Raw genomic sequence first — 478,367 nt, 5'->3', positions numbered from 1 at the left:
ATGTCAAGGCAAGTCACTCTCTTGCCCATCTCACTTGTCTCTCCATACCCTTTCCTTATTCTGTAAGAATTGTGAACTATTTCATAACTCATTACATTACGGGCTTCTATATCGTTAGACAGCTCATATTTTCATTTTATTAATGTTTCTTAGTGAAGATTGCTCCAGGCAATTAAAACCTGTTACAGTTAAATAACTTTTCAAGTTTCAGAATGAGAATGTGAATCCCACTGTCCTATCGTGAGTGTACAGTTAGCTGAATACCTTATACAGAATGTTAGTACACAGAAGGGAAACTGCATCACTTTTTTTTTTATTCCAAACTGATTTCTCTTCCCTTCTGAAAGTGACCGTTAAGAATTCAGAACAGCTAAGTATTAAAATCATAAATAAGTCAAAAGGTGTGTGCGCGTGTGTCTATATATATAGACAGATGCAGATAAAATGTAGAAAATCTAAAACTGATTTATTGATTTGTTATTATATTATGAACCAACTGGATAATTCTTTGTTTTCTCCTGCCCTTTCCCACAGCTGTTACTTTGGTAACAAGGGCGACACGTCTGACGTCATCCCAGACAACATAAACGTCGCAATTCGATGACGTACACCGTTATTTACCTTAGCAACCATGGCGGACACGGAGACCGAGAGCGTGAAAACCGACTCCCAGACAGGCGAGGATTTGGGGGGCCTGGTTTCCGAACTGAGTATAGAGCACCTGAGGACTCTCATTGAGCAGACCAGGTAGTGCTTTCAAGAGAACGGTTAGTCGGTTATTGATTTCCCCTGGGATTTCTGTAGTAGCTCAAGGCGAGTTACGTGCAGGTACTGTAATTGTTGCCACCATAGGGGATGATAGCTCTCGTGGCCACTCACTGGCTGGTGTTAATAGCAGATAGTACTGGATGGTAAATCGGAATTCTGAGCATTTTGAGATTTGTACTGTTTTTTATTTATTTGAGAAGAGCGGCGTATGTAAAATATGTAAAGTTTTTTGTTGTTGGACTCGAGGTGCCAGAATGTGCCCTGAGGGAGAGGTCTCTGAGCTTGGAATGTATCAGAGCCAATGTGGCCAGGTGTCTTATCTTACATATAGGGTGACAATATAGGCCTGTGTACAGAGAGACCAATTAAGTCAGATTTGGGTTTATTTTATTTATTTATATTCCACTTTTCGGCACTTCAAAGCAGACTACATTCAGGTACTGTAAGTACCCCTTACCCTCCCCTTTTTTTGGCTGGTAAGATATATGCATGGAATAGAAAATATATATGTACTTTTGTCATTCATAAAAATAGCATATATACACATACTTATGTGTATGCAGACCCTTTGAATATTTATAACACATCATTTTCTCAGAGCAATTGTAAATAAGGAGAGAGAGAGATGCGTATTCATGTCATAAGAACACCTGCCAGTGGGAATATCGTAATACTACAAGGACACTTCTGCCCCATTAACAGGTGAATTTTAAAAGAGCGGCATGAACTAAAACCAGGAGATATGTGAATATGTCTGGCTGGTGCGCACCGAGCAGATTTTTAAAGCCACTGGAATATGCGCATATCTCCTGCTGCACGCACAAAATTTTTTTTCTACAGAAGGGGTCTGGTATGGGCGTTCCTAGATTTCTCAATGAAACCAGCATGTAAATACTTATACGCGCAAGCTCGCCGGGTCCTCTGCTGCGTAACTTTACTTCTGCTATGGATGGCATATAAGTCATAAAATAAAAAAAATAAATACAAAGATCAGTGGGGTCATAGCTAATGGGGGAAGGAGGGCTATTAAACAAGGGGGTTTGGAAGTCCTATCCTTTGCCTGGGCGAACTGGCAACGAACTGGTGGAACTGGCAATGGCGTGGATGTGCGCCCCTTTTAAAATCCCCCCCCAACTATGTGATGGAAGAAGGATTTGCATGCACATGCGCACACCCAATTAAAATTGCGTGCAAATATGCGCACGTGCAGCATATTTTAGAACATGAGCACATATACATGCGTATGTTATAAAATAGCCGTGACCCTGGGTGTGAGCAGCAAAAGGTGCCACCCGCATGTCTCTTTAAAAGTTACCATCCCCATCTGTGTGCTCCTTTTCTCTACAAGATCACAGAAATATTATTTTGAAGCACTGCATTCTATGCATTTGTCTTTTTCAGCAGCACCCTGTTTTTGCTTTTCAACAGGGAAAGAATTTTAAGGACCAGTTAGTGTCTCTCTTATTTTTTACACCCATTCATGACTCTTCCAGACTTACTAGCCAACAGGGGCTTTTTAAGTGTTGTAATTGCTCCATTTGTGGTTGTTCTTATGATGTACGATTTTTCGGAATATCTCCAGTTATCCTTGAATCATTTAATGATATTTGCTTCTGACTGCAATACTTGCTATTCTGTGTATCCCTGTAACCTGATTTATATTGGGACAATGAAAAGGAAGATAAAAACCCTTGTCACGGAACATCTCGGCTATATTAGGAATGCCTGAGGGAAAGCTCCACTGGTGGAACATTGGTTACAGTCAATTCCAGACTTAGGCATCAAGGGGCTCAAATTATAAAGGGCATCTATTCCAAGTTTTATATTCTTATGTCCCCTCCCCAAACATCTATATTGCATTTCACATTTTTCTTTGTAACCACTTTGTGCCTTTAGGGAAAAGGTGGATTATCAAATGGAAATAAATACTTACAAAGACTTACTAAATTTCAAGCTTTACATGTTTAGGTAATTCTACGGGGGCAGCTTAAGTTTATTTTTACATCGTTTAGGACCTCAGCATGTCTTAATCTGAACCTGGTTACAGTTTGTAAAGAAGTGTATATCAACACCAGGACTAGACATTTAGCATGGGCCACCTTAAGGCACAGCCCAGAAGGGAATTCTGATCCCATAGCATTTCTCTAAACAGGGAAATAAGAAAGCAGGCCCAAGAGCAAACACAGAGGCTTTGGGGACGAGGAGAAGGCAGCTCCTATAACAAGAAGTCCTATTGCTGTAACTTTAATTTTTTTTTTTTTTAAGTATCTTTAATCAAGAGACAAACCAGTGTAAGAAAATGTGCACTAGACAATGAGCTTCCAAGATACAAAACAGGGAAACCTCTGTCAATATGAACAATGAACACACAGTGTCTCTTGAGAAACATTTTATCGTTCCCTCTCCCCCAGACCCCCAGCAAGAACTTCTCATATAAAAAAAACCTCATCCATCCAGTCAGTGTTCCACACCCATATGCACACAAACCCACTTGCACAACCCAACCCAAAAGAATTAAACTAAACAGCAAAGGAGAAAAGAAAGGGAGGTAAGAGATCACTTATAAGTCCCTACAAATGAGACAATATTAGAGCAAGTACCCTGAGGCAAAGTAGAACAAAAAAATTGCCAGAGGAGAAGCTTCATTTGCTACCATTGTATTTTTCTTGACCTGTGGATCCAGCCATGCGCTGTAATTGGGTCGATGCTTGTCCTATGAAATGGGTCTCTGAGTCATTTTTCTGTTTGGGAGTGGATATAACTCCGGATTTGGCCCAGCTCGGGAAGCTTAACTTTTTTGTTGCTTGTTTCAGGCAACCCAGCATATGATTGCAATATGGCAAGATTTTCCGCTTTCTCTTTCTGGTCGAGTTAATCCCCTTCAAATGATTCTCCTACCTAAATGGCTCTACTTATTTCAAACTTTACCTTGTTATTTTACCAACCAGGATTTAGCATCTTTAGACCATCTTTTATGTCAGTTTCTTTGGAAAAATAAAAGGCCCCGGCTCACCTGGGCGATGATTCATCGAAGAAAAGAGGAAGGCAGTTTGGGTCTCGCGGACCTGAGAGCCTATAGTGTAGCCTGCAGCTTACGACATGTTGCCATCTGGTTATTAGAAATGTCTTATTTCGCCCCACTTGAGTTTGAATAACTGCTTCTTCTGTCGGGTCTTAGTCTCCAATACTTTTTGCATGCTCCTCCATGAATGGCCCCCAAGTTGTTGAAAACTGGCTCCTTGTACTTTCCCCTACTTCGAGCCTGGAAATATTTTTGTACAGCATTAAGCTTAAATAATAAAGTTTCTCAATTTCTCCCCTTATTTGGTAATCCTGATTTTACACTGGGGCTGACTAAGGGTGTCTTCACTAGGTGGGCTACTCTAGGGTTGAAGTGGGTTGGACAATTGTTCTCGGAAGAGGGGTTGGTTAAACCTTTCTCTAGTATATGGGAGAAATTTGACTTACCTGAGACACATATGTTTGCTTATTTTCAGGTTCGGAGTTATGTTAGGTCCCTCCGCAACTCGGACTAGAATAACGATAAAAGAGTGTGCTCTTCTGATATATTGGACGTGGAGGATCCATTTCCCCACTCTATATCGTATTATTATAAACTTATTTCGAGTCTGAAGCTTCAACTGAATTTCACAGGTTTATTGGTGCAGTGGCAGGGTGAACTTCCTCTCAGTATGAATGCTTCTCAATATGCTCTGTTTCAGCGTATTCCCTCGATCACCTGCGGCCAAGATCTCCGAGAATTCAATATAAATTTCTCATGCGATATTATTACTCTCAGGTCCGGACCCACTACCTCAAAATTGCTACTTCGCCTATATGTGAGAAGTGTATCCAACTCCCTGGTACTCTAGGTCATAAATTTTGGGGCTGTGTAAAAATTCAAGTCTTTTGGAAAGCGGTCAATGCTTATATTTCTCAGGTTGCTGAGATTCCCCTCCCCTTGCAGACTCATGTTCTTCTTTTTGATCAATTGCGTGATGTAGCCTTGGGACAATGGAACATAAGAACATAAGAAATTGCCATGCTGGGTCAGACCAAGGGTCCATCAAGCTCAGCATCCTGTTTCCAACAGAGGCCAAAACCAGGCCACAAGATCCTGGCAATTACACACACACTAAGAAGATCCCATGCTACTGATGCAATTAATAGCAGTGGCTATTCCCTAAGTAAAATTGATTAATAGCCATTAATGGACTTCTCCTCCAAGAACTTATCCAAACCTTTTTTGAACCCAGCTACACTAACTGCACTAACCACATCCTCTGGCAACAAATTCCAAAGCTTTATTGTGTGTTGAGTGAAAAAGAATTTTCTCTGATTAGTCTTAAATGTGCTACTTGCTAACTTCATGGAATGCCCCCTAGTCCTTCTATTATTCGAAAGTGAAAATAACCGAGTCACATCTACTCGTTCAAGAACTCTCATGATCTTAAAGACCTCTATCATATCCCCCCTCAGCCGTCTCTTCTCCAAGCTGAACAGCCCTAATCTCTTCAGCCTTTCCTCATAGGGAAGCTGTTCCATTCCCTTTATCATTTTGGTTGCCCTTCTCTGTACCTTCTACTACTGCTACTGCTGACTAGGAAAACCATTCTTTACTATTGGGTGGGGGACAGACTCTCCTAATTTGACATATTGGAAAAATCAAATTCACCTTCTTTGTCTGAATGAGAAATTAGCAGAGCGGATAGATTATATACCGTAAGTCCCGATCGTTCTTGCTTATTTGGGACGTTTATATCCAATCCTTGCCCCATAGAGCTCACAGCGCCACCTTTAACGATTTCTCTTTGCCCTCTGCGCACTAACCCTGTTTAATTTTGCTTGTTGCTATGTTTCTAAGCCCTCTGTGTCTTGTTAGGCCTTGGAGGGGAAGGGGGAGCATCGGGCGCCTCCTTTTAGAGGGTGGCTGTAAAGGTTCCACCAGCTGCTCTTTGTACATAATGTATACTTGTACATTGCCCATGCTTCAGGGTTGAGGGGGGTTGGGGAGCTGGGGATCAGTTGGGTGTTTAGTGCTTATATTTGTCAATCGGTCTTTAGCATTTCAGTCTTTGATTGTATTATGTTGTGAAAATCAATAAAGATATTTAAACATAGAAATAATTCACCATAAGTTGCTCCCACAATGCTATGCAGGAGGGATGAGGCATATCCAAGTGGTCAAATTGGCCTTTTTAGCAAGAATTATTGCCAAATATACAAAACAGTATGCAAATACTGCAGCAGTATAGAAAACAGTATGCAAAATCCAATATCCCCGTCACTACCTCCAACATCAACACAAAGGGACTACATTCAAACTCTTTCCCTACTATATAATCTAGCTATGACCAAAAAGGCCGTAGTCAGTTATACCACAGAAAAGAGTTTAAGAAAGTGCCATTTTCTATTTGGCATTTAATGCAGATCTCAGAATCACAAAACTGATGTCAACTGTGATAAGCTGATTTTTAGCCAAACCTAACTGACCTGAATAATTATCAGCTGAAAATCCATCTAAACCTAGACAGGTGCACCTAGGATACTAAGTCTTGTTTGCTTAATAGCTAGTGCTGAAAATCGTAGCACATAGGGACAGTAACTTTGAAACTGGGCACACTTTGGCATGTGTGTATTGGCGTGCATCCAGATATGGAGCCATTTTATAACTCGCATGCACGTTATAAAATAGCCCGGCTGTGTGCATATGTGTGTGCAATTTTAAATGGGCATGTGCCTAGGCGCACAAATCCTGATTCTACCACATAAGTCAGGGTATTTTATAATGAGTGCGCATGCACACCATTGCCAGTTCACCCAGTTAACGGCTAAGTCCTCCAAACCCCCCAATTTGATAGCCTGCACTCCTCCCAATTACCCCAGAACCTTTAAACTTGGCAGAAATGCTGGTGTTATTTAAAACTTACACATCCTCCCTAGCAGACATAAACTTACATGGCAGTGGACCTGGGAGCACAAGGGTGCGTAAGTATTTATGCGCACCTATCTTGGCCATGCCCCAAAATGCCCACACCTGCCTCTTTTTTTTTTTTTTTTTTTTTTTTTACATAACGGGAGATATGTGTGTATCTGGGCGGCTTTTAAAATTCAGTCGGCGCATGCAAGCTCGACTTGTGCGCACCGCCCCTAATTTATGAGCGCACCAGGCTTTTAAAATTCACCTCTAAGTCTTCCTGGAGAAACAGGCCCTTCCCAAGCATCCTTCCTTTCTTCCGCTTGGGTAGTCAGAACAGCTGATCATGCAGCTGAACAACCCTGCTCCTCACCAGTGCTAGCTCTCAGAAGCCAGAATAGTTTTCAGGGAACTTCCTCTTCTTCCAGGTAGATAGAACAGCTGCTTGAGGAAGGAGGGATTGTAGGTTGGGAGGTGTTCTGGACAGAGGGGGGGGGGGGGGGGGGGGAGCAATAGCTGCTGGGATTATTGTTCAGCTGTTTTGGCTACAGGAAGAGTGTGACTAGGTTGAGAGAAGGTGGTGGCTCCAAGCAGCTGTTTTGGCTGCTGGATGGGATGGAGACAGTATGGGGGCACTTTTAAGATCAGACAGGAGAGAGGGGATAGATGGCTAGCTTCAAGTGCAGGCATACAAGCTATCCTTATGCCTAGGTTTGGTTGGCTAAGCTTGTTGGTGATAATGGCTTAACTTTCTTTTTCTGCCCTAACCCTGCTCCTGGGACCACCCAGAATTTAAGCAGCTAAATTTAGCTGCTTATCTCCAGTAAATCTTCAAAGCTTTATCTGTAGCCAGCTGAATCCTTACATAACCAGCTAGATAGGTTTGAAAATTGACCTCCATAGATATCTACATCACGTTACATTCCTTGAAAACAGACACAATGAGGATTTTAAGGAACAGATACAAATCCCTTTCAGCATTATCCCTCTTCTACCATAGCATGGTCCTGTAGGCTTTGCTTAGCATGTTTGTGATATGACCAAGTATATTCTTTACATTTTCCTGGTTGAAAATTTATAATTGAGCTTTGTGTCCTAATTCATATGACAGTGTAATCAGCAATGCTATTGGGGTCAGAGTTCTAGTTGGGGAAACTCTGCTTTCCGAGACAGCTCCTAATGTACAAGGTCCAGATCTCGCTCAGTTACACTCTGTCTTTCAGTAATGCCATTGAAGTTCTCAAAGCGGAGGTGGATATGTTGGAGAAAGTTGTCAAGAGGATAGAGCCTAAAGATTTGGCTCCTCAGCCCACCACAGACTTGAAAATGTCCAGTGCGGAAAGCAGGGAGGTAGGCCTTAACTATTCCATCAAAAGTCTCTGTGACTGCATCAGTGTGTGTTTATGAGGCAATTTCCAAAAGTCCCTGGGTGGGTTCAAAGTTCGCAGCTACTTTTTACCTGCAGATTTGACCCCAGTTCTCAAAGGAAAAGTCAGATTGCACTTTCCCTATGAGTATTGCCTGAAGAAAAAGTGCCTGCAGAAATTTGCACGTGCTTTTTCTGCGGATATTTTCCCTGGCAAAAGCAACACACATAGTTCTGAAAATGTAAAACCAAGCATGTTGTTGCTTCCTCAGATCTAGCCCTGCCCCGGGAACACTTCATGAGAATGCAGGTAAAAGGACGCATGTTGTGGAACAGCATGCATACTTTTACCCATTATACAGGGTGGGCAATTTTGAAAGGGCCCTTCTACCTTTCAAATGACTTTTGAAAATTGTACTCGCCAAGCCCAAATACTGTATCTTTGTCTCTGTAGTTATTCCACTCTGAGGCCTATGCAATAAAGTACATTTTAAATGTTTTACTGTGCACGTCAGTAAAATTTTTACATACATGTTAATATGAGACTTAATGTGCTGTGCAAAATATTTGACCAAGGGCCTGATAAAACTTACCATCAGTACTGCGGCCTTGGTGCTAATGTGGAAATTAAATTTGTTTGTATTGATATCAAACAGGCTGATGCAATATCATGCGTAGAACCTAGCGCACAGGTTAATGAGTGCTTGGACGCGAGTCCATAACCCTTATGAAATAAGGGGATTAGTGCATCCAAAACGCGTGTCCAAACCAGCACGGAGCTAATAGCGCTCATCACTTATAAAAAAAAAATAAATGTGCGTCTGGCGTGCACATTTTTACTCTCAAAAATTAATGCCTATCCTGGAGCAGGCATTAAGTCTTGAGGAGCTCCTAAAGTTAACAGAAAAGCAGAAAATACTGCTTTTCTGTAGTTCCTCCGACTTAATATCATGGTGATATTAAGTCAGAGGAACCGAAAAAAGGAGTAAGTAAAAAAAAAAAAAAGTCTTGCCCGCAGTCAGGTTAGGAAAAATAGATACTCAATTAACTAGCGTCCATTTTCTTTAACCCGTAGCTGTGCACAGGTTAAGAAAATGGACGCTCTTAATTTTAAGAGTTAGGCCGATGCAATATCGGCTCGCGTAAAACTGGTGCTGGTGATTACCTGCTCTCCTAACCCATGCACTTCTCCTGTGCACCTGATGCCGAGGAGCTGCTAGGGCCGCACAGTTTGGCTAGCGCCTCCTTTTTAGCATGACCCCCTCATTTAAATAATGCATCGGGTGCGCAGGAGAGGTGGATGGGCGCATTAGGAGCACGGGCACTCAATCATAAGCACCCGTTTTACGCAAGCCTATATTGCATCAGCCTGGCTTTTGCAACCTGAAAACCTTCATACTAATTGGCCCTTTCACTTTGAGTCAGTTAGCATGGGTATTTCCTATCCTTCAATCTCTAGCAAAAAAAATGTCCTCCCTCCCTAATCCCTCAAGTACCATCAAATATCCCTCCACAAGGCATCCCCTTTTGTTTCTGCTTCCCCTTCCCTGCAAAGGTATCCTCCTTCCCCCAGCCACCTGCCAATCACATGATAGTGGTGAAGCATCTTTAGAAGCATTATATGCTGGCGACTTTGGTTTGATGTCTCTTTTGCCCTTGAAGATCAACTCCTCCAGAATGTAAAGACATGTTTCTGGAAGATTGGGTGGGTCAGAGGGGATGCCTATCAGAGAAGTTGATACGGAAAGATTGATGTCACTTAGGGGTGTGTAGGGGGGTGGTTTGGAGAGGAGGGATACGTTTTTTGTTTTTCACTGGGGTTCATCAGAAAGGAAATTTCCCATGCTAACCAGTCCAAAGCGAAAGGGCTGGTTAACATGGGGGAGTTCAGGCTGCTGTGTGTACAGAATACATTTAACATCTCACCCAAGGCAGATGTAAATTTTTGCCTTTACTCCTCAGCAAATAGCAGGTGAATGGTATTGCGTCCGTCGGTCTCAGACGGCTTCGACCTCTGTGCCTCACCTTTCTTCCTGCTCTCTCCTCTAGCCTTGGGAAGATGGCTGTCGCTGCGTCTTCATGCCGCTCTCTCCGGCATCCCCGGAACGGCAATGGCAAGGCTATCCGCCATGTTTCTCCTGAGGGCCTCCTAGGGTGCGCGTGCGCACGCCACCTACGTCTTTATCCACATCATGGCGGGAACCTCGGGATCATCTCCCTCGAGTGACATCACGCCATCCGGGTATTTAGCCTGCCCTTCGTTTGCTAACAATTCGAGTTAGCAAGGATTGGCATGCCTCCAGTCTAAGCTTCTCTGCCGCTTCCGTGCTGCTGCTGGAAGCTCTCTCTGCCCTTCGGGGTCATTCATCTAACCTGGGTACCCGTTCCTCGGGGGCCCTTTGCTTTCTTTCAGGTTCCTATCTGGGATACCAGGTACTCACTCCTCGAGGGCCTGCTCTCCCTGGCCTGGAGCCTGCAATCCAACTACGTCTGCCTGTCGGGATCTCCATCTATACAGCTACCAACTTAGTGAGTAATCTAACCTCTGTCTGTCTCACCTACAGCTCAGCACTGGGAACCTGCATCTGGAACTCTGTATACTACCGTGTGCTGCTAACATCTACCTTTGTGGGATGGGTCTCCTCTGCCGAGGGCCCCTGGACTGCTACTACTGGATCACCTCACTACTGCCACCTCTGGTGATATCCAGCTGTATAATAAAGACAAATCTTCTGTGTTTGCGTGTCTCGAGTCTAGCCTAGTACTGCGGTTCCTCACGGGGCTCCTCCCCATGGGGGTGGTCATTACCGCAGTACCCAAGAATCCACTCCAACACCTCAAAACCATAACAGATTGCTAACTCCATGGATTCGGCTCAGCTCACCGCATTGCAGACCATTCCAGGCCTGGCCCAGCGAATCTCCGAACAACAGAATTTGTTGGATAACTTGACTACTGCCTTTAACCAGTTGCACGCACAGATGAATACACCGACCTCTGCAAGTAAAGAAGTTACACCGCCAGAAGTGACGGTCAAGACTACTGTACCTCTATCTGCTCCAACACGCTTCTCAGGTGAAGTTTGGAAATGTAGAGGATTTATCAATCAATGTTGCATGCACTTTTCTCTGCAACCTAATCATTTTCTTACAGCTTATGCCAAGACCACTTATATCCTGTCTTATATGGACAGAAGAGCATTGGCTTGGGCCTCTCTGCTGTGGTAGCGCAGTGATCCTATCCTGAATGATCTTGCCGGGTTCCTTGAACTGTTGAGATCGGTGTCCGATGACCCTGCCCAGTACATGACAGCAGGATCTACCTTGGTTCATCTAAAACAAGGTAATAAACCTTTGCCAGACTTTGCCATATAATTAAAGACGTTGGCTTCAGAATTACATTGGGCCCCTAGATGCCTGAAGACCCTCTTCTTTGAAGGCCTGAACTCCCGGTTAAAAGATGAGCTGGTGGCTTGAGAGATGCCTGAGACCTTAGCAGAATTAATGAAATGGTCAACGAGGATTGATCACAGACTTTGTGACAAGGTTCAAGAGGTCAAGAGCCCCAGAAGACCACTTCAGGGAGAGACTCTAGTTAAGTCTGTACCCAGGCTTATACCCTTAGGTCCTGTTGCTGGCAAAGAAGAACCAATGCAATTAGGCTGCAGTCATCTAACTTCAAAAGAGAGAATAACGCGAAAGAGGTTGGGACTATGCATGTATTGTGGACAAGCTGGTCATGCTATACAAACATGCCCTATATGTCAGAGAAACTGGCAGACATAAGTCCTGTGGGAGGCCTCTTCTTAGGTCTAACTGCACCCTCTCCTCCACTCTCTCTTCCTGTATCCTTAATCTGTGGACCTCTAGAATATCAGACCCTTGCCTTGGTGGATTCTGGGGCAGTGGGAAATTTCATTTTGAAACATCTAGTGGAACATTGCGAATCCCCACCACGACCATGACGTCTCCACTACTCTTGTCTTCTATTCATGGGGAGCCCTTACGGGTGAAGTAACCTTGCTCACAGAACCAGTGAGTTTACGTACTGGTGCTCTTCATACAGAGACTATTTCCTTCTTTGTGCTAGAGAAGGTCATGCACCCCTTAGTACTTGGGCTACCGTGGCTGCAGAAACATATGCCACAATGCAACTGGGCCACTTTGGAGCTTTCACGTTGGGGTCCAGATTGCCGTGGCAAATGCCTGATGGAAGTTTCTCCAATATCCTGCATGCCAACTATCCCATTGTTGCCTGGGTTGCCGCCTCAATATGCATCTTTTCAAGATGTATTTTCCAAAGAAGCCGCTGATGTATTGCCTCCACACAGATCATATGACTGCACCATCAACTTGAAACCTAACACAGAACCACCCAAAGGAAGGGTTTACCCTCTCTAGTAGAAAATAAAGCGATGTCAGAGTACATCCAGGAGAACCTTCAGAAAGGCTTCATAAGACCCTCCAAGTCTCCTGCTGGTGCAGGCTTCTTCTTCGTGGGGAAGAAGGACGGAACATTACGTCCATGCATTAACTACAGAGGTCTAAACGAGATCACTGTAAAGGACCGCTATCCCTTACCACTCATCTCGGAGCTATTTGATAGACTACAGGGAGCCAAGTTATTCTCCAAGTTTGATCTCAAAGGAGCCTATAATCTAGTTCGCATTCGCTCTGGCGATGAATGGAAGATTGCTTTTAATACCCAGGATGTGCAATTTGAATTCCTGATGATGCCCTTCGGCCTGTGCAATGCCCCAGCTGTCTTCCAAAACATGATGAACGACATTCTGCGTGATCTACTCTACCAATGTGTCGTTGTATACTTAGACGACATCTTGATATTTTCCCAGGACCTGAATACCCATCTGGAAGATGTCAAAAGAGTGCCGCAGAGACTTCGCGAGAATCGTCTATACGCCAAGTTGTCTAAATGCGAATTCCACAAGGAATCTGTGCCCTTCTTAGGGTACATTGTTTCGAACAAAGGTTTCCAGATGGACCCTCAGAAGCTTGAGAGTATTAAAAAAAAAATGGACACAACCCACTGGTCTAAAAGCTCTTAGGCGATTTCTGGGATTTACCAACTACTACAGAACCTTCATAAAGAATTACTCTTCACTGACTGTTTCATTAACAGCGATGACGAAGAAAGGTGCCAACGTCACCAGTTGGACTACGGAAGCTGTGACAGCATTTCAGAAGCTAAAAGACACCTTCTCAAGTAAGCCATGCCTCCGCCATCCGGACCCTGCACAGCCCTTCATAGTGGAAGTCAATGCCTCGGATGTAGGCATTGGAGCCATACTAAGCCAGACCAGTGACTCTAAAATCTTGCACCCATGTTCTTTCTTCTCCCGACGTTTCTCGCCAGCGGAGAAGAACTACGGCATTGGGGATAAAGAACTACTGGCAATAAAGATGGCGTTTGAAGAGTGGCGCCCCTGGCTTGAAGGTGCACAACATCAGATCACTGTTTACACTGATCACAAAAATCTGGAGTACCTCCGTCACACCCAGCGCCTTAACCATAGACAGGCGAGGTGGTCCCTGTTCTTCAGCAGATTTGACTTTGTGTTGAAATATTGCCCTGGAGATAAGAACGTTAGAGCAGATGCACTATCTCGCTGTTTTCTCTCTGAAGACATACCTGATGAACCCCAGCATATCATTGACCCGAAGAGAGTTATTCTGTCAGCTACACATCCGGTGCCTCCGGGCAAGACTATTGTACCCTGCAATCTAAGAAAGAAACTGTTAGCATGGGCTCATGATTCGAAACTGGCTGGACATCCTAGTCAACGAAGAACTCTGACTAAGCTATAGAAGTGCTACTGGTGGCCCACAATGAAGGAAGTCACTTTTGAGTACATAGCTTCTTGTTCCAATTGTGCCAGACAGAAACCTCCACCCAGACGTCCTTGGGGCCTGCTTCATCCCTTACCAATACCAGATAAGCTTCTTCAAATTACAGGTATTAAAAAAATTAAAACCACTCCTACACTTCCGAGATTTCCGACTGGTCCTACAAGCTATCATCCTCCCTAAACTAGATTACTGCAACTCTCTCCTCCTGGGCCTGCCCGCCAACACCATCAAACCACTTCAGATGGCCCAGAATGCGACGGCTAGAATCCTCACCAACACCAAAAAGAGAGAACACATTACCCCTATCCTTCAGAACCTTCACTGGCTGCCTATAAAATTCAGGATACTCTTTAAAGCACTCATGATGATTCACAAGGCCCTTCACAACATCTCTCCCCTCAACCTATCTTTTCAACTACAACAGCACACCTCAAAGAGACTGATCAGAAGTGCATACCAAAACATGCTGCGCACCCACCCGACCACAACTTCACTCAGGAAACGAGCCTTGTCCACGGCAGGTCCCCTCCTTTGGAACAAGCTTCCGCCAGACCTCCGCCAAGAACCGTGCATAGCAACTTTCAAAAAGAAGCTAAAGACTTGGCTATTCACCCAAGCCTTCCCCAAAAGCTAAAACTGGAGGAAGAGACAGACGGTTCCCACATCACTTTCACCACTTTACATACCCTTTCAGATTGTGTACCCTGTATCACCTGTTCATACCCGGAGAGCTAAAACCTGATGAAAAGACAGTCCTTATCTATATCACTTTACATACCCGGAGAGCTAAAACTTGATTAAGAGTCAGACGTCATCTTTATCACTTTACATACTCTTTCTGATTGTGTACCCAGTATTACCTATGCATACCCTGAATGTACATAGTTTTTTGTTCCCTGCTTCAGTTTACCTTGTTCATGAATGTTCTCCCTTAAGTTATATGTCAACTTGTTATAATGTATTACGCCCTGAGGCGACAGTTCAGTTCCATGTAAACCGGTGCGATATGTATTATATACAGGAATATTGGGTTAGAAAAAATAAAAATAAATAAATAAATAAGCCCTGAACCCACATTGCTACAGACTTTGTGGTGGACTTACCACTTTCTGGAGGTAACAATACCATCTGGGTTACAGTGGATCGATTCTCGAAGATGGCTCACTTCGTGGCTCTCCCTGGCTTGCCTTCAGACATGGAGCTTGCTAAACTATTCATCAGCCACATCTTTCGCTTACATGGCATGCCTAAACACATAGTTTCTGACAGAGGAGTTCAATTTACAGTAAAGTTCTGGAAAGCTTTGTGTAAGAAGTTTGACATCACACTTGACTTCACCTTTGCGTACCATCCTCAGTCGAATGGCCAAACAGAGAGAATGAATAGAACCCTCAAGCAGTTCCTACGTGCCTATGTTGGTTCATGTCAGAATGACTGGGCTGAATTGTTGCCCTGGGCTGAATTCGCCATCAACTCACATCCAGCATCATCTACTGGATCTACACCTTTTGAAGTGGTCTATGGACGACAACCCTTACCACCTTTACCATTTCCACTTTCAGTGTCATCCCCGGCAGCTCAATCTACTGCCAAAGATATATCCAACAACTTTGGAGAAAGACTAAAGAGATGCTCCAAAAGCTGGACAAAGAGCTAAGAAGGGCTAAGACGCTCACCATAACTAGGCTCCTGAATTCCAGCCAGGTGACAAGGGCTGGCTGTCTACCAAACATCTGAGACTCAAGCTACCATCAGCTCGATTTGCTCCACGCTTTGTTGGACCCTTTCCTATCCTCCGACGATTGGGTACACTCACTTACAGTCTGAAACTTCCTCCAGCAATGAAGATTCATAATGCGTTCTATGTTTCGCTGCTGAAACCGCTTATTCTTAGTGTGTTTTTCACCAAGAAATCTGAACCTACTCCTGTTGATGCAAAAGAAAACATCGAGTACAAGGTTGATGCCATCCTTGATGTAAGAAACAGAGGCAGAGTTTGGGAATACCTCCTATCATGGGAGGGTTACGGACCTGAAGAAAACTCTTGGGAACCTTTGGCTAATATCATGGACAAAGAAATGCTTCGTCAATTCCACCGATCGCATCCTCAAAAACAAGACCAGGTAGGCGGTCTGGAGGGGGCCTTTTGAAGGGGGGTACTGTTGCGTCCGTCGGTCTCAGACGGCTTCGACCTCTGTGCCTCACCTTTCTTCCTGCTCTCTCCTCTAGCCTTGGGAAGATGGCTGCCGCTGCGTCTTCATTCCACTCTCTCCAGCATCCCCGGAACGGCAATGGCAAGGCTATCCGCCATGTTTCTCCTGAGGGCCTCCTAGGGTGCATGTGCGCATGCCACCCACGTCTTTATCCACGTCATGGCGGGAACCTCGGAGGCGTCCCCCTCGAGTGATGTCACGCCATCCAGGTATTTAGCCTGCCCTTCGTTTGCTAACAATTTGAGTTAGCAAGGATTGGAATACCTCCGGTCTAAGCTACTCTGCTGCTTCCGTGCTGCTGCTGGAAGCTCTCTCTGCCCTTTGGGGTCATTCATCTAACCTGGGTACCCACTCCTCAGGGGCCCTTTGCTTTCTTTCAGGTTCCTATCTGGGATACCAGGTACTCGCTCCTCGAGGGCCTGCTCTCCCTGCTTTGGTGCCTGCAATCCAACTACTTCTGCCTATCGGGATCTCCATCTATACAGCTACCAACTTAGTGAGTAATCTAACCTCTGTCAGTCTGTCTCACCTACAGCTCAGCACTGGGAACCTGCATCTGGAACTCCGTATACTACCGTGTGCTGCTAACATCTACCTTTGTGGGACGGGTCTCCTCTGCTGAGGGCCCCTGGACTGCTACTACTAGATCACCTCACTACTGCCACCTCTGGTGATATCATTCAGCTGTATAATAACGACAAATCTTCTGTGTTTGCGTGTCTCGAGTCTAGCCTAGTACTGCGGTTCCTCACGGGGCGGTCATCACCGCAGTACCCAAGAATCTACTCCAACACCTCAAAACCATAACAAATGGCTGCACACCATATTTATTTCCTGTGAGCTTGATAAAACCTAATTTGCATATGGTGCTCCCTCATTTACATTGGGTAATGATAATTCTGTGCATTGCATTGGCCACTATATGGGTAATTAGTAACATTGCAGGAACACTATATGGGTAATTAGTAACATTGCAGGAACATTAATTGGCAAATAAATGCAGATTTTGTTTCTCCTAGCTAGTAGAACTTTTAACTCTACTGAGCATGTGCTCAGTGTAGCCAGAACTGAATTTTTGGTGGGGGGCCCATGGTTAACATGGGTGGATAGTGAGCATATAGGTTTGAGCCTACCAGTTGTACTCTTATCGATTAAATAATTAAATTATGTAACCCTCCTCAGACTTGAAGGGTGCAGGATATAAGCAATTTAAAATAAATAAATAAAATAATGCTTTAGAATGCGCCTGACAATGGATTTCTGAGTAGTTTGCAACAGCTATCATGCATCATGAGTGTTGCTTTAAAAAGTTTAATTCGATCATTTCAAGCACGTACCGACACTAAAAAATCCTCTCTCCAAAAATACAAAGTATATCATAACTGCAATAAAACAGCAATAATCATAATAACCATTAGAACTTAAGATTTGCAATGAGTGCAAGATAGAACTAGGACAGTTCATATTACAACCCACCATAAAAAAAAAAATATATATATTCAAATTCTGGTTTCACTTCAGTAATAGTAAAACAAGCTCCCTCTACTGCAAAATACTTTGTACACAAATCCCTATAAAAAATAATTTAAAAAACCACCAGGGTAGATCCTTGTCATACCATATCATAACAGCAGTAACTTTCAGGATTCAAACAGCAGCATCCTTATTTATAAAAAGGCAGCAAGGCAAATATTATACCAGGCCCTAGAACACTAATACACCACCTACTGGGCAGACAAGCCAGACTGCTATTAATCCCTATAGAGGAAGTACATGTTAGATGAAATACTGCACCTGTTTCACATATGCGCAACACAGACCCTTACCTAATACAGAATAAGGGACTACGTAGTAGAAACAGAAACACACAGACACGATTGAAATGGAACACCTGAGAAACCAGATGCTGTGAACAGTGAAATACTGAAGAAAAAGTAATATACAAATATGTAAGAAATGCACATTCTCAATCATGGCATATTCCAGTCATTGAAAGTCAAAATAATTTTTTGTTTACCTTTGTTGTCTGATCTTGTTTTTCTAATTGGTTGGTAGCAGTTTCTCTTTTTCCTATTTTTTCCTAATTCCTTTCTCAAGGTCTCTTTTATTCTTTTCCTGTTGATAGCAGGGCTGAATTAGCCATACTGTCTGGGAAGCGTCGTGACCCCAAGTAGGCGGAGTTTCCTCAGGTAATCACAGAGCTTTGACTCTGTGCAGCTGCGCGGTAGTGTTTCCACACATTTCCCTTACCTCTTCAGTTTCTTTTTTTCCACGAGCTGATCGCTCGCAGTGTTTTTCCTCTAGCTACTTTTTTCCTGAAAGGAATTTTTTTCGGCGATTTTTTTTTTTTTTTTTTTTTTTTTTCCCCCGCGTTTTTTTAAATCAATTTTTGCATCCCAGATGGCTCTGAAGCCATCTGGGTTTAAATACTGCCAATGTGGCAAAATTATGTCCATTACCGATGGACATAATTATTGCTACATTTGCTTGGGCCCAGATCATGACCAAGCATCGTGTAGGGACTGCGGCCGAATGTCTCCGTGGGCCCAGCGTCAGTGGGCAGCCAAGATGGAACACCTAAGGACGGGCTCATATGCCCCACCGTCATCAGCACACTCTTCGCCAGGCCCGGCGAAGAAGGGTAAGGCCCACACAAAACGAGCTTCCTCCTTGGGCCCCTCTGAATTAAGTCCTAAGCTCCTTCTTTCAGGATCTAGAGCAGTCAAAAGAGATACCAACAATGGGTTCCCCTCAAGATTCCCCACCTCCATCTCCGGGCATTGAACCACTGAACCCAAATACTGAACATACACCGGTCCGACCAGTAAGCCTGATTTCTCAGATATCCACCCATTCCTCAAACTCTTCGACAGGAATGTCATCTGACTTGCCGGAGGGCCTACAGAAGCCATATTCTCCCCCGGAGGACCTGATCTATGCAAAGTTTATTGAAAAAGTAGGTAACCTCCTTCAAGTGGAATTGGGAAAGATTCCTGATCCCAGGGCGGAAATGATGGGGATCCTAAAAATCTTCGAAGCTCCTCCTGAGCCAATTGCTTTACCACCGCATTCTGTCTTAGATAATGTTCTGTTAAAAATCTGGAAAACACCTTTTACAACAACGGCAACCTCCAGGAAAATAGATATCAAATATAAAATGTGCAGCTTAACCATTTATGAAACTTCTCAGCTTCCTCATCAGTCCATTGTGGTTGAGTCGGCTTTATCAAAGGCAAAGTGTTAGCGCTCACCCCGCCAGGAGGGCGGAGTTAGCAATCTGATAGCACTCACCCCGCCAAAAGGGCGAAGTGAGTGGTCTGATATCGATCAGCTCCTCCCGAGGGGAGGAGTTGGCAATCTGATAGGCTTGGCTCCTGTAGGAGGAGAGATTAGCAATCTGTTAGTGCTCTGCTCCCCCAGAAGGGAGGAGTTGGCAAAGTATTATACTTTGTTCCTGTAGAAAGAGGAGCCAGCAACCTGTATGATCCTCATGGGGAGTAGGCTATCTGATATGATCTGATGTAGGTTGGCTCCCACAGAGTGGCAAATGATGATACCGCTCTATTAGTGTAAGGAATAACACTTAGTAGAAATAGTGAATCCCTGGGCCGATGGCAGATGACAGCGCCCTCAAGTGGAGATCCTGAGAAGGACCACCGGCTAGGCTGGAGTATTGAGACAAACATAGATAGTTCTTTATTAGACTGGAAGTAGAACCACCAGAGGTGGCAGTAATGAGCTGATGTGCCTGGCAGGGCTGAAGTCCCTCAGATACTGGAATCACGATCTCTGAGTTGCTGAGCTGTAAGGAGAGACTATAGGTAGTGAGTAGACAGGCTATGCTGGACATACAACCAGTGGTAGATGATACACTCACACTTGTAGATATCTGTAATGTCTTTTTATGCAACAGAGAGTTTTCATTATTCAGGAACAGGAGCCGCAGGCGAATACTGGTTCCTGTAGGCAGTCTGAAATAGAACTCACAATAACTGTGTATGGGATGGCTTCTGGAATAGAAGAGAGGCTAGGAGAGATTTAGGAACATAGGCCCTCATTGAGTGAGTGCCGGTTCCAATCTGTAATAGTAATCCATAAGATATAGGTATGTGATATCTTCTGAGAAAGAATAGAGTCTGAGAAAGGTATTAGGAACATAGGCCCTAGTGGAGCGAGTACCGGTTCCTGTCTGCAATGGTAACTCACGATCTCCTTACCTGCAATAACGTCTTAGACTGAAGGGAGTCTTAGAGATTAGGAACATGGGCCCTCGTGGAGCGAGTTCTGGTTCCTGTCTGTAATAAGACTCACTGTGTTCACGTCTGCGATCGCCTCCAGGCAATAGGAGTCTTCTGAGTATTTGGGAACATAGGCCCTCGAGGGGCGAGTACCGGATCCCGTCCAACAATCTGAAATCAAGAAGAGAGAGAGCAGGGCCCCCAAGGAGCGGGTACCCCTAGGTGAATCTGTAGAGGCAGAGCAGCGGAGAAAGGATTCCCTGAGAGTTGTGAGGAAGGGGTTCCTACCCTTGTCCTTACTAACTCGAATTGAATTAGCAATCATAGACCTTTTATGTTTGAAGCAGATGACATCACCATGGGGGAACGCCCCCGAGGTTTGCGCCCTTGCTGGTTTCAAAGTCTGGAGCGTGTGCGCACGCGCGCCCTTACATCATCAGGAACATGGCGGATCAGTAGCATCATGCCAGCCCGGGATTCCAGGAAGAAAATGGCGAAGAGAAACCACGGTCACATCTGTCCGTCAGAGCCGAAGGGAGTCGCCACAAGGTAGTGAGGGTGGAGCGAGGGTGAGAATGGGCACGAACGCAACACAAAGCATACTAAATTACATTCAAACGCCCCGCCAGGCCGTGAAAATAAATGCCTGGATGACTTTGGAAAGAAAGTATTCCATTCCTCCATGTTGACGACTAGAATACAGCACCATCCTTTCTATACTACGCAGTACCTTTTTGAATCTCTTCAAAAGCTGCGTCCAATTTGTTTATCGGATGACAACACTCTTCCACAACCTTTTCTGGATATAGAAGAGGATCTCCAACATTTACTCAGATCTATTTATAAATCTTTCGAGTCATCGGCAAGAGCCTCCGCTTCTGCCATAGCGGCCAGATGCCTCGCTTGGCTTAAGGCGAGCGCAATTCGGCCTGATGTGCATGAAAAATTAGCTGACATTCCATGCGGGGGTGACAATCTCTTTGGGAACAAATTTGGGGACACAGTCTCTCATTTGAAAGAGCAGAGTGCGGCTGTACTCTCCCTTACAACACCCGCAGATACTCATAAAACCCAGCAGAGGTTTTATCCTTCTTTCCGTCGACAGTATTATTCACGACCATACAATAGGCCATATTCTCAATATAGGCCTCAGCCATATGCTCCGCCCAGGAACCCAGCCCAAACTGCATCAAGGGGACGTTCTAGGCAACAAAGACAACAAAAACAAACGCTGGCACCTCAACAGAAACAACCACTGTCTTTTTGAGGATGATACAGCCACCACCACCACTACCAAAATTCATAGGAGGATGCCTTCAATTTTTCCTAAACACTTGGGAATCCATTACATCAGACCAGTGGGTGATCAACATCATCAAGAATGGTTACCCTCTAAATTTCAAATCCATTCCCTTCCTTCCTCATATTTCTCCTTTACGGACAATACGCTCCCACTCAGCATCCCTCAACGCTGAGTTGACCAACCTACAACTTAAAAAATCCATACAAATAATCCCTCTTCACCAACAGCATCAGGGATTCTATTCCCAATACTTCCTTATTCCAAAGAAATCAGGAGGTCTCCGACCCATTCTGGATTTACGACTTCCCAACAAACACATCCAGAAAGAGAAATTCAAGATGACTTCTCTCAAGAATATCCTGCTACTGATACAGCCCAACGATTGGCTATGTTCCATCGACCTGAAGGATGCATACTCCCATATACCAATTCACCCATCCTCTTGGCATTACCTCTGTTTTCAAGTTCAGAATACGCACTACCAATACAGGGTTCTTCCCTTTGGTCTGTCCTCAGCCCCAAGGGTATTCACAAAATGCTTAGCAGTGGTGGTGGCTTACCTCAGGAAACTTTCGATTCAAATATTCCCTTATCTGGACGACTGGTTAATAGTAGCGTCAGATCCATCTACGCTGAGAGCACATACGTTACGCGCGATCAACTGTCTTCAAACATTAGGATTCCTTGTCAACTACGAGAAGTCACACCTACACAACTGCTTCAAATCATAGGAGCTCTCATCAATACAGTAGAACAGAGGGCCTACCTTCCTACGGACAGAGTACAAACTCTACAACGTTGGCTTGCATCCACACGCCAAGTTCTTCAACTTCTGGGACATATGGCAGCAGCCATCTATGTGGTTCCCCACACCAGACTTCATATGAGGCGCTTACAATGGGGCCTAAATGTTATGATTCAGAAAATGGACCCCTGTTCCGAGGTAGTCAGTGCTACCAAAAAGGGAGTCAACCCTCTTCGGTCTCTACTGTTGGATGGCAAGGCCTGCTGATGTAGATGTTGGATGAAGACTTCACCCTGGAAGCTCGTGATCCCCCCAGGAGGAGCCCATAGGGACACGGCCGCTGGGACTTAGGAGGCTCCCTGAAGTCTGATGATAGTCTGGATGCAGGCGTCTCCTGCAGGTCGTAGGTTCCAGACGGCTGGTGCCTCCAGCAGGTCATAATCAGTCCGGGAGTAGACGTCGAAGGATAGTCCAAAGCCGGTCCAAGGGTCGAAGTCCAGAGAGAGGTCAAGAGCCGGTCCAAGAGCAGAAGAGAGAGTGATCCGAAGCCAGTCCAGGAGCAACACAGAAGAAAGGTCCAAAGCCAGTCCAAGCCAACACCAGAAAATCATCACTGCTGGTCCGAAGGTCAGAAGCCAAAGAATCAGTCCGACAAGGTGGAGAAGCAGAAGCGGGACGAAGAGCAAATCCAGGAACACAGGAACCAAGCACAGAGCCTCAATACCAAGGTAAGGTCTGAGTGTTAGACCTTGCCTTAAATACAGGAACCAGAGGGCGGAGTCCCAGGAGGAGCCATGACAATTTCCTGTCATGGCTCCTTTAAATATCTTCAGCTGCACGCTTGGCTCTTGGCAGAGGGGGAGGAACCATGCGGCCGGGCTTGGCAGCGGCAGCAGCCATGAGGAAAGCAAAAAAGAAGGGCTGCCTGCCACAGCAGGAGCTTCTGATAAGCCCAATGCCTCGGGTAAGTTAATCATTGCCACAGCCGCCGGCCCGACCCGGGTCGCAACCCACCGCAGCTGGTGGCCATGACACCCGGCCCAGGTTCGGGCCACCGCGGCCGGCGGTTCTAACACTAAAGACCCATTGGTCTCAATTTCTACAACCCCTCAACTGCAGGGTTCGAATTACCAATACAATGAAGTAGGACATTTGCTGGTGGCTCTCTCCCAGTAACCTATCCTCGGGGGCCCCCTTCCTTTTACCCCCTCATCAGCTCACACTTACCACGGATGCCTCCAGGAAGGGTTGGGGAGCCCACCTAAGTGACCTGAAAACTCAAGGTCTATGGACTCCTCAAGAGACTACATACCAAATCAATCTCTTAGAGTTGCGTGCCATTTGGAGAGCACTTCAAACGTTCTCTGCTTAAATCCGAGGATCAAGGCTAATGGTATACACAGACAACCAAGTAGCCATGTTTTACATAAACAAGGAAGGAGGGTCCGGTTCCTGGACACTGTGTCAGGAAGCAACTCAAATACTTCATTGGACAATCAAAGCCCAAGTATCAATTCAGGCCACTTACCTTCCAGGTCTTGAAAATGTAACAGCAGATCGTCTAAGCCGGATTTTTCATCCGCACAAATGGACTTTAAATCCAGAGGTGGCAATGAACATTTTCCAACAGACCGCAATAGACCTCTTTGCCACGGAAGCCAACAGACAAGCTCAAACCTTCTGCTCCATTTATTCCAGCAGCCTATGGTTTGCCCCGGATGCCTTCCTCATTCCATGGACACCAGGCTTAATGTATGCCTACCCTCCCATTCCACTAATTTCTCGGACAAATCAGAAATACATTCAAAATGTGGCAGACATGATACTCATCGCCCCAGCATGGCCAAGACAACCATGGTATGCATACCTAATGCGACTTTCAGTATGCCCACCAAAATGCTGCAAAACCTTCCACATCTTTTGGCGCAAGAAGGGGGCTTTCTCCTCCATCCAGTGCATCGATCACTTCATCTCACGGTGTGGAGATTGAAAGGCAAATACTAAATCACCTAGGCCTACCTACACAGGTAGAAGACATCCTTATTGCATCCAGGAAACCTTCAACCAGATGCAACTATACTGGAAAATGGTGATATTTGAATTGGTATAGCCCTAGGAACATAAATCCTTTTTCAGCCACTGCAATTCAACTACTGCAGTATCTGCACACACTTTACGAGGCAGGTTTAGCCGCCACTTCAGTACGAGTTCATATCAGTGCTACAGCAGCTTTTCATGGCACTTATAAGAACATAAGAAAATGCCATACTGGGTCAGACCAAGGGTCCATCAAGCCCAGCATCCTGTTTCCAACAGTGGCCAATCCAGGCCATAAGAACCTGGCAAGTACCCAAAAACTAAGTCTATTCCATGTAACCATTGCTAATGGCAGTGGCTATTCTCTAAGTGAACTTAATAGCAGGTAATGGACTTCTCCTCCAAGAACTTATCCAATCCTTTTTTAAACACAGCTATACTAACTGCACGAACCACATTCTCTGGCAACAAATTCCAGAGTTTAATTGTGCGTTGAGTAAAAAAGAACTTTCTCCGATTAGTTTTAAATGTGCCCCATGCTAACTTCATGGAGTGTCCCCTAGTCTTTCTACTATCCGAAAGAGTAAATAACAGATTCACATCTACCCGTTCTAGACCTCTCATGATTTTAAACACCTCTATCATATCCCCCCTCAGTCGTCTCTTCTCCATGCTGAAAAGTCCTAACCTCTTTAGTCTTTCCTCATAGGGGAGTTGTTCCATTCCCCTTATCATTTTGGTAGCCCTTCTCTGTACCTTCTCCATCGCAATTATATCTTTTTTGAGATGCGGCGACCAGAATTGTACACAGTATTCAAGGTGCGGTCTCACCATGGAGCTATACAGAGGCATTATGACATTTTCCGTTTTATTCATCATTCCTTTTCTAATAATTCCCAACATTCTGTTTGCTTTTTTGACTGCCGCAGCACACTGAACCGACGATTTCAATGTGTTATCCACTATGACACCTAGATCTCTTTCTTGGGTTGTAGCACCTAATATGGAACCCAACATCGTGTAATTATAGCATGGGTTATTTTTCCCTATATGCATCACCTTGCACTTAACCACATTAAATTTCATCTGCCATTTGGATGCCCAATTTTCCAGTCTCACAAGGTCTTCCTGCAATTTATCACAATCTGCTTGTGATTTAACTACTCTGAACAATTTTGTGTCATCTGCAAATTTGATTATCTCACTCGTCGTATTTCTTTCCAGATCATTTATAAATATATTGAACAGTAAGGGTCCCAATACAGATCCCTGAGGCACTCCACTGTCCACTCCCTTCCACTGAGAAAATTGCCCATTTAATCCTACTCTCTGTTTCCTGTCTTTTAGCCAGTTTGCAATCCACGAAAGGACATCGCCACCTATCCCATGACTTTTTACTTTTCCTAGAAGCCTCTCATGAGGAACTTTGTCAAACGCCTTCTGAAAATCCAAGTATACTATATCTACCGGTTCACCTTTATCCACATGTTTATTAACTCCTTCAAAAAAGTGAAGCAGATTTGTGAGGCAAGACTTGCCCTGGGTAAAGCCATGCTGACTTTGTTCCATTAAACCATGTCTTTCTATATGTTCTGTGATTTTGATGTTTAGAACACTTTCCACTATTTTTCCTGGCACTGAAGTCAGGCTAACCGGTCTGTAGTTTCCCGGATCGCCCCTGGAGCCCTTTTTAAATATTGGGGTTACATTTGCTATCCTCCAGTCTTCAGGTACAATGGATGATTTTAATGATAAGTTACAAATTTTTACTAATAGGTCTGAAATTTCATTTTTTAGTTCCTTCAGAACTCTGGGGTGTATACCATCCGGTCCAGGTGATTTACTACTCTTCAGTTTGTCAATCAGGCCTACCACATCTTCTAGGTTCACCGTGATTTGATTCAGTCCATCTGAATCATTACCCATGAAAACCTTCTCCATTACGGGTACCTCCCCAACATCCTCTTCAGTAAACACCGAAGCAAAGAAATCATTTAATCTTTCCGCGATGGCCTTATCTTCTCTAAGTGCCCCTTTAACCCCTCGATCATCTAACGGTCCAACTGACTCCCTCACAGGCTTTCTGCTTCGGATATATTTAAAATAGCTTCTTTCACCTCCCCTTTTAACCATGCCGGTAATCGTTTTGCCTTCTTTCCACCTTTCTTAATGTGTGGAATACATCTGGACTCTGCTTCTAGAATGGTATTTTTTAACAATGACCATGCCTCTTGGACATTTTTTACTTTTGTAGCTGCTCCTTTCAGTTTTTTTCTAACAATTTTTCTCATTTTATCAAAGTTTCCCTTTTGAAAGTTTAGCACGAGAGCCTTGGATTTGCACACTGTTCCTTTTCCAGTCATTAAATCAAATTTGATCATATTATGATCACTATTGCCAAGCGGCCCCACCACCGTTACCTCTCTCACCAAGTCCTGTGCTCCACTGAGAATTAGATCTAAAATTGCTCCCTTTCTCGTCGGTTCCTGAACCAATTGTTCCATAAAGCTATCATTTATTCCATCCAGGAACGTTATCTCTCTAGCGTGACCCGATGATACATTTACCCAGTCTATATTGGGGTAATTGAAGTCTCCCATTATTACTGCACTACCAATTTGGTTAGCTTCCCTAATTTCTCTTAGCATTTCACTGTCCATCTCACCATCTTGACCAGGTGGACAGTAGTATACCCCTATCACTGTAGTCTTCCCTGATACACAAGGGATTTCTACCCATAAATATTCAATTTTGTATTTAGTCTCATGCAGGATGTTTATCCTGTTGGACTCTATGCCATCCCGGACATAAAGCGCCACACCTCCTCCCGACTGCTCCTCTCTGTCATTGCGATATAATTTGTACCCCGGTATAGCACTGTCCCATTGGTTATCCTCTTTCCACCATGTCTCTGAGATGCCAATTAAGTCTATGTCATCATTTACTGCTATACATTCTAATTCTCCCATCTTACTTCTTAGACTTCTGGCATTAGCATACAAACATTTCAAAGTTTGTTTTTTGTTTGTATTTTTATTCTGCTTTTTAATTGATAGGGATAAGTTAGAATTTTTTAGCTCAGGTGAGTTTTTAGTTACAGGCACTTGGACTACTTTTCTAATTATTGGAACCTCACTGTCGGGATGCCCTAATTCTAATGCATCATTAGTATCCTTTAAAGATACATCTCTCCGAACCATGCGCTGCTGAGCGACTGTCGGCTTTCCCCTTTGTTCTAGTTTAAAAGCTGCTCTATCTCCTTTTTAAAGGTTAGCGCCAGCAGTCTTGTTCCACCCTGGTTAAGGTGGAGCCCATCCCTTCGGAAGAGACTCCCCCTTTCCCAAAAGGTTCCCCAGTTCCTAACAAAACTGAATCCCTCTTCCTTGCACCATCGTCTCATCCACGCATTGAGACTCCGGAGCTCTGCCTGCCTCTGGTGACCTGCGCGTGGAACAGGGAGCATTTCAGAGAATGCTACCCTGGAGGTTCTGGATTTAATCTTTCTACCTAAGAACCTAAATTTGGCTTCCAGAACCTCCCTCCCACATTTTCCTATGTCGTTGGTGCCCACGTGTACCACGACAGCCGGCTCCTCCCCAGCACTGTCTAAAATCCTATCTAGGTGACGCGTGAGGTCCGCCACCTTCGCACCAACTATCTCCCAATTTCTAATCATCCGTTAATTTCCAGATTCATGAAGGGCATGTTACGGCTTCGCCCACTGGTGACTAAACCACCAGTACCATGGGACCTGAACATGGTTTTGGAACAACTAATGCTTCCTCCCTTTGAACCATCGGACTCCAGCCACATAAAATATATGACATTTATTTATTTATTTATTTAATTTCTTTTCCTATACCGATGCTCAAGACTAGGTCTTATCGTACCGGTTTACAATGTAACTGAGGGGAAACCAATTAACATCAAGGTAGAAAGTAAAGTTACATTAAACAGGGAGCATAAAACCTGGGCAATGGAAGACAGTACAGAGTTTAAACTAAGAAACAATTAGAGAGAGATAAATATATAAATCAACAAAAACTGTAAGATACAAAAACATAGGTTTATCCTAGGCAGTTATTAGCCTGGTATGTCCAGGGGGAGAAGGAAAGGGTGAGGTTGGGTGGGGGGAAGGGATTGGGGAGGGGTGGGGGAGTGAGAGTCAGTGATGGTTGAGGAGATCCTTCAGCGGTAGGCTTCTGCGAAAAGCCAGGTTTTCAATTTCTTTCTGAAAGTTGAATGGCATTGTTCTTGGCGTAAGTCTTGTGGAAGTGAATTCCAATGTAGTGGACCTGCTGTTGAAAGAGCTCGCTTGTGAATAGTGTTGTGGACCGATGATTTGTTGGGGGGGGCCTTGAGCGAACCTTTGTAGGCAGTTCTGATCGGTCTTGCGGAAGTATGTAATTCAAGTGGGAAGGTGAGTTGGAGAGTGGATTGCTGGTAGACTGATTTGTGGATGATGGTGAGAGCCTTGAAAAGTATTCTATATTGGATGGGCAGCCAGTGTAGAATTTTTAGTATTGGTGTGATATGGTCGTTGCGACGAGTGTTTGTAAGGATCCTAGCCGCTGCGTTTTGCAGCATCTGAAGAGGTTTGGTGGACGAAGCGGGCAGACCAAGTAATAGAGCATTACAATAGTCGATCTTTGAAAACAGTATGGCTTGAAGCACCGAACGGAAATCCTTGAAGTGCAAGAGCGGTCTAAGTTGCTTCAGGACCTGTAGCTTGAAGAAGCATTCTTTGGTTGTGGCGTTAATGAATTTTTTGAAATTCATTCTGGAGTCAAGGGTGGCCCCAAGATCTCTGACCTGGTTTGCTAATGGGATGCTAGCATTATTTGCGAGGGGGTTGTTGTCACAAGGGGAGATAACCAGTAGTTCCGTTTTGGACGTATTTAGGACCAAATTGAGACTCGAGAGCAGAAGGTTGATGGCGTGTAAGCAGTTGTTCCAGAAATTTAGAGTAGAGATGGGGTCTGAGATGGGGATTATGATTTGTACATCGTCCGCGTATATAAAGTGGGTGAGATTGAGACTATTGAGTAGCTGGCATAAAGGGAGTAGATATATATTGAACAGGGTAGGGGAAAGAGACGAACCCTGAGGTACACCTTGGTTTGATGGAATGGAGTGAGATTCTTTGTCATTTATTTTGACTTTGTAGTGTCTGTTGTTCAGAAAGGATGTGAACCAGAGCAGTGCAGAGCCGGATATGCCTATTTCCATTAAGCGGTTAATGAGGATATTGTGGTTTACCGTGTCGAATGCGGCAGAGATGTCGAGAAGGGCTAGCAGGTAAGATTGTCCCTTGTCAAGGCCCATCAGGATGTTGTCCGTTAGAGAAAGAAGGAGGGATTCTGTGTTTAGGCGTTTCCTGAATCCGAATTGAGAGGGGTAGAGAATATTGTGGGAGTCAAGGTAGTCTGTGAGTCGGATGTTGACAAGCTTTTCCATTAGCTTGGCTATAAAAGGTAGGTTTGCAATGGGGCGGAAGTTTGCAGGGTCGGCTGGGTCCAGGTTGGGTTTTTTAAGTAAGGGTTTAAGTGAAGCAATTTTTAAGGAGTCCGGGACTGATCCTTGATTGAGGGAGCAATTTATGATGTCTGCCAGCGGTTTAGCAATGGTGTTAGGGATGGTGAGAAGTAGTTTGGTCGGTATTTGGTCCAGAGGATGAGTGGAAGGTTTCATTTTCTTGATTATTGATTCAATTTCCAGGGAGGATGTCTGTTCAAGAATTTCTAGTGACGGTCTGTGGATATTTGGTGGAGGGTTATTAGTTGCGAGGCTTAATGGTTGCGAAGGGTTTGGAGCCATGTTAGTTGAAGCCAGGGGGGCAAGAAGGTTTTTGATTTTGTTATCAAAAAAGATAGCCAACTCTGTAGATTTGTTCTGGGCTTCTTCTTCTGGGATGGTGAGGGGCATAGGTGTGGTAAGGGCAGCTACATATGAGAACAGAGTTTTAGGGTCATATAAGAAGCCGTGTATTTTTTTGGCGTAGAAATCTCGTTTGGTGCGGGTAATGGATGTCCTATAGTAGCTCATTGCAGTTTTGTACGAAGCAAGTGAGGAAGGGGAGGAATCTTTCCGCCAGCGTTGTTCTTTGTGTTGTAGATCCTGTTTGAGTTTCCTTAGTTCGGTTGAGAACCAGGGTTTCTTGTTCGTGCGGGCTGGGTTGATAACTTTTGTTGTTACAGGGCAAATTCTGTTAGCTACTGAGTGTGTAATAGTTTGCCAGGAGTTCATAGCGGTATCCGCATCTGAGAAGTCCAGTTTAATTAGTTCTTCGGCCAGGCTGTTGTTGAGAGTGTCCATGGAACAGGGTTTCCTGAACTGGATCGAGGATTTAGTAACAATAGGGGTCAATTTTTGTTTTATATATAATTTTGTAGTTATCATCGAGTGATCTGACCAGGGGATGGGAGAGCAGGAAGGAGGGGTGATGGGCGAGATGGTTTCGTTAGTGAATATCAGGTCAAGCGTGTGGCCTGCCTTGTGTGTGGGGTTGTTTATAATTTGTTTGAATCCCATAGCCTGGAGAGAAAGGAGAAGAGCTTCGCAATTAGATGATAGGGTAGGGGAGTCAACATGGATGTTGAAATCTCCTAAGATAATAGCCGGTGAGTTAGTGTTGATGTGTTTGGCTATGGTTTCGATGAGTGGAGAAGGGTCGGATTCTAGGAGCCCCGGGGGGGCGTATATAAGGCAGACTTGAAGCTGGGAGGATTTGAATAGTCCGATTTCTAATTTGGTCGTCGATTTGAAGGCTTGTTGGGACAGTCTCAGTTCTTTTTTTGCTATTAACATTATTCCACCCCCTCTTTTTTTAGGTCTGGGGATAGAGAAGATGTCATATTGTTGTGTTGGCAACTGGTTAATAATGGCGGTGTCTGTGTTTTTTAGCCATGTTTCTGTAATGGCACAGATGTCCGGTTGGGTGTCCAGGAGGAGGTCGTTGAGCAAATGAGATTTTTTTGAGAGTGACTGGGAGTTGAAAAGGGTTAAGGTGATTAGAGATAATCCTAGGAATTGTGTTAGAGGGGAGATCATGGAAAACAGTCTTTCTGGTGGCCATCACATCCACGAGAAGAGTCAGTGAACCCCAGGCCTTAGTTCACTACTCTCCTTATCTAGAATTCTACCATGACAAGGTGACTCTTTGCCCTCACCCTACCTTTCTACCTAAGGTGGTATTGATTTTTCATCATAATCAAACCATAATTCTGCCCATTTTCATGCCAAAGCCTCTTGCGAATGACCGTTAAAAATTTCTACATTCCCTAGACTGTAAAAGAGCTCTGGCTTACTATAAACAAAGGACCCAATCCACTTCTAGACCTTCTCAGCTGTTTCTTTCCTTTAATCCAAATGATCCTGGACAGCCCGTCTCAAAAAGAACTATCGCCAGTTGGTTATCGCAATGCATTCTCTTTTTTGCTACAACAAACGTTCCATTAAGCTTAACAAAAAGCCTCAGGCGCACCAAATCCGTGCCACTGCAGCATCAGTTGCCCACTTGAACAAAGTGCCATTGATTGATATCTGCAAAGCGGCAACATGGTCGTCCATCCACACCTTTACATCCGACTATTGTCTACAACAACAAATGACCTCTGAAGCAGCAATAGGCACAGCATTCTTATCAACTCTTCAACATGTATGAGACTGTCTACTTCTCTAAGGGTTGCTGTCCAAACCTTCCAGTCCATATAGCCACAGGCACAACCTGGGAGCTTGGGACTCCCTGACAGCATGGCTAATTCAGCCCTGCTATCCACGGTGTTTCCATAGATAGCAGGATGAATTAGTCATGCGTTCCCTCCCTCCTCTCTAGACAGTCACACAAGGGACACATACTTTTTAACTTACCTCTCGCTTGGCTACAAAGAAACTGAAGAGGTGAGGGAAATGCGCGGGAACACTACCGTGCAGCTGCACAGAGTCAAAGCTCTGTGATTAGCTGAGGAAACTCCACCTACTTGGGTTTGTGATGCTTCCCAGACAGCATGGCTAATTCATCCTGCTATCTACGGAAACTTGCTTTTCTGTTTCTTCTCTCTTCCTGTCTTCTTTCCTTCCTCCCTCATACACAGGCTCTCTCTCCACATACTTTCTCTCACACAAGCTCCCACTCTTGCATGCTTTCTCTCACACTCACAGGCTCCCCCTCCCACACACATTTTCTTACCTAGGCTTCCACTCTCACATGCTCTCTCACCGAGGTTCCTCCCCCCACACACAATCTCTCTGACATGCAGACTCCCCCCTCCTACATGCTCGCTCTCTCATCCCTGTTTTATGCACACACACACACTCACTCTCTCTCTCTCTGGTTTGAAATGAACATACTGTCTGGATCAATCTGTGTAAATGTCATTTGTAATTCACACAAATTTGCTAACTTTTTAGGGGGTCAAATACTTTTGCAAGCCACTGAAGGTGTCTACTTGTCTTCAGATAAAGTGAAATCATTTACCTGCAACAGGTGTTCTCTAAAGGTAGCAGTTCATCAGTCACACAAACCCTTCCAGCTCCCTTTCTGGAGTTCTCCCCAGTCAAATCTGTTTTATCAGCAGTGCAGAAACTACTGTGCTTACATAGTAAGAACATAAGAAATTGCCATGCTGGGTCAGACCAAGGGTCCATCAAGCCCAGCATCCTGTTTCCAACAGAGGCCAAAACCAGGCCACAAGAACCTGGCAATTACCCAAACACTAAGAAGAACCCATGCTACTGATGCAGTTAATAGCAGTGGCTATTCCCTAAGTATAATTGATTAATAGCCATTAATGGACTTCTCCAAGAACTTATCCAAACCTTTTTTGAACCCAGCTACACTAACTGCACTAACCACCTCCTCTGGCAACAAATTCTAGAGCTTTATTGTGTGTTGAGTGAAAAAGAACTTTCTCCGATTAGTCTTAAATGTGTTACTTGCTAACTTCATGGAATGCCCCCTAGTCCTTCTATTATTCGAAAGTGAAAATAACCGAGTCACATCTACTCGTTCAAGCCCTCTCATGATCTTAAAGACCTCTATCATATCCCCCCTCAGCCGTCTCTTCTCCAAGCTGAACAGCCCTAACCTCTTCAGCCTTTCCTCATAGGGGAGCTGTTCCATCCCCTTTATCATTTTGGTTGCCCTTCTCTGTACTTTCTCCATCGCAACTTTATCTTTTTTGAGATGCGGCGACCAGAATTGTACACAGTATTCAAGGTGCGGTCTCACCATGGAGCAATACAGAGGCATTATGACATTTTCCGTTCTATTAACCATTCCCTTCCTAATAATTCCTAACATTCTATTTGCTTTTTTGACTGCTGTAGCACACTGAGCTGACGATTTTAAAGTATTATCCACTATGATGCCTAGATCTCTTTCCTGGGTGGTAGCTCCTAATATGGAACCTAACATCATGTAACTACAGCAAGGGTTATTTTTCCCTATATGCAACACCTTGCACTTGTAAAAGATTTTAGGCCTTTCCAGAAAGCTCTGGAATAGACATGTGTTTGGTGCTGAGCACAGTCACATGAACCACATATGACCGGTGAATTGCTGTTTCAAAGAGCACCTGTTACAAGTAAGCAACTCCTCTCCATATCTAAAAGGTAATGTTGATCATAGTGGTCTTCATTTTATGCTATGTTATAGTCTCTTGGATTTGAATTTCCCAAGGAAGTGATGTGTATTAGGAAATTTTCTAGTCTTCAGTTTATAAACGAGGAAGGAGAATGTTTAAATGCTCTCTTCCCACTTTTATAAATACTTTTTTTTTTTGTTTGTTTTTTTCCTATTCCTTGTTTTCTGAAACTCCATTTCCCTATATTCTGGGACTTGTAGTCTTTTTTTTTTTTTTTTTTAACACAAAAGCCCAAAATACTGTAGAAACGCAAAGGTGGCTCAGCCTCTCAAAATTGATCTGGGTGTGGTTAGACCATTATCTATAAAATCTTTTATGTTAGAAAATACTCATTCCATTCAATTTGGACAGCCAGAACCTCTTTGCTTTGTTCTATAATCTTTACACCCACTACACCGTATCTTAAAGCAGGGGTAGGCAACTCTGGTCCTCGAATGCTGTAAGTTAGTCAGGTTTGCAAGCTCTCCACATTGACTATTCATCAGATGCATTTTCATGCCCCACCTCTTTTTTTTTTTTTCTTTTTCTTTACGCAATTTTACAGAAACAAACAAGATAAATTCTCTTGATAAGAAATACAAAGAAAGAAACACCATTTTTCACAATAAGGAAATTATACATTAAGTAACTTATTCTTTCTCTGTTATCTAGCCCTCAAAAAAAAAAAGGGGGGGTCGATTTACACAACCTTAGGAAATCTATAATAAACAGTACCTAGAAAATCAAAACTGCTAACGTAGCTTACAAAAATTATATATTATTAGGAACTAGGTTCGTTGTCTCTGGATTCTGCGGGGCTAGGGGGAACTCTCCCTGCCAGGAATTGTGACAGCTGTAGGGGGTCATAAAATACATATGAATTACCATTGTGCTTAACTAAGCACTTGCAGGGAAACTTCAGGAAAAAGGCCCCTCCAAACTGCAGTACCTGCGGTCTCATGAGGAGAGAGGCCTTTCTCCTCTTTTGTGTCTCCTGTGCCATGTCCGGGAACACCCTGACATTATACCCTAAGAATAACACATTCCTATGCCTAAGACAATGTTTCAATAGCCACTCTCTATCTATCTCTAAAGATAAATTAACTATCAAAGTTGCCGGTATCGCAAGCTCAGTATCGGAAGCCTCTAAAAACGTAGAGATATCCAGTGATTGTTCATTAACAGGAACCAAAGCTGTTGCACCTTCATTTTGTTCCAAAGATCTTTTAAACTTAGGGAGATAGTATATTTTCCATATTGGTGGCATTTCAGATTCTGTAATATCTAGTACTTCCTGAAGATATCTTCTAAAAGTATCCCGAGGAGATATCAATGAAATCTACAGAAAGTTGATAAATCTCAGATTCTTATTTCTTATTACATTCTCCAAGTTTTCCAGTTTTTTACTCTTTCTTTGATAGTAGCGTTCTGAACGTCTTGAATAATTCTAGTTTGATCTCTGTTATTTGCAATGTTGTTCTAGATCAGCATTTGAATTAGCCACAGCTTTTACTTTTTCCTCCAATTCCTTTACTGAGGCATTCAAGGGTTTCATTTGAGCTAATATAGAGGTTTTCATTTCAACAATTGTCTCCCATATGGTCTCTGGTGTAAATATAGCTGGTCTTACCGCCACTGGCTCAGTTCTTATGGGTGTACCTCCTGCTGCCCCTCCAGAATACTCCAGCATTGAATCCTCCTCTCCTCCTCTCCCCCGATCTGGTCCGATAACCTTCCTGGGCCCTGTATTTCTCCTTCTCCTCCGTCCTGCCCTGCAGAGCTGCACCGCAAAACTACTTGGTCTAACGATGTGGCTCCCGGCTCGGGGGAGTTCCATCTTACAGCTGGATTCATGGGGGGAGTTCCTTCCGCAGGGCTTAATGGAGACAAAGAGCCAGGGAGTGAGGGTAGCTCTTCTTCCCCTCCCCTTCTCTCCTGCGGCTGAGCTCCTGCGATGGAATCCTTGCACACCACATGCGCGTCCATTGGACCGGTAACAGAAGGCATCGAAGGGGCTGCAGGGTAAGGCTCACCTCGCGGCTTTCTCTTCCATCCCATTTTGAAGAAAATATTTGCAAGAAATAATTATAACAGTTTGTCCTTCAGAACTCACTTGTGGCGTTCAGCTACGGAGTGGCCATCTTGTTCATGCCCCACCTCTACTGCCTGCAGATGCATCTCATGTACATTCATTATGGATATCCTGAACACCCAACCGGCTTGCAGCATTCAAGGGCCAGAGTTGCCTACCTTTGTGTTACAGGTTAGGAAACATGTCTCATAGGACATAGTATATTGCAAATTTTAGCTGACCAAAGATTGTCTTAAGTGTGACTGCTCTGAAAGCTGTCCTTTTGCTTTAAACAGTTTATGCTTAAGCTCTGATTTTCATGGGCTTTGAAACCAGTGAATATTCTTGTTCTTTATAAATTAAACTACCCATATCCTTGAAAAAGATGCCTTATTTACCTCTGCTACTTCTTGAACTCAGCATTTGGGACAGGTGTATTACATTGTTTTGCTTTCTTCCCCTTTTGGGCAGCAAACTCGAGCGAGGCGCAGGTCCCGGTCCCGCAGCACAACTGAGCGACTAAACAACTTGACAGCGGAACAGAAGTGCACCATCGCCCAGCAAGAACTGGAGGAAATGAAACAGGACATCGAGAAGCTGCACCAGAACTCTGAACGGACTCTGAGGCATTTAAAGGTGAATATTTTGAGCTCTGCAATTCATGGTACATAGGCAGCAACTAAGAATGTATACAAATGAATTCATCAAGAGTTCAAGAAGAGCTGAGACACATTTATACATGCCAAAGTGCTTTCTTTTACATTGTACTTGCCAACAGTATTTCTCAAAATTACAGTATTTTGACTGCTGGTTTTCATAAGTAAGTGACCATGTAATCATTGAGTTTTACCAAGATATTTGTTGTCTTGTCCATATCCATCCTGTAATTTTCTCAGCTATGTGAGGTAATTTTGCTTTCTGTTCATACCCCAGATCAGTTCAGACAAGTAGGTTTTGCATCCCTACCAGTAGATGGAGACAGAGAACAAAACTTTGAGGCACTGCTACCTAACCGAGAGTTCCACTTGCAGTCCCTCAGTATTTCTCTGTCTCCAGCAGATGGTAGAGGTGTAAAACCTGCAGACTGGAGTTTGGTAGAGTTAGAAAAGAAAGAAAGAAAAGATGAAGTAAAGAAAAAAGGATTTGGCTCCCTAAGGTGCTAAGTTCCTTCGTGGGCCATCTCTTAGGTCGAGCTGGGGGTTGGCTGTCCCTGGCTGTCTTGACCCAAAGTAAGCAAAGGAATTGAAAGTGAGGGGGCCTGGCTCCTTAAGTCCTTCTGGATCCCCCTCACCTGTTCCGGGCTGCAAGACTCAGAGAAGTGTCCCATTATTGTCTTGTTCTGTCTAAGATGTCTGCCTTTTTTTTTTGTAAAAAAAGATAGAGCAAATTGTAAGTGGGACAGTGATCTGCTAGCGCTTGTGTCATGTTGGCTCTCCTGGTACTGGTACAGGGGGTGAGGAGGTCTGGGAGAGCTCAGCGGGCCTTTATGCAGGCAGTGCGGCACACGTCAGGAAACCACATTAGCACATCCAGGGCCTGGGAGGGCTTGACTGGTATCATGAGCAATTGGTGCGGCATGTGTTAGGAAGCTGCATTCCTCTACCCGGGGTCCAGCCAGGCTCTCAGAGGTAGTGTGCTGTCAGCGCAGCACTCATGTGTGAGAGCAGCATGGCATTGACTGCGCAACGCACCAAATCTTACAGGACACGTGGAGAACAGTGTTAGAGCCTGATTTCAGGCAGCCTCTGTCCCTGTTATGCCTCCGGGGGTGAAGGCAGCTCCTTGGGGGCAGCAGGCAAGCGTTGCACCTGGCGGATACTGGCAAGGAGACTGACAGAGATAAGGAGGAGATGGCGGCGACAGCCATCTTGCCTCCACATGGTAGGCGGCAGATGGAGTCCAGGGAGGACAGGGACTCTCTGCTCCCACTCTCATGGTTGATGCAGAGCGCTCCTGAGGACCAGGAGAGCAAGGGAGAGCCAGCTGAGGAGACTGCAAAAGGCTTATTTAGCCAGGCTGGATACCAGTGATTCAAAAGAGTTTTTCACTGGATTTTGTCCTGCTCCTTCTTAAGGCTTATTTAGCCAGGCGGGGGACAGAGGTTTGTGGGTGGGAGCCTCACAGAATGCGAGAAGTCCATCTCTGCATGTTGGGAGGAGCCTCAAGAGGGTGCTAGTGACCCGGGGGAGGTCTCTGGTTGCCACCCGTTAGATGGTTCTGGAGGTGCATCAGTCCCTGTTGAATCAGAGGAGGTTGCAGTGGGGAAAGGTCCACTGCCTGTTCCAGAGTAGGAGTTGCGTCCCCTATTCCTCAGGTTCTTGATGAGCCGGTTTTTGCAGGGTGCAGAAAGCTCAGGAAAAGGATTCTACCCTAATGGCCAGTTCCAGGCAGGTTGCTTGGTTGGAGGCTGGGGTAGCCTATGTGGCACATGCGCTGTAGGATTAGATCTGCACATCCACCAGAAGCATGGTCTCAGCCCTTGCAGCTGACGCCTATAGTTGCGAGGGTGATCAGCGGATGTATGGTCTAAGAAGCAGCCCTGTAATCTCCCTTTTTAAGGGGCAGTGGTGGCTCGGGGAAGACCTGGACTAGCTTTGGGGGAGTCAAAGAGGAACGAGTTGCCACAGGATAAGAAGGGTGGCAAGAAAACATGCCCGTCTTATCTCCGTTTTTGGGATATGAGGAGGTTTTGCTCTGGCAAGAGGTTTTCAGCCTCTGGGCAGAAGCGAACCTCGGGAAGGCAGCAGTCTTTTCAGGGTGGCCACACCCTGAAAAGACTGGTTTTTTTCCGGTCAAGGGACTGGAGGAGGAAAGCCCTTGCAATGAATCCAAGCTGAGCCACTCTGCTGTTGAAGCTGTACGGTCATCATTAACCTGCTGATAGAGGGAGTGGATCACAGTCACATTGGACGAGTGGATCTTGGAAAGACAGTTGTGATTGAAGGGGGTGAGAGATGATTGTGCTTGAGAAGTTTCTTGCCCAATTAGAGAAGCCGTCATGGAGTCTCATTGCACGTCCCGAGGCATGCAAGAAGCATTTTGGGATGCGCTGCAGCAGTTGCAGAAGCTAGATGCAATTGTTTTTTTAGTCCTGCCAACTGAACGCAGACAGGGGAAGTACACGATTTATTTTCTAGTTCCCAAGAAGGGTACTTTTCCAGCTCTTTCTGGATCTCTAGAAGGTCTGTACAGTGCTACGAGTTCGGTGTTTTGCAGACAGTCTTAACAGTGGTTCATGGAGGAGTGTGTTCCTGCCGGCGTTGGATCTGGTGGAGGCCTATTCACATTTCCTTATGCACAGAGCATTAGAAGTTTCTAAGGTTCAAGGTATTAGGGCAGCATTTCCAGTTTCGAGCTCTCCCTTTTTGGTTACCATCAATGCCACAGACTTTCATGAAGGTGATGGTGGTGGTTGGCATGAGAAAAGAGGGGATTCTAGTTCACCCTTATCTGGACGACTGGCTCATCAGAGCGTAGTCAGAGGAGAAATGCAGTCGCAATTTAGCGGTTCATGGAGAGGTGGCAATCTGTAGTTTGTGGGATAAGCCTTATAAATAACAATCAATATCTCCGACAAACCCACGCAAGAAAAGAACAGATACAACAACCGGCGTCAACCATAGTCATACCAATTTGAACTTATAAGAAACAACACTAAGAGTCTACCTCTAAGATGAATATATCCCAATACCGTTACCATCCTCCTTTCCCTGTCTCTCCATCTCTTCCTTTCCCCCCTGACCTCTCCCCCTTCCCTCCACCCCTCCCACTGTTATTTTTGAGACGATCAACTATGTACAACTTATCGGTATTCTGTTTGAATCTTGTAAACCGTTATGATGGCTAAACCTAACGACGGTATATAAAACTGTACAAATAAATAAATAAAGTGTCATCTGGTGCCGGCCCAGTCATTGGAGTACCTGGGAGCATAGTTCGATATCTGTTTTGGCAGGGTGTTTTCTTTCTTCAGAGAGAACATAAGAACATGCCATACTGGGTTAGACAAAAGGTCCATCAAGTCCATGCTACTGATGCTAGTAATTACAGTGGCTATTTTCTAAGTCAATGGACTTCTCCTCCAAGAATTTATCCAATCCTTTTTTAAACCCAGCTAAACTAACTGCACTAACCACATCCCCTGGCAACAAATTCCAGAGTTTAATTGTGCGTTGAGTGAAAAAGAACTTTCTCTGATTAGTTTTAAATGTGCCACATGCTATCTTCATGGAGTGCCTCCTAGTCCTTCTATTATCCAAAAGAGTAAATAACCGATTCACATTTACCCATTCTAGACCTCTCATGATTTTAAACACCTCTATCATATCCCCCCTCAGCTGTCTCTTCTCCAAGCTGTCTCTTCTCCAAGCTCTTTAGTCGTTCCTCATAGGGGAACTGTTCCATCTCCTTATCATTTTGGTTGCCCTTCTCTGTACCTTCTCCATCGCAACTATATCTTTTTTGAGATGCGGCGACCAGAAGTGTACACAGTATTCAAGATGCGGTCTCACCATGGAGCGATACAGAGACATTATGACATTTTCTGTTTTATTCACCATTCCCTTTCTAATAATTCCCAAAATTCTGTTGGCTTTGTTGACTGCCGCAGCGCACTGAACCAGCAATTTCAATGTGTTATCCACTATGATGCCTAGATCTCTTTCTTGGGTGGTAGCTCTAATATGGAACCTGACATTGTGTATCACATGGGTTATTTTTCCCTATATGCATCACCTTGCACGTATCCAGATTAAATTTCATCTGCCATTTGAATGCCTAATTTTCCAGTCTCACAAGGTCTTCCTGCAATTTATCACAATCCGCTTGTGATTTAACTACTTTGAATAATATTGTATCATCTGCAAATTTGATTACCTCACTTGTTTCCAGACCATTTAGAAATATTTTGAAATGCATGGGTCCCAGTACAGATCCCTGAGGTACTCCACTGCCCACTCCCCTCAACTGAGAAAATTGTCCATTTAATCCTACTCTCTGTTTCCTGTCTTTTAACCAGTTTGTAATCCACGAAAGGACATCGCCACCTATCCCATGACTTTTTACTTTTCCGAGAAGCCTCTCATGAGGAACTTTGTCAAACACCTTCTGAAAATCCAAATACACTACATCTACCGGTTCACCTTTATCTACATGTTTATTAACCCCTTCAAAAAAGTGAAGCAGATTTGTGAGGCAAGACTTGCCTTGGGTAAAGCCATGCTGACTTTGTTCCATTAAACCAGGCTTTCTATATATTGTGTGACTTTGATATTTAGAACACTTTCCACTATTTTTCCTGGCACTGAAGTCAGGCTAACTGGTCTGTAGTTTCCCAGATTGCTCCTGGAGCCCTTTTTAAATATTGGGGGTTACATTTGTCATCCTCCAGTCTTCAGGTACAATGGATGATTTTAATGATAGGTTACAAATTTTTACTAATAGATCTGAAATTTCATTTTTCAGTTCCTTCAGAACCCTGAGGTGTATACCATCCGGTCCAGGTGATTTATTATTCTTCAGTTTGTCAATCAGGCCTACCACATCTTCTAGGTTCACCGTGATTTGGTTCAGTCCATCTGAATTGTTACCCATGAAATCCTTCTCTGGAACGGGTATCTCCCTAACATCCTCTTCAGTAAACAGAAGCAAAGAAATCATTTAATCTTTCCGCGATGGCTTTAGCTTCTCTAAGTGCCCCTTTACCCCCTCGATCATCTAACTGTCCAACTGACTCCCTCACAGGCTTTTTGCTTCGGTTATATTTATAAAAGTTTTTACTGTGAGTTTTTGCCTCTTCGGCCAACTTCTTTTCAAATTCTCTCTTAGCCTGTCTTATCAATGTCTTACATTTAACTTGCCAACGCTTATGCTTTATCCTATTTTCTTCTGTTGGATCCTTCTTCCGATTTTTGAATGAAGATCTTTTGACTAAAATAGCCTCTTTTACCTCACCTTTTAACCATGCCGGTAATCATTTTGCCTTCCTTCCACCTTTCTTAATGTGTGGAATTCATCTGGACTGTGCTTCTAGGATGGTATTTTTTAAAATGTCCCCACCTCTTGCACACCTTTTACCTTTGTAGCTGCTCCTTTCAGTTTTTTCTAACTATTTTTCTCATTTTATCAAAGTTTCCCTTTTGAAAGTTTAGCACTAGAGCTGTGGATTTGCTTACTGTTCCCCTTACAGTCATTAATTAAAATTTGATCATATTATGATCACTATTGCCAAGCGGCCCCACCATCATTACCTCACTCACCAAATCCTGTGCTCCTCTGAGAATTAGATCTAAAATTGCTACCTCTCTCGTAGGTTCCTGAACCAATTGCTCCATAAAACTGACATTTATTCCATCCAGGAACTTTATCTCTCTAGCATGTCCAGATGATACATTTACCCAGTCAATATTGGGGTAATTAAAATCTCCCATTATTACTGCACTACCAATTTGGTTAGCTTCCCTAATTTCTCTTAGCATTTCACTGTAGGTCTCACCATCTTGGACAGGTGGACGGTAGTATGCTCCTATCACTATACTCTTCCCCAACACACAAGGGATTTCTACTCATCTTGAACAATAGTGCAGCTTTTTCTGCACTATTGTTCAAGTTGTTAAGTTTCTTTTAATTTGCACTCCTGTTTCTTGTGAACCAGCATGATGGGACAATCGTCTTGAATGTTGGTATATAAAAAACTTAAATAAATAAATAAAAATAAATACTCATAAAGATTCAATTGTGCATTTAGTCTCATGCAGGATGTTTATCCTGTTGGACTCTAAGCCATCCCAGACATAAAGTGCCACACCGCCTCCCGGATGCTCCTCTCTGTCATTGCGATATAATTTGTACCCCGGTATAGCACTGTCCCATTGGTTATCCTCCTTCCACCATGTCTCTGAGATGCCAATTAAGTCTATGTCATCATTCACTGCTATACATTCTAATTCTCCTATCTTCTTAGTTTTCTGGCATTAGCATACAATACTGTATGCTAATGATGTGATTGTATCATGAATGCCGGTATAAAAAAAGCTCTAAAATAAATAAATAAATAAATTTAAAAGTGTGATTTTTGTTTGTATTTTCATTCTGCTTTTTATTTGATAGGGATAAATTAGAATTTTTTAGCTCAGGTGAGTTTTTAGTTACAGGCACTTGAACTACTTTTCTCTTTTTTTTTTTTTCAATTTAAAGTTTATTGAATTTTCAAAGGTATAAAACACCCAGTCACAACAAGCAAATTAATCAACAACAGTATGAACATTATGAACATTTTGCAAACCAAACAGGTATACATTATATATCCGGGTAAGTATAACATAGGACGCCTCTAGGGCCCCTCGAGTCCCCCTCCCTTCCCCATCCCCTCCATGAGCCCATTCAAAAGTGTAGTAACTAGGATAAACTAAGATAATGAGAGAGGATACAAGAAGAGATAAAGAAATAACTAAATAAATAAAAAAGAAATAAAAAAGAAATAAAGAAGGGATATCAGGAGATTAGAGTCCAGTTCATCCTTTTAGCTTCAAGGAAACGACAGATCAAGGTTGAGAGTTCACTGCTCTGCTTGTTTTGTTTCCCATTGTAGATAATGAGACCACGCTTCCCGGAATTTATGCGAAGAGTTATGTAATTCCGCTGTGATGGCTGCCATTTTACAGTAATAATGTGTTTTGTGCTGTACTATTGCTAGAGAAGGTGTCGTGTCCTGTTTCCGGTAGCTGGCTATGGTTAACTTAGTGGCAATAAAAACTTGTTGACAAAAGGCAATGTGTGATTTTTCCAAAGGGATGTGTGGATGTAGAAGTAGCATGAATCCCGGATCTAATAGACCCTGAATGCCCAAGATTTGCCCCAACCATTGTGCTACAAGCCACCATAGAGGGGATATCTTATCGCATGACCACCAAGTATGGAAAAAGGTGCCTGCTTGACCATAGCCTCTCCAACATTGATCGCTTATATGGGGATATCGTTTGTGTAAAGTACTTGGGGTGAGGTGCCATCGGGTTATAAGCTTATAATAGTTCTCCTGCAGTGTGGCAGATACTGAGCATTTGCGAGCTGAGGTATATATTTGTGTCCAAGAATCAAGACTAATAGTATATCCCAGGTCCGTTTCCCATTTCGACATATAATTAAAGGTTTGAGTTGCAGGTCCCAATAATAAACTATATAATTTAGATATCATCCCTCTTTTTTTTTTGTCTACATGCTCACAAAAATGTTCAAAAAGGGTTTTGCCTAACGCCAAATCTTTGGATATGATAGGAGTCCTCAGAAAGTGAAGAATCTGACTACCTGCTAAAAAATCTTGCCAGGGAAGGTTATACCTAGTTTGTAGGTCTGCCCAGGACATGAGGGTACCCCCACTAAGTAAATTCTCCATCTTAACAATACCTTGCTGGTGCCAATTCTGAAAGGATCTATTACTTTGTCCTGCAGGGAAGAGAGAATTATAATAGAGGCGGGTGGAGTAAAAATACGTCCTGTTGCCTACGAGATGTCCTTTCCATTTGTTCCAAATTTTAATAGTGGTATCTAAGGCCATAGGTAACGCCCGGAGAGGAGGCCAAGTATCACGAGGTTGCCAGAAAAGTACTTTAAGTGGGCATCCTCCTAGTAAAAATTCTTCAAACTTAACCCATTGCTTTACGTAGGTTGTTCTATGAATATCAGTAACTGCATTGAGTTGCGCGGCTACATAATATTGCTCTATATTTGGAACCCCTAAGCCTCCTCTCAACCACGGTTGTTGTAATATCCGTCTGGCCACCCTAGGGGGACGTCTCTTCCAAATGAAATCAAATAAAATATTTTGCCATGATCTTAATATGGCGCTACTTACGAAGATAGGTAGTGTATTAAACAAATATAAGAATTTAGGTAAAATATTCATCTTAACGATTGCTACTCGTCCTAGCCAAGAGAAAAAGTCTCTATCCCATTTTTGTATATCAGTTTTCACTCTGTCCACTAGGGGTTTATAGTTAAGGTGGAATAGGTGCTGAATGTCAGGACCGATTTGAACTCCGAGGTATTTAATTGATTTATGTGCAACCTTGAATGGGTATTTCTGTTTTATGGTCGAGATGATAGCTGGATCTGCCGATACATTTAGTAGTTCAGTTTTATCTAAGTTAATTTTGAAACCTGATACTGCGCTAAAGGCTGTGATCTCTTCTGTAACCCCATGCAAGGAATCTAGAGGTTTGGTAAGTGTCAAGAGTATGTCATCTGCAAATAAAGACATTTTCAGACTGCTAGTGCCAATAGTAACCCCCTCTATCTTTTTGGATGCCTGGATGCGTGTGGTAAACAGTTCCAGGAAGAGAGCAAACAGTAGAGGCGATAAGGGACATCTCTGTCTCATACCTCTCTGCACAGGAAATATATCGCCATAACGTCCGTTTACTTTTATCCTGGCCCCTGGGTTGTGGTACAGACATTTTATCCATCCCAAAAATCTCGCCCCAAAACGCATTTTAATTAAGGTAGCAAATAAAAAATCCCAATGGACGAGATCAAAAGCCTTTTCGGCGTCAACGGCTAGTAGAACTAAGGGTGTTTGTTCGTGTTTAGCCCACCATAAAATATCAATTACTTTGCGTACATTATCTGCTGCTGTCCTTTTGAGGTATAAAACCCACCTGATCTTTATGTACCAACTGTGCAAGAATAACATTTAAGCGGTTAGCTAAAACCTTAGCAAACAATTTAAGATCAATGTTCAATAAGGAGATAGGTCGGTAGGAGCCGCATTGAGTAGGGTCTCTTCCTGGTTTTGCTATGACTGTGATTCCTGCAATGTTAGAATGAAGAGGTAGATGAACATTTTCTGATAGACTATTAAAGAAGTCCACTAGTGGTTCCAGTAATTGCGCTTGGCATTGTTTATAGTAGACTCCCGTGAAGCCATCAAGACCTGGTGATTTTCCACTTTTCAAATCCTTAATAGCAGTCTGAACTTCTATCGTTGTGATCGGGGCATCTAAAAAGGATCGTTGATCATCCAACATGGCTGGCAACGTGAGAGGTAAAAGGTAATTTTGAATGTCCTCCTGTGTGATGTTGGTAGCTTTGCTGTACAGCGTTGAATAAAATTGCGTAAAACATCTTCTGATGTCGTTGCTAGTGGTTTGAATGTTTCCTTGTTTGTCTTTAATTTTTGCGATGTTATTTAGTAGCTGGCGTTGCTTGAGCTTTCTAGCTAGTATCAGTCCCGCTTTATTGTTACCCTCGAAGTGTTGCTGCTTAAGTCTGTCCAGATCGTGTGCTATTTGTGTAGAATCCATAAAATGTAGTTCAGAGCGAGCTGCCTGGATTTGTTTAAGGAGTGAAGGAGCCTGAGATCTGGCATGTTGGTGTGTTAAAGAGGTGATTAAATGGAGTAGGTCAGAGCGTCTTCTTTCCCGTTGTTTCTTTAACGCCGCAGCCAGTGCGATGAGGCGTCCTCGAATAACCAGTTTGGAGCATTCCCAAATGGAGCTGGCCTTCGGTACCGAGCCTTGGTTGATGGTGAAGTAGTCTCGTAGAGCCTCCTGTATTGTATGTAGGTGGTCCTTAGTCTTTAAGAGATCTTCTCTGAGGCGCCAGAAATATATACCGGAGTCAGAGTCAGTAATATCCAGTACAGCCCAGACCGGTGCGTGATCAGACCACGTAATTGTACCTATGTCTGCTTCAACTACCAAGTTTTGCAGGTGTTTGTCAATTAGTAAGTAGTCCAGTCTAGAGTACATATTATGGGGATTTGAGTAGAAGGTGTACGTCCGTTCAGTAGGGTGTCGTTGCCTCCAGATGTCTACAAGACTCCAGGTGTGCATCAATTGAGATAATTGAGAAGAGGCTTTCCATCCCCCTGACGATTTCCTGTTAGTGGTATCCAATCTCGGATTGCGTACTAGATTATGATCCCCTCCCCAGAGGATATGTCCTTCAGCAAAAGTCGTCAATTTCTCTTGTACAGACAAGGTCCTGTCCCGCATTTGGTGCATAGATGTTAACAATGGTGAGAGTTATTTTATCACATATTATTTTTAAAAACTGAAAATTTCCCAAGGGATCAGCAAAATGATCTCTTAGGGTAAAAGTCACTTTGTTGGCTATCAAGATACCCACGCCTGCATATTTGGAATTCTTGGTGCTAGCTGCAAGTAGTACAGTCGGGAAGTTGTTAAATCGCAAAAGTTTTTCATGCCGTTTTCAAATATGAGTTTCTTGAATAAGAGCAATATTGACATGATGATTTAGCAGCTCTCTGGCTAAAAATTGACGCTTTGTATGTGAGTTAAGCCCCTTGACGTTTAGGGACCATACCTTCAAAGTCATGACTCAACCGGTAATTTTCTCCTGGGTATCCCCGATTAGTAATAAGGGAGCGAACATCCCCAAAAAAAGTTTCACATATTGATCTTAGCTCCTCATGTAGTGGCTCATGGAGTAAAGTTTCCCCCTCCCTACCCAATCCCAAATCTCGTGTATCCTCCATCTGGATACCTCCCTTCTCAGGGGTCTTAGCCATCTACGGGGAAGCCACCTTCCCTGCGGCTTACAAGTACTAAAGAAAAATAAAGGCAAAGCCTCATATTACAAAGTGGAACTCTAATAAACACCCAGCAGCTGATTAGCACTCAGTGCATGTGAAAAGTGATCAAAGATAAACCGTGACCTCTCTGATTAGTGCACAGGTGGTGCTTGAGAAGATCTAGTAGAACCTCTCTGGCGTTCCAGCCTTTTGGAATTGCCAGCCCGCTGCCATCTTGGGATGTTAGGTATTCTGCTAGTTTTGGATTGTGGAGGGATGGCAGATATTGGTAGAGGTAAATTAGCTTTACCAAAGGCTTCAGACGCTTCTTCCATATCTCTGACCCTGTATGTTGCGCCATCTACGGTGAATAACAAACTAAAAGGAAAAGTCCACCGATAGCGGATGTTATTGTCCTGTAATACAGAGGTAGCAGGACGCAGGTCAAACCGTTTGCGCATTGTCGAAGCTGCCAAATCATTAAAGATGATGGAGGTGAAATGAAAGAGAGCGCGAGAGACCACGCCCCCTCCCACGACGTCATCGAGAGCTTGGTCGGCGGTTGAGGGGCACCTCAAGATCAGGCGCAGAAGAGCGGGGAAGCCTTTTTTTCCACCTTAGGCCTCCGAAATTAACTTTATTCCACCCAGAAAGAAAAAAAAAATAAGAAGGAACATCGGGAGGTGAAATGAAAGAGAGCGAGAGAGACCATGCCCCCTCCCATGACGGCATCGAGAGCTTCCTCGACGGTTGAAAAACACATCACCATCAGGCGCCGCGCGCCGTGCGTCGCACGCCAAAGGGGTGCAACAAAGGGGTTTTCCCCTTTGTGCTCCCCTTCGTGCAACCCTTGGTGCCTCATTCAATATTATCTTTGTAACTAACCCTTTCCCCCAAGTTTTTATCTTAGTCTTTAACATGTTAAATAGATTAATTATAAATGTTTATTGTATCAGACAAAGGAATTATATTTCCTGCTTATACTGTTTTATGTAAACCGGTTTGATTTACATTTTATGTAAGAATATCGGTATATAAAAATTAGAAATAAATAAATAAATATTCAGTTTATGATTATCCCATAACCATTCCTTTTGTTTCCTGGATGCATTATAAATGAGAGTTTTTTCTTGAAAAATCTGAAGGCATGTTAAAATATCTCTAGGTTTTTCAGTGTTGCGGGGCCCCTGTACCCGATGAGCTTGTTCTATATGAAAGGCATCAGTCCTCGTTGCCGACTTTTCCTCCCCCCCCCCCCCCCGTCCGCAATCAGAAGTATAGCGTGAAATATTTTAGTGACCACTTCTGTGCAGTTAAGATATTCGGGGAGCTCAGGGACGCCTCTGATGCGTATGTTATTGCGGCGGGATCTGTTTTCGAGATCCTTGACTTTTTCATGTAAGGTTTTAAGAGTTGCCTGGGTTTGTTTCGAGTCGTCCGCCATTTTATGTAAATCCTCCTCATGCTGCTCAACGCGGATGTCAAGATCATCAACGCTGTGCCCCACCGCCGCTAACTCTTCTCTTACCTCTGATATAGAGGTCAGCAGGTCTTGTTTGTGCTGTTTGAGATCTTGCCTTAAGTCTATGAACCACTCTCTGAGTTCCGTGCAAGTGGTAAGCTCTGCGAGTGACACGGGTGCTGCATGTTCAAAATCGAGCTCCGGGGTCTCATTTGAGGCCTGCTCCGCTGTCGTGACCGCAGTATTATCAGGCGTTTTAGTATAAGAAAATTGTGTGAGGTCCGGATTTTTGCGTTTTGACGCCATCTCTTCCGTTCAAGGCTTGATCCTGGGGTGTTATTAGCTGGTTGATCGAATAATTTCGTAAGTTTCGGGCTTTGTAAAAGAAACGCCACAGGGAGCTCTCGCTTCAGGCAGCCATTCCCGGCGGTGATGTCAGCGCGACCCCCTGAACTACTTTTCTTATTATTGGAACCTCACTGTTGGGATGCCCTAATTCTAATGCATCATTAGTATCCTTTGAAGATACCTCCCTCCGAATCATGAGCTGCTGAGCGACTATTGGTTTTCCCCTTAGAGCAGCTTTTAAACTAGAACAATCTCCTTTTTAAAGGTTAGCGCCAGCAGTCTGGTTCCACCCTGGTTAAGGTGGAGCCCATCCCTTCGGAAAAAACTCCCCCCTTCCCCAAAAGTTGCAGGCACAAGTGACTCGTCTTTGCACCTATTGGTGCTCAGGGTCTGGGATTATTTGCTTCCACGCTAGTTGGTTTTTATTTTTAATTTAAAGTTTATTGAGCACTGCCAATAATAATATACAACATTGAAAACCTGTACATCAGCTAGTACAATATTTATTTATTTAGTGCTTTTTTATACCGGCATTCATGATACAATCATATCATGTCGGTTTACAGGGAACCGGGGTAAAACAACATAACCTTAAATATTAAACCAGAGAAGAGAGGCAAAAGTTACAATAAAACAGGGTAATGGAACTGGGGGAAGAAGAAGACAAAGCAGAAAGTAACTCAATGATAGAATCAAATATTTACAATGTGCTGGATGATCTGTGATGATAGTATGGCGGATTGATGATTTAGGGAAAGGCCTGTTTAAATAACCAAGTCTTAAGCCTTTTTCTAATTGTCAACAGGCAGGGTTCTTGTCTGAGTTCAGTAGGAATAGCATTCCATATGGTTGGTCCCGCTGTGGAGAAGGCCCGTTCTCAATTTGCTAGATGATGGGTGGATTTAGTTGGGGGGGGCTTGCAAGGATCTTCTGTAGGCTTCTCTGATAGGTCTGGATGAGGTGTGTATTCTGAGCGGGAGTTGAAGGTCAAGAGGGGTTTGGTTGTGGATGGTTTTGTGGATAATGGTAAGGGACTTGTGCAGAATTCTGAAACTGATTGGTAGCCAGTGTAAATTTCTGAGGATGGGTGTGATGTGGTCTCTTCTGCAAGTGTTTAAGATTTTGGCCGCCGTGTTTTGAAGCATCTGAAGAGGTTTGATGGAGGCGGCGGGGAGACCTAGAAAGATGGCGTTGCAGTAGTCTATCTTGGAGAATAGCATGGCTTGGAGGACGGTTCTGAAATCTTGAAAGTGTAGGAGAGGTTTTATTCTTTTTAGTACCTGCAGTTTATAGAAGCAGTCCTTGGTTGTGTGGTGGTTGAATGTTTTTAAATTCATGTGGTTGTCGATTAGTACTCCCAGGTCTCTTGCTTGGGTGACGAAGGTGGTAGTGAGAGACCTTTGAAGAGGAGCACTATTGTCTGGGGAGATGAGGAGGAGTTCAGTCTTAGCTGAATTGAGTATCAGGTTTAGTTTAGTGAGGAGGAGGTTGATCTCTTGGAGGCAATTCTCCCAGTATTTGAGTGTTTTTGTGATGGATTCTGTTATGGGGATCCGGATTTGCACGTCGTCTGCATAAAGGAAGTGTTTTAGTTTTAGATTTGTTAGCAGCTGGCATAAGGGAAGGAGATATATATTGAAAAGAGTGGGTGACAAGGAGGAGCCCTGTGGAACTCCTAGAGATGAGTTGATGCGAGGGGATTCTTTATTGTTGATTCTGACTTTGTAACCTCTGTTACTGAGAAATGATTCGAACCATTTGAAGGCGGTTCCTGTTATTCCGATGTCAGTCAGTGGAGGAGGATGGAATGGTTTATGATGTCGAAAGCTGCCGAGAGGTCGAGGAAGATTAGTAGGAACGATTGTCCTTTGTCCAATCCCATGATGAGGTGGTCTGTTAGGGAGATGAGGAGGGTTTCAGTGCTTAGAGCCTTATGGAATCCATATTGTGTAGGGTGCAGTATTTGATGGTCTTCCAGATAATCTGAAACTTGAGAGTTTCTCCATGATCTTGGCTACAAAAGGCAGATTGGAAATGGGGTGGAAATTGTTGGGTTCCTTTGGATCTAAATTCATTTTTTTAAGGAGAGGTATAAGAGATGCGAGTTTTAGGTCATCTGGGAAGATTCCTTGTGTTAGAGAGCAGTTTATGATATCAGCCAGATGTTTGGAGATGGTGTCAGGAACCAGTAGGAGTAGTTTTGTTGGGATTTGGTCATTGGGATGGGCAGAGGGTTTCATTTTCTTTAAAATGGTTTTAATCTCCAGTGCGGTAGTAGGTTCAAATGATTCAAGTGAAATCCCTTTATTTGAGAGATAGTAGGGGCTAGGAAAGGGGGTAGGGCTTAGGGGCAGGAGAGTTAAGAGGTTGGTGATTTTGGTTTGGAAGATTGCCAGTTCATTGGCTTTGGATTGTGCTTGGTCATTAGGAATAGGCAGGGCGCTGGTATGTGTGAGTTCGGATACGAAGGAAAATAGTGCTTTAGCGTCAAAAACGAGGTCATGAATTCTTTGAGCATAGAAGTCTCTTTTTGACCGTAGAGTGGAGTTCCTGTAGAGGTGGAGGGTAGATTTGTAAGCAGATAGCGTGCTAGGGGACGGGGCCTTGCACCATTTATTTTCTTTCTGTCTGAGACTTTGTGTAAGTATTCTGAGCTCTTTGGAGAACCACGGTTGTCTTCTGTGTAAGGAAGGATTGATTTTTTTAGTTGACAGTAGACATAATTTATTAGCTACTGTCTCTGTGATGTTGCTCCAGGAGAGTAAAGCTGAGTTGGGGTTTGAAAGGTTTAGGTGAGGAAGTTCTTTGGCCAGGTGATTGCTGAGGATTTCGGAAGAGCATGATCTCCTGTAGTGAAAGGAGGATTGAAGGGGGTGTGTATTTGGGGGTTTCTTTCCTTGTGAAGGTGGCAGAGATTAGGGAGAGGTCTGACCAGGGGATTGGAATGCAGTTGGGGGAGGCTGGAGTTTATGAAAATAAGGTCCAGGGTATGGCCAGCTTTGTGGTGGGCTTGTTGACAATCTGCTTGAAGCCCATGGCCGTGAAGGAGGTGAGAAAAGCCTCACAGTTGGTTGTGAGTGGGGTGTTATCATCATGAAGGTTGAAATCTCCTAAGATCATAGCTGGGGAGTCAAGGTTCCTATGTTTTGCTATGATTTCTACCATGGGAGAAGCATCTGAGTCAAGAAGTCCTGGCGGAGCGTATATGAGGAGGATTTGGAGTTGGTCGGTTTTGAAAAGGCCTAATTCAAGTTTAGAGGCAGACTTGGCTGGTAGTTGGGTTAATCTCAGCTCTTTTTTGGCTGCTAAGAGGAGGCCACCGCCTCTTTTCTTTTGTCAGGGAATTGAAAAAAGTCATAAAAATGTGTGGGAAGTTGGTTTATCAGGGCTATATCTGTTGGTTTAAGCCAGGTTTCCGTTATAGCGCAAATGTCTGGCTGTGAGTCTAGGAGGTAATCGTTGAGGAGATGTGATTTTTTAGTAAGGGATTGTGCATTGAAGAGTGTTAATGAGACTAATGTGAGGCCTAGTAGTTGAGTAATGGGGAGAGATCATGATTGGAATGAGAGACCTAGTGGGGCATGGCCGTGGTTGCATGGATGCTTTTTCGGTGGTGATGAGACTATGGTGTAGAATCGGGATTGGGAATCCTGGAATCATGTTGTCATGGAGTCATGACAATGAACATCTTGTAACATGTATAGTGATACATAATAAACTTTATTGCAAAATATATGTACTCTTTCATTTGTTTTATATTTTCTTCCCCGAATCCCGCCCCGATGTCTATACATTCCGTAATATGTCTACCACAACTTCCAGAGACATTACAGAGTAATATTCGAATCTTTCGTTGCCATACAACAAAGCGATCCCAGGTCTTTCCAAATTTGAGTAACTGCTTCCTCTTGAGTGCTGTAAGTTTCCCTAAATAATGACTTTGGGTTAGTCTCTGGACTACCCGGGAAATTGGCGGTACATAGGCTTCTTTCCAAGAATATGCAATTTCACCCCTGGCAGCCAGGACAGGTGTGGAAGTAGCTGTAACTCAGATAACTGATCATGCATGGGTGTACTTAAGAGAAAGAACCTGGGATCTTTATTAATTTTCCATGCTAGTTTTGATACCATGGGCATTTGCTCACATCCGTCCCCCTCCAGAGGTTGTTTTTTGGAGGAGTTTCTTCTGCCATTGCCACAGCAGGGGACTTTAGATCCAGGCTGTGGTGGTGGCTTTCGTGCCACAATTTGGAAAAAGGGGGTGGATCTGGAGGCTCTGGACTTTTGACTCTAAACTCATGCCAGCCTGAGAGATTGAGGGCAGTCTGTCAAGAGTGGATGGTTCAAGGTCTTTGGTAGTCAGTGGAAGTGCCCTAGTCTTTCAGTCGTTTGGGAACGCAAACTGTTTGCAGGGTGGTGTTGTCGGTCCTTCCACAGGTCCATGGAGGATTGGTGAGAGTCTTTGACAATAGAACAATGGTGGCTTATATCATTCATCCAGGAGGGACAAGGAGTCATGGGATGGCTCTGGAGGCCCAGGAGATGTTTGTTTGGGCAGCACAGAAGCTGGAGGGAATAGCGGTACCACATGTCACAGGAGTAGATTATGTGTACGCAGATTATTTTAGCAGGCAGCAGTTGAACTTGGGGGAATAGCTGTTGTCCTTGGAGGCCTGGAACCTCATTTGCGCCAGGTGAGGGAGCCCCAGCTAGCTCTGATGGAGCTGATGACATCATGCGTGGCTATGTTGAGGTGACTTGACTTTTTAGTCGCGGATGAGAGCTCTATAGGACCAAACCGATCCCGAGTATCTATCCCCTCGAGTCCGAGGGGATAGATACTTGGGATCTTCTTAGCTGATCAGGATTCTGCTGTATGTGTTTCCTCCATGATCTCTCATAAGCTGTGTATGGCGCCACATAGTGCAACACCCAGGAGCAATAGTTCTGATGGCTCTGGAGTGACCACAGCATCTGTGATTTGCAGATCTGGTGCATCTTAAAATAGGTGGGCCTCTCAAGTTGGTTAATCGGCAGAGCTTATCTCAACAAGGACCCATCTGGACCAGGAGGATCATTTTTATCTCGTGGCTTGGCTTTGGAGAGACAGTGTTTTCAGCTGAAAGGATGCTCAGAGATGGTTAATTGACACTGCTTCAGTCTAAGAGGCCTTCTATATCTCTGGCTTATGTCAGAGTGTGGAAAGTGTTTGAATCCTGGTATTTTGGAGGAAGGTCTGGAGCCACTGTGTGGGGACAGCTCTTGGATCTTGCCCTTTTGTTGCAGCTTTGGGATGTCCTACAGACAAGTTGCAGGGAAGGTTATTGGCCTCTCTTCCAGATGTCATTCATTTTCTGAAGGGGATCAAACACTTGCATCCTTAGAATCATATGTCGTGTCTGAAGTGGACCTTAACTAGGTTCTGCGGATAATGTGTGGACTTCCTTTTGAGCCTTTACAGAGGGCATCAGTGAAGAACCTCTATTTGAATGCAGTTTCTCCGGTGACCATTTGTTTGGTCAGACAGATTTTGGAGATTCAGGTTTGGTCCTATAGAGCTCCTTTCTGGCAGATTGCGAACGACTGTATGACGCTGCATAGGGTTCCCTCAGTTTTACCTAAGGTTGTCTCCTCCTTCCATGTTATCCAGATGGTGGAGATTCCAGAGTTCCTAAATTGGTCAGTAAGTGTGTTGCATGCAAGGGAATTTTACTTATTTGGATGCTCGTCAGATTCACTAACAGTTTTTGTTGAGCGGATCATCACTTTGTATTGCTTAGTGGAGCACAGAAAGGATGTAAAGTGTCTAAAGCCATGTTTTTTCTTTGGTTAAAGGAGACTATTTTTTTGGCCTATCTCTGTAAAGATCTAACGGCCCTAGAGAGGATACGAGTGTATTCTTCTAGGGTGCAAGCAGCCTCCTGGACAGTGTGTCAGTTGGCGTCATCTCAAGAGATATGTAGCGTTGCGACATTGCCTTCGCTTCTCACTTTCACCAAACATTACCGAGTGAATGTTTGGATGCCAGAGATGTTATGTTTGGTGAGGGTGTATTGGCAGCAGGTCTTTTGGGTTCCTGCCCAGTGTAGGGGAGCTTGAGTACATCCCACTTGTCTGGACTGATCTGGGATATGAACAGGAAAGGAAAATTGGTTCTTACCTGTTAATTTTCATTCCTGGAATACCATAGATCAGTCCAGAGACGTGTCCCCTTGGTTCCGAAAGACTATTGTAGCTGCGATTAGGGTTCACTTCAGAGTTTCTATATGTAATTATATTGAACCAATGGAGCTAACCATTGCTTTAGTTACCGTACTGTGTTGGTTGTTGGGGCTCCAGGCCAGGGTTCTCAGTTTGCCCTTGAAAGAAAAGTTTGGTTGAGTTGGAGTTTTTCTTCCTCTGTGTTGGCTTGGGTTATCTGGGACCCTTTCAGTGTGGATAAGTATCAGTTTCAATACTATTCATATGACTTTAGTTGGGATGTTTTCCCTATAATTATCGTGGCAACTTTTTAAAAAAACTAAAAAACAAAGAAAACTAAATACATGGAGGATTGTTAATTAAAGTAACAGAGACCCCTATGACAAACGAGTTGATCATATAATTGCCTGCTCGTGATTAGAGGGTCTTACATAAGTTTATTTGGCGTCAGTGTGCTATATTAATAAGAGACCAGTACATTGGTATTTTTGGTTTGTTTACATTGGTGTGTACTGGAATACACTGGTTGGTGTGTGTGGGTTTATTTGTGGGCTTGGGTACAGGTCAATACTGAGGGACTGCAAGTGGCACTCTTGTTCTATGTAGCAGTGCATGAAAAGTTTTTTTGGTTTTTTTTTATTTTTTATTCTCTGCCTCCATCTGCTGTTAAGGATGCGAATCCCACTTGTTTGGACTGATCTGTGGTATTCCAGGAACGAAAATTAGCAGGTAAGAACCAATTTTCCTATCTTACCCCTCCTAGGATGTCCCAGCAAGTCCAAGAATAAGCCAAGGCAAGGGTACATTTCCATACCATTATTACTGGAGATGTAACAACTCCATTGTTAGCTCATTTCTGTTTTTACCTTGTAGCTCTCAGCATGCACTGTTCTTATTATTTTTCAGTTTTTAACTCTGGTTAGTACTTTGTTTCATGAATAAACTTGCTAAAAACAGACATTTTCCATACATAAAACTAATGAAACTCTTTTAGATAATTTTAAAAGAGCTTGTTCTGAAAATAAACTTGCCATGCATTAAAAGACTCACCTTCTCCCCTCATGTTCCTGAATAACAAGAGGAGAGGTGCTGGATTAGGGAGCAGAATGGCTTTCCTTTGTTCTCTTATGTATGCTCTGACCTCACCCATCTCCTCCTGTTTACTACATAGGATAGGAGGAGACCAGCTGGAATAAAGAGTAGAGACGTTTTTATTTGCTCTGTTCCTTCCTCATGCACCTGTCTCCTTCTCTTCTCTGCATTGGGAGGGGAGGGGCTGGAGCAGGAAGCAGAAAGGCTGTTCTCTGCTATGTCACAGCTAGGAGGTAGAAAATCTTCTGCTAGCCTGCTGTTCCTCCACCCATACGCCCCAGATTGTTGCCACCTTAGTGTATTAGAGTGAAGGGATGCAGGATGTGAAGAACTTTGCTGTCCCATGATGGGGGGACGGACAATTTTACTCCACAACGAGAGAGAAATTCAAAATGGAGTCTTAACCTGATCCGAAACAGCAGCACTGCCAATATTAATCTTATGCCAGCACTTAGGCCCTCAGAAAATAACAGTTGCTGAAATGACAGTTTCAATGACAGCTTCAGCTATTTTAAGAACTGACAGTTTCAGCTAAGCCTCTCTGTTGCAGGTGCGAGGATGAGGAACTGCCTTGTCCAAGGAATAGTATAGTTGAATGGAAGCCTAGAAAGGCAGGAAAGGACTCACAACTTACTGTAACTTAGCGATAAGAAACTGTCTTGAAATATAATTGACAGAACACACCTCTTTTTATTTTTACTCTTACGTATAAGATGGATGATAAAATGCTAAGAGAAGCGAGAGGTTAACTAATTCGGCAATGCAATAATAATGGGAGATTTAATTTGCCTTAATATTGACCGAGTAAATGTAATATCAGGATGTGCTAAACAGATAAAGTTCCTGAATAGAATAAACGACTGCTTCATGGAACAATTGGTTCAGGAATCAACAAGAGAGGGAGCTGTTTTAGATTTAATTCTTAGTGGAATGCAGGATTTGGTGAGAGAGGTAACTGTGTTGGGGCCACTCGGCAATAGTGATCATAACATGATCAAATTTGAATTAATGACTGGAAGGGGGAAAATAAGTAAATCTACAGCTCTAGCACTAAACTTTCAAAAGGGAGACTTTGATAAAATGAGGAAAATAGAAAAAAACTGAAAGGTGCAGCTACCAAGGTTAAGAGTGTACAAAAGGCATGGATATTGTTTAAAAATACCATCTTAGACGCACAATCCAGATGTATTCCACGCATTAAGAAAGGTGGCAGGAAGGCCAAACGACTGCTGACTTGGGTAAAAGGGGAAGTGAAAGAAGCTATTATAGCCAAAAAAAGCTTCCTTCAAAAATTGAAACATAGGGACATGTTCAAGAGATATGTTGGAGATTCTAAAAATTCCTGAAAATGCCCTTCCTCTTATTGCTAGAATATATTATTTGCCGCCATCCAGGAAGGAAGTTGAGACTAGGAGAGCTCAGGAACTTTCTCCAATATCGGACAGTTCTCTCGATGTTACACCTCTTTTGGAAACTTCTAATTCGGCTTTGGCTAAGCCTTCTACTTTCTTGGTTTTGGATTCTGATAGAGACTGGCTCCTTAGAATGTATTTTAGATATTGTGGCGCTACTTTTTTAAAATGTAGAACTATGGTGTTCCCAGATGTGGCAAGATCTATACAGAAGAAAAGGAAGCAATTCCTTTTAATGAGATTTAGGGTGATACAATTGGGGCTCAGATTTTTCTCAGATTTCCTTGTAAGTACTGTGTGAAATATAAGAATTCTTTGTAGGTTTTTTTTCGAGCCTAATCAGCTGTCTTTTTTTCTTGGCTGATAAGATTGTGCCTCCTCAATCCCCTGCTACTGAATCCAATGTTCCCATTTAGATGGAATTGTATTTTCTCTTACATTTTTAACCCTGGGTTCAGCTGCTTGCCTGCTATTTCTTTGTTCTTTATCAGTTTTTGTTTTTCCTTGAGATAAGCCAAAAAGTGGCTATCCCGCCAGTCATTCATGCACGCAACCTCGGATTGATAATTGACAAAGAACTCTCCTTCAAAAATCACATCACAGCTAAAATCAAAGATGGTTATCACATACTCCTAACATTATGTCAATTAAAACCTTTCCTCACTCCCAACAACTTCAGATCAGTCCTTCAGCGACTCATTTTCTCCAACCTGGACTACTGTAATTCCCTATTCTTCAACTTACCTCTTAATACAATCCGCCCACTACAAATCTTACAAAATGCAACTGCAAGAATACTCACTGGATCTAAAAAAAAACATGACCCCATCACTCCCACACTTATTTCTCTACATTGGCTCCCAATTAAATTTAGGATTGAATACAAAATTCTATCCATACTACATAAAATAATATATGAAAAACAATCAAACTGGCTTTCTTCATTCATAAAATTGCATGCTCCAAACAGAAACCTCAGATCAGCAAACAAAGGACTATTAAAAGATCCCTCCCTCACAATCCAAACAACTCACCTCAACTCAAAAGAGAGCAATTTCACTTGGAAGCCCCAAACTCTGGAACACCCTCCCAATAGATCTCAGAATACAAGAAAACCTAAAAACTTTCAAAAAAGAACTAAAAACATGGTTGTTTACCAAAGCCTACCAACGCACCCACTGATTCAAAACTCCGCTCCCTTCCTTTAACACCAGGAAAACAGATGGAACCAAGAAACTTAAGATTATTACTCAGCTCTGTAATATGTTTTGATAATCTACAAACCTAGTTCATAAATTATATCTACTTTGTTAACTACCATATGAACCAATTTTTTATTGAAACATTGTTAAACATCGTAACTTTGAAAACCGTTGTGATGGCGAAACCGAACGACGGTATGTAAAACTCGATAAATAAATGGAGACCTTGGATTTCCCCTAGTTATGAACTTTATCTTCAGCTGAATCTCTATTTTCTTGTTTATTTTCCTTTTTTCTTATTTTTTGGAATTAGAATTTAAAAAGAAAATCACAAGCTAATCATTTGAAACTGTATAAATAAAAAAAAATTGGAAGAAGGATCTATCTGAAGAAAATAGGAAAAAGCATAAGCATTTGCAAGATAAATGTAAAACATTGATAAGACAGGCTAAGAGAGAATTTGAAAAGAAGCTGGCAGTGGAGGCAAAACCTTATAATAAAAACTTTTAAAATTTTATCCAAAGCAGGAAACCAGCAAGGGAGTTGGTTGTACCGTTAGATGATCAAGGGGTTAAAGGGGCACTTAGAGAAGATAGGACCATTGTGGAAAGGCTGAATAAATTCTTTGCTTCGGTGTTTACTGAGGATGTTGCGGAGATACCCATTCCAGAGAGGGTTTTCAAGGGTGACAATTCAGATGAACTGAATCAAATCACAGCGAGCCTGAAAGACATAGTAGGCCAGATTGACAAATTGAAGAGTAGCAAATCGCCCGGTCCAGATGGTATACAGCCCAGGGTTCTGAAAGAACTAAAAAAAATGAAATTTCAGCCATATTACTAGTAATTTGTAACCTATCATTAAAATTGTCCATTGTACCTGAAGCCTAGAAGGTGGCCAACATAAACCGAGATGTAATAAAGGCTCCAGGCGTTATCCGGGAAACTATAGACCGGTGAGCATGACATCAGTGCTGGGAAAAATTATGGAAACTATTCTAAAGAACAAAATGACAGAACATATAGATACTACCTAATATAAGACCCAAAAAATAGCAGGAAAACAGAAATCAAAAAATAAGACTTGCTATATAGGAGAATCCTAGTTGTGATCAAGTGTGTACCTTCATATGTAGCTAAAAAAAATTTTTGTAGCTATCGTGTCTGTGAGCCAATTATTGTAAGGCTTCAAAAATCATTAGGTACCTTGATCATTTGCAAATGGTGATTTTTTTCACTCATATGACTGTTGGTTTTGACTTGTCTGCTTGCACTCACATAATACAGAGAAAATGATTTTTCATATGTCACTGTATGCCACTTATCTTATGTTGTCCGATGGACTCAACTGAATGAGGTAAACTCTGGCGAAAGTTATGAAGCCGACATCTAGATGTTTCGGAGCACAAGCGCTCCTTCACGGGCTTGAGACTGCCAGGGTAACCGGCTGCAAAGGGCTGCTCTATAACATGGCTCTGTTGACTATGGATTTGCTACGTGGCATGGCAGCTAGCACTGCTCTGCAGTGGAAGTTTTCTCCAAGAAGACTGTAGCTGATACGTTATGCACTGTAGTTAGGCGCTTTTACTGAGAAGCCCTATTTTTCCTGACTGGGGATGCTTCGGGCAGCGGTGATAATGTTGCTCTTAGATGTGCAAACTGAGAAACGGCACACAACGGTAAAATAACTGATATACCTTTAATGAGTGACATATGAAAAATCATTTTCTCCGTATTATGTGAGTGCAAGCAGACAAGTCAAAACCAACAGTCATATGAGTGAAAAAAATCAACATTTGTAAATGATCAAGGTACCTAATGATTTTTGAAGCCTTACAGTAATTGGCTCACAGACACGATAGCTACAAAAAATTGTTTTAGCTACGTATGAAGGTACACACTTGATCACAACTAGGATTCTCCTATATAGCAAGTCTTATTTTTTGAGAACATATAGATAGACATGGTTTAATGGGACACAGCCAGCATGGATTTACCCAAGAGAAGTCTTGCTTCACAAATCTGCTCATTTTTTTGAAGGGGTTAATAAAAAATCTAAATAAAGGTGACCCGGTAGATGTAGTCAATTTGAATTTTCAGAAGGCGTTTGACAAAGTCCCTCATGAGAGGCTTTAAAAAAAATTAAAAAGTCATGGGATAAGAGGCAATGTAATTTTGTGGATTGCAGGACATTGAGCAGAGGGAGGCACATGGGACAGGGAGCAAACTGAGTAGGGCTTTGAATGGAGGGAGGAAGGGAGGGGGTGGGAACAAGCTGGGCAGGGTATTGAGTGAAGGGAGGGGGGCAGGGAACAAACTGGGAAGGGCATTGAAAAGAGGGAATGAGGGGCAGGGAGCAAAGAAACTGGGCAGGGCATTGAGCTAAGGGATGGAGTGGCACAGGGCAGGGAGCAAACCAGAGGGAGGGGGTATGGGGCAGGGAGCAAACTGGGCAGGGCATGAAGGGAGGGAGGCAGCACGGGGCAGGGAACAAAATGAGCAGTACGTTGAGAAGAGGGAAGGGGCAAGAAACAAACCGGGCAGGGCATTGAGAGGAGGGAAGGGTCAAGGAACAAACTGGGCAGGGCATGAACACAGGGAGGCGGCATGGGGCATAGAACAAATTGAGCATTGAGCTGAGGGAGAGGACGAGCCTGAGAATGGGGGAGTAAGCTGGGAGATGAGGCGGGGGAGAAAGAGAGTGAGCGAGCTAGATTTGAGCCTGGGGGGAAGAAATTTTGGGAAGGGAGGGCTATGGGGGTTTTTCAAGCAGGGTCAGATTTAAAATGATGGCACCTATAGGTGGAGAATCAGGAGTGGGAGATTTTGACCCCAGAAATCAGATAGCAGCAGAGGGAATTCCAGTTTGTGGGTGACTTCAGAATTTGGTGTCTATGTTAGCTATGTCTCAATACGGCCCTGGTTTCAAGTCTGATGTAATTTTATAATATTCCTGGGGAATACTGCAACTTTGAGTAGTAATTCAAAATATTGATTGTGCACTGAATGTGTTGGAGACCGGCTGTTTAGCTGTGAGGAGGCTGTGAGGAGGCGATATTAAGTCTGAGGTCCCGAAACTTTCCAAAAGTAAAAAAAAATAAATTTGAAGTCGGCCCATGGCTGTCGGGTCGAAAACCGGACGCTCAATTTTTCCGGCGTCCGGTTTCCCAGCCCGTGGCTGTCAGCGGGCTCGAGAACCGAAGCCGGCAAAATTGAGCTTCGGCTGTCAAACCCGCTGACAGCCTCCGCTCCGGTCCAAAAGGAGGTGCTAGGGACGCGCTAGTGTCCCTAGCGCCTCCTTTTACCTGGTTTTACCGCCGGGCCTAATTAGCATACTGAATCGCGTGCACAGGAGAGTGGGCGTTCGCCCATATGTCGTGCTGAGTGGTTTTCTTCTTTTTGCAGGATTTTGTATTATTTCACAATTGCCTGGTAGTGTAGGGAGTTTGTGTTACTTAGACAACACCAGAATTTGAATTCTTTTTTTGGTATGGTGAATATCCTGCACTGCCCCCTTTCTGGAGGTGTGGAAAAAGAGGAGGGTGTGTGTGTTTTTATTTACAGAAGTGGATGTAAAGGATTTATATTGAGTTAGTCTTGCACATTTTTTGACAAGAAGGAATGTCACATATAAGCCGGGGTACAGTATGTTAGGTTATGATCTTAGCCTCTCATACTTACTGCTAGTGCTCTTATTAATACTTGCAGTGTGCTTTTTCTAATTTGTTTTAAATCTGCTTCTTATTAGGTTCATGGAGTTTCTCCCAGTCTTATGATAGCAAGGACAAGGGAGTGCTCAGCTGTGAAAGCTTGTGCTCTCTCTCCCCATAGCCAGTGACCCAATCATGCTTTCAGCCACAAAGGGCTGAGTTCAGGTTAAAAAAAAAAAAAAGAGTAGGGAAGTTTTTGTCCCCTCTTTTTTTTTTTTCTTTTCCTTACTGGGTCCTTCTCCATCAGCATTTGTTCCTTGGAATCTCTTACCCTCTTTTCCCTCTCACTTTTCTGGGAAGTTAGTGTAGAGTGGAGGCATCTCTGGCTTGGTGGGTTGAGCAGCTTTTGAGCTAGGCCCCACTCCTTGGCTTGGTTCATATGGTAGGCCATGATGGCAAATTTTTTCCCATGCACGTAGGTGTGTGCGTGCATTCTCGCCATGCAATGGTGATCTTACGCAGGTACTTGTGCACATAAAGCCATGGCTTATATTTGAGCGTGTATTTGCACGCAGGAGTGGTTCAAACAGTTGTATTATGGAGCAAACTCTGGCCTAGATTCATCATTTTGCTATAAATATAGCAAAAATAGTGCCCGTGATTTAAAAAAAAAAAAGAAAAAAAGGGGGGTTGTGATTAGGCTAATTTTCCTGGTATCACATCGCAAAAGTATTTTACCACAGTGCGCATTAAATTTATTGTACCCGTGTTATTTTCACATCACAAGCTGAGAAGTCCCATCGCATGCTGCGTTACTGACAGGATAGCTTTTGTCGCGTTTTGGGATGCTGGCGAGAGAGAGCCTCTATAGAGGCTCACAAAAAAGTTAACTATACCACTGTAAGACGGGGCACTAGTTAACTTGGTGTGAGGTTTGGGGGTGAGTTGGGTTTGGGAGGCAGTTTTACATGCACAGTCATACGTACGAACAGCAGTTACCATCAGCGAAGATTTAATGTGATTTGAAGTGATGAAAGGTGAAAGAAGAGTAGATTTGTTCCATGTTCTCTCTACCTAGCTTGATTGCAGCTAGGTAGAGAGTGCATCAAGCAAGTTAGAGAGAACATGGTACAAATCTACTCTTCTTTCACCTTTCATTACTTCAAATCACATTAAATCCTCAATGATGGTAATTGTACTGTTCGTACGTATAATTGTGCATGTAAAACTGCCCCCCAAAACCCAATTCACCCCCCCAAACCTCACCCCAAGTTCATAATGCCCCTTCTTATAGTGGTAAAAAAAAGTTTAGATACAAGTGAGCCTTCACAGAGTCTCTCTTTCTCGCATGCTCTCTCTCGCTTCCCTTTTGAACCGCAATTTGCAATAAAAATGTTTTCGGCTGGTAATGCACAACTAACTCAGGCACAACGCACAGACAAAAGGTATAGTTATTTCTTTTTTTTTTTAATTTAAAGTTTATTAAGCATATCCAGTAATATACCACAAAAAAGACCTGTTCATTAACTGATACAGTGATAGGATGAACAACAAACTGTAACAGGTAGAGGGATACACAATAAACTTCTGTTATGCAATTTTAACAACTTTTTCTTATGTGTTTATTACAACCCCGCTTACGTTTTCCTCCCCCCCTTTGCCCTCCCCCCTGAACCCACCCTGTAATCCTTCCGTTGCATAATAATGTCTTTCCACACCTTCCAGAGACATTACTGAATAACAGTAGAATCCTTCTGTTGCCACAAGACAAAGCGATCCCAGATTTTTTCAAATTTGGGGATTTGCTCCCTCTTGAGGGCTGTAAGTTTACCTAAATAATAAATCCGGGTTAGTATTTGAACTACTCAGAGGAGGGGCGGTGCCAGGGCTTCCCTCCAAGAATATGCTGTTTCTCCCCTGGCTGCTAGAATAATTTGCTGAGAGAGTAAATGTGTCTCAGATATCTGATCATTCATGGGTACACTCAAAAGAAAAAAGCTGGGGTCTTTATGAACTTTCATACCTGCTATTTCCTCTACCAGAAAGCAGCTATCAAGGGACATTCCCACCACATATGAAAAAAGGTACCTACGCCACCGCACTTTCGCCAACAGAGCTTATCTACCTTAGAATACATACGATTCAATTTGGACTTCTTCCATACCAATCTAAAATAAATTTGAGCTGCGCTGCCACATAGTACCAGCGCAAGCATGGGACCCCCAGTCCCCCCCTCTCCTTAGGTAGATATAAAACTTGGCGACTCACTCTCGGTGGACGTCTCTTCCATATGAAAGAAAAGATTTTGCTTTGCCACATAGATAAGCAAACATCCGGGACATCAATAGGTAAAGTTTGAAAAAAATAAGTTAGCTTAGGCAAAGCATTCATCTTTATGGCTGCAATTCTGACTAGCCATGACAGGTGTCACCTCTCCCATGTTAGCAGGTCTCCAGTAATCTTTTGCCAGAGACTATTGTAATTCATAGCAAACAACTTGTTCAAATCCGGACCAATTTTTACTCCCAGATATTTCACTTCAGATTTTTGAATTTTAAAGGGGAATCTTTCCTTCACTACCGTAACTGCTCTTCAGACATGGAGATATTAAAAAATACGGATTTCCCAGCATTTAACTGATAGCCAGATATTCTACTGAAACGTCCTATTTCCTCCATTAAATGCGGGAGAGAGGAGGCTGGTAAAGCCACAATAAATAACACGTTATCAGCAAACATGGATAATTTATATTCCTGGTCGCCCAGAGTTATGCTCCAAATTTCTTTGTTCCGAATTTTAGTTGCCAATGGATCAAGGCATAAGGCAAAGAGTAGCGGAGAAAGTGGACAACCCTGCCTAGTTCCTCGGCCTATTGGGAAAACCTCTGAATATCCTCCATTGACTTCTTTGCGGGCACTGGGGTTGCCATAAAACTTACATATCCAAGTAGAAAAATTACCTCCCAAACCCAATTTTTCCAGTAAAAGAAATAGATAATCCTAGTGGACCAGATTGATAGCCTTTTCTGCATCTACTGTAAGCAGAGCTGATGGCTTTTGGGTATTCTGTGCCCTCCATATCAAATTGATCACTCGCCTGACATTATCAGCTGCGAGACGACCCGGCATGAACCCTGTTTGATCTGGGTGTATTAAAGTAGTGACCACACCTCATAACCTGTTGGCTAAAATTTTTGCTAATATTTTTAGGTCCAAGTTGATAAGTGAAATTGGCCTGTAAGAGCCACATAGGGTCGCATCGCGCCCTGGCTTCGGCAGGACTGTTATGCCCGCTCTATTAGCTTCAGCAGCTATGGTACCTGATGCTAACAAATCATTAAATGCCTGTGAGAGAGGCAGTGCCACCAGGGATTGGAATTGTTTATAGAATCCTGCTGAGAACCCGTCCAACCTGTGTGCATTCCCCACTTTCAATTCTTTGATCACCTGGAGGACTTCAGTCTCTATGTTTTTGTTTTTTTTAAAGTTTCTTGCTCGCTCTGGTTTAATAGAAAATTTAGATCCTTCATATAGTGTACTATATCAGACTGACTTATATCTTGCCTAGTGGCATATAACTCCTGATAAAACCGGGAGAACCTAGCTCAAATTGTCTCACTGTCAGACAGAATTTCCCCGTTTCTACCCTTAATTTTAAGTATCTGATTTTGCATATTCCTAGTCTTTAATTTCTGATCCAGAAGCCTTCTGGCTTTGTTTCCTCCCTCAAAGAGCTCCTGTTTCACCCTATCCATTTGAAACAAGATAGAAACAGAAATGACAATAGAAGAAGACCAAATGGCCCATCCAGTCTGCCCAGCAAGCTTTCACACTTCTTTTTTCTCATACTTATCTGTTACTCTTGGCCCTTATTAGTAACTTTTTGGTTCTATTTACCTTCCACCCCCACCATTGATGTAGAGAGCAGTGCTGGAGCTGCATCTATTTATTTATTTATTTATTTATTTTACAGTTTTTGTATACCGACCTTCATAGTAAATAACCATATCGGATCGGTTTACATTTAACAAGGGTATAACTGGAGTAGCAATTCAAGTAAACGAAAGAAAACAATAGGTAGGAATAAGTCAAAAATTACAATCAACAGGGAAGGAGAACTTGGAAGCTTGCAACAAGCTGGAAAGAAGATAAGGCAGGAAATAAATATAAGAGAAATAAATAAATATAAATTAAGCTAGATACTTCACATCTAAGTGAAGTATCTAGCTTAATTGGTTAGGGGTAGTAACTGCTGCAATAAGCAAGCTACTCCCACGCTTATTTGTTTACCCAGACTATGTAATTCAGTCCTTGTTGGTTGTTGTCTGAATATAAATCCTCCTTTCTTCATTCCCCCCCTGCTGTTGAAGCAGAGAGCTATGCTGGATATGCATTGAAAGTGAAGAATCAGGCTTATTTGGTTTGGGGTAATAATCGCCGCAACAAGCAAGCTACTCCCCCCCGCTTTTTTGTGAATGCAAATCCTTTTTTCCACATTTCCTCTTGCCGTTGAAGCAAAGAGCAATGTTGGAGTCTCATTAACCGTGTGTATGTTTATTGAATAAGGGTATTAATCTCCAGGTAGTAGCTGTCATTCCCGCAAGCCACCCCCAATGCCTCTTCTCTTCATTCACATCCTCTAGACTTTATGGATCCACAGTGTGGATCTCCATATCCACAGTGTGGATCTCCATATCCAAATCCTTTAATTCACCCCTAAGCTTTTCCAATTGGTTTCCCAGCTGAGCATCTACTTGTCTTTTATGACTGATTTCTAATTTGGCTATACTCCCCAGTAATTTTAACCGACGCGTCTCCTTTGCTTTCTTCAAAAATGAAGCTCTCACTGTTAGTTCACCCCGAGCTACCGCTTTAAAGCAATCCCATAATATGCCCGCTGAAATCTCCCCATTATCATTATCTATTAAATAGTCTTCCATTTCCTGTTGCAGCCTGGTGCAAAAGGTCTTATCTTCCAAAATGCTTTAGTTTAGTCTCCAGGTTCGTTGCCCCGAAGGACCTCCCAAACTTGAGAAGGTAACCCAGACTGCGGCATGGTGTGGCCAAGTGATTGCGTTAATCCCCGATGAAGTCACTTTGTTGACTTAAGGCCTTATCGACTTGAAAAAAATCAATCCGGGTGTAAACATTGTGGGCTGGATTTTAATACCAAAGTGCAGGCGTAGATTTGTGCGCGCACAAATCTACACCCGATTTTATAACATGAGTGTGCAGCCGCGTGCATGTTATAAAATCCAGGGTCGGCGCACGCAAGGGGGTGCACACTTGTGCACCTTCCGTGCGCCAAGCCCTAGGGGAGCCCCGATGGCTTTCCCTGTTCCCTCCCCCCAGCCCTACCTAAACCCCCCCCTGACCTTTATTTTTCAAGTTGCGCCTGCCTTTGGGCAGGCGTAGGTTGCGCGCGCCAGCCAAGTGCCGGTGTGCGATTCCCCCAGCCTAGAGGCCCTACGGAGGCCTCTGGCCACACCCCTGCCCGGACCGCCTACGCCCCGCCCCTTTTTTTAAGCCCTGGGGCTTGCGCATGTTGCTGGGCCTATGCAAAATCGGCTCGGCGCGCATAACCCCCCTGTGCGCATAAATCCAGGTGGATTTTCGCACATAAGGCTTTTAAAATCTGCCCCTTGAACACTGATGCACATGTTATGGAAGTGCGACAAGATTCAACAGTACTGGACACTGGTGACTAACAACTTAAGCCAAATTCTACAGAGAACGGTGCCTCAGCAGCCAGAGGTTTGTCTCCTGCGCTTTTTCCAAGGCTCTTTAGATACTTTAGCAGAATGCGACAGTGTTTTCTTGAAGAAAGCGCTACTGACAGCGCTACAACCCATACTGGCGACATGGATCAAACCAGAGCAACCACGAGTGGAACAGTGGACAACCAGACTTTACAAGCTTTTGCAATTCGATTATATGACAGCGAATAATAATAAAAATCCAGCAGCAAAAATAAAATGTCAACAGATTTGGAGTGGATACTGGAATACCCTATCAGCACCCATGCAGGACTGTGTCAGGCATTGCACTGTTCCTTGACTCCTTGGGAGGAACTTATGGACAAATTGGTAGATGGTCATATAGTTTCGAGGTCGATGGGGGGGGGAGGGGGGCGAGGAGGGCGGAGTGGGAGGGGGGGCAAATATGCTACATGTAAAATGGAAAATTGTAAAGGGCCAGGTGTTCTCTGGTTTAAGCGTTATATCCAAAAGGTATGTACATGCTTCAATGGTATTATCTTGTCATGGTTAAACCGGCTTTGGTTTTGTTAACGGTATTTAATAAACATATGGTTAAAAAAAAAAAAATCTGCCCCTGTGCCTTAGAAAAAAAGGTATAATTTCGCGCAGAGGGATGAAACAGCCTCCATGCGTCTACAAGGTCCCATTTAGCTGAAAGGGCCTTCAAGGCCCGCCTACTGGATTTAGTTGCCCCACCCGTGCCCCTACTGTTATCCAGGTATGGGTAGCTTGTAATGTTGAAGCTTCCTGCAAGTACAAGATAACCTTCTGTCATAACAGATAATAACTTAACTAAAAAGGTCCCCTGATTGGTATTAGGTCCATAGATTTGACTATAGTGTAAGTATCTTTTCCCATTTTAAATTTCACTATTAAGTATCTGCCTTCCACATCTCTCACCACTGAAATTACATATGTTTAACATGAGTATTGAGACCTTTGACATTCCAAGACAAACATTTCAGGGTACCCATCTTTCCAATCTGAGACCCTCCTCCCAACTCCTCAGCAATGCCCCAATAACGAGAGATACATCCATTCTGTTCCCAATCAAAGATAAATTGCATTCCTGTTGCTTAGCTCTCATATGTTGCCAATCCTGTGAAGGTGTAGACAGAATTCTATCTCTCTACAACCTATTCCCACCCCACCCACCCACCTGCCCTACCCAACAACTGATACACCATCCTTCTCCTAGAGGAATAATGATACAAGTACTCCTAGCGGCCCACAAAATTTCCCAGCCCCCTAAGCAAATTATATATTAAACTGAATTACCCTCCCTCAATCCAAAAAGGAATAATGGCCAAGGGTATTGCATGACAACATAAACCACAACCAGTGAAGTTAGAAACTATCAAACTTAGACCCGCAGGCCCTGGCAATTGAAACTCAACCACCCATATGCACGAAGGTCCAGATCCTCCACTGTTTCGACCTTCAGATCTCGATGGGGAGTTGAACCGTCCCATTGTCTGTGTAGTCTCTTCCCTCCGTGCTGGACCCTCTGCCATCTGGCACTGGGGTCTTTGCTTGATGAGACACTGGAGGGTCGCAGTTTTGAGCCCATGCCCACTTGTCAGCCAGTTGCCCGCATGATCTTCAAGGCTTCTTCCACTGTGCGTACTCTGGATGATACTCCAATGATGGTGAAATGCAGTCCGAACGGGAAAAGCCACTTGTATCTATGGCTACCGGCTTGCAGCGCCTGTACAACCTCCCGAAAGTCTCTCCTTTTTTTTATGGTCACCGGTGACAGATCTTGGAACAATTCTATTTTGTTGCCGTGCCATTGAATATCTCTGAGTTGTCTTGCTTGAGCCAAAATACGCTCTTTCACAGCATACTGGTGAAAGGATACTACTATGTCACGAGGCTGGCCATTTCATCATGATGATAGGGTTTTATACGCTCTCGCCAGTTTGAATTTAGCTGGTTCTTCCATCTCCTCTGCAGGATTTAGTATGTAGCTGTATATATCAAGAACTACCTTTTGGCAATCTAGGTATGCTGGTTCTTCTGGAACCCCATCTAAAGTGCAGGCTGCCCCTTCTGGATCGGTTTCCCAGATCCTTGACCCAGTCCCTTCTTACTATTGTCTTCAAGTAAGCTTTGTATTTCATGCTGAACTCCATCATTTATTGTATCCTGTTCCTCTTGCCACTGCTCAATTACTTTCACGCGGTTCCCCAGCTCAGTACACTTATTTCTTAGCACTGATACGATAATTTTAAGTTCTTGTTTTAATTGGCCCATATAAGCTCGAAGGTCTCCGAACCACCTTTGAAAGTCCTCCCTAGAGAGTAAGTCTTCTGTTCTCACGTCACCCACGCGATTCACTTCATCTCCCAGAGCGGGGCTTGCCGGATCGCCACCATTTTCTCACACTCTCCCCTCAGCGTGATCTCCGAGATTTTTCGCCGCTGGTAGCTCATAGGAGAACTGTTTCAAATCAGCCATTTTTTTGCACACCGACATCTCTGTCTGGTGAGGAATCTGTGTCTGAGTCTGGGGCTTGTTTTGCTCCGTGTTATTAGCTTCATGGAGGGAATCCGATTATTGGGGGCTGGAGCTTCCCGTTCAAGCCATCATTTGCCTTCATGACATCATTTTCTCCCTGATTAATTATTTTTATTATGAATGTTTTTAACTGTCACCACTTAGGACCTTGGACAGTGTGGCTTACAATTTTCTAGACTAAATAAATAAATACACTCAGCTAAAACTGCTTTCTCACGCATCCAGCCATTTTCTGTCACACATACTCACCACCTCAGCTCTAACACACATCTCTATGAGAGATGAGGTGGTAAAGCAGACGAGAAAGATTATTCTGTGCTGCTGTAGTTAGGACCTTCAGACATAACAATGTAGGCAGTTTGTTCCTGGGATGGATGGATGGCAGACTGCAGAAGAATGGTCCAGGAACCACATGCTGCCTGTGATCTGCCAGTTAGTTATCACAGTGTCCATCAAAAATTTGACTCACCAGCCACCAATGCAAACCTGTTTACATTTTGATCTTCTCTGTGATTTTGGCATGCTGTGGAATTTGATGCCAGAAGATGTAGTCAAAGCTAATAACATAGCTAGGTTTAAAAAAGGTTTGGGCAAATTTCTGGAGGACAGGTCCATTAATACTTATTAGCTAGGCAGGCACAGGATTTGCCACCTCCTATATCTAGGAATGAGCCACAGGAAGGTGACCCAGATTGGCCACTGTCAGAGATAAAATATTGGATTCCATGGACCATTGGTCTGACCCAACATGGTATTTCTTCTGTTTAAGTTTACAGTTGATCAGCAATTGAAAAAGCTATCTTTAACAATTCAGTAAACACTTTTTCCAGTTAGATTTGAGATTATGACCTTCAGCACATAGGAAAAGTTGAAGGTGTAGACACTCTTAATCCTTTTGGTATCCTGTTTATCACTATTTATAGATACCACTACCCTTTGTGGCCTATCATTCAGTGAGTTTCTAACCCAGTTTACTATGCTAGAAACTACCCACAAACTGCCCAGCTTATTTATGAAGCTCCTGTTTGGAACAGTCTGAAAAGCCTTTTTGAAATCCATAGCTCTTTTAGCACCAACTGCCATACTACGATACTCTGGCTTTCCTGTGTAAGAGAAAAGTTTGACAGCCTTGTTCATTGATGCAAATCATGATTCTTTCAACTGAAAATGTCGGTGTGCTTTTATGACCATGCTTCAGGTTATTTCCTGGAGAATTTGGGGGAAGGAATTGTGAGTTGTGTTGACTCAATTGCTTTGCTTACACATACAGGCCACTATGGATGAGGCAGAGATCCGGTGGGCAGAAATTAAGAAATCCAGTTATGAGTTTGAGAGGGACATTGGCAAAGCAATGGTACAGAAGAAAACACCAGTAACAGCAGAGAAATTGATGAGATATTTGGATGAGAAGACCCGGAGCCGGGTGAGCTCAGTTGATATATCTTTCATTCTCATGCTCTGCTACAGCTGAAGGTAGAAGATTGGGGATTTATCAGTTGTCAAAAATGAGTGAGATTTTGTAACTTGAAATAGCTTTTATTGTGGAGAAATGTAATGTGAAGGTGCATAATGTAAATAAGGTACTGTCCACATCACAGTGATGAAGAGTTGACAGGGCTAGGCTCTATTATTATGGGATTACTTCACATGATAACAATGGTAGAGATATAAACCATGATGGGGTGTGGTATGGGCTCATTACAAACACAAATCCAGGCCCTGGAGGGTAATTTTGAACCTCTTTAAACTGAACCATGGAGAGATGGAGGCTAGGTCCTGACCCTTTTTTAAACCAATCTGAGGGGTTTGTGGAGGATTGAAGGTTTGTCAATTAGAGCTGGGGGGGGTGTGATTGTTTTTGTTTTTTGTTTTTTTTTAATAAATTGCATTGTCCCGTAACCATATTCTTTTGAATATAGCCAGTTATAGCTAAAATTATCCGGCCACACAAAGCTGGATAACTTTAGACCTGCTCTCTGCCACAACTGAAGATAGCCGAATAATTTATTTGGTTAACTCCAAATATCAGAGTTAGCTAGATAAGTGTATCCACACCTTGGGAGGTATGTCACACTCTGTTAGGGCCATAAACTTATTTATGGCCCTCGGGGCAAGGACACCTGACTAGCTCTTCCTTTTGGCTCTTTCCTCAGCATGTGGATTCTTTTTGTGGGAGAACGAGTTAACTTTCAGGGTCCAAGTACTAGGGATGCTTGACTCCTTAATGTTGTCTCTGGGAGAGGGGTCTCACGTCCTCTGTTTCTCGGTCTGAGCCCCCTGGGAGAGGGATACGTGTATTCACTGTGTGCTCAATAACCACCCTGGAATCACTTGGATAGTGTCCAAAATTAAAACTTTACTGAGTTGAATAGTCAAATGAAGGGGGCACAATTAAATGAATCACAGCACCATAGTATTTCTCTCTTGGTTTATAGTCTCTGCCTCTATTTTTGCAGGAGTCTTTCTTGTAGGCAAGGGATTTATCCACCCTCCTGGATTAGTTGGAATGGAGGTCCCCGTGGGTAGGGCAAGCCTCAGCTGCTCGGGAAAACCCCTTCCAAAGATGGCCAAAATCCTGTCCATACACAGAGAATCCAAACCTCTCTCTTCCCAGGGAGAAGACGCTGGATGGGTATCCTTGATGATGTAGATAGGTTCTTACTCACGGTCAGAAGATTTTCAGGATCTTTAATCTTGTTCTTTTTCTTGTGGGGATCCCAGGTGGATAGGATCCTGTGTCCAAGCAGCAGCTTAGAGGCAGTAAGGAGGGCAAAAATCTTCCTATTGGACAGCTAAGCAAAATTCTTCTTAACCCCATAAAATACTAACACAAGAGTTGTTCCTTGCAGCAGGTCACCATCTCAGATGGGCAAGTCTCTTATCCCTGGGCGTCCCAAACACAGGGTTCTCCATGCCTTGAATCCAGGAAAGACCCAGATGTATCACAAAAATCCCAGAATTAGTTCCAGGACAACCACATTGTACCTAATGGAGACCTGTCCCAAAGGATCCCAGGCAGGATGGAGCACAGGCCTCCAGGTAGGCCAAAAATCAACCAAGGGAAAAACTCTCCAACCTTTCTCCAAAACAGCAAATTATACTGTCCCCCCCCCCCCCCCCCCCCCAGCTCTCTCTAGAAAGCTCCTGTATAACCTCACAGGAGGGGAATGTCCATCCCTGCATCCTCAATGGGAGGTGCTGTATTGCATGGATCCTCTCCTAATTATCTCTCACTAATTGCACTAGCTGGCATGTCCCAAGGCTTACTGGTAGCCAGATTTGCTCTCAGTAACATAAGTTATTCGGCTAATTTGTCCCTGCCCTGGAAAACCCTCCAATACAACCCTTTCTTATTCAGCTATGTCTTAGCCAGATAACTTGTGGTTTTGATTATTGTCCTCTCTGTTATTATTCAGATGTTGTTAGAACTGTTGATGTATATTTTGTTTGTCTGGGATTTGATTTTGCCCTTTTTAGCTTTGAGACACAATCACATGACTGCATTTAACCTATCCCATATCTTTTTTTTCCCTGCACAAAGCAAGACTCTTACTGTCTGATAGTCCTTAGCTTTAAATGAAAGGGATAGTTGGACACAGTAATTTGAAAAAGAGCCATTTCCTAGCAACCAGACAGATAGATTCAGGACTAGTGGGTTATGCACCTCTACCAGCAGATGGAGACGGAGCAAACTCACCTCACAGTATATATACTCCTGCAGTGCCATCAACCTGCCAGTATTCTCTGTCTCCAGCAGATGGTGGATGTGCATTTCCCTACTGGGGATTGGCTCAAGGTTTAGAGGAGAAAAAAACAAGGAAATTTAATTTGCCCCGCTCTCGTGCGGTTATACCAAATGGTCCTTCCTCCAGTTGAGAATTCCTGAGGTGATTTCTGTGGTCCCTCAGATGAGTGCCTTGGTCAGGTAGCTGGCCTTTGAGCTGGCATGGACTTAGCTGTTAAAAAAAAAAAGGCTGAAAGGCAAGCAGGTGCAGGAAGCTGAGCATGGCGGTGATGTATTTACCCTCTCCACCCCCCCCCTGCAGCTGGAGACCTTGCTTGTACTCAGCCGGGACAGGCTAAGCTCAAGTAAAGTTTGCTTTTTTTAATTTAAGAAGAGAAGGGGAGTTGATTAGGGATTCCTCCCTTCCCCCTTCTGGTCTCCATGCCCAGCGAGTGATCCGATGGCCATTACCGCCTCCAGTGGTGTTCGGGATTGGGGGGGGGGGGCAGGCTGGCGGGTTGAGCAGCCCTTGCGACTAGGCCACGCTCAGAGGCTCAGCTCGTCTGTGGTGTGGTTGGCTGCGGCGGCGCCTTCTCGCACTTTTTGTGTGCCGTATGCTGCCCTCTTCAGTTCTGTCTGATTGTGACTTGTGCACCCGTCTGTGCGTCCTTGTGTGTTGGGTCGTATGCCTAGTTGAGTGCCTAGCTGGACACCTAGTTAAGAACATAGGAGCGCCTACAGGGCGTTCAAATTGTGCACGCATGCACGTGCCTTTTTTTTATGCTTGTTTGCACGAACACATTTTGTTTTTATGCGCATTCCCTGAGCGCCTTGTCTAAGCTCAGGTGGGCGCTTATTTCAGCGCAGCGTTGTAAAAGGCGCCAGTAGCAAAAAAAACCCAAAACAAAACAACTAAACGCCTTGCCTTGTTTGCGGCGTGCCATATTCGGGCATCTCAGCCTGGCGCTGTTTGGAGGTTCAAGGGGAATTACTCCCCTCTGATTTTACAAAGCCCAGTTCTTTCCAGCCTGGTGTGGGAATGGAGAAATGGATCCTTCTGACCATTCTTCAGGTGCAGTCCTCAGCCCCTATCAATCTTGCCAGGCCAGAGTCGCAGGTGGTGACCTCCTTCTTACCTGGTACTAGGTTGAGCGCCGAAGTATGCCTTGATCGGCAACAGGTCTCCCCAATAGGGATCCGGATAATACGGATGACGAGGCTGATCCTGCCTCTCTGGAAGACTGGGAAAATTCTCTGGTACTAGAACCGTATAGGACCATGTTGCAGTTCCTCCATAGAGATGAGTTCACGGCTCTGATTTCCCAGACATTAAAGATGCTGGGAGTACTTGGGGCTGATTCCATTTCTATGCCAAACAAAAAAAATTAAAAAACCCCAAAAACTCTCATTTTGGTTTCTTTGCATAATTCCATTCAAGAATTGATCTTGAGTGCGGTGCCCCGGAATCTAATTTTAAAAGGGGGTTGGGTTTTTGTAGGCTTGTACCCCCGGATCCAGTGGTGAGAGAGAACTTGCGTTTTCTGAAAGTGGATTCACTTTTCTGTGCTGTCTCCCAGCAGACGACTGTCCCCGTGGAGGGAGGAGCGGCCTTGAAGGACGTGCTCGACAGAAGGTTTGAGGCCATCCTCAAGCAAGCATTGAAGCAGTGGCAATGACCTTGCCGATAGCTTCTTGTTGTTCCCTGGTGGCATGCTCTTGTTTACTTCTCTCTCAGGAGATCGATGAATCTGAAGTGAATTCTAGGGCAGTACGGGGCCAACAGCTGCCTTTTTGGCTGATGCGGGCTGTGATTTGGTCTGCACCTCAGCCAGAGGGGTGGGTTCAGTAAATAGTGATCAGGTGTCAATTATGACAGACTTTGGTCAAACAATGCAACCTCCAAGGCTAACCTTACGAAACTGCCCTTTTAAGGCTCACTCTTGTTTGAGAGTGGGTTGGAGAAACCAGCCTGTAAGTGGGGCAAATCCCTGATTCCTTGGTTGCCGGAGGATAGCAGACACCATTCTTTTTTGGCATGAGAGGTCATACCAGGGGATCCAAGCATTTTCAACCCTACAGAGGAACGACCTTTCAGAGGACTCTGCCTTTTGTAGGTCTCAGTCCTTTCATTCCAGACAGCCCAGTCAGGTCATGGAACCTCCCAAGCCTCCCAATGAAGATTTGCTGACCTACCCCCGGGATCAGGAGATAGGGCGGCACCTCTCTCTCTTTTATTAGAGATGGGTCAAAATCACATCGGATCAGTGGGTCCTGGAGGTGATATGAGAGGGAAATGCGCTGGAGTTTCGCAGTGTCCCCCAGGACGTGTTCATGATGTCTTCCTGCCACTCCCTGCAGAAGAAGCAGGCAGTGGAGTGTACGTTGTCAAGGCTCCTCATTCTGAAAGCTGTGGTTCCAGTGTCCATGTCTCAATAAAATACAGGTCGATATTCTGTTTTTTGTTGTGCCCAAGAAGGAGGGCTCCTTTTGTCCCATCCTGGACCTCAAAGGGGGGTCAACCGTCATTTGCAGGTGACTCATTTTCACATGGGAACATTGCATTCAGTGATAATGGCCATGCAGTTGGAGGAATTTCTTAACTCTTTGGATCTTTCCGAGGTCTACCTGCATATTTACATCCAACCAGAGCACCAAGGTTTCTGCAGTTCTTGGTGTTGGGATGCCATTATCAGTTTCAGGTGCTGCCTTTTGGCCTGGCCACCGCTCCCAGAACTTTTTCCAAAGTTATGGTGGTGGTGGTGGTGGCAGACTTGAGAAAGGTTGGTATCCTGGTACACCCAAATTTGGATGAGTGGCTGATTCAGGCCAAGTCTCTGGAACAGAGCCGCCTGATGACCTGCAAGGTGATCTCTCTGTTCCAGGAGCACAGCTGGGTGGTGAACCTGGCCAAGAGCAGTCTTCAGCCATCTCAGTCACTAGAGTATCTCGGTGTTCAGTTCAACATGAAGTAGGGCAGGGTTTTCTTGCCGGAAGCTCGTATTCAGAAGTTGATGGCACAGGTGCATCTGTTGATGAACAAAATACGCCCGACAGTGTGATCCTATCTGCAGGTGCTCTGTTTGATGGCAGCAACCCTGAAAGTGGTGCTGTAGGCAAGGGTGCATATGCGTCCTCTTCAGTGTTCTCAGCTGTCTCGTTGTAGCTCATCGTCTCAGGACTATTCAGTTGTTATGGTTATGAGGTGTTGGAGTGGATTCTTGGGTATTGAGGTGATGGCCACTCCCACGGGGAGGAGCCATGTGAGGAACCGCCCAGCAGTGGAGGTAACCCAGTGAAGTAGTCCAGGGGTCCTCAGCAGAGGTGACCAGTCTCACACTCGTTGGTGATAGGCAGCGAGGCGTAGCAGGGACAGGTCCCGGATGTAGACACAGAGCGCTGAAGCTGAAGATGAGACAGACTGAAAGGGTTAGTACTCACTGAAGCAGAAGCTGTATAGTTGATGGTCCAGACAGGCAGAAGTTGTTCAGTGGCAGGCACAAGATTAGGGAGAGTAGGCCCTCGAGGAGCGAGTACCCGATATCCCAAGATAGGTACCTGAAATAGAGCAGAAGGGCCCCCAAGGAGTGGGAACCCAGGTTAGTGAAGAAATACCCCGAAGGGCAGAGAGAGCTTCCTGTGGCAGCTGGGAAGCGGTAGAGCAGCTTAGACCGGAGGCAATCCAATCCTTGCTAACTCACTTTGTTAGCAAATGAAGGGCAGGCTAAATGCCAGGATGTGATGACGTCACTCGGAGGGGATGCCCCTGAGGTTCCTGCCATGACGTGGATATAGATGTGGGTGGCGTGCGCGTGTGCACCCTAGGAGGCCCTCAGGAAAATCATGGCGAACACCATCGCCGTTGCTGATCCGGGGACACCGGAGAGAACGGCATGAAGACGCGGCAGCAGCCATCTTCCCAAGGCTTGAGGAGAGAGAAGAAAGAAAGGTGAGGCACAGAGGTCGAAGCCATCTGAGACCGATGAACGCAACATCAGTTTGGTTCCACCTGCCGATGGAGGTCTGATCTCCATCGGCAGGTGGAACCAACTTGTAACTGGTGGTTACAAGTGGATCATCTAAGAGAGGGAGAGTCTCCTTAAAATCATCAGACTGGTTAGTACTCACAATGGATGCAAGCCTCCAAGGTTTGGGAGCTGACTGTCAAGATCTGACAGCGCAAAAATGCTGGAGTACAGAAGAGTCTCTCTGGAACATCAATCGGCTAGAAGGCCGGGCGATCCGGTTAGCATGCTTACAGTTCAGCAGCAGGTTGCAGGATCTAGTGGTCTGGATAATGTCGAACAATGCAACAACAGTGGCTTACGTCCCATCGGCAGGGAAGAACCAAGAGCCAGCGAGTGTCACAGGAGATAGACCAACTTATGGTATGAGTGGAAGTGCATCTTCAGAAGATTTTGTCCTTGCACATTTCAGGAAAATACAATGTGATAGCATTATTTATCAGCAGGGAGAGTCTGGACCCAGAAGAATGGTATTGTCAGATGAGGCGTTTCAGCTGATAGTGGATCGCTGGGGCCTTCCGTTCCTAGACCTGCTGGTGACTTCTCGCAATGTGAAGGTTCCTCGATTCTTCAGTTGCAGGAGAAATCCAAAGTTATCGGGTATCAATGCTCTCGTGCAGGAATGGTTGGAGGACAAGCTGCTGTATGCCTTTCCTCCATGGCCCATGTTGGGCAGAATGGTTCAGAGGGTCGAGGGTCACAGAGATGGTGCTTCTGGTGGCACCAGATTGGCCCAGGAGACCATGGTATGCGGATCTGAGAAAGCTTCTGATGGACTCCCCTCTCTGATTTCCAGGGCACAGGAATCTGTTGTGGCAGGGACCTTTTCTTCTCAACGATTTTGTCTTTTATAGTAGGACCCTTGAAAGGGCTCGCTTACTGAAACGTGGTTATTCTACTGCAGTGATTGCCACCTTGCTACAAGCGAGAAAGTTCTCCACTTCCTTAGCCTTTGGGCGGGTTGGTGAGTCTTTGAAGCTTGGTGTGAAGATCGAGGTGTTCTTCCTTGTTTAGTTAAGATCTCGCTCATTTGGAATTTTTGCAGGCTGGATTGAATAAAGGGTTGTCCCTTAATTCCTTAAAGGTGTAAGTAGTGGCTCTTGCCTGTTTCAGGAGTCAGTTGAATGGTGGTCCCCTGTCAGCTCTTCCAGATGTGGCACATTTCTTGAAAGGAGTGAAACATCTTTGTCTTCCCTTGTGGTTACCGGTGCCCTTGTGGAGTCTCAATCTGGTTTTGGATTTCTTAGTGGGCCCTACAATTAGACCAATGCATATCCTTTCCTTGCAATTATTGACCTTGAAAGCGGTGTTTCTTGCAGCAATGTTTTTGCACGTAGAATTTCCGAGCTGCAGACCTTATCTTGCCAGGAGCCATTTCTCCGAGTAACTCCAGGGGCGATACAGCTATGTTCTGTTCCTTCTTTTGTGCCCAAAGTGCTCTCAGATTTTCACTTAATTCAGTCCATTTCCCTGCTGTCTCTGGATAGGGAAAGAGATGTGGAAGAATATCGCCTGTTGCGATCCTTGGAAATCAAGTGACATATTGTAAGGTATCTGGAGGTTTCTAAACCTTTCCGGAAGACAGATCGCCTGTTTGTCCTCCAAGGTGGTAGTAAACAAAGCGAGCTGGCTTTGTGTGGGCCTCAATAGCTCACCGGATTAAGGAGGTAGTCACAGCTGCTTATGTGGCTGCTGAGAAGTCATAGTCTGCTCAGGTTAGGGCTCATTCCACTAGGGCTCAGGCAGTTTATGAGTGGAGGTTAGATTGTTGTCTCCTGTCGACATTTGCTGAGCTGCAATGTGGTCCTCCTTATACACGTTTTCCAGGTATTATCGTCTGGCTGTGCAGGCCCGGAAGGACACAGCCTTTGCTTGTGCAGTTTTGACTAGACTGTGGGCAGCCTCCCATCGTATTCGGGAGTAGCTTGGTTACATCCTGAATTAATCTGTCTGGGTGCTAGGAAATGAAAAATTACTACTTACCTGATAATTTCCTTTTCATTAATCCAGGCAGATGGATTCAGCTTCCCACTCTTGGCTGCTGAATGGATTGTGTTATGGTCCTCCTAAGTGGCTAAGTGTTCCGAGGGTTACTGGTAAGTTTTAATCCAGTCCATAGCCTAGTTCAAATGCATTTTTTATCTGAGCTCAGTGTTTTTCTGTTGGTTGAGTATTGAAATATTTATCTGTTATTAATCAAGTTTTTGCTAGTCTATCCACAGTTGGCTTTTGAAGAGAATACTGGCAGGCTGATGTCGATGAAGGAGTAAATATACTGTGAGGTCAGTTTGCTCTGTCTCCATCTGCTGGTAGAGGTGCATTACCCACTGGTCCTGAATCCATCTGTCTGGATTAAGGAAAAGGAAATTATCAGGTAAGTAGTAATTTCTCATTGAGCACCTTGTGTGTATTTTGCAGGACATGTTGGCAGATAAATTGCGTTTGAAAAACACCGCTCTGAAGGTGCAGAAGAAGAAACTGATGTTGCAAATGAAACAGGTGGGTAACTATATGGGTAAGGACCCTGAAATAAATGGGCAGAAGCAATGCCAAGCTGCAGGGCTTAAACTGTGCCTTTAGAAAGAAAAGCTCATTGTTGATTCTCAACTGGATCCATAGAAGGAAGAGATGGGGGAGGTGCTGCATGAAGTGGACTTCCAGCAGCTGAAGATTGAAAACACACAGTTCCTGGATAGAATTGATGAACGGAATCAGGACCTGTTACAGCTGAAGCTGACAGCAGGAAATACTCTCCAAATCCTTTGCTTCTACAAGGTGAGGCTGGCGAAGGTTAGACATTTGTCATTGCTGAGAGAAAGCAGAGAGTAGCAGCCATGTCACATCTATAGATCCCAAGTCTTTTCTATAACAATCAGTTTGTCTTTTTCTCTTTTTCACAGACCTTATAACAGACTGGCAGTTGGTTCTCTACACTGAACTTTCTGTCTCTAATCATGAGAGGTCTAGAACATATAAATGTGAATCTGTTATTTACTCTTTCGGATAATAGAAGGACTAGGGGGCACGCCATGAAGTTAGCATGTGGCACTTTTAAAACTAATTGGAGAAAGTTCTTTTCACTCAACGCACAATTAAACTGGAATTTGTTGCCAGAAGATGTGGTTAGTGCAGTTAGTGTAGCTGTGTTTAAAAGGGATTGGATACGTTCTTGGAGGAGAAGTCCATTACCTGCTATTAATTAAGTTGACTTCAAAATTAGCCACTGCTATTACTAGCAACAGTAACATGGAATAGACTTAGTTTTTGGGTACTTGCCAGGTTTTTATGGCCTGGATTGGCCACTGTTGGAAACAGGATGCTGGGCTTGATGGACCCTTGGTCTGACCTAGTATGGCATGTTCTTATGCTTATATTCTGTATTTTCCTCTACTTAGGTCAGAAGAGTTGGCACATGTGTTAGTTCTCAATCTGCAAATTTCACTGCAGAAAAAATGTGTGTGTGTTGTGTTCATATTCAGCTCTGTTTGAACCTTTTGAAAGAATAACTAAAGTTGTGCTTTTATTTATAGTCTGTTTGGCAGTCTGTGAATTAAGTGTGATTGGACATGTATAGAGCGAAAGGGAACTTTTTGCCTTTGATTGATGTCCTCTTGCCTCCTTGCATTGGACTGGCTCTTCATAGAACATTATTGTTTAGGAATGGCTTCTCAATTAAAGGGGGAGGGAGAAACACAGATCGGTGGGAGATCTTTTACTGTGATCAGACATGTGTGCCAAGGTAAAGAAGGAAGCTAAGAAAAGCCAACAAGAGTTTGTCAAAGACCATGACTTTTCTCCATGGACAAGCAGGACAGTAATCAGCCAATTAAGTGGAATGACATCATCCAATAGCACTGAGATGGAAAAAGCTTTCTCAGAGCGCAGGCTTTCTGAGCATGCACAGGTCTCCTCAGTCTTTTTGCTTCCATGTATGCAAAAGGATGTGTTTTGTTCTCTCTCTTCATGCTGCACATCAAAGGATTTTTGTCACTTATGTCACTCTTACAAAATATTTTCCCTTTTTTTTTCGTTTTCATGAGTTTAAAAAAAAAGATGTAAAATAACATTTTCATGTTTATTACATTTCATCTCAGAGTTGAGTTCAATCTCACCTCAGCCCTCTTCACAATAGCAAACTGGGCTTTAAAAATGTCCTTGCTGCTTCCCCAGGTTTGCTGTTTAAGCCCATCTCATGAGGTATCAAACCACACTGCCATGGCTCAGAGAAGCATCAGCACAGGCGCCATTCCCCCTTCATTAAAAAGAAGGAAAATTTACACTCTTTGGTGCCGAAGCATTCAGGAGCCAGGACAGACCTTGTTGATGCTAACAAAAAGCACCATAACTCTTTGATCCAGCAACTTTGCTGGCACCATCCACAAGTAAAGGGACTGCATTTTTGTTAGTGCCAACAATGTCTCAGCACTAATATTGGTACTGAGTTGACAAAAAGATTAGTTAATTCTGAAAGTGCTTTGAGCAAACATTCTATGCTGATTCTAATTCCAGAAATAGATAGTTCATCTACTTTACAAGAACATCATCCCTTCATGAGAAAAAGTGGCTTGATTTCATCAAAAACTCTTTTACTAAACATACCAGATGCTCTGTCTCCTCCATCCCAGCTAGAATAAATGTCTTTGGCCCCAAAATCTGAAACTCAATCCACTATTCCGTCTTTTCCATCGAGACCAGAATTGATGCGTACTGAATCACACTCTAAATCTCAGGGTTCCCCTTCGGGTATGACAGCCACCTATAGTGTTGTCTCACTCACAGGAGGAATCACAGAAATCATATACTTCTCTTTCATATCATTCTGTTGTTGATGAGTCTACAGGTCTTCTGTCAGACCCCTCTCCACAGCTTTCCAGACGTGTATGCCCACTAGAGGATGTCATATCTTGCTTTTGTCCAATGCTCAATCCATCTCCAAGAAAACGCACATACTCAACGACCTCCTCTCCGAATCTAAACCAGACATCTGTGCTATCACAGAAACCTGGTTAAAAACCTCAGACACAGTACTAATAAATCAGCTCCCCACACAGGCCTACGACCTTCTCTCCATTCCCAGGATCAAAAAAAGAGGAGGAGGGTTTCTCCTAGCAGTCAAAAAAGGGCTAGGCCTGACCCTACAGGTCACCAATGCCTCAGCCAACCTGGAATTTGCCCTCTTCAAATCAAAATACCTCCTTATCGGATTAATATACGCCCCCCCAGGAATACTCGAGACAGACCCATCCCCCATCATCGAACTCCCGCAAAACACCTTAATGTCGGAAAACCAGCATATCCTGATGGGAGACTTTAATCTGCACGTGGATGTTCAACCTCGCTCCACCAACTGCGAAACCCTACTCACCTCACTCAGCCACATGGGTTTCAGACAAATTGTCAACGATCCCACTCACAAGGCAGGTCACACGTTAGACCTGATTTTCATAAATGAAGGAATTTCGCTCCATACCAACCCAACATGTTTACCAGTCCCGTGGACGGACCATCGAATCATCTCCACGGTTCTAGAGATCAAGGAACACCCGCCTCAAGCAACACACTTAACCTCAGTATCCATCAGGAAACATTGCAGCAGAGAAATCCTCAGCTCGCATCTATCCAAGGAACTAGTTCACCTTGACCTTTCGGACGTCAACACTGCCACGACATCGTGGATTAATATTACCAACAATGTTGCAGATCAAGTATGCCCCTTGACCACGAAAACATTCCATCCGGACAAGGACAACAGGAAACCCTGGTTCACTCCCGAGCTGAAGTCGCTCAAACAGGAGCTCAGATGTAAGGAACACAGGTGGCGTAAAAACCCCTCCACAACAAGATTTATAGGCCATTTTGGCCTATAAATCTTGCCTGAACGCATACAGAATTGTCATTAACAGAACCAAGAAAGAATTCTTCTCTAAGAAGATCCACCACTTCATATTCGACTCAAGAGCTCTGTTTTCCTACATATCAGCCCTCACAAAACCAGCTACGCCCCTCATACCAGACGATCAAGCTACCAACAAAGCCAATGAACTGGCGAACTACTTCGAGAAAAAAATTGCCACCATCGTCGCTCCCCTCAAAGGGCCCTCTCCTCACCCTAATTACTCATCCACCACTGGTTCCCAACTCTCGCACTCTACCCCCCAGCAACAAAACTTAACCCCAGCTTCTCTAGGCACCTTCGAGCTGACGTCTGCCTTAGAAATAGAAAACATCCTCAAGAAGATGATACCTTCGTCTCATCCTTTAGACCACATCCCATCCAATCTGTTGTTCTCCATTCCTAACATCATTGCCAAACCTGTAGCAGACATCATAAACTGCTCACTATCACAAGGCCAAGTCCCTGACCAATTCAAGCTGGCAATGCTCAAGCCGCTCCTCAAAAAACCCAACTTACCACCCGCTGACCCAGCCAACTTCAGACCCATAGCTAACCTTCCAATGATCGCCAAAATCATGGAGAAGGTTGTAAACAGACAACTATCAGAATTCTTAGAAGAAAACGACATCCTCACCGCAAACCAATTCGGATTCCAAAAGTCCTTGAACACAGAATCTTTATTAGCCTCGCTCTCGGACACCATCCTTCTTAATCTGGAAAAAGGTCAACCTTCCCTTCTCGCTCTACTGGATCTCTCCTCAGCGTTTGACACAGTGAACCACTCATGCCTTCTTCAGTGTCTAGCAGACATAGGTATCACAGGATTGGCATTCAACTGGTTCAAATCTTTCCTTGAAAACAGGTTCTACAAGGTTAGGATCAACAACAAAGAGTCACACCCTATCAGTTCAAAGCTAGGGGTACCCCAAGGATCATCCCTTTCACCCACACTTTTTAATATTTATCTCCTCCCACTCTGCCATCTTCTAACCAACCTCAAGCTAACACACTTTCTATATGCGGATGACATTCAGATCTTCATCCCTATAACTGAGTCTCTGCACAAAATATAGAAACATAGAAATGACGGCAGAAGAAGACCAAACGGCCCATCCATCTGCCCAGCAAGCTTCACACATTTTTTTTCTCATACTTATCTGTTTCTCTTAGCTCTTTGGTTCTATTTCCCTTCCACCCCCACCATTGATGTAGAGAGCAGTGATGGAGCTGCATCCAAGTGAAATATCAAGCTTGATTAGTTAGGGGTAGTAGGGGTAGTAACCGCCGCAATAAGCAAGCTACACCCATGCTTATTTGTTTTACCCAGACTATGTTATTCAGCCCTTATTGGTTGTTTTTCTTCTCCCCTGCCATTGAAGCAGAGAGCTATGCTGGTTATGCGTGAAGTATCAGTTTTTCTTCTCCCCTGCTGTTGAAGCAGAGAGCTATGCTGGATATGCGTGAAGTATCAGTTTTTCTTCTCCCCTGCTGTTGAAGCAGAGAGCTATGCTGGATATGCGTGAAGTATCAGTTTTTCTTCTCCCCTGTCGTTGAAGCAGAATGTGGTCTTATTGGAACAGCTGCCTCACAGCAATCAACAATCTACTCACCAGCCTCAATCTCGTACTAAACACCAACAAAACCGAAATCCTCCTAATAGCCCCTGACAACTGCACCCCGCTCAACCCTCCAATTTCATCTCTACGCACCTTCACATCAATGGACCACTCATCGCAAGCAAGAGACCTTGGTGTGCTACTAGACAACCAACTCAACCTCAGCAAGTTCGTAAACAATACCACCAAAGAATGCTTCTTTAAATTGCAAGTATTAAAAAAATTAAAACCACTTCTGCACTTCTGAGACTTCCGCCTGGTACTAAATCCATCATCCTCCCGAAACTGGACTACTGCAACTCACTTCTTCTGGGCCTTCCCGCTAACACCATCAAACCACTTCAGATGGTCCAGAACGCGACGGCCAGAATCCTCACAAACACCAGCAAAAGGGAACACATCACCCCCATCCTCCAGAACCTTCATTGGCTGCCTATTAAATTCAGGATACACTTTAAAGCCCTCATGATGACACACAAGGCCCTACACAACATCTCCCCCCTCAACCTTACTTTTCAACTGCAGCAGCACATTACTAAGAGACTGATCAGAAGTGCGTACAAGAACATGCTACACATCCAGCCGGCAAAAAACATCTCTGAGGATACGCGGCCCTTTCCACTGCAGGCCCCCCACTCTGGAACTCGCTCCCTCCGGACCTCCGCCAAAAACCTTGCCTTTTGACATTCAAAAAGAAGCTAAAGACTTGGCTATTCTCTCAAGCGTTCCCTGAGAGCTAAGACACGATGAATCGATAGTCTCTATAGACTCTGTCTCATCTATCCCACTGTACATATGTTTTGAGTTGTACGTTATTTTTCAGCTAATCATGTGTTAATTGTAGTCCATTTGTCTCAATATGTTCCAATGTATTCCGCCCCAGAGGCGACAGTTCTGTTCCATGTAAACCAGTGCGATATGTATTTTATACAGGAACATCGGTATACAAAAATCAAAAATAAATAAATAAAAGATGCCAAGTTACTAGACAGCATGGCCAAGAAGTTTTTCCAATCAACTCTTAAAATCCAAAACAGCTATGTGGTAAGTTGGGCAATATCGATTTGGAAACAGCCAGGAAGAATAAAGAGGCAGACTCTGGCTGTTTTCCTTTTGTGCAATTTATTCACAGTGAAAAAATGAAGAGCAAAGCAAAAAAACAGATGCAGCTCATCTTAACTTCAGGTACCACACAGTCCTTAAATATAGCAGGTTTCTCATACAGTGGCTTCCTGCCTGCTTCCCCAAGGCCTGCTTAACCCTTCTAGGCCCTGAGTTATCATACTCTGGTGAAGGGCTCCTCCCTGGGTCTGGATCTTAAGATGTGCCTGGTCCCTTAAGTCCTATAGATTCCCTCACATACTCTCTCCCTCAGCTCAGCCCTTGTCAGGATAAGCACCTTCCTGTACTAGGGATACCTCTCTTCGCAGGAAATCTGCATTGGTGTTTTCCCTGCCTGCCCTATGTCATATTTTATAGTTGAAGGGCTGAGGGGCCAGGAACCATCTCAACATCCTTGCATTGGACTCCTTGTTTCTGTTCATCCATGATGCCGAGCGGTCAGCACTAGCCAGAGAAAAGACTCCAGGCTGGACTCTGGCAACATTCTTTATAAGCTTCTTTATTGTTAAGCAATAGTAAACAACACAAATTAGCTGGTTTGTGCACTTCAACAAAATAATTGTAATTTAACAGTTCATATTCTCGAGGCTTTTGCGTCTATCCCTGGGCTTCTCTCATTCTCTGGCCCTGGTCTCTTATCCCCGCTTTCAGTGATCCACCCTATCCCATAATCACTTGCTGGGTTGGGACTTAAGGAGGACTGATACAGATAGCTGTACCCAGTCCTTTAAGATGTTCTTAGGGAGTTCCTTACATGCTCTCTCACATACCCTCCCCCTCAGCTTGGCCTGGTCAGGCCAGGCGTTCAGCTGTGCTTGGGCTAATTCCCGGCTCTTCCTCACCTGTGACCTACCCCTGGGTGGGCTACCCTGATTCTCTGTGAGCTGGGCCCACAGGGTCATAAACTGGGGACAATCACATCCCATAATAAGCAGGAGCTCAGAAAGGACTCCCGCTTCCATAATGGCTTGACCTACCATGGTTGTTGGCAGAACCTGACCTGTTGAGTATTCCTGTTTGTCCCTATGTACGCAGGTAAGGGTCTCTTTATTCTGGTGATTGATGCACTCTTTTTGGAGGAGGTCTTCAAGAACGAGAGTCTTGCCAGATCCTGAATCTACCAATGCTTGGGTGGGGACTTCGTCCAATTCCACCTGGATCATAAACTTCTTGCGATGCTGATGAGAGATATGCACTAAACTACAATTGTATAGCTTTGCGAATGTGTTTACCCACTCTTCTTTCTGTTTTTTATTCTCATTCTGGGGTTCTGTTATTGCTCCTTTCTCTTTATTGTGCTGTTCCTCCAGCTTGAGTTTGCACTCCATGTCATCTAACCATGAACACTCTTTGACATTATGGTCCAATGCTTTACAAAAAGAGCATGCCTACTATATGGGTTAGTTTTTGCCTTTAGTCATTCTCCTTGAGGGCTCTTTATTTTTGGCCTTTCTAAATGGGCAGCAGTCCTCCTGATGACCATTCCCCGCACAAAGGGCACAAAAAGGAAAAATTGTCCACAGTTTCATTCTTGGGTTGATTTGAACTCCCTGGGGTACTTTTCTTCTTCCAGGGTGAAGATTGTTCTTGTTTTGGAGTTTTTCTTTATCCCCAGAGACTTTGCAGACTAGTGTTGGGTGGGTCACTGAACTGACGTCCTTAAATTCAGGCCCCCTCAAATCAGCAGTCACTTGCTAAATGACCTCTCCAACCGCAGTTAAAGCACGTGGAAGAGACTGTGGCCTGGGTTCTTGGTACTGAAGATGAATTCTCCACTTCTGAGGGACGCTGCCAGGAAGCTTCACTTTCTGTGCTTTGCCAGGACGTTTGTGCGGGCTGTCATTCTAGTCTTCATACCACATCGGGCATTAACTGCGCCTGGTGAAAGGCATCTGTCACTTCTAGAGCTCTTTCCAGTGTGAGCCCTATGTCGGCAGACCCAATTTCTCATAGGCTGATCAAGCCAATCTAAGAATTGTTCCAGAAGCACCTGGTGGGCTACTTCAAGGCCAGTCTTTGCCTCCGGCTTTAGCCACTTCCAACTGCATCCTTCAGGTGATGAAATAGATGTCGGGGGCTCTCCCTGGGCTGCAGGAATCCCTGCTAGAATTGCTGGTGGCATATTTCTGAGGTATACCCAGTTCTCTGCAGGATAGCAGCCATGACTTCCGCATAGCTAGCTGTCCCGTCTGGGTTGACTGCATGACTTCTGCCCGTGAGTAAGTTAATCAAGTATGTATTCCAGTTGGCTTTGGGACAAGCTGAAAGTTGGTTGGTCCTCTTACATTTTCTCAAGAAGACCTCCAGGTCAATGGATTCGCCTGGGTTAAACCGGACACAGAGGTCTGCACGGCCTGTGCTACCTGAGTTTTTTTTTTTTTTAATATTTTTTTTTTTTTGAATTTTCCAAAATACATCAAGAAAACAATCTTGTGTAGAAAGCAGTACCAACAAACCATTATTTTACAACTATATCACAATAATATCTTTCCCTACTCCATCTGCTTTAAAGTCCTCGTCACCAGGGAGAGATCCATTACTCTACCTCAGGAATATAAACTTTACAATTAACGAAATTGACAGGTCCTATACAGGAGATTTCTAATAATTACGGATCCAGCTGCCGGCTAATAGTACTTAGCCTTCCAAAACAGGAGAGGGCGTTATTATATCTAATGAATACTTTTTTAGGAAATTCTCCAGTTACTCAGGTTGAAAAAATATATAGGAAACATTTTTATATTTTATATAGCATTTACACGGATATTTGAGAATGTACATAGCTCCCATTTTTTGTACTTGAGGTCTCAGTTTCAGAAATAATTTTCTTCTTAACTGGGTTCTTCATGCCAAGTCTGGAAATATTCCAACTTTTAAACCAAGAAAAGACTCAGTCCTATTGCGAAAATATAATCTCAAAATCCAATCACGATCTGATTCAAGCAGAAATGTCACAATGAGAGTGGCAGCCTTCACTTGTTCTCTCTGAGTCGTTTCTAACAAATTTGTTACTTCCAAGGCTGGAATAAGAACATAAGAACATAAGAAAATGCCATACTGGGTCAGACCAAGGGTCCATCAAGCCCAGCATCCTGTTTCCAACAGTGGCCAATCCAGGCCATAAGAACCTGGCAAGTACCCAAAAACTAAGTCTATTCCATGTTATCATTGCTAATGGCAGTGGCTATTCTCTAAGTGAACTTAATAGCAGGTAATGGACTTCTCCTCCAAGAACTTATCCAATCCTTTTTTAAACACAGCTATATTAACTGCACTAACCACATCCTCCAGCAACAAATTCCAGAGTCTAATTGTGCGTTGAGTAAAAAAGAACTTTCTCCGATTAGTTTAAAATGTGCCCCATGCTAACTTCATGGAGTGCCCCCTAGTCTTTCTACTATCCGAAAGAGTAAATAACCGATTCACATCTACCCGTTCTAGACCTCTCATGATTTTAAACACCTCTGTCATATCCCCTCTCAGTCGTCTCTTCTCCAAGCTGAAAAGTCCTAATCTCTTTAGTCTTTCCTCATAGGGGAGTTGTTCCATTCCCCTTATCATTTTGGTAGCCCTTCTCTGTACCTTCTCCATCGCAATTATATCTTTTTTGAGATGCGGCGACCAGAATTGTACACAGTATTCAAGGTGCGGTCTCACCATGGAGCGATAAAGAGGCATTATGACATTTTCCGTTTTATTCACCATTCCCTTTCTAATAATTCCCAACATTCTGTTTGCTTTTTTGACTGCCGCAGCACACTGTACCGACGATTTCAATGTGTTATCCACTATGACACCTAGATCTCTTTCTTGGGTTGTAGCACCTAATATGGAACCCAACATTGTGTAATTATAGCATGGGTTATTTTTCCCTATATGCATCACCTTGCACTTATCCACATTAAATTTCATCTGCCATTTGGATGCCCAATTTTCCAGTCTCACAAGGTCTTCCTGCAATTTATCACAATCTGCTTGTGATTTAACTACTCTGAACAATTTTGTGTCATCTGCAAATTTGATTATCTCACTCGTCGTATTTCTTTCCAGATCATTTATAAATATATTGAAAAGTAAGGGTCCCAATACAGATCCCTGAGGCACTCCACTGTCCACTCCCTTCCACTGAGAAAATTGCCCATTTAATCCTACTCTCTGTTTCCTGTCTTTTAGCCAGTTTGCAATCCACGAAAGGACATCGCCACCTATCCCATGACTTTTTACTTTTCTTAGAAGCCTCTCATGAGGAACTTTGTCAAACGCCTTCTGAAAATCCAAGTATACTATATCTACCGGTTCACCTTTATCCACATGTTTATTAACTCCTTCAAAAAAGTGAAGCAGATTTGTGAGGCAAGACTTGCCCTGGGTAAAGCCATGCTGACTTTGTTCCATTAAACCATGTCTTTCTATATGTTCTGTGATTTTGATGTTTAGAACACTTTCCATTATTTTTCCTGGCAGTGAAGTCAGGCTAACCGGTTTGTAGTTTCCCGGATCGCCCCTGGAGCCCTTTTTAAATATTGGGGTTACATTTGCTATCCTCCAGTCTTCAGGTACAATGGATGATTTTAATGATAAGTTACAAATTTTTACTAATAGGTCTGAAATTTCATTTTTTAGTTCCTTCAGAACTCTGGGGTGTATACCATCAGGTCCAGGTGATTTACTACTCTTCAGTTTGTCAATCAGGCCTACCACATCTTCTAGGTTCACCGTGATTTGATTCAGTCCATCTGACTCATTACCCATGAAAACCTTCTCCATTACGGGTACCTCCCCAACATCCTCTTCAGTAAACACCGAAGCAAAGAAATCATTTAATCTTTCCGCGATGGCCTTATCTTCTCTAAGTGCCCCTTTAACCCCTCGATCATCTAACGGTCCAACTGATTCCCTCACAGGCTTTCTGCTTCGGATATATTTAAAAAAGTTTTTACTGTGAGTTTTTGCCTCTACAGCCACAATTTCAGTTGTGTTCACAGGAGTTAACAATTGAAAATCTTTTTCTCCTTCCTTCTCTATTTTGTTAAAAGCTGGTATATAATACAGCTTAGATGTAGGTGGTATCAATTCCTCTGAAATCTTTAATGTCTGAATCAAATATTGCCTCCACATGTCTTGTGGGGTCACCATGGGGTCTCTAGGAAAATTTATTAAACGCAGATTTCTCCCTTTTATTTGATTCTCCATGTTTTCTAAGCGATTCATTAGTATGGAATTTTCTTTTATAACATTAGTTTGAAGATTTCTCATTTCCTTCACTTCATTCTCAACCTTTTCACATTTTTCCATTTGCTTATTCATATCTTCCTCTAGTTTTCTCATTCTCACCGTGGTATTATTTAACACAGACACCAAAGGATTTATCTGATTAAAGAGATTATCATTAACCGTTTGTATTGCTTCCCATATCTTCTCTAAAGAGAAAGCTTCTGGTTTTATTAATTCTTTCTTTTTAGGTAATGTTAAAAGTACTTTCCTTTCTGTTGGAGGCTGTATCGTACAGCCTGCAGCGTCTCCCAGGCCGGTCTCTTCCACGGGGTGTGGCCTCTGCTGTTCCTCCCTGCCGCCTTCATCGCACAGCCACGATTCTCCGGCGGTTTCATTCTCACTTTCGTGGTTGGGATCCTTCCCGTTTGCTCCTCGCAGAGCTGCAGGGTTTCCTGGGGGCATCCGCGGTACCGGGGATAAAGTTGTCTGAAGCTCATGTGAGGAGGCGGTTTCCTCTTCCACCCGGTCTCCTCGCTGTGAGCTGTCCTCCGGCTTCTGCTCCCGTATTACGTGGGAGTCCATAGGTCCTTGAATCCGGCCCTCCAAATGTTCACACTGACTTTCTCTCTTGAGGCATTTTACTCAAAAATATGCGTTACTCCTTGGAGCCCTGGTTACCCACGTCTGGACCCGTCGGCCATCTTGGATCTCTCCAGCGCGCTACCTGAGTTAATACTGCGTTTTGCTGCACAAGTTCTCTTGAAAGTGTTCTGCAATTGCTGTTGCCCTATAGCAAGGATCTGGATCACTTGCTCCATCTTCCCTGCTTTCTGACCCAATTTCCCACTGCGTATCTCCCCCCCTTAGCCTGATGTAGCTTCAATTGGGAGAATGAAATTGGGAGGTACCAGGAGAAAGAGGAAAAAAAAACTTTTAGGGTTTTTTTTTTTTTACTGCTCAAGTTGTGGGCTTTGCCTGTGCTTCCTGTTTAGGCAAACGATCCCACTGCTGTCATCATATGTGATGCCAAGCAGTCAGGACTAGCCAGAGAACAGACTCCAGGCTGGACTCTGGTAACAATTGATATAAGCTTCTTTATTGTTAAGCAATAGTAAACAACACAAGTTAGCTGGTTTGTGCACTTCAACAAAATATTACAGTTCGTATTCTCAAGGCTTCTGTCTCATCCCTCTGGCTCTGGTCTCTTATCCCTGTTTGCAGTGATCCACCCTATCCCAGAATCCCTTGCTGGATTAGGACTTAAGGAGGACCGGTACAGATAACTGTACCCGGTCCTTTAAGGTGTTCTGAGGGAGTTCCTTATAGGCTCCCTCACAGAGTGGTTGGTGGTCTGTTATGAGTGTGAACTGTAATCTTAGCAGGTAATAGCGCAAAGCCTCTAAGGCCCATTTGACTGACAAGGCCTCCTTTTCAGTTGTTGAGTAACACCTCTCCCATGTCATTAGCTTCCGGCTAATAGAAGCCACAGGATATTCTTTGCCATCTTTCTCCTGGACTGTTCCCAAGCCTACTTCTGAGGCATCGGACTACATCATGAAGGGTTCAGTGAAGTCTGGACTTATTAGGACTGATTTGGAGCTTATCGCCTCTTTCAGAGCCCAGAAGGCCTTCTCTACTTCATCTGACCACTGGACTTTCTCTGGAGCCTCTCACAACAGCCTTGTGAGAGGCTCCACCTTCTCCATTTGGATAGGTTCCTAGAGGAAAAATCCATAAACTGCTATTAATAACTTGAGATTTATTTAATGTTTGAGTACTTGCCAGGTACTTGTGACTTGGATTGGTCACTGTTGGAAACAGGATACTGGGCTTGATGGACCCTTGGTCTGACCCAGTATGGCAATTCTTATGTTCTTAATTGAGGATAAACCTTTTATAGTACCCCATAAGGCCTAGGAATGTTCTCACGTTCACTTTTATTTGCAGGACTGGCACCCGGGTGATTACCTCGATCTTCCGGGTCTGCAGATGGTCCTTGCCATTTCCCAGGGCATAGCCAAGATATTGGACTTCTTGCTCTCCCAACAAGCACTTCTTGGAGTTAGCTGTTAGTCCTGCTTTCTTCAGACTGGTTAGCATGACTTGGAGTTGGCTTACATGTGTCTTCGTCAGCGGCTGCGTACCCATGATGTGGGTGGAGCAGGCAGTTGACCAAGTGTTGAAACATTGCGGGGGCACCATGGAGTCCAAAAGAGAGGACAGTGACCTGGAAAAGTCCACATGGAGTCAAGAATGTAGTCTTCAATACAACAGAGACATATAGATGCATATCTAAAAGAGATAACGCTTCCTTGCTTGACTGAGAAGGAGCGAGAATATATGGAAAAAGAAATCACACAAACGGAAATCATAGAGGCCATTAAGGGACTTAAGGCTAATAAGGCCTCAGGATTAGATGGCTACACCCAACAATTCTATAAACAATTTTCCTCAGCGCTTCTGAACCCCCTACAAGAGTTTTACAACCATTTAAGGGAAGGCCATCCCTTGGGGAAGGGGATGAATGTTGCAGGAATCACTATTTTGGGAAAACAGGGGAGGGATCTCACTAATTGTGGATCTTATCGGCCAATATCTCTCATTAATATTGACCTTAAAATCCTAGCTAAAATTTTGGCGACCCGTCTTAATCGGATAATGGGTAGGTTGGTACATATAGACCAGGCAGGTCTTATCCCTGGATGTATGGCCGCAGATAACTTACAAAAAATTGTAGATCTAATATGGAGGGTGAAAGAGCAAGTTATCCCAGCTGTTCTATTATCTATTGACGCAGAAAAGGCCTTCAACATGGTGCAATGGCTGTTTTTATTTAGCTAAGTTTTGGCCCCCATTTCCTAAATTGCCTGCAACAATTATACACTGATCCTATGGCCTGAGTGAAAGTGAACGGGATATATTCGGAGACATTTTCAATTAAGAGGGGGACAAGACAGGGCTGCCCCCTTTCTCCCTTATTATTCGCATTATTTTTAGAACTGCTAGCTACTAGAATTCGAAACAACCCTCAGGTCAAGGGCATAATGGTGGGAGACAGAGATTATAAAATGTCGATGTTTGCCGACGACATTTTGTTTACCTTAACAAATCCAGCTCAGGCCCTGGGGGAGACTCTGACGGAACTACAGAATTTTAGCAAGATATCAGGCTTTAAACTCAACGTAGAAAAATCTGAAATACTAAATGTATCTGTTCCTATTGCGGAACTTCCAAGCCTTCAGACATCATTTCAATTTCAATGGGCTCATAAGAAAATTAAATACCTAGGGGTCTATATTTAGTAATAACCCTGAGGAGCTTTACCACCTAAACTATCCACCACTTATACCTAAGATATTTTGAGATTTGGATCGCTGTCCGAATTATATCTTTCATGGTTTGGCAGGATCTCCTCAATAAAAATATATATATATATTTTTAAATTATTTCTTTATTAATTTTTCAACAAAAACTTACAAAGTATCCACTTTGAAACAGCAATATGGCATTACATAAAGCTGAAATAACTTCAGGAAAACAATATCATGTAATATATTCTCCAAATGTGACACCCATTAGACCTCTAAAATGGGGGGGGATGGGTAACTGCAAACTTAGGAGAAATTCAATAAGAAATTACATTTTAATAAAGGCATCCAAAACCATATATATTTCTCAAGGATCAGTTATGTTAATACTTAGTTGTTGTAAAGCTTTTTTCCCTTCTACAAAGCTTTTTAACTGTTCTTGTTGGTAAAAAAATATGTGTCCTCTTTGTAGTTCACGATGCATTTGCATGGGAAGCGCAAAAAGAATGACGCTCCCAAGGCTAGCACCTCAGATTTTAAGTTAAGAAATACCTTTCTTCTCTGTTGCGTAGTCTTAGTAACTTCAGGGTATATTCTCACAGTAGCTCCCATTAAACTTCTGTTGACCCTTTTAAAATAGGCCCGCATAATATTTCCTAGATTTTTTTCATTAAAAAAGGAGATTAGGAGCGTTGCTCTCTCCGCAACTTCATAAGCTGATGACTCTAAGAACTCCATCAAATTCTCTAGGACATTTGGGGTTATTATCTGTCTTTGCTGAGACTTGCGTAGAGGAAGGAAATATACTTTGTCCAGCGGTAGTATTTTTTCAGTGGTAATATCCAAAACTTTAGTGAAGTATCTTTTAATAGTCGGTCGAGGTAACTCTCCTACCACTCTGGGAAAGTTCAAAATCCTTAGGTTTAAATGCCTCATCGCATTCTCTAGATATTCAATTTTTCTATTTATAGCCCCAAAGTTCTGCACCATAGTTGATTGAACTGTTTTGACTTGTTTAATTTCTTCTTCCATTTTTTGAAAATTTTCTTTTGCTTCTTGCTTAGATTTCCCAAAATTTTCATTAAGCTTACACATCTGAGAGGATAAGACACTTATATTTGTAGAACATTCAGATAGAGACTTTGCGAGGGTTGATGTTAGAGACCACAAGGCCTCTAAAGTAACTACCTCCGGTTTTTCTACGTTTGTAACTTCGCTGGGTTTAATGGGGATAATGGAAGTCAGGTTCTCACCACTTCGGCTGTCTCGATTCCCCTCCAGTTCCAGCACAGAGCTTCCAGCGGCAATCTCTCAGAGTCCTTCGGATATCCGGGCGCCTTGCTCTCCCGACACTTCCCCCTCTGCTCGATCAGCACAGACACCCTCATTGAGGCTTCCGATCGGGTGAGGTGTCGAGACTTCGCGCTCGGAGGGAGGTAGTCTCTGATCCAACGGACTGAGAGAGAATATAATTCCAAGGTCGGGTCGTGGTCTCCCTCCATCGGCCCGACAGCCAGATCACTCGAGCCCACCTCTAATGGTTTGGCGGCGCATTGTGGGATGGTCTTCTGCCCCGGGGTACGTCGAGGGGTAAGTTCTCTGCTTCCCCTTTTGTTTAGGAGCCATATCGATCAGGAAATTTCAAGATAAAGGAAAATAACGCCAGAGCAGATTCACTGTGCTGCCGACTGTGACGCCATCTTGACTCCCAATAAAAATTTATTTATGTGCTTTTATATATGAATGAATATTAAAATGAATTTTAAAATGAATATTCTCCCACACCTGGGATATTTATTCCAATCACTACCCATACACATACCTTCTAAGATCCTCAAAAAATGGCAACAACGAATTTTCTCCTACATCTGGAGAAGACGGCCCCCTAGAGTATCACAGAAGATCATGTTTCGACCCAGGATTTTTATTTATTTATTTACTAGCTGTACCCGGCCACGCGTTGCTGTGGCTCAGTCTGGTTAAATGGAAAAGAAAGAAAAGAGAAAGCGCATGTTTCTAATATGTTTAATTTCACAATGCTTGTGAGTATACAATATTTTTTGTTGTTCCATTGTCTGTGCAGATATAGACGTTGTCTGGTTTGCCGACTCTAGAACACGCAACATATAATTGTCCATGTGAGAAGCAATCCGTGTCTAGATGTAAACCGCATAATTCTAGAATTGAAAAAGAATGAAAAAAGAAAAAAAAAAAACTATACTCAGTAAATGAACGGTATGGTAAACGACACAGCTCAATTCCAACGCAATGTCACACGAAATAATTAAATCAAAATGAAAATAAATAGAAATCTATGAAAATTCAATTTAACAATGCAATCGGAAACATTGAAATGGAATCGTAAAATATTTAGTACAAGCCGTTAAGCCCATTAAAACGGGCGAGATTTTTGTCCCCTCTCCTCCTACGTCTTTGCTCTGCTCTGCTCCTCCCCCCCCCCCCCCCCCCCAGCACCATGAAGGGCCAGAGGCGGCGGTGGTGGTAGGAGCTGCAGCGGTGGCCGAGGGGGGATCTCGCAAGGCGTAACGGTCCTGCCATCCCAACTCCCTCCCCCTTTCCCTGGTGGCGGAAGGACAGGCTCAGACCCCTTTCACTCTATCCTTACAGGCCCCAACTCCTTTGCTCTCCCATTCCCCTCTACACTCAACCCCTTCCACTGTAACCTATAAGTGGAGAGCTGGGAGGAGGGTAGAGACTTTCTCTCTCATACAGCCCCCTATATAGGCTTCCTCTCTCTCTCTCTCTTGCACATAAACTCTCCCTCTGTCCCTCACACACATACGCAATCCCTCACGTAGTCTCCCTCTCTCTTTGGTACTCACACTCGCCTTCAGCGCACATTAACACACTTCTCTCTCACACAGTTAAAACGGGCGATATTTTTGTCCCCTCTCCACCTAAATCTTTGCTCTGCACTTGCAAGAGCTTGCAAAGTTCCCACGCCTGTTGTGTCTGGGAGAGTGAGGAAAACACTCCGTCCCGTCCCCCCCCCCTTGCCAAAGGGCAGGCAGCAGGCACCACAACAGATTTGGGACACGTTGCCTAGTTTACTTTGCTCTTTCTGGGAGACCTGTGCCTTTAAGAAATCCGATCGGGGGCTTGAGAGGGAGGAGGGAGCAGGGCTCTGGCTTTCACTTTCATCACGGTGCTTTGCTGGGAGTGGGGGTGGAGCGATGCCCATGTAAACTCTTCCCGTGGTGGCTGAGACCCACGGGCGGCTTGACAGCACTGCCTCCCCCCCCCCCCCCCCCCACCCCCCCGCAGTTGCGGGATATTTGTTTGGCTTCTCCTTATCTGCGGGGGAGGAGGGCGAGCTGTTCTCTGTTCAGCTCTTTGCGCTTTGGCTGCTGCTATTAAGTTCACTGTGGGGCGGATTTTCAGACTCCGCGAATAGGCCTACTTTTGTTTGCGCTCCAGGCGCAAACGAAAGTATGCTGGATTTTAGTAGATACGCGCGGAGCCGCGCGTATCTGCTAAAAACCTGGATCGGCTCGCGCAAGGCTAACGATTTTGTATAGCCGGCGCGCGCCGAGCCGCGCAGCCTACCCCCGTTCCCTCCAAGGCCGCTCCGAAATCGGAGCGGCCTTGGAGGGAATCCTCTAACGCCCTCCCCTCACCTTCCCCTCCCTTCCTCTACCTAACCCACCCGCCCGGCCCTGTCTACACCCCCCCCCCTTACCTTTCTCCGGGGATTTACGCCTCCCGGAGGGAGAAGTAAATCCCCGCGCGCGAGCGGGCCTCCTGCGCGCTGGGCCGCGACCTGGGGGCGGGTACGCCCCCGTACCACCCCGGGCCATAGCCACGCCCCCGTACCCGCCCCCAAAACGCTGCCGACACGCCCCCGAAACGCCGCAACGACCGGGCCCGCCCCCGACACGCCCCCCTCGGAGAACCCCGGTACTTACGTGAGTCCCGGGGCTCTGCGCGCGCCGGTAGGCCTATGTAAAATAGGCTCACCGGCGCGCAGGGCCCTGCTCGCCTAAATCCGCCCGGTTTTGGGCGGATTTAGGCGAGCAGGGCTCTGAAAATCTGCCCCTTAGAGAATAGCCACTGCTATTAGCAATGGTAACATGGAATAGACTTAGTTTTTGGGTACTTGCCAGGTTCTTATGGCCTGGATTGGCCACTGTTGGAAACAGGATGCTGGGCTTGATGGATCCTTGGTCTGACCCAGTATGGCATTTTCTTATGTTCTTATCTCTTCACAGCCGCTTTCTACTGCATTTGCTCTGCTCTGGCCATCCCAACTCCCTCCCCCTTTCCCCGGCGGTGGACGGACTGGCTCGGCGACTCTTCTACCCTTTCCTCCTGTGTGTAACTGTCCGGCAGTCCCTACTCCCTTCCCCAGCGGCGGAGGAACGGGCTGAGCCATTTCTTGGAGCGGCGACTCGTCTGCCCTTTCCTTCTCCCCTCTGTGACACCTAGCACGTAGCGCAGAGCTCTATGGTCCGCACATGTGCGGTAGAGCTGCTCTCTTCTGCACATTTGCGGTCTGTCGGTCAGAGCCCATTTATATTGTAGATAGCGTGTGTTGCTTTTACGTCCAACAGATGGCGCTGTTTTTCCAAAAAAGCATGTTTTTACCTGTCACAGATGTGACATCTATATAATATAGGTATATAAAAACACGCATGTATTCGAATGCAACATTGTGTCAAAATTTCAAAGCAACCGGTGAAGAACGTTCGGAGATTTAAGATTTTGAACAAACGAACATTTACATTTTTATTTATATAGATTTAAGGATTTTTATATACCGACATACACTGTGAGTATCACATCGGTTCACATTGAAACATAAACTTAGCTTATTAGCACTTTACAGAGAACTCATCAAATATGAGAGAAGCAAGAACTAGTTAATGCAGATAACAAGAGCAAGTATTAAAATTTAAATGAATAACATGATCTTAGATTACAGCGTTTTTTCTAGAACTCTTTACAAGTAAGAATTATTAGAGGTTGGGGGGAAGGGGACAGAGGGGGGGAATGGAGGGTACAGCAAGATAATATCGGAAAGAAAGGGAGGTCTACTGGGGAGGGGGAGGGGAAATGGATAAAAGGTAAGGATGAGGAGGAAAAGAGGGGAGGATAAGAGGGGAGTTAGGAGTGCCCAAATTATGTTGGGATTTTATGGCATCCCAAATGCGGGCGGTCTTAGACTGGCACCGAATTGGTACCCAAAAGCAATGGAGTGCCATAGAACAGGCATTAATAGGCAAAATGCCCCTCAGGGCTCTCATATGGCAACCTAAGCGAACGTGGTTTGCTCTGAAATATGTTCCACTACCAGTTAAAACTACCTTAACGATATGGGAGACATGGAAGAACTCTCTGGTGGGAGATAGGCAGTACTTTTACAATTTCAGCTTTATCGCCAATGCTAAAGTATTTCCTGGGGGCCAAATGAAAATCTTTACTGCTTGGGACTCAAAAGATATTAGATGCTTGGGCAACCTGTGGCAACAGGGAGCACTGATTCCCTTCCATGTTTTACAGGAACAATATGATTTAGCCCCCTCTGAAGTATTTGCATATCTACAAATCAGACATTTTCACCAAACTGAAGGGATAGGTAGAGATCTGGAAATGGACAAAACACAACTGGAGAATTGGTGTGAACATGCGTACATTTTTATGAAAGTGATCTCACAGTTGTATAATTATGTCAATAAAGATTCCCCTGTTAAGCTGGCATTTATTAAAGCCTGGGAGGCAAGATATCGGCAAACCTTTATCCGAAGAGACCTGGGACTCCATATTTATAGCAACAAAGAGAGGGTCTCCTTATGTCACTTTGGCAGAGAATTGTTATAAAGTACACCGGTGGTATTACTCGCCAGACCGTCTACACAAAATTGCAGCCACAAATGATCCTCGATGTTGGAAGGGATGTGGCCAGACAGGCACTTTCTATCATATGTGGTGGTCCTGCCCTAGAGTATCATTATTCTGGGAATCTATTACACAAATTCTACAGCAAGTTCTAGAGGAAGCGCTCTTTTGAACTTACCTATTGACCTTACGCCAGCTAAAAGCAAACTTTCCCATATGATTATAATGGCTGCCTGCTGTGAGCTTGCTTTGCAGTGGAGATCTGTATATTTGCCCTCAATGGATTGCTTACGGACTAGACTATGCAAACTCTGGATGTTTTTAAAGGGCATTGCGCTCTCAAAAACTTCCAGCCATCGGAATCAACAGACATGGCAGCCCCTAGAGTGAAGGGCAGAGGGACTCGGAGATAGATGGCGTTGAGTAGTAATGATTATATTTATCTCTGTTTTTGCCCTCTCTTATTATCATATCCGAGGCTCTTATTGCAATGTTCATAATACATATCATATGCTTCCATGATTATCCATAATCTCCTGTTCCCCCCGTTATTATGGTTGGTTTTTATAGCTATCTGTATGTCTCTCTCTTATCTTCATCTTAAGTGACCCTATTGTTGAGATGCTGAACACCTCACATATGGGAGGGGGGAGGGAGGATTTAGAGATGTGATATATATTCTTGATTATCAGTTAATGCATTGTGAAATGTATAAAATATACTATGTTGCTGTAATGTATACAATGTTATTGTTATAGTGATGCAATAAACTATGAAAAAAAAGAATGTAGTCTTCTCCTTCTTTGTTGGCGTGAGAGGCACCTGCCAATACCCTTTTGTAAGGTCCAGAGTGAAGATGAACTGGGCTGATCCCAGACGCTCAATCAGTTCATCCACTACTGGCATCAGGTACGTGTCAAGTTTTGAGACCTCGTTGACCCTTTTAAATTCAATGCAGAACCTTATGCTCCCATCTGGCTTCGGCACCAATACTATGGGTGAGGACCAATCACTGTTAGACTCCTCTATAACCCTGAGCTATAGCATCTCCTTAACTTTGGTCTCAGTGCTGTGGCGCCTGGCCTCTGGAATCCGATAAGGTCATTGCTGTACCACAACTCCAGGAGATGTAATGAGGTCATGCTGGACCAGATGGGTGTGACCAGGCAGATTGAAGAAAATCTTTGTTTGTTCTACCAGTGGCTTTAAGTCTGTGCAGTGGACAGTTGCTTTCCGAAAGGAACTGGGGGTCGATCCTCTTCAGGTCTGACCTCTGGGCCAAACTCTCCTCCTTGTACCACTCAGCACTCCTGTATACCCCACTTCTTTAGGAGTTTGATGTGGTAGATTTGAGTTTTCTTTTGTTTATCTGGCTGGGCTATTTTGTAATCCACGGGCCCTGTTTTCTCCAAAACTTCATAGGGTCCTTGCTAATGAGCTAACAATTTGCTTTCTGAAGATGGGAGGAGGACAAGGACACTGTCTCTTGGCTGGAATACTCTTTAGACTGTGGGGCAATTTTATAACCTCGAGCTTAGGAAGTTTGAGCCTTCTCCAGGCATAGGTGGGCTACCTCCCCAGCCTATTTTAGGTGATCCAGCAGTCTGAGAATCTAGACAATGAGGTTCTGCCCAGGGTTCTCTTCATCTTCCTTTCATCTTCCCAAGTCTCTTGAGCTTATATCCAAGGTTTCTCTGTCTCCTCCCATACAGTAATTCAAAACAGTGTTTAGCCTCCTTCTCATAAGTTTACCAGAGAGGCTGCTTTGGGCTAAACCTTCAAGGAGCTTGTCCCCGGATCTACTAAACAGGTCGATCCAGTAAAGTTCAGTTGAAGATTTCTCGTCTGTAACGAGCTCGCTGCGCACAATTCGGACGCGTAAGGCAAACCAGCGATACAGTCTCCAGTTTTGCGCATCCTTACTGCTTCTTAAAACAGACGCGTAAGCCTTCCCGCACCCGGCATGTAAATGAACGAATTAGCTGTATAATGAAGGAATTAGCTATTCCCCTTCAATACCGTAACGCGCACTCAGGTTCTCTCATTAGTAACGCACTGTTTTGCCGCGGCCGTAACGTGTTAGTTTACCGCCTCCCCCTAGTAGGAGTTAGGACTGTGAGTCTAGTAACAAATCCATCGACACCGCTTAAGACACTCAAAAACAATAAAACACAATTTAAAAAAAAAGCGATACAGAGATGATCGAGAAAATGTAATGATGTGGGACACATAAAACCTGTCAGAAGAAAAAATAAAAAATTTTAAATACCTGTCGGAGGGCCGCGTGGGTCCAGGCGGCCGGCGTGGGTCCAGGCGGCGGGAGCCGGGTGGTCGCGTGTTAAATCTAGGCCGCGGGCAGGTGGGCGCCTGTTCCGGGCGGCGGCGGCAGCGGGGGGACACGCGTTAGTTCGAGACGGGCGGTGGGTGGTCGCGTGTTAAATCTAGGCCGGGTCCGCACAGGCGCACATTCACTGCCGGTGGGGGCTGCCGGGAGAGGCAGCCCCCACCGGCAGTGAATGAATTCATTCATCCAGGCGGAGGAGCCGGCTGCTTTCGCCACCGGCTCCTCCGCCTGGATGAATGAATGCGCGCCTGTGAGTGGTCGCACAGGCGCGCATTCATTCATTCACTGCCGGTGGGGGCTGCCGGGAGAGGCAGCCCCCACCGGCAGTGAATGAATTCATTCATCCAGGCGGAGGAGCCGGCTGCTTTCGCCATCGGCTCCTCCGCCTGGATGAATGAATGCGCGCCTGTGCGACCCCTGCAATTCGGCGCTCAAGGCGTGACGTCACGGCATGTGACTGCCTTGAGCGCTGAATCGCAGGGGTCGCACAGGCGCGCATTCATTCATTCACTGCCGGTGGGGGCTGCCGGGAGAGGCAGCCCCCACCGGCAGTGAATGAATTCATTCATCCAGGCGGAGGAGCCGGCTGCTTTCGCCACCGGCTCCTCTGCCTGGATGAATGAATGCGCGCCTGTGCGACCCCTGCAATTCGGCGCTCAAGGCGTGACGTCACGGCATGTGACTGCCTTGAGCGCTGAATCGCAGGGGTCGCACAGGCGCGCATTCATTCATTCACTGCCGGTGGGGGCTGCCGGGAGAGGCAGCCCCCACCGGCAGTGAATGTGCGCCTGTGCGGACCCGGCCTAGATTTAACACGCGACCACCCACCGCCCGTCTCGAACTAACGCGTGTCCCCCCGCTGCCGCCGCCGCCCGGAACAGGCGCCCACCCGCCCGCGGCCTAGATTTAACACGCGACCACCCGGCTCCCGCCGCCGCCGGCCGCCTGGACCCACGCGGCCGTCTGAAACTAACGCGCGTCCACCCCCCACCGCCCGGAACAGGCGCCCACCCGCCCGCGGCCTAGATTTAACACGCGACCACCGGCCCCCCCGGATCCCGCCGGCCGTCTGGACCCACGCGGCCCTCCGACAGGTATTTAAAAATTTTGATTTTTACACTTCCTGGTACCTGTCATTTCAAATGACAGGTACCAGCGCACCCAGGTTACTGTATAGGCGCTGTATTAAGCGCCTATACAGTAAAATGGGTTACGCGGCCATAACCCTTCCCTACCGCTTTAAAGCCGCGGCATGCATTTGCATGCGATTAGAGGAGAGTATCGGGGAGTTAGTGAAGAGAACTGTGCGTGCAGGGAGGAAGGGTGCGCCTGACACTACCGCACTGTTTTTACCGCGGCCTTACTGGATCGAGCCGAAAGTGTTTTAATATTCTTACCTGAATGTAATGTACAGAAAGAGATCTACTCAGAGCCCATTAAAGTAATGTAGATAAATTTATTTGGTAGACAGGAAGCAAAAAGGTTGCAATTAGTAAGCAGTATAAAAGTATAAAAGATTTTTAAAAAATGGTTTACAGCAAGCCCGTCTTTCTTCCCGGGGATACTGCTCTAACCTTCAGCACAGTGCTGAGAGGACAAGGGCAGTATTCCAATGCTAATTTTACAACATCAGCTCTTTATACCTTGAATTAAACAGGCATATTTCATTTTTCATTTCATTTTATTAAAATTTATTAATCACCTATCACAAAAAGGTCTAGGCGATTCACAGTAAAAACATACACAATGTAATAAATCATATACATTACCAACAATAAACATAACAATCAATGAATATGCCATTAGTCTCATAGAAACAATATTGTTGAAAACTTTGTTCAAAAATAGCCTAGACATTGCTTAATTAAAGCAGATCATATCCATCCAACACACAAATTTTCCACTGTAGCCTTTTGTTCTACTCCCTGCTTTCCAGCTTGAACTAGTCTGGTCCAGCTTCTCTTATCTACAGACTACAGCACTATTGTTTTGCTGTTAAGTTTTCAGTTTCTGGAAAATGCCAGAGTCCTAACTTTACTTTCTTACTATCAGAGGCTTAAACCTCAGACACCTATTTAGTCATTTATTCAGGCTATTATCCCAGTGCACTTATGTCCTCCATATAACCTTGGATTCCCATATGTTGTTTTATTTTTATTAATTTCATTGCTTAGTCCCTTCACTGGTCAGTATGGCAAAGCTGGCCAGGCTCTGCACCACATAGAACAGTAATATGGACTCTTACAGCACCATATGTTTCTACAAGGTGAAAACCCCAACCAGCTCTGTAGCACTTCGCCGATTGCGAACAGCACATAGGGTAGCATTGCGTCCAAATTCTTGCTGTCTTCATTCACAAATTTCCTCAACATTTAAGAACATAAGAAGAACATAAGAACATGCCATACTGGGACAGAGCAAGGGTCCATCAAGCCCAGCATCCTGTTTCAAACAGTGGCCAATCCAGACCATAAGAACCTGGCAAGTACCCAAAAATTAAGTCTATTCCATGTTACTGTTGCTAGTAATAGCAGTGGCTATTATCTAAGTTAACTTAATTAATAGCAGGTAATGGACTTCTCCAAGAACTTATCCAATCCTTTTTTAAACACAGCTACACTAACTGCACTAACCACATACTCCGGCAACAAATTCCAGAATTTAATTGTGCGTTGAGTGAAAAAGAACTTTCTCCGATTAGTTTTAAATGTGCCACATGCTAACTTCATGGAGTGCCCCCTAGTCTTTCTATTATCTGAAAGAGTAAATAACTGATTCACATTAACCCGTTCTAGACCTCTCATGATTTTAAACACCTCTATCTTATCCCCCCTCAGCCATCTCTTCTCCAAGCTGAAAAGTCCTAACCTCTTTAGTCTATCCTCATAGGGGAGCTGTTCCAGTCCCTTTATCATTTTGGTTGCCCTTCTCTGTACCTTCTCCATCGCAACTATATCTTTTTTTTTAGATGCGGCGACCAGAATTGTACACAGTATTCAAGGTGCAGTCTCACCATGGAGCGATACAGAGGCATTATGACATTTTCCGTTTTAATCACCATTCCCTTTCTAATAATTCCCAACATTCTGTTTGCTTTCTTGACTGCCGCAGCACACTGAACCGTTGATTTCAATATGTTATCCACTATGGCACCGAGATCTCTTTCTTGGGTAGTAGCCCTAATATGGAGCCCAACATTGTGAAACTATAGCATGGGTTATTTTTCCCTATATGCATCACCTTGCACTTATCCACATTAAATTTCATCTGCCATTTGGATACACAATTTTCCAGTCTCAGAAGATCTTCCTGCAATTCATCACAATCTGCTTGTGATTTAACTACTCTGAACAATTTTGTATCATCTGCAAATTTGATTACCTCACTCATCATATTTCTTTCCAGATCATTTATAAATATATTGAAAAGTAAGGGTCCCAATACAGATCCCTGAGGCACTCCACTGCCCACTCCCTTCCACTGAGAAAATTGTCTATTTAATCCTACTCTTTGTTTCCTGTCTTTTAGCCAGTATGTAATCCACAAAAGGACATTGCCATCTATCCCATGACTCTTTACTTTTCCTGGAAGTCTCTCATGAGAAACTTTGTCAAACGCTTTCTGAAAATCCAAATATACCACATCTACCGGTTCACCTTTATTCACATGTTTATTAACTCCTTCAAAAAAGTGAAGCAGATTTGTGAGGCAAGACTTGCCTTGGGTAAAGCCATGCTGACTTTGTTCCATTAAACCATGTCTTTTTATGTGTTCTGTGATTTTGATATTTAGAACACTTTCTACTATTTTTCCTGGCACTGTAGTCAGGCTAACTGGTCTGTTTCCCGGATTGCCCCTGGAGCCCTTTTTAAATACTGGGGTTACATTAGCCACCTTCCAGTCTTCAGGTACAATGGATGATTTTAATGATAGGTTACAAATTTTTACTAATAGGTCTGAAATTTCATTTTTTAGTTCCTTCAGAACCCTGGGGTGTATACCATCTGGTCCAGGTGATTTACTACTCTTCAATTTATCAATCATGCCTATCACATCTTCTAGGTTCACCGTGATTTGGTTCAGTCCATCTGAATTGTTACCCATGAAAACCCCCGTTCTTAAAAATTTACACTGGTTCCCCATTAAATTCAGAATCCTTCACAAAGTTTTAACGTTGATACATAAGACCATCCACTTGCATACCTCTCTCAACTTAAATATACCTCTCCGACTTCACACGTCCTCCAGACCAATAAGATCAACATATAAAGGTACCCTTTATGCACCTCCGGCCAAGTCCTCTCTTAGAAAACGCGCCCTCTCCACCGCTGGTCCTGCACAATGGAATGCACTACCACCGGCCCTCCGCCAAGAACCCTGCCATCGGACATTCAAGAAAAAGCTTAAGACGTGGCTCTTTAGCCAAGCATTTCCCTGAAGAACTGAAGCTAACCCCCAGACTCTATATGCCACCATTCACTTCCTAATTACAGTTTCAAACGCTCATTGCTCGATGTTCTTCTGTACGTAGGTTTGCCTCTATTCCCCCCCACCATTAATTTTCTTGACTACCCTTTCAGTTTTGAAGTTCTAATCCTGTTAATTTCACCCTGTTCGATGTATTTTCAACCTTGAGTTATATGTAAACCGGTGCGATATGTCTTTTCATGAGTATCAGTATAGAAAAGTTTATAAATAAATAAATAAATATAGGTATCTCCCCAACATCCTCTTCAGTAAATCTTAGAAATTAGACTACAGAGAGATTTTAAACTATTCAAAAAGAGTTTAAAAACCTGGCTTTTCAAGCAAGCATTTTACAAAGAGAGCAGTGAATAGTGGAATATGAAATCTGGCAGCAGAACATCAGAACGCAGCACTTTTCTGCTCAATAAGCATATTTTATTAAAACAAATCATACATCCCGATAGAGTTATATGAAATTAAAACTGTGAAATGTAGAAAAAGGACAAGATCTTTAACTATTTGCAAATAGTCTTTATTACGAAACTATGTTACCGGACCTTAATGGCACTTCCTATAGATAGTATTAACTTATACATTTTCCAAAGATGTATATATGTGCCTCACTGTTAAACGTTGTGATGCTATACTACTTAACGACGGTATAGAAAAGATTTTAAATAAATAAATAAACACTGAAACAAAAAAATAATTTAATCTTTCTGCGATGGCCTTTTCTTCTCTAATTGCCCCTTTAACCCCTCGATCATCTAATGGTCCAACTGACTCTCTCACAGGCTTTCTGCTTCGGATATATTTTAAAAAGTTTTTACTGTTAGTTTTTGCCTCTACGGCCAACTTCTTTTTAAATTCTCTCTTAGCCTGTCTTATCAATGTTTGAGCATCTGATTGAAGCTGTCAACGAAGTCATCGGTACACAGCAAGGTGCAGAGCTGTTTCTTACCTTGAGCATGAATAGGGGTCCCTGATCTGTCAGGACCTCCTTGGGTAGCCCAAGTCATGAGAAAACCTCCATTAGGGTGGTTGCCACTGTTGGGGTCTTCATATTCCATAGTGGCACTACCTCTTGATATCTTGTGGCATAGTCCAGAATGACGAGGATGTACTTATTTCCTTGAGTAGATCTATCAAGTGGCCCCACAAGGTCCATGCCAAACCTTTCAAAAGGTGTTTTGATTATGGGCATGGGGATGAGAAGTGCCGCCCATATGCCATAAGGCTGTGTGAGTTGGCAGGTAGGGCAGGGCCGGCAATAAAACTGGACTGTTTATGTAGGCCTGGAAAGTAAAATTGTGCCAGTATTTTCTCCTGGGTCTTTTCCTCCCCCAGGTGACCTCCTAGAAAATAGCTATGGTCTAGTTGCATGACTGGGCAATACAGTTTGGGAACTAGGAGTTGTTTTGTTAATTCCCCCTCCACATTTTCCTTTCATCACAAAATAAAGAGGAATAGGCTCTGTAACTTGTGTCTCAGGGACTAGCTTTCCATCCACCCTCTCTGTATATGCTCCTGGGCCCACTTAAAGGACTCGTCCTCCCACTAGGCCCCCCCTTTTCCCGCTCAGAGGGGCCAGTTAAGACATTCTGGGTGGGTTGCTGTTCTTCCCTTGACTCTGATCCTGTTTCTTTGGCTGCCTCTAAATTAGCAGCATAACTGTATTTGTCCTGTCAGCATTTGCTCTGGACTTAGGAATCTTAGAGTCTTTATGATACATATCCTGAAACTCCAATTCTTCATTGTTGTGGCTAGATAAGCCTGTTGTGAGCTGGTTCCAGAGGCCCTTGAAGTTTGCACAGTCCTGTGCTATCACCACAGGGTAAGGTAGCCAAGGAAGAACTCCTACCTCAATTTTGTCTTGGCTGACTGGGGTTTTTAGTTGTACCTAGCTTGTTGGATACTGCCATTGGTCTCTGTGGAGGCATGTCAGGGTCACTACTCTGTCATAGTCAATCTGGACTCGCTTCACCATGTCTCTTCATATGAGTGTTTTAATACTCCCAGAGTCCACCAGTGTCTGGGTTGGAACTCCATCCAGCTCCACAACAATCACAAAAGTAGAGACTCCCTGGCTGGGACATCCACAAAATTATAAAAGGTGTGGGGCCATGGCATTAATATCCGTGGGTTCACCTTTCCTGTGGGGACAGTCTCTGGCAAAATGGCTTCTTTCTCTGTAGTTTAAACATGGCAACCCAGCTGAAGTTTACGGTTGAGTTGTAATGTCCAGCTGGGTCTGTGCCACTGATTGTCAGGGGCTCTGGCTCTTAGGACTCTGTTGAGCTTGCCTGGGTCAAGAGGCTTCTCTGGGAACTGCGGTGCCTTGGGCATGGTCTGGGCCAATAATATGCCTCTGCCACTTTCAGCGCCTTTTCCAGTGTAAGGTTTGGGTGTCGGCAGACCTATTGTCACATAAGACATTTCAGGCTGTCTAGGAACTGTTCTAGCAGAACCACTTTGGCAACTTCCACTCCAGACTTCCCTTCTGGGTGTAGCCACTTCCAAGCGACATCCTTGAGTCTGTGGAACAGGTTTCTGGGGTTTTCACCGCTCTGAAGAACTCCCTGCCGAAACCACTGTCAGTAGGTTTCTGGGATGAGTCCCACTCTCTCCAAAATGGCAGCTTTGACTTCCTGGTATGTGGCCCTCCCTTCTGGTTTGGTGGTTTGGAAGGCATCTTGACTACTCCCGGTGAGTAGATTCCCTAGTCAGGTAGCCTATCTGTTCTCTGGCCAGCCTGCCAATTGTGCTGTGCATTCTAAGTTTTTTAGGAAACCATCAAGGTCGTCCCCTGGTGTCATCTTAAGTAGTGATGGTACACAGGAGCTGGCCTGGTTACCATGGTTTGCAGAGCTTGTGCTATCTGGGTTACTACAGTTTGCACAGCTTGTGCTATCTACTTCATCACCTGCTTTTGTAATGCCTACTGCTGATCAATTTGGGTTTGCAGGGCATTCTGCAGTAGCTGCTGCCCTGTAGCAAGGACCTGGATCATTTGCTCCATCTCTGCTTCTTTCTGGGCTGCCTCCCAATTTGGGTTACACTCTGGGGAAAGGAGAGGGGAAAAAACCACAAAAAAAATCCTTGCTGGCCTGTCCAACCCTTACTTACTGCTTGACCCCTGACTACACAGGTGGGGCTAGCCCCCTTGGCCTGTTGTGCAAAGGCTGGGTGAGTGGAACTGGGAAGCCCCAGGAAAAAGAGAAAAAAAAACTCTGCAGGGTTTTTTTACCTGCTGCTGCAGCTGAAGGCTCCTTCCTGTGCTTCCCACTTAGGCAAGTTATCCTACTGTTGCTACCATATGTGGTAACTTGGGTGATGGCAGCTTGGAAACAGCCAGAAAGAATAAGGAGGCAAACTCTGGCTATTTCCCTTTTGTGCAATTTATTTACACTGAAAAAATGAAGAGCAAAGCAAAACAAACAAATGGTGCAGCTCATCTTAACTTCAGGTACCACACAATCTTTAAACATAAGCAGGTTTTCTCATACAATGGCTTCCTGCCTGCTCCCCGGGGCCTGCTTAACCCTTCTAAGCCCTGAGATCTCATACTCTGGTGAAGGGCTCTTCCCTTCACCCAGGATTCCCTGTGGTCTGAATCTTAAGAAGGACCGGGCAAGACAGCTGTGCCCAGTCCCTTAAAGTAATCTCAGGGAGTTTCCTATAGACTCCCTCACAAGCTACTCTTCAACTATATATGGCACAATACATGTGTAACTCCTTGCAAAAGCTGCAGGACATGACCCAGCAGCTCCCTTTAGACTCTGAATTGCTCAGGAAGCATAAGAATGTGGGAAACACCTAATTAGGTCATTTTAAGATACATCTTCCATGACATCGACAATAGCCATTGGAGCCAGAAGGATAGTATTACTCTGAGCTGCACAAAGATATTCACAGAAAGATAGCTGATACTGCATGCACAGGGGATAAAACTCTTTGGAGAGAAAGTAAAAGAGACAGTGGCTCTAACTAAAGGTATAGCTAGATTTTTGGTTTTCAGAATATAATGTGTGAGGATTGAAGTTATAATCTATGCAGGTTATTTTCGGACTACACACAAAACGCGCCCCTGGGAATGCCTTCTCTAAATGTAAGCATTATGGAACACAGCACGTGCTTTTAGCCCTCACTGGGGGTGGGTTCATTTCAGGCAGCCCGATTACCAATATACATGCCTTTGAAACCTTTCCTCTAAAAGCACATGTTTGCACTTCCAACACAACAGACTATTTAAAAACTGCCCTTTTGCCTGTGGTTCATAAATTAAAACATTTTCAAGCCAAAATTAAATGATGGCTTTTAAGTTCTTACAGGGGATACTGTTTGCCCACCAAACATAACTTTTGTTAAAGGAAAATGAACAGAGTAATTGTGTACAGTTGATAGCTTCATTAGGAAAGCAAATATTTTCATGTGTAAAATCTGGGGACTACGGAAGTCTTTCTCTTTGTCAGATACATTGGTCATGGAAGGAATGCTTATGTGTCTGAAACTTGCAATAACCAATTTTCTCTGTTTGGAAAGTATATATTTTTTGGCTTGTAGAGGTAGTACAGTGCAAGTTATGAGGCTGCTAAATCTTTTGTCTAATTTAAGTAATAGTGGAGATCAGGCAGTGTCCTGCCTGTGGTCTGACTTGAAGTAACATCAGAGAATGAGAAGATACTTATCGGTCTCGTATCTGAATCAGAGCTTGCAATGTCTTCATGCAAAAGATTTGGTTTTAAATACTAACCACAGCCTCTCTCCAGCTTGCATTTTGCTTTGTACCAATTTATGCATTAGTAATAGCATTTTGTGAATCTGAGTCTCTGTACCTCTTCTCTGCTGATGTTTGCCCCCCTTTTTAATTTTATTCTTTTTCTTTTTCTTCTCATTTTTGTTTTCCTTCTTCTCTCAATGCTATGAGGTTGAATTCTCCCTGGATGTCTGCCTTGTATATGTCTTTTATTAGGACACTTATTTTTGTCTTATTTCAGGAAAAACTTCAGAACATGACACTGGGATCAAACTGTCTGGCTAAGGAAATCTCTCTAAGGCAAGAGATGCTGCAGAAAATTGAAGGAGAGACTGAACTAGTAGAAGAGGTATGAGTGGCGTGCCATGACTTCAGTGATTTTTTTGCAGTCATTCTTTATATTTTTTTTAAATAATCCATTCAAGCAAAATATCAACATTTAGCAGTTCTTTTTTAGTTTCACCTGGCTTCCCCAGGAAAAATACAGAGCTGGTTTCTGAAAAGTAGAAAATGTGCACTCTCATGCCACACCTGCAGTGCAAGTAACCCTGTATGCATGTTGCTGTCATGTAGTTATGTCCATACTTTTCTATGCCAGCACTTATGTATTTGAAATCTTGCTTTAAAATAAAGAAAAAGTCCTATGAATAAACGTTTGCTGAATTGTCTCTCACAAAATAAAAATCTAATAAAATCCACTACTGCAAAAAATTCTTTTAGCTCACATTGAATATGTGTTAGTCAGAACACTTACCATTGTATTTTAGGTTTTAAGCAGACCCAGTCCAAGTCCTAGTCCTAGTCCCATTTCTTATCATCCATACCTTACATGTGTGATCTTTGTCTCCTTCTTGGCACTGTCTGATATCTGCGTGTTCTGTAAAGTCCAAGTGAATAACCTGGATTGGCCACTGTTGAAAGTAGAATACTGGGCTTGATGGACCTTTCGTTTGACCCAGTATGACAAATATTATATATATGACTTCAGTGCCAGGAAAAATAGTGGAAAGTGTTCTAAATATCAAAATCACAGAACATATAGAAAGACATGGTTTAATGGAACAAAGTCAGCATGGCTTTACCCAAAGCAAGTCTTGCCTCACAAATCTGCTCTACTTTTTTGAAGGGGTTAATAAACATGTAGATAAAGGTGAACTGGTAGATGTAGTGTACTTGGATTTTCAGAAGGCATTTGACAAAGTTCCTCATGAGAGGCTTTTAAGAAAAGTAAAACGTCATGGGATAGGTGGCGATGTCCTTTCATGGATTACAAACTGGCTAAAAGACAGGAAACAAAGAGTAGGATTAAATGGGCAATTTCTCAGTGGAAGGGAGTGGGCAGTGGAGTGCCTCAGGGATCTGTATTGGGACCCGTACTTTTCAATATATTTATAAATGATCTGGAAAGAAATATGACGAGTGAGGTAATCAAATTTGCAGATGATATAAAATTGTTCAGAGTAGTTAGATCACAAGCAGATTGTGATAAATTGTGAGACTGGAAAATTGGGCTGTTATGATCAGGAGGGATCGTGAACCCTTGGACCGACGGGAGGTTGATATCACCTTAGGAGATAGTTCCTTAGGTTTCCCCGTCGGATGGCGAGGCGGAACAGAAGATGGGACTGGCTGGCCCTCGGCGCTGAAGACTGAGATGGCTGTTGAAAGAGCGAAAGGTCGTGACGTCGGAGCAGAGTCAACCGGATCTTCGCCACTGGAAGCCCGCGGTCCCCCCAGGAGGAGCCCGTAGGTACCCTGGCCGCTGGGACTTAGGTGGACCTCTGAGAGGTCAAGGAGACGTGAGGTCGGTGCAAGGGCCAACTGGATCTTTGCCACTGGAAGCCCGCGGTCCCCCCGGGAGGAGCCTGTAGGGATCCTGGCCGCTGGGACTTAGGTGGACCTCTGAGAGGTCAAGGAGACGTGAGGTTGGTGCAAGGGCCAACTGGATCTTCGCCACTGGAAGCCCGCGGTCCCCCTGGGAGGAGCCCATAGGAACCCAGGCCACTGGGACTTAGGTAGGCCCTTGGAGATGATGGTCCAGAAGAAGTCCGAGGTTGAGTACCAGAGGGTCGTCCCTTACCAGTCCAAAGTCACACACCGAGGAATCACTGAGAAGAAGCAGGAATCAAGAATCCGAAGCACCAGAAGGCTCACAGAAGCAAGCAGCCTCAAACAACGAAGTTGCCAAGTCGAGGAGTGAGCGGAGGAAGTCAGCTTTTATACTTCCCTGGGTGCAGAGCAGAGTGGCCAGACGCCGCGAGGGGAGGCCTGGAGCGCCTCCCCCGCCGGCAGCCACCGCAGGGGTCAGCGCCGAGGAGCGGGGGTGACCAGGGCCGGGTTCCGGTGCCCTCCCCGACATTGCTGCGGCGGCCCTGATGCCGCGAGTCAGGTAGGGGATTGTGGCCGCCTGCGGCCGCAAGGCACAACATTGGCATCGAAATGGCAGATGAAATTTAAAGTGGATAAGTGCAAGATGATGCATATAGGGAACACCTGATACTGGTAGTGTTTCAGCAATTATCTGCCTGCCGCAGGGACCAATATTGCTGTGAAGTAACTATAAAGAAATAAAATTATAAAATAAATCAAACCATAATTAAAAATAAAATCAAAGAGAGTCTGTGATAGAGCTTACACTGTACCAATTGACATTGGTCTCATAACAGTAAGATGGTTCCACGGGAGCAGCCATTTTAAAATCCAGGGGAAAATATAGATTGACCAATCAGCTAATGTTTCAACATTGGTTCTTGTTGGCATCATTTTCCTATCAAAATAAATGGCAAGAAATGCAAAAGGCAGTCTTGTAGCAAAAAGATGACTTAACAGGGACAGCCATTTTAAAAAGCAGAAGAGATACAGTATCAGCTGATTGGTTGATCTACACAACATAGGAGTGTGAAGACCACAAAGGACCAATTAGAATGAATGGTGGGTGTCTGCTCAGAAAACCCCCATTACTATCGATGATGAAAAAGGCCTCTGTTCTGAAAATGGTGCCATCATTTTCCCCTGCTATCTTGATGCCTGAATCAGACACCTCATCAATAATATTCCCATCTAAAAGGGACAGCATAATTTTTATGCAGAAAATGTAGTACGATTTTATTCAGCATTACATGAAGGAAATGCCACTGCCTTTAGAAGAAAGTTCACCAGTTTTAGAAACCGTGTTGAATCAACTATTGTCTCCATCTCAGACTGAACCTTTCCAAAGACCTGAAGAATAGGAACTCTAAGCTCAGACTTTATAGCCTCTATCCATTTCCCTGATTCATACAAAAGATTAGGACTCAGAATCTTTTGAGTTGATATCAGCTTATTCCATTCCAGAATCACAAGGAATCCCAAAAGAACCAGAAACAGGAGTAATGTTTGCCAAAAGATCTAACTTATCCAGCATTCACACAGAAGATGGCAAATTCCATCCACTTTACAAGAAGACATTGAACAATCAGAAGAATTTTCAAGAATTCTAAAAATTAAAAACTTCCAAAACAACCCTCAGCTGCACGAGTGCATAAGGCTCTATGGTTTACAAGTGAAAAATTGGAATATTCCATACTATTTCTCTAGCACTCTGAAAGATGATCTCAATTACAAGGTCAGGGACTGCTCAGAGCCTAAGGTACAACTGTTGCGTGATTCCGTGGTAGTAGAATCGGCATTACAGAAAACAAAGCAGACAAAAATCTATTCCACCTGGGAAGGATTGCAAACTCCTGGACACCATGGGGAAGAAATTCTACTAAGCAGCCATTCGTCAAAGTAGAATTTCACCATATCAATTACAGATTTCACAATATTTATGAAATATACAAAAGTTCAAAGAAGATTCCACCTCACTACCATCTGAACTACAAGCAAAGTTTGAGTCACATGTATTGGAGGCAGAAGAATGCTCCAAGCATTTAATACAATCCATTTAATAAAAACCCTCTCTATCGCCGGCCCCTCCCTCTGGAACACCCTGCCTACTGAACTCCGCTTAGAGTCATGCCTGCGTAAATTTAAAAAAGGAATTAAGACCTGGCTCTTTAAACTGGCTTACCCAGACGCGGACCAAACTTAGCCTGCGCCTTAGTGATTAGTCACCGCCGCAAGATTGTAGATTGTCTAATTTACAATGTATAAAGTATATTCCTTTTCCCGCTATGTAATAAGCCTCCTTAATGTACTCCTTGTCACCTGGATTTATTGCCATTTAATTTGTTATACCTCCTCCACTCCTCCCCCCTTTGTTGTTCAACTGCTGATATATTAATTTTATTTGCTTTCCCCAGTCCTCCATTTTTGTATTATCAATAATGTTTAATATGTGTACTTAACTGGTTCTACTTTGTATTCACTGTTATTATATCCTGTATATATTTTTGGTTATTCTGTGCCTTAGAACAAGTTCCACCTGTTAGTACCTATCAGTTTCCTACCCTTCGGCCTTTCTCTTCCTCTTGCTGCTGCTCTTTCTCTTCACTTCTCCACTGCTCCCCTGCCCCCGCCCCCCCCCCCCTGTTTTTTGTATTTTCTACCTTTACCAGTTATATTGTAAACCGGCATGATGTACTCATGACTCTGCTCTCCTTATGGTTTTTTGTACCCCTTCCCCTGTTACTTGTAATTTCCGTTGCTTTTGTTCCATGTAAACCGAGGTGATGTTTCGACTAACATCGGTATAAAAGACTTTTAAATAAATAAATAAAAGTTAACAAATAAAATAAATAAATAAATAAAATATGCGATAACATTGATAAATCATCCAAGGTGTCAGCTGTTGCTATAGCCACTAGAAGATTGGCTTGGCTCAAAGTGTCAGGCCTCAGAGAGGACATTCATGAGAAGTTAGCAGTTGCATCCTGTGTAAGAGAGAATCTTTCTGGTGACAAGGTAAAGGAAACAGTCAATGTAATAAAAGAACAATGTATAATACTCCAAACATTAACTGTAGCTACATCAGATCCAGTTGCATCACAGAGAAGGTATTATTGTGATCTATAAATAAATGCTTAAATACTGGCAGCTTGCAGAAGGATCTTTGTTTTAGATAAAGTATGGAATATTCCAGGAGAGTGCTAGGCAATTCAGAAGCAGTCTCTCAGAGCATTGGTTACACACCAAATTAAATAGATTACCACCTCCAATTTGCACACCAATGAGCTAGATTACTTTTTTGTATAACATGTTCCCAATTGGTTAAAATTATAATTTTATCTCATATATGTTAATGGGACTGGCATTCTTGCAAGTCTTATGAAGCATGAGCCCCAAAAAGCAGGAATGATATGATATGTTGAACTTGACATAATTTTTAACCTTTGGCCGACATTCTAGCATTTCAGCATATTCTGGCATGTCAGCAATCTTGAATAATTTTACAAATCTAATCAGTACAGTTTTACAGAACAGTAATGATTTTCTGCTTATTTAGTCTGGCTTCAAAGAAAAAACTTTCAAAGTACCCTACCAATATTATCCCTTCAAGAGGCAGTACACATATTCCCAGAGATGTTACATACAATTTTCATTACCAATCTATACAACAGCTAGTGCAACCTAGACAGCAAACTAGAGACAGGCCTCAAAGTATGGTACCCCAACAACCTTTGTGGAAACAGACACAGAGCCTTTGACTACAATTGTCTTCCAGTTGGAGGAAGGCTTTAGCACTATCAGTGGAGCCTTATTACATCTGATCAATGGATCTTAAATATCATCCAAGTGGTTACAGATGAAATTTTGAAGGTATTCCTCTGTTAGGTTTCATCCGTCCTGATCAGATTTCCAAGAATCAATTATACCTAATAAAAAGGAAGTACTAGCATACCTCTTTTCTCAAGCATTAGAGTCTGTACCAAAGGAGGAGAAGATACTTTCTCATTTCAAGAAAAGATAGGGGGTCTTTGACTCATCCTAGATCTGAGGGAACTGAACAAATTCCTAAAATGCAAGAAACTCAAAATAAATTTCCTAGCAACACTCTCTATCTCTTTTAGATCACAATGATTGGTTATCCACCTTAGATGTAAAGGAAATACCTAAGGCTTATGTTAGAAAATTATTCCTATCTGTATATTTATTTTTTATTTATTTAGTGCTTTTTTATACCGACATTCATGATACAGATCATATCAAATCAGTTTACATGGAACAAGGGGGAAATAACGTTAACATGAACATAAAGATAGCGAAAGTTACAATAAAACAGGGGTACTCAAACTGGGAAGAAGAGGAGCCAGTGGTAGAGGAGATTCGGAACTAAACACTTATCAATACAACAATATTTACAATAGCGGTAGTGGGGTGCGTTGACTAGAAGGCCTTGGCGTGTGATTGTAGCTGGGGAGGTCCCAGATTAAGGGAAGGCTTGTTGAAATAGCCAAGTCTTGAGTTTTTTTCTGAATGTCAATAGACAGGGTTCTTGTCTGAGGTCAGGGGGATAGCATTCCAAATGGTTGGCACCGCTGTCAAAAAGGCTCGTTCTTTGGTGGCTGAATGGATGGTAGATTTGGCTGGGGGGGGGGGGGTGAAGCGATCCCCTGTAAGCTTCTCTGATGGGTCTTAGAGAGGTGTGGAGAGTGAGTGGGTATTGGATATCGATAGGGGTCTGGTTGTAAACTGATTTGTGAATGATGGTGAGACATTTATGTAAGATTCTAAAGTTTACAGGAAGCCAGTGCAGATTTTTGAGGATGGGTGTGATGTGGTCTCTTCTGTTGGAATTTGTTAAGATTCTAGCGGCCGAGTTTTGCAGCATCTGAAGAGGTTTGGTGGAAGAGATGGGAAGACCTAGTAGAATTGAATTGCAATAGTCTAATTTGGAAAATATAATGGCCTGGAGTACCGATCTGAAGTCCTGGAAGTACAGAAGTGGTTTGAGTCTTTTTAGCACCTGAAGTTTGAAGAAGCAGTAATTGGTTGTGTTGTTGATGAACTTCTTTAGATTTAATTGATTATCGATTACAACACCGAGATCTCTTGCTTGGCTGACCAGGGTGTTGGTGTGGGTCAATTGAATGTTATCACTGTGGCTGGAAGATATAAGGAGCAGTTCCGTTTTAGATGTGTTCAGAACTAGGTTTAGGTTACTGAGGAGGTGGTTGATATCTTGGAGACAGTTGTCCCAGAACTGAAGTGTTTTTGAGAGGGATTCGGTTATCGGGATCAGGATTTGTACATCGTTTGCGTAGAGATAGTGTTTAAGTTTTAGATTGGTAAGCAACTGACAGAGGGGCAGAAGATATATATTGAAGAGTGTGGGTGACAGGGAGGATCCCTGCGGTACTCCTCTTGTGGAGTTGATGCGTGGAGACTCTTTGTTATTGATTTTTACTTTGTAGCCTCTGTTACTGAGGAAGGAGTCGAACCATTTGAGGGCTGTTCCTGTTATCCCGATGTCTGAAAGTAATTTTAGGAGTGATTCACCGTGTCAAATGCTGCTGCGATGTCCAGAAGTACTGGAAGGAAGGAGTGTCCAGTGTCCAGATCCATGATGAGTCCTTCCCTTTGGTCTTTCAGCCTCAAGAGTTTTCACGAAATATCTAACAGTAGTAGCAACTCACCTGAGGAAAAACAATGCATTAGCTAGTTAGACGACCGGCTAATTTCGAGCAGATCGCTCCAAGAAACCAAAACTTCCACAATGCTAACAGTCCATACTGTCCTCTAACTAAGACTCATCTGATGCGCTTGGGGGTGGACCCTTGTCTTGGGGCAAAGGTGGAACGCCTCCTGAAAGGAAGCAGGAGATAACTGCCCCCAGGGGGTGGAGCACTGGAAGAGACAGAGGCTAGGAAGAGCTTCACCACTGGAAGCCCGAGGAACCACCGGGAGGAGCCCGTAGGGACCCAGACCGCTTGGACTTAGGTGAGCCTCGCAGGGTCTCCTAGGAGAGTGAAAGTCTGGCATGCCCATGGAGACAGGGGGAGCGCGATCGGGTTCAAGGATGGCAACTGGTTGGAGCAGGAAGAACCAGAACAGAGTTGGTGATGTTAAGGCGAGGAACAGAGCCAGAATCTGGAGACGAGGTCAGGCAGGTGAAAGGTCAATGTCCAGAGGTCAGTCCAAGAATGGTCAGGCAAAGCAGAGGTCAGGTACCGGAGGTCAAACGAGGTCAGGCAGGCGAAAGGTCAATGTCCAGAGGTCAGTCCAAGAATGGTCAGGCAAAGCAGAGGGTAGGTACCGGAGGTCAAGCGAGGTCAGAGGCAGGCTGAGGTCTTGAGGCTGGCGGCAGGCAGGCAGGTCAGGAACAGGCTGTGGTCTTTGTGGCAGGTAGGCAGGTCAGGAACAGGCTGTGGTCTTTGAGGCAGGCGGCAGGCAGGTCAGGAACAGGCTGAGGTCAGTACCAGTAAGACAGTCCAAGGGTAGTACTTGGGTAGACAGACGAACACAGGAACAAGCAGGAACAGGAACTAGGATGCAGGGACGAGTCAGGAACAGAACTGGAACAGAAGGATCCTGGAACAAGACTAGAACAAGCAGGAACAAGTACAAGCGCAGAGGTAATCTCAGAACAAACCGACCCAATTGCCAAGTCAAGGAAGTGAAGACAGGAACTTCCTTATATCGGGGGATCAATCAGGTCGTGCCTCAGAGCTAGAACCCGCCCTTGGCCCTACATGAGTCCGGGCAGTCTGCGCGCGTATGGGCATGGCCAAGATGGCCGAGGACGCCAAGCCTCGGCATGAGGCCCAGCGCTCAGTGGAAGGCCCGGCGACCGCCACTGTGGGATGCCGGGGCCTGGCAGGACTGGCAACCACCCCGAGGAAGGTCGTCCCGGGACCCGCTGTGGGACCATCAATGTGAGCAGGTCCACGTGTGGGACGGCTGCGGGCGGGGCACATAACAGTAACCCCCCCTTCTAGGCCTCCCTCTACGCGGTTGTGGTTTCTCAGGATTCAGTCTGTGGAAGGTCTTCAGAAGATCCTTATCAAGGATGTTTTGGGAGGGTTCCCATGAATTCTCCTCGGCCCCATGGCCCTCCCAGGCTAAGAGGTATTCCTGCTTGCCTTGGCATCACTGGACATCAAGGACCTCTCTTACCTGGAGAGAAGTTTCAGGTTCTGCAGAGATCCGTGGAACAGGAGGATCCTTGCGTGAGGGCCAGGAGAGAACCGACGGCTTCAACAGGTTCACATGAAACATGTTGTGGATACCCAATGAATGAGGTAGCTGGAGTTGATAAGAAACAGCTCCCACTCTTCGGATCATGGGAAATGGTCTGATGTATTTCGGGGACAGACAGTGAGAGGGAAGTCTCAGTCAAATGTGTCGAGCACTCAGCCACACTTTCTGGCCAGGACGAAAGAGTGGAGCAGGTTGTCTGTGAAGATCAGAAGTGCGCTTGGTGCGTTCAGCAGCTCGTGACAGTCGCTTTTTTACACGGGTCCACACTTGGCAAATGGTTTGAGCCATGGCTTGAGCCTCTGGAGACAGAACCGTCAAAGGAACAGGAAGAGGCAGTTGAGGCTGCCGTCCAAAGACTACTGCAAACGGGGATGTATCGGTGGCTGCTGCGACATGGATATTGTGCGACAGCTCAACCCAGGGGAGAAGATCCGACCAATTGTCTTGCTGGTCATTTACATAGGAATGTCTTCAAGGTCCGATTGGTCCTTTCGGCCTGCCCATTGGCCTGGGGATGGTAGGCCGACGTCTAACTCAAGGAAATATCGAACTTTTGACACAAGGAATGCCAATATTTGGCGGCAAACTGTGGTCCCCGATCAGATACAATCTCCTTGGGGAGTCCGAGGAGGCGAAAGATATTCTTCAGGAAGAGCTTCACCAGTTCCAGGGCTGAAGGAAGGCCCGGCAAAGGGATAAAATGACCCATTTTCGAGAAGCGGTCGATGGCAACCCAAATCATCGTGTTATTCTGGGAAGGAGGTAGATCAGTAATAAAGTCCCTCGAAATGCTGGAACATGGCTCAGTAGGTGTTGGGAGAGGCTGGAGCAAGCCCCAAGGCTTCCCTGTTGGTGGCTTTTGTTGGGCGCAAATGGGACATGAGTCTATATAGTTTCGTGAATCTTGCATCATCGTAGGCCACCAATAATGCCTGGCACGACCGGGATGGCCTGCCAGTTTAGAGTCGTGAGCCCATTTTAAGACACGTTCATGTAGCCGTCGGGGAACGACAGTCTTCCCAACCGGGACTGTAGTAGTTGCAGCAAGGGAAATACAAGCAGGGTCGATGATGAAGCTGGGAACTTCCGTAACGTCCTCAGGCTCGAATGACCTGGACAGTGCATCAGCGCGCAGGTTCTTGGAACCAGGATGAAAGCACAGGTTGAAGTCAAACCTTTTGAAGAATAAGGCCCACCAGGCCTGACGGGGGTTCAAAAGTTGAGCCTCTTTGAGATGTTCGAGGTTCTTGTGGTCAGTGAAGATGGTAAACGTATGTTGTGCCCCTTCTAACCAAGGGCGCCACTCTTGAAGCGCCAGCTTGACCTCAAGGAGTTTGTGGTCACCTACGGTGTAACGTTGTTCCATGGGAGAGAACTTATGAGAATAGAATGAGCAGGGAGTTAGTTTGCCCGTGTAGGAGTGTTGATTCAGAATGGCTCCTTCGCCGATTGCTGATGCGTCGACCTCCACAATGAAGGGACGTTTGGGATCCGGATGAAAGAGACAAGGGCCGGAGCTGAAGGTTTCCTTAATCCTCTGGAAGGCAGCAATTACTTTGGGTGTCCAAACTCGGGTGTTGACCCCCTTCCTAGTCATAGCAGTGAGTGGGGCAACTATAGAAGAGTAATTTGCAATGAAGCTCCGGTAATAATTAGTGAAGCCTAGAAAGCGTTGTAACGCTCGAAGGCCTACTGGCTGGGGCCAGTCGCGGATTCCCTGAAGTTTCTCCAGAATCCACGATCAGAGATGATGTATCCTAGAAAGGGTAAGCGATTCCGCTCGAACAGACATTTCTCCAGCTTTGTGTACAGATGGTTTTCTCTCAGATGTTGGAGAACGATGCGGATGTGTTCGCAGTGGGATTCTAAGTCCTTAGAGAAGATCAAAATGTTGTCGAGGTATACAACTACGAAATTGTACAGGAGATCTCAGAAGATTTCATTCATGAGGCGTTGGAAGACAGCTGGAGCGTTACATAGCCCAAAAGGCATTACCATGTATTTGTAGTGGCCGTCTCTGGTATTAAACGCAGTCTTCCAAATGTCATCAGGTTGGATGCGTACCAAATTGTATGCACCTCTCAGGTCCAGTTTGGAGAAGATTCATGCCCCTTCAAGGCGATCGAACAGTTCGCTGATGAGGGGTAGCGGGTATTGATCCTTACGGATTACTGTATTGAGACCCCTGTAATCGATACAGGGACGTAGTCCACCGTCCTTTTTCATCACAAAGAAGAACCCCGCTCCTGTGGGGGAATCAGATGGACGCATTAAACTTTTCTCTAGATTCCCTTTAATATATTTATTTATTATTTTTTTACTATACCGGCTTTCATGACATGAATCACATCAAACCGGTTTACATTTAACAAAATGTGCAAGGTAAGAGAGAACTCAAACAACTGGAACAAGAGCATTGTAAGGAGAGTGACAGTTACAATAAAACAGGGAAATAAATAACTGGGAGCTGGAGGAGAGAAGAGGGGCAGTTAATTGACAGCAAATTATTTACAAGGTAACAAGATTGAATCCGATAAGATGTGATTTGTATAGTAGATGACATTGATAACAATGTGAAGGTGATGACAGCGAAGGACATAGTTTGTTATTTTAAATCCATTTTTGATAATGTGATTGAGATGTCGGGTGTAGGTCTCAGTCAGGGATTGGAAAGGCTTTTTTAAAAAGCCAAGTTTTCAGCCTTTTCCTAAATGGAGTTCCATAAAGGTGGACCTGCTGTTGAGAACGCTCTGGCACTGAGAGACTTATGATGAATGGTTTTTGCGTGAGGCACCTGAAGAGATTCTTTGTAAGATTCCCTGATGGGTCTGGCGGATGTGTGTTTTTTGAAGGGAATTTGTAAGTTGATCCGTGCTTGTTGGTGAATGACTTTGTAGATGGTGGTGATGGATTTGTAGATGATTCTGTAGTGGATCGGTAACCAGTGAAGGTCCTTGAGGATTGGGGTGATGTGGTCCATTCTCCTAGAGTTCGTCAGGATTCTGGCAGCTGTATTCTGCACCATTTGTAGAGGTTTGGTATGGGAAGCTGGGAGACCCAGTAGTAGCGAGTTACAATAATCTAGCTTGGAGAAGATTATTGCTTGAAGAATTGTTCTGAAGTCCTGGGAGTGGAATAAAGGTTTTATTCTTTTTAGGATATGTAATTTGTGAAAGCAATCTTTGGTGGTTTGGTTGATGACATAGCCTGAGTCTCAGGCTGTGACAATGGATAGGTTCTGCCGTTGGGAGGTTTAGTGCCTGGCAGGAGTTCAATAAGACAGTTAAACTTGCATAATGGAGGCAAGGTATCCGCTTTCTGCTTAGAAAACACATCACTGAAGTCAGCATACTGCAGAGGTAACCCTGGAAGGGTAACATATTTCAAGACGAGTATCACGGGGGATACCGGATGCAGGCAAGTCTTTTGGCATTTGGGGCCCCACTGTACCCATTGCAGGGACTGCCAATCTAACAGGGGTTCATGGACTTGGAGCCAGGGTAACCCCAGGATTACCGGATGGGTTGAGCATTTTAGGATGTAGAAGGATGTCTCTTCCTCATGGAGGGTACCTACAGTGAGATGGATAGCCACTGTCTGATGAGTAATAAGACCTAGAAGATGTTCCCTCTGAATGGAGACAATCCGAAGACTCACCTCTAGGGATTGGAGAGGTATCTTCAAGAATTTGACGATGTCGTCCGTAATGAAACTACCGCTCGCTCCGGTATCGATGAGAGCAGTGGTCACAAAGGTGTGGGCCTGGTTGCCCAGGGACACAGGAAGCAGAAGTTAAGGGCCAGAAACAGTTGCGCCCAAGCTTGGGACCCCCGCCGGGCTCAGGCGTTGCAGTTTCCTGGACGGACAGGGCAAAACTGCAGACAATGTCCAGAAGTGACACAGTAAAAGCAAAGCCCCTCCTTTTGTCAACGGAGATTTTCAGTCAGAGACAATCGCCCGATTCACCTCCATGGATTCTACCATGGATGAAAGTGATGGTGCAGGAGTCTTTGCTGGAGTTCTGGGTGCACTTATAGGGTGCACTGGAGGAGGGTGTGGAGCCTTTACTTCTAGGCGTCTTTGCCAGAGGCGATGATCAATTCTATCGGCAAAGGAGATCAAGTCCTCTAGAGACGTGGGAGTCTCACGGACAGCAAGCTCATCTTTCAGAGCACAGGAGAATCCATCTAGGAAGATGGCTTGCAGACAGTGTTCTTGCCACCCAAGTTCTGTGGCCAAGCTCCGAAACTCCATAGTGTATTCGGAGAGGGTCCTTGACCCTTGACGGAGGTGGAGTAAGCTATGACTAGCGATAGCCATACGACCTGGGTCCCCGAAAGTCTACTTGAAGAGGGTAATGAAATCAGATAGCTTAGAAAGGATGGGATCAGAATGTTCCCAAAAGGGAGAAGCCCATGCCAGAGCCTTCCCTTCCAACTGAGACAGAATGAAGGTGACTTTAGTGATCTCCTTCAAAAACAATGAGGGATGCAGTGCAAACTGCATAAAGCACTGATTAAGAAAACCACGACAGGAGCATGGATCCCCATTATACCTGGGGGGTGCAGGAAGTGCCAGTATTGCTTTGGGAAGCATGGTGGCCGAGAGGCCCACTGGGTTGGCCATTGCTGTATCTTGTAGCTGAGAGCGCAGTTCTTCCACCGAAGAGGCCAGTGTATCTAAAGCTTGATGATGATGTTTCACTGTGGCAGCCAGTCCTGGTAGGGCCCTGGAGGCGGGAGACTCCGCCAAGTCCATGTCCTTGGCAACCTGTTGCACTTGGGGGTGGGCCCTTGTCCTGGGGCAGAGATCCACCCTCTGCCCCAGGACAAGGACAAGGAACAGGAGGTAACTGCCCCCAGGGGGCGGAGCACTGGAGGAGACAGAGGCTAGGAAGAGCTTCACCACTGGAAGCCCAAGGTTCCCCCGGGAGGAGCCCTTAGGGACCTGGACCACTTGGACTTAGGTGGGCCTCGCAGGGTCTCCTAGGAGAGTGAAAGTCCGGTGTGCCCACGGAGACAGGGGGAGCGCGATCGAGTTCAAGGATGGCAACTGGTTGGAGCAGGGAGAACCAGAACAGAGTTGGTGATGACAAGGCGAGGAACAGAGCCAGAATCTGGAGACTAGGTCAGGCAGGCGAAAGGTCAATGTCCAGAGGTCAGTCCAAGAATGGTCAGGCAAAGCAGAGGTCAGGTACCAGAGGTCAAGCGAGGTCAGAGGCAGGCTGAGGTCTTGAGGCTGGCGGCAGGCAGGCAGGCGGGCAGGTCAGGCTGAGGTCTTTGAGGCAGGCGGCAGGCAGGTCAGGAACAAGCTGAGGTCAGTACCAGTAAGACAGTCCGAGAGTTCTACCTGGGTAGACAGACAGATGAACACAGGAACAAGCAGGAACAGGAACTAGGATGCAGGGACGAGTCAGGAACAGAACTGGAACAGAAGGATCCTGGAACGAGACTAGAACAAGCAGGAATAAGTACAAGCGCAGACGCAATCTCAGAACAAACCGACCTGATTGCCAAGGCAAGGAAGTGAAGACAGGAACTTCCTTATATCGTGGATCAATCAGGGTGCGCCGTGGAGCTAGGACCCGCCCTTGGCCCTACATGAGTCCGGGCAGTCTGCGCACGTATGGGCATGGCCAAGATGGCCGAGGACGCCGAGCCTCGGCGTGAGGCCCGGCACTCAGTGGAAGGCCCAGCGACCGTTGCCGCGGGACGCCAGGACCTGGCAGGATGGCAACCACCGCGAGGGAGGTCGTCCCAGGACCCGTTGTGGGCCCATGAAGGTGAGCAGGTCTGCACGCGGGACACGTAACATCATCATAAAATATGTAAAGTTTCTTCTACTACTTGTCATCTGGAGTTTATAAGAGCAGTTCTGGATACGCAATTGGGAAATGTTTTTCTGCCTGCTCAAAGAATGTCCAACCAGCAATCTTTGGTCAAGTCTGTTCAATCTCAAAATTTGGTCTTTGCCAAACAATTCTTGGAGCACAGTTACTGCATCAAAAAGCAGGACTGAATTAGTTATGACACATGGGTAACATCAGCCAATGACGCTGAACGGATCCTTCTCTCCTAGCTCATAGAGCTTTTGTTGTACAGAGTATGCGCGGGTGTTCCCACGCACATGCTGCCTCATGAGCCCCTCAGTCTTCTGCATGGACATGTACTGTCTCTCTCCAATCTGTAATTTCTTTTCTTCTTCTAACTCACTTTCAGTTGCTTCGCTTCCTTGGCAGCCCTTCAACAGCACATTTCAGTGCTACCAAAAAAGAATTCAGAAAGGAGGAATGTTTGACTCTAAGAAGGCCTCTTCCAATGGCCAAAAGATATCTATCACCAATGACCATGATATTTCTTACAAGTGTCTCAGGCCAGAATACGACCCAGCCAACTGCTATGACTGTGGCCGAATGTCACCAAAATCCCAGGGGAACAGGACTTGGAAGATAGAAAAACTTTGCAGGACAGTGAAAAGCCAGTGTGATTCCTCCTTTTGGAGCATGGCCTCTTTGGGCTCCCTCTGTGCTGAGTTAAGCAGGAGCTCCTCAAGCCAAACTCCCCTCCTGCAGTGCCTGTGCCCAAATCCACTATTCTGCCAAGGTTGAGCAAGGTACAGAAGCCTCGCAAACAGGGGTCTGTGAGCTCTTTGCATGCCCTGCAGGGCTCATCAACGCACAAGAAAAAGAAGAGCCATGTGTTGGAGCTGGTGGCACAGTTAGTACCACAGAAGCTCAATCCTGTCGACACATCTAGTGCCGTTAAATCATTACCCATCAGCACTGTTGGTGCACCAACCCTCGGCATTGTCAACACTCCAAGCCTTGGTGCCTTCGACACACTGGACCTCAGTAACTACATCCCTGTCAACGCATCTGGTCTCTATTTAGCCAACACAGCTAATCCCTCCATCGAGGCATCCAACCTCAGAATTATTGACACTCAATGCCCTGGCAAAGTTAGAGCATTAATCCTCGGCCCTAGCAATGCATTAGTTGCATTTGAGACAAGAACAATCATTGAAAAATCCTGAGGATGATTCATTACACTTATCTTCCTACATCTTTTTTTTCTATTTATTTATTTATTTATATTCCACTTTTTAGCCACTTCGAAGTAGATTACATTCAGGTACTTATCTCTATTCTGTCTCCTCGATCAAGGGCTTTTTTTTTTTTTTTTTTTGAAGACGCAGAATCCCATATGCTCCATGGTGGCTCTGGTTTCCATGTATCCCCCAGTACAGTGGATCCAGGAGGGGGCTCTCTCAGGAGGATGACTCCACACTGGTCTCGGAGAAGGATATCTCTTCCCCAGCTCCTGTCAGTGGACACAGCAGCCCATAGTCCAGATTAGCGGAATTGGTGAAGACTTTATTTGTCTCACTGGAAGTAACTGACAAGAAAGCCACCCTTCAACCTCTCCTATTCAGAGTAGCAAATGTGTTCCCTCAAGGGGGAATCCCTCTCACCTTTATGTGTTCTCATCAGAGGTCCCAGTTATGGGATCTAGCCTCCAACATCCCTCTCTGTGGAAGAATCTAGCCAGTCTGAGATAGGAGCACAGGACACTTGTTGAGTTTGCTGGCTGCAAGGCTCCACAGCTAGCCTTGCTTACCTAACGCCGCGCTGCCACGGCAGAAGCAGACCCAGGTTCCCTGGCAGCAGCAGAGAGCCGCTGCTGATGCAACACCCCCACTTCACGCCTCTGAACGCCGCCATTGCTCTTTGTGGCTCGGGCCGCCGACTCCACACCATTGTCCTTCGCGGCAGGAATGCCACCAATGTCTTCCTCTGCAGCCCAACTCCAGGCACGCATGCACATCTATTTGCACAATTTAAAGGGCCCGCGGTGGGAAAAGTCCTGCGGCCCTTACTGATGACCTCACTGCACAGGGGCTATATAAGGCAAGTCACTGTCTGCAGGCCTTGCCTTAGCAATAGGTCTCCATGCTCCTTGCGTTGTGCTTTGCTGTTCCTGAGTTTCTTCCTCATCCCGTCCTTCCTCTTCGCTTCTTGCTTCACTCGGCTTGACTTCAGACTGAACATTAACTACGAGCTGCGCTACCTGTTACGACACTTGCCTGGATATTGACTACGATCTATGCTGCCTGTCTCTATCCTTGCATGGATAGAGACAGGCAGTCTCCTACTTCATCTGGACTTCCTCCTCTGCGGAAACCCCATGTAAGTCCAGCTGTTCCCAGCACCCAAGGGCTCAACCTAAGGGGAACTGGTCTGGTAGTGGTGAAGCTCCATTGGGGTCTCTGCTCCTCTTCAGCCTCGCCTACCGACTGGGGGGGGGGCCCTGTGGGGCTCCTCCTCACAGGCAGCGCCAACTCCCCCTTGGTCCAAGGGTCCACCAGCATAACAACACTAGTGTTTGGAGCATGCGCCTGGAATATTTCCTTCTGACATGATTAATATCCCTTAACCCAATCACCTTCATCTTCATTGGGGTTGTCAGTTAGTGTCCCATCATCTCTCGGTTCCAAGGAATGGTCTGTGGGGATTCCCTCAGACCTCATACTTGTTCTGCTGGAGTATTCTTTGCCACCAGAAGACCTCTCGTACTCCAAAGAAAAACTGAATAAGGCAATGGGCATCAAATTCATAAGAACAAGGACCCCCACAACGAGGTTTTTGGGCTTCTCCTGATTCTGGAAACTCCATCCAAGCATGCAGCAATCCTGGTTCATTCAATCCTATGGAATTTATAAATGAAAATATGGGAGAATCCAGCCTCCTGTCCTCCAGTAGTCAGGAAACTGTATCTGAAATAAAGTGCAACAACTCCAGAGTTTGGAGTAGTTCAGCTTCCATATCAGTTAGTGGTAGTGGAGTCAAAATTAAAATGAGCTAAAAAGACTAGAACCTTCTCCAACACCCCACTGAGTAAGAACTCTAGACTGTTGCAAAGTTTTGGGAGAAGGTCTTCCATGGTTTGATGCTCAATGTGCACCTAGTGGTTCACCAACTCTACATGGTTCAATACTTTCACAGTTGTATTGACAAGTTAAAACTCCTGAGAATTTCCTGCTCTCTAGCCAGCAGTCTATCAGCGGGCTCTCCTGAATGCAGAGGAGTTTGAACATCATCTTCTCTATTTTGTATATGAATCATAAGATTTTGCAGTGACATCTTCTGCAGTGGCCAGCAGAGCATGCCGGATGGCTTGGTTGAAAGCCAGTAGCTTGCATGAAAATGTTCATGAGTCAGCTGATGTGCCTTGTTCTGGAGACAAGGTCAGGGAAACAGTAACCCAAATTAAGGAGCAGCATGCTGCAATTCAGTCTTTTTCAACAGAACCTGAGCAACCATCTTCTTCTAGGCATTCTTACTTCATTTTTAAATGCTTCTTTTTCCAGAGACACTCTTTCCACCAATTTGTTCCTACCCAAAGAGAAAAGTTAAGCGGGGCATAGATAGATTCCCTGGAGGAGAAAGTGTTCCTCCTATCGGAGCAGGCATATTGCCTTCGAACCTTAACCCAGAATTTATTACAGTGGGATCAAGTCCTGGCCCAAGAAGTACTAGTTGTTCTTGGGCATACAGTATGGTGGCAACAGCGAATGTAGTTCCCATGACTCTATTTTTCAAAACAAGTTCAAATCCACTTGGGATGCTTTTCTGCTCAAGAGGGATGCAGATCTGCTATATGCTTTTCTATCACTTCCATTGGTGGCAAAAACAGTGCAGAAGGTACTCCAAGGACCAGGTGCTCTTGATTCTCGTTGCTCCAGCATAACCTAGACAAGTGTGATTCTCTTTCCTCATCAGGTTGTCAGCCCTCTGATCCCTCTGGAATCTAATCCAACCTTACTAAAAATGAAGGTCGTCTGTGTTATCCAAACCTTCACTCTCTCAACTGCATGGATGTTGTGCGCTTTTTGTCACTATCCAAGGACTCAATTTCCTCTTCTGATTTTGGTCAGGAAGCCTTCAACTAGAAGAGTTTACAGTTTTAAATGGAAAAGATTTTCATCTTGGTGTTGAAAAAGCTGCCTAGGCACATTTGCCTGCATTCCAAAGGATTTTCTTCACTACTTTTCTTTCTTTCTTAAGAACATAAGAACATGCCACACTGGATCAGACCAAGGGTCCATCAAGCCCAGCATCCCGCCCCCAACAGTGGCCAATCCAGGCCACAAGAACCTGGCAAGCACCCAAAATCCAAGTCCATTCCATGCTACCGTTGCTAGTAATAGCGGTGGTTATTATCTAAGTCAGCTTAATTAATAGCAGGTAATGGTCTTCTCCTCCAAGAACTTATCCAATCCTTTTTTAAACACAGCTATACTAACTGCACTAACCACATCTTCTGGCAACAAATTCCAGAGTTACTGCACTAACCACATCTTCTGGCAACAAATTCCAGAGTTTAATTGTGCGTTGAGTGAAAAAGAACTTTCTCCGATTAGTTTTAAATGTGCCACATGCTAACTTCATGGAGTGCCCCCTTGTCTTTCTATTATCCGAAAGAGTAAAAAACCGATTCACATCTACCCGTTCTAGACCTCTCATGATTTTAAACACCTCTATCATATCCCCCCTGAGCTATCTCTTCATCATTCTCAGTGCCATTGTGGCTTACAATGTTCAAGTGGATAGCAAACTGATCTTCATACATCCTCTGGTGTCAAAGTTCATGAAAGACATATGGAATACAAAACTTCCAGTTGCCAAGCCAAAGTCATATTGGCATAGTTAATGAAACTGCCTTTTAAACCATTAGAATTGTTCTTCTTAAAGTTCCTCACCTGGAAAGTGGTAGTCTTACTTGCCATTACCTTGGCTGGAAGAGTCTGTGAATTACAAGCATCGGTTCTTCATTACTCTCCATACCTGCAGTTTTTCTACAACAGAATGATGCTCCGTTCTCACCCCAGATTTTTGCCAAAAGTAGTTGTGGTCTTTAATCTGAATCAAGCCTACATTCTTTCCAAGACCTCATGCACATAAAAGGGAGAAGGACCTCCATTCACTGGTCTGTAGAAGGGTCGTGGCATTTTTATCTAAAGAGAATTCAATCACATTGTCAGACTTCTCAACTTTTTGCCTCATATGAACTTAACAGACTAGGAATAGCCATTGCCAAGTACACATTGGCTTGCAGACTACACATTGCTACTTTTTGGCTGACCTTTGCCAAGACTTATCAAGTAAGAGCCATGGCTACTTCAGTGGCTCACCTAAGAGCTGTGCTCATTGAAGACATTTGTAAAGTTGCAACTTGGTTATCAGTTCACATCTTCACGTCCCATTACTGTCTAGTCAGTCTATCAAGAAGTGATAAATACTTTGGGCAAGCAGTTTTGTACAGCCTGTACACCCAGTAGTCCACTTTCCATGGGTGTGGGGGGTGGGGAAGGGTAGGTTTGGGGTTGCTTTTTCAGTAAATGCTGTGCTACACGACCCTCCACTTGGGACTCCCCATGTGTTATGGCTAATTTAGCCCTGCTTGTTGATGGAGAAGCAAGTTTGCTTATCCTAAATAGGGTTCTTCATAGACAGCAGGATGAATTAGCCAAGTTTAATACACGCCTGCATTTCGGGAATGTGGACTATAGTTAAAGCTAGGCTTTACAAGCAACTGAGGGGCTCATGAGGCAGCACGTGTGTGCGAACTCCCGTGCATGCTTAGTAGAACAAAACTCTGAGATAGGAGAGAAGAGTCTGTTTGGCACCGTCAGATGACATCACTCACGTGAAATGGCTAATTCATCCTGCTGTCAACAAAGAACCTCATTTACAGTAAGCTAACTTGCAGGGTCATTCAACATTATCGTGGGCATTAGGCTCTAATGCCCGTGATAATGCCATAGCACATGCGATAAATAACGCATCATGAGATGCATATGCAAATTCTAAAAATTTAGTCAAAGGGCAGTGTTTGGGCAAAGTTTATGAAATTGAGGGGTGTTTAATGTTGCATGCGATAGCATAACGCATGCTATCACACAATTTAACTACACCTTTTTTTCCTGGTGTTATGCTGTGTGTTATGCCCGAAACTGGATTTGCAATATTTATCGCAAATCCCATTTCGGGCAGGAGGAGAGAGAGAGAGACTCTGGGGAGGCACACATATTAACTTTTTATACCATTGTAAAAGGGGCCATTTTGAACTCAGGGTGAGGTTTTGGTGCTGATCTATGTTTTGGGGGCAATTTTACATGCACAGTCAGAGGTATGAACAGCACAGTAGACATTAGTGAAGATTTTATGTAATTTGGAGTGATGAAAAGTACACAAAAATGAGATTTATACATTGTACTCTCGACCTAGCAAAATGATGAATCTAGGTCTTGGTTTCTTTCGCAGAAGCTAATTTTTTTTAAATTCCCAATGCAGTAAATTAATGGTATTAATGCATCAGAAGTTAAGGAAAAAAATTATGCACAAACCAGAAAATGTGCACAAAGCAATGGCTTAATATATCTCGCCGGTTGATGTACTCTGAACAAAGGTGGATTTATCGCCTAAATTCTGTTTTACCAAAGGTTCTGAATAATAAGATAGAGTGGGGAATATTTTTATAGCCAATGGCTTATCTGTATTTTTGAGTTGTGACTGTCTATTGGTTGGTTTGTCACTTGTGGGTGTCCTCTAACAATGGTTTTGATTATCTTCTGACAAGGTTTGAAGTATTGTGGGTATGATTGGATATGGTTTCTAAATAGGTGGGACTTATTAGGGGTTGGCTGATCTGATGACAGAGGCAGACGCTGATTGATTGTTATAATACTTTGGTATGGTTCAAAAGCTTTGGATGTGGTTTAGCCAGTGCCATCTTTTTGTTCCCCTGCATTTAGAGTCTGTTTTTCCCTCTTTGGAATTTTTTGAAGGTTTATTTTGAAGTAAGTAGTCTTTGATGTGGAGGTTATGTGTTCTGTTTAAAGAGTTTGTTTTGTATGGTTTGAGGGATAAAGATTTTTGTTATTTTTACACTCTGTGATAAACGCTATTCAAATATCAAGCATTTATGGTTATAGTTCGAGTAAGTTGTCTTTTTCATGCTGGGTATTTTCATTAGGTTCTTTTTGCTAATTTGTGTGTTTAATTTTTATCTTTCCTTGTCTAGTCTCCCCTGAAGCAGCCTTTGGCTTGAGGCAAAACATGAGCTCATGTCAGGCAGTTTCTTTGCTAACGTTTGGATGATTGAGCATATTTGCTAACGTTTGGATGATTGAGCATATTTAACAATCTGGAAGATTGAGACTAGTGGTGGTGCCATATAATAGAATTATTTAAAGATCTTCTCTTCAGTATGTGCCACATTGGAAGATATGATCCTATGGAGCAGATGGGTCTAGTGTTCTGAAAGTTGATTCAGTACACCAAAACTTGGCAGAACCATAGGCATTAACAATTAGGACAAAAAAGGAAGTAACTCTTTGTTATTTAGAGGGGTTTATTCTAAAAGGGTTTGTGGGATTATTTTTATTTTTTTAGTGGGTGGTTTATGTTGTGGATGTTATAATGTTGGTTTGTTTACTTTTTTGTGATAAAATATTGTATATTTTATTAGAGGGTTTATGTTTTGTTTTTTTGTTTTAAATTTTGTATTATATGGGAGGGATTATTGTTTGTACTCTTTTTTTATTATTGTATAGAATATTTATGATTGTACATTTTTTGTTTTGAAAAAAATGTTGATTTATGATTTACAATTTCCTTTTGAAATAATTGTAAAAACTATTGTATCTTTTGGATTGAATATTAAAGGTGTCTGACTTTTGACATACCTATATTTTATAGGCACATTCCCTGATCTTGTTGCTAAATTTAATATACAGAAAAACATGATTTATATATATAAATTGTTTTATATGCACAAATCATGTTTTCTGTGCATAAAATATGATTTATGCATACAAAAATTTTTTTTTTTATAAACATAAACCATGTTTTTTGCACTTAAAAATATGTTCTGCACATAGATCCCAAATAACTTAAACTAGTGGCATAACTTTGTGTGCCTAACTCATGTGCTCCTAGCTATTTGCCGGTAACTCTACTTGAGATTTTTGCACATAAAATATGATTTATTCGCACAAAAAATGTTTTCCACACAGAAAACATTTTTTTGTGCTATTAAATCATATTTTATGAACAGAAAACACGTGTTTTGTGCACAAAATATGTTTTCTGTGCATAAAATTCTGATTAAAGGTTCTGGCACCAGAACACCAGCTTTCAACAGTAAACTAACACTAGCCCTGGAAATTTAATTCCAATTCAGACTAGTAGTTAAGTTTTCAGCTCTAAGAACAGACACAAGTTAAACCTGTGCACATCTCTACCCTGGGAGGTGAGGTAATAGATGATGCCTTTGTTGGCATGGGATTTCCATGCGAGGGCACTAAAAATATGCTTAGGTCTAAGTACACATTTTTGGTATGCAAAACTCCTTGCTGCATCAACATTAAAGTTTGTGCACAAAAAATGTGTGCACGACTGTGGATTAAACTGTGCTCTCTGCTGAATGCACATTATTGCATTGGCCTCATCGTTAAAGGGTTGAGCCTCCTGGAGATTCACTGAATTCCTTAGAAAGCCCTGACTGTATGCCACTGACATTTCTTGTGATTTTGGGCAAGTCACTTCACCCTCAATTGCTTCAGGTGCAGACTTAGGGCCTGATTTCAAAAGCATTTGCACACTTAAAATTGGGTTTTACACATGTAGATACTCTTTATCTATATAAGTGGGCTTTTGAAAATTGCTACAATATATGCCATTAAATTGTCAATAGGTTTTACCTGCACACTTAAGGCCTGATTTTTAATCCCCTGCGCGCAGGGAAAACGAGGGTTACGCACGTTGCTGGGCCTTGTGCGTGCCGCGCGCATTTTATAAGAGGCCCGGCCGCGAGCATAACCCCTGTTACGCGCACAAGAGCCAGGCCACTTCCAAGGGGCGGTCGGGGGGTGGACCAGGAAAGAGCTATTCATTGCTGTCCTGGACACTCGCGCACCAGCCGGCTGCCAGCGTGTACAACTTACTTCAGAATGGGCCCTGAAGTAAATATTGCAACAACAAAAAAAAAAGATTCAGTAGGATTTAGGGGTTGGGGAGGAGAGGGGAAGGGAGGTTAGGGTAGAGGGTAGGGAACTGGGGAAGGCTTCGATGCGTTGCCGTGCAAATTTGCAGAATTTTACCCCTCCCTTGTGCGCATGTGGATTATAAAATCCAGTGCGCATATTTATTTATTTATCTAACAATTTTTTTATACCGACATTCGTGGGAACATCATATCGGTTTACAAGGAACTAAGAGAAATACAGTGAACAAGGCAAAAGGGGGAGGGGTGCAAATAACAATAAATATAGAATAACTAATGAGGATAAAAGAGTAAAAGAAAACAGTAATCAGATAACAATAAACATAATTTATTTTATTTATTTATTTATTTTTGATTTTTTTTATATACCGAGGTTCTTATAGAGACTACAAATCACTCCGGTTTACATATAACAATAAACTGCCCAACAGAGATAAGGGGCTTTACATAGAACAGTGGCACATATGTAACAATATAACTGGATGACAATATAACATAATGATAATAAATATTATAGATTAACATTGTAATTAATAAAATTGTGTAATATAATCTGTATAATTTAACTATTTAACTTGGATATGGATAACATAATAGGGGTTAGTTAGGGACAACAATATGGGGAGTAAATAAATAATGTAAAATGATAAAATGGGGGGGGGGGGGGGGGAGGTGAGGGAGCTGGAGGACTTATGCTGGGAAGGCCTGCTTAAAGAGCCAGGTCTTTAGCTTTTTTCTAAATTTGTACTGGCAGGGCTCAGAGCGGAGTTCCGAGGGGAGAGCATTCCAGCGGGAGGGACCAGCCACAGAAAGGGCTCGCTCCCTGGTGGAGGTGAGGTGGGCATTCTTGAGGGAGGGGGTGTGTAGGGTAGCTTTGAGGGAAGTTCTAGTGGGGCGGTTGTGAAGGGTGAAGCGCAGGGGATCTTCAAGCCAGTTGGAGTTGTGGTGGTATAGTGCTTTATGGATAATGGTAAGAGTTTTGTACAAGATACGTGAGGGAATATGCATATGCGCGCAGCCCGCCAATTTTATAACATACGCATGCCAGCGCCCACATATTATGAAATCGGCGCGTCCGTGTGTGCGTGCCAGGAAGCATGCGCGCACCTTACAAAATCTACCCGTTAAGGTGGGTAAATGGGTTTTGAAAATTGATACAATAGTATGTTACATTTACATGTATAACTGCTTTGGAAATGTATCTGTTAGATTGTAAGCACTTTGAGGAGAATGAATTATCTATTGTTCCTAAATGTCACTTGCCTTGAGCTACCAATGAAAATCTGTGAGCTAAATCTAAATAAATAAAAATCACCTAGTTTTTGAGAAAAAGAAAAACATGTTCTTTTGTGCTGAATGTTTTCTTCTTGTTCTTTTCAATTTCCCACCTCAGGAACGGGCAAAAGCAGAGTGTCTGAACAAGAAGCTACAGAAACAACTGTCAGATTACCGGGTACCAGATGTTTTTGAGTACGTAAATAAGAAGATAGACCATGGTGACCTGGAGAAGAGTGTGAAGGTCTGGGAGAGAAAAGTAGAAATTGCAGAGGTAAGGCAGGATTTGTGTTTATACAAAGGAAGCAGCTATAGCTGGGCAAATATCTAGTGACCTTACTATCTACATTCAGTACTTAGTAGAGTTATCTCTGAAGAGTCTCGGTAAATGTGTTGGGTGGCTGAAGTAAAGATCCATGGCAGAGTTGCAGTCTCTTATCGCTAAGGGGAATGAGGTAGAACTGGAAGGCTGATCCTGGGGATGTCCCCCAGCCACTGCACATGTCGTCTAATGTAGTGTAATAACACCTACTTAGGCAGCATTAAGATATGGGGGTACTAAAGCAGATCTCTCTGGATATTTGTTAATGACTAGCAACATGTCAAATGCTCATAAATATGTAATCATCAAGCTTGACAAGATAAAAACATCTATGGATACACTTTCAGAGGCTTGAGGACCTAGGCACTAACACTTTCTATGCACATTAAAACCTTTTAGAATGTTTTTGTGATAGCATGCTGTGCACTAAAGCCCTTAGCATGCATGCTAATCTAGTCAGAGAAACTAACTACATGCATACTAATAAAGGAACATCAGGTGCAAGTTAAGTTTTAGCAAGCAAACAGAAATAGCATGGCATGCAGTCTTCCATGCCCTATTTAGCATGTGCTGGCTAAACACTAAATTTTAACACCTAATTCAAACCATTTTATGGGGGCTTGGTGTAATTTTCAGTGCAGCTTGCAGGGCCTACAAGCTTATTTTCAAAGGAAAGCTCTTCACCCTACACTAGGGGACTTTGCACCTGCTTTGCAATAGATGTAAAGTATGCGTGGTGATTTTAAATTTTCCTTCCTGGAACTAACCCCATCCCCTTTTCCCAGTGGATAAAAGTACATACATTATGAAAAAGCATGTGTTTTTCTTTGCACTGGGGGTGGTAGAATTTGCAAAAGCAATTTTTACTGAGGTAAACACATTTATCCATGTAAAAATCTTTAAAAATTTCCTCCCCTTTTATTTATTTATTTTTGTAAAGGGTCACCTTCCCAGCCCTGGAAAGCACTGGATTTGCTCAACCAGCTCAAGCTGACTTACATTATCAATCCAGTTTAACAAAAAAAATGGAGAATTTTCAAGTGAACCATTTTTTTTCTAACACATACATAATACATGGACGACAATTAAACCAACAGACAGCCCAGCAAGATAGAAATGATCCAAATGACACACGTAGATTTTAAAAATGTTGTTCGTGCAAAAACAACCCCATCCACACTTATGTGGGCCAAGTGCGAGCAACGCGAATTTTAAGAAACTGGGAAGTGCATGTGCACATACTTGTGCGCATGTCAAGAATAAGAAGGCAGAAAAGGGGCAGGGAATGGGCGCTACTGGTCCCGATGAGGCGCAAGTCTGTAGATTTTGGGCCAGAGAGAGAGAGAGAGAGACTCTTTTAAAGGGCCAATTTGACACTATATATATCCCGCTGTAAGAGGGGCACTTTCAACTCAAGTTGGGTTTGGGGGGGGGGTAACATTGATCTGCCTAGAGTGCAAGGGTCTGTAGATCCTTGTAACACTGCCCCCCCCCCCAAAAAAAAAAATTCACCCTGAGTTGAATGTGCTCCTCTTATAGTGAGATATATATAGAGTGTATCAGATTGGCCTTTTAAAATTTATTTGAAGTTTTTTATATACCAAGGTATAGCAAGCTGCCTTCACTCCGGTTTACATTATAACAACTTAATACAGATACTGAACAATATAACTGAGTAACTTATTAACTGAACAACAGGTATTACAGTGTGCAAGGAGGGTACAAACAGAGTACACATAGGTCTTGCAGTGTGCAGGTAGTATACAAACAGTGTACGAATAAGTATTGATACTTATGTTACGCATTCCCCCCAGACAAATAATCCCGCCTCAAGCCCCCTCCTCCAACAATCCCCCTACCCCCCCGGTTCCCAGTCCAGCCTTATACATAACTAGCCTAAACCTGAATATATTGTAATAAGTTAACAATCTTGTTAACTTATTACAAGTTAACAATCTTGTTATTTTATGATACTATCAGTTAACCAGATGTATATAGTTAGCTAGGTTCTCAATTTAATATGTTATAATGTACCTTGTCATAAAGGCCAGCCTTAGACATTCTGTTATATGTGAACCGATGTGATATACCTTATCGAATGTCGGTATAGAAAAATAAATAAATAAATAAATAATATCATGAGTGTGTTTGGGAATCCCTTGCTTGGGTTAAGATGGGATAGAAAGGGAGGAATATTTCTCGGGGATCGGTCAGAGACAAACTAAAGATTGAACCAAAAATGACACTTTTAGGGGTCTGTGGATAGGTGGGGATTGTCGAGAGAGAGGTTCTTATAAGATTAGTGCAATTATAATTGGGGGGGATAATGTTTCTGAGCAGTTGCGTTTATCTTAGCCAACACCATCTGGAAATGTCTGTCTGAATAACCATGTTTTGATTTCCTTTTTGAACGCTTTGATGTCGCTGAGTGTGCTTAGGTGATCTGGTAAGGAGTTCCATAATTTCGGTCCCGCGATGGAGAAGGCTCTGTTACTAGTGTTTGGAAAGCTTTGCTGAAGGAAGAGAGGGTATGACTAGGTGCAGTTTGTTGGTTGTTCTCGTCGTTCTTTGTGATTTGTGTATTTGAATCATGTTATCGAGGGCGGTGTTGTCTGCATTGTAAATTGCGTTATGTAATGTTGTTAAAGTTTTGAATTCGATTCTTTGTTCGACCGGTAGCCAGTGTAGACTTTTTAGAACAGGGGTGATGTGGTCTGATTTTTTCTTGCCGGTTAGTACTCTGGCTGCGGCATTCTGTAACAATTGGAGCGGTTTTAGTGTGGATTTTGGAAGGCCAATCAGGAGCGAGTTGCAGTAATCGAGGCTGGTGAAAATAAGTGATTGCAGGACGGCTCTGAATTCTTGTTGGTGTAGAAGCGGTTTAAGATGTTTGAGTATGTGAAGTTTATGAAAGCCTTCTTTAGTTTTCGTTGCAATGTTCTTTTTGTAGCTTAGTTCATTGTCGATCCAGATACCAAGGTACTTTGCATTGTTCTTCAGTTGGATGTTAGTGTTGTCAATTTGTAAGGAAGGCATTGGTGTTATTTGTCCTGTATTATTTCTTTCAATGAGGATGCATTCTGTTTTGCTCATGTTGAGGCATAACTTTAGGTGGTTCAGCATGTTTCTAATTGAGATAAGGTGATTGGCTGTTAGACTCAATGCATCTTCGATCGTTGAGGTTATTGGGATGAGGAGTTGAATGTCGTCGGCATACATATAATAAGTTACGCCTAGACTTGAGATGAGTTGGCATAGTGGGAGTAGGTAAATATTAAAGAGGGTGGCCGAGAGGGCGGATCCTTGTGGTACCCCTGTTTCAAGGGGGAAGGGATCAGAAGAGTTGTTGTTAAGGGTGACTTTGAAGAGCCTGTCTTTTAGGAATGATGTGAACCAGTCAAGAGTGTTGCCTGAAAGACCTATGCTTTCAAGTCTTGTTATCAGGCTTTTGTGGTCTACGGTGTCGAATGCCGCAGAGAGGTCTAGTAGGATTAGTAAATGGCTTAGTTTGTTGTCGAAGCCTCTTATTATTTTGTTTGATAAATTGAGAAGCAGTGTTTCTGTGCTGCGGTTTTTCCTGAAACCATGTTGTGAGGGATGTAGAATTTTGTTGTTCTCTAGGTGTTCATTAAGCTGTATCAGTGCTGCTTTCTCTGTCATCTTTGCGAGTAAGGGAAGGTTACAGATAGGACGGTAATTATTCAAATCATCAGGATCAAGGTTCTTTTTTTTTAATATTGGAGTGATTGTTGCGATTTTTAATTTAGTTGGTAGCTCACCTTCTTCTAGTGATTTGTTTATAATTGCAGCTATGGTTGGGGCAATAATGTGAGTCTCTCTCTTCAGTCACAAGTGAGTATGTGCATAAAGACTTCAAGACATATGCGCGGTAGGGACTGTTTTAAATAGTACACTCGTACCTGCACACACGATATAAAATTGTGTAATTTTGCTCGCATGCCCAATACACATGTTTATGGGCGCTCGTGCGTACCTTTTAAAATTTACTCGTTAGATTGTAAACCTCTAGGGAAGAAACCCTGGTGATTGTCTTAAAACCACCCCCAAATCTCTTAGACAATTCACCAGGGTTTCTTCCCTATTAGTTTTCAAGGTCATCTGTGTTCAGCACAGAGAACATCATCTAGAAAAATACAAGAAATCTGCTGCCACCTGTTGACAAAAAGGGGTTAAGACAGGACAAATAGATGCATTATTTTTCTTTAGCCAATAAAATGTTATATACTAAGAATACCTGATTCCTCAGAATTCATTTCTCACTCATAAGATCCCATGAGATATTTTTTTTGCTTTTCCCATATCAATAATCACACAAATATGTCAATATCTCATGACTCTCTCAGTTATTCAACAAATTTAACAAGGAGTTGGTAAGCATAAACACGTTTCAAACTTCTGCTTGACCCCACACAGGACTATCAGTTGTCCCCTGAACACCTTGGGCATTTCTCTCTGTAAAGAGAAGATGCAAACATTCCAATGTGGTCTCTGTGAGGAGAGAACTCTGGGCTAAAGTAGATGCTACTTCTTTGTAGATCCTCTGTGAAAAGAAAATATCAACACTCATATCTACAATCTCCACATTGGAGAAAACAACTCCTTCCAGTTCCAGGTCAGATGCTGAAAAAAAAACTTGGTTACTAGACAGCCATCTTCCACTTTGTCCACAATCTCTTGGGAAATAACCATTACTGGTTAAGTTCCTTCACTTAAGAAATCACCATGGATAGAAAGAAGGAAGAGATAAAGAAAGAGATTTGGGGTATTTTTTCAAAATGCTATCCTTTATGGGATTTTTTTAAATTTTATATATTTTTTCCACATTTCCCAAAGTTTTTCTTACACGTTTCAGCTAGGGATGTGCAGGCCTAAACATTTTGTGTTGTGTAATTTTGGGGTAAATTTCTGTTTGTTTAGGATTTTTCCCAATTTTTTTTTTAGGTTTTGCAAGTAGTGGGCACTAAAAATGACAGAAGGAAAAACACGAAATTTTGTGGTTTTATTGCTATCGTTTCGTTATGAAAATGACATGAAACGACATAGAGATTGTCATTTCAGAACAATGCACATCTCTAATTTCAACAACCTTAAACTTTGTCAGTTAACATAAAATGTCCAAAATAATTTTCCTTAGGATTTAATCTTAGGCATAAGCAGTAATAATAGAGTTCATTCCCTTGACAGACTTCAGATCTTCTGGCTCTCTTCGTGAGCTGGTGAGTCAGCTTCAGTCAGCTGGTGAGTCAGCTGGTTCTCCTGAATTTAGCTTGGTCCACTTTAAAATCTCGCACAAATGGGACCTCAGCCTGCAGCCCGTTTCTATGTGGAGGGAAATAAATACCAAAGTCTAGGGAGAAATAGGGAGGCTCAGAACGGGAGGAGAAAGCATCAGAAATTATGCCAAAAACCCTATATATGTGATTACCTGACTTCTGCTGTAGCACTACTGAGGTAAGCAGGCTTATTTTTGCTGCTTTTCTGTAAAATGTAAATGATAAGTGTTTTCTGTTGGAAAAGCCAGAGTCCAGACCATTTCTGTCCTTGGGCACCCCTCCCGGAAGTCAAGAGCCACCCCACGCTATCACAAAATCCAAACAGAGTCTCAAAGAACCAAAAGGATCAACTTTTTTTCCAGATGCTGGACACTTTACCCATATGAAAACCAGCATAAACATACACACACCAGAAAAACAGCGCAAAGAAAATGTCCTCTTTGTGATTAGCTTTTCTTCAGGCTGAACTGATTTGCTTAATAAAATACTTTGGGGAAAAAAAGGCTCTCTTGTAGTGGGCAAATCCAGGTTATCAGTTTCTTAAAGTTAACCTGGTTAGATCAGTTCAAGGTGAATACCAGACAGGCTTGGGAATCTCCACAATGTTCCCACTAGCAGGTTTCTGGGTTTAGAAGATCTTCTTGGCCTCCCATCTGTATCCTCAACAAATACAGCATACCACTGAGAAGACTGTTGATCATGGAAAGCAACAGCAGAAGATCTCGAGGAAAGTACTTGAAGGTAATACCATGCTTCATCTGATTATAATTCTCCTGTCTTAGCCATTCTTCCCCTCTTAGCTTGACCATTCACATAGCGGAAAATGGCACATATGGTTACGAATGCTCCCACAGCTCATACAGCAGTATACAAACCTCTCCTCTCTGGACCAGGCAAAAAGTTTCTTCTGTCTTGGACAACCCAGCTCAGGCCAGAGCTTGGTCACTAAATCTGCAGTAACCAGAATGGAAGCCAGATCCACTTCTTCCTCACCGGATGTTTCTCCTCTTCCAGGATGTGGTGCTACCCGCAGAGCATCAGGTATCCAATTAAGGCTGTACACAGACCAGTCTGGTGACACCCCAGAGGTTGTAAAATCTTCAAATAGAGATTCCTTAGCCAAAACCACGAAGTCCAGGATCTCCATCTTAGGCAAGTTGTTCCTGGCATCTGTCCTCAGGGAACAGATGTACCCACTGGTGTTGGACACTACCTTGATTCAAACAGAACTCTGGACCTCCCAGGCTTCCATGTGTTCTGCCCACGACACAGCCTCAGTGAGGATGGAGATGATAACATAGGGCAAGGGAGATGCACTGGGTTCCATCACTTCCTTGTGGAGATGCTGCACAGTCCTGGGTTCCCTCTTGATTTAGGATTGGCGGCTGAACCAGGTTCTTTCCCCATCCCTTTGATATCAGGACCAAAACAGGGGGAGCTCCTCACTTCTGACTGTTTTCTGTGACTTGGGCCTCCATACGATTTCCTGGAGGATGGGTTGGAGAATCCCCAGTACTCATCCAGTGCCCTTTGTCCCTCTGTTACTGCTGCTGCACATTCCTGCGAATTGCCTTGAGGCCTCTTTGGGTCCACTGTTCCCTTCCATGAAGGTGGGCAACGTAGGGTCCTGCAGCTTCCACTGTAGTATCTCTTCCTCTTTCTGCTTTCACACCAGTTTTGTCTGGTAGCACTTTTCTGAATTCAGAAACCTCCCCAAACACTGCTGGCAGGCCCAGGTTGGTTGAGTCTCTGGCTCATACAGGGTAAAGCAATATGTCCCTATAGCATTACAGCTGTAAAACAACTTGGCACTGGCCAGTCCTGAGACCAGCACCATTTTTTTAAATCGAGGCCAGCAGGCTCAGGTGCAATTGTCTCGTTCATGCCTCTTTCTCTCTTGGAAAATCATGATAGGGTAAGTATGAGCCAGGGGGAGTCAGGGAGGATTGGGGATTCTGCAGAGTTGAGGGGCTGTTAATTTATTTTTGTTTTTAAAGTTAGTTCAGTAAATAAAATAAATATTAAAGAAAACAGCTCCTAAAGCTGTCCCCGCCTCCAAAATGGAAAAAATAAAACCCAGATAAAGTTCCAACTTAAATACCATAATTGTGCTGAAATGTTGTACCACATGTGTTTTATGTCTTGCATGGTCTCAGTTGGTACAAGTTCTACAGCAGAGAAAAGGCTGCAGCAGTTAAGCCATAATCCCCTTACAAAAGGCACTGAATGGGAACAACATTGCAGCAACTTTCCACAGTAGATGTGTGTGTGTGTATATATATTATAGATATATATATGTGTCTGTATGTGTATATAAATATTATAGAAATATACCACCCAAGGATGAATGTCTTTCTCTAACTTCCCTGCATCTGGTCGCTGGCCCTCTGAGATGGCTGTTCCTGCATGGCTTGGAGGGAATGGATGCCATAGAAGTGGGAGGAAAATTACGGTAACTTAAGGGGATGAGGTACATTGTGCTGGTGTCAATCACCTAAACTTACTTTGCTGACTTAAGGAAATGGCCATTGCTGTCATTGCTGTGGTTAGTTTTTCCAAAGGCAACTGAAGGTGTTCTGAGGCATCAATATGAACAACTATCAGTGTGCCATTGCTCTTCCAGCAGTACAGGGTACTCGCAATGGGAGGATGGTTAGATGCTTATCCCAGGACAAGCAGGATGCTAGTCCTCACATGTGGGTGACATCATTGATGAAGCCCTGGTATGGAAACCTTTCTGTCAAAGTTTCTAGAAACTTTTGACTGGCCCTGTGAGGCCACTGAGCATGCCCAGCATGCAATGATATTCTCTGCCACAGGGGTCTCTCTTCAGTCTTCGTTTTTCCGCGCTGCTGTAAGCATCGCGGAGCAAGGAGCCTTGTGAGTTAATCTCACAGTGTTAATGACTTAAAAAGTCATATATTTCTCATTTTTTTCTCTCCCATAAGGGATCTCTCTCAGATTGCTACTGGCTGGTGAGTAATCTTAGCCTCGTTTTTACTTTGAATAAAAACTTTCTCTCACATTTTCTTCCCTCTTTTCATCGACAGCTGTCGACAGAAAATGGCTTCTGGATTTAAAAAATGTCCGGTTTGTAATCGGACAATGTCCATAACAGATCCACACCTCGAGTGTGTTCTCTGTTTAGGAGATAAACATGATGTCTCAAACTGCCCTCAATGTGCAGAGATGACTCCCAAAAGAAGAAAACTTCAACAAGAGAAGATGGAGCATCTTTTTCACCTTCAGCTTCTTCCTTCTCCTTCAACATCAACAAAATCGTCCCCGGTGGGTGTTTCAAAGTGAATTTTGTTGAAAAAACGTCATCTGGAGGGGTCCGGAGATCATCCATCGCCATCGACATCGACGGCATCGTCCAGGTCAGTGATTGCACATCGACCAAAACATCGGCACACACCGACTACAGCGACATCTCTCTCGCTGGAGGAACCGACCGCTAAACGGCTTAAACCTCAGGAAACTCTGCTACCCTCGGCGCCGGGGCCTATAACTCCTTCGGTCGAACCTCCACAGGGCGCTGTGGAGAAAGTATCGACGCCTACACTGCCACCATGTTCAGCTGCTCTGCCTGCACCAGCTGTTTCGCAGGAATTGTCAGACTTTATCAGACAAGCAGTACTCCAGGCCCTTAAAGAACAGACGCCTATTCTGGCAACTTCACCGATGCCGGTTCGTGAACTGATGCCGGTACCTTTACTGATGCGGTGATTGCACCGAAGCCGGTGACTACACCGATACCAACGACCCTGTTGATGCTGGTACCGATACAGATGCCGACGATTCCAATGCCGTTACCTCCACCGGTTCCAATTACGGTGACCCCAGCATGACCACCAAAGATACTGACGCCATCATCGATTCCGGCGCCAACACCATTGATGCCAATCTCACCTGGGGACCCAGGACATCCAAAACTGGCACTCTATCAACTTCTAATGAAGAGATTTGATGAGGTGGTCGGTGCTCTTCCTTCCAAACCTGGGAAAGAACACCCTGAGGAGTCACCCTTTGTTGACCCACAACCAGGTCCTTCAGGGCTTCCTTGGCCACCTAGAACCTCTCCAATTTCTCCACCTAGACAAGATCCATATGATACTTGAAGTGATACACACTCAGATACCTCATCTGAAGCTTTCATGTCGGATCCCTCACCACCGGATCCAAGAAAAATATCTCCACCAGAAGATTTATCATTCACAACTTTTATACAGGAAATGGCTGACACCATACCTTTCACTTTGGTCACAGAGCAGGACGTAAGGCAACAAACATTGGAGGTTCTCCAATTTGTAGACCCTCCAAAGCAAGTGGTAGCCATACCTGTCCATGATGTCCTTCTGGACTTACAACATCGGATTTGGGAACATCCATGCTCCGTGCCTGCTGTTAACAAAAGAATGGACACTACATATTTAGTGCAGTCTACTCCTGGCTACCAAAAATCACAGCTTCCCCACCAGTCAGTAGTGGTAGAATTTGAGCAAAAGAAATCCAAGAGGATAAGGCCACATTCCTCAAATCCCCCAGGTAAAGATCACAGGTTCTTGGATTCCCTGGGGCAAAAGGTCTATCAAGGAGCCATTTTAAATTCTAGGATATCTTCGTATCAGTTATACATGACTCAGTACCAAAGAAACCTGTGGAAGCAGATGCAGGACTTTATACCATCACTTCCATCACAACATCAGGAAGCAGCCCAGGCAATTATCCACAAAGGGCTGGAGGCTGGTAAGCATGAGGTCCGGGCTGCCTATGACGGCTTCGAGACAGCATCTAGGGTGGCTGCATCATGTATAAGTGCAAGACGTTGGGCTTGGCTTAAAGCCTCGGACCTCAGGCCTGAAGTCCAGGACAAATTAGTCAACCTCCCATGTCTTGGAGATAACCTCTTCAGATCCAAAGTACAGGATGCAGTTGCTCTATTAAAGGAGCACACGGAGACCCTGCGACAGCTTTCATCAATTCCGCAGGATCCACCTTCACAGCCATCCCGAAGGCCTCAAAGGAAAGTCCCTAGACGACCCTTCTACCGGCAGAGGCGGTATTACCCTCCAACAGCTAGGAGCAGATCTTCTAGGCCGCAACAGAGAACTCAACCTAGACAACCTAGGGCGACTAGGCCTCAACCTCTGCCACAGACAGGCTTTTGAGGCCTTCCCCAGAGACCGAAGCCATCTCTCCAATCCTTATCCAGACCTTCCGGTAGGAGGTCGACTATCCTCCTTTTACAACCATTGAATTCAAATAACAACAGACCAATGGGTACTCGCAATAATATCTTGAGGTTACCAACTCAACTTCCTCTCAATTCCAACAGATTCTCCTCCGAGACCTATTTCTCTAACCGAAAATCACAAAACCCAATTACAAGTAGAATTATCCACCCTTCTGAGAGCCAGAGCAGTAGAGCGGGTGCCCCGGACTCAGCAGGGCAGAGGATTCTATTCCTGTTATTTCCTCATTCCAAAGAAAACCGGAGGCCTACGTCCCATCCTAGACCTCAGAAATCTCAACAAATTTCTGAAGAAAGAAAAGTTCAGGATGGTTTCTCTAGGCACCATGCTTCCACTTCTTCAAACAGGAGATTGGCTTTGTTCTCTGGATCTTCAAGACGCTTACGCTCACATTCCAATATTCCCTCCTCATCGCAAGTATCTGCGCTTCATGGTGGGTCATCAACATTTCCAATACAGAGTACTACCATTCGGTCTTGCCTCTGCTCCCAGAGTATTCACCAAATGTCTAGCAGTAATAGCAGCACATTTGCACAAGGAAAGTGTCCATCTCTTCCCATATCTAGACGACTGGCTCATCAGAAGTCAATCTCAACAAGGTGCTCTGGCTTCTCTCAGTCGAACAATTACTCTACTTCACTCCATGGGTTTTCTCATCAATTATCAAAAGTCCCATTTCATTCCGTCTCACCTGCTTCAATTCATTGGAGCAGAATTGAACACCATCCTCTCAAAGGCCTTTTTGCTCGAGGATCAGGCACAGACACTTTCCCTATTGGCAAACTCGCTACATTCAAAGAAACAAGCAACAGCTCATCAGTTTCTAACCTTACTAGGCCACATGGCTTCCACAGTGCATGTTACTCCTATGGCATGGTTAGTCATGAGGGTAACTCAATGGACATTAAGATCACAATGGATCTAAGCCATTCAACCACTGTATTCTCCAATTCAAGTAACCCACCAGCTACGTTCCTCTCTACTTTGGTGGGCGAACATGGCCAATTTGCGCAAGGGCCTATCCTTTCAACAACCAGTCCCACAGATAACTTTAACTACAGATGCATCCACCTTGGGTTGGGGAACTCACATAAACAATCTCCAAACCCAGGGTACTTGGACAAAACTCGAAGCAACATTTCAAATCAATTTCCTGAAACTTCGAGCTATACGTTATCGCTGCATGCGTTCAAGGACTGCCTTTCACACAAGACTGTTCTGATCCAAACGGACAACACAGTAGCCATGTGGTACATCAACAACCAGGGAGGTACGGGCTCTTACCTCCTTTGTCAAGAAGCTGCACATATTTGGGACTGGGCCCTTACACAATGTTTCTCCGGGCCACTTATCTGACAGGCATTCACAACGTAGTAGCGGATCGACTCAGTCGTCAGTTCCAACCACACGAGTGGTCCCTGGATCCCTCAATAGCGACCAGGATATTTAAAAATTGGGGACAACCAACAATAGACTTCTTTGTGTCACACCTGAATCACAAAGTGGACAGATTCTGTTCTCTACACAAATAGAAAAACCAGCCAGCCAAGGACGCCTTTGCTCGCCCTTGGAACTCAGGCCTTCTATACGCGTATCCTCCAATACTGCTCATAACCAAAACTCTAGTGAAGTTACAACAGGACAAGGGGTCCATGATACTCATAGCCCCGTATTAGCCTCGACAAGTATGGTTTCCCACACTTCTAGACCTCTTGATCAGGGATCCCATTCGCCTGGGTGTAGCTCCCACTCTCATAACTCAGGATCAGGGTCGGTTGCGCCGTCCCAACCTTCAATCCCTATCCCTGACAGCATGGATGTTGAAAGCTTGATTTTACAGCCACTCAATCTTTCAACCAATGTATCTCAAGTACTTATAGCTTCATGTAAACCTTCAACTCAAAAGAACTAGTCTTCGAAATGGAAAAGGTTTCCCTTGTGGAGCAACCAAAAGAGTATAGATTCTTTCACCTGCCCCACAACTTTTCTACTAGACTATTTATGCCATCTTTCAGACTCTGGTCTCCAAACCTCATCTGTAAGAGTCCATTTAAGTGCAATCTCAGCTTACCATAACAAAATGGGAGATGCACCAATATCCATACAACCTCTTGTCAGCAGGTTTATGAGAGGTTTAACTCAACTTAAACCATCAATTCGGCCACCAGTCACAGAATGGTACCTGAATCTGGTCTTAACAAGACTCATGCATTCTCCTTTCGAACCCATGAATTCCTGTGATGTTAAATTTCTCACGTGGAAGACTATCTTCCTCATAGCCATTACATCGGCTAGAAGGGTTAGTGAGTTACAAGCACTTGTCACATACTCACCCTATCCAAAATTCCTCCATGACCGAGTGGGAGTGGTTCTCTGGACACATCCAAAATTCTTCCCCAAGGTAATTATGGAATTCCACTTGAACCAATCCATAGTTTTACCCACATTCTTTCCAAGGCTTCATTTACACCATGGAGAATGAGCCTTACATACCTTGGTCTGTAAGCGTGCGCTAGCATTTTACTTAGACCGCACTGCAGTCCACAGGAAATTCACTCAACTCTTTGTATCTTATGATCCAAACAAACCGGGTAAAGCAGTGGGTAAACATACTCTATCCAATTGGCTAGCAGATTGCATACAGTTTTGCTATGAAAAAGCAGGCCTTCCTCTCCAAGGACGAGTAAAAACGCATTCAGTGAGAGCAATGTCAACCTCAGTAGCACACTATTGTTCAGTGCCAATTCTTGACATATGTAAAGCAGCAACATGGAGTTCTCTTCACACCTTTGCAGTTCATTACTGTTTGGACAAACAAGGACAACAAGATTCAGCATATGGACAATCTGTCTTAAAGAACTTGTTTCCAGTTTAATCCCAACTCCTTCTACATCCAATCTGCTGTGATCTTCGGCTGCCTCATTTTCAACAACAATACTTCACTGTTGCTTCACTACAAAATGACTCAGCCTCTAGCTTGCTAATCACCCACATGTGAGGACTAGCATCCTGCTTGTCCTGGGATAAAGCAAAATTGCTTACCTTGTAATAGGTGTTATCCCAGGACAGCAGGATGTAGTCCTCACGAAACCCACCCGCCACCCCGCGGAGTTGGGTCCAATACGTTTTATTATTTTATTTTTGCTAAACGCTTATTGCTACATTCGAGACTGAAGAGAGACCCCTGAGGCAGTAAATATCATGGCACGCTGGGCATGCTCAGTAGCCTCAGGCTGCCAGTCAAAAGTTTCTAGAAACTTTGACAGAAAGGTTTCCGTACCAGGGCTCCATCAATGATGCCACCCACATGTGAGGACTACATCCTGCTGTCCTGGGATAACACCTATTACAAGGTAAGCAATTTTGCTTTATGTCCTCAGGGCTGGCAGCTATCCCTCCCTGGGATTGTGCCAGGGCTGCATGAAGTACTGTCTAATGGCAGCCATTCTTGGCGGATGTCTGAAATTTTTGCTTTTAGTCTGATTATTCCTTTTCTGGAAGTTTCTTTTCTTCCTTCAACTCCTCTTCTGGGGTCTAGATGATCTTCTGCCCTCATCACTGTCAGCCAACCCCATGTGTCAGGCTCACTTGTATACAGGTTTGCAGCAAGGCAGCTGAGCCATGAGGAGAAGAAAACTGCCCATACTCTGTGTAGCATGTTTATGCTATTTTTGTTATGGTCTCATGCCATCTTATGAACAGATGCTATTAGCACATTGAAGCTATAGTTTGATGAGTTTGCATACATGCTGATAGTATTCACATGCAATTTAGGATATTTCTGTGCAAGAGCTTAGTGCATTGCATGGTAAAATCAAGCATGCAAACAATTTTTACAATGGGGTTTAGCGCATAAGCCTGTGGAAACTTGGGGGGGCCGTGGCTGGGGAAATAGCCAGTAAGATAAAGAAGGCAGACACTGGCTGTTTGCTTATATACAATTTATTTACAGAGATAAAGCAAAACAGAAAAAGAAACTGCTTACCTTGCAGGGCTGGTAATAAACCCAATCAAATATAAATGGTCCTAGCCTACTCTGGCTTCCTTCCTGCTTCCCAGGGCCTCCTCAAACCTTCTAGACCCTGAGTTCTTATGCTCTAGTAAAGGGCTTCTCCCTTCACCCAGGATTCCCTGCGGATCTGTGCTTAAGGAGGACAGGGAAGACAGCTGAGCCCAGTCCCTTAAGGTGGTCTGAGGGAGTTTCTTGTAGACTCCCTCACAAGGCCCCTTAGTTGAGATCTACATGGATAGAAAAGGCAGTAGTGTGGATAGGTTTACTGAATCTGTATCAGAAGACTTTGTTACCTGAGAGTATGCACATTCTTTCACAACATGCATACTTTTAGCCACATTAGAAAGAGGTGTTTTGAGCAGGCTCAGTAGCAGTGTTGTGCGGTACCATGTAGAGAGACATGGATTTGATTATCAGACTGGGCCTTTGTTCCCTGAGTCAGCGGGGGTTGGGAATGCTGCAGAGGCAGTGTTCACAGCCTTTAGGCTTAAGGAAGGCCCCAGCCATCATTCTACATCGACATTTAGTGGCCAGTCTCTACTCCATATTAATTAATTAATTAACTATTTATTTATTTATTTATTTATTTATTTAAGGAGTTTTTTATATACCGTTATTTGGAAAGCCATCATAATGGTTTACAAAGTGGACAATTTTATCATGGAAGTTTTGAGGCATCATAACATAGTTAACAATTATAGTAAAAAGCATAACATAATATATAATATGTAATATAATATAACAAGTCTCTGAAGCAATATAGAGTTGGAATATGAGTGAGGTATGTAAGGTTGAAGATTATAGTTGTGAGCTCATTTGAGAGTTGGTATGAGCAGATGATTGGGGGTCAGTGAAGAATTTACGAAACAGTAAAGTTTTTAGATCTTTTTTGAAGGTTTTTAAGTTGTGCTGAGTTCTCAGGTCTTCAGGTAGATTGTTCCAAAGATTGGGGGAGGCGATGGAGAAGGCTCTCTCTCTTGTTGTTGTTAGATTACTGCACACCATGGCCCCTGTCCAAGGATCAAAGTGGCAATGTCTGGACTAAGTGAGTGGAGTGGAATATAAAATAAGAGGCAAAATCCTAGGTAGTTGTGAATGAAGACTCGTGTCAGCAAAGCCCCATAAAGACCAGTTCCGACTGAGCTAAAAGCAAAAGATGGGAAAGAAACTGCTGGGCAAAAGCAGGAGGAGGTGCATATCAGTTTATAAACTATGTGCATACATTAAAGTTTCAAAACTGTACGCGTATTGCAGGCATATTGCTAACACACACACATTTTATGCTTTCGTTCAACACCCTGCAAGTGTATGCACATACGTTTAGCCACATAGGCTGATATTCACATTTAGTGCACTTGGGTACCTTGTGTTTAAAACTCAGCTGAATTTGTGCAAGCTCAGAAGTAAATGTATACTATTGAAAATGTGCCCCTTTAAGTATTTGACTTCTGGAATACCCTTAAGGAACTTTCCTGCTTGTTTAACCGACTAACTTAAAATGAGTTGTATTATACTGCTTGAGTGCTCTCTTTAGGTGAGCAAAGACTTTTGAGGCCAATTTTCAGCCTCCCTGCAGACATATGAGTGCAAAGCATCTATGGCTTGCAAGCTGATTTTCAAAGGGAAATTCCCGTGGCGGACAGTGCAGAATACACAGGGTAAAGAGTACGCATGGGGATTTCAGGATGACATCCCTGCATGTTCTTTCAGAGGCCTACTCTAACCCAGCCTCCCAGCACCACCCCTTTTCCTCATGGAAAAAAAAGTACACATATCAAGTACACATATCAACGTCTAAAAAAAAGGTCACATAAAAAGTACACATATCAACGTCTGCTCTAGAAATAGAAAACATCCTCAAGAAGATGAAGCCCTTGTCCCACCCATCAGACCACATCCCATCCAATCTGCTGTTCTCCATTCCTAACATCATAGCCAAACCCATTGCAGACATCATAAACTGCTCACTGTCACAAGGCCAAGTCCCTGACCAATTCAAGCTGGCAATACTCAAGCCTCTCCTTAAAAAACCTAACCTACCACCCACTGACCCAGCCAACTTCAGACCCATTGCCAACCTTCCAATGATCGCTAAAATTATGGAGAAGGTTGTAAACAGACAACTATCTGAATTCTTGGAAGAAAACAACATTCTCACCTCGAACCAATTCGGATTCCGAAAATCATTGAACACCGAATCACTACTAGCCTCGCTCTCTGACTCCATTCTCATTAATCAGGAAAAAGGGCAACCTTTCCTTCTTGCACTACTGGATCTATCCTCAGCGTTCGACACCGTGAACCATTCGTGCCTCCTCCAGCTTCTTGCAGACATCGGCATAACAGGAGTGGCGCTCAACTGGTTCAAATCTTTCCTTGAAAACAGGCACTATAAGGTTAGGATTAACAACAAAGAGTCACACCCTATCAGATCGAAGCAGGGGGTACCACAAGGATCATCCCTTTCTCCTACGCTATTCAATATTTATCTCCTCCCACTCTGCCATCTACTATCCAGCCTCAAGCTAACTCATTTCCTGTACGCGGACGACATTCAGATCCTCATCCCGATAGCTGAATCTCTCCACAAAATGTGGTCTTACTGGAACAGCTGCCTCACAGCAATCAACAACTTGCTCTGTAACCTCAACCTAGTACTAAACACCAGCAAAACCGAAATCCTCATAATAGCTCAAGATAATTGCACCCTGCTCAACCCACCGATTTCTTCCCAACTCTCCCTCGCACCGATTGACCATACTCCGCAAGTTAGAGACCTTGGTGTGCTTCTAGACAACCAACTTAACTTCAACAAGTTCGTAAACAATACCACCAGAGAATGCTTCTTCAAATTGCAGGTACTAAAAAAATTAAAACCACTCCTACACTTCCGAGATTTCCGCCTGGTACTACAAGCTATCATCCTCCCAAAACTGGATTATTGCAACTCTCTCCTTCTGGGCCTACCCGCTAGCACCATCAAACCACTTCAGATGGTCCAGAATGCGACAGCTAGAATCCTCACTAACACCAAAAAAAAGGGAACACATTACCCCTATCCTCCAGAACCTGCACTGGCTGCCTATAAAATTCAGGATACACTTTAAAGCACTCATGATGATTCACAAGGCTTTACACAACATCTCTTCCCTCAACCTATCTTTTCAACTACAGCAGCACACCTCAGAGAGCCGATCAGAAGTGCATACCAAAACATGCTCCACACACACCCGGCAAAAACTTCACTGAGGAATCGAGCTTTGTCCACTGCAGGTCCCCCTCTGTGGAACCAGCTTCCACCGGACCTCCGCCAAGAACCTTGCCTAGCAACTTTCAAAAAGAAGCTAAAGTCGTGGCTATTCACCCAAGCCTTCCCTGAGAGCTAAAACTGGATGAAGCGATAAACATTATCCTTTCCACTGTACATACGTTTTTGATTTTGTACCCTGTTTCAGTTAATCTTGTCTATAAAAGTTTCACTAAAAGTTCCTTGTCAACATGTTACAATGTATTATGCCTCTGAGGCGTCAGTTCAGTTTCCATGTAAACCGGTGCGATATGTATTGTATACAGGAACGTCGGTATATAAAAATTAAAAATAAATAAATAAATAAATATCGACAATGCACAAAATTTTCCCCACAAAAGGGGGGAGGGGAAACAATTTTCAAAGGGACCTTCTCTGTAGGTAAACACCCATTTAAATATTACCCCTTTTATGTAATCCATGATGTCAGTATACACATAACCAAATCCTGGTAAAGTGTACTCTCCCTTTTCCCCTTGAATTTCACAGGTATAATAAGTCTGTAGCTAATGCCGTGCTCAGTGTTTCTCAATTGCTTTTCACCTTTTCTCCCATCCTTTTCCCTTTTGCAGATGTCCATAAAGACTTATCGCAAGGCTTGGGAGCAGATGAAGACAGCTAATACCCAGCTACAGCCTTTTGTTAAGTTCCAAGTTGGTCAGTCAAATCCAGAGGCAAAGTGACAAGAATAAGGATTTTATTTTACAGTAGGAGATGGATTACATTTCATATGATAGCAGTGAAAAGAAAAAAAAAGATTTTAAAATTGCCTACAAAAATGAATGAAAGCTATATAAAAACAAAAAGGATTTTAAACTTGCTCTTGTTAGATCATTTTCTGACTTACGGAGGTTGGGATGGCAAAAGCTAAAATTTCCTGACATTTGCTCATTTATTAAAACCATAACATTCCCTCTAATGCAGTTTATGTAAATGAATCAGAAATTGAGTAGCTGGAATTGAGCATTGTCAGTGTGAAAAGGTGCTCTTGCCAGCCCTGAACTCTGGGGCTAGTGCTTTGTGGGCGGAGCCACAGAATGGCACAGTTAAAGCAGGCTCAAAGGCAGTCTTGCATAGAGTTTGATCTATATTAGTAGCCCTGCTCCTGAAGAGCCTGATTGGCCATCGGGGCTTCTACAGGGATGCTGGGGCACCAGAAAGACATTCCTAGACATTTGAGAGCCAAGTTGTGAGGACTGAACTGTGAATCTCTCCTTTGGAAAACCTGCTACGATGAACCAGAGCTTCTCCTTTCTGTTGAATATATATTAAAATAAAGCTTAGTTCTTGAATTCTAGACTAGACTGACTTACTGGTGGTCCTGATAACCTGTTCTGTTAGAAACATAACATTCTGCTCTCCAGCATTTGCAGCCTGCAAACCAGAGTAAGCTGCTAAGGGGGGAAAGCATGTGTAAAAAAACAAAACAAACAAAAAAAAAAAAACCCAACCCTGACTGTGTGATGGAGCAGGATAGCTGCAGTTTCCTTTTTTTTTTTTTTTTTCACCAGGTATCCCTGCCTGAAATAGGTAGGGAATTTAAGTTAGTAACTGTTCAACTGTGCCAGGTGTTTTATACCTTATGTGGTGTTGTGGAGAAGGAAAACCCCCAGGTGTGATAGTAGTGCGGCCAGGAAACTGCACCTTTAATTCTCTGCATACACGCTTGGTATCCTAATCCATCACCGTCATGGAGGCAATCCAGCAGGATTACAAGCAGTTAAAACAACATGTGGGATACCTGGAAGCACTTATAAGATGCTAATGATGCAAGTTGAACAGTTAATACCTATAGTACATCAGTGCCACACTGCCCCCACTCTTACCTCTAGACTGGTTCACTGGGGAAGCATTCATGGATTTCTCCATCAGTGCACCTTGTACACAGAATCCTTTTTAAAACAAATAAGGAAAATTAACTGAGTAATAAATTTGTTTTGTGAGGATACCATGATTTGGGCCTCCATGCTAATGAAACAGAGAAGTCCTAAACTTCAGACCTAGCAAGGGTTTCTGAATTAGTTCAGTGTAATTTTCTCATATCCCTCATCAAATACAACTGCAAGGTGGGCTTTACAACAGATAAAGCATTGACTGGGCTTCATGGTGTCATTTGTAATCTCCTTCTGGCAATTGTCTGCTAATGTAGCATGGAATGACTGCCAGATAACACCAATTTTGTATAGGCCTACAAGATAACAATGTCAAAACATCATGTAGAAGAGATTCAGCTTCCTTATGAGGAAAGACTAAAGTGGTTAGGACATTTCAGCTTGGAGAAGAGACGGCTGAGGGGGGGATATGATAGAGGTGTTTAAAATCATGAGAGGTCCAAAACGGGTAGATGTGAATCGATTATTTACTCTTTCGGATAATAGAAAGACTAGGGGGCACGCCATGAAGTTAGCATGTGGCACATTTAAAACTAATTGGAGAAAGTTCTTTTTTACTCAACGCACAATTAAACTCTGGAATTTGTTGCCAGAGGATGTGGTTAGTGCAGTTAGTATAGCTGTGTTTAAAAAAGGATTGGATAAGTTCTTGGAGGAGAAGTCCATTACCTGCTATTAATTAAGTTGACTTAGAAAATAGCCACTGCTATTACTAGCAACGGTATCATGGAATAGACTTAGTTTTTGGGTACTTGCCAGGTTCTTATGGCCTGGATTGGCCACTGTTGGAAACAGGATGCTGGGCTTGATGGAACCTTGGTCTGACCCAGTATGGCATGTTCTTATTATATCAGTTGTACAGAAAGGACAAACTACAAATATTCCATGATGGGGGTGCTGTTCTGCCGGCAATAGAGATGTTCGCATGAAATCGTGCTCTCCCTTCCAGATCTAACTTTTACTCTTAAAAATCAACCTGAAACCTAGCGATTACCCGGGAGAAGCGGTCACCAGCACCGAAATGGCTATCATGACGACAAAAAGAAAAACTGCGGATTTGAAGCAGTTTTCTTTCACTAAAACACCGGTGGAGCTGACAGACGTTCCCACCAACGGGCCTGACCAGGCCGTTACGGAAGGCACCGAGGTAAATTTTGGTGGCACTAATAGCAGCACACGTTTGTGCAACGCTGATACCATGTAGTCTCATGAAACTAACCAGAGTAAACCTCATATAAAATGGCGGGCTTTAACTTTGATAGCCCTGACAGCCACTGGAATGATTGTGAGGTCGCCAATCTGATAACAGACCGTCACGACAGTATAATCATTGGTTACTCTGGTATTGGTTTTACGATTTTTGTCATTTTTTAAAAACTTTTTCATCTTTTAGTATGATCAACTTTTAGGGCAGTAAAGTTACACTTATCGTAGCAGTAGGTGCAGCAAGGATATCAGGCTGGCGCTGGCCCGACACGGCTCGTGTTTCTGACAGCTTCTTCAGGGGCCGAGAGATGCCAATTCTATAGTAAGAAAAGACGCTTATAGTCAACAATATTATATAGTTGGAAATAACTGAAGCTGCTTTCTACAATATACATAGGATTCCCGAGTCTGCCCAGCAAACAATTCTGCTACTCGGCTGCAGCTTTGTCTTGACAGCTGGAACCGCCATTTTCCGGGGCTGTTTATATACCTGCCTGTATCTTAGAAAGGAACTAATTAATGAATCAATTACACTTGGCAGAGAACCAATCAATGGCTAGATGAGCGAGGACCATTCTACTGAATCACTGAGTCCCTGCGGGGATTGTGTAGCTAAGGTGTAGATCCACCATTGTTCTCGGTAGTTCAGAAATTGATTTAAATCACCACCCCGAGGATTAGGTGCAACTTGTTCAAGAATTGTCCAACGCAGTTGGTCGAACGTATGACCTGACTCTATGCAATGGCTCACCATAGGTGCCTCTAAGTTCACTGTATTAAGACTGCTTCTGTGTTCTCGAAGTCGTATTCTGATTTTTCTGCTGGTGCGGCCCACATATAAAAGCTGACAGGGGCACTGGATTAAATAAACCACCCATGATGAATCACATGTTGTCAATGATCTTTTTTTATAAATGTAACCTGTCACGGGGTGTTGCCAAGAGTGTCCTTGAATGGTGATTGTGCACATGTCACAGTTGCCACATTGATTGTGACAACCTTGCGTCGTTATGGGGTCTTGCTGATTCACGGCTGCTCGCACTACATGGTCCCGGAGGTTTTTACTCCGCTGGTATGCAAAGAGAGGCAATTCAGAAAATACTGAATGCAATTGAAGCACATGCCAATGCTTTTTGATGCTTTGCATAATGAGATAGGATTTATCAGTGTGGGTCAATACACAGATATCTGCAGAAACTGGATCGTGTACTTTATATTCTAGAAGGGCCTGGCGTGAAGAATGCCAAGCCCTTTTATAAGCTTTGTAGACTGAGGAGTATGGGTAGCTACGAGTGAAAAATCTGGAGGCAAGTATGCCAGCTTGAACTTTGAAATCTTTATCTGAAGAGCACAGGCGTCTTAGCCTAAAAAATTGGCTAACTGGAAGACCCTGTTTGAATGCTCTAGGGTGGAAGCTGTGGTACATGAGCAAATTGTTTCTCTCAATGTCCTTACGATAGATTGATGTCTGCAAATGTGAGTTTTGAATGGAAATTAAAATATCCAAAAAAGCTATTTTTTCACTGCTGTATTGTACTGTGAATTGTAAATCCGGGTCAATAGTGTTGGGGAGGAGCCGGCTGTCGTGGTACACGTGGGCACCAACGACATAGGAAAATGTGGGAGGGAGGTTCTGGAAGCCAAATTTAGGCTCTTAGGTAGAAAGCTTAAATCCAGAACATCCAGGGTAGCATTCTCTGAAATGCTCCCTGTTCCACGCGCAGGTCACCGGAGGCAGGCAGAGCTCCGGAGTCTCAATGCGTGGATGAGACGATGGTGCAAGGAAGAGGGATTCAGTTTTGTTAGGAACTGGGGAACCTTTTGGGGAAGGGGGAGTCTCTTCCGAAGGGATGGGCTCCACCTTAACCAGGGTGGAACCAGACTGCTGGCGCTAACCTTTAAAAAGGAGATAGAGCAGCTTTTAAACTAGAACAAAGGGGAAAGCCAACAGTCGCTCAGCAGCGCATGGTTCGGAGAGATGTATCTTTAAAGGATACTAATGATGCATTAGAATTAGGGCATCCCGACAGTGAGGTTCCAATAATTAGAAAAGTAGTCCAAGTGCCTGTAACTAAAAACTCACCTGAGCTAAAAAATTCTAACTTATCCCTATCAATTAAAAAGCAGAATAAAAATACAATCAAAAAACAAACTTTGAAATGTTTGTATACTAATGCCAGAAGTCTAAGAAGTAAGATGGGAGAATTAGAATGTATAGCAGTAAATGATGACATAGACTTAATTGGCATCTCAGAGACATGGTGGAAAGAGGATAACCAATGGGACAGTGCTATACCGGGGTACAAATTATATCGCAATGACAGAGAGGAGCAGTCGGGAGGAGGTGTGGCGCTTTATGTCCGGGATGGCATAGAGTCCAACAGGATAAACATCCTGCATGAGACTAAATACAAAATTGAATCTTTATGGGTAGAAATCCCTTGTGTATCAGGGAAGACTACAGTGATAGGGGTATACTACCGTCCACCTGGTCAAGATGGTGAGATGGACAGTGAAATGCTAAGAGAAATTAGGGAAGCTAACCAAATTGGTAGTGCAGTAATAATGGGAGACTTCAATTACCCCAATATAGACTGGGTAAATGTATCATCGGGTCACGCTAGAGAGATAACGTTCCTGGATGGAATAAATGATAGCTTTATGGAGCAATTGGTTCAGGAACCGACGAGAGAGGGAGCAATTTTAGATCTAATTCTCAGTGGAGCACAGGACTAGGTGAGAGAGGTAACGGTGGTGGGGCCGCTTGGCAATAGTGATCATAATATGATCAAATTTGATTTAATGACTGGAAAAGGAACAGTGTGCAAATCCAAGGCTCTCGTGCTAAACTTTCAAAAGGGAAACTTTGATAAAATGAGAAAAATTGTTAGAAAAAAACTGAAAGGAGCAGCTACAAAAGTAAAAATTGTCCAAGAGGCGTGGTCATTGTTAAAAAATACCATTCTAGAAGCACAGTCCAGATGTATTCCACACATTAAGAAAGGTGGAAAGAAGGCAAAACGATTACCGGCATGGTTAAAAGGGGAGGTGAAAGAAGCTATTTTAGCCAAAAGATCTTCATTCAAAAATTGGAAGAAGGATCCAATAGAAGAAAATAGGATAAAGCATAAACATTGGCAAGTTAAATGTAAGACATTGATAAGACAGGCTAAGAGAGAATTTGAAAAGAAGTTGGCTGTAGAGGCAAAAACTCACAGTAAAAACTTTTTTAAATATATCCGAAGCAGAAAGCCTGTGAGGGAGTCAGTTGGACCGTTAGATGATCGAGGGGTTAAAGGGGCACTTAGAGAAGATAAGGCCATCGTGGAAAGATTAAATGATTTCTTTGCTTCGGTGTTTACTGAAGAGGATGTTGGGGAGGTACCCGTAATGGAGAAGGTTTTCATGGGTAATGATTCAGATGGACTGAATCAAATCACGGTGAACCTAGAAGATGTGGTAGGCCTGATTGACAAACTGAAGAGTAGTAAATCACCTGGACCGGATGGTATACACCCCAGAGTTCTGAAGGAACTAAAAAATGAAATTTCAGACCTATTAGTAAAAATTTGTAACTTATCATTAAAATCATCCATTGTACCTGAAGACTGGAGGATAGCAAATGTAACCCCAATATTTAAAAAGGGCTCCAGGGGCGATCCGGGAAACTACAGACCGGTTAGCCTGACTTCAGTGCCAGGAAAAATAGTGGAAAGTGTTCTAAACATCAAAATTACACGATGTTGGGTTCCATATTAGGTGCTACAACCCAAGAAAGAGATCTAGGTGTCATAGTGGATAACACATTGAAATCGTCGGTTCAGTGTGCTGCGGCAGTCAAAAAAGCAAACAGAATGTTGGGAATTATTAGAAAAGGAATGATGAATAAAACGGAAAATGTCATAATGCCTCTGTATCACTCCATGGTGAGACCGCACCTTGAATACTGTGTACAATTCTGGTCGCCGCATCTCAAAAAAGATATAATTGCGATGGAGAAGGTACAGAGAAGGGCTACCAAAATGATAAGGGGAATGGAACAACTCCCCTATGAGGAAAGACTAAAGAGGTTAGGACTTTTCAGCTTGGAGAAGAGACGACTGAGGGGGGATATGATAGAGGTGTTTAAAATCATGAGAGGTCTAGAACAGGTAGATGTGAATCGGTTATTTACTCTTTCGGATAGTAGAAGGACTAGGGGACACTCCATGAAGTTAGCATGGGGCACATTTAAAACTAATCGGAGAAAGTTCTTTTTTACTCAACGCACAATTAAACTCTGGAATTTGTTGCCAGAGAATGTGGTTCGTGCAGTTAGTATAGCTGTGTTTAAAAAAGGATTGGATAAGTTCTTGGAGGAGAAGTCCATTACCTGCTATTAAGTTCACTTAGAGAATAGCCACTGCCATTAGCAATGATAACATGGAATAGACTTAGCTTTTGGGTACTTGCCAGGTTCTTATGGCCTGGATTGGCCACTGTTGGAAACAGGATGCTGGGCTTGATGGACCCTTGGTCTGACCCAGTATGGCATTTTCTTATGTTCTTATGTTCTTATCCACCATGAAAATTCTTGTAGCAACGATAAATCCTCTGTCCAGAATATCAAAAGGTCATCAATGTACCTAATCCAGAGGGAAACCATGTTAAACCATCTCGACCCATATATATGTAGTCTTTCCAATCTGTCCATAACTAAATTCGCTATGGATGGAGCTGCAGATGAACCCATTGCTATGCCGTGGACTTGCAAAAGAAATTTGTCAGAAAACTGAAAATAATTTTTTTGGATCACTAATTTGGCAATATTGAAAATGTGAAGAAATACTTCCTGACATTGGTTCTGAGTCTTCCTCCCTGGAGTTTTAAATCGTGACCCCTTGTTCTGCTGATTTTTTTGCAACGGAAAAGGTTTGTCGTTGTCTTTGGATCATTAAGACCTTTCAAGTATCTGAAAGTCTGTTATCATATCACCTCTGCTCCTCCTTTCCTCCAGGGTGTACTTATTTAGATTCTTCAATCTCCCCTCATAAGTCATTTATTTATTTATTTATTTAGCAGTTTTTTATACCGACCTTCATAGTAGATAACCATATCGGATCGGTTTACATTTTAACAAAGGGTAAAAACTGAGGTAACAATTCTGGTAAATAATAGATAACAAAGGAAAAGGAATAAGTCAAAGTTACAATCAACAAGGTATGGAAATCTTGGAGGCTTAAAGACAAGCTGGAAGGAAGATAGAGGCAGGTAGAATAAATATAACATGATACGAATAATTTAACGGGTTAGAGCATATGCTTTAACCAGGAAATGCCAGTGTCCATTGTTCAGGAGGAAGTGTGTCAAAGTCCTTGTAAGAAGTGAGGCTCAAACTAGTGATTATCCGGTGGATCTGGGAAGGCTTGGTGAAAGAGCCACGTCTTTAGTCTTTTTCTGAAGGTTAAGAGGCAGGGTTCCAATCTGAGATTTGCTGGGATATTGTTCCAGATAGCTGGGCCTGCAATTGAAAAAGCTCTGTCTTTGGTCGTAGAGCGGCGAGTGGCTTTAGTAGGGGGAAATTTCAGAGTGCCTTTGTGGATATCTCTCGTTGGTCTGTTAGAGGAGTGGAGTTTGAAAGGGATATCCAGGTCGAGTTGGAGTTGCTGATGGATGGTTTTGTGTATTAGGGTAATAGATTTGTACAGGATTCTGAAATTTACTGGTAACCAATGTAGGTTTCTGAGGACGGGGGAGATGTGTTCACCGCGGCTGGTGTTGGTCAGCAGTCTCGCTGCCGCATTTTGTAACATCTGCAGTGGTTTGGTGGTAGATTTAGGGAGGCCTAGAAAGAGGGCACTGCAGTAATCTATTTTGGCGAACAGAAGAGCCTGGAGGACTGTCCTGAAGTCTTGGAAAAATAAGAGTGGTCTCAGTCGTTTCAAAACCTGTAGTCTGAAGAAACTGTCTTTGGTGGTTGTGTTGACCATTTTTTTAAGGTTTAGACGATTGTCTATTATTACCCCAAGGTCTCTAACGTGCGTACAGGTGATGTGAGCATTGTGCGGTGAAGGTGGAGGAAGATTGTTTTCATTTGAAGAGATGAAGAGAAGTTCCGTCTTTGAGGCATTGAGGACCAAGTTTAAGCTGTTGAGTAGATTAGTAATGGATAGAAGACAGTTTGATGAAGACATTTGATGAAGACCCTCCACCTTTTTGGTTACCCTTCTCTGTACCTCCTCCATCCTGTCTTTGTCCCTTCGGAGATACGGTCTCCAGAACTGAACACAGTACTCCAGGTGAGACCTCACCAAGGACCTGTACAAGGGGATAATCACATGCCTTTTCTTACACGATATTCCTCTCTCTATTCAGCCCTTCTGGCTTTAGCTATCGCCTTGTCACATTGTTTCGCGGACTTCATATCATTAGACACTATCACCCCCAGGTCTCTCTCCTGTTCCGTGCACATCAGCCCTTCTCCCCCTATCGAATACAGTTCTTTCGGATTTTCACACCCCATATGCATGACTCTGCACTTCTTGGCGTTGAATTTCAGCTGCCATATCTTCGACCACTCTTCCAGTTTCCTTAGATCCCATCTCATTCTCTCCACTCCTTCCGGCATGTCCACTCTGTTGCAGATCTTAGTTTCATCCGCAAAAAGACAAGCCTTACTTTCTGTCCCATCCGCGATGTCGCTCACAAAGATATTGAACAGGACCGGTCCCAACACCGATCCCTGCGGCACTCCGCTCAACACAGCTCTCTCTTCAGAGTAAGTTCCATTCACCACTACACATTGTCTTCTGTCCGTCAACCAGTTTGTAATCCAGGCCACCACCTTGGCACTCACTCCTAAGTTTCTCATTTTATTCAGTCTCCTGTGCGGGACCGTGTCAAAAGCTTTGCTGAAGTCCAAGTAGATGACATCGAGCGCTCTTCCTCGATCCAATTCCTTGGCTACCCAGTCGAAAAAGTCAATCAGATTTGTCTGACAGGTTCTTCCCCTGGTGAATCCATGCTGCCTCTGGTCCAGCAATTCTCCCGACTGTAGATAGTTCACTATTCTTTCTTTCAACAGTGACTCCATTACTTTTCCCACCACCGAGGTGAGGCTAACCGGTCTATAGTTACCAGCCTCGAAGGCTGTTTGAGGTTTCAGCCTTAAGCCTTCGTGAGGTGGACTGTGGAAGCTTAATGCAGAGGGCCTGCTTGTGCTGGGATCAGAAGGCTCATGAGAAGGTGGCGGGGGCATCAAGTGAGGCCGCTCAGGCTGCTTGCTTGGAAGCAGGAGTTGCCTAAATGGCGGATGCCCTGTACGACATGGTTCGCACTTCAGCCAGAAAAATGTTCTCAGCTGTTGCAGCGTGGAGGCTAATGTGGTTGCGAAATTGGTTCGCACACATGTGGTCAAAGGCCCAGCCAAGTAACATCCCCTTTAAGGGAAAGTTGCTGTTTGGAGAGGACCTAGAGCAACTGATGAAGCAGTTGGGGAGTCAAAGGGAAATAAGTTGCCTGAGGACAAGAAGAACACCAAGAAGTCTTTTCTGTCGCATACTCGTTTTTGAGACATGAGAAGATTTCGTTCAAGCAGAGGTTCCATGCCTGCGGCACAAAAGCAGGGCGCAGGTAGGCAGCAGTCCGTTCAAGCGCAATGTCACACTCCCTGGGATGGTTGTGCACATGGGGGAGGCGAAAGTAAGATTGATCAATGAAGGCAAGTTGGTCCGCTCCTCTCCAGAAGCTGTCGGAGGGAGGCTTTCCCTTTTTTACGAGAAATGGGCCAGGATCACATCAGACCAGTGGGTGCTGGAGGTGATGAGAGATGGCTATGCCTTAGAATTTTCTTGGCGCTCAGGGACACCTTTGGGGTCTCCCACTGCATTTCCCGCTCCAAGTGGGAGGCAGTGCGGGACATGTTACAGGGGTTACAGTTGCTGTGAGCAATTGTTCCAGTACCCCTTCAGGAGAGGGAACAGGGAAGATAGTGGACTTCATGGTTCCCAAAAGGGAAGGGACTTTTCGCCCCATGCTCGATCTGCAGAGGGTCAGTGCTGCCTTCTGGGTATCACATTTTCAGATGGAGACATTACGGAACATGATAGCGGCTGTACACAAAGGGGAGTTTCTGGCGTCATTAGATCTGACGGAGGCCATGTTCCCCATAAGAGCTGATCACCAGAGGCTCCTGAGGTTCATGGTCCTAGGAGAGCATTTCCAATTTCGGGCCCTCCCTTTTGGATTGGAGAAGGCTCCACTGACATTCACAAAAGTGATGGTAGCAGTGGCAGCGGCTCTCAGGAGAGAGGGAATCCTGGTGCATCCGTACCTGGACAATTGGCTCATCAGGGCGAAGTCAGAGGTGGAGTATTATCGTTCAGATCAATGAGTGATGCAGCTTCTGGACTCATTGGGCTGGGTGATGAACCTGACGAAGAGTCATTTGGAACCATCCCGGTCATTGGAGTACCTGGGGTCTCAATTCAATACCCGGATAGGGAAGATTTTTCTGACCACGAAGAGAATGGTCAGGTGCTCCATCTTCTGCGGCTTTCAGTTCCTAAAGTCTGGGATTATTTGAAGGTTCTTGGCTGTATGGCTTCTACGCTGGAGTTAGTTTCATGGGCATTTGCTTATATGCCACCTCTGCAGAGGAGTTTCAGCTTCCTTTACCGCTTCAGGGGAATGCCAGGTCCAGTCTTTCCTGGTGGCTGTCTTGGACCAGTATGGAGAGAGGGACAGACCTGGAGGTGCCCGACTGGGTGGTCATGACAACAGATGCCAGTCTCAAAGTATGGAGTGCTTTGTCAAGGAAGATCAGCCCAGGGTCAGTGGTTGGCAAAGGAGGTGTCCCTCTTTATCAGTCATTTGGAGACCAGAACAATTCACAAGGCCTTGCTGGCTTTTCTTCCGCTCATTCAAATAAGGTCAGTGCAAGTGTTTTTGGACAATGCGATGACAGTAGCATACATCAGCCGCCAAGGCAGCACAAAGAGTCGTCAGGTAGCGCAGGAGTTGTAGAACCTGTTCATTTTGGCGGAGAGCCATTTAACAAAAATAGCTGCATCACACATGGCTGGTGTGGACAACGTTCAGGCCAGTTATCTCAGCAGACAGTGGTGGATCCCAAGGAGTGGGAGCTGTCGGCAGAGGCCTTTGCCCTAATACAGGCCAGGTGGGGTAGGCCAGAGTTGGACCTCATAGTGGTGCCAAGGAATGTGAAGGCAGCCCAATTCTTCATTCACAGGTGAGGTCGGCTCCGAGGGTATCGAAGCCCTGGTTCAGCTGTGGCCGACAGAACTGTTGCTGTATATGTTTCCCCCATGGTCTGTCATAGGGAGAGTGTTGAGCTGCATCGATCTTCATCTGGCAGGGTGATTCTGGTGGCTCCCGAATGGCTGCATCACCCCCGGTTTGTGGATCTGGTTTATCTAGTGGTGGACGGTCCCATCATCTGCCATGGTTGTTGTGGCAGGGGCCCATATTTTCAGACTGGGTGGATCGCTTCTGTCTAGCAGCTTGGCATTTGAAAGGCAGCGGCTCTGCATGAAGGGATACTCAGAACCTGTAATTACGACTTTGCTTCAGGTGAGATGGACTTCCACTTCTCTGGCTTATGTCTGGGTTTGGAGAATTTTCGAGTCCTGGTGTTTGCAGAATAGCTTGCAACCTTTGAAATTAAATGTGCCACATGTCTTATCCTTCTTTCAGAGTGGATTGTCTAAGGGCTTGGCCTTTAATTGTTTTCAAGTTCAAGTGGCAGCCTTAGGGTGTCTTCGAGGTAAGGTACAGGGAAGGTCACTGGCGGTCCATCTGGATGTGGCACGTTTCATGAAAGGGGTTAAGCATCTGCGTCCTCCAATCCGGAAGGTATGTCCAGCTTCGAACCTTAACCTGGTTCTTAGAGTTCTGTGTGGTCCTCTGAACCAATTAGAAGGATAATCTTAAAAGACCTACCCTTGAAGTCTGTTTTCCTGGTAGCTATCTGTTCTGCTAGAAGGATTTCGGAACTACAGGTATTGTCGTGTAGAGATCCTTTAAGGATTTTGGAGGATGGGGTGTCTTTGCGTAAGGTTTCTTTCTTTCTGTCTAAATGGTTTCATCTTTTCATCTTAACCAGATGGTGGAAGTGCCAGCCTTTCTGAAGTTGTCTCGGGACGCTCTGTGGCACAGGAGTTGCACTTGTGGGTTGTGCGGCAGATTCTGTTGCGGTACCTTAAGGTCACGAATCCTTTTCTGAGATCTGATCATCTTTTTGTCTTATTTAGTGGAGCAAGGAAGGGAAATAAAGGCTTTCAAGGGCCTGATTGCAAGATGGCCGAGAGAGATGATTAATGCAACTACATCTGTAAGGGCCGGTCAGTTCCAGAACGGTTGCAGACGCACTCCACTAGGGCACAAGCAACTTCCTGGAAGGAGTGTCAGTTGATTTCTCTGCAAGAGATTTGTTGAGCAGCGACATGGTCTTCTCTCTGCATACTTTCTCCAAACATTACCGATTTGGCGCTTTTGGGGAAAGTATGATGCATGTGGGTCTTTTCGGGTTCCCGCCCAGTTTAGGGGAGCTTGGGTACATCCCACTTGTCTGGACTAATCTGGGGTATGAACAGAAAAGGAAAATTTGTTCTTACCTGATCATTTTCATTCCTGTAGTATCACAGATCAGTTCAGAGACCCATCCCCTTCATTCCTCGCCTCTGGATGTTGTTGAGGCAATATATAGTCATACTCAGAGTTAATAAAAGTGTACATGGATTTATATATTCCTTGATTTTAATCAAAGGGTCCTAGTTATAGGGGGCTCCAACTATTTTCTCTGCTCACCCATAGTTTTTGGGGTTTTTTTTATTGTGGTTTGTTAGTTTGATCGAATACAGGATAAAATACAAAGCCTTATGCACCATACACAAACTAATATATGATAAAGAAGCAGACTGGCTAAACACAGCCTTACGAGTACACGTTCCACAAAGAAACCTCCGCTCAGCAAACAAAGCACTACTAACAATCCCTTCAGTAAAGTCAGCAAAATTAACCCAAGTGAGAGAAAGGGCTTTATCATTGGCTGGGCCCATACTATGGAACACGATGCCACCCGAACTCAGATTACAGAATAATCTCAAAACTTTTAAGAAAAATCTAAAAACATGGCTCTTTAAAAAAGCCTTCACTAAAGAGTATGGAGGGTAGAGAATGAAAGTACAAGGTAATGCAGATGAGAATGAATTTAATCAATCCTACTTTTAAGAAGTAATATTTCAAAGCGATAGTAACTCAATAATATACCTGGACTTGACCAACATTACTCAAATAATGATTTTATTTATGAAATTGTAACCGAACTTTATTGGCACCTGTTAGAATGTACGATATCCTGCATTTACTTACCTTAGTCTATGTGCCTATTTGTAAACCGTTGCAATAGTATATAACTTAGCGACGGTATAGAAAAGTTTTTAAATAAATAAATAAATAAATGATCATCTTGGCTTGGGTACAGGTCAATACTGAGGGACTTCAGGTGGCACTCTGATATGTAGCAATGCCTCAAAGGTTTTGTTCTCTGGCTCCATCTGTTGATAGGGATGCAAAACCCATTTGTCTGGACTGATCTGTAGTACTACAGGAATGAAAATTATCAGGTAAGAACAAATTTTCCTTTTCTAAGATGTTTTGAATCTGCTGGTTATTAATTTCATGGAGTGTTCCCTTGTTTTAGTTTTATTTGAAAAGGTAAATAATCACCCTTTATTTACCTGTTCCACTCCACTCATGATTTTATAAACTTCTATTATGTCCCCTCTCAGCCATCTCTTTTCCATGATGAAGAACCCAAATCTGTATAGCCTCTCATCTTAAAAGAGATGTTCCATCCCTTTTATCATTTTTGTTGCCCTTCTCTGCACTTTTTCTAGCTCCACTATGTCTTTCTTGAGATGGGGCAACCAGAATTGCACACATTAAAGGTGCAGTCACACCTGTATTAAAATTTTAAGGAGTTATTTTTTTTAGTTTTCCAGAAGAGCATTGTATGCACAGGTGGGGTTAATAGTGGATCAATGCAATCACCAATAAATGAATGAATGAAGATCAATATATAGTGCATAACTTAGCATAAGGATTGTTAAGACATTTTTAAATACTATACTGCTGCATGCTTTTTTTTCCTTATTTCTAAGTTTGCATAATAACAAGCTCAGATAAGAAGACATCTGTTCTTCTAAGTGATAAGGCTGGTGAAAGTCAGTGCTTGGGAACAGGCACAGAATGTCTCTAACGAGCGATAGCAGAACCATAAATCTTGTTGAAACTATGAGTTTTAATGACTCCTAAAACTTGTAGACCCTGAATGAGAACCAGAGAATGAGAGTATAAGAGAATGGCAATTGACAATATTCTTTAGAGGATCCATGGAGGAGCAGTGCCAGCTACTTTGTGGGGTCTCTGCGCCCATGTCCCCCTCACAATAAAGAGGGACTGAGAAGGGAGGATCACCTTGCTGGTGGCTGAAGAGAATCTGTAAGTACTGCTTGGGGAAATTTTAGAACTTAAAAGTTTTGGGGAGAAGAAAAACTATTGGGGTATATTCTTTAGTGCGTTTGTGTGTTTGTATTAAATAGCTAGTCAGAAAGCAAGCAAAAACCAGGAGTTTGTGTGTTTCTTTGCCTCCCTCCCACTCCTCTCCCACCCACCCCTAGCTTATCCTTTGATTTATAGGCAGGTGACATTTTCACATTTAAAAAAAATGTAATCAGCCTTTTAACTTAAGACCTGGGGCAATCGTGACTTTATCAAGAGTTTAATCATCCCCTTATAGGTCACTACCAGATAAATAGTAAAAACACTAATAAATTTAAAGGACCCTAACTGTACACATTCCTACTCCCATAGCAACCTAAACTTAACTAGGAACTGAACAAAATTAAGAATAAGGCAGCAATCCAGCATAAAGAGGGGGGCCTTCCAGACTTTTGCATCGAGTGTCACATGTAAGATTTTTTACCTGCTGGTGAGAGGTTGTATGTGTGCACCCCGTGCAAAGAGCTCCTGTTTCTCAGACAACAAGTCCAATCTCTGGAAACTAGAGTGGCAGACCTGAAGGAGCTAAGGCAGACAGAGAGGTATAAAGATGAGACCTTCAGGGATATAGTAGCCAAGCCCCAACTCCTGTCTGGCAGCCCTGGTGCTGCCTTGGAGGAAGAAGGTCTCCTGGTCGGAGAGTATCAACCAGGTGCAGCAGGAAATGATCCTTTAACACGGACCTGCTCTCCAGGTGATGTATTGTCCTCTTACACCGAGGATGTGTCTTCCAGGGCTACTACCCAGGAGGGAAGGGTTAGATCTGCAATCATAGTTGGTGATTCAATTATTAGGAATGTAGAGAGTTTTGGAAGGAACTGGTGAATCTTTTGGGGAAGGGGGAATCTTTTCTGAAGCGATGGGCTTCACCTTAACCAGGGTGGAAACAGGCTGCTGGCGCTAACCTTTAAAAAGGAGATGGAACAGCTTTTAAACTAAATCAGAAGAGAAAGCTGACAGTCACTCAGCAGCATATGGTTCGGAGGGTGGTATCTTCGAAGGATACTAATGAAGCATTAGAGTTAGGGCATCCCAAGTACAGAGGTTCCAGAAATAAGAAAAGTCCATGTGCCTATAAGTAAAGAATCACCTGAACTAAAAGATTCCAATTTATCCCTGTCAACTGAAAACCAGAATGTTAATACAAGCAAAAAACACTTTGAAATGTTTGTATACTAATGCCAGAAATCATTGAAGTAAGACTAGAGAGTTAGAGTATATAGCAGAGAATGATAACATAGATTTAATTGGCATCTCAGAGACATGGTGGAAAGAGGATAACCAATGGGATAATGCTATACAAGGGTACAAATTATATTGCAGTGAAAGAGAGGAGCAACTTGGTTGCAAGGTGGTACTGTATGTCCAGGATGGAATAGCATCCAACAGGATAAAGATCATTCAAGAGACTAAATGCACAATCAAATCTTTATGGGTAGGAATCCCTTGTGTGTTGGGGAAGAGTATAGCCATTGGAGTATACTACCCTTCACCTGTCCAAAATGATGAGACAGACAATAAAATGCAAAGAGAAATTAGGGAAGCTAACCAAATGGGTAGTGCAGTAATAATGGGAGATTTACCCCAATATTGACTGGGTAAATGTAACATCAGGACATGCTAGAGAGATAAAGTTCCTAGATGGAGTAAATGACAGTTTTAAGGAGCAATTGGTTCAGGAACCGATGAGAGATTGAATAATTTTAGATCTAATTCTCAGTGGAGTGCAGGATTTAGTGAGAGAGGTAACGGTGGTGGGGCCGCTTGGCAATAGTGATCATAATATGATAAAATTTGAATTAATGATTGGAAGGGGGTTAATAGTAAATCAACGACTCTAGCACTAAACATTTAAAAGGAAAACTTTGATAAAATGAGAAAAAGTTTAAAAAAAAAACAACAAAAAACCCAAAACAAAACAAAAAAAACTGAAAGGTACAACTACAAAGGTTAAGAGTGTGCAACAGGCACGGATATTGTTAAAAAAATACCATCTTAAAAGCGCATTTCAGATGTAGTCCATGCATTAGGAAAGGTGGAAGGAAGGCCAAATGATTGCCAGCATGGATAAAAAGTGAGATGAAAGAGGCTATTTTAGCCAAAAGATCTGCATTCAAAAATTGGAAGAAGGATCTATCAGAAGAAAATAGGATAAAGCACAAGTATTGGCTAAATGAGAGAATTTGAAAAGAAGTTGGCCATAGAGGGAAAAACTCATAATAAAAACTTAAAAAATATATATCCAAAGCAGAAAGCCTGCAAGGGAGTCGGTTGGAACGTTAGATGATCAAGAGGTTAAAGGGGCTCTTAGGGAAGATAAGGCCAACGCAGAAAGACTAAACAAATTCTTTGCTTCAGTGTTTACTGAAGAGGATGTTGGGGACATACCGGTTCCAGAGACAGTTTTCAAGGGTGACGATTCAGGGTGAACCAAATCACAATGAACCTGGAAGATGTAATAGGCCATATTGACAAAAAAAGACTAGTAAATCACTTGGACCTGATGGTACACACCCCAGGGTGCTGAAAAAAATCAAAAATGAAATTTCAGACCTATTACAATTAATTTGTAACCTATCATTAAAATCATCCATTGGACCTGAAGATTGGAAGGTGGCCAATTTAACTATGATATTTTAAAAGCTTTCCAGGGTAATCCAAGAAACTTATAGACTGGTGAGCCTGACTTCATTGCTGGGAAAAATTGTGGAAACTGTTAAAAAGAATAAAATTACAAAATATTTAGATAGACATGGTTTAATGGGACACAGCCAGTATGGATTTACCCAAGGGAAGTCTTGCCTCATAAATCTATATTTTTTTGAAGGGATAAATAAACATGTAGACAAAGTTGAACCAGTAGATGTGGTATATTTGGATTTTCAGAAAGCGTTCGACAGAGTCCCTCAAGATAGGTTTCTAAGAAAACTAAAAAGTCATAGGATAGGAGGTGATGTCCTTTTATGGATTGCAAACTGATTAAAAGACAAAAAACAGAAAGTAGGATTAAATTGTCTGTTTTCACAGTGGAAAAAGGTAAAAAATGGAGTGCCTCAGGGATCTGTACTTGGACTGGTGATTTTTAATTTATTTATAAATCATCTGGTGATCTGGAAAGAGGTATGATGAGTAAAATGATCAGATTTGCAGTTGACACAAAATTATTCGGAGTAATTACATCTCAAGTAGATTGTGATAAATTGCAGGAGGACCTTGTGAGACTGGAAGATTAGGCTTCCAAATGGCAAATTAAATTTAATGTGGGCAGGTGCAAGGTGATGCATATAGTGAAAAATAATCCTTACTGTAGTTACATGATGTTAGATGCCATCTCAGGAAAGGGATCTAGGCGTCATAGTGAATAATCCATTGAAATCGTCAGCTTAGAGTGCTGTGGAGGTCAAAAAAGAAAACAATATTAAGAATTATTAGGAAGGGAATGGCAAATAAAATGGTGGATGTCATAATGCCTCTGTATCGTCCATGGTGAGACCGCACCTTGAATACTGTTTGCAATTCTGGTTGCCGCATCTCAAACAAAATGTAGTTACATTGGAGAACGTGCAGAGAAGGGTGATCAAAATGATAAGGGACATGGAATAGCTCCCCTACGAGGAAAGTCTAAAGAGGTTGGAGCTGTTCAGCTTAGAGAAGAGATGGCTGAGGGGGGATATGATAGAGGTCTACAAAATCATGAAAGTACTTGAATAGGTTAATGTAAATTGGTTATTTTCTCTCTCAGATAATAGAAAGACTAGGGGGCATGCCATGAAGTTAGCAAGTAGAACATTTAAAACAAATTGGAGAAAATTATTTTTCACTCAGCGCATAGTTAAGCTCTGGAATTCATTGCCAGAAGATGTGGTTACAGCAGTTAGTGTAACTGGGTTTAAAAAGGATTTGGTTAAGTTCCTAGAAGAAAAGTCCATAAACTGCTATTAATCAATAAGGAATAGTAGCTTGGGATCTATTTAATGTTTGGATACTTTCCAGGTACTTGTGACTTGGATTGGCCACTGTTGGACACAAGATGCTGGGCTTGATGGTCTGATCCAGTAAGACATGTCTTATATTCTTATGTTCTCTTATAGTTTTATCTTCTTATCTTCTTTGTATATATCTTAATCTTTATTCTTTATTATTATGCTATTTGCCTTTTACTGTTTTACACAATATTGATATGATGCTGTGTAATATTATTTGTCTATGCTGATTTATACAATTTTTACCATATATAGTAAACTGAGTATTTGCTTTTACAAATCTGTGTTGTGTGTTCTATCATGTAATATGCCACCATTCAAGCCACCATTTTACAGCACCATGGCTCAATGAAGCCCAAATTTTCAAAACACCGTGAATGTAAAAATCGGTAGATAACGCGTGTACCGGGCCGAGCGCATTTTAAAAATGGCCAAGCCATATGCATAGCTCTTAATACACATGGAAGTGCCGGGGTTCACAAAAGGGGCCCAGTGGGGTCTGGGCGGGGGCTGGCTAGGACAGCACCATTTTGCGCTGACCCGGTAACTCGCGTGCTGCTAGCCATCCAGCACACACAACTTACTTCTACTCGGAGGAGGAAGTAAGTTATAAAACAAAAAAAAAGGATAGTTAGAATAGATTTAGGGGTCGAGATGGAGAGGGGAAAAGGGAGGAAGGTTAGGTAGGGGGGGTAGGGAGGTTCCCTCCCAGTCCGTTCCTTAATTGGAGTGGACTGGGAGGGAACTGGGGAAAAGGCCGATCATGTCACCACACGTAATTGAAAAAATCCCCTCCTGCGTGCGCGAGTGGGGCACCTATGCACACATGCATGCGCTGATACAAAATCGGGAACGCATGTGTTCGCCAGCATTGGATCTTATAACATGCGTGCGGCGATGCGAGCATGTTATAAAATCGGTGCATCCATATGCATACACCGGGTACCGCACATGGATTTTAAAATTCATCCCTATGGCCTTACCATTGCAAGGGAGAATTTGTCCAAATTTAAAACAAATTTGCCACAGATTCTCAGAAATCTGCAGTGAATCTGTTTGCTTCCAGTCATGCAGATCTGCTCAGATTCTAATGCTGATTTGAAGGGTTTGCATTGGAAACTTTTTTGTTTTGACATACTAATTTATGAAACCTATGAACATTTTGCAGGCTTATCAGACTAGTTTACAAAGATTTTTTTTTTAATTCACAAGTCTACTGATGGCATCAGCCTGCTATTTTTGACAACCCACATGTTTCAAAGCAATGATCCCTTAGCTTTAGAAATAAGAAAGCTGAAATAACAGCCTGAAAGTGAATGAACCACTAAAGATATTGATTTGTGCAGCCCATTTATAAATCACCATAGTGATGAAATTAATACTTTCTTGTTTGTGTTCATAACAGCCCTCTGAAGTTTGTACTACAGTGACCTTTTGAATTTAACTACTGAAACTGAACTTTGTGAGTGATTATATAGAATTAAACAAAGATGATTAAGTGAGAGAAAATAAATAATACAGAGACATAAAAATGTTGTTTCATCCCATATATTTTCTACTATAGCATCTTCTGCCTGGCCCCATCACCAGTAGAGCAGAAGACTAAGTAAAAGTAGACTTTGTGCTTTCAGGAGCAGAAGATAATCAAATGTTATCCCACAACCAATGGGGTTTTCCCCATTGTAATAGTCATAATAAATGGCATCCAATGCTTTTATACTGGAACTGATTTCCTTCTGTTTTTCATCCTCATATTTTGTCAGAGACTTCACTTTTAAGTTCTCAGGAACCAGAGACATGGCTTTTTCTGTGGCGTTGAGTGTAGGATAGAAGGGGGCTCCTGCTGCCTCTGTCTTGGTCAAAATCCATTTTCTGTAGTATGATGTCCTGGTATAAAGGAAGGGTCCAAAATCCTTCATACCACCATGGTTTAGTACTCCCTTCAAAACCCAGCAACCACTATTCTTGTCTCGGCAAGAGATTGGGTTACCTGGTTCACCCTTTGAAAGAGAGTGACAAAAGAAAAAAAAAAGATTAACTACAATTCAAAAAACTAAAGTGCTTTAGAGGGCAATTTTCAAAGCCATTTACACAGAGAAATAGGGAATTACGCATTCTTTTCTTTGGGGAATGGGGGAAATACCTGGAGTAGGCTAACCTAATAAAATTTTAATTGGATCATAAGACGAAAGAGACCTCATACAGATATACATTGAAGATATATTAGATATATTATTTCTCACAGGACAAGCAGGATGGTAGTCCTCACATATGGGTGACATCATCAGGATGGAGCCCAATCACGGAAAACTTCTGTTAAAGTTTCCAGAACTTTGACTGGCCCCTACTGGGCATGCCCAGCATGGCACTAACCCTGCAGCCAGCAGGGGTCCCCCTTCAGTCTTCTTTTTTCCGTGCAGCAGTAACCTCGCGGTAAAGGAGCTCTGAAGAGATTCCTGACAGGAATTTTTCTCATGGAATTATTAAAAGTTAAATTGCCCCACAGGGGTCCCTCCTCTAACTTTTCTCTGACTGCGGTACTCCGGTAAGTTTTTACCCGTTTACTGTCGATTACCGTAGAGTTTGGCCCTTGTGGCCTACTGGCCATCGACCATACCGCGGCTCGATTTTTTTCAATGGCCATGATGTCGGGGTTCTGTCGGTGCCTGGACTGTACTCGCACCATGTCTATCACAGACACCCATGGAGTCTGTGTAATGTGTTTAGGCCGTGAGCATGATGTCCTGACTTGCACCAAATGTGCCCTCATGACACCCAAAGGTCGCAAAGCCAGAATGGAGAAGATGGAACTCCTCTTCCGTGCTCAAACCCGACTCCGTCCATTGCATCGACATCATCGGAACCGGCACCATCGACTTCGCGCCAGCATCGACCACCGACTGGAGACCGACCGCCATCGACGTCTTCACGACCATCGACACCATCTACTCCCCCTCAGGATCGAGGGGATCACAGGAAAAAACATTGCCATCGACATCACAAAACTCTGACCATCGAGGGAGCGAAATCATCGACCTCACCACCGTCCGAGCCGCCGTCGAAGAAGCCCCGTTCAGGAAAGGCACCGACCATTCCTTCAACCGGGTCACCAAGGCAACCCTCACCTGATCGGGGTTTGGGAGCCGCGATTCCGCCTGTAAGGGTGGTCCCTCTGGCTATGCCTCTGCCTCCCTCTTCTGTTCCGGAGCCGGGGCTGCTTGCTCCAGGTCTCTGAGAAGAACTGGACCAGCTGGTTCAGGAGGCCATCGACAAGGCGATGCAACGTCTCCAGGTTCCTCCGGCACCGGCACCAATTGTGGAACCTGTCATTGACCCGATTCCAGCAGCGCTGGCACTGCTGCTATCCAGAATGGAGGCGCTGATGGCCGCCCTTCCACCAATGGATCCCGGGTCTCCGATGGCTCTGATGCCCTCCCCGATGACAGCTTCATTGGGAGGAGAAACACCGTTCCGCATCCCTCCATCGGGTGTGTTGCCTCAGCCAGAGATGCCGATACATCCCTCGCCATCAATTCATTCATCGGTGCCTATACGTTCGTCGGCGCCATCGAGTCATCCATCGATGCCTGCACCGGTGCCTTCAATGCCATCATCGGTGCCTCCGGCGATTCCTCCGATTTTTTTCGGAGCCTAGACCAGGACCCTCAGGTATCCAACCCCCTTCACTTCCTAAAGGACAGTCTGCTGATCCTTATGACACTTGGGGTGATGATACTTCAGCAGACACCGATGACTTACCTTCACCACCTTCTCCCACTGAAAGTAGAAAGCGTTCTTCTCCAGAGGACCTCTCATTCATAAATTTTGTGAAGGAAATTTCTGAGTTGGTTCTTTTCAACTGCAGACGGAACAGGATGATAGACACCAGATGATGGAATTACTCCAATTCCTGGATGCACCCAAAGTGATCACCTCTATTCCCATTCATCAGGTCCTTCTTGATCTCCTCAAAAAGAACTGGGAAAATCCTGGATCAATTGCTCCAGTACACAGAAAAGCTGACACTACCTATTTAGTTCAGTCAGCCCCAGGCTTTCAAAAATCCCAGCTCGACCACCACTCAGTTGTGGTAGAGTCTGCTCAAAAGAGGGCAAAAAGGTCAAAACCTCACTCGTCTACCCCTCCTGCTAAGGAACAAAAATTCCTAGACAACCTTGGTTGATGAGTATTCCAAGGGGCCATGCTCATATCCCGAATTGCTGCCTATCAGCTTTATATGACCCAATATAATAGAGTCATATTTAGCAGATACAGGACTTCTCCGAGTCCCTACCTGAACAATTCCAAGACCAGCTACAAACCCTTGTAAACAAAGGATTTGAGGCAGGCAAGCATGAGATTCGAACATCTTATGACATTTTTGACACCTCTACCAGAGTGTCTGCAGCGGCTATTTCGGCAAGATGGTAGGCCTGGCTCAAGGCTTCTGACCTTCGCTCAGAAGTGCAAGACCGGTTGTCCAACCTACCATGTATCGGAGATAATCTGTTTGGAGAACAGATCCAACGATTGGTGGCTGAATTAAAAGACCATCATGAGACCCTCAAACAGCTCTCTTCAATGCCTTCCAACTTCTCCTCAAGACAGCCCTTCAGGAAGAACTCTAAGAAGTTGTTCTACCATCCAAGGAAGGCCTATCCGCCACCAGTAAGGACCTGTGCTATGAGACCTTATCAAAAGCCTCAACCTCGCCAAGCCCGAAAACAAAAACCACAAGCAGCTCCGCAGCCAGGACCTGCTTCAGGTTTTTTACTTCCGCTTGGAGAGCAGCAGCCAGATTCCTCTGTCACACATACCAGTGGGAGGTCGCTTGTGCCACTTTCACAACATATGGCAGTCAATCACAACTGACCAATGGGTATTGGCAATCATTGCTCAGGGTTACCATCTGAACTTTCTCGCCCTGCCACCGGACTCCGCACCTCTGCAGATGTGGAGAACATCCGACCATGCCCTTCTTCTGGATCAAGAGGTAGCCCTCCTTCTCCAGTCAAGAGCAATAGAACCCATTCCACACTCGAAGCAAGGCCTAGGGTTCTATTCCCGGTACTTTCTAATCCCCAGAAAATCAGGGGGTGTTTATCCAATTCTGGACCTACGTGCTCTCAACAAGTACCTTCAGCGGGAAAAGTTCAAGATGGTAACCTTGGGATCGCTGCTACCTCTTCTACAAAGAGGAGACTGGCTTTGCTCTCTGGACCTCCAGGACGCATACACCCACATTGCGATAACTCCAGCTCATCCCAAGTACCTGAGATTTGTAGTAGGCCCCGAACCCTATCAATACCTAGTGCTTCCGTTCGGCCTAGCATCTGCACCATGAGTCTTTACCAAATGTCTCGTAGTTGTCGCAGCTTTCCTCAGAACCCAAGGTATTCACGTCTACCCCTATCTGGACGACTGGTTAATCAGGGCTCCAACTCAGCAAACTGCTCGGTCGCCCCTCGATTTAACTCTACACACTCTGATTTCACTAGGATTTCTTGTCAATTACGAGAAATCTTGTTTAGTCCCATCTCAAACCTTGTCATTCATTGGAGCAGACTTGGACACCTTGCAGGCAAAGGTTTTTCTGCCTCAACAACAAGCGGTAACTCTCGTGTCTCTCGCTCACCAGTTGCAGTCTCAACATGCTACAACAGCTCGCCAATTCCTCGTCCTTCTGGGACACATGGCGTTCTCAGTCCATGTCACACCAACAGCCCGCTTGGCCATGAGACTTATGCACTGGACTCTGAGGTCACAATGGATTCAAGCTATTCAGCCTCTATCGACCATTGTCCACATCACCGACTCACTCCGTCTGTCTCTCGCCTGGTGGAAAAATCAAAACAATCTCCTCCAGGGATTGCCCTTTCAAGTTCCAAATCCTCAAGTCATTCTCACCACCGACGCTTCCAACCTCGGGTGGGGAGCCCTCGTGGCCGATCTGCAGACACAGGGGTCTTGGTCTCCAGAGGAAGCCAAACACCAAATAAATTTCCTAGAGCTTCGAGCAATACGATATGCTCTCAGGGCTTTCCAGGATCGCCTATCAAATCAAGTCATCCTGATTCAGACGGACAACCAGGTGGCCATGTGGTACATCAACAAGCAGGGAGGCACAGGCTCCTTCCTTCTGTGTCAGGAAGCTGCGCAGATTTGGGCGAAAGCTCTCTCCCACTCGATGTACCTCAGGGCCACCTACTTGCCGGGAGTGGACAATGTGTTGGCAGACAAGCTGAATCGCGTCTTCCAACCGCACGAGTGGTCTCTCAACCCCTCAGTAGCGAACTCAATCTTTCAACAATGGGGATACCCTCAGACAGACCTCTTTGCGTCCCCTCAGAACCACAAAGTGGTCAATTACTGCTCTCTCATTCGCAGCAAACACTCTCAGCCCAGAGATGCATTCTCCCTCTCTTGGGCAACCGGTCTGCTTTATGCATTCCCTCCACTTCCTCTTCTCTCGAAGACTCTCGTGAAGCTACGTCAGGACAAGGGAACCATGATCCTGAGAGCACCTCACTGGCCACGCCAAGTGTGGTTTCCAATACTGCAGGAACTCTCCATCCACGAGCACATTCCCTTGGGAAAGCACCCGCTTCTGATCACTCAAAACAACGGGTGCCTACTCCATCCCAATCTTCAGGCCTTGTCCCTGACAGCATGGATGTTGAAAGGTTAATCCTTCAACCACTTAACCTTTCAGACCCAGTTTCCCGTATCTTGACTGCTTCCCAGAAACCTTCCATGAGAAAATCTTACTCCTATAAAAGGAAAAGGTTCACATCATGGTGCGCTCCTCAGTCCCTTGATCCCTTTTCCTGTCCAATCCCAAAGTTTTTGGACTATCTCTGGCATCTGTCAGAGTCAGGTCTCAAGACCTCTTCCATCAGAATGCATGTCATTGCAGTAGCCGCCTTCCATAAAGGCATCGTGGATGTCCCTATATCAGAACAACCCCTCGTAACATGCTTTTGGAAGGGCTTGCTCCACATCAAGCCACCTTTACGTCCTCCAGCCCCTTCTTGGGACCTTAACCTGGTTCTCGGACAGCTCATGAAACCACCATTCGAGCCTCTTCACTCCTGTGACCTAAAATATCTCACATGGAAAGTGATTTTCCTTTTGGCTATCACTTCAGCTTGCAGGGTTAGTGAGTTACAGGCCCTAGTTACCTATCCGCCTACACTAAACTCCTGCAGGACCGGGCGGTACTCCACACTCACCCTAAGTTTTTATCTAAGGTAGTTTCGGAGTTTCACATTAATCAATCCATGATACTACCTACCTTCTTTCCCAGGCCCCATTCCAATCCAGGGGAACAGGCTTTGCATACCCTTGACTGTAAACGAGCTCTAGCTTTTTATCTAGACTGTACAGTTGCCCACAGGAAGAGCACTCAGTTATTCATCTCATTCCACCCCAACAAATTAGGGCAACCTGTGGGTAAGCAGACTCACTCCTCCTGGTTGGCGGACTGCATATCTTTTTGCTATCAGCAAGCAGGCATTCCTTTTCAAGACCTTGTTAAAGCATACTCTATGAGGGCCATGGCGACTTCAGTAGCACACTTACGATCGGTGCCGCTTCCTGACATTTGTAGGGCTGCCACCTGGAGTTCTTTCCATACTTTCGCAGCCCACTATTACTTGGACAAAGCTGGAAGACAAGATTCCATCTTCGGCCAGTCTGTCCTGCGTAACTTATTTCCAACATGACGTACCTACACCCTTCTGCCTGCCCGGTGGGGTTCAGGATGCCCTCTACCAAATTCCACCCCAGTTGTTGTGCCTGTTGCACGCCGTTGGGTACATTTGGTGCATGTTCGGACATCCTCAGCTCGGTACTCACCCATATGTGAGGACTAGCATCCTGCTTGTCCTGTGAGAAAGCAAATGTTGCTTACCTGTAACAGGTGTTCTCACAGGACAGCAGGATGTTAGTCCTCACGAAATCTGCCCGCCGCCCCGCGGTGTTGGGTTCGTAACGTTTTGTTATTTTATTTTTCGGCACTGCCTGTAGCTTTCAAATAAGACTGAAGGGGGACCCCTGCTGGCTGCAGGGTTAGTGCCATCCTGGGCATGCCCAGTAGGGGCCAGTCAAAGTTCTGGAAACTTTGACAGAAGTTTTCCGTGATTGGGCTCCATCCTGATGATGTCACCCATATGTGAGGACTAACATCCTGCTGTCCTGTGAGAACACCTGTTACAGGTAAGCAACATTCGCTATATATTTTTTTAAATGTAAAGATTCTGATTTATTTTTGTTTATATTAAGTTTTTGTAATTTTTTCCTACTTCTTTTATAATATATATTTATTATTTTATTTTATTACTGTAAACTGTATTGATCAAATTTCATTTGTAAAGGCGGTATATAAACATTTTTAAATAAATAAATAAATGTATTCTCATCAGATAAGTCTCCTACATATGGTAGAAAATGTCTAAACCTCTGCATTGCTTGTAGCAGTCATCAGATTATCTTAATCCCATTGAAGCTAATTTTCAAAGGGATTCTCTCTAAATTTGGGAATTAGACTCCTAAAATGGCCCTTTTGAAAACTTACTAGGGCTGAGTATCTAAATTTAGGGTCCATGTCTCACTAGGCCCTAAAATTTAGGGAAATATTAGGTACTTAGCATTGATTTTCAGCACTAGGTAACTAACCTAGGGTCCTAAATCTAGGCAAATGAATAACGACCCTAAATTTTGCATCCCAAATTTAGGTGAAATTTTCAACTGAAAGAAGTCCATATTCAGAGGCATTTAGCCTGATAATCATGTTATCCGGCTAAATTCCAACTTTGAATATTTTGGACACTTATCCAGCTAAACTTTAGCTAGATATTTCATTATCTGTCTAAAATTTAGCCGAATAACTTAGGGACATTCTGAGGGCATTTCTGGGAGGATTTAGGTTAGCCAGATAATTTATCTAGCTAACTCTGATTTCAGAGTTATCTGGCTAACGCTGGTCCTAAAGTTACCTGGATAAACTTATCCAGCTATCTTTAAGAAAGCCATCTATATTCAACAGTGAGGCTGCACCATTGAATATCCTTCTTGTAAGGGTTCTTTTAGGGAGTTCTGTGTGAAGACAGACCAGTTGGTGGCAGTGGAGAAGCAGAAACCTAACAGCATAAGATTGAACTGATCAGACTTTTGAAAATAGCCAAAGCTGTAGGAATATTAAAGTATGCTAAAGACTACCCAGAATGCTAAAGTATGTCAAAGGTCAGCATTAAGTTCTGCTTCTGCCTTCTGGGCCCAATTTACAAGAAATCATATGACGTACAAGAATGCAGTATTATTAGCATACTAGCAAAAACTGCCTGGCATTGCTCAAGTTGTCTGTTCCATAATAGTTATATATTTTAAAATCGAACAAAAGAGAAAACAAATGGCGGATTTTAAAGGGTTACTTAAAAAACCCCCTTGCGCGCGCTGAGCTTATTTTGCATAGACTCGGCAGTGTGCACAAGCCCCAGGATGCGCTTAAGTCCCAGGGCTTTGCTAGGGGGGGGTGTCGGGGCGTGTCGTGGTGCGTGTCGTGGTGGCGTGTCATTCGGGGGCGGGGCTGTGGGCGTGGTTCAGGCCCGGGGGCATTTCGGGGGCGTGGCTGAGGCCTCCAACACTACTCCTGGGCTGGGGAATCGCAAGCCAGCCAGCTGGCCGGCGCGCGTGAGTTATGCCTGCCAGAAGCAAGCGTAACTTTTCTAACAAAGTTAGGGGGGGTTTAGATAGGGCTGGGGGGGTGGGTTAGGTAGGGGAAGGGAGGAGAAGGTGCGGGGGGGTGTAAGCAAAGTTCCCTCCGAGGCCGCTCCGATTTCGGAGCGGCCTCAGAGGGAACAGAGGCAGGCTGCGCGGCTCGGCGCGCGCAGACTGCCAATTTTGGGCAGCCTTGCGAGCGCCAACTCCGGATTTTAAAGTATACTCGTGGCTACGTGCATATCTATTAAAATCCGGCTTACTTTGGTTTGCGCCTATTGTGCGAACAAAAGTACGCACGGGCGTACTTTTATAAAATCTACCCCATACTGTTTTATTTTGTTAAGTAATTAACAGCAAGCAAATAGAAATGTAGGGAACCTCTTCGTAAACTATATTGACAGTATATTAAATGTCTTTCATTGTCTAACTCTAAAGAATGCTAAATAGCGATTGTTGTAGAAGAAGATTAAAAAGCACAGATTCTAGTACAGATCCCTGGGGCACTGCACTATTTAGCATCCTCCATTGAGAAAAGTGACCAATGATATGGTTATTGATGTTTGGGTGGATCCTTGGACACTGTGGCAGCTGACACAGTGTCAGGGGCAGTCCCGTGAGGGACCACGGTGTCAGGCTAGACTCTGGACACACAAACACAGATTTGAATCTTTATTTAAACAGTTTTGGAAACCACCAGAGATGGCAGTAGTGAGCATTAGATGTTGAGCCCAGCTGGGCAAGTATCCCACAGGACGCTGGAACAGCGAATCCTCTGCTTGGCTGTGCTGTAGTGGAAAGAGACTGAGAGTTATGAGTACACAGTGAGAAACATCAGAGTCCCAGGTAGAATAGGAGAAGCTCCGAGTCAGGGAGAGCAGGCCCTCGAGGAGCGAGTACCTGATCCCTTAGAGCAGGGAGACTCAGTGGTATTGTACTCACACAGCAATTCCACTAGACGAGAGGTCTGGCACTGGAACAGAGGGCAGGACCTCGAGGAGCGAGTACCTGGTTCCAGGGAAGCAGTACTGTGGAATAGATGGTAGTTGTACTCACAGATGGATACTGTTAGTGAAGTCTTCCAAGTAGAAAGGGTTGTAGATGCAGGTAGCGACTCAGGGAACATGGGCCCTCGAGGAGCGAGTACCGGTTTCCTGATAGCACCTGAAAGAAGCAGAAGAGGCCCCCGAGGAGCGGGTATCCCGTTAGCAATAAAAGTTCTAGATAACGCTGGAGTGGCAGAGCAGCTTCGGTACGGAGAGCGAATCCTATCCGTAGAGTTCCGGGGTTGCTAACTCGATTAGCTAGCAAATACTGTAGGCTTAAATATCCGGGCAGAGTGATGTCATCTCAGGGGGATGCCCCTGAGGTTCGCGCCAACGAGGAAATAAAGATGAGGGGGTCGTGCGCACGCACGCCTTATGGTACCTTGGAGGAGCATGGCCGGAAGCAGCACCAAAGCCGGCCCGGGGACGCCAGAGAGGTCGGCAGACAGACACCGGGGCAGCCAGCAGTCCGAGGTGAGCGGGAGGAGCCGCAAGAAGAGTGAGGTAGGCGGGGCGAAGCCGTCGCAGACCGACGGTCGCAACAACCAATTAGTCTTTCTGTTTCATAACTTTTAACTAGAGTACAACAGTGGTGTAGCCATGGCCTGGATGGACCATCGTTTACCCACTTAGGGCTTGAGCTCAAGTAATCAGGGCTACCCGACATCAGAAGAATCCTGTAGGATGGCTGCCACGGTTCCCATCCCACAGTGGCCAAAGAAGGAGAGGGCCACTGTGGACCCCATTCTGCAGTGGCTGAAGAAGATATCCTGTGTGTGTGTGTGTATGCGTGAGTGGAAGCCTATGTGGATGTATGCATAGGTGTGTGAGTGTGTGTGTGTGTGTGGGAGCCTAAGAGACAGGGCTTCGCAGACAAAGCGTATTAATGAAAAGTGCCAGGCGTTGCTCAGGTTGTCTGGTTCATAACTGATGTAAGTTTTAAAAACAACAGTGAAAAAGATAAATATTCTTTTAATTAACACATTAAGAGAAGAGCCTTATGTGTGCATATGCCGAAAAGCATGTGCCTCCTGGTGGCCACAGATATGCAGGTCAGTGTGGCTGATACAATCCTTTTTTATATATATAAATAAGAGATAAGCGTATTAACTAGTTAATTTATTTGTAAGTATAACATTTTTCTAACCTAGTAGTATGCAAGTTTGGGGGAAGTGATGTATATTTTCATTTTTTCATTTATTAAAATTTATTAATCGCCTAACACTTAACAAGGCCTAAGCGATATACAAGAATACATACATAATAAAAACAAAATAAAATACAAACAACAAATTTCAGCTTCACAGAAACCAAGAAGCAAAATACCAAATATTAATGGTACATTTACTGTTTTAGGCATAGGAGCATATTCCAAAAATGGAATATTCAATTATTAAATCATATTTACTTTAGTAAGCAGATTAAGAACATTCATGCCGCCTCATTTATCATTGAACGCACGATGGAGCAGATATTCCTTAAATGCCATTTTGAACTTTTTAACGTCTTCTAAAGATCTGAGGTCAAAAGAAAGGAGGTTCCATTGAGTGGGTGCCGCTATAGAGAAAGAAGTCTCCCTAGTACAGGATAAACGGGCGTGACGAATTGAGGGAATCTCTAGCAAATTAACTTGTGAAGATCTCGAAACATCTAACTGGATTATAAATCCGTAGCAATGCATTAAACCAAAAGGTAGAATCTGAAACACAGAGCTTGTAAACTAACATGCCTATCTTGAACACTATACGTTCATTCACTGGTAACCAGTTAAGTCTACATAGGGTCAGCGAGATCTTTTCAAAGCGCTTTGTGTGAGAAACCAGCCTAGCGGCTGAGTTTAGCAAAAGTTGTACTATTGAATTAAACACTTTGGTAAACCAATATATAACCCATTACAGTAGTCAATGTGCGGAAACATAATGGCACGAACAACCATCAGAAAATCTTTATCATACAACAAATGACGAAGGCCTCTTAACAACCGAAGTTTAAAGAAGCCTGTTTTAATCAGAGATTTTATTTGAGGTTTAAAAGATAAGGTAGAGTCAATCATGATAGCTAGACTCTTGATAGGTTTAATAAGATAAAATGAGAAATTGTCGATTGAAATAGTATCCTGTAAAGGTATGGAATGAGGTCGATGAATTAACAACATTGTGGTCTTACCAGTATTTAGCAACAACTTATTGTGCTTCAACCATCGCTTAATAGTATCCAAACACAAGGATAATGAATTCACTGTTTCCTGCCATGAATTCTGAACTTTTATATAGAACTGGATGTCATCAGCATAGATCTTATACCCATCTGAAATGGTAGCTAGCAATTTGGTAATGGGGGCGAGATATATATTAAACAACATTGCCGAAAGGGCTGCACCCTGTGGCACCCCAACCTTCACCTGCTGAGACAAAGAACATGAATTATTAAATCGGATGACTTGAGAATGCTCAGACAAGTAACTCTCAAACCAATCAAGTACTATTCCTGAAATACCACATTCCCGAAGACGAAAAAGTAAAATTTGACGATCGATGGAATCAAAAGCAGAGGTAATGTCAAGTGAAACTAAGAGAAACTGTTGTCCATTATAATCTCTTGCAGCCAAGTTCTCAAGCTTTTGCAGTTGTCTTATACTGTTATGGCAAATCCGCATTGCTCCTAAGATATTTTATTAATAAAGATTTTTCTTTGCTTACTCATATTAAGTGCTTATTTCAACACCCAGAACACTCCAAAGTTAGCTAGATACGTTTATCTGGCTAACTTTGCAATGCGGCTAGTGCCTGAACACAGATCTCTGATAATTTTTGTCTGAAAACTGACACTGAACCTTAGGGACTTAACTTAGATACCTACATTTAGGAGTTTAGCTTTTGGAGGTGGTGGTAGGAGTATAGCAGCCTCATTCTTTCTAGTCCAACTGGAGTTGGAAAGCATTGGTTTAGAATTTTGTAACCATTTTCTTTTATTAGAAAGAATTTGTCATAAGAAATTCCATGTGTATAGTATTTGATCCCAATCATCTTCTGTTATTTCCTGTCCAGTATCATTTACCTAGGCTTATTTAAAGTATTAATAGCATCCCTTGTTTACTAGTAGGGCATTAATTAGCTTTTCAAATACAGTAAGAGTTTTACCATATTTAAAACTGCTGGCGTTCTTACTGAGTAGGATCTATGGTTCCAAATATTTGCATGCAGGTCTATAATTTTGTCAAATGATAGAGAGAAAATTACCTCCTCAGAATAGCTGACCTGTGAATCTAATGAAACAGCCATGCAAAGTGTTTCGTATTAAAGTGACTAGAGAACTGTGAATTACTCCAAAGAGGAGTTTGAGGAGAGAGGCTAGTAAAGATCTTACGTTTAGTGGTGTGTGGTAACATTCGCAGTAGGGGATTCAGTACACGCACCAAATTTTAGTGCAGTATCTAATCTTAACTTCCCATACAACCACTTAACCAAAGCTGCACATCCACCACATGCAGCTGTTGTCCTCTGCATTGTAGCCTATTCCTCCTTCTGGTCGCCGCATCTCAAAAAAGATATAATTGCGATGGAGAAGGTACAGAGAAGGGCTACCAAAATGATAAGGGGAATGGAACAGCTCCCCTATGAGGAAAGACTAAAGAGGTTAGGACTTTTCAGCTTGGAGAAGAGACGGCTGAGGGGGGATATGATAGAGGTGTTTAAAATCATGAGAGGTCTAGAACAGGTAGAGGTGGATCGGTTATTTACTCTTTCAGATAATAGAAAGACTAGGGGGCACTCCATGAAGTTAGCAAGTAGCACATTTAAAACTAATCGGAGAAAGTTCTTTTTCACTCAACGCACAATTAAACTCTGGAATTTGTTGCCAGAGGATGTGGTTAGTGCAGTTAGTATAGCTGGGTTTAAAAAAAGTTTGGATAAATACCTTGGGGAGAAGTCCATAAAGTGTTATTAATCATGTTGACATAGGGGTGGATTTTAAAAGGCCCGTGCGCCAGCGCGCCTATTTTGCATAGGCCGTCGGCACACGTAAAGCCCCGGGACGCGCGTAAGTCCCGGGGCTTTCGAAAAGGGGAGGGAGGGGGCATGTCCGGAGGCGTTCCCGAAACGACGCGGCGTTTCGGGGGCGGGCCCCGGCGTTTCGGGGGCGGGCCCGGGGCGTGGTGGAGGCCTCCGGACCAGCCCCCGGGACTGGAGGACGGAGCGGGGCTGCTGGCGACGCGCGCAAAGTTACGCCTGCTTTTAGCAGGCGTAACTTTGCCGACAAAGGTAAGGGGGGGGTTTAGATAGGGCCGGGGGGGTGGGTTAGGTAGGGGAAGGGAGGGGAAGGTGGGGGGAGGGCGAAGAAAAGTTCCCTCCGAGGCCGCTCCGAAATCGGAGCGGCCTCAGAGGGAACATGCAGCTCGCGCTGGGCTCGGCACGCGCAGGTTGCACAAATGTGCACCCCCTTGCGCGGGCCGACCCCGGATTTTATAAGATACACGCGGCTACGCGCGTATCTTATAAAATCCAGCGTACTTTTGTTCGCGCCTGGTGTGCGAACAAAAGTATGCGCTCGCGTATTTTTTAAAAATCTGCTCCTTAGGGAATAGCCACTGCTTATTATTGACATCAGTAGCATGGGCTCTACTTAATGTTTGGGTACTTGCTAGGAATTTGGAACCTGGATTGGCTACTATTGGAAACAGGATGCTGGACCCTCGGTCTAACCTAGTAAGGTAACTTCTTATGTTCTCCCCTCCATTACCCATTAAGGCAGTTTCCTCCCAGTCCCCCATTTCCCATCAGCACCACCCCCTCCTCATTTCCTATTAGATCCCACTTCTCTAGGGAATCCTCCTCTTCCCCATCGGGACCCTTTCCTTCCTCATCAGGGCATCCTATCTCTTTCCCCATCAGACTTCCCCATTTCCCATCAGGGTACCTTGCTATCCCCCTTCCCCATCAATAACCCCTCCATTTCCCATCAAGTCCCCCCTTTTTTCAATATGGTGACATGATCAATGCAACTATCACAGTCAGGTTTAAAAGAGCTTTTGACAAGTTCCTGGAGGAAGAGTCCATAACAGATTTGTAGCTAGGCAAACTAAAGAAAGCTGCTGTTATCCCTGGGAGTCAGTAACAGGAAATAGATCTGCTTTAGGGAATCTGCCAGGTACCTATGACCGGGATTGGCCACTATAGGAGACAGGATTCTGGGCTCGATGGAACTTGGTCTGACCCAGAAGAGCATTTCTTATGTTCTCTCTCTTCCCCATTTAAGTACCCTACCCATCATTCCCCCATCCATTTCCCATTGGGGCACCTTTCTCTCCCTTTTCCACATCAGTTCTCCTACCTTTCTCATGTGAATTCCCTGTCCTTCAGACCATCATTCAATAATTAAAAATTCATACAAAAAATATGTTAACATTTTGAAAATACCAATAAAATATTTCAAAACAGCCATAAAACACCACTCAAAATTAATAAGGATAAAAAAATTCCCCACTCTCCATACCTGGAACTTTTGATTCCAGTCACTCTGAGACAGTCATGAACTAGTCAGGGATGGGGATCATAAATGTACTCTTCCCTCTCATATATGCACACTCCCTAATACACATATACACATACACTTGATCACTGATTAGGGCTGTTCAGCTTGGAGAAGAGACGGCTGAGGGGGGATATGATAGAGGTCTTTAAGATCATGAGAGGTCTTGAACGAGTAGATGTGACTCGGTTATTTACACTTTCGAATAATAAAAGGACTAGGGGGCATTCCATGAAGTTAGCAAGTGGCACATTTAAGACTAATCGGAGAAAATTCTTTTTCACTCAACGCACAATAAAGCTCTGGAATTTGTTGCCAGAGGATGTGGTTAGTGCAGTTAGTGTAGCTGGGTTCAAAAAAGGTTTGGATAAGTTCTTGGAGGAGAAGTCCATTAACGGCTATTAATCAAGTTTACTTAGGGAATAGCCATTGCTATTAATTGCATCAGTAACATGGGATCTTCTTAGTGTTTGGATAATTGCCAGGTTCTTGTGGCCTGGTTTGGCCTCTGTTGGATACAGAATGCTGGGCTTGATGGACCCTTGGTCTGACTCAGCATGGCAATTTCTTATGTTCTTATGTTCTCTCTCAAACACATGCTCACTCTGTCTCATACACATGCTGCTTCATGCTCCCTCTCATACACTCTCAGTCATGTTCACAGGCATGCTCCCTGATGCACTCACATGCTCTCCATCACCTTCACTCTTCACCCCCTCCATCTGTAAAAACGCTTTTACTTTGGTGGTTAGGTGAATCCAAGCTGGGACCCAGGACAGCAGGGTCTGGGTGGGCTTTTTATTATTATTATTATTTGAAAACTCCACCAAAAGAAAGTACACATCATAATAGCCAGGCATATGCAGACCTGACATCCAGTACAAAGTACTCAGTGGGAGCACTGAGAGGAGAGGATCAGTTGCTGGTGGCTGGAAAGAATTTAGTAAGTACTGCTTGGAGAAATTTTTAAAACTTAAAAGTATTGGTGAGAAGTAAACTATTGGAGTATATTATTAATGTGATTGTGTGTTTTTTTTCAATGAGGTAATCAGAAAGGCAGGCAACAAGCCAAAGTGTGTGTTTGGTTTAAATAGGTAGTCCCAACCCTCCCACCCTCCCCAGTTCATCCTTTAATTTATAGACAGGTGTCACTTTCATACTTAAAAAATAAAATAAAATAAAAAATCATTCTTTTAACTTAAACTCAGAAATTCCCCACACCTTATCAAGAGTTTGATCATTCCCTTGTAGGTCACTATCAGTATATAGGGCCGGATTTTTAAAAAGTTACGCGCGCCAGGCCTATTATCCCAGGACAAGCAGGATGCTAGTTCTCACATATGGGTAACGTCACTGACGGAGTCCGAACGCGGGAAACACTTCTGTCAAAGTTTCTATAAACTTTTGACTGGCAGCCTGGGGCTACTGAGCATGCCCAGCGTGCCATGATATTCCCTGCCACAGGGGTCTCACTCCAGTCTTCGTTTTTCCGCATGCCCATTAGCACCGCAGTCGTCGGAGCCCTGTGAGTCTCCTCACAAATTTGACTAAAAAAGTTACTTAAAACTCAAAGTTTTTTTCCCACATTGGGTCTCATTCCTGTTTGACACCGGACGGTGACAAATTTATTAGACTTCTCATTACTTTTGGAAAATTTTTTCACAGACTTCTCATCGACGGCTGTCGATTCCAAAATGGCCTCCGGGTTCAAGAAATGTTCTTGTAACCGGACCATGTCCTTCACAGATCCACATTCCCAATGTGTGATCTGCCTAGGAGAGAAGCATGAAATATCTTCATGCTCTCAGTGCCAACAAATGACCCCAAAGGGTCGAAAACTCAGACGGGAGAAAATGGCTCAAGTTTTTCAACTTCAACTGTTACCATCGCCATCGACTTCGACCAAGTATTCACCCACAGGGGTAACTTAAAAACTCCTACTTAAGAAGAAGCATGTCGAGGGTTCTGGAGATGCGGCTTCACCGACACCGTCCTCTGCTTCAATCAGGTCAGTGTCAGAATCTAAACAAAAACATAAGCATAGGCACCGTCGACCATCGTCTATTCCACCATCAACGGAACCGTTAGCAAAACGGCCTAAAGTCGTCGTTACCCTCGACTTCAACATCGACATCTTCACCGATGACTACACCGGATTTGACATCCCTTGTCCAAAAACTGGTATTAGACACATTACAGAAACAATTTCCAGCGCCATCGCCAATGCCGGTGAACACACCGATGCCGGCGGGACCGCCGATGCCGACGTCATCGTCGATGCCGGCGGGACCGCTGATACGATCTCTCGATACTATATCATTGATACTACCGATGATACAACCATCATCTATGCCTATCACTTCTTCGATGCCTCCATCGACATCAGTCACTTCTAGAATACCAATTTCAGAATTTTCATTTCTTCTTACCTCAACGACATCTATGTCATCGATGACCAGATCATTACCTCTTTACACTACTGCTCCTACCATACCACACCTTGCCAAGAAGGTAATTCACCCTCAGTTATCCACTAAGAAGACATCATTAGTGACAAAAAGACCAATCTCTGAAGACAGGTCCTTACATGATATTATTACCAAAAGGTATACGGACTTACTATCTTCTTTACCAACTGGCCCAGAAGATGTGCAAGCTGAACATTCTTCATCAGATGATCCTTTACCAAGACCTTCTGGGGTACATCCTGCTCAAAAAGCAACACCACCTCATCAACCAACTCAATATGATTCCTGGTCTGACACGGATTCTGAACCATCATCAGAGGATTTTATGTCAGAATCCATCTCCGCCACCTGCTACAAAGCAGTCACCTCCGGAAGATCTTACATTCCAATCATTTGTTCAAGAAATGGCAGATTCCATTCCTTTTCAGTTACACACAGAACAAGATAGTAGGCAACAAACTCTAGAAGTGCTTCAATTTGTTGATCCCCCTAAGCACACTCTTGCCATACCTGTTCATGACATTCTTTTACAACTGCAGCAACATCTTTGGGAGCATCCCTGCTCAGTCCCTCCGGTAAACAAGCGCATAGAGTCGACTTATTTAGTACAACCGTCCTCTGCGTACCAAAAAACACAGCTTCCCCACCACTCGGTGGTCGTGGAATCGGCTCAAAAGAAATCTAGAAGGACAAGGGCCCATTCCTCAATCCCTCCAGGGAAAGACAATCGGTTCCTTGACCAATTGGGCCGCAAAGTGTACCAAGGAGCAATGCTGAATTCAAAAATATCAGCATATCATTTATATATATGACACAATACCACAGAAACTTGTGGAAGCAAATGGAAGAGTTTGTGCCATCTTTGCCCTCACAGTATCAAGAAGCTGCACAAGCTGTTATAAACAAGGGCTTTAATGCGGGGAAACATGAAGTACGAGCGCATATGACAGCTATGACACAGCCTCACGAGTGGCTGCATCCGGCATCACTGCAAGACGCTGGGCCTTGCTTAAAGCATCCGATTTATGACCAGAGGTACAAGACAAGCTGGTTGATCTTGCCTGCCTGGGGGATAATCTATTTGGTTCGAAAGTACAGGATGCTGTTTCCCAATTAAGGGAACATACTGAAACACTGCGACAATTATCTACACTGCCGCATGATCCTTCTACACATTCTGCCAGGTGACCATCACGAAGGGATACCAGAAGGCCCTTTTACAGACAGCGTAAATACTACCCCCCAGCATCTAAGCCGAGACCTCCGAGATCTCAGCAAAGACCTCAGCAGCGGCAACAGAGAGCACCAAGACCAGCACCAGCCCCTCAAACTGGACCTGCCACTGGTTTTTGAGATTACACCCGGAGAACAAAGCCCACATGCCAACCCTTACCCAACACTACCAGTGGGGGGCAGACTATCAAAATTTTACATCAATTGGACGTCAATAACATCGGACCAATGGGTCCTATCCATCATCCACAAAGGATACCACCTCAATTTCAATTCAACCCTTCCGGATTTTCCACCAAAACCTTCACATCTCAGCGAAGATCACATTCTTCAACTTCAAATAGAATTATCCACCCTTCTGAGCGCCAGGGCCGTCGAGAAAGTACCCCGGGCCCAGCAGGGCAGAGGATTCTACTCCCGTTATTTCCTCATTCCAAAGAAAACCGGAGGCCTTCGTCCCATACTGGACCTCAGAAATCTCAACAAATTTCTAAAAAAAGAAAAGTTCAGAATGGTATCCTTAGGCATAATGCTCCCACTCCTTCAAAAAGGAGATTGGCTTTGTTCTCTGGACCTTCAAGATGCTTATGCTCATATTCCAATTTTTCCCCCTCATCGCAAGTATCTGCGCTTCATGGTAGGCAGTCAACACTTCCAATACAGAGTTCTACCATTCGGTCTTGCCTCTGCTCCCAGAGTATTCACCAAATGTCTGGCAGTAATAGCAGCATATTTACACAAACAAGGTGTTCATGTTTTCCCATATCTAGATGATTGGCTCATAAGAAGTCAGTCTCAAGAAGGAGCTCTAACTTCTCTAAATCACACAATTACTGTGCTTCACAACATGGGATTTCTAGTCAATTATCCAAAGTCCCACCTAACCCCTTCTCATATTCTCCAGTTCATAGGAGCAGAGTTAAACACTATCCTCGCAAAAGCCTTTCTACCCGGCGATCGAGCAGAAACGCTGTCCCTCTTGGCAAAGTCGTTACATTCAAGGAAACAGGTAACGGCTCACCACTTTCTAACGTTATTAGGCCACATGGCTTCCACAGTTCATGTCACTCCTATGGCAAGACTTGCCATGAGAATAACCGAATGGACTTTAAAATCACAATGGATCCAAGCCATCCAACCTTTGCACTCTCCAATTCGAATCACACACCAACTTTGTTCATCTCTCCTTTGGTGGATGAACAAGGACAATTTGCGCAAGGGACAAACCTTCCAGCAACCAGTTCCACAGATAACGTTAACTACAGATGCATCCACCTTGGGTTGGGGAGCTCACATAGACAATCTCCAAACTCAAGGGACATGGACGAAACTCGAAGCAACATTTCAAATCAATTTCCTAGAACTTCGAGCTATACGTTATGCTCTGCATGCTTTCAAGGACTACCTTTCTCACAAAACTATTCTAATCCAAACCAACAACACAGTTGCCATGTGGTACATCAACAAACAAGGAGGGACGGGCTTGTATCTCCTTTGTCAAGAGGCCTCATAGATTTGGGGATGGGCCCTGAACTACTCAGTGTTCCTCCGGGCCACTTATCTGGCAGGCATTCACAATGTACTGGCGGATCGACTCAGTCATCAGTTCCAACCACACGAATGGTCCCTGGATCCCACAATAGCGACCAGGATATTTCAACATTGGGGTTAACCAACGATAGACCTGTTTGCGTCACATCTGAATCACAAAGTGGACAATTTCTGTTCTCTACACAAACAGAAGAACCAGCCAGCCAATGACGCCTTTGCTCGCCCTTGGAACTCAGGCCTACTGTACGCGTATCCTCCGATACCACTTATAACCAAAACTCTAGTGAAACTACAACTAGACAAGGGGTCCATGATACTTATAGCCCCGTATTGGCCTCGACAAGTATGGTTTCCCACACTTCTAGACCTCTCGATCAGGGATCCAATTCGCCTGGGAGTAGCTCCCACTCTCATAACTCAGGATCAGGGTCGGTTGCGCCATCCCAACCTTCAATCCCTATCCCTGACAGCATGGATGTTGAAAGCTTGATCTCACAACCTCTCAATCTTTCAGCTCAGATATCTCAAGTACTTATAGCTTCACGTAAACCTTCCACATGGAAGAACTACGCTTCTAAGTGGAAGAGATTCACTCTGTGGTGCAGGCAAAACAGTATTGATCCTTTCAACTGCCCCACTACTTCCCTTCTAGACTATTTATACTATCTTTCAGAATCTGGTCTCCAGACTTCATCAGTAAGAGTACACTTAAGTGCAATCTCCGGCACCAATATCCACACAACCTCTCGTCACCAGGTTCATGAGAGGTTTAACTCAACTTAAACCACCAATTAGGGCCCCAGTAACAGCATGGGACCTAAATCTGGTCTTAACTAAATTAATGAGTTCCCCATTTGAACCAATAGATTCCTGTGACCTTAAATTTCTCACATGGAAAACTATCTTCCTCATAGCCATAACATCAGCTAGAAGGGTTAGTGAGTTACAAGCACTGGTCACATATGAACTTTACACTAAGTTTCTACATGACAGAGTGGTTCTCCGAACACATCCAAAATTCCTTCCCAAGTTAGTTACGGAATTCCACTTGAATCAATCCATAGTTTTACCCACATTCTTTCCAAGGCCTCATTCTCATCAAGGCGAACGAGCCTTACACACCTTGGACTGCAAACGTGCATTGTCTTTCTACATAAACCGCACAGCAGTCCACAGGAAATCTAAACAACTTTTTGTTTCTTATGATCCAAACAAACCAGGGAAAGCAGTGGGTAAGCAGACTTTATCCAACTGGCTAGCAGATTGCATACAGTTTTGTTATGAAAAAGCAGGCCTTCCTCTCCAAGGGCGAGTAACGGCACATGCAGTCAGAGCAATGTCAACCTCAGTAGCACACTATTGTTCAGTGCCAATCCTTGACATATGCAAAGCAGCAACATGGAGTTCTCTTCACACATTTGCATCTCATTACTGTCTGGACAAAGAAGGACGACAAGATTCAGCCTACGGACAATCTGTCTTAAAGAACTTGTTTCCAGTTTAAACCCAACTCCTTCTACAACCAATCTGCTGTAATCTTCGGCTGATTCATTCAACAACAATACTTCACTGTTGCCTCAGTCACAAATGACTCAGCCTCTAGCTTGCTAATCACCCATATGTGAGGACTAGCATCTTGCTTGTCCTGGGATAAAGCAAAATTGCTTACCTTGTAATAGGTGTTATCCCAGGACAGCAGGATGTAGTCCTCACGAAACCCACCCGCCACCCTGCAGAGTTGGGTCCGATACGTTTTATTATTTTATTTTTTGCTAAAGCTTATTGCTATATGCGAGACTGGAGTGAGACCCCTGTGGCAGGGAATATCATGGCACGTTGGGCATGCTCAGTAGCCCAGGCTGCCAGTCAAAAGTTTATAGAAACTTTGACAGAAGTTTTTCCCGCGTTCAGGCTCCGTCAGTGACGTCACCCATATGTGAGGACTACATCCTGCTGTTCTGGGATAACACCTATTACAAGGTAAGCAATTTTGCTTTTTCAAAAGGCCCGGCGACGCATATAAAGCATGTTAGCCCTGAAGCATGTAAGCCCTAAGGCTTTACTAAAGGGGTGGGGCAGGGGCGGGGTCAGGCTCCCGGCACAGTGACCATATTTGCTGCTGTGCCGGGGATCGCACGCCGGCAGTTGGCCGGTGCACACAACTTGCGCCTGCCCAAAGGCAGGCGCAAAAAGTAAAATAAAGGTCAGGGGGGGATTAGAGTAGGGCTGGGGGGGGAAAGGTTAGGGGAAGGGGTGGGAAGGTCAGGCTAGGGGGCAGGGAACAGGGGAAGGCAGCGTGGCATGCGCGCATGTTATAAAATCGGGTGTACATGTGCGCGCACATGTATGCCCGCACGCAACCTTTAAAATCTACCCCATAGTGAATACATTAATACATTTAAAGGACCCTAATTGTACGCATTCCTACTCCCATAGCAACCTAAAACTTAACTAAGATCTGAATAAATTTAAGATGAAGGCAGCAGTCCAGCAGCAAAAGGGGGTCCTTCCAGTCTTTTGCATCGAGTGTTACATGTATGATTTTTTACCCACTGGTGAGAAATTGTACGTATGCATCCGATGCAAAGAGCTCCTGTCTCTTAGAGAATGAGTCAGATCTCTGAAGCCTAGAGTGGCAGACCTGGAGGACCTGAGGCAAACCGAGAGGTATATAGATGAGACCTTCAGGGACATAATAGCCAAGTCCCAACTCCAGTCTGGAAGCCCTGGTGCTGCCTTGGAGGAGGAAGGTCTCATGATCGGAGAACATCAACCTGGTGCAGCAGGAAATGATCCTGTAGCAAGGACCTGCTTTCTAGGTTGGTGCATTGTCCTCTCGCACTGAGGATGTGTCTCCCAAGGCTAGTGCCCTAGAGGGAAGGGTTAGATCGGCCATCCTAGTTGGTTGGTGGGAATGAGGATCCACTGATAAGATGCCTATCTGGTACGAAGGTCATGTCACCTAGTTAGGATTTTAGACAGTGCTGGGGAGGAGTCAGCTGTCGTGGTACATGTGGGCACCAGTGACATACAAAAATGTGGGAGGGAGGTTCTGGAAGCCAAATTTAGGCTCTTAGGTAGAAAGCTGAAATCCAGAATCTCCAGGGTAGCATTCTCTGAAATGCTCCCTGGTCCAGGCACAGGTCCCCAGAGGCAGGAAGAGCTCTGGAGTCTCAATGCATGGATGAGACAATGGTACAAGGAAGAGGGATTCAGTTTTGTAAGGAACTGGGGAACCTTTTGGGGAAGGGGAGTCTTTTCCAAAGGAATGGGCTCACCTTAACCAACCAGGCTGCTGGTACCAACCTTTAAAAAGGAGATAGAGCAGCTTTTAAACTAGAGCAAAGGGGAAAGCCAACAGTCGCTCATCAGCACATGGTTCGGAGGGGGGTATTTCAAAGGATACTAATAAGTATTAGAGTAAGGGCATCCCAACAGAGAGGTTGCAATTATAAGAATAGTCCAAGTGCCTATAATTAAAAACTCACCTGAGCTAAAAGATTCCAATTTATTCCTGTCAACTGAAAGGCAGAATGTAAATACTAACAAAAAACACACTGAAATGTTTGTATGCTAATGCCAGAATTCTAAGAAGTAAGATGGGAGAATTAGAGGGGCAGATTTTCAAAGCCATATGCGCGCCGGACCTATTTTCAAAAGGCCTGGCAACGCACATAAAGCCCCAGGACGTGTGTACGTTCCTGGGCTTGAAAAAAGGGGTGGGGCAGGGTGGAGCCAGAGCCTCCAGGCACAGCGGCCATTTGCCACTGTGTCTGGGATCGCGGGCCGGCCGTTGGCCGGTGCGCGCAACCTACGTCTGCCTAGAGGCAGGCGCAACTTATAAAATAAAGGTTGGGGGGGTTAGGTAGGGCTGGGGGGCAGGTTAGGAAGGGAAAGGGAGGGAATGGGGAAAGCCAGCAGGGCTCCCCATGGGCTCGGCGCGTGCAAGATGCACTATTGTGCACCCCCTTGCGCGCACCGACCCCGGATTTTATAACATGCGTGCGGTTGCGCGCACATGTTATAAAATCGGGCGTCATTTGTGCGCGCCGGGTTGCGCGCACAAATGTACGCCCGCAGATAGGTATTAAATTTCGGCCCAGAGTGTATAGCAGAGAATGATGACATAATCTTAATTGGCATCTCAGAGATATGATAGAAAGAGGATAACCAATGGGATAATCCTATACCACTGTACAAATTATATTGCAATGACAGGAGCATCTTGGTGGTGGGGTAGCGTTTTATGTCCGGGATGGCATAGAGTCCAACAGGATAAAGATCCTACATGAGACTAAATGCACAATCCAAATCTTTATGGGTAGAAATCCCTTGTGTGTTAGGGAATATTATAGTGATAGGAGTATACTACCGTCCACCTGGCCAAAATGGTGAGATGGACAGTGAAATGCTAAGAGAAATTAGGGAAGATAACCGAACTGGTAGTGCAGTAGTAATGCGAGATTTCAAACACCCCAATATTGACTGGGTAAGTGAAACATCAGGGCATGCTAGAGAGATAAAGTTCCTGGATGGAGTAAATGACAGTTTTATGGAGCAATCGATTCAGGAACCAATGAGAGAGGGAGCAATTTTAGATATAATTCTCAGGAGCACAGGATTTGGTGAGAGGTAATGATGGTGGCATCACCAAAATACTCCCCTCTTTCATTGTGATATAATTTTCCTGCCTTTCTGACTACCTATTTAATATAAACACACAAACTTCTGTTTTTTGCCTGCCTTTCTGACTACTGGTGGAGGAGTGATGGTGTGTGGAGAAGGTGTGTGTGGAGAGAAGAGTTGTGAGGTGGGAGTAGGAGCAAGGACAGGACCAGCAGTATAGTTAGGCAGGAGGGAAGGGATAGGAGGAGGCAGGAGGGGGAAGGGGATAGGCAGGCAAGTACGGAGGTTGGAGGACAGCAAGCTAGGGATACACAGAGGATAGAAGGGAAGGGAGTTGGCAGGGCAGGAGCAGAAGGGGGGGGGGAGGAAGGGACGGGAGTGGGATGGAGAGTGAGGTAAGGGAGGACACATCTCTGGAAGAGGAAGTGGCACCCCTTTCAGGCAGCTGAGCAGCACCACGCCCTTGTCTCAGGGCCATAAAGTTCAGTATGCAGGAGAATGATATGGTCATCGCAGGGGTCCTGCAAAATTATCCAATGCTGGTTGGCAACCAGCAGCGACTCATTGAAACGCTGGGACCAGATGTTTTCGAGGACATGGCTGAGTGGCTGGACAGCACATGAACCGCAGCTGGTAAGTTGACCTCACCCCTAAATGGGCAGGTTGCAATGGGTGTACACATCATTTGGCATAAGATGCTCACAATGCAAAAAAGCAAAGTGCACCTCATATGCCAAATGAAAAAAGGATACTTGCTGCCATTGGTACTTATGTCTTCTGTTTTGTTTCCACAACTCTCGCCCAAGAAGCTGCTGGTCCCAGCCAGGAGGCCCCAGGGATCAGCTGGGAAACCCCAAGGACCAGCTGTGCACCACCACCTTTCCACATGCCCTTCCTCATGGATACCCAGACCCAGTTCAGCGAGGAGGAGGAAGAGCAGCAGCAGCCACAAGCTCCAAACCCACTGGTCATGCTGCAACCCCTGGTTTCACCAAGCCCACTTGCTGATGTCTCCCTTAACCTTTCAGGATTCATGGAGGAAGCGAGTCTGGAGTGGGAGCCTCCACAATCAGCAGACCCGCAATCCAGCACACCACGGCGTCACCCGGAACCACCATGCCCTTGGCAGGAGGAGGCCACAAGCCTGCAGATGCCCATATTGCGGCCGCAAATCCTGGCACCAGCACCGGCAGCACACCACAGCATCAGCCGGAACAACCATGCTCTCAGCAGGAGGAGGCCATAAGTCCACAGATGCCCATATTGCAGCCACAAATCCCAGCATTAGCACTGGCAGCACCACTAACATCCCCGCAAGCAACAGAGGAGGCAATGCTGGAGCATAGCACCAGCTGCAAACAATGCATGTCGGAGAGTTCAGGCACATATGGGTAGAGCTACAGGACCTCAGGAGGTCTGTAAATAGGCAAAACTACATCCTCCAACAGCATTCTGCTGCGAACATGAGGAACATTACCACACTGGTTGCTGCCATGAGCAACATGCCCAGTGTTTTGACCCAGATCCTGCAAAGGATGCCAGAGCAGCCATTGGAGTCCTCTGCCACATCAGTAGACTCCACACCTCACAGTGTTTCCCGTGAGGTCAGATGCCAGGGTGTAGGCCCCCCAAAGCCATTCCCCCCCCCAGTTGAAGAGCTGAACTACCTAGTCTCTAAGGCCAAAGAAGAACATTTGGAGAACAAGCCTGGCCCATCCTCTGTACAGAGTTGCTGTGCCATCTAGTTGGAAGAAGCCTGCTGGGCCCATCCTCACTACAGTGTTACTATGCCAGCATGCATGGATGGTGTACTGTCAACCATTTTTATCTCTCTGCATGTACTCCAGCCTCCTTGAAGTTGCCTCCACTCACTGTCCACCTGCTGCCTCTTCTCGTCATGTCTCATCTCCTGCTCCTGATGCTGGTGTCTCATCTCAGCTCAGCTCCTGCAACTGCTGCCTCCATGCTGCTGGGTATCCTCCTGGGTCTCCTATCTCCATGCTGCTGGGTCTTCACATCTTCCTGCTGTGTTGATGCTCTCGCCAGTTCTTGGTCCTGCTGCCTGCATGCTGAACTTTGCTGCTGTGGCCCTTAGGCTGTCCCCTTCAGTGCACTCTTTCAACATGGACTGTCTAGGGCCTTTACGTGAACTTTACTGCTGTGGTCTTCAGGCTGTCCCCTTCAGTGCACTCTTTCAACATGGACTGTCTGGGATATTTACTTGAACTTTGCTGTTGTGGTCCTCAGGCTCCCCTTCAATGCACTCTTTCATCATGGACAGTCTGGGGCCTTGGTTTTACATAGTAGTGCTGCTTTTACAGTACTGTAGCTATTGGGGTGCCACTTCTGCTTTTTGTATTCTTTTTTTTTTATATTTAAGATTTTTATTGAACCAACAATAAAATACATATCAAACAAATTATGCAGTCAGAGAAAAAGTGAACATATTACATTATTAGATCAATGCTGTTCCAACATTAAACAGAACCAAGCAGTCCGATCTGCGTTTTCTCCGTGCACACAGACTTTCAAGGTTCATTACATTATTATACCCACTCCCCCCCCCCCCCCCCCATGCTTCACACGTAGACAAAGGCAATAAAGGACAACTGAGGGCGTCTTCAGATAAAACAGGGGAACCTCCCCAAGACATCCTGGGGACGTTAGATAAGAAATAGGGCTGTCCGAAAACCAGACTAGATTCATGTCACTGCAATACCAGACATGTTAGAGAACCATTGTTGATAAGGGAGCCAAATTGATTCAAAGGCGGACACTCTCTTGCGTTTATAAGCTGTGATTTGAGAAAGTAAATAAATCCTCCGCACTTTTTGTTGGATGTCCCCTATCTTAGGGAGGTTGGGGGATTTCCACAATCTCGCTATCTCACAGCGACTAGCTGTAAATACGTATTGAGTGAACTGATGGAAGGACTTCGTCACTCCGGGTCTCGGCCTACCCAACAGTACCTGCGCAGGTGGGAAAACCAGCCGACCAGGAAAGATTTCGCTTAACCAATAAAACACCTTCCCCCAAACTGTCTGAACATGGGTACAGGTCCACCACATATGGAAGAATGTACCCTCCTCTGTACAACCTCGCCAACATGTATCAGGGTAGAGAGGAGTATATTTATGCAGTTGGGTAGGACACCTGTACCATCTGTAGAGGAGCTTATAAGAGTTTTCAATGAGCGAAGCGGCAATATGTCCCCTGCCTAGGTTATGGAAAACCGATTTCCAAATTTGAGGAGTCCAGGTAACCTGAAGGTCCTGTTCCCAGGCCCTTTGAAAGGTATAGTATGTGGTGTCCCGGATCAGTAACATTTGATACAACTTGGACAATATTCTAGTACAGCTATGAGCCCGCTCACATAACTTTTCAAAATCGGATTCACCCTGAGCTAAATGTGTATCAAGCAAGTTAATCCTAGCAAAGTACGCCAATTGTAAGTAGAAATACCCAGCGGACTCAGGTAAATCATAAGCTCGCCGAAGCTCAGCAAAAGGGCGCAATGATGAGGAACCCCAAACATGTCCCCATGTCCAGATACCCCGTCTCCTCCATTCTAAATAGGCTGAGCTCTCAAATCCCGGACTAAAAGCTTTGTTGGTTGAAATATGCGTGCTGTGATGATATGCCCTGGTACCCACCAACAAAGCACCATATCGGTGCCATAACTGAAACAACATACGGGTGGAAGGAGGCATCACCGCATCCACGTCTACCATCCAAGTATGTTTAGGCTGCCATAATAAACTAGAAAGTGGTACATCCCCGAGAAGTTCCTGATTAATAATCGCCCACTGTTTCGGGCGTCTGGTGAGATGCAGATCCACCAAATGTTTGAACTGAGCTGCACGGAAGTAACGGATAAGATCCGGTATTCCCAATCCACCTCTACTTTTTGGTTGTGTTAAGACCCTCCTGGCAACCCGAGGCCTACGACCCCCCCAGATAAAATACATACAACGCCTCTGCCAATGTTGTAACGTGGATACTGAAACCTGTACCGGGAGCGTCTGAAACAGATAAAGCAATCTCGGGAGAATGCTCATCTTAAAAACCGCCATTCTTCCCAGCCAGGAAATCTGGTATCGGCTCCACTCCTCCATATCCTTAGAGAGTTTACTCCACAGGGGGTTGTAATTAATATGAAATAGATCAAGAGAGGCAGCCAACTGGATCCCTAAATATTTTATTTGTGTTTTGGCCCATTTAAAAGGAAACAATTCCTGTAGGTGGCCCACCGAACGAGAGGTCAGGTTGATGTTAAGTATCTCTGATTTATCCCAGTTTACTGTAAAACCAGAAACCCTACCAAAAGCCTCCATCTCCTCAATTACACAATCAAGAGAAGTGGCTGGATCTGTGAGCGTAAATAGTATGTCGTCAGCATACAGAGAAATCTTGGCGTTAAAATTGCCCATGGTCACTCCAGATATATATGGATTCCTACGTATGTTGATAGCGAACGGTTCCAGAAATAATGCAAAGAGGAGCGGGGAGAGCGGGCATCCCTGCCTAGTCCCCCGGCCCACATCAAAAGGAGCTGAATAACCGCCATTAATCTTCAAACAAGCCCGAGGGGCATGGTAAAGCTGACCCAACCACTGCAAGTAAGAGGCGCCAAAACCCATAGCTTCCAATGTTTGGAAGAGATAAGGCCAGTGCACCCGGTCAAAAGCTTTATCCGCATCAATTGACAAAGCCACCGCCGGAATTTTATGTTTTTGGGCATACCATATAGTATCAATAATTTTGTGGACATTGTCAGCGGTGGTTCGACCGGGAATGAAACCAGCCTGGTCAGCCCCCACCAAATGCGGGATGAAACAATTTAAACGATTCGCCAATATTTTTGCTAGCAACTTAATATCAATGTTTAACAAAGAAATAGGCCTGTACGAGCCACATACTGAAGGGTCCCGTCCGGGTTTAACTAGTAAAGTAATCCCAGCCAAATTAGTCTGTGCCGGCAAAATGGACCCAGTCCGCAGGGAGTTGAAAAACTTCAGTAATATGGGGGTGAGGGCCGTAGCAAATTGTTTATAGAACCGGGACGTAAACCCATCGAGGCCCGGCGACTTTCCCTCTTTAAGTGAATTAATGGCTGCCTCTAATTCAATAGAGGTAATATCTCCATCGAGAAACTGCCTCTGGGCTGAAGTCAGCTGAGGGAGAGGCATCCGAGAGAGATAGGCCTCAACCGTGGCCGCCGCTATATCAGTTTCCCCCTTATATAAGGTCGAATAGAATTTATGAAAACATTGTCGAATGGAGGTATTGTCCATGAGGAAGCCTCCCGTATCATCTTTAATTTTTGAAATATGGGCCTGAGCCTGTTTCCTTTTAAGACAATGAGCCAAATATCGGCCAGCCCTATTCCCACCCTCAAAAAACTGCTGCTGGGCCATTTCCAATTGATGGGCAATCCGAGCTGAGTCTAAAGCCATGATCTTGCCTCTAAGTTCCTGCATGGGCCCCCTTAAAACCGAGCGGTCCCCTCCCCGCATGTGAGCCCGTTCCAACCGTGCTAAATCGGTCAGCAAAGTCTGGCGCTCCCGCTCCCGTCTCCGTTTAAGATAAGATGCCCGTGCTATGCAGGATCCCCGCAAAACACATTTTAAGCATTCCCATAGAGTCCCTGCCCCCACCTCTCCTGTATCATTAAGGCGAATATAATCCTGAATTTCCTGGGCCAGCTGTTTCCGAAAAAGGGTATCTTCCAGCAGGGAATCGTTCAGCCGCCAAAAACGTTGGCCGGTATCCGATTGGCCCACCGTTAGGGTAAACCAAATAGGGGCATGATCAGACCAAACTTTAGGTTCAATATCTACTGCCTGTACAGCAGTAAGTTTAGTTTTGTCTACCAGAAACATGTCTATTCGCGAATAGCTGTCATGTGGGGGCGAATAAAAAGTATAACAGCGAGAGGATGGGAAACGGGAGCGCCACACATCCACCCCCGACACCAGCGTAAGGATCTTCCTAAGCGCTTTCCGGGCAAGTGCAGGGTCAGAACTAGACCCCGTGGAGGTATCTAAACGGGGATTGAGGGTCAGGTTAAAATCCCCTCCCAAAATGACACTTCCCACTGCCTGAGCCGCTAACATCTGGTAGAGCTTAACATAAAATGCTTCCTTCTGAGAGGTGGGGCCATACACAGAGCACAAAGCATAGGGTTCCCCACCCAGGAGAACATTAAGGAGTAAAAACCTTCCTTGAGGATCAGCAACTGTATTTTGTACTTTTACCTGAACATCCTTATGAAATAGAATACCAACACCTGAATATTTAGAGGCAGGGGTCGCTGCTGCCCAAAACTGAGTCGGGTATTTATCGGAGCGTAATAGACCCTCATGCTGCTTACGCAGGTGAGTTTCCTGTAAATAAAGGATCCCGGCAGATAAACGCTCCACCTCCTGGTATAATAGCTTCCGTTTCCTGCCAGAATTTAAACCCTTAACATTAAGGGAAAGAAAGGTAACTGAAGCCATACTCCTTAAATCCAGACATCGCTGCCTTCCATCAAACACCTACTCATCCCCGCCCGTGAGAGGACCACATGGTTCCCCAATCTATAGAAACCCCATATCCTACACGTCCCCAGTGAGCTGCCCACCCCCATAGTCATGTATTCAATGCGAAGCAAAGGCCCCCCAACCCCCCACCCCCCCCTCACCCCCTCCCCACCCTCAGCATACCCTGGATGGATTCCCACCCTCCAGGAAAAATCTAGGGAGGAAGAAACCATGCCGGATGGCGGATTCCTCACACCCCCGGAGCTGCGCACCTTTACACCTAAATCGCAACCATAGAAAACGAAAACTGAATTAACCCACATTATTATCAAGTCCAACAGTGAAAACATGGGACCATATGAGAAAATGTCCAGCGGAAAAAACCGGTCTGTGAAAGACATAGCCAACAGTCTGTCCAGGCAGCTCAAGTATCAACTGCAGCCTCCCCCGCGTCACTAGCATTCCTGCGAAGCCGACGACCTCCTTTATTGACACGTTGCCACCGGGGAGCTGCCACTGCAGAGCCGGAGGGTCTCAATTCCTTAACAGCTGGTAAGTTCACCGACAGTCCCAATTCTTTTAGAACCTGAACTGCTGTATCCAGAGTGCGGACCTTGTGGGATTTCCCTTCCACCTGAAACCACAAGCTGAAAGGAAAGAGCCATCTGTAGCGGATTGATGCGGTGGTAAGTGCTGCAGTAATCGGACGAAAAGATAAACGCTTGCGTAAAGTGCTTGAGGCTAAATCAGCGTAAATGGAGATCTCATGTCCTTCCCAATTCCACACTCGACGGGTCCTAGCTGCCGCTGCTATTTTTTCCTTGTACGCAAACGAGTGAAAGCAAACTACTATATCACGTGGCCGGTTGCCAACCTGAGGGCCCAGCGACCTATGCGCTCGCTCAATCCGTGGATCTGCGTTAGGGCTCCCATCTTCAGTCCCAGGTTCTGTGAGAATCAGTTGGCAAATTTTTTGAACTAGTTGCACACAGTCCTGATACTCCTCTTTTTCCGGCACGCCCTTAAACCGGAGATTGCAGCGGCGGGTCCTGTTTTCCAGGTCTTCAAGCTTATCCTCCAGAGCAAGCTGTGCAGATTTTAAGCCTGCGATCTCCGCCGTTTGTAGTAGCCCTCGTTCCTCCTGCTCATCCAGCCGCGTGTCAGCCTCATCCAGTCTGCGGCCTAAGGCCGCATGGTCCTCCCGCATTTCTTGCAACGTTTCGGCGATTTCGGTTTTAAACACCTTAATATCTTTCCGCAGCTCCATAAACCAGGAGCGCATTTCTGACCGCAAAGGCCGATCTGCGTCCACAAAATCCGGAGGGGCCCTCTCTGTCTCCGAATCCTCTGAGTCAGCAGCCGCCGCCATTTTGTTGTCTGGGGGGTCCGGAGCCTCTTCGCTTTTAGTGTAGGAAAATTTTTTGAAGTCCACCGACTTTTTCTTTTGAGCCATGGTCCCCCCTATCTCCGCTGCCAGAAAAGCTAAAATTCGCCACAAAACGAGGGTTTTTGCTGAAGTTGAATGCTAAAAATGCTCCAGGGGCCGAGAGCTCCGCTAGAAAGCACCCGGCATGGGAAGTGACGTCACTTCCTCCTGCTTTTTGTATTCTTAGTTGTAATCATGATTGTGCGTAAAGAATAAGATGCTAAGCCTTTATCACCAGGCTTGAGTTCAGGAGCCTTGCCGAGATGAATGTCATATTCTTGTTTTGCTCGAATTCCAGCTTTGATGAGCATCTCCTTTGTCTTCTTCCAAAGTTGTTGAATCTCATCGGCAGTGGCTTGTGCTGCTGGGGACAACACTGAAAGTGGAAGTGGCAAAGGTGGTGAAGGTAGTTGTCCATACACCACTTCGAATGGTGTTGATCCAGTAGATGTTGCTGGATGAGAGTTGATGGAAAACTCGGCCCATGGTAATTCAGCCCAGTCATTCTGGCGTGAAGAGACGTAGGCTCTGAGGAACTGTTTGAGGGTACGGTTCATCCTCTCAGTTTGGCCGTTGGATTGCGGATGGTAAGATGAAGTGGTTGAGAGTGATATCAAACTTCTTGCAAAGAGCCTTCCAGAATTTGGCTGTGAATTGTACGCCTCGGTCTGAGACGATGTGCTTCGGTATTCCGTGCAAGCGGAATATGTGGCTGATGAAAAGCTTTGCAAGTTCACTGGCAGATGGTAAGCCAGGAAGCTCCACAAAGTGAGCCATCTTTGAGAATCTGTCCACCGTTACCCAGATAGTGTTGTTGCCCCGGAGACGGGTAAGTCCACCACGAAGTCCATGGCGATGTGAGTCCAGGGCTCATCCGATATGGGTAAAGGTTGTAGCTGACCCCAAGGACGTCCGGGCGGAGGTTTTTGTCTGGCACAGTTGGTACAGGCCGCTACATAAGTGAAGGCGTCTTCTCTCATAGACGGCCACCAGTAGAATTTTTGCAGCTTTGCCAGGGTTCTTCGTTGACCGGGATGTCCAGCCAGTTTAGAGTCATGAGCCCATGCTCATGACTCTAAGGAGGTTGATAGGCACAATCGTTTTGCCTGCAGGTACTGGGTGAGTAGCTGATAGAATGACTCTCTCAGGTTCAATGATGTGTTGCGGAGCATCAGGCACATCTTCAGATAAGAAGGAGCGAGATAGGGCATCCGCTCTGACGTTTTTATCTCCAGGTTGGTACTTCAAGATGAAATCAAACCTGTTAAAGAACAGGGACCACCTCGCCTGTCTATGGTTGAGGCGCTGGGCGTGACAAAGGTATTCTAGGTTTTTATGGTCAGTAAAAACGTAATCTGGTGTTGAGCACCCTCGAGCCAGGGCCTCCACTCTTCGAACACCATTTTTATTGCCAACAATTCTTTATCTCCGATTCCATAGTTCTTCTCAGCCAGTGTGAATCGTCTGGAGAAGAAGGAACATGGTCGCAGGATCTTAGAGTCACTGGTTTGACTTAATACAGCCCCTACGCCAACATCAGAGGCATCCACCTCAACAATAAAGGGGGAGTGTAAGATCCGGGTGATGGAGACATGGCTTGCTGGAGAAAGCGTCCTTCAGCTTTTGGAAAGCGGCAACAGCCTCTATAGACCAATTGGCAACATTGGCACCCTTCTTTGTCAGAGCTGTTAAAGGCACAGTCAGTGAGGAATAATTCTTAATGAAGGTTCTATAGTAATTTGTAAATCCCAGAAACCTTCTGAGAGCCTTTAGACCAGTAGGTTGGGACCATTTCTGAATGCTCTCCAGCTTTTGTGGGTCCATCTGGAACCCCTTGTTAGACACTTATGTACCCTAGGAACGATACAGATTCCTTGTGGAATTCGCATTTGGACAGCTTAGCGTATAGACAGTTCTCCCACAGGCTTTGTAACACTCTCATGACATCCATAATGTGGGTATTCAGATCTTGAGAGAAGATCAGGATGTCATCCAAATAGAAAACAACACAGTGGTAGAGTAGGTCACGCAGGTTGTCGTTCATCATGTTTTGGAAGACAGCTGGGGCGATGCATAAGCCGAAGGGCATCACTAAATACTCAAAGTGTCCAACCCTGGTGTTAAAAGCTGTCTTCCATTTGTCACCTGAACGAATACGAACAAGGTTATATGCTCCTTTAAGATCCAGCTTGGAGAAGATCTTAGCCCCCTGTAGGCGGTCAAACAGCTCTGAGATGAGTGGTAAGGGATAGCGGTCTTTGACTGTGATCTTGTTTAGACCAAGATAATCAATGCATGGATGTAGGGTTCCATCCTTCTTCCCCACAAAGAAAATCCCTGCTCCTGCAGGAGACTTGGATGGCCTTATGAAACCTTTTTGCAGATTTTCTTGGATGTATTCAGACATCGCTTTATTTTCCACCACTGAGAGGGGGTAAACTCTTCCCTTAGGTGGTTCGGTATTCGGTTTCAAATTGATCGCACAGTCATAAGATCTGTATGGGGGAAGTATATCAGTGGCTTCTTTAGAGAACACATCTTGAAACGATGCATTTTGAGATGGTAACCCAGGCATCAACGGAGTCATAGGCATACAGGTTAATGGTGAAACTTCCTTCAGAAATTTGCCATGACAATCTGGGCCCCAATGTGAAAGCTCCAGAGTAGCCCAGTTGAATTGAGGCATGTGCTTTTGTAGCCATGGTAACCCGAGTACTAAGGGGTGCAAAGCCTTTTCTAGCATGAAGAAGGAAATGGATTCCGTATGAAGAGCTCCAGTCCTTAAACTGACTGGTTCCGTTTGTAGGGTTACTTCACCCAGTTAGGGCTCCCCATGGATAGAGGATAACAGAAGCAGAGGCTTCATAGTCATAGTGGGGATATGCAGATGTTCCATTAGATGTCTCAGTATAAAATTCCCTCCTGCCCCGGAGTCCACTAGGGCAAGAGTCTGGAATTCAAGAGGTCCATTTATGAAGGAGACTAGCAAAGAGAGTGGAGGAGAAGGTGCAATTAGACCTAAGAAGAGTCCTCCCACAGGACTTAGGTCTGACCATTTCCCGGACAGATAGGGCATGTTTGTACCGCATGGCCTGCTTGACCACAATACATGCAGAGGCCTAATCTTCTCCACGTTCTTCTCTCCTTAGAAGTCAGGTGACTACGGCCTAGTTGCATAGGTTCTTCTTCTCCAGCAACCGATTTAGACTGAATAGGCTTAGGTATAGTTTTGACTCGGATTTCTACCTGGCTAGGTCTCTTGGAACTATTAACCTCTTGAACCTTATTCCAAAGTCGTTGGTCAATTCTTGTGGCTAACTTCATCAGGTCCTCCAAGGTCTCAGGCATTTCTCGAGCCGCCAATTCATCTTTCAGCCTGGAGTTCAGGCCTTCAAAGAAAAGGGTCTTTAGGCATCTCGAATCTCAATTCAACTCTGAAGCCAAAGTCTTAAACTTGATGGTGAAGTCTGGTAAAGGTTTATTACCTTGTTGTAGATGAACCAATGTGGATTCTGTGGTTGTGTACCTGGCAGGGTCATCAAATACAGATTTGAACAGTTCCAGAAACTCAGCAAGGTCCCTCAGGATGGGGTCATCTCGCTCCCACAGCGGAGAGGCCCAAGCTAATGCCCTTCCATCCAGATAAGATAAATATCTATGTTGAAAAAAAAAACATTAAACCATTACTGCTACCGAATGACTTCCGCCTTGTGACTCAATCTCTGATATTGACTACTCTAGACTACTGTAATGCATTATATTTTGGTTTGCCTCAATCATCAATACAACCATTACAACTTGTGCAAAATGTAACAGCCAGAATGCTATACGTAGAGACCACATCACACCATTACTATATCACTTACATTGGCTTCCAATTTCATTCCGTATTTCCTACAAAATTCTGTCTACAATTCACAATTTATTATATAACCCCAATTCAATCTGGCTGTGCTCATTGTTGAGACTATATAAACCAAACAGACAACTTAGATCTATGAATAAATGCATGTTGGAAATTCCTACAGTGAAGGTTGCAAGTTTAGCTCTAACCAGAAAACGAGCTTTTTCAATTGCAGGTCCTACTTTATGGAACTCTATTCCGGAGTACATTCGATTAACAGAAAATCACAATGACTTTAAAAAAGCCTTAAAAACGTACTTATTTATTTGTGCTTATAACATATCAGAATGAATATACCACTTCTGCTTTTTAATCCTCTAACATTGATTGATAACCAGTTGTAAAGTGAATGTAAAGTTTGTAATTTTATAGTATGTCCGATATTATGTATGTTTTATGATGTAAACCGCTAAGATGGATAGTTCACTACCCCTAGTGCGGTATATAAAAACTTTTAAATAAATAAATAAATAAATATGACAGGATATACGTGGTCTTGGCATAAGCTGTGGGAAAATTATTAGATTGAAGTGCAAAATGCATACAGCATTGGTTGAGGAATCCCCTGCATCTCCAGCCTTCCCTGAGAAGCGAATAGGAGCGGAGAGGGGTACAACTGTTTTAACCGTCACTTCTGGCGGTGTTGCTTCTTTACCTGAGGTAGTAGAAGCATTCATCTGTGAGTGCAGTACATTAAAGGCCACAGTCAAGCTATCCAGTGAGTTCTGTTGTTCGGTAATTCGCTGGGCCAGGCCTGGAATGGCCTGAAACGCGGTGAGCTGAGCCGAATCCATGGAGTTAGCAATCTGTTATGATATCAATGTGTTTGATGGATTCTTAGGGACAACAGTGATAGTGACTCCCACGGGGAGGAGCCCCGTAGGGAACTGTAGCACCAGGCTAGACTCAGATGCACAAACACAGAGAATATATCTTTATTATGCAGCTTGTATGGTTCACCAGAGGTGGCAGTAGAGAGTGGATTAGATAGCAACAGTCTGTGATTCTCGGCAGAGGAGACCCGTCCCACAATGGTGGTATAAGGCCCCGATGCAGATATCCAGTGAGGCGCTGTAGGAGAGACAGACTGTCAGATGTTATTACACACTTCCTTGTAGCTGAGTAGATAGAGTTCCCAATAAGCAGTAGGGAGAGGATAGGTAGCAACAGTCTGTGATCCTCGGCAGAGGAGTCCCGTTCCACAGTGGTGGTGTAGAGCCCAATGCAGATAGTCAACGAGGGGCTATAGATGAACAGACTGGGAGAAGTAGTACTCACTCTCTGTAGCTGATAGGAAGTGTTCCAGCTGGTAGAAGAATTGGTATCAGGCACCCAGATAGACACACAGGCCCTCGAGGAGCGAGTACCTGGATTCAGGATAGGCACCTGGAAATAAGCAAAGGGCCCCCGAGGAGCGGGTTCCCAAGTTAGTAGAACCCCAAAGGGTGAAGATAGCTTCCAGCAGCAGCAGAAGCAGCAGAGCAGCTTCAGACCGGAACGAATCCAATCAGTTGCTAACTTGGCGCGAGTCAGCAAATGGGCAACCTTTTGTAGTTGGAAACAGTGATGTCACTCAAGGGGGACCCCCCCCCCCCCCCCGAGGTTCGCACCAACACTGCTATAAGACGTGAGGCATGCGCACCCTAGGAGGCCTCAGGTCAACATGGTTGGATGCCGCACCAAAGCCACTCCAGGGACGCCGGAGGGTGCGGCAAGGAGACACTACGGACGCCATTCTCCCAAGGCTGGTGGAGAAGGCTGAAATAGAGGTGAGGCATGTCGGGCGAAGCCGTCTGAGACTGACGGCCACAACATACACTGTACGTTACATTGGTGACGTATCCAGTTGCAATTTATTAAAAATGGTATTTTGCTAATGTTATTTCGTTAGTTGATTTACTCATGAACACTTTCACTTTTGCACTTTTAATCTTGCCGGCTTTAATAAATCTTTAATAAAATTGCTATTACTATATATTATATATACAATCTTTGTCACTGATCACAAAGTAAAAGGAAATTTTGCCTTAATCTTCTTTTTTGAATCTTGAAAGATTTTCAAATCGAGGAATTTGGGTTTTTTTTCTATATTAACTTTCTACTCTGAGGGTTTGCCAAAAATTTAAATTACTTCTGTAAGGGCATTCAATGATTGCACTAGTTCCTGAATATAAAACAGGATATGATCAGCAAAAAGCACTATTTTACGATTGACACCATCCCCACAACATAATCCTACTATCCTAGGTTGATTTTATTCTTAACTCTTGTCACAGACCATGCTTGATCCCTGATTTTTTTCTCCCTTTCTCCATAACACTGGGCAACAATGAAAGTGTTACTGACCTAAAAAGGTTCTACTTTGTAGTATCTTGATGTGCTGAACACGAATATGACCATGAAAAGTTTTTATTGGCTCTCGTTTTGAAGATATTTAATATAGTTCACTTTCTATGTTTAGTCATGTAAATTTATCCAGTAGGACTGTAAATAAGCCTAGAATGATGTAATATTGCATCATATTGCATAATACCATCATGCACACATCATCCAGAGTTTATTACATCATTTTCTGATGCAATGCAGTTCTACTGCCATGCTGCTGCTGAGTAAGCTGATGTCAGCAGTGTACTATATGAAGCCCAGTCAGAAAGGGTGAGCATTTGAAATATTCATGCTGGCTGACTACTGCTGGACACTCCGCAGAGATGCTCCCGAACAGGTGTACAAGAGACAAGCAAAGAAATCTAAGACGTAGGCTATGACTTCATTTTTCAAACAGTATTAACCGTAGGTCTCCTACTATTGGCATACAATTCAAGATGTAATTATATTATTGCATATTACAAAAAAACTAAAGCCAAGTTTGCATTTTCACAGTCACATTCATGTTTAGCACATGGAAATGTATAAGAATTGACTAATTTCATTTCAGTAACATGACTTTTGTGAAAATGTGTTGCCCAGTGAGCTATTGGCATACAGTTCAAGATGTAATTATAATATTGCATATTACAAAAATACTAGAGCCAATTTTGCATTTTCACAGTCACATTCGTGTTTAGCACATGGAAATGTATAAGAATTGACTAATTTCATTTCCGTAACATGACTTTTGTGAAAATTTGTTGCCCAGATCCCTTTTATTTATCCGATGCTTTCTTGATTTCTGTTAATGGTTTTGCCTCTGGCATTTCTGCTATAAGAGGTGTTTCCATATATCAATCATATAAGAACATAAGAAATACCATGCTGGGTCAGACTAGTGGTCCAGTGAGCCCAGCATCCTGTCTCCAACAGTGGCCAGTCCACATCACCAGGAAGTGCCTGGCAAATTCTAAAATGAAAGTCTCATCTTGCCCTTCCCAAGATTTAGAGGTGGAGAAACTAGTCTATCTGACTAATAATTATTAATGGGGCTCTTATGCAGATAATTGTCCAAACCTTTCTTAAATTCACTTGTACTAGTAGCCTTAATCATGTTTTCTGGCAACAAATTCCATAGCTTCATAGTGCACTGAGTGAAAATATACTTTCCTTAATTTGTTTTACATCTGCTACCCGATAGTTTTTGGGAGTGTCCCCTAATCTTCCTAGCACGAAATGTTAGTGTAAATCAACCTGTTCCTTACCATACAGACATTTTTAACCCTGGGAGATCACATGATGCACTAAAGAGTAGCTGCTTATCTCTGGGGCTCCCGCTCTCATCACTGAATTTCTTGCTTTTCTTTGACTAAGGGGGTCATTTTCTAAAGCTATCGCATGCGTGTGCTAGCTACATCGGGGCGGAGCCGGCCTCGGGAGGAGTCGGGGTGTCACCGGGGCCGACTCTGCGAAGACGGCGCAAACAGCGAAGTGGTAAGGTGCCATATCGCTGCCGGCATCGCACCGAATAACTACACCATAAAATTGTGATTGCTGGGGGCATGTGATGTCACGCTGTGAGATGGCAGCTTAATTTTAGAGCTCCCGCTGTCTCCCATCAAATCCGCAGCAATCCGCGTTCTACCTACCTCAAGTAGCTCTCTACTAGCTCTGGGAGTCTGCCCTTGTTGCGAGGCATGACTAGCAAGAAGAAAAACCCGGATCTGCAGCGTTTTTCCTACCAAAAAGAAGGTAATAAAGATTCAGGAAGTTGCTCTGCTAGCGTAGACGGAGACCAAGATGGCGGCATTTCGCGCGCTGACTTCCCGGAGTCCTCTATGACCCTTTCTGAACCGACTGACAGTCCAATGTCAGAACATCTGACCCGGGACAAATTCAGGGAATGGTTCGCTGGGCTATGAGCGGACATAAAGGCGTACCAGCAAGAATCGCTGACTCATATGGAGGAGATGCGGGAGAATCTCACATCTTTAGGCCATCGGGTGGACGACCTTGACATGCGACTCAAGGGCCAATCTGAGCAAGTACTTGCAAATAAAAATATTTCTGATGCCCTTCGGGTGGAAACCGTCCAACTCACAGCTAAAATCGCCGATCTAGAAAACAGAGCGCGAAGGAGCAATCTCCATTTTCGGGGTTTCCCCGAGGCGACAGGGCCCGAAGATTGTCACGCGTTGGTCCAAGACTTTTGTTTATATTTACTTTGGGAGACGAATAAGTATGGGGAATTTGAATCTCCCGAAATACGATTTGATCGAGCTCATAGGGCCCTGCGGTCTCCCCAGCCTAATCGCCCGCGCGACATCATAGTTTGCTTTACTGAGTATACAATTAAAGAAAGGATAGCCGCGGCCTCACGGGAGCGAAATGAATGGACTTGGGAAAGTCATAATATCGCTATCTTCCCGGACCTCTCTCTGGCTACTCTCCAAAACTGGCAATCTTTTAGGGAAGTTACAGCCTTTCTTCGCAGCAAAGCCGTAAAATACAGATGGCTACATCCCTTTGGCCTCTCCTTTTCTCTCAATGGCACCACACACAAGTATCTGACCATGGAAGAGGCCATTCCTAGTCTCTCAAATATGGGATATACTGCTCCACAGCATGCTCAGAAATTCACAGGATCCTCTACCGTCCACACCCCATATCCTGCTTGGCAGAGGGTGGGGAAGCGCAATAGCAGGCTTCGCCGTCAATCTGGAGGATCCTCCTCCAAGCAAGGCCCTACTTGAACTTTTATGATGCTCAGAATTTGAGGTACTTTACATTCTGCCTGTAAAAGGTCATTTATTTAGTTTAATATGTTTACTAGTATATTCAGCTTATGGAACGCGATTGCACTGTTTACTTCTGTTTTGCTTTTCTTTGTTATTGCTGTGGATTTGAGGGAGATGGTGGCGTACGATCGCTCTCCTTCGTGATACCACTCACTCCCCCGTCTCGGGATGGGAGATAGTCTGCCTGGAGGTTTTGGCAGACAGTGTTATGGGGATTTAATGGAATGCTTGGGACACAACAGGGTTCATGCTAATCTTTATGATAATATGGTTAGTGATGCGATGCTCCTCCATGCTGCATATTTTTTGCTAATGGCAGGTCATTTTTCTTTTCTCACTTCTCATTTCTCCTGACTTATTTTCAAAGTTGCTCTCCCAGGTTTAAGACACTCCCATGCTATTTGTTATTACCATGGCTGGTAGACCTTACTCATTTTATATTATGGAATTTCCTCAGGTAATTTTTTTATAACTAACACCCCATAGATGGCTACGATAAATATTGTATACATAAACGCTAAAGGTCTCAATACTCCTCAAAAGTGTTCCCTTTTTTACAGGGAGTTGTCGGTCTCCAAACCTGACATTATATTTGTCCAGGAAACGCATCTTACACGCAGATACGAATCCCTAATGCAGTCGTCAAAATTTCACCATCAGTTTTTTTCCGCAGCCCACAAAACTGCCAAGTATGCAGGAGTAGGCATCTTGTTTGCATCGCATATGGTGTTTGAATGTAAAAAGTGTATTATGGACCCACAGGGTCGTTTTCTCTTGCTCTGTATTACTATGTATGATCTTGATTTCACACGCCTTACTGTGTACGCCCCCAACAGGGAATAGGCTGTTTTTTTCAGAAATCTTCATCAGATTATCACCTTACATGCCTCTGGTCATCTAATTGTAGGGGGCGACTTCAACGTAACACTGTCCCCCTCTATAGACACCTCCAAGGGTACCTCCCATACGGCCATGGTGCATACCAGAGCCGTCAAGGACCTCTTGATTGAGCACAATTTAGTGGACTCCTGGAGGACTACCTTCCCGCACTCACGGTCTTATTCCTTTTACTCTAAACCGCACGATTCCTACTCGAGAGTCGATTACTTGTTGGTAGACAAAAATCTTTTTCACTTGATGAGTAAACCTGAAATAGGAATTATATCATGGTCTGACCATGCACCTATTTCATTACAACTTCGTATACCTACCGGCGACCATGGCTGTAAATATTTGAGACTCAATGATTCCATTTTGCAAGAGCCCTCGTTTATACAGGCCTCTACGCAGCTTATTCGAGATTTTTTTACAATTAATACTGGATCAGTCTCCTCACCTGTTGTTGTCTGGGACTGTTTCAAGTCTTATATCAGAGGCCACTTTATATCTCACTCCTCTTATCTCAAAAAGAAAAGAGAAGCGGCCTGTTCCCAAATGAGGGCTAAGATACTGGATCTCATGAAACAACATAGTAACACATGTTCCAAGAAGACCCTGGCTCAACTCACTAAAGCTAGAGATGATTTGCATAGGTTGGAACTGGATCATATGTCTCATGCTCTAAATCTTTCCAGACAAACGCATTTTGAGAGGGGGAACAGAGCTGATAGAGTCCTAGCACAACAATTGAAAAAGCAATCTTTTCAGAACCATATCCTTAAAATTAAAAACGAGAAGGGGCAGATCGAATCGACCAATTCGGCCATTACCCAACAATTCCTTAAATTCTATCAGGACTTATACTCTGCAGAATCCCATATTCAGGCCTCGGATATAACCCATTATCTTCAAGCTCTCCCCCTCCCCCGCTTAACTGCAGAAATGCGGGACAGATTAAATGCAGAAATCAGAACACCGGAGATTCTTAGTGTTATCAAAACCCTCAAAGTGGGAAAAGCACTGGGACCCGATGGTCTAACCGCCAAATTCTATAAATCCTTCAGCCACATTATAGTCCCGCATCTCCAGAGTCACTTTAACTATCTACGGGGAGGGGGGACGTTAAATCCAGACTCCAACACCGCTGGTATCACCATCATAGCCAAACCTGGCAGGGACCCAGCTTTATGTGCATCTTATCGCCCAATCTCTTTAATAAATTTAGATCTTAATATACTTGCTAAACTTCTCGCTGATAGACTGAACTGCTTTATAGCACAAATTATTCACCCTGACCACGCGCGTATCTTATAAAATCTGGTGTACTTTTGTTCGCGTCAGTGGTGCGAACAAAAGTACGCATGCGCGTATGTTTGAAGATCTACCTCTATGTGTTTGTGTGTCCAGAGTCTAGCCTGACACTGTGGTCCCTCACGGGACTTTCCCCCGTGGGTGTGGTCAGCTGCTACAGTGTCCAATGATCCACCCAAACATTAATAACCATAACAGGTACTTTATTACGCCATAGAAAAGAAGAGATCTGACCCCTGAGATGAGTAAACACCTTGCCAGATATTGTACAAGGAAACTGTTGAAAAAGATCTAGAAGTTTAGGTAACACCTTTAATTTTATCAAATTAACCCTACCCAACAAGGATTTAAGCAATGGAGTCCACCTAATTAGATCAGCTTTTATTTTAATGGTCAGAGCTAGTTTGGAAGATAGAGATCTTTAAAGTTGGGCGGGATATAAATTCCTAAGTATTTTATACCAGATTCTGGAACAGAAAAGTGTCCCAGACACCTTGGTATTCCACAGAAAAGGCCAATATGTAAAATATTGGATTCTGTATAGTTAATTTTATAACCAGACATTGAATTATATTGTGCCAATATCTTAAGCAAGACTTTTCCACATCTGCAAGAAACACCAATACATCATCAACATACATGGCTGGTTTATGACATGAATCTCGAAATTGAAATCCCTTAACTGCCTCTGTGTTATGGATCTTAAAAGAAGAGGTTCTAATGCCAAATTAAATAAAAGTGGCGAAAGTTGACACCCCTGCCTGGTTTCCCTACCAATCTTAATGGGTGTAGACAGAGTTCCACTAATCACAACTTGCGCAGCAGGTTTCCCATATAGAATTGAAATCCAAGCAAGAAACTGCATAGGAAATCCATACTTTCAAAGTGTAGCCATCCTGAAAGACCAAAAGAGACGGTCATATGCCTTCATGGCATCCAGTGATATAGCCAACCCTGGGATTTTCTTATTCTTTGCTAAATGCAATAAATTCAATAATCTCCGAGTTAGAAGACCGTTCTTTGATAAAGCCCATCTGATCTGGGTGTACTAACATGGGTATGATTTTTTTTCTACTCTCAGTGGTTAGATAATTAGATAAAGAGTTAAATTACAATAAGTAGGACGCGTGAAGGGAATGCTATTAAGCAAAAGCTTGCTTGAAGAGGCAGGTTTTTAGATTGTGTTTGAATTTTTTTGGGCAGGGTTCCTGTCGCAGATAAGGGGGGAGTTTGTTCCAAAGGGCAGGCCCAGCTAAAGATAGTGCCCAAGCTTTAGTGGAAGCAAGTTTGGATTGTCTGGGTGAGGGAGTAATGAGGGTAGCCCTGTGTTGTTGCCTTATCGGTCTGCTTGAATTGTGAAAGATGAGGGGATCGGAGAACCAGTGCATGTCTTGGTTGTGGAGGGCCTTATGGATCAGGGTGAGAGTTTTATAGGATATTCTTTCGGCGACAGGTAGCCAATGCAAGTTTTTAAGAACAGGGGTGATGTGGTCGCTTTTGTGAGTGTTAGTTAGAATCCGTGCAGCAGCGTTTTGTAGAAGCTGTAGTGGGAGTAGTGTACTTTTGGGTAAACCTAGCAGTAGGGCGTTGCAGTAGTCGATTTTGGATAAAATGAATGCTTGCAGGATGGTGCGAAATCACTGAGATGCAGCAGGGGTTTGATTTTTTTGAGGGAGTGCAGTTTGAAATAACAGGCTCTGAGGGTGTTATTGATATATTTTTTAAATGAGAGATGGCTGTCAATAGTGATGCCAAGACTGCGCACCTGTTGGCTGAAAACAAGGGCGGAGTTAGGGCTGCAGGAAGGTTGCAGTGGAGGGGGAATGTTTTGTGGAGAGATGTGCAATAGTTCTGTTTTATCCGCATTGAGTGCCAAAAAGTTGCTTGTCAGGAGTGTGTTGATCACTGATAATGTGGAATTCAAGGTCTCAATAGCTTTTTGAAGAGTGTCTTTTACGGGTATGAGAAGTTGCACGTCATCAGCGTAGATGAAGTATGGGAGACCTAGATTGGTTAAAAGATTGCATAAAGGGAGAAGGTAAATGTTAAACAGGGTTGAGGAGAGGGAGGAACCTTGGGGTACACCCTGTGGCAGTGGAATGGTTTTGGAGGTGCAGTTGCCAATTTGTACACTGTATTGCCTATCTTGCAAGTAAGATTGGAACCATTGCAGCACGGTACCTGCAATGCCAATACTGAAAGGCGTTGCACCATTATTTCATTATTAACAGTGTCAAAGGCGGCTGAAATGTCCAGGAGTATCAGGATATGAGAAATGCCTGAGTCCAGGCTTTTGAGAATGTAGTCAGACATAGTAATAAACAGGGTTTCAGTACTATGGCGTCGCTGAAAGCCATATTGTAAGTGTGAGAGCAAGTCGTGTTCATCCAGGTAGTCGGATAGCTGTCGATTGATAGCCTTTTCAAGGATTTTCGCAATAAATGGGAGATTAGAAATGGGGCGGAAGTTGGTAAGATCTGAAGGGCTTAGTGAAGGTTTTTTTAAGATAGGTTTAATGATGGCATGTTTCAGCTTCTGGGGAACAACACCAAAAGTGATGGAGCAGTTAATAATATTCGCAATGGGTTTGGCGATGATGTGAGGGATCGTGGCGGAGTCTTGGCGTAGGCTATAGGGAAGTGAGAGGGTTGTAATGCAAAATGCATGCAGCACTGATTTAAGAAGCCTCTGTTCCTTTGAATCTCTCCAGAGAAACAAACTGGAGCAGCAAGAAGCAAAGTAGTCTTTACAGTTACTTCAGGTAACTGACCTTCATTACTGGAAGTAGAGCCTTGATTCTTCTGTGCGTGCAGTTGATGAAACGCAGTAGTGAGTTTCTCCAATGCATCTTGTTCAGCAATGCGCAGGGCCAGGACTGGCATTGAGTTAGCAAACTATTATGGTTATTGATGTTTGGGTGGATCCTTGGACACTGTGGCAGCTGACCATGCCCATGGGGGGCAGTCCCGTGAGGGACCATGGTGTCAGGCTAGACTCTGGACACACAAACACAGATTGAATCTTTATTTAAACAGTTTTGAAAACCACCAGAGGTGGCAGTAGTGAGTAGTAGATGTTGAGCCTGGCTGGGTGAGTATCCCACAGGACGCTGGAACAGCGAATCCTCTGCTTGGCTGTGCTGTAGTGGAAAGAGACTGAGAGTTATGAGTACACAGTGAGAAGCATACAGAGTCCCAGGTAGAATAGGAGAAGCTCCGAGACAGGGAGAGCAGGCCCTCGAGGAGTGAGTACCTGATCCGTTAGAGCGGGGAGACTCAGTGGTATTGTACTCACACAGCGATTCCACTAGACGAGAGGTCTGGCACTGGAACAGAGGTCAGGCCCTCGAGGAGCGAGTACCTGGTTCCAGGGAAGCAGTACTGTGGAACAGATGGTAGTTGTACTCACAGATGGAAACTGTTAGTGAAGTCTTCCAAGTAGAAAGGGTTGTAGATACAAGCAGCGACTCAGGGAACATGGGCCCTCGAGGAGCGAGTACCGGTTTCCTGATAGCACCTGAAAGAAGCAGAAAAGGCCCCTGAGGAGTGGGTACCCCGTTAGCAGTAAGAGTTCCAGAAAACGCTGGAATGGCAGAGTAGCTTCGGTATGGAGAGCGAATCCCATTTGTAAGATTCCAGGTTGCTAACTCGATTAGCTAGCAAAGGTGGTAGGCTTAAATATCTGGGCAGCATGACGTCATCTCAGGGGGATGCCCCTGAGGTTCGCGCCAATGAGGAAATAAAAGATGAGGGCGGTGTGCGCGCGCACGTGCCCTATGGTACCTTGGAGGAACATGGCCGGAAGCAGCACCAAAGCCGGTCCGGGGACGCCGGAGAGGTCGGCAGACAGACGCTGTGGCAGCCAATAGTCCGAGGTGAGCGGGAGGAGCCGCAAGAAGAGTAAGGTAAGCGGGGCGAAGCCGTCGTAGACCAGTCCCAACAGTACCTCGTACAAATACTCCACCTTACATTTACCTAAAATAGTGGTGGACTTGATCTACCTAATTTTTATTACTATCACATTGCAGCACGTCTTACATGCTTGTGGGGCTGGACTGGGGTGGATACAGCGGCTAGATGATACGATATGGAAGATGATCAAGCTGGAGGACTCAGCTTGGGTGCACTTCTGCAGTATGGTTCACAAAGCTCTACTATAGCGGGGTTGGGTAGGAAGGCACCAATTTTAGCACATACCCTGAAGGTCTGGCATCAATATTGTTAAATACATGGGATGGTAGATGAGAGATATTCTCCAATTTCACCAATGATATTGTAACGGCTCACCGAGTGGAGTTCTGTTGCTGGTGCTTCCCCATTCATTCCTCACTGCAGAATCCCAGCGTCTCTTGATGTCTGGATGTAGCTTTAAGCAAAGGTACGTCCCCACATACTCGGGTTGTAAGCAGAACTGTTCAGAAAAGCCACGGTTTTCCCAAAACAAAAGTCCAGCCAGGGTGTGCCCGCTCCTGCACCCTGGCCTATAGTAGCACTGGCCCTGAACACAGTTACAGGAGTTTGGCCTTATCTGAGACCAACAGCTCCTTCACATTCGAGCTGTCTGGCAGTGCCTGTCTCTGCGGTACACCCTATGGCAGAAAAAGCTTTAAAACTCGGATGCTAAAGCCGGCCTCAGTCCTAGCCCAATGGTTCCTCCAAATCAGAGTTCAGTTCCAGCTGCGCCCGTCCCATCTTCACTGCTCAGAATAGCCAAATCCTTAAATTTAGTTCCCTGAAGCTTGGCCCACTTTCAGGGGCCTAATTCAGGCACAAACCTCACAGTGTCCTTCCCTTCCCCTGCTCGGGCATCTCCCCAGTGCTGAGGCAGATTGCCTCCTTCCCTTCTGTAGGAAAATCCCAAAAGCTGAAGAAACACTTTTAAACAGAACACATGTACCTCCACATTTTCCTACTCCGTCACAACCATCCACCAGGGCTTACTGCTGCCGTTGGCTATTAGTTGCTTACACCTTCGCTGTTCTCTTCCTCGTGCCACTCCCACCAGTCTCGTGTCTCTCTCTCCTCTCTTAATCCATTCCATACCTGGTACCCAGCCATGCTCAACTTCCTCTCCCTCAGCCCTCTGGGAGTTGTAGTCCTCCTCTCCTCCGACTGAGCTTTGGTCCATTCAGCCCTAGCTTGCATTCCCCTCCTGTTCAGCTGTCATAATGGAATGTATCTCCCATTACAAAAGCTAATGTACAGCTCTCTCAAGTAAAGTTTTCATTAAACATGCTATAATGGAAAAGGCTGGCCTACGGTATTGAGGATGGATTTTGGAAGGGAACGTATTTAAGAATTTTCAGACAACACAAGAGGAGTTTGGTATTCCATGTAATACCAAGTACATTTATTTTCAGCTGAGAAGAAATATTTTCAGAGATCCCTCCAGTACTACCCTGTTACAATGAAAGACAAGGGTGGAAAATATGTTAATGCAATCCCTTGTCATTCCCAAGCTCTTTACACAACTCTATCGATCCCTTCTGCATAGTGATGTTGATCAGGCTACTAGTACTGATTTGATTGATAAGTGGAACTCAGACTTGAACACGGATTATGATGAAACTGATTGGATATTGATATGGCATTCCATATCTACATTGTCCATCTGCAACAAAAATCAGGAACTGATATATCGCTTGCTACATCATACATATTGATAACCCACTTTCTTTTCTCGTTTCAATAATTCTAGTCCCTTGTGCTGAAAGTTGTGTGGTGAGCAGGCGAGCTATATTCATATGTGGTGAGGATGTAGGAAGTACAACAATTTTGTGAGGGAATTCAAGGATTAATTAATATAGTGGAGACTGATAGTGTTGTCCGCTCAATTATGCTTGTTAAATATATGGGATGGCATAACTTTATCAAAGTCGGACAAGCGGTTAACCTTTCATTTACTACCCCGAATCAATTAAGCCTGATACTTCACTTGGAATACATATCCAGCGCATCACTGCTTCAACGACAGGGGGGAATGAAGTAAAGAGGATTTATATTCAGACAACCAACAAGGACTGAATTACACAGGCAGGGTAAACCAATGTGAGAATAGCTTGCTTATTACAGCAGTTACTACCCCAAACCAATTAGTTAGATACATCACATAGATGCAGCTCCAGCACTGCTGTCTGCATCGATGGTGGGGGTGGAAGAGAATTGGAACCAAAAAGTTACCAATAGGAGCCCTGACCTCAGCAATCAGAGTAACAGATAAGTATGAAAACAAATAGGTGTGAAAGCTTGCTGGGCAGACTGGATGGGCCGTTTGGTCTTCTTCTGCCGCCGTCACTTCTATGTTTCTATTTATTACAGCATGCTCGTCTGAAGATTGCCTTCTTTTTGAAATCCTCACCGCAAATTTCTGTATGGCGAAACAAAGTGGTTGAATTGGCTGTCTGGAATGTATTACATTTGCCTTAAAGAGCAAACGAACAATATGAAGCTACATGGGAAAAGTTTTGGAAATGGCACACTGAGAATTAGAATATTAGACTTCCACTATATAGCGAGACTAATTTGTTTTAAAAATAATGTATTATTCTTCTTGTTTCTCTATGCAGTGTGATTTATTTATTTTTATTTATTTAAGAGTTTTTATATACCGTCATTAAGTTATTCACCATCATAACGGTTTACAATAGGGCACCTATATACAAAATGGGTCGTACATTACATAGGTGGTGCCATTAGTATTCGGTAACAAAAAGGCATTTATTTGTGGGGATTGAGTGTTTCATAGCAATGTGATCTATGTAAACATCTTTGTTTGGTATACTTTCTAGTTATATTCCTTTTTGTATAAGACAATATAATGTTCTCCCATGTCCTCTATCTGCTGGAAAATAGTTTGGTTTGGTTTTTTTTAAAGACATTTTTAAACCTCTATCATATCCCCACGTTATCTCTTCTCCAAGATGAAAAGCCCTAACATGTTTAGCCTTTGTTCATAAGAGAGCCGATCCATCCCCATAATCACTGTTGCCCTTCTCTGTACTTTTTCTGGTTCTGCTCTATCTTTTTTTGAGACGCTGCAACCAGAATTGTGCACAATACTCGAGGTGTGGCTGCACCATGAATCAAATCAGAGGCATTATTATAATCATGTTATAATATTTTCTTGAGGACACTGGTATATATTTTCCTTGATCCTGCTTTATAAACTTTTTCTGAAGTCCAAGGAAATTGAATTATCTTTTCCTGGGTTTTCCTTCCCAGCAACTGTACCTTTCTGACATTGGAATTGCCATATGGTATAGCTTCTCTAAGGGGCAGATTTTAAAATGTACGCCCGATTTTATAACATGCGCGTGCAGCCGCGCACATGTTATAAAATCAGGGGTCGGCGCCCGCATGGGGGTGCATACTAGTGCACCTTGCACGCACCAAGCCCTCGGGGAGACCAGCTGGCTTTCCCCCTTCCCTCCAAGGCCGCACCAAAATCAGAGCAGCCTCGGAGGGAACTTTCCTTTCCCCCCCACCTTCCCCTCCCTTCCCCTACCTGTCCCGTCCCCAGCCCGAAAAAAACCCCCCCGTACTTTTATCTTACAAGTTACACCTGCCAACTGCTGGCGCGTGATCCCCCGGCACAGCCACTGTGCCAGAGTCCTCGGCCATGCCACCCGCCACACCCCCAGACCGCCCCACCATGTCCCCGGACCGTCCACCCTGCCCCCATCCTGCCCCATCCCGCCCCCTGCCCGCCCATTCAGAAAAGCCCTGGGACTTACACGCGTCCCGGGTCTTTACGCACGTTGCCAGGCCTTTTGAAAATAGGCCCGGCATGCATAACCCCCTTACGCATGTAAATCCTCCTGGATTTATGTGCGTAGATCTTTGAAAATCTGCTCCTAAGTCCTTAAGTCTGGAGATCACTAGAACATTACTTACCACTGATCCTGTTATGTTGTCCACATCCCTATGACTGCAACACTCCTTTGCCACTGTTCTTCTCAGCGGGCATGGATCAATATCCACCACCGACAGATTCTGCCAGATGCTCATGGCTGGGCTAATTTCTGTCTGAGTCAGGTAAATAACCATAAGAAGCTTTCAGTTCAACCATACTCTTAAAGTGCGAGATACAGTTTCTGAGTGGGTAGGATATGATAGTTCTAACTTCTTCTTGAGTTAATGAAACTACCAGGGGAATCTCACTTATAGCGTTCTGGTATTTTACACCAGACAGGAGAAAGAACATCCCTGATATATATAATAACATCCAATCATTAAAAACTTACAAAATTATTAAAAATTCTCTAAACATCTCACACACCAGTCACCTCCCTGACCAATTTCTCTCTCATACACAGATACACTAGTCACTTCCTTGACCAACTTCTCTCACACACACATACACACACACACACACACCAGTCACATCCCTGACCAATCTCTCTTTCTCTCTCTCACACACACACACTAGTCATCTCCCTAACCAATCTCTCTTCCTCTCACACATACCAGTCACCTCCCTGATCAATCTCTCTCACACACACACACCAGTCATCTCCCTGACCAATCTCTCTCTCAAATATACACCAGTTACCACCTTGACCAATCTCTCTCGCACACACATACCAGTCACCTCCCTGACTAGTCTCTTGCTCTCACATATGCTTTTTCTCTCTTACACACACAGTCTCAATCACACACATTCTCTCACTCACTTACACACATGCTGGTTTACTCGCTCTGTCTCACTCACCCCCACCCTCAGCACACATGGCAGCTACAGCACAAGGCAGCCGGTATTCTGCTATTAAAGCAGAGTCTTGACAGGCTGGGAACTGCAGCAGGAGTGACTCCCCCCAGCCCCGCAGCAGTAAGAAGGCAGCACTCAATTGTTTGCCTGTGCTGCGATCATCACAGTGCAGAGCAGAGGGGCAGTCAGCTGAGAATGTGGCCACGAGGATTTCCTGCTGTACGGCTCTTTGTTTCTTTTTTCCCACTGATTTTTTCAACCTGTTTTTTGTTCATTATAATAAACACTGATAAATTCCCAGGAAAAATAAAATAAAAATGGAAAACAAAGATCTCCAAATACAGTACATATCTAAGGTGACTTTTGTTTTATAGCTGCAGCAGCTGTAAGACAGAAAAATGCATTTCCTGTTTTTGAAGCTATAACTCCCTACCCTCAGAAATGTGTCTTCTCCCTGAGACCTGGCAGTTCTTCAGTGATGCTGCTGTCACACTCCTACCAGGGAAGCAGACAGGCTGAACATGGTCAGTAAAGTTGATGGCTGTGATAGTCTTCAGGATGGCGATGTTATGGTCCATCATGAATTCATCAAAGTCCTTGTGGATTATAATAGTGTCAATCAGATACTGGTAATGTTGGTCCTCCATTTCCGTTTCTGCTTTTGGGTCAGTTAGACCCACCACAGCCACAGCCTGCTTCCTAAAGTAAAAGAGAAAACATTGGAAATTAATACAAGGAATTGAAGAGAATGGAAATCTACACCACTGTACTCCAGTCCATCTCTGTGGAGGAGTAGAATGATAATTTAGAAGGAGGGAATGGAAAAAGTTCAATGAAAGACACCTGAAATACAGGATTTTGGAGATAATGAAATCCAGGTGAATCACATAGGTCGTGTTCTCAATCTCACATGCTGCATCATCTCAAGCATCCTTGGTTGATAGGGACTGGCCTGATGGCTCAATGGTAGTGCCAGGCAGGAGACTGAGGTTCGATGCCTAAGCCCAGCCTTTGCTTCTCAGGCTGGCCAGTGCTGGGATGCTGCAGAATTAGAATTAGAGGAGGGAAAATGGTCCATATTCTAAGTTTGGGACTTGGCCAAACAACCCCAGGTTTTTAATTTCCCTCCCCTCATAGCACTAACTAGGGACTAACCATGGTGGTGAGCAGGTCTAAAGCTATTTGGGTAAACATACCCAGCTACCTTTAAACCTAATCAGGTTTGTTTGGTTTTTTGTGGGGGGGAGGGGGGTTCCTGCTAAATATCCTGAACAGTTAGCCAGGAAAATCTACTTTGCTAACTTCCCACTCCCTGTGCTGCCTAATAACCATCTCATAGCAGTGACACCTAATGATCATACCCAGAGTGGATGCACAGAGAGAGGTGGGCCTCTGTCTCCTGATTGAAGAATAGCCACTGCAATTATTGAGCTAGCTAGAAGTGGGAAGGTGGGGGAAAGAAGAGACCTCATGTAGCTGTAAATGAAGGCTCATGGCGGCTGAAGCGCTAGCAGAAGCCCATTCTAGTTGATCCAGAAGCCCAAAGGAATAGAAGATAACTGCTGAGTTAAAAAAATATAAATTATCATTGGTTGGTGAGCATCTGGTTTACATTGCAGTTTAGATTTACCAGATGACTTCATGCACCTCAGAATACGCTGTTACCTTCCCTTGCAAGTAATATGGGGTTTCCAGTTCATTTTTTCCAACTGAACAGAATTCCATACCCAAAGCACACTGTCAAGATCCCCAGAGCTATCAGTCTTGTGAATATCATTAGATGTCTAATGATTCTCAGTTTGAGGCTGCAGTACTTCTGTTTGGCTTGCAGAGCTCTTTAGGAGGGCACTGATCAAGGGCTGACAACATTTTTGTCCTTCAGTCCCAAAGGGGAGAGGCAGGCAATCTGGTCCATATACCCCAATGAACTCCAATCTGGAAAACTCATTTCCCTTTGATCTACACATAGTGCCCTAGCACGATATTCTAAATCCGAGACAGGGTGGCTCAGTTTGAGCACAAGTTAATATCAGATGCAGCCAAGCAAGATATGAATTGTCCCATGTCAGTTCTCTTGAAAACAGAGTGGAAAACTGTTATGAAAAAGAGAAGCTTGACACTTGCCTGTCTTGAAAACTGGATGCTATGCTCACAATCCAGTGTTTGCTTATGATAGAGCCAGTTACCAGGTGGGTGCCGTTTAGGTCTTGCAGGGATACCAGCCAGGGGAATCCACTCAGTGACATGTTTTCCTTACTGGCATTGTTGGGTATGGAGCCATTAAAGATGCCACAGCCTGAAAGAAAAAGCTTTCATTTTGTCACAATGTTTACTGAGAAGTATCTCTTTTTCTCACAGGACAAGCAGGATGGTAGTCCTCACATATGGGTGACATCACAGGATGGAGCCCAATCACAGAAACTTTGATAGAAGTTTTCCATGATTGGGCTCTATCCTGTGATGTCACCCATATGTGAGGACTAACATCCTGCTGTCCTGTGAGAACACCTGTTACAGGTAAGCAACACTTGCTATATTACTTTTACCTGCCTACACCAAATCCTGAGATTCTGCATGCAGGAACACGCTGAGAAGCACATACTATATAGTTCTGAAGAACCTGATTCTTTGCACACTAATTAGAAATATGCAATATTATGGCAGATAAGGACCATACATCCTGTTGCAAAGCAGTTGGTCCTACTTGATCTTAGGCTTTTCTTTGCCTATTTGCAGCTAAGAATCTGTGCTTATCCCATGCTTTTTTTTATTATTATTATTTATATTCTGCTTTTCAACACTTCAAAGCAGATTACATGCAAGTCCTGGAGGCATTTCCCAATGCCCAAGGGGCTTACATTCTAACAGGCCGATACAGTACAGTGCGCTCCTCTGACTTAATATCATGGCCATATTAAGTCGGAGGTTTCAAAAGTTAAAAATGAATTAAATAAATTAAAAAATTTAAATCGGCCCGCGGCTCGCGGGTTGAAAACTGGATGCTCAATTTTGCCGGCATCCGGTTTCCAAACCCGTGGCTGTCAGCAGGTTTGAGAACCGATGCCGGCAAAATTGAGCGTCGCCTGTCAAACTCGCTGACAGCCACCGCTCCTGTCAAAAAAGAGGCACTAGGGACACACTAGTGTCCCTAGCGCCTTTTTTTACCGTGGGCCCTAATTTGAATAATTTATTTTAGTGAATCGCGTACACAGGAGAGGGGCACTCGCCTGCTCTCCCGCAAACTTTACTGTATCAGCCTGAGGCAATGGAGGGTAGAGTGACTTGCCCAAGGACACATGGTTCTCAGATTCTTGCCTCCACCACTTTCCCTGGAAGGCAGTTCCATGCAGCCATCACCCTGTGAAGTCATATTTTCTGAGGTTCTTCAGCCTACTCACTTGGAGCCTTATGTCAAGGCTGCTTGTTCTAGAACATCCTACTAGAAAAAGTTTGCTTCTTGGGTGCTACTTATACCTTTGGGGTATTTGAATGTCTCCATCACATCCCCCTTTCTCTCCTCTTTTATGGGAAATGCATATAAAAGGGGTAATTTTTTAAAGGATTTACTGGCATAAAACTGTATTTTACATGCGTAAATGCACTTTACTCATGTAAGTGGGCTTTTGAAAATTGCTGCAAAATATGCTATTGAAGTGTCCATAGGCTTGGCTGCATAGGGAGAGGGATGGTTGGCAGAAAAAGGGAGGTGATAGTGCCCCTGTAATGGTCCCTGGTGAGACCCCACTTGGAATACTGTGTACAATTCTGGAGCCTTCACCTTCAAAAGGATATAAACAGGATGGAGTCAGTCCAGCATGTGCTACTAAAATGGGCAGTGGTCTTCATTCTAAAGCATATGAGGATAGACTTAAAGATCTAAACATGTATACCCTAGAGGGAAAGTGAGATAGCGGAGGTATGATAGAGATCTAAACATGTATACCCTAGAGGGAAAGTGAGATAGCGGAGGTATGATAGAGACATTTAAATATCGTAAAGGTTCAATAATCACAAACAACAAATGACAGGTTCAAAGGAAACATTTTTCATATATTGACACCCTCTAAAATACAGCATCAGATTCACGAGCTCTACGATACAGTCTATCATCTCTTGCCCCGCTATGGGCTGCAAATGGTGTCAGATAACATGCGCTTAATATTTTCATTCATTTGTTGGTTTTATTAAAGAACCTAATCTAAATACCAATATAATATATAATAATGTATCCCAAGAGTATTTTATTAGAAAACCGTTAGCAGCTTAAAACCTCTTCAATTAATCCACAAAAATTTTTAACTAAACAGAAAAATACTTAGCTGAGACAATGTAATCATGTAAAACGCTGTTTAAGATACATGAATACCCGAATCACCGACCCAGGCCCATGTTTCGGCATAACGATGCCTTCATCAGGGGAATGTTTTATTTGCTCTGCCCCAAAGGACATATAAAGATGGCCACCGGCTCATGTAAAACACTGTTATCTTACACAGCGTTTTACATGATTGTCTCAGCTAAGTGTTTTTCTGTTTATTAAAATGAATGAATGAAAATATTAAGCACATGTTATCTGACACTGTTTGCAGCCCATAGCGTGGCAAGAGACAGTAGACTGTATTGTAGAGCTCGTGAATCTGATGCTGTATTATAGAGGGTGTCAATATATGAAAAAGTTTTCAGATGATGTATTGGAATTTTTCATGAAGGAAAGAATTTATTGTACTTTGAACCTGTCATTTGTTGCTTGTAATTATTGTGACTGAGGTTCTGCTCTTTTTTGGATTTGAGTATTTCAAAGGTTTCCGTGCACAGAAGGTGAGCATTTTTCAATGGAAAGGAGGCTTTAGAATGAGGGGTCTTGAGATGAGGTTGGGTAGACTCAGGAGTAATCTTAGGAAATATTTCTTTACAGAATGAGTGGTGGATGTGTGGAACAGCTTCCCAGTGGAAGTGGTGGAGACAAAAACAATATCTGAATTCAAGAAAGCATGGGATAAATACAGGTGATCTCTAAATAAGTCATGAGAAATATAAAGCTAAATTAATTGGACAGATGGGCAGACTGGTGGGCTATACAGTCTTTTTCTGCCATCATGTTTCTATGTTATACATGTGTAAGTTCATTTTATGCAGGTAAATGGCTTTTGAAAATTGCTATGATAGTATGTTACTGTTGTGTTCAGTGGTCCATGGGGCAGGTATGCAGACTGCCACACTTACCTCCAGGCCCAAGCCCACCCTCTGAAGCCGAGGAAGACCCCAAAATAGATGCGCAGCAGCTTGCCTCCGACACCACTTCTTCTCCCAGATCCTTCCTAAGGTATGCATGTGTCTGACTTTGCTCCTCTTATAGGGCCCATGACGGGAAAATGCCAACGGTGCCCAATGATGACATCACCAACAAAGGACTATAAAAGACCACCTCAGCAGCTTCTCCTTGCCTCGGCAATAGGTTGACAACAGTTAAGTAGAGCAAGTTGCCTCAGCATTCCAGGTCTTTGTCCCTGAGTTCTTGGTTTTGCGCCTGAGTTCCTGGTCCTGGTCTTGCTCCTGAATTCCTGGTCCTGGTCTTCATCTTGCAGTCAGTCTCAGTTCTTCAGTGTCTTCTCCTGCCTACCTGTGCTGCTCCTCGCCTCCCTATCTGTCCTGCCTTCCCTCAAGACAGAGCTCTAGTTTGACTATGGCTTTGACATTCATAGTCATGCCTGGATTTCGCATGCCACTGATCACCGCCTGACTCACGACCACACCTGAACTCAGCCTGTCCACTGTCCACCTTCTGACTGTAACCAGTTTATCCTAGACCCTGGCCTCTCCACAGACCTCCAGTTCGCCTGCAGAGGCCCCCCACCTAAGACCTGATGGCCCCAGCTCCCGAGGGCTCAACCTAAGGGGAACGATATAGGTGATATAGGTGAAGCTCCACTTGGACCGCTGCCACAGCCAGCTCCACCAGCCAATGATGGGGACCTGCAGGTAACGCCAACTCCCCCTTGGCCCAAGGGTCCACACCCGCAACAGTTACATGACACATTTAGTTCCTTTGAAAATTACATCCTTAGATTTTTAAGTCTAATCTCATATGGCTTTTGGTGCATCATATTAAGTTGCCAAAAGCAAGTATAGGGTCTTATCATACAAATTGTATTTTTCTCCTACTGTTATTTATTTTATTTTATTTTACTTCATTCATTATTATTTTTATAGTCTATTTTAATTTTAGTTATATTTTTAGTCTTATTTTATGATTCGGTTTATTTTTATACCATTGTAAACCGTTTTCGTCAATTTTATATTGTTAAAAGACGGTATAGAAATGTCTTAAATAAATAAATTTGGTAGCCCTTCTCTGGAGTGTTTCCAGACCATCTATATCCTTTTGGAGGTATAGCTTCCTGAAATAGGCACAATATTCCAGATGAAAGTTCAGCGGTGACCTACTCAGAGGCATTATCTGATTACTGCCTTCTTTTCTATTGCTTATGCCTGACTTATGCACTAGCATTCTACATAAGAAATGCTATACTGGGTCAGACCAAAGGTTTACCAAGACCAGCATTGATAATGGCCAATCCAGGGCATAAGTACCCAGTAGGATCCCAAACAATAGATCCAATCTTTCTTGCTCATAACCAGAGATAAGCAGTGGCTTTCCCAAGTTTACATGACCAGTAATAGTGTATGGACATTTCCTCAAGGAACTTGTCTAAACCCTTTTTAAATCCATCTGCAATAACTGCTTTCACCACATTTTCTGACAGCAAATTCTATAGTTTGTGTGCTGAATGACTGTTACGGCTATGGCTGCTGTGCAACCGCCTCACCACCAGGGGTCCCTCTAGAGCTGGCTCTCCTGACAGGCCCAGTCCATCTCCCTTGTTCACTCTATGTTCTGGTCTTCCCTTTATAACCCTGCCTGGCAGTTCCCTCGGTGCTTCGGCATCGAGCTCGCCTAGGCTCCCTGCTCTAGCCTTCCTTGCTTGCCTTGCGCTGTGTGTTCCTTCGGGCCTTCTATCCTTGCTTGCCTTGCGCTGTGTGTGCCTTCGGGCCTTCTACCCTGCTTTGCCTTGTCTTGCGCTGTGTGTGCCTTCGGGCCTTCTACCCTGCTTTGCCTTGTCTTGCGCTGTGGGTGCCTTCGGGCCTTCTACCCTGCTTTGCCTTGCCTTGCGCTGTGTGTGCCTTTGGGCCTTCTACCCTGCTTGCCTTGCGCTGTGTAGGTCTTCGGGCCCTTTGCTCTGCCGTGTGTGTGTGTGTGTGTGAGGCCTTCGGGCCCTCTGCCCTGAGTCTGTGTGTGGCCTACGGGCTCTCTGCCCTTACGTGTGTGTGTGTGAGGCCTTCGGGCTCTCAGCCCTGTGTCCGTGTGTGGCCTACGGGCCCTCTGCCCTGCCGTGTGTGTGTGTGTGGCCTTCGGGCCCTCTGTCCTGTGTCCATGTGTGACCTATGGGCCCTCTGCCCTGCCGTGTGTGCGTGTGTGGCCTTCGGGCTCTCTGCTCTGCCGTACGTGTGTGTGTGTGGCCTTCGGGCTCTTTGCCTTACTACTAGGTACCCTGACCCAGCCTGGACTCTGACACTGTTTCCAGCCATCCCTGTCTCTCTCTACCTGGAGCCACCCTTCTGGGTGGTGTTCACAACACCAGAACACAGCCCGAGCGTAACAGTGACATACTTTTTACTATTTGTTTTAAATGTGCTACCTATTAACTTCATGGAGTGTTTCCTAGTAGTATTTGAAAGGGTAAATAACTATTCCCTTTTTACCCATTCCATCTCACTCATGATTTTATAGATATCTATCATATCTCCTCTCAGTTGTCTCTTATCCAGGCTAAAGAGCTCTAACCTGTTTAACCATTCCTCATAGGGGAGCTGTTCTATCTCCTATATCATTTTGTTCACTCTTCTCTGTAACTTTTCCAGTTCCACTATATCTTTTTTGAGATGGGGAAACCCGAGCTGCACACAATACTCTTTTATTTTCCATTCTTTCCTAATAATACCTAACATTCTATTTGCTTTTTTGACTGTTAAGAATTTCAAAGTATTGTCCACAATGATTCCAAGATCCTTTCCCTGGGCAGTGACAGCTAATATGAAACTCAGCATCATGTACCTATAATTTGGATTATTATTCTCTATTCTTCTTGAACTTTTCCAGATGAAATTTCATCCCACAATTCACTTGTGATCTAATAACCTTGAATAATTTTGTGTTATGTACGAATTTGATCACCTCACTCATTACTCCCTTTTCCAGATCATTTATAAATAGATTAAAAAGCACCAGTCCAAGTACAGATCCCATTTCCTTTCTCTCTTGAAATAAATGACATTCAGTCCTAGTCTTGATCTCCTATCCAATGACCAGTTATCAATCCACAACAGAATATCGCTTCCTATCCAAGGGCGGATTGCAGGAAAATATTAGCCCAGGGGATTTTTTCAAAACCGACCCACGGGGTATGTGATTCCCTCATGCACTTTCTCTGCAGCACGTGTGTCAATAGCTCCCTAAAGTACACCAAATCGACTCTGGAACCTGGTAGAATTAAGCCTAACTATTTCCAAAATAAATTTAACATTTTCCTAAATAACTCTGAAATAGAGAATACTCTAGACCAGCAGTGAGTATACAAAGCTGTAGACCCCGTTCCATCTATTCAAATCAGTTAACATACACACACCAATATCCTGGTCTGGCCAAACAAGCAGCTCATGAACTAGTGAAAATAATGAGACAACTACACTGCCAGCTAGTGTCAGAACTCAGTCACACAAACAAATTTATAGATTGCAGAGACTTTATATACACTGACACATACAGACTTTCTCAGACACACAGATAAACCCATACACAGAGTGTGTGTGTATGTGTGTCAGAAAGAGACACCCACACACATACTCTCCCTCTGACACAAAGTGTATGTATAGATATGTGTCGCTCTCTGTGTGACACAGACATACATTCTCTCTAACACACTACTCTTGTGCTGCTGCTTATGTGCTCATACATTGTGTGCCCCCAGCCCAGCACTACCGCATCATAGTTTAAAGTTCTTGCTTGCTGTCAGCCCTTCCTCATTCTGCAGCAGTCTCCTCCTTTTCCAATCCCACTCTGAGACTTGCTGTTTCCACAGCTAACTGCTCTTCTCACAGCTCAGTCTAGTCACCTCAGTCAGAAGCCTCCCCAACACTGCATAGGTCCTTCCTTCTGGCTCACTCTCTCCCTTCCTATGCCTGTAGCTTGCCTCCACTTCTCTGCCACCCTCCCATCATTCCAGTGTATTCCCATTGGGGTAGATTTTCAAAGGGGTACGCGAGTAAGATACGCGTGTACCCCCCAAAAACCTACCTCAAACCCCCCCTGCGCGCGCCGAGCCTATTTTGCATAGGCTCGGCGGCGCGCGCAAGCCCCGGGATGTGCGTAAGTCCCGCGGCTTGCATGGAGGGGCGTGTCGGGGGGCGTGCCGGGAGTGACGCTGCATTTCGGGGGCGTGTCGGGAGTGACGTGGCGTTTTGGGGGAGTGGTTCCGGCCCGGGGGTGTTCTGGGGGCGTGACAGTGGCCCCTGGACCAGCCTCCAGACCGGAACATGGAGCGCGGCAGCCGGCCTGGCGTGCGCAAAGTTACGCCTGCTTCAAGCAGGCGTAACTTTCGTGATAGAGGTGGGGGGGAGGTTTAGATAGGGCCGGGGGGGGGGGGTGGGTTAGGTAGGGGAAGGGAGGGGAAGGTGGGGGGAGGGCGAAGGAAAGTTCCCTCCGAGGCCGCTCCGATTTCGGAGCGGCCTTGGAGGGAACGGAATTGGAAGAAGGATCCATCTGAAGAAAATAGGATAAAACATAAGCATTGTCAAGGTAAGTGTAAAACATTGATAAGACAGGCGAAGAGAGAATTTGAAATGAAGTTGGCCGTAGAGTCAAAAACTCATAATAAAAACTTTTAAAAATATATCCAAAGCAAGAAACCTGTGAGGGAGTCGGTTGGACCATTAGATGACAGGTTTAAAGGGGCTGTTAGGGAAGATAAGGCCATTGCAGAAAGACTAAATGAATTCCTTGCCTCCGTGTTTAATAATGAGGATGTTGGGGAGATACCAGTTCCAGAGATGGTTTTCAGGGGAGATGACTCAGGCGAACTGAACGAAATCACTGTGAACCTGGAAGATGTAGTAGGCCAGATTGACAAACTAAAGAGTAGCAAATCACCTGGACCGGATGGTATGCATCCTAGGGTTCTGAAGGAACTAAAAAATGAAATTTCTGATCTATTAGTTAAAATTTGTAACGTATCATTAAAATCATCCATTGTACCTGAAGACTGGAGGGTGGCCAATGTAACCCCAATATTTAAAAAAGGCTTCAGGGGCGATCCGGGTAACTATAGACCAGTGAGCCTGACTTCAGTGCCGGGAAAAATAGTGGAAACTATTCTCAAGATCAAAATCGTAGAGCATATAGAAAGATATGATTTAATGGGACACAGTCAACATGGATTTACCCAAGGGAAGTCTTGCCTAACAAATCTGCTTCATTTTTTTGAAGGGGTTAATAAACATGTGGATAAAAACATGTGGACTTGATTCGATATGTATATCGAGAATGTCGGTATATAAAAAACCCTAAATAAAAATAAATAAAGGTGAACCGGTAGATGTAGTGTATTTGGATTTTCAGAAGGCGTTTGACAAAGTCCCTCATGAGAGGCTTCTACGAAAACTAAAAAGTCATGGGATAGGAGGCGATGTCCTTTCGTGGATTACAAACTGGTTAAAAGACAGGAAACAGAGAGGATTAAATGGTCAATTTTCTCAGTGGAAAAGGGTAAACAGTGGAGTGCCTCAGGGATCTGTACTTGGACCAGTGCTTTTCAATATATATATAAATGATCTGGAAAGGAATACGACGAGTGAGGTTATCAAATTTGCGGATGATACAAAATTATTCAGAGTAGTTAAATCACAAGCAGACTGTGATACATTACAGGAGGACCTTGCAAGACTGGAAGATTGGGCATCCAAATGGCAGATGAAATTTAATGTGAACAAGTGCAAGGTGTTGCATGTAGGGAAAAATAACCCTTGCTGTAGTTTCACAATGTTAGGTTCCATATTAGGAGCTACCACCCAGGAAAAAGATCTAGGCATCATAGTGGATAATACTTTAAAATCGTCGGCTCAGTGTGCTGCAGCAGTCAAAAAAGCAAATAGAATGTTAGGAATTATTAGGAAGGGAATTGTTAGTAGAACGGAAAATGTCATAATGCCTCTGTATCGCTCCATGGTGAGACCGCACCTTGAATACTGTGTACAATTCTGGTCGCCGCATCTCAAAAAATATATAGTTGCGATGGAGAAGGTACAGAGAAGGGCAACCAAAATGATAAAGGGGATGGAACAGCTCCCCTATGAGGAAAGGCTGAAGAGGTTAGGGCTGTTCAGCTTGGAGAAGAGACGGCTGAGGGGGGATATGATAGAGGTCTTTAAGATCATGAGAGGTCTTGAACGAGTAGATGTGACTCGGTTATTTACACTTTCGAATAATAGAAGGACTAGGGGGCACTCCATGAAGTTAACAAGTAGCACAGTTAAGACTAATCGGAAAAAATTATTTTTCACTCAACGCACAATAAAGCTCTGGAATTTGTTGCCAGAGGATGTGGTTAGTGCAGTTAGTGTAGCTGGGTTCAAAAAATGTTTGGATAAGTTCTTGGAGGAGAAGTCCATTAATGGCTATTAATCAATTATACTTAGGGAATAGCCACTGCTATTGCATCAGTAGCATGGGATCTTCTTAGTGTTTGGGTAATTGCCAGGTTCTTGTGGCCTCTGTTGGAAACAGGAAGCTGGGCTTGATGGACCTTTGGTCTGACCCAGCATGGCAATTTCTTATGTTCTTATGTTTTACCATAACGAGTGCACCATAATAAACCCCCATACAAACTACAGTAAACCCACCCAAAATTTCAAATAACTATCAAAGCCCCAAAGCCCTACTGCCCCTCCCCCACCCCAGTTCCCACCATATTACTCCCAAAGGACATAGATTCAAACTTGATATTTCCATGTCTAACGGGCCCAGCAGTCAACTATTTTCTTATATCCATTTATAATGTTAAGCAATATGCCACCTCATTGACCTTATATCATAATTAATAAGCTTCATGAATAAAAGAAAAGTGAATATAAGGATATCTATCCCTGATTTCCTCGGCCTTACAAATAATCAAGAAATATACTCCATACTGAATATGATGCTGTCAATTTCTTCATAGCAGCTAAATCTCACACTTATCCTAACAACGCCCTCTGCTAGGGCTCTGGGCAAGTTCCAATTTCTTACCAACACATCAGCTCTTCACAGCAGAACAATACCCCAGAAATGTACAGTACTGACGTACCAACACAGTTCCCAGCATGAGCCGTAGCGCCCCGGAATTAATTTTACTCACTGGCAGAAGCCTGCGAGATGCAGAGACAAAGCAGTAACCAACGTCTCATTGCTGCTGTCCTGGGAAAGGATAAAGTGGAGGGGAAAGGCAAAAAGAATGATAAAGTTAGAACAACCCTAAGCAAAGCTTGTGCAGCACTGTCATATTAGTAACAAACAGAAATATCAATTTATACTGCACCCACTCCATACCTGTCCCACATTATACATGAGTATGTCCAATTCTCAAAGGAATATCACACTACAATGTATCCATTCCAAACTAACCCATAATTATACATAGCTCTGTTCCATTGCTAGCATTTGTAGTTTGGATTGATATGTGATATGGAAATCAGAACTGATGTGGGATTATGCTAAAGATGTTGCGATCCTGCTCACGGCTCTCACCTTTTCTTCGGCCAGCCCGGCCCGACCTCTGACATCGTCTGGCCGGCACAGCAGGAGCCATGCCAGGATTTCCTGCAGCGGCAGGAGGCCGCCATCGTGCCGGCACGGCTGGAGCCACACCGGGGCTCTCTCTCACGGCTGGAGCCGTGCTGCGACTTCCTGCGCGGCCCGGAGGCCGCTGATACTCTCCCTGCACGGCCAGAGCCGCACTGCTGTTCCCAGTGGGCCAGGAGGCCACTGACAGCGTTCCATGCGGCCCAGAGGCCGCCAAAGTTACCTTGCCCCCTCCGGGGAAAAGGCCTGGATCCCGAGGTTCCGTTGCGGCAGGAGCCGCCGTCCACATCATCTCCTGGCAGGCCTGAGGCCTGGTCTTCAGCGGCAAGGAGCCGACTCCCACGTCGGGGCTTGCACTGCCCAGCTCCAGCTCCTCCTCTCACAGCAGGGCCGCTGTCCAGGGTCCTGCTGCTTCTCTTCCTGCCTTTCCTAAGGCACAGGGCCACCCCTCTCTGCACTTCTTGTAAGGCCAGTGAGGGAGTGGGCCCTGGATGATGTCACTTCCTGGATCCGCCTCTTCAGCCTACAAAAGGCTCCTCAGGTCAGTCCTTCCTCACCTTTGCAAAAAGTAAGTTCCCTCTAGGACTTCCTGCTCTCTACTCCTGCTGGGTGTTCCTGTTTCATCGTTGAAGCTTCTTCGTTATCTTGTTCCTGGTCTCTTCCTTGGACTTCCCTCGCCTCGTCTTCTGTTCCAAGTCTCGTCTTCGGCTCTTGCTGTTACGCTTGGGCTGAGTTCAGGGGTAGTGAACACCACCCAAAGGGGTGGCTCCAGGTGGAGAGAGACAGGGATGGCTGGAAACCGTGGCTGGGTCAGGGCAGACAGCAAGAAGCAGTGTCTGGGTCTAGGCTGGGTCAGGGCAGGCGGCAGAGCAAGGCAGGTCAGAAGGCCCGTAGGCCACACACACACAGACGGCCCGTAGGGCAGACACCGTAAGCGGGGCAAGGCAGGTCAGAAGGCCCGTAGGCCACACACCGTGAGCGGGGCAAGGCAGGCCAGAAGGCCCGTAGGCCACACCCACACAGAAGGCCCGTAGGCCACACACCTGTAAGCGGGGCAAGGCAGGTCAGAAGGCCCGTAGGCCACACACACACAGAAGGCCCGTAGGCCACACACCGTAAGCGGGGCAAGGCAGGTCAGTAGGCCCGTAGGCCACACACACACACAGAAAGCCCGTAGGACCGCATGCACAGTAAGCAAGGCAGGGCAGGGCAGAAGGTCCGAAGACCATACACAGCACAAGGTAGAAGGCCCGAAGGCCGCGCAGGGCAAGGCAAGACAAGACAAGGTAGAAGGCCCGAAGGCCGCGCAAGGCAAGGCAAGACCGAAGGCCCGAAGGCCACCAAGACTAGGCTAGACAAGACAAGGCAGAAGGCCCGAAGGCCGCGCAAGGCAAGGCAAGGTAAAAGGCCTGGAGGCCGCGCAAGGCAAGGCAAGGCAAGACAGAAGGCCCGAAGGCCGCGCAAGGCAAGGCAAGACAGAAGGCCCGAAGGCCGCGCAAGGCAAGGCAAGACAGAAGGCCCGAAGGCCGCGCAAGGCAAGACAGAAGGCCCGAAGGCCGCGCAAGGCAAGGCAAGACAGAAGGCCCGAAGGCCGCGCAAGGCAAGGCAAGGAAAGGCCCGAAGGCCACGCAAGGCAAGGCAAGACAGAAGGCCCGAAGGCCGCGCAAGGCAAGGCAAGACAGAAGGCCCGAAGGCCACGCAAGGCAAGGCAAGGAAAGGCCCGAAGGCCGCACAAGGCAAGGCAAGGAAAGGCCCGAAGGCCACGCAAGGCAAGGAAAGGAAAGGCCCGAAGGCCACGCAAGGCAAGGAAAGGCCCGAGGGCAAGGCAAGACAAGGTAGAAGGCCCGAAGGCCACGCAAGGCAGGCTAGAGCAGGGAGCCCAGGTGAGCTCGATGCCGAAGCACCGAGGCAACTGTCAGGCAGGGTTATAAGGGCACACCCAGAGCATAGAGTGGACAGAGGAGATGGACTGGGCCTGTCAGGAAAGCCAGCTCTAGAGGGACCCCTGGTGGTGAGGCGGTTGCACAGCAGCCACAGCCGTAACACTTGCCTGAAGTCTTCCTTCCATGGACAGGTCCCATTCTTCAGTATGGTCCGTGACCAGTCCAGCTGGACTGTGTAGGGCACCCGAGGGATCTGGCCCGCCTGCCCGTTCCTGTCCTTGGATTTCCATGGCTCTGATGCCTTCTTGTGTGGTCCGCGACTCAGCCCAGCTGGGCTGAGTAGGGTGCCAGTATGGACATTGTTTGCCTGGAAGTTCTGGACTTTTAACCATTGCTTTTAGTCTTGCCTTGCCTTGCCCTGCCTTGCCTTGCCTGTCCGTAGCTTGCCACGCCTGATGTCTTCATCTGCCTTGTCCTCTGTCCGGCCTGCTGCTTCCCGCCGCTCCCTAGCGGCAGTCCAAAAGGGCTTGGAACGGTCTGAGGACCATTCAGAGACCACCATTGCATTGGTGGTCTCAAGGAAGCGTGCAGGTCCGGTCGAGGCTCAGGGTAAGGACATTTCTCTGTAAGGGCACACATCTCTTGTCCTGGCGCTCCCTTCTATCTGCAGCGCAACAAAAGAGCTATGTTTTTTCTTATAAGGTTTGAGGAATATTGCTGCCTTTTGGGGTGGGGTAGAAATTGATATTTGTAATGTTGATTATTTTTTTATTAATTGTAATCCACTTTTAGTTACATGCATAAGGTAGGAAATTAAATAAATAAGATTGTGTACCTACTCCATGTTATTCCCATATTATACTCAAATATATGTTATAACATAAGAAATTACAACGAAGAAATAATGTGTGCCAGACAATTTACTGGTCAATATTATTTACAATTAGCTTTTAGGAAGTGATTACAATCACAAATATGTCACAAAGTATTACATTGAATATACATTTATAAAACAGTGGTACACACAAGGACCCCCGACACGGTCATGGTTCGCGTCAGGGGGACCACAACTTCTAAGAGTCTATGAAAACAACAGAGATAAATCAAATACTGAGCAGGTAGGCAAACACAGTCAAAAAGCAACAATTGTCATTTAATACAAAGGGAAGGCCAGGGGGAAAAACTGAACAAGAAAGGACAGGGGGGGGGGGGGGGTGAAAGGGGAAGGGGGGAGGAAGGAGGGGAAGGGGGAAAGGGAAGGAGGACCTGGGGGGGAGGAAAAGAGAAAAATTAAGAAGAAAAAATATAGAAAAAAATATAGTGACCTGTACATTAAGAGCAGTTCAATACGAAGGAACATAGACGGACTGTATGCAGTCTGAAAAAAGAGAGACATGAACTATGGTAATTATACTCAATAATAATAGAACAGTAGAAAGCAAGAGACAAATACAGGAGTAGTTGGTAAACTTACTGAAAAAGTCTATTAGGCTTACGGGCCAGTGACTCTGAAAAGAGAAAGAGATAGTAAGGGCTGGACAACAGGAGCCATTCAAGGCTATGCTAAAAGCAAGGACGTGTGAAGACAAATACCTGAGAGAAATCATAGATGATGCACAAAAGTATCATGGGAATTGCTCACTCAGCTTTAGTCGCGGGGTGGGTGAACCCACCCGTGAACCTAGATAAGTCAGAGTTGTGCACTGAAAAATAGATGAGGTAATGTTAAGAGAACGCTCTAAAAACAAGACAACAAATTGCAACAAATTGTCAGCTAGATAAAAACTTAAGAAGAAATGAAACAAAAGAGCCGGTTCATAATAAGGGGCAGTATTAAGGCAATGAAGACACATCAGGCAGGATTCATGGCAGGCAGGAAAAGGGAAGGACCACTCCCGTGGGTCCCCTTTTTATTGTACATACATTCAATAGCATACAATGTGTCATCACATCATTGGCTCCTCTCCCCATAGCATACAGACGTGTCACTACACTATTGGCTTGGCTCAGGGGGTGTGTACGGATCATTTCATTGGCTGCTGAATCCTATACCTCCTGTCTTTATCCTGCATCTGACTACGTGGCAACTAGCTATTCTTTCAGGCAATCAGGGTTAATTATAAGCTAGAGAAATACGTGACAGTCAGGTATCCTTTCCTTAGGCAGAGAGGTTTAAGCACTAGTGTTGCTTCATTCAGTGCAAAGGCCAGGGAGAAGGGAAGTCAGTGTTAAACCCTGACATGGCCTGCGGCAAAGCTCATAATTCCCCACAGGGCAGATCTTAAAACCTGCGCGCGGGCGTAGATTTGTTCGCGCAACCTGGCGCAAACAAATCTACACCCGATTTTATAACATGCGCGCCCCCGACACTGAGAAGTGTCGATGCAGCAAGGCCCAGTGTGGTCTGCCAGCTACTGAGCAAAGCCTTTGTCTCCACAAAAAATACAATCATAGAGGCGCAGTCCATATGTATTCCACGCATTAAGAAAGGTGGAAGGAAGGCAAAACGATTACTGTCATGGTTAAAAGGTGAGGTGAAAGAGGCTATTTTAGCCAAAAAAGCATCCTTCAAAAATTGGAAGAAGGATCCATCTGAAGAAAATAGGATAAAACATATGCATTGTCAAGTTAAGTGTAAAACATTGATAAGACAGGCGAAGAGAGAATTTGAAATGAAGTTGGCCATAGAGGCAAAAACTTATAATAAAAACTTTTTTAAATATATCCAAAGCAAGAAACCTGTGAGGGAGTCGGTTGGACCATTAGATGACCGAGAGGTTAAAGGGGCTCTTAGGGAAGATAAGGCAATTGCAGAAAGACTAAATGAATTCTTTGCCTGCGTGTCTGTGTGTGATTGAGAGCTGGTTTAGGTGAGGGAGTATGTGAGTATGTGATTGAGAGCCTGTGTGTAAATGAGAGAAAGAGAGAGAGCATGTGTGTCTGTGTGTGACTGAGAGCTGGTTTAGGTGAGAAAGCATGTGAGTATGTGATTGAGAGCCTGTGAGAAAGATAAAGCATATGTGTGTGTGTGTGTGATTGAGAGCTGGTTTAGGTGATGGAGCATGTGAGTATGTGATTGAAAGCCTGTGTGTATGAGATTGAGAGCCTGTGTGTAAATGAGAGAAAGAGAGCATGTGTGTCTGTGTGTGATTGAAAGCTGGTTTAGGTGAGGGAGCATGTGAGTATGTGATTGACAGCCTGTGTGTAAATGAGAGAAAGAGAGAGCATGTGTGTCTGTGTGTGATTGAAAGCTGGTTTAGGTGAGGGAGCATGTAAGTATGTGATTGAGAGCCTGTGTGTAAATGAGAGAAAGAGAGAGCATGTGTGTCTGTGTGTGACTGAAAGCTGGTTTAGGTGAGGGAGCATGTGAGTATGTGATTGAGAGCCTGTGTGTAAATGAGAGAAAGAGAGATAGCATGTTTGTAAGCATGTGAATGAGAGTCTGTGTGTGAGAGAAAAAGAAGGATGTAAGTGTGTGATTGAAAGCCTGTGTGTGTAAGCGTGAAAAGATAGACAGCATGTGTGTAAATGTGTAATTAAGAGCCTATATAAGTGAGAAAGAAAAAGCATGTGTATATGTGAGCGACTGAGAGCCAGTGTGAGAGAGAGAGGGAGGAGAAAGTTGCAAGCAAACCATCCTTCCTCCTGCTAATTCAAAACAATTTCAGGGCACCTGGATATCAAACATTCTCAAGTATACAGAGCAAAAAATGTATCCTTATTATTTTTCATTTCTGGGTCTTTGTGTCTGCTATTTTGAAATATTTTATTGGTATCTAGACATTTTTTATATGATTTTTTAATTATTGGATATTCCATTCATCAGCTGTTTTGAAATAATCTGTTCTTTTTGTTAATATGGTTTTACTGCTACTGATTTTATATTTCTTGATTTGTTTTATAAGGACTGGTAATGTTTCTTTTTTTCCTTTGTTACACTGCATACAGAGACTCTGGCTTGTTGCGGTTTCCAATTCAGTTTCCAATTCAGTTTTGTCTGCATGCTTCTAGTTATGCGTTTTGGTCTCTTTATTCTTTGTTAAGTGAGGGTCAGCACATGAGATTCAGGTGAGGTTTTCTGCTGGTGTGTAGTTTCTGTGTAGGGCTCTATAGCAGCCTGACTTGGTCCGTTTTCCTAATAGGAGATGTATTGATGCTTAAGGCCTGGTGTAATATTTTCAGTGTTGCCTTTTCTTAGGTAAGGTGGTTACTGTTTAAGTACTGGAAATTGGTGCTGATTTGGTGTGGGATGTTTACTATTTATGCAATTTCTGTTCAGACAGAATATGTATCTTTCCTTGTGTCATTCTTAACAATAAAAATAATACTGGACCTTTATTTTTTATTTCTGCTGTGAATTGTAATGAGCAGTGTGTCACACATGTGAGCATGGTCTGTCAGGTGTGTCACGATGGGGAAAAATGTTGAAAATCACTGCATTAAAGAGTCAACGTGGACAGGAAGGGGCCAGACAGGTCGCCGTAGGATTCCATCCCCACGGTGGCAGAAGTAGGACTTTGGCTGTGCCTAATGAAAAAGCCCTGTGTGTGTGTGTGTGAGAATGGGAGCCTGGGTGCACATTTCTGTGTGCATAAGAATGGGAGCCTGGGCTGGGGGGTGAAAGAGTGAGAGCTTGTGTGTTAGGGAGTCTGTGAGAGAAAGCGTGTGTGTGTGTGTGTGTGTGTGTGAGGGAGGAAAGGAAGAAGACAGTAGGAGAAGAGAGACACTGAAAAGGATTAGGAAATGAGGGACAAGGTAAAAATGGGAAAAAGAGACCAGGACCAACTGATTAGAAAGGTACAAACATCAGACAACAAAAGTAAAAAAAAAATTATTTTGTGATTTTAGCAATTGGACTATGCCATGTTTGGGAATGTGCATTTCTTATATTTTTTAATTTGGCTCTTTCTTCAGTATTCCACTGTTCAGAGTCTAGTTTCTCGGGCTTTCTATTTTGGTTTTGTCTGCGTGTTTCTGTTTCTAATTTGTAGTCTCTTATTTCTATATTAGGTAAGGGTTGATCTCTGTTTTGCCTGTGTGTGTGTGTGTGTGTGTGTGAATGAAGTGCAGTATTTCTGCTAGCGTGTAGTTTCTCTGTAGTAGTCCAGCTTGTTCTGTAACTCTGATAGGTGATATATTAAATGTTCTAGGATCTGGTTTAGTATTTGCATTGCTACTTTTTCATAAGGTTGCTGTTATTTGAATCCTGAGAGTCAGTGCTGTGACTGTATGGTATGTCAAGGTTCTAGATGACTCTTTGCAGGAATTTGTATTACTTCACAAAATAGCAGTGGAGGGATTATTTTGCTGAGGTGACTCCAGAATTTGAATATTCTTTTTTACATGTTAACAAAAGAACATGCCATACTGGGTCAGACCAAGGGTCTGACCCAGTTCCCAAAGTTCCCAAAAACTAAGTCTATCCCATGTTACTGCTGCTAGTAATAGCAGTGGCTATTTTCTAAGTCAGCTTAATTAATAGCAGGTAATGAACTTCTTCTCCAAGAACTTATCCAGTTCTTTTTTAAGCCCAGCTACACTACCTGCACTAACCACATCCCCTGGCAACAAATTCCAGAATTTAATTGTGCGTTGAGTGAAAAAGAACTTTCTCCGATTAGTTTTAAATGTGCCACATGCTAACTTCATGGAGTGCCCCCTAGCCCTTCTATTATCCGAAAGAGTAAATAACCGATTCACTTTTACCCGTTCTAGACCTCTTGTGATTTTAAACACCTCTATCATATCCCCCCTCAGCCGTCTCCTCTCCAAGCTGAACAGTCCTAACCTCTTTAGTCTTTCCTCACAGGGGGGCTGTTCCATGTGAATTGTCCTAGCTCTGCTCTGTACCTGTTCTGATGTTAAATGCTGTTTTATTGTAGTTATGATGATTTCTGGCTTTCTGCAAAGAGGATTCATGAAACAATACATTAATTTTTGTTTTATTACATGATTGGATCTGATTGTTTGTTTTCTTTGCTTTTTACATGATATACTTGTGCATTTATAAACTGCAAAAAATATAAAATTAATTAATACAGATTAATAAGGAATTTTTAATGCTGGTAAGTGCTGGAAATAATTGAGGTAAAATATTTTAAAGTTTCTTGCATGATGCATAATGGCTGTTGCAAACTACTTATAAAGCCATTGTAGGGTGCAGAATATGGCATTATTTATCAATAAGAATACAACTAGTAGGTCTCACACCTGCATGTCTATAGCCCACCCATGTTAACCTTGTACCCACCCAAAAAATCAATTCTGGCTACGCCACTGACACAGCCCACTACTCAGGGCGGACTCAATGGGCTGGTCACGGACCACCCTGTCCTCTACGCGCCCTACACAGCCTAAGGAGGCTGGTCACGGACCACGCAGGAGCGGGGCAGGCTCAGGAACGGAATCCAACTGGCAGGGGCTCCAGTGACCGGAAACAGGAACCGGACGGAACAGATTTACCCTCGGAGTGGCCACCTGGAGGACTCGGAGAGCTGGAACATTGCAGGAACAGACATCAGGAGGATCAGGTACATAAGGACCTCTAGCCATCGAGGATGTCAGGCCTTCAGGAACATCCGTGGGGCAGAGACGGAGGACGTCAGGAACATCAAGACATCGGAGACCTGGATGAGGACCTCAGGAGACGAAGACATGGCACAAGAAGCAGACAAGACATGGAGCTCCAACGATGAACGAGAAGGACCTGATGGAGCGCTGGAAGATAGGGACTTCCAGGAGCGAAGTAACTCCGATGCAAGGCAAAGGTGGAATGCAGGAGCAGCCCTTATATAGGGCTGGCACAGGAAACAGTCTTTAGGTGGGGCCCAGGGCATATCCAGCTGTGGGCCCTTTAAATCTTAAAGGGAGGCGCGGCCGCGCGCCTAGGGAGAGGAAACAGGAAGCTGTGCAGGACCGTGGACAGCGGCCCTGCACCGACGTCGACGCAGCAGAGGCAGGGCTGGGCCCAGGAGCAGGCCCCGACGTCAGCAGCGGCTCCCGCCGCAGCAGGAGGATCTGAGGGCAGCTCTGGCCGCCAGGCAAGGTCGAGGACTGCAGCCTCCAGCCGCGAAGATGACCGGGATGCCGGCGGCGGCTCCAGCCACGAAGAAGGCAGAGAAGTCTGCGGCTCCGGCCGCGGTGAAGAGAGCACGATGGGCGGCCTCCGGGCCGCAAGAGGCAAACCGAGTCCACGGCTCCGGCCGCGCAGAAGGCCCGACGGTGGCGTCCAGCCGCATCGGGAACACAGCCAAGGTGAGGAGCCTGCTCGCGGGGGGAGCCCGCGGGCAGGATTCATAACAACTGGGAATGGAGCACTGTTAATTAATTTAAATATGGAACCTTAACCTTGATCCCAAAAGGAAATTGACATTAACATGACAAACCTGGATGAGACATGAAGTAGGTGTCCAGTGAATGGAATAATGTAATAGTCTACATACAGAGTGTAACAGCATGGAAGCTTTATAGATAATCAATTATGACATCATTGTTGTAAAGGTATCACCAGATCCCTAGGTCAGGTTACTGAACATCGCTGCATCCAGCATTCAAAGGGGTGAAGTGGTGAATGTGACATCAGCATAGTCCCCAGCTAATCTCCGGGTGAGGGGAGAGGAGAAGGGTTTCTAAGAGATATTATTCAGGATAAATAGACAATTTGAATTGTTGAAATGTTTAGTAGTAAATAAAATCTCTGCAAATACACTGTAAATTGCTTTGAGCAAAGAATATTTCTTTGGAAAGGCAATCTATGCATTAAAAAATTAAAATAAATTGAAGTTAAACAAAAGCACCTTGGAACCAAAATGCTGGTTCTTTAGATAACTCTGTTCTCCAATCAAATTGTAGTTTAGTTTCTAGGTATTTGCTGAGATAGCGAGCTAATAAGGGGATTGGCACAGCCGTTGTTCCTATATAATATATTAAGAGGGAAATTTTCAAACAACCCACATAGGCTAAAGACTTCGGGTACTAATGTAACCGTCTCTTTTTAGTCAGTAAGGAGGTCCAGACAACTGATCCGTAAAGATAGACTTTTATTGCCAGCAAGATGCAGCTAAGACAGACTTTAGCCAGCACTTTTTCAAAGCGGATTGATGTGCCTAAATCTGTTTTGAAAATTTGCGGCTTTGCGTGCAAATGGTTTGCTGTAATTTAAGAATTTTTTTTTTCGGGGGGGGGGGAGGGGCTATTTTAGTAGGGGTCTAAAATGTAGCTTCATTTCAGTTGATTCGAGGTTTGATTTTGTGTCCTAGTTACACACAGGACCCAAAGCTGGAGCCAGCTCTTTGGGTTGGTGCTGCCCCTGGTTTCCATGTTAGCTGAGGGACAAGGCACTTCTTTTCCTTCTTTCCCCCGCTGAAAAGCAGGAGAGAGGAAAATACCCTTCCCTTCCCTTCCCTTGAAGAGGAGAAGATTTGGTGATAGTATAAAGTGATTTGCATGTTTAAATGTATAACCTATGTTAATGACTTACGTTTGGACTGCTTGGTCTCCCTCCCCCCCCCCCCCCCACTCAGGAGGGAGGGTAGAGGAGAGAGACCTCCCCACCTTCTTTTCTTTTTCCTCCTCCCCTCCCCACTGAAAAGTGGGCAAGGGAATTGGTTCCCTCTCCTTCTGGACCACTGAAAAGTGGAGGAAGGAGACTTTTCTCACTACTAATTAAAATATGGATAATGGCGACTAATATAAAAGGGTTGGGAGGATGTCCCCCTCCTCTGAAAAGTGGAGGGAAGGGACCTCCCATGCTTTTCCCCCCTTCTTCCAGCCCACTGACAAGTGGAGGAAGAGTTTATGATCCCTTCCTCTCTCTGCTGAAAAGCAGAGGAATTTCCTTCTCCTCCCTCTGGATCGCCGAAAAGTGGAGGAAGGAGACCCCTTTTCCCATTAATAAAATATAGGAATAATATTAAAAGGTGGGGAGGGGGGACTTTCCATGTTCTTCCCCCTTTGATCAAGAAAAATGGGCATCTTAACACGCTGAATCAAACCACCTAAAACATCAAAACTCAGCCTGAGTTCGGAGCTTGTATTTCTTTTTCTTTCATATTTTAGTCATTGGTGCCCCATTAGGGGTGCGAAGAAAAGGCTATAAAGATAACAAAAAAAAAGGGGGGGGATGGGTGGCCTGGGCTGCCCCATCCCCATTTCAAGCTTAGAAATAGGCCACTTTGGTTGCTACAAGGTCTCTGATCAAAAGCCAAGAGTTCTTTCGGTAGAGTTGCGTAAAATCTACAGGGAAGACTGGAGGACAGTTTTCAACGCAGATGCCAACGTGGTTGACTTGCACCATGCACGCGCAAAGCCATATCTGCTTGAGAGCAGGTGTGACAGGGGCGGATTGGCCTATTGGGGCTTTGGGCACAATCATGTGGGTCAGCGTATGCTGGTTTCAGCAGCTGTATTCTCACGGCGCCGCTGCGACCAACACCTTTCCCGCAGAGCTGGAGCTTCCCCCGAGATTCTCCAAGGTCTGCTATGAGGTGACAGCTGTGGCAGAATGGGCCAGCTCCCCACTCTCCTCCCCAAGCCAAGCAGCACCACATAATTTTTTAATCATGTGTCTAAGAGAGATGAGGTAGTTGGGGGGGGGGGGGGCGGCAGACTGTAAGGTTTGCTTAGGACACCTAATATCCTTGCATCAGCCCTGGCTGCACTGGCTCCATGTGGGAAAGCAGGATTCCATCTGGAGCCGTCTCAGCCAGGGCTTAATTTTTTTTTTTTTTAAGCCTTGGAGAAACAGCAGAGGAGGTAAACAGAACACAGCCTGGGGAACCATAAAAGCAGAAGACTTTGTATAGCACACAATCAATTGAAATGCCCTGGAGTAGTGGTGCTGGTGGTGATGGGGTATGGAGAAGCAGAGGCAAGCTGCAGTCACAGAAAGTGAGGGGATGAACCAGGAGGAAGGGCCTGTGCAGTGTTGGGGAGGTTTCTGTCTGAGGAGGCTGAGCTGGGCTCTAAGAAAGGACAGCTGGCTTCTGGAGAGTTGGGGTGCCAAGACAGGTGGGAATGGGAAAGGGAGGGGACTGCTGCAGGCTGGAAAAGGGCTGGAAGTAAGCAAAAACTTTACATGACATGGCAGTTCTGGAGTAGGGGCACTCACTGTTTGAGCACATGAGCAGCAGCACAACAGTGGAATGTGCATGTCTGAGAGTGTAGGTGTGTGTCAAAGAGAATCCACACACACATTGTATTTCTCGCTGACACAGTGTGTGTGTGTGTGTGTGGGGGGGGGGGGGTTTCTGACACACACTTGCACTATCTCTTTTTCTGTGACACAAAGTCACACCTACACATTGAGAATAAGAATGTGTAGTCTTTGGGTCAAATAAACACACACACGCGCGCACACTCTGATTCAAAGTGGGTTTTTATGTCTGAGAAACTTTGGGGTAGATTTTATAAGGTGCGCCTGCACGGTTCCTGGCGCGCACACATGGACATGCAGATTTTATAATCTGCATGTGCATGTGCAGGCAGTGCAAGCACAGGTCCGAATTTTGCAAGAATATGCACGGCGACGCAATCAGGCCTCCCCCAGTTCCCTCCCAGTCCACTCCATTTAAGGAGTGGACTGGGAGGGAACTTCCCTACCCCCACCTAACCTTCCTTCCCTTCCCCTCTCCACACTGACCCCTAATGCCTATCTAGCTACCCCGATTTATTTTTTTTACTTACTGCTCCTTAGGGGCAGAAGTAACTTACGCACACCAGCCGGCTGCCGGCACGCGCTTCCCCGGGACAGTGTACAATGGTGCTGTCCTGGCCCGCCCCTTTGAAGAATCTGGCACTTGTCACATATCAGGGTTTATGCCATGGCCGGGCCCATTTGAAAATGCGCGTGGCATGCAAAGGCCTGGCCACGTTGAGTAAACCCTGGGTTTTACACATGCAGGCCTTTTAAAATGTGGCCGTTTGTGTATTTGTATTTGTCTCTGTCACTGGCTAGCATTCGGGTTGCCTCATTAGTTGGAACTAATTCAAGAGCTGATTGATTGGCAAGAGGCTTTAACACCAGAACAGGAACTGAAGATATATATATATGACAAATGTAACCAAATTTGTGGGGGCCCAACCGATTGCATGGGTGGAACGATTACTGCAGCTGTTTGCTCACCCCTGGTCTAGGGTGTGCTGTACTACTTAGGAGAAATGTGAAATTTATGTTGGAGATTTTTTGACTCAGTTTTGCCAGAACTCTAGGTCACATGATATATACCTCTCAAAGATCAGCTTGGCTTGCTTTTGGGAGCTGTGGAAATATGCACTCCAGGGAAAGTGTACGAAATTCAGTCAGGTACCCTGTGGGCTGGTTTTGAAAAAAATCTCCTGCGCTGATATTTTCCTGCAATCCGCCCCTGGGTGTGGCTTTCTGCATGTGGATACTCGCACAAAACGAACATATGCACGTAAATGTTTTCCTCGTCTCATCTCCACCCCCTGGAATGACGGCTTACTCTGCATGTAAGAGTATGCAATTTTACACACATACACCCCAAACTCATTTTCTGCATGCACATCCTTTAGAAAATTACCTAAGAAATTCCATTAATTGTATGCATTGTTTTATTAAAAGCGCTAATACATTTTATAAAGACATTGAAACAAAGAGAAGATCAGCAGATAGGGACTGTATGAATCAACTAGTCTGTCCAGTCTGATATACAAACCACAGCAATAGGCAAACTAAGGGTCAAAATGCAATGAGATAACTCATTCATATAAGGGGTATCTCATAATCTATCCTTGCCGTTAGGAGCCTCAGCAGGTTTGGGGACAGCTCCCAGGATGGAAAAAAACTGTAGCTCTAACACGTATGGTTGCAATGAAACAACTCAGTGGAAGGCTGGCAAATACCATGGCTTATGTAGCCCAACCTGCACATACGATTTTTTTCAAGCCCGACAGAAAACAAACTCGCCCACTCTGGCAACACGGCTTCAGGTACGCGTCTCTCTCATTAACCTCGCTTGCGCGAATCGATGACGTAGCTGCACGGAAGCGTCAGCGCCCGGAGAATGACGTTGGACGGGCGACGGCTCCGTGCTGACGCGCCTTCTCGGTGGGGCGGGGCCCTGGCTCTAGGCGGGAGCTTCGAGCGCCTCTGCTGCCATGGCTGAGGGATACTGTCCGGTACCACCGGGGCTGGGACGCGAGGAGAACCTGCTGTCCCTGGAGGACATCTTAATGTCTCAAGAGAAGCTGCCGTGTCGCACCGAGAGCAGCCTGCTCCGCCTCGGCTTCCTGGAGAAGAGCGGGGATAGCGAGAACATTCCACCGGTGAGGCCGGGGTAGAAGGACGAGTCGCTCGGACTTGGCCGCAGAGACGTTGTTTGGGTGTAGGGCAACCCTCACACACTCTCTTTTTGTGTCGGGCTTGCTCCTCTGCTCGTTTAGATCTAGGAATCATTTCAAAATGTATGTGCCAATATGGAGAGCAATATCTAGCGGCCCCCCCCCCGTTACATTACCTTCCACTACTCCCCCCTCCCCATCAGCTGACCAGAGGAGAGCGCCGCAACCTGCCAGCTAGTTCAGCTAGTAGGAAGGGAGGAGGCAGATATGTTGATCCACTTACTGGCTAGGGGAAAGATAAGTAGAGGGCTTGGGTAGGGGAAGCGGAGAGAGGAGGAGGTACGTGCACACAGCTGAGAGGCAACAGATCCTGAGCATCATAATGTAGTTTCTAGAGACGTATGGTGACCGGGAACTAAGGATTTCTCCAGCGCTGTTCTTGACTATGCCCGTCAATTTTATAATTGGTGATTATAGAAACAGTTTAATTCAGGCTCATTATCAGTGAAATAGTTTGCTGTAATTTGAAAAAATAAAAAGCGGGGGGTAAGGGGCTATTTTGGTGGTGGTTTAAATTTAGCTTAACTTGACTTGATTTGGGGTTTTATTTTTGTGTCCTATTTACACACAGGGCTCAAAGATGGAGCTACCACTTTGGTTGGTAAAAGGTCTCTATGATCAAAAGCGAAGAGTTCTTTCCGTAGAGTTGCCTAAGATCTACAGGGAAGGCTGGAGGACGGTTTTCAACGCAGATGCAAATGTGGTCGACTTGCACAAACTGGGCCCCCATTATTATGGATTTGGGTCTCAACTTCTACATTTTGAAAGTCCTGAAAATGCAGAAATTGTGAAGACTATACTACAGGCATGTGGTTTGTATACAGGATGGCTTGGAAATCTGTAGCTGTATGCTCAAAGCTGGTTTCTCAAATGTTTTGATAGTGTCCCTCTTCAAATCTGTGATCCTCACCAAAAGTAGAGGCAAAGTGTTTGCAAGAGGCAATAAAGCAGCAATTACAATGCCTAGGAGAAGCTGGTGGTTCTTGCAGCAAGCAAACTTCCAAAAAAAAATTTCCCTGTACGTACCCAGATCAGTCAGACCGTGGGTTGAGCCTCCTGTCCAGCAGATGGAGACAGACCAAAACTGCGAGAGTATCCTATATCAGGACAGAGTCTACCCTACACCGGCTTCAGCCCTGCACAGCTCAGCTGTTTTTACTTTTTTAGCGTTTTTTTTTTCTTCAGCACTGATGCCGCGTTCCAGCGCCTGTAAAGCATGTGAAGAGCCTGCCACGCGGCTTTCTCGCAGAGGCCTCTGTTCAGGGTGCCTACAAGGTGGGGAGGGTCCCTCATCGGTCCCCTTACCCCCAGCAACCCGGGGGCGAGTTTCCTGCTGCATGGCCAGGCCGTTCCCGGCCCGAAAAACCGCAGGAACGGTGGTCATCTTGGAAGCAGGCTCAAATGCAGAATTGGATGTGTAGGAAGAAGGTGAGCCCGATTTCTTTAGTTTCTCTTCCGGATTTGAGCCCCCTCATGCCCTGGAGGGGGGTGCCTGAATTCCCCCCCCCCCCTTGGAAGTCTGTCTTGTTTCTCCGCGGAGTTTGTGCTTCTTATGCACAAGTCTTATTTAGCCCGCTTACAGCAGGAGGAAGATCATCCCTGGATCCCCCTCCTCCCGCCAAAAACACTGCAAATTTCCCCTCTGCAACCTCCAAAGGCGCCGGAGGGACAGGGCTCGGTTAGGGTGGACCGGGAAGTCTCGCCGCCTCCGAATCTTCCATAGCCACCACTGGTCCCAACTCCAGATCCGGATATTGATCTCCTGCTTCCTAACCCCCCCTCGAGGAGGACAATTCTCGGGTTCTACGCTTATTTGAAAAGGAGGAACTGGAACCGCTCATTCCCTTCATTTTGCAGGAACTGGGAATTGAGCTGCCCCCAGCGGATGTGGTTACAGCCGCTATGCCTGCCAAGGCACCGGAAGCATCTTACAGATGAAAATATAATATTTTAAGTAAGAGCATTCTTGTTCATTCAGAATTCTTTCAATTGTTCACTTGTTAAATTTACCAGTTTTTTTCCTTATTGCTTGCTTGATCCTTGGGAAGTCATATCTGCTTTGAAAGTACTTTATACTGAAGGGGTGTAGGGTAGGCTCTGTCCTGATATAGAATACCCTCACAGTTTTGGTCTGTCTCCATCTGCTGGACAGGAGACTCAACCCATGGTCTGGACTGATCCGTGGTACTACAGGAACGAAAATTAGCAGGTAAGAACCAATTTTCCTTTATGTGCTAGGTATATAAACAGGCAAAAAACCCCAAACAAATTATATGGTCCTTTATTAAATCAAAGTGGTTAGACAATGAAGCAATCTATCCTAATATAGTTCCATGCTAACAATTATGAAAAAGTATTATAATTTGCTGCTGTGTTTTTTAAGCACTTTAGTTTAATAAGATTCTTTTGCATGCAGTGTTATGATTTTATGAGGTGTATGCAAGGAGATTTTTCTGTATATTTTCTGAAACCCCCATCTGTTCTGGGAGGCAGACAAGCCTCCTTGCTGCTTTTATCCAGGACATCTTGCTCCTCTTTTTTTCTTTTTTTCTCCCACCTCCTTGGGAACCTCTCAACCCTCTGTCTTCTGCTTTCTTCCCTCTGAAAGGAAGCTCACGTCCCTTTCTTCTCCCCCACTCCTTAATTGGGCTGTTCTCACAAGGCTCTGTCTCCCATTTGTTTTTAATCCCAACCCCGCCTCAGGCCCATTAAGTTTAGCATCCTGTTCAACTGGGTTTAAAAAAGGTTTGGATAAGTTCCTGGAGGAGCAGTCCATAGACTATTAATCAAGTTGACTTAAGGAATAGCCACTGCTATTACTATCATGGTGGCATGGAATCTTATTTCATGTTTGAGTACTTGCCAGGGCTTGATGGACCATCGGTCTAATCAAGCATAGCAACTTCTTATGTTAAAACCCAGCATCCTATTTCCAAAAGTGGCCAATCCAGGCTACAAGTACCTGGCAAGTACCCAAACACTAAGTAGATCCCATGCTACTGATGCTAGTAATAGCAGTGGCTATTCTCTAAGACAACTTGATTAATAGTAGTTAATAGACTTCTTCATGAATTCATTCAAACCTTTTTTAAACCCAGCTACACTAACTGCACTAACCAGATCCTCTGGCAAAAAATTCCAGAGTTTAACTGTGCGTTGAGTGAGAGAATTTTCTCATATTAGTTTTAAATGTGCCACATGCTAACTTCATGGAGTGCCTCCTAGTCCTATCCGAAAGAATAAATAACTGATTAACATTTACCCATTGTAGACCTCAATCATATCCCCCTCAGCCGTCTCTTCTCCAAGCCGAACAGTCCTAATCTCTTCAGCCTTTCCTTATAAGGGGATCTGTTCCATCCCATTATCATTTTGTTCGCCCTTCTCTGTACTTTCTCCATCGCAGCAACATCTTTTTTTGAGATGCGGCAACCAGAATTGTACGCAGTACACGGGGTGCAGTCTCAGCATGGAGCGATGCAGAGGCATTATGACATTTTTCGTTTTATTTACCATTCCCCCCTTAATAATTCCTAACATTCTGTTTGCTTTTTTAACTGCTGCAAAATACTGAGCTGACAATTTCAGTGTATATTTCACTATGATGCCTAGATCTTTTTCCTGGGCGATAGCTCCTAATATGGAACCTAACATCGTGTAACTACAGCATGGATTATTTTTCCTTATATGCATCACCTTGCACTTGACCACATTAAATTTCATCTGCCATTTGGATGCTCAATTTTCCAGTCTTGCAAGGTCCTCCTGCAATTTATCACAATCGGCTTGTGATTTAACTACTCTGAATAATTTTGTATCATCTGCAAATTTGATAACCTCACTCGTTGTATTCCTTTCCAGATCATTTATAAACATATTGAAAAGCACCGGTTCACTCCAGTGTTTACCCCTTTTCCACTGAGAAAATTGACCATTTAATCCTACTCTCTGTTCCCTGTCATTTAACCAGTTTGTAATCCACGAAAGGACATCGCCTTCTATCCCATGACTTTTTTTTAGTTTCCTTAGAAGCCTCTCATGAGGGACTTTGTCAAATGCCTTCTGAAAATCCAAATACACTACACCTACTGGTTCACCTTTATCCATATGTCTAATAATCTCTTAAAAAATGAAGCAGATTTGTGAGGCAAGACTTGCCTTGGGTAAAGCCATTGTGACTGTGTTCCATTAAACCATGACTTTCTATATGTTCTGTGATTTTGATCTTTAGAATAGCTTCCACTATTTTTCCTGACACTGACATCAGGCTCACTGGTCAATATTTTCCTGGATTGCCCCTGCAGTCCTTATTAAATATTGGGGTTACATTGGCTACCCTCCAGTCTTCAGGTACAATGGATGATTTTAATGATAGGTTACAAATTTTAACTAATAGATCTGAAATTTCATTTCTGAGTTCCTTCAGAGCCTTAGGATGCATAACATCCAGTCCAGGTGATTTGCTACTCTTTAGTTTGACAATCTGGCCTACTACATCTTCCAGGTTCACAGTGATTTGGTTCAGTTCGTCTGAATCATCACTCTTGAAAACCATCTCTGGAACTGCTTTCTCCCCAACATTCTCATTAGTAAACACAGAAGCAAAGAATTCATTTAGTCTTTCTGCAATGGCCTTATCTTCCCTAAGAGCCTCTTTAACCCCTCAGTCATCTGGTCCAACCGACTCCCTCACAGGTTTCTTGCTTTGGATATATTTTAAAAAGCTTTTATTATGAGTTTTTTTCCTCTACAGCCAACTTCATTTCAAATTCTCTCTTAGCCTGCCTTATCAATGTTTTTTACTTAACTTGACAATACTTATGCTTTTTCCTATTTTCTTCAGATTAATCCTTCTAATTTTTGAAGGATGTTTTTTTGGCTAAAATAGCCTCTTTCACTTCACCTTTTAACCAGGCCGGTAATCATTTTGCCTTCCTCCCACCTTTCTTAATGCATGGAATACATCTGGACTGCGCTTCTAAGATTATTTAAAAATAATAACCACGGCTGTTGTACACTTTTAACCTTTGCAGCTGCACCTTTCATTTTTTTTCTATTTTCCTCATCTTTGAAAGTTTCCTTTTTAGAAAATTTAGTGTTAGAGCTTTAGATTTACATATTGCTCCCCTTCCAGTTATTAGTTCAAATTTGATCATGTTATGATCACTATTGCCAAGTGGCCCCACCACCTTTACCTCTGTCACCAAATCCTGTGTTCCACTAAGAATTAAATCTAAAATAGTTCCCTCTCTCATTGGTTCCTGAACCAGTTGCTCCATGAAGCAGTCGTTGATTCCATCCAGGAATGTTTTGTGTCTAGCATGTCCTGATGTTACATTTACCCAGTCAATAGAGTGGGGTAATTGAAATCTCCCATTATTACAGCACTGCCAAATTGGTTAGCTTCCCTGATTTCTCTTAGCATTTCATCCATCTGTCTGACCATTTTATCCAGGTGGACGGTAGTATATTCCTATCACAATACTCTTACCCAACACACATGGGATTTCTACCCATATATATTCTACTGAGCATTTAGTCTCTTGTATGATCTTTATCCTGTTGGACTCTATACTCTCCCGGACATAAAGTACTACACCCCCACGAAGTTAATCCTCCCTATCATTGTGGTATAATTTGTACCTTGATATAGCACTGTCCCATTGGTTATCCTCCTTCTACCAGGTCTCTGAGATACCAATTATCTATCTCATTCACTGCTATACATTCTAACTCTCCCATCTTCTTAGACTTCTGGCATTGGTGTACAGACACTTCAAAGTGCATTATTGCTTGTATTAACAACCTTCTTTTCAGTTGATATGGATAATTTGGAATTCTCTAGGTCAGGTGATTCTTTGACACATGGGCTACTTTTGCTTTTATTGGAATCTCTGTATTGGGATGGCTAACTCTCCTGTTTCATTAGTATCCTTCAAAGATACATTCCTCCAAACCATGCACTGCTGAGAGACTGTTCCCTGTACATACCCGGATCAGTCCAGACTCCTGGGTTTTGCCTCCCCACCAGCAGATGGATACAGAGAAGTTTTTGACTGACTCTGCCCTATATCTTGAGGTGCCACCTACAATCCGTCAGTATTTCTCTGTCTCCAGCAGATGGTGGAAGTGCAAAGCCTCCAGTCTGTGAAGAAAGTTTAGGAATTAGTTTAAAAAAAAAAATAGGAATTTGGCTTTAAATTTAATTAGTGTTACTATTTCTTTAAAAAAAAAAAAAAAAAAAGTGTGACAGATTTTTGACAGGAACAGTGGCCTTTAACTTCCCAGGGGGTTGGCAGGTCCTGAGGGGACCATCCCCCTTGTATTGATGCTCAACTGAATAGGGGTTGAGAACCCTGTTGCTCAGCACAGTCCCAACTTGGGGGTGATACCGGGGAGGCCGGCTCATTCACCCCCAGATAATCAGGAACCATTCCTCCTCCCGGCTTCGGAAACAGTAAGGACTCCTGCGCATTTCAAACTTTTTCCTCACCGCTGCCGCCATTTAAAAAAAAAAAAAAAAAGACTTTATTTTCCTCTTTCGTGATGCCTCGTACCACGGCCTGTGAAACTTGTGGGGATGCACGTGCGCTGGTCTCTGTTCTTCCTGCCTTCCTGGAGGGGAGGGCATGGCGGCGATCGGCAGTGGCATTTTCTCGGCCGTGGCGGGGTTCAGCGCAGTCCGGATGCTCAAGGTCCCAACCTGTTGACTCGTTCCCGCTAAGCACGGGAACGGAGGCCATTTTTGGCCACATTCCGCGCTTCAGTTCGAGCTGTGGAGGGGGGAGGGATTTCCCCTCCTCTTTCCCCGCAGCCTATGGCCCCCGAGGAGGTGGCCCAGCTAAGGAATTCCCAGAGCTGATTGAGGAGAGCCCCGAGGGGGCATCAGACTCCTCCTCTTCTTTTTCCTCTGAATTTGTTTGGTTGCTGCATAAAGCCTTTAAGGCCCGCAGTACAGCTCGGAGGCATTCAGTGCAGGGTCCTAAAGTGCGCGCAGCCCAGAGGGCCATGAGTTCAGGGAGTCCAGCAATCAAGAGGTCCCGGCCTGCAGTAGCAGCGAGGGGGTCCAAAGGCTAAGAGGTCGCTTTGGACCTTATCCCCCTGCCGTCCGGAAGATTCGTCCTCGGAGGTATCGGAGCAAGAGGATCAGGAGCCTAGTGGAGTTCCTCCTCAGGTTATCGTCTTCCTCCAGATACCTGCCCTATCTCCCACTCATGGGGATCCTCAGGTTGTTGAAGATGGTGGGCCTGCGGGGTCCAACCAAGTCCTCCCCCTTTTCATCTTTCTGTTACGAGCTTGCTCTTCCAAGAATGGAATACTCCTGATCTGAGCTTGAAGGTCTATAAGGCGATGGACAAGAGAGATCTTTGCCAGAAGAGGCTTTAGACCTTCTCCGCGTTCCTCAAGTGTAGGAGGTGTAGGCGGTCACAAAAAAAAAACAAAAAAACCCACTATCCCTGTGACAGGTGCGATGGCGCTCATAGATTTCCAGGGGTGGAAGCTGAAGGTGCAGCTCAAAAGATGTTTGAGGCGTCCGAGCTGTCATGTATAGTAGTTTCTCCTTGAGGCAGGTCTAAGCTGGGTCCAGCAATTGCAAAATAGCACTGCCCTGATGGAGGAAGAAGCACTGCAAGCGGGGCATATGGAAGCAGCAGTCGCTTATAGTACTGATGCCCTTTATGACCTCCTCCGTACTTCAGCTTGATCAATGGTCTCAGCGGTATCTGCCCGCAGGCTTCTCTGGTTGAGAATTTGGTCAGCGGACGTATCCTCCAAAGCTCAGTTGGGCTTCTTGCCCTTTAAGGGAAAACTGCTTTTTGGGAAGGACCTGGAAGACATGATTTAGTCCTTGGGGGAGAACATGGTACACCGCCTACCAGAGGATAGGCCTAAAGTGAGGGGCTCCTTCCCTCTCGCTCGTGCCTACGAGGTAATCGAAGATTCCGTTCCTCCTGGTCTTCGGGATCTTCCCTTCGTCAGCCCTCGGGAAGGCAACAGTCCTGGTCTCAGTCTTTTCGTGACCGGCACTTTGGCAGACCAGGTGCTCAGCAGTCCTCTAGTGGAAGCAAGCCCTCCCATGATGGGAGGCTGGTCCATTCCTCGGCTCCAGTGGTAGGCAGACTGTCTCGATTTTACGAGGAATGGGCCACTCTCACTTCCAACCAGTGAGTCCTCAATGTGATAAGGCAAGGTTACGCATTAGATTTTGCACGGCATCTCCCAGATTGGTTTCTTGTCTCCCCATGATCGTATGTCAAGAAGTGTCGGGCAGTAAAGGACACATTACAGCGTCTCCTCTACCTCGAGGCAATTGTAATGGTTCCGCTTGCGGAACAGCGGAGGGGCCGTTACTCCATTTACTTTGTGGTGCCAAGGAAAGGGGGAACCTTCCGGCCTGTTCTCGACTTAAAGAGTAAACGGACGCCTCCGTGTTCCACGGTTTCACATTGAGATCCGTCATCGCATCTGTGCGAAGGCGAGAGTTCTTGGCGTCTCTGGATCTCACGGAAGTGTACCTGCACATCGGCATTCGGCCTGACCACCAGAAATTCCTGAAGTTCGCCATCCTAGGGCAACATTTTCAGTTTTTGTGCCCTGCCGTTCGGCCTCGCCACGGCTCCCAGTACTTTTACCAAAGTAATGGTGATTCTGGTAGCACAGCTTCGGAAGGACGGTTTCTTCATTCATCCATAGCTAGACGATTGTCTGATTCGGGCAAAGTCGTAATTGCTTTGCCGTGTGGCGGTTCATCGGGTGGTTCAACTATTGGAGTCACTCGGATGGGTGGTCAACTTTGTGAAGAGTCACCTGCTTCTTTCTCAGTCCTTGGAATTTCTAGGGGCCCGGTTCGATCCGTGGCTGGCTGGGGTTTTTCTAACGGGGGAACTCATTGCCAAACTGCAGGAGCAGGGTCAGGATTTATTGGACAAGCATCCTCCCAAGGTACGGGGATTATTTGCGGGCCCTTGGATCGATGGCATCCACCCTCGAGTTGATCCCCTGGGCCTTTGCTCATATGAGGCCTCTGCAGTCAGCCTTGTTTTTCCTGTTGGAGTCCAGTGTCGGAGCATTTTCATCTTCCGCTGCCTCTTAGAGGCTCTGCTTCTTCCAGCCTAGATTGGTGGCTCAATTATTTGGGCCGCGGGGTATCCCTGGAAGTCCCCAATAAGACCGTGGTCACTACGGGCGCCAGTCTCTCTGGCTGGGGAGCGGTGTGTCAGGAGAAGTCTGTATAGGGCCAGTGGTCGAGGGAGGAATCCCAGTGGTTGATCAATCGTCTGGAGACCAGAGGGCGAGATTGGCTCTGCAGGTCCTACAGTCAACACTGCAAGGGAAGTCGGTCAGAATTCTGTCTGACAGTGTGATCACAGAAGCTTGCATCAATCAACAAGGAGGAACCAGGAGTCATCCGGTAGTGAGCGAACCGCAGCAGTTGATACTCTGGGTGGAACAACACTTGGTCAGCCTGGCAGCCTCTCACATCGACAATGCTCAGGCTGATTTTCTCATTCGCAGCCGGCTCGATCCCGGGGAGTGGGAACTTGCTCCAGAGGCGTTCAGTCTCATCTCATCTGCGAAAGGTGGTCCAGACCCATCCTGGACCTCATGGTGACATTTTGCAGTGCCAAGGCTCCTCGTTTCTTCAGTCATCACCGAGAGCCAGGAGCGGAAGGGGTGGGCGCCCTACTTCTCGTCGGGCCAAAGAATGTTCTTCTGTATGTGTTTCCTCCATGGCCTCTAATCGGCAAGGTGCTGCGGCGCATAGAATCTCATCCATAGGAGGTGATTTTGGTAGCTCCATGGTTTGCGTATCTAGTGAACCTCGTGGTGGATGGACCCCTCCGGCTACGAGACCTCTCGAACCTTCTTCGGCAGGGGCCTGTTTGTTTAGAAGAGGCAGATCGCCTTTGTCTAGCGGCATGGCTTTTGAAAGGCAGCATTTAAAAACATAGGGCTACTCCGGCGCTCTAGGAAGCCCTCTACTGGCCTATTTATTTTTTATATGCCAACATTCGATCCGAGATCACATCGGTTTACATTCAGGTACTGTAGGTATTTCCCTATCCCCAGAGGGCTTATCTAAGTTTGTACCTTAGGCAATGGAGGGCAAAGTGACTTGCCCAAGGTCACAAGGAGCAACAGTGGGACTCGAACCCTAGTCTCCTGGTTCATAGCCCACTGCTCTAACCACTAGGCTATTCCTCCTCCCTTATGTCAGGGTTTGGGGGATATTTGATTCATGGTGTACTTGTAGTGTACTTGGATTTTCAGAAGGCATTTGACAAAGTTCCTCATGAGAGGCTTCTAGGAAAAGTAAAAAGTCATGAGATAGGTGGCAATGTCCTTTCGTGGATTACAAACTGGCTAAAAGACAGGAAACAGAGAGTAGGATTAAATGGATAATTTTCTCAGTGGAAGGGAGTGGGCAGTGGAGTGCCTCAGGGATCTGTACTGGGACCCTTACTTTTCAATATATTTATAAATGATCTCGAAAGAAATACGACGAGTGAGGTAATCAAATTTGCAGATGATACAAAATTGTTCAGAGTAGTTAAATCACAAGCACCTCACCTTGTGAGGCTGGAAAATTGGGCATCTAAATGGCAGATGAAATTTAGTGTGGACAAGTACAAGGTGATGCATATAGGGAAAAATAACCCATGCTATAGTTACACAATGTTAGGTTCCGTATTAGGTGCTTCTACCCAAGAAAGAGATCTAGGCGTCATAATGGATAACACATTGAAATCGTCGGTTCAGTGTGCTGCGGCAGTCAAAAAAGCACAGAATGTTGGGAATTATTAGAAAGGGAATGGTGAATAAAACAGAAAATGTCATAATGCCTCTGTATTGCTCCATGGTGAGACCGCACCTTGAATACTGTGTACAATTTTGGTCGCCGCATCTCAAAAAAGATATAATTGCGATGGAGAAGGTACAGAGAAGGGCTTCCCCTATGAGGAAAGACTAAAGAGGTTAGGACTTTTCAGCTTGGAGAAGAGACGGCTGAGGGGGGGATATGATAGAGGTGTTTAAAATCATGAGAGGTCTAGAACAGGTAGATGTGAAGCGGTTATTTACTCTTTCGGATAATAGACTAGGGGGCACTCCATGAAGTTAGCATGGCGCTCATTTAAAACTAATCGGAGAAAGTTCTTTTTCACTCAGTGCACAATTAAACTCTGGAATTTGTTGCCAGAGGATGTGGTTAGTGCAGTTAGTATAGCTGTGTTTAAAAAAGGATTGGATAAGTTCTTGGACGAGAAGTCCATTACCTGCTATAAATTAAGTTGACTTAGATAATAACCACTGCTATTACTAGCAACAGTAACATAGAATAGACTTAGTTTTTGGGTACTTGCCAGGTTCTTATGGCCTGGATTGGCCACTGTTGGAAACAGGATGCTGGGCTTGATGGACCCTTGGTCTGACCCAGTATGGCATGTTCTTATCAGGGGGTGGCTCCTACTGCTGCCTCTTTCGCATATTTTGTCCCTCTTGCAGGTGGATCTCAGGAAGGGCCTTTCATGCAGGTCGTTGCGGAGGCACATGGCGGCTCTCGGTCTTTTCTGCGGTAAAGTTAGTGGAGCACCGTTGGCTGTGTATTAGTTTTCTCCGAGGCGCTAAGCATTTACGTCTGACGGTCAGGCACCCTTGTCCGTCATGGAGTTTGAACTTGGTACTCAAGGCTCTGTGTAGGGCTCCTTTTGAACCAGTGAAAAGAGCGACACTAAAGGATCTTAAGTTTAAAAAAAAACAAAACCTTTTTTCTTGTGGCTATTGCCTCAGCTCGTCAAGTGTTGGAGATTCAAGCGTTATCCTGCAGTGAACCCTTCTTGAGGAGTTCAGATACGGGTGTTTCCTTACAAATGGTTCCATCCTTTCTCCCAAAGTTGTCCTCTTTTCATTTGAATCATTCGGTGGAGCCCTCGTCCTTTCCAGACTTGGATCGGGCTGATCCCCAGTCGAGAGATCTGAGCAAGCTGGACATGCATCGCATGGTCTTACGTTTTTTGGAGGCTACTAATAACTTCCGAATGTCGCATCATCTGTGTTGTGGAGTGGATGCAACTGGGGGCACAAGGCTACCAGGGCTACGGTTCCTCACTGGTTGAAAGAGGCTACTGCTTCAGCGTACCTGCTCCAAGGTCGCAAGCTCCCGGTTAGGCTTCGAGCACATTCTACCCCTTCGTGGGCGGAATGTCAACAAGTGTCGCCGCAAGGGATTTGTACGGTGGCTACATGGAAGTTGTTGCATAATTTGCGAGGCATTACCAGTTGGATGTCCAAGCCCCAGACTCTGGGGAAGCTGTGATCCGAGTGGGACTCTCAGGATCCCACCCTAACTAGGAGAGCTCTGGTACATCCCAGGAAACTGGACTGATCAGGGTACGTACAGCGAAAGGAAAATTGGTTCTTACCTGCTAATTTTCGTTCCTGTAGTACCACGGATCAGTTCAGAGTCCTGCCTGGTATTCGGTTTTTTGGTGAGTCCGCTCGTTCACTTTAAGATTAATTTTCTGCAGAATTAGTCTTTTTTTTTTATACGCTCACTGGTTTGAGTAGGTTAACTACTGGTTTCTTTCCCCCAAAAACAATTTACTGTGGGGCTGGGAAACTTGTTTTGATGGTTTATCTAGTTCTGCTTTGATACATTTAAATACTGACTGTGACTGTAGGTGGCACCTCAGGATATAGGGCAGAGTCTGTCAAAAACTTCTCTGTCTCCATCTGCTGGTGAGGAGACACAACCTAGGAGGTCTGGACTGATCCATGGTACTACAGGAACAAAAACTAGCAGGTAAGAACCAATTTTCCTTTGGCTTTCCCCTTTGTTCTAGTTTAAAAGTTGCTCTATTTCCTTTTTGAAAGTTAGTGCCAGCAGCCTGGTTTCATTCTGATTAAAGTGGAGCCCATACCTTCGGAAAAGTCTCCTCCCTTCCCCAAAAGTTTGTCCATTTCCTTACAAAACTGAATTCCTCTTCCCTGCACCATCGTCTCATCCATGCATTGAGACTCCGGAGCTCTGCTTGCCTCTGGGGACCTGTGCCTGGACCAGGGAGCATTTCAGAGAATGCCACCCTGGAGGTTCTGGATTTCAGCTTTCTACCTAAAATCCTAAATTTGCCTTCCAGAACCTCCCTCCCACCTTTTCCTATGTCGCTGGTGCCCACATGTACCATGATAGCCGGCTCCTCCCCAGCACTGTTTATAACCCTATCTAGGTGATGCGTGAGGTTCGCCACCTTCGCACCAGACAGGCAAATTACCAGGCAATCCTCACGTCCACCAGCCACCCTGCTATCTACATTTCTAATCGAATCACCAACTATGATGGCTGACCTAACCCTTCCCTCTTGGGCAGTAGCCCTGGGAGGCTTGTCCTCGGTGTGAGAGAACAATGCATCACCAGGTAGTGCTCTCCAGCTGGGAGATCTTTCTGATCCAAGGCAGCACCGGGGCTGCCAGATTGAATTTGGGACTTGGCTACTATGTCCCTGAAGGTCTCATCAATGTACCTCTGTCTGCCTTAGCTCTTTCAGGTCTGCCACTCTAGCTTCCAGAGAACGGACTTGTTCTCTGAGAGCCAGGAGCTCTTTGCACTGAGTACACACATACAATCTGTGACCGGCAGGTAAAAAATCATACATGTGACACTCGATCCAAAAGACTGGAAAGTCCCCTTCTTGCTGCTGAACTGCCTTCATCTTAATTTAGTTGAGTTCCTAGTTAAGTTTATTTTGCTAAGGGAGTAGGAATTAGAGTACTTTAAATTTCTAGGTGTTTTCACTAATCTGCTAGTGACCTACAAGGGGATGATTAAATTCTCAATAAGGGCTGGTGAAATAGTATGAATTAGAAAAGTGCCTGATAGATTTTTACTGAGAAAGTGTCTCTTGCCTAAAAATGAAGGGTTAAGCTAGGTGTGGGTCACAAGTATCTAGCAGATCCCAACAAGTAGTACTATTTCTTGTTACTCCTAGAGATAGCAGTGGCTTTCTTTAATCTACCTGGCTAATAAAGGAAAATTAGTTTCTTACCTGATAATTTTCGTTCCTGTAGTACCAAGGATCAGTCCAGGACACCTGGGTTGTAACTCCGCACCAGTAGATGGAGACAGACTAAAACTTGTGGGCGGAGCCTTATATGCCCCTGTGCCAGTCACAGCCCCTCAGTCATACGTAATGTCAAAGTAGAAACCCAATTAGGCAACCATAGCTAACTAGCCAAACTCGCTACTTAAATGGAAACAATTCCAACCCTTGCAGGAACCAGACTCCCCAACCGGGAGAGCGAACAAGCAGTGAGCGTACGGAAACAACGATGAGCGGACTCTCCGATACCTTAGCGTAGTACTGCGGGCGGGATCCTGGACTGATCCTTGGTACTACAGGAACGAAAATTATCAGGTAAGAAACTAATTTTCCTTTCCCTGTACGAACCAGGATCAGTCCAGGACACCTGGGATGTACCAGAGCCAACTTACCGAGGGTGGGAAGCAGAGAGTCCCGCTCGGAGTACCCTCTCCCCAAAACCTCCGGCCTCAGCGGCCTGAACATCCAGACGGTAAATGTCGGACGAAGGTATGCAACGACTTCCAGGTAGCCGCCCTACAAATCTCTTGAGGCGACACCTGAGAAACCTCCGCCCAAGACGCAGCATGAGACCTTGTCGAATGAGCCCGAAGATCCACCAGCGGAGGCTTTCCCCGTACCATGTACGCTGAGCCTATGGCCTCTTTGAGCCAACGGGCGATCGTCGTACGAGACGCTGCAGCACCCTTCCTTGGGCCGGAAAAGAGGACAAACAGATGATCCGTTACCCGAAAAGGATTAGTGATCTCCAGAAAGCGAAGGAGGGACCTCCGCACATCCAGCTTCCGTAAATCTCTCAATTTCGGATCCGACGACTCCCCGACCGCTAAAGCGGGAAGTTCAACGGATTGGTTCAAATGAAAAGCCGAGACGACCTTAGGAAGAAAGGAAGGGACAGTCCGCAAGGAAACGCCTGTGTCGGAGATTCGCAAGAACGGCGCCCTACAGGACAACGCCTGCAATTCCGAGAGACGCCGAGCCGAAGAAATCACCACCAGAAAACACGGTCTTTAACGTGAGATCTTTGACAGTAGAGCGCTGCAAAGGCTCAAACGGTGCCGAACATAAGGCCGAAAGAACCCAATTGAAATTCCAAGCCGGACAGGGAGGACGCAAGGGAGGATGGAGATGTTTAGCCCCTTTCAGGAAACGGGCTATATCCGGGTGAAGAGCCAGGGAGGATCCCCCGACCTTCCCCCGCAAACAACCAAGTGCCGCCACTTGGACCCGTAGGGAACTGCATGCCAATCCTCTGGTCAGTCCCGCCTGGAGGAAAGCCAGAATATCAGGGACCGCAACGGTAGTGGGATCCAAACCTCGCTTCACACACCAATCCTCAAAAACTACCCATACCCTGACATAAGCCAGGGACGTGGACTGCTTCCGGGACCTCAGTAGCGTAGCAATAACTGCGTCTGAGTAACCTTTTCTCTTCAACCGATTCCTCTCAAAAGCCATGCCGCGAGACAGAAGTGATCCGCATCCTCCAAACAGACGGGGCCCTGATGAAGCAGCCCCGCGAACCCCTGAAGACGAAGGGGAGCCATCACCGACAACTGTATGAGGTCTGCGAACCATGGACGGCGTGGCCACTCCGGTGCCACCATGACCACGTTGGACGGGTACAATTCTATGCGCCGCAGAATCTCGCCGATCCTTGGCCACGGGGGAAACACGTACAGCAGCACATCCGTCGGCCAAGGAAGCACCAACGCATCGACGCCCGCTGCTGCCCTCTCTCGACGCCGACTGTAAAAACGCGGAGCCTTCGCGTTGTGCCACGTGGCCATCAGATCCATGTGGGGAACTCCCCATGTCCTGCAGATGAGAAGAAACACATCGTCCGCCAGTTCCCACTCTCCGGGATCTAGACGATGCCTGCTGAGAAAATCCGCCTGCACGTTGTCGACCCCGGCAATGTGAGACGCTGTTATGCTGCTGAGATGTTGTTCCGACCAGGCCATCAACATTTGCGCCTCTTCCGCCACCAGTGGACTTCTCGTCCCGCCTTGACGATTGATGTAGGTCACGGGGATGGCGTTGTCCGACAGTACCCGGACCGCCTGTCCCCGCACCAATGGTAGGAAGGCTTGGAGAGCCAGACGGACCGCTCTGGTCTCGAGGCGGTTGATGGACCACTGAGCTTGCGATTCTGACCAAAGGCCTTGCACCGACCTCCCTAGGCAAACTGCTCCCCAGCCGGAGAGACTGGCATCCGTGGTCACCACCGTCCAATGTGGAACGAGAAGGGATACGCCACAGGACAGATGACTTGGATCCAGCCACCAAAGAAGACTGGATCGTGCCGGACCCACAAGCGGGAGCGGTGGGTAGAAATCCTCCGAAATTGGCTTCCAACGGGACAGCAAAGAAGACTGCAATGGCCGCAGGTGAGTGAACGCCCAGGGTACCAACGCGAGCGTTGAAGCCATAGGGACGGCGAAGAGACAACAGACGCCTCACCTGAGATTGCAGCTTGCATATCCGATCGACTCTTGTGGTAATTGACCACCCAGCCCAGGGACTGCAAGAGCTGGAGGACCCTGTCCACCGCCCGTCGACACTGACTCTCGGACTTCGCCCGAATCAGCCAATCGTCAAGGTAAGGATGAACCAGGAGACCTTCCCGTCGCCGCTGCGCCGCCACTACCACCATCACTTTCGTGAATGTCCGAGGCGCCGTTGCAAGGTCAAATGGGAGCGCCCGAAATTGGTAGTGCCTCCCCAGGATGTAGAACCTCAGAAACTGCTGGCACGATGGCTGAATGCCCACGTGAAGGTACGCCTCCGTGAGATCCAGAGAAGCCAGAAATTCGCCCGGACGCACCGAAGCGATAACTGACCGAATCGTTTCCATTCTGAAGTGGGGAACGCGAAGACATCTGTTTACTCCTTTCAGGTCCAGAATTGGTCTTGAAGAGCCGTCCTTCTTGGGAACCACGAAGTAAATGGAGTAACGGCCCGTGCCGCGCTGATCGACAGGGACGGGGGATATGGCCCCCAAGCTTTCCAGCCGACGGATGGTGTCCAACACCGCCGCCCTCTTCCCGGAGGCCTTGCAGGGCGAGACCAGGAATTTGTCCGCTGGGATGCGAGCAAGTCTAACTCGTAGCCGTGGCTGATCACGTCGAGGACCCATTGATCCGACGTCACCCTGGTCCACTTCTCAAGGAATAAGGTTAATCGCGCCCCTACATTTGGAACGGCGTGCTGCGGGCGCGACGAGGGGTGGACCGGCCGGACTTCATTGGGAGGGCTTGGCCCCTGCACCCGACGGGGCTCCTCCTTGCCTCCCGTAACGTTTCCCACGAAAGGACTGCTGCCACTGAGTGTTCCGGGAAGAAGATGGCCTATACGAAGGTCCGGCGGATCTTTGAGGGCGCGATTTCCTGGGCCCCCGGTATCGGGACCAGGCCGGAAAAGAGGACCGCGCTCTGGCCCTATCCTCGGGCAGCTTGAATGCCCTGTTCTCTCCCAGAGAAATCATCAAATCATCCAACTCCTTACCGAACAACAACTTTCCCTTGAAAGGTAACGAACCCAGGTGGGCCTTGGAAGAGCCATCTGCTGCCCAGTTGCGCAGCCACAGGAGACGGCGCGCTGAAACTGCTGCCACCATGGACCTAGCCGAAGTGCGCAGAAGGTCGTGGAGGGCATCAGCTCCATAAGCTATTGCCACCTCCAATCTAACAGCCTGAGACGTCTCTTCCGCAGACAGGCCCGCATTCGCCTGAAGGACTTGGGCCCAGCGTAAACTAGCTTGCCTGGCGAAGTTAGTGCAGATTGCGGCCCGCACCCCTAGGGCGGATACCTCAAATATCTTCTTGAGCTGCACCTCGAGCTTCCTGTCTTGTAGATCCCGAAGGGCCGTCGCCCCCGTGACCGGGATAGTGGACCTTTTCGTCACCGCGGAGACCGCTGAATCCACCTTTGGAAGTCGAAGAAGTTCCAGCGCCTCCTCCGGGAGCGGGGTGGAGCTTGTCCATGGCCTTGCTGACTTTCAACCCTAACTCCGGGGTATCCCACTCCCGGAACAAGATATCCGAAGAAAAATGAAAATGAAAAGCCACCGCCGGTCCCGTGAGACCTCGCAGAACTGGATCCATATTGGCCTCCTGGCGGACCACCACGGGTGGAGCCTCTATCCCCAGCTCCTGGAGGATGGCCGGGATGAGTGGCGACAGTTCCTCTCTGCGGAACAGGCGGACTACCTTGGGGACATCCCCGTCCGCTGCCTGTGTACCTTTTCCCGGGCTGGGCGGAATCATCCGCCCCCGACGCCTCGGCCCCCCTCGGGGACTCTTCGGGATCATCAGTATCCGCCGTGGAGGAATCTTCTGAATCTGCCTCCTGGGGTACGCCCCGGGGCCGCCGTTTCCCTCGCGAGGGAACCTGGGCGCGCACCGCGGTATGTTTTTTTTTTTTTTTTTTTTCTTTTCTTTGCCTTGCGCTTTCTCGGTGGGGCCTGGTGGGGGCCCTCCTCAGAGCCTCCCCCCTCGGGAGCGCTTGCTACGCTTGTACTTAAGTACCTTGCGCAGCAAAACCGCGAAATCCTCCGAAAACGACCCCGAGTCAGAAGAATCTGCCCCGGAAGCCCCTCCGCGACGACCCCTCCCGCCGTGCCCCGCTGCGGGGAAAACGCGGGAGGTAGAGCCGACTTGCCCGCCGCGGTCCGCGTGAATTCCCTGCCGGTGGCCCAAAATGGCCGCCACTCCCGCGCTGAGCGGGAAAATGTCCTGAGGCCTATCTAATTGGCCTACCCCTCGCGGCGGTGAACGCGCGCTCTGGGCCCGAGCCCCTCGCGATGCCCCGGACGTTCCTTCACCGCCCAGGACGCAGGCCGAGCAGAGGCCCTCCCGGGACAAACGCGCGCGCGCCGATCCGCGGGCTTGCAGGAAGAACCGCGCGGCATGCCGACGAACGCGGGAAGAAAAAAACTGAGGCGCGCGTCAAAATTAATAAAAACTAATTCGGCGACCTTCCCCCCTGCCAGCAGCGCCCCCCCGCGTGAAAAACGAAGGAGTAGCGACGCCGAAGCAACGGAGAGCCGGCCGCAACAAAATAAAACAGGAAACTTTTTTTTTTTTTTTTTTTTTAAACGCTGACGCTGGCCGCTGTCCCGGGTCCTGGAGCCCTAGTCCTGCAGGGGTGAGTGAACCGGGCTCCCCGGTGTCACCTCTGACGCTGCCACTAGCCCAGCCGGGTCCTCGACCCTGGCAGCGGCCTCAACCGGGGGAGGGTAGTCCCCTCAGGACCTCTCAACTCCCCTGGGAGGCAGGGCACCCGGGACTAAGGATTAAAAAACAAACCCCAAATTGGTCATAAAACAACTAGGCCTAACAAAAACTAACTCAAAATTCAAACCTGACTAACCACCAGAATCAGGTCAGGCAGGGCTGTGACCGGACCTGCACCATCTACTGGAGACAGAGTAAGACTGAGGGGCTGTGACTGGCACAGGGGCATATAAGGCTCCGCCCACAAGTTTTAGTCTGTCTCCATCTACTGGTGCGGAGTCACAACCCAGGTGTCCTGGACTGATCCTGGTACGTACAGGGAATGTTTTATGGACTTTTTCTCAAGGAACTTGTCCAAACCTCTCTTAAATAACCCTGCTATGCTAGTTACCTTGACCAACAGATTCCATAGCTTGGTTGTGTGTTGAGTGAAAAAGTACTTGTGATGACTTATTTTAAATCTATTGGTTGTTAGTTTCATGGTGTTCCCCCCTGTTTTAGTATTTTCTGAAAGGTTAAACCATCCCTTATTTACCTGTAACATTCTACTCCTTTAATAAACTTCTATCTTGTCCTCTCTGAAGAATCCTGTCTCGTGTAGGCTTTCATGATAGGGCAGCTGTGTTCCATCCCATTTATCGTTTTTATTGCTTTCTGCATCTTCTCTAGTTCCACTATATTCTTTTTGAGATTGGGTGACTAAAACTGCTCACTATATTCGAGGTGCGGACACACCATGAATGAAATGGAGGCAATGTGATATTTTCCATTTTGTTCTCCATTCCTTTTTGGATCATTCCTATTATTCTATTTGCTTTTTTGTCCACATGAAATCCAAGGTCTATTTCCTGGGTTGTGACTCCTGATATGGAACCCAGCATTATGTACCTGTCCTTGGGATTACTTTTCCACATTACGTTTCATCTGCCATTCAGATGTCCAGTCTCCTAGCCTTGCAAGGTCCTTCTGCAGTTTCTCAAAATCCACTGCTGTTTTGACAACTTTGAATAAATTTTGTCATCTGCACATTTGATCACTTCTCTTGCTCAGTTTTTCCAGATCATTAATGAATATGTAAAACAGCACAGTACAAATTCCTGTGATACTCCACTAATGACTTTTCTTCATTTGGAAAACTGACCATTTAGTCTCGCACCCTGTTTCCTCTCACTCCTCTGTCTTTCTCCCTCTGAGCATTTCACCCCTCTGTGTTCATCCTTCCCCCTTAGGGGCCTCTCACCTCTATCATCTTCTCCTCCCCCACCATGGGTGTTCTCTCGCCGCTCTATTATTTCATCCATTCTTTCCTTCACCTTTAGCACGTCCTTATTTTACCCCTCCCCCATGCACACCCTTCTCTTCAGTTCCTCTTAACCTCATGTATTTTCCTACATCTCCCTTCATGGGCCTTTTATCCCCTGCTATTGTCTTGCCTCCTCCACCAGAGTGATCTCTTACCCCTGTGCTATCTTCTTGCCCAGCCTTCAAGGCCCCTCTCATCTTTCTCTGCCGCTCTGTGACCTCTCGCCTCTCTGTCTGCATTATCTATCTTCTTTCTCTACCCCCCTCCCCCCCCATCCGCGAGGGGGGCTTTTATCCCTTGTTCTTCTCCCTTTACCTCTCTTTTCAGTGCCCTCTCACCTTGTCATCTTCACCTCCCCCCTTTTCACATGGACCGATTTCTGTGTTCTCCCCCTCATCTCTCATGGACCTCACCCCTGCGTATTATTCCTCCACCCTTCACTATAAATTACAGTTGCATGCAAAAGTTTGGTCAAACTGATTATCTAAGGAAACAAAAGCTGATAGAACCCCATTCTAGTACAAAACTAGTTAAACATCTTTGGGATTTTTAATGGAAAATGTATTTTCTGATTTTTAACAGATTGAAGAAAATAAAACTGAAGCGCAAAGGTTTGGATACCGTTCCAGTTGAGTCGTTACTACTGATCAGCTCAAATAATTGTGGTTTGAGGGTGGCAAAGCCATTTTATAACTAGCTAACATCCTAATAGATCCTTGGAGTGCAGTGGTTCCCAAACCTGTCCTGGAGGATCCCCAGCCAGTCTGGTTTTTAGGATATCCACAATGAATATGCATGAGATGAATTTGCAAGCACTGCCTCCATAGCATGCAGATTTTATCTCTTGTATTTATTTTTATTTAAAATGTATAATCCTCTTATTGCAGCCATAGTCATTCTAAGCACAGAACAAAAATCACAATTCTTCATAACATATCATAGAAGGTATATATTAAGACAAGGTCATAAAACAAATATCAAGTATTGTTTATCTTTTCCAAGAGGCTTTTGATTATGTTTTGTTTATGAAATTCCTTCGTATCTGGAATAACATGTAATTGCAAAGGAAGAGCATGTCAAGAGGCAGAGCCAATCATTGAAAACCCTCATGTAGAAGTTAATTTTGCAGCTTTAGCAGATGGAACAATTAATAACTGCTGATACTGGGAGGGATGATAGGAATGTAAAACATCTAGCAAAAAGCAAGGTTCCCATTGCAAACCACTTTATAAACCAAAAGAAGGTAAGAATTGTTAATCCTGTTTTTCTTAAAGAACAACTTAGGCAGTCTTCTTACAATTACAGAATTTTATTATCGAGAGGAGTAAAAGAAAAGAAACTCAGGTAAATTTAAAAACATTGCACAATCATTTTCTGAGGTACTGGAATCAGATCTCCACCAGCTGCCTGTAAAGTAGCAGAGAAAAGATGCGTCAAATGTGCCTTTACAATTAATTGAATTGAGGCAAGGGTGCCCTTCAAGGCAGATACAATATAGGGTAGAATAAAAGGGTTAAAGGGGGTTAGGATTATGGGGGGGGTTATTGTTCAGGACATATTTTGGATAACTGGTTTATGGCGAATTGGAGGTTTCTGTCACAGTGGGCATTTTTGAATAGCCAGGTTTTGCTTTAAAGTCTGTTGTTGTTCGTTGGTCCTCTGGCATGGAGTTCCATAGTTTTGGGCCAGTAACTGATATCGAGCGCTCTCTCTCTCATTTGTGTTAAATGAGTTTCTTGTGTTCAGGATTTCTAAGAGGCCTTTGTTTTGCGATCTGAGCGTTTGTGGGAGAATATGTGGCTTAAATATTATTCCCATTAGATCTTTTATTCTGATTAATGTCATTGAATATTGTACGTACTTTTTGTAAATTATTCTTGATTGTACAGGGTGCCAATGCAGGGCGATCAGAGTAGGGGTGATGTCGTATTTCCTGTTTCCCGACCATAGTCTAGCTGCAGTATTTTGCAGTAGTTGCAGAGGTTTTAAGTGACTAGTTGGGAGACCCAGCAGTAGGGAATTATAATAGTCAAGGTTTGAGAATATTAGAGATTCTAATACTGTTCTGAAATCTGTAGTGTTTAGTAGAGGTTTCAGTTTGCTCAGGATTCGCAACTTGTAGAAACTGGATTTGATTAGTTTGCTGATGTGAGTTTTCATTGTTAAATTTTCATCAATTTGAACTCCAAGATCTCTCTCACTTGATTAGCTGGCAATTTCCGAGGTCAATACCTGGTGGGCTTCAGCTCAGCCAAATTAATTCAGTTTTTTGGGGGTTCATTGATAGTTTCCTTTGTGCAAGTTTTTCTTTTATTGAGACCATATATTCAGAGATAATATTTAAAGAGTGGGAATTTTTAGCTAACTAGGCATGTACAATCATGCAAGCAGTTCAACAAGGTGGCAGTAGAAAAAGCAAGGTTATGGACAATAACAGGTAATCTGTATGTTGACAGCATACATCTTAAATTGTAACCTCTAATTAGAAATTGCAGAAAATTAAGGCTGCATATTTATTTATAAAGAGTGGGGAAAATAATAGAACCTTGCAGAGTTTATTGGATACCAGCCTGCCTGAAGTATGTCCTGCGACCCTGACTTGTTGCTTGCGAGAAGGTAAACAGAGAGAGCATATCCAGCAGCAATGCATGGCTAACTGTTTGGAAAGCAGCTGTGATATTGAGGCACACTATACATGTTTGCCCTTTATCAAGATGATGCAGCAGTAGTTCATAAATAGAGAGCAGTAATGTTTCAGTACTATTATTTTGTCTAAACCCAGCTTGACAGATATCCAACATGTTGTTTTTATCTAAGCAATTGGGCAACTGAAGTAAAACTGCCATTTCAAAGATTTAACTCAAAAAGGGCAAGTTGAAAATTGGCTGAAACCCAGCTGGATCAGAAGAATCCTTAGCCCCTTTCTTGAGAACAGGCCACACAATGGCACATTTTAAAGCCTAGAATGTGACTACCTCGTAAAGACAGCTTCACTAACTTCGTAAGAATCTCCAGGAAAAGCAGCATTTAAGTGGCAAAAAATCCAACCTGGGCAAATATCAAAAGAGAAATAGGAACCTCTAAGCCCTGATATTTGCTCTACCTCAGATCAGGCAACCTATTCAAATGCAACTCAATTTGCTGATCTTTTTAAACCAGTAGTCATAATAGTGTCAATATTTGGACAAACAGTCTTTAGCTGAAGCTGCAGATCAAGTATTTTTTGCTCACAGTATTTTATAAATTCTTCACAATCGGGCATGACAGTTTCATCAGAAGAATTCACAGGTTGAGTTAAGACATTAGAGCAAATAATTCTAAAGGATGATTTAATGAATTATCTAGATGTTTGACATACAGTTGTCTGTGCAATTTCAAAATGTTTTTGTATAAATTCAGTGTAATCTATTGTAATTATCTCTGGCACTTGTGGGTTTTTTTGACTGTTAAGCATGTCTTAACTTCCTTTTATAATTCATTATTTGAAATCCGCGGCACCTTTGATCTATGATCACGACAGCTCTTTAAATGATAGTTTTACAATGTTAACAGATTTCAATTTATTGTTTTCCTAGCGTGTAGCAGATGGACTCAGGACCAATGGGTATAATGTACTCCTGATAGCAGTTGGAGACGGATCAGATTTCAGTCTGACATCAGCCCTAGTACATATACCCCTGCAGGAAGTGCAGCTCTTCAGTATTTTCCGTCTCCATAGCAGTTAGGGACTCTATGCACGCTAGCACAGTGTTAGTCATTTTACCAAAGAAAACCAAATTAAGAAGAAATCTTACCTCTATAGATGAGCCCCGCTCTCCTGCGGTGACACCTGTTGGGTCCCTCCCCCAGTTGAGATTTCCCAAGGTGATTTCTGTGATCCCTCGGAAGTAAGTCTCAGTCCGGCGGCTGACCCTCGGCGGGGACCTAGCCCCCAACATCTGGTGAGGCTGAGAGGCAGCGGGTGCAACCTCGAGCGCGGCGGTGAAGGTATTTTCCCTCTTCCCCCCCCCCCCCCCCCCCCCCCCCCCCCCCCCCCGCAGCTGGAGACCATCCGGAATGAAACCGGGAAGCGCCGAAACAAGGTAAGGTAGAAATCTATTTAAAAGTCTCAGTCTCCGAAGCTCGAGGAGATGCACAAGTCGCCAGCCGGGACTAGTGCCACCGGGTTGATCTGCCCTAGCAGGGCTAGACCCCGGTCAGATCCGAGGCCCCTCCCACGTGGAGACCCTCCGAGGTGGTCGCCATATTGTCCGCGTAGTCACCGTCACCATTTTGGCTCTGTTCGCTGCCCTGTCCGCCGTTTCGATCCATGCGCACAAATACCTTGTGCGCACAATGTCGCACGCACAAGTACCGGGCGCATAGCCACGCGCTTACTGTGCCGGGTGCATAATTTCGAACTGTGTGCACAACAGCGCACACATCTCCCTGCACACGCGCACCAAACCTACGCGCGCAACTTCGCACACTGGAGCGCACAACTGTATTGTACGCGCACAAGACATGGCACCACCTGAAAATAAACTCAAAGCTCAGGGCCTTTGCCCAGGGTGCCACATTAGAGCTGCACAGCATGAGGCCATGGCCCTGTGTATACGTGCGAAGAAGCCCTAGGGGACCCAACTCATGGCCCTCCCCAGCCGGTACCGGACCCCAGCCTCTCGAGCAGTACGCCGGACCTAGCATTATACAGCGGGACCCCCCTCAAATGGGGCTCCCCAGGGACACGGCGCCCCCTAGTCTAGACCCAGCATCTATTTCCTGGTTGGAATTCTTCAAAGGTCTGCATACCTTCGTCCACATGCAACCGGGGCCTCCTATAATGCAGCCACAGGCTCCACCAGAGGATCTCAACATGCCGGGACCCTCTATGCCCAGGGAAGTGATCCCACCGCCTAGAAGCCCCATCTTTGGGGACACGGACATCTCAGATGAGGAGTCAGAACCCCTGGAGGAAGGGGAACTCCCGGGGACAGAACCCCATCGAACCATGAGACGCTTCTTCACCAAGGACAAGCTTCCAGACCTGGTCACACACAGCTTAAAAGAGCTTGCCATCCTGGGCACAAGTGCCTCAGGGGAACCTAAGACGAACCCACTATTAGAGGGACTCCGTCAGACCTTCCGCCATTTCCCACTATTACAAGCCGTCCAGCAACTAATTGACCTGGAATGGGATGCCCCAGAAACGACATTCAAAGGGGGCTGGACCCTGGCAGCCATGTACCCTCTGGACCCAGCTGCCAAAGATCTCCTGGCATGTCCGAAAGTGGATGCCATGGTCTGCGCGGTCTCGAAGCGCATTACTATCCCATGGAGGGAGGAGCAGCACTCAAGGATGCTCGACAGACGTCTGGAATCTATCCTCAAATAGTCCTTTGACGTCTCCGCTATGTCTTTACAGATCGCGGCCTGCTGTGCTGTGGTGACACGCGCCTGCTTAGCACAGACTAGGAACAACACTCCTGGGGAGGCCCTGGAACCAGCTGTATCATTGCTTACGGACGCCGCTTCAGATCTGGTACGCACAGTAGCTGGAGGTGTCTCATCCGCCATGGCAGCCAGAAGACAAATCTCTTATGGTCTGGCCATTGAGAGGACTCACCTAAGGAGGAGCAGATACTCGGGGGCAGTAATTGACACCCTACTCCGAGCACGCAAGTTCTCCACATCCCTAAAATACATAAGGATTTGTAGAGTATTCAAAGCCTGGTGCGAGGACCACAACATCATACCACGCTCAGGCAAAATTCCTGCGATTTTGGAATTCCTGCAGAACGGCCTACAGAAGGGATTGTCCCTCAACTCCATCGAGGTACAGGTGGCCGCATTGTCATGCTACGAAACCAAGAGCGAGAGCGGCAGCATAGCCTCTCACCCGGATGTCTCCCGCTTCCTGAAAGGAGTCAAGCACATCCGACCACCCCTTAAAGTGGCTGGTGCCTCTTTGGAACCTCAACCTGGTCCTAGATTTCCTAGCAGTAACCTCCTTCAAACCTCTCTGCAGCCTGTCTCTCCGACTATTAACATTGAAGACAGCCTTTCTGCTGGCAGTCTGTTCAGCCAGTCGTATATCCGAGCTACAAGCACTGTCCTGCCGAGAACTGTTCCTCAGACTCACCCCGGGAACCATCCAGTTACGCACAGTTCTGTCGTTCATCCCCAAAGTGGTGTCTCACTTCCATCTCAACCAAACCATCTTGCTACCATCGCCAGATGAGCATAAGAATTCGGAAGAGGCTTGAAGTCTACGCCATCTCAATGTCGGCAGACTCCTAGTCAGATACCTGGAAAGGTCGGAATCCGTACGTAAGACGGACCATCTATTCATCCTTCACAATGGGAAGAAGCAAGGGGAAGCGGCCTCGCGAGCAACCATAGCCCCCTGGATCAAAGAAGTCATCAAGGCGGCCTACATAGAAGCAGGCAAACCACCGCCTTTACAAGTCAAGGCCCATTCTACTAGAGCCCAGGCAGTGTCCTGGGAGGGAAACCAAGATGCTGTCACCTGCCGAGAGCAGGGCGGCGACATGGTCCTCCATCCACACCTTCTCCAGGTTTTACCGTCTGGATGTTCAGGCTCGAGAGGACACAGCATTTGCAAGGGCAGTACTAAGTGGGTCACGGGCAGCCTCCCATCCGCTTCGGGAGTAGCTTTTATACATTCCAAAGGTCCTGAGTCCATCTGTTACATGCTAGGAAATGGAGAAATTACTTACCTGATAATTTCGTTTTCCTTAGTGTAGACAGATGGACTCAGCATCCCACCCACAGCTGCCGTTACTCATGGAATTCTAGGGGGACATCCCCGGGAGTGAGTGATTCACGGGTAAGCTATACTTTCCTTCATCTAGGACACCCATCCTATTGGGTATCGACGTTTCTAGGTTGAGGGCACTGGTGGTCTCCAGCTATAGCCAATTCAACCAGTTCAAATTAATCAAGTTAACCAAGTTATAAAGTTAATAAAGTTATTCAAATTATTCAGTCATACTTATATCCACAATGCTTTTTGAGGAGAATACTGAAGAGCTGCACTTCTGCAGAGGTATAGGTACTAGGGCTGACGTCAGATTGAAATCTGATCCATCTCCAACTGCTATCAGGAGTACACTATACCCATTGGTCCTGAGTCCATCTGTCTACACTAAGGAAAACAAAATTATCAGGTAAGTAATTTCTCTTTTAATGTAAAGGCACTAAGTCACTAATTGAGTATGTAATAACTTGTAAAGTAGAATTAGCCCATTTCTGTGAGAAACTCTTTATATCAATATGTGACTTATTCTAGCCCTTGTCCTCACAGGCATACATCTGTTTATATAAAATTGAATCAAACCATCCAGCATTGTCAACAGTAAGATTGGCATTATGTCCCTCCAACATCAGCAAATCAAGTGTGACCCAATCAGTGGGAAGGAACATTAATTACTTGAATCAAATCACAGGCTTCTAAGACAGTTAAACAGTCATGCATAGGAATTCACTAAATTATCCATATGGTTGTTAAAATCATCTAATATCATAAGGCCTGTATATTTTAAACTGAAGGCAATAACAAAATCTAAAAACTTGGTCTTAATATCTGGAGGGCACGTTGGCTTAACCTAAGACCTAGTCCCTCATGGTTCACCAGCATAGTGATGGAGCCACACTATACAACAGCCTTTTTTTTTTTTTTTTTTTTAATGAATCAAAACAACTCCACTACTACTCTACTGATAGCAACAAGCATGATGAATCCAAGCGTACCCCAGGACACATTTGATTCAATAAGTGTTCTCCTGCAGGAGTCAGGATTCAGTTATACAAAAGAAATCTGTACTATTATCCAATAAGTAGGAAAAAAAACTTGCTGTTTTTGCCTTCACTGAATTTGCATTTATATAGGCAATAATAATTATTCCTAGATACTTCAGTCTTAAAATGTCTTGCAAAAAGCACCTTTTTAATAGATCCAGCAATAATACAGCCCCATATTAGTCATCTGTCTCATGCATTTTCATTGTGGATATCCTGAAAAACCTGATGGACTAAGGTCTCCCAGGACAGGTTTGGAAACATTTGGCCTAATAGTTAAAGCAGTGGGCTACAAGCCAGGGTTCAAATTCCACTGCTGCTCCTTGTAACATTCCCTCAGGTACAAACTCCGATTGTGAGCCCTTTGGGTACAGAGAAATATATATATCACCTGAATGTAATCCATATTGAAGAGGCTGAAAGGTGGAATATAACTAAATAGATGAATCTGTGAGCTCTAAGGAATCACTTTTTTAATGGCTTTTTAATGGTAAATGTTTTTTTATAATTGTGGTGTGGAATAAATGGTTTATATTCTGATTGTGAAAAATGTTATTTTGCAATTAAATAAGTGTTTTGTTTAGTTGCTTATAGGAGTACCAGCTTAATAACAATTTGCCACTGTGCATAACACAAGTCTATTTCTCTGCCCATATTCACATCTGGGTCCAGGAAAGACAAAGGCGTGTGTGACCCTCATCTTCATGTTCTCAGAGTACACCACCAGAGGCAGCAAATATGGCAGTGATTCTTAGCAGAGCAAAACTAAATATGTCCATGTCACTGTAACAAACGCTTCCTCTGCCACCGGTTCCGACTGTGTGTGCTAAAATGCAGTCTACTTCATTTTCTGTAACATTTTATAATCCAGCAACTGGAGATGTTGCCATTTTGTGTACTAGTGTGTGTCAGTCTCACACTGCAGGGTAAGATGAGCCAGTACCTAAATATAGCAAGTCTGTCTTCATTTTCAAATGCTCAGATAGCTAATTAGAGGAACCCATGGTTGTTGAAAGAAGAGAGAACTGAAGCACCTCTGTTTAATCTTTGTATAGTTGTTTCTGGAAAGTATATCGTATAGAACTTCTGATAGCTCTACATATGGATACTATTTCTACCTCTGTTTGGTTTGGGATCCCTTGAAAGTTAGAACAAATGTACTATAAACTGAGGATTGATTCCAATATGGGATAATTTGTGTTATATTTTGGGGTGGGGGTTAAAACTTAGAAAATTGATTACTGTTTAATTGTGATGGTTGGAGCTGTATTATTGGATTTGCTTCTGTTGGATTGTGTATTTATCTGTTACTTGGAAATAAACTTTAAAAATAAAGTGGAAAGAACAGCAATCACAACCTGAGAGGTGAGCAGAGTCGAATATTTGTCCAAGCAATAAATTGTCTTCATCTGACTAATTGAAGGTTTATCAAGTTAATCACTTTTTTGGACCTTCGACCTTATCGAAATAAGTAGTAATGACTCAACTGGAACTTTTATATATGCAATGTTCACTATTTTATTCGTTTCAATCAGTTAAAATCAGCAAATCATTTTGCATTAAAAATTGCAGAAAGATGTCATTTTTAGCTTTGTACTATGTAGAGGTTAGGTCAGCTTCTGTTCAATTGGACCAGGGGTGCTAAATGTTTGCATACAACTATGTACAGATTTTTTTAAACATGCATAGTACTTCTTTCCCTGAAGTACTATATTTGATGCAGGAAGAAAAGGTTTATTTAGATTTTTTTCCCCTGTTTCAGAATGGATGGGTAAATTTACCAATTAGCATACCCTTTCCAATTACACAAGTAACCAGCTATTGAATGTGGGGGGTTTTTTTTTGTTTGTTTGTTTTTTTTTAAAAGGGCATTCTTAGTTGATGGGTAAAAATTCTGGAGACAAGCAGGATATTTTCTCAGGGGTGTGGTTGCTTTCATGGTTCTACTCCAGTTCTCTTAAGTAACACACATTAACTTTAACTTTAAAAGGCATCATTTGGACCTATTATGAAATGTTGGTTTATTTCAGCATTTACACAGATTCCAAATCGGGGTACTGTATAACATTTCAGATACAATTTCCTGCCTCAAAGAGCTTAAAATCTAAGCAGATACCTTTAGGCAGTAGGAGATAAAACAAATCGACCAACCGAAGGAGGAATGTCACTGGGCAAAGCAGATCTTGAGAATAAGTTGTTAATCTTTAGTATTAATAAACGTAAATAGACTTTTAAATAAAGCAATATTCCTGCATTTTTCAGCATTCTAGTGACTACAATCATGCACTGAAGTCAGATTTAGGAATAGCTCACTATAAAGGAAAGCTTTTCTTAATTACACAAGGCAAGAAAACTGTCAGAACGATTGCTGATTTGGTTAAAAAAAAAAAACGGTTCATCTATTTCAGGGCTTCTCAATCCTGTCCTGGGGCCCCCACAACAGGTCAGGTGCAGGATATCTACAATGAATATGCATGAGATAAACTTGCATATACTGTGAGTGTCTATGGTATGCAAACTTATCTCATGCATATTCATTGTAGATATCCTGCAAACCTGACCTGTGAGGGCCCCAGGACAGGATTGGGAAGCTCTGATCTATTCAGTGTTGTCAGAAAATAACCCAGTGATCTGAAGTTAAACTGGTCTGCTGTATTACCATAACAGATGGAGAATGCAGTTATTTGACTGTCTTGCTTGTAGATAATCACATAAATCCTCTCTTACTTAGACATTTGTTGGACGTTTCCGGCGCATCATGGACTCCTCACAGAACGCATACAACGAAGACACATCTGCATTGGTGGCAAAGTTGGATGAGCTGGAGCGAGCCCTGTTTCGAGCCGGGCAGAAGGGGCTCAATGACTTTCAATGCTGGGAGAAGGGCCAGGCATCTCAGATCACAGCTTCTAGGCTGGTGCAGAGCTACCGGAAGAGAAAATTCACAGACATTGTAGGCTGAGAAAGAAAGTGGCAAAAAGAAAATAGGGTAAATACTGCAACTGAGCATGCAATCTGTTTTCTTTTTCAGGTTGAGATGAGCATCACATCCAGCCTTACTAGTTAATATCAAAGGAAATATATTAAACCAAGGCAGTAAGACGACAAATGGCCAGTGAAAGCAGATTGATCTGTTGGCAGTGCAAAGTGTTATTTTTGGCAAGGATTAGCACTGATTAGTTCAAATAATAATAGTGGTTTGAAGATGGGAAAGATTTCTATTTTATAGCAAGTTTCCACCTTAAATGAGCCTTCAGTTCTAAATGGATCTGTGAACTCTAAGAAAGGAATCCTTTTTTTTATTGTAAATAAATGTTTTAGTATTAATTAGTATTGATGGTTTTTATAATTGCTCTATGGAATAAGTGGTTTATATTCTGATTGAAAAATGCTCTTTTATAATTAAATAAGTGCTTTGTTATTCATTTGCTTATAGGAGTGCCAATTGAGTTATTTGTCAGTGTATAACACAAGCCCATGTTTTGCTGTCCATATATACATCTGGGTCCACATATACATGTGAGGCAGCAAGCATGGCAATGAATCTTAGCCGAGCAAAACTATTTCCTAGCATTAGATGGGACTCGGGACCAGTGGCTTTATGCTCCCCTGCCAGCAGATGGAGATGGAGCAAGCTGACATCACAGTATATACACCCTGCAGTGATACCAACCTGCCAGTATTCTCTGTCTCCAGCAGATGGTGGCTGTATATCTCCCTATGGGGTTTGACCTTTTTGAAAGGAGAAATTTGAAATTCTAAGTTGAGGAAAAGATAGCCCCACTCTCCTACTGTGACACCTAAAGTTCTCTCCCCCTTTTGTGAATTCCTGAGGAGACTTCTGTGGTCCCTCAGAGGTGGGCCTTGGTCCGGAACCTGGGTTTCCCGGTGTAGACTTAGCTGCTGGTTCAGCTGAAAGGCAGTGGGTGCAGGAGGCCGAGTGCAGCCCTGACGGCAGATGCCCTCGCCACCCGCAGCCGGAGACAGTTTCTGTACTCAGCTGGCAAGCGCTGAGCTTGGGTAAGGCTTTAAAAATAAATAAATAAAAGTTTTATCCGAATCGGACACAGTTTAGAGGGGTTTCAGGACTTCGTCTGGTCTCAGTTCTTGGCACGTCGTGCCGACGTTCGTTCCTGCTCCCATTGGATTTGGAGAACTAGGCAGCCTGGCAGGTTGAGTGGCCTCCGGTGGGCTAGGCCCCGCACTTAAGCTTTTTTTCTTGCATGCTGCATGGTAGGCTGCGGTGGCCATTTTCACGTGCTTTTGTGCATGATCTGCTGTCTTCTATAGGCCGTCGGAATGCGCAGTGTGTTGCTTCTGCACATGCGTTGTATGCTCTGTTTTTGGGTGCGCTTTTTACACGCACAAATTTTTTTACAAGCTTACCTTGGCATACAAGTTGTGCGTGTACATTGCTGCGCTTTCTTCTAGGTGCTTATTTTTTGGGCGCATTTCGTTTTTGAGTGCGAGCTGTTAGACGCACGTCTATCGCAGCAATGGTGCTGGTAAGCAAGAAGCCTAAGTGTCTTCCTGTTTGTGTTGCCTGTCATATTAGGGCTTGCTCAGAAGCTCAGGGAGTGTTATCTTCCTCAGATTTTGCTAAGCCTGGCTCTTCCCATTCTGATGATGGGTTGGAAATGGCTTTGACTGGAGGGACCGCAGATCTTGGTTCTCCCTTGATTAGCTCCTCCGCTGGCTAGGGCAGTTCTGTAGGACCAGCTCCAGTTCCTTCTGGGCTTGGTCTGGACCTGGCTGGTTTTTCATGGGTGGAATTTTTTCAAGGCTTACAAGCCTTTCTTTAGGCGCAGTTCTCCGCTTCTCCCATTTCTGTCCAGCCGGTGGCTCTTCCCTCTTCCAGTCCTATGCTTAAGAGCTGGGGCTCTCCTCTGCTCCCTGCAGGTGTTTCCAACAGGAATCCGGATGGCACTGATGATGAGGTTTATCCTGATTCCTTGGAAGATGGAGGAAATTCCTTCAGGGCTGCAACTGTATCAAACCATGTTGTGGTTCTTTCATAGAGATGAACTGCCGGCCTTGATTTCCCAGACATTGAAACAGCTGGGTATTTCTGGTTGGATGCTCTGTCAGAGCCAAGGAAGAATCCCATTTTGGTTTCCTTACATAAAACCTCTTGTTTTTTTCCTGGTGATGGATGCCATCCAGGAATTGATTGATCTGGAATGGGATGACTCGGGCAAATTTAAAGGGGGTCAGACATTGGAAGGCCTGTATCCCTAGATCCGGCTGTGAGAGAGCATTTGCATTTTCCCAAAGTGGATGCTCTGGTATGTGCCCTGTCTAAGCGGACATCTGTTCCCTTGGAGGGAAGAACGGCCTTGAAGGATGTACTTGATAGAAGGATTGAGGCTATTCTTAAGCAAGCCTTTGAGGCAGTGGCGATGAGCTTTACAGATTGCCTCCTGTTGCGCCAGAGTGGCGTGATCTTGTCTGCTTCTCTCTCAGGAGGTTGATGAGTCTGGAGGAAATTCCAGAGCGGTTATGGAGCCTGCTGCCGCCTTCTTAGCAGATGCAGGATATGATTTGATCTGAACCTCAGCCAGACGAGTGGCTTTTGTGATAATGGCCAGGTGTCATCTCTGGTTGCGAAATTGGTCAGCTGACACAGCTTTCAAAGCCAATCTTATCAAGATGCCTTTTAAAGGCTTGCTCTTTAGGAGTGTGTTGGAAGAACTGGCCAGTAAGTGGGATGAGTCTCCAATGCCTAGGTTTCCAGAGGATAAGAAACCGTTACAGTGCCCCTTTGGTATAAAGGGTTGTTTCTGGGGTTCCAGGTGTTTTTGTCCCTACAGAGGGGATGACCTTTCAGCGAACTCAGCCTTTCGATAGGTCTGTCTTTTCGTCCCCAGCAGCCCAAGAGAGGATTGGGCTCTGGTGGTGGAGCTTCCCAATGAAGGTTTGCTGACCCACCTTCCGGAACAGGCAATAGGGGGATAACTCTCTCTCTTATCGGAGGTTAGTCAAGATCATGTTGGACCAGTGGGTCCTGGAGGTGATACATGAAGAGTATGCACTAGAACTTTGCAGTATTCCTTGGGGTGTATTCATGATATCCCTTTGCCACTCCCCGCAGAAGAAGCAGGCAGTGGAGTTCACACTTCAAAGGCTGTGGTTCCGGTGCCCACATCTGAGTATGGGGTGATATTTCATTTATTTTGTTGTGCCCAAGAAGGAGAGCTCCTTTTGTACCAGCTTGGATCTCAAGAGGGTCAACCATCACTTAAAGGTGACTCATTTTCGAATGGAAACCTTACTCTATAATAATGGTGGTGCGGTCAGGGGAATTTCTGACCTATCAGAGGCTTACCTTCATATTCCCATCCGATTGCAACACCAATGCTTTCTATGCTTTGCGGTGTTGGGGCACCATTATCAGTTTCGGGAGCTGCCTTTTGATCTAGTCACTTCTCCCAGAATATTTTCCAAGATTATTGTGGTGGGAGCAGTAGCCTTGCAAAAAGAAGGAATCCTGGTGCACCTGTGTTTGGACGACTAGCTGATTCGAGCCAAGTCTCAGGAAGAGAGCCGCCTGGTGACACACAAGATGATCTTTTTATTGCAGGAGCTTGGTTGGGTGGTGAACCTGACAAAGAGCAATCTTCAACCATCCTGTCATTGGAGTATGTGTGGGTTTGGTTCGACACTGGACAGAACAGAGTTTTCCTACCAGAAGTTCGGATCCAGAGAGTGATGTCTCAAGTGCGTCAGTTGATGAACACCGTGGTCCTACCTTCAGGTACTTGGCTTGATGGCAGCTACCCTGGAAGTGGTGCCATGGGCATGGGCGCATATGCGACCTCTTTAGCTCTCTCTGCTATTCGTTGTAACCCACAGTCTCAGGATTATGCGGTTCAGCTCTGCTTGTTGAGGGACATCTGCTCCCATCTCCACTGGTAGTTGCAGGAGGATCATCTGAGAAAGGGAGTTCCCTTGTCTTCTCCGGCCTGGTTAGTACTCAGACAGATGCGAATCTCCACGGTTGGGGGGGGGGGGGCAGGGGGCTCACTGTCTGGAGTTAACGGCTCAGGGGTGCTAGAATGCCAAAGAGTCTCACTGGAACATCAATCGCCTGGAGGCCCGGCGGTATGGCTGGCATGCTTGCAGTTCAGCCACAGGTTGCTGAATCGAGCAGTTTGTGTGATGTTGGACGACATAATGACTATGGCCTGTATCAGTCGCCAGGGAAAAACCTAGAGCCAGCAAGTGTCGCAGGAAATAGATGGGTGGAAGGTCATCTGCAGATGATCTCGGCCTCTCACATTGCAGAAAAAGACAATGTAAGAGCAGACTTTCTCAACTGAGTCTGGACCAAGGAGAATGGATGTTGTCAGCCGAGGCGTTTTCAGCTGATTGTGGATCGCTGGGGCCTTCTGTTCCTAGACCTGCTGGCAACTTCTCGAAATGCGAAGGTTCCTTGCTTCTACAGTCGCAGGAGAGATCCATGGTCCCTGGAAAAAGACGCGCTCGTACAGTTCTGGCCAGAAGACAAATTGCTTTATGCCTTTCCTTCGTGGCCCTTGCTGGGCAGGATAATTCGCAAGATTGAAGGCCACAGGGGGCTAGTACTCTTGGTAATTCCGGACTGGCCTAGGCATCCGTGGTATGCAGATTTGCGACAACTCTTGGTGAAGGCCCCCTTTCGTCTTTTGCCGCACATGGATCTGCTTCAGCAGGGACTGGTTCTTCATGAGGATCTGGCTTGATTCTGTCTTATGGTTTGGTTCTTGAGGGCTCGCCTGTTAAAGCATGGTTATTCCACTCACAAGTTCTCTGCTTCCTTGGCTTATGTGTAGGTTTGGAGAGTGTTTTTGAGGCCTGGTGTGAGGAGCAGGGTGGTCTTCCTTGTTCATTTAAGATCCCTCTCATGCTGGATTTTTTGCAGGATGGATTGCAAAAAGGTTTGGCACTTAATTCCTTGAAGGTGCAGATTGAGGCTCTTGCCTATTTCAGAGGCCTGGTAAATGGTGTTTCCTTGTCTCATACTGATGAGGCCTGGTTTTTGTTTTTTTTTTTTTTTTTGAAGGGAGTGAAGCATCTTAGGCCTCCCTTGACCCTTAATTTGGCGCTGGATGTTTTGGCGGGCCCTGTGTTCCAACCACTGCGTAACCTTTCCTTACAGTTGTTGACTTTTGAAGACTGACTTCCTGGTGGCTATATGTTCTGTGCATTGGATTTCTGAGCTGCATGCCTTGTCTTGCCAGGAACTGTTTCTTCGGGTGACTCCAGGGGCGTTACAGCTGTGTACTGTTCCATCCTTCTTGCCCAAGGTAGTCTCTGCCATCCCTGGATAAGATCAGGCATGCAGAGCAGTTTCACCTTTTGCGCTCTTTGGATGTAATGCGTCTTGTCATGCGGTATCTGAAAGTCTCTTTTTGAAAGAAAGGTCGCCTGTTTGTTCTCCATGGTGGGAGTAAGCAGGGCGCTCCGGCTTCACGGGCTACCACACCTCATTGGATTAAGGAGGTGGTCATAGCCTTGTATGTGGATGCTGGAAAGCCATTGCCTACTCAGGTTAGGGCTTATTCCACTAGGGTTCAGGCAGTGTCATGGGCGGAGCTTAGTCTGTTGTCTCCCACCAATATCTGTCGAGCCTTGACGTGGTCCTCCTTAGACCCTTTTTTTTTTCCAGGTTTTATCGTCCGGATGTGCAGGCTCGGGAGGATGCAGCCTTTGCACGTGTGGTGTTGACTGGACCGCGGGCAGCCTCCCACCCTGTTGGGGATTGGCTTTGGTACATCCCACTGGTCCTGAGTCCATCTGTCTACATGCTAGGAAATGGAAAAATGACTTACCTGATGATTTCGTTTTCCTTAGTGTAGAGCTTCCCGCCCTTCTGTCGCATGAGTGTCCTCCTGTGGGGCTATAGGTCCCAAGGGATTACTGGTAGGTGTTCATCCAGTCCCTAGCTTGGAGTACCTTGAATCTTATGAGTTCAGTGTTTATGGCTGGTTGAGTACAGTTCTGGTTATCTGTTTTTAATCATGTTTTTTTGCTAGTCCACAGTTGCTTTGAAGAGAATACTGGCAGGCTGGGGTCACTTCAGGGTTATATATACTGTGACGTCAGCTTGCTCTATCTCCATCTGCTAGCAGGGGAGCATATAACCCATTGGTTCTGAGTCCATGTGTCTACACTAAGGAAAACAAAATTATCAGGTAAGTAATTTCTCCATTCCATTGTAGCAAGCACTTCCTCTGCCAGCAGTTCCAACTGTGGGACCGATGCAATACAGTGCGCTCAGCCAATGGCACCATTTAACCCACAGTTGGACACGAGTTGTGAAGGTGCAACCAAATCCCCTTATGCAATAAGGGAATTAGTGCCTCCACAACGCTCGTCCAATGCACCTGGAAATTAATAGCGCTCATCACATGCAAATGCACGTGAATAAGGCTATTAGTTATTTACTCCTGAAGCAAAAAAAAAAAATGTGCGTCCAATACGCACATTTTTGCACTCAGAAAATTGTACAGAAAAGCAGAAAATACTGCTTTTCTGTACTTCCTCTGACTTAACATCATGGCGATATTAATATTATGGTGATATTAAGTTGGAGGAACAAAAGAGTTAGGAAAAAAAATCTCTCTCGTTGACAGTGAACAGTGTCTGACTTGCCCTTAGCTCCCTCCCACTGAAGGAGCTTAGGGCAGGTGAGAAGGAGTGAATAAATCAATATTAAAGTGTCGGGCCCTTAATATTAATTTATTCACTCCTTCACTTATTGCCCATTGGTCCTTTTCACTGACATTTGTCAGTGAAGGACCAATCGCCTTTCAGGACAGCCTTCTGAAAGGCTCCCTCCCTTAGGGGGAGGGAGTTTAGGGCAGGTCAGACACAGATGCTGGCAGTCAGGTTCGGAAAATGGATGCAGGAGAGGTGCCAGGTGCTGCATTAGGAAAGCGGGTGCTGAACACTCAGCACCTGCTTTCAGCGCACTTTTTTTTTTTTTTTTTGCAACTGCCCCTGTGTGTGCTAACATGCAATCTACGTCAAGATTTCCTGAAAACATTTTTCAATGTAGTAATCGGGGAGATTGCCATTTTGTGTAGGAGTGTCAGTCTCGCACCAACATGGAAGATGAGCTGGTACCTGAATATAGCAAGTCAGTTTATCAATAGAGGAGTAGTACTAGTAGCATAGTTCCCTCTAAGCTGAGCACATGAGCAATTGCTCATACATTTTGGAACATCGCTCCCAGGTTTTACATGGTCGCTACATGCTTATTTTCTTTGTGCTATGTATAGAAATGCAACACTCATACTGGTGTTCAAAAATTGTTGGTTTAAAAAAATTGTTGCATTTAAAAAAAATGCGCATTCCTAGTCAATCCCAGCCCTATGTGCAAATAGTGCAGCAAGATGTGTTCCCATAAGCACTCTATCAAACAATTCTCATTGATACAGAGCTACCACAACAATCCTTCACAGACAGTGACTCTCGAAACAGTATGATTCAATGATCGTTCTGAAGTACAGTAAATGACTGCTTATAAGTTTACCCCTGAAGAAGACCTCAAAACACAGCCATGTCGGGCTCCTGCATGCGATTAAGTGGATTTTGCACTGCAACTCTGGCAGCTAAGTATTTTTATTTGCATTGTAAAAAGAAAACTGAAGTGATAAGGAGGTTTTGATTATATTGAGGCACTTCACAATTTTGTTTACGAATGGTAGCCAAGTATGAAATATACCCCTTATTTTACTTGTTTTTTAAATGAGCAGATATTTATTGTACTTCACAGTGATAACTGAATTGATACGGAGCTTGCTCAGATTGATTTTTTTTTTTCCTCCCTGTTATTTCTAAGCACATTGATCTAGATCTTGTTTGTGTTCAAAGGAAGTAAATGATAAAACAAGGAACCATCAACATGTTTGGTTTTGGTCTGAATTATTTCATAGCCTAAGGCATAGCAGCTCACCTTCTGAGCCTAGGATCCAATATTTAAAAAATTGTTTCAAACATTGTTGAAAGGCTAGGTAACACTGAAATATTTTGGTTTTGTAATATGAAAACATTTACTGACTTAAAATCGTTCCAGTACCCTATTTATTTGTATTGTATTATGACACTATAGTATTCTAAAGCAGGGGTGTCTAAACTTTTTTAGGAAAGGGCCATTCTGATGATTTTTAGCAGGGGCTGTACAAGGTAATTCCTTTTTCCCCCCCATATTGAAAAGTAGAATTGTAGTTGAACCATTATTTGGAAGCCAGTGGAGCTCTCGCATGGGGGTAGCACTCTTTCTATAGGCCTGATGGAGGGATAGGGAAATATTGCCGTACCTGAATGTAATTTGTTTTGAAGAATCATGAAAAGTGGAATATACATTTTTTAAAAAGCCATGCAGTGCACCATTGCTAAAGCATGTAATTCCTGAATAGTAAGTTAATAGTATGTTAATGCATCAGGAGTTTAAACTTAAAAATGTATACTTAGTCTTTTGCATAAAATGAGCACACACTTTATTTATTTATACGTTTTTATATACCGAAGTATTGGCGGGGGCCTTCACTCCGGTTTACATTTATAACAACGCTATACATTTTAACATGAGAAGGTGTCTTGTGTCCTCTGCCTTGATGTTAACTTTCATTTGGCAATAATTAGCTTCCTGTATTCCCAAGGCTGGCTGTAAGACATTAGGGAAGGAGACAACTCCTGTTGCTGTTGGGTTGTCAGAGGAATAAGGGGGTGACTAAACCCTTTACTACAACCCTATGCCTTCCATACTGTGCTTCAGGCTCTTGTCCTTATCGGCATTGAATATTTCAACTCCTTATATACAGGCCTTCCACCTAACACCCTCAGAGCATTAAAAATTGTATAAACTGCCACAGCTAGGATCTTAAGTAGTATGAGATTGTTGGCTTATATTTCTTTATTATTGTCACGCCATTGCTTGCCTATACAATGGAGAGTCAAATATAAGCTGGCTGTGCTAATACATAAGATAAACAGCTCTATTGCATGGATCAACTCAGTTCTCTGGATATATGCCTTTGAATTCCTTGAGGTCTGCCAACTAAGGCTTTCTGGAACTGCCATGTCCCAAGGTGGCACACCACAAACCAACCTTTTCCTGCGGGTGTTGTCTCAGTGTCTTTTTTTTTAGTCCGAGCTGAAGCACGGACAATCTCACTCTGAACACTTTTTTTTCCACTCGCTTCAGCTTTCAAGGGTTTTTTTTTTTCCTGTCTACGTGTGTCGGCAGCATAACCAACAGCACTTTTCAGTGCTACAAAAAAAAGCTCTGCGACAGAGATCCAGAAATGTCAACAAAGAAAAAGACAACTGTGAGTGGGTTCAAGGCCGGTGAATGTGAATAACTTACGTCAGTCACAGATAGCCATGATCTATGTTACTGATTCCTGGGCCCTACTCATAACCAACCAAATTTCCCAGCGTGATGCAAAATGTTCCCTTGGGCGCAAAGGGCCAGAGCAGCCAAAATAGATGAGCTCCCTTGGACCCATGATGATTATGCTCCATCACCCTCTCATAGCACTTTAGCGATATGATTGGGAAGAGAAATGGGCAACGGGTGCCTTAAAACACCGACCTGGAGACTTTGGCCTGCATCGGTCCATAAATGAAAACAGCTAATAGAGCTGTATGATGCGCTGTAAAAAGGCAAAATATGCGTCTGCATCAAAAGAACTAGTTGAAGCTCACTTGATGCGCCCAAAGCAATCCTTGAAGCTAAGTGCATTGACACTTCAAGGGGAGCCAACCAAAGCATGGTGACAGCAGAATATATCATCTAATGCTTTGAGCCGGTCAAAGCAAGGTGCGGACTGCCCAAAGCATATTCTGTTAGAGCACCTAACTCAAACTGTGCCGGCTCTCCCAGCACTCGAGGCACAGAACATTAGAATGCACAAAGTATGGGGTGCCAGAACACACACCCTACGCTGCAGAGCTTCAGAATCTATCAAAATTGGACTGTTGAAGCATCCAAAGTGCGTTCAAACTCCTTTAACCTCCCCTATGTCATTAATGCACTCCTCGAGGCATTGATCTGAGAAATAGGGATACTCGTACGTTATCCTCCCACGGTTCCTGAACCAAGAGCAAGCAATTTTTCCAGAAGTGGAGCCAAACCATTCTAAGAGCAGTGCTCCCTGTTCCTTTCAACAGAAATGTCTTTCCACCAGACAACTTAGGATATCCACCGCCAAGCTGAATGATACCAGTTTCACACCTTCTTGCATAAGGGTTAGGATTTGAGGGCCCGGAGCCAATTTGCTCCATTGTACTGCTAGCATCCATTAGAGCTTTAGCAGTCCATGCAGAGGCCAGACTAGTACCTGAAGGAGATATGGCACCACCGTCACCATTGCAACAGATACAGTCATCACTGAAACAACACAGTGATATAATGAAAACTTTTTTCACAATGTTTTTGCTGGTAATCTTGCATAATGCAAACTACCCTGTCAGAATCCCCTCCTAAAGCAATGCCAGGAGCCCAGCTACTTCTAACCTCTCTGGCTTTTTCTCAAGATACTGGTAGGTGGAGATGGAAACATATATTCATCCTCCATTCTCCTTTGGCACCACTATCACCAATATTGCTCTCGCCTTCATCATCCACAAGTCCATCCCTAGGGGAGTCCCTGAGTAGTTCAAGAATTCCTTCTGATGTGTCTCTACTACTTCCAAATCATACCTCCCCCACCAGTAGATCTATCCTCAAAATTTGTGGAGAAGATGGAAAGGTCTCTCAATAGCCATGTGCATAACGATCTGGATCCAAGACCGGATGTCATGAACATCCTCTTATTTTGGACGTCCCTTCAGAACCACTGATCCTTCCCACCCATTTGCTTTTGAACAATATCCAGATGTCACAGCCACAAGGAAACTGGACCTTAAGTTTCCACATGCAAAAATCACCTTGGATACTGGATAGTCCAGCAGGGCCGGTGCTAGCTTTTTTGCAACCTTGTGTGAACAATTACTGTGCTTCCCCCCCCCCCCCCCCCCCCCCCCCCCCCCCGGCCTGGCCCGGCATCATTCAGTCTCTGTCCCTTGCCCATCAAAAAAAAGCCCGCTCCCTCCAGCAATCTGAGTCCAATGCAATACAGTGTGCTCAGCCGAGCTCACTGTATAACCCGCACTCGCACGCGGGTTAAATAGCTGCTAATCCACCCCTAATGCAATAGGGGGATTGGTGCCTATTTAACACGCATCCGACGCGGAGTGAATGCAATAGTGCTCATCACAGGCAAATGAATGAGTATTAAAAAAAAAAAGTGCGTCTCAGATGCACATTTAGCTCTCAGATATTAACACCTGCCTGGAGCCTGAGCGCATGTAAAAGTAGTACAGAAAAGCAAAAAAAACTGCTTTTCTGTACTTTAAAACAAAAAAAACCACCGCCGGTAAACTTGGCATCTGTTTTCATAACTGGACGTCTGCCACTAATGAAAATGGACGCCGCATTTATGAAACCATAATCGGCAGCCACATTAGCAAGGAGGTGCTAAGGGTTGCGCAAGTGACCCTAGCACCACCTTGCTAGCGCGACCCCCTAATTTGGATATAGGATGGCTTCCCCCCCCTTGCAGGTGCCATGCGCATCTTAAGAAAGCAGGCGCTGACTTTTCAGCACCCGTTTTCCGTGCTTTTTATTGCATCGGCCCCTATATTTTTAAAAACTGCCCCCTGCCCCCCCCCAAACGGAACCCATGGTCAAGGAAAAGGTATTAGGAAACCTAAACAAACCTTAAGCCTTGCGCAAACCTCCACATATGCGCATACACAATTCAATTATGCATTTATAACAAATTTTACTTGAAAAAAAGTCAAAAGTACAGGCTTCTGAGGCAAAATATCACTTACAACATGCATATTATATTTACATGCACTGCTGTGGGGCCAACCAAAAAATCCTGCAAAAAAGACCCTTTGAACTTCTATGGAATTACATATTTTGTACTGTGTTCTGGGGGAGGGCCTGGCCCTCAGAAAGCCATGAATAAACAGAATTCCCATTACAAATCAGTAAATCCATGCCAAAGCAACCCTAACTGCCAGCACTCAAAACAGTAACAACCTTATCTATGAAAAGATAACTACACATATTACACCAGGCCCTAGAATACCAATACACTTCCTATTAGGAAAACAACAAATCACTACAGATAAATTATATGGTATCAGAATACCTCACTTCTGTCACACACGGATAACACAGAGACCCTGACCAAATATAGAACAAAGACCAGAAAGTATAAATAGAAATATACTTTCTGGTCTTTGTTAATAATTTCCCCCTGCCTCCCCTCTTGATCTGTTTCCCCCTCCCAACAAAGTCATAACTTCAAACTCTTCTCATTAAATTTGAGATATCACTTCATCCCGATTTTGACCACAGATTTATGTATGCTCTTTAGTTTTAATTATCTGTTCGTTACTGCTAACTTTTAGTTTTAATTGTTAATTTTTAATTCAAATTATTGTTGGTGCTATACTTGAATATTATATTAGCAGTTTGAAAATAAATACCTAGGGTTAAATACATGGATCCCAGTTCCACTTAACCCCTGTTCCATGTAATGCTATTATGCAACTACTGTTTCAATGTAAACCGATGTGATATGTATTTGCTACATGAACGCCAGTACAGAAAAATTCAAAATAAATAAATAAATATGCTGAGAAGAAAATTAAGAATCCACAACAAACCAGGCTCTATAAGCAGAGCAACAATGGGAATACAGAAACATTACTATTCTTCATAAAACATTAAAAAATAAAATCAAGAAATATAAAAGGTCACTCATAATAGTAACATCATAATCATAAAAAGAATAAATATTTCAAACTAGTTAAGAAATAGAATATCAAAATCTCCCAAACACCAATAAAATATTTCAAAACATTTGATGAATAAAAAATCCAATAATTAAAATGTTCTAATATTTCCCCAAAAAATAAAATATTTCAAAACAATAGAAACATCAAATTACACCCAATAATTAAAACTAATAAGGATTAAAAAATATCTGACTCTCCAAAGCTGGGATATTTTGATTTTTAGTCACCTTGAAATTGTTGTGGATTGGGGAAATAGTTTGTGTAGCCCTATCTTTACACACTCTCTCTCACACACTCTCCATCTCCTACATACATGCCTATGCTCTCACACGCACTTTTTCTCTTTCTCTCAGACACGTGTGTGAGAGTATGCCTGTGAGAACCTATGTGTGGCACACAGGCTCGCACAGTCACACACACAGGTTCTCACATAGACACAGTCACATGAACACAAGCTCTGACAAACACACATTCAAGCTCTCACATGCACACAAGTTCTCGCACACACATGCACATGGCTTCCTTTCTCCAGGCCACAGTGGGGTGGGTTCCACTGTTGCCCCCCCCCCCCCCCATCCTCTTCCTCTTCATTTTGGGTCGTGGTGGGATGAGCACCACCACAGCCTTGCGGGCTACTCTTTCTTTGGCCCCACTGGCCTTTCTGCGAAGGAGGGGCGGGGAGAGCCGCAAAGCTTTGTGCATGTGCACAGCTAAAAGGGGAAACTTCCACGGCCTTTCTTCATTTTTGGCTGCCAGCGGGCCGTGCTCTACCGGCAGCCAGCCTGTCTGTGAACTTCTTGTTATTGGCTGCCAGCAAGCTGAACTCCGCCAGTGGCCATGCAGCCTCTCCTGCTGCTGCCCCCCCCCCCTCCTCCCCAGATTTGCACTGTGTGCAAATGCAGGGCATGCACACCTAGCTGCGCTGTGCCTGTAGTCCAGTTACCTCATCACTCAGTGGTTGTCAAATTGGCTCTTAAGGCTCAAAAGATAAGACCATTAGAGTTCACCACCAGGGAAAGATCATCTACTGGACGATTTTGGCAAAAAGGTGTTACAAGGGACCATACTGGCATCACAGCTTGCTCACCATGAATTTTACGTGGTATAGTACATCCATATCTGCATATGAGATTTTAAGCCCTTTATAAGATCAGAACCTGGTAAAAATTTCTCTCCTTAGCCTCTGCTGGACTTAGAGGAAGCAGTGTGACATTTCCTCTGTGCAGAATACAAGTTATTCGATACACTATCCAAACCTTCCGCCTCATCCATTGGTGCTCAGTGCATGCATGGCTACGAGTTCCAAAAGAGAAGATATTCATGAGACATTGGCCAATCTACCGTGTCAAGGAGACAACATATGTGGCAAAAAGCTCTATGATACTGTGTCACCAATAAAGGATCAAAATGTGGCTGTTCAGTCACTTTCTACAACATCAGACCAAGCACCCCATCACAGGCATTCATGCTATCTTACTAGTTGATGCAATACTATCAACTCCCCCCCCCCCCCCCCTCTAGCTACTGAGTGAACAAACTTGACAACTTTCATCTTATAGTCATCCAGGAGAATGAGATCAAGTAAAACCCATACAACAGGCTTAGCCACCCCAAAATTTTTAGTACAACTGATTGCTAGAGAATCTTGAACCAGTAGGGTGCAGAATATGGTCTTATTTGAAAACATGGATGTTGATCACCAAGTACCAGTGGATCTTTTGAATAATACAATAGAGATACAAACTGAATTTCTCCCAAACCCTGGACCTCCCTTACTACAATTCGGGGACAGTTGATCCATCTTAACTACTCCAACTTCAGAGAGAAGTACAGAACCTTTTCTGGCAACAAGCAATCGAGATGGACCTCAGTCAGACCGAGCATTAGGGTTTTACTCCAGGAACTTCCTCATTCCGAAAAAGTCAAGGAGGTCTACATCTTAGTCTCAATCTCAGGATATTGAATACCTTTATGCAGTGGCAAAAGTTCAAGATGACCTCCCTCAGTACTATTCTTCCATATATCTAGCAAGGAGAATGGATATGTTCCCTGGATCTACAGGATGCCTATATCCACATACACATTCATTTTTCATGTTGGTACTACCTGCAGTTTCAAGTAGACAAGCTTTACTACCGATACAAGGTACTTTCATTTGGACTTTCTGCTGCCCCCAGAGTATTCACCAAGTACCTTGTGGTGGTAGCAGCCCATGTCCGACATCGTTTTATCTTATTTAGATGATTGGCTGATAACAGTGAACTCGCACCATGAAACATTTTAGTCCCTCCAGAGGACAATCGACCTTTCCCAAAGTCTAAGTTTCCTCATCAATTTTGGAAAGTCACACTTGACCCCGACCCACACGTTCTAGTTCATTGGTGCACTGAAACAGCATTTATGAAGGGTGATGTGGGTGTGAGCCCTTTGTGCTGTGGCATAATTGATGCAGCCTCCTAGGCGAACCTCTGAGGCCGACGTGGACCGCAGGTGAATGCGCCCTGTTGCAGAACTGATTGGAGCTTCACCTATACCAGCCACCTCCCTCTGCAAGTTGAGCCATTTTGTTCTGGTGGCTGTCAGGTCTTAGGCAAGTCCCTAGGGTGGTGGCAAAAGTCCAGTGGCATGCTGGATCTGAGCAGGCAGCAGACTAATGGAGTTGGAGACAGGTCAAGGTCAGGACAGGTGCCAGACAAGGATGATCAGGTTTAGGCGGTAGGCAATCACGTTCAGGACCAAGCAAGAGGTCAGATCCAGGCAGCAGAGCAAGATCTGGAGAGTCAGGCCAAGGAGAGACAAAGATATACAGGAGAGACTGGATGAGATGGCAGGACAAGGTAAGCTGTACAAGGAAGGCTGGATGAGGCAAGGCTGGAACAAACAAACACAGAAGCAACGCACACTGACGACCAAGGCACATCAGGGGACCTGTTGCTGAGGTGAGGTAATGATGTGGGGCCTTTGCTTATATAGGCCAGGAGGCTGACGTCAACTGGAGGCATGCTCAGGAATTCCTGCCAAAGGGCCCATATTAAATGCGTGTCCGCACACCTGCGGGAAGACAGTAGCGGCCTGACTAGAATGGCAGCATTAGCATTGGTCAGTGGCATTTGTCGATAGTGGAACAATGCAATGGGAGGCCTCTGACGGTGTCATGCAGCAGCAGGGGTGAGTGTGGCTGCTCGCTGGGCTGTCCTGTGAGCCACCAGCCGTAAACGACAGACAGCTAGCACTTCAGCATATTCATCAACTACTGACCACCACCATAGCCAGGCAAGTTTTGGTAGCCCTGAGCCACATGGCAGCTGTTATCCCACATAGTCCTCACATGGTTACACATGCAGTGTCTGCAGTAGGATCTCATAGCACAATGGAAGCAGTTGTTACGGCGCATTCAATCTTTCATACTCATAACTCGAGAAATGATTGAACTGTGCTACTGGCTACTGCCACAAGTATTGATGGAAGGTGCACCCCCTCCAAGCACTACTTTATCAGGTAACTCCAGCAACAGATGCATCCACAAAAGAATGATTCGCCCACACTGTCTCACCAAATCCAAGGAACCTGGTTGCCTCAAGAACAAAGGCTTCACATTAATCAGCTCGAACTCGGGGTGATAAAATATGCTCTGAAGGCTTTTATGCATCTCCTCAAAGGGAAATGAATCCTGATACACATGGACAAGCAGGTCGCTATGTTCTATGTCAACAACCAAGGGGGGTATAGGCTCTTGCTTCCTGTGTCAGGAGCCCCTTCAAATTTGACAATGAGCAGTTGACCATCAAGCGACTCTCCAGGTGACATACCTTTGTGGACTAGCCAACACCATAGCGGACTGCCTCAAAAGGTTATTCTGCATACCGAACTGTGTATCAGACAGTCCACTGCAAACAGACTGTTCAGGTTGTGGGGCCAATCGAGGATAGATGTATTTGCTACAGAAGACTATTAGTAACTTAATCAATTCTGCTCAATCCTGCGGAGCCCTCTGAGAGTTGCTCAAGAAGCATTTCTACTCGACTGGGTAGGAGGCCTCTTGTTTGTATTTCCACCATTACCTCTTATTGTGAAGACAATACAGAAGCTCATCCGCATTTGGGCACAAATGATTCTCATTGGCATGGCCGAGGCAAAATATGGTACATGTATCTAATACAATTCTCATCATGTCCCCCGCTTCCGTTGGGAACTGCACCTTCCGAATTTACTCAGGAACTAGGTTGATTACTTCATCCAGACCTGGCAACCTTCCACCTGGATTTTGAGCATAAATTGATCATGGACCTCGCACCTCCCCAGAAAGTGGAGGATATCCCCTTGATGAGGCAAATCACTTTTAAGTGGAAGCATTATGCTAATTGCACACAGAACCTCCACGCCTGCGAGCCTCGGCTCCTGATAACTGATATTTACCATCTTTCAACTTCTGGTTTAGCCATTTCATCTGTGAGGATTCAGTTGAGTGCCACAGTGGGTTATCATAATAGTGTGGACAATTCCCCAGTCTTAACTCGCCCCCTACTCTCACAATTCATGAAACATAGAAACTGATGGCAGAAAAAGACCAAAAGGCCCATCCATTCTGCCCAGCAATCTTATTTTGAATTGGATCCACAGACCTTTAATCTGGGGCCTTTTTTTTTTTTTTTTGTCATTAGGGTTCCAATTCACACTTCCTGTTCTGTTTGAAGCAGTTTTGCAAGGAAGTTGTATATTATGTAATTTTTTTGTGTTTTATGTTTAGAAGACGATACATTCTCACCCAGTATCATGTAATTGTTCTGCTAACCCCCATGCCTCTTAGATTTAGCTCACAATTGTTACTGCTATCCCTCATGACTCTTAAATTTAGCTCATTAGGGATCCACATGTCCTTTTGAAGCCCTTCCCTGTCTTCATCTTTACCATTGTCACTGCTAGTCCTCGTGACACTTAGATTTAGCTCCTTAGGGATCCACAGAGGACAGTTAAAGACTAAACCACCACTTAAGCAACCAGCAATTCCATAGGACCTCAGTGTGGTCCTAACTTTACTAATGACGGCTCCCTTGTTGAAGCCTCTGGATTCAGTTCTTCTGAAATTCCTAATGTGGAAGACTCTGTTCTTAGTTACCATCACATAATCATGCAGAATACAGGCTCTGGTACAATTTCTACAATTCTTCCACAGCAAGGTGGTACTCTATACTCATCCCAGATTTCTCCCAAAAGTGGTTTCAGCATTCTATAGCAATCAATCGATCATCCTTCTAACTTTTTCCCTCATCCTCATGGGCATGAGAGGGGAAAATATGCTACATATGTTGGATTGTAAATGGCCTTCTAGTACTATAAGCAAAAAACACTGTACCATTGCCAAACATCACCACTATTGTATTGTATGGGAATTGCTGTAGCGACAAGAAAAACGTCTAACTGGATAAAAAACTGTATCCAACGCTTTTATACCGCAGCTGGATTAAACCTTGAAATCCTAGCAAAGGCTTACCTGCTCTGAGCTATATCGTCTTCCATTGCTCACCTCTGAGAAGTTCCTCTGGAAGATATAGGCAAGGCCGCCACTTGGTCTTCACTACATACCTCTACCTCTCACTACAGCCTGGACAATCAAGCCACATCTGATAGAGAAGTGGGAAAGGTGGTACTCCTTGCACATGGGGGGAGGGGGGCTGGCAGGCAAGGGTCTGGGTTACATATTATAGGTCGCTCTGCTGCAGCCCTGTCCTGATGACTCTTCACCAATCATGGCTAATTCAGCCTGCTTATCAACAGAAAAAGCAAGTTTTCCTAGCATGTAGCAGATGGACTCAGGACCAATGGGTATTGTGTGCTCCTGATAGCAGTTGGAGATGGAGTCAGATTTCAATCTGACATCACCCTACATATACCCGTGCAGGAAGTGCAGCTCTTCAGTATTTCTCCATCTCCTTAGCAGTTTGGGACACCACACACGCTTGCACAGCGTTAGAAAATCCAAACCAAAGAAAAAATTTTACCTCTACAAGACGAGCCCCGCTCTCCTGCGGTGATACCTAAGGGTCCCTCCCCCAGTTGAGAATTCCTGAGGTGATTTCTGAGATCCCTCAGAGGTAAACCTCGGTCCGGTAGCCGGTTCCCAGCGTGGACTTAGCCCCCAGAGTGGCTGAGAGGCAGCGGGTGCAATACTGAGCACAGCGGGGAATGTATATTCCCTCTCCCCCCACAGCCGGAGACCGCCTGAGAAGCGCCGAGACAAGGTAAGGTAGAAAACTTTCTTAAAGTCTCCGAGGCTTGGCTAGCCGCACAGATCGTCCATCCAGCGTCTGTTAAATTGGGTTGAGCAGACTTGTCCGGGCTAGACCCCAATCTGGTGCGAGGGTCCTCCCTTGTGGAGACCCTCCGGGGGGGGGGGGGGGGGGGTCGGCGCCAGTTCCCCCCTTGATTGCCATATTGTCTGCACAGCGGCAAGCCGGGCGCACAAACTGGCCTGGGCGCACAGCGGCGCGCGTATCCCCACTAAGCGCACAAATAGCAGCCTGCATGTGTGCACATCTAAGTCTACCGGCATGCGCACCTACGTTCTTACATGGGTTTTGAGCCTCTCCATGCGCACAAACCATGGCACCGCCAGCCAAGTAAGCCAAGGGACAAGCCCTCTGCCTAGCCTGCCACTGGAGAGCTGCGCAACCCGAAGTGGCCCCTGCCCTATGCCTGCAGTGCGAAGACTCGTGGGGAACTGAAGTTAGGTCCCCCTCAGCCAGTAGAGGAATCAGACTCCTCCAATGATAGTCCGGACCTCTATCTCCAGCTCGGCCCCTCCTCAATAGGGACCCAGGGACCTTTTTCCTTGGTGGAATTCTTCAAAGGGCTGCAAACCCTTTGTCCAGGCGCAAGCGGTATCGTCCGTGACTCAGCCACAGTCTCCACCGGAAGTGCAAGACCTTCCAAGCCATTCTCGGACCCCCCCGAGACATGCCACATCCGAGCAAAAGCCTCCCTCCCCTTAGGAGACACGGACACCTTGGGGGAAGAGCCTGACCCCTTGGAGGAAGGGGAAATCCCTCCAGGGATGGAACTATACCGAACCATGATGCGATTCTTCTCCAAAGACGAGTTACCAGATCTCGGGCCTCAGAGCCTGAAGACGCTGGCCATTCCGGGCACAAGTATCACAGCGGAGCCAAAGACTAACTCAGTTTTGTGTTGGTCTCCGCCAGGCCTTATGCTATTTCCCAATGCTGCAGGCCGTACAGCTGATTGACCTGAAATGGAATGCCCCAGAGGCCAGCTTCAAAGGAGGACGGGCCCTAGGAGCCCTGTACCCCCTGGAACCCACAGCCAAAGAACTCCTTGGGTTCCCAAAAGGTGGATGCCATGGTCTGCGCTATCTCAAAGCGCACTACCATCCCAGTCAAAGGAGGACCTGCACTCAAGGATACCCAAGACAGACGTCAGGAATCCACCCTTAAACAGTTATTTGATGTCTGAGCAATGACCCTGCAGATCGGTTCCTGCTGCGCCGTTGTAACACGTGCCTACTCGCTTCCCTCCTGGGACGCAACCACTTCAGTCGAAATATTAATACCGGCGATATCTTTCCTCATGGATGCAACCTCTTTTTTTATTTATTTATTTAAAAATGTTTATATACTGCTTTTACAAACAAAGTTTAGTCAAAACCTTGGTATGCACCTCAGCCAGGGACGTCTCATCCATAGTGGCAGCCAGAAGGTAGCTATGGCTACGAAATTGGTCAGCCGACCCGACCTTCAAGACGAACCTCTCGGGAATAGAGATGTGAATCGTGTGATCAATCGTCTTAACGATCGATTTTGGCTGGGAGGGGGAGGGAATCGGATTGTCGCAGTTTGGGTTTTTTAAATATCGTGTAAATCGAAAACCGGCACACTAAAACATCCCTAAAACCCACCCCGACCCTTTAAAATAAATCCCCCACCCTCCCGAACCCCCCCAAAATGCCTTAAATTACCTGGGGTCCAGTGGGGGGGAGGGGAAGGGGAGGGCGGGAAAACCGGCACACTAAAACAACCCTAAAACCCACCCCGACCCTTTAAAATAAATCCCCCACCCTCCCGAACCCCCCCAAAATGCCTTAAATTACCTGGGGTCCAGAGGAAGGGTCCCAGTGTGATCTTTTACTCTTGGTCCTCCGTGCGTTGTAGAAATGGTGCCGGCGCTACCTTTGACCTGTCATATGACACGTCAAAGGTAGTGCCGGTGCCATTTTGTTTTTTTGTCCCCCGACATCAGGAGCGTAGGAGATCGCTCCCGGACCCCCAGGGACTTTTGGCTAGCTTGGGGGGGCCTCCTGACCCCCACAAGACTTGCCAAAAGTTCAGCGGGGGTCCGGAACGATCTCCTACCGCGAATCGTTTTTCCGTACGGAAAAACGATTCGACTGCAGGAGGTCGTTCCAGACCCCCAGGGACTTTTGGCCAGCTTGGGGGGGCCTCCTGACCCCTACAAGACTTGCCAAAAGTCCAGCGGGGGTCCGGAACGACCTCCTGCAGTCGAATCGTGTTGCCGTATGGCCGGCGCCATTTTGCGCAAAATGGCGCCGGCGCCATTTCTACAACGCACGGAGGACCAAGAGTAAAAGATCACACCGGGACCCTTCCTCTGGACCCCAGGTAATTTAAGGCATTTTGGGGGGTTTGGGAGGGTGGGGGATTTATTTTAAAGGGTCGGGGTGGGTTTTAGGGTTGTTTTAGTGTGCCGGTTTTCCCGCCCTCCCCCTTCCCCCGATTTAACGATAAATCGGGGGAATTGTTATTGTATCGCGGCTCTAACAATTTTTGACGATTTAAAATATATCGGACGATATTTTAAATCGTCAAAAAACGATTCACATCCCTACTCGGGAATACCCTTTAAAGGATCCCTCCTGTTCGGAAGCGACCTGGAGAAGTTCGCTAACAAATGGTGTGAATTTCCCAGTACCTCGGCTAACGGAGGACAGGAGCAAAAGAAACCAGCGCTATTCTCCCTTTGCGCTCTTCTCCCCCTCACCCCGCAGGCAGGGATCAGCCTTTTCGGAACAGACACAACAAGAGGGGAGCTGGCTCGGGTACAGGTCCCAGCCGCGCCCCACAAAGGGGGCAGACTTACCCTCGTCTACCAAAGATGGGTCAAGATACTACCTGGACTTCCACAGCATCCCTCCAGACAAATTTGTGAGATCACCGTGCCACTCCCCCTCCAAGAGGATGGCAGTGGAAACCACACTAACAAAACCACTCAGCCTAAAGGCGATAACCTTGGTGCCCACGCACCAACAAAATACTGGTCACTATTCCATCTATTTTATTGTTCCTAAGAAGGAGGGAACGTTCCAGCCCATCCTGGATCTCAAGACCATCAACCACTACCTGAGGGTATCATACTTCCGCATGGAAACCCTACACTTGGTCATAAGGGCGGTACAGCCGGAAGAACTTCTGACCTCCCTGGATCTGTCAGAAGTCTATCTGCACATCCCGGTCCATCACGATCATCAGCGCTTCCTACGCTTCACGATCCTGGACCACCACTACCAGTTCCGGACATTCACCAAAATCTCCAGAGAAAAGTTATCAGGTGACCACCAGAGTCAAGAATCTACTCCAGAATCTCGGGTGGATCGTCAACACAACCAAGAGCTGCCTGCAGCCCTCCCAATCGCTAGAGTACCTGGGAGTCCGGTTCGACACCAAACAAGACAAGGTCGTCCTTCCCCCTACAAGGAGGAGGAAATTGATGGATCAGTGGAGAAAACTGTTGAACTGTGCCCGCCCCAAGGTATGGGACTACCTCCAAGTCCTCGGCCTCATGACATCAACCCCAGAAGTCGGCCCATGGGAAGGGTCCACATGCGACCACTACAACGCTCCCTACTGTCACGATGGGACCAGATGTCCAGAAGTACTCCGTTCGCCTCCAGCTACTGGCAGAGGTTCAAACCCAGCTCCAATGGTGGCTACAAGAAGACCATCTGAGCAAGGGAGTAAGACTATCCCCACCGATCTGGGTCTCACCACGGATGCGAGCCTGCGAGGGTGGGGATCCCACTGCCAGGAACTGCCGGCGCAGGGGCAATGCGACAAGGAAGTGTCGGGATTGAACATAAACTGACTAGAAGCCTGAGCAGTCAGACTAGTCTGCCTATGATTCAGTCACAGCCTGAATCATATGTCAGTCATGTCAGACAACACCAAGACAGTTGCCTACATCAACCGCCAGGGAGGAACCAGAAGCCAACAGGTTTCCTTGGAAAGAGAACCCCTAATGGCGTGGGCGTCAGCAAACCTACAAGGGATCTAAGCCGCCCACATCGCGGGAAAAGACGTCACTCTGGACTACCTCAGCAGAGAGAGTCTAGACCCAGGGGAATGGACGCTGTCGACCACAGCCTTCCAGTTGATAGTAAACTGCTGGGGAACTCCAGCCATGGATCTTCTGGCAACCTGGCCCGATGCCCAAGTTCCCAAGTTCTTCAGCCGTGGACGAGATCCACAATCCCAGGGAATCGATGCCCTCATCCAGACCTGGTCACAGGAAGATCTGCTGTATGCTTTTCCCCCATGGCCACTACTGGGCGGAATCATCCACAAGATAGAACACCACAGGGGGCTAGTACTTCTAGTGGCCCTGGACTGGCCAAGAAGGCCATGGTACGCAGACATGTGAAGACTTCTGGTGGGGGAACCCTCTGTGTCTACCTCAACACAGGGAACTGCTCCAGCAAGGACTGATCCTCCACAAAGACCCAATTCGATTCCCTCTTGTGGTCTGGCAATTGAGAGGACTCGCCTGAAGAAGAGCAGATAATCTGGGGCAGCGATTGACACCTTGCTCCGAGCACGCAAGTTTTCCATGTCTATAATTTACATACGAATCTGGAGAATATTTGAAGCCTGGCGTGAGGAACGTAACATCCTTCCATGGACAGTCAAAATTCCCATGGTCCTGGAATTCCTGCAGGATAGCTTGAAGAAGGGGCTGTCTCTCAACTCCATCAAGGTTCAGGTGGCTGCGCTGGCCTGATTCAGAGCCAAAGTGGGTGGCATCAGTCTACGTTTCCCGTTTACTGAGAGGGGTCAAGCAAATCTGACCACCACTAAAGGGGCCGGTGCCCCTATGGAATCCCAATCTAGTATTAGGCTTCCTAGCGGGAGCTTCCTTCAGACCAACAAGCGGTCTGTCACTACGTCTCCTGACCTTGAAGACTGCATTCCTGGTGACAATATGTTCAGCCCGTCGCATCTCCGAGCTTCAAGCGCTATCCGGTAAGGAACCGTTCCTTAGATTCACACCGGGATCCAGCTCCGCACTGTACTCTCCTTCCTTCCGAAGGTGGTTTCTCATTTCCACCTAAACCAAACCATCTCGCTGCCATCGCCAGACGAGCACAAGGACTCTGAAGACTCATGCCTTCTTCTCCATCTTAACGTCGGCAGACTCCTAGTCCAATACCTGGAAAGATCGGAATCCATACGAAAGACGGACCACCTATCCGTCCTTCACAGTGAGAAGAAACAAGGGGAAGCAGCCTCACAAGCAACCATTGCCTGCTGGATCAAAGAAGTAATCAAGGCGGCCTACATAGAGGCAGGGAAGCCTCCACCTCTACAAGTCAAGGCCCATTCCACAAGGGCCCAGGCAGTGTCCTGGGCAGAAACCAGGATGCTGTCACCTGCCGAGATCTGTCGAGCGGCGACATGGTTCTCCATTCACACCTTCTCGAGGTTCTATCGCCTAAATGTTAAGGCCCGGGAGGACACAGAATTTTCAAAGGTAACACTAAGTGGGCCATGGGCAGCCTCCCACCGAGTTTGGGAGTAGCTTTTGTACATCCCCATTGGTCTTGAGTCCATCTGCTACACGCTAGGAAATGGAGAAATTACTTACCTGATAATTTCGTTTTCCTTAGTATAGACAGATGGACGGCTGCCCCAAAATCCGGAAACCTCGGGTGACAACCCCAAGAGCAAGACAAGCACAGGTAAGCTAGATTTTACCCCTAGTTTATGACACCCATAGTTGCCGGGTGTCAGCATCTTTCGGTTGAGTGCTCTGGAGGTCTCCAGTTGGAAATCAGTTTAACCAGTCCAAGTTAATCAAGTTAGCCAAGTTAATCAAGTTATTAAAATACACATATCCACAATTGCTTTTCCAGGAGAATACTGAAGAGCTGCACTTCCTGCACGGGTATATGTAGGCTGACGTCAGATTGAAATCTGACTCAGTCTCCAACTGCTACCAGGAGCACACTATACCCATTGGACCTGAGTTCATCTGTCTACACTAAGGAAAATGAAATTATCAGGTAAGTAATTTCTCCATTGCTTACCATATTCCGTAGAAAGGATGAATTAGTGATGAGCTATACCCTCTCACCTCCCTGGAGAGCAGACACTGTTTACAATAAGCTATGTTATAGACTGAGGAGGCACTAAGGCAACACCTAGGTGGGAAATCTGCACATGCTCAGTAGAGTCAAAACTCTCCCAGCTTGGAGAGAGGAGCCTGTTCGGTGCAGCTGGATGATATCACCCACAGATCATGGCTAATTCATTCTGTGGTCTTTGGAAAACATTTATGGTAAGCAAACTTGCTAAATACCAGTGATTGGGGCTGAAATTGCCCAATTTCATTAAGTGCAGACACAAGCACCAATCATATTGTATGCATACAACATTTTATACACACAAAACATAATTTGTAAATTATAATTCATGGGTTGGAATTTAACTTACAGAGACGAAGTGAGCTAATTTGTCAGCCCTTCTGACTAAGACTTAAATTTCCTGTGTAAAAAACTTGCATTAAGCCTGAAGGGATTTTACACATCTCCTTGTACTGGGAAATAGCTAATGCCTTGGCTTTGCATGCAAGGGTGGCAATCTGTGCGCACATTTCTATATGTACATTTTTGTGTGCAAAATTCATTACAGCAGGAGTAAAGTTTGTACACAAAAAGTGTTCACAACCACCTGCTAATCTATGTGCACAGCATAATGCACCTTATTTACTTATATACTTAGTCCAGATATTATAAACTAGCAAATAATTCTGCTTAGTTTGTAGTTGCCTCACACAGGAAGACCTGCCGACAATGGCTAACTTCTCAAATTCTAAAAGAGAGACCCTCCCCCTAGAGATACTGATACTAAAACTTATGGGACTTTTTTCTTTTTCAGCCATAATACCCTCTTTTGCCCTTTGGTTCACAAGTAAAAGACCCCCTCCCCCCCCCCGACACACACACACACACAAAATAATACAAAATATAGGTACTATTAAAATAAAAAATCTAGCACTATTGTTGACTTTCCAAAATTACATGTTTTAGAGACTTCGGCTTTTAATTGCATAAAAAAAAAATTTAAAAAAAAAAGGGTAAATGGAGATGAACCGTGGACATTGAGCTAAGACTTTTTCTGGGTACAAGATTGAGAAGAGTGACGGCTTGCTGATACCCATCTTTTTTATTATAAGTCATATCGATAATGTAGAGTGTTTGCATACATTTTGTTTGGGGCTCTTTTTTGCTATATGTTACTGTTTTGAGCTGCCAAGTTGCACTTTTGTATTTAATCAAAATGAGTTGTACATTACAGTTCTCAACTGGCAATTTACTTATCCATAGTACCTCTGTGGTACTTAAGCACCAGACCACTGGCTCTCATCCACTCCACACTGCAAGACACTGGTAAAGACTCACAACTGCCCAATATGTGCTGGCAAAAGGGAGCTCATGCAATGAGAGTGGCAATGGATCTCTGGATGCTTTTTATTTGGTGTATATTATCTCAGGAACACTAATCAAGTTCATTTGAGTAATTTTCCTTTTTAGTAAAGAATGGCACAGCAGGTCCCAACTCTCCGTTTGTAGGTTTTCTGGCACTGTATTGATGCTGAAGGGAACTCAGGGCTGGTGCTTCTATTAGAAAACTAGGTGGTTTCCTAGAGCTCAAAGATTTTGGTGGCAGCAAAATCTTTCCAGCATGAGCTCCAGAGAGAGGGGGAGGGGGTTTGTTATGTTTTGCTATGCAATTTATTTTATATGATTATGTCTTATGTAATCCATGCTGGACGGCTTTGCAATCAGGAAGTATGGAATATGTTTTAAATAAATTCCAAACCAGAGCCAATACTGTGCTGGAGCCACTGCCACCAGTAATTAAGTTGGGGGAGGGGGTGAATGACCAAAAGTTTTACCTGCGGTGCCAAATATGCTTGCACCAGCCCTGAATAAAGATGAAAAGAGACTGAAGTGTGAGGTGTTCTCCCTAACGGACACTTCTCACAGACTAGAACTTGGTATCGCATAATGTTTTGGATCAAGAAGGGAACACTGCCAATATTAGAAGCGCGTAGCATTCCCAGCCCTCAGCCGTGCCTCACCTAAATGAAGTTTGACTTCAATAATAGCCTTGATGTGATCAAACATAAGTTGATCTTTTTGCAGGAGATAGATTTGGATTTTAGATTAAATTGCTTGCCTTTTCCAAACCTCTGTTCAGCATGAGTTACAGTCCAGGTACTGTAGTTATTTTCCTGCCCAAAATGACTTACAATCTGAGGCCATGGATGGTAAAGTGACTTGCCCAAGGTCACAAGACGTATCTGTAGAAGAAGCAGGATTAATGTTTAGCTCACTTAGATGATTTGTAATATCGATGAAAAATTGGGCCGCAAATCAAATTGCCATCTTGGAACTCGGGCACTGGTCTTTTTTTTTTTTTTTTTTCAGTAAATGTGTGCACACCTCTTTACACTATCTTATTTGAAAAGGAGGACCATCCTACCACCCTGCAGCATTTGAACTTAATGTTAGTTCCACACTAATGCCTGGCCAGGGTCACTTTTAATCATCAGAAAATCATCAAAAAAGAATATAAATAAATAAATAAATCAGTCCCTGAGGTATTAAATGTCCATGAAAACTTTTTTTAAAGATTTTTTTGAAATGCTTATCACACTTATCTGCAACAAAATAATTCAAAAACTCCCATTAAAAAGGAACCTGAATATATACTTTCCTTTTAGAACAGTCCAAACAACACCCGCCATGACATGTTTCGCAGTAAACTGTTTCTTTTCTATATGTTCAGAGCGACGGTCACAACTTATTTTCAATGCTGCAGGGTGGTCCTCCTTTTCAAATAAGATATTGTAAAGTGGTGTGCACATGTTTCTTGATATTTTGGTTCCTGTATTGTATGCACTAGTGTTGGACTATTTTTTGAGTATTAGTACTTTTTTTTTTTTCAGTGCCATGATGTCTTTAATTTCATCCTTCAGCTTGGATATCTGTTGGAGCATTTTACCATGGCTAAAAGCATGCATTTATTTTTTTAAACAAGTTTAATCTTCTTTCTTTGGCAATGGTTGTACCATACTTGCATCTCTCATAGGTTTGGGTGGCAGAATGTTTAAACCCGTCTCCCCCCCCCCCCCCCCCCCAATGCTATACAAGTGTCACAGTCATGGCTGTGCAGGCCAGTTAAAGATAATCCCCTGGCAGGAGCACCACAGGACACACAAGCTGAGCAGTGCAGGGGCTTCTGCCTGACCAGCCAACTCCCCTTTGGGTTGAGCCCACAGGTTCTGGTGGCCGGCAGCACTTTGCTGGCAGTGCCCTTGGGGCAGGGAGTACAAGAAGAAACGAGGCAGGCTGAGGTCAGGGCAGGCAGCAAGTGAAGCTGCGTCAAGGGTCAGGCCAGGTCACGAATTAGAAAGTCAGTCCAAGGTGGAGGAATGGTAGGGCAGGCAAGAAGACAGGCACAGGGAAAAACTGGGACATATACCAAGGTGTAAGACAGGAGAAACAAGAAACCAAGGCAGGGCAGGACCAGGGCAATAAAGGGATCAGACAGAAAACAGGCACGAGGACCACTGGGAGACCACACAGGAAATGGAGAAGGAACAGACAGGAGGGCCACTGGATGGCCCCCCACAGAAGCTAGGGAAACACAGAGACAAGAATAAAGACAAGAAAAGAAGGCCTCTGACAGGCCACACTGAAGACAGGAACAAGGACAAGACAGAATACAATACAGCAAGAAGCACGGGGGACTTAATCGTGAGGCAGTGGGCGGTGAGTGAAGTAGGCTCTTAAGGCACGGCAGGGCTACCTCGTGTCTTTGAGGCAAGCCTGCGCAGCTCAGACTGCAGCCTACTGAGGGTCCCTGCAGGTAGGAGGGCAGTGCGGCCGCCAGGATTATTTCACTCAATCTCAGCCAAAAGACCAAGAAGAAGTTCTTAACATGTAGCTCAGACCCTACACTTGTACATTAGCCAAAACACAAGTATCCACATTCAAACTGACACCTGGTCCCTGTACCAAGTCCACAGAAAAGAGGAAGTAATGGATTTTGTGGCCCTACGTGTGGCAGTGAGAGAGACCAGGGCAATAGCAAGGGCCAAAGTGACAGCTGCTGTTTGTAAACAGAGAGGAATGAAATCTCAATAGATACGCTCATAATAGAAGACACTGTCTACCACCCAGTCACCACTGCTGACACCTACTTTGGTGGGAATTTGGCATGTACAGTCCAGCCATTGAGTGTCGACTTATGAATAACTCCCTGGGTGAGAATTACCAGCTAGTGAAATCTGTCATGGTTTCTCTGATGTGGGGAAAGGTTAAGGAAGTTAGGGCTATTCAGCCTGGAGAAGAGACGACTGAGGGGGGATATGAAAGAGGTCGACAAATTCATGAAATGACTTTGAACAAGTTCATGTAAATTGGTAATTTACTATCAGATAATAGGACTAGGGGGCACTCCTTGAAATTAGAAAGTAGCTCATTTAAAACAAATCAAAGAAAATTCTTTTTCTCTCAGCACATAGGTAAAATCTGGAATTCATTGCCAGAGGATGTGGTTACAGCAGTTAGTGTAACTGGGTTTAAAAAAGGTTTGGATAAGTTCCTAGAGGAAAAATCCATGAACTGCTATTATTTAATAAGCAATAGTAGCTTGAGATTTTTTTAATGTTTGGGTACTTGTGACCTAGATTGGCCACTGTTGGAAACAAGATACTGGGGTTGATGAACCTCTGTCTGACCCAGTATGGCATATCTTATGTTCTTATGTACTCTATTCCAGGAGCAGTGCAGGACTGCAAGCTAAGGCAAGGGTCGGTATTCCACCTAGCCAGCCCCCTTCCCTGCAGGTTGAGCCCTTGGGGGTCAGTAGGTCTCTGCGGCAGCAGTTCAGCATGGTGAATCCTGGTTAAACTGGAACAAGGTAAGGCTTAGTACTAGCTGGATGAGGCAAAGCTTGGTACAGGAGCTGGATGAGACAAGGCTGGAGTAGGGTTGAACTGAATACTGGAGCTGGACACAGAACAAGGACTGAGGCTGGGCTATACAAAGACAAGGCAAGGTAGTGAGCATGGCCAGGGAAATGATACAAGCAAGGCAGGACACTAAGCAGAAACTGTGGACAGGATACTGGAACAGACAGAGAGCTGTGGACAGGATACTGGAGACTAGAATGGGCAGGGCTCGATAAGACCAGACAAGGACTGGACTGAGCATGGTCAAGGCAAGACAACAGAACAAGGAATAAAGAAGTCACAAGGCTATAGGCCTGAAGGCCCCTAGATATGGAGAGAGGCCTGGATCGGTCACAAGGCAGGATATACAGTAAGTAAAGAGCAGGTCCAGAGGCCACAAGGCAAAGTGTAAGTAACTGCATATGTATGAGCTCCACTTGTCTTGACGCAGCCTCGTAGATGGAGTCCTGAGACCCATGCCAATGGTGGGTGAGTGAATGTTGGCACGGGCCAGACTATGACTGAGTCCAAAAGTCTATACAAAGAGCAGGTTTGCAGCTGAACCAGGCAAGGACAAAACTGGTGACTTGAGACAAGGTAGAGGACTGAAGCAGAGCCGAAGATAGGAACCAGGCTGGAGACCTCAAGCAAGAACCAAGCAACCACCTTGCTGAGACAATGAATTCAACTCCAGGCAGGCTAAGTAGTCTTAAGCATCAGTGGGGCAGGTACTGAACTCTCCCACCAACGTGTGTCGAATCATGTGCAGTAATGTGCACATACACACCCTAAGCATCTCTTTGCTGGGTCCTAATATCACATATGGATTACATATGGCTGGAGCTTGGATGTGGTGCAAGCAGTGAGGAGGAGCTTGGCAAGCCTAGACATGAAGCTCGTTTAAGTCCCCTGGTGGAGAGGAGGCTACACCACAGGCTGAGTCAGAAGGCCAGTGAGGAGATGGCTTGGATAGCTGTGAACAGAGCTCACTGGAGGCTTCTGCTGATGAGCTGCATAGCTGGCAGACTCGAGGCACAGTGAGGCTGTGGAACAGGCGAAACCATGAGAAATCTCTCAGGGAGCATATAAAGTTGCTACTGGAGAAGATGGCCAAGCTGAAATGGCACTGGTAAGTTTTATACACAAGACATAAGATATGCTATACTGGGTCAGACCAAGGGTCCATCAAGCCCAGCATCCTGTTTCCAACAGTGGCCAATTCAAGTCACAAGTACCTTGCAAGTACCCAAACATTAGATAAATCACAAGCTACTATTGCTTATTAATTACTGTAATAGTAGTTTATGGATTTTTCCTCTAGGAACTTATTCAAACCATTTTTAAACCCAGTTACACTAACTGCTGTAACCACATCCCCTGGCAATGAATTCCAGAGGTTAACTATATGCTGAGTGAAATAATTTTCTTCGATTTGTTTTAAATGAGCTACTTGCTAACTTCATGGACTGCCCCCTGATCCTTCTTTTATCTGAGAGAGTAAATAACCAGTTTACATTAACTTGTTCAAGTCCTTTCATGATTTTGTAGACCGTTATCATATCTCCCTCAGTCATCTCTTCTCCAAACTGAACAGCCCTAACTTCTTTAGCCTTTCCTCATAGAGCAACCATTCCATGCCCTTTATCATTTTGGTCGTCTTTCTCTGCACTTTCTCCAGTGTAGCTATATCCTTTTTGAGATGTGGTGACCAGAATTGCACACATTATTCAAGGTTTGGTCTCACTATGGAGCGATATAGAGGCATTATGACATCCATCCTTTTATTTGCCATTCTCTTCCTAATAATTCCTAACATTCTGTTTGCTTTTTTGATCGCCACAGTACACTGAGCTGACAATTTCAATGTATTATCTAGTTATAACATCTAGATCTCTTTCCTGGGTGGTAGCTCCTAATATGGAACCTAACATTGAGTAACTTCAGCAAGGGTTATTTTTCCCTATATGCATCACTTTGCACTTGTCCATGTAAATTTCATCTGCCATTTGGATGCCCAATCTTCTAGTCTCGCAAGAACCTCCTCCAATTCATCACAATCCGCTTGAGATTTAACTACTCTGCATAATTTTGTGTCATCTGCAAATTTGATCACCTCATTCGTTATACCCCTTTCCAGATCATTTTTAGATATATTAAAAAGCACCGGTCCAAGTACAGATTTCTGAGGCTTTCCACTGTGAAAACTGACCATTTAATCCTACTCAGTTTTCTGTCTTTTAACCAGATTGCAATCCACAAAAGGACATTGCCTCCTATCCCATGATTTTTTAGTTTTCTTAGAAGCCTCTCATGTGGGACTTTGTCAGACGCCTTCTGAAAATCCAAATACACTACATCTACTGGTTCACCTTGTCCATATGTTATTCACCCCTTTCAAAAAAAATGTAGACTTGTGAGGCATGACTTCCCTTGGATATATCCATGTTGGCTGTGTCCCATCAAACCATATCTATCTAAATGTTTTGTGATTTTATTTTTTATAACAGTTTCCAAGATTTTTCCTTGCATTGAAGTCACGCTCGCCAGTCTATAGTTGCCCGGATCACCCCTGGATCCCTTTTTAAATATAGAGGTTACATTGGCCATCTTCAGGTTCGTCGGATGATTTTAATGATAGGTTACAAATTAATTGAAATAGGTCTGAAATTTCATTTTTTAGTTCTTTGAGAACCCTGGGGTGTATGCCATCTGGTCCCAGGTGATTTGCTACTCTTCAATTTGTCAATCTGGCCTACCACATCTTCCAGGTTCAACGTGATTTGGTTCAGTTGATCTGAATCCACCCATGAAAACCTTCTCTGGAATGTGTCTCTCTCCAACATCCTCTTCAATAAACACAGAAGCAAAGAAATTGTCTAATCATTCTGCAATGGCCTTATCTTCTCTAAGTGCCCCTTTAACCCCTTGATCAACCAACGATCTAACAGACTCCCTTGCAGGCTTTCTGCTTTGGATATATTTTAAAAAGTTTTTATTGTGAGTTTTTGCCTCTATGGCCAACTTCTTTTCAAATTTTCTCTTAGCCTGCCATATCAATGTCTTACATTTAACTTGCCAATTCTTATGCTTTATCTTATTTTCTTCTGATGGATCTTCTTTCAATTTTTGAATGAAGATCTTTTGGCTAAAATAGCCTCTTTCACCTCACCTTTTAACTATGCTGGTAATCATTTTTCCTTTCTTCCACCTTTCTTAATACGTGGAATACATCTAGACTGTGTTTCTAGGATGGTATTTTTTAAGAATGTCCAAGCCTGTTGCACATTTATTACCTTTGTAGCTGCACCTTTCAGTTTTTGGTTTTTTTAAACTATTTTTCTCATTTTCTCAGTTTCCCTTTTGAAAGTTTAGTGCTAGAGCTGTGGATGTAATTACTATCCCGCTTCCAGTCATTAATTCAAATTTGATCATATTATGATTGCTATTGTCAAGCGGCCTCACCACTATTACCTCTCACCAAATCCTGTGCTCCACTGAGAATTAATCTAAAATTGCTCCCTCTCTTATTGGTTTGTGAACCAATTGCTCCATAAAACTGTCAATTATTCTATCCAGGAACTTTATCTCTTTATCATGCCCTGATGTTTCACTTACCCAGTTAATGTTGAGGTAATTGAAATCTCTCATTTTTACTGCACTACCAGTTTGGTTAGCTTCCCTAATTTCTTTTAGCATTTCAATGTCCATCTCACCATTTTGGCCAGGTGGATGGTAGTATATTCCTATCACTATACTCTTCCCCAACACACAAGGTATTTCTACCCGTAAAGATTCGATTGTGCATTTAGTCTCATGTAGGATATTTATCCTGTTGGAATCCATGCCATCCCAGACATAAAGTGCCAGCCTGCCACCTAGATGCTCCTCTCTGTCATTGCGATGTAATTTGTACCCTGGTATAACACTATTGCTTTGGTTATTCTCTTTCCACCATGTCTCTGAGATGCCAATTAAGTCTATGTCATCATTCATTGCTATACACTCTAATTCTCCCATTTCACTTCATAGACTTCTGGCATTAGCATACAAACATTTCAAAGTGTGTTTTTTGTTTGTATTTACATTCTGCTTTTCAGTTGACAGGGATAAATTGGAATCTTTTAGCTCAGGTGAGTTTTTTTATTATAGGCACTTGGACTACTTTTCTTATTATTGGAACCTCTGTGTTGGGATGCACTAACTCTAAGTTTCGAATCCTTCGGAAAAAACCTACCTCCAAACCATGCGCTGCTGTGCCACTGTTAGCTTTCCTTTTTGTTCTAGTTTAAAAGCTGCTCTATCTCCTTTTTAAAGGTTAGCGCCAGTAGCCTGGTTCCACCCTGGTTAAGTGGATCCCATCCCTTCGAAAAAGACTCCCCCCCCCCCCCCCCCCCTCCCCAAAAGGTTCCCCAGTTCCTAACAAAACTGAATCCCTCTTCCTTGCACCATCGTCTCATCCACACATTGAGACTCTGGAGCTCTGCCTGCCTCTGGGGATCTGCGTGTGGAACAGGGAGCATTTCAGAGAATGCTACTCTGGAGGTTCTGGATTTCAGGGAACTTGTGTCCATGATTGAGTGCGAACAGGAAATGAAGAGGTGGAGAAGGAAGACATTGCATTCTGTCTACATGGAAACTGGAAGATAGCTGTGTCTAGCAGCAGAGAGTCTACTACTCCTAAGCCCCAATCAAGTCAGTTGAAGAACTGATTTGCAGTCATAGAATCACTGTGAGAGAAAGTAGACCATGCCATAAAAACCACAACAAATTAGGAGATGGTTTGTTGTTCGTGAATCTTCTTTGTAGGACAGAGATTCATCAGTAGACTAGATATGTTCAGGGAGGTGTCCTGCCTACAAGGAGACAATAGTACGGTTGCTGAAACTCCTCAGACTTTGACTACTGCTATGCTGCTCTTGCATGCAGGCACCAATGATACAGCATGACACAAGTCTGAGTAGATTAAACAGGACAAAAAAGCATTGGGAGTAAGGGTGAAAGAAGCAGGAGGCACAGTTTGTGTTCTAACTTCTTGTCTTTGCTTCCAATTAGAATAAAGACATGGCAGGGAGGTCACATGATGTGGTGGGTCTGAGCAGACACATAGCTTGGAGCTCTGGGGGCCACCTGTGTTTCTCCCTTTACATTCTTCACTTTTACCAGAGCATTGGAGGCAATTTTGGTGATAAACATCGTGCGAAAATACGAGGTATTCTTGAACATTTGAGCTGAAATATTTTTGCAAGGGAGTGTTGGTACGAGCACTGGCCAAACCAAAGAAGAAGGCCAAACCCGTACCTACCAAAATGGCAGATACCCCCGAGTTTGCTGAATTGGAAGATTTAGACTCTGCACTGGTGGTTAAGCTAATGACGCGATTGTGAAAGCCCCCTGTCTGATAAATGTACTCACATTTTGGCTCAAATTGAAGAAGTTAAAGCCTCTCTGACTAAATTTGGCCCGCGATTAGATCATGATGAAGGGCGTATCTCGCAAGTGGAAGACGTTACTTTAAAATTGGAAGGTTGAGTGCATGCGCATGAAAATTTCCTGGCAGAGAGAGAGAATAAAATAGACGATCTTGAGAATTGTGCCTTTTGATCCAAACTCCACTTTGCCCTGCAGGGCAAAATGATCTTTGAACGTGTGAATCTAATCAGGCCTAAATGGGCGGGGCACACGAGACCGAGGATTATTATTGCTAAGCTTTCTCATTTTCTCCACAAAGGTTTGATTTTGCAGGCATTTTACAAGAAGAAGGTTCTGCTGTATTGGAATCAGAAGGTCCTTATTTTTCAGGACTTGTCTAATTGAGTTATGCTGAAGTGCCGGGCATGCTCACCTGCCTGCTCCAGTCTTGTGCAACCTAATTCAGGGTGGCCCATAGAAAAGTAGCCCGCCTGCATGGCACTGGTATTGGAGACGGGCTACTTTTGCATGGGCCACCCTGTATTTGTTTTTCTTTACACTTGCATGTGTGGCATCAAGGAAAACGTTGGGATTTTCAAGGAATAAAGGACGTGAAGAAATTTGTGGCCACCCTGCTCAATGAGTCAGACTGAGTTGTTTCGTTTTTTGTTTTTTAGATAATTCACTTCTATTTTTGCTTACTTTTCGTTTTGGACATCGATATGACCTCCATATTTGCTATACGGTTGGGAATCATGAGGGTACATGACTGCATTGTTTCCCTTTTGAATTACTGTTTCGGAGTCCTATCTGTATACTTCGGGGCAAATAATAGCAACAATCGCTCTCCTGGCTCCCTCTGGTGTTGCAATCTTATAGCCTCAGTTGACTTTTGAATGTAATTTTTGTTTTCTTTTCTTTCTTTTTTTTTATTTGAGGGTACGTTTTCCCAAAGTGTGGCTGGAAAGCATTGACTGGACATGTCTCTTCTTGGAAAGCGGTATATTCCTTTTCTTTTTGAAGCTGCATATGATGGCGGCGTTCCCAATAATTTTGGACCTTTTAATTGTTCCACATAGTGGTGTAGCATTTATTTTTGTTAAATGGGACAGACATCTGATCTTGTTTTGCCTTTTACCACTAATTATTATGGTGTGGTTTCCCTTCCGTTTATTGTTTTCGAGTAAGCTCAATTGTTCTTTTTTTTTTTCTTCTTCATCTTCCTGTTTCATGGGGTTATAATATTCTTGATAGGGAGGTGGTCCCTTCACACGTCTTACTGATCTCTAGCCTACCTTGTAGGAGATAGAATTGGTAGGTGATTTCTGTGAAGGGATGGGGAGGGAGGGGGGGAAAGGGGGGTTATTGAGAGGGTGGGATGGGGAAGGAAAGTTTTGTTTCATCTCAAGGGTGGACTTTTGTAATGGATCATTTCACTGTTTTTTTTCCTTGGTATTTGGGATGGTTCAGTGAGATTTCTGGGTTCCTCCTTTGGTCTCAGTTGAATTTCTTATGGGGGTAGCTCTCTCTTAGTCATTCTTGCTAATTGATCATGGGGTGGAAAACGAACTTCTTCATATGGAATGTAGCTAGGTTGGGTACCCCTATTAAGAGAGAGAAGGTGCTTTCCCATTTAAATAGATTGAAATATCAGATTGCTTTTCTTCAGGAAACGCATATGACTAACCAAGAACACACTAAACTTAAAAGGAGGTGGGTTTCCCAGGTATATGAAGCACAAGGCACATCTAAGAAATGTTGGGTGGCCATTTTATTCCATAAAATATAGCATTCCAAATTTCCCAGATTTGTTCTGATCCTCAAAGCAGATTTGTTGCAATCACTGGCCTTCTTTTTGGTAAACCTATTAATTTGGCTTCCATTTATGCTCTCAATAGATATGATCATGGCTTCTTTACAAAAGTTATCAGTGTTCTCAAATCCCTGGGGACTGCGCTCTTAATGGGGAGGGGGGATTTTAATTGTATAGTTAATGCCAACCTCGATAGACATTCTAATGCATCCCAATCCCGTTTACGCAAAGAAAAAGATGTATCTTTTTTATGAGAGCATCTCCAACTTCTAGACTCTTGGAGAATACTGCATCCAGAAGAAGTCTGATTTACTCATATAGCTTGGACGCGTGGCTCGCAGTCCCAGATAGACTTTCTTCTCCTTTCATCTAGTTATTTCTCCCAACTATGCTCCTCTCACATTGGAACCTTAGTCATTTCTAATCACTGCCCAGTGTCAAGTGCTCTTGACCGACTCTGTTTCTACTGGTTCATCGGAGTGGAAAATCCCGAGATGGTTGGTCACAGACCCCACTTTTAAGGCTTTTCTTAATAAGAAATGGGAAGAGTATGCCAATAATAATCAACAATACTTAGAGACTCCAGTTCTTTTTTGGGAAACTGCCAAGGTGGTTCTCTGTGGGGAAATCATCAGCTATGCTATTAGGAAAAAGAAGGAATTGGATAGAGACATTATGTCTCTTTCTCAATTGACGTATTTGCAACAGCAGTTAATTTCTAATAAGTCCCTGCATCTCAGGAAAGAATACTGGGCTGCACATAAATTACATCATAGGGCGCGCTCCTCTAATTCTAACTTAAAACATATATTTTTCCTATATGGGAGCAAACCTGGTAAGATGACGGTCAACCTGGTTAAAGCTAAGTTTGCTTCTTCATTTATCCTGAATGTCTGTGGCCCAAGGGGAGTGATGTGTACATCCCCCCAAGCTATTAGTGTAGCCTTTCAACAATATTATCAAACTCTATGTAGCTGAGGCGACTCCCATTGATAAAATGCAGGTGTTCCTGCAATGTATTGTTACCCACATTAACTCCTGGGCAATTAGATTCATTGAATAAGGCTTGCCATGTGTCGGAAATTAGCAAGCTATCAAGGAATTGTCACCATTGAAATCGCCAAGCTCTGATGGCCTGACGGTGCATTCTTATAAGGTCCTTAGTGGCAATGTAGAACTGAGCCTTGTGCATGGGCAAAGGGTGGTGTTAAATGTTTGCAGAGTTCTCACATTGTTGGAAAATTGGCAACGGTTGAAGATAACGGACCCAATATTAATTGGATGTGATGCTGAAAAAGTGTTTGACAGGGTCTCGTGGTCTTACCTACAGCAGCTTCTCCCCTCCTTTGGATTTCAGGGGTTTATTTGTGATGCCATCTCTGTACTGTATTCTAACCCTGAGGCTCCGGTATGAGTCAACAATTGTTTCTCGGCCCCCTTTACCTTACAGAGGGGTACTAAACAAGGGTGTCCATTGTCCCCTTTGCTTATTTTGACCCTGGAACCCATTGTTTTGACCTTAAATGCCATCGTTGAAACAGTGGAAGAGGTGCCTGATTCCCCCTTTCTTAAAGTGCTTCTATTCTGCTGTTTTTGTCCAGGGCACGAGAATTTGTCCATTTTTTTAACTGTTGTCGTGATTTTGGCAGGTTTTTCTGGCCTAAAACTGAATTTGTATAAGTCAGAGGCTCTTGACCTCGTTGGGTCTTTGCAAAGTGAGTGGCCAGACTTTCCCTTGTAATGGGCAAAGGATAGCCTTAAACACTTGGGCTTAGAACTTCACAGGAATCCTAAAATGTGGTCTCACTTGAGCATCCAGCCACTTTTGACAGATTTTCAGCGGAAATGTGAGATGTGGATGCATTTTCCCCTTTCCTTTATGGGGCGTATCGCACTCATAAAGATGATGCTTTTACCTAAACTCACTAACAAAACTATTTTTGCTTTTCTAAGGATTTGGTCCAAATTTCTTTGGAGGGGTAAGCAGGCCAGGATGTGGATGAAAGGCCTGATGGTTCCCCAGGGGATGGGGTGGGGCGGCTTCCCCAGTCTTGGATACTATAACGTTGTTTGCAGTCTGAGGGGTGCTGGTAACTGGATTGGGAGAGTTAGACTTTATTCTGACTTTCAAATGGAGTATGTGTTAGCTGCTCCACTACTTTACTATATGTTCCTCATTCGCCAAGTTTTCAATTACTGCCTCACCTCTGTGGGTCACCGCTGCCCGTACTGCTTGGAGAGCCCTAAGAACACGGTTGAATCTTCCTTGGCACCGACCTTATCTCATCCCATTATGGGGTAATCCTGATTTCCTGCCTGGAAATCAGTTTATGCCGCTTTATAAAACTCTTGATCTTTAGCATAAGGCGTTGGTACTGTTTTATTGATCTACATTTAAAGCAAGTGCAGCCTTTCAACTGTTAGTCATGTGGGCTTCCGATTGCAAGATTATTTCACTTATCTGCAAATCAAGAGTTTTATTATGATTTCCTTTTCCCTCAAGTCTGAGCAGTAACTGCTCCTGCTTTTGTGTGGTTTTATTTGGTCTGTACTTAGAAGAAAAATACTTTATCTGGGTTGTATACATTTCTGCACTCCATTACCTCATATGAAACTCTTAAATCCTTAGCTGCCCTGTGGAGCGCAGATCTCAGACCGGACATTGTAGATGATGATAGCTTTGTCTGCTCTTACGTCTTATATAAGAGGTTGGACTGTATTGCCCTCAGGGAACTACAGTTTAGAATATTGCACAGGCTGATCTTTTTGCCCCATGGGGCATTCAGGGCTGGCATTGCAGACCATGGGAATTTGTTTAAAAGGTGGCCACCGGAATAAGAACATAAGAACATAAGAAATTGCCATGCTGGGTCAGACCAAGGGTCCATCAAGCCCAGCATCCTGTATCCAACAGAGGCCAAACCAGACCACACGAACCTGGCAATTACCCAAACACTAAGAAGATCCCATGCTACTGATGCAATTAAAAGCAGTGGCTATTCCCTAAGTAAATTTGATTAATAGCCATTAATGGACTTCTCCTCCAAGAACTTATCCAAACCTTTTTTGAACCCAGCTACACTAACTGCACTAACCACATCCTCTGGCAACAAATTCCAGAGCTTTATTGTGCATTGAGTGAAAAAGAATTTTCTCTGATTAGTCTTAAATGTGCTACTTGCTAACCTCATGGAATGCCCCCTAGTCCTTCTATTATTTGAAAGTGTAAATAACCGAGTCACATCTACTCGTTCAAGACCTCTCATGATCTTAAAGACCTCTATCATATCCCCCCTCAGCCGTCTCTTCTCCAAGCTGAACAGCCCTAATCTCTTCAGCCTTTCCTCATAGGGGAGCTGTTCCATCCCCTTTATCATTTTGGTTGCCCTACTCTGTACCATTTCCATCGTAACTATATCTTTTTTGAGATGCAGTGACCAGAATTGTGCCAGGGTGAGACAATTCTGGATACCATTTGTCAAGCTATGGGGGCCTTGTGGCAATATGCTCTGGATAGTTCATCTGCTATGTGCGTTTTGGGTATTGATCCTGATACAATGGGATTTGGGAAAGAGGGGAGTGTGTTTATTTACAAAGGATGGATGGTGGGAAAACATCTTTTGTTAAAGTGGTTGGACGAAGATCTTCCTACCGAAGCAATGTGGCATAAGAAACTGGAAGAATTATGTTTGGAATCACAGCCAATCAAATTGAAACCTCCATCCTATCTCCACAGCTTTCTCAAGATCTGGCAACCTTTTCTGAAAGCATTATCTGAGGAAATTATTGAAAGATGTTCCCACACTGAGTGGTTACTCTCTGTGCTGCACATTGGTAATTGCTTGGAAAAGATAAAGCTTTCATTCCTGGCCTGTAATTTCAGCTGCCTTTCAGAGGAGATATATCGATCACGTTCTTTCTTCCCTTTGAATTTGGGGGGGGGGGAGGGGTTTGGGATGTTGCTGTTATTTTCTGTATTGTCCTTGATGCTGGTACTTTACCCCTGGTATGTACCTTTATCCTATATATGGTTGTTCTATGTACAACAGAACCTTGTTTGCTGTTGAAAATGTAATAAAAAGTTGTACAAAAAAAAAAAAGGCCCAGCAGGGAGCATCCTCAGCCCTGTGAAGATGGGGGCATCGGTTTTGGTTTCTTGGCTTACCGTCTGGCAGTCAATGAGTAAAGGAAAATTGCTTACCTGTAACAAGTGTTCTCCAAGAACATCAGGATCCCAATCCTCACAACCTGGTTGCCATCAGCAGAAACGATCTGGATGAAGCTTTTACTCCAGCGCTTTCAGGCCTGCTCTCATGAGTATCTTTTGACTTCCCAAGCCATCATGGTTAGACAGGGACCCCCTCAGTTATGAATAGCTATTGGCAAAAATAAACTTTAGGAAGTCAGGTGGGTTCTGTGAGGACTAGACTCCTGCCATCCTTGGAGAACACCTATTACAGGTAAGCAATTTTGCTTTCCCTCAGGAAGAAGCAGGATAGCAGTCCTCACAACATAGGAATCCCTATCTACAGGTCACCATCAACAAAACAGGGGAATAACTAAGAAGTACATTGCCTGCAGCCAAACAATTTGTTTGTGTTGTGAAAAGGCTAGAGATTGATTAAAAAGTAACTAGCTTAAAACTTCAGACTTCTGGTCACTCTAGAACTGAAGTAGATTGGGAGGAGTAGAAGGGTTTGGTGTCTTATGGACCCCCCCCCCCCCCCCACACACACACACGTGAGACATTAAGATTGCAAAACAAAGGACTATTAACTATGCCTACAACACGGAGCACACACCTAACACAAATACGAGACCGAATGTTTTCCATACTAGGTCCTAAGTTGAGGAACTCGCTACCAGAGACATTATGCCTGATAACAGAAAGAAACGTGAACTAAAGACCTGGCTCTTCAAAAATGCATACACTTTAACTTAAAGTATCATGAAGCTAACTTCATCATCAAAACTCATAGACATTATCAATAGAATGAGCAAACGTAATGAGCAAGGTAAAGTTTATTCTGACAAATCACAGACCAGTCCGTGAAGATCACTGAAGTGGATCTTACATTTTACAAACTACTGTCCTGACCTCTAAATAACTTGTATCTGCTGTTATGTTGACCTAGAACATGTATTTGTTGTTGTAGAGACCTAGAATATGAATATTGTTTTTTGTAAACTGTCACCTTCTTTTAAATAAATAAATAAATAAATAAATAAGTAAGCTCCCTCAGTCTGTTCCCAATCAGCAGGCTGGCTAACAAACAGCACTGCAGCATCATTCTCTTTCACTTGCTGCCAGCCCTCCTTCAACCTGCAGCTTCACCCAATTCCTACCCCTCTTCTCAGCAACCCAGGTCTTCAGGTTATTCCCTGGCTTCACTCATGCTATCCATGGTCAGCTCGTTGCACCTCCTCCAAGCTGAGTCCAGCCACCTCACACGGGAGCCTCACCAGGACGGCACGTGTACTTTCTCCCCGGCTCACCCCTTTCCTTCTTGGGACTAGCTCGTCTTCCAGTCTGCTCAACTCTGGCCCACTCCCCTGGGTCCTTCCCACATGGATATGTCATCAGGAAGCCCAAATGAGTGGAGCGCTGCTGTAAGACCCTTTTCTGGTACCAGTCATGCTCAGTCAGTAAGGAACCCAGTGGACATTTTAGAAATGTGAGAAAATAGGCAGATTTGTAGCCTGTTTTTGTTTTTAAAATAGCTAAATTAGCTCCTTGTCAAATTCACATTTCTAAAATCTCCATAGGGTTGAAAAAGTGACCAGGTTCACTGACAAAAATCATAAAATTGACACTAGTACTAGCAAAAGTGTCACTCTGTTGCTCTCCTTGTACAGTATCACCAATCAGGGCACAGCCAATGAGACCTTTTGAGGGCGTGGCCAACTGCCTGGCAACCAAGGAGCAATATCCCCTGGCCTGGCCCCCGTTATTTCCCCTGGCTCCTCTGCAGCTTTCCAGCCTCCATGTTCTAGATTTGCCAGTTCAAGCCCTCCTCCTCCTCTAATCTTTCCCCTGGCCTTCAACCCCACCCCCCTCCTCCATCATTTCTCACCATCTCCCCCCCCCCCCCCCATCCAACATTCAATCCTCCCTTCCCCTCCTCTTTCACTAAGCCCCCTTCAGCAGGATTTAACACAGCTCTCACTCCTGGCATTCAATCCCCTTTTCTTTACCTCTCACTTCCCTCCTCAAATCCTAAACATTCAACCCCTCCTCCTCTTCCTCGTCACCCCATCCCAGAATACAACCCCCTCCTCTTTTACTTTCTTTCCTCTCATCATTCAACCTCCTCCTCTTCTTATCTCCCCCTCTCTATGTTCAACCCTCCTCCTCCCCTCCCCTTCCTTACCTTGGTATTCCAATATCCTCTCCATCTCCTCCCTGAAACTCTCCTTCCCCCTCAAGAATTCATCTCCCTCCTCCTCTTTTCAAATCCTCCACCCCCATATTCATTGTTCTCCTCCTCTTACCTTTGGCATTGAAACCTCTCCTTCCTCTCCTCCTTCAATATCCCTCTTCCCAGCATTAACTCTTACTCCTCCTCCCTCCCTCTGATATTCAACCCCGTTTCCTCTTCCTCCATCTCTCACCTTCCTCTCCCTCAGCATTTACACCGATCTTCCTTCTCTTACTTTCCTCCATCTGGTGTTCAAATTCCTTTTCCACTTCCTCCTCTCCACTCCACTCGCTCTCCCCTAACATTTAACCTTTTCTTCCTCTCACTGTATGCTCCCCTCCTCCCCGTACCCAGCATTCCTCTCTGTCCTCTTCTTCCTTCTCCTTTCACCTTGCTCCCACCACCTTTCTATCCACTCATGTTCCTCTTCTCCCAGCATTAAACTCACCTCACATCCCCCACTGCCTCTGAATTCATTCTTCTCCTTTCAATTCCCTGCCTAACCCCTTGGCACTCAATCTCTTCTTCCTTCTCTCTCCTTCCGCTGGCATTTGACATCCCTCTCCTTTTCTATTTGCCCACCCCTTTGTGTTCTATCCCCTCGTCCTCCTCCTCCTCCAGCTTCTGGTCTTTAACCTCCTCCTCTTGTTCTCTCCAATGAACCTTAATACAGTCCTCGAGTGTCACATACAGGTCGTACTCACCCCGACGCTGCCTGCACCCGATCCCCTCTTCTACAGCAGCCAACACCGCCCTTCCATTGTGCATCGGGATGCTGCTGGAACTATGGCCTCCAGCTCCCCGCCTAGTACTGCGCGCGCTCGACGTCTCGGTAGTTAAAGAGCTCAGGGCGGGAAAACACTGCAGCACCGAGGAATGACATTTTCACCTTCAGCTCTATAAAAGGGCCCAGTAGACGTCCTTACCTTGCCTCAGCACAGGTCCTCCTACCTAGTGTAGTGCATCTTGCTATTCGTCCAGCCTTGCCTTGTCATATCCAACTCTGCCTTGCCCCGCCCTACTTATGCCTCCTGTTAGTCCATCCTGCCTCATCCTTGTCTTCTCTTCGGATTGGCCACTTGAATTGACCTTTTGCCCGGACTATGCGTATTCTTGATTGCCGCCTGCCACTGTCCACTTGCCTGGCCCTGGACTACCATGTTACCCTGTTTTCTGAGAGCTCCTTGCCTAAGTCCCAAGGGCTCAACCTGTGAGGAAAGGGGCTGGTAAAAGTGAAGCTCTAGACCAGTCTCCCACCAGAGAATCTCCACCAGCTGTCTGTGAGGGCCTACAGGGCTCTCCCTATAGGCTGTATCAACTGCACCACAGCAGCAAGGGTCCACATTGCTTACAATGGGTCTGGGTTTTTAGGATATCCACAATGAGCATGCATTTACATGCACTGCCTCCATTTTGTGCAAATATATCTCATGCATATTCATAGGGGATATCCTGAAAAGCAGGTTTGTTTGCTGCACCTGAAGACCAGAATGTCCTACCCCTGCTTTAATTTTTAAATGTTAGTTTACCCCCAAAGCCCCAGATGTTACCTTTCTGGGGTGGACAGCAAACTGGCTTGCAGGCCTTCCCTAAGCAACTGTGTCTCCTGCTCTGATACTGGAGCTCTGAGAAGGGCTAGCGCTCTGTGAATAACTGGGAAACAGAAAGCCGAAGGAAGGGGTTAGCAGGGGAAAAAAAAATTGAATGGAAGCTGAAAACCTTCTAAAAAATGGCTGCTGCAGCAGAGGTAAAAAATAAAAAAAAAAAGTCTGGGACTGGTCCCTTCAACTGTTGGAAGCAGCAGGAGCAGAGCTGGAGGCAGGCAGAGATCTCCAGTCCCAGGCAGAGGAACCAAGACATTTCTGCCTGGACCCAGTAGCAGCTCTGAGCCCTCCCCTGCCTGATCATTAAATCTTCTCACAGAATGCATCTGCCTGTTCCATCTCTTTTCACCTCCCCTCCCAGCATTCAACCCCTTTATTTTTCATCTCCCCCCCCCCCCCCCCCAAAGAGACTAAAATGAACCAACAGTCGTGCACAAACTTTTTCTGCACAAACCTTTACTGCTGCAAGGAGTTTTGCGCACCAAAAAAATGCGCTCAGAAGAAGATGTGTATAGGTTAAGGGGCCCTCGTGCAAATCCCATGCTAATGCTGGTATTAGTTATCAATGCAGAGAGGTGTACAGATTTACCTGGTGTTTTCTTAATGCTGGAAACTTAACTCCTAGTCTGAGACGGAGCAAAGGTACCCTGGACTAATATTAGTCTATGGGTGTAAGCTAGAGTTCCGGTGCTGCACCCTTTAGTTGGAATTTATGTACAATGGTGGCTCCAGACATGTTTGTATGGAGGTGAGGCATAGAGGGGGCACAGTAAACTTCAGGGTGGGCAAACACTACAGTGCCTTTCCTTCCAAAGTGGTCCAGCCAGACTGGGGGAAAACTCCTTGTCTAGAGACCCTTGCCCCACCCCACCCCCGATCCTTCAACAGAGCCACCAGTGCGCAGAAATCATACTTTCTACAAATAAAGCATGTTTTCTGCTCATAAAATATGATTTACCTGCACAAAATAATTGTATGTAATAAAAGTACCTTTATGCACATAAATCATATTTTATTTATCAAAAACGTGTGCATAAAGCACATTTACTACACATAAAAGAATTTCAATACACACAAAAGTGCTCGTTTTTTTTGTGGGGATAAATCATGAATCTGAGAGACTTCTTTTTCCCTGCCCGATTTATGCAAAAGGCTGTGATCACTTTTTAGCTCGTTTGCATACTTTTTAACTCCCTATGTATTTCATTTGATTGCTGCATGGGGGAGTTGTTGTTAGGTGTTTTGGGGTTTTTTTTACACCCTGGTAAATTGTTACATCGGCCCTGCATGTATGTGTAAAATTGAATATGGGTGGATACTAACAAATCATAAGCAACTGTGATTGGTCAGTGGTTAACAATGAATTGAATGAGTTAAATTTGAGATACAACCAGTTTAAAAAAAATTAACACAAATGATGCTAAATGTAAGTTTTTTTTTTTAAAGCATGTGATTATAGCATGCTTTCTAACATGCATATTAGACTGAGTTTAATTATGCAGCTTCATGTTTTACAGCAGAAGGCAACGCCTTCTGTAGCTAAGCACGAGCACAGCAGAATTAACCTGTGCTTTGACGGCAAATTAAGACCCCAGTCTGGAACACTGGAACCTAGCAGGGGGAGGCGGGGGGGCACCGCCCTAGTTCCAGTAGCGAAAAGAGAGCGCAGCCTGTTTGCACCCCCACTGCCTGAATAAGCCCAGTCCTCGCGGAGGTTTCAGGGCGGGGGGAGCCTTATCTCGTTCCTTATCTCCCTCCTCGCAGCCCCTGACGCAGCGCAGCCCAAGCCTCTCCCACCTCAGGCAAGAGAAAGGGGGCACGAGGGTCTGAGGAAAGCACGAGGGAACGAGGAGAGCCCTTGCGCTTCAGGGCTGGGACTTTCTTCGGAGGGCGAGGCGCGACTCGGGCGGCGGCGCCGGAGTCCTCCGCAGCGTCAGCCTCTGCCAGCTCCCAGCGGATCGGGTGAGTGCGGCCGCCGCCGCCGGGGATTCTCGCCTGCTCTGTCTGCTTCTGGGTTGAGTTGCGGAGAGGTAGGGCTGCATGCCCCCCCCCCCCCCCCCCCGGGGTTGGCCCTTTTCCCGATCGCTTTGCTCAGGGATGTATCTGACCGCGCTTCTAGCTTGGGCTTTTGTGCCTTCTTTCTTCTCATAGGCGCATGTTTCTGCGTTTGGCTTTGGTGAAAGGCAGACTTTTCTGTCTATTCGGCTTGTGCAGGGTTTTTGTTCGCTGCCTCTGCATCTGCAGTGGTGCTAGAAGTGAGGGTCTGTCTGGCTCCGCAGAGCAAAGGAAGCCCTGCAGTGGCAGCCTGCCCACAGCCCCCTCTCTAGCGTTTTCTTTCTGCAATAGGCGGTGTGTGCTGGTCTGTCTGCATTGACTAGGCAGTGGCTCTGTCTCTCCATGGAAAGCGTTACCTTCTCCCTGCCTCTGCTGCATTTATTTAGTGGTTTCCAGAGGGGGGTTTAATCAGCCATTTGCATCTATTGTGGGGAGAGAAACCCAGTCAAAATGAAGGTTCTCGGATATAAGATAGACTTAACAGGTAACTTGTGCATGTTTTGTGTTTCTGCATTATCGGACCCTGATCTGGTATTGTGCTGCAGATATCCCCATGTTGCAATGCTTGGGGGCTGCATAGACATCATTATTCATTATTAAACAGATAGATAAAACCACTTGGGTATACTAAGCGTGATGTCATGAATAGTGATGTAATCGTCGAAGGGGGTCAGAAAAGCCTGGTCAGTGTTTAAAGGGTGGGTTATGATACGAAAGGGATATAATCTGCAGCTTGCTGATGACATGTGCAGACCCCTTCAGCCTTGTTGGAGTTTCTGATGCTAGCAAAAAAACACTTTGCTGTTTTGTTTTGTACCATGTATTTTCAGTAGCACCCGTCTTACATTTACTGAATGGTTATGCTATTTCATAAGTATAAATCTGAAATTTTTGCACCTCTAGGTGCCTTGTCTTACTTTTAATTGTGACTGTTTTGTCTAAAAACTAGGACTTTTTTTTTTTTTATAGTCCTAGTCAGTTTGAGAAGGGCAATCAGTCCATCAAAGCTGGAAGCTATATGTTTGGGGTTTTTTTTTTTTTGTTCTTTTTAAGATTATTCATCTTTTTATTCCCTTCTGGATCTTATCTCTTTGCTTGGTCTCTGAGGCACTGACTGCTGTGTATAGGACTGATAATTTGGCAATCTTATGCTGGAAGACGGGTGGGGCTTGTCCTAAAACATTCTGTGGTATCATCACACGCAAGTCTACAGCTTGTCTGACTATCTCTGGCTCCTCCAGAAGGGGCCTACATTTTTTTTTGTGCCTCCACCTGGGGGCATCAAAGAAGTAAAGTACCGTCTCCCCATCCCATATTGTCTTAGAGATTACCTTTAGCTCCTATACTATATCTGTGTACTGACTTCACTTCGCTATTTTCTAGAAAAAATTCTCCTGCCACCTGCATTTAGGCCCGATCATGGACTCTATGATTACATGCTTCTCTCTTTAAATTTTCACCAAAATTACTGAATAAGCTTGATTTGGTTGAAGCTTCTGCAACAGATTTGGTAGTCGCATATCATGACCTTCACCTAAACCCATATTTTATGAGGCTTGGATTGGTCACTGTTGGAAATAGGATGCTGGGCTTGATGGACCCTTGGCCTGACCCAGCATGGCAAGTTCTTATGTACCTTAGGTACAGTTAATACAGGAACATGCGAGATGCCATACTGGGTCAGACCAGGCTCCATTAAGCACATTACCTGTATCCAGTAGTGGTCAGTTTGGGTCAATCCCAGGGATAAGCGTTGGCTTTCACAAGTCTACCTGGCTAATAATTGTTTATGGACTTGTCCAAATCTCTTTCAAAACCTCTGCTATGCCAGTTATCTTGACCACTTTGGCAATAGATTCCGCAGCCTAATTGTGCACGGAGTACTTTCTGCGATTTGTTTTAATCCTGCTGGTTATTAGTTTCATGAACCGTCTCCTTGTTTTAGTATTATTTGAAAGGTAAAATAATTGTCCCTTTACCTGTTCTAGCCCACTCATGATTTTATAAACCTCTATCATGTCCCTTCTGTCGCCTCTTTTCTAATCTGAAGATCTCCAGCCTGTTTAGCCTTTTCTTCATAAGGGAGTCGTTCCATCCCGTTTATCGTTTTTGTTGCCCTTCTCTGCACCTTTTCTAGTTCTGCTAGGCCTTTTTTGAGGCAGGGTGACCAATACTCCAGGTGTAGTTGTACTACAGAGTGATACAGAGACATTAGGATATTCTCTATTGCTTTCCAAATGGTTCCTAATATTCCATTTGCATTTTTGACTGCCGCCACACACTGAACTGAGGATTTCAAAGTATCGACCACAAGGACTCCAAGGTTCTTTTCCTGGGTAATGAATCCCAGTACCGAGCCAGTATTGTGTACTTGTAGTTGGGATTATATTTCTCTGTGCATCACTTTTTGCACTTTTCCACATTATATTTCATCTGCTATTCAGTTGCCCTGTCTCCTATTCTGACAAGGTCCTGCTGCAGTTCCTCGCAATCTGCTGTTTTAACAACTTTGAACAATTTTGCGTCATCTGCAAATTTCATCACCTTACTCGGCCTTCGCTTATGCAGATCCATTAATAAGCATGTTAAAACTGTCCCAGGAAGCTGCACTGAGGCTGGTGCTTTCTGTTATTGACCTTTCTCTATTTGGAAAACTGACTACTTAGTTCTATTTTGTTATCTGTTTTTCAACTAATTACCAAGCCACGAAAAGACACTGCCTCCTATCCCATGGCTGTTTTTTTTTTTAATTTACTGAGGAGTCTCTCTTGAGGGACTTTGTCAAATGTCTTCTGAAAATCCAAATACACTATATCAATTGGCTTACCTTTATCCATAAGTTTTACACCTCCAAAAAGTTTTAATAGGTAAGACAAGACTTCCCCTGGCTAAATTCCTGTTTATTCTTCTATATTAGGACATATCTATCCATATGGTTAGACTTGTGAAAGCCATCGCTTATCTCTGGGAGTGACCCAAACTGATCACTACTGGAGACAGAACAACCTTCCATTTTTCCTGGCACTGACATTGGTGTACAGTTTCTCAGATCATCCCTGGAGCCTCTTTTTAATATCTGTGTTAAATTGGCCACTCCTGTCTGATAGGTCACAGATTACTAGTAACAGGTTTGAGTGTTTTATCAGAACTCTGGCATGAATGCCATCTGATCTTGATAATTTGTTACTCTTTAGTTTGTCTATTTGATCGATTTGCATCTTCTACTCTTGCAGTGATTTGCTTTAGGTGCCCAGAATCATTGCCACCAAAGGCAAATAATTTAATTTAGTTCTACTGTTTCATTGTCTTCCTTTTACCTTTTGCTCATCAAGCAGCCCAACTGACTCCTTTACAGAATTTTTGCTTCAAATGTATATGTGAAACATTTTTTTAGTCGTTTTTGCCACTTTGGTAAGCTTTCTCTCAAATACTTTCTTGACCTTTCTTATTACTGTTCTTTACATCTAACTTGCCACTTCTTAATCTCTTCCCTATTTTCCTCATTTGAGTCTGCGTTCCATTTTCTGAAAGATGCTCTTTTGGCTTTAATGCCTCTTTCACCTCACCATTAAACCATGTTGGCATTTATTTCATGGAATACATTTTGTCTGGGCTTCCAAGATGGTAGTATTAAACAGTGTTTATGCCTCACACAAACTTTTAACCTTGGCAACTGCTCCTTTTTAGATTTTTTTCTAACTAATTTAATTACTTCATTTTTGTTAATTCTCTTTTTAAAGTTCTGTGCTACTGCAGTAGTTTTACTTAGAATCCATCCTCCAGGGATTGTCAGATTTAATTGCATTGTGATTACCATTATCAAGCAGATCCATGACTTTTACTGCTTGCACCAGGTCTCTGAGAACTAGACCTGAAGATGTCTCCCCTCATTGCTTCATGCACAGGGACCTTCATTTTCAGTTTTTATTTTATTTCCCCTGAAAATTTCAATGTTAGAATGAAATAAAATAAAAGTAAAAAGAGGAAAGAAGCAAAATTAAATTAAAATAAAAGGAAAATGGGTGCAGGGAGACTGCAGCAATCCCCCTACATTGAACAGGATACTTAGCCCCTCGGGAATCCCAGTAATGCAATGGGACATAGGGGAGAGCAGTGATAGCAGCCAAGGGATCATGGGACAGTCGCTTGTGCTGAGAGAAGTCCATGCAGCCCTTGAGGGGGAAAACAGTTTAAAAATTGATTGGACAATATTGAGTGATGGGATGCCCTGTTCTAGCCCCCATTACCTGAGAGAGGGTGTTTTTGAAACTTTAATGTGGCCAGAAAAGCCTCTTATTATTGTGAATTGCATCCCAGGAAAAATAGTGGAAAGTGTTCTAAACATCAAAATCATAGAACATATAGAAAGACATGGCTTTACCCAGGGCAACTCTTGCCTCACAAATCTGCTTCACTTTTTTGAAGGAGTTAACAAACATGTGGATAAAGGGGAACCGGTAGATGGATTTTCAGAAGGCATTTGACAAAATTCCTCATGAGTGGCTTCTAGGAAAAGTAAAAAGTCATGGGATAGGTGGCGATGTCCTTTCGTGGATTGCAAACTAGCTAAAAGACAGGAAACAGAGTAGGATTAAATGGACAACTTTCTCAGTGGAAGGAAGTGGACAGTGGAGTGCCTCAGGGATCTGTAGTGGGACCCTTACTTTTCAATATATTTATAAATGATCTGGAAAGAAATAAGAGTGAGGTAATCAAATTTGCAGATGATACAAAATTGTTCAGAGTAGTTAAATCACAAGCAGATTGTGATAAATTGCAGGAAGACCTTTTGAGACTGGAAAATTGGGCATCCAAATGGCAGATGAAATTTAATGTGGATAAGTGCAAGGTGATGCATATAGGGAAAAATAACACATGCTATAATTACACAATATTGGGTTCCATATTAGGTGCTACAACCCAAGAAAGAGATCTAGGCGTCATAGTGGATAACACATAGAAATCATCGGTTCAGTGTGCTGCGGCAGTCAAAGCAAACAGAATGTTGGCAATTATTAGAAAGGGAATGGTGAATAAAACGGAAAATGTCATAATGCCTCTGTATCGCTCCATGGTGAAACCGCACCTTGAATACTGTGTACAGTTCTGGTCGCCGCATCTCAAAAAAGATAATTGCGATGGAGAAGGCACAGAGAAAGGCTACCAAAATAAGGGGACTGGAACAGCTCCCCTATGAGGAAAGACTAAAGAGGTTAGGACTTTTCAGCTTGGAGAAGAGACGGCTGAGGGGGGATATGATAGAGATGTTTAAAATTATGAGAGGTCTAGAACGGGTAGATGTGAATCGGTTATTTACTCTTTCAGATAGTAGACTATGGGGCACATGTAAGACTAATCAGAGAAAGTTCTTTTTTACTCAACGCACAATTAAACTCTGGAATTTGTTACCAGGGGATGTGGTCAGTGCAGTTAGTATAGCTGTGTTTAAAAAAGGATTGGATAAGTTCTTGGAGGAGAAGTCCATTACCTGCCATTAAGTTCACTTAGAGAATAGCCACTGCCATTTAGCAATGGTAACATGGAATAGACTTAGTTTTTGGGTACTTGCCAGGTTCTTATGGCCTGGATTGGCCACTGTTGGAAACAGGATGCTGGGCTTGATGGACCCTTGCTCTGACCCAGTATGGCATTTTCTTATGTTCTCATGTTCTCCCTTTTTCATCTAAAAGTAACGCCATTTCCAACATTATTCGTAAACATTGGACAGCTTTAGCCATGAGTACAGCCTTGAACACTTCCCTCCATTTCACATACAGGAGGGGTAAGAATTTGAAATATATGCTTGTCCACTCTGATTATGATACAGCGTCTAGACAATTTGATACTGAAAGTGGCCACAGCCCCTGAGGCTAATGCTCTGTATGTCCTTTAACTATGACAATGTCAAACTTTGTACACCCGACCACACAGAGAACGTTTGTGCTACGAAGTCGTTCCAATTGCACATCTACTGGGGTAGTGTATGTCGTTAAATGTCCCCGTTCGAAATTTTATGTTGGGAAAACTTCTCAAATGGTTAAGACTCGAATCATCAAGCATTGGTCAAATATAAAAAATCTCAGAGAAAATGCTCCGTTAGTGGAACATTGGGTCCAGAAATCTCATATACTATCAGATTTGAAATTCTTTGTAATTGATGTGGTTCGTCTGCCTGCACAGGGGGGGGAAATTATCCTGAGATGCTTCTTAAAAAGGAACAAAAATGGATTTTCTTTTTGGACTCTGTGGCACCGAATGGTTTAAACTGCGAACTAGAGTGGAACCTTTTCACTTAAGTTTCGCCGTCTGATTTTTGATTAGCAATCCAGTCCTGCTTTCTGATTGGGTCATGGCTTCACGCCAAAATCCTTTTGTCTAAATCGTCAACTTTCTGTAAATCCTTTGCACTCCCTGCTACCTGGTACATTGTCTAGAGAAAGGTACGTCTTATAATATCCATTTTGTTTATCAGAAAAATCTTTGGTATAAAATTATGTATGATCACCGGTTGTTTTTGTCTGCTACAGCTCCCATTTTTATCGGTATGGTCCTTTCAAATAGTGATTATTTACATTTGTCTTTACAGAGTTATTTTCTATCTGTGCTGTCCCTCCCGACGCAGCCATTTTGGCGAAACACGGGATCTGTGGCTGGGGACCCGTGGAATTATATTGAAATGTGTATTTAAACAGTGGAGTTGCCATATTCAAGATTAAAAATATTTAATGCAAAAATCTTTGGACCTACAAGAGTGTTTGCTTGCGCTTGTCGTTCATGTACAGAAAAGCCTCTGTGCCAGGACTGCAGTCTGGGCAGGAGTCCATGCAGGGTTTTGCCTGCTGCTCACTGAATACCTCTTGAAGCAAGCATGAAGGCTAGTCTCATGACTTTTGCAGTGAGTTGCCCAGCGTAGGGACACTAAAAGTGAGGTGACCAGCCCCAGGAACCTAATTTGGGACAGCACAGCAAATCTAAAAAATGTTAGACATAAAATAGAAGCGGTTGGCACCTGTGCCGTGTCACCAGGACAGCTAAATGGTAGTGATAGGGAAATGTAAGAAGGTTTTAAAAGCGGCACTACTTGGGTGACATCAGCGGAGCAGGGATCTGCTCTCTGAACATAGAAATGATGGCAGAAAAAGACCAAATGGCCCATCCAGTCTGCCCAGCAAGCTCCCACACTTATTTTCCCATACTTATCTGTTTCACTGACCATCAGGTTCAGGGCCCTTGTTGGTATTGTTTGATTTGAATTTCCTGCCACCCCCTGCTGTTGATGCAGAGAGTAATGTTGGAGTTGCATCAAAGGTGAATCATAAGGCTTAATGGTTAAGGGTAGTAACTGCCGTATCAAGCAAGTTAACCCGATGCTTGTTTGCCCAGACTGCACAGATCAATGCCTTATTGGAAGTTGTCTGAATGTAAATCCTCTTTTCCACATTTCCCCCTGCCGTTGAAGCAGAGAGCAACGTTGTATATGCATTCAAAGTGAAGTATCAGGCTTAATTGGTTTAGGGTAGTAACTGCCGCAATAAGCAAGCTACCCCCACGCAAGCTACCCCTAGGCTATGTAGTTCAGTCCTTGTTGGTTGTTGTCTGAATGAAAATCCTCTTTTCCATATTTCTCCTTGTCGTTGAAGCAGAGAGCAATATTGGAGTTGCATTAACCGTGTGAAGGCTTATTGAGTAAGGGTAGTAATCACCAGGTACTAGCCACCATTCCAGCAAGCCACCCCCAAGGCTCTTCTCTTTATTCCCAGCCTCTAGCCTTTATGGATCCACAGTGTTTATCCCATGCCCCTTTGAAATCTTCACAGTTTTAGTCTTCACCACTTCCTCTGGAAGGGCATTCCAGGCATCCACCATCCTCTCTGTGAAGAAATACTTCCTGACATTGGTTCTAAGTCTTCCTCCATGGAGTTTTAAATCGTAACCCCTAGATCTACTGATTTTTTTTTTCCAATGGAAAAAATTTGACCATGGATCATTAAAACCTTTCAAATATCTGAAAGTCTATTATATCACCCCTGCTCCTCCTCTACTTCAATCTCTCCTCATAAGTCATTTTATGAAGACCATCCACCTTTTTGGTCGCCCTTCTCTGGACCGCCTCCATCCTGTCTATCTCCCTTTTGGAGATACGGTCTCCAGAACTGAACACCGTACTCCAGGTGAGGCCTCACCAAGGACCTGTACAAGGGGATCATTACTTCCCTTCTCTTACTAGATATTCCTCTCGCTATACAGTCCAGCATTCTTCTGGCTTTAGCTATTGCCTTGTCACATTGTTTCGCTGACTTCAGATCGTTAGACACTATCACCCCAAGGTCTCTCTCCTGCGCTGTGCACATCAGCCCTTCACCCCCCATCAAATACAGTTCATTCGGATTTCCACTCCCCATATGCATGACTCTGCACTTCTTGGCATTGAATCTCAGCTGCCTTATCTTCAACCACTCTTCCAGCTTCCTTAAATCCTGTCTCATTTTCTCCACTCCTTCCGGCGTGTCCACTCTATTGCAGATCTTAGTATCATCCAAAAAAGACAAACCTTACCTTCTATCCCATCCACAAAAAGAAAAAGGGTCTGCACCTGGGGACTTCAGGAGAGAGCAGGAGAATTTTGGGAAAGGCAGAAGTGCTGATCCCCCCAGCTCTGTCTTCCTCCAGAGGATCTGTGGTGGAGCTAGCATCGGAGGGGAACAGCTACAGGAACCAGTACCACTGCTGTTACTGTGTTCCTGAGGAGATTTGGAAGAAGGAGAAAAAAATTTGATTCCAGAGTGATTCTTGTGGCCTGGAAGACAGGTAGTAGGTACCCCCCACCCAGAGGCAGCCTCTGACAGAGGAAAGCCTGATACCTGTGACATCAGTGCCTATTACTGGAGGAGATGTGACCTTGCCTAAGACAATCGTACAGTGACAGACACCTTGGACCCAAGACCTCAGTATCACAGACACACATCTGAGGGACACACCCTAGGTCTGGCCAGACTATAAAAATTACTGAGCTCATTAGGAAAGTGACAGAAAAAGATACACATACATTGAAGAGAAGACAAAGATACTATAAGAGGACTGTCTTAGCAGAGCCTAGAAGAGAGAAATATAATCCACAAAGACTCAATTTCTTCAAATAGAAATTTTGAAGTTTGGATACAAGTTTGTGACACAGCTAGAGTAAACTAAGTGATACTTATCTGAATCTGAGTTGAATCCATTTGAGGTTCTCCAAGAAAGAGAATTAGAGATGGTAATATTGGTTTAGTACTGCTATATGTAAAGTACAAATTTTAAAAGCATTTACATTCTAAATATTTGTTTAATAGGGATGTGAATCGGGTCTAGAATCGTAGCTGGAATCAGAATCGTGGGAGATTTTCATTCCCGCGATTTGTAGCGTACCGTTTCATAGCGTTTTTAATAGGCTGCGCCCGAGCCCCGACCCTTAAAATCAAATTCTTTAGAATCCCCCATCCTCCCGCCGACCCCCCCAAACTTTAAGTACCTGATGGTCTAGTGGGGTTCCCGGGAGCGATCTCCTGCTCTCGCGCCATCGGCTGCCAGTAAAGAAAATGGTGCCAATGGCTCTTTGCCCTTACCATGTGACAGGGGTTACCGGTGCCATTGGCCGGCCCCTGTCACATGGTTGGAGCAATGGATGGCCCGCGCCATGTTTAACTAAATAACGCCTTAATTTTTCCAGACTCCACCCGCCAGATCTTGGAACAAAGCAATCACCAGTAATAGTCAGTCATTCCAACACTAAGATTTAGCCTTTGCTCCAGTCACATGTTTGTAGTGGAAAATGTGCCCACACTTTCTATCCTTCACAGAACAACCTTTCTGATATGTCTTCCAAAGAAACAGTGGGTTTGGTCTGTTGGTAGTAATGTAAAACATTATGTTCGGAAAGTCGAGCATTTAAATAAGATTCCACCACAGGCAAATTAGTGACCCACCCAGAATTGATATCATTGCCCTGCAATCACAGTTCTTGATTGACAAGACCATTAGTTCTTTCTACTATGCTTGCTGCAGCTGGGTGGTAAGGAATATGCAAAAGCCAATAAATTCCCAAAAGGTTGCAAAAGACTGTACTGTTTTCCCTGTAAAATGGGAACCATTTCCAGAGGGAAGCCATGAAAGTGAAAAACTGTTTTTAAGGCTGTGACCGTATTGTCTGTAGTGGCTCTTTTAAAAGGAAACAGATGACATGCTCCTGAACAAGTATCTACCATATTCAGAATAAACTTATGTCCATGTTTGCCCGTAGGCAGTAGTCCTGTATAATCTACATGTAAAACTTCCCATGGAATCGTACCGTGCTTAGTGGTTCCAGGTGCCACTCCATATAAAAGGGTATCAGAATTGTCCCTTTCTCTTTTTGACATATTATGCAGCCTCTGCCTGTTCTGCTTCTCCTTTTTTCTCATAGGGAGATGTTTTTAAAATGAGCTTATTGCAACACATTACTGGCACCCAAATGACCTGCTGCTTCATTCATATAATTCCTTATGCTAACTGCATGAATGGCTGCATAATGATCAGCAGTTTTGATTATAGGTACTCCCACCATCATCTCCACCCACATGGGCATCTATGTGTCTAACATAAACCTGCATCTCTCGACAGATTTGCCAAATTTCAGGCCAAAGATCTTTCCCCCAGAGTAGCTTTCCTTTAATCTGTCATGCAGCCTGATGCCACTTTGCCATCCAATGTAATAGACTTTTATAAACTGCCCAAGAGTCTGTGTGTATGTAACAGGAACTAGCCCCATCATATTGTGCTGATTGAAGGGCTACAAGAGCTGCACTTAACTCTGCATATTGGCTCCTTTGCCCTACATCCTCCCTGCATCGATAAGAGAATAGGCTGCAGCCTTCCACTTCCCCTGTCCCTGACTATAGCGACAACTGCCATCGGTGAACCAAGCAAGCAGATTATGCTACGTGATCAGGGTATCGTATTCTGGGGCTTCTAAGACCTTCTATGAGGTTGAGTACTGTCAACACTGGAAGCACTTCAGAGATGAGGGGTTTCCATAGCCTCCTCTTGAAGATTGGTTAGACCAGGGGAGGGACCTTGGTCATGGCTAGCAATGTAGCATTTCTCATTTTAAAAGGCTAACCATAAGGGCAGTACCGGTTATGTTTTAAGTATATGTATTGATTTCAATAAATAAGGTACATATCACAGATCAGTAAACAGTATCACAGAAATAAGAATGGGTTCACTGGTTAGTACTTTCTAGTGCCCATATATTAAACCACGTACCATAACATCCCTGCAAAACAAAAGAATCCCCAGATTCTACACCCTCCATTTCCCGATTTTCCTCCCCCAATAGAACCAGCTTATTTCTCCCATCTTAGCATTTTAACACCAAATCTAGATAAAGTCAGTAATCATTCAAAGTGAGGCTGCTGGTCTGATGGGACAGCGACTGTAAATAAGCATCCCAAATGAGAAACAGGAAACGCAAATCTTTTTTTAAGTCTATTTTTTTCATCATATTTCTTGTTCACATACTTAAGATGTATTTGATTTTGCCAGTGTGTCAGATTTGGGGGATCAGTTCCTACCCAATGGTGCAAGGTAGCTTTCTTAGCAAGTAACAATATCTTCTGAATCCAAAATCGTAAGAATATCTTACCTAAGGCTACCCCCCCCCCCCCCTGCATATCAAATAATACACTTACATCTAATGGCAACTGTATTCCCGCGATCTGCAAAATATAGTGAACCAGAATTATTTCCAAAAAGAAATTTCAGAGCATCCCCAAAACTGATGTCAGAGTTCCTGGCATTTGATTACATTTTTCACAAATGTCAGATAAGAACATAAGAAATTGCCATGCTGGATCAGACCAAGGGTCCATCAAGCCCAGCATCCTGTTTCCAACAGAGTCCAAAACCAGGCCACAAGAACCTGGCAATTACCCAAACACTAAGTCTATTCCATGTTACCGTTGCTAATGGCAGTGGCTATTCTCTAAGTGAACTTAATAGCAGGTAATGACTTCTCCTCCAAGAACTTATCCAATCCTTTTTTAAACACAGCTATACTAACTGCACTAACCACATCCTCTGGCAACAAATTCCAGAGCTTTATTGTGCGTTGAGTAAAAAAGGCAATATTCATGTGACAGGCCCTTTTTTGAGAATAATAGTATCTTATAAACTTGTAGTGCACTTCTCTTAAATCTACATTACAAGTAATAGATTTTATTCTCTTAAAATAGAGAGCATATTGAAGTTCTGTAAGATCTAAAGCAATCTGTTTTCCAATTAGACAATATTTGTCCAGAGTCAATATGCGGCTTCAAATCTAAAAGAGGACAGTAGAAATAGGAAATAGAATGTTGAGTAGGGTCTTTTATGTCAAATATTTCTGATAGCAATGCTCTAGTCTTCCCATACAGATCCTATATTTTTAAGAATCCAATATAGTTTGTAGCTTGCAAGTAAGCAAAATAGTGTTTATTATCTAGCCCATATTCCTCAACCAAAGGTGAAAAAGTTTTTAGGCCTCCTTCCTCATTCAAGAACTGTTTTATCACATGTAACCCCTTAGCTGCCCATTCTGTAAAGACTACATGATGCGCTCCTGGTAGAAACACCTCATTGCCAATCAGAGGCAAAAATTGAGAGAGATTGTTCTTTAATTTTAAAGAGGAGCAGAAATAGCACCATGATAAAATCAGAGTGATGACCAAGGAACCCTATCAGCGAGGAGTGCAGAAGAACCCCCAAGTTCTTTTGAGAAAAAAGTTCCTTTTCTGTCTTGATGGGTGTATAAAAGCTTATCCCCAACAACCAGTCCACCACATGGCGTAAGTTGCATGCCACATTGTACAACTTCAGATCCGCTAAGCCTAGCCCACCATGGACCCATTTATGCATCAGTTTGGCCCAGGCTACTCGGGGCTTCTTATTTTTCCAAAGATATTACCACAGTAGATTTTCTATCTTGAGCCACATTTTGTTTCGACAGATAACAAGGGATTGTTTGAAACAAGTATAAGCATTTTGGTAGAAGAATCATTTGAAATAGATTAATTCTGCCCGACAAAGAGAGGGGGAAATCTCTCCAAGCTTTCAATAATATGCTAGTGGAAAGCAGCATCTTCTGAAAATTGACCTTTATACAGATTTACCGGATAGTTATTCTGCTTTGGGGAAACTTTTTTTTCCCCAATTCCATCTTACTTCATGAATTGTCGGGAGGGCCTCACATTTGTCTAAATTTAATTTAAAGCCAGCAACCTCCCAAAAATCTCTACCTCTCTGAGGAATGCTCTCATGGATGCTTGTGGATCTGTAATGTATAGGAGAATATCATCTGCAAAAACAGACAGCTTTGAAGTTATTCTCTCGAACACTTCCCAATGGGAATACTGCAATGTTCCCATTACCCTGAATTTTGTGTAAAAAAAAATTCTAAAGAGAATAAAAAGCAGCGGGGACAGAGGGTACCCCTGGCTTGTCCCCCTGCCCAAACAAGACACCTCTGAATTACATCCATTGACTGACACACAGGCACGTGGGCCATGATACAGTGTTCGTATCACCTGAAGAAAATATTCCTATATATATATATACCCACCTGTTCTGGCCTGTGATCATTGGAAGAATTTTCGCTAGCCTGTTGGTCATAACCTTCGCTAAAAACTTTATCAAAATTTAAGAGAAAAATTGGACGATATGAGGTGGGAGAAATCAAAACTCGTCTTGCCTTTGGGAATACTGTTATAATTTATTTATTTAAAGTCTCTTCTATACCGAGAGCCGTTCGCACATCGTATCTGTTTATATAAAACAAATAACTTTTGGGCAGAGCCCTTACAAGTAACAGATGAATATAATTAACATGAAGTATAGATAATACTGATAAGCATAACAAAAAAAGAATGAATTAAATACAACTATAAAAAAAACAATGTACAGGATCCAGGTGCTATTTGCTGCTAGAGGAATCCTCTGTAGGTCAACTAAATGTAAGAGCATATTTCCCAAAGGCGCAACCAGCTTTGACACTAACAGCTTGTACAATTTGGCTGGAAGGCCATCTGACCCCCAGTGCTTTTAAAAGTTTGGCCACTTTGATGTTTTGTACTATCTCTTGCAATTGGATAGATTGATTTAACTGCCTCAACTGCTCCCCCGTTAAGCAAGGTACTTCCTCAGCACATAAATATTCCAAGATATCCTATTCAGACCTTGGAGATGCTGTGTAAAGTTCCTGATAGAAATCTTTAAAGACATTGCTAATATCTTTTGTAATATTTACCAACCGCCCTGCCTTATCTCGCATTGTTATGTATTTAGTACCCATCCAATTTTTGTCATATTAGCCAATTTCTACCAATCTTTTTGCCCTGCTGAAAAAATTTACCTTTATAATATACCATACCCTTCTTTGCCCTTTGAAGTAGCATATTTAAAGCAACCTGACCCTCAACAAATTTCTGCTTTGTGTCTATGCTCAGGTTTTGATCATATTTTTGTTTTACCCTATAAAGATGCTGTTCCAGAGATAAAATATGCGATGTCAAAGCTTTCTGTCTGGCGGCCATATAAGAAATAATATCCCCCCACAACACCACTTTGGCAGTTTTCCAGAATACAGCTGGGGAAGCTTGATGATCCTGATTAAATGTCGCATATTACTCCCACTTTATAATCAAATAGGCTCTGAATGTAAGATCATTATAAAAGAATTTTGGGAAACATCAGGTACGTTTCATCTCATCTAGCTGAAACCAGTCTAGATCAAGCCAGACAGGTGCACGATCAGAGATTATCAAAAGCCCAATTTTTGCAACTGAAACCCTGGAAAAAGTCCCCCCATCAACCAAAAGATAATCTATCCTAGATTTTGTGCTATGAGCTCTTGGATACATGTGTGAATTCTTTGTCCAGAGGATGTAATGCTCTCCACGAATCCACCAGATCTACTGTCTAACATAGATATTCAATTCCTTTACCCAAAACTTGGGATATGGCCACCGTTGGGTTTGACTTGTCCAAATAGTGGTCCAGCTCGCAATTAAAATCCCCACCGACCTATCATCAGAGGGTTTGAAAGTGGTGACATGTTTTTTGCAAGGTGTACAAAAAATCCATGGTCATAGTTGTTGGGCGTATATACATTACATAATAATATAACCGGCTTCCCAAACAGGACTCCTTCCACAATTATATACTGGCCTTCACTATCTGACGTTACCTTTTGTCTCCTGAAAAGGAACAGTTTTTACAATTAGAACCGCTACCCCTGCTTTTTTGGAGCCCGATTGGGATGAATATACCTTACCCACCCATTGTCTATGTAATTTACCATGTTCAAGGACATCTAGTCGAGTCTCTTGAAATAGCACAATATGTGCCCCCTATCATTGTAAAGCTTGTAGTATCTTATAGCGTTTAGTGTCAGATCCTATACAACTCACATTCCACTTGATGCACTTAGTAGAGAGAGCCATTTACCGGCCTCATCAATCATAGGTATGAGAATATCTCCCTGCCATATCTTCATTCCAGTCAAGGCTTCCCAGCCTAAACTCTAACCAGCTTCCAAAACAGCACATCCAGTCACTTCATGCTGCTTTTGTGGGACACCATATATAGCATACTTTAACTTACTCCACTCCCCTCAAGTAGAGCAAACAAACACATCCAACCACTCGCTCATTTCCCCAAAGTATATTTCCGGTCCTTACTGTCCATTTCATGCTGCAGTCCCATTGCAGAAATACAGCTTCAGTGTCACTAAATCAGCAGAATGTTGATCAATATCCACTATGGCTGTTCCTTAGAAAGAAAGGAAAGTCCCTTCCTGTACTTAATTTAGGCATTTCCAACTGTAGACTCTTCTGTTTCTTTCAGCCTGGCGTGAAAGAAAACTTGTGCTTCTGCAGCCATGTCATAGAAATGAACTGCATTATTGAATACCACTCTCAGCTTTGCCGGGTATTGTAGCACAAATTCAATGTGATGGTGCACAAGCTGTGAACAAATTGATGCAAAGGTCTTGTGTCACGCTGACACTGCCAGGGAATATTCTGAAAATATTAATATGTTCTGCCCTTCATATTCTATGGCTCGGAGCTGTCTATAACCACAAAATCTCCTCCTTTATGATGAAAATTCAAAATCTTGACAATAACTGGCCTAGGCCTTACCTGCTCGTTGCATCGCATCCCCAGATGGTGCACGCGTTCGATTTTGGAAGACCTCAAGCATTTCTGGTGAGTTTAGAGCTCACAGCAGCCACCGTTCCAGAATGCCTCTCAGGTCTCTCTCCAGGATCACCTCTGAGAGTCCACTAAAGTGTAGATTGCTCCGACGGGAGCACCTTTTCCAGATCTTCCAGCTTGGACTCATATTTGGTCACATCTCTCAGACTGCTTCCAAATCATGTTCAAGGGCCTGCACTCACTCCTCTACCCCCCTCAATCCACATCTCAGCTTCAGTAAGCAGCTGTGCATGATCGGTAAGCAGGGACTGAATCTCATCGAGACGCAAGTGAAGCTTACCTAATTTTTCATCCATTGCCAACAATATTACTTCTGTTAGATCCCTGGCTCCTCTGAGACCTTCTGTGGTGATTGAGGATTACTTGCAGGATTGGCCATCTTGCTTACTGTATTGATTTCTGCTTTTCCGTACAGATCAACTTTTATCGCCATCAGCCAAGGTAACTGTTCGGAAAAGTCACCAACGTGTCCCCAACAGTCAGTTTATACATAGTAAATCTCAATATTAGTGTGCACTGCAATGGGGAGGCTGATGGGGGCAGATACAGGGAATGGGGCCCTGGAGCAGCATAGAACTAGGTCTGCATGCTCTTACCACATCACCAGCAGTACCGGTTAATGCAGTGATGTGTTTTAAATTTACCCACCCAATCTTTTCCAATTCCTGACATAGCAGGACCAAAGCTTGAGCAATCTCCTTTGCATCTCTTCCTTGAAGTAAGATTATCTACATTAATGATGAAACGTTATGAAACCCGGCAACTTGGAAGTTAACCGTTCCAATGTCTGTGCAACCTCTTCATGACAAATGGTTGGGCTATATGTGTATCCCTGTGGCAGTCAGGTGAAGGTGTATTATCTCCAGAGGCATGAGAAGGCAAGCATCTCTTGACTAGAAGGGGCAATAGGAGTACTAAAAAATGCTTTACTAATGTCTACCACAGCATACCCGGTACCATTATGTTCTTGGATGGCATGTATTAGGTTAGTTATAGATGGGACAGCAGCATGAAGTAGCGGGGTGACAGCATTCAATTTATGGTAATCCACTATAAGGCACCAATACCAGTCTGGTTTTAACAATGGCCATACCAGACTATTAAAAGGAGTCACTACTCCTGCTTCCCTTCAGTCATCGATAGTTGTCTGCAAAACTGCTAGTATCCATTTTGGTCTTAAACTAGTCAGAATGAACAATCTCATTAGGTTTGGGAAGGGACACTCGCACTCAAAGACAACTCACATGTGTGCTTTGGGCAGATAAACATCTATGCTTGTTAATCAAACAATTTGAATGGGAAGATAAAAGTCAATGCCTAATATGCAATCTTTCTGGGAGCAATAACAGGAAGAGACAGTTGAGTATCCTCTAACTATATGCTTTAGGACCTGCACAACTGTTGTAACGGATCCTCCGTATCCTTCTGGCTTTACTAGTTGGCCCCTGTATCTATGTGGGTTATCCCTTATAATGATGGCCTCTGCCCCTGTGTCCACCAGAGCATTTAATCTGTTGCCTATTACCCCTTTCCATGAGATGGTAACATTCATATGAGATCTTTGATCATTCATAAGGGTAATGTAATTTAATGTGGCAACAGAGGTTCCAGCACTTTTCTACCAGAGATTTGTGGTGTCTGGGAGTGGGGGAGGCTGAAGGACCCCCAGAGGCCATAGACTCCTGCTCCTCCGGTAGCATATATATCAATTTTTCCGAAGTCAAACCATTGCTATCAGCTTTTGGGCTACCCATTCAGATTAAGATGCACCAAATTTGACCTCTAAAGAGTTGAAAGATGTTGCGTCCGTCAGTATTCGACGGCTTCGCCCCGCTTGCCTCACCTTATTCTCGGCTCCTCCCACTTTCCTGGGCAAGATGGCTACCGCAGCTCTACAAGCCGACCTCTCTGGTGTCACCAGAACGGCTATGGTGCAGCCTCCCGCCATTGTTCCTCCTAGGTACCTACTAGGGTGGGTGCATGCGCGTGCAACCCACGTCTTTGTACCACCATTGGTGCGAACCTCGAGGGCGTTTCCTCATGCTGACGTCACGCCATCTGGGTATATTGCCTTCACTAGTTTGATAGCTGAAACGAGTTAGCAAAGACTTGACTCCGGACTCGCATCCGTTCCTGTCTACGCTACTCTGCTGCTTCTGTGCTGCTGCAGGAGGCTCTCTGCCCTTCGGGGTAATCACTAACCTGGGTAACCGCTCCTCTGGGACCCTCTGCTTTATTCCAGGTGCCTTACAGGGAACAGGTACTCGATCCTCGAGGGCCTGCTCTCCCTGCCTCAGTGCCTGTACCTTCTACAACATACTGATGGAAGTGCATATCTATAGCTAACACTGAGTGAGTACCCCGTGAGGAGCCACAGCACTGAACTAGACTCTTACTACACAGAGACACAGATAATTCTTTTATTAGACAGCTTGAAGAGAGTCACCAGGTGGCAGTAGTGAGGCAGTCTGTAGTTGCAGTCTCAGGGACCTCGGCAGAGGGAGCCCTTCTCTCCTAGATGACGTCAGGAGGTTTCACAGCAGTTTCCCAGTGAGGAGATACTGTAGGCGAGAGACTGAGGAGTGTCATGGTTAACAGACTGTATGTCAGTTGGCAGAGTTTCATATATTCAACTGGCACTTATTGTTTGAACTTAACATCCAATCTTTCTATTTGCATCCAGTCTGCAAATGTTTGGTACCATATTAATGGTGTAGGGCCTTCTGGTTTGAGCCAATTGAAAAGAACACATGCTTTTGCTAGCATTGTCAGAATGTGCAAAACCTTTACCAAGCTCTTAGTCTGAGAGGAGAGCCACTGCATAGAACCTAGCAATATAAATTCACCACTGAATGCTGGTGTTTGAGTAATGTCTTCAATGGCTCTGAGAATTAAATTCCAAAAGGGAAACATAATCGGACAAAGAATAAAGTTAAGAATCAAAAGTACCTCTTTCACCATGACACTTAATACAAATGTCTGCATCTCTGTTATGCATTTTACAAGCAAGAGCAGTATTAATATAAGCATGAGCAGTATTAATATACATTCTATGTAAGAGTTTGTATTTCATTTCCTGTATCTTTACTTCCATGGTGGCGACAAAGGCAAACTCAAACTGTCACCAAATCTCTCTCTGTTACTCTTGGTCATTCTGTAACAGACTAGGAGCAAGCTAACGATAAGTTCAGTTGTGAGGTTTCCTTAGTAAATGAAGTTATACCAGAAAAAGTGTTACTATGCCTTTTAACTTTGGTACATAAAACTATAACTGACTCAATTTCGAATATATTAGGGCATTTGGAAAGAAGCTGAAGTATATAATGTCTAGATTGTAAATACATAAAGAAATGCTGACATGGTATGCCAAATTGAGATTGCAACTGGCAAAGAAAATAACACTTTTCTGAATTACACAATAAAGTTTCTCAATAGAAGTCAAACCTCTATGTTCCCATTCTTTAAAATGGGGATTGTCTAAGCCTGGTAAAAAAAAACGAGATTGCTCAGCAGTTTGGTGGCATAGGGAGACATTTTCCACTCAGTGTAGAAATATTGCCAAGCCATTAAAACTGGCCTAATTAGAATGTTTTCACCTTCCGTGATAAATCTTTATTACTGGTGTGAAGTACGTTCACAGGTTTCAATGGTCTCAGGATATCGGAGATTAAATCCGGCACATCAAGACTTAAATTGAGCATGATATCATTTCCAACAGTAATGCAGTTGACACGCCATGTTATAGTAATGAAAATGGGGTAATTTTAATCCTCCATATTTTTTTTAGAAGACATGTGTACAATAGCTCAGTCGAGAGCATTTTCCTCTCCATATAAATGTTGTTATGGCTTTGAGCAACTGAAGTAAGTCACTCCATGTTAACCAGACTGGAAGCACTTGTAACTTATACAATAGGTTTTGCAAGAGGGCCATCTTAAAATAAGGCACATCTACCAAATAGTGATAAAGGGAGATCCTTCCAGGCCACCAATTGCTCTTTGAGCTGCTCAATCATATTAGTAATATTAAGAGCATACAATATGGATAAATCTTGGGGTATCCATATTCCCAAATACATAAAACATCCTTTAGACCAAGTTAATGGAAAGATACCATGTCAATTATTTTGAAGTGTGGGTGAAATGGGGAGGGTGTCAGATTTGGAAAAGTTTATTTTTAGCCCAGCAAATAAACCAAATTGTTCTATTAAGGTCATAGTTACATGTAAAGAGGTTTCAGGATTCCACAGAAATTATAGCATATCCTCTGTGAAAAGACAGATTTTGTACTCTTTGGTACCAAAATGAAATCCCTGAATCTCCATAGCAGCTTTTATTTTGATTACTAGGGGCTCAACTGTCAAAAATGTATAACAAGGGGGGGAAGGGGACACCCCTGTCTTGTACCACTCTTCAGTTTAAAAGGGGTTGAGATTTTTCCATTTATATTTATGCTAGCTTCTGGATTAGAATAGAGTAATTCAGCCCAATTTATAAGAGTCCGGAAGACCATACTTCCATATCAGCTAGAACATGTATCCCCACTGTACGGTATCAAACACTTTCTCAGCGTCTAAGCTTATGAGCCCATTTGGATTATTTATTTCCCCAGACCAAAGAGCTTCAATCAGTTTGTGGATGTTAGTGACCCCATTCCTATTTTTAACAGGATCAGGAATGACTCGACTAAGCTGAGTAGCCAATATTGATGCCAAAACTTTTATGTCTACATTTAATTAAAGAAATTGGTCTGTATGAGCCAGCTTGCTTTAAATATTTGCCCAGTATAGGAAAGACCGCAATAAGAGCTCTATTCATATAGAGATACCATGCTCCCTTGCTGAAACAAGTCTTGTGCATATTTTGAAGTGGAGACACCATGTCATCTTTAACTTGTAAAATTCGGCCCAGAAACCATCAAGTCCCAGAGCTTTTGCCAAGGATAATTTGTTGATGGTAAACAATATTTCAGATTGAGAGAGAGGGCAGAGTTTAGCTGGCCCTAAGTGTTCTGAAATTTGTGGTAAATCCAAATGCTCAAAAAACATATCATGGATTTCCACCCCATCCGGGTGTGGTGTGTTTTTTGTTTTTTTTTTAATAAAGTTCGATAAATATCTACATTTCTCTAATCTTTGTATTAGATGTATGTGAAGTCCCTTCATTATCAGATACATTTGTGATAAAATGTTTGGTTAAAAAAACATTAAGCCCACTCTTGCCAAAAGCTTGCCAACTTTATTCCCCTGATGAAAGAACTGGGCCTCATGGTGTAGAATATGCTGGACCTCTCTTTGATTATAGTAAATGGTTTAAAGACCTAGTTACTGAGGTTCTCATCATGTAGATGGGGAGTTAAGGATTGAATGTGCTTTTTCTTTAGATTTCATAATTGGTCTTCTGTAAACGGGATTTTCTTTGACCCTGAGCCTATTCTTATGAGCCGTATAGGCTATAATCTGTCCTTTTATAACTGCTTTACCTGCATTCCAAAAGACATCACCCTGCACATCATCTGTAAAGTTGAAGTCTACATATTCCTCCCATTTATCTTTCAAGTAAGCAGAGAAGTCTGTATTGTAATATAATGCCGGCTGCATACTCAACTTAAAATTATTCATCTTACAGGCAGTAAGATCTAAATCAATAGAAATGTGTGCATGGTCAGATACCATAATAACATCAATAGTAGCTGCACAAAGTTTGGGAAATAAGTCAGAAGAAATCAGGTAGAAGAACCTCTTTAAGGGCATCGGTTTCGAACCTATTATGCATTAATAACCTTACTGGTTCACTACTAGAGGATGGACAGGGCTGGTCTTTCTCTGCAGATAATTTAATTTAAAAAGTGATCAGACCATGGCACAATGGAACAGCCTACTTGGGGATTGACTAAATCCCTCAAATTCATTTTGATGAAAATGTAAGTCCAAAGTATTTCCTAACCTATGGGTTACCTGTTGAATAATTTTGCTTCCAACCCAAAAAGATTTCACAATTTTCAGAAAGCGGAACTGAGTCAACATGCATGTTAAAATCCCCCTAAAATAATAAAACATTAAATCAGCATTAAAAGATGATAACTTATTAGCAATCAATTCGTAGGAGAGGCATAAATCAAACAAATTCTCCAATCATGATTTTCAATAGCTAGAACTTCTAACTGTAGGAAGTAACTAGAGTAAACTAAAGATATCTTTAGATTACCTTTCACCAGGATGATTAATCCACCCATCCTCCCTTGTGAGGATGGTTTAAGGTAATGAAGATGATAGTCATTAACCTGTAACTGCCTCAATAAGACAGTATCAGAATCTACCAATCAAGATTCTGTAACTCACACTGGGGTTTTCCTCCTTAAGTCAATTATTGGAATTTTTTCTCCTGATCATCTGAGCATTAACAAGCAGTATAGGTATCTGTTCCTGTGTACCTAAAGAACCTATATGTAGTGTAAATCTGTTTATTCATAATCAGCAAAATACAACAAAGCATACTTGCAACAAATAGTGTTGTCAGAGATTTTAAAAAGTCAGTAATTAAATGCATGATCCAAAACATAAACTGTTGCATAACATAGCTGTACTACATAAGTAATTGTCATGTTTTACATTAGGAATTTCTATTTACCGCTCAATCAAAATCTAATGTAACATAAGATTTTGAGTGCCTGGTTCTTATGCACTCGAGGATCGGCAAATCTAACCCCACCAATACCAAGGATACTCAAAAATTACACAGGCGTTAACAAAGAACCACCCCAACCTTCTCCTTTGCCCCCCCATACCCAAGGTAAGGAAGCACTTAATTCGTATGGTGGAAAGAACCGGTATCTAAATTTAATCTTAGTTAAAACCCTAGGACAGGCAACAAATTTCACTGGAATTCCTGCATAATGACCCTTTATGGGGTTTTCCCCTTCGTGACTGTCTCCACTAGTCTAGTCTAAACCCTGGCCATGTAGGCCTTCCAGTTTAGGAATCAGTTGTTTAATCGTGTTAAGGTTTTCTTGCTGTATCACCTCCCTAATGAGAGAGGGCCAGTCTAGACCGTGATGACACAGCAGTAATATACACTTCCCCATAATCAAGAGGTTATCCTTTTGGATAGCTAATTGTAACCCCAATTTGTGTAGTACATGGCCAACCTCATTTATTGTATTTCACTTCTTCACCTTAACGAGGTCCTGGCTAAGCACCGGGATCGCTATATTTCTCTCTAAAGACTGCCCCGATTACATTAAAGAAACATGGTCATTTTTGTCCCAGCAGATGAAGCGACAAGTGTGTGGTGTGCACACAATCATGTGCAAAGCATTCTTGGCAAATAGGGCTCATCGTCTGAGAGATGTACTGACTCCAGCACCTTGTTCTGACAAACACACTAGCCAAGCCCCCAAATGCTCCTTTTCATTTTGGTGAAATCTAATTGTTTGTTTGGGAGTATAAATCATGGTAATGGTCTGCCAACTCTGAATCAGGGATCTGTTTTTCCCCATAGTATTATCTGCACTTGCCTTATCACAGTTGTCCAAGTCACTGGAGGGAGTTTATAGAATTTCCCTCCATTTTTCTGCTACACTCCTGTTCCATCCTTTTTATTTTTGTCCAAGTTGAAATTGTCGTTTTTCAGTGGAACAACAATGATTTGGGTATCCCTGGTAGTAAGTTGCCCTCCCAGGGTGACTGGTGTTTAGCACTGTGGATTTTTTTGTTTGACTTTCTGTTTTGATTTTTTGCTTCATACAGTAATTGGTTATAGAAGCCTTAGGTGAGATCCATGGTACTGAAAAAAAACACTGCTACCTGGTGCTGCCAGTTTGCTTGATGAGGGAGCCAGATGGGCATTAAGTCACCTGACATAGTAACATAATAGTTGACAGCAGAAAAAGACCAATTGACCACTCCAGTCTACCCAGTTGTTCCTGCCTATACTAATAAGGGCACATTCCATATGCCAGCCGCATAGAGCATGACCACTTGTAAGATATTGCATTTTTTATCCAAGACTACCGTAGCTTTTTCCTCTTTCTGCTCTGTACCCCACCATCTTGATTAGGTGAGCATACAACACCCAGTATTTAGTTCTCACCCTACACCTCTCCCTTTCCATATCCTACCACAATGCTTTGAAATAATCCAATACCTGAAAATGTGGCTTCCTGTAGTCTTTCTGGATGGCACCCCACCATTGCCCCTGCCATAACCTAGCCAGTCTGTGGAGTTATAGCTTGCTTTATATAATTGCGTGGAGAAGCGGGCAGAACTTGGGTTCCTGATAGCTGCAATGATAGGTGGAGGAGAGGGTAGAAACAGCACTGGCCCTGGTACACTTACAAAGTTTTTTTGTATCCTACCCCACCTCAACCTGGGGAAAATATTTGGAACATTGGGAGGACTGTGACAGGGATGATGTGCACCCCTGCATAATTAAGGGAACATTGGTCACAGGAGTAAGAACTGGAACAGCAAGTGGGGAGAGGGGAGCAGTTTGAAAATGAGTGCTCGTACGAGTTCTCCTGTTTGTGTATATGATGGAAAATTTAAAGGCAAGCTAAAAAAAGGGAAAATGTGTTTATTTAAATGTAGAACTTTCATCATGAAATAAGTTCTACAGCTGAAGACTGAATTGAACCCTCTGCATGAGGCAATAGGTCAGACTTGTCAACTATTCATCCAATAAGTGCAGAATGGGGAAAAGTGTTTTGTTTTTTTTTTGCTTAGGGTTACAAATTTTCAGAAAGAGCCAATCTTTTGAGGCTTCCTCAGCCCGGACTTTTTTTTTTTTTTTTTTTTAAGGATCAGGACCTAGGCCCAGTGATGGAAGCAGAGGGAATAGCCGTAGCATGGACAGTCTGTGAAGATACGTGGGCCAGGTCTCAGCCAACAAGTGCTTTGCTCCCAGGTCCCTTCAGTGTAAGTGAACCGCAAGACCTAGGAGCACAGCACACACTAACTCAATCCTGCTGCTTCTACCATTGGCCCTAGGACCGGTCCCTTTTGCTTAGAAAAAAGGTCAGAGAGCAGAGGGGGAGTATCAAAGGAGCTCTTGAGAGAAGGAATTTTTCTTGCAGCAGAGGTCAGCAGCTGAAGGGTTACGGACTAGTTTAAAGATCCTGTTGGCCTCCTCTAAAGAAAACCAGTCAAGCTGACCAAGTTCCAGCTTGTTGGCAACCATATATTTGATAACTGTTTTATGTGAATGCAACAGAAGTCTGTCATGCAGTACTTGAGATGGATGGGAGTGTAAGGAAGCGGACTTGCTTCAGCACCTCATATATAACAGCAGAGACGCCAAGGATGGTCCACTCCAATGAGTGAGATTTTCAGGCGATGTGTCTGCGGATATAGTTAAAAGCTGAACTTTTGCATTGATTAACAAATAAAAAAAAAAGCCACACAAAATTACATTTGGCTTTCTCAGACACACGAGGACAAGTGTTCAGATTTGAGATTGCTGGGGACGGGGCAGAACACGTGTGAAACTCACCCTCCCACCAATTTCCCTCTCTGCTCAGCAGGAGCACTACTCAGATGAGCAACCTCACTGCAATCTCTTTTCTCCCCACCAAAACTAAACATCCTTACCTCTGAAATGAGAGAGAGAGAGGCTGCTGCCGATCTGCTCTCTTCAGGTTTGCACTGACCCCACCAGCTCACCAAAGACAGTCACGTCTGTCCTGCGGCTATGGACTGCTTTGCTCTTGGGTGCTCAGCCTGCAAGGATTCTGTCTGCCTGTGCTGCTTCTGAGCCCTCCTCCTGAGTGGTCCCTTGATAATGCTACTACTACCAGACACCTTGTCTGGCATTGGCCCACTGTGTAGCTACTGATGATGTGATAGATTTATTTTTTTTCTTTTTTTCCCCCATTCTCCAAAGGCCCCAAAGCAAGAACAATTTATAGTCCTGGGCTGCCATATTCTGAGCAGGGCCTTAACTTCCCTCCTCAGTGCGCCATAGTGGAACAGAGAGCATTCTGGGATAGCACCATCACTGGCAGCCTGGGGCAAGATTCACAAAATACTTGATACATGCACTGGCCTGTAAACGTCTCAGTACTTTTGTTTTCTTCTTTTCGTGTAATGTTTGCAGATGCTTCCTTTTTTTTCAGCATGCTAAAATTTTTGAGGTTTTTTGTTCTATTATATTTTCAGGGTACCTGCTTTGGGAGCAGTGTGACCTGTATGTATTTTTGGGGGCAGGTGGGAAGAGAGGGAGGCTTCTGTCTGTCAAGACCTTCCCTCATTTGCAAATTTCTTGCTGCTTTCTCTGTTTTGTTTCTGTACAGAAGTGTAATAAAATGAGGCAAAGGTACAGAAAAGACAGGCATAGGGGATTTTGCTGTGGCATGACAATAGGTGCTGCTCTCTACCACTTGGAGCTTAGGGGACCCCGGCTTCTGTCAGTTGGGGGTTGGACCTCCATCATTGAGGGGGGATAAGAAGAGCGACCCCTATAATACAGGCTGATCTTTACTGGAGAGGACACTGCTGGGTTGAGCCTCTGCAGTTTTCCTTTCAGCTCCTGGGCAGCTTCGGGTCTGTGTACAATAGAAGGAATTAGAGGAGAGGGGGAGGAAAGTGTTGTAGTTTTCATGGTAACAGACACATCATCTAAAAAAGGCAGCCTGAGTGATATGTCATGCTGCTGCTTTCAGGAGGCACAAGTGTTACAGGGAATGATATGGCCAGGACAGAACCAAAGAGTGCCGCTGACATGCATCACAAGGTGTTAATTTTCATTAACAGCTCTTCCAGCCTTCAGTCACACGGAGGCACTGTCACCCAATTACCTAGCAGCATGAGGCACCACTTCAAGAAGAAGTCAACCAGTACCTTGTTTATTCCGTTAATGTTCAATCATACAGTCATCAGCTTATTCAGAAAATACTGGACAGCTGAATATCTTTGGGACTCCTAATCCACACAGGATTCCAACCAGCTTTACAGTCCTAGCATTTGTCTTGGATGCAGTCACCACCAGGGCCAGGGCCATCTGTTGAAGGCACCAGACTCCCCCTCCTGCTTCCCAGTATGGTCACGGGGGATCTCTCCCCACCTCAGGTCTTGATGCCTAAGGTGTGTGTAGGTGTCGGGGGTGGAGGGACCCCAGTGATTTTCAGTTTTGTTGGAGTGGAGCCATCAAAGACTTTTGGCCCTACAGTCCCAGAACAGCTTAAGATGGCGCGCGGTCCCCACTGGGGTTCATATTCTTGTGACACAAGCAAAGCTGTTCGTGCCCATTATGCCACAACAGTATTTTGGTAAGAACATTGTTCCTTCTCTTGTTCATCGTTTTGGAAGCTTTCTGCAAGCAGCGTGCTACTGGTCTAAAATATTTAATTGCAAAGCATGTTGGCTCCAGTCGGTTGACCTACCGGTATATGCTATTTAAAAACGCTTTTGTTGCAATCAAAACTTTTTTTTTTTAATTGTATTCTAGAAATAGAGAAAATTGACCTGTGTGGGTAGAGGATACAACGTGAAATATACAATCCAAATGCAAATACTCTTATAAACACATTTACCCTTTTCAAGCCATCCAGAGATCACCATGACCCAGGTCCATCAATATTTCTCAGACCATCATATTGTAAAACTAATCATTTTCTACTCCATCCTTGTTCACTATGGGGCGGATTTTAAAAGGATTACGCGCGTAACCCTTTAAAACCCCTCCTGCGCTCGCCGAGCCTATTTTGCATAGGCCCAGCGAGGCACGCAAGCCCCGGGACATGCATATGTCCCGGGGCTTGAAAAAAGGGGCGGGGCGGTCCGGGGGCGGGGTGGGACCAAGGTCTCCGGCACAGCGCCCGCGCCGGGAGATCGCGCGCCAGCACATGGCCAGCGCACGCAACCTTTGCCTGCCCAGAGGCAAGCGTAAATAAAGAAATAAAATGTAGGGGGTCGGATGGGTTAGATAAGGGAGGGGAAGGTGGGGGGGGGGGGGGCGGAAGGAAAGTTCCCTCCGAGGCCACTCCGATTTCGGAGCAGCCTCAGAAGGAACGGAGAAAGGCTGCGCGGCTCAGCGTGCGCAAGTTGCACAATTGTGCACCCCCTTGCGCGCGCCGACCCTGGATTTTATAACATTCGTGGGGTTGCACGCACATGTTATAAAATCGGGCGAACCTTTTAAAATCCGGTCCTATATTCCTAACATTCACCCAGCATCCACACCCCCCCCCCCCCCAACAAAATCAACATCTGTCTTGTATCACTATAACTTCAAGTATGTGGTGTCTCAAACATACAGGCCAATTCAGTATGGTGCGCTCAGGCTGAGCGCACAGTTAGCCCCTGTTTGGACGCGCGTTTTCGATGCGCTATTACCCCTTATACAGTAAGGGGTAATAGTGCATGGAAACTGCATTTCTGTACATCATCTGACTTAATATCATAGTGATATTAAGTTGGAGGCCCCAAAAATAAAAAAAATCTTTAAAAAAAATAAAATAAAATCTACCCGCGGGTTGGAAAACGGACGCTCAATTTTGCCGGCCTCCGTGTTCCGAATCCGTGGCTGTCAGCGGGTTTGACATCTGATGCCGGTAAAAATTAAGCGTCGGCTGTCAAACTCGCTGACAGCTACCGCCTCCTTATTAGCGCGGGCCCTCATTTGCATACTGAATCGCGTGCCCGGGAGAGCGGTTGCTCGCCTCGGAGCGCCGGCTGTCCCACGCAGTTTACTGAATTGGCCTGATAGAAAGCACAAACTGAAGTAAAAAAAACAAAAACCCAAAAGGTAGTAATCAATGGCAAATAACCATGTGGCTTACCCTATAATTAAATGGAAAGTGCACTTCAGTGTATATATGTGGCTACAATCACGTTCTCTTTCACATGTGATGAGCACGGTTAGAATCAGTGCCTTTGGTTTCCTGTGGCAGATTTTTTAAGATTCTGCAGTAAGTGTTAGCAAATTTAGTGGCTTTTTTTTTTTTTTTTTTTTTTTTTTTTTTTTTCAAGACTTGTGGCGCATTTGTGTAAAAAGAAAAAAATTGAGAGAGCTTGAAAGTCTCCTTGCAGGTTGAGCCTTATTTAGTGCTTTGCAACCTCGCTGGTTTTTAATTACGTAAAAAAGAGGAGAAGCAAGGAATCTAAGCTCTACTAAGCCGTAGCACTCTTTGCTCCCGATGCGTGGCCAAGGGGCGTGGCTGGGCGATGGCCTGTGGGGGCTGCCATGGCACTCCCACGGGGTCTGCACTGGGGGTGTCGGCCAGCCTGGGGGAAGCACGGAGGCTCTCCTGAATGAGGACAGGTGCTGGAAGAGCTCTCCCATGTTTGGGCCTGGTTCTGGCTGCTGGTGTGAATTGGGTCCTGACTGGGGGGGGGGGAGGGGGGGCTGGGAATTTTGCTATGACAGGCATTGTCTGAAAATTACTAGAGCCCTTTTCACTGTGGAAATTTTAATATCGTTATAGTTCACTTCATACGATGGGTGCCTGTTTTGTAAGATGGACAGCTAGATACTTTCTATTTGCTAGCGCATTTGAAGGGCCACTTCTCTTGGACCAGTTTTAACTTTGGCACTTCTAGGTTGATGTTAACCTTGGGAAAACTGAGATGGTTAACTTTAGAACCCAGATAAATTAGCATATAACAATGCAACGTTCAGCTTGAGTTAGCAGCTTACTGGGTTCCAACGTGCTAGGAGCACATCGTTAACAGAGTGAAATTTTATTATCCACTTCCCCAGCCTTTTAAACCTCTTCTTTTAGGGGGTAATTTTCAAAGAGGCCATGAAAACCAGGCATAAGTTACGCCAGCTTTCAAAGCAGACTTAGTGACCAAATTTAGCCACCTACACGTACACCTGCTATCTGGTGCATGTATATTTTTTGAGAGAATTGACACACATGTTTTGAATTTTACAAAGCATGCATGTTAGTTCAAGCCCTCCCCAAGTCCACCCCCAGGAATGACTCTGCTAAGCCCACACACAGGTTTTCCCGTATGTTAGGTGGACAGTTTTGTAAAGGGCCCTGTTCTACCTGCCGAAGTCCCATTGAAAGTTGCGTTCCCTATGTCCGTATTAGTTCCATAGCCAGCAGTGAGAAAAAAATAAGCAGGGACAGAGGTCATCCTTAATACGTTCTCTCTCCAGAGCAAACTGATTTGAATACTGCCTTTCATTCTGAGTGAATTGTCCAGCTTTCTAATCTACTGTCTGAAATTAAGCCCTGTTCCAAATGTTAAAAAGCCTTTTTTTTTTTTTTTTTTTTTTTTTTTAACAAACACAGAAATCAGAGAGGCTTCATTTGTGCATATTTATTTATTTTTTTTATTTATTTTTGGTTTTTATATACCGATGTTCCTGTATAATATACATATCATACCGGTTTACAAGGAAGAAACTGTCACCTTGGGGGCGGTTTACATAGAAACAATTAACAAAAATATGAAGGTGCATAGAGGAGCTTACAGAGAACAATCATGAATAAGTTAAATTTCAATAACGAACTCTTCGGTAACTTATGTACAGAAGGGGCTGGGGGTCAAGGATTATGCTGAAATTGTCATTCTTCCTGCTCTTAGCATATATAACCAGCCTTCTTGAGTGCACTCTAAATGATAGCCTGCCATCATTATGAGGTGAAATCTTAGACGGCTCTTGTATGTAGCCTGCAGAAGTCCCAGCAAAGACATACAATTATATGAGATCCTGACTCCTAGATGCCCAACACGTTCCCCAAACCTTTTTGTATGAGATACGGTCATCTTTCAGCACAAAGGTTAGCCTAGTTTAGTTTATTGTTTTTGTTGTACCACTTTTCAAAAAATGAAAGTGGTTTATATTTAGTTTTCAATCATTGCAATCTCGTTACGTTGTTCATGCCGATGTGCCATTGATGGAGGAGACTTCTATAGGGTCGCTATTGTAGCGTGAATCATTTGATAACATAGCTGGCTTTGGGATGTGCCAAAAGTTGAATTCCCCACACCCCCATCGCCTCAAGAGAGAGAGAGTTCAGCGTAACGTTGACCTTTCCACCCAGAATATTGGCGGACTTTATCCTCTCCCCACTCCAGAAGTTCTTTACCTATATACGTGAGCAGCAAATGTGTGCATGTATGAAACTTTCTCTATGCATTTCCTCCATACCTTGGTCTTATCTTCCATTTCTCAATTTTTCATGCCTGCTCTGTCAATAGAAAAAGCCCTGTACGCTGCCTGAAGAGGCATCCCATCTGGTTGCTATCCATATCTGACCATCATTTAATTCAAAATAGCCTTTTATTAGCCTAATTCATTCACTGTGTTTTCATTCGTTAATAAACTGCAATTTAGCACCCATCTTTTATCCCCTTTTCTACTGGAAAGGCTTTTAAATCAACCCAATGCTGGGGGCATAGTCTGACATAAAATACTTTTAATCTGAGCATCCAAAGTAACTAATTAGTGCGCACATCTAGAAAATCTATTCCAGAGCAGCTTTGATGTGGATTAGAAAAGTATAATGCCTCTGCAACCCCTGGGCTGAGGTCCTCAATTTCAAGGGCATAAGATATCCTCACCTTCCATAATCCCACTCTTTCCAGGAGTCCCTGCCTGTCAGGTCGATACTGTAAGGCCACGTTAGAGTGCGGCAGTGCCGTGTGCACCCTCGTTTGCCCCACGCACAGTTCTCTTTACATACCGCTCGATACTCTATGTAAATTGCTTGCAAATGCAAGCCGCGTCTGCGAAGCGTTAGGCCCGCGCAACCAATCTAACTGTATAGGCGCTTAATACAGCGAGCGTTCGATCCAGGCGGCGGGCGGGTGGGCGCCTGTTCGATCCAGGCCGTGGCGGGAGCCGGCGGGTGCGTGGGCGTGCATTCATCCAGGCTGCGGTGGGAGCCGGCGGCGAAAGCGGCCTCCGGCAGCCCCCGCCAGCAGTGAATGAATGCACGCCTGTGTACGCCCGTGCGATTTCGGCGCTCAAGGCGTGACATCACGACGCTTGACTTCACGGCATGTGACTGCCTTGAGAGCCGAAATCGCACGGGCGTACACAGGCGTGCATTCATTCACTGCCGGCGGGGGCTGCCGGAGGCCGCTTTCGCCGCCGGCTCCCTCCGCCTGGATGAATGCACGCCCTCCCGCCGCGGCCTGGATCGAACGCATGCCCAACCGCCCGCCGGCTCCTGCCGCCGCCTGGATGAACGGGCGCCCACCCGCCCGCCGGCTCCTGCCGCCGCCTCGATGACCGCACGCCCGCCCACCCGTGTGGAGATGGGGGATTCGGAAAGTGACAGGTGTGTGTGTGTGTGTGTGTGTGTATGTATATATATATATATATATAACAACTTTACGCTGCAAATGTTAGTATATATGGAGGTCGTCCATGGTGCAGTCCGGTACGTAGCTGTTCGAACACCACACTAACACCAGGTAGAGGGTAGGCAGTAAACTAACAGGTTAAGGACGCGGCAAAATAGCGGGTTACAAAGGAGATAATCGGAGCGCGCGTCACAGTATCGGAGGGGAATAGCTAATTCGTTCATTTACATATCATATACATGCTGGGTGCGGAAAGGGTTACGGGTCTGTTTCAAGAAGCGCTAAGGACGCGTGAAACTGGAGACTGTATCGCAGGATTGCCTTACGCGTCCGAATTGTGAGCCCACAGCGGGTTACAGACGGGGAATCTCCAACCGCATGTTACAGTATCGAGCTGTGAGTTTGGGATGGGAAGGTTGCTCTTCCAGGCCTTGAGCATTGTTCTAACACTCTTTTTAATACCCATGTGTGATGCCCTTGTAGCGGTCTAGGACTGGGGTAGGCCGGAGAACAGACCAGGCTGGACTCTGGTCTGCTTTTCACCAGTTTATTTACAAAATGATATAGCAGAACAGAAGAAAATGGCTGCTTACCTCAGCAGACTGACAGGCAAATGAAAACGTCCAGAATAGACACAGCATTTAATTACAGCTCGCTCTCTCTCTCTCTCTCCCTCACCTTTTTATCCCTTACCTCAGGGGAAACGCCCCCACCTGAGGATCCCCTTCCTGTCTGTCTTAAGGTGGACTGGGCCAGATAGCTGGAGCCGATCCTTTAAGGAAGTCTGGGGCTTTCTGTCATGTACTCTTATACCATGGTAATAAACACATTGGACTCTGAATGAGGTTCCAACAAAACTTTACAGATAATTGATTTAAATGTGAAATGACATGGCCGCCTTGAATACAGTCAATTACATAATCCTCTTCCAATAAATCTGTAACTCTGTAATGATGTTCTGGAGCTTCCTTCCCATCCCACTTGGATTGGTTTAGATGGCATAATTCAAAGTCCCATTTCTCATACCTTTAATTCAGATATCCTAAGTAACTTTCTCGCTTCCCTGGATGGCATCTTCCAACTTCTCTCCAAAATATCTGGGTGGTGGTTCAAGTGATTAATACTGGATGGCTGCCACTGTTCGCCTTTCTTCCTCCCTTCCTCTTCTGGCTGGATGTCCCAGACAACGTGAACCTCCTGTACTTGAAGTCTAAATTCCTCTGGCAATGGGAATTGGGTTTTATTTTTGTTGTCAACCTAATCTCCAAAAAGGAAGGGTGGATAAAACTTTCTTCAACAATTTTTTACACAAATAAGAAAACAAGTTCTTAATCAAAAGGAAGAACCCCTTTTTCTTCTCTTTCCAAACCCAAGCCTTAAACCATAAGCCCAAGGATCTTCTTTCCCAAAATCTAAAAGGTAAGAAAACAGGAGCAGGAACACTAATGTCCTGCATCCTGAAAATACACACACACCCTCTCTAGATGGTCCCTGTTTTTTTTAATAGGAACAGGAAGCAACAAACACAGCAGTCCACATGGGGGGAGTCGGAAACCACTTTGTATAGTTCTTCTCTACCTACACTGATGGCCAGGCCCAGCGTGACTGGGTGTGCATACCGGGCATTTGCACGGGGTGGCACACCCGGGGGGAGGCAGCGGTGGCAACAGAAGAGACCGTAGGGCCACCAGTGGAGCCAAACGCTGGAAGAGAGGCTGCCGGCCGTGGCAAAGGTTGAACTACCACGCCTTCACAGTGTTCCCTCCTGCTTCAGTGCCAACTCCCCTCCCCCAGCCAATGAGAAGAGGAGCCTGTAAGTGTGTGTCTTGAGTTTATGTATCTGTGTGTGTGTGTGTGTGTGTGTGTGAGCCTGTCTCTGGGGCCGATGCAATACAGTATGCTCAGCCAAGCGCACTGTTAACCCGCAGTTGGTCACGGGTTGTAGAGGCGCTAACTAATCTCCTTATGCAATAAGGGGATCGGTGCCTCTAAAATGCACGTCCAACGTGGAGTGAAACTAATAGCGCTCATCACATGCAAAAGCACGTGATTCACTCCCAATGCAAGAAAAAAATGTGCGCCCTGGACGCACATTTTTGCGATCAGAAATTATCGCCTGCCCGGAGCAGGCATTAATTGCTGAGTGCTCCTTAAACTAGTACAGAAAAGCCGAAAAAACTGCTTTTCTGTGCTGCCTCCTATTAAGTAGGAGGAAAAACAAAACTAAATAAACATTAAAAAAAAAACCAAAAAACTCCAGCATTCAGGTGCAGGAAATGGACGCTCAACTGACAAGCGTCTGTTTCCTGTACCCCCTGGCTGTGCGGCATTTAAGAAAACAGACACCGATTAAACTCTGCGTCGGTTTACCTAACTGGCTGATGGCCGACACCAATCGGATTCTCGTTTAGCAAGGAGGCGCTAGGGGTGCTCAAGTGACCCTAGCTCCTCCTTACTAACGTGACCCCTAATTGAAATATTTATTTATTTATTTATTTAAAAACTTTTCTATACCGTCGTATAGTAGGGCACCATCACAACTGTTTACAGTTAGGCACAAATATGTCGTCTCTAATTTATCCAAGGGTGCCATTATTATACGGTTACATAGTTCGATAATATACTTAAATGTGAGAGGGTGTGGTTACCATTTACTATTAACTGTCTTTATAATTTAATACTTAGATTGTGAGAAAATAACAAAAGTAGGCAATACTGCTTTATCTTGGCAATTTCCTGTTTTGTGCATTTGTTATTCCGTTACCTCACTGTGAAATGCTTTTTTGAAGAGCCAAGTTTTTATTGCTTGGCACCCCCAGGAGGGGTTCCTGGGGGGCGCATTAAGAAAGCGGGTGCTGACTGTCCAGCGCCCGCTTTCTGAGCATAATTTATTGCATCGACCCCCTGTGTCTGTGTGAAAGCTTTGTGTGTGGCTGTGTGAGAGTCTATGTGCTGGTGTGTGTCTATGAGAACCTAGGTTCACACGCGCACACACGCTCTGAGGGAGAGGGAGTATGTGTGAGAGCATAGGCATGTATATGAGACAGGGAGTGTGTGAGAGAATCAATGTGTTAGTGTGTGTGTGTGTATGAGAGAGAGAAGATAGGGCGCCACAAACTTTATTTCCCCGAATCCACGAAATCTCCGGGTGACTGGAAAGCAAAAGATTTCAGGTATGGAGAGCAGGGGATTTTTAAAATCCTTATCAGTTTTAATTATTGGGCGTAATTTGATGTTTTTGAAATTTTTGTTTTTTTGGGAAATATTAGACCATTTTTTAATTATTGGATTTTTTAAAGTATTGCATTGATGTTTGGGAAATTTTGAATATTCTATTAATTGGTTTGAAATATTCTTTTTATGAATATGACTTATGTTTTTATATTTCTTGATTTTATTTAATGTTTATGAAGAGTGGTTATGGTTTTTGTTGCTCTGCATAAAGAGGCTGGCTTGTTGTGGGTTTCAGTTCTTAGCACATTTCTATTTATATTCTATGGACGCTTTATTCTGTATTTGGTTAGGGTCTGTCTGTATTCTGCATATGTGACCGAGGTGAGCTATTTTGCTGGCATGTAGTTTCTGTGTAGAGATCTCTAGCAGCCTGGCTTGTTCTGTTCACCCAATAGGAGGTGTATTGGTGTTCTAGGGCCTGTTGTAATATTTATAGTGTGGCCTTTTCATAGGTAAAGTTGCTACTGTTTGAGTGCCTGTAGTTAGGATTTACTCTATTGTTTACTATATTGTAATGGTAATTATATTTATTTATGGCTTTCCATAGAGCTCCAAGTTTCTTTTTTGCAGTTTTTTTCTGGTTGGTACCACAGCAGTGCATGTAAATATGTTGTAAGTAATGTTTTGCCTCAGAAGGCTGTACTTGTGAATGTTTGTTTTCATGTAAAATTTGTTACAAGTGCATAATTAAAGTTTGTGTGGGGGGTGGTGTGTGTGCAGGGCTGTAAGGTTTCCCTAGGGTATGTAATACCCTTCCCTTGACCATGGGTTCTGGGGAGGAGTGGATGGGTGTCAGTTTTTAAAAATATAGATTTCCGGAGGGAGCTGGGCTTTATTTGACGGGCCTGGGAGAGAGACTGAATGAATCATGGAGAGGGGGGGCAGCACAGTAATTGTTTGCACAGGACAGGAACAAAGCTAGCACCGGCCCTGCTGATGGTACAGTCTTATTAAAACCACTGTGTAATAAACACAGATAAAGTGTTGTCCATGCATCCGGACATTGAGCAGGTTCTTTCCACTTTTATCCCACCACCTCAGGATTCTTACTCACCCAGAGTGGTGAATTTCCAGGAGCCCCTCTACATCCGAGAACCTGGAAAAGAGAAAAAACATTTTAAAACCAACTTGTTCAACGTATTGGCCTGTTTTCTAGCTCGCTAAGTTCAAATGTCCTTTCTCTATCAGCTTGACAATTTTTTCTTTGAGAAAAATCATCGTTTAAGTCCAATCCATGCATACTGCATCCTTTTTTTTTTTTTTTTCTTTAGATATGGATTACACTATGCTGCACATCTGTGGGTTGCACACAACCTTTTACTGGGCGTTCTGGATCAGTGTTTCTCAGTCACTGGGCCATGGACTAGTGCTGGTCCCCCAGCAACGTTTCTATCAGCCTGCGGAACAAAAGTGATTGCAGGAAAAAGTTAGATCTGCTGTGCAGCTACAAAACGCTGCACCGGCTCCTGCAGCACGTCCAGCCGAGATTTTCCCTAAGCCCCATCCTGTATCCTGCCTTTTTTTTTTCTTCTTTTCAGTTGGGGCTGGTCCTGAAGCTGCAGCCCGAGTATTAATGAGCAGGGGTGAGCCTGAGCCAGCATCTCTGACCCCCCCCCCCCCCCCTCCCCGGTATCTTGTGAAGAGGATGGGGTCTCCATGTGAGGCCCAAGAGCGGAGGAGATGCTGACTTGTTCTCCTGAACTGCAGCTGCTCCCCTCCCAGAGATTGGGCCTTGGGACTGGTGTCCACTGGGGGTAGGGGGGAGGGAGGAGTCCATGGGGCAGGGGGTATGGACTGTAATAGTGTTCCTGGCTGGCAGGGGGGAGAGAGAGCTGGAGAGCTTCCTTTTTCGAGGACAGTACTGTTGACTTGGCTGAGAGAGGGAAGGAAGGATGTTTTGTATTTTTATTTATTTTTTAAGAAGACTTTCTTAAAGTGGTTAGTTACCTTCTTAAAACAACATAGACCAGCTGCAGGGCTGACCCATGAGATGAAAGAGCAGGTGGAGAAGGGAACCTATGGACCAGCTCTGCTCTTGAATTTTCAGGGGGGGGTCCTAAATCGCCCCCCCCACACACACACACATACACACGTACACATACACTGACTGTTGCAGAGAACTGTAGAAAGCCAGCTGGCCGGTCGCTGGCTGAGAAACACAAGGTGCATCCATCAGGGCTTCCCTTCCTGTCAGTAAAGCGCCAGCTTTTAGGAGACGGCAAAGAACAGCAGCGGTGACAGCCAAACAATAGGTCCTGACTCAGAGCCATTAGCGCTCTTGATCACACTGCATTCACACCTTCCTCATGCGGAGATAGCTGCACCAAGTTCTACTTTTCACCCTGACTTTATTTTTGTGTGTTAGGCTTTGTTTTTTGGGTTTTTTTTAAAGTGATTTGACTCACTTTTTGTGTCAACATCTCTGACAGGATCTGAGCTTTTAGCTTTGTTACCAGGCTTTTGCCTATGGTTCAGGGAACAGGAGGGGAGGGAGTGAGGTTGGGAGTGGTGAGCAAATATGGAGAAGGGCTACTCTGCTCCCTAATCCAAGCCCTTCCCTCCTATTATTTCCCCCTATCCTGCCAGGCAGCTGCAGGAAACAAGAGGGAAGAAGGGCAGAGTAAAAAAAAATTTTTTTGTGTTTGGTTTTTTTTTGTCTCCAGGTTTTTACTTCTAATTTGTGGTCCCTTGCTTTGCATTTGGTGAGGATCCGTCTGTTCTGCACATGTGACTGAGATGAGGTATTCTGCTAGCATGCAACGTCTGTTTAGGGATCTGTAGCAGTCTGGCTTGTTCTGTTTTCCCAGTAGGAGGTGTGCTTGGTGCATTTTTCTTGTGGAGTTCCATGTTGGTTTGCAGAGTTCCCGATTGCCAGCCGATAACGTCGAGGGAGAGCCGGCGAGCACCCGCTCTCCCGACGCGCACACAGACCAGTGTCCTGGGCACGCGATTCAGTATCGGCCCGCGTGCAAACTAGTGCCTACTGTAAAAGGAGGCGCTAGGGACACTAGCGCGTCCCTAACGCCTCCTTTTTGACAGAAGCGGCGGCTGTCAGCGGGTTTGACAGCCGACGCTCAATTTTACCGGCGTCGGTTCTCGAACCCGCTGACAGCCACGGGTTCAGAAAACGGACGCCGGCAAAATCGAGCATCCGTCTTTCAACACGTGGGCAGATTTTTAATTTTTTTTTTTACTTTTGGGGCCTCCGACTTAATATCGCTATGATATTAAGTCGGAGGGTGTACAGAAAAGCAGTTTTTTCTGCTTTTTTGTACATTTTCCTGGTGCCGGCCGAAATTAATGCCAGCCTTTGGGCAGGCGTTAATTTCTGAAAGTAAAATGTGCAGCCAAACGGGGGCTAACAGTGCGCTCAGCCTGAGCGCACTTTACTGCTTCGGCCCGAATGTGATCCCATTAACCCACCTCTTGAGACTTTTTTTTTGTCTGTCTGTTCCCCCGTCCCCCCCCTTTAGATTTATGTGACGCAATTCACATCTTCCTGTGTAATGCACCTTGTGCCTGTCCTGGTTCTTGCCGGTAGCTGTAACTAGTGTCAACCTTGCCCTTGCTCTTCATTGCTGAAACCTCCAGCATCTGACTTGTAGTGAATACTTTAAACTGCACACAGGCTCCTGAACAATCAGCTGCTAGCCGGCTCCAAAAGGGACAGAAAGCAGACTTCATTCCGCAAAAAGACCTGTCCACGCAGGACGGTGGATCCCAGTGCTGAAAGTATTGCAAATGCACTATTTCTTCTAACAATTAAACTCCACTAGCAAGAACTTCCAACGGATGTAAAGGGTGGTGTGAGTGTGAGGCCTGCGCTGACAGCCGGAGCTTCACCTATACCAGCCGCCTCCACCGCAGCTTGAGCCCTTGGGGTTCTGGCGGCCGGCAGGGCTTAGGTGGGTCCTTGGGGTGGTCGGGTGAGCAAGAGTCCGAGGGATGCCGGGGGTCAGGACGGGCAGCAGACTGGAAGAGCCCAGCTGGGCACAGGCGGCGGATGAGGATGGTCCAGTCCAGGCAGCAGGCTGTCATGGTTAGGTCCAAGCAAGAGGTCAGAATCCGGAACTCAGGCCAAGGGTGGACGAAGATACACAAAGACGCTGGACGAGGTGAGGCAAGGGAAGACGGGAACCAAGATGCAAGAGCAACACGCACTGCAGATGCAGGAGACCCATTGCCGAGGCAATTTCCAACCCTCTGAAGAATCCCTAAATAGCAATGGGCCGGTGACATCACCCAAGGGTGCCGTGGCTGAGTTTCCCCACCACAAGCCCTTTCAAGAGGCAAGCCATCAGGGGCGCGTGCACCTAAGGAAGGCTGGAGGGAGCTGTGGCTGGTGGCGTATGGGGATAGGAGGCTGCACGTTGACCGTGGGACAAGCCCGGCCATTTCGGGGTTGAGTGAGGCGGCTCCTGATTCCGTCCTGCGAGCTGCCGAATGTAACAGGTCAGGATAAAGGTCCCATGATCTCTCTCAGTAGCTTCAATTGCATTCTGCAGGTCTGTAAACTTAAGAGGCCCACAGTTCTGAACTTTTTAATTCAGTCAGCATTTCTTTTCTAGACAGCTAAGCCTCTTTGCTCCACTTTGTTTCAAAATCAACAACCATTTACTGAAATATAGGTAAATCCAAGTCGATTTCTTTGACGTTTTCTGGTTTCATTAGAAAAGAACCTTTTGGGCCAAATCACTGGAAATGTAGAAATCTGTCAAACTCAAATTCCAGTTCTTACATGTACATTCCAATGTCATTAACACTGACCCTGCAGTGTACTTCTACTACTACTTAACATTTCTATTGCGCTACACGACGTGCACAGTGCTGTACAAACATACAAAAATCAGTCCCTGCTCAATACAGCTTACAATCTAATAAGACAAATATTCAGGACAAGAGACTTTGGGCATTTCATAAAGCAAGACAATGGTAAAAAAAAAAAAACAAAAATAGAAAAAAGTTAGAGACTAAAAACAGACAAGCATAAGATTTAAATGCAAAAAGGTGGGTCTTTAGGTGGGAATTGATGTATTGATACAGTATGTCAAAAGTTGACATTTCCGAGGAAAAACTGCTAGATTTTTGTTTTTCACAGGTTTCATTAAGATCCAGAACTGTTTGCCCTGCATCTTGAAAATGGATGTTGAGTTCGTTTGAGTGAGCAGTGATGCCAGTTAGGAATATGAACACACACAGTCTTGTTGTCACCCAGTTTGCGCTAGCTTTGTCCTTTATGCAACAAAAAGGCCTTGATTGCCTCGAACCCTTAAGTCACTGGGCGTTGCTGTGAAGTACAGCGTCCTTATAAGTATTGCCCGCTTCTTCTAGGCCAGTCTGTGCATTAATGCAGGTCGAGCAACAAGGAAATTCCCAGTTTGCTCCACTAGGTTTGTCTCGTTGAGCACTGTAAGAGAGATTTTAGCGCGCACATTTTCTTGACAGATGATGCAATGAAATTTGACTACTGGGTGGCCGACTTCATCTTCAAGTAACTTTTTTTAGAAATCACTTCTGTTTTCCAGCCATGGCGGGAGCGGCCTCTGTTGTTGCACCTAACTTTCTGATGTTGGCTCCATGTTCTTCAAAACCATTTACGAATGTATCTGTGGTACCTTCCCCGTTCTTTGTGGGTTTAGGTAAAAAAGTTCCTCTTGCATTTCGTTGGAAGCAAGATATGTTGCAATGCCTTTTATATCCATGCTCTGAACACCGCTGTATCTTTTAATATAATCGTCTGCTTTTCAGTAATGCTTTCTGCTGTTTTTGCTCGCACGGCTCTCAGATATTCTAGTGGAGACCAGCAAGTTCTTTTATTAAAGATAAAATTTGTTCTTTTACGGCAGATCATTGAGCAAAAAACTCTAAACTGCTGTGGAAAGCTGCTTTTTTTAAATTTTATTTATTTCTTGCAACACACTGTGCAATTTTGAAACTTCCTTCTGTGAGTCAGTTGTTAACTTACAATTAAGCATTGAAAAGCAGTTTTGCTTCGGTGTCCTGCTAATGCCCTTTTGATTCAATTTTGCCTGCTTTGTTGGGAAGTTTTCTTGTGCTTCCAGTCAAAATGGCATCGAACACTTGATGCGTGACAGACAACACAAAGCACAAACAGCACGGTCCTGATGTCTTCCAAGAAGGCTGTGAACAGATAGCTAATTTAGCATTTTTAAGAGCTTGCATTTTGTCAAGTGCAGTGGCATAGCCAGAACTGAAATTATTTTTTTTTTGGGGGGGGGGAGGGCTCAGAGTTAACATTAGGTGGACAGTAGGCATACAGCTCTGGATTTCTTTTTTTTTTTTTTTTTTAATTTATTTTTTATTAAGTATATTAATTACATTGAAATATACAGAAATGTATTTATAGTTATACATCAAAATACATAAAATGCAGTAGAAATTTACTTATACATTTCTGAACTACATAGAACATTTTTAGAAATATTGAAACCTACTAAACAAAACAAATTTCTTGAGCAGGTTAAACAAAGAAATATCACATCATTTTTGTGTCGACTGCTTCTTACTTTATTTTATGCCCCCACTAAGGATATCCTAGGGTTAGGAATCCAAATACTTGCGCAACTGTTCAGGCTGATTAAACATAAATTTTGAATTCTGATACTCAACTATACAACGACATGGGAAACGTAAAAAAAATTTGGCTCCTTTTTGGGTAACCTTTTCACGCAATGCTATAAACTCCTTCCTTCTACTTTGTGTACTAAACGCAATATCCGGAAAGATTCTTACTGGGAAGCCATGAAAGTTTAATTTTTGATATTTAAAATATGTTCTAAATACCTGATCTCTCTCTGCCATGTCTACAAATTGTACTATCAAGGTTGCTCTCATTTTGATTTCCATCTCTGAAGATTTTTCTAAGAGGTCCGATAGATTTATATCTTCCCTCAGTTCTCCCTGTTCTTGATTTTCTGCCATATTAGTAAACTGAGTAGTGTAATATATTCCAGACAACATAGGTATTTCTTTATCTGTATATTTTAATATACTCCTAAGGTAACTTTTAAAGAGTTCCTTTGGAGATAACAGATGAGTTCTGGGGAAGTTCAAAATCCTCAGGTTAACCCTTTTAAACTGATTTTCTAGTTGTTCCATTTTATCTATTTGTAATTTTTCAGATTTGATCAAACTAACCTGTATTTTCTCGATCTCACTTATTTTTGTTGTTATATTATTAACTGACCCATCTAGTTTTTCAATATTTGTTTGTACCACTAAGTTCTTACTTATACCATCCTGTACAATTTTTGCAAGATCATCCAACGATTTTTGCATCAAGAATATCATTTGTCCAATTTCCTCTAGGGTAAATTTCCTAGGAGTTATTACTTTTATTCCTTCCATCAGTTGTGCATTGGGTCCCAATAGCCCTTTATCCTTAGTCTCCATTTCAGGATTCACAATCTCCTTAAGTATACTCAACTTAGGGTCTTCAAAAGAAATCTCTCCTCCTCCCTTTCCTGTTGGTGGTTCTGGAGTAGAGGGAGCTCCAGGACTTAACGAGATCTCATAAGTCAGGGAGGACTGACTCTGCTCACAGCCAGGACCTCCAGCGACTTCCCCTCCTGGCGAATCTAAAGCAGTTTTCCCAAAGAGGTCATACACACTTGGTTGAATCCCACTCACAGCGGGTGTAGATGTCGATACTCTCCCCTTTCTCTTGGTATGAGGCATACCGGAAAGGGGATTTACCAAGTAGAAAGAAATAGAAAGAATACCTTAGAAAACTGAAGTCCTCCTTGGGGACACAAGAGTCACTTGTTTTCGGTTTCAATGGCTGCTGTGATGGAAAACGAGAAATTCCTCCACACTCTCCCGGCGGATCCTGGCGAAGCCGGGCAAAGCCGCGCGCCCCTTAGGCGCGCGGCTTTGGCGAAGCGCCGACGGCGGGGCGCCATATGGACGCGGCTGTTATTGGCGTCTGTTCAGGCTCCTCCCACGAACGTCAGGAGCCAGCTGATGAGTAGCAGGAAATTCGAGCAGAGTTAGCAAATGCTGCCTCTAGGAAAAAGTCCACAGCAAGCACTGCTCACCCGATGGACGCCACTGTTATTGGCGTCTGTTCAGGCTCCTCCCACGAACGTCAGGAGCCAGCTGGTGAGTAGCAGGAAATTCGAGCAGAGTTAGCAAATGCTGCCTCTAGGAAAAAGTCCACAGCACAGCTCTGGATTTCTAAGTAGTCGGCAACAGCTGTCATGCATGAGTGACACTTTAAACTATTTTAACTCTGTTGTTTCAGAAATTCCTTATTAATCTGTATTTATTTATATATTTATTGTAGTTTATAAATATACAAGAAGATCATGAAAAATCAAAGAACATAGAACCTCAGATCTAATCAATCATGTAATAAAACAAATAAATTGGTATTTTATGAATCCGCTTTCTAGAAAGATAAAGAACATAACTACAATAAAATAGCAATTATCATAAGAACAGATGCAGAGCAGAACTAGGACAGCAACCCAATAGACAAAAATATTCAAATTCTGTCACCTCAGCAAAACAAAATCCCTCCACTGCTAAACAAAAAGACATCTAGAACCTTGCCACACCATAACGGCACTAACTCTCCGGACTCAAACAGCAACAGTCTTATCTGTGAACAGGCAACAATACTAATATTACACAAGACTGCAGACCAGTGTTTTCCAACCTTTTCAAGCCCAAGGCACGCCTACATTAATAAAAATGTGTGGCACACCAGTCTCCTTAGGATCGGCAGTGCAGACACGGAGAGGAGTCTTGGCCAAAAGAAGAGGTAGGGATGCACTGAAAGCCCCCTAGCAGTGTCTCTTCTAAATTTTAAAACAGAGAGAGAAGGTGGCGATGCACATGGACTTGTCAGGATTGGGCAGTTCCTCCTATATATAAATGCAGGAGAAGGAAGAAGTTGATGAGATGTGGGCAGCTTGCTCAGTTACCTTGACTGCCACCAATGCTGCTGCTCCCAGCACTCAGAATGCATCACATCCTGTGCTCAGTGCATGCTCTCCCTGTTTTCAGCCTGGGGATAAGACGGGCTGGAAGATAACCTTATGGGGACCGATGCAATATTATTCGCGGAAAGCGGGCGTTGACTTTTCAGCGCCCGCTTTCTTAATGCACGCATGGCGCCCGCAAGAGGGGGCACCATGCAATACGCAAATTAAGGGGTCACGCTAGCAAAGAGGCGCGACCTTAGCGCCTCCTTGCTAACGCGACCCCCGCGGTTACCGGCGCTCTGCCAGTTATGAAAACTGACGCCGAGCATATCGGCGTTGGTCTTCAAAGCGGCCGGCAGAGGGTATTTTTTTCTGCTTTTCTGTACTTTTTTCAGTGCGCTCAGCTAGTAACGCCTGCTGATAAATGTTTTTTTTTACATGCGGAGTGAATTAGTAATAGGCTCATTCACATGCATTTGCATGTGATGAGCGTTAACTCACTCCGCGTTGGACGCGTGTTAAATAGGTGCTAATCACCCCTATTGCAATAGGGGGTGGATTAGTGCCTATTTAACCCGCATCAGCCCCATGGGAGAGGTAAGATGAGGTGCTGTGTACACAATGTGTGCCATACAAAGCAGGGCCCAACTATCCATGCCCTGCATGATGCCCATTAACTATTTATTTTATTTGTATTGCTTCTGTTCTGCATTTCCTTAGATATCAATGCAGATTACATCTCACATATATTTTATGTATCTGCATACAGAATACTAACAGTTAATTAAAAGCATCTAAAAATAACATGTTAAAACTCCCACCCTCCCGGGCTCATGCTTCAGCTACGAAGGAGAGGCATTGCATGATTACTCACGTTCTCAGAAAGGAGCTGCTTCATGTTTAAAAGCCACCGCTCGTGACTCTTCTTCCTGTAAGATGCTGGCGCCTGGATCCGATGCTCAGGTCGTGGTGACTTTTCCATGCCACACCTGAAGGCATTGCCGTAGACCACTAATTCACTACTTGCTGGGGTAACTAGACAAGCCGGACTGCTACAAAAGCCTACAGAGAAACTACCCGCCAGCAGAAATACTGCACCTCTGTGGAGCACAGCAGACCCTTGCCTAATACAGAAATAAGGGTCTACAAATTAGAATTGGAAACATGTAGACAAAACCAAAATGGAAAGCCTGAGAAACCAGATTCTGAACAGTGGAACTTTAAAGAGAGAGAGCAAAATACAAAAATAAGAAATGCATATTCCAATTGCTAACAGCTGAAAATAATTTTTAAAAAATTTTTTGTTGTCTGATCTTTATTTTTCTAGTCAATTGTTCCTGGTATATATATATTTTTTTCAATTTCCCCTTGTCTTTCTGTCTTTTTCCTAATTTTTTTTCAAAGTCTCTCCTATCTTCTTTCTTTCACACGCAGGCTCTTGCTTTCACAGGCTCCCACAGATGCTCTTACACAAATGCACTCTTCACAGGCTTTGTCTCACACGCAGGCTTTTGGTTTCATAGGCTCCTACACACTCAGGCTTTCACGGTCTCAGGCTTCTACCTCCTCCCACACACAGGTGCTCTCTCGCTGACTCCCCCCCCCCCCCCCCCCCCCCCCCACACACACACGTACACAGGCTCTCACTCTCTCAGGCCCCCCTGCATACTCACATAGGCTCTTGCTCTTTCAGGCTCTCTCCCACCCTCCACACACACACACACACACACACACACTTTCTCTCGCAAGTTCATTCACACACAAGCTTTTTTCTCTTACATGCTCTCATTCTTATGCTTTCCCCTCAGTCTCTCACACACATACAAGTCTCTCTCTCTCTCTCTCTCATACACACACACACACGCTCTCGTAGGTTCTCCCCTGCCCCCCCCTCCCCACAGGCAGGCTCTTGCTCTTGGGTCTCCCACCTAGACACACAGGCTCCCACCACCAGACCTCTTTTTAGCCCAACAGGATGGCATCCATGGTAGCTCCCTCCTTTGGTCTTTCTGTAGGCCTCTTTGGCTGCTGCAGGATGGGTTCGTGACAGCCCTCTTTGTTGGCCATTCTGCAGGCCTTTTCAGTTGTCACAGTATGGGATCTATGGCAGCCCTGCTACAGGGCCTTTTTTTTGGGGGGGGGTGTCATCCAACCCTGTTTGGGTGGGCCTGACCCACCCATGGCTATGCTACCAATTTAGTAAATTAAAAAAAAAAAGTTAAATCAGAGCTTAAAATGTCCCAGTAGTAATCATAGAAACGTGACAGCAGAAAAGTCCATATTGTCTATCTTGTCTGCCCATCTACAACTATTGCTCAACTCTACAATCCCTACCAGTTCCTCGGAGATCTTCTGTGCCAATCCCATGTTTTCTTGAATTTGGATACTGTCCTCGTGTCCGCTGCTCCGTACAGTCGCCACCTCCTCCCTTCCACTCTCATCCTATGAGCCCTGCTTCCAGTGCATGGAAGTCTTGGAAGTATATCGCCCCTCTCCTGCCTTTCCTCTAGGATATGCATGGTTAGATCTTTGTCTCCCCTCCATATGCTTTAGAAGAAAGACCCCTGGCCATTATAGAAGCCACCCTCTGGACCGGCTCCTGCTGGTTATTCTTTTTGAAGGTACAGTTTCCAGAACTGTATGCAGTATTCCAAGTGAGGGCTCACCAGGGACTTATTCAGGGACAGTATCGCCTCCCCTTTTTCTGCTGATAATTCTTCTCCCTTTGCAGCCATTTCTCCTCTTCTCCATCTGTTTGGCAACCTTAAGATTATCAGATACGATCATCCCCAGATCCTATTTTTGTTTCATGCTTAGAATTTCACCTCCTATACCACCCCGTCCCCTTGGGTTTTGCAGCCCAAATGCATAACTCTTAGTGCAGGATTGTAAGATTCTGGTGCCTATAGGCAGAGCGCCACAGTAGTGCCCCTTTGAAGCTGTGTCCATACATTGCCCTAAAGCAAGTGGAGCAGGCTCCTCTTTGGCCTGAATATTTGGTGCCTTCAAATTGTGGTGCCATAGGCAAGTGCCTAGAGTGTGATGACTCTGACTCTGCATTTCTTAGCACGAAATCTTAGCTGCCAGACTCTAGACCCAGGGTGTCCAACTGCATTCCTCACTGTCCACAAGCAAGTCTTGTTTTTAGGTTATCCTGAATGAATATTCATGAAGTCACTTAGCATGTTTACTGCCTCAACTGTATGCAAATCTATCTCATGCATATTCATTGAGGACATCCTGATTTGCATATTATTGGGGCCGTGTGCATGCAAATTTATTTCATGCTTATTCAGTAGGGCTATCCTGAAAACCAGACCTGTTTGTGACCCTTGAGGTTCAGAGTTGGACATTCCTACTCTAGACCATTTTGCTAGATCCCTCCCAGTGTTTTCCACATCTTGCTGGGTGTCGATACTAAGTAACAAAGTGCATGCCACTTATATCACAAGCACTATGAGAAGGAACTCAGGGCTGCCCTTGAGAAACACCTCCCATAATAACTGAGCAGGGTTGGGAGGGAGAGGCACTGTCACAGACCCCAGGCACAAATGGCAATGGCACAGGTGGAGGAGGGAGTTGAATCCCATGGAGGTACTCATATTGCCCCCATCAGCAGTCTCAAGCTATGGCTCCCCTTTGAGTCACTCTGTGATTGACTGAAGGCAGGATAGGGCAGAACTTGATTTGCCATTGAATTGGACCAATGGTACGAGAGCCAATCAAATTCATCTCACATTGGCACATGTGCCATAGATTGCCTACCCCTGATATAGAAGCTACTAAGAGAAGGATGAAATGGAATCGGATTTTCCAGATGCTTTGGAGAGGTTACAAATTTTCAGCTGTTTTATACCTTCCATTGTGGGTTTCTAGTTAATTTTTCTGTAGTGTATTTTGTGCGATAGCTACCTGAATGCCTCTTCTATATATTTTATCTGTGTCCATGGGCTCCTTTGTCTGCTGACTTGATGTTCATTTTAGTGGAGAAAAGTTGTATGGGATTTTCTTTTATTTGTTAGATGTCCAGGATCCTCAAATGTTACTGTTGTGCCTACTTGATGGAGTAAATTAGGTGTTCATTCTTTTGCATTTATACTCAAATGTTAAGTGTGTCCTCCCCTTCTTGTGAAATGTATTTAAAAGCACAATTTAAAAAAAAAAAAGTCCTCTAGATCAGAGTAAATTGAATTTTATGTAGTTTTGTAGAACGGAGGAATGTTGGTCCCTTTGAAAGTACTGAGAACCAATGCTGTGATAATTGATGGTACAAAGTTAATTTATTCCCACTTGATTCCTACTTCATTAGTGCTGTTAATGAAGGTTTTCTGCAATTGTTCTGTTGCTTATTATAATTCTTGCCTGATGTTCTGATATTCATATTCAGTCAATGAATTCACTATATTGAATGATTCATTTTTGTCATTGGTCCTCCCTTCTGTGTCAGGTGCAGGATATTGAAAATTCTTCCAAGACTCTCACTTGATGGAGAAGAAATGCACTGCCCATAAACTATATTTTGACCTCTAATGCCCTTCTCGCCTTCTGTTTGCCCTCCAGTGCAGTGAGATTCTTCTCATCTGCAACCCTCTGTCACTTAACCCTGTCTCCATGTCCCCAATCCCTACTCTGATGTGGCTTGAAGGGGGATCGAGATGGATGCCATTTTCTCTGGTCGGGTGGCCTAGTAGTGGAGGCACCAGTGCTCCTTGGGTCCTTACTTTCTTCTCTCCTCTCCTCCTTCCCTGGTAGTGCAGCCTTCTCAAGGATTCAAGGCTGCAACGGTCCCGCTCTCCTCTGAATCCAGTCTCTCTGTTAACCCTTCTCGTACCTATCTCTCCATTTTGAGTCCTTTACTGCTTCCCAGCCTGCCTCTTTCACCCTTTTGTGCTCATACTCTGTCTTTCTCCTCAGTCTGTCTCTGAAACCTGGTAGGAGTAGCAGGAGTGCCATGGGGAGAGCAGTAGTGAAACCGCTGTCTCCGGGTGGCCTCCTCTTGACTCAGAAATGGGAGCGGAGCAGCAGGAAGGGAACTAGCAGCTGCTAGAGAGAGGGCAAGAGCCTCGGTAAATGACTGGAGCAGCAGCTAGATCCTTTAGTCTCTGCAAGAAGTTTCCCTCTTGCCTCCCCGTACGCTCCGTGTCATGCAGCTTCATCTGTAGTTAACTTTTTGTGGTGTTGGCAGGTTGTATAAAATCACACAAGCAAGATTTTTGTTAATCTCATCCCTTCTGGTGCACCCCAGGGTTCAGCTCTCTCAGCCGTACTATTTAACATCAATTTGCACCCACTGGGGGGCTCATAAATTCATGTGGAGCTAAGGATAATCAGCCCAACATATCAGTTGGTGACAAATGTACAGGCTGCTTTGAAACAGTTAATAGAAGCACATATCAAGCGGCCCGCCCCACAGGCCGGAGCCAGTCCTTTCAGAACAAGCATAAGAAAAGGGGAGCCAGTTCAGGCTCAGGCCCCAGCCGCACCCCACAATGAAAATCAGCCGACTCGTCCAAAGGAAGAAGCCTTAGGGGGCAGACTTGCCCTATTCTACCAAAGATGGGTCGAGAGGACTTCGGACAAATGGGTCCTAGCCATCATTCGAGAGGGATATCACCTGGATTTCCACCACTTCCCTCTGGACAAGTTTGTGGAATCTCCCTGCCATGACCCTTCCAAGAGGATGGCAGTGGAAGCTACACTGACCAGATTGCTAGCCTTAGAGGCTATAACACCGGTGCCTCCACAACAAATAAATACTGGACATTATTCCATGTATTTTATCATCCCCAAGAAAGAAGGAACGTTCAGACCCATCCTGGACCTCAAGGCGGTCAACAGTCACCTGAAGATTCCTCGCTTCCGCATGGAAAACCTACACTTGGTAATAAGGGCGATACAATCGGGAGAGTTCCTTACATCCCTGGATCTGTCTGAAGCCTACCTACACATTCCGATCCATCAAGAGCATCAGCGTTTTCTACGCTTCTCGATCCTGGACCGTCACTACCATGTCTGAGCACTACCTTTCGCGTTAGCCACTGCATCCCGGACGTTCACCAAGATCATAGTGGTGGTGGCAGCAACACTGAGGAAGGAAGGAATCCGCGTGCACCCTTATCTAGACGATTGGCTGATCAGGGCGAAATCCCCAGAGGAAAGCCACCAGGCAACAAACAGAGTCAAAACTCTACTGGAGAGCCTCGGGTGGGTGGTCAACACAAACAAGAGCTGCCTGCAGCCCTCCCAATCTCTAGAATACGTTGGGAGTCCGGTTCGACACCAAACAAGACAAGGTCAGACTGACACCGACAAGGAGATCAAAACTGATGACCCAGTTACGAACCCTGTTGAGTGAACTTCACCCTACAGCATGGGATTATCTACAAGTCCTCGGCCTCATGGCATCCAACTGGAAGTAGTGCCATGGGCACGAGCTCACATGAGACCCCCCTACAACACTCACTACTATCACGATAGAATCCACTGGCCCAGAACTACACTGTACGTCTTCAGCTCCCAGACAGAGTTCGGGCCCAACTACGATGGTGGCTACAAGAAGCCCATCTAAGCCAGGGAACGAGACTATCCTCACCAACCTGGATCCTACTCGCCACTGATGCCAGCCTACGAGGATGGGGAGCACACTGCCAAGAGCTAACTGCCCAAGGGCAATGGAATGAAGAAGAGACTGGATGGGACATCAATCGCCTAGAAGCCCGGGCAGTCAGACTAGCCTGCCTAAGGTTCGGTCACAGACTCTGAGACAAAGCGGTCTGAGTAATGTCGGACAATGCCACAACAGTGGCCTACATCAACTGTCAGGGAGGAACCAGAAGCCAACAGGTGTCTCTGGAAATAGACCTCCTAATGTCATGGGCGGAAGTGAATCTTCAAGAGATCTCGGCCGTCCACATCGCCGGGAAAGACAACGTCGCTGCGGACTACCTCATGCAGAAAGTCTAGATCCAGGAGAATGGAGGCTGTCGACAACAGCATTCCAATTGATAGTAAACCGTTGGGGAACACCAACCATGGTGTTCCCCAACGGTTTACTGGCAAACCGATCCAACGCCCAAGTACCCAGTTGCTTCAGCCGCAGGCGGGAACCCCAGTCCCAGGGAATCGATACCCTGGTACAGACCTGGCCACAGGAGACTCTGTTATACGTCTTTCCACCATGGCCCCTATTGGGCGCGATCATCCACAAGATAGAACACCACAGGGGACCAGTACTTCTAGTGGCCCCGGGTTGACCAAGAAGACCGTGGTACGTAGACATGCGAAGACTGCTGACAGGGAGTCCCCTTCTGCTACTTCCACACAGAGTCCTGCTCCAACAGGGACCGATCCTCCACGAGGATCCAGCTCTATTCTCTCTTACGGTCTGGCCATTGAGAGGACTCACCTAAGGAAGAGCGGATTTTCGGGGGCAGTAATTGACACCCTACTCAGAGCACGCAAGTTCTCCACATCCCTAACATACATAAGGATTTGGAGAGTATTCAAAGCCTAGTGCGAGGACCGCGACATCATACCACGCTCAGTCAAAATTCCTGCAATTTTGGAATTCCTCAGGAACAGCCTACAGAAGGGATTGTCTCAACTCCATCAAGGTACAAGGAGGCCGCATTGTCATGCTACGGAACCAAGAGCGAGAGCGGCAGCATAGCCTCTCACCCGGATGTCTCCCGCTTTCTGAAAGGAGTCAAGCAGATCCAACCACCCCTGAAGTGGCCAGTGCCTCTTTGGAACCTCAACCTGGTCCTAGATTTCCTAGCAGGAACCTCCTTCAGACCTCTCCGCGGCCTGTCTCTCCGACTATTAACACTGAAGACAGCCTTCCTGCTGGCAGCCTGTTCGGCCCGTCATATATCCGAGCTACAAGCACTGTCCTGCCGAGAGCCGTTCCTCAGACTCTCCTCGGGAACCATCCAGTTACACACAGTTCCGTCGTTCCTCCCCAAAGTGGTGTCTCACTTCCATCTCAACCAAACCATCTCACTACCATCGCCAGGTGAGCATAAGAATTCGGAAGACTCTCGAAGCCTACGCCATCTCAACGTCGGCAGGCTCCTAGTCCGATACCTGGAAAGGTTGGAATCCGTACAAAAGACGGACCATCTATTCGTCCTTCACAGCTAGAAGAAGCAAGGGGAAGCGGCCTCGTGAGCAACCATAGCCCTCTGGATCAAAGAAGTCATCAAGGCGGCCTACATAGAAGCAGGCAAGCCACTGCCTTTACAAGTCAAGGCCCATTCTACTAGAGCCCAGGCAGTGTCCTGGGCGGAAACCAAGATGCTGTCACCTGCCGAGATCTGCAGGGCGGCAACATGGTCCTCCATCTACACCTTCTCCAGGTTTTACCGCCTGGATGTTCAGGCTCAGGAGGACACAGCATTTGCAAGGGCAGTACTAAGTGGGTCACGGGCAGCCTCCCACCTGGTTCGGGAGCGAGTGATTCACGGGTAAGCCATGCTTTCCTTTATCTAGGACACCCATCCTACCGGGTGTCGATGTTTCTCGGTTGAGGGCACTGGCAGTTTCCAGCTATAGCCAATTCAACCAGTTCAAATTAATTAAGTTATCCAAGTTATAAAGTTAATCAAGTTATTCAAATTATTCAGTCATGCATATATCCACAATGCTTTTCGAGGAGAATTCTGAAGAGCTGCACTTCCTGCAGGGGTATATGTACTAGGGCTGACGTCAGATTGAAATCTGATCCGTCTCCAACTGCTGTCAGGAGTACACTATACCCATTGGTCCGGAGTCCATCTGTCTACACTAAGGAAAACGAAATTATCAGGTAAGTAATTTCTCCATTTTTCCCTACATGCAACACTTTGCACTTGTCCACAATAAATTTCATGTGCCATTTGGATGCCCAATCTTTCAGTCTCGCAAGGTCCTGCTGCAATGTATCACAATCCGCTTGTGATTTAATTACTCTGAATAATTTTGTATCATCTGCAAATTTGATAACCTCTCTCATCATATTCCTTTCCAGATCATTTATAAATATATTGAAAAGCATCAGTCGAAGTACAGATCCCTAAGGCACTCCACTGTTTACCCTTTTCCACTGAGAAAATTGTCCATTTAATCCTGCTCTCTGTTTCCTGTCTTTTAACCAGTTTGTAATCCACGAAAGGACATCGCCTTCTTCCCATGACTTTTTTAGTTTTCCTAGAAGCCTCTCATGAGGGACTTTGTCAAACGCCTTCTGAAAATCCAAATACACTACATTTCACTCCTTTATTTTCCTTCTCCTCTCCTCTTTATATTTGGGGACCAATATGTGTGTTTATTGCCTTAACTTGTTCTGTTTGCTATATGATTCCTACATCACATTTTCTTTGTTATAATGTTAAAAATTCAATAAAAAAAATAAAAAGAAGAGTCTGCCATGGTATGATTTGGACAGAATCCAAATTGATAAGGTTGAAGTATGTCATGGTTATCTAGGAAATGTGGCTGCTTTAAAACTGATTTTTCAATAATCTTAGAAAGAAACGAAAGTGATAATCCATTAGACTACTGACCATTCTTATCTTGAACTAATTTTGAATCTTTTTAAAATTGGTGTTGCAATTGCATTTTTCCAAAAATATTGGGTAGGGAATCTTCAGTCAAGGAGAAATTTACCAATGTGAAAACAAAATCAATAGAATAATTCTATATATTCTTTAAGATATTTGTATTTCATTGGTTCAATGAAGACTGACTTGTATTTAAGAATGAAAGATCACACTCCTAAGGGGCTGATGCAATATTGTGCGCTCAAACTAGCACACAGCTTATCTAGCAATTGGATGCACATCTTGGACACGCTAGGCTAACACCTTATGCAATAAGGGGATCAGCACATCCAAAATGCACGTTCAAACTCAAGCATAGCTAATAACGCTCATCACATGTAAATGCCATGTAGATGGGGCTATTAACTATTGCCCCGGTGCAAAAAACTGCCGTGTGCCTGATGCACAGTTTTTGACGTGGCAAATTTACGCCAGCTGGCGTTGTCTTGCCATGCATCAAGGGCTCATCTAAAAAGCAAAAAATCCTGTTTTCTGTGGTTCCTCCTACTTTCAGTATCATTGCGATACTAAGTAGGAGGGACCACAGAAAGCAGCAACATGAAGAAAAGGTCTCGACGGCAGTCGGCTTTGGTAAATGGATGCACATTTTCCTAACCCGTGGCTGTGTGCACAGCCACATTTCCTGGGTGCCCGATGCCAAGTGCAGTTCCTCATTTCCATACTGCATCAGGTGCCCAGGAGACATGTCTGTGCATGTGTTTAAAAAAAACCAAACAAACAGGCGCCTAGGTTGGACACATGGTTTTTACGCAGGCTTATTGCATGGGCCCCCTTTTTTGGGTTGATCTAGAGAGTTTTCTGAAATGGTATTGCATCTGGAGATCCCGTTGCTCGGCAGATAGGTCCAGGTTTCCAAGATCAGACTAAGGTGCTGTTGGGACAGTAGAACAGGGGATGGTGCCATAAGGGCAATTGGGATCGGGCTTGGTGCCTGTCTATATAGCCAGATCCTGATTTCCTTTTTTTTTTTTTTTTTGTGTGTGTGTGTGCACAGGACTGTTGCTGCAGGAAGTGATGATGGCAGGAATGCACGAGCTGAGATTCACGGAGGAGAAGCCCCTGCTCAGAGGGCAGGACACTGAACTGGTGAGGCATAGGCTCCTTGGAGTCCTGTTTAATTTCTGACACACACACCTTTTGGGGAGGCAGATAAATTACCATTCTGATGCAAGCTGGAAACCCTGTAGAGTGAGTGCGGTGAGAGAGGAGATTCTTGAGGGAAGGCAGTACTCGCTAGCCATCTTTTTTATACTTTTTACCTCTCTCTCTCGACACTTGTGCTAGATATTCTAAAATCTACCAAGATTTCCATTTTACTGAAAATATTTCTGGGAATGCCCACCTCCCAAGCCCTGCTCTGCTTGGGGAGATCCATAATTTATAAACTTTTATGCCAGGTTTTAAAGGCAACTGGAGGAGCGGTCAGGTGACTCTGTTGCTCTATACGGTACTAAACCTTCTGGAGGGTCTTCATGGCAGTACAGCGATGGTGAACTCCAGTCTCTGAGCACTACTGACAGGTCTGGCTTTCAGGATGTTCCTACAGTGAATATTCACGAGATACATTTTGCATACATTCGATCCAAATACCAAGTTAATTAGCCTGGTTTGGCTGAAAAGCAGACTGGTTTGTGAGTGCCAGAGTTTGCCGTAGTAGCAATAAGTTTCCCTTAATGAGGGAACCTTTTCTCGTGTCGTTCCGTCTTGACGAGGGTCTGTAGGTGGAGCAGTTCCCCCCCCCCGCCTGAAGATGGCAGCAATTGGCTGTTCTGATGCTCCTCCCCCCCCCCCCACACACACACACTCTCTATATTCAACTGTTTGATAATTCTATGGGAAAGGAGCATCTTTCACTGATGCACTGTAACCATGGGAGACGGATGTGATGTGATAGGATTATATCATGGTCAGGGAATGCTGGAGCTCATGAATCAGATTATGGGGGAGAATCTCTCTCTATTTTTGTTTTTTGTTTTTTTGCCCTGATGTGAGCAGTGGAATAAAACCAGTCTGACCCTTTGTGACAGAAAATGAAATGAAAGCCTACAATTTTGAATACTAAAAACTGTGGTGCCCAGTGCAGCCAACCCTCAGTACACACTTGGGAGCGAGTCTAATCTGTCGGGGTAAGTGCGGTGTATGTAGAGCCTGGCGCCACTGCTGCTCCCTCTTTCCCGAGTGCAGCACGTGTCAAGAGTGACTGCCGCTCCCTCGCTCCTAGCAGGCAGAATGCAGTGGCACCATCACACTTTTTCTCTAGGCATCTGAGGTAAGTGACGCTCTGACTGAAAGAGGCCTGCGTTGCTTCTTAGTGCTGTGCAGCTGCAGTGTCTTCGGGACGTATTTGCCACGGTGTGGATGAAAGTTAGTGGGGAAGCTAATTTGTTACCTTTGGCTGGCTGTGGAGGTGCTTGATTTCGTGGTGTAACTGCTGTATAAAAATGGCTAAATGGTAACGGCAGACCACAGCGAAGGCAGCTGCCTTGCAAATTCTGGTATTGCTCCCCAACGTGGGGCAGGATGCGTTGCTGCCATAGCTCTGCTGCTGCAGCATACAATGGGCGCTCTTGGCAGTAGTGAGGGAGTAGAGGAGCCATTTGGTCTAAACGTACTGACCAGTCCTTCACTGGCTGGAAGATACCTGACACTGAGCATGAGCATACTCTTTTTCTATCCAACTTCTTAATTCATACACTACCTCTGCCTCTCTGTTTGTGAGCTTTACAAGGAAGGGGTATGTAATATCCAAGCACAGATTGTCAGGAAATTTCTTCAGGGTATGCAGTTGTTTGCAGACTACAAAGATTTTACATTTACAAACTGCCAAAATCTCTATAAACTTAAACGAATGTCGCCTGCATGATCCGCCACGGTAAAGATTCACGGCCATCAGGTAGTACTGGATCACCTGAGAGAGAGAATGATCCTACAACAAGAAAAGTGTGCAGGTCCTCATGGGGACTGGACTTGCCACAGACTAGACATGCTGGACGTCAGGTTAGTTAAGACCATGGAAATAATTTTTGCTACTTTTCACAGTGCTCATACATCATCAAACCAGGCTCGGTGCATACCTGGTAATCGCTTGGAGTTTGATCCACTCCCTCATGAGACTTAGAAAATTGTTATCCTAAAGTTATTCACTACATTGGAAGAATAAAAGTATTTGTATTCTGTGTTTTTGAACAGGGAGGTTATTTAGCTTTTACATTTGTAAAAGCTAAATAACCCCCCTTTATTCAGTATTTTAGGTTGCATGCGCATCCCTTACCCTGCTTTCTTTAGCATATAATATGCTATTGGCTTCATTACAACATGCCTAAAGCTCTTTGTTCCTTTTTCAGACATGCAAAATCTGGAATAGGCTGTAAGATGTGCATGAAGCAGGCTTATGATGTAATATCAGTATAAGCTAAAGGCAGAAAGTCATAAATGTTTTCTTACACTTCAGTCTGTTTGGCCTCAAAATGCTTATGCTGCTCTGCTCCACAGAAAATAATGGAGAGAAAGCCAGCATAACATGCAGTCACACAGAAAACATTACATTTCCAGTCAAAAATAAAATGCCGATGCCTTAGGAAGGTGCATAGCACGATGAACTGCTGTGATGGAAGGCAGACATCCATGAACACATGCGCCTCCTACAAGGTCTATATCTACCACACCTACCCAGGAAGACTCCATCCAGGACACCTCCACCACACCTGTAATCATACAGAGAGCGCAGCCCTTGTGTCATACATTTTATTTATGAATTGAAAAAGTAAATGAATAGTCTGCTTTTCAGGCATTTCACAGCGGATTACATTCAGGTACTTGTAGGTATTTCCCTATCGCCAGAGGGCTTGCACATAGCAGGTTACATGGCAGGCCACTACAATCCAGTCCACCACATCCATCATCCACATTGGGAAATGAAATAACTAAAACATACCCCTTCTCATGTCCCCTTTTTTTTTTTCAGTGACGACAATGGGAATCTGATAAAAACAAGCCCTTTATTAAAACGCCCGACTCTGGCCGAGTTTCGCTCCCTTGCACAGAGCTGCCTCGGGGGCAATTCATTCAACCAGGACTTGAAATGGTCAATGTAGAAAATATCGCATTGGTTTTCAGCGTAGTTGATTTCACACCGAAACAATTAGATTTTCTCTTAACCACATAGCGATGCTATGTGATACCAGCAATGAAGTCAAAAGCGTTCAGTGTATATTAAATCCAAAATGACGAGCAGTCTTTCAACTTGTCAAAAAAAAAAGTTCCAGACAAGTTGAAAGACTGCTCGTCACAGCTCACTGGATCGGCTACCGCTTTGTTTCTTGGGTCCGTCCCTTTTTTTTTTTCTCCTCCATACAGGGATAATTACATATAGTAAAACATGCAGGCAACCATGGCATGCTCAAAGAACTTGCCAAAAGTATAACTCCTGACACTTGCTCTTTTTTTCCTGTAAATGTAATTTCCTGGCATGTAGACAGATGGGCTCAGGACCAATGGGTTATGCTCCCCTGGAGATGGAGCAAGCTGACATCACAGTATATATATTCTTGCATTGACACCAACCTGCCAGTATTCTCCGTCTCCAGCAGATGGTGGACGTGCATCTCCCTATGGGGATTACTTCAGATTTTGGAAGGAGAATTTAAAATAGAAAAAGGAAAGTCCCGCTCTCTTGCGGTGATAGCAGATGGTCCCTCCCCCAGCTGAGAATTCCTGAGGTGATTTCCGTGGTCTCTCAGATGTGTGCCTTGGTCCGGTAGCTGGGTTTCCTGGTGTGAACTTAGCTGATTGTACAGCTTAAAAATAGTGGGTGCAGGAGGCCAAGCACAGCGGTGAAGGCAGATGCCCTCTCCCCCTGCAGCCAGAGATTGTCTGTGTACTCAGCCAGTAAGGGCTGAGCTTGGGTAAGTTTATAAAAAAAAATAATAATTTAGTGAAGACAGTGTAGAGGAGTTTACAGGACTTCCTCTGGTCTCCGTGCTCAGCGCGCTGTTCCGACGTCCGTTCCCGCTCATGTGGAGGTTATGGGAACTGGGCAGCCTGGTGGGTTGAGTGGCCCTGGTGGGCTAGGCCCCGCAGTTAGGCTTTTTGCCTGTGCGTTGCGTGGTAGGCTGCGGTGGCATTTTCGCGCACTTCTGTACGTGCCTTAGTGCCCTCTACAGGACATCGCCTTTTGCGCGCACAAATTTCTAAGCACTGGTAGTGCGCCCAGGCCTTGATGTAAAGTTTATGCATGTGTGATTTGCAGCACTTACTTTTGGGGTGCCTAGTTCTTGTGTGCTTGAAACCTTTTTTTTTCAGTGCGAGCAGGCTGGACGCACATTCTCCATCACCTGTGCACTGATGGGGCCAGTGAGCAAGAAACCTAAGTGCCTTTCTCTCTGTGTTACCTGTCATATTCATGCATTGCAGCCTGACGTTTCCCGTAACCTATGTCGGCACTGTTTAGAGGCTTGGGAGAGTTGTCTTCCTCTGATTTCGCTAAGCCTGGATTCTCCCAGCCTAATGGTCTGGTTAAGGATCTGTCTGGAGGTATGCCGGATCTTGGAACTTCATTGACTGGTTTCTCCGCAGGGGATGGTAGTTCAGTGGGTCCCACTCCAGTTCCTTCTAGGTGTGGCCTGGATCCAGCTGCTTTTTCTTTTTTCAAGGTTTGCAATCCTTTCTTCAGGCGCAGTCCTCAGCTTTGCCCACTCCTGTCAGGTCGGACCTTCAGCCGGTGGCCCCTCTCTCTTTCAGTCCTTTTCCACGCCTCTGTTCACTGCGGGTAATCCCAACAGGAGCTCAGATGGCACTGATGATGAGACAGATCCTGATTCCCTGGAAGATGGGGAAATTCCTCTGAGATTGGAACCATATCTGACTATGTTGTGGTTCTTTAATAGAGATGAACTGACGGCCCAGGTTTCCCAGACCTTTAAGATGTTGGGTGATCCTGGTGCAGATTCCATGTCTGAACCAAAGAATCCCATTTTGATTTCCTTGCGTAAAGCCTCTTGTTTTTTCCCTGTTGTGGATGCCATTCAGGAATTGATTTATCTTGAATGGGAAAGCCCCAGAGGAAAGTTTCAAAGGGAGTCAGACATTGGAAGGCCTGTACCTCCTGCATCCAGCAGTGAGGGAGCATTTACATTTCCCCAAAGTGGATGCGCTGGTCTGTGCCATTTCTAAGCAGATGACTATCCCCATGGAGGGAGGAGTGGCCCTGAAAGATGTGCATGATAGGTGGATTGAGGCTATCCTTAAGCAAGCCTTTGAAGCAGTGACGATGACTTTACAGATAGCTTCTTGTTGCGCCCTAGTGGCACAATCTTGTCTGCTTCTCTCTCAGGAAGTTGATTATTCTGGAGTGAATTCCAGAGCGGTTATGGAACCCGCCGCCGCCTTTTTAGCTGATGTGGGCTGAGATTTGGTCCGTACCTCGGCCAGAGGAATAGCTTCGGTGCTGGTGGCCAGGTATCAATTATGGTTGCGACCTTGGTCAGCAGATGCAGCCTCCAAGGCTAATCTTACAAAAATTCCCTTTTAAAGGCTCAGTCTTGTTTGGCAGCGAGTTGAAGAAATTGGCCAGTAAGTGGGGCAAATCTCTGGTCCTTGGTTGCCGGAGGATAAGAAGCAGTTGCTGCGCCCTCTGGTATGAGGGGTCATCTCTGGGGTTCCAAGCGTCTTCGTCCCTACAGAGGGTTGACCTTTCAGAGGACTCTGCCTTTCGGTAGGTCTCAGTCCTTTCTTCCCAGAGAGCCCAAGAGAGGAGCGGGCTCGGGTGGTGGATTCTCCTGAGCTTCTCAATGAAGGGAGCAAGAGATAGTGGGATGCCCCTCTCTTTTATCAGAGATGGGTTGAGATTACATTGGATCAGTGGGTCCTGGAGGTGATATGAGAAAGATATGCGCTGGAATTTCGCAATATTCTTTGGGACGTGTTCATGGAGTCTCCTTGCTACTCCCTGCAGACGAAGCAGGCAGTGGAATCTTTGCTTCTAAGGCTCCTCTGGCTGAGGGCTGTGGTTCCAGTGCCTATGACTCAAAGTATGGGGCAATATTCCATTAATTTTGTTGTGCCCAAGAAGGAGGGCTCATTTTGTTCCATCCTGGATCTCAAATGTCAACTGTCATTTAAGGGTGACTCATTTTTGCATGGAAACCTTAAGCTTAGTGATAATGGCCCTGTAGTCGGTGGAATTTCTGACCTCCCTGGATCTGTCGGAGGCCTACCTTCATATTCCCATCCATTTGGAGCACCAGTGTTTTCCTCATTTTGCGGGCTGGCGTGCCATTATCCATTTCGGGTGCTGCCTTTTGGTATAGCCACCGCTCCCAAAACGTTTTCCAAGGTCATGGTGGTAGTAGTGGCGGCGTTGAGAGGATGAGGTCCTGGTACATGCATATATTGACAACTGGCTGATTCTAGCCAAGTCTCAGGAAGAGAGCTGCCTGGTGACCCACAAAGTGATCTCCTTGTTGCAGGAGCTCAGTTGTGTGGTGAACCTGGCTAAGAGCAGTCTTCAGCTGTCTCAGTCGTTGGAATATCTGGGTGTTTGATTTGACGCGAGGCAGGACAAGGTTTTCCTGCTAGAAGTTCGGATTCAGAAATAGATATCACAGTTGTGTCAGTTGGTGGGCACTATATGCCCAACAATGTGGTCCTGTCTACAGGAACTTGGCTTGACAGTGGCAACTCTGGAAGTGGTGCCGTGGGCAATGGTGCATATGCATCCTCTTCAGCGCTCACTGCTGTCCTATTGGAACCCACAGTCTCAGGACTATTTGGTTTGGCTCCACTTGCCGATGGAAATCTGCTCTTGCCTCCGGTGGTGGCTGCAGGAGGCTCATCTGAGAAAAAGTGTTTCCTTGACCTCCCCGAACTGATTGATACTCAAGACATATGGAAGTCTCCAGGGTTGGGGAGCTCACTGTCAGGAGCTGACGGCCCAAGGGCGTTGGAATGCCGAAGAGTTCCTCTGGAACATCAATCGCTTGAAAGTCCAGGTGGTCCGGTTGGCATGCTTGCAGTTCAGTCACAGACTGCATAGTGTGATGAGGTGCAGGCTGGCTCGGGAGAGAAAAACCCAGACTGGATCACCCCAGGGAGAGCCCGGAGCAGAGCCAGACAACAGAAGTTGCCAGTGAGCCATGGGAAGACTACATTTCCCAGGTTCTTTGAGCCTCAGCTAAACCAATGGGAAAGAGAGAGTGAGTTGATGGTGCAGGACACCCGGGCAAGGCACACACCTGAACCCATGATTACTGAGGGGAGAGGCACTGAGGATACGTTTGGGTTAAAAGAAGGCAGCTCCTCAGATGGGGAGGAAGCCATGGAAATGGAGGTCCATGCAGGGGAAATGGCTGATACAGACATGGAGATAGTGAGTAAGGATTACTCGGCTGCTTTTGGTTTTTTTGCCTGATTTGGTATTTTGTAAGGACTGGGAGGACCGTGGCCTGCAGCACAATGGAGGGGAGTTGGGGAGAGTTGTGCTACTGCCAAGCAGGGCAGTTTTTGCTTGCTGGAATGTGCAGCACATTTGTTTTTTCCCCAGTGAACTGAGGGCACTGGGGACTTTGTGGTTTTTTATTTTGAACTAGAAAGAAAAGGGCTATTTTGGACATAAGCTGCTTTTGTGCTTGATTTGCTGGGAGCTGGTCGGGACCTGCTACAGTGGAATCAAGGAGCACTTGTTCGAGCCCTGTCGGTGCATCTGAGGCCACACTGGGGTTGGAGGTTGTAGAGCTGACGCTGAGTCCTGCAGGGTGGGACTACCTACCGAAGGTGGTTCTGCAGGCAGAAATAGAGGACCTTCTTCAGCCGGCACTTCGCTACAATGGTCAAGCAGTCCGAGTGATATCGAGCAATGCAACAATGGTAGCCTACATCAGTCAACAAGGAGGAATCAAGAGCCAGCAAGTGTCGCAGTAAATAGACCAACTTATGGAATGGGCGGAAGGACATCTACAGATGATCTCCACCTCTCACATTGCAGGAAAAGACAACGCAAGAGCAGACTTTCTCAGCAAGGAGAGTCTGGACCCAGGAGAATAGATGTTGTCGGACAAGGTGTTTCAGTTGATAGTGGATCACTGCCTTTCGTTCTTAGACCTGCTGGCAATTTCTTACAATGTGAAGGTTCCTCGATTCTTCAGTCTCAGGAGAGATCCATGGTCCCTGGGCATAGATGCTCTTGTAGAGGTCTGGCTGGAAGACAAGTTGCTTTATGCCTTTCCTCCATGGCCCTTGTTGGGTAGGATGGTTCACAGGATCGAAGGCCATAGGGGGATGGTACTCCTGGTGGCACAGGATTGGCCCTGATGACTGTGGAGTGCAGATCTGTGAAGACTACTTCTGGAGATCAACTTTAGTCTTCCGCCGCACAAGAATCTGTTGCAGCAGGGACCTATCCTTCACGTAGATCTGACTCAGTTTTGTCTTAAGGTTGGCCCTTGAGAGGGCTTGCTTGTTGAAGCAGGGATATTCTTCTGAGGTGACTGCTACCTTGCTCTGCTTGTGGAAGTTCTCCACTCCCTTGGCCTATGTGCAGGTTTGGAGAGTGTTTGAGGCCTAGTGTGAGGATTGGGGTGTTCTTCCTCGTTTGGTCAAGATCCCGCTCATTCTAGAATTTTTGCAGGGTGGATTAAAAAAAGGATTGGCCCTTAATTTCTTTGAGGATACAGGTATCTGTTCTGCACGTCGAATTTCCAAGCTTCAGGCCTTGTCTTGCCAGGAGCTGTTCCTTCGGGTGTCTCCAGGGGCATTACAGCTGTGTACTGTTCCATCCTTCTTGCCCAAAGTGGTGTCAGAATTTAATTTGAATCGTTCAATTTCCTTGCGATCCCTGAATAAAGTCAGGGACGCAGAGGAGTATTGTCTCCTGCGTCCCTTGGATGTCAAAAGACTTGTGTGGTATCTGGAGGTTTCTGAAAGACTGATTGCCTGTTCGCCCTGCTTCCTTCCACCATGAAGGTCAAACCAGCTTTGCGGGCTACTATAGCTTGCTGGATTAAGTCACGGATGCGTACGTGGATGGTGAAAAGCCATTGTCTACTCAGGTTAAGGCTCATTCCACTAGGGCTCAGGCGGTGTCATGGATGGAGGTTAGATGGTTGTCTTCCGTTGACATTTGCTGAGCTGCGATGTGGTCCTCCTTACACACTTTCTCCAGGTTTTATTGTCTGGATGTGCAGGCCCAGGAGGATGCAGCTTTTGCACGTGTGGTGTTGACTGGACTGCAGGCAGCCTCCCGCCCTACTCGGGAGTAGCTTTAGTACATCCCACTGGTCCTGAGTCCATCTGTCTACATGCTTGGAAATGGAGAAATTATTTACCGGATGATGATTTTGTTTTCCTTAGTGTAAACAGATGGACTCAGCTTCCTGCCCTCAGCTGCCGAATAATGTCCATGTCCTTCTGTGGGGCTATGTGTTCCAGGAATTACTGGTAAGTGTTCATCTGGTCCCTAGATTGGGGTTCATATGTTCCTTGCTTGAGTTCAGTGTTTCTTGTTAGTTGAGGTCAGTAATGGTTGACTGTTTAATTTTAATCAAGTTTTTTGCTAGTCTGTCCGCAGTTGCTTTTGAAGAGAATACTGGTAGGTTGGGGTCACCTCAGGAGTATGTATATATATATATATATATATATATATATATAGGGTGATGTCAGGTTACTCCATCTCCATCTACTGGCAGGGGAGCATAATCCACTGGTTCCGAGTCCATCTGTCTACTCTAAGGAAAACTAAATTATCAGGTAAGTGGTAATTTCTCCAATATATATGTCAGACTGTGGCAAACAGGACGTAGTAGATGTGGCTTCTTTAAATAGCATCTGTGCTGCATTTGTGGATGCACAGCAGACTAGAAGAAGACAGGAATCGCATATTGCTGTTCTTTGCCCTTCTGATAATGGAGATGGTAAATGCCAGGTCAGTGGCATATCCAGTAGACCCCCCATTCCTGCAGCTGATCTTCTCAGCCGTCCGGTGGGACTTCAGCCACGTTCTCCGAAGGACCTTCATGTCAGCTTCTGTAAGAGAAATGTTGTATGTTCTCAAATTGTGTGTAATTTTGATTTTTTTTTTTTGCTGGGCTCACACTTTAAGGTATCCTACTTGTGCTGAGCAGTTGTAATGGAAATAGATTGAGATACGACCTTTGCTAGGTTGTAGACTAAATGGTGTCTTATCTTTTATGTTTTTCAGAATGACCAGGGACCTGCCAATGCCCCTCCAAAAAAACATCTCCAAGCAGGGTGCCCTCCCTTCTGGATATTGGGGGGGGGGGGGGGGAGAGCATATATTCCTCATTGCTCCAAGTAGAAAGGCATTAGAGGGTATAATGAGCTGGAAGACCAGCTTTGGAAGGTCACCTGTGCTCCTCCCACGCGTGGATTCTTTTGCTTGTTTTCTTGCATGGCAGATTCTGTGTGCTTGGCTGAAAGTGTGTATTCACATGCTGTCTGGATTTTTATTTAGTGTGTGTGAGAGCCAAAGTTTGGCCCCTTGTGCGTGTCTTATCTGTTGCCCTCATAGGCGTCTGACTAGGGTGGGCCAAAAGGACCATGGCCCACCTGCAGAATTGCTGTGGGACCTCTGGGGCTAGGTCTGGCAGGAAGCAGCTCTTCTGGCATACAGTTTGTGTTGCCGCCCCTCCCCCCCCCCCCCTTTCCCACCACCATCATCCTCCTTGTAGAAATGCTTAAACAGCAGACATTTCAAATAACCCCACCTCCTCAACTTCTGTTTGCGTGTGGCTGAAAAAAAAATGCAAGAGGCCTCCCCGCCCCTCGCTACGCCATTACGGCAGGAAGAGGAGAGCAGCGGTATATAAGCTACGTCGCCTGCCTCTGTGACTCTGTCCCGGCTGCTGCTGTGAACTGCCTGAGACTCTGTACAGCCAGAAGGAGGAAGAAACAGCCTCAGGCACCACCGTTGTCCTCTTCCCTCCGCTGGTCAGTGTCTAGAGGAGAGGGGTGGGGAAGGTGGGAGAGAGGGTGGGGAAGAGAGCGATGTGGCTGGAGGGAGGGGAGGGGGCGGAGCCTTGTTAACCTGGGTGGCTCCTAGGGTTGTCAATTTCAACTGAGAAAATTCCTAACCCTTGGACGCATGGAGTAAAATTTTCACCTTTGTCCTTCCGCCTGACTGTTTGTTTAAACTTTTTTATTGCTTGTCTTATTACTAGAAAACTGCGCACAAAGGGGTGAGGTCCAACCAAATGATACCAAGTATGAAAATACCCATAACAGTCCACTGGAACAGTCAGGAAAACTACAAATGCATCAACTGCCATTCCCAGCATTAGGAAAACACGAATTTGATGTGAAGAAGAATCATATACTTGCCATTTATCAGGTCACGCAGATTTAATGAGTTATTACAAAATTCTGTTTTGCCCTATTATTGTTCCTTGTATCCCTTGAGCCAAGTGATCAGCGACAGATGATGGCAGATAAAGCCCAGATTGCGCCACCCAGTCTTGCTTATTTGAGATTCCTCTTCTTTGGGTAGATGAGTTATACATATTCCCGTACACAATCCAACACTAACTTCTCCCCACTTTTTTCCTGATATCGCTCCCCTTTACCCATCACTGCTGCACTGCTAGGGCTGGTGCGAGGGTATGAGGTGCCCTAGGCAAAGCTTACAGCCATTTTCACACACAGTGAAATAATGTGCAGTTATAACAAATTTTACGTGGAGAAGGACATTCATTTATCTGAGGTGAAAATATGACTTATATCATGTATAATATATTTGCATGTACTGCTGTGGAGCTGATCAGAAAATTGTGCAGAAAAGACACGTGGAGCCCATATGGTATTAAGCCTATTATAATGTGTGCTGCATGTGGGCGTGGCCACTAGAAAGTCATGAGTAAACTGAATTACGATTACAATATGATAAAACAGCACTCAAAACAGTAAGAATCCTATCTGAGAATAGACAACACTGCAAATATTATGCCAGACACTAAAACTAATACACCTCCTGTTAGGAAACAGAACAAGGCAGGCTGCTATAGATCCCTACATAGAAACAAGACCTCACCTTGGTTACACATGCAGATCACAGACAAACCCTCCCCAAATATGGAAAAAAGTGGCCATGAAGTAGAAATAGAAACATGCAGTTGGAAACCATTACATGAGCTAGTCCTGGAGGAATTCTGCACTACTGTGGAGTGCAGAATTTGCGCACATTTCACCCCCCCTAACGCAGAATTTCCATTTTCTGTGCAAAATTTGGCAATTCTGCGCAGAAAATAGCAGAGAAGATCCTGGCATGCTGCGAAAGGAGTGCAACCTGTGTGTGCCGCGGGACGCGCTCCGTTCTCAGTGAAGATGAAGGCCCGGGCGCGCCGTTCGCAGCGAAAATGGAAGGCTCCCATGTGTCGTGAATAAAGTGTGCTCTGCTTGCAGCAAAGATAGAAGGCCCCATGTGCCGCGAATGGCGCGCCCAGGCCTTCATCTTTGCCGCGAATGGAGCACAGCACACGCGGGATGCGCTCCGTTAGCAGTATGCTGATTAGAGAGAATGTGTGTGTGAGAGAGAGCTGGAGGGTGTGAGAGAAAGCATGGGAGGTAAGAGAGGGGAGGTGGATGCTTGAGTGTGGGTTTCAGAGAGAAGGAGCCTATATGAAGAGATTGTGAAGGAGTGTGTGTGTGAGAGAGAGTGGGAGCTCGTGTGTATGAAAAAGGGATCCTGTGTATGTGTGAGACAGCCTGTGTGAAGGGGTGCATGGGAGAGAGACATAGGTAGCCTGTGTGAGGATGTATGTGTGAGAGAGAAAGGGAGCTTGTGTGGGTGTGTATGCAAGAGAAAGGGCCCTGTATGAGGGGATGTGTGTGTGCGAGAGAGTGAGGAGCCTGTATGAAGGTTGTGTGTATGTGTATTAGAGAGAGGGAGGGACACAGAGAGCCTGTGTGAGGGGCAGTACTGAGAACGGGGTCAAACTTTGGGACCGGCAATAGAGTGGAAGGGGTTGAGCCTAGAGGTGGAGGGGAGAGATACTGGCAGGTGGAGGAGTTGGGGCCTGAGAGGGCAAAGTGGCCAGGGGAGTAGGGAAAGCGAGTAGAAGGGACACTCTTACAGTGAATTTCTAGGGAAATTCTGTTCAAAATATTTAAAATTCTTCATCTTAAGTAATAACTTTTTTCAGTATTAATTTAAAATGTAATTACTTAGACTGTCATGTAAATTGTGTTATTTTGACCAATATAAAGTTTGCAGAATTTTAAGTTTTTGTGCGCAGAATTTTAAATTTTTTTTGTGCAGAATTCCTCAGGAGTAACATAAGCCAGACTCTGCATATAGGGGTAGATTTTAAAACATGTGTGCTACCTGGAACGCGCACATGGACACGCAACTTTATAACATGCGTGCGCATGTTATAAAATTGGGAGTCGGTGTGCACAAGGGGGTGCACAATTGTGCACCTTGTGTGCACCAAGCCTCACTGCCCTTCCCCATAGCTTGACCTTCCCCTAACCTTCCCCCCCCCCCTGACGTTTATCTTATCTTTTGCACGCGCCAACAGCCTGCCAGCACGCAATCCTCCAACACAGCGGTAATGGCTGCTGTGTCGGAGGCCTCTGGCCCCGCCCATGCCCCTCCCCGAGACTGCCCTTTTAGTAAAGCCCCGGGACTTACAGGCTTCACCGGGCCTTTTGAAAATAGGCCGGTTAGACGTGTAACCTTTTGAAAATCCGGCCCATAGTGTAAAAGATCACCATTCCTCAGAAAACAAACAATAAAACTAAGAAATATAAAATGTTTTAATGGTAAACCATATTCAGTATGGCTGATAAAAATGTCAATATGGTTCATAAATATTTAAAAAGAGCTGATGAAAAGAATAACATCCAATAACTCATTAAAAATTTACCATACACCAATAAAATATTTCAAAACAGCAGGCATATCAAAGTCCAATAATTCAAACAAGGGTTAAAAAAAAACCATCCTAGCTTTCCGTACCTAGGAACTTTTGATTTCCGGTAACTTTAGATTATCATGGATTACTGGGGAGAGGGAGGGTGCATACTTTATCCTCTCTCTCTCACACACACGCGTATACTCTAACATGCAAGTTTGCTCTCTCTCACACAAACACCCTCTCTCTGACACACACACTCACACACAAACATACAGGCACGCACAAGCCCTCTCTTATAAGCTCACTCGTTCTCTCTCATACAGGCGCTCTCTCACTCACCCACTCAGATAAGACGCAGGCCCTCACACACACAGGCTCTCGTACACTCCCTGACTCTTTCTCCCTTCCATACGCACACATGTTGTCCCACACACGCTCTCCTGGCCTCTGCTTCAGCAACCCTATGTCCCCCTGGGTCTCTTGTTGTGCCACGGTGGGAGGGGAGGTGCCGGTGGCCTTTATTTATTGCCCTGGTGGGAAGGAGGAGAGGTGAGGTGAGGCATTGGCGGTCTCCTTTTCTTGTTTTGCTGCAGGTGGGAGGCTGGAGTGGTGGCGTCAGCAGCTCCAAGGGTCTTTTGTTGTTGGTCCTTGGGCGGGAGGGCAGGTGCGGGGAGAATGGGAATGCGTGCATGTGCGGGCAACTTCCTGAAAGGCTGTAGAAGCGCCACTGTTGGCTGTGGACTTTAAACCACAGCTCCTCCAGGCTGGTTGAGGAGATGCAGATGCCAAAAGCTTCTGCACTCGACAGGAGGGTTAAAATCTGGACAGTTTCCAGACATTTTAACCCTTCATCTGGCTCCCAGACACTATCTTATAATTCTGGACCGTCCAGAGAAAATCCAGACATTTGGCAAACCTAGCAGCTCCCCACAAGCGAATAGGTTTTCCAGTGCTCCCACTTCCTGTCTCTTGAGGTAGTGTCTTCAAATGGATTCGCTTTGTGCATGCCCAGGGCCGTAATCCTTATAGAGGTCATTTCTCGCAACGCATCCACTTAAAGCAGAAGTTCCTAACTTAGGGTCCGTGGATAGGCTTCATGGGGCCGGTGAACCAGGAACAAATAAATAATTTTGCGTGTGTGCGCATGCATTTTTCTGGAGGAAGGGGGTCATAACTTTCATCAGATTCTAAACGCGGGTCCATGAGCCATAAAAGATTAAGAATCCACAGACTTAAAGGAATAAAAAGGTTAAAAAGCACATTAACACCACCATAAGAGAAGGCTTCTACAAGCTACAGGTCCTAAAAAAACTCAAACCCATGCTCCATGCACAAGATTTCCGCACTGTCCTACAAACGACATTACTCTCGAAATTGGACTACTGCAACTCCTTACTCCTTGGCCTTCCCTACACTACCATCAAGCCCCTCCAAATACTGCAGAATGCCATGGCGAGAGTCCTGACTAACACCCGTAAAGCTGAGCACATCACCCCCATTCTTAAGGAATTGCACTGGCTCCCCAACCCAGCCCGTATAATACATAAAACCCTCACTATCATCCACAAATCCCTCTACAACCATAACCTCTCTTGGCTTGACGATCCCCCACCCTGTTTCCGCCCCTCCGACCGGCCATCGAGATCAGTTCATCAAGGAACCCTCTTCACCCCCTCTCTCAAAACTGCATGCCTTTCCTCCACCAGGGAGCGAGCCATCTCCATAGCCGGCCCATCCCTATGGAATTCCATGCCTCTAGAGCTCAGACTGGAAGCCTGCACAAAACAATTCGAAAAAGGTTTGAAGACCTGGCTCTTCAACCAATCCTACCCAGATCTGAAACCCGCCCCCCCAAGCCTCCCTCACTGTACTCTGTTCCAACTTTGCTCCTCGTCTCCCCCTGCAACCTGCTAACCTGACCATCATATACTCAACGTTGCCATTGTATATTCAACTTTTGCTCTCATACTCTCCAACTTACTATTTTATATATCGTTTGATGCTTACTATTTTGTATACAGTCTGTATTTCTGCATCTTACACTGTTGTTGCTTACTATATTGTATACTGTTTGACGCTTACTTCTCATGCCTAGTATTATCCTGTTAATCCTTTTTTACAGCCTTGGACAGCTGTCCTTCTGGTTTTGCTCTATCCTTTTTCCGCCCTTTCACCTTAGAACTCCTCGCTTCCTCGCTGCCCCCTCTCCCTCTCCCTCCCCCTGTTCTTTGAATTTTCTACTCAGTTCTATGTAAACCGTTATGATGTTTATTCGAATAACGGTATAAAAAAACCAATAAATAAATAATCAAATAAGTGCTATCCTGTATTGCAGAACCGTAATGGTAGAGGTTAAGCAGTAGACACTAAGTAGAAGTGAAAGTACACCTACAGCCTCCAAATTTAGACCAGGGCAACATGTGCAGAGTACATGTGCGTGCTGTGTGTGCAGTAAGTGTTTCTGAAATGGCTACAACCATTTCAGGCTTTGTTTCAGGGTTGATCTTTTTGATTGTATGTTTTTTGGCTTTCATGTTTTGCCGTATGTAATTTTGCCAGCTCTTCCAGCACTTTTACCTCCCTTTCTGTTTCCTTGCAGTGATTTTTTGGTATAGATGAACCGTCTAGCTTCCTCCAAGCTAGTTTGCAGCATCGGTGCGTGCCTGCGTGCGCACATTGGAACAGGGGAGCGGCGGCAGCCCCCAGCGTATCCCTCAAGCTCATGATGCCCAGTGTACTATTCTGGCCTAGGTTACCAGCACCCCAAACATCTTAAATTCAGGGCTTGGCGGTGCTGATCTTGTGCATTTAATTGTCCTAACAAGGTTAGCTTTGACAGGGATGGGGGAGGGAGCTTCCCCCCCTCCCCCGCTGTCAGTGGCAAGACCCAGCATGATTACCTTTTCGAAAAAGATGCTGCCAAAAAATGTTGCTGCGCCCTTGCATTAAATGTAACACAAAGTGGAGTTGATTGCCCTTTTCGATATAGAGCTGCATGCACTGTGTTGCTTGCCATTGTCACCATCGTGCTTTGCATTGTGACAGATGATGGCCACTTATGGCTGAGGATGATTTCTTCAGAGACCTTTTTATTCTTTTCAGCTGCACCATCCTGGGAGGACAGGCAAGAAAAGGAAGCAGTTTCTCCCCAAAGAAATGCTGAGAGGCTCCCAGCAAGGACTACCACCCCTCAAAAGAATAAAAAAAAAAACCCATGTACAATTTAATTTTTATATTTAAAATGAAAACATTTCAGTAAAACTTGTATCTTTGTATGACTGCGATGTATGGTGGTCATTTCTTCTAGGTATAGTGGCTTGTGAGAGTTGATGTGCGTGATGCAGAAAACTCAATGTGGGCTTCTGAAAGAAACTTGCACACAGGGTTGTTGATGATAATTTAACTCTGCAGGTGGAGGTAGAGTCCGTATGTAGCTTGCCTGCAGATTTCCAAAGTGAACTTTCGTGCATTGGTTTGCTTTGAAAAATTCCTCGGCACCCGAGCTCATCCACAGGACATTAGGCCTGCTGGGTTATCGAGGGCGTAATTTTTGCGGATTATCTTTAAAGTAAGATCCAACTTCCCGCCTCTCCCCAGTGCATGTAAAAGGGTGCAAAATTGAGTTATATGTGTACTTCTACATCCATGGAACCCCCAGCCATTTCATACCAGAAATATGAATGCACCAAAAAAATTCTCACTATAAAGCTTAGAATACCTGAAAAAATTCTTCAGTTGTTAAAGCTTTAAAAACTCTTATTTTAAACTGATTTCTTTTAAAAGGAAAAGTCCTCAGAACACAGGTAAAAGGTGTCGTCATAAACCAACTTGCCAATTGGTGGGGCTCTCCACGAGGCAGGCCCCCAGACCCCACGGTCCTTGCTTCCAGCCCCCAGCCTGGCATGTTTTCCAGGGGCAGCAAGGTAGGCCTCCAGACATGTGTGCGGCTGGCCGCTACATTCTGCTGACCCCCCTCTTCTCCGGCCAATGACAAAGCAGCCCTGCTTCCCAATAAGCGGCAGGCTGCCGCTCGCTGTCTGCCTCTGATGCCGCCACCTCTCTAGGCTCCCCCCCCCAGGAATGCGTATGCCCGACCTGATTCCCTTTAAAGGGCCCGTGCCAGGAATCTAACCAGTGGCGCATGTTGATGACATTACAGCCCTGGAGAACATAAGGCCACTCCAGCTCTTGCTCGGTGCTTCAGCAATAGGTTAACTACCTCCTGGTAGAGCTAGCTGCCTCAGTGTGTTCCTGCGTTCCTGAGTCTCCGGTCCTATCCCTGCGTTCCTGGTCTGTGTTCGTCGCCTTCTCCCTGGCCTGTCTTTGCTTCTAAGTGGTCACTCTTCAGTTTCTTGTCCCTGGTCCTTGTCTCCTCTTCGTGGTCAGCCATCAGTCCTGTTCCTTTTCAGAGTTCTTTGTCTACTGCCTGCCTCAACTGCCCCCACTTCTTTTGGCTGGATCTCTGGTTTTGGCTTTGGCTTGCCTCTTGACCTTGATTGAACACTGCCTGGACCTTGACCTTGATTGAATTCCGCCTGCTACTGACCATCACTTGGATGGAGACTCTGCTGAATTCTGTCTGCTCTGGACACTGGCCTATGACTCAACGACGTCTGATCTTCACCTCTACTGCAGAGGCCCGTGCCCAAGTCCTGCCAGCCCCGGCACCCAAAGGTTCAACCTAAGGGGTATCAAGGTCTGGTGTAGGTGAATCTCCAGTTGGGTCTCTGCCACGGCCATCTCCTCTAGCTGACGGTTGGGTTCTGCAGGGGCTTCCCTTCCAGTTGCGTCAACTCCTTGGGCCAAGGGTCTTTGTCCGCAACACCAATTTTCAATCGCTGATTAAAAACCTCCTAATTTTAACACTTTTTCAAACCAACATGTGAAATAATTTGCCATATATTTGTGTTATGTAGTATCCAAAACATTTTTAAAAATTGCGTTATTAGTGCTGATCTATTGGTTATTTTGACATAAAATAGTCACCAAAACTGCTGCAGATGAAGGTTTACCAGCCTGTAAACCGCTATATATTAGAAGACCTTCCAACATATCGATGCAGAAACTGACCATCCCTAAGGCACCTCCCCGTGAGGATTGCCTAGGTGGTAGAATCCTTTTCTGATAGGGGAGGATTAGTCCAGGGAGGAGGGAGGTTTGCTTTGTTCAGTCTGCTCTTCAAGTTTAGGCCCCCAGCTTAGATAAGGAAGGGAGGGACACTGCCCTGCCAGATCTTAATGAGAGACTCGAGGAAAGAGAGGAAATAAGTGGTTTTTTTTTTTTTTTGTCATTTTGCTTAAATGAAGATTTTTCTCCTAACAAGCTATGCCTTCTGGGAGGCTGAGATCCCCTCTCCAGAGGTGCAGGAGGGATCCGTACACCTCCTTCACCCATCCAGAGGAGGCTGCAGAGACCTGCAGTTAAGCCCTAGAGGTGTGTTCTGGCAAGATTTAGAATTCATTTGATTTGGGAAGGAAGTATTTTTGCTGCCACCCTTCCTTAGCCAGAACTGGACTATAAGAACTGTTCCAGTAGAGCCCCTTCCTCCAGAAGGGTCCCAAATCATATCCTTTGAAGAGGAAACTAAAGGAGAAGAACATCTGGAAACCCCCAGTCAGAGTTTCCATTCCAGGACACAGATACTATGGAGAAGGGGAGATCCTCCCTGGCTAGGGTACCCCAGCCACCTTGGGACAAGTATTCACACCACCCCATAGAGGATACACAGGTTTCAGGCCCCAGTACCAAGGGACATTTCCACAGAGGGAGATACGACTTAAATCTGTGCTTCCTTAAGGCCAAAGAATCAGGATGTAACTGAACCCTTTATTTGCGCTTATTGTTTTTTATAAAATCACCACAGCAAACATTATTTTAACACCCACCCGGCGAGTTCTGCCTGTTTTATCAAGGTACCTGTCCCATAGAGTAATGGTAACACAAACACACAGAGAAGATTTCCAGTGCCTGGGCCCAGAAGGTTAACCTTCCCCCCCCCCCCTCCCTCCACCCCTTGGAGATAGAAGAGTTGGTTAAAAGACAGTGAAGCAAGCCTAGTTTAAGAAATTCTTTTATGGTGTTTTTGAATCTGACATATTCCCCGAAAATGGGTTACATAGAATTTTCCACCAGCCTGCAATGGAATAAAGCATGTCTGTTCTTTTAATTTTATTTTTATTTATTATTGGATTTATATTCTGCTTTTTCAGGCACTTCAAAGCGGATTATATTAAGATACTGCAGTTATTAGTGTCGAAGAATATAACAATACATGTCTTAATGTTCAACGGTTGCTTTTTTTTCTTCACAAGAAAACAATCACTTATCTCAAGGAAAACTACTGCAGATTAAAAGCTTGCCAGCAAATGGAATTTATCACCAGCATATAAACTCTCTTTCAAAAGCCAATTCTTTCACAAGCGGACATGGCCCCTGTTTTGCAAAGAAAGCTGCTTCAGGGCTCAACCTGCAATCATTAAAAATAAATTGATTCAAAATCCAAACAAACAAAAATCATTTTTCAGGTAAAATGTATTTCAAAAAGACAATTTAACCACAAATGTGCTAAGGGGGTTGGCATTTTGTAACCCCATGATTATTTGAAAAGGAATCTGTTCAGGACGATATTCCCATATGATGGGTCTCCCAGCTTTCTAAAGCTATTCTAGGTTGGTTGCTTGCTCAGGACCCCCTACTTGCTTGTATTGTGCAATGGAATAGAGATCTTCACTTAACTCTAGATGAGACAGATTGGAGGCAGATTTGAACTGCTCACAAAATTTCAATTTGCAGAAGGAAGGTGAAGTAGGTGGTGAAGTTGCTGCACACAGTTTATCGGAGTTCCTCTTGTACACTGCCTTCTCTCCTGGGTCCTCCAGATTATCCTGGAGGGGGTGTGGCCTAGAGGGGTCCCTACTAGCACATGTGATGGCCTTGTCCTGTGGTTGTGGCTGCTTGGAGAAGCATTGGTGGGGTGATAATCTGTTTTGGGCAGTGTCTCTACCTGATGCCAGACTTTTGAGGCACTGGTTGGTCACCTCTAAGAGGATCCTAGAAGATCAATTGATCTATGTGAGTAGATTTTTACCATTGCTTTGCTTTGAGAAACAGCCCCATCCTTGGAAGTAGGGCACAAACATATCTAGCATACAGCTTTAATAGAAAAGTTAATCTAATATGAAAATGTATGACAAGATTTGGAATAGGCTTTGGGAGTACTTGGACAGAAGAAGTGGATAATTACCCTCATGAGTACGGTTGGGGGGGGGGAAGCGGGGGTTGATATTCCTATCTCAGTGTTGTATACAGTATGTTACCTCTTTGATCAGTGACTTGTGAGAGTGTTTATAATCTGTCATACAGTATTATTGCCTGTAGCAGATACTTGCTGTTACTTGTGTGGAACTGTGCTGGTCTTGTTAAAATTGTTTAAAAAAAAAAAGACAATTTTGTTAGGGCCGCCGGCTGTGGTCCTGCGCACCCTGTTGCTTTCTCTTACCAGTGCGGTGCAACTTCCTCCCGCTCCAGCCGGCCTGCAGCGGCGGCCAGTCTCTCCCGGGGCGGCTCCTCGCGCTCTTCTTCTTAGGCATGCCGTCGGGCCTGTTCCCCCAGGCTCCTCCCAACGCGCTGCCATCCTCTGCGTGGGCCCCGCCTCCTCTGAGCCTCCTAGGCCCGCGCACACATGCCTGCTGCAGATTTAAAGGAACCATGGCAGAATATTGCTGTGGCTCCTCCTGGCCCTGCTCTGGTTCCTATTCTGGTTCCTTTACGGAGGATCTCGCCTTCTCCTGAAGTTCTGACTGTCTACTTTCCGGATTCCGACCCTCACTTCATCTCACGACTCTGAGTTTGCTTGCCCTGGCTTCGTTCCTCTGCTCCAGCTCCCTTCCTTGCTCTCCTTCTGACGGATTTCCTGGCTTTCGACTCTGGACTGGATATCGACGACCCTCTGGCTTCTGACTCTGGATTGGATATCGACGACCCTCGGGCTTCCGACTGGCTATCGGCGACCCTTGGGCTTCTGATCTTGGATGACACCGCTGACTCTCTCTCTTCACAGGGGCCCACCTAAGACCAGCCAGCCCCCAAACCCAAGGGCTCAACCTGCGGGGAACGGGGTTGGTATTGGCGAAGCTCCAGCCGGCCCTCCTGCACCAGTCCAGCCTTGCCTTCCGACGGTGAGGATCTGCGAGGGCTCGCCCTTGCAGGTAGCACCAACTCCACCTCGGGCAAGGGGTCCACCAGCTTCACCGCAACAAATTTAAGAGGTCTTCACAGTGATGAATTATGTATAACATACTGAAATAATTCATATGGCACATGCTTCTGGATATAAATAGCACTTATAAATGACAGCTAGATTGTCTACTGCTATTCAATCAAAAACAATTGTATTTAAATCGTGACCCAATCAAAATTTTCTTCAACTAAAAGCTAGTCCCAAGAAACTCACAAAACTCCATTCGAATGCGAACAAAACAATTGGAAGGAAAAGAATCTTAAACATTAGAAAAATATACGTACAGGTCTAAGCAATAAAGTGCGCCAGCCTAGCACACAGATTTTCGCTTCATTGGATATGTGTTTTGGACGCGCTAGACTATCACCCGATGCAATAAGGAGATTAGCACATCCAAAACGCACACCCAAACAAATGCGTAACCGATGGCACTCATCACATATAAAATCCATGCAGATGAGGCTATTAGCTATTACCCCCAATGCAGAAAATTGCTGGGCGCCCAGTGCATACATTCTAATGCTGCAAATTTAACTCCAGCCCCGGAGCTGGCGTTAAGTCAATCTTAAGTTAAGTCAAGCATACTTACAATAATCTTCTCCATTTTCTTATATACCCATTACTTGTACTGTTTCGCCAATAGATCTTTGGGATATTATATGCTTCCCCAAAAGATCAGTTGGGATTATATTATCATAATGTTCAACAAATTATGATTATCTATAAGTTAAGTTGTATAATGCCTAACCATTTTTCTTAACAGGGAAGGACCCACATTTGCAATTTATTTTACGTCTCCTTCATTAAAGATTGAAAAAGACGCTCTTGTGGCATCCTTCTGTTTGTCGCTAACCATTTTTCTTGAAATTTATTCTCAATTGATTTATTATGTACCCACGAGTTTATGCTCTTTCGATTGTAAAGCTTGTTGCTAATTTACTGTTGATTGTGAACCGAGGTGATGTTATTAACGTGCCGCGGTATATAAAAAACTTCGAAATAAGTAAATAAAATAAATCTACGAGTCAAAGCCTCAGGAAAAATTTTAAAAAATACTGTCCTCTGTGGTTCCTCCTACTTTGCATTCCTTAAATCTACTGCTTGCAGTGTTTAAGAATAATGCAATGGCTTGATGAAAACAAATTCTGGATGCACAATAGAAATGCTCCAGGACAGTTTTTCCCCTTGCTATTGTGCGTGTATATTGGGCATCCAGAAACATTTTTTTTTTTTTTCATCAAGCCATTGCATTATACGACCTGAAGCGGGATAAAACAGACACTTGTATTGAGCGCCCATTGCCATTCTGAGTGCTTGATACATTTGAGCACTTGGGATGCCCAGTTCTTCCCTAGCGCATCCTTTTTACTGCAGCAGCTCATTTAAATATGCAACAGGTGCCCATGAGACGTGGCTGAGCACCCATTTTAACATGCGTCTTATTGCATCGGCCTGAAGTTCACTGGTTTTTAATAAAAAAAAATAAAATAAAAATAAAAAAGAGAGAAAAAAACCCACTTCTGTTCAAGACAGAGTAAACCTGTATTCCGATCACCTCCTCTGGAATCTGTCTTCACATAATCAATAGCAAAACAAGAAAGTTGATCAAAAGAATGTCCAAACTAATAGGGCTGTTACTCGGTCTTGTTGTAGACAACTCTGATGTTCTATCAAATGAATCTATAAAGATCTACTTGTTTTACCCACATATGAAAGTTGACAGGGGCACAAAATTTCATAAACTACAAATGTTGTGGAACGATTAGTGAAAAAACAGAGGTGATATGCATGTTGATCTGAAAGATTATCTGTAAATTGATGTTGCACCTGAACAATGCCCACATTTAAAATGGTTAACTATCTTATCTCCACTAATAGTCCAATTTAGGAAAACAGATTTTAAATCTGGTAAAGCTGAAGGATTCATACTTTCGAAGATTGCAATTTCTAGTAAATGCTATTCATTTGCATATCTCCAAAACAAAGATGTATGGTAAGAACTTGCCAATGACAGAGAATCTTCATGATTTTGGGAGACATAGTATAATATTTCAAGGTACAAGGGAGAGTATCAGTGATAGTATTAGTCTCATATTTGTGTTAACAATAGATCTCTGATGATAAGAGCATATTTATAAGCCTTATAAACATATGCATAAGGTTAACCTTGAGTAATTTACAACCCAGCACTCTAGACCAGTGGTTCCCAAACCTGTCTGGAGCACCTCTAGCTAGTCAGGTTTTCAGGACATCCACAATGAATATGCATGAGATAAATTTGCATACCACGGAGAACTCAGTATATGCAAATTTATTCCATGCATATTCATGTGGATATCCTGAAAACATGACTGGCTGTGGGGGCCCAGGACAGGTTTGAAGATCTCTGCTCTAGACTCATCTTTGAAATCCTCAGATTTAGTACAGTTTATCAGAAGAGGAAACAGTCTCAGCATGAACATGCAGATATACTGTGACTGTTGCTTGTTGATAATAGATGTGGTGGTCAAGTGAAATTTCCTGTGTCCTGGCATGCCACATTAGTATTAAGATGGAGTCTCCTCTCTGGCTATATGGGATCAAGATTCCTCGAATGGTGTAATACTGTGTAGGCGTGGCAGAACTGGAGATCTTATGTGGTATTAAGAGAATTATCTAGTTACTGTTTCATTATAGTATTATGTCTAGAATGTGCACTTGTTGGAAATTAAATCGGAAATGTAAGCTAAGATCCCCAATTTGTTTCATTTCATTTTTAAAATCATAGGGCAGGGGCAATCCCCAGTTGCTCCTGGCCCATAGTTGCCGCTAGTGCAAAATAGCACCAGCAAACTGAGGCTGGGGCTATTCTAAATGTTTGCTGAGCATTATGGCACTGTCCAGGGCAACACCATTTTGTATAGCAAAAATTAATTGTGCTGTCTACTTCAGTCTGCCGGCAGTAAACTTTTGCAGTAATCACAAAACAAAGGACTTGCAGGATCCTAGTGCAGAAAAGTCAAGTCAGCTTTGGGAAAACAGAGCCCAAATCTCTTGTGGGATGGTTTGGTCTCTGTTGGAAATAGGATGCTGGGCCTAATGGACCCTTGGTCTGACCCAGCATGGCAAGTCTTATGTTCTATAGCAGCACAGCCATTAAAACGTCAACAACGCCAGTAACACACACACATGAAAGGACAAAATCTCCGGCTTGATGCCATAAAATGAGGTATAACTCACTTGTAGCACTGAGGCCATTAGCTCAAACTTTTCTCAGGGCAGAAGGAACTTGTGGTAGGTCTTCCTCTTTTCTTTCAACAGGTATCAGAAGATCCCAAGAACTGAAGGAAGATCAGGAAACGATTTGGCTAAGCTGTCACTGCCATTACCACTTCTACTGCTGTCCAGACAGATGTCCTGATCCACAGTGAAGAACTCGTTCAGTGTGAATAATGTCTGCAGATTGACTTCCTTGGGAAACAGGTGGTGGAACTCCAAAGAAGAGGTGACAAGACTGAGATGCATACAGAAAAATGTCTACATCTATGAAATGCTTAGCAAGGTGCAAAGAAGGAAAACTCAAGGAAAAGGGAAGATGAAACTGGACCGTAAGATCACAGCAGGACCTAATTACTACAGACACTAGATGACCCACCATAACTCTGATTTCCCTCAAGCTGAAGAACTGGTATGCAGCCCTGGAAGCAGAGGAGGAGAAATCATCCCAGGATGAGGAGAAACTGAAATATGCAAACCCTAAAGCTGTGGACTCAACAACCACTGCACCTAGGTGGCAGAGGGTAGTGATGGTTGGTTGATTGCTTTTGAGGAGCATGGAGGTATCCATCTGCTGACCAGACCTGCTGTCCCAGGAGATGTGCTGTCTGTGGGGTGCCAAAATCCAAGATATTAGAGAGATTGCGAAAATGCTCAAACCTGCTGACTACTTTCCGATGCTGTTCATCTATATTGGCACAATGATACTGCTAGGTACCACCCAGATCATATAAACAATGACTTCATGGCTGTTGGTAAAGCAAATGCACAGGAGATATTGTTTTGCAGTCTCCCAGTCAAGGATAAAGGCCCAGGAAAGGCAGCTCACATTCTGGAGATGAATGAATGGCTGTGTAGATGGTGTTGAGAACATTTTGGCTTCCTGCACCATGGGAGGATGATTCAAGGTCTGTGAGCAGAGATAGGGTGCAGCATCTTCCAACACATAGTAGCAAATCTATTGAGAAAGGCTTTAAACTAGGATCGTTGGGGATGAGTGAACAAAACCCTAAGGCAAGTAAAACATTAAATACTTGTATAAAAATGGGAGAAAAAGGGCAATACCTGAAAAGCTATGTACACTCGTGCTCCTCGTATGGTAAATAAAGTTCCAGATCTGGAGGCAATCATGGAAGAAGCTGACTTGGATGTAATAGTTATGGAGATGTGGTGCACAGAAGACCATAACTGGTATATAGTTAAACCAGGCTACAACCTACTCAGGAAGGATTTAGTAGGAAGGAAGGGAGGAGGTGTGGCAGTGTATATAATATTAAAGCAATAGAATTGCAGGCTTATGAGTTCAGACGGAGGCACTGTGGGTTAAGCTGGAAAGAAGGAATGGGACATTATTTATATTGATGTAATATACAGACCTCTATCACAGATAGAAGAAATGGATAGAGATTTAATGAAGGATATATTCAGAGATCTTAAGGGAACTTTAGCAGCTCTGCTGTCTGATTTTCAATGCTTCTTTAGAGTCTGCAGTAGTTTCAGGAGACTTGGAGACTGGTGGATGTGGTTCCTATTCATAAAGTAAGGAAGAAGCTGGGAACTGTAGGCCAGTTAGTCTGACCTCTGAGGTGAGTAAATTAATGGAATCGCTGCTAAAACAAAGGATAATGTCGTTTCTGGAATCCAATAATTTGCAAGATCTGAAGCAGCATGGCTTTATCATAACTGAACTAATGAAGTTTTTCATCATTTCCCCATCTTGCTTTGTCTGTTTTCCTGTAATGTGATGTTGCAAATGCTCTATTCATTTTAGATACGATGGTTTAAGTTTGTATCTTAGACTTTATTTAGGATTTTATTGATTGGGTTATGTTTGTGTTATGCTTTTCATTTTAACGATGTTTTATTAATACCTGTTCTTATTTTGTATGTTTGTTGTGAGCCACCCTGCTTATATGGGCGGCATCAAATAAGCGTAATCATACCAGAGGTAGATCTAATTAGACAAATCTGATCAATTTCTTTGATTTGGGTGACCAGAGAGCTGAATCAGGGGAGAATGCTAGATGTAGTGTACTTGGATTTTAGTAAGGCCTTTTGATGTGGTTCCACGTAAGTGACATAAAAATAAATTGAGCACCCTTGGTATGGGCCCTGAAGTGACTGACTGGGTTAGAAATTGGTTGCGTGGGAGGCAACAAAGGGTTGTTTTCTCTGAGGAGGGGAGTGTTACTGGCAATGTTCCTCAGGGATCAGTCCATTGGCTGGTTCGTTTCAACATTTTGGTGAACAACATTGTGGAAGGATTGTCACAACAGATTTCTTTTTGCCAATGATACTAATATCTGCAACAGAGTAGATTGCCAGGAAGGTGTGGAAAATATGAGAAGGGATCTATCAACGGCTATTCCTTCTATTAGAAATGTCTGTCTGAAGACTAGAAGTTGACCATTCTCTATTGTAGGGTTTGCTGTATGGACCATTGCCTAATTCTTTATGATTAATAGATGATTTAGGCTGATTTCACAGACTGTTAAATCCTTTATTTTTCCAGGAAGCATTTGGAAGTTTATGAGCTAAAGAATGCTAAGTGCTAACTGTTTTTTTAGGTTTGGGTTTATTAAAGGAGTTTGTAACCATGTGACGGTATGACATGGTTTTGTATTGTGATCTACTTAGCACATCAGGTCTGTTATAAGCAGACTATAAATGTTGTTAAATAGCAAAGTTCAAGGCATAGTCTAGGGTCTGGCAACTAAGATTTATTGCATTTCAGCTGCAAAAATCCAAGGGAGAGATACAGTATTGGGGGATGAAATTCTTCTAAGCATGAAAGAGTAGGATCTAGGAGTGATTTATATCTGATTTTAAGGTATCACTCCATGGTGAGACCACACCTTGAGTACTGTGTGCAATTCTGGTTGCTGCATCTCAAAAAAGATTTAGTTGCACTAAAGAAGGTACAGAGAAGGGTGACCAAAACGATAAAGAGCCTGGAACGGCTCCCCTATGAGGAAAGAAGTCTCCAAAATCATGAAAGGACTTGAACAAAATGTAAATCGGTTATTTACTCTCTCAGATCATAGGGCCTGATTTACTAAGGCATTTCTCCCATTCTGTGTCTATGGGAAAATGCCTTGATGAATCAGGCCCATAGAAGGACCAGGGGGCACTCCATGAAGTTAGCAAGTTAGCTCATTTAAAACAAATCAAAGAAAATTCTTTTTCACAGCGCATAGTTAAGCTCTGGAATTCAATGCCAGAGGATGTGGTTACAGCAGTTAGTGAAACTGGAGTTAAAAAGGTTTGGATAAGTTCCTAGATGATAAATCTATAAACTGCTACAATGGTAATTAATAAGCAATTGAAGCTTGTGATCTATCTAATGTTTGGCTACTTGCCAAGTACTTGTGACTTGGATTGGTCACTGTTGGAAACAGGATACTGGGCTTGATGGTCCCTTGGTCTGACCCAGTATGGCATGTTCTTATGTTTTTAAGCTGGCCACATAGGTAAATAAAGTGGTGGCAAAAGCCAGAAAGATGCTTGGCTGCATAGGGAGAGGAATGGTTAGCAGACAAAGGGAGGTGATATTGCCCCTGTATAGGTCCCTGGTGAGACGTCATTTGGAATGCAATTTACAATTCTAAAGGTTATAAACAGGATAGAGTCAGTTGAGAGGGTGACTACTAAAATGGTCAGTAGTCTTTGTTTTAAAGCATATAGGGATCTGAACATGTGTAACCTAGAGGAAAGACAATGTAGGGGAGATATGATAAAGAAATTTAAATACCTTCAAGGTTTCCATGCATGAGGTGAGCCTCTTTCAACAGAAAGGAGGCTCGAACTAGGGCTAATGGGATGAGGGTGAAAGGAGATAGACTTGAGAGTAATATTAGAAAATATTTCTTTACAGAGAGGGTAGTTGAATGTCTGGAACAGCCTCCCAGTGGAAGTGGTGAAGACAAACAGTATCTGAATTCAAGAAAGCACAGTATAAACACAGGAGATCACTGAGGGAGTGATGGGAAATGTTAAGCTATATTATATGGGCAGACTAGCTAAGCTATACAGTCTGTCGGCCATCATGTTTCTACTCTGTTTCTAAATTGTTCTGGTAATCAGATGTCAGTTCTTCCTCACAGTGCCCTTAATAAACCACTAGGCCTTAGTACCTAGGAGTAATCCTTTAGTGCTGTTTGCCAGCTCTTTCCTACTGCACCAAGTTGATGCTGTCTGATCATGAGACCTTCTTCCTCCAAGGCAGCACCAAGCTTGCCAGACTGGAGTTGGGTCTTGGCTACTAGTCCCTGAAGGTGTCCTCTATATACCTCTCTGTCTGCCTCAGCTCCTCCAGGTCTGCCAATCTAGCCTCCAGAGGTCAGACTCATTCTCTGAGAGACAAGAACTCTTTGCATCGCATACACACATACAACTTCTCACCGGAGGGTAAAAAATCATACAGGTGACACTCTATGCAAAAGACTGGGAAGCCCCCCTCTTGCTGCTGGACTGCTGCCTTCATCTTAAATTTGTTCAGTTCCTAGTTAAGTATTTTTGGTTGCTTTGGGTGTAATAAATGTATTAATATATTCACTATATCTCTGATAGTGACCTACAAGGGAACGATCAAACTCTTGATAAGGTGTGGGGAATTTCTGAGTTTGTTAAAAGGCTGATTTATATTTTTATTTTTTTTATTTTTTAAAGTGTGCCTATAAATTAAAGGATGAGCTAGGGGTGGGAAATACAAACACACAATCTTCTGTTTGTTGCCCGACTTTCTGATTAATTTAATACAAAACACACTAAATAATAAACCCCAGTAGTTTACTTCTTCCCAATAGAAGAACTTACTGATTCTCTCCAGCCACTAATAAGGAGATCCTCTCCTCTCAGGGCTCCCACTGGATGCAAACACAATCAAGAAATATAAAACATTAAACATACCAATAAACAAAACAAAGTCATGCATATGGGGAGTGGAAATCCGAATGAACTGTATTCGATGGGGGGGGAAAGGCTGATGTGCACGGAGCAGGAGAGGGACCTTGGGGTGATAGTGTCTAATGATCTGAAGTCGGCGAAACAATGTGACAAGGCGATAGCTAAAGCCAGAAGAATGCTGGGCTGCATAGAGAGAGGAATATAGAGTAAGAAAAGGGAAGTGATTATTCCCTTATACAGGTCCTTGGTGAGGCCTCACCTGGAGTACTGTGTTCAGTTCTGGAGACCGTATCTTCAAAAGGACAAAGACAAGATGGAGGCGGTGCAGAGAAGGGCGACCAGGAAGGTGGAGGATCTTCATCGGATGACGTACGAGGAGAGATTGAAGAATCTAAATATGTACACCCTGGAGGAAAGGAGGAGCAGAGGTGATATGATACAGACTTTCAGATACTTGAAAGGTGTTAATGATCCAAAGACAACGACAAACCTTTTCCGTAGGAAAAAAATCAGCAGAACCAGGGGTCACGATTTGAAGCTCCAGGGAGGAAGATTCAGAACCAATGTCAGGAAGTATTTCTTCACGGAGAGGGTGGTGGATGCCTGGAATGCCCTTCCGGAGGATGTGGCGAAGACCAGAACTGTGAAGGACTTCAAAGGGACGTGGGATAAACACTGTGGATCCATAAAGTCAAGAGGCCGCCAATGAAGAGTGGGTGACTCGCCAGAATGATGGCTACTGCCTGGAGACAATACCCTTATTAAATAAACATACACATGCTTACTGTGACTCCAACATCGCTCTAAGCTTCAACAGCAAGAGGAAATGTGGTAAAAAGGATTCACACTCACAAAGAGGGGAGTAGCTGGCTTGTTACGGCGGTTACTACCCCAAATCAAATAAGCCTGATACTTCACTTTCAATGCATATACAGCATAGTTCTCTGCTTCAACGGCAGGGGAGAAGAAAAACTGATACTTCACACATCCAGCAGAGCTCTCTGCTTCAACGGCAGGGGAGAAGAAATGAGGGTTCGCACTCACAAAGCGGGGAGTAGCTGGCTTGTTACGGCGGTTACTACCCCAAACCAAATGTGCCTGATACTTCACTTTCGATGCATATCCAGCATGGCTCTCTGCTTCAACAGCATGGGAGAAGAAAAACAACCAATAAGGGCTGTATAACATAGTCTGGGTAAAACAAATAAGCATGGGTGTAGCTTGCTTATTGCGGCGGCTACTACCCCTAACTAATCAAGCTAGATATTTCACTTGGATGCAGCTCCATCACTGCTCTCTACATTAAAGGTGGGGGTGGAAGGGAAATAGAACCAAGAGCTAAGAGAAACAGATAAGTATGAGAGAAAAAAAATGTGTGAAGCTTGCTGGGCAGACTGGATGGGCCATTTGGTCTTCTTCTGCCGTCATTTCTATGTTTCTATGTTTCAATAAAAAGAATGTCAAATCTGCTGATAAATTCAACCAATTAAAAACGCATATAAAAATGTTTAGAATATTGCCAAACACTAATAAAATATTTCAAAATAGCAGATACAGCACATCCTAGAATTAAAACTAACAAGGATAAACAAAAAAACAATCTCCCACTCTCCATACCTGGGAACTTTAGATTTCCAGTCCTCCTGAGATTGTCATAGATTGGAGGAGGGTGCACAAACTTTAACCACTCTCTCACACACGCAAACACATGTGTGCAGGCGTTCTCCTTCATAGACACACAGATACACAAAAACCCTCTCATATATATATACACACACACACAGTCTCTCTCTCATATATACACATGTGCTCATACACACAAACACACCCCTACCACCCTCTCACATATACACATATGCACACACCCATACATACACACCGCCTTACCAACCCACTCTCTCATATACACATAGAAGCTCTCACCCCCGTCCAGCACACACAAGCAGTCACCCACCCGCACACATGCACAAGCAGTCACGCACACACACCCATAGGGCATAGGCCTTTATTTTTCAGCCACCAATAGGATGGGGTCCGCTGTCAGCCACAGTGTCCTCCTCTTTTAGGTCGTCAATTGTGGGGTGGGTGGCAGCAGGAGTCGTGTTTATCTCAATGTAATCTCCTGCTGCTGGGGGCCAGTCTTGCGGTAAAAGCTGTGAGACTGGCCCCGCAGCAGCAGGAGATGATGTTGGGATAAAGGCGACTCCTGCTGCCCGGGGTTGCCACTGAGCGGATTGGGCAGGGGTTTGGTTTATCCCTGCCCGATCTGATGTTTGACTCTGGAGGCAGGGTGAGACGGTGGCTGCGGTGCAGGTGTTTTGGAGGGGCACTTTTTGCCACTTGAAAAGTCTGCCACCTGACGCCGCTGCCTCACCCTGCCTCATGAAAGTCGCCCTTTGAGAGCAAGCTACAGATTGGATCTGGAAGTGGGGAGACCGTTACAGGAGACAGACAGCTACAGACAGGCTGGGAGACAAGAGCTAGATGGCTGCAGAATAGGGCTGGGAGGTGGTAAGAGACCGGCAGATGACAGATAAATGTAGGAAATAATATTTATTTTCATTATGGGACTTTAAAGAGTTTTGGACAACTTTTTATTTGCATTTAAAAATTTGCTTTAATGTTTTAGGTGTAGTAACTGACATTTGATGCATGGAAGTGCTTTATGTAGCTCCATTCTATGTCCTGCAGTATTTAACAATTTATTTTTTGTCTTTTTGTCATTTTTGGCCTGGAAGAGAGAATGTTGTGTGTACACTAACCTTTTGCTTCTCTTCATCTCCTTTCCCATCTCCCAGAAGTTCACAGTCCAAACGTGGGCAGTATAATGAGGTTGCCTGGACTCAATCTTCCCTTTCTTTCTGGCAGACTTGATTATTGACTTGCGAATTACTGGCTCAGTGCCACTTCACACTTTCACACATAAGCACTTAAAGTATCAGGTGGTGCTAAGCTGCTGACTTGGACAGTGTTGGGTAAGACAGCAGGGATACAGGGATTGGGAAGTCCTTGGGGGTAAGAGTATATCCAGTGAGTTTCCAGGGATTCTGAGTAACCTTGTTTTGTTGAGATAGGGTTGAGGGGCTTGGGGTCAGAGTGGCCTTGTTGTATGGATAATGGGGAATAGGTGAATAGAATGTAACTTACTACAACTACTACTTATCACTTCTGTAGCGCTTCCTGATGTACGCAGTGCTGTACAATAACATATGAGAGGCAGACAGTCAAGACGAGCAAATAGGGCAAAAGAGACTGGGGGAATTTCATTTCTTAAGAAAATGGTTAAAATCAGTGAGGCTATGAGAGAGATAATCAGGTGTTGATTTAAAAGCAGCTTCAAAAAAGTAGGTTTTTAGACTGGATTTGGACAAGGCCAGAGAAGGAGCATGACGCACCAGCTCAGGAAGTCTATTCCAAGCATGCAGTGCAGCATTGTGGAAAGCGGGAAGTCCACGAGGAGGGGTATAGGGGGAGAGAGAAGAGAGGAAAGGTAGTGAGGAGCTACGTAATGCGCTTGTAGGTAAGTAAGAGGAACATAAACCGTATGTAGAAACAGGTAGGGAGCCAATGTAGTGACTTGAGAAGAGGGATTATATGGGTGTAGCGACTTTGGTGAAAGATAAGTCACTGCTAAAGTTTGGTTAGATTGTAGTGGGGAGATCTGGGAAAGGGAAGAAGTTTACACAGAGGCCTGTAAAAAGCAAGGTTTCCTTTTTTCCTGTATGTGTTGGAACAGCTTATTGTTTATTTTATGTTGTGCATTGTTGTGAGAGATTTTCATCAGTAAGGCGATTGATAAATGATGAATAAATGGCTAGTGTCCGTTTTTAAGAAGGCCAAGTGAATTAGTTTTCTTTTTATAGAATGTGTGAGTGCCTTTGACTTGATTATATAAGAGGCAGATAGCTGTTTCAGTACTCCAGCAATCTGCCGGAGTTGCTCTTATTTTTGTGATGCATTGTAAGTGTGCTGTCACCTAAAGCAGGGTCACTGTTCGACATGCTAATAATACTCAGGGCAGAAACTAAGAAATTGGTCTCGCCCTTAATTCTGGGTCCTCTTTCCCCCTCCCATCGCAATTCTGGGTCCTCTCCCCCCTCCACCTACCTTTATACCTGCACCTCCATCCCCTAATACTTTTTTCTTCCAGGTCCTCATCATCCAACTTGGGACCCCGGGAGGTAGAAGGAAGGCCAGGCCAGATTAACATATTTTGCACTCGAGCACACCAATGTCTTCGCTCTCTCCTATCATCCAGTTTTATCTCCCTTACCTCATCTGGATTATCCTGGGGCTAACAGATGTCGTCAGGGTATAAAAGGTGTAAGCAGTCAAAGACAGGATCAGTGCAGGGATAATGAGCCAGGAAATGCTCACAGGCCCTTAGGCGGCCCCCTCTTCCTGCATAGGCTTCTTGCTGCTAACTGCTTGCCCCCCCCCCCTCAAAAAAAAACAAAAAACAAAACCCCCTAAGCAGGGGCTGCTGGGGTTTGGGAATATTGCCTGTTCAGTGTCTGCATGGATCCCGTGTCTGACTGTCTCTGCTCCCTCCAGACATCCACCCCCTAGACCATGCTCTCTCCTCTCCCCTTAATCCAGCCCTGGAGAAGGCCATCTCCAAGGGCAACACAACACCCTTTTGGCCGGGGTGGGGTGCCAAACAAACCAACCTTGGCCTCGAACCTCCAAACTCCCTAGTTGCTGATGCTGTTTGAGGCAAAAAGTTGATTGGGCAGTGGTCCCAGTGGCCCTTCCTTTTCTGCTACCTATGGTCCATAGCTCCAGGTGCTGGCAGCAGGCTCACGGGGAACCCTTTGTGACATTGGGGTAACTACCCTGTTAATATCTTCCTCGATCTGAGGGCAGAAAAGCTATGAAGATTTTATATTAGTAGCACATTCATTAAAATAGTGGGGCTTATCTCCATGAGCACTGCTGTCCCTCCCATCAAAGTACTGAGCAGAACGAATGCTAATGCAGATTTCTTACCTCTGGTTTAATTCTTCTCTCAAATGTTTCCCTTTTATTTCCTTTGCAGGAGAGCACAGACACCTTTCTGTCTACTGTGGACACAGACTGGAAGGTAAGTCCTTGCAGCTAATAACCCTTTAGTAATCCTTTCCCTCAAACCTCTGTGTTGAGTGAAGCGCAGGGTAGTCCGAGGCACTGGCAAAGGGTCTGTCCCCAGAATATCCACTAAGAAGGGCTTTTGGGCAGTCCACCCTCAAACTATGGTGCTTATTAGAATATCTAAAGGGAATGCTGAGAGGGGATGTGCGGAGAGTGCGGGATGTTCACTGTTCTTGCAATCCCTGGCTCTCCCAGCAGGAGGCACTGTAGGGAATACTGCAGGAAAGTTCACGACTTTTAAAATCCCCATATTACTCTGCCTCCGGGAAATCTTGCTGGGAAGGGCATGTGCCTTGTCTCTCAAACAATATGGATTGATCTGAATCAGTTTTTCCCTCAGATTAACAATGCAGACTGACTTTTGGGGAAGCGGGCTTCTGTTATCTCTGTCAGTGTTGCCTGGGTAACAACCTCTGGTGTTTTTTCTGCATGCCTGTTTTTAGATCTTCCGCTCTGCTCTAGGTATTTACTCAAACTATGGGATTTGTTTAATTATTTTCCAGGAAGATCTAGCTCTCCCACTCGCATCTCTCAAAAAAGGCATGCAGACTTGTGTGTCAGTCTGTGCCCACACACAGCGAGAGTGCATTTTTGTGCAAATCTCTGCTGACTGCTGTTTTCACAGGAGGGAAAGGCCATATTTATTTGCAGGCCTCCTGCAGCAGGCTGGCAGGGAATCTAATCCTGATGGTGAAGTTAATAGCCTCACAAAGGTCAATACATTTCTCTCCTCTTGGAGGTTCATTGTGCTTTACTGTTTCACCTTTTAGTGTTTGCATTTAGGAAATACGCTTATGGCATCTTGGCTTCTCTTTGGCTACAACCTAACTGTAGGGTATAGGTATGAGCTACAGGAATTCCCATTCCAGAACGTCTTCTAGATCCAAAACGTATTTCTCCAGGCGCATTCTGAATAGAGTTGCTAAGTAGCTGGTATCTGACTGGCCTGAATGGTTTTCTTAAGGCAAGGCCACCAGACCAGAAAACCGACCAGTGTAAGTACCTGTTTTCTGCCAGTCATGGGTCTGACCGGCCAGGATGCCCTCGCTCTTTCTTTTACCCAACAGACCTTTAATTTTCAATTGAAAACTGCTCCGAGCCCGTTACACTGCGGGGGCTGCAACAGAATCAGCTGGTTAGGATGCGCAGGGAGGGGAGGGAGTCTGCGACTGCTCGCCTTCCAGGCTCTGCCTCCCACCAGGAGGGAGCGGGGCCATCGTGCTGCTGCAGAAGGAGGGAGTGTTGGGTCCAGCCTTGGCGAGAAGAAGGGGAGGAGTGCTGGGGTACAGCTTGCAGAGGGTGGGGAAGGGGAATGGGGAACGTGCTGGGGTCTGTCCTGGAGAACGGGTGGGCGAAGAGAATGTTTGTTTGGGTGCATCCTGAGGAGGAGAAAGTGCTGAGGTCCAACCAAGGAAGGGGATGGGAAGGGGAGAATGCTGAAGTCTGCCCCGCACTAATCCATGGAATAACCAGCACTCAAAGTTCCCAGCTATGCTTCTTATGGTCTTACAGTTCCGTTTTTATCGGCAAACTTCTGATTCTAACTTGTGGTCTTTTGTTCTTAGTTGATAAGGATCTGTGTTTAGATTCTATGTTGGGGTCTGTAGCAGCTCAGCTTGTTCTGTTTTCTTAATAGGAGGTGTCTTGGTATTCAAAGGCCTAGTGTAATTTTGCAGTGCTGCTTTTTCATTGGAAGAGTTGCTACTAGTCCAATGCTACTTTTAGCATGGCAAGTTTGCTACAATAGTTGAGTCTTGTTGGGAGAATTTAGTGTTGCATCATAATGTGCCTGGTAGCGGAAGGAGTTTGCTTTGCTGTTAATGATATCTAAAACCTAATTCGTTTAACATAATAATAAATCAGACCCTTCTTCCTAATCAGTTGGGTAGGGGTTAAGGATCAAATCCATGCTGCCCCAAACATCACACTTTTTTGTCTACTCAGATTATAAATAATAGTGTTATCTTTTAAATTAAAGAAAAACATTTGTCTCCCAGCTGCAGTATGATGGGGTGCAGGGCAGATATGCACGTTTTCACTTGGGCTAAAAGGCACCAAATTGCCTGGCTGTGGCTCTGGGCATCGCAACCTATTAAAATAACAGAGAGGCGAGTAGCACCTTACAGACTATCAGATTTATTGAGGCTTAAGCTTTCAAGGACAAGACACCAGGGCTATGAATGAACAAGTCTCAGGTCTGAGGAGACAAAGTTGTATTTGAAGTGGATTCCTGTCCTCGGAAGCTCATGCCTCAATAGATCTGTTAGTCTGCAGTAGCCAAAACATCATGGAGGTTGTTGGTGCCTTACAGACTAACGCAACCAGCAGGGACGTGCACTCGCTTTAAATAAAACGAAGCCCTGATAAATCGCCTGTGGGTTTTCTTTTTTTTTTTTTTTTCCATTAACTGTTTCAGAAAGTTGACAAAAAGAAAAGGAAACCTCTTGAGTGCTATCTAAACAACAAAATGAACCTTCCCCGAATCATTTCTCATAAGCCTCCCACCTCTTCCCCTTCCCCAGAGGTCTGCAAAGTGGAAAGGATCAGGACCGATCCCCAGTTGCTCCTGCCCCTCCAGATCCCAGTTCGGGCCAGCTGGTGCCATTTTCTTGTACGGCCATACAACCAAACTGTGCTGGCTCAGGGCTGGCAGGTGCCATGTTTGAGCCAGGACCCAGTGGGACAGGAGCTACTGGGGATCACTCCCGCCCCTTTCTATTTGCAGACCCCCATGAAGGGGGTAAAAGAGCTCTGGGGGGGAGGGGGGCTTAATTTACTGTTTTAGTGCTGAGAGCGCAGGTTTTTTGGTTTGGTTTTTTTTTTTTCAATTTATTTTGGTTCAGTAAATGAAATAAGCCAAAACAGACATTAAACAAACCGAAACATGAATTTAAAAAATACCCAAAACCAAATGAAATGAATAAAGTTTCCCTGCATGCCCTTACTACCCACCCCTCTGGAAGTTTTTAGAATGCACTAAAAGGTGAATTTTAAAACCCGCGTGTGGTTCATGGATGCACATGGACGCACCGATTTTATAATATGCACCAGCCAACACGCACACGTTATAAAAATCTGCTATCCGTGCACACGTGTGCGCCTGATTTTTACATCGGCGTGCGCGGGTGCTGACTCGCGCGTGCAATGGGGGGGGGGGATTTTCAGAGAAGTGCGCGGTGACACAATAGGGCCTTTCCCCAGTTCCCTCCCAGTTTGCTCCAATAAAGGAACAGACTGGGAGGGAAATTCCTAAACCTGCCTTTTCCCCTATCCTCCCCGACCCCTGAAACCCCTCGAACTACCGTTTGTTTCCCCAAACTTACCTGCTCTCTGGAGCAGCAGTAATTTACACGGTCCGGCTGGCTGCCGGCGCACTCTTCAGCGGTTCAGCGCCTTGTGACGCTGTCCCGGTCCACCCCTGGCCCACCCTTTTTTCATAGCCGGCCCTTCCGCACGTACCGGGAGATACGCATGTAGCCGCTGAGCCTTGAAAATGCGCGTGGCCCGGCCGTGCACATATCTCCCGGTATTGGCGTGCGCCAGCCTTTTAAAATTAGGCCGTAAGATTCTAGTCTAACGGTAGGAAACCTGATGCACTTCACCAGCACCTGAAAAATCAGTTCTTGGGGATCTAAATCAAAGGACCTTCTTGTGAATGTGAAAACTGCCCGCTCCAGTGCTGATGGTGCCTGAGATTATTCTGCAGGTGTGTTCAAACGATTGAATTTATAGTGAAATTTCCTGAGCCACTACATATCCTTACCTAGCAGCGTTTGTGTGTTAGTCGCGCCATCAGTCCTGCTGAAAAGGGACCACTTGCTGGGGCATTTGGGGGATCAGAGGCTGATAGATTTGGTGTCCTTTGGGTGCTCTCACCATTTTGCAAGGAAAGCTGGGATTGTGTGAGTGAACATGCATTGGTAAAATTTAAGTTTACGGATTTTCCACGTTAGTGTCTTTTTTTTGCGGATGTGGGAAGAGGACGGCATGCACTAAATGATGATCATGCATGCTGCGGGATGACGATAGTGCAGTGGCATAGCAGGGGGGCCAATACATTTATGTTGCTTCCCCTGTGCCCCCTCCCCCTCCTTTCCTCCTTTGCCACCTCCACCACAACCACCATACTTGTAAAAATGCTTGAGGTGACAGAAACAGCAGGCATTTCAGTTAACACCCTCTTCCCACCTTCTACCTGCGTACAGCTGAAAACAAATAGAAAAAGAGGCCACCACCTGAGGACTTTGATCCCCCCTCCCTTCCCTCTTACTACACTACTGGGATAGTGCATGCTGTGGACTGACATATGGGCCGATACAGTAAAGTCCGCGGGAGAGCGGGCGAATGCCCACTCTCCCGGCGCGCGCACAGGCCACTCTCCTGTGCGCGCGATTCTCTATTCAAGTGAGGCCCGGCGGTAAAACAGGCAAAAGGCGGCGCTAGGGACACTAGTGCGTCTCTAGCGCCTCCTTTTGGACCGGAGCGGCGGCTGTCAGTGGGTGTGACAGCCGATGCTCCATTTTGCTGGCGTTGGTTCTCAAGCCCGCTGACAGCCACGGGCTCGGAAACCGGATGCCGGCAAAATTGAGCGTCCGGTTTTTGACCCGACAGCCACAGGCCGACTTCAAATTTTTTTTAATTTTTTTTTACTTTTGTAACTTTTGGGACCTCCGACTTAATATCGCCATGATATTAAGTCGGAGGGTGCACAGAAAAGCAGTTTTTACTGCTTTTCTGTGCACTTTCCCGGTGCCTGAAGAAATTAGCGCCTACCTTTGGGTAGGCGCTAATTTCTGAAAGCAAAATGTGCGGCTTGGCTGCACATTTTGTTTTCTAAATCGATCAGGAATACCTAATAGGGCCATCAACAAGCATTTGCATGTTGCGGGCGCTATTAGGTTCGGGGTGTTTGATGCGTGTTTTCGGCCCCTTACTGAATAAGGGGTAACGCTAGCGCATCAAAAACGTGCGTCCAATGGCGGTTTAACAGTGCGCTCCTACTGTATCAGCCCGAATGTGCACTAAATGGAAATAGTGCAGCACATACTACATATCAACAGTCTGTGCTGCAGGCTGATAATTAACCCTACTGGCCTTTAGCGTACACTAAAAGGAAACTACGCAACTCAGGCTAATAGTGCACTAGCAAAGAATGTAATATGCATGAATAGGAAAGAGCACTGAGGGACACACAGACTCCGTGTGTGATAGTGTGTGTGTTTGTGGGTGGCATAGTTTGAGACAGAGGGAAGAGGCTGGGAGAGACTTTTCAGCACCTGCTTTCTTAATGCACCCATGGCGCCCGCAAGGGGGAGACGCGCAACCCTAGTGCCTCCTTGCTAATGCTATCTGCCGCAGCTGCCGAGTTATTTTAATTTATTTTTTTTACTTTAATAAAGAAGTACAGAAAAGCATTTTTTTTCTGCTTTTCTGTACTTCTTTTCAATGTGCTCAGCTATTAACGCCTGCTCCAGGCAGGCGTTAATCTCTGAGCGATAAATGTGCGTCTGAGACACACATTTATCTTTTTGCATTCGGAGTGAATGAGTAATAGGCTCATTCACATGCATTTGCATGTGATGAGCGCTAACTCATTCACTCCACGTCAGACGCAAGTTAAACAGGCGCTAATCCCCCTATTACATTAGGGGGTGGATTAGCGCCTATTTAACCCGCGTCAGACTGCGGGTTAAACAGTGCGCTCGGCTGAGCTCACTGTATTGCATTGGCCCCTGAGTTCTTGGAAGAGAGACTTTTCTGTCTGTCGGCTAATACCTGGATAAATCCTTCTACCCCCATCCTTATCTGTAAAATCCTACCCCGTATTTATATGCTTTATAGAAGAGTTGAACTTGTATTGCAGGGGTCCTTACAGAACATGAAAAGGAGAAGGGTGACGAGGCAAGGGACCTTTGCAGTAGCTGCTCCCACGCTGTGAAAGTCCTTACCTGAAATGCCGCACTGCATGGCGTGTCTGAAGACATTTAAACCTACGCTTAAAACTTGTTTTCTTCAGACCAGCTTTTACTTGGGGATTTGGAGCTTGTTCCGCACTATGTAGATGCCGATCTTATCAGCAAGTCCATGCCTGTTTTGTACACGCATGAGATGTTTTTGGTAGCGATTCGTTTGTATTTCAGATTATGACCGTTGGTTTGTACATCATCTAGTGCTGTGGCTTAGCAATTAATACATTTTCATAAAGGTAAAGAACTGATGGGGGGGAGAGAGCAGCAGTGTCACATGGGGGAGAAACACATGGGGTGTTTGGGGAAGAGAATTGAACAGGTGGTGGAAAAAGTAAAAATGAACTGAAGTATTGGGAGACTGAAAAGATAATAGAGACGGAGACAGGGCTGGAAGTGAAGAATACCCCTACTTTTTTCCTCACTTTCATCCTTGTTCACCACTTCCGGTCCCTACGCACAGGATGAATCTAGAGACAGAACAAAAGATTATGGAGGATCAAAATAAGGAAGAGGTAGCAAGGCTGGTGAGAGAAGGATGGAAAAGAGGTCAGGGAAGGAAGACAGAGGGAAAGAGCAGAGGAATTGTAGAGTGGGAATAAAAAATTGTGGAAGAGAAAAAATAGAGGGAGGAGGTTTTGGAAAGAGGAAAGACAAAAGATAGTGGTGTTTTCTCTTAGAAGGGGGCAATGACACGAATGGGTTAACCTGGTTCAACGCTGAGAAACACTCCACTCCAGTCTGGAACTGGAAAGCTTGCATATGAGGGAAAAACACTGGGGTCCATTTTCCACTGCGGTTTAGTTTATCTGACCACGTTGAGTATACCCAGCAATCCTAAAGATAGCCAGATAGGTTTATCTGGTTATCTTTAGAAGAGGTTTGTGGCCTGACCGGAGTTAGCTGGATAAGTTATCCAGCTAATGCTGAATATCAGAGTTTATAACTTATCTCGCAATCACTGATCCTCCGCGAAACACCCCCCACTTATCTGGCTAAATTCTAGTTAACCAGCTAGTGGCTGAATATGCTGGTTTTGCCATTTAAATGGATAACTTTTCAGTTATGCATCTACTCAGCTTTTGAATATCGACCTCATTATGCTTTAGATTAAGATGGTATTTCCCAAAGGTTGAATCTATTTTTCTCATATCCCCCCTTTTTTAAATAAAAGAATCTCTTCTTTTAACAGGAAAAAAAATTTCTACATTGTCAACTATAGAATTTGGTGGTCTTCACTGTTCAATTTTTGGTCAGTCATAGAGTTTTCAATTAAAGCCCTTCAACAATGTTCAATTAACCTCTCAGGTTTACGAACATCACATCCACTCTGTGTGACGTGTGATGTTTTTCTGGTTAACTTGTTTGCTTAAAGAAGTGAAAGGAGAGTGGGATCTTTGGGTGATGAATCTGATCTGAATCAGTTTTGATCCAATGTGAGAGGTGAATTTTGTGGTGCCACTTTGGCTGTGGGTCCCAACATCTGGTTCCTTTGACATTTTCATCTTGTTGGAGTGAACAAAGTGGAACTGCTCAGTCTTTGTGATGAGCTGTGCATAGCTCACCCCTTGGGTCTTCTGTTAACAATTTCTGGATTATTATAGGGTACCCATGGATCTAGTACAGGAAGGCATATAGCTGATTTTCTTCCAGTTAGTACTTCAGTGGAAGATGTTCCACATTGCAGTAGGATTACCCTGTAGTTTATCGGAATGAGATAAAAGTCCTCACCTGTACCTTTTTCGGTGAGTCTTTGCAATCCTAACACAAAATTCTGTAAGTCCATTAGTTTGTGGATATTATGGACTTGATGTGGCATATGTAAACACATATACTATGGCAAATTCTTTGAACTTGACGCTGGAAAACTGGTCCATTGTCACTTATCACAATTTTTAGTATGCCATGTCTAGCAAATACTGTTTTGGTGTAATGGATTTTAGTTTAGGCTGACAAATACTGTACCTGAACAACTTCTGGGTAACTTGAGAAATAGTCAAAAAGTACAATGTCGTCCTTATCTTGTAAGTCTTGCACTGTGGACTGTGGTGTCCTCACTGAAGCATTCTTCCGGTATTCTGACAAGAGCCCTCTTGGTAAGGTACTGTTTGGAGCATAACCTTGAATCGAGGTTCTAAGACTTGTGTGTATAAACACTGCAGTAATATTTGCAACTCCCGAACACAAGCTCCACTAGTCTCCCCACTATCTTGGATCTTGTTTTGGAGCTTTGCTGCTGAGTACAAGAAAAATAAAAAATTGTTTATTTCCTAGCGTGTAGCCAGATGACTCAGGACCAATGGGTATAGTGCTCTTCTGCTAGCAGATGGGAGACTGAGTTAGATTTCAAAGCTGACATCATTCTAGATCAGTGGTTCTCAACCAGTGTGTCGCGACACACCAGTGTGTCACCAAGCCCACGCAGGTGTGTCGCCACACTTCCTGGTCCGCTGCTGACCCAGCTGCTCCCCCTACCCGAGCAAAATAGGTCCTCCACCCGGGCTTAAAACGCTGAGAGCCCAGGCGGAATGTGGCAGGAGAGCTGGAGTCAGCAGCACCGGCAGGCTCTCTTCTTCCCACCCCACGGCCCGAAAGAGGAAGTGGTGATCAGCGGGTGCGTGCGCGGGAAGAAAAGACCATGCTAGTGCAGGCAGCGTCAGCCCGAAGAAGAGAAGAGAGGCACAGCCTGAGGAATGAGCAGTGCGGCTCAGAGAAAAACGAAGAACGTCGTCAACCCCTGCGGCTGATGGGACTCCTTGCTCCGCGAGGGCTGAAAATGAAGGAGGTTGCTGCTGCCTTTAGGGTTAGAAGTGGAGGAGGCTGCTGCTGCCGCTAGTTCGGGGGAGGGGGGGGGAGAGTGAGTGAATGAGTAAGCATGTGTGTTTGAGATCCTGTGTGTGTGGGTGAGATAGCATGTATGTAAATGATTGAGAGCGTGTACATGTGAAAGAGAGTATGTGTGTGATTGAGAGCTGGTTTAGGTGAGGGAGCATGTGAGTATGTGATTGAGAGCCTGTGTGTAAATGAGAGAAAGAGAGAGAGCATGTTTGTAAGCATGTGAATGAGAGTCTGTGTGTGTGAGAGAAAAGGACAGCATGTTGCGTCCATCGGGGTCAGACGGCTTCGCCCCTTATGCCTCACCTTTTTCTCGGCTACCGCCACGTCTGCAAGCCACCCTCTCCAGTGTCCTCGGAACAGCTATGGCGTTGCCTCCCGCCATGTTCTTCCCAAAGCCCCACTAGGGTGCGCATGCATTACCCACGTTTTTATTCCAGCTATGGGGCGAACCTCGGGGGCGTCCCCCTCAAGTGACGTGACGCCACCCAGGTATATAGCCTGTACTTGTTTGCTAGCTCACAGAGTTAGCAAGGATTGGATTCGTCCGGTCTAAGCTACTCTGCCGCTTCCAAGCTGCCACTGGAAGCTCTCTCTCTGCCCTTCGGGGTAATCTCTAACCTGGGTACCCATTCCTCGGGGGCCCTCTGCTTTATTTCAGGTGCCTTACAGGGATCAGGTACTCACTCTTCGAAGGCCTGCTCTCCCTGCCTTGGTGCCTGTACCATCTACTTCTGCCTGGTGGAATTGCCAACCTACAGCAACCATCTAGTGAGTAATCTAACTCTGTCTGTCTCATCCACAGCATTGCCTTGCTGGGAAGCCTACACCAGAATCCCCCTATACAACGGGGTGAGACAGGTTCCCTCTGCCGAGAGTCCCGAGACTGCTACATCTGGATCACCTCACTACTGCCACCTCTGGTGGTATATATCAAGCTGTATAGTAAAAGATCTAATTCTGTGTTTGTGCATCCTGAGTCTAGCCCAGTACTGTGGCTCCCCACGGGGCTCCTCCCCATGGGCGTGGTCATCTGCCACAGTTTCCAAGAATCCACCCAAACACTGCTAAACCATAACACATGTATGTGTGTGATTGAAAGCCTGTGTGTGTAAGCCTGAAAAGATAGACAGCAAGTGTGTAAATATGTAATTAAGAGCCTATATAAATGAGAGAGAAAAAGCATGTGTCTGTGAGCGATTGTGAGCCAGTGTGAGAGAGAGAGGAGAAAGTTCCAAGCAAACCACCCCTCCTCCTGCTAATTCAAAACAATCTCAGGGCACCTGGATATCAAACGTTCCCAGGTATGCTGAGCAAAACATTTTTTGTATCATTATTTTTCATTACTGGGTCTTTGTGTCTGCTATTTTGAAATATTTTATTGGTATCTAGAAATTTTTGATATGAATTTTTAATTATTGGATATTCCACTCATCAGCTGTTTTGAAATAATCTGTTCTTTTTGTTAGTATGGTTTAACTGCTACTGATTTTATATTTCTTGATTTGTTTTAGAAGTATGGGCGATGTTTCTTTTTTTCCTTTGTTGCACTGCATACAGAGACTCTGGCTTTTTGCGGTTTCCAATTCAGTTTTTGTCTGCATGCTTCTAGTTATGCATTTTGGTCTCTTTATTCCTTGTTAGGTGAGGGTCAGCACATGTGATTCAGGTGAGGGTTTCTGCTGGGGTGTAGTTTCTGTGTAGGGCTCTCTAGCAGCCTGGCTTTTCAGTTTTCCTAATAGGAGATGTATTAGTGTCTTAAGTCCTGGTGTAATATTTTCAGTGTTGCCTTTTCTTAGGTAAGGTGGTTACTGTTAAGTGCTGGAAATTGGTGCTGTTTTGGTGTGGGATGTTTACTATTTATGCAATTTCTGTTCAGACAGAATATGTATCTTTTCCTTGTGTCATTCTTAGCAATAAAAATAATACTGGACCTTTAATTTTTATTTCCGCCGTAAATTGTAATGAGCAGTGTCACACATGTGAGCGTGATCTGTCAGATGTGTCATGATGGGAAAAAGTTTGAGAACCACTGCTCTAGATATACCCCTGCAGTAACCTCAGCTCTTCAGTATCTCTCCGTCTCCTAGCAGATGCGGACACTATCCCACACACTAGGATAGTGTTAAGAATTACAGCAAAGAAGAAAAATGTTTTACCTTGAAGATCTAGCCCTACTCTCCTGTGGTGATACCTAAGAGTCCCTCCCCCAGTTGAGAATTCCTGAGGTGATTTCCGATATCCCTCAGAGGTGTGCCTTGGTCCGGTAGCTGGTTCCCGGTGTGGACTTAGCCCCAGAGTGGCTGAAAGGTAGCGGGTGCACAACAGAGCGCGACAGTGAAGGTAAAGCCCTCTCCCCCCGCAGCTGGAGACCGTCCTGGCACTCGATCGGTAAGCACCGAGACCAGATAAGCAGAAAACTTTAGATCAGGTCTCTGGTCTCTAAACCTGGGATTGCCGTACCGATTCGATTTCTTTTCTGGCGAGGTAAAAGGGAGCACCAATCGGGTTGGCCAGGCCCCGATCTGGTACAGGGGTCCACGTGGAGACCCTTGGTGGCGTCGGTGCCATCTTCCCTTCTCGACCGGCGGTACGCACGGGGCAGACCGGGTGACCAATGTGCCTAACTTGTGCACGTCCAGTACAGACATGCGCACAGCTGCGTGCACAACTGGGCCGCGCACACACCGCACCCATAACGGAGCGCATCCCAAGCACAAATCTACACACACAACTGCGTTTACAATTACACGTGTGCATTGAAGCTAGAAGCAATGGCACCGGCACCCAAGAAGGCCAGAAGGAATTCTCTGTGCACAGCTTGCCACATAAGAGCTGCGCAGCCTGAACTGGAGTCCTGCCTGTGCCAGTATTGTGAGGAAGCCCAGGGGGAACCAAAACCTGGTCCCTCACTGTCTTGGGATGGGTCCGGAACTACTACAGATGATAGTTCCCCGGACCTATGCATCTCTGAGATAGCCTCTCCACAAGAGGGCCCCTCAGGGGCTCCTACGCAGACTCCCCCTGGGGTTAACATGGACCCAGGGACCTTCTCCTGGTTAGAATTTTTCCAAGGACTACAAGCCTTCGTTCAGGTGCAATCAGCCCCTGCTGCGCCCCAGGCTCAACCCCTGCCGGAAGCACAAGATCCTCCCAGCCCTGCTTGGATGCCTTGGGACATGCCTCGCGTAACCAAGAATTTCCCTGACAGGGACCTAGACACCTCAGATGATGGCAACTCCATGGAAGAAGGAGAAATTCCTCCAGGCCTGGAACCATACTGAACCATGCTTCGCTTCTTCCATAAGGATTAACTACCAGCCCTTGTTTCCCAGACTCTGAAGATGCTAGGTATTCCAGGAACGGACCCGATGGTGGAACCAAAGAAGAACCCCATCCTGGTGTCCCTTCATAAAGCTTCATGCTATTTCCCAATGATGGAAGTCATCCAGGAATTCATCAACCTGGAATGGAGTGCCCCGGAAGCCAGCTTCAAAGGAGGTCGGGCCTTGGAAGCCCTATACTCTCTAGATTCAGCGACCAAGGAATGACTGCGTTTCCCGAAAGTAGACGCCATGGTCTGTGCCGTCTCTTAAGTGAACAACAATTCCCGTTGAGGGAGGAGCTGCATTGAAGGATACTCAGGATAGACGACTAGAATCCATCCTTAAGCAGGCCTTTGAAGCAACAGCAATGACACTGCAGATTGCCTCCTGCTGCGCACTGGTGGCATGGTCCTGCTTCCTCCTCTCGAGAGAGACAAATACCTCCGGAATGTATACTGGTGAGACAATGGAACCTGCAGCAGCATTCCTGATGGATACAAGCTCAGACCTGGTGCGTACCTCAGCCAGAGGCGTAGCCTCGGTAGTGGCAGCCAGAAGATAACTATGGCTATGGAACTGGTCTGCTGACGTGACATCTAAAGCGAATCTCATAAGGATACCCTTTAAAGGATCCCTCTTGTTCGGAAGCGAATTGGAAAAGTTAGCCAACAAGTGGGGCGAATCCCCAGTGCCTCGGCTACCGGAAGATAGGAATTAAAGATCTCAGCGCCCCTCTCCCAGAAGAACCAAGGGAAGAGGCTCACAACACTTTAGACCCTACAGGAACTCAGTTCCAGGCACCTCGTCCCTCCGTAAGGTCCCAGCCCTTTCAGACCCAACAGACCAAGAGAGGAGTAGGCCCGGGGGCAGGCTCCATCTGTGCACCACTATGAGAATGGGCCGACCTATCCACAGGAAGAGGAAATAGGGGGTCGACTTGCCCTCTTTTACCAAAGATGGGTCGAGATCATGTCTGACAAATGGGTACTAAACATCAGTCGATAAGGTTACTCTCTGGAGTTTCGCAGCATCTCTCGAGACAAATTTATGATGTCACCCTGTCATTCCCACACCAAGAGACTGGCAATGGAAGCCACCCTGACAAGACTACTCAGTCTGAAGGCAATAACTCCGGTTCCCACGCCCCAACAAAATATGGGGCGCTATTCCATCTATTTTATCGTTCCCAAGAAGGAAGGATCATTCCGACCCATCTTGGATCTCACGAATGTCAACTGTCATCTGCGGATACTACGCTTCCGCATGGAGACTCTTCACTCAGTCATAATGGCAGTACAACCAGGAGAGTTTCTGACCTCCCTGGACCTGTCCGAAGCCTACCTTCACATCTCAGTCCATCAAGATCACCAGCGTTTTCTATGCTTTGCGATACTGGTCATCATTACCAGTTCCAAGCGCTACCTTTCGACCTACCGACCATCCTAAGAACATTCACTAAAATTATGGTGGTCGTGGCAGCAACACTGAGGAAAGAAGGGATCTTGGTACACTCTTACCTGGGCGACTGGCTGATCAGGGCAAAGTCTTCGGAAGAGAGCCAACAGATGACCAGCAGAGTCAAGAGCCTACTGCAGGAACTCAGTTGGGTCATGAACACGGGCAAGAGCAGTCTGCAGCCCTCTCTGTCCCTAGAGTACCTGGGAGCCCTTTTCGACACCAAACAGAACAAAGTATTCCTCCCTCCCCCGAGCAGATGGAAACTGAGGGAACAATTATGACTATTGTTGACCAATGCACGCCCCAAGGTATGGGACTATCTTCAACTCCTCGGCCTCATGGCATCAACTCTGGAGGTCGTCCTGTGGGCAAGGGCCCATATGCGACTGCTCCAGTGCTCTTTACTGTCACGGTGGAACCCACTGTCCCAGGACTACTCAATTCACCTCCAACTACCAGCAGAGCTCCAGTAGTGGCTACAGGACGACTACCTAAGCAGAGGAGTAAGCCTATCCCCACCGAGCTGGACCTTGCTCACCACGGATATGAGCCTGCGAGGGTGGGGAACCCACTGTCAGGAGCTGATGGCCCAGGGACAACGGAATAAGGAAGAGGCGAAATGGAACATAAACCGCCTGGAAGCTCGTGCAGTCAGATTAGCGTGCCTGCAATTCAGCCACAGACTCCAAGGCAAAGCGAGTCGAGTAATGTCGGACAACGCAACAACTGTCGCTTACATCAACCGCCAGGGAGGAACCAGGAGCCAGCAGGTGTCTCTGGAGATGGATCCCCTCATGACATGGGCAGAGATAAGCCTACAAGGAATCTTGACCTCCCACTGTTGTGTCCTTCAGTGCCCGACGCCCTCTCTCCACCCTCCTTACCTCTCTGGCGCCTCCCCCTCCGTCCGCGGGAAGACTGGCTGCTGCGGCGTCCTCCTGCCACTTGTCCTCGGGCATTCCCAGACCGGCTCGACGCTGCAATCACCATGTTTCCTGGAGGCCTAGGGGCACGTGCGCACGGCGCGTCCCTGATTGAAGTACCGGCATTGGCATGAACCTCGGGGGTGTCCCCTGAAGATGACGTCACATGCGACGGATATTTAAGGTCTTGTCAATCCTTGCTAACTCGATGTGTTAGCAAATTCCAACAGACTTGTTTTGTCTGTCTAAGCTACTCTGCCTCCTCGGACTTACCAGAGGTACCCGCTCCTCAGGTGACAGTCCGAATCTGGTACTCACTCCTCGAGGGCCCTCATCCCAGACTTACTTCGTATACGCTTCTGCCTGGAAGTCTTCACTACCAATTATCTCAGCTACATCAGTGAGTTACCATCGTTCTCGCTGAGCTTTCCCTGGAACCAGGTACTCGCTCCTCGAGGGCCTATACTTTCCAGCTCCTGGGCTTCATTGGGACATTGTGTGAGTGTTACAATCTGCATAACCTGCCTACTCACTATATCTGTCTCTCTTCAGCTCAGCCTCCAGGGATCGCTGTTCCAGTAGCTGACGGACTACAGCCCAGCCGGGCTTGCCAGCTCACTACTGCCATCTCTGGTGGTTCAGTATACTGTCTAATAAAAGAACTAGGGTGTGTTTGTCTCCTAACTCTGAGCCTGGCCGGTGGTCCCTCTCGGGATCATCCCCCGGGGGTGTGGTCATCTGCCACTGGTTCAAGGATCCACCCTCAACTCTCATATATAACTACTCCCCCCATCAGGCATCAGATCAATATCAGATTGCTAACTCCTAACATCAGATCAATAACACCTACATCGCAGGAAAAGACAACGTCTCAGCAGACTTCCTCAGCAGAGAGAGCCTGGATCCAGGAGAATGGGCGCTATCGACCACAGCCTTCCAACTGATAGTAAATCGCTGGGGCCTCCCAGCCATGGATCTACTGGCCACCCATCTCAGTGCCCAAGTTCCCAGGTTCTTCAGCTGCAGATGAGAGCCACACTCCCAAGGGATCGACACACTTGTCCAGACTTGGCCAGAGGAAGACTTACTGTATGCCTTCCCCCCCATGGCCACTACTGGGCAAGGTCATCCGCAAGATAGAACATCACAGGGGATTAGTTCTACTAGTGGCCCCAGATTGGCCAAGACGACCATGGTACACAGACATGTGGAGGTAGGCACAGGGACCTTCTCCGACAGGGCCCGATTCTCCACGAAGATCCGGCTCTATTCTCTCTTACGGTCTGGCTCTAATGAGGAGGACTCGCCTGAAGAAGCGCGGTTACCCAAAGGCCGTGATTGACACCCTGCTCTGAGCGCGCAGGGTGTCACTCTGTTTTACATACGGATCTGGAGAGTTTTCAAAGCCTGGTGTGAGGACTGCGGATACTCCCACGGACAGCCAAGATTCCCATGATTCTGGAATTCCTACAGGATGGTATGAAGAAGGGGTTGTAACTCAACTCTCTCAAGGTCCAAGTAGCCGCACTGTCCTGCTTCAGAGCCGAAGTGGACGGTATCCAGCTATCAACCCATCCGGATTTGACCCTCTTCCTGAAAGGTGTTAAACAACTCTGAACACCCCTGAAGTGGCCGGTGCCTCTATGGAATCTGAATCTAGTATTAGACTTCCTAGCTGGGAATTCCTTCAGACCAACACGTGGTCTTTCACTACGCCTTGTAACTTTGAAGACACAGTATTCCTAGTGGCAATATGTTCAGCATGTCGCATCGCCAAACTACAGACACTATCTTGTCGGGAACCATTCCTTACATTCACTCCTGGAACCATACAGCTGTGCACCGTCCCCTCCTTTCTACCGAAAGTGGTTTCCCAGTTTCACTTAAACCAAATCATCACACTACCATCTTCGGATGAACATAAGGACTCTGAAGACTCACACCTTCTTCGTCACCTAAATGTTGAGAGACTCTTAGTAAGGTACCTGGAAAAATTGGAACCCGTGCGCAAAACAGACCGCTTGTTCATCCTTCACAGCAAGAAGAAACAAGGAGAAGCGGCCTCACAGGCAACCATAGCCTGCTGGATCAAGGAAGTAATCAAAGCAGCCTACCTAGAGGCAGGGAAGTCCTTACCACTAAAGGTTAAGGCTCATTCAACGAGGGCCCAGGCAGTCTCTTGGACAGAAACCAAACTGCTGTCGGGCAGCGACATGGTCCTCCATACACACCTTCTCCAGGTTCTACCGCCTGGATGTTCAAGCCCGAGAAGACGCAGCCTTCGCAAGGGCAGTACTAAGTGGGCCACGGGCAGCCTCCTGCCCTGTCTGGGAGTAGCTTTTGTACATCCCACTGGTCCTGAGTCCATCTGGCTACACGCTAGGAAATGGAGAAATTACTTACCTGATAATTTAGTTTTCCTTAGTGTAGACAGATGGACTCAGCATCCTGCCCACGGCTGCCCCAAAAAAGGAGAACCTTTGATAGCAAACCTCGAGACTAAGCAAATATGGGTAAGCCACAGCCTACCCCTAGTTCAAGACACCCACAGTTTGTCCAGTGTCGGCATTAATTGGTTGAGTGCACTGGCGGTCTCCCAGTTTGGAAATTAGTTAAACCAGTTCAAGTTATTTAAGCAAAGATATATCCACAATGGCTTTTCGAAGAGAAAACTGAAGAGCTAAGGTTACTGCAGGGGTATACTAGAGTGACGTTAGCTTTGAAATCTAACTCCATCTCCTAGCAGAAGAGCACTATACCCATTGGTCCTGAATCCATCTGTCTACACGAAGAAAACAAAATTATCAGGTAAATAATTTCTCCATTTAACAAGTTGCATACAGTCAAATCTGCTTTTACATAAACTGAGTTCTTACATGTTACAAAATTCCAAGATAGCAGAGAGAATTATGCTTCTCTTGTCAAAAGATACAAAAAGAGGCAACAACAGTTCCCCCTCCTATCACTATTTCCATATAATACGGCATGGTACAGAAGACATGCCATAACATTTCCAATAACAGTCCCAAATGGCGTCATATTTAGTCTTGCAGTCCTTCAAACAGTAACATAATTTTTCAGTATCAGCTATAGTTCTTGTTTGAGCTCTCCTATTACCCATATTGGGGTTAACTTTCCACCTAAAAGCAAGTGAAAATCAGGCTGACAGGTGCAATTGAGAAACCAGAGCTCAACTTCTCACTGGGATGCCTGAACCTGACCATTTACCAAGCAGCGCAAGGGCCCGTGAGAGATGAAGGGGCTTCCAAGGGTATCAAATATTTCCTGTGTCACAGCTGCAGCAGAAATTTTAACTTGCAATTATTTTATAGGCTGCGCACAATGCTGGAGTTTTATTGTTGAATAGTCTTAAACCTAAATTCTAAGATAGTGGTCAATATGTATGTAACTCTTCTTCTTTAATTTGATAGTTTGTACCTGTGTATGCCAATAAGCCATAGTTGGGTTAGTTTTCCAGAAGGTGGCAAAAGTACAACACACAGCCAACATCAACTTCCCACTAGAGGCCTGTGTTTCACAGGAACCAGTGAGCCATCCCACCTCTCCAAAAGGCCCAGCAAGGGTCTAAGATGTATTGGCGATGCTAATATATGTATCCCCTGTGTAACCTGTGCCAAAACCGTCACACCCTCTGATAGTACCATGTCATGTCATTATAGTTTTATTTGATTAAAGCAATTTGATTTGGATACATGACAATTATTGATTGACCAAGGTGACCATTATTAATTGCCATGTATATATACATGAGGAAGTAAAAAAGAGAAATAGATGCCCAAAGTCCGTCAATTTAAAATTTATTTCGAAGGAGACAATAAAACACTTTAAAAAGCCAGACTCAGGCCGAGTTTCACTCCTGTCTTGGAGCTGCTTCAGGGGCTGAAACATGCAAGTAGTTTAAATTAACACAAATATAAACACTGATAAAACACATAAATAAATGAATATATATATAAAGAAAATAAATCATGTAAAACACATATCATGGAGACCTGAAAAAAGGCACATAATACAATTAAAATACAACAACAATAAAAATGTAAAAAGTTAAATATAAGAAGTGATGCAGAAATGTCAAACAAGAATAAAATTTAAAGTTACAAATTTAAGGTTAAGAATCTAGCGGTTCTAACCAAAAATGATATATATGCATAGAGTGTACATTGGCAATGGATTAAAACATATATTGGATGGAAAGATAGATTCAAAAATCTTATGAATGATGTCAGCGTGGGCAATAGCTTGACTGATTATGAAATTTATAAAAATCCTTGTAAAATGATGCTTTACCTTTAATGTGCTTTATATGGCTTATACTGTTCAGCTTGAGGGAATAGGATGACACTGTGAATGAATAAATATATGATCACTCTTGAAAGTGAGCTTAATGTGTGGTATTTATAAATATGTAAGCCAGAGGGGGAGAATTTATGGAAAAAATGAAATACCTTTTTCCTCAATCAGGTTTTCAGAGCAATTGGATGCAATGTCTAGGAGCAGCTGATATTAGAATAAGAACATGAATCAGCGTGGATCGTAATGTACAGCTTAATGAAGTAGGATGAAACTGTGAAAGACAATTTCCTAGCGTGTAGCATATGGACTCAGGACCAATAGGTATAGTGTACTCTTGATAGCAGTTGGAGACAGATCAGATTTCAATCCGACGTCAGTCCCTAGTGCATATACACCTGCAGGAAGTGCAGCTCTTCAGTATTTTCCATCTCCATAGCAGTTAGGGACTATCTGCACGCTCTCACAGCGTTAGACCAACTCAAAATAGAAAACCCAAAATTTGAAGAAAATCTACCTCTGAAGACGAGCCCTGCTCTCCTGCGGTGATACCCTTGGGTCCCTCCCCCAGTTGAGATTTTCCGAGGTGGTAAGCCTCGGTCTGACGGCTGAATCGCGGCGAGGACCTAACCCCCGATCCCGGGTGCGGCTGAGAGGCAGCGGGTGCACCCTCAAGCGCGGAAGTGAAGGTATTTGCCCTTTCCCCCCGCAGCCGGAGACCGCCCGGAATGAAACTGGGAAGCGCCGAAGACAAGGTAAGGTAGAGATCCTCAGCGTTGACTCCGGTCCCCGAGGTTCGAGGAATCGCACAGGTCGCCGATGGGACCAGTGCCGCCGGGTTGATCTGCCCTAGCAGGTCCAGGCCCCAGTTAGTTTCAAGTGTCTACCCACGTGGAGCCCCTCCGAGGTGGTCGCCATATCACCCACATGGTCACCGTCGCCATCTTGGCCCTATTTGCCGCTCCGTTCGTCGGCTCATCCCGAGCGCACAAGTCTAGCTAGGCGCACAAATTACATGTGCGCATAAGGTTACACGCACATAATTATTGTGCGCATAAAGTTACACGTACAAGGGCCGGGCGCATAAGTTATACGCGTGTTGCACGCCTACCGGGCTGCTCGCACAACCACGACTTGTGCGCACAACCCACACGCATAAGGAGTTACACGCCAATAACCATGGCACCATCGGAAACTGAGATAAAGGCTCAAGGCCTCTGCCCAGCATGCCATATCAGAGCTGCACAAAGCAAGGAGGTCAATGACCTGTGCGCTCAGTGTGAGGAGGCCCTGGGGTATCCAGCCCAGGGCTAGTCCCACCCAAGGCTGAGTAATAGCTCCTCGGTGGGTACCCCGGACGTAGCAAATCCCAGCAGGACACCCCCGCAGACGGGGACCCCCAGGGACCCAGCGCCGTTTGGCTTGGATCCATCGTCTATCTCATGGGTGGAGTTCTTCAAAGGGCTATATACCTTTGTTCACATGCAAATGGAACCTCTGGCTGATCAGCCACATTTGCCGCCAGAAGACCTGTATGCCCCAGGCACCTCGAAGCCTAGACAAAGGTTTCCACTGCCCAGAAGCCCCACCTATGGGGACACGGACTACTCTGAAGAGGAAGCAGAGCCCCTACAAGAGGGGGAGCTTCCCCCGGGAACAGAGCCTCACCAAACCATGAGATGCTTCTTCACCAAGGACGAGCTCCCTGACCTGGTCAATAACAGCCTGAAGGAGCTCGCTATCTTGGGCCCAGGTACTTCAGGGGAGCCTAAGCCGAATCCCCTGCTAGAGGGCCTCCACCAGATCTCTCGCCATTTCCCTCTGTTACAAGCCGCCCAGCAGCTAATTGACCTGGAATGGAGTGCTCCAGAGTCCTCATTCAAAGGGGGATGAGCTATGGCAACCATGTACCCCCTGGACCCGGCGGCCAAAGACCTCCTGGCATGCCCAAAAGTTGATGCCATGGTCTGCGCGGTCTCGAAGCGCATTACTATCCCTGTGGAGGGAGGAGCAGCACGCAAAGATGCACACGACCGGCACCTGGAATCCATCCTTAAACAGTTGTTTGACGTAGCCGCTGTGTCCCTACAAATGGCCTGCTGCACCGTAGTGACACGTGCCTGCTTATCTCAGACCAGGAGCAACACCCCTGGAGAAGTCATGGAACCAGCAGTATCATTCCTTACAGACGCTGCTTCCGATCTGGTGCGCACTGCGGCCAGAGGAGTGTCATCTGAGGTGGCAGCCAGGAGACAACACTGGCTCTGAAGCTGGTCAGCTGACTCATCTTTCAAAACTCGCCTCACAAGGATGCCCTTCAAAGGATCCCTCCTGTTCGGCAGCGAGCTAGAGAAAATGGCCGACAAATGGGGTGAGTCCCCATTGCCCCGCCTACCGGAGGACAGGACTAAGAGAAACCAGCGACCCTTCCCCCGATCCTCCAGGGGCAGAAGCTCTCAGCGCTTCAATCCATAGAGAAACAGCTATCAAGCGCCCCGACCTACGGGCAGGAACCAGTCCTTTCGGAACAAGCACAACAAGAGGGGAACCAGCTCGGGTGCAGGCCCCAGCCAACCAATCCGAGGGACGAAGCCATAGGGGGAAGACTAGCCCTATTCTACCACAGATGGGTCGAGATAACTTCGGACAAGTGGGTCCTAGCCATCAATCGGGAGGGGTACTATCTGGATTTCCTGCGAACCCCTTCGGACAAGTTCGTTGAATCCCCCTGCCATGACCTCTCCAAGAGGGCGGCAGTGGAAGCTACACTGACCAGACTACTGGCCCTCGAGGCCATCACCCCAGTGCCTCCACAAGAAATAATTACTGGGCATTATTCAATATATTTTATCGTCCCCAAGAAAGAGAGGACGTTCAGGCCCATCCTGGACCTCAAATCAGTCAGTCAGTCGCCACCTAAGGATTCCCCGCTTCCACATGGAAACCCTACGCTCCGTAATAAGGGCGATACAACCGGGAGAGTTTCTCACATCCCTGGATCTTTCGGAGGCCTATCTACACATCCCAATTCATCAGGAACAACAGTGCTATCTACGCTTCAAAATCCTGGACCGTCACTACCAGTTCCGGGCACTACCCTTCGGGTTAGCCACAGCACCCCGGACGTTCACCAAGATCATAGTGGTGGTGGTGGCAACACTGAGGAAGGAAGGAGTCCTCGTACATCCATACCTAGACAACTGGCTGATCAGGGCGAAATCCCCAGAGAAAGCCGCCAAGCAACCAACAGAGTCAAAACCCTACTGGAGAACCTAGGTTGGGTGGTAAACGCAAACAAAACTTGTCTACAGCTCTCATAGTCTCTAGAATACCTAGGAGTCCGATTTGACACCAAAGAAGACAAGGTCAGCCTGACTCCCAGAAGGAGATCAAAACTGTGGAACCGGTTACAATTTCTACTGAGCGAGCCTCGGCCCACAGCATGGGATTACCTGCAGGTCCTCGGTCTGATGGCATCCACACTGGAAGTAGTGCCATGGGCGCGAGCTCACATGAGACCCCTGCAGCGCTCACTCCTATCACGATGGAATCCACTGTCTCAGAATTACGCCGTACGTCTATCACTCTCAGGCAGAGTCCGGACCTAGCTACGGTGGTGGATGCATGCCAGCCACATGAGCCAGGGATCAAGGCAACCTGGATCCTGCTCACCACAGATGCCAGCCTTCAAGGATGGGGAGCACACTGCGAGGAGTTAACCGCCTAAGGGCAGTAGAATGCAGAAGAGGTGGGATGGAATATCAACCGCCTAGAAGCGCGGGCAATTAGACAAGCCTGTCTACGATTTGATCACAGACTCCGAGACAAAGCGGTCAGAGTAATGTCGGACAACGCCACAACAGTGGCCTACATCAACCGGCAGGGGGGGACCAGAAGCCAGCAGGTGTCTCTGGAAATAGACCCCCTAATGGCGTGGGCGGAAGTAAACCTCCAGGAGATCTCGGCCGTCCACATCGCCGGGAAAGACAGCATCACGGCAGATTACCTCAGCAGGGAAAGTCTAGACCCAGGAGAATGGAAGCTGTCGTCCACAGTGTTCCAACTGATAGTGAACCGGTGGGGGACACCGGACATGGACCTTCTGGCAAGCCAGTCCAACGCCCAAGTACCCAGGTACTTCAGCCGCAGACGGGAACCTCAGTCCCAGGGGATCGATGCCCTGGTACAGACCTGGCCACATGGGGACCCCATTATATGCATTTCCGCCGTGGCCCCTATTGGGCGCAATCATTCACAAGATACAACTACACAGGGGACTAGTTCTTCTAGTGGCCCCGGACTGGCCAAGAAGACCGTGGTACTCAGAAATGAGAAGACTACTGGCAGGGAACCGCCTACCACTGCCTCCACACAGAGACCTTCTCAACAAGGACCGATCCTCCACGAGGATCCAGCTCAATTCTCTCTTACAGCCTGGCCATTGAGAGGGCTCGCCTGAGAAAGAGCGGATACTCGGGGGGCTGTATTCCGAGCACGCACGTTCTCCACATCCCTAACATAAGGATTTGGAGAGTATTTGAAGCCTGGTGCAAAGACCACGACATCAAGCCAAGCTCAAGTAAAATTGCCATGATCCTAGAATTCTTACAGAATGGGCTACAGAAAGGGCTGTCCCTCAACTCCATCAAGGTACAGGTGGCCGCATTGGCATGCTACGGCTCCAAGAGTGAGGGCGACAGCATAGCTTCTCACCCGGACGTGTTACGCTTCCTGAAAGGCGTCAAGCACATACGCCCACCACTAAAGTGACCAGTACCTCTTTGGAATCTCAACCTGGTCCTGGATTTCCTAGCAGGAACCTCTTTCAGGCCCCTCAGAGGGCTGTCCCCTCCGCCTGTTAACATTAAAGACAGCATTCCTGCTGGTGGTTTGTTCAACCCGCCGCATTTCAGATCTACAAGCACTGTCCTGCCGTGAACCATTCCTCAGGCTCACCCCGGGAGCCATACAGCTACGCACGGTCCCTTTGTTCCTTCCCAAAGTGGTATCACACTTCCACCTTAACCAAACCATCTCGCTACCATCGCCGGATGACTTGAAGGATTCGGAAGAAGCTCGAAGTCTGTCACCTCAACATCGGCAGACTTCTGTCCAGATACCTGGAGATGTCGAAACCCATACGAAAAATGGACCACCTTTTCGTCCTTCACAGCAGGAAGAGACCAGGGGAAGCGGCCTCGCGGGCAACCATAGCCCGCTGGATCAAGGCGGCCTATGTAGAAGCAGGCAAACCACCGCCTCTACAAGTCAATGCACATTCTACCAGCGCCCAGGCAGTATCCTGGGCAGAAACCAGAATGCTGTCACCCGCCGAGATTTGCAAGGCGGCGACATGGTCCTCCATCCACACCTTCTCCAGATTTTACTGCCTGGATGTTCAGGCTCGGGAGGACACGGCATTTGCAAGGGCAGTACTAAGTGGGTCACGGGCAGCCTCCCACCCGGTTCGGGAGTAGCTTTCATACATCCCATTGGTCCTGAGTCCATCCGCTACACGCTAGGAAATGGAGAAATTACTTACCTGATAATTTCGTTTTCCTTAGTGTAGACAGATGGACTCGGCATCCCACCCTTGGCTGCCGTTACACATGGAATTCGAATGATCAAGGGTAAGTCATGTTTTCAGTCACTGAGGATTTCCACCCTACCGGGTGTCGACGCTTCCGGTTGAGTACACTGGCGGTCTCCAGCTATAGTCAATCCAACCAGTTCAAGTTAATCAAGTTAACCAAGTTATAAAGTTTAACCAAGTTATGAAGTTATCAAAGTTATTCAAATTAGTCAGTCACACATATATCCACAATGCTTTTCGAGGAGAATACTGAAGAGCTGCACTTCCTGCAGGGGTATATGTACTAGGGACTGACATCAGATTGAAATCTGATCCGTCTCCATTGGTCCTGAGTCCATCTGTCTACACTAAGGAAAACAAAATTATCAGGTAAGTAATTTCTCCAATGTATAGTAATTCTTAAAATAAGCTTACTGCAGAATGTATAAAAAAAGACCAAAAGTAAAGAGTGATGTACCTTTTTGCTCTTACTGTCAGTTTTACAGTATTGGATGAGCTGTACAACATGAGGTGATACTGAAATAAGAATATTGTTTAATGAGGTTAAAGTACAGATGAGGAAACTATATATTTAAAAAAAGATTTTTAATAAAGATGTACCTACTATTTTTTTTCAATAAAACCAGTTATATGCTAATGATGAATTGTTTGTACTTATTTCTTTGATAAAACCATCGAGGTATCAGCTGCTATATAGAGTAATTACAATATATTAGCAACGAGCTAATTTCGAAATTGAAAATAAACCCTTCTGCTATTGACTAGTAGTAAATAAAACGTACCTATAAGTTCCCTCTGGACTTATGCTGCTTCCAGATATCCTGAGTTAAGCAAGGAAACAAAGCATTATGTTGGAGCTAAATATACCAAATGTATATCCTAAAAGTGCCATGAGTTAACATAAACGTGAAGAGCATTGTATATTATTTTTTTGGACTAGACTGAAAGTTGCTGATTGCATAGGCTGTGTTAAATGAAAGATACATATAAAAACGTTTGGATTTACCGTGTCTGTGCAGCGTGCTGTGTTGAGTCTCCACGGAAAAAGTTTCAAAAAATGCTGGCATCAAGGACACAGTTTAAGTATTTGAAAAGCCCGCCAAAATTAATGTCAAAGGTGACAGGGGGAGGAGTTTAAATGATTGACAAGGGGGAGGAGTTGCCGAGCAGTGATGTCTGATTCAGGAAAATTGAACGGGACTAATAGAAAAACTATTTGATATAAATCAAATGTAAAGAAAATTGTGGAGGTTGAGGTTTGAAGAAATATGAGCGGAAACCTTAGAACAAGAATGATAAGTTAAAAAATGTATTGCTGTAATGTGAAGTGTGAAATATTTAGTGTGCAATAAAATGAGTGGATGGATAATAAAAACAGATAAGAAACTGAACAATGAAAGGACTATAAACTTAAAAGAAAAATGGTAAGTGTGACTATAAAAACATATAAACTAAAATCAGCGATGGTTGTGAATATTAGAAAAAAATGTCAGAAACCTATAATAAAAAAATATGCTGCAAGAGAAGTAGTAAAAAATGGCAAATAGGAAATCATGCAGTATGAAATGAGACCACTGGTAAAAACTGGTGATAGACTGAAACTTAAATGAAAAATTGATGTGTGACTATAAAAAAAAAAAATAAATCTAAAACAAAAATCAGCGATGATTATAAGAAACTGAGATAAAAATATGAAAATAAAAGATTATAAAATGAAGGATAATTTATTTATTTTATTTATTTAAAAACTTTTCTATACCGTCGTTAAGTTAAATACCATCACAACGGTTTACAGAAAGGGCACGATAAAGCGAAATATGGGTGGTATAGATTACAAATTAATCATGTGCCATCATAGTATGGTAACTATTATAAAAAAAAACTATTATAAAAAAAACTATTATAAAAACTATTATAAAAAAAAGAATATTCTATATCAAGATTCAAACCGTGAGGAGACAACGTATTAAAATCATAAATATATTTTTGCTCTAATTGTAAAAGTAATTTATCTAAGTTGCCACCTCTCCAATTCACTGTTGGTTTTTAAAGTACCAAGAATCTATACTCATTGAATGTATGTTTCGCCTGAAGGGAATTTGTGACCAATGTTTTTGTTTCTGCTCCACGATTAATATTGCTCTTATGCTCTATTATTCTTTTGTTGAATTGCCTTATCGTTTTGCCAATGTACATTTTTTGACATGGGCAGATTACTGCATAGATTACGCCTCTAAAGAGATAAGACCTCCAGGACATCGCCCATGTGGACAATGCTCAGTGTGTGGTATCAATTTGAGAACTAATACTGTACAAATACCTGGTCAGAACAGACAATTTAAACTCAAATCTTTCACAAATTGCAAGACTGTAGGCGTCATCTATGCAGCGATCTGCCCATGTCAAAAAATGTACATTGGCAAAACAATAAGGGGCAGATTTTAAATACTTGCGCGAGCGTGTACTTTTCGCGCAGCAGGCACGAACAAAAGTACGCTGGATTTTATAAGATACGCGCGTTGCCGCACGTATCATATAAAATCCGGGGTCGGCGCGCGCAAGGGGGTGCACATTTGTGCAACCTGTGCGCGCCGAGCCCAGCGCGCACTGCCTGTTCCCTCGCCCTCCCTTCCCCTACCTAACCCACCCCCCCCCGGCCCTATCTAAACCCCCCCTTACCTTTGTCGGCAAAGTTACGCCTGCTGAAAGCAGGCGTAACTTTGCGCACGTCGGCCAGCTGCCCCGCTCCGTGGTCCGGTCCTGAGGGCTGTTCCGGAGGCCGCGGCCACGCCCACAACACCGCGCCCCGCCCCCTAAACGCCACGTCATCCCGCCACGCAGCCCCGGGACTTACGCGCGTCCCAGGGCTCTGCGCGCGCCATGGCGCAGGGGTTTTAAAATCCGCCCCTAAGGCAATTCAACAAAAGAATAATAGAGAATAAGAGCAATATTAATCGTGGAGCAGAAACAAAATGGCACACTGACTGCACAGAAACATTGGGTACTGATAGAGCAATCCCAGCTACAACACATGCCTATAGCGATGCAAATGTATGTTGATGAGGCTATTAGCTATTCGCTAGTAATAGCAGTGGCTATTTTCTAAGTCGACTTAAATAATAGCAGCTAATGGACTTCTCCTCCAAGAACTTATCCAATCCTTTTTTAAACACAGCTATATTAACTGCACTAACCACATCCTCTGGCAACAAATTCCAGAGTTTAATTGTGCGTTGAGTGAAAAAGAACTTTCTCCGATTAGTTTTAAATGTGCCCCATGCTAACTTCATGGAGTGCCCCCTAGTCTTTCTATTATCCGAAAGAGTAAATAACTGATTCACATCTACCCGTTCTAGACCTCTCATGATTTTAAACATCTCTATCATATCCCCCTCAGCCGTCTCTTCTCCAAGCTGAAAAGTCCTAACCTCTTTAGTCTTTCCTCATAGGGGAGCTGTTCCATTCCCCTTATCATTTTGGTAGCCCTTCTCCGTACCTTCTCCATCGCAATTATGTTCAAACGTTTTTTTATTATTTGCCTTAAAATAACACAATGTAATACAATATCAGTCCGGATGACAATGGGTTCCTGAGTTGTCCCCAGGTATACAAGATGTAATGAACAACACGTGAATACAACAACATACAACAACTGTCCCAGCCCCCCCCCCCCCCCCACTCCTCAAGGAAACTGACATATGTCCAGCGAGTCGCTACCACGTCAGATCAATAGGAGAATAAAGGAAGTCCATAGGAGGTCACACCGACTTGTTTATCACTCATTAATTATCAAACTTCGTACCCGCTGTGGAAGAGTCTGTAGATATGTCCCAAACAGCTAGCTAGAAGAAAATCTCGCGGAGGAGGCTTCCATCTGCATCATGTGGTGTAGACCATTACGCCAGGCCCAATAAGAGGGGCTAGTAGGATCTCTCCAAGAGGTAAGTATAATCTTTTTCGCCACTAGGCATGCTTTCTGAATAAATAGTCGGGATCCCAAAACTCTCACCCGCAGGGGCGAAATGCAGCCAAATAATAGCCAGTAATAAGAGTGGGGGATATGTATATCTACTACAAGTCCTAGATAATGCACCACCTTTTGCCAGAAAGATTGTATCTTTGGACAGGCCCAAAACGCATGAGACAAGGATCCCCAGTGCAATCCACATCTTGGGCAATTTGGCGTAGATGCTATTTTGGCATTAAATGCATCTTGGGCAGATATATACCCGCGACGAAGGAATTTGTACTGCATTTCGCGGTAATACATATTAGCTGAGAGTTGTGAGAGACGCCGAAAAGCTGCATTAATAATGACCGGAGTTAGCAGAAACACCCCCTCCCAGATCCACCAGAATAACACTTGTATCCAGGAATGTCAATTGTTTAAGCAACCTATAATGTAATGAAAGAGATGGAGGTGGAACTTGTTTCAATGCTAGATTCGTTACAGTCTTCTGAAAGGTTGACACTTGCCAAGAGTAATGCGGCAGGGACGCAATATAATGATGAAGTTGTAAATATGGGAACACCTCTTTATCAGAGATACCATAAGCTACCTGAACCTCCTTAAATTGCATTAATTGGCCATCTGTATTAAACACATGACCCAAGTGTGTAATGCCCAACTTACCCCAACTTTGAAAATACCTAGTTTGCGAACATGGAGTGAATTCCGGGTTCCCTTGAATTGGCAAAAGAAAAACGCAGATGCGATCCTGCTTAGACAAACGCGTAAATTTAAACCATGTTTGGCGCAAAGGCTTAAAAAGAACATTGTTTACTAGAAATGGATTTAACTTAAGAGTTTTAGCTTGTAGGACATCCATAAGAGCGTAAGGATTCGCCAAAGCTTTGTCCACGACCAAATGTAGAAAATTTGAGGTATCCAATATCCAGTCCCTAACTAATCTAAGATTACAGGCTAAATTATAAAGCATAAGATCCGGTACTCCCATTCCACCCCTCCCCCAAGGCATACGCAACCATCCCAGTGGGATCCTAACCTTCCCGTTACACCAGAAAAAACGCTGCTGGCACTTATCAAGTTGTAACCGTTCTTCCCGGCGCAATATCTTTTTTGAGATGCGGCGACCAGAATTGTACACAGTATTCAAGGTGCGGTCTCACCATGGAGCGATACAGAGGCATTATGACATTTTCTGTTTTATTCACCATTCCCTTTCTAATAATTCCCAAAATTCTGTTTGCTTTTTTGACTGCCGGAGCACACTGAACCGACGATTTCAATGTGTTATCCACTATGACGCCTAGATCTTTCTTGGGTTGTAGCACCTAATATGGAACCTAACATTGTGTAACTATAGCATGGGTTATTTTCCCCTATATGCATCACCTTGCACTTATCCATATTAATTTTCATCTGCCATTTTGATGCCCAATTTTCCAATCTTACAAGGTCTTCCTGCAATTTATCACAATCTGCTTGTGATTTAACTACTCTGAACAATTTTGTATCATCTGCAAATTTGATTATCTCACTTGTATTTCTTTCCAGATCATTTATAAATATATTGAAAAGTAAGGGTCCCAATATAGATCCCTGAGGCACTCCACTGCCCACTCCCTTCCACTGAGACAGTTGTCCATTTAATCCTACTCTGTTTCCTGTCTTTTAGCCAGTTTGCAATCCACGAAAGGACATCACCACCTTTCCCATGTCTTTTTACTTTTCCTAGAAGCCTCTCATGAGGAACTTTGTCAAACGCCTTCTGAAAATCCAAGTATACTACATCTACTGGTTCACCTTTAACCGACGAGAGAGGGAGCAATGTTAGATCTAATTCTCAGTGGAGCACAGGACTTGGTGAGAGAGGTAATGGTGGTGGGGCCGCTTGGCAATAGTGATCATAATATGGTCAAATTTGAATTAATGACTGAAAGAGAAACAGTATGCAAATCCACAGCTCTCGTGCTAAACTTTCAAAAGGGAAACTTTGATAAAATGAGAAAAATTGTTAGAAAAAAACTGAAAGGAGCAGCTACAAAAGTAAAAAATGTGCAAGTGGTATGGTCATTGTTAAAAAATACCATTCTAGAAGCACAGTCCAGATGTATTCCACACATTAAGACAGATGAAATTTAATGTGGATAAGTGGAAGGTGATGCATAGAGAGAAAAATAACCCATGCTATAGTTACACAATATTAGGTTCCATATTAGGAGCTACCACTCAAGAAAGAGATCTAGGCGTCATAGTGGATTACACATTGAAATCGTCGGTTCAGTGTGCTGCAGCAGTCAAAAAAGAAAACAGAATGTTGGGAATTATTAGAAAGGGAATGGTGAATAAAACGGAAAATATCTTAATGCCTCTGTATCGCTCCATGGTGAGACCACTCCTTGAATACTGTGTACAATTCTGGTCGCCGCATCTGAAAAGATTGTTGCGATGGAGCAGGCACAGAGAAAGGCGACCAAAATGGTAAAGGGGATGGAACAACTCCCCTATGAGGAAAGACTAAAGGGGTTAGGATTGTTCAGCTTGGAGAAGAGACGGGGGGGATATGATAGAGGTGTTTAAAGTCATGAGAGGTCTAGAACAGGTAAATGTGAATCGGTTATTTACTCTTTCGGATAATAGAAGGACTAGGAGGCACTCCATGAAGTTAGCATGTGGCACACTTAAAACTAATTGGAGAAAGTTCTTTTTCATTCAACACAGTTTCCTAGCGTGTAGCCAGATGGACTCAGGACCAATGGGTATTGTGCTCCTCTGCTAGCAGATGGGAGACAGTCAGATTTCAAAGCTGACGTCACTCTAGATATACCCCTGCAGTAACCTCAGCTCTCCAGTATCTCTCCATCTCCTATCAGATGTGGACACTATCCCACACACTAGAATAGTGTTAAGAATTACAACAAAGAAGAAACAAAATTTACCTTAAGGAAGATTGAGCCCCCCTCTCCTGCGGTGATACCTAAGGGTCTCTCCCCCCAGTCGAGAATTCCTGAGGTTGAGCTCCAATACCTCTCAGAGGTGTGCCTTGGTCCAGTAGCTGGTTCCCGGCGTGCACTTAGCCCCCAGTGTGGCTGAAAGGTAGCGGGTGTAGAAACGAGCGTGGCGGTGAAGGTAATTCCCTCTCCCCCCGTAGCTGGAGACTGCCCGACACTCGATCAGTAAGCGCCGAGACCAGGTAAGAAAAAAATCTTTAAATTCAGGTCTCCGGTCTCCAGTGCTCGGTTTGCCATTTTGAATTCGTCCCTGAGGTTAGAAGGGAGCACCGATCAGGTTGAGCAGCCTTGGTTGGGCTAGGCTCCGATTCGGTGCAAGGGTCCACTCATGTGGAGACCCTCGGGGGGTGCCATCTTCCCTTCTCGACCGGCGGGGCATGTCAGGGGGCCGATGCGCCTAACTTGCACGCGTCCAATACAGACCCACGCATAGCTGCGCTCACAGCGGTGCACACAACTCAGACACACGCACAACTGAGTGCACTCGGGCGCATACCTACTTGCACAGACGCGTTTACAACTGCACGCACGCAAACATATAGAGACAATGGCACCAGCACCCAAGAAGGCCAGAAGGCACTCTTTGTACAGCCTGCCACATAAGAGCCGTGCAGCCTAAATTGGAGTCCTACCTATGTCAACTTTGCGAAGAAGCCCAGGGGGAACCAAAGCCTGGACCCTTACTGTCAGAAGATGGTTCCGGAACTACTGACAATTGCTCCCTGGACCTATGCATCTCCGAGATGGCTTCTTCACAGGAGGGCACCTCTGGGGCCCCTACTCCGACTCCCCTAGGGTTAACATGGATCCAGGGACCTTCTCCTGGTTGGAATTTTTCCAAGGGCTACAAGCCTTCGTTCAGGCACAATCAGCCCGGCTACGCCCCAGGCTCAACCCCTGCCGGAAGCACAAGATCCTCCCGGCGCGGCTCGGATGCCTCGAGACATACCTTGCCTAACCAAGAGCTTCCCTAAAAGGGACCCAAACACTTCATTTGATGAGAGTGACTTCTTGGAAGAAGGAGAAATCCCTCCAGGAATGGAACCATACCAAACCATGCTTCGCTTCTTCCACAAGGATGAATTACCAACCCTTGTTTCCCAAGCTCTGAAGATGCTAAGTATTCCTGGCACGGACCCTATGGAGGAACCGAAGAAAAACCCCATCTTGGTGTCCCCTGCGTAAGGCTTCATGCTACTTTCCAATGATGGAAACCATCCAGGAACTGATTGACCTGGAATGGGATGCCCCAGAGGCCAGCTTCAAAGGGGGTCAGGCCTTTGAAGTCCTATACCCTCTAGAACCAGCGACCAAGGAATGCCTGCGTTTCCCGAAACTGGACACCATCGTCTGTGCCGTTTCAAAGCGAACAACGATTCCGTTGAGGGAGGGGCTACATTGAAGGACACTCAGGACAGACGATTGTAATCCATCCTTAATCAGGCCTTCAACACAACAGCAATGATACTGCAGCTTGCTTCCTGCTGCGCACTCGTGGCACGTTCCTGCTAGCTCTTCTCGAGAGAAGCAAATAACTCCAGAATATATACTGGTGAGATGATGGAACCTGCAGCAGCCTTCCTCATGGACGCAAGCTCACACCTGGTGTGCACCTCAGCCAGGTGCATTGCCTCGGTAGTGGTAGCCAGAAGACAACTATAGCTACGGAATTGGTCTGCGGACGCGACATCTAAAGCGAATCTCACATGAATGCTTTTTAAAGGATCTCTCTTGTTCGGAAGCGAATTGGAGAAGTTAGCCAGCAAATGGGGCTAATCCCCAGTGCCTCGGCTACCGGAAGATAGGAGTAAATGATCTCAGTGTCCCTCCCACAGAAGAGCCAAGGGCAGAGGATCGCAGCACTTTAGACCCTACAGGAACTCGCAGTTCCAGGCACCTCATCCCTCTGGAAGGTCCCAGTCCTTTCGGAATAGACAGACCAAATAGAGTGCAGGCCCAGGGGCAGGCTCCAGCTGTGCTCCACAATGAGAATGGGCCAACCTAGCCACAGGAATAGGATATAGGAGGTCGACTTGCCCTCTCCTACCAAAGATGGGTCGAGATAATGTCGGACAAATGGATACTAAGTCATTCGAGAAGGTTACTCTCTGGAGTTCCCCAGCATCCTTCGAGAGAAATTTATGATGTCACCCTGCCACTCCCACTCCAACAGACTGGCAGTAGAAACCACTCTAACAAGACTACTCAGTCTGAAGGCAATAGCTCTAGTTCCCACACCCCAACAAAATACAGGGGTGCTATTCCATCCATTTTTATCGTTCCCAAGAAGGCAGGATCATTCCGGCCCATCTTGGATCTCAAGAATGTTGTCATCTGCAGGTTCTACACTTCCGCATGGAAACTCTTTGCTCTGTAATAATGGCAGTACAACCAGGAGAGTTCCTAACCTCCCTGGACCTTTCTGAAGCCTACCTTCACATCCCAGTCCATCAGGATCACCAGCGATTCCTGCGCTTTACGATACTGGGTCACCATTACCAGTTCCGAGCTCTACCCTTCGGCCTAGCAACCGCCCCCAGAAATTTCACCAAAATCATGGTGGTCGTGGAGGCAAAACTGAGAAAGGAAGGGATCTTGGTACACCCTTACCTGGACAATTGGCTAATCAAGGCAAAATCTTCAGAAAAGAACCAGCAGGTGACCAGCAGAGTCAAGAGCCTACTACAGGAACTCGGTTGGATCATGAACACGGGCAAGAGCAGTCTGCAGCCTTCTCAATTGCTAGAGTACCCGGGGGCCCGTTTCGACACCAAACAAAACAGTCTTCCTCCCTCCTCCAAGGAGAAGGAAACTGATGGAACAATTACAATGATTGATGACCAATGTACACCCCAAGGTATGGGACTATCTTCAAGTCCTCGGCCTCATGGCAACAACCTTGGAGATTGTCCCTTGTGCAAGGGCCCATATGCGACCATTCCAGTGCTCCTTACTGTCACGATGGAATCAACTGTCCCAGGACTACTCAATTCGCCTCCCAACTACCAGCAGAGGTACGTTCTCAGCTCCAGTGGTGGCTACAGGGGGGGAGGGGGAGCCAAAATGACATTTCTTCATCACACCCACCTCTATAGCATGGATTCTGCTTTAAAATTGGTTATAAAAAAAAAAGTGTTAATAAAAAAGTCCAAAGGGTCTTCTACGTAATTTTAAAAAGCTGGCCAGTTTCACACTTCTAGTAAAACTACTATAAAAGTATTTGATAGCCTCATTTAACTAATTCTATATGGCTATGAGAGTGAAGTCTGGAATATATAGGAAGGGACAGAATGTTAATACAAATCCTGCACCTCCAGTTCTGTAATTCTATGCATCCACTGAAATTCCCCCAAACAATTGACGAAGTTGCCAAAGAAATTGGGTGTTCTCACGAATTAGCATATTCCTTAGTGCACGATGCATTGAACATTCGCAAAGTCTGTGCAAGATGGGTTCCCAAACAGCTGACCGAAGACAATAAGAACAACCGGATGGGTGTCTGTTTGGAAAATCTCTACGTTATACAAACTAAGGTGAATCAATGATGGCACGAATTGTTACTGGTGACGAGTCGTAGGTGCACCACTATCAACCAGAAGCAAAACGCGATTCCATGCAGTGGAAGCATCCACTATCACCGACACTGAGAAAGTTCAAGCTTGTGCCTTCTGCAGGAAAGGTGATGTTGACTGTGTTTTGGGACCGAGATGGGATACTCACCAGTTTTCAGAAGCGTGGTGAATCTGTTAATTCGGCTTCAGACTGTGCTACTCTATTAAAGCTTAAAGGAGCTATTCGTAGAAAACGCCCAGATCTGGAAAAAAGAGGAGTGCTGATTCTTCACGATAATGCCAGACCACACACTTCGAATGAGACTCGTCAGACAATTGCGAACCTGCACTGGGAAGTTCTTGAACATCCACCATACAGTCCAGATTTGGCACCCAGCGATTTTCACTTGTTTGGCAAACTGAAAAGCCATCTCGGTGGTAAACATTTCACCAGCGATGAAGAAGTGGAACAAGAGGTGAAGCGCTGGTTACGATGCCAGCCAAAAGACTTTTACGCAGAAGGTTTTGACGGACTTTTCAAACGCTGGGACAAATGTATAAATGTTCGTGGCGATTATGTTGAAAAGTAGTTGGTTTTTCCTGAAAAACTGTTTGTGACTATATTCTGTATATTTCACAATAAATAATTCATCTTTTGCATTTAAATAAATTTCACGAATATTAATACCATGTATGTTTGTGACTTACTGACTTACCCTCGTACTAAAGTTTAATCAAGTTATTTAAGCAAAATTATATCCACAATGGCTTTTCGAAGAGAATACTGAGGAGCTGAGGTTACTGCAGGGGTATATCTAGAGCAGGGGTGGGCAGTTCCGGTCCTCGAGAGCCACAAACCAGTCTGGTTTTCAGGATATCCCTAATGAATATGCATGAGAGAGATTTGCATGCACTCTGCCTCAGTTGTATGTAAATCTGTCATGCATATTCATTAGGATATCCTAAAACCTCGACAGGTTTGTGGCCCTCGAGGACTGGAATTGCCCACCCCTGATCTAGAGTGATGTCAGCTTTGAAACCTGACTCCATCTGCTAGCAGAGGAGCACAATACCCATTGGTCCCGAGTCCATCTGTCTACACTAAGGAAAACGAAATTATCAGGTAAGTAATTTCTCCATTAAACTCTGGAATTTGTTGCCAGGGGATGTGGTTAGTGTAGCTGGGTTTAAAAAAGATTTGCATAAGTTCTTGGAGGAGAAGTCAATTACCTGCTATTAATTAAGTTGGCTTAGAAAATAGCCACTGCTATTACTAGCTAGAGTAACATGGGATAGACTTAGGGGTAGATTTTCAAAGGGGTACGCACGTACCCCCTGAAAACCTACCCCAAACCCCCCCTGCGCGCGCCGAGCCTATTTTGCATAGGCTCGGCGGCGCGCGCAAGCCCCGGGATGTGCGCAAGTCCCAGGACTTGCATGGAGGGGCGTGTCGGGGGGGCGGGCTGCGAGTGACGTGGCGTTTTGGGGGCGGGCCCGGGGGCGTGGTCGAAGCCTCCGGACCAGCCCCCGGGTCGGGTGATGGCGCGCGCAGATTTATGCCTGCTTTCCGCAGGCGTAAATCTGCCAACAAAGGTAGGGGGGGTTTAGATCGGGGGGGGGGGGGTTAGGTAGGGGAAGGGGAAGGTGAGGGGAGGCGGAAGGAAAGTTCCCTCCGAGGCCACTCCAATTTCGGAATGGCCTCGGAGAGAAAAAGCAGTGTGTGCTGGGCTCGGCGCGCGCAGGTTGAACAAATGTGCACCCCCTTGCGCGCGCCGACCCCGGATTTTATAAGATACGTGTGGCTACGCGCGTATCTTATAAAATCCAGCGTACTTTTGTTCGCGCCTGGTGCGCGAACAAAAGTACGCTCTCGTGCAAAATTATAAAATCTACCCCTTAGTTTTTGGGTACTTGCCAGGTTCTTATGGCCTGGATTGGCCACTGTTGGAAACAGGATGCTGGGCGTGATGGACCCTTGGTCTGACCCAGTATGGCATATTTTTATGTTCTTATGCTGTTAAGTTGACTTGAGCACCAGTATCAGTCTTGTAGATCCATTGGTAGGTATTGTTTCAATTCAGTATGCAATGTGGTGTCCAACCTTGTCTACATCAACAGAGTCTATGAAGAAATCTTCGTTTTCCTCTAATTTATCAGGTTGTTCACTACAAACTTCACAAACTGCTTTTATTGTTTTTGCAAGTCTTATCCATGTGTTTGCTTTCCACATTCATGGTATTTCTGCCTAAAAGCTGGGTATTGTTTTATGCTGCATCGCCTGCAGCGTTTAGACACAACTTACACTGGCTTTGAACGTTTCTGCTTACCACTGCTTCCTATCTGAGAGTTAGATTCATGTGCATGTCTGAACCCAGTGTGCCATATGCTTAGTCCTTTGTCTCTGGTCACTATCACTGCCACTGCCATTACCTTTATTTGAGTATGAGGGCTTGGCATATATCAACCACCTTCTCCAGTGACAGATTAGCACTCTTGCACTCTTTTATTTCTTATCACCCAGACAATTTTGGTCCTTAATCTGTGAGTCCATCAGCGTGCCAAGATCACAGAACTTGATCTTTAATTTGAGGTCAGTTGTCTCGGATTCCTTCTTTAGTTGTGATCGGAAGGTGTATCTTTTGTACGTCACATTTTTTTTTTTCATGGCGCACAGTAGGCGTCACATTTTTTCGGTACCAACTGGAACCTTTTGGGTTTTTTTCTTGTGTAAATGTCAAAATATTGAACTCGTCCAGAGTGCCTGCTCCAGCTACTGTCCTAAAGAGAGCTATTTTTTGCTTATCTCCTTCATGACATCCAGTGGCTCTTAGATACAGCAGGAATCTTTGCTGAAAGCACTGCCAGGATCCTTCAGAGTTTCATGTAGACTCCAGCTTTGTTTCAGAGTACCCGTGTTGCTGCTATCAGCTACATTTTTTTTTCAACAGAAGGGGGTATTCTTTCCTGCTGGCTGCTCTACCGTACTGAAGTTGCCACACTAGCCATGCTATGCCATGTGGAACAGACTCATTTCTACTACTGGGTTTACAGTAAGTTATATTTTCTTGTAGACTACCTTCCATCCTACTTTATTCTTTAGCGGACAAGCTCACCAGCCTGGGCATTCAACTTTGCGCCTGACACAATGTGTTATTTTTCTTAGAGTGAAGCAATGACACAAGTGGTTAACGAGGCTCTTTATTCAGCTCAAAACAACCCTCAACTCTGACCCAGAACAGGAAGTCTTACATTTGAGGCACAACCCATTGTGCTTTAGCGCACAGGTAAGTGCAACCTTTAAGAAATACCATCTTTCCCACAGATAGGGGAGAAAAAGATGACATCAAACTGTAAACAAAGGACAAAAGTTAAGGTTTTCAAGAGGGGAAAAAATGAAGAAAATAGAACTTAGGCTTTTGCTTTGCCTCCATCTAATACAGAAAGGGTAGAAAAATGTTTACTAAATAATTCTATTTTAAAATCGCTAAACTCAGTTTTGCCGCAAAGAGTGCTACTCAAATATTTTGCTATAAAATATTCCCTGCCCACAGATGTTTTTTAAGAACAGCAATGCCCAGTGGTACACAGAAGAACTCTGGCAACGCTGTACAGGCGTGGAGTGGGAGAGCAATGCATTCCATATATCATGAGTGTCCACGTCGCCACTACTTCCGTTCCAGAACGAGTCACATTGGCCTCAGCAAGTGCTATGCTGTCTTAGGGTGGGAGCACTGGGGAAGGAAGGAGGGCTTGGAGTTATCTTGCCCTGATCAAAGGTAGGTTCCCCAGCATGGTGAAATATATACTACCCAATAGAATCCAGTTCAGGTTTTGTTTTTCAGCCTCTGCTCTGCGTCAAAGCAGCTGCAGCGTTCTGCTAGAAAATGAATACTCTTTTCAATCAGTGGCTCATTTGAAAGGCAGTTTACCATCTGATAATGGCTTTTCCTTCTGTTATTCCCTCTGGAGAATGACCTTTTATTCTTGTTAGAGCTGTGCAGCAGCACTAAGAAAGAAAAGAAACAGGGAGGGGGAGCTGGGAAGGGTTGAGACAGAGGAAGGAGAAAGGGAGAAGAGATGGGAAGGAGAGAGCAAGAGACAAATTATAGAGATGGACACAGAGAGCAAGAGGGAGATACAGGATGAGAGAAATATGGAGACAAGGCTAAAGAGGGAGAAGAGAAAGGGCAAGAGAGAGAAATACAGAGACGACGGGAGGGGAAGAGAGAGAGGACTTCACTTTATCCCAAGCAGTTACCTGTTACTTTTTTAAATAAGCAGAAACCATGATACCATCAGGAAAAGCATTCATACCTCTCCTTAGCTCTGCCATTGACTCTGTTGAACTCTGTCCAGACATTGTCACCTCCTTGTGCCTGGCTCCTCCCCTGCTACGGTGCAATAATAAAACTGTTAATAGACATATTAAAAGTGGCTGCATACTTCAGAAACCCTTTCACATTAATTTCTGTCGATAAGCAGAGCTGACTTTATGACATATGCGATGACATCATCCGATTGCACCGAACAGACTCATTTCTTGTAGCTAGTAGAGCTTTTAGCTCTGAGCACATGCAGGAATTCCTGTGAGGGCGTTGCCTCATGAGCCCTCCTCAGTGATGGCAATTATAAAGCTAAGTTCATTGTGTGGATGGGCCATGCCATCTTTTTCTGCTGTCATGCTATGTTTTTATAAGTTTGGTCTGAGCACAGTATGGACATGTACTCAATCTCTCCATATATTTTTCATTCATTTCTTCTATTTTTTTTTACATTTTCATTTGTTTTTCACTTCTTGGTTGCCTCACTGCCTCAGCTGAACCCACAACAGCACTTTTCAGTGTTGCCAAAAACAAATAAATAAATAAATAAAAAGAAGAGTTTACATGCAGTCTTAAAATGTCCAGCAAAAAGAAGCCAACAGTGAGTGGTTTTAAGAATTGCATTTGAGGCAAGTTAATGTCCCTTATGGATGGGCTCAACCCATGTTACCGTTATCTGGGCCCAGATCACAACTAGGCAAACTGCTATAATTGTGATGGATGTCCCCATGTATTTAATACGCCAGGGTATACAAAATGAAAAAGTTTGCTGTACTTCGTATCAGACAGCAATGCTGAGAGCTTGCAGAATATAAATTCTATAAACAAACAAATAAATGTTTCTTTGAAGTCACAGTTGGTCTTCCTCCCGCAGTGCAGTATAGTCAGCCTCACTGGGAAGAGAGCTGAGCGGGAGCTCCTCAAAAATCCCTTTGTCTGTAAGACGGGCCAAAGAATTGGGGTCAAATAGTGCTGACCACCCTGCATCGAAAAAGCAGTGTCACTCTGCAGAACTGTCAGAGCAACCAGCATCAAAAAAGCATCAGTCGTCTTTGGCTTCCGTCTTTATGCACAGATTTTCCAAGCACAGTGCATCGGCACCATTGACACACAGTGCATTGGCACCCCGATGGATGGAGCCCTGGTGCTGGCAATACACAGATCATTGGCACCATCAACAAAGCATATGGTGAATGGCTGATGTACAGTGCATCGGCACCAGTGATGCATAGCACTTCTTTGCACGGTTCACATGGTGCTGCTGTGTCATTGATGCATACGTTGATGGCACTGAAATTCGATGTATCATCAATGCACTCCTGCTTGGTGCCATCAATACTAATGCACTCTAAGCAGGGCTACTCAATGACTTCAAGTCCTGCAACCTTAAGGACTTTGAAGCATTGGGCACCATCGAAACATAAGTCTTCAACACCAACAAAGCAAAAAGCCTCAACTACATTGATACATCAGATGATGCATGGCGCTCCACACTGTACACATTGTGTTGAACTACTGATACAACTTTATGCTGGTCACCCAAGATTGGAGCAGAGGGTGATGCACTGCCTCTACCCCCTCTGATCACTAGATCTCTTACTCCTTTAAAATAACCAGCAGAAGGTTTATGCTTAGAAATGCCGGATCCAATATGTCGTTTGGTGCCACTTACCTCAGACAGACCTCCCGTTCAAAGTCAGGAGCCCGACTTGGTTTCTGAAGAGGATGTTCCACCGCCCACAACACATCAGAAGAAATGTCTGTCACTTGACCAAGTAGCAGTGAAGACTTTTCTTTACCTAAAGAAAAGGGAAGGTACTCTCTCTATGTTCTCCTCTCCAGTATTGCTGTGGCATTCTCACAGGACAGAGTCCCAGTATCTCCTATAAGGATAAATACATTATCAAAACTTCTGCTGAGAGGGTCATCATCTCATTTGATTGCAGCAGTATCCAATCACTCTGAGGCTGCAGACCAGAGCTATTCCCCTCCAAGTCAACTGAAGGACCCCTCTGATTCACCACCTTCATCATTGGGTCCTAGATTGACAGGACTACCCTCTGACCTACTGCCGGATCCTCTACAGCCTACTTCTACTCCAGAAGACCTTACCTTATTCAAAACTTTGGATACATTGGGGAAAAATGCTCAGAGTGAGTGTACACAAGGATAAAGACCATTTAACAGAGGTCTTTGGTCTCCTTCAAATGATGGACAGTCCGTCCGAACCAGTGGCAATTCCAGTTCACACCATTCTGCAACAATTGTAGATGAGAATGTGTGAAAAGTCATCTCTTGTGCCCCTGCGGCAGGAAACTTGGATCTCAAGTATAGAGTACAGAAATCATCAGGATTTGGAGAAATCCAATTGCTTCACCATTTGGTTGTCATGGAATCCGCCCTGAAAAAAGCAAAAAAAAATGTATTACAATACGTCTCCAGGGAAAGATTCCAGGCTGCTTGACAGCTTCGGAAAAGAAGTTTTTCAGAACTCCATGCTAAATGCACTATCTCTGCTCACCAGTTTTACATGGTGCAACATCTACACAATTATATACAAATATTAAAACCTTTTCAACCGACTGAAGATGATACGTGGGGGTAACCTGCACGGAGCAGCAGTTACTACCTTGGGAAGCTTGCTGGGCAGACTAGATGGACCATTTTGGTCTTTTTATGCCGTCATTACTATGTTACTATGATAGTTATCCAAGGCCATTTCTAGATGTGGAAGAATGCATATTTCATCTTCTTTGATCAGTCTATGAATCGTTTTGATGCTTCATCACATACCTCCTCCGCCTCAATCGGAGCTGAGATGCGGCAACCAGAATTGCATACAATACTCAAGGTGCAGTCTCATCATGGAGATATACAGAGGCATTATGACATTCTCTGTTTTATTCACCATTCCCTTCCTAATAATTTGCTTATTTGACCACCGTAGCAAACTGAGCTGACAATTTCAATGTATCATCCACTATGACGCCTAGATTTTTTCCCTGGGTGGTAAACTTTAATATGAAACCTAACATTGTGTAAGTCCAGCATGGGTTATTTTTCCCTATATGCATCATCTTGCACTTGTCCACATTAAATTTCATCTGCCATTTAGACACCCAATCTTCCAGTCTAGCAAGGACCTCTTGCAATTTATTACTATCTGCTTGAGATTTAACTACTCTGAATAATTTTGTCATCTGCAAATTTGATCACCTCGTTTGTCATACACCTTGCCAGATCTTTTATAAATATATTAAAAAAACACTGGTCCAAGTATAGGTCCCTGAGGCACTTTACTGTTTATCTTTTTCCACTGAGAAACCTGATCATTTAATCCTTCTCTGTTTTCTGTCTTAACCGGTTTGCAATCCACAAAAGGATATTGTCTCCTATTCCATGACTCTTAAATTTTCTTAGAAGCCTCTCATGAGGGACTTTGTCAAACACCTTCTGAAAATCCAAATACACTGTATCATCTTTTTCCACATATTTATTAGCCCTTTAAAAAAATGTAGCAGATTTGTAAGGCAAGACTTCCCTTGGGTAACTTAATGCTGGCTGTGTCCCATTAAACCATGTTCATCTATATGTTCTGTGATTTTTTTCTTTAGAATAGTTTTCACAATTTTTCGCTGCACGAACATCAGGCTCACTGGTCTGTAGTTTCTTGGATCACCCCTGAAGACCTTTTTAAATATCAGAGTTAGAATGGCCACCCTCCAGTCTTCAGATACAAAGGACAATTTTAATGATAGATTACAAATTACTTGCAGCAGGTCTGAAATTTCATTTTTTAATTCTTTCAAAACTCTGGAGTGCATGCCATCTGGTCCAGGTGATTTGCAATTCAAGTTTGTCAATCTTGCCTACTACATCTTCCAGGTTTACTGTGATTTGGTTCAGTTCATCTGAATCATCACCCTTGAAATCAGTCTCCAGAATAGGTATCTAACCAAGATCATCATTAGTAAATGCCAAAGCAAAGAATTCATTTAGTCTTTTTGTGATGGCCTTATCTTCCCTCAGTGCCCCTTTAATCCCTCGATCCTCTAACAGTCCAACTGACTCCCTCGCAGATTTTCTGCTTCAGATATATTTTTAAAAGTTTTTATTATGAGTGTTTGCCTCTGCAGTCAACTTCTTTTCAAACTCTCTTAGACTGTCTTAACAATGATTTTATGTTATGCTTTTTTCTATTTTCTTCACATGGATCCTTCTTTTAATTTATGAGGAAGTTCTTTTGACTACAATAGCCTCCTTTCACCTCTCCTTTTAACCATGCCAGCAATTGTATGACCTTTTTCCACCTTTCTTAATGCGTGGAATACATTTGGACTGTGCTTCTAAGATGGTATTCTTAAAAATGCTCAAGCTTGATATACACTATTTTTCTCATCTTATCAAAGTTTCCCTTTTGAAAGTTTAGTGATAGAGCTATAGATTTACTTATTGTCCCCCTACTAGTAAGTAATTCAAATTTGATCACGTTATGATCACTATTGCCAAGTAGCCCCACCATTATTACCTCTTTCACCAAATCCTTCGTTCCACTAAGAATATTGAAATAATTTTGTGCATGCTGTACACGGTCATATGAGGTTCTTTTTGTAAAAGGTGGGTTACTTCAATTAGGTTAGCACGCCATTTTATATAAATAATATCTAACAGAGCTATCATGTGTTTTTCATATGGATATATCATTTATGGATAAGGCCCTTCAATAGTTTTATCTGTATTCTCTTAGGATAATAATAAGCCCAGTTATCACTGATTTCAAGTTTGGTGTTTTTTTTGTTGGTTTTTTTTTTTAACTTTCCTACTTTAGTAAACAGTGTCTCTAGTTCTCTGAATTTTTTTTTTAATTTCTTATCTGTTTTTATATACCGATATTCACCCGAGGGTATCACATCGGTTTACTTAATGTTTAGTGAGATAGTGTGATTGCCTTTTCATCGCACTGGCTTATTACCTTGAGCGATAAAATTAATTTGTGTTCTGGCCAAAGGGCTAGTTTTTGAATTAGGGATTTTGTGGTGGTTTGTCAAAATGTATGTGATTGAATTGTGTGAAGTATTTTCTGTTTGTATCTTCTATAGGAAGCTTCAGCACAGCCAAGGCATGTAACAAAGACCCATACCGATTGGGAGTAACTGTGTAAAATTGAATTTCAAATGCTTCCTGTTTGATTCACTTCAGATATTCTTTTTGCTTTTTCTCTGACGTAAGATTGTTGCTAGTTGGTGAGTGAAAACATTTTTTTTGGGGGGGGGTGAGAAAATATTAAAATATAAAGAATAAATTATAAAAATAAAATGTTTTTGGTTATTTATCTATATTTCTTTATATTTCAGTTCCCTGAAGCAGCCTCTTTTTGGAGGTGAAACTTGGGCCCTAGTCGGGATTTCTGATTTCAGTGAAGGATTATATTTTCAGCATATTTATTTAGGGACGATCTCCCATATGACGATCTATGGGGTAAACTGAAGATCTGATCGTCCATATAGCAGGAATTCGCGATTTGAAGATCTGACTGTTCCTTTAGGAGGAATTCACATTTTAATATCTTCACATCTACAAATCCAGTAATATCTGTTGTTGGACTTTTTCTATTTAGTTTTTATATAGTATGCGTGTGGTATGTATGTATGATGATTGGCACTTTTTTATGTATATATATGTTCTACATGTTTTTGATGTACACTTAAATCTCTTTACATTTGTCTACAAGTATAGTTAATTTGATTTAAATTATAAGGTGTTTAAGTAAATACAAATTTTTTTTTATGATTGTACATTTGATGTTTTTTGAAACTGATTGTACACTTCCCCTTAATGTGGTATTGAGATATTTTTCTGGGGCAGTAGTTTGTTAGCCAATATATATTGGTTTACGTTAATTAAAATCTCCCATTGTTACTGCACTGCCAAATTGGTTAGCTTCCCTAATTTCTCTTAGCATTTCATTGTCCGTCTTATCATTTTGGCCAGGTAGACGGTATTATACTCCTATTGCTATACTCTTCCCCAACACACATGAAATTTCTACCTATAAACATTCTACTGTGTATTTAGTCTCTTGCAGGATCTTTATCCTGTTGAATTCTATACCATCCCGGACATAAATCGCCACTATCCCACCAAGTTGATCCTCCCTATCATCGCGATATAATTTGTAACCTGGTATATAGCACTATCCCATTGGTTATCCTCCTTCCACCATGTCTGAGATGCCAATAGTGTCTATCTCATCATTCACTGCTATACACTCTAACTCTCCCATCTTACTTCTTAGACTTCTGGCATTGGCATACAGACATTTCAAAGTGTGTTGGGGTTTTTTTGTATTAAGAGCCTGCTTTTCAGTTGACAGGGATAAATTGAAATCTTTTAGCTCAGGCGATTCTTTACTTATAAACACATGGACTACTTTTGCTTTTATCGGAACCTCTCTGTTGGGATGCCCTAATTCTAATGCATCATTAGTATCCTTTGAAGATAGCTCCCTCTGAACCATGCGCTGCTGAGTGACTGTCTGCGTCCCCCCTTGTTCTAGTTTAAAAGCTGCTCTATCTCCTTTGTAAAAAGTTAGCGCCAGCAGCCTGGTTCCACCCTGGTTAATGTGGAGCCCCTCCATTTGGAAAAGATTCTCTCTTCCCCCCCCCCCCCCCCCAAAGCTTTCAGTTCCCTAAAAACTGAATCCCTCTTCCCTGCACCATCGTCTCGTTCATGCATTGAGACTCCAGAGCTCTGCCTGCATCTGGGGACCTGCGCGTGGAATTTCAAAGACTGCCAACCTGTTCCATGCGCAGGGCCCTAGAGCCACTACTGGTGTCGCTTCATACTGATTGGTGTGTATCTGAGCATGAGGCAGTGGTGACTTTTGCGTGGCACAGCTGATCGGGTCTGAAGGCCCACTGGTTGGGAAACGCTATAATATAGTGCATGTTATGCGATACAGAAAGTGTGAAAAGGCATGTTCCATTTCAAAAGTTAGAGAATAAACTTACATATACACAAATAACTAGGGATGTGCTTTCATTTTAAAATGTAAATAACATATCCACTTCATTTTTTCATTTCCTAATTGAAACATCACAAAAATAAACCCCTCTTAACTAAATAGCATGCGCTAAAAATGACACAGCAGAAATGATGTAGTTTTGAAAACAAAACGAAATAAAAACAAAACTATTTTTCTTCTGTGCACACCCTTAAAAATTACACATCAGAGTCATAGAAAAGTCTAAGGTGACAACTCCAGAGGGGGGGGAACATTTCTCAGAAGCAGACCACTGCCTCAATGACCAAACGGGAAATTCAGAACAACCCAGAAATGTAAGTCATTTGATGTTAAAATAGTCAAACACGTTGGAATGCACATAAAAGTAATCAGAAATTTGAGATGTGTGTTTTTTTTTAACTGGTTACCAGAAATAATCCTTCTGCCTCTGTCACCTTCTTCTGATTCTAACACGTCAGTCGCACACCCCACCCGCCTTTCACACTACCATTGGTATGTAGTTTATCATTCACTTGCATTTTCTGGCAAGACCATCTCTCGCTCTGACCTGCTTGTTCTGTTTGGACTCCTGAAAGCTAATTAAGAGATGCTCTCTTTTTATTGGACTAGCTTTAATGCATCTTACGGGTTTTTGTTTATTAATCCTTATTTCCTAGCTCTTTCACTAGGAGGGTTCTGTGAAAGAGCAGCTACAATAATACATATATAGAAACATAGAAATGACGGCAGAAGAAGACCAAATGGCCCATCTAGTCTGCCCAGCAAGCTTCACACATATTTTCTCTCATACTTATCTGTTTCTCTTAGCTCTTGGTTCTATTTCCCTTCCACCCCCACCTTTAATGTAGAGAGCAGTGATGGAGCTGCATCCAAGTGAAATATCTAGCTTGATTCGTTAGGGGTAGTAGCCGCCGCAATAAGCAAGCTGCACCCATGCTTATTTGTTTTACCCAGACTATGTTATTAGCCCTTATTGGTTGTTTTTCTTCTCCCCTGCCGTTGAAGCAGGGAGCTATGCTGGATATGCGTGACGTATAAGTCTTCTCCCATGCCGTTGAAGCAGAGAGCCATGCTGGATGTGCATCGAAAGTGAAGTATCAGGCACATTTGGTTTGGGGTAGTAACCGCCGTAACAAGCCAGCTACTCCCCGCTTTGTGAGTGCGAACCCTCTTTTCTTCTCCCCTGCCGTTGAAGCAGAGAGCTCTGCTGGATGTGTGAAGTATCAGTTTTTCTTCTTCCCTGCCGTTGAATCAGAGAACTTTGCTGTATATGCATTGAAAGTGAAGTATCAGGCTTATTTGATTTGGGGTAGTAACCGCCGTAACAAGCCAGCTACTCCCCTCTTTGAGTGTGAATCCTTTTTTCCACATTTCCTCTTGCTGTTGAAGCTTAGAGCGATGTTGGAGTCACCGTAAGCCTGTGTATGTTTATTTAATAAGGGTATTGACTCCAGGCAGTAGCCATCATTCTGGCGAGTCACCCACTCTTCATTGGCAGCCTCTTGACTTTATGGATCCACAGTGTTTATCCCACGCCCCTTTGAAGTCCTTCACAGTTCTGGTCTTCACCACATCCTCCGGAAGGGCATTCCAGGCATCCACCACCCTCTCCGTGAAGAAATACTTCCTGACATTGGTTCTGAATCTTCCTCCCTGGAGCTTCAAATCGTGACCCCTGGTTCTGCTGATTTTTTTCCTTCGGAAAAGGTTTGTCGTTGTCTTTTGATCATTAACACCTTTCAAGTATCTGAAAGTCTGTATCATATCACCTCTGCTCCTCCTTTCCTCCAGGGTGTACATATTTAGATTCTTCAATCTCTCCTCGTACGTCATCCGATGAAGATCCTCCACCTTCCTGGTCGCCCTTCTCTGTACCGCCTCCATCTTGTCTTTGTCTTTTTGAAGGTACGGTCTCCAGAACTGAACACAGTACTCCAGGTGAGGCCTCACCAAGGACCTGTACAAGGGAATAATCACTTCCCTTTTCTTACTCGATATTCCTCTCTCTATGCAGCCCAGCATGTGTCTTTTGCTGTCTGCACACACGCCAGTGAATTTTTTTTCCTGCCTGGCTGGACGGCGTCCACTTGGCCATTATAGTTCATTTTCCATTTGAAGTATGTAGAAAGACCGGCAGTTGAGAGCAAACAGACTATTTCCTGTCCTTTTCTCTCTCCTCTTCTAGCGTGGCTATACCACGTGTGCTGGTGTGGAGAAGTGCGGGGTGAGCTGATTATTACGGAAACGGGCAGGTCCCAGAAAGTCCTGCCTATAATACCTAGCCTGACGTATGTTGTCTGTTCATAGACACAGAAGGCCGATGCAATATTGGTGCGGGGAAAACGGGCGCTCATGATTGAGCGCCTGCTCTTCTAACGTGCGCCGATCCACCTCTCTGGGGCATCCAATTCAATATTTAAATCTGCTGCCATGGTAAAAAGGAGGTGCTAGGGGAAACTGTGCGTCCCTAGCACCTCCTCAGCATCGGGCGCCCAGGAGAGGTGGCTGTCAGCGGGTTAGGAAAATGGATGCTCAATTTTACCAGCGTCCCTTTTTTTTTTTTTTTTTTTACATTCTCGTCCTTTTTTTTTTTTTCTTCTCTGAATTAATATCGCCACGATATTAAGTCTGAGGAAGTACAGAAATTAACGCCTGCTCCATCTGCCGCACTTTTTAAAATTTGTGTGCATCGAGGGAGAATAGCTAATAGCACTCATCGCTTGCAAATGCATGTTGATGAGTGCTATTAGCTTCATGGGGGAGGGGGATTGAATGTGCGTTTTGGAAGCGCTAATCCCCTTATAGAATAAGGGGTTGTGTTTTGCGTGGGTTATTGCATCGGCCAGAAGCTGTTCTTCCCTTTTCCCTCCATTTCTGAGCATTGTATAAAACAGGATTGTAAAGGAGTAACAGCGATTTGGGAGATAGCTGGGAGGAGCTTAAAACAATGGTGAGGATAATGCTCTGTGCAATTTTGACTTTTTTTTTTTTTTTTTTTTTAATGCTTTCTGAGACTGTGTGCTTCTACTTTTTTGGGATGAGGCGAGGGAAGGATTATTTTGTTTGAATGCCAACTGGGGTCCTGGCTATGTTATGAAGACAAGGACACATGTTTTGGTCAATATAGAGAAGCTCAAGTCAGAGGTTACTGGAAAACGCAGCTATTTATCACTGGCCTTTTGCTTCAGGTTCTGGATACGGCCGTGTGCATGTTCCTTCTGGACTGGTGTGCCGGGCTCACTAAATGGGACAGGGATTCAGCTCGTGTGTGTTTTTGTCTTGAGTTTCATGCTTCGTTTTCCTTTCTCCCTTATTTTGGTAGCATTGCTTTGTATGATTGAGGTTTTCTTACTGATTCAGACCTGGGAGACATAAGGCAGCCTGTACCACAGTTACTGTGACAGCCGTCTCCCTTCCTTGTCCACAGGCCCTAGTGAATGAATGTTACCTGTGTTACATCCACTTCCAAAATCAAGGGTCTCTGCTTACACAAGGAGGCAGGTAGGAGCGTCTGCCCTCGGCGTGTGAGCAGGAAATCCTGGACCCGAGATTGAGAGTGCTGGCTACAGCCAGGCAGAGGACAGGCAAAGGCTGAGCCTCTATGGGAACCGAAGGTCAGCTTAGGTCCACGGTGGTGGCACAGGCAGCATGCAGCTACCGGGCAAATGAATCAGGGAAAATAGAGCAGGTGCTGGGGTACAATTGGCTGCAGCTTTATTCAGCAATGTTGCAAGCCGATACTGTGTTTCCCAAGCCACTCCTGGAAGCCTACCTAACCAACGGCTTTTCAGGATATCCGTAATGAGTATGCATGAGGTAGATTTGCATAGATTGGACACCCAGGGTATGGAAATCTATCTTATGCATATTCCTTGTGGCAGTCCTGAAAACCCAACTGGTTTCCCAGGAGAGGGCTGGGAAACACTAATCAAATACATAAATGTTTCCTTTGCGGACTAATACAATTTGTGTTCTACATATTGAAATACACATGCCATCATCATTTACATAAATTATACCTCCCTTGTATCTGGCCCACCCAGTGGCCATGGTCCTTTAAGCTCCATCCGCTGGGACTTTAAGCTCGCCTTTGTGGGCTGCTCCTGTACGGTCGTCGGTCCATTCGAGATGTGAGCCTAGTGGCGTACCCACTAGGCTCACAGCTCAGAGTATCCCAGCCTACAGCTCTGTCTACCCGGCCCGGCACCTCACAGTCAGAGGCACAGCGCAAGGCCTGTGTCTTCTATTCCTGCGACCACCTGCTGGTCTGCAGGCCGACCCTACAGCAGTAACACTCAAAGACTCTCTGCTGATGTCATGGGCATCCTGCCCCTCTGCCAGACCCAAGTATGGGGGAGACACCTCCAGCCATCCTGTCAG

The 478,367-nt window shown here is 44.8% G+C and overlaps 3 protein-coding genes and 2 long non-coding RNA genes across 6 annotated transcripts; 4 read left to right on the top strand and 1 right to left on the bottom strand.

Annotated features, from left to right (window-relative positions):
- The first annotated feature begins 563 nt into the window (after window positions 1-563).
- On the top strand, window positions 564-158,586 carry CCDC113 (coiled-coil domain containing 113). 2 transcript variants are annotated; one of them, XM_029609251.1, is made up of 9 exons: window positions 569-747; window positions 7,909-8,035; window positions 36,620-36,784; window positions 72,590-72,742; window positions 81,484-81,564; window positions 81,685-81,840; window positions 113,886-113,993; window positions 139,223-139,378; window positions 157,867-158,586. In XM_029609251.1, the coding sequence occupies exons 1-9, from the start codon at window positions 632-634 to the stop codon at window positions 157,975-157,977; spliced, it is 1,173 nt and encodes a 390-aa protein (XP_029465111.1). In that variant the 5' UTR covers window positions 569-631; the 3' UTR covers window positions 157,978-158,586. The 2 variants fall into 2 exon arrangements, with proteins under 2 accessions (XP_029465112.1, XP_029465111.1); XM_029609252.1 differs by lacking the exon at window positions 72,590-72,742 and having other exon boundaries at window positions 564-747.
- A 19,933-nt stretch (window positions 158,587-178,519) lies between these two features.
- Window positions 178,520-243,518, bottom strand: PRSS54 (serine protease 54). Its single transcript, XM_029610694.1, has 6 exons — window positions 243,468-243,518; window positions 233,146-233,317; window positions 232,836-232,897; window positions 231,455-231,934; window positions 230,208-230,335; window positions 178,520-178,936 (listed from the first exon to the last, which is right to left on the bottom strand). The coding sequence occupies exons 1-6, from the start codon at window positions 243,514-243,516 to the stop codon at window positions 178,520-178,522; spliced, it is 1,308 nt and encodes a 435-aa protein (XP_029466554.1). The 5' UTR covers window positions 243,517-243,518.
- Window positions 243,519-257,591: 14,073 nt separating this feature from the next.
- GINS3 (GINS complex subunit 3) lies at window positions 257,592-290,022 on the top strand. The gene is made up of 3 exons (XM_029609250.1): window positions 257,592-258,078; window positions 258,725-258,958; window positions 289,321-290,022. Exons 1-3 carry the CDS (start codon window positions 257,911-257,913, stop codon window positions 289,549-289,551), a joined length of 633 nt encoding a protein of 210 aa, XP_029465110.1. The 5' UTR covers window positions 257,592-257,910; the 3' UTR covers window positions 289,552-290,022.
- A 46,842-nt stretch (window positions 290,023-336,864) lies between these two features.
- Window positions 336,865-409,450, top strand: LOC115095496. The gene is made up of 3 exons (XR_003857799.1): window positions 336,865-336,907; window positions 392,302-392,393; window positions 409,274-409,450. It is a non-coding gene; the product is annotated as an uncharacterized LOC115095496 (long non-coding RNA).
- A 56,129-nt stretch (window positions 409,451-465,579) lies between these two features.
- Window positions 465,580-472,887, top strand: LOC115095495. Its single transcript, XR_003857798.1, has 4 exons — window positions 465,580-465,691; window positions 465,805-465,925; window positions 472,063-472,206; window positions 472,318-472,887. It is a non-coding gene; the product is annotated as an uncharacterized LOC115095495 (long non-coding RNA).
- Window positions 472,888-478,367: the final 5,480 nt, after the last annotated feature.

This window comes from Rhinatrema bivittatum, chromosome 7, assembly GCF_901001135.1.
Source record: "Rhinatrema bivittatum chromosome 7, aRhiBiv1.1, whole genome shotgun sequence".
Taxonomy (NCBI): domain Eukaryota; kingdom Metazoa; phylum Chordata; class Amphibia; order Gymnophiona; family Rhinatrematidae; genus Rhinatrema; species Rhinatrema bivittatum.
Note: the sequence above shows the minus strand (reverse complement) of the source record. Positions and strands in the feature narration are given on the sequence as shown.

Coding starts and splice junctions, on each gene's coding strand:
- CCDC113 (XM_029609251.1), top strand. CDS start 632: ATGGCGGACACGGAGACCGAGAGCGTGAAAACCGACTCCCAGACAGGC. Junction 8,036..36,619: donor CCAGTGCGGAAAGCAGGGAG/GTAGGCCTTAAC, acceptor CCTTTTGGGCAG/CAAACTCGAGCGAGGCGCAG. Junction 36,785..72,589: donor GGACTCTGAGGCATTTAAAG/GTGAATATTTTG, acceptor TTACACATACAG/GCCACTATGGATGAGGCAGA.
- PRSS54 (XM_029610694.1), bottom strand. CDS start 243,516: ATGAGACGTTGGTTACTGCTTTGTCTCTGCATCTCGCAGGCTTCTGCC. Junction 233,318..243,467: donor CATCTCGCAGGCTTCTGCCA/GTGAGTAAAATT, acceptor TTTTTCTTTCAG/GCTGTGGCATCTTTAATGGC. Junction 231,935..232,835: donor GCTCTGCAAGCCAAACAGAA/GTACTGCAGCCT, acceptor GAGATGATGCAG/CATGTGAGATTGAGAACACG.
- GINS3 (XM_029609250.1), top strand. CDS start 257,911: ATGGCTGAGGGATACTGTCCGGTACCACCGGGGCTGGGACGCGAGGAG. Junction 258,079..258,724: donor ATAGCGAGAACATTCCACCG/GTGAGGCCGGGG, acceptor ATTTACACACAG/GGCTCAAAGATGGAGCTACC. Junction 258,959..289,320: donor TTGTGAAGACTATACTACAG/GCATGTGGTTTG, acceptor TCTCTTACTTAG/ACATTTGTTGGACGTTTCCG.